The sequence below is a fragment of the Scyliorhinus canicula genome, chromosome 7 (genome assembly GCF_902713615.1).
Source record: "Scyliorhinus canicula chromosome 7, sScyCan1.1, whole genome shotgun sequence".
Classification (NCBI taxonomy): domain Eukaryota; kingdom Metazoa; phylum Chordata; class Chondrichthyes; order Carcharhiniformes; family Scyliorhinidae; genus Scyliorhinus; species Scyliorhinus canicula.
Genome location: NC_052152.1, coordinates 69951773 through 70528488, shown reverse-complemented (window position 1 = coordinate 70528488; position 576716 = coordinate 69951773).

Here is a 576716-nt window from a genome sequence, read left to right as displayed (position 1 = left end):
TGGTCTTTCAAACAGATGACGGACAGCGTGTTCCGCAGGAGGCTCTGCCTCAACAAGGGGACTGTACGGCTCCTGTGCCATGTCTTCGTGGACTTGGCACCATGTGAAGGAGAAGGATACCCGCTCCTGGTGGCCATAAAAATCACCAAAGCCCTGAACTTTTATGCCTCAAGATCATTCCAGGGCTTGAGCGGGGACTTGTGCGGCATCTCATAAACTTCAGCCCAAAAGTGCACCCGTGAGACCACGGATGCCCTGTTTGCACAGGTAGCGAACTTCATAAACTTTGGCATGGACCAGGCCCAACAATGTGCCCGGGCCGCAGGATTCTCCAAAATCACTGGGATGCCCAGGTTCATAAGGTGGTACATATGCTTCCTTGCGCGCACCGGGCCATCAGGGACTACCCTGCAACAACAGGGGTTCCACTCCCTGAACTTCCAGCTCATGTGCGACTACCACCTGAAGATCATGCATGTGTATGCACGCTTCCCAAGGAGAGTGCATGACATCTACATCCTAGGGTAGTTGGTCTCCGGCCTCTTCAAGGACCAAGTTGGCTCTTGGGGGATAAGTGGTACCTGCTGAGGACCCAGCTAATGACGCCAGTATATATGGAGGCTGATGACCAATGCATAGACCTGACCTTGCAGCCAGCCGGGCTGTCATTGAGCAGTGCATTAGAGTCCTCAAAGTGCTGCCTTTTGCAGTACAACCCCCCCCCCCCCCCGGGAGGGTCACCAGCTTTGTGGTAGTCTGTTGTGCTCTCCACAACATGGCACAGCAGCAGGGCAACATGGGAGAGCTGGAGGGAGAGGAACATGTGGCCACCTACGAGGGTGAGGACGAGGTGGCACCAGACCAGGCGGGGCTGGAGGACGAGTCCAGGGAGGGTCAGGCAGCAGCATCGAGGGTCCGACAAGTTCTGAGGGCCAGGGAGGCTCTCAACCTCGCTGCTTCATATAGGATGTGGCCTCTTCCGTCATCATCCCCACCCTCCCAAACTGCCCTGTTCCACCCTCCGAGGGCCTGTGTAGCAAAACTCCAGGGTGATAGGATTGTGTAGGCACTGTCAGCAGGTCACTGTCGAAGGGAGGAGGCGGGAAGATAACCTATTGAGTGCTGATGCTCCTCCAATCTATACCATAGTCTGACTCCTGTCTGTCAGTTGAGTGCTCTCTCACACCCATCACCTGCACATAGTGTGCCTGGACAGAGGGGTGAGCGGGGGAGTCCAGGACCTATATGCCCAAGGGCAGGGAATTGGTCCGCATTGCGGAAGAAAGTGGCAGTGGGGTCTTATTTCTTGGGTGCAAAGTTTTTAATGCTGTACATATGTGTCCCCAACTTCCCCACACTTCCTTCAATCCCTCCCTCACCCACCCTGCCATCCCCCTCCTCCCCCCACCCCCCCAAGCTGGTTGAGCCCTTTATTTATCCCTTTCTCAGTTTCCCTTCATCTCTCTTGCTTGTTAAATTGCTCTGGGACTGGAGTCACATGTGAGCCAGACGAGGTCAGGGTGGTAGATTTCTTTCCCCAAAGGACATAAGTGAACGAGATGGGTTTTTATAACAATCTATGATCGTTTCATGGTCACCATTACTGAGAATATCTTTCAATTCCAGGTTTATTCATTGAATTTTAATTTCACCAGTTACGATGTTGGAATTTACACTCCCGTCCCCAGAGCCCTGGGCTGCTGGATTACTAGTCCAGTGGCATAGTTACTATGCCACCATCTCCACATAATGTTTCAATGTGACAGCCTTTTCTTGATTTCAATTGTTAATTTTAATATCCTTTGCAAGTTTCCTTTTCTACTCCCTTTTTGTAGCTCTTACTATCGGTTTTCTTATGTTTTAGTGTCTCCTATTCACCAGAATCTATGCTTTATTTGTATCTTTGTCCCATTTTTCTTTTAGTTTTAAGTTGTCTCTTAACTCTTTTGGTGTCCAAGGCTGTTCTAGTTTGGCAAAGAAAGGTCTTACGGTTTATATACTGGTTGTGTATAGCTTTAAATTATCTTATGAATACCTCCTAATGATCTCCTGTTGTTTTATCCATTCTTAGATTTGGTTAGTTTATTGTGGGCAACCTCTTTCTCATCTCATTGAAGTCAACATCGTGTAAACCTACAATCTTTTTAAAAATAAAATTTAAAGTACTCAATTCGTTTTTTTTTCCAATTAAGGGGCAATTTAGCATAGCCATTCCACCTACCTTACACATCTTTGCATTGTGGGAGTGACGCATAGAGAATGTGCAAACTCCACGGGCGATGGGCCGGGATTGAGCCCGGGTCCTCGGCACTGTGAGGCAGCAGTGCTAACCACTGCACACTATGTCACCTGTAAATTTACAATCTTAGAAGCAGTTTCAATTTTCTTACCCTCAAATACTATGTTGACCATGAAAATGAAAACCGCTTATTGTCACGAGTAGGCTTCAATGAAGTTACTGTGAAAAGCCCCTAGTCGCCACATTCCGGCGCCTGTTCGGGGAGGCTGTTACGGGAATCGGACCGTGCTGCTGGCCTGCCTTGGTCTGCTTTCAAAGCCAGCGATTTAGCCCAGTGTGCTAAACAGCCCCTAAACAGACCATATTATGATTGCTATGAAATAACCTTCATGCACAGAAAGATCCTCAACTAAATCTGTCTCATTACTCATTACTAAATTGAATATGACATACCATCTTGTTGGTTCTAGGATATATTGCTTTCTGACATGTGCCCATGTGCTTAATCCTCCATTAACAATCTACCACTTCACAGCTGTCCAGAAGACCTGTAGATAACTCCCGAGTGCAGATTTCTGTAACCTACGTCTACCCATAATGGCTCCCCTGCCAGATTATGTCTTGTTATATCCTCTTATCGTGGTTTAATTCTGCACCTGCCTGCCCCCACCCCACCACCATTTTCACGAGCTTTCCTGTAACCAGGTGTATTTAATTGCCTGACATATTTCTTCAATTGGGTACTTTTGAAAAAGTTATAAAAACAATATGTTTATGAATCCACTTGAAATGCAGAAGAAATTGTCATAAAATGTCATGAGACATTGTTGCACCTGAATGTTTACCCTGACCACAATCCAGCTTAGGCATCCGGGGCGGGATTCTCCCAGCCTTGGGCTGGGCCAGAGAATCTCCCCGACCGGGCCACGCCGCCCCACGCCGGCACTTGATTCTCCGCAGAGTGGTGAATCGGCGCCATTGGTGCCGGCGTGGGTGGCGCGGCGCTGGTCGCAGGCCGCTCTATGCGGCCAGCCCGCCGATTCTCCAGCCCGTATGGGCCGAGCGGCCGTAAGAAAAAAACGGGTCCTGCGCCATGTTGCGTTGGGGCTGGCACGTTGAAGGAGGCCACTGTGCATGCGTGTGTTGGCGCCACTGCACATGCGCGAATCCCGCGGCGCACAGTTCGCGGCGGGATCGGCAGCTTGAGCAGCGTGAACTGCTCCAGCGCCATGCTGGCCCCTGTTGGGGCCAGAACTACTCCTGGCAGCGGCCCGTTCACGCTGTCGTAAAACGCGACGTTGTTTATGACGGTGTGGGCACTCTGCCCTGGGGTGGGAGAATCCCGTCCCCATTTTCTTGTCATTTCCTCCCCCCCCCCCCCCTTCACCACCTGGCTTACCACAAAATATTTAGGTCTATTCTACCCATTTAACTCTGCATCAATGAACTATTTCTGGCTGTAGGTTTATTTCAGTGCAAAATACTGTAATTTTCTCATAGATGGCATGAACACCCTTTTGGTTCAGGGTTTTGAAATAACATTAATCCTTTCACCATCTACCTTTCATATTGTAGTCCAGCGTGTTTCTCATCCACAACACCTTCCAAGTCAGCAGATCAGCATCTTATTGCGCTGATGTAAATAATCTACTCTTGTGAATCGTTAATTCATAATTAATGTGTTTTTGAATTTAACTTGTGGTTTTAGGAGCTAATGTTTTAACTGCAGGAAAATTGAGACATCTGGTTGAGAAACTGATTAAACGCTAATGTAAATACAACTCAAACAAGCCTGTTTATGTTACAAATGTTAATGGTGGGAAAAAAACTTGAACAATGAATGATCCATCTCTAAGCTTGTACATGAACCAGAAGGTTTGGGAGAAAGGGTTGTAAATTCGATGAGCAATACAAATTATGTGAGTTACAGAATCAGCGCTGTATAGAAGAGAAAATCATTTGTTTGTGTTTCTGTTTGAACCATCCTCGAGTGTGTCATTTCTTCATTAAGTTGTGGGGGTAGAAGTTTGATAATTTCATCTGTGTGTTTGCTGACAGAAACAAGCAATTCAATTTGTGAACCGGGAGAGGCAGTTGTGGATTTGGTCGACTGTGGGCTGAAACTCAAAAACCAACCAAAACACATTTTAGTCAGGCTTTAATTTCAGCAAAGGAAATACTAACTTCATCATTTACTGCATGGGATGCAGGTGTGGTACTCCAGCTCATTTTGAATTTTGTGATGGAAATAGAATTGGAAGAGATGCTCTAGCTTGCAGCGAGTGGAAGAAATCTACGATGATACTCCCAGTTTTGTGACAGAAAGCAGTTGTCTGAAATAGTTAGCTTGGAAACAGCTGTAGAAAATCAGGGTCTGTATGTCCAAAGCCAGGAAAATTAGCAGAACTGTCCATAGTTGCAAGCTCTTTATAAAAAATTTAAAAAAAAATTGGAGGGTCACTGAGCCAAACATTAATGGAAGGATCCTCGGAAATCCTGTACGTTTGAGAAAGGTACTGAGGAGAATTAATTCTGTAGGATTGTGGCATGCCTTTGAATTGGTCTGAGGAAGTGCGGATAAACCTCCAAGAAGATCCCAGACCCGTGTCATGCTCCACGTGTGCGATGTGGGAGCTCAGGGACACGTCCACTATCCCTGGCTCTTTCACGTGCAAGAAGTGTGTTCAGTTGCAGCTCCTGTTAGACCGCTTGACGGCTCTGGATCTGCGGATGGACTCACTTTGCAGCATCCGCGATGCTGAGGAGATCATGGATAGCACGTTTAGCGAGTTGGTCACACCGCAGGTGAAAGTTACTGAGGGAGATAGCAGATGGGTGACCAAAACACAAAGCAAGAGTAGGAAGGCAGTGCAGGTGTCCCCTGCGGTCATCTCCCTGCAACACAGATATACCGCTTTGGATACTGTTGGGGGAGATGGCTCTCCAGGGGAAGGCAGCAGCAATGTTCATGGCACCGTGGCTGGCTCTGCTGCACAGCAGGGCAGGAAGAAAAATGGCAGGGCAATAGTGATAGGGGACTCGATCATAAGGGGAATAGACAGGTGGTTCTGTGGACGCAATCGAGACTCCAGGATGGTATGTTGCCTCCCTGGTGCAAGGGTCAAGGATGTCTCAGAGCGGCTGCAGGACATTCTTGGGGGGGGGGGGGGGGGGGGGGGGTGAACAGCCAGCTGTCGTGGTGCACATAAGCACCAACGATATAGGTAAAAAACAGGACGAGGTCCTACAAGCGGAATGCAGAGAGTTAGGAGTTAAACTAAAAAGTAGGACCTCAAAGGTAGTAATCTCAGGATTGCGACCAGTGCCACAAGCTAGTCAGAGTAGGAATACTAGGATAGATAGAATGAATGTGTGGCTCGAGAGATGGTGCAAGAGGGAGGGATTCAAATTCCTGGGGCATTGGGACCGGTTTTGGTGGAGGTGGGACCAGTACAAACAGGACGGTCTGCACCTGGGCAGGACTGGAACCGATGTCCTGTGGGGGTGTTTGCTAGGGCTGTTGGGGAGGGTTTAAACTAATGTGGCAGGGGGATGGGAACCGATGCAGGAAGTTGGAAGGTAGTAAAACAGGGACTGAAGCAAAAGGAAGTAAGGGGAAAAGTACAAGGCAGAGAAGACAAAATCAAAAATCAAAAAGGGTGACAGTGCAAGGTACAGTGAATGAGGGGAGCTCAGTGAATAGGCCCAGCAATACTAAAAGGAATAAAACTGGAGATGTAACGATTCAAAACAGAGGTACGAAAACCAACATAAGTGTACTTTACCTGAATGCTCGTAGTATTTGGAATAAAGTAAATGAGTTGATGGCACAAATCATCGTGAATGACTATGATTTAGTGGCCATTACTGAAACATGGGTAAAGGATGGCCACGACTGGGAGTTAAATATCCGAGGGTATCAAACTATTCGGAAGGACAAAGTAGATGGTAAGGGAGGTGGTGTTGCTCTGTTATTTAAGGATGACATCCGGGCAATAGTAAGGGATGACATCGGTGCTATGGAGGATAAGGTTGAATCCATTTGGGTGGAAATCAGGAATAGTAAGGCGAAAAAGTCACTGGTAGGAGTAGTCTATCGGCCACCACATAGTAACATTATGGTGGGGCAGGCAATAAACAAAGAAATAACTGATGCATGTAGAAATGGTACAGCAGTTATCATGGGGGATTTTAAACTATATGTCGATTGGTTTAACCAGGTCGGTCAAGGCAACCTTGAGGAGGAGTTTATAGAATGTATCCACAATAGTTTCCTAGAACAGTATGTAATGGAACCTACGAGGGAACAAGCGGTCCTAGATCTTGTCCTGTGTAATGAGACAGGATTGATTCATGATCTCATAGTTAGGGATCCTCTCGGAAGGAGCGATCACAATATGGTGGAATTTAAAATACAGATAAGGGTGAGAAAGTAAAATCAAATACTAGTGTTTTGTGTTTAAACAAAGGAGATTACAATGGGATGAGAGAAGAACTAGCTAAGGTAGACTGGGAGCAAAGACTTTATGGTGGAACAGTGGAGAACCTTCCAAGTGATTTTTCAGTGCTCAGCAAAGGTTTATGCAAACAAAAAGGAAGGACGGTAGAAAGAGGGAAAATCGACCGTGGATATCTAAGGAAATCAGAGAGAGTATCAAATTGAAGGAAAAAGCATACAAAGTGGCAAAGATTGGTGGGAGACGAGAGGACTGGGAAATCTTTAGGGGGCAACAGAAAGCTACAAAAAAAGCTATAAAGAAGAGTACAATAGAGTATGAGAGTAAACTTGCTCTGAATATAAAAACAGACAGTAAAGGTTTTTACAAATATATAAAACAAAAAAGAGTGGCTAAGGTAAATATTGGTCCTTTAGAGGATGAGAAGGGAGTTTTAATAATGGGAGATGAGGAAATGGCTGAGGAACTGAACAGGTTTTTTGGGTCGGTCTTCACAGTGGAAAACACAAATAACATGCCAGTGACTGATAGAAATGAGGCTATGACAGGTGAGGACCTTGAGAGGATTATTATCACTAAGGAGGTGGTGATGTGCATGCTAATGGGGCTAAAGGTAGACAAGTCTCCTGGACCTGATGGAATGCATCCCAGAGTGCTAAAAGAGATGGCTAGGGAAATTGGAGATGCACCAGTGATGATTTACCAAAATTCACTAGACTCTGGGGTGGACCCGGTGGATTGGAAATTAGCAAACGTGACACCACTGTTTAAAAAGGTAGGCAGAGAGCAGGAAATTATAGGCCAGTGAGCTTAACTTCGGTAGTAGGGAAGATGCTGGAATCTATCATCAAGGAAGAAATAGCGAGGCATCTGGATAGAAATTGTCCCATTGGGCAGAGGCAGCATGGGTTCATAAAGGGCAGGTTGTGCCTAACTAATTTAGTGGAATTTTTTGAGGATATTACCAGTGCAGTAGATAACGGGGAGCCAATGGATGTGGTATATCTGGATTTCCAGAAAGCCTTTGACAAGGTGCCACACAAAAGGTTGCTGCATAAGATAAAGATGCATGGCATTAAGGGTGCAGTAGTAGCATGGATAGAGGATTGGTTAATTAATAGAAAGCAAAGAGTGGGGATAAATGGGTGTTTCTCTGGTTGGCAATCAGTAGCTAGTAGTGTCCCTCAGGGATCCATGTTGGGCCCACAATTGTTCACAATTTACATAGATGATTTGGAGTTGGGGGGAGTTGGTTTTGTATTGTATAGTTGCACTGTACAAAATGTTGCCAGCAGCCTGAATGAGTATCAAAATACTTTGTGGTTACATTAACAGCCCTTGGTGGTTAATGGAATCCATATGATGTATGTACAGCCTGAAGCAATTTCCAAGATTCCTAAAGGTGTTATAACTACCAAACCAAAACTTCAGCTAAACAGTAGAAAATATTTTAAATGCAGTCTCTGAAATTAAGCCTTGATAGGTTTATGCACTGTATACTGCTTCCTCAAGTTAAACCTTACAAATTTTTCACTCCAGATTGTGTTTTCTTTATAGCTAGAATTTAATCTCTCGAGATTTGAAATCACTGGGCTCACAATTTAGCATTTTTAAAAATTTGTTCATGGGATGTGGGCATTTACTGCCAATCTGATTGCCCTGTGTGGTTTGCAGAGGGTATTTAAGAGTCAACCACATTTGTGTGGGTCTGGAGTCACATGTCAGCCAGGCCAGACCAGGTAAAGGACATGAGTGGTGGTTTTGACAATCAGCAATGGTTTCATGAGGCTGGATTCTCCGACCCCCCGCCGGGTCGGGGAATCGCCGGGGGCCGGCGTGAATCCCACCCCCGCCGTCTCACGAAGTCTCTGAACGCTGAAAAGTCGGCGAGGCGTCAATCGCGCCGCCCGCCTCTGAGAATGGCGGGGGTCGGTGCGACGCTATGGACCCCGGGGCTGCCCGTATTCTCCCAGCCGGATGGGCCGAAGTGACCACGGCTGACGTCGGCATAAAGCAAAACACCTATATAACGGCGTCAACCAGTGCTGATGGTTGACGTCGTACAGCGTAGAGGTAGGTCACGGCGTGAGGGGTGGCCGCAGGAAAAGTGACGGCGTGGCCGCAGTCTGTGTGTGTGGGGGGCAGGGGGCGGGGGCTGGGGGTGAGTGCCGGGGAGGGGGATAGAATGCCGGGGAGAGGGGAGAGAACAAGTGCCGGGGAGGGGGGGGACGGTGCTGGGGAGGGGGGGAAAGGGAGAGGGCCGAGGAGGGGGGGTGAGTGCCGGGGAGGGGGGGTGAGTGCCGGGGAGGGGGGGTGAGTGCCGGGGAGGGGGGTGAGGGCAAGGGAGGTCATCTGGCTGGCCAGGTGCCATCCTCCAACTGTCGCGCCCATGCAGCCCATGGCACCTGGCTGCGCGGGGGGTTGGGGGGAGGGGGGTGGGCGGGGTACAGGCAATGATGACATGTTGTCGTTTTCCCCCACCGTCATGTTTTCTGATTTGCCAGCGATGTTGGCCGCTGGGGCGGCAGTTGCTATTCTACATGTTGCCCTGGAGGAGGCGGAGGAGTGTGCCAGAGAGGCAGCGCAGGCTGCCGTAGCGGCTCAGGCTGCCGCAGAGGGGAGCATGCCGCAGAGGGGCAGGCGGCAGCTGCCCAGGCTGGAGGGTCACCTGCCCGACAGGAAGAGGAGTAGGGGGAGCATGAAGATGAGGAGGAGCACGAGGAGAGGGAGGAGGACGTTGTGGCGCCACGGCGACGGATATGCTGGAGGAGGCTCCGTGTGTACCGGCCCCGTTCGTCGTACCAGACCTCACGGACCGGGAATGCAGAAGGAGACTCCGGATGAGCCGGGAAACCGTGGCAAACATTTGCCGCCTGCTGGTACACCTGGCACCGCATGGCACTGGGGGAGGACACCCTCTTCCCGTCAATGTTACGGTGGCCCTGAACTTTTATTCATCGGGGTCATTCCAGGCGCCGAGTAGGGACCTGTCTGGCATCTCGCAGACATCGGTGCACTGGTGCATCCGGGCAGTGACAGACGCCCTTTATGCCATTGCGGGCCGCTACATCTGGCTCCCTGTGGACCGGGCGAGCCAGGATGCCCGGGCCGTGGGCTTCTCTGCCGTAGTCGGTTTTTCCGAGGGGGGGGGGGGGGGTTGTGGTGGGAACGACAACATGTCATCATTGCCTGTACTTGTGACAATAAGAGATTTTCATTTCATTTAATTCAGATGGTACAGCAGAACTGGAGCTGGACTCCTGCAATTCCTGCCATCTGACTCGGGATCCCTTTGGCGGCCGTTTCCTGGGGCGGCCCGGCCTAGATGAGCCAGGCTGTGGCTCGGGAAACTGGGATGGTGAGCTGCCAGCCTGTCCTGCCCATTGCCCACCAGATTCACCTGGGACGAAAGGGGGGTATCCGAGGTGCTGCAGTGTTCCGGGACCTCCCCTACAGGGGGACCCGGAACGGGCCCCAGCACCCTCTCCTCCCTCGGGGTACCCGATGGCCCCCGGGCCTCTACATGGGTTGGGGGTGCGATCGGACCGGCCATCCAATGCCCCCCCCCCAACACCTGGCGCTGCCAGTTCTGGAGGCCCGAGCTGGTATCGACAAGGGTCTGCGGGTTTGCAGCCATTGAGCTCAGGGAGTTGCCCATGCCTGTCTGTGACCGTGCGACGCCGGCTACCACATGGGCAATGGTGTCGATGCCCTCAGCGATGGCCTGCAGAGACTGGGCCACGGCCTGCAGAGACTGGGCCACGGCCTGCAGAGACTGGGCCACGGCATTGAGCGTCTCTGCCATCTGCTGCTGGCTCTGGCTCATGGCTTTCTGTGAGAAGGAAGCCATGTCCTGGGCCACACGCCACCTTCATGGAACGCCCCAGTCCTCGCATCCTGCTCCCCATGTCTGACACCATCGCACCCATTGCCTCCACCGCAGACGCCACCCGTGCAGTTTCGGCCTGGGTGGCACGCATGACCGGCACCACTCCCAGATCCTGGACGCGGGCGCACTCCTCCAGCTGCGTCTGCAGCTGCTGCAAGCCAGCGTCATCCTCTTCCTTCGTCCCAGGTTTGGTGGCTGCATCAGGTCCATGGGTGGGTGTGGTAACTCCAGGAACCCGGGACCCATCTGGGCGGCAGATGTTTGCTTGCGCCAGGATGCCCTCCGACCTCCAGGCCCCTCTGCTGCTCCTACCTCCACCTGCCGTACCAATACGGCAGTGTTGTGCGCACCAGTGAGTGTACCAGACGTGCCGTGGGTGGTTCACTTGTTGGTGGGCCCCCAATCTCTGCATCAGCAACCTCCCGGTCCTCGGGTCCACCTGCCAGTTCCAGGGCCCATTCCTCATGAACGGTGAGTGGTCTCTCATAAGCTGGGCCCCCTCCAGTCCTCTCATGCTCCTGTGTGCATGCTTCTCCTGTGGGGGGCAGGCGGGTGGGTGGCAGGGCTAAAGGGCAACAGTGTTAGACAGGTATATGACTGCGCGGCAGCGGTTGCGTGTATATTGGCAGAGGCGCACAGCACATTAGGGTTAGGGTTGGGTTAGCGTTAGGGTTGGTTGCATCTGGGGGTGTGCCGCACATTGGTGGGGGGGATAGGGTACTCACTCTGGCTGCCCTGACGAGGTTGTTCACCTTCTTGTGGCACTGGGTGCCTGTCCTTGGTGTCACAGCCACAGTGCTGATGGCCTCTGCCACCTCCCTCCACAGGTGCCGGTTGAGGCGTGGGGCGACCCTGCGGCCATGTCCGGGGTACAGTGCCTCCCTCCTCTCCTGTATTGTGTCCAGGAGTGCCTCGATGCCACGCTCCTGGAACCTCGGGGCTTCGCGGCAGGCGTCCATCTTAGCTGGTCTTCTGGGGGGGGGAGGGGTGGGCGCGTGTTTGCGCGGCGTCAGTGACGCGGTGCATCCACAGCGGGTGACGCCATCGCGAATGGTGTCACGCCGCTGTCGCCCATTCGGGCCCGGAGACTTTGCGACGTCTGGGGGAGCCCGACGCCGGAGTGATCCGTGCCATTTTTGGCGCCGGGTCCCGGCCATCGCGCCGGTTTTCGGAGAATCCAGCCTATGGTCTCAATTAGATTTTTAATTTCAGATTTATATCTAATTCAAATTTCACCATCTGACATGGTGGGATTTGAACCCAGGTCCCCAGAGCATTCCATTGTGTCTCTCAATTACTAGTGCAGTGACAATACCACTGCACTGTTGCCTCCTCTGTATTGACGGCAAGTTTAGAGGAGGGAAATGGGCAATACAGTATTGGCTAATAATGCAATTCAAACAGCAGAAGTTGTTTTTCAACAGTTTCCACATTGTATGGTCACGTGCAATTCACGCATCACAAAAATAGATTTTCTTTTTATGTTGGTAAAATGCTGCACAGGTGGAAGCCGGTAATCGTATTCTTAACTATTAGTTCTTCTCCTGAAACAAAGGTGCACTCGAATTAAAATAAGCAGCCTTATGTACTACAGGTTCTTGAAGGAACCATCTCCTTTCTGTTGTATCAGTTCCAAAAATAAAGAAAAGTAAGCTATTTTACGGCACTTAAAAAAAAACGTTTGCACCTATCACCTGTAGTGATCTTTGATATCGGTTTATTGAGAGTAACAAAGGTAACATAGGTCCAAAACCCCCAAGATTGTTCATCACATTTTAATTGGTTTTGACTCCTGTTGTGTCTAGATAGATCCCACGGGCCGCACGGTAGCATTGTGGATAGCACAATCACTTCACAGCTCCAGGGTCCCAGGTTCAATTCCGGCTTGGGTCACTGTCTGTGTGGAGTCTGCACATCCTCCCCGTGTGTGCGTGGGTTTCCTCCGGGTTCTCCGGTTTCCTCCCACAGTCCAAAGATGTGCAGGTTAGGTGGATTGGCCATGATAAATTGCCCTTAGTGTCCAAAATTGCCCTTAGTGTTGGGTGGGGCTACTGGGTTATGGGGATAGGGTGGAGGTGTTAACCTTGGGTAGGGTGCTCTTTCCAGGAGCCGGTGCAGACTTGATGGGCCAAATGGCCTCCTTCTGTACTGTAAATTCTATGAAAAAATCCCTTCCAAACACCACAAAGGAAAATACTGCAAAATTTCTGTGATATTAATAACGTGATCGGGTCTAGGCTTTTTTTTGCTTTTAAATAAATTTATTTGCATGGAAAACCTAAACATAATTTGACTATATGTAAAGCATATAGGATCTACAGACGTTTTACATTCCAGTCTTAAGCTGACTATGCAATGATGCATCACGGCAGCAAATTTGATATGGTGGAGGATTGGGGTAGTGATGGTCCACATCATTGCAAAGTCCAGTATACAATTAAACATACCATCCTGACCATGCAATAGATATTGAGTCTCATGCTTTTGCCCAATATTTCATTTTGAAAAGAACACACAATTGGTTATTGAAGAATTTGAATGAAGGATGGCTATCTTACACCACTGTACGACATGCACAAAAGGAGTCTGAGCATTTACTGTAGGAAGTAACCTGATTTGAACATTGTGATTCAAAACATGTCCTGTTCTCCATTGACCATAAAATATCACTGTCTTACTTGAATGATGAATGTAAACAGCTTCACTCATCAAATCACTGTCGATTAACACAATTGTGCGTTTTATCACTTGCTTTAGAGATACTAATTAAAATATGAAAAATCAAACGGTGTCATTTCGGATTTACCTGAAACAGCTCAGTTTGCTTAGATTTACTTATTTATTGATTCATTCATTGATGACCTCAAAATGAACATTGATTTTCAGTCCGTAAAATCTGCTGTGATTACAGTCATCAATCCTTTGGTGAGGTTGTTAATGACAACAGAGTGTACTGCTGCTGATACCAGAATGGAAAACAATAATTCCACACATTTTGCAGCATTTGTCAGTTGAAAGAAAAAGGCAGTGGAGAATATGAGTGAAAACCAAGATGAGAGGTGGATTGTTAAGCAGTGGGAGTATACATTTTAAGGCACACATGTCAGTATTAAATATTACTAGATCTGATACAGCTTGGTTAGATCTCAAATAAAGCTTCCATTATTCTGCACGGATAACCACCTCAGCAGCATGTTCCCTTCTGCAGCCTTGGAACATTTTTGTATTCGCCTCACCTCACAGTGTGACTCACAATTCATGAGCAATTATGATTGGACTAGTAGTTTTAAGTAATTTTTATTTGTTTTTATGGGTATTAGAGATAAGATATAACTTTAAGGAAGTTTGATTTGGGTTTCTGCATTTCTCTGTTCAGAAAGGGTTAATAACTTCAGTTTGGTTCAGAAGCCTGTATTGTAATGAGAGTTTTATGACATGAAAACAAACACGGTGTTTAAAAAAGCGAGGCTGTTGCTCAACAACTGGAGGCCCGCACAAAGACAGTAAGAGCATTTGAGGTACTGTAACCAGATAACCCTGTAGAAGGCCGCACTTAACTGCCAGAACAGAGGAGCCATGGAGAGAGATTTCAGAAGATAGGTCCCAAGCTAAAGAACAGAGTTATTTGGAATCCAGGGAATGGGGAAAAAAGGGAGCTCCAGGAGGACTATGAAGTCATAGGGGGAAAGGAAAGAAATCTGGGGGGGGTGGGGGGGGGGGGGGGGGGATGTTCTGTTTCGTGAAGCCAAGAGCAGAGAGAGAGACTCCAAGTTAAAGGCAGCGGAACCTCCGTCCCGGTAGCCGAACAATGGGGTTTCCCATTGTGGCCACTCCCGCACCGTAGGAAAATCCGCAGCCATGAGTGCGCTGCAGGCGAAGCGGAGGATCCCACCGATGGAGAATCAGCCCAGGATCTAACAAGCTGGATTCCACATTGGGATCTGATTTGTCCAGAAGTAACATCAACTGGGATCGTAACAGGATTACATTTGTTGTAGTACCTAAATAACTGGATAGATTTGAATCCAAAAATTAACAATTTTTTAAAAATATCAAATTTAACTGCTGAGCAAAAGCATTTCTTGAACTCCCCAAAAGTTTTTTGGAAAATCTCAGGAAGATAGTCATTAAGGACTATCTCTTTTCCTCTGTGGCTACTGAAAAGGAAGTGCAGTGTTGCATTTATCATTAACTGTTTGACATTTTGACCAATTTTCTTTGGCTTTGCTTAAGATAACGACCCAGATCTTCTGGCCAGTGTCGATGCTGCATACACTGCAATTGTTCCACAAAGCAAATCTATATATACTCTTATGGAATGGGAACAATCTGTTAACTAATGTAAATTGTTTCTGACGGTGTGTTCCAGTTTATTTTGAAACAATTTTCTTCAAGAGTAAACTGTAAATATTTTATCAGAATTGATATATTAAAAGATTTGGGGAGGGCAAGAATTGAAAAATTGCTATATCTTGACTTTTACACTTTTGACCCTTCTTGCAAACGCACAGTCATGTGTCATTTCTGAACACATTATTTGGACATTTAATAGACCTTTGACACATGACCAATCTTCTGTAATCTCTAATAATACCAACAATGCCCTATTCCTTTTCATCAATTATTTCAACAAATCTATTAAGATCAAGGAAGACATTTAGATCATGTTATATAGCCCAGCTTGCTGAAATTGCATAATTCAACCTTCAATGGGAGCCAAGAAAGGCGGTCCACCACAATCAGAACTAAACTGTTTTGCGAAAAGGGCCATCTGCCAGCTAAATTCTTCAATTATCATCTCCTGTGTCACTAAATTCCTCAAAACAATTTGACTGCCCAAAGACGTCCATTTTAGGTGGATTAGCCATGCTAAATTGCCCCTTATTGTCCAGTGATCTGCAGGTTGGTTGCGGGGATATGGGCGGGGAATGGGTTGAGGTAGGGTGCTCTTTCAGTGGGTCTGTACAGACTAGATGGGCTGAATGGCCTCCTTCTGCACTGCAGGGATTCTATGAACTGTCCTTCCAAAGGTTTCCCTGGTTTGTACTCCACAGAGCAGTCCTGCAAATATCTATATATGGCACTTTTAAAGGCACCCAGTGAGAACAGGAAAAGAGAATATAACAAATGGAAGCCTTTTTCTTGTTCCATTGAGAAAATGACCCTTAGCTTCCAGCTCTCTTGAAACCCGACAACTGAATCCTAAACATCAGCACAGTTTGACCGATATATGGCTTCTGTCTAACAGCAATAGAATTGACTCTTCCTTTCTCAATGAAGGTCAGCCAACAAATATCAGTCTATTATGTCACACCCATACTTATACCCAATGCTGTAACTTTAACACAACTCAGTATATCTTTTCAAATAAACAACATTAATTGCCACATGTCTGTGGCCAATATTGTCTGCATATGTAGCGTGTTGGATAACACAACCAGAATCATGCTTCAGTGTATTGCAGTTTAAACTCAACGTCAAGCAACACAAGTAGAAGGGAATGGCTTATTTCTGAAAGGTAAAGGGGCAAGTCTGCCATCTGTTTGATTTCCTCAGTGGACTCATTTTATAGCACTATTTGATTTAAAAATAATTCTACCATGAGCGAATGTTATACTATTAATTTTTGTGCCAAATTTACACCTGAAAACAGGATTCAATTGGATGCATTTTTATTGAGAGGGATTGAGAGTGGAAGTCTATTAACAGAGTAGTACTGTATCCATTCCATTGCAGTCAATTATTCCAGCTGGCACACATAGCAACATCAGTGTGCATCATTACCTTATGAGTTGAAAGCTTCTGCGCAGATAGTGTTGTACTGGGGGTGTGGAAGAAAATCAGGGGCTCGATTCTCCACCCCACCACGCCACGCCACTTTTCTGCCTCGACCGCCGGTGGGATTCTCTGTTACGCTGGCCGGTCAATGGGGTTTTCCATTGTGTGGCAGCCCAATGGCATCGGGAAAACACCTGGGCGCCGGCAAAACAGATAATCCCGCCAGTGGAGAATCAGGCCCCAGGTGTCCAGTTCTCTAGCCATCGGCTGCATTCACTTATGACACTCGGGAAATTAATTTGATCTGCTTCAAGGTGGTCTGAAGCGCTGAGAAGCCATCAACATGGCTGGATAGAAATAAATTTGCACAGCACTTCTTCACATTCCTATTCCCAAGCCTTTTAGACACCGAGTTACTTCTGAAGTTCGCCGACTGTTTTGTACGCAGTTACAGCAAACAATAGGCCATATGGTTGGTAATGATTTAACCTGAGGATCACCACACCTCAGGCAAGGGGCAAGATTGAGGAGGCGGGGTCTTCATGTGTAACATTAATCGGTACAGAAATTGGCCTTGCTCTGCATCACGAACCAGCTGTCTAAGCCAGACAAGTGACCTATACTGGCCCCCGGTGAGCCAAGTGAGCTGAACCGCAAACAAAAACAGTGAGATAAATGACAAGTTATTCAGTGTTGCAGGAGGGATAAATATTTGTCACCAGACTAGACCAGCTGCCTTGCTTTTGATCAGCGCCATTGAACTTTTGCACATCCATCTGAATAAGCAGGCAGGACAATATTCTCAGTGCAGAACTGGAGGGCTCGGCTAGATTTATCACAGCTTTTTGAAATCCACCTCTACCTAGGAGACCACAAAGCCTTGGCTCTGCCACACACTGCCTAAGTTCCTTGTGTCCCCCTGGAAAGAGAATATAGTCTCCATATTGAACAATTGGACACTCTGCTTGTTGAGTTTCTTAGTAGCTCCCAGTTTGTAAGCGGAAACATTTCTGTGAATTTCTGACCAAAGTATGAAGGGGCCAGGTGAGGGTGAATGTTGATTTGGAGCAGTTTCTACCTGCAGCCGATGGTGATGTGCTCAATCCAAAATAGTAGAATGGTGCCACCAGGTGGGCACATCTAATACAGCAGCAGCCCATCAGCAAAACCTGCCTCTGAATAGCTGCCATTCACAGATTGTGGACAAGTAATGGGCGGGATTCTCCATTGGCTGATGGTGAAATCGCGAAACGCAATTGGGGGAGAAGAGGTTCCGACGCCAAAATTGCGAGGGGTGCCGATTTACACAAAATCACAATTCCCTGTCACCCTGTAAACGGCGTCAATGCATTCCAGAATTCACATACAGGAAGCACCGTTGGCATGTCACGAGCGGACCCGACCCGATATTCTCCAGAGTCTCCGCGATTCTCCAGCTCCGATGGGCCGAATTCACTATGCCACGGTTCACTTGTGCTCTTAAAAAAAAATGTGAAACTGGCATCGTGGCTGATGAAAGAGTGGGAGGGGGTAAGACACACTGTGGGCTGCCGGGCTGGACGCTGGCCGAGCTGACTGGGGTGGGAGTGGAGGGCCTGCCTGGGCTGGGCTGGGGGTGGGGTGGTGATGGGGGAAACGGCCATGTGGCAGGTGTGACACACCCCCCCCCCCCCCCCCCCCCCCCCCCCCCCCCAATGAGACTGGGGCAGTGTCGAAGCACGGACCGCTGTTACTGCAACCTGCAAGGCAGTTATCTTGCTGCACACCCCACTGACCACCCACCTTGGTCCCTGGTTGAGCAGAGTCACACCGGACATATGGGTGCCCCCACCCCCGTAGTCCACCCTCCGCCATACCATCCACCACCCAACTGGCCACCGACTGCCAGCAGGGCATCAAACAGCCCACCAAGGGCCAGCCCACTGCAACCCCCACGAGACACCAGGTGGGGTCTGCGGAGCACACCCCTGTCAAGGGCAGTGCCAGTCGACAGTACCCCTGGCATTAAGGACAGGCGCAGGGCCAGAATCCCCCATGGTGCCGGCCACCGACGGGGCCAGGGGTGAGGGGATGGGGGGGCGGGACATGAGGGGGCAGAGCCCGCAGAGCCAACCTGGGCCACCATGTAGCCCGGTGGCCCTGGTTGGGCACAGGAGTGGGGACAAGGCTAACATGTCGACCTTTCATCCCCTGCAGTCAATGGATATTGGAATTCAGCAGCAATGGTAGCCTTCCTTCAAGTTGCTGCAGCCCTGGGGACACCCTCCGGCTTTATGAGCTGCCATTGCTTGAGGAGGAGGAGGCAGCTGCAGCAGCGGAGCGGGCAGCAGTAGAGCGTGCCACAGAAAGACGTGAAGCAGTCGCCCAGGATGAAGAGCCTGCCCCCGCAAGAGGCCGAGGAGGAGTAGCCAAGGAGGCACTGCAAGAGGCCTCGTGTGTACAAACAGCCCCTGTCATTTGAGGATCTGCCGGACAGGGCATGGCGTTGAAGGCTCCAGCTGAGCTGGGAGACAACATATCTGTCACACGTGGGGGAATGGGGGAGGACATCCGCTGCCGTGGCCATCTAAGTGCTTGTTGCCCTGAACTTCAACACCATGGGTGCTTCCAGGCGCTAAGTGGGTACCTGCCCGGGACCACACAGACCTCCGTGCACAGGTGCATCCGTGCCATCACGGAGGCCCAAGCATCTCAACACATAATTTCAATGTTGAGCGGTCCCACCAGGATGCCCGGCCAGAGGGTTTCGCCGCCATCAACGGGATGCCCTGGGCCCGGGGGTGATTGACGGGATGCATGTCCCCCTATGAGTCCCTGAAGATGATGGGCTGCTCTATACAAACCAAAAGAGGTACCACTCGATGAACACGCAGCTGATCTGTGGCCATCAGCTGCGTATCATGCACATTTGCACCCAATGAATGAAATGAAAATCGCTTATTGTCACAAGTAGGCTTCAAATGAAGATACTGTGAAAGGCTCCTAGTCACCATCTTCCTGCACCTGTTCGCAGAGGCTGGTACGGTAATTGAACCGTGCTGCTGGCCTGCCTTGGTCTGCTTTAAAAGCCAGCTCTTTAGCCCTGTGCTAAACCAGCTAATACCTTACCAGTGTGAACAACGCCTTCATCCCGGCACACTCAACGATTCATGACATGATCAAAACCCCCCGCCCCCAGCTGGAGGGGGTTGGCTCCTGGGTGACAGGGGTTATCCACTGTGGTCATGCGTGGTGATGCCTATCGGGAGGCCACAGACCAACGCCGCGTCCCATTACAGTGACGCCCATGCAGCGACCAGGGGCGCGATCGAGGTGTGCTTTGCCTCCTGAAGATGCAGTTCAGCTGCCTGGAAGGGCTCTCCAGTATGACGCTGAGAGGGCTGCCCTTGTCGTGGCAGCTTTCTGCGTCCTCCACAACATCATACAGCAGAGGGACAATGTGCTGGAGGAGGAGGATGAACGCCAGTCCTCATCCAAAAAGGATGATGTGGGGAAGGGGGAATGTGGGTAGGACATGGAGCCCAGGCAGGCACGGGAGGCTGCCAGTGCTAACACGCAAGAGATGCTCTGATCGTCTGCAGGTTCACCAACCAGGAGAGGGGAAAACTGGCCAGGGGCAAGGACATCACATCCGTCCCATCCCGCCACTCCCTCTACTGCAACCTCCCTGCCGGACCACGGGGTGGGGGCCCTGGGTTGGCAGTAACACTGGGTCTGGTCCATGGTATAGAGGACAACCCCTTTTGAGATGAGCTCTGGTGCTCCACATCGTTTAACAACATCAGACTCCTGCCCACGGTAGCACTTTCCCTGCATGCGAGCTGGCCATTCCATTACACAGTCCCATTGAATCCCTGGGTGATGATGGTGGGGACAGTTGGATGGAGGCTTGGTGGGAGGGTAGGGAGCCCAGGCCATACACAACATCTGCCCATTTCCCCCCCAACATCCAGCCATTCCCCCACGTCCCCACTGACCAACCCAGACCTGCCCGCCCCTCACACCCATCTGACAAAGCACCGAGACTGATTGAACAACATGTATGCAGATTGTATTCAGATGTATACAGCCTCTAGAACTAAAATGTGCCCTGCACTCATGCCAACTTAATTTGTGTCTAACTTTCAGGCCTTACAGGCCCTAACGCTACATGTTGGTGGATCCCCAGATGGTACAGCAGGAATGTAGGCAACCTGCTATGATTCCTGCCCTGTCTGCTGCCCACCAGTTGCACCAGGGATGGGGGGGCATGGTGTTACCGTGTTCTGGCACCTCCCCTGCGGGTGTCACTGGCACAACTCCATCACTTCCTCCTTTCTCAGGGTGCCGGAGGCCCCTGGGCTATTCCATGGGACGGAGGTGCGACCAGAGATAGCCCCAGAGGCGTCCCTGCCAGCTGGCGCTGCCAGTTCTGGAGGCCTGCTCTGGTTTCAATCAGGATCCACGCACTCACAGCCATGGACCACAGCATGTGGACCATCTCCGTCTTGGACTGCACCACATCACCCATTGACTGTGCTACCATCTTCTGGGTTTGTGTCACATCAGCCAATGACTGCACCATCGCCCTCTGGGACTGGGCCACCTCCCTCTGTGTCTGTGCCATGTTGACCAGCACCTGGGCAATGCCTCAGTCGTTCCCTGCCAGGGCCTGCTGTGACTGGGCCACACTCAGAAGCACTGCTCCAATTTCCAGGTGGCTCTGGCACATGATTGCCAGTGAGGCGGCAACTCTGTCCAGGGCCTTGGCCAGCGCCTGCACAGAATCCCCCAGGTCTTGGACATGCTGATCCATTGCCAAAAACCGTCATTCCCAATGCATCTGTGCAGACAGCACCCGTGTGGTGTTGACCTGGCTGGTACTCATTGTTGACACCACCTCTTGCTCCTGCAAACGGTTGAACTCCTCCAACTGTGCCTCCAGGTGCAGGATGTTTGTCCACCACAACGCCTGATGTAGTCCCTGGCTCTGCGGCTGCATCTCCACAATCGATGGGATTGTCCGTTGCAGAAGCCCGAAACCCGTCTGGATGGCAGCTAGTTCCTCCGACCTTCCGCCCACTCAGGTGTTCCTACCTGCACCAGCTGTACTGGAGCAGCTGTGTGGTGCGCACCAGATAATCTTCTAGGAGCCTCTTCACTAAAGTGTCCAACCGAGGTGAGTGTCTCTGGGATGGTGGAGGGTGGTGGAGACAGCTGTGATGGGAAATCCGTGTCATCGTCAGACTTGCGCTCCAGGATGTCCTGTGTCTCGTGTCAAGGGCTGGAGTCCAAGCTGCTATCCTCGCCATTGCTTTGCTCATGGGGGGGGGGGGGGGGGTGTCTGGCTGTGGCACTGGCTGGGGGTGGGGAACACCAGATGGACCTGCCCCATCTCCAGCAGATCCTGCATGACATAAGACAAGGTGTATGATTGGCCGGGCAAGGGGAATTGGGATGGTGAGGTGAGCATATGGTTGTTGGGGAGGAGGTGGTGAGGTAGGTGTAGGATGGGGATGAGGGTTGTGTGTGGGTGAGGGTGGTGTGGCGGTGAGGGTGGGTTGACACGTGTCAAGGGGAATAGCAGCGTAGCAGGGTCTCATTTCCTTGCCCACATCCAAAGTCCACCCCAGCGACCTCCCTTTCCTCCGGGCCACCAACCATGTCCAGGGCCCCCTGCTCTGCGATGGTGGGGGGTCACAAGTCCAGCGGTACCCATCCAGTATTCTCCCGCTTACGGTGGTTATGGGCAACCTTCTCCTGGGGGTAGGGGGTGCAAACGATAAACAACAGTCTTAGACAGTCCGTGCTTGCAGCCCAGGGGGTGGCTAGCTGTCGGGCTCAGTGGCGGGGGCACCTGGCCATTGTGGCCGTATGGGTGCCCGCATGGGGTGTAGTGTGGGGGTTTGGACACCCTCCAAGTTGGGGGGGGGGGGGGCAGGGGTCATTTTATGCGTGTGTGTGTGGGATGGCGGTTGGTGCCAGGGACACAGTGTTGCCTACTCACCCTGGCTGCCCTGAGGAGGTTGTGCAGTTCCTTCCGGCACTGCTGGCCGGACTGGACGGTGTTACCCACAGCGCTGACCGCCTCTGCCACCTGGACCCAGGCACGTCAGATGGCAGCACTGGCAGCCTCCTTCTCAGGCTGGGGTACAGGGTCATCCAACTCTCCTCTCTTTCCCTGCGTCCGGGAGGGTCTCCAGCTCAGTAAATCTTGGGGCCGTTCTCCTTGCTGCCATTTTGTTGGTTGGGATGTTGTGTGTGTGGGGATGTAATGTGTACATGTGGCTGCAGCTTGTCAGCCTCCTGAGTGTCAATCTCGGACCCGGCGAATCCTGTATCGTTTCTCATTGGAATCGATTGTGTTCCACGTGGCACCGGTGCTAGCCCCTTAACACTAGCTGAATCATTCCAGGTGCAGCACCAGTTTTGCTGTCATGGAACCCCACGAGTTTTGTGCCGGCATCGATACTTAGTCTCAGAAATGGAGAATCCAGCATCATATCTTTTGAAAAAGCTGCCCCCTCCCACCCCAATGTATGACTGGTTCAGCATCAACATCGAGGTTCAAGTGAAAATCCCACCATGCCACAGTTTGGCAGCGTTGTGAGAACAGCAGATGATTCGGGGTTTAATGTCCTTGCTTGAACACCACACAGATATAATAAATGAAAATGGAGGAGAGGCACTTTGTGGGAAAATGTCCTTGTTATCAGTTGGTACATTTTGTAAATTGCAGTGTGGTTAAGGGGGGTGAGGAGGGGAGTGGGTGCGGTTGTGTTGGTGGTTGGAATGCAATTATCAGTGGGGAGGGGGGAAACACTCAATCCTTTAGAAGTACGTTACTTTCAAATGATCTTTTGATAATTGGATTTGCATCCAACAGAGTTCCATCTTGTGTCATCCCCTCTTTTATTTCCCACTTTAAAGAACCTGCCTCGAAAGGAAATATTCAACATTAATTTAATAGCTTCAAAGAACAGTGTTGAGGTCAGTTTTAGAAAATGTATTGGTTCCGTGGCAACAGTAATGTCGTAGAAGAACCGACTGGAGTGTTTGAAAGAGATTCTGACAGGCACACACTCAGCTAGATAGGTTTGTTAAGTACAAGGATACACTTGCCAAGTAATACCTGAATCAGTGTCATACTTAAAGGTCCCTGTTATATGTGCCAGAATGGCACTGGATCTCTGTTAAAGTCTATCCGTTCAGAAATGAAAAATATTACTTCAAAACATGTCCTACAATATGGAATGGTGTCCAGAACCAATAATTCCAGTGTAATTCAGGTAAGTATAGTTCTGTGTGGTCGTGGATCTCTGAAAGGCTTGGCTGACAGCCATAAGAAAATATGGAGCAAAAAATAATATATGGCTCAATGATGAAGAGATATTGATGCCACCATTCATTTTTCTTTCAGGTGAGGTGAGGGAATTAATGTTTGAGGAATTCTGCTTCATTGAAAAAACAATTGAGCAGCGCGCTTTTTAATTTTTTTTTCAGTATGGTTCATTCCACATGCTCATCAGATATTGGCTATGAGTTACTTACCTCTCTGGTATCTGTGAGAATCATTCATTTCATTGCTCATTATGGAATCTTAAGTTGCACAAAACAAATGCCATGCTGCCCTTTTGAACATCAATCGTAGATATATCTCTAATTATGTTGAGGTGCTGTAAGTTTGTTAATTTAACTTCTGCAATGGATTTGGGGAAAGTGTAAGCAAGGAGGTTTGATACATGAATTACTTATGAGGTAGAAATTAATGCAATATTTTTACATGCTCTCGCAATTCATAGTTAACGTGCTCGTGCATTATTAATCCCTTCAGTCTATTTGTGTTGTAATTTAGTGTGGTTAAGTTAGTCTGTAAAACTTTAAATAAATGTTACAGGGCAATTAATGGAGGTAGTTTAATATAATGGACAGTAAAAACCATGCAACATTTTCAATCATGGATTAAAGTGATGTTCCTTGTTCTTCGGTGTGTATTCTTCACAGTTTAAACCTAGAATTTCTTGTCAATAACAGAGTGATAGAACAAAGTTGTGGTCTCCTCTTGAAAGTATAGCCAAACAAACATGATAATAAATATGAAGGGGTAGATTTTTCTTTTTATTTTGCTCAGGGAATACTCATTTTCCAAGTTGCACAAAGTGGAAATGGAGCAGTCTCGGGTCACTGCCCGCTTAGTTGTCCTGGGGATTTTCTAGTCCAATATAACTGGACATGTTGAATGAGATTGAAAATGAAGTGAAGGGCGTGTTCTAATTCACCAGACTCACTTTTCCTTCTTATCATAGAATCAAAGAATTTACAGTGCAGAAGGAGGCCATTTGGCCTATCGAGTCTGCACCGGCCCTTGGAAAGAGCACCCCATTTAAGCCCAGACTTCCAACCTATCCCCGTAACCCAGTAACCCCACCTAACCTTTTTGGATATGGAGGGCAATTTAGCGTGGCCAATCCACCTAACCTGCACATCTTTGGACTGTGGGAGGAAACCAGAGCACCCGGAGAAAACCCACGCAGACACGGGGAGAACGTGCAGACTCCGCACAGACAGTGACCTAAGCCGGGAATCGAACCTGGGACCGTGGAGCTGTGAAGCAACTGTGCTAACCACTGTGCCACCATGCTGCCCATCTATGCCCAATTATCACACTGATTCCAATGGTACAACTGCAGGACAATGCTCAAAGAAACCTTGTGGTGGGGCGTTTGTCAAAACCCTTTATAAACAAAGGTAAAACATCTTGGTAATTTCTGGAAGAGAGGAACTAGCCAACCTACAGTAGCCTGAAAGCTATTAGTCTGTTGACCAGCTTCTGGCACCCTTGACATCTGCCAAAGGCCTTGATAAGTATGGGTCTCTGAGGACTCTCTTTGAGAGCACTGAAAGTGCTGTTTTGTATCCAGGGGCAGTTTACTTTCAGCACAGTAGGGTCTTGGAGAAAAAAAAATCAGATAATCATGGTGTTGAGTTATTCAAATTGAAAACATCCCAGGTTAATCATCAGTCTGCAACAGATCCGTTAATCTCTGCCAGGAAAACAGTTGGGAAGCACCCAATAGTTTCATATTTCTGGACTGAAGAAATGAAAAATAAAGTTAATCACTCTGGTCCTGCTCCGCATTTCAGCAACAGACACAGAATAGCAATATATATGAACTTGGAGAAAAAACATGTAAATTTCTGTGCTTCATGTAGGTGGGTCAAGGAGTTTGTGAACACAAAAAGCTTCAACTAGCAAGAGTTCTCAGTGAGACCAATTGCTCCTGCGGTAGTGTTTACTCATGCCCGTTATTGTACTGACACAGTAAAATATTCAGTGGGGGATAGCATTAGTTCTCTGTGATTGTGTCGACAGGCAGAATTTTCTCTTTTTGCACAGCGTGGGCTGAGGCGAGAAAACCGGCCTGTAGTTCACCAGTCCACGAATTATATTTAAATGTTTGGAAATTAGGGTCCCTATTTTACCGTGGAATTCCTGCAACACAGGAGGAGGCATTCGGCCCATCAGGATTGCACTGACCCTCTGAAAAAGCACCCTCCCTCGGCCCACTTGCCCGCCCTAACCCCGTAACCCCATCGAACCTGCAGATTCCTGGACATCAAGGGGCAAATTAGTATGGCCAATCTGCCTACCTTGCATATTTTTGGACTATGGGATGAAACCAGAGCACCTGGAGAAAACTCGTGCAGACACGGGGAAAACGTGCAAATTCCATGCATGCCAAGGTCGGAATTGAACCTGGGTCCCTGGCGCTGTGAGGCAGCAGTGCTTTTTCTAAAATTAAATTTAGGGTACCCAATTACTTTTGTTTCCAATTTAGGGACAATTTAGCACAGCCACCTGACCTGCACATCTTTGGGTTGTGGGGGTGAAACCCATGCAGATGTGGGGAGAATGTGCAAACTCCACACAGACAGTGAGCCAGGACCGGGATCGAACCCGGGTCTTCAGCCCCGTAGGCAGCAGTGCTCACCACTGTGCCACCGTGTCGTCCTGGCAAGAGGTGCGGAAAATCAGAAAACAAGATCTCACCGATGAGATTCCCTTATTTTTAATTGTGCAGGTTGTTGCGCCTGTGTTCACTGTGGGTGCAGAATCCCCGCCAATGACTTTGTTCATAAATTAACAAAATGAATGAACAACTTTTTGTGGTTAGGGTTAGCTCGTGATGGACCATGGAACAGAATACTTCAATTACTTAAACAGCAGAACCATAAACACAGTTTGTTTGCTGGAATACAATAATTCCTAAATATTAACTTTCTCTTACAACAGTAACAGATAAGGTCTGCGTTCAATGTGAAATAATTTCCCATGACATATATAATTTGACCGACAATTTAATCTTTGATTGGGATTAGTGATCTTGGCCTGTAGGTCAAACTAGAAAGTTGCTTCACCCATGAAAAACAATGAATTGTAATACTCTACAGTGTGGTTTCCTCAGTTTTGGAGAAGACGGGACATGAGCATGATTTTGGTGAAGTGAATATCCTGGGTCGGGTAATTATTCTTTCTGTAGCACATTATGATGCAAATTTGGGGAAATATATAATGAATGCAACGGTTTTCTCACCTGCAGACTGGACAGTTGCCCATAGCTCCCGACACCTCCTTTGGGAAGGCTTGCCTTGGGGAAGTTGTGGTGTTGTAGCCCATTGAGAGGCTGCTACCCGAAAAGGTTATGTGACCCACTGCTCCAATGGGGAGCAGAGTTGGAGACTCACTTGGGTTTGCTGAGACTTATTCCAGCAGTCAGCCTGTTGGGCGTGTGGAGCTGAGAAATTTGAATACTTGCTTGATAATGTGCACAATTCTTCCTCTAATAAACATTTGTTAATTCATCGACAGGAGTCAATGGCTTTCCTCCCTACATTTTTTTTTAAATTTAGAGTATTCAATTCATTTTTTCCAATTAAGGGGCAATTTAGAACATGGGACATAGAATATAGAACATTACAGCGCAGTACAGGCCCTTCAGCCCTCAATGTTGCGCCGTCCTGTGAAACCCCTCTAAAGTCCCTCTACACTATCCCCTTATCGTCCATATGCCTATCCAATGACCATTTGAATGCGTTTAGTGTTGGCGAGTCCACTACTGTTGCAGGCAGGGCATTCCACGCCCTTACTACTCTCTGAGTAAAGAACCTACCTCTGACATCTGTCCTATATCTATTACCCCTCAATTTAAAGCTATGTCCCCTCGTGCTGGACATCACCATCCGAGGAAAAAGGTTCTCAATGTCCACCCTATCTAATCCTCTCATCATCGTGTATGCCTCAATTAAGTCACCTCTTGACCTTCTTCTCTCTAATGAAAACAGCCTCAAGTCCTTCAGCCTTTCCTCATATGATCTTCCCTCCGTACCATGCAACAGTTTCAGTTTCATTGTGGTACACACTATTGTTAAGAGGCAGCCGCTATTCATTGAAAAGCGGCACCACTGGAAGATGGTATCTGCTTCAGGTACCACACCCACCCATGGCTTAAGCTCATAGATGGACACAGACAAAGATGAGTGGTGGAGGTAGGGCGATTGTGGGAAGGAGATTTGCTGTAAAGAACATTGGGTGAGGACAACATTCAGCTCGATTGTGACACATGCATCGTTAAATATCCAGAGGAGAAGGGAAAAGAAAAATGGACCCAAAAATTGACTACTTTTACTTAAAGTGATTTCAATTGTAGAGCTATATGTTTATTTTGAAGATTATTGCTTGTTATCTCATCAATAAATGCAGTTGGTTTGAATGGCGTGAGTTTATTTTGAGCACACGTGAACATAATAAGATTTCCAAGGACTGAATAGAGCAAGTAGAAACATGGAACGATTTGTTTCTACCAGGAATTTACATGTATCAAATTTACATATAAATTGAGTTAACTGCAATTACCTTTTCTCTAAAATTGCAAATTAAATTCTAAGCTCAAACTATTAAAAATTAAAAATACTTGAAAAACCTGTAATGGTAAAAAGCGGAGAAAAGACAATTATGACATAGACCTTTTGGTCTTGATGTGTTAGCTGTTCCATACTGGACAGTTAAAAGCACAACAACAGAAGACCAAGAGGAAACAGAAATGATTGTTATTCATGAAAGTCTGATGCAGGGCATGGAAGAAATAAGAAAATGTTCTGAATTTAGTGAAGTGTCGTGCAATCAAAACTATTGCAAACATACTTTTGGATATGCACAGTCACATAATGGTGTTCCTGTAAACATGCCTCTGGTGATCATGTCAGAAGGGTTGATTATCTCCATTATATGCTGTGTAATAAAAGGGAAGGTTGTACCTGGTTTCACCCTTCTAATTTGACCATTGTTCTGTGAGTGACCATTGTCTGGCACCTTTCACTATTTCCCAATGGGTCCTAATGGTATTGATTGGGAAAACGTTCAAGTGAACTATTGCCATTCTTGGTTCAAGGAAGCTGTCTGAAGTACGGGGCTGGATTCTCTGATTTTGAGGCTATGTCCTTTTTGAGGATCCGTGGCATTTTACGTGGAAAAAATGGCGGTGCCCCAGCACTGATCCTCCAACCAGTGAGTGGCTAGCAGCCATGCCTCATAAACTGCCAGGCCTCCATGAAATAAATGGACGTAGAATTGCCGGGTCCGTAGCCACGCATGTGCACGGCGACGACCTGCAGTCTGCAGCCGTCACGCCGGGTTCCCGACCGCTGAGACCACATGTCAACCGTGCAGTCAGGAACTTGGCCCATCAGGGGCGGAGAATCGGGGGAGGCCATTCAGGGTAACCCCCTGAGGCCTTTCCAATGGCGTGCAGCGCATGCCGCGATGATGCAGTTTTGGAGGGGGCAGGGCATATGCAACCTGCATAAAACAGGCGCTGCCCACGATTCAGTCATAAAAATAGATTCTCCGCCAGATTGCCGATTATGAACTCGGCGTCGGGAAAAGACGAATCCCGTCCATGTTATTACAACTAACCAGCCACAGACCTTTCACCTCTGACTCTTGGTTCAAATCAGGCTATATTGATTTTGCAGTCAATCAGAATCCTGTTTTAAAATGGCTTTGTCCAGTCTCAATCTCATTGCTATTGTATTTGGAACAATCCTGTCCCTAATTAATAATGTCAGCGAGGAAGACTACAGGATAGTAGCGTGGGAGTAAGGGAATACCTCTGAGGCAGAAGAGATATTTTGACAAAGATGCAACTTTCCTCCACGAATTGTAAATATCTGATTGCCCAGCAGTAACATCCGACATATTTATTTAAACTTGTTTTTAAACAGCAGTTTCTACTAGGTAATTGGGAAAGCCCGGTGGAAATTCTACCCCCAAATATCCTCAAGGTTTTACTTCAATCTTCAAATTTGTTGTGGCCAAACAAACCCAAAAAGAACATTTATTTGTGTTCTATCTGTAAGGAACTAAATTCAATTTCATGAAAAGGGAACAATGCAAAGAAAATACCACTGTGAATTAGTCTGATTATAAAGATATAAATAGTTAATTGGAGCACAAATATCTTGTACAATAATGCTATGAATTTTCTGGTACAGTATTGCCATAAAACTGATAAAGCAGCTTTTTAATTGTACTCAATTTATACAATTCGAACTTGACTATGTAACATAAACTTTTTTGGGGGGTATTTATTCAGCTGCTTATTATTGTATGATGTCTCGTATATTTGCCAATGTTTTTTATTTCTCCAATAAATTGCCCAGCCACTGGCTCACGAGATAATACACTCCATGGTGTGGCACTAATTAGAAAGCCTTCACATGTGATTTTTTCATATATACTGAGTTTACTAATGTCTCCCAAAGCAGTAATTCAGGAGCTACACTTGAGGGAGAGAGGCCAAGGGCTGAATTTTGGCTGAGGAAGTGGGGTTTGTGAATTAGGTTAATTTATGGGCCACAAATCCACACACAATTTTGGCAAAGGCGAGCATTTAATTGGTGAGGCCACAGGAGTGATGGCTAATAAATGGCCAGGAGGCAGGAATGGAGGCGGGACACCTGCAAAGAGCACCAAGCTGGCAGCTGTGGCTGCCCTCTGTGAATGATATTGAAAAAGGAAAGAATCTGCATTTTCAAATGGGCCATGGCAGATTTTAAGCTTGAACCTGGGATAGAGTAAGGAAATATGAAGTGTGACAACATTTTTACTTGCTGTGGAAAAGGCTTTCATCAAAACTTTCACTTTTTGAAATCTCAACACTTGTTTCTGACCCGACTGCTATCAGGCTAGAGCAGTTCTCTTTACATAACTCCCAAAGGCTCTCAACCCCCACAAAAATCTCAGGACATTAGAAGGTGAGCCTCAAGGAGCTCCTTAATTGCATAAATGTGCTCAATCAATATTGCAGGAGACTTCACTTTCCTGCCGTGCTCTTGTTCTTACAAACGTCAGCAGGGTCGGAAACAGGTGGCGCACCATCACCGACGATTTGTTTTTGGTCACCTGCATCCATGCCAACTTGATTCAGCACACACAAATCCGACCCCAAGAATCAACCAAAGATTTCTTTTGCTAATGGCTATTTAATGACCTCTGCTGAAATGGTGGAGCCAGATGACACTGGGGCCCCTTAAGATCAATCTAGCTGCTCGTCCTTCCCAAGGTGACCTCCAGGGCCCTATGGGTACTGATCGGGACGAGGGTGCACTGGAGGCCAACCCAGAGTTTCCCTACAGGGAGACGACAGTGGACATCAGCTCTCCTGAACCCCGCCCTCCTGATAATGACATGTCCCAGGGTCCACGGGCAGAACAGGGTAGCACGGCAAGTTATGTACCACCGGCAGGTCAGCCGGTGCCTCCGGCTCCAGTGGATGCCATCCGGGGGCATCAAAGGCCACAGCGGTGAACAGCAGACTGTCTCCATCTCTAATCTGCACCCTCGGGACACACCTAGACGTAGCGGCAGGGTATGAAAGGCTAAGCAGATACAGGGCCACTGAGTGGGCACTGGGTGGAGAGAGGGCAGCATCACTGGTAGTTTGGGACACTTGTGGTCATGATTGTTCACCATTAAAACATGTTACACAAAACATCTGAAGCATTTGTCACATTATTCCACACAGCGGGCCGACCTTCACTCCCTCCCCCCAGTTTTCCTCCATCCTCTCCCGGCTCCAGCGTTTCTACCCCCCCCCCCCCCCCCCCCCCCCCCCCCCCCCCCCGTAACGATGGTCCCAGATCTGTGCACCCCACCCCCAAGGCATACCACGTGCACGTGGTGGGTGTGAGCACCCTGTCAGCAGACAGACAGGTGTCAAACTATGGCATAGATTGCAGAGCACCAGACCTCAGCTCACAGCGGGTTATCATCACCCACCTGCCTTGTATATTGACCCATTGCTGACAATGCCGGCACATCAGCCTGTAGGGATGTGACACAGACCGGTGAAACAGGGAAATTGGGGTGGGGGGATAAATGGGTGAGTGGCGCAGGAATGTTTTAAAGTCATGGAGAGATGTATTAGTGGGGGGGGGGGGGGGAGGGGCTGGGGTAATGAGTGAGAAGGGGAGGGGGAGTTAGATAGACTACGCCACATCCTATAAGAAACGGGTGAGGATGAGGGCCCCCCTGGCCCTCGGGCATGTCGTACCCTCACCACCGCCGCCTGTCCTCCATCCTCCGGCTGCTCCCATGGATGTTCCCTGTGCTTGTCCTCCAGCTCATCCTAGTGCAGCTCGACGTCATCCTCCTCTGAAGAGGCCACCTCCTCCTCCTCCAGCATGTTGCTCCATTGTAGTGCTGGTTGTGAAGGACACAACAGACCACCACAAGCAGCCAAGCCCTGTGGGTGTACTGCAGTGCACCAACAGAGCAGTCCAGGCATTGGAACCATGTTTTAAGTAGTCCAATGCACTGCTCAATGACAGTCCCAGTGGTACATAGGCCTCATTACATTGGGTGTCCGCATCGGTCTCTGTACTGCTGTAATTAATCAGGACCTCAGCAGTGCCTCTTGTACTGCAAAAACCAACTGGCCATCCTGGCGTGTCATTTGAAGACATCGGGGACCTCCGACTGCCCCAAGATGTAGTTGTCGTGTATACTCCCTGGGAAAAGTGCATGATCTTGAGACAGTCGTCGCTCACAAGTTGAACGTTCAGAGACTGGAACCCCATCCTCCACCCTTATGCTTCCCGCCTTCTCGCAGGGTGCTATCCAACGAGCTAGTTATGCTTTGGAGACCCGCCCTGCACATGCACCCCCAGCCGTAGCGGTGGTCCCTTGGCAGCAGACCCCAGGCCCCCGCTGGGAACATTACTTGGACCGGGCCCTGTTTCCCTCCCCATTCTGTACAAGTACCCTCTGGTCTCGGAAATTTCTCCAGCGCTGATGCCCAGCTCTTGGGTGTTTGATCGTTGGCTACTGTCTCTTGACAACTGGTATTGCTTCCTCCTAAACTGGTGTTTCGGCAAAGTGTCCAGGTCTCTTAGTCTGATTGGGATGTCAGGCAGTAACACCCACCTGCGACAGGGCATATCTACCCACGGGAATCCACTTGGGAGCTATGAAGTGCTCACATTATTAACCTTGCCAATTCCCTATTAGCGATAGCTTCCAGGTTTTGGTCACAGCCTGCCATGGACAGTGGGAGTTAAAGTGACCTGCAACTTATTACCACAGATGGGGGTCTGTTCTGGGGGTGTTTGGTGGGACAACAGGTTGCCCCTGTTATGGGTACACATGATTCAGGGGTGGCAGCACAGGGGCGACTCCCCACTGATGGTGGCCTTCCGTTCCCCTCCAACGAGACCCATTTCCCCCCCAACCCCTCCCCTACCCCCAGGGGGCTCCCCCATCCGCCCCATGCACTGGGGCTGCATCCCGTTTGCCTCCAGGCTGATTGCCCGGTTCCGAAAATGGCTACTCACCTCCTCCGATGCCCACAGCAACTTAAATTTTTTTACTAGGTGTGCTAAAGGGTGCCCGTGTGACCCCTCACTGAGGAGCTGGTTAGATCACAGAAGGCCAATAGATACTGTGTCAGTCCCATAATGGGATGGAGATTGGCCTGAATTGATGATTATTGGTTCCTAGCCATGTTGCAGTGGGATCCGGATCTCGCCAAACAGCGAGGGCTGGTTAGATCGAAGACCGATCAGCACGATTCCCGATTTTGGCCACTCCTTCAATCTAACTCGCTGGCTCACTCGAATTTGCGTCAGCTGTGACGCGGTCATTAGATCACTCCACATAAAACCTTTGGCCTAGCACTCTTTAAACTGATTGCGGTTTAAAATCATAGGGATAGCATAGTGGGCATTTCCTCTAGTTGTCAGGAAACAGGGATAGTTTTATATATATTTCTATTTGTGGGTTTTAGTAATGAAGTATAACGTTTAGTCAGTTTGATTTTGTTTGGCTCTAATTGAAAGGGTTAATGACTTCAATTTAGATGCATGGTAATGAGGATTTAAGAACATAAGAACTAGGAACAGGAGTAGGCCATCTGGCCCCTCAAGCCTGCTCCACCATTCAATGAGATCATGGCTGATCTCTTGTGGACTCAGCTCCACTTTCCGGCCCAAACACCATAACCCTTAATCCCTTTATTCTTCAAAAAACTATCTATCTTTACCTTAAAAACATTTAATGAAGGAGCCTCAACTGCTTTACTGGGCAAGGAATTCCATAGATTCACAACCCTTTGGGTGAAGAAGTTCCTCCTAAACTCAGTCCTAAATCTACTTTGCCTTATTTTGAGGCAATGCCCCCTGGTCCTGCTTTCACCCGCCAGTGGAAACAACCTGCCCGCATCTATCCTATCTATTCCCTTCATAATTTTATATGTTTCTATAAGATCCTCCCTCATCCTTCTAAATTCCAATGAGTACAGTCCCAGTCTACTCAACCTCTTCTCGTAATCCAACCCCTTCAGCTCTGGGATTAATCTAGTGAATCTCCTCTGCACACACTCCAGTGCCAGTATGTCCTTTCTCAAGTAAGGAGACCAAAACTGAACACAATACTCCAGGTGTGGTCTCACTAACACCTTATACAAGTGCAGCATAACCTCCCTAGTCTTAAACTCCATCCGTCTAGCAATGAAGGACAAAATTCCATTTGCCTTCTTAATCACCTGTTGCACCTGTAAACCAACTTTCAGTGACTCATGCACTAGCACACCCAGGTCTCTCTGCACAACAGCATGCTTTAATATTTTATTGTTTAAATAATAATCCCATTTGCTGTTATTCCTAGCAAAATGGATAACCTCACATTTGTCAACATTGTATTCCATCTAAAAGAACCTAGCCCATTCACTTAACCTATCCAAATCCCTCTGCAGACTTCCAGTATCCTCTGCACTTTTCACTTTATCACTCATCTTAGTGTCATCTGCAAACTTGGACACATTGCCCTTGGTCCCCACCTCCAAATCATCTATGTAAATTGTGAACAATTGTGGGCCCAACACGGATCCCTGAGGGACACCACTAGCTACTGATTGCCAACCAGAGAAACACCCATTAATCCCCACTCTTTGCTTTCTATTAATTAACCAATCCTCTATCCATGCTATTACTTTACCCTTAATGCCATGCATCTTTATCTTATGCAGCAACCTATTGTGTGGCACCTTGTCAAAGGCTTTCTGGAAATCCAGATATACCACATCCATTGGCTCCCCGTTATCTACTGCACTGGTAATGTCCTCAAAAAATTCCACTAAATTAGTGAGGCATGATCTGCCCTTTATGAACCCATGCTGTGTCTGCCCAATGGACAATTTCTATCCAGATGCCTCGCTATTTCTTCCTTAATGATAGATTCCAGCATCTTCCCCACTACCGAAGTTAAGCTCACTGGCCTATAATTTCTTGCTCTCTGCCTACCTCCTTTTTTAAACAATGGTGTCACATTTGCTAATTTCCAATCCACCGGGACCACCCCAGAGTCTAGTGAATTTTGGTAAATCATCACTAGTGCATCTGCAATTTCCCTAGCCATCTCTTTTAGCACTCTGGGATGCATTCCATCAGGGCCAGGAGACTTGTCTACCTTTAGTCCCATTAGCTTGCCCATCACTACCTCCTTAGTGACAACAATCCTCTAAAGGTCCTCACCTGTCATAGCCTCATTTCTGTCAGTCGCTGGCATGTTATTTGTGTCTTCCACTGTGAAGACCGACCCAAAAAACCTGTTCAGTTCCTCAGCCATTTTCTCATCTCCCATTATTAAAACTCCCTTCTCATCCTCTAAAGGACCAATATTTACCTTAGCCACTCTTTTTTGTTTTATATATTTGTAAAAACTTTTACTGTCTGTTTTTATATTCTGAGCAAGTTTACTCTCATACTCTATCTTATTCTTCTTTATAGCTTTTTTAGTAGCTTTCTGTTGCCTCCTAAAGATTTCCCAGTCCTCTAGTCTCCCACCAATCTTTGCCACTTTGTGTGCTTTTTCCTTCAAGTTGATACTCTCCCTTATTTCCTTAAATATCCACGGTCGATTTTCCCTCTTTCTACCATCCTTCCTTTTTGTTGGTATAAAAATTTGCTGAGCACTGTGAAAAATCGCTTGGAAGGTTCTCCACTGTTCCTCAACTGTTCCACCATAAAGTCTTTGCTCCCAGTCTACCTTAGCTAGTCCTTCTCTCATCCCATTGTAATCTCCTTTGTTTAAACACAAAACACTAGTATTTGATTTTACCTTCTCACCCACCATCTGTATTTTAAATTCCACCATATTGTGATCGCTCCTTCCGAGAGGATCCCTAACTATGAGATCATGAATGAATCCTGTCTCATTACAGAGGACAAGATCTAGGACCGCTTGTTCCCTCATAGGTTCCATTACATACTGTTCTGTTACATACTGTTCTAGGAAACTATCGCGGATACATTCTATAAACTCCTCCTCAAGGTTGCCTTGACCGACCTGGTTAAACCAATCGACATGTCGAGTAAAATCCCCCATGATAACTGCTGTACCATTTCTACATGCATCAGTTATTTCTTTGTTCATTGCCTGCCACACCATAACGTTGCTATTTGGTGGCCGATAGACTCCTCCTATCAGTGACTTTTTCGCCTTACTATTCCTGATTTCTACCCAAATGGATTCAACCTTATCCTCCATAGCACCGTTGTCATCCCTTACTATTGCCCGGATGTCATCCTTAAATAACAGAGCTACACCACCTCCCTTACCATCCACTCTGTCCTTCCGAATAGTTTGATACCCTCGGATATTTAACTCCCAGTCGTGACCATCCTTTAACCATGTTTCAGTAATGGCCACCAAATCATAGTCATTCACGATGATTTGCACCATCAACCCATTTACTTTACTCCGAATACTACGAGCATTCAGGTAAAGTACACTTATGTTGGTTTTTTTACCTTTCTTTTGAATCGTTACATCTCCAGTTTTATTCCTTTTAGTATTACTGGGTCTATTCACTGAGCTCCCCTCAGTCACTGTACCTTGTACTGTCACCCTTTTTGATTTTTGACTTTGTCTTCTCTGCCTTGCACTTTCCCCCTTACTTCCTTTTGCTTCTGTCCCTGTTTTACTACCTTCCAACTTCCTGCATCTGTTCCCAACCCCCTGCCACATTAGTTTAGACCCTCCCCAACAGCTCCAGCAAACAACCACCTAGGACATCGGTTCCAGTCCTGCCAGGTGCAGACCGTCCGGTTTGTACTGGTCCCACCTCCCCCAGAACCGGTCCCAATGCCCCAGGAATTTGCATCCCTCCCTCTTGCACCATCTCTCGAGCCACGCATTCATCCTATCTATCCTGACATTCCTACTCTGACTAGCTCGTGGCACTGGTAGCAATCCTGAGATTACCACATTTGAAGTCCTACTTTTTAATTTAACTCCTAACTCCCTGAATTCAGCTTGTAGGACCTCATCCCGTTTTTTACCTATATCGTTGGTGCCTATGTGCACCATGACAGCTGGCTGTTCACCCTCACCCCCCAGAATTTCCTGCAGCCACTCTGAGACATCCTTGACCCTTGCACCAGGGAGGCAACATACTATCCTGGAGTCTCGATTTGCAGGATTTCAAGCAAATGGGGTTCAAAGGAAAACAAGGCTGCTGCTTAACAACCAAGGGACCATCCAAGGAAAGAAAGAAAGATTTTTTGGTGTTAGTTAGATGGAACCCGGGTACGACAAGGGGGACGACTTCCCGAAAGAACGAAAGAAGGTCCCAGAAACCAGGGGGTGGCATGGTGACACAGTGGTTAGCAGTGCTGCCTCACAGTACCAGGGACCCAAGTTCAATTCCAGCCTTGGATGATTGCTTGTGTAGAGTTTGTACTTTCTCTCTGTGTCTGCTTGGGTTTCCTCCAGCTGCTCCGGTTTCCTCCCATAGTCCAAAGACATGCTGGTTAGGTGGATTGGCCATGCTGAATTATCCCTTAGCGTCCAAAACATTAGATGGGTTTTCTGTGTTATGGGGATAGGTTGGTTGCTCTTTCAGAGGGTTGGTACAGACGCAGTGGGCTGAATTTCCTCCTTCTGCACTGCAGTGCTTCACTGATTCCGAAAAGATGTCACAAGAAGACAGTTAAGCTAAAGGAAGAAAGAACAAGAACTTAAAAAAGGTGAATTCAGGTAAAATGCAGATAACGTTGTCTGGGTTTAGAGACAGAGCTGTGAGGTGCAGTCTTCAAAAACTCATTCAGCGAAATGCCAGAAATCTGAATGAATCCCAACAGTGTCACAATGTGACAAGCATCTGGAGGGATTTGAAGAGAAATCCACAAAAGTTGTTTTGGTGGTACCTTTGACTTTGTTTCAGAGCGTGGTGTGTCTGACCACATATTGCCTGTTGGTTTATAGGGGCTGTATATTTATTGGATTGAATTTTTTTATTGTCACGTGGATCGAGGTGCAGTGAAAAGTATTTTTCTGTGAGTAGCTCAACAGATCATTAAGTACATGAAAAGAAAAGAAAATACATAATAGGGCAACACAAGGTACACAATGTGACTACATAAACACCTGCATCGGGTGAAGCATACAGGGGTGTAGCTGAAAACATTAGTGCGTAAGATATATTTTGCAACTTGTGTAATCCTTATTAATCTATATACACCCGTGAGGGCATAGTGGGAGTGAAAGAGTAACATGTTATAGTTGATTTTGTTCTCATTTAACTAATGTTTTATCCTTTTGTTAAAAGTCCTGTGATTCTGTTCATCCATGTTTCTAAAAAAAAAATGAAAGTTAGCATCTATTGAGCCAGTGTCTATCCTGGGATCAGGCCTGTCCAGTAGTAACATCTGCTGGGATCATAACAGATAGAATACCATTTTATAACTAGTGCATTTCTTCTTGATGAGTTCATATTGTTATGAAAGAAGTTAAACATGCCTTTGCAAGCAGTTCTGTCTCTTGATCAAAAATGTTTTACTGAGAGTTCTCCCAAAGTAACTTTGAATCTAATATTCATGTATTAAATCCATGTTATGTGACCCTTATTCCTTCACAGTGCTTACGGGCTAGGGTGGGTAGGGTAAGTGAGTTTGGGGGTATGGTGTGTAAAGGGATACAATGGCAGTCGGGTCAGCTGGTAGGGTCAGGCCAGGCCTGGGGTTATTTGGGTGGGTCTGGGGAGAGTCAGAGGGTCATGAGGAAAGTTGGGATCAGGAGTGGTCCTGGAGGTTCGGAGGTCAGTGTGAGTGATTGAGGGATTAGTTAATTAGATACTGTTGGACCATGGGTAAGTATTCAGGTACGTTGAAACTGTCCGAAGTCTCTGACTCTAACTCAGAGCTGGAGACTTTTTCGGGGGGCGGTGGGGGGGGGGGGGGGGGGGGGGGGGGGGGGGGGGGGGGCGATGCTGGGAGCAGGGACATTGTCCACCCAGAGTTCAAATTTCTTGGGTGATTCACAAAGAATCATTGCGTTGGGACATCCCAAAGTGCACCGCGCAGGGGGACATCCAGGCATTGACTATATGGATTCAGGAAGATCTGGGCCAATTTATTTGTAGGTAGTATTATTTCACAGTTTGAAGAAGCACTAATAATTAACTTTAAAATTATTCTGAGAGATGATGATGTTATTTGACGTGTTCTTAATTTGTAACTGGTTTCTGCCCAACTTGCACATTAGAGATTTTTCCAGTCAGATATATTTATTTTCTAAATATTTTCTATTATTTAAACTCTTTTTGTCAAAGGGAGGGGAAAAATAAAGAACTAGCTCTGTTTGTGCCAGAGTAATGCAAGTTTTAACCAGCAATGATATTTTAAAGCAAAATGCTTTGTGTTCAGTGCCCACATGAATTGTAACTATGATTTTCATAATTAAAGCCATTATACCTCATGAACTTTCACCAGATTTGCCACACACATTAGCTGTTATAAGCAGCAATTTCCAGGCAGCATGGTTAAAGGAGAACAAATTAGTTTTTAAATTGTTTTAAAATTTAAAATTATCTTTATCCATTTCTGATTCCAGTAATTCCAGCTAAATTATTACATTCTATTTGCATAATCCCCAAACATGTTTACCTCAGTCCTTGTTTCATAATTTTCAAATGTCAATGCAATTATTCACTTTGTTACAAATATGTAATTGACAGGGCCATCTAGAGTTTCACAATTTGCTTCATTAACCTTTTATTTTTTCAGGATCTTGGCAACAATGTTGAAACAGGAGAAATTACAAATAAATGGATCATATTATCATGCTAAGTACTTTTTAGGTTAAATATTTCTACAATTTAACAGCAGTAAACATTTGTCATACCACAGCAATTCGAAGCGAGCCAAATTTTCCCATTGTACGGATTGTGCCTTTAACTGGAGACATGTGCAAATTGTTTTCTCTTGCACCTGACTTGTGTGTCTTGCTTCTGGTTTGTGTTATCCATTTGAAAATGCCTCCATTGCTGTCAGCATCTGTTTTGTTTCTTCACCACATCTGGGAAGTATTCAAGTAAAAGTAGTGATGGCTTTTCACTCATTCTTATAGATAAAACTACTCATTTCATCTTTCCTGCATTACTACAGTAATTTTCACTTGCTTACAGTAACCTATCTGTAACATAAATAGAAAATACGATTTAGCTTTATAAGACACTAAAAGCATCTCACAAACAATAAATTATGATAGAAGTGGAGTCACTTTTCTTGAGCACATAAATGCAGCAGCCAACTTGCACACAGTAAGGTTCTACCAAGAGCAAATGAAAACAATTGGCACTGGTGGAGTTATTTGTAATTGCAATTGGTTGGGGTTGAAGAATATATATGATTATATTGGCTTGACTAATATGTATGAAAAATTGAATCAGGAGAATGAGTAGGCCACATGGCCCCTGAATTTACGCCACCATTCAATAAGATCATGGCTGATTCAATTTTAACCTTAACTTCAGATTTCTGCCTAGCTCCGATAACCTTTCAGCCCCTTGCTTACCAAAAACTATCTACTTTTGTCTTAAGGATGGTCAAAGACTCTCCCTCAACCAGCTTTTGAGGAAGAGAATTCCAAAGTATTTCAACCCTCTGAGAGAATGTTTTTCGTCATCTCTGCCTTCTCTGGCATCCCCTTGTTTTTAAACTGTGATCCCCATCTGAGATTGTCCCACAAGTGGAAAAATCGGGCAGGATTCTCTCACCCCGCGGCCGGGTTGGAGAATCGGCGCGAATGGCGCTATGCCAACCTGACGCCGGTCCGCCGATTCTCCGGGGAATCGGCGCCAGTGCGGTCGGCACGGCCAAAAAAGCCGAGTCCTGCCGTAACTGTTCACACCTGCTCTTACCCGGTGGGACCTCGGCGTGGATACATCCGGGGGTGGCCTTGTGGGGTGGGGGAGGAGGGTCCTAACCCGGGGGGCGAGGGGGCCTCTTTTGTTCTGCGCCGGTCCCTGTAGCCCTACGCCATGTTGCATCAGGGCCGGCGTGTGCATTAGCGCTGGTGCCACTGTGCATGAGCAGACCCGCGGCGCCCATCTGACGCCAGGCATTGGCAGCTGGAGCAGCATGGGGTCTCTGTAGGGGTCACAATTTCTGCTCCTGAGGGCATGTTGACGCCATCGGGAAATGCAATGGCGTTTACAATGGCGTCAACACGTAGCCTCAGGATCACAGAATCCCGCCCATCTTTTCTACATGCACCCTGTCAAGACTCCTCACGATCGTGTATGTTTCAATCAAGTCGCGCTTTACACTTCAAAGCTCCAGTGCTTACAAGCCTTGCCTGTCCAGCCTTCCCTCACCAGACAACCACTCCATTCCAACTATTAATCTTGTAAACCTTCTCTGAACTGCATTTAAATCTTTCCTTTAATAAGGAGACCAATACTGTATCAGTACTCCAGATGGGGTCTTGCCAATGTCTTGGATAACTGAAACACAACCTCCCTACTCTTCTATTCAGTTTCATTTGCAATAAACAACAACATTCTATTAGCTTTGCTAATTATTTGCAGCACATAGATGTAAACCTTGTGCAATTCACATATTAAGACACCCAGATCCCTCTGCATCGCAGAACTCTGCAATCCCTCACTATCTATTATTTCCCCTGCGAAAATGGACAATATGGCAGGTAAATAAGTAATATCAGAGATTCACCTTTCTTAAAGCCCTACATTGAGGCAAGTTCAGGAGATGATGTAGCTACGGATTCTACACCGTTGTTATGGGCCAGAGTTTAGAGAACCCCAAAGTGTATCATGGAGTTCACCTGACCTACAACTTTTAATAGATTGTGGTATGGGGAGCACATGGCCCACTCTACAGGAGTGGTACAGCAGAAATGGAAAAGTAATTTTTAAAGCAAAACAATGTTTATTCTATGAATTCAAGTTAACTTTTTTGAGACGTACAGTGAACATCTTAGCGACCATCAATTTAAATACAACCCCCAAAGAATAAACACTTAATAACTTCCCAAACAACATCCAGAAGACAGAAGAAACACCTTTTAACAGAAGCACATCAGGTTTACATTCACTACTGAAAACAGTTATAATTCTGAATTCACCAAATGATCAAGTGATAAAATGTTCATGGCAGAGAGATCAACAGTACACCTGCTCTGTCTGGCTTCAGATCCAACACTGAAAACGAAACTAAAACACACCCTGCAGCAAACAGCCTAAACCAAAAGTAAAAAGCTGGCAGACAGACCAGCTCCACCCACACTCTGACATCATTAATAAACACCCATTTATTAAACACCCATTTCTTAAAGGTACTCCTACATAACACAGTTCATTGGAATAATCGGACTTCACTTCCTCCATTCTTATATTGATAATCCAACATATCAATCAGTATAATTCTTATCTGAGAATCATGAATTATCATTACCAATCACAGCATTTGTTATTAAAAAAACTTGTTCATCCTCCAATTCTATAGATCCATAAATTAATCCTTTCTAAGGATCAAAGGGGAGATTAAAGAAAGTGAAAGAGCAAAAAGATTGATATTAGAGAGGGAAACTAAGGTGGTTGAAATAAAATGAACCAATTAAATGGAATGGTTTAGTTGTTCATTTGAAATTACTATGCAACACTGCTTTAGTATAGTATCTACTTCTGAGTGCATTGATGAAGCATAATGCATAAGCCGTCTTTCTCATTAGCAGCTCATAAATTTGGCAGGGTCTTTCTGCATTCCAGTAAACCATAAAGGCCAAATTTATAAGCTGTCCACACCCACCACAGTTGCCTCTTGATTAATTCAGTAATGGCTCCAAAAATATAAGTCTATTATCATCATATCATAATGGTTATGTCATGGAACAGATTGTTGGGAAGTTCACCTTAAGAATGAATCACAAGTAATTGAGTAAAAGTCAATATTACTTTAGCCAAAGGTCTTTGTGTACTATGCAGTGCCATGTGGTAATCTGTATTTTGAATGGGGGATCTCAGTTTTATGAATTGGCCCATCCAGTACTTAGTTCACCACAGGATATAGCAGGGCGATTGAGCATGCACACCGACCCTGAGGTACCCTAGAATAATTGTCCTCAATTGTGTGAATAACTACTTGCATAAATATATTGAAACACAATATGTTAAAAGCTTTTGCAGTAAGCTCTTTTTTCAATACCCAGTATTTTTTTTTTCTAACTCGGGGGCAATTTACCATGGCTAATCCACCTACCCTGCACATCTTTTGGGTTGTGAGGTTGAGACCCACGCAGACATGGGGAAACTGCGCAAATGCCACACGGACAGTGACCCGGGGCTGGGGCCGAACCCGGGTCCTTGGTGCCATGAGGCAGCAGTGTGAACCACTGTGCCACTATGCCGCCCTTTGTAGTAAGTTCTAATCTGGAGAAAAAATATAATAGACGAGAGTAGCATGCATTAAAAAGTCACAAATTTATCTCTATAGTATAGGCACTGGCATAGTAAATCCATAGCTTTAATTTCAATGCTTAAAATATACTCCCGGTTAGTTTTGCTTCATTGACTCAGAAGCCTGCTGTAATCAAATCTGACAAACATGTCTTCAGGGACTGTTTCCAGCAACCTGAATTTTATATTTAACATTCTACTTTTGATTGCTTGACAGCAGTGCCCGTCTTTCAAGAATGTACAGTCCAATGAACCGAATTACATAAATTGACTAGTACTAGAGAAGTCTTGCCGATCAAAGCTAAAATTAATATTTCAGCAATGTACAAGAAAGGTCTTTCTTCAGTTAGCAGTTTTGTCACATTCACAGAAAGAAACAGGATCGACATCCAATTCCTTGTGACTAGTTGCGAACCACAGTAGCTCTGCTATTAAAAGCAACTTCTGTTTAACTAACGTGATTATGCTATTTAATGAAGTAACAAGGAGGATTGATGAAGGTAGTGCAGTCGATGTTATGTGCATTGACTTTCAAAGGGCCTTTGATAAAGTACCACCTGTAGCAACATTGAAACCCAGGGTTTAGAGATGGTGGCATCATGGTCAAAAAAGTTGCTAAGAGGTAGAAAGCAAAAGGCAGTGGTGAACAGTTAATTTTGAAACTGGTAAAAAGTAAACAGATGTTACCTCAAATGTCATTTTAGTTGCATTGCTATTTTGAAGATTTATAATATTTTATTTTATGGGACTTAACTTCAAAGTTTGTAAATCACACAAAAGTCAAATATAGTAAACAGTGAGAAGAATGGCAACAGACTTGGGAACTGAAATGGACATGCACTTGGAACATGCAATTTTAGCACAGACAAGTGTGAAATAATGCATGTTCAGACGAAGAATGAGGAGAGACAGTTAAACTAAATTATACAATTTCAAGGACACATATGTGTACAGAAAACAGTATTGTACATACATAAAACCTTGAAGTTGGCGTACTGCAACAGCGACTGCTTGAATATGAATGCATATTGGCTGTCAAGTCCTTTGAAATATTGCACAGTCATCAAAGACACTAAATAAATGCCAACCAGTTTTTCATGGGTCTTGGAGAAGGCTGTTTAAAAATAAACATCTTGTTTTTACAAACATTCAAAGAGTTTGGGGCCTCACGGTAGCATGGTGGTTAGCATCAATGCTTAACAGCTCCAAGGTCCCAGGTTCGATTCCCGGCTGGGTCACTGTCTGTGTGGAGTCTGCACGTCCTCCCCGTGTGCGCGTGGGTTTCCTCCGGGTGCTCCGGTTTCCTCCCACAGTCCAAAGATGTGCGGGTTAGGTGGATTGGCCATACTAAATTGCCCGTAGTGTAAGGTTAATGGGGGGATTGTTGGGTTACGGGTATACGGGTTACGTGGGTTTAAGTGGGGTGATCATTGTTCGGCACAACATCGAGGGCCGAAGGGCCTGTTCTGTGCTGTACTGTTCTATGTTCTATGTTCTATGTTCTAGTTTTAAGCAAGGAAGTTACGCTAATTTTTTATCAATAACTAGTTGGACCCTAACAGGAGTATTGTGTCCAGTTCTGGGGAGCAAAATTTAGGAAGGATGTAAAGGTCTTCGAGTGGGTGTAGAAGGGATGTGGAACTCCGCTTACAGTAGTGAGACTAGAAAAACTGTGCCTGTTCTCATTCAACCAGCAAAGATGAAGGAAAATATTAATAAAGATATTCAAAATCTTTAAGATTTTTGATAAACTAAAGAAGAAACCATTTCCAGTTGAAGAAGGGCTGGTCAACGGGAATCATAGACTTAAGGTTATTGGTAAAAGAAGCAGGGTGAGATGAGAAGAGTTTTTTTTAATGCAACGTGCAATGACCTAGAATGTACTGTTGAAAGCAGATTCAATATGACTTCCAAAAATGAATTGGATAAATATTTGAAGAGAAAAAATGCAAAGTTTCAAGGCTTTGGGGAAATAGCAGGATAATATGAGTAAAAGGAGACCAAAGGACTAGCATAAGCTTGATGGACTCAATAGCCACCTTCTGTGCTGTGTCTTTCAATGATTCAATAAAAAACACTGCAGTAATATTGCATTCAATAGTCAATTTATTCATGGGATGTGGGAGTCACAGGCTGGGCCAACATTTCTTGCCCATTGATAATTGCCCTTGAACTGAATAGCATTTTAAGAGGGCATTTGCGTCAACCACATTGCTGTGGCTCTGGAGTCATATTTAGGCCAGACAAGGTACGGATGGAAAATTACCTTCCCTAAAAGATATGAGTGAGTAACGTGGTTTTTAACAAGGATCAATGATAGTTTAAAGGTCACCATTACTGACACTAGCTTTATATTCCAGATTTATTAATTCCACAAGCTGCCATGGTGAGATTTGAACTTGCCCCCCCTTTATTACTTTATTACTGTAGTAATAAAAGTTAACTACAGTCATTTCCAGTAAGTAATAGTTACAATGTGGTTTGTCGTTCAACTAATAATGATCTTTACTGTCCCAAGTAGGCTTACATTAATACTGCAATGAAGTTACTGTGAAAACCCTTATGTTCGGGTACACGGTGGGAGATTTCAGAATGTCCGAATTACGTAATTGCACGTCTTTCAGGACTTGGGGAGGAAACTGGAGGAAACCCACGCAGACACGGGGAGAACATGCAGATTCCACACCAACAGTGACCCAAGACAGGAATTGAACCTGGGATCCTGGGAACCTGGGACCCTGGAGTTGTGAATCAACAGTGCTTCCTACTGTGCTGCTGTGCTGCCCACATTTGAATAAATAAATCAAAACCTATGTGTATAAAATGTTTTGAGCATTTACTTGCTGAAACTCATTTTAATAGTATTTATACAATTACCATTAAATTGAAAATGTATGTATCGTTATTCTCTCCCAATCTGCGTGGGTTTCTTCCGGTTGTTCCAGTTTCCTCCCACAATCCAAAAATGTGCAGATTAGGTGGATTGGCCATGCTAAATTGCCCCTTAGAGTTCAAACGATTAGGTGGGGTTACGGGGATAGAGTGGAGACTTGGGCCGAGTGAGGGTGCTCTTTCAGGGGGTTGGTGCAGGCTCTGTGGGCCGAATGGCCTCCTTCTGCACTGTAGGGATTCTATGTGAATTATTGAAATTGTGCGCAATCTCTCTTTAAAATCCGAGTCAGGTGACATGTGTGACATCATCGACTATTTTGCGGGTTTTTCGGGAATCTAGTGCCAAATCTCTGCAGTGAAGATCTGTTTGATAAATGTCTGCCAATCTTGCTTCAATCCCTCGTGGATCTGCAAGCCAGTTTCTTTTGAACTGTTGATCTAAAGACACAGCAGTTTACAAAAACAAAACTGACAATAAGAACAGATCAGAAGAAAGAAAAACATTTTTCAAAAATCGTTGCACTGCAGCAGCTTCAACACAGCAATCGATCAACTGATTAACAGAAGGTCAAAAATCACTGGCATTGGAACTGTTAAGATTTGGGGGGAAATATTCAAGGGAAGGGCCTGTACTGATTTAAACGGGCAATCTGCGAATCTGCGGAGTCAGGCTGTAGGGCTTGCCATGTGCAGTATAGTCAGACTGAGGTAGAGTGAGGCAGAGAACAAAAGAATACCATAACTTGATTGCACGTTTAAACTGTTGCAAGTAAAATCTGATGATAGTTAAAGCTGTTACAAATTGGTAATCCATCTTGAAGAAACTAGACCCTGAATTAAGCAAAGGGGGAGAGCATTCCAATACCATTAATAATAGCTGGAAATTTTGGCGCTATGGGGTCTCTTGACGAGGACTCAGAAAACTGGAAGTCATGTTCAGGGAGATTCCATTATTACATTCAAGCCAACAAAACTTCAGAAGAAATAAAGATCCCTGTATTGTTAAGGACAATCGGAAGCAACACTTTCAATTTGCTAAGAAGCTTAGTTTAGCCAGAAATCCCCGGAGATAAGACACAGCAAGAACTGGTGGAAAGGTTAGAAAATCATTATTCACCAAAGTCCTTAATTATTGTGGAGAGGTTTTGTTTTCATCGAAGGAATCAGTTAGGAGGTAAAAATATCGCAACTCTCAAGCAACTTGCAGAATTTGCTAAAAAAACGAAGCCATTATGAACGCTCCAAGACCGGCAAACATCACTCAACTTAAGTCATTCCTAGGGTTAATCAATGACTATGGAATCAGTCACATACTTTGTTGTGCACAAAACAGGCATAGCAATGGACACCAGAATGCAAAAAAGCACATCAGTCTGCAAAATAAGCACCGAAAAAAATTGGAGAAGTGTTGTCATATGCATTACCATCAGTGGAAGAAAGACAAATAGCATTTGAATCTCGTACGCTAACAAGTGCAGAATCTAACTACACTTAGTTGGAGAAGGAGGCACTGAGTATCATATTTGGTTCATGGAAATTTCACCAATATCTGTATGGTCATCACTTCACATTGCTGATGGACCACAGACCCTTAGGGCGAAATTCTCCGCACCCGCGGAAAGTCGGCAAACGGTCGTAAAAATCGGGACCGTTTTACGACGGTCGCAAAGGCTTCATTTCCCGACCGATTCACTTCCTGGAAATGGGCTAGCAGCGCGGCCGCGTCAATTACGTGCGTGATGACGACGGAACGCGACGACGACACGAACCCGCCCATGTGACGCCGCCCGACGCCGTAAAAAGGCGCGGGCGACCACAGAATCTGTCGGGCAGGATGTCGGAGCCTAGGCGAGCTGCTCCTCGCTTTATAGATGCAGACGTCGAGGCGCTGCTCGATGCCGTGGAGCAGAGGAGGGGCATCATCCGCCCGCGGAGAGGGCATCACCAACCTGCCAGCACGGTACGCCAGGCCTGGCGTGACGTGGCTGCTGCCGTCAGTGCTGTGGGGCAGACCCCTCGCTCAGCAGAGCAGTGCCGAAAGAAGCTACACGACCTCACCAGGTCTGCCAGGGTAAGTGCCATGAGGGTACCCCCTAGTCACAACCATCCCTCCCCCTTAACTGCCCGGGGGGGAGAGGGATTGGGGCAGAGTTATTTGAGGGTGGTTCACAAAGTTGTCACAGACCCAGCGCTCTGGCCCCGAGGAGAGATGCAATCATCTGATGACAACTTGCCCCCCCCAAACTGTGCCAGTATCAGAACGGACTGCTGATACCTACCGTTTTGTAATGATCTACCTATGTTCCCTCCCCCAACAGGCCAAGGCCGGTCATAACCACCGTGAGCGGCACAAGACTGGAGGGGGTTCGCCCAACATGCACCCCCTCAGCACCTTTGAACAGAGGGCACTGGACCTTGTTGGGGGGTCTGCGACCCGCGATATCGCGCAATGCGAGGTTGGCGGAACTGCAGCAAGTGAGACAACCCTCCCAGACAAACACCCCCCCCCCCCATCCTCTGTCCCTTCACACACCCTGCCCACTGGGACACCTCCCCATCCTCTGTCCCTTCACACACCCTGCCCACTGGGACACCTCCCCATCCTCTGTCCCTTCACACACCCTGCCCACTGGGACACCTCCCCATCCTCTGTCCCTTCATACACCCTGCCCACTGGGACACCTCCCCATCCTCTGTCCCTTCACACACCCTGCCCACTGGGACACCTCCCCATCCTCTGTCCCTTCACACACCCTGCCCACTGGGACCGTCCAGCGGCCTGCCGATCAAATCGAAATAACCCGTCTCATTCTCTTCCCTAGGACGTGATGCCGAACGACCAGGGCCGTCTGGCTGCAGACGGAGACAGGAATCTGCCGCCACCTCACCCGGGGCCTCACAACAGAGGGTGCCCGATCAGCGGGCAGCCCTATCCGCCCCAACCCAATCTGCGGACCAGGACGCACAGAGGGTTCGAGGTCCACCACCACCACCAGAAATGGCCAGGGACAACCCTCCTGTCGCTGAGCAGCCCCACACCATGGACGAGGACCTAACCATTGAGAGCGTCGGGCTTGCGGCACTGCTTTCTCCCACCACATCCATCATCCCAGAGATACACACCCCGGCGGGCCTATTTAGTGATGAGTCTCCTGGGGCACAGTCTGGTTGGCACATCACAGATGAGCAGGTACAGCAGGTGGAGGTCGGAGCAACAGAGGGCCCGGACTCGCGGAGGCCAGACCAGGCCCAGGATGCAGCTGGCTCCCAGACGTTTTCGGAGTTCCTGGAGTTTATCAACCCACCCGCACAGCCGATGCCTCAGGAAACCCAGGGAAACAATGACGGGATGAGGGCTTCCTTCCAGACTCTGCAGACGCTGTTAGAGGAGTCGAACCGCGTCCAAGAGCAGGGAGTGGTGCCGCTCATGGCAGAGACCCAGTCCGACACCGCACGGGTGGCATCCGCGGTGGAGGCAATGGGTCAGGTTATGCAAGACGTTGGGGTTAATGTGCACGCGTCATCCTCGGCCCTGGACAGGGTTGCCCTCTCACAGGCAGCAATGTGCCAGAGCCAAACCGACATTGCCGGCGCCCTGCAGGCCATGGCCGAGTCTCAGCAGGTCATTGGCCAGTCGCAGCACGCCATGGCACAGTCCCAGCAGTCGATAGCACAGTGCCAGCTGTCAGTCGCGGAGACCATCAACCGCCTGACACATGTGCTGGATGGCGTCGTGCGCACACAGGTTGAGATCGCACAGTCCCTGGCGGGAATGTCTAACTCCCTGGACTCCGTCTCTGCAAACCTTCGGATCCTGGTGGATACCGTTGCAGGCCTCCAGGACTGGCAGCGCCAGGTGTCGGTGGTGCGACGGGGAACCTCCCCGCTCGCACCTCTGTCCCAAAGTGAGGCCCGGGGGCCACCGGGCTCCCCGAGGGAGGAGGAGGTTTCGGGGCCCGTCCCATTAACTCCATCACGGGACGTCCCGGAATTCTCGGCCTCCCCCCGTCCCATCCCTGGTGCATCGGGTGGGCAGCAGGCAGAGCAGGGTGGCACAATGTCACCCGAGACGCCCGCAGAGCAGCCTGGCCCATCAAGGCCGGGTCGCCCCAGGAAACGCATAGCCAAGGAGAAACGAGTCGAGGGGGGCGATTCGCAGCAATCCTCTTCCACTCCTGCTGTATCATCTGGGGATTCACTTAGACGTAGTGGTAGGGCCCGTAAGGCAACTAAGATAGACACTGAGTAAGTTGGCACGGGTGAAGGGCACAGTTTAGTTGTAGGGGCTAGGGCACCTGTAAATAATTGTTAATATTAAACACACTGTTCCACCTTACTTGTAATACCGTGTGATTGTTCCACAGCCACAGGAATCGTGATGGTGACCGAGTGTCGCTGGGGGTGACGGGTGGTGAAACCTCGGTGCCGGGTGTGCAGTCCCTGCCCCTACCCCCCTCCCACAGCTAGCCCACGCGGGCACGTGATGGAGTGTCAGTGACGAACTCAGCGGCCACCAAGGTGGATGGTTCAGCTATTGCCATGGGTCAGACTCTCTCTAACGATTCTGAGCTCACAGCTCTTCGCAGAGCGGGCTGTCATCATTCCACATGGCACTGATCACACCCGCTGACACAGCCATCAATGTTGTGCCATTCCGTCTGTACCCAGTGATAAGCGTCATGTCGAAGTGGAGCAGTGTACACTGAGGGGGGGGGGTTGTGGTGGTGGCAGTTGTGTGGTGACCCTCTGCATGACTAGCGATGCAGGTGGTGGTTTGGTGTTCATCGGGGACGTCACATGCGATGCGTGAACCATGTTGCCACCATGGCGTCGCGTGCCCGCCGTCCTTGCCGGGTCCGTCGTGCCGCCTCCTGGACATCACCAGCACCTGGGTCGTGTCTGCGTGCTGCGCCCGCCACTCCGCCAGCGTCCTCCTCCTCCTCCTCCTCCTCCTCCTCCTCCTCCTCCTCCTCCTCTGTGCTGGCACCACTGCCACTAGCTTCTCCCTCCGCCTCCTGCAACAGGTCATCTCCCCTCTGCATCGCGATGTTGTGCAGCGCACAGCAGACCACTACAATGCGAGCGACCCTGTCGGCCTGGTACTGCAGGGCCCCTCCGGAGCGGTCCAGGCACCTGAATCTCATCTTCAGGAGGCCAAGGCAGCGCTCCACCACACCCCTGGTTGCTGCATGGGCCTCGTTGTATCGTGTTTCCGCATTGGTCTGAGGCCTCCGTATAGGCGTCATCAGCCAAGACCTCAGCAGATAACCCCTGTCACCTAGCAACCAGCCCCTCAGCCGGGGGGGACGTCCCTCAAACATCGCAGGGATGAACGACTGCGCTAGTATGTAGGAGTCATGCACACTCCCTGGGAACGTTGCACAGACGTTCATGAACCTCATGTGGGGGTCGCATACCACCTGGACATTAATGGAGTATGTCCCCCTTCTGTTTGTGAACACTTCCTTGTCCACAGCAGGCGGGCGCATGGGGACGTGAACACAGTCGATTGACCCCTGAACCCTCGGTATCCCGGCCACACTGGCAAATCCACGGGCTCGTGAGTCTTGACTTGCTCGGTCCTCGGGAAAGGTGATGTAGCGATCGGCGATGGCATAGAGGGCGTCGGTCACATCCCGGATGCACCTGTGCACCGATGACTGGGAGATCCCAGAGACGTCCCCGCTCGGAGACTGGAAGGAGCCGGTAGCATAGAAGTTCAGAGCGACCGTCACCTTGATGGCTACCGGGATCGCGTGTCCTCCCCCCGTTCCACGTGGGGCGAGGTGCGACAGGAGTTCGCAGATATGTATCACCGTCTGCCTACTCAGCCGGAGTCTTCTCCTGCAGGTGATGTCCGGCATTGTTAGGAAAGAGACCCGGACACGGTACACCCTCGGCTTTGGTCGTCGCCTCTGACGCCGTGGCTGCACCCTCACTCTCTCCTCTTCCTCCTCCTCCTCCTCCTCCTCCTCCTCCCCCCCCCCCCGCCCCCATGCTGCTCGACGACTGGCAACTCCTCGGCCCTTCCCTCTGCTGCTGCAGCTGGCCCTGCAGCCACTGCGGGTTGTGGGTGTGGATGCTGCTGCATCTCCAAATCCAGTAGAGCGGCCCCAACCACTGCGCAGAACATAGCCGTTCTGTTCCCATGCATCGTGCTAACCTACAGAAGGGTGGTAGGAGGCAGAGAAATGGGACATGTTAGACGGACGTTAGTCGACACCTCGGCAGCCGCCAGCCATGGGATACCAGTGTGTCCCGGTGGCCTGGTCGCGCTGCTGACACGCGGTCAGCCTAACCCCTGGTCACTTTCTGCATCCAACGGCCAGTAAACTATGGCATCCTCACGGGTGCGTCAGTGGCCTGTGGCCGGAAGCCACAGGGGAACCAGCGGCCGTGTCCTCGTCACCTGCACACCATGGCATGGTGGCAGACATTTTGTTACGGGGTTGGACGGCTCACTCTCTACCTAACCCCCCCCCCTCCGTCGCCCCCCACTGCCCCCTCCGTCTCCCCCACTGCCCCCTCCGTCTCCCCCACTGCCTCCCCCGTCTCCCCCACTGCCTCCCCCGTCTCCCCCACTGCCCCCTCCGTCTCCCCCACTGCCCCCTCCGTCTCCCCCACTGCCTCCCCCGTCTCCCCCACTGCCCCCTCCGTCTCCCCCACTGCCCCCTCCGTCTCCCCCACTGCCCCCTCCGTCTCCCCCACTGCCTCCCCCGTCTCCCCCACTGCCCCCTCCGTCTCCCCCACTGCCTCCCCCGTCTCCCCCCCACTGCCCCCGTTCTGGACCCCCTCCCGTTCCCAGGGATGCCTTCCCCGTTGTGGCCAGACTCGAGCGGTGCGCTGAACGGTGCGCTGAGCGGTGCGCAGAGTGGTGCCCTGACCTCCTCCAAGCAGTCGTCAGCCAGGCCGACTGGTTGACGAATTTAAAAAGCAGGTGTGTTTCACGACGTCCAAACAGGGCGCCATGACGTCGGGACTTCGGCCCATCCGGGCCGGTGAATAGCGGGGGGGCTCTCAGTGGCGATTCTGGTCGTGACAGGGGCGGGAAGTAGGCGTTTGTCGGGAAACGCGACTCCGACAATTTGCGGGGTTCGGAGAATAGCGGGAGGGCGTCGGAACAGCGTCGCCGTAAAAATTTCCGACGCCCGCTATTCTCCGAACCGTCGTGAGTCCGGAGAATCTCGCCCACAATATCTATTTTTGTGCCACACAAAGGTGTCAATTTATTGGCTACCAGTAGGTCTCCAACGATGGTCATTAATCTTATCGGTACATTTGTACAAAATCGAATACTGTCAATCGAAAATCACACGAATGCAAATGTATCATCACGCTTACCTTTACCAACTGGTCAAATACACCAAGTCATGAGAATAATTTTTACTATTCAGAGATTGAGAACGTTAAGTGACTGCAGCTCAAATTGAAAAACATACCAGAAATAATTATGTTATGGGGAAGGTACTGGAAGTGGTATTAAAGAGGAGAAAGACAGGAAAAAAATCCTGAGACAAAATCATACATTTTCAGGAGACTCAAATTAACAGCAAAGGGTGCATGTCTGTTGTGGGGGATGGGAGTAATTATTCCACTAAATTTCTGACAAGGTTTACAGCTGTTACACAAAGGACACCCAGGCATAATTTGAATGATGAAACCAGCACAAAGTTACTTCTGGTGACCGTGTATTGATGCTCAGACAGTAGGAAAAGCAGGACTGTGCCAGTCATGCCCAAGGGTAAGGAACGCACCACTGTTGTCCCCATTGCAGCCACAGGAGTGGTCTAAAATATCTTGGCAACATCTGCACATTGTTGCCAATTGCCGCTTATGATCTGCTCTGGTTTTCCACATGTCGCAAAGATCTAGTTGGATTTCTCAATGGTTTGTTATTCCACAGTCAACTTATTTATGACCACCTCAGGCCACTTTGAGTGTGCAGCTAGTGACTATGAACATGTGCCCATCAATTGGACCAGCAACAACAATGTGCAGCTGTTGCTAAGACATTTTAGGTCCAATCGAAGGGCACATATTCACAGCCATTAGCTGCACGTGGTCCGATGTATTTTCAGGTTTTCCAGTAGATAGCTCTACCCTGGAAAACTGCAAAGTGGCCCGAGGTGGTCGTAAGGAAGTGAACCATTGAGAAATTCAACAAGATCTTTACGACATTTGGAAAACCAGAGCAGATCATGAGCGACAATTGGCAACAGCCTTCAGCTTAAGAATTCGAAGATTACTTGAAGATGTTTGGAGTTCAACATGTTAAATCAGCACCTTACCACCCATCCATGAATGGTTTAACTGAAATGTTTGCTCTGTCCTTGAAACATGTACTGAAGGCTTCAAAAGACCAAGGTTCACTTCAGCACCGTGTTTCTAGCAACATATCAAAATAAGACATATGCAACTTCACAAAGATCACCAACTTTGATAGTAAAGAAAATGAAACTGAAGTTCACCTTTGATTTACTCTTGCCAGAGGAGACACTTGGCATAGTATAGTGAAACCAACAGTCATAGGTTTGAGACAAGAAAATAACTCAAGGAAATGCTAGCTTCAACAAAGGGAACCAGTAATAGCATGTAGTAACATCGCTGGTGAGAAGTAGGTCCCTGTGACAATATTGGCTCAGACTAGTCCAATATCCAATGGTCCAAACGATAGACTAACTCGTGTGGCAATGCTGTGTGGATCAATTATTTTCAACACACAGTTGTTTGCCAGTGCCTGGATGACCTCAAGACGTAACGATCTCCATTCAATCTGACTGTAAATTTGCATTCATCTACAGAAGAAGAGATTGCATCAAAAGTACCTGCGCCTACTAGTCGTCCCCCAGAAAAAGAGACTGTAACACCTTCCAGGGTAGAGCTATCTACTGGAAAACCTGAAAATACATCTAAGGTCGAGAATGACAAATTCTCGGAAGTGTGCAAGAAACCAGTGAGAAATAGGCATCACTTTGATCATCTATCTTTTTTTTTAAATTTAGAGTACCCAATTCATTTTTCCAATTAAAGGCAATTTAGCATGGCCAATCGATCTGCCCTGCACATCTTTGGGTTGTAGGGCGAAACCCACGCAAACACGGGGAGAATGCGGAAACTCCACATGGACAGTGACCCAGAGCCGGGATCGAACCTGGGACCTCGACGCTGTGAGGCAGCAATGCTAACCACTGTGCCACAGTGCTGCCCTGATCATCTATCTTATTGACTGTGTTATTACAATGTAATAATACGATGCCTGCACTTGTATGTAGATGTAAATTACTTTGTTAATATCCTTGTCATTAGTTGTATTGGACCTTAGAGATAATTGGGGAGGGATATTATGTATTTGGATTATTGTCATTAAGATTTGAGTCATGCGATATGCGTTATGTCATCAGCTACTTTGCGGGCTTTTGGGGAGTTCAGTGCTAAACCTTGTACAGTAAAGACCTATTCAATAAACCACTGGTAATCTTATTTCAAACCCATGTGGTTCTGCAACTCTATTTCTTTTGCACTGTTCAGCTAAAGGTACAACAGAAAAGTTACATTTCCATGATTATACTTTTGTCCCAAAGTGTTTTGTGCTTCGGCCTTTGAAAAAATGGGGTGTACTTATACTCAAGATATATGAAAAGCTATGTTTCTCATGGCCAACAGTCACGGGAGTCAATGTTGACATGAGAATTGAGGCATGCTTGTTGCAAACTAAAATGGCCATTAGTGAAGGCCCATAATATGGCTATTACCTGCTCTTTGCCGAGCAGACATGAGTCCAGCTAGACCAAATAAAAATTAATAATGCAGAGAAAGATCATGTCAATTAAAAAGAAACACTTTTTCTCGGACTACTCAATGCTGATGGTTTCTCCATTTCAATTCCATGCTTGGCTCTCTTGTAATTGAGAATGCAGAAATGATATGCAAAAATGTTATTAACACCCAAGAAGAACAATGTAACAATGGTATTAATCACTGGCAGAAACTATGTTGTTTTTCAGGGTGGCTGCTGCCAGAATTCTAAAAGGAACACACACAAGTGAAAGAGATTAAGTATTTCCTCTGCTGCAAATGAGAAGAAATCCTTCAATGTCTCTTTCTGGCAGAGTTGCCTACATCAATAGGGTGTTGTAAAATTATTCCACTGATCATTCACCTCAGTTAGAAATATGGGCAGATGCCAGCTTTCTGAACTAAGAGTGAGTGAGACAGGATCCTTAAGCTGCTGTAACTCCGTCACTAAAATCTCACTCTTCACTCCAGGGACAGTATATATTCCTTGGCTCTCTTTATGCCAAGCGAAAAAATAAAAGCAGTTAAACGGATCCTCCTTTGTCATTTGGCTGTCTGATTAACTTCTAATTAACAGAATGTTTGACGTATGAAATTATTTCAGAACTAGGACACACAATCCATGATTTTGCTAACATAACATTAGGCATCAGAATTAGTCATCACAAAATGGATTGTTTTTGCATCTGGCATCACTAACAGTGACATTTTTACTGGTGCAGTTTTATTCGACTTCTCCTGGACCATTGTCCATGCACTAACACGTAACACCCAGCATGTACACTGGTCAATCTTTCCCGCATAGCCATGCAGGAAATTAATTGATGCATTTGTTTCTTGGGATGCTGGGACATGGGATCCAAATTTAGCATATCCCAGAGGTAGGTCATCAAGTCAATCATTTAGAATCTGAATTTTAAAAACTGCAGTGTAACAGAGATGTAATAATGGACCGTCATCTAAAACATAATTTGGCATTTGGTGGTCATTGATGATTCTGTTCAATAAATGTGCTTGAGGTTGCCTACCTGCACAGATACAGGAAAGAGCAGCTCCTGGCTATTTGATCTGCTCCTCCTGGGTCTCACTGTATTTCAGAAAGAATAAAGACTTGCAAAATGAATTCATGCAAAGTCTGAATAATGTCAGGAGTCCATTGATTCTGATCAGCTGCTTTGAAGCTGTATTCTACTCTGTTCACTAATGTTCGTAACAAACATGCTTTGATGAAACAAAAGCAGGAGAAACTGTAAATTATTACATTATGTTTTGCACTATTGCAAGTGTTTCTACCCTTTTCCTAATGAATTAACATAACCAGTGATAATTTATGGAAAGGGGATGATTAAACCTTTTAGGGACTTATATAAAGCAATTCATGAAAATTCTTTTAAAATTATCCAGCTGTGGAGGATGATTCAAAAATGGGCATTTAACTTGCTGTGTTGTGAACAGCAAATGTTTCAAGTCTCTCACAGTTTAGCAGGAGAGCTATCAATGCACGCTAGGCTTATATTCAGTTGATGCAGAACAAATCTGGAAGATCTGAATTGGTTCCACCTCTTACTACTGTGGGAAAATGTATGCCATCTTCCTGGAGGTTCTGCCAATCTTTTGCCAAAGTTATGCCAGGAGACTGATAGAAATCTCGAGGAAATTCCAGTACATTTTCCTGGTACACCTAACTCACCTAATATACCTTGAGGGGATGTTGATGCAATATCAATTACGACGAGATGAGAGTAGAATGTAATTGAGGCTTTATTACACAGGCATGTGTGACCTCCTACAGCAGCTGATGAAATGGCTGCTGTTCGGAGAGCACACACATTTATACTCCACCTACTGGGCAGAGACAGCAGGCAGGGATCTACCCCCGTACCTGTAGTACAGGGGCCTTACCGTAAACCCATATATACATTATAATGCAACAGTGGTGACTACCACATTCACCCCCTGTTAAAAATGACTCCAGCGGGGTGGTTGAAAACTATATACATACAGATTGGTTTTAAAATTACAGAGAAGGTTACAAATTTAGACGATTGGGTGCCTTGATCTGTCGTTGAGAGCGCCACAATGCTGGTGGTGACTCAGGCGTCGTCTTGGTCTTCGTTGACTCTGGGTGCGTGTCGAAATCCTCTTCATCCCCGGGTGGGAGCAAGGGGATGACGGATTGTCCTGGAGCGGGGGCTGCGGTGGGGTGCGCCAGGGGAAGGGAGGGTGGCACCGGGGCAAGGGGGGGAGGGATGTGGGGACCCAGCTGGTGCCAGGTCCCTGAGGGAGACTGTGTTGGCGGCCGTCGGGGTATGCTCCATAGGCATACTGCGGGTTTGCGTGGAGTAGCTGTATGCTCTCAACCAACGGGTCCGCCTTGTGGAGCATGAGTTTACAGAGGAGAACGGGTCCTGGAGCTGCCAGCCATGTTGGGAGCGAAACCCTGGAGGTGCACTTCCTGGGGAAGGCAAAGAGACGTTCATGGGGGGTTTCGTTAGTCACGGTGCACTGGAGCGACCGAATGGAGTGAATTGCGTCGGGGAGGACCTCCTGCCAGCGGGGGGCCGGGAGATGTCTGGACCGTAGGGACAGCTGGACGGCCCTCCAGACCATCCCATTCTCCTGCTCCACCTACCCGTTTCCCCTGGGGTTGTAGCTGGTCGTCCTGCTTGAGACAATGCCCCTGTTGAGCAGGTACTGGCGCAGCTCATCGCTCATAACTGAGGATCCCCGGTCGCGGTGGATGTAGGCGGGGAAACCGAACAGAGCGCAGATGGTATTGAGGGCTTTGATGACGGTGGCAGACGTCATATCGGGGGATGGACCCTGCCCGTGTGTGCGTGGGTTTCCTCTGGGTGCTCCGGTTTCCTTCCACAGTCCAAAGATGTGCAGGTTAGGTGGATTAGCCATGATAAATTGCCCTTAGTGTCCAAAAATTGCCCTTAATGTTGGGTGGGGTTACTGGGTTATGGGGATAGGGTGGAGGTGTTGACCTTGGGTAGGGTGCTCTTTCCAAGAGCTGGTGCAGACTCGATGGGCCAAATGGCCTCCTTCTGCACTGTCAATTCTATGGGACAGCGAAGGGGAATCAGGAATACTCGTCGACCACATTAAGAAAGTATGTGTTGCGGTCGGTGGAGGGGAGGGGCCCTTTGGAGTCCACACTGAGGCATTCAAGGGTGGGAGGCCTTCACCAGGTACGTACGGTCTGGCCGGTAGAAGTGCGGTTTACACTTCGCGCAGACCTGGCAGTCTTGGTGATAGCCCTGACCTCCTCGATGGAGTAGGGCAGATTGCAGGTCTTTATGAAGTGATAAAAGTGGGTGACTCCTGGGTGACAGAGATTGTCGTGCAGGGTCCGGAGTCGGTCCACTTGTGCGCTGGCACATGTACCTCGGGGCAGGGCATCGGGGGGCTCGTTGAGCTTACCGGGGCAATACAAAATCTCGCAATTGTAGGTGGAGAGCTCGATCCTCCACCTCAAGAGTTTATCATTTTTGATCTTACCCCGCTGTGTGTTGTTAAACATCATGGCAACCGACCGTTGGTCAGTGAGGAGAGTGAATCTCCTGCCGGCCAGGTAATGCCTCCAATGTCGCACAGCTTGGGCCTCGTTTTCGACGGGGAGTGCCAAATTTCAGAAGCATGGAGGGTGCGGGAAAAGAATGCCATGGGCCTGCCTGCCCAGGTTGAGGGTGGAGGCCAGAGCGACGTCTGATGCATCGCTCTCGACTTGGAAGGGGAGCGTCTCATCGACCGCGTGCATCGCGGCCTTGCGATGTCGGCCTTGATATGGTTGAAGGTCTGTTGAGCCTCAGCCGTCAGTGGGAAAGCGGTGGATTGAATGAGTGGGCGGGCCTTGTCGGCATAGTTTGGGACCCACTGGGCGTGATACGAAAAGAACCCCAGGCATCGTTTGAGGGCCTTGCAGCAGTGGGGGAGGGGGAGTTCCATGAAGGGGCGCATGCGGTCGGGCCGGGCCCCAGAACTCTGTTCTGAACCACATAGCCGAGGATGGCTAATCGGTTCATGCTGAACACACACTTCTCCTTGTTGTATGTTAGGTTGAGGAGAGTGGCGGTGTGGAGGAATTTGGAAAGGTTAGCGTCGTGGTCCTGAGGGTCGTGGCCGCAGATGGTGACATTGTCCAGGTACGGGAAAGTGGCCCGCAGTCCGCACCGGTCAACCATTCGGTCCATCTCCCGTTGGAAGACCGAGACCCCGTCGGTGACGCCGAAGGGAACCTTCAGGAAATGGTAAAGGCGGCCATCTGCTTCAAATGCCACCTTATGGAAGGGGAGCTGGTGGTAGGCAGATTTCAGGTCCACTGTCAAGAAGACCCGGTACTGTGCAATCTGATTGACCATATCAGATATGCGTGGGAGGGGGTATGTGTCGAGCTGCATGTACCGGTTGCTGGTCTGACTGTAGTCAACGACCATCCTGGTTTTCTCCCCGGTTTTCACCACAACTACTTGGGATCTCCAGGGTTGTTGCTGGCTTCGATAATACCTTCCCGCAGCAGCCACTGGACCCCAGACCTGATGAAGGTCCCTTCCTGGGCACTGTACCGCCTGCTCCTGGTAGCGATGGGTTAGGTTTGCAAAAAGGGAAGGAGGGTCGACCTTAAGGGTCGCCAGGCTGCAAACAGTAAGGGGTGGTAGGGGCCCGCCAACTTTCAGGGTTAGGCTCTGGAGGTTGCACTGGAAGTCCAGGCCGAGTAGCAAGGCAGCGCAGAAGTTGGGGAGGACATAGAGCCGGAAGCCGCTGAACTCTACGCCCTGGAGTGTGAGGGTGGCGATGCAGTACCCCCGGAGTGGGATCCGGAGGCCAGGGAGATTCTTTGGGTAGCGGGGTGTACCACGAAGCAGCAGCGCTTTACCATATCGGGCTGGATGAAGCTCTCAGTGCTCCCTGAGTCCAGAAGGCAGGATATCTCGTGCCCGTCAACCTTCACCTTTGTCAAAGAGGTCGCGAGGTTGTGCGGTCGAGACTGGTCGATCGTGGCCGAGGCGAGACGCGGCTGGTCGTCGGCAGTTGCAGGCGATGATCGGCCCGATGAGGTGCCCGATGGGCAGGGGTCCTGAGGTGGGTAAGATGGCGGTGCCCCCGGTCTGCACTTGTCCTGGGGCAGGCAAGATGTCTGCGCTCTCCTACTGCCCCTGTCCTGGGGCAGACACGATGGCAGCATCCATTGGTTCTGAGGCAAGCAAGATGGCGGCGCCCACGGGCCGCACGTGTTGTGAGCGGAGCAAGATGGCAGAGCCCAGGGACCGCACGTGGTCTGAGGAGAGGAAGATGGCTGCGCCCACTGGCCACACGTGGAGGGTGACAGGACAATAACGGCAATTGAACGGTCCTGGCACACTGCAGCGAAATGTCCGTTCTTGCCACAGGCATTGCAGAGTGCGCTCCACACCGGCAGCGCTGCCAGGGGTGTTTTGTCTGTCCGCAGAAGTAGCATTTGGGTTCCCCGGGGTTGGTTGGCTGCCGCGCGGCGCAGGCGTGGTTTGGTTGAGGGTGGCCGCCGGCGGGGGCCACGATCCACAGGGGCATGTGGGCTGTGTGGTCGGTGGCAAAGCCTGTACGTTGCGTGAGGCGACCATGAGCAAGAACGCTAGTTTCTTGGTCGCCGCGAGGTCAAGCGTTGCCCCTTCTAAGAGGCGCTGGAGGATGTACTCAGATCCTGTGCCCGTAACGAACGCGTCTCTCATTAGCAGGTTTGAATGTTCAGTGGCCGAAACGGCCTGGCAGTCACAGTCTCTCACCTGGGCGAGCAAGGCACGCCAGAAATCTTCCACAGACTCACCAGGAAGTTGGTGCCGCGTGGACAGGAGGTGCCTGGCGTAGATCTTGTTGTTCCGCTGAGCGTAATTCTCCTTCAGTAGCGCCATGGCTTCTGCGTAGGTCGGCGCATCCTGGATGAGGGCAAAAACATTGGAGCTCAGCCACGTGGAGCTTCTGTGCTTCTGGGATTGGGTCTGGCGCAGACCTGATGTATGCTTCAAAGCAAGCTAGCCAATGGTCAAAATCTTTTTTGGCGTTTTGGCTTGATGCGGAGGTCCATCTCTGAAAAATCTCTGTAATAAATTGATGCACTATCAATTACGATGAGACAAGAGTAGAACGTAATTGAGGCTTTATTACACAGAGAGGTGTGGCCTCCTACATCAGCTGATGAAATGGCTGCTGTTCGGAGAGGACACACATTTATACTCCGCCTCCTGGGCGGAGCCAGCAGGCAGGATCTGTACCTGTAGTGCAGGGGCCTTACCGTAAAACCCACATACACAATATAATACAACAGTGGTGACGACCACAGATGCAAAGGAAATTTACCAAAATAGTTACGGGGTGAGAGATTAAGGGCGCAATTCTCCCAGACAGAGAGAAATCGTAAGGCTGGCGTCAAAACCGGGCGGGTTTGACGCCAGCCTCCCCCTCCCCGACTGGGAACCGATTCTAGTCCCCGGTCAGGGCTAGTATGCCGCGGCCGTGAACTCCGGCATCGCGGGCTTAACGAATTTCGTTAAGCCCGCTTGCCAGAGTTTGCGACGGCTGACGCGTCACATGACGTCAGCCGCGCATGCGCGGATTGGAAGACTCCAACCCGCGCATGCGCGGATGACGTCATCGCACATTTGCGCAAAACCCGCGCATGCGCGGGCCGGGATGCCCCTCAGCCGCCCCGCGAAGTGATACAGCGGAAGGACAAACAGTGCGTGGGAATCGGACCCGCTGCCCGCGATCGGTGCCCACCGATCGCGGGCCCATGGCACCCTTGGCACGGCCGTGGTACTGCCATGCCAATCGGTGCCATGGTTGCCAAGATCGGGACTTTACGGCCGTTTTTACGAACGGCCAGACCAGGTGTGTTTGCCGTTCGTAAAAACGGCCGTAAAGTGCTTGGAATTCGGCCCATCAGCCAGCTGTGAATCGCTGCTCGCCGTAAAAAAACGGCGGCAGCGATTCGTGTCGGGCGTGGGGGGGGGGGGGGAGAATAGCGGGAGGGCGTCGGACTAGCGTGGCCGTAATAATTTACGACCCCCGCTATTCTCCGCACCGTTGTGAGTGCGGAGAATTGCGCCCTGTATCTATGTCAGACTGAAGGAGATGGGTTTGTATTCCCCGAAACAAAAGAGGGGAGATTTAACAGATGTACAAGATTATGGGAAGTTTAGATAAGATAGGCAAAGAAAAACTCTTCCCCTTAGCTGATTGATACAAGGACTAGGGGACACAGATTCAAAATTTTGGACAAGAAATGCAGGGGATTTGAGGGAGAACCTTTTTATGTTGGCTAGGTAGAATTTGTCCTTTCTCTTATGTACAGGACATAAGAGGGCAATTTTCCACATTGCCAGATAGATGCCAGTGTTGTAGCAGGACTGGAACATTTTGGCAAGGGCCCTGGCAAGTTCTGGAGCACAAGTCTTCAGGACTGTTCCGGAATGTTGTCAGGGCCCATAGCCTTTGCAGTATTCAGTACCTTCAACCATTTCTTGATATCATGTGGAGTAATTACTTTGTGCAATGGTTTAAAATAGGTCACTGTTCATCAGCAGCCCATTTTCCATCTTTCCTGAATTCTGATTCCACTAACCTCAATGGAAATAAACAGGTGTGCTGTAAATTGGGCTGCTGACTCGCTTTTATCTATTTCACACTATTGCACAGCCAAAATTACTCACTCTGTGTAAACACACGAAGGGAAATGAACAGTTATGTAAAAACAAAGGGCCACTTATTTTCAGTTTTCACACAATAATGGAGTCATTGAATGAAACATGAAAGTAAAATCTGATAATACAGTTTAATTAAATGATTAATGTAAAGTCATGATGTTTTTGTTATGGTTTTGATGCCTGAAATTTGCTTCTGAAACTGTTTTCTGACTCACCATGAGCAACACCATTAGAGATCAGCTACTCTGTAATCAAAATAAATATGAAGTGGCAGTACAGATGCTAACTTTTACAGTTTGTCAATACAAACATCATGTGCTGACAAAATGGTTCTAAGTTTTGTCATGGACAGGTGGGGGGTTAATTTAAACAGCCCTGCTTTCTTCTCTCACTGTGGTGGTGTTTTTTGATTTCCCCTTTTAAAAGTAGTGGCTTATTTTCCCCAAACCTTAAATTTGGAGTGTTCCAATCCTCTGTAAATAACTTTCACAGGAAACTAATGATATGATCAAATAATAGGTGTTGGTTTGTTTTACACACAAAGAATGCTGAGAAGTGTTTTGCAACATGCGTCCCTTTTTCACTCAATAAAAGGGGATAAGAGGAAGGAAATGGATAGAGTTCAAGACCACAGTAAAAATACAAATTAGGGTTTTACATGGGGCCAGAGTATAGAATGAAAAGTATGATGGAATATTCCTTCAGAGAGGTGGTTGATTGTTGCAGGGTGATCTCTCATTCCAGAAGTGAGACTTCCATGGAGAAGGCACATAGAATTGAAATGGCCTGAAGGGACCAGTTCCGAAATGCCAGCAGTTCACAGTGTACATGAGAGTCAGGCAATTGTACTTGGGCAGAACTTCCTCTGCTGCTACCTGTTTGATGACAAGATGGTACAGTAAGAAGTCTTACAACACCAGGTTAAAGTCCAACAGGTTTGTTTTGAATCACTGGCTTTCGGAGTGAAGCTCCTTCCTCAGGTGAATGAAGAGGTGGGTTCCACAGTCACATCATCGACATGGGTACCACCATTACACAAGAGAACACCACCCACCAGGTACCCGGTACATACACGTGTGACTTGGCAAATGTTGTCTACCTCATACGTTGCAGGAAAGGATGCCCCAAGGCGTGCTACATTGGCGAGACCATGCAGATACTGCGACAACGGATGAACAGACATCGTGCGACAATCGCCAGGCAGGAACGTTCCCTTCCAGTCGGGGAACACTTCAGCAGTTAAGGGCATTCAGCCTCTGATTTTCGGGGCAGCGTTCTCCAAGGCAGCCTTCAGGACCCGCGACAATGCAGAATCGCCGAGCAGAAACTGAGAGCCAAGTTCCGCGTGCATGAGTATGGCCTCAACTGTGACCTTGGATTCATGCCACATTACATTCACCATCTGGCCTGGGCTTGCGAAATCCTACCAACTGTCCTGGCTTGGGACAATTCACATCTCTTTAACCTGTGATTAATCCTCTCTCCAGCTGCACCATCTGGACCTGTAAAGACTTACTCATCTTGCATTGTTGATTTTGTCTGTATATGTGGTTGTGGAGCCCACCTCTTCATTCACCTGAGGAAGCAGCTGCACTCCGAAAGCTAGTGATTCAAAACAAACCTGTTGGACTTTAACCTGGTGTTGTGAGACTTCATACTGTGCTCACCCCAGTCCAACCGGCATCAAAATGGATAAGATGGTAGTCAGCGAAGGTTCTTTACTGGAGTTGCTGTTTCCTTCAGAGGTAAAGCAGCAACTGTCGATAACTTCTTATAGCTTATTAATTAAAGGAATTCAGACAGCTCAAGTTTTGGTCAGGTAACAGCTTGGTTTTGGGAGACAACCCGTTCTTTTGGGAGCAGGAAATGATGAGTCCATTAACACCACCTTGGGATATTTGAAGTCACAGATAGCTGTCTTTGTCCACAGCTTTATTATCATTATTGTCTGTTATTGTCTTTACTATTGTCACAAGTAGGCTTACATTAACACTGCAATGAATTAACTGGGAAAGTCCCCCAGTTGCCACACTCCACATATCTGCAAACCTCTCAGCCACAGCAATGTACTGCTGCGCCTCCAGATGATGTTCAAGATATGGGCGGTATGGTAGCTAAGTGGTTAGCACTGGTGCTTTACAGCACCAGGGGTGAGAGGTACATAGAGGTGTTTCTGCGGCCATAGAGGTGACTCTAATTCACCTAACAAGCAGGTCTTTTAAGATTCGTGGGGGGAAACCGGAGCACCCGGAGAAAATCCATGCAGACACGGAGAATATGCAGACTCCACACAGATGGGCAGCATGGTAGCATGGTGGTTAGCATAAATGCTTCACAGCTCCAGGGTCCCAGGTTCGATTCCCAGCTGGGTCACTGTCTGTGCGGAGTCTGCACGTCCTCCCCGTGTGTGCGTGGGTTTCCTCCGGGTGCTCCGGTTTCCTCCCACAGTCCAAAGATGTGCGGGTTAGGTGGATTGGCCATGCTAAATTGCCCTTAGTGTCCTAAAAAATAAAGTTAATGGGGGGGGTTGTTGGGTTACTGGAATAAGATGGATACATTGGCTTGTAGGGTGATCATTGCTCGGCACAACATCGAGGGCCGAAGGGCCTGTTCTGTGCTGTACTGTTCTATGTTCTATGTTCTATGTTTAAGGCACTGTGGGTGGCTCAGCTGCACAAAGGAGAGGGGTAAGAGTGAAAGAGAAATAGCGGTGGGAGACTCAATAGTGAGGGGTACAAACAGGTGTTTCTGCGGCCGTAGAGGTGACTCCAAGGTGGTGTGTTGACTCCCTGGTACCATGGTTAAGGATGTTACTGAACGGCTGCAGGGCATGCTGAAGGAGGAAGGTGAACAGTCAAACATCGTGGTTCACATTGATACCAATGACAAAGGTAGAAACAATGATAAGTCCTGCAGCAATTATGGATTCAAGGCTAAAAGGAAAGGCTGGATAGTGATGGGATGAATTAGGTGGCAGAGAGAATGGAAGTGAATGGGAGGAACTTGGTGGGTGATGGGGGAGGTTGGATGTTGGTCTCCCAGATGAAGGTCAGCAGCACCATTTTAAAGCTCACCTTACAACAACAGTTTGAAAAACAAGATAGAAAAGGATTAGTCGGGAGGCGTTCATCACTGCAAATTTCAGCTGATTCAAAGGGGTACCCGATAACTGTCCTGTTCAGACCATGGCCAGCAGGGTTCAGCTGAGTATTGGGTTTGAAGATCTAATACACAATGAATGAGCATGGCTCCTTTACTAATGGTGTGAATACAGGTGAGAAATGATTGAGCTTAGGTGCTGCGGTGCATATGGTTTTAACACACATCAGACCCATACAGCGTCATGTCAGAATGGCTGCAGCATCCAAGAATTAATGACAAGGTCTGCAGTGCAGACGCATCATGGACCCCACAAACCTCCGTAGAATTTGCAGAAGGAGGCCATTCAGCCCATTGAGTCTGTACCGGCCCTTGGAAAGTGCACCCTATTTAAACCCATGCCTTAAAAAAAACCCATAACCCAGTAACCCCCCCTAACATTTTGGATATGATGGGGTAATTTAGTATCGCCGATCCACTTAACCTGCACATCTTTGAACTGTGGGAGGAAACCGGATTACCCAAAGGAAACCCACGCAGACACGGGGAGAAAGTGCAAACTTCACACAGACTGTCACCCGACACCAGAATTGAACCCGGATCCCTGAAGCTGTGAGGCAGCAGTGCTAATCACTGTGCCACCGTGCTGCCCAGTGCACTAGCCATGGCATCCAAAGCATCATACTGCCATTCAGAACACAAGAGCTGGGTATACATAATCATTGTCACAGTCACTGGAGGATAATCAACACAAGGTTGACTATGGATCCGAGGGCTTGGGTCTTTTGAGCTGAGATAAGACCCCTGTTGTGAATGCACAGTCGCACCTGGGGAGAAAGCTCAGCCAAATGTCATCCTCCAGGTTGATATCATTCTGCAAGGGGGAGTGTGGTTTGTGATATGCAGCCAAAGAGAAAGCCAAAGGCTGGAAACTACATAGCTTGGAGGGTGAGCATCAACTACCATTTATTTCTCAATTGTGTCCATTCAGAAACAAGGTGTTGAAAATGCAGCTTGCAGGTAACACTGCCTTGTTGATCACTTTGACTAGATTGAGGAGAAAGGCCGGTTGCCAATTCGCTCAGTTCAAGGAAGACCGTCACCCTAAAGAACAAGTTCCAGTCGGACCACAGGAAGAAGACCCAGATACTGACGAGGAGGGGCCAAATCCCCCAACTCATACACATCTGAGAAAGACTGTGCCACAGATATCTTCTCTGATCTAGGAATGCGGTAGCTCCGATATGCCGCATTCTCTGTGAGGAACTGATGGCATAACACTTAAAGAGCATTCAATTCCGGTTGCTCTGAAGGTTACTGCTGCACTGAACCTGTGGATTCTTCCAGGACTCCTTGAGGACCTTCACATAATCTCACAATCGGCGAGCTGACTGATTCCTTTTTCAGTAAAACTCCCCATGCGTGCAGGTACTTCATCAATGAAGCCAGGCAGGCTGTGGAATTTGTTGCAATCTCAAGCTTTCTGCAAGCACAGGGTGCCATGATTGCGCACATGTGGCTGACTGGGGGAATTAGCTTGGCTGAATGGGGCTATTAGTTCAAATGGTAGAGCGCTCGGTTAGCATGTAAGAGGTAGTGGGATCAATGCCCATATTCTCCACTTTGATTTTGAGCTGGCACAGTGGTTAACACTGTTGCCTCACAGCTCCAGGGTCCCGGGTTCAGTTCCAGCTTCGGGTCACTGTCTGTGTGGAGTTTGCATGTTCTCCCCATATGTGCGTGGATTTCCTCCAGATGCTCCAGTTTTTTCCCACAATCCAAAGATGTGAAAGTTAGGTGGATTGTCCCCTTTGTATCCAAAAGGTTAGGTGAGGTTACGGCGATAGGGTGGAGGTGTGGGATTAAGTAGGGTGCTCTTTCCAATGGCCGGTGCAGATTTGATGGGCTGAATAGCCTCCTTCTGCACTGTAGATTCTATCTATCTATCTGTGTGGCCTTGAAGGCTCCCTGGCAGCAGGCTGTGAGATTCATGAGTATAAAAGGATTTGTCCAGTTAATTATTGATCACAAAAATCAGATCCAGCATGTTGCGCTGGTTGTCCAGGGAGCACTCACAATTCAAACATTTGATTCACTCCTGGGTACCAGAGATATTTGAGGAAGCTTGGAACATAGAGGATTAGCACTTCAGTGATAAGTGGCATTCTCTGAGCACATGTCGAATTATGTCTGTTTATCATCCACAGAGTGCCTCTGATGAGAGAATGCTTACATTCAGCCACAAGGTCCTTAATAGAGCAGACGATTAGCCTCTTATATATACATTTCAGATATTTGGACTGATCAGGTGGGGCTCTCGAATATGCACCACAGAGTTTCCCACATCATCCTTGTTTGCTGTGCCTTGAAAATCCTTGCACTGCAAAAGAGGAATGTTTTGCCACAAGGCAGCATGGAGGAACTAGACATTTCCTCAGATGAGGAAGATATTGAAAGTGATGACTCTGAGGGGGATAAAGATTCAGATGAGCCACATGAAGATGCCATTGTGTGCGTATGTTCAGAAGACGTGCCCCTGACAACCTCTTAGCTAGACAATTCCAGAGAAATAAGGTGAAGAAGACATTTTTGTTACAAGTGCAGTTCTTTTCACTATTCAATTCATGTGAAATTACAGTACCTTAATTTTCATCTTCGATATGTCACAAAAAGTCAACAATCTCACAGTGATCATGAAGGAGGCATACATCACCATCAACCTTAACATTGGGTTCATCATTGGAAGGCGCAGCAGTGTAGGGAACATGTAGGGTTACTGGGTTACATGTTGGGTGGGGTTACGGGGATAGGGTGGAGGCGTGGACTTAAGTGGGTTGCTTTTTCCAAGGGCTGGTGCAGACTCATTGGCCGAATGGCCTCGTTCTGCACTGTAAATTCTACACTTCTATGTGACTGCTGTGGAGTGTGTCATCCTACAGCAACCTCACATAGTACAGACCTTTCCACAATATCACTAACAAGTCAGTGGACATGGCATCCTTCAATTTGGGAAGCACTATTGTACACATGGATGCACTATGCCCACATTACAGCAGCTTAGCAAGGCAGTTTGAAGAGGAAAATCATGTGGCAATCATGTGCCAGTGGTTCACGCTGGGCAGTCTACGAACTACATCTGGACAGCACCATCTTTCCAAACACCAGCTCTCATGAATGATTAATGCAATGACCGCATCTTGAAACTGAGCTCCAACATGCCATTAAATATCAGGATGCAGTGATCTGCTGCACACCATGTATCCAAAGTTGGGAGTTAAGTCAGCATTGTCTTGACAGCATGAATCAGCAGGATTGTTTATATGAATGTAAGTAAATTACTGCGAATGCTGGAATCTGAAACCAAAAGAGAAAATTCTGGAAAATCTCAGCAGGTCTGGCAGCATCTGTAGGGAGAGAAAAGAGCTAACATTTCGAGTCCTGATGACGCTTTTCATAAAGTAAAAGCACATTACTGCGGATGCTGGAATCTGAAACTGAAGAGAAAATGCTGGAAACTCAAAGCCATTGACAAAGGGTCATCTGGACTCAAAACATTAGCTCCTTTCTCCCCCTACAGATGCTGCCAGACCTGCTGAGATCTTCCAGCAGCTTCTCTTTGGTGACCCTTTGTCATATTGTTTATATGAATACTGACAAACTTTCGTAACCCTATATGAGTGGGAAACCTGCCAAGTTTGTGGTCTGAATTGCTTTGGCATCTTGTAGAAATGTGGCCCAGTGAGTTTTGACACAGCAGTCAATGATAACTTATAAGACCATAAGGTATAGGTGCAGAATTAGGTCATTTGGCCCTTTGAGATTGATGATTTAATCATGGCTGATATGTTTCTCATCCCCATTGTCTGGAGTACTCCCATCACCCCAATCCCTTTATCAATCAATCAATCTGTCTGTCGCTGTATTAAAGACACTCAGTGACTTGGCCCCCACAGCCTTCTGTGGCAATGAATTCCACAGATTCACCATCTTCTGGCTGAAGAAGTTCCTCCTCATCTCGCTTTTAAAGGATGGTCCCTTCAGTCTGAGTCTGTACCGTCGGGTTCTAGTCACCCTACTTCTGGAAACATCATCTCTGCATCCATTCTAATTAGGTCTCTCAGTATTCTGTAAGTTTCAATGAGATCCCACCCTCATTCTTGTCAACCTCCTCTGGACCCACTCCAAGACCAGCACTTAGATACGGGGACCGAAACTGCTCACACTATCCAAATGAGGTCTGACCAGAGCCTTATACAGCCTCAGGAGTACATCCCTGCTCTTATATTCTACCCCTCTCAAAATTAATGCTAACATTGCATCTGCCTTCCTACCTGCCAATAGAATCTGCATGTTAACCGTAAGAGAATCCTGAACGAAGGCTCCTAAGCCCTTTGTGCTTCAGATTTCCAAAGCCTTTATCCATTTAGAAAATAGTCTATGCCTCAATTTTTCATATCAAAGTGCATAACCTTACACTTTTCCACATTGTATTTCATCTGCCACTTCTATGCCCGCTCTCCTATCCAAGTCCTTCTGCAGCCTACCCGCATCCTCAATACTGCCTGTTCTTCTAAATATCTTTGTATCATCTGCAAACTTAACAACAATGCCCTCAGCTCCTCCTTCCAGATTGTGAATGTATATCGTGAATAGTTGTGGTCCTAACCGCCTCTGCGGAACACCAACAGCCATTGGCTGTCATCCTGACAACAACCCCTTTATCCTCACTCCCTGCCTTCTGCCAGTAAGCCAATCCTCTATCCACTCCAGTACCTTGTCCCTAACACCATGGGTTCTTATCTTCCTGTATGGCACCTTGTCAGGTGCCTTCTGGAAATCCAAATAGATCACCTCCACTGGATCTCCTTTGTCTAACTTTGTCAAAGAATTCTAACAGATTTGACAGGCATGACCTTACCTTGATGAAGTTGTGATGACTCACCCTATTTAACCATGTATTTCCAAGTACTCTGCAATCGCATCCTTAATAATGGACTCTAAAATCTGAGCAATGACCAAAGTCAGGCTACCTGGCCTACAATAAGCCATCTTCTGGCTCCCTCCCTTTTAAAAAAAATAAATTTAGAGTACCCAATTATTTTTTTTCCAATTAAGGGGCAATTTTGCATGGCCAATCCACCTACTCTGCACATCTTTGGTTATGGGGGTGAAACCCACGCAGACACGGAGAGAAAGTGCAAACTCCACAGAGACAGTGACCCAGGGCCAGGATCGCACCCGGGTCCTCAGCACAGTAGGCAGCAGTGCTAACCACTGGGCCACCGTGCTGCCCTGGCTTCCCGTACCAGCCTCCCCGGACAGGTGCCGGAATGTGGCGACTAGGGGCTTTTCACAGTAACTTCATTGAAGCCTACTCGTGACAATAAGCGATTTTCATTTCATTTTCATTTCATTTCATTTCCCTTCTTAAACAGCGGTGTTACGCTAGCCATTTTCCACTCATCTGGGACCCTCCCTAACTCCAGGAATTCCTGAAAGATCACCACCAAAACTTTCCCAATCTACTCAACTATCTCCTTCAGAACCCTGGAGTGTAGTCTATCCGGTCCAGGTGATTTCCCAGCACCTTCTCTTTAGTGATATCCACTTCACTCACCCCTTTGCCCCTGACTCTCTTGATGTTCTGGTCCCACTGGTGTCTTCCATTATGAAGACTGATGAAATATACCTATTCATTTCCTCTGCCATTTCTTTGTTCCCCATTACAACTTGTCCTGCCTCTTTTCCAGTAGTCCAATATCCATTCTTGCCTCTCTCTTACCTCTTACATATCTAAAAAGAAATCTAGCAATCTTCTTTTGTATTACTAGCTAGCTTACACATATATTTCATCTTTCCCCCTTATTGCTTTTTTAGTTGCCCTCTGCTAACTAAAGACTTGCCAATCTTCTGACTTCCCACTAATCCCCGTCACATTGTATGCTTAAATTCATTTATACATTGAGCACTTGGGAGATGTGCCAGAACATTGCTTTCAGGGTATCATGGTGCTCGACATTAAGATCAATCATTTCTAGGGACCCGAAGTCAATGAGTGCACAGTCATGCCATGAATGACATTCTGCTACCTCAGAATAATTCCATGAAGCAACACCGGGCAAACGCTCAGGAGCAAAGTATGATTATCGTGAGTAGTCGAACCAGTTCATTATGATGAGCATAAACCTCTACCAGCACACTCATTCCTATCCAACAGACTTTTCAAATGTCACTGAGTGGAGCCAACTTCCATTATTCAGCATCATGCATGAGGACGGTTGGAACGAATAATGCAGTGACATTGAACCTTAAATGCAGAGACAAAAATAGCAGGTGGGGAGGTGTGAAAGGCTATTATGCTTGACGATGAATACAACTTCAATCAAATACTCACCACAAAATAAACACCATTTCAAAGTGAAATTGGGTGAAAAGACTCAATGTTAGTCTTGATAAATGCTTATAACATTCGCATATTGCAGCCTTCAGTGCAACAGCATCAGGATAACCACAAATCTTAATGAACAATTATCATGAGGTCACATAATGTCTTTGTCTAAGATACATTGGTTACATGTGTCTTGTCCAGATAGTATTTTTGTGCCTTCTTTCAAGTTACTGACATAGAACTAAAGGTGAATCACTGTTGTGAGACTGAATGAAATGAAGGAATAGGAAGATGGGAGATAATTTGTCGGGGAGGGGTGCGGTCAATTTTGTACATTTGAATGAATGCTGGACCTTGCATCATATCAATTAGCTATTCATTACACTAGATTGGAGGGGGATCAAAGTGAATTATATTTACAATAGCGCCACTATTGTGCATTCAAAACTTTTTAGTTTACCTAATTCTGTCGCTACTTCTAGGTGCAGTCCTGGCATCTACAGCCTGCTGATGGCTACCCCCTGTTGCCTAAGATGACTTTGACAGGCATCCTAGCTCAAGGCCTTGAGGGTCTTGGCTTGCTTAGGGTCTTCTGCTCTGGGTCAGGTGCCCCCTCCTTGTTGTGACTTACTCGGGTTGATGGTGTCAGAGGCACAGGGAATATGAGTAGTAGGACACCATTGGAGTGTCATAGGTGGATGCCCCCAGGATGTCTGGCTGGTGCTGCTCATCAATCTGGATGCCCAAGGGAACCTACCTGACTCCTTGAGGAGAAGGGGCACATTGAGGGAGATTGTGATGCCCCATCTCCCTCTTGTACATTGCAGGAATGCATCCATGCTGGAGCAATAGTGTGCAGGTCTGAGTGCAAATCCAGCAGAAACTGCTAGACCTGGATCGACAGAGCAGCTTCCAGCCTTCTCATGGAGACTTTTGTGCACTTACTTGCTGATGCCACAACATGAGACACAACGTGGATAGACTCCTCCATCCTTCATTCCATCCTGTTGATGGCTTCACACAACTCTGACTGATATTTCCTTGCCTGTCTCCACACGTCCAACATCTCTGTCAGGGGTAGTTGCAGAAACTCGACATTGGACTCAAACTCAGCAATGGCCTGGTCTCGAGCAGTCCTCTGAGCAGAGGAGAACTTGGCTGCCATTGCCTCCGCTTGCTGTGGATCCATGTCAATAAGGCGATTGCCAAATTGTGACCACGAACCTACTCCAGAACTAGGATCCACCAAAGTGCACTGGTGAAGAGTTCAGGTAAACACAGTGATGGGTCATCATCTCATACTTCCTCTGACTCCTCTTCTCAGGTGTTGTGGTGGCTGGAGCTGTGGTGCTTTTTGGAATACTTCTATCGCTTTTTGCCAGTGGCTGGAATGGACAGAAGAGATAATTAGTCAGTCTCGAACACCATAGATCACTCACAGTCATTGTCCACATGTGGCTCATGTATACTGGATGTACCTTATCTGACTTGTTGGGGGAGGCTGACCTCACCTACCGCACAGGCATAATCTCTGATGCCTACTCCTCTTGGGAGGAGAGTGTCCTGACTCGTTCTTGCCAATTATGGGTGACCTTGTCCTGCATAAAGACAGATGGATTGACTGTGAGCACGATGGATGAAAGAGCATTTCAGAAGCATGCCTGTTGTGTGTGGGAGTTGAGTGCTCCCTAGCAAGAGATTAAGATGCTATTTGCACAGGACCTTTTAAAAAAATAAAGTTAGAGTACACAAATCTTTTTCCCTGTTAAGGAGCAATTTAGCATGGTCAATTCACCTATCCTTCACATCTTTTTGGATTGTGGGGGTGAGACCCACACAGACATGGGGAGAATGTGCAAACTCCACACAGACAGTGACCCGGGGCCGGGATCAAGCTGGGTCCCAGTGCCGTAAGGCAGCAGTGCTAACCACTGCACCACTGTGCTGCCCTTGCCCAGGATCTTATACGGGATGGTGAGTTTAAAGTAGCTGACAGACATTCAGCGCTGAAGTTCCCGTCTACTGGATGTGTACAACAGCCCCAGACTAATCCTTATGAAGGTGAGTCGAAGCTTCACTTACCCTGACAGAATGCATCAGATCATTAATTTGCTTCCTGCACTGCATGGCAGTCCTTTTTTGGGTGCCTTGGGTGCTGATCTTTCATAGAATTTACAGTGCAGAAGGAGGCCATTCGGTCCATCGTGTCTGCACTGGCTCTTGGAAAGAGCACCCTACCCAAGCCCATACCTCCACCCTATCCCCATAACCCAGAAACCCCACCTAACACTAAGGGGCAATTTGGACCCTGAGGGAAATTTATCATGGCCAATCCACCTAACCTGCACATCTTTGGGCTGTGGGAGGAAACCGGAGCACCCGGAGGAAACCCACGCACACACGGGGAGAACGTGCAGACTCTACACAGACAGTGACCCAGCGGGGAATCGAACCTGGGACCCTGGCGCTGTGAAGCATTTGTGCTATCCACAATGCTACCGTGCTGGCAACTTCCTCTGGCAACTTCCTCCCAGTTCAATGTGGTTAGGTGGGAGGAACCCGTGCTTCCATCACGAGGAAAAAGAACATACCTCCTTTCCTGGATGGCCTGAGAATCCCTAGGGAGACCTCGTTGAACCATGGAGTGGGGAATGTGCTGCGTCTGGTCGACATGATAATGTAGACCCTCAGCCCAAATCTGTCATGCAATGAGTCAATGTCTGCCATGAGATTGGATGTGCTGCCCCTTGATGCATAGTTAATTCGATTTAAGGCGGAAAATCGGGCGGGAACATCTGTTCTCCCACCCAGCCACCATGCTTAGTCTCCCGAATAGTAAATTCTGTGCATTGTCTTCCTTCAGCATGCACACACAGCCTGAATTTAAAAATGTCAAATTACAACCTGCTAAAACTCTTTCAAAATGTTAAGCTATTGTGCTGGACAAAGTGCCACAGTTCATTTTACCATCTAACTAAAACAATTGGAGTGAATTTTCTTACTTTTGTCAGTGCATATTAGTGACATTTACTAGGTGTGTGAAGTTAATTTTAGTGAGAGACCATTAAGTAAACTATGTACATTTAATACATCATGTACAAATAAGTGCTGTAATGACACACTGAGCCAATGCGTGGACAATTCTAGCCCCACTTAACCTGGAGTAACCAAGGTCTTCGGGTGCCCAATAACTACAGTCTCATGGTTTTTTAATTATACACAATTAACTTTTGTTATTAACTATAACTATAATCAAATAGGCAACAAATTAAACGGGTTAACTACGATCTAATCTCTAATTCTTCCTCCTCCATTTTAACGCTCCTTAATCTCAGACAAACAAATACGGAAGGGAAAGAAGGGTGTAAAATAACGATGAAAGTAAAAGGATAAGAGTATTGATTTCTTCAGTCATGGTTTTAGGATGGATGTTATTTCTTCTTTTAGCTTGTAATGGTTTTCATTATAGACTCACAGAAATAGCAGGCAGCAGGCATTCGCGAGGGAGACGGCAATTTTAAAATTCTAGAAGCTTCTGCTTTCAAATCGTAGGTAGCAGAGAACAGGAAGAGAGCTGTTTCCACCTTGAGGGTGTGTTAGTAACCACTGCTGTATATATTAGGGTATGTATGGTAAGGCCCTGTACTACAGGTACGGGGGTAGTCCCTGCCTGCTGGCTCCGCCTAGTAGGCGGAGTATAAATAGGTGTGCTCCCCGTACAGCTGCCATTTCGCCAGCTGCTGTAGGAGGCCACACATCTTAGTGTAATAAAGCCTCAGTTGTATTCAACTCTCGTCTTTGTGCAATTGATCGTGCATCAGAGGGTCCATTGGCTTCTTCTGGGTTCTCTATGAAAAACCCCACCTGAGGGGAAACAATTGCTGACAGTTGCCAGGCAGAATACTGTCCCTGGCCAATCCATTGGCCACCAGCCCCTTCAATCTCTTGTGTGCCATAAAGTCTGTGTTCTTCTGCCCAAAATACAAACATTACAACACAGTGTACTATTGTATTTGATAACCTTGCGGACCTTGATACTTGGAACCATAGAAGCCCATCAGTCTGCACCAACTTTCTGAATAAACACCTTACCTCGGCCCACACCCTGCCCTATAATTGTGATTCTCACCTAACCTGCACATCCCTGGACTGTGGGAGGGAACCAGCAAACCTGGAAGGAGCCCGTGCAGACAGGGAGGAAGTGCAAACTCCATATAGATCCTCGCCCAAGGTCGGAATTGAATCTGGGTTCCTGGAGCTGTGAGGCAGCAGTGCTAGCCACCATGTCACCCTTTACCTCCTCTGCTCAATTTAAAGGTATGGCTCCATTAATAATCCATGGACCAAAAATCTTATATACAAAATAAAAGAAATAGGAACGACGGGAATCAACAGGAAGGGGCCTAAGTGTGAAGTAATACATTTTGGTAGTCAAAACAAGGAAGCCACATACACCTTGGAAAAATAACCACCCAAATGGGGGTATAAGAAAATAAGAATCTCGACCTGCAGGTACACTCAAATCACTGAGACAAGTGAAGTACGTTAATAAGACCATTTAACGCTGCTTTCAGCCTTTTTGGCTAAGATTGAGCGTGAGGTCAGGTGCAATGCCTGGATCTGGTATGTATCTCTTGTGGGGGCCATGTATTGGATTCAATTTGAATTGTTTTTTGGAGCAGGCAAGGAGATGGATTAGGGGTTTGCCCCTGTCCACTCTGAGCTTTAGCTTTGTAACTCAGATAAAGGAATAAAGAAAAGACCATTTCACTAAAAAAGTGAAGCATTGGAGTTAATTTCCAAAAGGTTTTACAAGCAGATGAGCTATGTTGTATTTGAATGGCGTCTTACAACACCAGGTTAAAGTCCAACAGGTTTGTTTCAAACACGAGCTTTCGGAGCACTGCTCCTTCCTCAGGTGAATGGAGAGGTATGATCCAGAAACATTTATATAGACAAAGTCAAAGATGTCAGACAATGCTTGGAATGTGAGCATTTGCGGCTAATCAAATCATTACAGATCCAGAGATAGGAATAACCCCAGGTTAAAGAGGTGTGAATTGTCTCAAGCCAGAACAGTTGGTAGGATTTTGCAAGTCCAGGCCAGATGGTGGGGGGGTGAATGTAATGTGAAATGAATCCAAGATCCCGGTTAAGGCCGCACTCATGCGTGCGGAATTTAGCTATAAGTTTTTGCTCGGCAATTCTGCGTTGTCGCGTGTCCTGAAGACATAATCACCAGGCAGGAATGTTCACTTCAAGTCGGGGAACACTTCCGCAGTCAAGGGCATTCAGCCTCTGACCTCCGGGTAAACGTTCTCCAAGGCGGTCTTCATGAAGGCCCTAATGAATTGGCCATGATAAATTGCCCTTAGTGACCAAAAACAGGTTTGGTGGGTTACGGAGATAAGGGGGATAGGGTGGAGGCATGGGGCTCAAGTAGGGTGCTCTTTCCAAGGGCCGCTGCTTGATAGGCTGAATGGCCTCCTTCTGCACTGTAAATTCTATGATCTTAGATAACAGCTCGGTTTCAATTCCCGTACTGGCTCATGAAGGCCCAACTTCTCAACCCTTCACCCCCCCCCCCCCCCCCCCCCCCCCCCCCCGCCTGAGGTGTGGTGCTCCTCCGTTTAAATCACCACCAGTCAGCTCTCCCCCTCAAAGAGAAAAGCAGACAATGGTTGTCTGGGAGTATGGCAACTTTTATAAAGGGACAATATATAGGTGGGAGATGAAAGCAAATGACTGCAGGTGCTGGAATCTGAAACAAAAACAGAATATCCTGTACAATCTCGGCAGGTCTGACAGCATCTGTGGAGACAGAAGGGAGCTAACGTTTCGAGTCTAGATGACTCTTTGTCGATAAAGAGTCACCTCGACTCAAAACTTTAGTTCCCTGCTGAGATTGTCCACATTTTCTATTTTCGCTTGATAGAAATGGGAGATGTGAGGGGACTGATTCTTGGCAAAATTCTTGGGACATCCAAATGGTAATGATGTAGAAATGTGACAACATGGTTTCTGCTACAGGAAATTGACTCATGCATCAGTGGAGTTCAACCATTCCACTTGGCTGTGTGCTTTCTCTTGTAAAGCTTTGCAGTCACAAACATTTCTATGGGTCAACAACAGAGCTTGGAATATTGGCCCATACGGCATTGCGAACTCGTGTTTATTATAGTTTATGTTGTGAAGGTTTTCCATTCACAAACAAATGATCGAATTTCTGGGTTTATATTCCCAATGGATTAGGCCAGGCATTGAAAAATTGGATTGGATTCTATTCAGCTACTTTAGTTTCTAAAAAAATATACAACACTCCTCTAGGATTAATTGTTTTGCCTTCAAAGCAGATATGCAATCAACTTTAAAATACTGACAGATTACTTGCATCTCCTTTGGGAAATATTGGGTATATCTGCAGTTTAATTTCAAATGTACCCCACTGCACTTTCAATGTAATTAATTGTTTTCACATGTAACAAACTCTATATTAAGGCTCACGTTTGAGTTTTCAACATATTTGAAGCCCTTTCAGAATGCTGCAGGGTGGGTGATCTTGGGAATTTTAAGAGCTGACTGAACCTTATTTTACATGCATGTCGAAAATTCTCACTCCTCTCTAAATATTTAAATCCTGACTGTTAAGGAGCTCAGTGTGTGTGTGTATGTGTGTGTGTGCCAAGCATTTGTAGAACAATTTAAATTCCAGTCAGACAGGAATCAAACAATGTAAGCACTCTTCTGCCTGATTGGAACTTAAACTGAAGCAAAGTAACTGAGTTTTCTGAGTTGAAACAGATATACCTTTTCCAAGCAATGTTACCTCTCTTTATTTTATGTCAGAAATCTGAATATATGTGGCTAAAGGGGGGAGGGGGGATTTAATTTTGGAAATAAAATGGCAAGATTATGTCTCTTTGGAGGAATATTTTTAACAGCTGAAATATTTTTTAAATGTTGGTGTTTTGTGACAGATTAAAACAATAGATCACTGGGCTAATCGGGTCTTGCGACAAAACAGTAGTGCTCATGATAAAATCTGTCGAAACTCCAAACTGACTGGAAAAGCCACTGATTTAGGACTCTTACACAAGGACATAACATTGCAAATGTGTGTGTGTGTGGGGCATGGTTTTGTCTTTATATTAAAACAGCAATAGTTACGTTGAGTTTTGATTAATTGGCTATAAAAAATGTTAATCAAGTCCAGTTGTAGTTGATTAATGATGTACCATAGAAACATCAGTCTTTCTGTCAAGAGCTGGGCAGTGTTCGCTCAGATTAAAAAATTCTCGGAAAAGCCTTCAATGGCAAAAACATTAGAAGCATTCCTCCTTCATTTTTATGTTAGATAAAACCATCAGAAGGAAGATTTCGTCTATTTTCCTATTATTAAACAAGATTTTAACAAGATTACAATTTTACTCCAATTATTGCAGAGGATTTCTTTCTTTCTCTTCCCACTTCACCTCCCACCCACCTCAGCAACCCATTTATCCTTTAATTGTAATATTAGCTCAGTCACAAAATGTTTAGAGTTATTAAACCCATTGGGACCTATTGGGGCTGGTTTAGCATAGGGCTAAATCACTGGCTTTGAAAGCAGACTAAGGCAGGTCAGCAGCATGGTTCAATTCCCGTACCAACCTCCCCGAACAGGCACCGGAATGTGGCGACTAGGGGCTTTTCACAGTAACTTCATTTGAAGCCTACTTGTGACAATAAGCAATTTTCATTTCATTCATTTTCATTGAGTAAATACAGTCAAAAGAACCCTACAGTCCCCTGTTGGTGCATCTTGCAACTTAAATCATTCCAAGGTTAACCGCCCCTGTTCTGCTGAGTCGTTCATTCAATCATGACCTATTCCTGCTCCTAGTTCTTATGTTCTTATGCAAAACCTCTTGTCATGAATTCTAAAGTTACCATTTGATGATTGCAACCTTTGACCAATTGTGCTACTCCGACAGTTTATCTCAAATAGGTACACTGGATTCACTGCGCTTGGATAAAGAGTCATACTGACTCAGAACATTAGCTCCCTTCTCACTCCAGCGATGCAATTAGATCTGCTGAGATTGCCCAGTATTTTCTGATTTTGTTCAGGATTCACTTGTTCACACCATATACTATCTGACACACCTCTTCAAGATCATGTTTCAGATACCTCCTTTGCAGTTTGAAAAGCACAAGCCTCTTCGGCATTAAGAGAATTCACTCTAGCTGGATCTTGCTCGAAGCTCTGCAGGTTGGACTTTGTGCCTTGCCCATAGATGCAATCTGAGTCACAGTTGAACTTCCTTTCTCTCTCTGGGTTAGGCTTGTGTACAGTTTCCTGCAAGCTGCCAGTGGGATTCCTGCCTCTGTCTGAGAGGAATGGCAAGAAAATGTCTTCAGGAGGCCATAATCCATTGCATTATTGGCATGCAGCCTTTATCGCACTGTGCTTTTGGCAATTCAATAAAATAAAGCTGTATACAAGTGAAAGGGCCATCTGGCAAGGGAGTAGTTCCTGGAGGGCATTTAATACCTTTACCCTTATTATGTTTCATGCAAATGACGCATCGATCCAGCCGCGTTTGTGCTGCTGTTTTCAAATCTGGGTGCCACCAAGTTTTTAGGAGTAGCTGTACCATTCCCTCCTTGCCAAGATGGGTACAAGAATGCAAATAATCGGGCAGCATGGTGGCACAGTGGTTAGCATTGCTGCCTACGGCGCTGAGGACCCGGGTTCGAATCCCGGCCCTGGGTCACTGTCCGTGTGGAGTTTGCACATTCTCCCCGTGTCTGCGTGGGTTTCACCCCCACAAGCCAAAGATGTGCAGGATAGGTAGATTGGCCACTCTAAATAGCCCCTTAATTGGAAAAAATAATAGGGTACTCTAAATTAAAAAAAAGAATGCAAATAATCAACAAGTACCGGAAATAAAGAATTTGGAATACAAACTTGACCAACTGGAGTAATCCAGAGGTCTCGTGTCAAGGAGTGTGAACACCCCATTGACTTCCATATCTTTGGCATGCCCTTCGTCCTTAATAGAATAGAATAGAACAGTACAGCACAGAACAGGCCCTTCGGCCCTCAATGTTGTGCCGAGCCATGATCACCCTACTCAAACCCACGTATCCACTCTATACCCGTAACCCAACAACCCCCCCCTTAACCTTACTTTTATTAGGACACTACGGGCAATTTAGCACGGCCAATCCACCTAACCCGCACATCTTTGGACTGTGGGAGGAAACCGGAGCACCCGGAGGAAACCCACGCACACAGGGGGAGGACGTGCAGACTCCACACAGACAGTGACCCAGCCGGGAATCGAACCTGGGACCCTGGAGCTGTGAAGCATTTATGCTAACCACCATGCTACCCTGCTGCCCCGTTGTGCAGGTACCTGGTTTAGAGCCTGATTAGCCCCACTAAGAACAATTAAAGAGGTTGATGAAGCTGCAGCTTTAGCAGCTGAATCAGCACGGGCATTCCCTAATTGAACAGCAGTGTCCACCTTCGTGTGCGCAACACATTTAATAATTGCCAATTGACGGGGAAGCTGTATATCATCGAGGAGATTTTTAACCCAAAGAGCATTTTGAATGGGAGTTCCCTCAGAGGTGAGAAAACCTCGCTGTTGCCATAGGCGGCCAAAATCGTGGGTCACGCCAAAGGCATACCTAGAATCAGTGTAAACATTAGTACTTTTATCTGTGGCTAAAATACATGCTCGAGTAAGGGTGAATAGCTCGGCTTTTTGTGCAGAGACAGGGTTCTGGAAGGCTGCTGCTTCCTGCATGTCAGTGTCGGTTACCACGGCATATCCCAACTGTGGGATGCCAAATGGGGAAATGGAGGAACTGCCATCAACATAAAAAATTAGATCTGGATTATCAATAGGCCTGTCTGTTAAATCCGGGTGAGGCGCGGTAACGAAGTGATTCCGAAGCAAACAATTGTGTGGCAGGTCCGCAAGGTTATCGGGGGGCTGTTCGAGGAACACAGTAGGATTTAAGGTTGAACAATAATGAAAAGAGAGGTAGGGGTTTTGCAATAGTGAAACCTCATAGCGGTTCAAGCCTGCTTGAGTCAGATGCTGGGTTTGCTGAGACATTAGGAGAGCCACAATAGAGTGCGAGGTATGCACTTGTACTGGCTGGTGAAGGGTCAGATTAGAGGCTGCCTGTGCTAACAAATGGACAGCCGTAAGAATTTGGGTGCAGGGAGGTAGACCGCAAGTTACAGGATCTAATTTTGTAGAATAGTAGGCGACCGGGCGACGCCGGTCACCATGTTCTTGTGTAAGAACACCAGTGGCACATTTATCAAGAACATTAATGTACAGCTGAAAGGGTCTGTCATACATAGGTCGTCCTAGCGCTGGGGCGGTAGCCAGGGCATTTTTCAGAGTAATGAAAGATTGCTTTGCTGAAACAGGTAGTTCAAACTTAAGAGTACGGAGTTAATTCTTTAGTATGTACAGTAACATTCAGAATCCATTGTCTGCAAAAGTTCACTAATCCTAAAAAGGCTCGCACCTGCTTGGGCGATGTAGGAAATGGGGTCTGCAGTATAGGAGTAATGTGTTCCTGAGTAAGGGAGCGATCCGTTGCACTTATTAGGACACTCAAAAATTTGACCTGTCGTTGGCCTTTATGAACTTTAGCAGGCGGGATCACATATCCCCATGAATGGAGACGGATGAGGAGGTAAACGGTGTCACGCTGGTTAGCGATGAAATCAGGGCTGGCAAGGAGTAAGTCATCAACATATTGGATGATGGTGGAGCCACCAGGAGGTGAAAATGTCGCTAACTGGGAGTGCAATGCCTGTGAGAAAAGGGTTGGAGAATGAATGAAGCCCTGTGGGAGCCTAGTCCAAGTGTATTGATTGCCCTTAAATGTAAAGGCAAACAAATACTGTGATTCAGCGGCGAGGGGTATCGCAAAAAAGGCATGTTGTAAATCAACAAGGGTGAAAATAGTCCCTTCCGGTGGGACATTACTAAGGATTGTTGCCGGGTTCGGGACAATAGGATGTAAGGGTTCCACTATCTGATTAATATGCCGGAGGTCTTGGACCAAACGCCATTCGGATGGTCTTCCTATCTTAGGAACTGGAAGAATCGGGATATTACAGGGCGATTGGCATGGTATCAAAATTCCCTGTTGAAGGAACGATTGAATCATGACCGAGACTCCTTCTTCAGCCTCGGGGCGCAAAGGGTACTGTGAAATCGAGGGCAAGGGAAAATCAGGCTTGATTTTAATAACAACGGGAGGGACATTAGTGAGACCAACTTCGTGTTTGGAGGCTGCCCATAAATCTGCGGGTAGTTCAGGAGTCGTAGATTGGACTGAACGATGGTGGTGTAGTGTGCCAATGAGGACAAATGGGTGTTTAAAATATTCTAAAGTGCCTGCGGGTAGGGTTTGACTTACATTAAGGAAAGGATCAGCTTGTCCTCTTAGTGCAGCTGCCAGAACTCCCAAGGGCTTGGCACTGTAGCCGTCATTGATAGAAAGGGTCACGTGGGGTGACACAAGTCTCGACTGACGCCATAGGCTGTGGGGTAAATCGACAATAAAGGCAGACCCTTCTTTTCCCTTAGCGAGGCCAACAAAGGAAACGGATTGTAGAGAACCGATGGCGTCTTGGTAAATGCTCTCCAAATCGGCCGAGCATCCTGTATGATCGTAGCAAAGAGTGACATGCGGATTGGGAATATCTAAGGGAGGTGAAAAGTATGAGGGATCAAAATCAATCGACCACCACTGTGGAGTAGTGAATAGGGGGAAATTTCAAAGCTGGGCCTGCGGGATAGGTGATATAGTAATGCCGTTATCTAGGCAAACTATCTCCACCTGTAAGGGACACAGCAAATCACGTCCGGCCCTGTTGACGCCGAGGACGCGAGTAACCATGAAGGGAATGCAACATTCCCGGCCCTCAAATTGAACTAAGAGTGGCTTTGTAAGTGGGTAAACAGCACCTTCCCCCATGAAACCAGCAAGTTCCACATGCTTATCAGCAGCGCCGGCCCTAGGGTTGCTGGCGCCCCGGGCAAGCTGAACTTCGGCGCCCTTGGGGGGGGGCGAGAGGGGGGGCGGGGCCGAGGGGGGGCGGGGCCGAGAGGGGGGGCCGAGAGGGGGGCGGGGCCGAGGGGGGCAGGCCCGGGGGGCGGACCCGAGGGGGGGCGGGGCGGGGGTGGACCCGAGGGGGGGCGGACCCGAGGGGGGGGCGGACCCGAGGGGGGTGCGGGGGGAGCGGACCCAAGGGGGGGGCAGGGCGGGGCGGGGGGGCGGACCCGAGAGGGGGGCGGGGCGGGCGGACCCGAGGGGGGGCGGGGGGACGGACCCGAGGCGGGCGGGGAGTGGACCGAGCGGGGGGGCGGACCGAGGGGACGGACCGGGGGGGGGGGCCACCCTGGGGGAGTGCGGCCACCGCGCATGCGCTGGTTGGCACCGGCCCAACTGCGCATGCGCGGGACCCGAGTCTGGCGCCCCCTAGCACATGGCGCCCCGGGCGACAGCCCGAGTTGCCGGTGCCTTGAGCCGGCCCTGCTTATCAGAAAGGGGAAAGCTATGGTTCTGAATTAATGCCCAGTCAAATGTAGAATAAGTAGAATGTGTCAATCAAAAAGGAGATGGGCACGCCTTCTATGTAAATCGTTGCTGTGGGCTCATCAGAGTGGTCCGCTGAAAGGACTGGAAAGTTCGATCGGGCTAGTCAGTAGGGGTTGAAATCTACCTTGTCGTCGGGTTGCTGGACAATCCCTAGCGTAGTGGCCTATACGTTGGCAGTTGAAGCAAGTGACATTGTATTTATAAATTGAATGCGTGCTCCTCCTCATGAGCATACCAAGCCGTGTAATGGATCACTATATTCTCTCATCTGGACTCTATTGGGTGTTTTAATAGCTGTGCCCAAGGGTCATTAATCTTTTGTAAGACTTCCTGCAGTTTTTAGATTTTTTTTAGCCGTGGTACCCAGGGTTAACGTTAGCTGCCAGCATAGAACAGAGATCAATCGGGCGCAGGCTCAGAAGTTATTAAATTCTACAGCTGGTGACCTCGTATCTGAGACAGTTCTATAAACATTGCATTATCAATGCGATGTATTACCGCTCCCAAATTGCAGAGTATCTGTCTGCCGAATAGGGTCAGGTGTCGCTAGTTGCGGTACATCCTTCCTGGGAGAGGGCTATGAATAGCACATATTTTAAGTCAATTTCCAATGATTGATTTTATAGGCATTGGCTATTCTTAGAGATGTATATTTTTTCTTTGTCAATTCAAAAAAGGTCAACTGTCTGCTGAAATGGTTAATGTTTCCTGCAGAATCTAAGGGGCGGAGAACTTGGCGTGATGCCATTTACGTCTTTTCACGTAATCTAAAAGTTTATTCATAGTCAATTACTTTTATTCGTAAAGTTACTTCGGAAGGCATTTTCTTTTAAACTGAAATAGTGTGAACTGAACAACTTTGAAGAGAGAAAGCTTGGGAACATTTGCAAGAGGAAATATGAATGTTTTGCCCTTGGTTCAAAAACAATTCGAGTATGCATTTTGTTGTCCTTCAGAAGAACCAATTATTATCATAATAAGGCCAGTACAACATTCCAAGTAGTATTTAATTTACATTATCTGATGTACTAAATTTTGTTCAAAAGCAATGTTAAAATTCAGTCATTATTCCCAGCATGCTTCTAAATTGGTAACTCATTAACTTCACTTCCACAATTCCCTTCTTATGGATCTTTTAATCAACACCTTTTAGTAAATTATCATGTCCTCCGTAGAGAAGGGTTGTTTATAATGTATGGAGAACGGACGTATGACAGTTCCCTGTGTGTTATGAGCCTGGCAGCAAGGAAGCAAGGTCAAGGTGGCTAGGGCTGTTCTCCTGTGTCAGTTAAAAAAAAATCTTGCACAACATCATAAGGGGGAGGCTCTGGAGGAAAAGTTTCCTTCTCATTAGGTTGGAGTGATAAATCAAGAAAAGCCTGATTAACAGAGGTAAAGGGTTGTTCGATATTTACGGCTTGCGTATGTGACCGAGTGCGAGTCGCTACGGGGAACGCGTCAGCAGGAGTTACTGTGTTAATAGGATCAGAAGTGGGAGTCTGGACTCGGGGCGGTTGCACTGACGGGGGGGGGGGAGTGAAGGATGAGGGTGGGGTCCAGGGTTCAAATCCTCCTCCTCTTCCATATCGCCTGAATAGGGGAACATCGGCATGCCACAGCAACTGGGAGGATCCTCCTTTCCTATAATCTTACGAGCTAGCCCTATTTGTCTTGTGAGAGGAGGTTTCGTATTGCCGAATTGCTGTTTTAGTGTTTTGACTGTTTTCTGTCCCAAAGCTCACATTACAATTTTAAAGTCTCCCAATTCTTCGCTTTACCATTCACACAATCGTCAATATCTCTTTTGCGGGCTTTATCTCTCCAACTCATTAATAGTGATTGCTCGTTGCGTTAAGTTTGAAGCTGGTGTTTCTCTGCCAAATAATTTTTTCAGCAACAGTGCAATTATCACAGTTCCAAGTTCCCTGTGTCACCTAGTGGCCAGATATTGTTACCTAATTTATTGTTTAAAGCAGCGCTGCAGACAGTCATGAGAATGGTTTTCTAAACACATGAAATATAGAGGGAATTGCCCCTAGCTTTGCCTAACGTTTGTCCCATAATGTCAGTAAAATGTGCCCCTGGCAAAAAAATGCTCAAAAAAAACTCACTGGTACCAAAATCAAATTGGAGGGTCCCTGACCCAAACTTTAATTATAGCCTGTTTAAACCTGATCCGGATGGAAAACGAGATCAAAAGGTCCCTGACCTTAGGCTAATCACAAACGGGTCCCTGACCCAAGGTAAACCTGTACAGCTCTGGCCTGGATTTGAAAACAAGAGTAGGAGGTCCCTGACCTCAGGTAAACAACAATCGGGTCCCTGACCCTAAAACACTTTACTCACAGTCAAATATAGATTCGAGCACCGTCACCTGTTTAGTTACTTCCGTCAGGGATGAGGGGTCAAGCCAGCAATCCGAGAGAGAGAGAGAGCCCAAGGTTAATCTTACCTTGTGCCGCCGTCTGTCTCTTTACTCCTGCTCGTGGCTCGATCACTTTTTTCAGTCCCCCACGGATTTCACTCAGGTTATTGGTTTTTTTTGCTCGCTGCGCCACATGTTGTAGTTAATATTTTTCCCGCTTTTGGACTGTGATAGAAAGATTCAACAACGCTCGTTAAGAAAACAAAACTAAGCTATATTTGCGAATTACAACTGTCTGCATGCAGAAATGGCTGAAACTTGGAGTTGGAAAACAGTCAAATACAAACTGCTGGGTCCGTCCCAAGTCTGCGCTATTACAGACAAATAGGACGATATTTATACATTATAGAATCAAGATAAGATGAATACAGCTTGGTCAGGAATTTGATCAAAATTAAAACATAAGAAACATCATAAATCTGGCGTCACCTTGCTGACCTTTAGAGGACTCGGGGTCTCATATCATTATCTTGTCTTTTGATTGCATGTTTAAGAAACGGAGCAGACTTGTTTACGTAACTCAAGAGACGAGTTCTAGCTTATCTTGTGTATTTAGACTGCACTGGTTTATGACGACTGAGTTTTTATCCGAGTTTAGAGTTAGCCAGTTTTCGGGTCAAGTTGACCTTTTCTGCTTGTATTTGTGCCTTAGGTTATGCGAAGTCAGTTTAATTTTCATTGTACCAAGAAACTTGACTAGTTTTCCCATCATGCCATTATTTGCTTTGCACAACACCACAATAAGCGACAGTTTTAGATAAAGGATTTGGATCGGTGCAGGCTGGCAGGGCCAAAGGGCCTGTTCCTGTGCTGTAATTTTCTTTGTTCTTTGTTCTAACTGAATAGTTACTTTGCATCAGTCTGCATGCTGGAAGACACCAGTGGGATGCCAGAGCTCCAGGAGAACCAGGGGGCTGTGGTGAGTGTACTGACCATCACTAAGGAGAAGGTACTGGGGAAACTGAAGGTGGATAAGTCACCTGGACTGGATGGACTACACCCAGGCCCTAAAAAAGATAACTGAGGAGATTATAGAGGCATTGATGGTGATCTTTCAGGAATCACTGGAGGCAGGGAGGGTCCCAGAGGACTGGAAAGTGGCTAATGTAACACCACTGTTTAAGAAGGGAGAGAGGCAGAAGACGGGAAATTATAGGCCGGTTAGCCTGATTGGTAAGACTTTAGAGTCTATTGGCAATGAGGTAAGATTATCTCATTGGTAAGATTTTGGAGTTCATTATTAAAGATGAGATCACAAAGTACTTGGAAGTGCAGGATAAAATAGGACTGAGTCAGCACGACTTTATCAAGGGGTGGTCCTGTATGACAAATCTGTTAGATTTCTTTGAGGACGTAATAAGAAGGTTAGACAAAGGAGAACCAGTGGATGTGATTTATTTAGATTTCCAGATGGCCTTTGAGAGGTAGCGCGTAGGAGACTGTTAAATAAATTCAAGAGCCCATGGTGTTAAGGGTGAGATCCTGGCATGGATAGAGGATTGGTTGATTGACAGAAGGCAGAGAGTGGAGATAAAGGGGTCTTTTTCAGGATGGCAGCCAGTGACTAGTGGTGTGCCTCAGGCATCTGTGCTGGGACCACAATTTTTCACAATTTTCATTAATGATCTGAAAAAAGGAACTGAATGCACTGTTGCTAAGTTTCCAGATGATAAAAAAATCTGTAGAGGGACAGATTGTATTGAGGAAGTAGGGGAGCTGCAGAAGGACTTGGACATGCTTGGAGAGTGGGCAAAGAAGTGGCAGATGGAATACAATGTGGAAAGGTGTGAGGTTATGCACTTTGGAAGGAGGAATGGAGGCATGGACTATTTTCTAAATGGAGAAATGTTTAAGAAATCAGAAGCACAAAGGAACTTGGGAGTCGTTGTTCAGGATTCTTTTAAGGTTAATGTGCAGATTCAGTCGGCATTTAGGAAGGCAAATACAATGTTCACGTTCAGATCGAGAGGGCTAGAATACAAGACCAGGGATGTACTTCTGAAGCTGTATAAGTCTCTGTTCAGACCCCATTTGGAGTATTATGAGCAGTATTGGGCCCCATATCTAAGGAATGATGTGCTGGCCTTGGAAAGGGTGGCAAGGAGGTTCACAAGACTGATCCCTGGAATGAAGAGCTTATCGTATGAGGAACGGTTGAATACTCTAGTTTTGTACTCGTTGGAGTTCAGAAGGTTGACGTGGGATCTTATTAAAACTTACAGGATACAGCGAGGACTGAATAGAGTGGACGTGGAGAGGATGTTTCCACTTGGAGGAAAAACTAGAACCAGAGGACACAATCTCAGACTAAAGGGACGAATTTTCAAAATAGAGATGAGGAGGAATTTCTTCAGCCAGAGGGTGGTGAATCTGTGGAACCCTTTGCCACAGAAGGCTGTGGAGGCCAAATCACCGAGTGTCTTTAAGACAGAGATAGACAGGTTCTTGATTATTAAGGGGATATGCAGTTATGAGAAGAAGGCAGGAGAATGGGGATGACAAAAATATCAGCCATGATTGAATGGTGGAGCAGATTCGATGGGCCAAGTGGCCTAATTCTACTCCTACGCCTTATAGTCTGCAAATCTAGATGCCTGAAAACTGAAAATTTATTTTAAGCTGCCACAGGTGAATTTTAATTATTTTTAGATATGAAAAATAATTTACCAGCTCGTGCTAGGTGTTGAATTGGCACAGTGGTGTGCCAACTAATTATCAACTTTGTATGCCAGTATTTTCCCACTCTGTGGGTGGGAGTGATCTGAACGACCCTTCACCCGAGCTGGTCTAAACAGCTCAACCCAAAAATCACAGGAGCCAATGACTCGGTACTGAGGATGCTGGTTTTGAGGCACTGTATCTATCCTGAAATAAATAAGTTGAAGTTGGTGTGTTGGTAATGGTATAATAATGGTATTACTCCAAAGTAAACAGTGATACTGCTGCCTTTGGATGCACTGCAAAATGCCTGAAAGCCTTATCTGACACCTTCAGGGGGAGTTTTCTGCATTTGTTTGATGATCAGTGGCTCCTGTTTTTTTGCAGTTTGAATGCTCAGTCTACAAATACAGACAATTCTGATCGATGTTGAGCATTGCCTTGCACACCTCAATCAGGAAACTTCTACTGGCCAATAATCAAGATGCAGGTTGGTCTTGCAATATCGGTACAATGCACAGCATAAACCACTATGGGTGTATTCTCTTTGAAAATTAAAAAGGCATAAAATAACAGTGCACAACTGAACATGATGGCCATTTTATCCGTTGCAAGGACAGAAGATGCTGGAAACCCTCAACAAGTCGGGCAGCATCTGCAGAAAGAGAAACAAAGGGTGGGAATTTCCACGCAGCGGCATGGCCTGACATTGGCCGGCAGTGGGATCTTCTTGGCCCACCGTTGCCAAGGGAGTTTCCCGTTGAGTGCACCCCTTCCAGTCAGGAAATCCGCGGTTTTTAGATCATCAGCGGGACCGGAAGATTCCACTAGCGTGAATGGCCAGAATATTTGGGTCAGAGTTAGTGTTTCATACTCATGACTTTGTTGTCTGCATTTTTATTATTGCCTGTCTTTGTTCAAAGGGGCAATGATTGATTATGGATTTAGAAATGGCCTGGCTGCTTGTATTTAAATTTCCTTCTTTTCAGCAAAAAGAACACTTTTTTCTCCCTCTGTACGATCTTTCTTTATTGAAAATGCAGAAAGAAACCCTGACTTCACTGGAACAATTGAAAACCTCTGTGTGAAATATTGATTGAATTCCTTTAATTACGAAAGGAATTAACTTTGTAAAACTGCATCATTCAAAATTTACAATCAAATGCAAAGACAAATCAACATTTCCATTAGTTATTTCCTGATTATTGAAACATAGCCAAAAGAAGCGCTACTCAAATGTGACATTGTCAACACAGTTGTTAATTGCTGAAGCCATTCAACTTCCTGTTTCACTGCATCTTGTTTCATGAGAGCATCCCATTTTGTACTTCTAGTACTCATAAATTTATATTTCCCCATTATGATTTTATCTCATGTTCTCCTGCCAATGCTGCGTGTTTATACCCAGGCATGGAAACTGAAGTCGGCCAGTCTGCCCATTGAGTCAGTTCCACCATTCAATGAGCTCATGATTGATCTGATATAATCTTCAACTCCACTTTCCCACCTTAGTCCATAACGTTTGATTTCCTTCCTGAATCAAAATCTGTTCTTCTCAGCCTTGAGCACAGTGAGTAACCCAGCCTCTGCAGCCCTCTGTGGTCAAGAATTCCACAGATTCACTACTCCCTGAGTGAAGAAATTCCTCCACATATCAGTTTTAAATGGACGACCCCGATTTCTGATATTATTCCCTTGCCTTTAGACTAGACACGCCCACAAGGGAAAACATCTCAACATCTATCCTGTCAAGCCCACTGAGATTCCTATACATCTCAGTAAGGTTGCCTCTCATTCCTCTAAACTCCAATGAGTATAGGTCCAACCTACTCAATCTCTCCTCACAAGAAAATCCTTCCGTACCCAGAACCATCCTTGTTTACCTTATCTGGACTACCTTTTTAAAATTAATTTACATAATGTGCGCATCACTGGCCGAGGCCAGCATTTATTGGCCATCCCTAAATGCCCTTGCGAGGGTATTTAATAGTTCTTTAAAAAAATATTTTTATTCTCCTCCTTTTTCACATTTTCTCCAAAATCTGCACCCAATAATAAACAATAATCAGTAACAAATGCAATGTCAATCTCCCCATATCAATAACAATAATCCCATCCTCCCACCAAGCCCCCAAACATTAGCCCACATATTAACATAAACAAATTACAAAAAGAATCACCCATAGTCACCATTAACACATTCAGTTCAGCTCCCCCCAACCCTCCCAGCCACCCCCCTAATGCTCAACATAATACAATTTTCGAAAGTGCATAATAAATAACGTCCATGAATTGTAGAAGCCCTCCATCCTCCCCCTCATTTCAAATTTGACCTTCTAGAGTCAAGAATTCCAGCAGGTCCCCCCGCCACGCCAGGACACAGGGTGGAGAGGTTGATCTCCACCCTAACAGGATCTGCCTTCAGGCGATCAATGAGGCGAAATCTACAACATCTGCCTCTGCACCCATTTCGATTGGTCCGATGCCCTGAATATGGCCTCCCGAGGGCCCGGTCCAATTTCACATGCACCACTTTAGAGATTACCCTTTAAACCTCCTTCCAGTAATCCACCAGCTTTGGACAGGACCAAAACATATGAACGTAGTTTGCGGAGGCTCCCCCGCAATGTTCACACACATCTTCTACCCCCCTCAGAGCCGGCTCATCCTCACCCTTATGAGGTGTGCTCTATATACCACCTTCAGCTGTATCAGCCACAACCTCGCACATGAGGCGGAGGCGTTCACCCTCCAGAACCCCTCCTCCATATCCTCTCCCAACTCTTCCTCACACTTTGCCTTGATCCCTTCCAGCAGCGCCTTCTGCTCTTCCAGAATAGCCTTGTAAACTGCCGATACTACCTCCTTCTCCAGTTCCCCTGTCGTCAGCACCTCCTTCAGAAATGTGGTAGCCGGCTCTACTGGAAAGCTCTATATCTCCTTTCTGGCAAAGTTTCAAACCTGCATGTATCTAAATATATCCCCCTGCTCCAGCCCGTACTTCGCTCCCAGTTCCTTCAATCCTGCAAACCAACCCCCGAGAAACAAATCTTTTAGTGTCCTAATTCCTTTTTCCTCCCAGCTCCAAAAATTTCCATCCCACTTCCCTGGCTCAAATCTATGCATCCCCCGAATCGACATTTCCCTTGATCCTGCCCCCAACCCGAAGTGCTGGCGAAACTGCCTCCAAATTCTCAACAAAGCTATTACTACCGGACTCCCTGAGTAATTCAACGGGGCCGTCAGGAGCGGCGCTGTTGCTAGCGCTTTCAATCCCGATCTCCTACACAAACTCTCCTCCATTCTGATCCATTGGGAGTCAACCCCTCTAATCCAGCTCCCTACCTTCTCCACATTCGCCATCCAATAATAATACATCAGGTTTGGAAGACCCAAATCCCCTGCCTGCCTTCCTTTCTGTGGTAGCATCTTTCTAATTTTGGCCACCTTCCCTCCCCATATGAACGAGGTAATCATCTCTTCAATCTCTCTAAAAAATGCCATTGGCAGGAAAATCAGCAGGCATTAGAAAATAAACAGGAATCGCGGCAACACATTCATTTTCCACCTGTACCCGACCCGCCAGTGACAGAGGGTGATGTCCCACTTGCCAGTTCAGCTTTCACCCTACCCACTAAACTAGAAATGTTGTACCTACGGAGCCCGCCTCAATCCCAAATACGTGCCCTCCCAGGTATCTAAAGTGAGTCCCTGCCCTATAGAATGGCAGCTCCCCCCCCCCCCCAGCGCTATCCCTTTCCGTACCCCCAAACTTCTTAACATGATGGCCAATGGCTCCATAGCGAGTGCAAACAGCAGGGGGGATATTGAACATCCCTGTCTAGTCCCACGGAGGAGAGGAAAGTATTCCAAGCTGATGTTATTTGTGCGGACACTCGCCCTCGACTCCTTATATAGTAGCTTTAAGCAGTCCACAAATCTTCGTCTAATCCCAAACCGCTCCAGAACTGCTATCAAGTACCCCCATTCTACCCAGTCAAACGCTTTCTCGGCGTCCAATGCGACATCCACCTCTGTTTCATTCCCCTCCGCCGGTGCCATAACCACGCTCAATATCCTCCTAATATTCGGAAAATGCTGCCACCCTCCACAAACCCAGTCTGATCTTCACCTAGCACCTTCGGGAGGCACTCCTCTAGCCTACCTGCACCTTCGCCAGTATCTTTGCATCCACCTTTAAAAGTGATCTGAGCCTATATGACCCACACTCTATTGGATCCTTATCTGTCTTAAGTAACAAGGAAATTGATGCCTGCCCCAAAGGTTGTGGTAACACCCCCTTCCCTATCGCCTCTTCAAACATCCCCACCACCGGCTTATCTTTGAATTTTTTATAATATTCCACCGGGAACACATTCGGCCTTGCCACATTCCCCGACTGCATCCTCCTAATCGCATCTTTTATGTCCTGCTTCACTATCGCCCTTCTAATGTAGCCTTGTCCCCCTCCCCAACCTCGGGTACTCCAGCCCATCTAGAAATTCCTGCACCTCCCGGCCTCCCCGAGGTGGCTCTGACCTGTACAACCTCTCATAGAATTCCATAAAGACCTTATCTGATTTGGAGCTACCACCAATTTCCCTGCCCTGCCCTGCACGTGGACAATTTCCCTTGCCGCAGCCTCCCTCCAGAGCTGACCCGCCAACATCAAGGGTATTTAAGAATTAACTACATTGCTGTGTGTCTGGAGTTACATATAGACCAGGCAAGGATGGCAGATTTCCTTCCCTAAAGGACATTAGTGAACCAGATGGGTTTTTACGACAATCGACACCAATGTCATATCATAGACCCTTCATATCATAAAGTTTACAGTGCAGAAGGAAGCCGTTCGGCCTATTGAGTCTACACTGGCAGCCAAAAGATTACCCTACCTAAGCTCACACCTCCACCCTATCCCCGTAACACAGCAACCCCAACTAACTTTTGGACACTATGGCCAATTTAGCGTGACCAATCCACCTAACCCGCAAATCTTTGGACTATGGGAGGAAACCGGAGCACCCGGAAGAAACCCACGCAGACGCGGGGAGAATGCGCAGACTTCACACAGACAGTCATCCAAGCCGAGAATCAAACCCAGGTCCCTGGGGCAATGAAGCAACATTTCTAACCATGAGTTACCGTGCCACCCCCGTTATGGTCATCATTAGACTATCAATTCCAGATTTCTTTGCTATTGGACTCAAATGTCACCATCTGCCATGGTGGGATTCAATTCCAGGCATAGGAACAGCTTCCTCCCCACAGCTGCAAGACACCTCAACGACTCCCCCTCGGACTGATCTGTTCCCTGTAAGAACAGTATTCATGATGCCCTATGCTGCTCTAGCTCATATACTTGCTTTGTTTGGCCCCTTGTTCTGCACTGTAACCAATTACTGTTTGTTGATGTACCATTTTTCAATGTTCTCTGTTGATTATTCTTTTGGTTCCTAATACACATTTTATGCAGGTGTAAAATAGTTGATTAAAACTCTCCAAGTATCTATAAACTAAGCACAATGCTGGCATTATTTCAGCTTTAAAAAGTAATTCCCCACACCAGCAGTGATGGTGAAATATTTCTGCACTGTGTGTGGAATTCTGGATTAATTTTGTAAACCTGGCGGAGTAATGTTATTGTCACTGTTGCAAATGTGTAGAGAATTTGTTATGGGTGTAATACTATTTACAATTACTATAAATAGACACACAGATCAACTGCACAGAAAATATTTAGTTCTTGCAAATATCAGATGGGCTTTTGCAAAAATGTACCACTTAAGCTTGAATGTCTAAATAAAATGCAATGTTGTACATTGGTTGGGGCATTTATTTCATAACATTAAGTGTAGATTGTCAAGGAGAGAGGAAAGAGGTGCTACCACAAGTACTGCCAGATCTGCTGAGTATTTCTGGCATTTTCTGTTTTTATTCCAAAGTGAGGAGGGAAAGAGGGGCTGGTTTAGCACACTGGGCTAAATCACTGGCTTTTAAAGCAGACCAAGGCAGGCCAGCAGCACGGTTCAATTCCCGTACCAGCCTCCCTGAACAGGCGCCGGAATTTGGCGACTAGGGGCTTTTCACAGTAACTTCATTTGAAGCCTACTTGTGACAATAAGCGATTTTCATTTCATTTCATTTCAGGTTACAAACTAAAATCAATTCCTTTGGATTTGTGTTGCTAAAATGTTTCCCTACCATTTTTAACCCACAGTGCGAGGATATAGAGCCAATCAGTCCACTTTTTGATTTTTAAATACAAATTTAGGGATTACAATAAATTAAGGTTTTGACTCTGTTCCTTGTTTAGAACATTGTCAGGGCAGCAGTGCTGAGTTGACATGTTGTGCCCATGTTAAAGGGCTGTTTGGTCTTGATAATACTAACAATTTTTTTTTTTAATGCGCCCAATTCATTTTTTTCCAATTGAGGGGCAATTTTGGCATTGTCAATCCACCTACCTGCACAACTTGTGGGTTGTGGAGGCAAAACCCACACAAACAAGGGGAGAATGTGCAATACGCACACGGATAGTGACCCAGAGCCGGGATCGAACCTGGGACCTCGGTGCCATAAGGCAGCAGTGCAAACCATTGCACCACCCTGCCGCCCGAATAATATTACAAAGTTGAAAGCAAACATTATGATAGATGCGGGCAGGTTGTTTCCACTGGCGGGTGACAGCAGAACTAGGGGGCATAGCCTCAAAATAAGGGGAAGTAGATTTAGGACTGAGTTTAGGAGGAACTTCTTCACCCAAAGGGTTGTGAATCTATGGAATTCCTTGCCCAGTGAAGCAGTTGAGGCTCCTTCATTACATGTTTTTAAGGTAAAGATAGATAGTTTTTTGAAGACTAAAGGGATTAAGGGTTATGGTGTTCGGGCCGGAAAGTGGAGCTGAGTCCACAAAAGATCAGCCATGATCTAATTGAATGGCGGAGCAGGCTCGAGGGGCCAGATGGCCTACTCCTGCTCCTAGTTCTTATGTTCTTATTAGATACAAAATTGAATAAAATTTTTATTCTTCCCGGTTATACTGCAGCAAGTCATAAGGTCTTAAGTAATGTGAGATTCTTTTATCCAGCTCGTCTTTCAGTATTGTCTCAGACAGAGTCAACATAGTTTTACAAAAGGGAAATCATGTTTGACAAATGTATTGGAGACACTGATGAAGAAACTAGTATGATAAAGAAAGGGAAGCCAGTAAATGTGGTTTGATTTGATTTATTGTCACATGTACCGAAGTACAGTGAAAAGTCTTTTTCTGTGGCCGAGGGAACGACACAGTACATATATAGTAGACAAAAAGAATAATCAACAGAGAACATTGAAAATGATACATCGACAAACAGTGATTGGTTACAGTGCGGAACAAGGGGCCAAACAAAGGAAATGCATGAGCAAGAGCAGCCTAGGGTGTCGTGAATAGTGTTCTTACAGTGAACAGATCAGTCCAAGGGGGAGTCATTGAGGAGTCTTGTAATTGTGGGGAAGAAGCTGTTCCTATGTCTGGATGTGCGGGTCTTCAGACTTCTGTACCTTCTGCCTGATGGAAGGGTCTGGAAGAAGGCAATATCTGGGTGGGAGGGGTCTCTGACAATGCTGTCTGCCTTCCTGAGGCAGTGGGAGGTGTATACAAAATCAATGTGGGGGTGGCAAACTAGTGTGATACATTGGGCTGAGTTCACCACACCCTGGAGTTTCTTGCGATCTTGGACCGAGAAGTTGCCATACAAGGCTGTGATGCAGCCGGAAAGGATGCTCTCTATCGCACATCTGTAGAAGTTTGTGAGAGTCGATGCAGACATGCCTAATTTCTTTAGCTTCCATAGGAAGTAGAGACGTTGTTGGGCTTTCTTGACTGTTGCATCAATGTGAGTGGACCAGGACAGACTATTGGTGATGGTGACCCCCAGGAATTTAAAGCTATCGACCATCTCCGCTTCGGAGCCATTGATGCAGATGGGAGTGTGTGTCGTGCTACGCTTCCTGAAGTCGATGATCAGTTCCTTGGTCTTGCCAACATTTAGAGAGAAGTTGTTGCAACCAAATTATTTATCTCCCTCCTGTAGTCTGATTTGTGGAATTGATATTCCTAATATATCTAATATATATATATATATATATATATATTTATGTATATAATATATGATAAGGAGGAATGAAAAAGGTTGACACAAGCTTATGGAGTTGGGATAATATATTAGTAAGCATGCAGGATTACTTAACCGTTGAATGCAGAGAGTAGGCATAAATAGGTCATTTTCAAGTTGGCTGGATGTAACTAGCGGAGTGTTGCAGGATCAGTGCTGGGGCCTGAGCCATTTCTGATCTACAGTAATGACTTTGGCGAAGAGTGCAAAAGTAATGCATTACATTCACTGACAATATAAAGCGAGACAAGTATCTAAGTTGTGAGGACAACACAAAAAGGACGCCAAGAGATACAGACAGATTATGTGAGTGGGCAACTGGAAGGATTATAATGTGGCAAAGTGTGAGGTTGGACATTTCGGTGGTGACAATAGAAAAGCAAAATACTTTCTAAAACGTGAACTTTTAAATGTAGATACTCAGAGAGATTCGTGTGTACTCAAACAAGAAACACAAAATTAACATAACAGGTACTGCAAGTAAGGCAAATGCCATGTTTGCATGAGGACTGGAGTACAGGAACAAGGAAATCTTACTACATTTAAATAGGGCTTTGGAGAGACAACACATGGAATACTAGGCACAGTTTTGATCTCCATATTTAAGGAAGGTTCTACTTGCCCTGGGAATGGTACACTGAAGGTTCACTAGTTTGATTCCTGAAATGAGAGGGTTGTCCTATGATGAGAAGGCTGAATAAATTGGGCCTGTACACTCTTGAATTCAGAAGAATGAAGGATGGTTTCATTAAAAACATTCTGAATAAGCTTGACAGGTTAGAAACTGAGGTTGCTTCCACTGGATGGGGAATCTAGAACATGAAGACACAGTCTCAGGAAAAGGGGTAGATCAGTTTGGACTGAAATGAGGAACAATGTATTCACTCAGGAAGTTGTGAATCTTTTGAAATATTTTACACCAGAGAGTTGTGGATGTTCCATTGTGGGGGTATGAGGGGATATCTCATTGAGATATACAAGATGATAAAAGGTATGGATAAAGTAGACGTGGGTCAGATGCTTTCTCTCGTGGGGCATTCTAAAACAAGAGGTCATAATCTTGGAATAAGAGGTAGCAAATTTAAAAATGATTTGAGGAAAAACCAACCCAAACGGTTGTGAATCTGTGGAATTCACTGCCACAGAGTTTGGTGGATGCAGGGACAGTGAGTAAATTTAAGGAGGAGTTAGACATATTTTTAATTGGTAATTAGTTGAATGGTTATGGAGAATAGGTAGGACGGTGGAGTTGGGGCCAGGATGGGATCAGCCATGATCACATTGAAGGTGTTTAGGCTCGGGTGGCTAAATTGCCAACTCCTGCTCCTCGGTCATGTGTTCTAGGCAGGAGAGGAGATGCTCTGGCTGATTTCTCAATCCAGTTCTTGGTCTGTAACATTGTAGGTAGCAGATGAGGAACAAATCAGCCATGATAGAATGGCGGAGCAGACTCGATGGGCTGAATAGCCTAATTCTACTCCTCTATCTTATGAACTTATGTCCATATTAACCAAAATCTCACTGTTTGGCAAAGCGGGTTGCAGGGGCCGAATAGTCTGCGCTTATTTCTGACAATCTTATTTTTTGAAATCTTCCTTGGGGGTCCTTCTGTCGGTATTTCCAAGTTCCAGTCTTGCTTTTCATCCAAAAGTGAGATTGGAACTTGGAAACTAAAATTCAGCTCATGAATTATTTTACCCTCTCTCTTGGTTCTGCTGATCCGATGAGAATTTCCAACATTTATCTGTTTTAATTTCTGTGTTAAAAATTGCTTTGCAGAATTTTGCTGCCATGCTGTCTATTATTGTCCTTTTCATTCAAATTAAAAAAGGTTGATGGCTTTGTGGGTGAAAGTACGTCAGATGTACCACTAAGGTATGCACACCGGAAGATTCCAGATTCATTTCCTGGTCAGTACTGAGACAACTGACTTGAATACAAGCTAAGGTTGTGGTACTGAGCTCACTGCCCTGAGACAAAATTTGTGGGCAGCACGGCAGCACAGTGGTTAGCACAGTTGCTTCTCAGCACCAGGATCCCAGGCTCAATTCCCGGCTTGAGTCACTGTCTGTGTGGAATCTGCATGTTCTCCTTGTGTCTGCATGGGTTTCCTCCAGGTGCTCTGGTTTCCTCCCACAGTCCAAAGATGTGCAGGTTAGGTGGATTGGTCATTCTAAATTGCCCTTAGTGTCCAAAAAGGTTAGGTGGGGTTACTGGGTCATGGGGAGAGGGTGGAGGTATGGGGCATAAATGGGGTGCTCTTTACAATGGCCGGTGCAGACCCGATGGGCCGAATGGCCTCCTTCTGCACTGTAAATTCAATGTTCTTTGTTCCTTTTGAGTAAGTTTTTAAAAAAATCATTTGTGGGATGTGAATGTCGCTGGCTCGGCCAACATTTATTGCCCATCCCTAATTTCCCATTTGAGGTCCTGTGGTGCAAGTGGATAGCAACCCTACCTCTGAGACAGAGATCCCGGGTTCGAGTCCCACCCCAGGACTTAATGGTCAATCACACAGCGTTCATAATGCGGTCAAACAGGTTGAATGTATCAACTTGCAAATCCTTCCAAACATGCCAGTCGCTACCAGAAGAACGGAGTGACTCCTAGTCACATACTCTCAAGCATCTGCTGACAGATTAGCGACCTGTTCCAGGAATTACTAGACATGGAAACAGATGAAAGTCTGCCTTATTGCACCATGAGGTGCAGGAAAAGCATTGTTATGGAATTACCCTTGAGAAGGTGGTGGTCAACTGCCTTCCTGAACAGTTGCAGGTTGTGTGTTGTTGGTACCCCACAGTGTAGTTAGGGAGGGAGTTACAGTGAACGAAGGGTTCTGTATTAAAGAATTTGATGCAGCATTAACTGACTCTGCTCTTATATGAAAACTTTGTCAAGGTCATGGAGAGGATCCAGCTCGCATGGAGCCCCTAGTCAGAATTATTGGCTTCAGAAGAAAATGGAAGAACATTTAAAAACAATAAAATCCTCTTGTGATTTTTAAAAAAAGTTTGCTCAATTGGAATAGTATACGCTCACCACAATAATGTAATATCTAGCTTTTTTCAAAACAGGTACTGACATTTCTACCAATGAGCAGTTGAAAAGTAACACCACACCCAGTCATTGCTGGATTAGCCACAGCTAATGTCATGCTGCAATCAATTGTCTAAGTAATTCTCCTGATGAAATGTGCCTCTCGTCACATGTCCAAATGCTGCGATAGTTCCTATCAAATGACATTGAACAAGTAAACATAATTAATCTTCTGTATGGAATGATTTTAATTCTTCATATTAATCATAAACTGAATTTTTATGGAGCCAGCTGGCATAGAAGTGAGATGCAATACTGCAATGTTTAGACTGGCACTTGGCAGCGATTACAAGAGCACTGCATTGTGTACGCAGTTCAAAACCGCTGTATGTTGGTATAATGTCATTCTTTGTCCTTCCTGACAAAACATATCTGTCAGCATTGAAAGACAGATGTACTTGTCAGTAAAAACGTAACTGCCAATGAATGTACACAAAAGGTTATAAAATTGGACCAAATCCCACATGATCTCTGAAAATTCCTTTTTCTTCTCTTCATTACTATTATCTTCATGTAAGTTTGTTTTGAACTTTGCACAAGGTGTCTTTGCTTCTTTCAAGGACAATTCATTACCCACCAACTGTCAGAAATTCCAGGGCTCAGCTAGTATGTCAGCATCTGCTGACAGAAGTCAGCATGAACCTTGGCCACTCCCCACAGTTCTACTTCCACACGAGACCTGCAGCTATGAACTGGACTGAACTTGACCTGGCCCTTCTTTCTTCGATGCCGATCATAATATAAATGAAAAAGATTGTGTCACTGTACGGTTATGAGAGGTCATAACAGAATGGGGCTTTCAGTATATAACAAGTAGAATCTCATCTATACGGTGCACATGTGGCTTTGAAGTCCACACAAGTCTGTTTGTGGTTGACCTTATGTGCAAGTAAGACTTGAAAGGAATTGAGCAATTGATACCATGAAAGTGCTGGAGGGCGAGCAACAAATCCAATATACAGGAGGAAGTGATTGGCATTGAAATGGAAGGGAGTAATTTTTTAATTCTTGTTCATGGGATCTGAGTGTCGCTGGCAAGGCCAGCATTTGTTGCCCATGTACAATGAGCTACCACCTTGAACTACTGAAGTGTAGATTTTTTTTTCTCACTGAGCTTTGATGAGGTTTTACTGCTACCGTGTCTCATTGTCTTACCATACCATGATGAGGTTTTGCTTATTCTAGGATGGACTTGAGAGAGTTGGTGTACGCTTTTTTGAGAACTATTTATTTACACTATTTACAAGACTTTATTGTAAGTACATGGTTTCTGAGATGCAGATGGTTCTGTGTCTTACTTGCTTGCAGTAGAATGAAGTGCTAAGGTGTCCGCCTTTGATGGCGATGCGTGGGTCCAAGAATGCAACCGATTCTGGAGAATAGTCCATGGTGAGTCTGATGGTGGGATGGAACTTGTTGATGTCACCGTGTAGTCATTTCAGTGATTCTTCGCCATGACTCCAAAGGAAGAAGATATAATCGATGTATCTAATGCATAGTATCGGTTGAAGATCCCGTGTGGTGAAGAGTTCTTGCTTGAAGATGTTGCCGTATTGAGGTATGAACTTGGTCCCATTGCTGTTGCGGGGGTCGGGATGAAGAATTGGTTGTCTGAGATGAAGATGTTGTGGTCCAGGATGAAGCAGATGAGTTATAGTATTGCATCTGGAGATTAGACTTTAACTTGGTGCTGTGAGACATCTTACTGTGCCCACCCAAGTCCAGCGGCGTCACCTCCACCACGTTTTTAGATAATTCTGGTTCATCTTCTGTACTCCTCAGTGAACCAGGGTTGACCCACTAGCTTGATGGAAATGGCAGAGTAAGGGATATGCTAGACTATGAAGTTAAAAAGTATGATTAAATGCAATTGTGCTGCCACTAATGGCCTGCAGTGCCTCATAAATACCCAGTTTTGAACTGTTAGATCTGTTCTGAATTTAGCAGGGTGATAATACCACACAACACAATGTAGGGTGTCCTCAGTGTGAAAATGGGATTTTTCCTCCACAAGGGCTGTGCCAGGGTCATCCTACCAATATCGTCATGGATAGCTACATCTGCAACATATAGATTGATGTAACAAGGTTAAGTGGGATTTTTCTTCTTAGTTCTTTGGGCACCTGATGCAGGCACAGCCTAGTAGCTGTGTCCTTAGGACTTGATCATTTGTAGATACTGAGCGACAATTGGACATGGTCATTGATGACCCCCACCAGAGTACATTCTGTGCCCTTGTTACCATCAGTACGACTTTCTGGTGGTGTTCAGCATGAGGGGGAGAGATAGGTGTAATCAGCATGAGGTTTTCTTACCCGTGTTTGACCTGATTCCATGAGACTTCATGGGATACCAAGTCAATGTTCAGGACTCCCAGATCAACTCCCTCCCAACTGTGTACCACTGTGCCCCGTCACCTCTGGTCCTGTGGGTGGGACTGGATGTATACAGAGATGGTGATAATGGTGTCTGGAACATTGGTTGAAAGGTGTGACTTGGTGAATATGAACATGGCAGGCTGTTGCTTGACCAGTCTGTGGGTTGGCTCTCCTAATTTTGTCATTGGTGCCTGGGATGATCATGAAGAGGAAATGCAGGACTGATTAGCCAAAGTATGTGTTTGTTGATTAACTGGTGCCTAGGTCAGTGCCAGATGGTCCATTTGGTTTTATTCTTCTTCAACTTTTCTGTAGGCATTAGATACAATTGTGTGGTTTGCTAGGCCGTTTAAAAATGAAAAATGAAAAAATGAAAATCGCTTGTTGTCACAAGTAGGCTTCAAATGAATTTACTGTGAAAAGCCCCTAGTCGCCATATTCTGGTGCCTGGTCAGGGAGGCTGGTACAGGAATTGAACCATGCTGCTGGCCTGCCTTGGTCTGCTTTCAAAGCCAGCGATTTAGCCCTGTGCTAAACAGCCCAGAAGGGAGGGAGAAACCAGGTAATTATAGATTGGTTAACCTAAGTAAAAACTGGATAAAAGCAAATTACTGCGGATGCTGGAATCTGAAACAAAAAAGAAAATGCTGGAAAATCTCAGCAGGTCTGGCAGCACCTGTAGGGAGAGAAAAGAGTTCACGTTTCGAGTCCGATGACTCTGTCAAAGCTCCATTGGTTAGCCTCATGTCCGTTGTAGGGAAAATGCTAGAGTCTGTTATAAAGGATACGATAACAGGACACTTAGAAAATACCAGCGGGATTGGACAAAGTCAACTTGGATTTATGAAAGGGAAATAATGTCTGACAAACATATTGGTGTTATTTGATGATATAACTAGTCATACAAATAAGGGCAAACCAGTGGATGTTTGTATTTGGATTTTCAGAAAGCTTTTGATAAAGTCCCACATAAGAGGTTTGTGTGCAGAATTAAAATACATGGGATTGGGGGAAATATATAGGCATGGATTGAGAATTTATTAGCTGACAGGAAATTAATAAATGGATATTTTTTCGAAGTGGCAGGCAGTGCCGAGTGGAATCCCACAGGGATCAATGTTTGGGCCGAGATATTAACAATTTGCATCAATTATTTGGATGAGGCAACTAAAAGTAATATTTCCAAGTTTGCTGATGGCATGAAACTTGGTGGGAAGATGAATGGTGAGGTGTATGTTATGAGGCTTCAAGGAGTTTTAGACAAGTGGAATCAGTGGGAAAATTGGTGGGAGAAGCAATATAACGTAGATAAATGTTATCCATTTTAGATGAAGGAACAGAATGGCAGAGTATCATTTAAGTGGTGATAGATTACATACAAAGGGACCTGGGTGTCCTAGTACACCCATTACTTAAAGCAAGCATGCAATACAGCAAGCAGTTAGAAAGGCAAGTATTGAGTTGGCTTTCATTGCAAGAGGACATGAGTACATGGGCATGGATGTCTTATTGCAGCAGCACAGGGACTTAGTGTGCAAATTTGATCTCCTTTTTTCATTGCCACAGAGCGTATGCAGTGAAGGTTCACCAAACTGATTCCTGGGATGGCAGGATTGTCATGTGAGAAGCGATTGGGTTGACTGGGCCTGTATTCATTAGAATTTAGACGAATGAGAGGGGTTCTAATTGAAATATACGATTCTGACAAGGCTGGACAGACTGGATGCAGGAATAGTATTATTGTTTCCTCTCGCTGGAGGGTCTACAATAAAGGGTCACAGTCTCAGAATATAGGGTACACCATTCCAGACTGAAATGAGGAGAAATTAATTCACTCAGAGGTTAGTTAACCTATGAGATTCTCCAACAAAGAAGGCCAAGGAGGTCAAATCACTGAATATATTCACAAAGAAATTGGATAGATTTCTAGGCTCTAAAGATGTCGAGGCACACGGGAATATGGCATTAAGATAGCGGATCAACCATGATTGTATTGAATGGCAGAGCAGGCTCAAAGGGCCGACTGCCATACTCCTGCTCTTGTTTTCTATGTTTCTACTCCCTTAAAACTCATTTCTTCCTGAATATTCATGCCCTAACTTTTTCAACCATTTTTGATGTGGTACAAGTGCCCAGTAGCCCATGGTTACATAGATTTTTCTGTGGATTACATTGTAGGAGACAGCAACAATGCAGCCTGTAGAGGAGCAGACTATCACGGATAGCACCTTCAGGATTTCCATTTTTAACTATATGTATGGGGGTGCTGGAAGTTGCTGTCAGGTTTATCCGACAATCACTGCAAATTTCTGATACCCTCCCTATTATTATTGCATTAAAGATCAGGCTCAAAATTTTGGCATTGATTCCAACCCTCCATACCCTTCCCCAGGAACAGATTACATTGGATTATTTGCAAACTCAACATCCTATGAAAGCCAAATCTGAATTTATAACCAATATCTTCTCCGTCACAAAGATTCTCACTTTCCTTTCCGTACCATATCCACCTCTGCCTCATCTGTGCCTTTGTCATTTTGACTATTGCAAGACTGGCATCCTTCCATCCTGCACCCTCTTAAAACCTTTTGCTCACTCAAATCTCTGCTACCTATATCTTATCACATTCCACTACATTACTGGACCCCAACACCCTGAGCTTAATGCTGTTGCCATGTTTAAATCCTTTCAGGGCCTTACCCTACTGAACTCTGTAACTTCCGTACCTGATGGCAACTCTTTGTTTCATTTTTCTCTGGTCTCATGCACCATCCTGCTTAACCTCAACTTTGGAGATCATACATTCAAGTGTTGAAGCACCATGCTGTGAAATTGACTCCTTAAACCTCTCAGTTTGGGTTGTTCATCTGAGAAGTTTTTTTTAAAATGTGGAATATCAGAATTTTATTCTGGTTCACAATTTTGCTGAAATAATTCAGCTTCTTGGAACAAAATATTGCGGAATTATAGTTTGGAATCTAAAACAAGAGTAAGGAATGCTGAAAACACTCAGCAGGTTGAGCGGCCCTTGTAACTAATGGACAAAGGTTGGCCTTTCAGACGCAGCTCTGATGAAAAGTCACTTCCCAGCTCTTTCCAAAAGCTGTTTGACTTGCCCAGCGTCTCCAACATTTTCTATCATCATCCAGCATCTTCCTATTCCCCAATGGAGCATTATTCTCCTGAGAGCTCTCGTTCAGTTGAGTCCTTAACTGATCATTTGTTATCATTGTGTACAGGAGTAATTAGACTTGCATCATATCAATTAGGTTTGTAATTGCTCTCTCCACAGTATCTTCTTCCTGTTTGTTTGCTTATCACATTGTCTTTATGTTTATTTATACTAATGTACTTGCTCTCTGTAAATGACAGCTGCTTTGAGGAGTTATACCACCTGTGTAATTCATCTTATTTCGAGGACCCAGCTTCACAGCCTCAGTCTGAGCCTTGCTTGCACATTAAGAACTGAGTTTTCACTCCCGAACTGGAAGCAGAGAGTCAGTAAATTTTCTGAATTTGCAAACCCAACTTGGGAGAAAATGCCCCAATCTTCAGATTTTCATTCAGGTGGAGCAGGGTGCTGTCTGGGTGCTAAAGGAGTCGGGCAAGCGACCCCAAAAATAATTTGGGGATGGCCATAAGGCTGTTGGGTGCCAAGGTGGGCCGTTTGAAAGTCTCGTCTGGGTGCTCTGGGAATTCATTCCAGTTATAATAAAAACAACAAAACAAAAAATATCTTTTGCCTCTTTCATAAACTCTGCATGCACCTTCCATGCAAATTCATGCCATCCATCTAACCCCCATGCCAACCCATTTCCCCAATCATCCACAAAGTTCTTTATAACTCCTGTGCAAACTTACTGCTTTATCATACTAGTCCATGCCTCTCGACCATTACCCTTCGTCCTTACACACTGCAAACCAACTTACTCTATTTCTTCTCTCCAGAGATGCTGTCAAACCTGCTGAGTCTTTCCAGAATTTTCTGTTTTTGTTTGAGATTCGAGCATCCATATTATTTTGCAATTCTTTGTATTCATTTTTGTCTCCCAATCAAAGGTTGTTATTCTCTTTATAACCATTTGGAGCTAGCAGCAAAAATGTGGATTTATAGCCACCCCTACCCCCGCCGCCCCCCACTGTGATAATGATAGCTTGCAGAAGCAATCAAGCAGCACTAATATTTATCTCAACAAACAGTGAAATGGCAAGCATTGATTTTTCAATTATATGTTAGAATTTTTTTTCAAAAGCTTAACGGCCCAGGAGATTTATCTGACTTGACAGCTTGACAGGTCTGCAGAGCTTATCCACATCAAACACGCATGCTTGTCACTCTTAACAATCCAAAATGGGTACTTGACCTTTCCAAACCTCTTCAAAAGGGACACTGGACCTCTCTGAAATGGATATCTTACCTATTCAAAATAGCAAAAAGTTGGTTTGCAGGTGCAGCAAGTAATTAAGAAGGCAAATGAAATTTTGTCCTTCATTGCTAGAAGGGTGGAGTTTAAAAGCAGGGAGATTATTTTGCAATGGTATAAGATGTTGGTGAGGCAACATCTGGAGTAATATGTACAGTTTTGGCCACCTTACTTGAGAAAGGATGTACTGGCACTGGAGGGTGTGCAGAGGAGATTCACGAGGTTGATTCCAGAGTTGAGAGGATTAGTTTATTTAGTTTATGAGGAGAGATTAAGTAGTCTGGGACTACACTCATTGGAATTTAGAAGAATGAGGGGGGATCTTATAGAAATGTATAAAATTATGAAGGGAATAGATATGTTAGAAGTAGGGAGGTTGTTTCAACTGGCAGGTGAAGCTACAACTGGGGGGCATAGCCTCAAAATAAGAGGGAGTAGATTTAGGACTGAGCTGAGAAAGAACTTCTTCACCCAAAGGGCCGTGAATCTGTGGAATACACTGGCCAGTGAAGCAGTTGAGGCTCCCTCATTAAATGTTTTTAAGGCAAAGATAGATAGATTTTTGAACAGTAAAGGAATAAAAGGTTACCGTAAGTGTATGTGTGTGGGGCGGGGGGGATGCGAGGAAGTGAAGCTGAAATCACAAAAAGATCAGCCATGATCTTATTGAATGGTGGAGCAGACTTGAGGGGCCAGATGGCCTACTGCTGCTCCTAGTTCTTATGTTCTTATGTTCTAACACCTTAGCTCTCCAAAAGAGTACTTACCTCTCCAAATGGCCTCAGCAGCTTCAAACTTTTCCTAAAATGCCTAAAGTCCACAAGTTGTGTTTTGGGAATCAAGTAACGAAAATTGGATCTGTTTGAAGATAGCTGTACATTTACATGCTACCTCTGTGAGCCGTGGATGTGCAAAGTATACCCGTCCGAGTTCTCCATACTCCGTTTGATGGAAATTGTGGGTGCCTGTTTCAGGGGTGGAACCAAAATCATTGGGTCTCCAGTACGACTCCCGCTAAGAGGCAGAGCCCTTCTGTCTCAATTCAAGGCTGAGAGTTAGTTGGAATCCACTCCAATTTAATCTCTGGTCCCCAGACTTTCCCTGATTGATGGGTAAATTCTACTAAGGCTATTAATTTTGATAATACATTTTAGTCCTGATAAGGGCCTGAACAGTTTATCTACTGGCAGCTTTTGTCGGCATTGTTTATTATTCTCTTCAGGTCTTTTTGAGATCACAGAATAATACAGCACAGAAGAGGCCCTTCAGCCCATCGATCCTAATGAAACACAAATCTTAGTTGCTCTCAGTGCTTCTGAAAGCTTGGAATGATCTTGCACTGCACTTTGCAGTATTTATACAAATTCTTGGCTATGAAGTTCTTTGGGACAACTGGATCTCAATTGGAAAACTGAAAACAAAATTGAAATTCAATTACAATCATTTCATATCTTTTTGGAGAGGGAGGGCATGCATTGTGCTGCCAAGTTGTTGCTGAGGTATGTTGAAGTCTGTGATGTGTAAAGCTAATAATGAAGTTTTCTTTCAATTGCACTTCTTACTTGTCTGGAAGCACATGATGTAGCTTTGTGTGAATGGCTTGTACCACTTTACATCATACTGCTCCCGGCAGTGACTATTACTTCAGCAACAATATTGCTGCTTCTAACGAATCACCACGAGGGATGCTATTCTTCAGCTCCCTAGAGATAGCAGCATCAGCAGCAGATAAACACTGCCATCAGCATGGGTTGAACACCATATTTTCTGGACTCAAATGTCTGTTTTTCAATTGCAAGCTTACTTTGACCTTCAGTCAGAAATCATGATGTCAAACAACATAATAATTGTATTTGTTATAACCAACGCTGTGGAATTGACTCAGAATAGAATTGCAATTGAAGTGATCTTTTGATATAAAGAGAGATTAAACTATTACTATTCAAGTTGCACAGTGTATTATATATGGTTGACTTTTTAATATATTCTCATTCGAATAGGAATGAGTTACAATTCAAGATTATTTCAAATATTATGAGCCTACCTTAAACATCCCTTGACCTCCAAGGTTATTTTATAGTTTTTAGTTCAACGTTGTGATTTTGGAGCAGTATTTATGCAGCTAGATAGTTATTCAATCAACTGGCATTGAATGTGTCTCCCATGGTTAGGTGTTAATGCGAGGCATTTCTTGGCTATGCAATATTAACACAGAAAAGGGAAAGGGAATCTGCCTTTAGTGCCTTATGCTTGTAATGATTTTCCACAAAGTGGGTGCAGAAGAAAACATATTCAAAAATTCCAATGCATTATATCACCAAGAGAATGTTCCTTGATATAAAATAAGCATGGCAGGGGATGGGGCTGAGGTGTGTGGGTTGACAGGTGCTGCCAGTAGTGGGACTGAGCTGGTAATGGTGGGGTTGGGGAGGTCCAAAGGCAGGGGCTGGAAAGTTCACACAAGTTAAATTCTGATAAATTGTTTTTCTCGTCAGCATACAGTTCCAAGTCTAAATAGCACAAAATTACATGTACTGCAATACATCTATTAGACCAGCTTCATGATTGGAGCAGTATCATTGACATGACTAGACAATTATGTATTTATTTAATACTGCTAGTTATTTCTTTCTTGATAACATTATACAGGATAACAGATGGCTGAAATTGTATTACTGCCTGTTTACAAACATTACAAAGCTGTTTTATAAGTTTATACAAATACAATCTCTGGAATGGAGGAAGTGGCAGAGTGTTCATTTGAAGGGTTGGTGCAGAATAGATGGGCTGAATGGCCTCCTTCTGCACTCTAGGGGTTCTATGAATCTTTCAAAGTCAGACTGCATTATAGGTTGCCTGAGGTATGGGGCGCGATTCTCCGCAAATGCGGAGAGTCGTGAAGGCTGCCGTGAAACTGGCGAACTTCGCTAAGCCCGCGCGCCAAAGGTAACGGCGGCTGACGCGCACGATGATGTCAGCTGCGCATGCACGGATTGGACGGCTCCAACCCGCGCATGCGCGGATGACGTCATCACGCATATGCGTAAAACCCGCGCATGCGCGGGCCGTTATACACCTCAGCCGCCCCGCGGACTGATCCAGCGGGGCGGCGGAGGAACAAAGAGTGCGCGGGGTTCGGACCCGCTGCCCGCGATCGGTGCCCACTGATCGCGGGCCCATGCCACCCTTGGCACGGCCGTGGTGCGGCCGTGCCAATCGGTGCCATGGTTCTCGAGAACGGCACTTTGCGGCCGTTTTCACGAACTGTGAGAGCAGGTGTGTTGGAGTTCGTGAAAACGGCCGTAAAGGCCTGGGAAATCGGCCCATCGGATGGGGAGAATCGCTGCTCACCGTAAAAAAACGGCGAGCAGCGATTCGTGTCATGGGGAGGCCGTTGGGGGGGGGGGGAATAGCCGGATGTCGGGAAAAATGTTCGGAAGGCCCTCCCGCTATTTTCCGACCCGTCGTGGGAGGCCCATCGCGCCCATGATGTTCTGCTTTGCGCTATTGGAAACGTGCAGTGCATCATTAAGAATATTCACAGATATTGTTTAGTGGTACATATTTTTTTAAACCTGCTCAATAAAATGTCCCCTGAGAAGCATGTCACAAAAATTCTGATGTTTTATATGAGAGGAAATGTAACAGCACAAATAGACTCTTGATTTCTGATCTCTACTAAACAGCATGGTCACAGCCATCGTGAAAGTAGAACTTCTACAATTGGCCTAAAATTTCACCTGGTAGCCGATGATCCCCCAGGGAACTTTCACGTGTGGAGATCAGGTGCAGCAAATATTGGGCTTGGCTGTGTAATGCATTAATGGAATTTCAGCACAGAACCTATAAATGGAATACATCTTGCAAAGAGGTCAACTGCATAGATAAATAAAATTTCTGTACTCAAGAAATTAGTAAAATTGGGAGCGCCCTGCCTTTCGCCTTGTCAAGTGAAAGGTGACATTATATCTGCAGGAAAAGCGTTCTCCTTGAACAGCTGAACCTTGAATGTGTACCCACGATTATTATCTGGCTACTTTTTATCTCTATCAGATTATCATGGACTATCAATTTTGCAACATTTTTAGTACAAATAATCATTGCATTGTCCACTGCTACAACCTGACACTTGGTCAATGAGCTGTCAACAGTCACTAAGTTCATGAAGAATGACAACTTCTGCAACACATCAGAGGTGGCTGAGAGCCATGGAGCTTAGGGGCTCAGAGAGAAATGGAAGAAATTGATGAGGGACGGGATCAGCTTCTTGATTCTTGTCACTACTGATGTGTTGGGTAAGCTGGGTCTGCAAGGACTGCGTTTACTGCAGTAATGAGAGAGACAGGCTTCCAACATTGAAGAAATGCAACTCGATTTTATTGAACTCTTAACTATCATACATACTTTAACTGTGGGTTGACACTATGCTGACTTGACTGGAGACCTGAGGTTAACCTGACCAGACTATCTTACTACCACATGGTGTGCGTTATAGTTGCTGCTCACGGGCTCTGACTGTCTCAGAGGCTGGATCCCAAGGGAGCAGGAAAACTAGTGCCCTCTGGCTTTATAGTGGTTGTGTCCTGTCTAGTGATTGGCTGCTGTGTTCTATGTGTTCACTGGTCATCCTGTGTGTCCATCACTGCTTGTCTGTGCACTATCATATACTTATGTGCATCTTGTGACATCTCCCCCCCTCCACCTTTTTTTTTACTTTCAAAACAAAATGTGTGGAGGTCAATAAATAGTGAGTGTGTATGTAGGAGCCTGACGATATACAAAGTATATTAATGTATTTACATGGGAAGGTGAACAGTGCAGATAGAAGGCAGATAACAAATTAGGAAGAAACAATATGTACAGATGTGTAAAGGGATCACAAGGTAATGCAACATTCAGTCTATAAATTCAGTCTCTGTGGCGGGCGACGAATTCTGGTTGACCACCTCAAGGGTGGGTCAGGGGCCGCCTGCACTTGAACGGACGGAACTGCCTCCAATGTAGAGGTCAGTAAAAGAAGTGGTAGATCGGTGACCTCGTCGAAGGGCGCGTCCTGAGGAACCAGCATGCGAGGCGGGACATCACGTTCAGGTGGCGGGCGTGGAAGTAGCCGCAGTGTCCGCATATTACGCCGAAGAAAGGAGCCATCATGCATGGGGACAAGGAACGATCTCGGGGCCATTTGCTTAACCACCACAGCCGTGGCAGACCAGCCACCGTCAGGTAGCTGAACACGAACTCGGTCAGCAGGGACCAGAGCAGGGAGATCTGTGGCGTGGGCGTCGTACACCGACTTGCATTGGGCCCGAGACAGTTGCATCCTCTGCAGGACCCGAAAATTGTCAAGGTCCGGGATGTGGATAGCTTGCACCGTCGTCCGTAGTATGCGGTTCATTAGGAGCTGTGCTGGGGCAGGCCAGCGGACAAAGGAGTAGTCCTGTAGGCTAACAGCGGCAGGTTGAAATTCAACCCCGAGTCAGCAGCTTTCCACAACAGTCTTTTAACGATGTGTACCCCCTTTTCAGCCTTCCCATTCGACTGGGGGTAGTGGGGGCTTGAAGTGATGTGCCTAAAATTGTACAGCCGGGCAAAATCCGTCCACTCCTGGCTGAAGAAGCACGGGCCATTATCAGTCATAACTGTAAGTGGAATGCCATGATGGGCAAATGTCTCCTTGCATGCTGATGTGAGGACAGTCAGTTTGACCACCTCGGGGTAGTTACAAAAGTAGTCCATGAGGAGGACATAGTCTCGGCCCTTTGCATGAAAGAGGTCAATACCAACTTTGGACCATGGGGAGGTCACCAATTCATGCAGCTGTAGAGTCTCTTTAGGCTGAGCCGGCTAGAACCTTTGACACTTTGGACAATTGAGGACCGTGTTGACGATATCCTGACTGATGCCTGGCCAATATACTGCCTCTCGGGCTCGACGGCGACACTTTTCGACCCCCAGGTGACCCTCGTGGATTTGGCCAAGGACCAGCTCTGTGGGATTACTATCCTGTCCAGCTTCATTAGTATGCCGTCCACTACTGCTAGATTGTCCTTTACATTATAAAACTGGGGGCACTGCCCCTTTTGCCAACCATCCGTGAGATGTCGCATGACCCACTGGAGTAAAGGATCCCTGGTTGTCTCCTGACGAATTTGCAAGACCCTTTCATCAGTGGCCGGAAAGTTGGATGCACAAAACTTCACCTGAGCGTCTATCTGACAGACAATGTCCGACTGTTCACACGGCGTGGTGATGGATCTAGAGAGTGCGCCGGCCACAATGAGCTCTTTGCCCGGGGTATAGACGAGGTCGATATCGTAGCGGCGGAGTTTGAGGAGGATATGTTGTAGCCATGGCTTCATATCATTGACGTCTTTTTGGATGATGTGAACCAATGGCCTGTGGTCTGTCTCGACCGTGACTCCCCAAACCAGCGTGGCGGGAATCACGGCTGGCTGCTCGGAGAATCGTCGCTCGCCGTTTGCAAAAGGCGAGCGGCAATTCTCTGGCCCGCATGGGCCGAGCAGCCGCCCCAACATGACAGGTTCCCACCGTCGCCGTCTACACCTGGTAGCTGCCGGCGGGAACTGCGCGGTAACGTTGGGGGGACAGCCTGTGGGGGGGGGGGGAGAATTCTCAATTTCGGAGAATCGCGCCCCCTTTCTCTAGCTGACTCCTGCTTACTCCTCTTATATAGTAGTATCTGCAGCACCCTCTCGTGGCTATTCATGGTACTACATCAACCATTGTAATGCTGATAGTTATGATAATACCACAGTTATGATAGCACATTTTCCCATCTTATAATAAGACTGTCATCAAGAAAGTGAGAGATATATTCTAAAATAAAAGGCAGTTTATGGAAATGTAACATTCCTGTTGTTACAAGTATGAGACTTTCGCAGGCGGTTATATCTCTAATTTAAGTGAGACAAATGTTCTGGAATAGGTGATGGTGAAGACATATTGTACTGTGGCATGCTAGCACAGTGGTTAGCACTGTTGTTTCATAGCGCCAGGGAACTGGGTTTGATTCCCGGCTTGGGTGACTGTGCGGAGACTGCATGTTCTCCCTGGGCCTGCGTGCTCCGGGTGCTTTGGTTTCCTCCCGCAAGTCCCAAAAGACGTGCTTGTTCGGTGAATTGGAGATTCTGAATTTCCATCAGGGTATCCGAACAGGTGTGGCAACTAGGGGATTTTCACAGTAAATTCATTGCCGTGTTAATGGAAGCCTACTTGTGACATTGATAAGACAAGCCCATGTGATTTGGTTGTTATGGGGATAAGGGGACCCAGAGAAACTCAAGTTAAATTTTCACATCTTGACGGAAACGAAGTGTAATGTTTGCTGGTCACAAATTCTCAGACAGACAAGAAAAACCTGGAAAGCACAACCATAAACAGCTGGTTTTGTGCCAAGCAAAGGAGAAGACCCTTGTTGTGTTAAGCAGCAAGCAGAATGGTGGTGGGAACAGATTTCAGGTTTGAAGAAAAAAACTTGCTGAGCTTGAGGAGTTGCCAGGGTGTGCCTTGCTGCTGGAAGTCAGTTCAATCTTTCTCAGGTGATTGAGTGAGGAGACTTTCGAAGGGACACTGGAAGACACCATCTGGGATGTGGCAGAAAGGAGGACATCTGTTTAATATCTAGGCGTTTGAGAGTTTATTTACATTGCTGCAAATCTGCAGAGAGTGTGGCATTAACATATTAACATGGCATGGGGTTTTCCAAACGTATTAATTCGTTCTGAGGAAAGTACCTTTTTCTCGTTTAGCTGACTACTAAGTAATGTTTTGTTAATGCTAATTTTGGTTCATTTCTGACAGTATAAATTTAAAACAAAATTGTGTGCTCTTCTTTTCATCGGTTCCTGGGAAATTCATATCTCTTTTTATAAGCTATCAGCCTCTACAGGGATTGTAACAAATTGGGAACTCTTGCGAGATAGAAATTCAGAGACAGGAAAACTGGAATTTTCCATGGTTTTAGCAAAGTTTTCAAAACATACTTTTTATGTGTTCAGCTAGAAGTTAATATTGCTGCTTTCAAAACTCAGGCCCCTATGGAGAATGATAACGAGTCTATAAATACATGTAACAGTTAACAAAGGTTAATTTGAAGACCATTGCAGAGAAATTAGGATCAAATTGAAAATAGGGGTAAAAAAAGTTCTTAACATAGCTGAAGAGAATATTACGAAACAGAAAAATAAATTGGTTGCTTTGCTGAATATAAGAAATAGTCATATTTTGTAGATTGTATTTTTACAGTCATGTTATTGAAGCCTACGTTCGAATGCTTGGACAGTATGTCTGTCAAACTGTGGTCAAAAGAGAGGTCTTCAGCAATTTTGCAGGGGAAGTGTTTTGCTCATAGATATTAAAAGCCATTTTACCTGTTAGCAGATAGACAGCAATGTAATGTTTTAACAGTTTGAGCTTGACTAAACAAATGAAGGAGCATCTTGTGACAAGAAACAACAAAAATGTTGTGTGTTTTGAGTATAGCTGGTGTAGCTAATGCAAGTGACCAAGTCTTTCCGGAAAGGGAGTTTTTTCCAGGACTCTAAGCTGAGCAGCTGTTTTCAGCTTGGTCCTAAAAAATGTGTTTCTCTCTCCAAGGACTCTTCACCAAGATAAGCAAATTAAACGGGGTTGTTAAATTTACATATACATGATATTTGAAATATATGGGTTTGCTTAATTGGAATGTAGAGGCAGGTTTCAGAAAACAAATTAAAACATTGTAACTTTTAACTGTAAAGCTATTTGTTTGTTGCCAATGTGCTTAATTCTCTGCAAAGTAATTTAGTTCGAACATAAAAGCTGACGACTGGTCAGTGTTATCACTCCTGAGATGCAATATCATTTCTTCAAAGTTTTACCGCATGCAAATAGTTGAGTCCTAGTCTAGGATCTTAACCAAAGTTGGAGTTCTGATCCACACGCATAACATTACACAAAATGACTTGCCTCTCTTGGAGAAGAACACGAATGGATTAAATCATGGAAGCAACCTCAGGATTAAAAATGATTCTGAATCTTAACAGAATGAGGTCAATCCAACTGTTGTGCAGAACAGTTATTTGTGTGGCTGGTTGAGACTTTCTTCACATACTTGGACATTAATACAAACATGTAGACATGGGAGAAAGTGAAGCAGATTGGTCAGGTACTTTTTTTTAAATGTGAAAAACCTGGTAATGAATCAATTACTGACTTAAAAGGCTGAATCCAAAGGGCCAAAAGCACAATAACAGAAGATTTCTCTTTGGATTCCAGTTCACCGATTCCGCAAGTCGGAACTGGTTTAACAGCAAGCAGCAATGGTATTCTTGACAAAGCTAAGCAGACCGAGTAAATTGTGAAATAATTCGGCCCATCACAAATACTATCTCAGGGTCCAGTCTATTCACAATTCAATACAGATTTTAAAAAGCAACACAAAGGATGCAAAACCAAAAACATGAAAATTGTACGCAAAATGTAAAAGGCGATCTTTTGTGCAGATTGAAAGGAAATTCAAGGACCAGTCTTAAAATAAATTTTCATTTGCAAGGTTTAGAAGATTTAGGACTCTTAAGAATTCATATAATCCTGACTTGAAATCTTAATTGCCACAGTGGGACGGTGGTTATACGTTAAGATTTATAAATATTGTCAATACTAAATGTTTAATGGCAAAATGTGACAAAATTGCGAAAGAATATTTTTTATCCATGTCGCTAAAAGATTTGCAATGTATTTTGATAATATTATATAAAAAGAATTATTATAGTAATGTTTTTGCTAACTTTTAGTTGACAAGTGTTACATATGTGAGACTAGAGATTGGTTATGTTTTAAATGGTCTCTTATAATTTAAGGTAAAATAAAATGTTGCAGAATGGTGGGCAGTGAAATCGTATTGAACTCAGAACCCTATGATTTGGTTCGCATGAGGACAGAGTCCCAGATCAAAACCCATAGAAACTCAGGTGTCAGTTTTCATACCTTGACACAAAAGAGTTGAATTATGCACAAATCTTTGATCTCAAACAGAAAGACTTGAAGAAAAAGACCAAATAAAACTACTATTGTACCAAGCAGCAAGCAGAATGGTGGTGAGAATGGATTTCCTGTTGAAGAGACAACATTTGTTGAGATTTACCACCAAAGAGTCATCAGAGGGTGCCGTAATGCTGGAAGTCAGTTTGCTGACTTTGCTGAAATTGAGTGACATTTAAAGAGACGTTGTAAGACTCACCCTAGTGTGGTTGGGCGAAGAAAACTTGTTGAATAGCTCAGAGAAGTTTGGGACTTTTATCGAAAAGGCTAGATATCTACTGAGAGTACGGCATTTTGCATTAAATTGGCTCTGAGGTTTTCGGTTGTGTTAATTGGTTAATAGGGCAAGTATATTTTCTGCAGTTTTGTGTATTTGTTGTCCACCCAAGTTATATTTATTGTTGATTTTAGTTTGTTTCAGACATAAAAGTCTTAAGACTTCAAATTTTATCATGCGACACTTTAAAAAAAGGTTTTTGGTCGCGACGATGATCGAAACACCACTGAGAATATGTCAGTAACATTGACCAGCATTCATTTAACTATGATTTTTCTTGTACATCCTAACACAGAATTTATGTTTGACACTTAATAATTTTCATATTTCTTAAATTTTCTCTTACAGAATTTTTTTTTCAGTAAATTGAATATTAGCGATTAACATAGAACATATAGCTGGGAGGAGATAAGTGCTTGAATATAATTGTAGGATTTAGCTGACAATAAATCAGTCTTGCAGTTTTAAATGTAACCTGATTGCAGAATTTATGCTCAAGCCTTCAACTTGCTCTTGCTTTTCTTGTGTGCTGCATTGTGGATCCCCCCTCCCCAACATGTAATTTAAAATAATACCATTAAACCTTTGAGTGCTGCAACATTTCAGTCTCTCACCTCAAAAATAGTTTCTGAAGATAAGATCTGATTGATATGATAGTGCGTAAATCACAGTTTAAAAAATAGTTTGAGTTAAAATATAGAGGATATAGAACCCTCAGAGTGCAGAATGGGTTCATTCGGCCCATCAAGTCTGCACTCTTCCTCTGAAAGAGCACCCTACCAAGGCCCACTCCTGCCCTATCACCGTATCCCCATCTAGCATTTGGATACTAAGGAGCAATTTAGCATGGCCAATCCACCTAGCCTGCACATCTTGGGACTGTGGGAGGAAACTGGAGATCCCGAAGGAAACCCATGCAGACACAGCGCGAGCGTGCAACCTCCACACACTCATCCAAAAATGCCATTGAACCAGGGTCCCTGATGCTGTGAGGCATAGTGCTAACCACTGTGTCAACAATGATAATGAAAGCTCTCATACTTGAGTTCGGAAGATGAAACCGAAAAATGCGGGAAGTGCACTGCAGGACAGCTAATGTCTGAAAAATGCCTAATTTGAATTATCAATATACCTTCTCCTTTTAAATGTTACCTGATCCATGGCACAATTTAACAATATTTAGATTTTAGGGGGCGATTCTCCGAACCCCACGCAGGGCCGGAGAATCGCCACAACTGCGCCACGACGCCCCGGCACCCTCCGAGATGTGGAGAATCGGCGCCATTCACGCCGGCACGTTTGGTGCGGCGCCGGCAGCGGACCGCTGGAATCAGTGGGGCCCAGTCCGGATGGGCCGCGCGGCCGCGCGGGTACGACAGAGTCCTGCCGGCGCCGTTCACCCCTGGTCACTGCTGGCGGGAACTCTGCGCAAACGGTCAGGGGAGGCCTGTGTGTGTGTGTGGGGGGGGGGGGCTCCTTCACCGGGGAGGTCCTCCAATGGGATCTGGCCCGCGATTGGGTCCCACTGATCAGCGGGCTGGCCTCTCCCCGACCCCCCCTCTCCGCCGGGCCTACTTCCCTGCGTGGCCGGCTCCTGAACATCGACGCCATGTTGCATTGGGGCTGGCGCTAAAGAAGTCCCCCGTGCATGCGCAGGTTGGTGCGGCCCAACTGCACATGCACGGGTTGGCACAGCGCCCATTTGGTGCCTGGAAAGGAGGCTGGTGCGGCGCGAACCGCTCTAGCGCTGTGCTGGCCCCCTGTGGGAGTCAGAATTGATCGTCCCCGTGCACTTTTCGCGCCGTCGTTAAAACCTGGTCAGCTGCCTCTTTAAGATAGAGAGGACCTTTAAATCTCATTGGATATCCCATGCCTGTAGTAATCCTATTTTTACAATGTCTGCTCAGTTCAGGGAGCATAGTGCTAATATATTAACGAACGTACCTTAAAACTAGCAGCAGATCCAATCACCACAATGACAAGTCCAGCACATGGGCTCTGATGGGATAGCCAAACATAGCCTATGACTTCATGATGGTGTCAAATATCATTGAAAACCGCACATTTCTAGACCCACTTAAAATAAAATATGCTACTGCCTACATTCCTCTCCAAAAAATTATGTTTCACCAATCGCAGAGAGCTCTGCTCTTATAAAGACATAATTACATGTACATACATGTAGCGCCTACCAATGTAAAAAAAAAATTCATACAATGCCAAATCCAGATGGTGTTATTTCCCATCATACTTGTTTCATAACTTCCTTGAATAAAACCTTCTGATGAAATCATTGCATTTTAAGTCCAAGCTGAGTGCAGAGCATTAATGGGACAGTAGGCTTCAGTTCCCAACTGTGGAGTGCAATGTATGATATAGTTTCAAATGATTGACATTGACACATGGACTACTGATGGAGAAAATGCCAGGAAAAAATTCATGCTGAGATTTCGACTCGACCAAATAATTTACATAATTGTCAGTTCAATATGCTTTGGAATCTTCAATTTTCTTTCTTTTGTTTTCTAGGTAAGTCATGACATTATGAACCTCTCTTCATGGAGTAGAATCCAAGATTGGTCGTTGCCCTCGTTTTGTACAGTCAAGTACCGTAAGAGTAATTAACATGTTTCGATTGAGATTTGAAAATTAGTGAATGTATTTATTTTTTTCTTGTTAATTGTTACACTTGTGTACTATTATAAGGACAAACACACTACAGGCTGATTTACAGGTCAGGATAGATACAATTTAATTGCATGGAGCAATGTATATTTGTATATCTTTCAACTATAAAGCACCAACATTCTGAAATGAGTGATCAGATTTTGGATGATGTTTAGGCTAACTACGTGTTCCTAGTCATGGGAAACATAGATATTTATTTTGATTAAAATAATCTGAAGGGGCTGATGTAACTGCTTTGCAGTATGATTGTTGGTCTTTTTCTCAAGAATGCAAGAATGTTGTCAGCTCAGCCTGCATGTAAACTACACATAGATTTGTTCAACAAAGGTGAAACAAAAAATAACTTTAATATTACGATATGACCTTTCAGAAAATAAAGTATGTAATTTTATTTAGAGTGTTAAAGGAGGTATGTTCGTCTGATTTGGGAGTAGATAAGGAATCCAGGGAGGACAGAGGGTGTGGTCAGGGGAATAGAGGAATGAAGTTGGAAGGGCCTAGAATCCTGGGTATGGTGGGGACAGTCTGTCAAGGTCATAAAATAAGGGACCTGAAGGGCTCTCCATACGTTGGTCCATTTCAGACTCTTGACTGGCAGAGTCCTTACAGAGCTTTGAGTTAGCCTACAACATTTCGATTATCCTTGCTGAGAGTGCTTTCAGAGAATATCCTTTACAATGCATTGAACAGAGGTCAACTGAGCCTGCAAGTTCAGCCACGTCCACAGAGTGGTGAGTGCAAGATTGGACACTAATATGAACATTGAATAAAAAGTGAACAAAAAACAAAGTGGGCTGTACTCTCCGCCTGCGGGATGCTCCATTTTGCCGGCAGTCCCGGGTTTTCCCGATGGCACTGGGCTGCCCCACAATCGGAAACCCCATTGACCGGCCTGCTTAACAGTGCCCGCAGGATGAAATAGAAATGTGGCGCTGCAGGGCGGAGAATCCAGCCCATTATTTCTTGCCGAAAACTATCAATTGCTCCCCTGTAACTCACCATCAATATGTGCCAACCATCAGGCGTGTTTGAGGCTCAACAAATAATAATGATGCATAAATGAATAAAGTGAAACTGATATAATGTACAATATTTACAAGTGAAGTTCACATTTGAAAAACGCCAGCATCATCTTTGTGCACTTGAGCTTTATGTTGATGGAAATGTTGTTGGGTAGGAATCTTGTGGCCACATGTAGAGTTTCCCAGTTTGAGCAGGAGGCTGTTTTACAGCTTACTCGGATCTGCAGGATTGTCAGCTGATAACAGGTGTCACCAAGGAAAAGCTTCCTTTGCTGCTGAATCACACGTGTTTTGCATGCATGGCACCTGCAGTTGGAGAATTGTAATCATGCAAGAATTGGGAAAAAGATGGACAACACAAGTGCTGCACAGTTCCGGTTACAACGTTGGGATGGGCAAGATGTTGTCAAAATCTTGGCCAAGATTTTATACTGTCAGTCAAAATATGCATTTTTCTAAAAATTCATTCAAGGAATGTGTGCGTTGGCTGGCAAGGCCAGCTTTTGTCGGCCATCACAAATTGCCCTTGATACATGTGATAGATGTGGTCACTGGCACTTTTGCTAGAAATGTAATGGTGGAGAGTCTTATTTTCCCTCAGTATCGTGGAACCTCAGGACTGTATAAGATGGGGCAGCACGGTGGCATTGCTGCCTCACAGCGCCGAGGTCCCAGGTTCGATCCCAGCTCTGGGTCACTGTCCGTGTGGAGTTTGCACATTCTCCCCGTGTTTGCATGGTTTTTGCCCCCACTACCCAAAGATGTGCAGGTTAGGTGATTGGCCACACTAAATTGTCCCTTAATTTAAAAAAAAATGAATTGGGTACACTAAATTTATTTTTAAAATAGAAAAAAAAGGTCTTATGAGATTATTTTGTTAGCATTGTAAGACACTGTACCATATTTATGCACACAACAATATGATATCAATATGTTATTTAAACTGTTCTCATCAACGATCATATTCTGTGCTGAAAATTAGTGTTTCTGTCTGAATAAACACAAGACAACAGTAGAACAATAGCTTGAAGCTCATTACAATGGAGAAGTCATAGCACCAACTACAGTGCCACGTTGCTGTGGCAACCAACGTCCTCTTGACATTTGTTCCTGTAGCCAGATGTAAAATATACACATGTTATCATTTTGGAAGAGCAAAGACAAAAAGCATTTACCTAACTCATCTAAAGAGAATTCCAAAAGATCAAGTAAGAATACCATCATATATTATTTTCCATTGACTTCAATAGAGTATAAAACCATGTGGGCTGTTAAAAACAGCCACATCTTGTCAGTTTACCAATGGATGGGCTATATAAAATTAACCTTTGCGTCACTCGAGTACCCAACCTGCATAAGTTCTTGAATATATATAACTTGTATTAGAATGTATTTCTGTGTTTTGAACTTGAAAACTTTATGTTTAACATCAGAAGTATATTTTTAATATCAGTCACACAGTATGTCCTTCATTATCATCGAATTGCACGAGCATGGACGAAGAAGCTCAAATGTTGACTGACTTCTCTGTTTGCTGCCCCAGTGAAGCAGCATCAAAGTAAGTGTTGGCATGTAGGAGTATATTATAGGGCCAGGCAATATCTGGACCTTTGGATTAGGGATTCAACACTGGCATTTTCTCCTGCTCTTGAACAAAATAATCTTCTTGCAGTTCCTGCCAAAGTAAGCCTTGCTTTGGATCTTCTTGCTCAACCACTTACAGCTTAACTTCAGATTTATAATTGAGTAGCTTTGCTTTCATTGTGAGCAGCATACTTTTCAGAGCTGGCTGATTTGCTGGATACCAAACACTGTACACCTTATGCTCCTGATTTACAAGACAAACTGTAAAGTAAGCAAATTATTATCAATAAAATTACCTGATCTCACAGCTTCAACTCTCTATGTTGTGATGCATTATCTTGTACTGCTGAGAAGTCCTTAAACAAGCAGTATCTAACATCAAAACAATGAATTTGTATCTGGCTGATTTCTGTTAGTGGTGCAGTAGCCACACTCATTTGAACTATTAAAGACATCAGAGGCTTCTGGCAATCACTTTTGTTCTGGAGGCCAGCAGTAAATGTTATGGAGGAAGTGGACAACGAGCTCAGCAATAATCCCAATTTCAGCCAAGCAGACTGGTAATCATTTTGCATGTGTCTAATTAGCTGTCTAAATAATCACCAACCAGATTTTTTTCAGCAACATGCAAAATATCTACATGGTGGTAAGTTTTTGTGCCTGCAGAGGTTAGTGGCATTCTGTGAAGAAATGTAACATGAAGGTAATGAAAGCTTATGATTATGCAGAATCTTTTGGATTGAAACCAAATATTTGGTCAGATTGTAGCTCCAAAACAGTTTTCTGAAAATTTCTTGTGTACACTGAATGCTGACCAAATTGAAAACATCAGGCAGAATTCTCCGCTCCCGCGAAAAATCGGGAAGGCCGCCGTGAGCTCGGCCGAGTTTCACGACGGCCTCGGAGGCCACTCCTCTCACCTTATTCACCCCCACCCGGGAGGCTAGGAGCGGCCCTCCATAACTCTCGGCCGCCGGGCCTTGAACCTTGCGTCAAGGCGGCGTGCCGAGAATGACGCTGCCGGCACGCCTAAGTGACGTCAGCCGCGCATGCGCAGATTGGCCGGCTCTAACCCGCACATGCGCAGCTGACGTCACGACGGCTGACGGCTCCAACTCGCGCATGCGCGGTTGCCGTCTTCGCCTCCGCTGCCCCGCAAGACGTGGCGGCTTGATCTTGCAGGGTGGCGGAGGGGAAAGAGTGCGTCCCTTTGAGACGCCGGCCTGACGATCGGTGGGCACCGATCGCGGGCCAGTCTCCTCCCGAGCACGGCCATGGTACTCACTCCACTCTCCGCCCCCCACAAGCTTCAAACCAGCTTTTGGCACCATGTTCACGACGGCAGTGACCAGGTGTGGTTGCCGCCGTCGTGAACCGGTCGTGAACGGCAGGCCGCTCGGCCCATCCGGGTCGGAGAATCGCCGGTCGCCGTGAAAAACGGCGAGCGGCGATTCTTCCGAGTGAGGGGGTGGGAGAATCGCGGAGGGCGCCAGGGGGGTGTCATGAGTCGCCCAGCCCTCCCGCGATTCTCCCACCCGGCATGGGGAGCGGAGAATCGCGCCCCACCATCTTTACCATGAAGGTGGTGAAGCCTGAAGTTGTGTTTCACCAGACTCGACAAATTTTGTATAGTGTTCCCAACTTGGCAAACAGGAGTCCAGTGGTAATGAAACTTGCATTGATGCCATTCATGAAAAGTTGTCTCGCAAAACATTTCAAAATTGCAACTGCAAAATCTCAGACTGAGATATACTGAATAGAGACCAGAAGATTAGAGACAAATGGAAACTTGATCAACATAGAGACAGGAAAATGAAATGTCAACCATGTAAATAATTGATATAAGATGCAAAGTCATAGGCCAGAACTTTATGTTTGCTCTGCAGATGTGCGGCAGGCCCAAACCTTCAGAAAATAGGGTGCAAAGATGTCAGGATGGAATCCCAATGTTATTATGCCGCTTTCGGGCAAGCAGGCGTGCACAGAAATCGTAAGTGCGCCTGATAAATTAAAAGACAGACTAAGCCCACAAAATCCCAATTGATGACAATTTTTGAGTCACCCATATGATTTTACGTGTGACACATGGGCCAATCAGCCAAACAGCTTTCATGTTTGCATTCTAGGACAGAATAAAAGGTCAAGAAGATGTGGTAAGGTGAGGAGTTTTAAGATTTGCTGTGAGTTGTTTGTAGTTGCTTTAGAAATTGTTTTGGGCATTCTTTGGTTGGTTTGGATAATTCTAGGGTCGCTGAACATTTGCAGAGGCATTCTGCAGAAAGCCCATTCAGTGCAGAGACCTATGCAACCATCTGGACAAACATGGGAATTGCGTACTTAGCTGGAGGGACCTCCTCCGAAGAGGAGGATAAGGCCAGGAAGGTTTGTGGTTTGTGGAATACACCAATACCCTGTATGTAGAGTGCACATGCAGTGATGGGCGGCACGGTAAAACAGTGGTTAGCACTGTTGCTTCACAGCGCCAGGGACCCGGGTTCGATTCTTGACATGGGTCACTGTCTGTGCGGGCTCTGCACATTCGGCCTGTGTCTGCGTGGGTTCACTGTGATTCTTGCAATCCACTGCTCACATCTGCGTCAAGTTGGTTATAATTGCACTGTTCCAAAGAATCAAGACATTCATTCACTTCAGGGCAGATAAGCCACCTTGGAGAATGCTTACCCAAAGATCAGAGGCCGAATGCCCTTGACTGCTGAAGTGTTCCCTGACAGGTAGGGAACATTCCTGCCTGGTGATTGTCGCGCGATGTCCGTTCATCTGTTGTCGCAGCGTCTGTATGGTCTCGCCAATGTACCACGCCTTGGGACATCCTTTCCTGCAGTGTATGAGGTACACAATGTTGGACGAGTCACACGAGTATGTAACGTAACCTAAGATCAGAAGTTTAGGGACACCACCACCTGTCCACCCTCGCTACTGGACATTGTGACTTCTCCTGGAAGGACAAAAGTGCTTTCATTAGTCCTCCCTTCTACATACCAGAACACACCAGCCTTCCTCCCAAAACATGCAGGTTCACATGCCCATCACATTGCTGGAGCTCATCCTTACATGCATGCCATCTGGTTTTTCACGGGAATACACCTGTGAGTACTAACAAGTGCTGCCTCACTGTATCCCGCTCCTTTGAACTACATCATCCCCGCTGACCAGATTTCCACATTCATCCATGCCATCTTTGTTAAGTGCGGTGGAGCACTGACTACCTCCAGCAGAACCCATGGACATTCATCAGTAGGTGGGGTGAGGGAGAGCAGGGGAGTCTGGCTCTGGATATTTCTTTCCCATCTGGCATGGGCTCCAGGTACAGATGGCATGTCACAAACACAATGGACAGCACCAGATTTGAAAAAATGTCCTACACCTGGAAAATCACAACAGCTCCCTGAGGCAGTTACACAACAATTACCAGCCTTCAGGGAGCTCCACATTTAAACCCCCTCCTGCACCTTTATTTGTCCCAGTGCCTACCTTCTCCCTCCCCCAACCACCACCCTGCCAGCAGCATTCTGTTTTACTCAGCGTACATTTCACGCTCGTCAGCAATTAATTAGGCAGCCAGTGTGAAATTGCTTTTGGGAGATGATCGCGGGTAAGGACAGATTTCCCATCCGATTTTGGTCCCACTGATTGCGCCTGCCCGACAAACCTAAAATTCTGGCCATTAACCGATTGAAACAGACACACTGGACAGTCAATTCAAGTCAAGCTGAACTTCAAATCCATAAGACTGCATATTTATGGGTTTTATTCTCTCAACTATGAGTACCTCAATTACTTAATTGTATTGATATCTCTGCAAGTAGAATCAAATTTTCTCTACCAACACTGTCAAAAGATGAAGGTCGAATGCTCTTTTGGAATGTCGAATGGGCCCTTGATGGGCTGAATGGCCTCCATCCGGACTGTAGGAATTCTATCAATCGTATATTTTTTATTTTTAATGCCTGTGTTTATTTATATTAAACTGCAGGCTATTTTCCACGTAATACCAGAGATTATACTGCAGTCATTAATAGGCCTGCAGTGTGGAATTAATTATCTGTCAACATTAATGGGAAGAAAAAGTCACAACTAGATTAACTTATCTCATGATGTTCGTGTGTCGTTTGGATGGATGAGATGAGTTGGGCTAGATGGCCCCTGTCATCCCCAATTATCTTGCGAACAGACGTAGAATCATGGCGACAGTTCTGTTTGTTTTGTTGCTAATGAACGCCTCCAGATTAACATTATCTGTTGTGCGTTACAGAAGCTAATGCAGCAATGGGGGAGTTTGACAGATTACTGACCTGAAAGAACAATGCTCCTCATCAGGAGGGGTCCCTTGATGCTGACAATGGGTAACTCCCACTGTTCTTGGACAGTCAAAGGAGAGCCTACAGAGGAGCATTGTTGAACGTGGGGTCACCCTTTGTCTAGTCTGAGTGACGTGCCAAATGGTCTATGCCTTCTAAATGCCTATTACAGATCAGGATGATGCACTATCAGTTACGACGAGACGAGAGTAGAGGGTAATCGAGGCTTTATTAAGCAGAGATGTGTGGCCTCCTGCAGCTGCTACCAGAATGGGAGCAGCTCGGTGTGCATACACATATATACTCCGCCTAAATTCCCGAGCTGCAGGCTCAATCCATGCCTCTGGGAACCGTTTGAGATTTGAGCAGTCTGATCAAACCCGTGGTGTCACACTTGACCCCAAGATTAGCTGCCGATCTTATATTTGCACCATTACTAAGACTGCATACTTCCACATCTGAAAAATTGTCCCTGTCTCAGCTCATCTGCTGAAATTCTCTTGCAAGACTTTGTTACCTCTAAATTGGAGTGGTTCAATGCACTCCTGGATAGAGTGGTCAAAAGGAGAGCCTGGAGACAGTCAGCAGCAGATAGAAGAGTGGACAAAAAAGGGCACAGAGGCAGTCAGCAGCATCGAGGAAAGCTCGACTACACAGACTGTGGCTCCAGAGCGGAGCTATCGTATTCTGGGCAATATGTTACTAATTGAGGTGAGGTGTACTAGCAGTCGTGAAGGTTATTTGGAGTAGCAGTGTTTGTCAATTGTCAATTAATTTAGAAAAATAAATCAATCAACATATAATAAAGATGGCAGGTCAGGTGATGTGTCATGGTAGTAGGGGACAGTATAGTCAGTGTGATAAACACAGTTCTTTTGCCAGAACATTGGTATCTCTGCACGGTTCGGTTGAAGACTGTCCCAACGGTACAGCACCACTTTTCCCAATACTGGTGCCAGCGTTCCATGAACTAGAACCCATTTCTCCCACACCAATCTTTAACCCGCATATTTCACTCTATTCTAATTTCCCTTACGCCAGTTTGCTCATGGCTCAGGTAGTGGTCCAGAGAGTATTAACTTTGAGGTCCTGCTTTACCATATGGACTTCCGCACCTTTGGGGCGGCCTGACGCCGGAGTGGTTCATGCCACTCCATCACGCCGGGACCCCCCGCCCCGACGGGTAGGGGAGAATCCCGGTCCATATCTTTAGTTTATGCATGGTGCTGCTCCTGGCATGCCCTCCTGTGCTCTTCATTGAACCAGCGAGGATCCCCCAGCTTGATGGTAATGGTATGTGCAAGCTATGCCGGGTCATGAGATTACAGATTGTAGTTGAATGCAACTCTATTCGGCTTATGGTTCACAGCACCTCGTGGAAGCCCAGTTTGGCAATGCTAGATCTGTTTGAAATCTATCACCTTTAGCATGATGGTGTTGCCATAGAACAACACAATAGAGCGTATCTTCAGAATAAAGACAGGGCTTTGTTTTCACAAGGACTGTGCAATGATTATTCCTGCCAATACTTTCCTCTGTGACAGGTAGATTGATAAAAACAAGGTCAAGTAAATTTTGCTCTCTGGCTCGTTCCCTCACCACTTGCCACAAACCTAGGGTGCGATCTTCCAGCCTCATTATGTTCTTGCTCAAGCAAAACATGGCCGGTGAATAACGGGTGAGGCCAAAAATGAGAACTACACCAGGTGCCAAATAGTCTGCAATGCAACTGGCTGGCTCCCATTGGCGAAATCGGGATCTATCCACAATGAAGCGAGAAACCAATTGTCACCACGTAAGCCTTATTTCCATACAATTAACGAGAGCCCACCCCATATCCAATGGACTCCTGTTATTCAGGAGCCTCCCCAGTAAGTTCTCATGCTGGCGTCGATTAGTATTCCTTTTGAAGAATGTGAACCTGGTGAAAGAGCTTCTGTGGTATGCCGAGGAGGTGAGTAGCTAATTTTGCTCACAGTCAAAGAGCCTCCGGGCACTGGGCTTGCCACCCCAGTGTTCGGTGGGGGGTGGGTGATGCTCGGCTGGGAGTGGGGGACCCTCCGCAGTGGTGGGCTACCATAGAAGGGTGGGAGTGGGAGACGCTGGGGGAGCAACCTGGGGTGACAACCACTCGCGGCACCACCATGCCAATCCCTGGATCGTTTAACTATTCCAGGGGTAAATCTTGTCCCTACCCGTCTGCTCCAACGAACACCCATAACCCTCAAAGACTGCTGAGCCCTCTGGTTGTGCAGCTGAAGGCTATTGCTGATAGGGAATTGGCAATCATGGTTAAGTGAGCACTTCACACATTGCCCAACACCCCAATCACACCTTGATGCCAAATACTGTGCTTGAACACTGCGGGAAGCAACACCACGCACACAATAGCCAACATCCAAACAGCCTGGGGATGGGACACAACTTCAGGTACATGTCCATGCTCGGAGGGTGGGTGGGTGCCATGGGGAGAGGGAGATGCCCTGAGAGATGGACCAAGGGATCGGAGGTTGGCGGGCATTGCGGTGGAAACTTTTAGCGGCGTTATAATGGTTGTGCAAAACGGTATTTGTTTTACAATTTCCCACTCTCCCAATGGTGTCACTACCCAACCCCTACCTACTCCCCCATCCCCTCACCCCCGCCCCCCTTCTCCTGGTGCCCTCAGTGAGCCTCAATGTGCTTGGACCTCCCAGATCTACCACTATGTCTAGGTGCTTCCCCAGGATGCACATCTGAGGTGGACACTGCCAGCTGCCTACTTCATCCTGTGGCCTTTGATGCCCCTGGTGGGCGTCCTCTGGGGCCAGAGTGCCCCAGCGCCCTTGTCGATGGTTCATGCCCACCCGTGCCACCCTGTCCCATGTGCTGACTTTGAGACGCAGCCTCGTCAGAGAGGTGGAACTTGGGGTAGTCCGTGGCCACCTCCGTCACTCCTTGGGACGGGTTTGGGTTGACCCAGACCTTGGCTCCTCCCGCTCGGTGACCATAGGGCCCTGGGGCTCACCTTGGATTGTAGGGGCAGCTGCCCCTGCATCATCTGGCTGTGCCAGACCTGGCAGTTCCCCATGGTCTGCACCATCATGTTGACACCCCTGGCAATGCTCCTCAGTGACTGGGACATGCTCTGCAATGCCTCAACAATGCCCATCTGTGACTGGGACAAGTTCTGCAGTGTCTCACACATGCCCATCTGAGGGACAGACATGTCCGGCAGAACCTCATCATGGCTCAGCTTGGTACTGGGTGACATCTCCCAGCGAGTCGGACATTCTGCTGAGATCCTCAGACATGGCCATCACTGACTGCATGACGCCTTGGACACCTTCACTAATGGTGTCAACGTCGTGCGCCAGGGTTTCCACTGTGCTCACCACCCTAGCAGTGTTGGTCTTGTTGCCATGCAAAACAGGCAACATCTCCTGCGCCCATAGCCTCTGGGACTCCTCCAAGTGGCTAAGGATCTGCTGGAATGACACTGACACCTCCCTTTGAATGTCCTGGCTGCTCCCGATCATCTGCATCAGCCCCAGGTCCCTCCGTACCACAGGCTCAGCATCAGGCTGGGACCCAGCTGGGTCCTGGGATCCAGCAGCCCTCTGACTGCTGTCTTGCCTGGGTATTCCTGCCTCCAGCTGATGTTAATCAGCAGCAGTATGGTGCTCATCAGATTGTGTCCCAGAAGCCTGTCCATTAACATGTCCCACCGAGTTGTGTGTAGCTGCGCTGGTGAAGGGTGGGGATGACAGCAGTGCCATGACTATAACGGTTACATCCTTGGTGCTCTCCTCTCAGCTCACAGCTGCTGCCACCTCATCCGAGGTCAGAATCTGGGACCCTCGGGGGAACAGGACAACCCTCCTGGCCTCCACGGCGTCTAGCAGCCTCCCCAGGTCAGTGTCTCTGAATGTTGGGGCCGTTCTCCTGGGCACCATTGTTGCCAGCTGGCTGGGGTTGGTTGAGCAAGTGCAACTTAAGTGCTGCTCAGCCTTGTTAGCGGGAGGTTGGCGAGTGTGGTCCCGGCGAATAAGCTGGCAAGCCTTCATTTGCGACGAGAAGCCTGTGAAGCCTCGTTAAGTGGACCAATTAACTTTGAATTGTGTTGCCAGCCTCGCTGGGCCAAGTGCTGGGAAGCTCTCGGCAATTTCCGCTCGCTACCACAGTTAGCAATTTTTCTGGAGAACTGCACCGCTTGAATCTCCAACAGTAGCTTCCTGCCACATGAAAACTGACTCCTGCTCAACCATCTTAATCTTATTCCACCAAGTTTGGGATGAGAGTCCATCTTGGGGAATGATATTGAAGGTCAAGCTGTTAGAATTAGCTAGGATTCCCAGATTGGATGGATTCTCTGTACAATGCTTTTGCACCATGGAGTTGACTTTCATCACTCCATAAGCTAATTTCCCCAACAGCTTGATAACTTAATCCCATATTATGAACTGCAGTAGACTCCCAAAACTTGAAAGGAAGATTGTCTGGCTGAAATTTCCCGATTTAGCCTTGTTTTAATTTCTCTCTTTTAAAAGGGGTAAATCATGCCGATCTTATTCCAAACCCTTCAACAGAATTCAAGAAATGTTCTGGTCAGAATTTCTGATCTTCAGTACTCCTGCTGCAAATGTGCATGGAAGCAGGCTACCTGATTGATCATTAATTTATCTTCTATCTTCTTGTCCATTCAGTACTTTCACTGGCAGGACTCCCAGGATTTATTGGCAATTGTGGAATTTTGCTGCTCTGGAGCACTAACACACTACACCCTTACACCAGGAATTGCTCAAAACTACTGAAAATGAGTAAACTGTATTTTGCACATGACTTAATGTGGAGACAGGAAGAGTAAGGATTGTCCTCACCCACCCAGGGACATAACTGATGACCACAGTTCATGTTACAATCAGGTGAGCAATTATGTCACAGACTTTAAAATGCCTCTTGACATGATTACTAGATTCTATAGTTCAACAGAATTATTCAGATGTCAACTAAGCCTTGGACTTCCAGCTTCTGGCGTTGAGAGCTACTAATCATTTTACGCCCAAAATATTTGCCACCAATCATTTTACACCTGAATATCTGCCCTAACATTCCTAACACTATTCTGCTGACTCAAAATTACAATAAGTTGACATCTTGAAATACAATTGTTAATCTGTTCATATGTTCTCTCATGCCGATTCTAACAAAATGCTCAGCAATTTGAGAAAGAAACAGAAATTAAATTTAGCAGATCAGGACGGCACTGTCAAGAGAAAAATAGATTTTGCCATTCAGGATCCTGAATCAGAATAGTTCCCAAAACCTGAGAGCCTATATTTTCCTTTTACAGATGCTAACTATGCTGTGAACTTCCAACATTTCGGTATTTGATTTCTGGCATTTGCAATCTGTCTTTTTAATGTTACTGTTGACATGTTTATTTTGATCTATGTATAAAATTATCCTCCTGAATATTTACCTGTTGATATTGTGCAAATTATAGTATTCATTCACACCTGGAAATATTTGTGACTGCTTCAGGTTTGCTTCATTTGTGCATTTCGTTTTGGTTTCCTCTGTTCTCTATGCAAGCTGACATGGGATAAATGTAATTGCAGATTGTGGTGAATGTTTAATGAATATACAAAAAAACAAAGGACAGATCGGTTTGAAATAAAATGGATGGATGTTTACTTGCTGCAGGTAATTTATTTTTGGAGATATCTAAACGCAGGCTCAAGACCCACAGCGATTTCCATGCAGTGAAATTGTAGGGGGGTCAGAATGTTCATAGGGCGGTGTATTTGTAAAAGTTCAACATTCATCCTCGCAGTTCAGCACATAGTATTCAAACTGGTGTCCTGGGGTGGTGAGGGCAGAATGCAGGGGTGATCACAGGGATAATTCACTTCCAGAATTCTGTTTTTTCTCTGTATTTAGTCCATAAGATACCGAAGCAGAATTAGGCCATTTGGCCTATTGAATCTGCTCCACTATTCAAACTGCAATGTTCCTCATCTGTAATCTCCTGCCTTCTCCACATAACTCCTGATCCTCTTATCAAGAAATTCACTTCTTAATCAAGTTTGAGGTGCTGACAGCACCTGTTAGCTGTTATTTTTTTGGCATGCAACTTTAATTGCCAACTTTTAATTAACTTCCTCATTCACCTGAGGAAGGAGCAGTGCTCCGAAAGCTAGTGTTTGAAACAAACATGTTGGACTTTAACCTGGTGTTGTAAGACTTCTTACTGTGCCCAAGAATGAGCACAATGATTGCAAGAAAAAGCAAAGATTTTGGAAGTCTAAATTTAAAGCAGAAAACGGTAGAGAAAACTCTGCTCAAGCAATAACGGAGAAAGGAAGACAATAGAATTAGGGTTTTTATTTAACCACAACTTTCATCACACTGGGTAGGGGAAGGTTGACGAGATTTGTTATTTTTGTACCAAACCACCAGCAAAATCTAAAAGTAATGAAACAGGATGGGCCACCGACCAATGACCTGGGTACCAGAAACAACCATGGCAAAGTCAACTTGTCAACTCTGCAAACTTCTCCTTACTAACATCTGTGGCTTATGCCAATATTGGGGGAACTGTCCCACAGGCCAGTCAAGCAACAGCCTGATGTAACCATACTCACCAAATCATAACATACAGGCAATGTTCCAGACGCCATCATTACCATCCTGGGTATGTCCTGTCGAACCAGCAGAACAGACCCATCAGAAATGGAGGCACAGTGGTATACAGCAATGAGGGGTTATCTTTGGAGTGCTCAACATTAACTCTGGACCACATGAAGGCTAATGGCATTAGGTCAAGCGTGACGAAGAAAACCTGGCAGTCACCACCTACAAGCCTTACCCCACCCCCTAGCTGATAATTCAGTACTCCTCCACGTTCAACACCAATGGGAAGAAACACCAAAGGTGGAAAGGGAATTGAATGCACTCTCGGCATTGAACTTCAATGTTCACCACCAGGTGCTGCTGAGTGGCATCACTACTACTGAACTGGCTTTGTCCGAAAGGACATAGCTGCTAGACTAGGGGTGTGATTCTCCGGAAAGATTTCTAAGTATGGTAGTGAGTGGGAATTGCTGTGAGCGTCCTGGTGCTTGGCCTGTGAGGCCGGAAATGCTATTCAATGTTAATTGGTATACTTAATGAGGCCTCAAGGGCTCCTTGCTGCAAATGAAGGCTTGCCAGCTGATTCACCGGGACCACACTTGCCAGCCCCTCGTTATCAAGGTCGAGCAGCACTTAAGCACCACTTGCTTTGTGAACCCCAGCCAGTTTGATTCCCAGCTTGGATAACTGTCTGTCTGGAGTTTGTATATTCTGCCCATGTCTGCATGAGTTTCTTCTGGGTGCTCTGTTTCCTCCCACAGTCCAAAGATGTGCAGGTTAGATGTATTGGTCATGCTAAATTGCCCCTTAGTGTCCAACGGTTAAGTGGGGTTACAGGGATAGGGCAGGGGGGTGGGCCTAGGTAGTGTGCTCCTTGGGAGGGCCAGTGCACACTTGATGGACTGAATGGCCTCCTTCTGCTCTGTAGGGAGTTTATAATCGGCAGAGCAGGGCCTGGAAAAGCTGGCAGCATCAGGTTTCCAGAGATTAGGGTGCTCTTTTTAAAGGGAGCCTTGATCTCAAAGTTTAAAACAAACGGAACTCCCTAACACACATATGGAGACCCCGGCATACGGCGGGAACAGCACCCCCATGTATACTGGGACACTTTGAATCCTATCCCAAACTACACCGATGGACAAGTGGGTGGAACCAACCCCACCCCCCACCCCCGCCACACACACATACACATGCCGATACCCCATTGGAGCTCTGCAGAGGAGGCCACCCTAGCACTGCCCTCTGGCACTGTCTCTTGACACTGACACCTGAGGGCAGTGCCAGGAACCCAGTGTCTGGCTGGGGGCAGTGCCAGGGAACTGCCCGGGCATGTACCAGTCCCACTGGGATTTGTATTTACCTGTGCCTCGCCTAGGTTTCTTTCCCCTGGTTCCTGTTTTTAGAAACTTGTTTTAAAGCTTGCTAATGGTGGAACGATACAGTATGGTAGCCTTATAATTATATGTTAATGTACTTTAATGAGGTTCCCGACCTTTCTGGGCAGGAACAACCAATCACATCCAGAGATCCCATCTGCGAGATTCTCAGTTTTATCCTCTCACGGGATTTTGAGCCTGCAACCAATTCTAAATCCTGGCCAAGTTTATTAATCCAGAAAATTACTGGTACACAGTTTGTGGGATGAATAGCCTGTGTCTACGATATGAATCCAAAAGAAATACCTGGACTGAGGGAAAGACGTGCTGTTAGGTAATGTGCATATTCTGAATTCTCCCTCTCTGCACCCAAACAGGCGGCAGAATGTGGCGACTAGGGGCTTTTCACAGTGACCTCATTGCAGTGCTAATGTAAGCCTGTTTATGACAATAAAGATTATTAAAAGATTATTAAAATTAGAATCACCATAGGCCATTTGTGGAGCAGTTCATCAGCTCAACTTTTCTTCTTGAATATTGTGCAAAGGTAGAGTTCTGTCAAGATCCATCAGAAAATAAGTAAAATCTACATTTAAGAAAGTTATTTCCCCACATGATAACTACACTTCAAAAAATATTCATTGGCTATCAAGTGTTTTGGGATGTACTGAGGACATGAGAGGTATTATGTAAACGCAAGTCTTCTAAAAAATGTATCTTGCATATTCAGAACGAAAATGTTACTGGAAGCAAGGTTGTGCTCAATATATTATAATAATGGCATAAACAGACAAAGGCTCATGATTCAATAGGCCCCTTAGCAACGAGTGAATAGAAGTACAGTCTGATTATGTTTGCAGCTTGTTGTCTCTGCACATTCACTGGCATCGCTTATTGCCTTTCTCAAACTTTCAAGGTTGTTATTTAAACATTTGAAGGTGGTACTATTCTCCATCATAAAGAGTTTGCTATAACCCTCTCAGGCATTTGCAGATTCACAGCAACTTGGATTCTTAAGTGTTTCCCTCAGTCAGTTCTGATCTGCATGTTTTTGATAGGATTGCAGATTTATTGATATGAATCAATTTTAAGGTAGAATTACCCAGGATGCTTTCTCGCATCCTTGAATGACCAATTTCAAATGGCAAAATTTTCCCATCTGGGATTAAGTCCTGTGGTGGTGGCAGTGACAGGAAATGCTTGAAGCAGAGGCTGACTGGGTGTCCATATGGAATCTGGACTTCCGCACACATGAAAATCACAAGTTTTCACAGAATTCATTAAGTTAGTTATAGCAGTGTTCTTCAAACTTTTTTTCCGGGGACACATTTTTACCAACCGACCAATCTTCAGGACCCAACCCGGCCGGCCTTCAGGACCCTACCCGGCCGACCTTCGTGATCCACGCCGGCCGACCTTCACAACCCACGCCGGCCAACCTTCGCGACCAACCATTTTTTCTTACCTTGTTTGCTGCTGATAAAAATGGAGGAAATGGTTTCGGGCCCTTTTGGCCCTCGTACACGCTCCTCCAATGGAACCTGTTGGATGAAGGTGAAGCCTTCCGGTGTCGGAAAGTATGGAGTCCCCATCTGTCCAAAGTTCTGCATTTTTTTCCTGTAAAATTTTCTCAAATAAACCCCCCCCCCCGAACTTGTAGAACAAAAAGCTGCGACCGTTTAAAAAAATAGAGTTAGCGCTGCGCATGCGGCCCGATCATCGGTGCACATGCGCAAAGTTTTCCGCAGGCGCGCCGATGATCTAATGCGACCAAATTATTTTTACATGATTGCGGCCATTTTAAAGGGCGCTTGCAGCCGGCGTTATTAAAAGCCGGCTACTGCGCGGGGATTTGCGCGATTGGGAGCGCCGCGAAGGACGGCTCTGTGACCCTCCCGACACCCGCCCGCGACAAAGATGTGCAGGTTATGTGGATTGGCTGTGCTAAGTTCCCCAAAAGCAGGGTTACGGGCATAAGTGGGGGATTAGGCCTCGGTAGGATACTCTTTCAGATGGTCGGTGCAGACTTGATGGCCCGAATGTCCTCCTTTCGCACTGTAGCAATTCCATGAAAAAAAAGCTTCTACAAAGTTCCAGCAAGAGTTCCCTCCTTTTATATTTTATCCCCTTTTCAATAAAGAGTATCATTTCACTTGCCTTCCTGATTACTTTCTGTACCTGCATGCTCACTTTTTTGATTAACAAATGTGAAAACTCAGTTTCCTCCATCCAACAGCATTCTGTAGTCTCTTTACATTGGAATAATATTCTCCATTTCTATTCTTCTTACAAAAGTGAATAAACCTCACGTTTTCGACATTATACTTTATTTCATCCTTTTCCTTTATGTGGACCATAGATCGTCATCAAAACGATCAAAACGTGGGCAGCATGGTAGCATAGTGGTTTGCACAATTGCCCTACAGCTCCAGGGTCCCAGGTTCGATTCCTGGCTTAGGTCACTGTCTGTTCGGAGTCTGCACGTTCTCCCCGTGTATGCGTGGGTTTCCTCCGGGTGCTCCAGTTTCCTCCCACAGTCCAAAGATGTGCAGATTAGGTGGATTGGCCATGTTAAATTGTCCTTAGTGTTCAAAATTGCCCTTAGTGTTGGGTGGGATAACTGGGTTATGGGGATTGGGTGGAGGTGTGGGCTTGGCTAGGGTGCTCTTTCCAAGAGCCGGTGCAGCCTCGATGGGCCGAATGGCCTCCTTCTGCACTGCAAATTCTATAAAAGCTTTTACGGACCACAACGTACATAAGCCATTTAAACATTTTTTTTTACATAGCCACTGGTGATGGAAGTTGTCTTATTTATCAACAGGTATTAAAAATGCAGCTATCTCTGAGAGTTTCTGATGCACACTCACAAATACATTGCGGATTATGTTACACAAGGATGTTTGTGAAGCAAATTACATTGCAAATAATAATATACTATAGATTGTGAAACATACGAGGTTCACAAAATTGCATTTTTTTTCCCAGGGACCATCTGCAATATTTTCGCAGAGCAGCAGTTGGGAAACACTGCTTTATTTCCCTGGTTTTTAATCCACTCACATAACAACCACTTTGGAGAATCTGTTCTCACAACATGGTTTCCCCACCTATTTTTGCATTGCCAGCAAATTTTGCCGCAATGCATTCTGCCCCTTCATCCAAGTAATCAATATAGTTGAGACCCCTGCACAGTTTCCTGTGGCACCTTCCAGTTACAGTTTGCCAGCCTGAACATTATCCATTTATCTTGGCACTGTTTCTTGTCAGTTAGCCAATCCTCCATCCATGCTATTACCCCGACAAATGAGCTGTTATCCTGTGCAGTAACCTTTTATGTGACAACGTATTGAATGTCTTTAGGAAATCCAAAAACGCTATATTTGCTGGTTCCTGTTTATCCACCCTGCTTGTTATATCCTTAAAGAACTCCAATTAATTTGTCAAACACCATTTCACTTTCATAAAACCACTTTGTTTCTGTTATGATTTTCTGAATGTTTTCCTTCTATCCACTTAATAAAGGATTCCTCTATCATCGAATCAACAGTGCAGAAGGAGGCCATTTGGCCTGTCGAATCTGCACCGGCCCTTGGAAAGAGCACCCTACTGAAGCCCACACCTCCACCCTCTCCCCTTAACCCAGTAACCCCACCTAACCATTTGGACATAAGGAGCAATTTAACACGGCCAATCTACTGAACCTGCACTACTGTGGGAGTCTTTCTAATGACAAATGTGAGACTAAATATCTTTTATTTTCCATTAAATGTTGGTGTCTCTCAACGCCTCATGTAATTTTTTGAAGATGCCAAGTATGGTTTCATTTTAGTGAATTGATTCAGGCAATCTGACTATAAGAACACTCTATAATTGGTTTCAATGATTGTGAGATTAGGGTTGAAAATCAGCCATGGTTTTATTCTGCCAGTTACCTCTGATGATCGTAAGTGAATACATATTGGATGCTGGGGTCGAGAACACCTGTTTTTGCATGTATTGAAGGCTGAAAATGAGTAATAACCACCTGGACAAGGTACTGAAAGATGTCATTCATGTATGAAACTGTCAGTAATTTCTGCAGAAAGTGTCAGTAATTTCAGAAAAGGCAGACATAAATTAATTAGTCGTTAAAAACATTGAAATAATTTGATAACCAAAACATTGATGTTGTGCATGGAGCAAGGTGCTCCATGCACAACATTCGGGCTTTGCATGCATTATGTTTAAATGCTCTAGGGAGACATTTTCAGACTAAATAACTAGCTTGGAAAAGCTAAATGAACATGATTCATTTGCAGCATTACAAATAATCGGTGTTTCTGCAACCCCTTGCAGAATTTTGTGACAGGATAATGGTAATAGTGTCTGCAGAGGCCAGGAGAGTTGGTCTCAGGGTTATTAGTCTGCCTTTTGAAGGGTTTCTCAGTTGTAATGTGAGGTAGATGGATGAAAAAAGATTTCAGCTCCTTGTACAGTTTGCACAATCCAGTCAATACTATTGATTGACCACATGAGTGAGTGACTGACATAGAGATGGTGAGATCAGAGAAACAGCCTGATTAACATAGTGATAAAGTGAAACCCACAGTAGATGCTGGCAGCTGTATGTAAAATAGGAACAGAAAGAGATAAATTGAAATAGACAGATGCATAAAGCTGGTTCTTTTGATTCAGCAGTAAGAGTATAACGGTTCCTTGATTAATCTATTATATCTTATAGTTGCTTGACAGCTATCCTGTTAACTTTAAACTTTAATTAATCTGTTTTTTTGGACCAATTCATCAATTTCTTATTTAAAATGATGGACAGTTATCCTTTTCGTCTGAAAAGGATTACGACATTCAGTAAATGTGAAATAAGCACAATCTTCAAATTGCACAGCAAATTTAATTTAAAAAAAACAAACTAATGTAAATTTGCTTGTGTGGATTCTGATTTTAGACTGCAGCTGCCATTGACCGGGTTTTTTCTCTCTCTAATTTAGCCTATATTTGTTACTAGCTGGTGACCATATCACCAGTGATATAGCCCTGGGTAATGATGGTATCTGATCTGAAATCATCAAAACCACTGCTGCAGCATCTCCGCGAGCTCTTGTGCCTCTCTGTTGGTCCATGTACAAAAACAGGGCGCAACAAGGTGATGGCAATAATTACCAAGGCACGTCCTTGCTAAATATTGTGGGGAATGTTTTTGCCCGTGTTACTCTGACCGGATTGCAGATCCTGATGTCACACGTCCTATGTCTTAGTGCAGCTTCAGAGCTAGCAGATCAAAGTCAACATAATTTAATCATTTGGCAGTATGCAAACAGTGCAAACCACTCTCCATTGCCTTCATAGACTTCCCTAAGGCTGTTGACCGCTTCAAACGGCTACCAAAAATAGGCTGCTCACCTTGACTCTTGGGCATCATTTCTTCTTTCCACAAGAACATGCACAGTTACATTAGTGACAATGGAACAACATCAGATGCTTTCATGATTAGCACTGGGGAATAAAGCAGGGCTGTGCCCTGCTAGCAACGCTCTTTGACATATTCAATGTTGTTATTGCTTGGCAACTCAGTGGGAATGTCCATCTGCATATCAGAGCTGACAATGAGATGTTCAACTTGGCAAGACTGCATGCCAAGCCAAAGTATATTAAGTCACAGTCCGCGAGTTGCTGTTTGCTGTCTGGCCCTCCTTTACGGCAGCAAAGCTTGAACAATTTGGACAAGCAAGAAAAGCAGTTGAACAGCTTCTGCTTCCTCTGCATCAAACAAATAATGGGAATATCCTAGCAGGACAGAATGCCGAATACAAAAATGCATCAGCATGCAGAAATCTGCAACATGTTTGTCCTATTGAGTTAGTGCAACTCCATTGGCTGGGTCATGTACACATAATGGATGACGGTTACATTCCCAAAGATATGGGGCGAAATTCTCCCAAAACGGGAAAAATCGTCAAACCGCCGTAAAACCCGGGCGGGTTTTACGGCATCGCGCCCCTTCCCGACGGGGGACCGATTCTGGTCCCCCGTCGGGGCTAGCAGCCCGACGTCGGAGGCTCCGACAAGTCGGGCTTAACGAAAATCGTTAAACCCGCTTGTCGGACTTAGCGCCGGCTGACGCGTCATATGACGTCAGCCGCGCATGCGCAGGTGGGAAGACTCCACCCGCGCATGCGCGGGTGACGTCATCGCGTTTTTGCGCGAAACCCGCGCATGCGCGGTCCGGGTTGCCCCTCAGCCGCCCCGCGTATTGATACTGCGGGGCGGCGGAAGGACAAATAGTGCGCGGGCATCGGGCCCGCTGCCCGCGATCGGTGGGCACCGATCGCGGGCCCATGGCACCCTTGGCACGGCCGTGGTACTGCCGTGCCAATCGGTGCCATGGTTATTTTTTTCCAGGTGGTCACGACGTTTTTACGAACGGCAGGACCAGGTGTGTTTGCCGTTCGTAAAAAGGTCGTAAAGGGCTGGGACTTCGGCCCTTCTAACAGCTGTGAATCGCTGCCGGCCGTAAAAAAACGGCGGCAGCGATTCGTGTCGGGATTTCGGCGGGGGGGTGGGAGAATAGCGGGAGGGCGTCAAAAAAGTCGGGAAGGCCCTCCCGCTATTCTCCCACCCGTCGTGGGGGGGGGAGAATTTCGCCCATGGGGGCGAAATTCTCCCCCCCCCACGACGGGTGGGAGAATAGCGGGAGGGCCTTCCCGACTTTTTTTGACGCCCTCCCGCTATTCTCCCACCCCCCCGCCGAAATCCCGACACGAATCGCTGCCGCCGTTTTTTTACGGCCGGCAGCGATTCACAGCTGTTAGAAGGGCCGAAGTCCCAGCCCTTTACGACCTTTTTACGAACGGCAAACACACCTGGTCCTGCCGTTCGTAAAAACGTCGTGACCACCTGGAAAAAAATAACCATGGCACCGATTGGCACGGCAGTACCACGGCCGTGCCAAGGGTGCCATGGGCCCGCGATCGGTGCCCACCGATCGCGGGCAGCGGGCCCGATGCCCGCGCACTATTTGTCCTTCCGCCGCCCCGCAGTATCAATACGCGGGGCGGCTGAGGGGCAACCCGGACCGCGCATGCGCGGGTTTCGCGCAAAAACGCGATGACGTCACCCGCGCATGCGCGGGTGGAGTCTTCCCACCTGCGCATGCGCGGCTGACGTCATATGACGCGTCAGCCGGCGCTAAGTCCGACAAGCGGGTTTAACGATTTTCGTTAAGCCCGACTTGTCGGAGCCTCCGACGTCGGGCTGCTAGCCCCGACGGGGGACCAGAATCGGTCCCCCGTCGGGAAGGGGCGCGATGCCGTAAAACCCGCCCGGGTTTTACGGCGGTTTGACGATTTTTCCCGTTTTGGGAGAATTTCGCCCTCGCTCTACGGAATGCTTGCCGTGTGGGAGCTTGCTATTGGCATGAGACCAACAGGTACCCACATCTGCGATACGAGGAAATCTGCAAGCAAGAACTCAAGTTGACTGGGATCAGAATCCAAGTATGGAGGTCCTTGCTGTTGACTGGAGTGCATGGGGGCACGCAGTTAAGAAATACATGAAAAAAGCAGAGGGCAAAAGAAACAACCAGATGATGGAAAAGAGCCAGGTGGAAGGAAAAGCATCAACTGAATTGGGCCAACACTGTTCATATATGCCAGCTGTGGAACTTATGAATCAGCCTCCACAACTACAACAGATGATGTTCAATCCAGAAGTGACATACACCTCGGGCACAGTCCATCATCTGAAATGGATGGATGGCTACTAATACTACTGTCATTGGCTGGCTCCATTTGTTTGTGAGGAGTGGGTTTCAAAGCATTGACTGCAGTGAAGGATTCATATGTTTTCAATTTAAGGCCAGGCCGATATAATTTTCCCTCAGATTTTCCATATCTCATGGGGGTGGCATCTGGTTCGCACTTGGTAAATGCAACCAAGATCAGTATGAATGGCCGTTACAAGCCCCCATCCTCCCACAGAATGATGACACTTTCAGGAGTGCTATTGGTTGCATTTTAAGATATGGCAGGCAACTGAAAAACAACCTTAAAAAACCTATAAGAACTATTTTCATACAATTTGAACTTAATTAGATTGACGATTACTGCCATCTAGAAGAGCATGAGCAGCAGATACCTGGGAATCCCACTACCTGGAGGTTCCCCTCCAAGTCACTCACCATCCTGACATGGAACTATACTGTCATTCACTGTCGCTGGGGAAAAATCCTGGAACTCCCTCCTTAACAGCACAGAGGGTGTACCTACACCTCAAGGACTACAGCAGTTCAAGAAAGCAGCTCACCACCATCTACTGAAGGGAAACTAGAGATGGGCAACAAATGCTGGCCTAACCAGTGATGCCCACGTTCCGCATATGAATTTTATAAAATGAGTATTTGGAGATTTAAATGTCAGTCGACACTTTCAATTGTCAAAAATGTTAGAAATTAGGGTGCAGGCATCTTTCATTTGCTGCAGGTTGTTCCTAGCAAGATACATTATGCACATCTACTACAGGTGTTGATTTTGTCTTCATTTTGTTCCACTGATATTTTAATACTTTTCTCTTTCCCACATGACATTACATGTTAATCTTTTTGCAAGGAAGCTGAATAATTGATCAAGTTCCTGGATGCTCTACCTCTTTAGAAGATAAATTTAATAGTGCAGGAAGGGAATTGAGATGCTTCATTCTTTCATTTCCAGGTGACGTAATCTAAGGTGAGCAAATGTGTCTGGTGAGAAAAGTCTGGGTTCGAGCGTTCATTTAGATTGAGTTTTAAGATCAATACGTCTAGTTCAGTTTCTTGTAGTTCTTAAATACCTGTCTTTGATTTTCAGAAAATACTTAATAATCTTCCTGTGTTATGTGATTGTCTTTGTGTGATTAATGGTGAAGAAACTAACTAACACTCTCTTAGAGTGGTAACAGCAGCTTTCTTCTGTCATATGGAGATAAATCTTATTGTAGCTACCACTATAATCCACATTATTCATTTGAAACCAAACCTGTAAACAAATGGATGTGCGCTTTAAAACATACAACATGGATTACCTGAAGGGAACAGGGCAATCACAAGATGTTTACAGGTTAAAAAGAATACTCAATCCATTTTAATTCATCCACAACATCCTAACATGCACCCCATGGCATGAATCTCATTGTATTTTAAATTATTCCAGGAATTCCAACACTGCATTGAAAAAAATTCCAAATGTTCGTTGCTCTTAGTGTAAAGTCAAATATCTGAATGTCAATCCCAAAATGATGTTCCACAGGTTTGAACCTATGACACTTTGTTCTACTCACAGAGTTTAAGTTAATGCAGCAGATTAACCTTTTGCACATCTTAATTTTGATCCGAGATACCTAGAAAGATAATCTGCCCGGCTCTTCCTTTCTGGACACACACAGCCCAAGCTCTCTAATCTGTCCATTTAACTTCAATCCTAAATGGAGAGCTTTAATATCTCATTGTTTTACCATGACCAGATGGAACACAGTGCTCAAAGCGCAGTTTGCCTAGAGCACTGTATAGTTTGAACAATGTTTCTTCTGATTTGATTTGGACCACATTGCCAATGCAAAATCAACATTGTAATGTAGTCGACCACTCTCTACATCAGCTGGATGTGTTGAGAATTAAGACTCCTGACACTGCTAAATTACATTCAACTTAATCCTTTGCTATTAACACCATTCATGTTGCCCATTTTATGTTTTCATGTGCAATAGTCAAAGTACTTATTTCGGGGGATTGGTTTTAAATTCATCTCAGATCTATTTCAGGATTTCAGCTTCAGCTGTTCCTTGGCCCCACGCTGATTGCTCCAAAGTCAGATGTAGACAAAGAAGTCGTGGTACACAGAGGCACCAACGACATAACTAAGAAAAGGATTGAGGATCTAAGAGGTGTTTTTAGGGAGTTAGGTTGGAAGCTAAAGAGCAGAACGAGCAGAGTAGTAATCTCAGGATCGCTACTGGTTCCACATGCTAGTGAGGCAAGGAACAAAGAGCGGGTGCAGCTGAACACGTGGCTACAGGGCTGGTGCAGGAGAGAAGGCTTGTAGATCATTGGGATACCTTCTGGGGAAGGTGGGACCTGTACATGAAGGAAGGGTTGCACCTAAACTGGAGGGGCACCAATATCCTGGGTGGGAGGTTGGCTAGAGCTCTTTGGGAGGGTTTAAACTAGTTTGGCAGGGGGATGGGAACCAGAGCTACGGATCAGAGGATAGGATAGCTGTTGAATAGGCAGAAATAGTATATAGCGAGTCTGTGAGGAAGGATGGACAGTTGATAGGGCATAGTTTCATTCAGTGGAATGGGTTAAAGCGTGTCTGTTTCAACGCAAGGAATGTCAGGAATAAGGGAGATGAACTTAGAGCATGGATCAGTACTTGGAACTATGATGTTGTGGTCATTACAGAGACATGGATTTAACAGAGGCAGGAATAGTTGTTAAAGGTAGCGGGGTTCAGATGTTTTAAGAAGAATAGGGAGGGAGGTAAAAGAGGGGGGAGTGGCACGGTTAATTAGGGAGGGCATCACAGCTACAGAAAAAGAGGTAGTCGAGGAGGGTTTGTCTACTGAGTCAGTATGGGTGGAAGTCAGAAACAAGAAAGGAGCAGACACTTCATTGGAAGTTTTCTCTGGACCCTCCAATGACAGCAGAGAGATGGAGGAACAGATTGGGCGGCGGATCTTGGAAAGATGCAGAAGTAACAGAGTTGGATTTTGTTTATTGTCACCTGTACCGAGGTACATTGAAAAGTATTTTTCTGCGAGCAGCTCAACAGACCATTAAGTAAATGAAAAGGAAAGAAAATAAAAGAAAATACATAATAGGGCAACACAAGGTACACAATGTAACTGCATAACACTGGCATCGGGTGAAGCATACAGGGGTGTAGTGTTAATCAGATCAGTCCATAAGAGGGTCGTTTAGGAGTCTGGTAACAGCGGGGAAGAAGCTGTTTTTGAGCCTGTTTGTGCGAATTCTCAGACTTCGTATCTCCTGCCCGATGGAAGAAGTTGGATGAGTGAGTAAGCCGGGTGGGAAGGGTATTTGATTGTCCTCCCCGCTTTCCCCAGGCAGTGGGAGGCGTAGATGGAGTTAATAGAGGGAGGCAGGTTTGTGTGATGGACTGGGCTGTGTTCACGAATTTCTGAAGTTTCTTGCCGTCTTGGGCTGAGCAGTTGCCATACCAGGCTGTGATGCAGCCAGATAGGATGCTTTCTAGGTGCATCTGTAAAAGTTGGGAAGAGTTGTTGTCATGGGTGATTTTAACTTCCCTAATATTCACTGGAACCACCTTCGTGCAAATAGTTTGGATGGAGCAGATATTGTCCGGTGTGTCCAGAGAGGATTTCTGACTCAATATGTAGATAGGGAGGCCATATTGGACTTGGTGCTTGGCAAAGAACCAAGCCAGGTGTCAGATGTCTCGGTGGGAGAGCATTTCGGTGACAGTGACCACGACTCCTTGACCTTTACCATAGTCATGGAGAGGGATAGGAACAGACAATATGGGAAGGTATTTAATTGGGGAAGGGAAATTATACTGCAATTAGACAGGAGCTGAGGAGCATAAATTGGGAACAGATATTCTCAGGGAAATGCACAACAGTAATGTGGGGGTTGTTGAAGGAGCACTTGCTGTGAGTGCTGTGTAGTTTTGTCCCACTGAGACAAGGAAGGAATAGTAAGGTGAAGGAGCCTTGGATGGGATGACAAGAGAAGTGGAGCTTCTAGTCAAGAGGAAGAATAAAGCTTACTTAATGTTGAGGAAGCAAGGATCTGGCACGGCTCTAGATGGTTACAAGGTAGCTAGGAGGAACATAAAAATGGACTTAGGAAAGCTAGAAGGTGGTATTAAAAAGCCCTGGTGGAAAGAATTAGAGAAAACCCAAGGCGTACTACACTTATGTGAAAAATAAGAAAATGATCAGAGTGAGAGTAGGGCTGATCAGTGATAGTGGAGAGAACTTGTGCCTGGAATCTGAGGAGGCAAGGGAGGCCCTAAATGAATATTTTGCTTCATTATTCACAAGAGAGAGGGACCTTGTTGCATGTGAGAACAGTGTGAACAAGATTGATAGTCTCAAACAGGTTGATATTAAGAAGGAGGATGTGCTGGAAATTATGAAAATTTTGAAAAGTTCAGGATAGATCAGTCTCCTGGGCCAGATGGGCTATACCTAAGTTACTACGGGAAGCGAGGGAAGAGATTGCTGCGCCGTTGGAAACTATTCCGTCTGGAGGTCAGTGACTAGTGGTGTCCTGCAGGGATCTGTTCTGGGACCTCTCCTCTTCATGATTTTTATTAATGTCTTGGATGAGGAAATGGAAGGGTGGGTTAGTAAGTTTGCTGATGACACGAAGGTTGGGGGAGTTGTAGATAGTGTTGAGGGCTGTTGCAGGTTACAGTAGGACATTGACAGGATGCAGAGTTGGGCTGAGATGTGGCAGATGGAAATCAACCTAGTTAAATGTGAAGTGATTCTTTTTTGGAATGTCGAATTTGAATGCTGAATACAGGGTTAAAGGCAGGATTCTTGGAAGTGTGGAGGAACAGAGGGATCTTGGGATCCATGTACATAGATGCCTCAAAGTTGCCACCCGGGTTGACAGGGTTGTTAAGAAGGCGTATGGTGTGTTGGCTTCCATTAACAGGGGGATTGAGTTTAAGAGCCCCGAGGTTTTGCTGCAGTTTTATAAAATCCTGGTTGGACCACACTTGGAATATTGTGTCCAGCTCAGGTCGCCTCATTAGAGGAAGGATGTAGATGCTTTGGAGAGGGAGCAGAGGAGATTTTTCTAGGGTGCTGCCTGGACTGGAAGGCATGTCTTATGAAGAAAGGTTGAGGGAGATTGGGCTTTTCTCACTGGAGTAAAGAAGGAAGAGAGGTGACTTAATAGAGGTGTACAAGGTGATGAGAGGCATGGATAGAATGGAAAGTCAGAGGCATTTCCCCAGGGTGGAAATGGCTGTCGCAAAGGGACATAATTTTAAGGTGATTGGAGGAAAGCATAGGGGAGATGTCAGAGGTAGGGGGCACGATTCTCCGCTCCCGCGCGGATCGGGAAGGCCGTCGTAAACTCGGCCGAGTTTCGCGAAGGCTCGAAACGGCCCCATTCCCGATCGATTCTGGCCCCGGAAATGGGCTAGGAGCGGGGCCGCGGGAAACACGTGGGGAATGACGGCAAAAGCCCGCGACCCCCGAATGACGGCAGAATGACGCCCGAGTGATCCCGCTCCGCGTCGTAAAAAGGCGCGAGCGACCACAACAAGTGAGGGGGTGAAAATGTCGGAGTCACGGAGGGCCGCCCCGAGGTTCGGTGAGACTGACCTCGAGACCCTCCTCGATGAGGTTGAGCAACGGAGGGGCATCATCTGCCCTAGAAGAGGACATCGCCACCCTGCCAGCATTGTACGACGGGCCTGGCGTGAGGTGGGCACGGCAGTGAGTTCTGTGGGGCAGACCCCTCGGTCTGGGGAGGTGTGCTGGACGAAGCTCCACGACCTCACCAGGGCTGCCAGGGTAAGTGCCAAGAGGGTTCCCCCGGGTCACAAACCCCCCCCCCCATGTCCCTCATCACCCACCTCCCCCCCCCCCCCCCCCCCCCCCCCGGGCACGAGGGGAGGGGGGGAGAGTGAGTGGAGGGTGGTTAACAAAGTAACAAAGTTGTCACAGATGCACATGAGCGCTACAACCCCCTGGAGAGATGCCATGGTGCAGCTGCAACTTTCCCCCCACTCTGTGCCAATATCTGAACGCACTGATGTTCCCTGCCGAATTGTGATGATCAATCTATGCCCTCACCCCCCCACCCCCCCCTCCCCCCAGCAGGACAAGACTGCTCACAACAACCGAGAGCGAAACAGGACCGGAGCGGTTTCACCCATTCTGCACCCCCTGACAGTATTTGAGCAGAGGGCACTGGACCTTGCTAGGGAATCTGGCACCCGGGAGGTCGCACAATGCGAGGTTGGAGGTGCCGAACCAAGTGGGACAACCCTGCATGACAACCCCCCCCCCCCCCCACCCAGCCCATCCTCGGTCCCCTCACACTCTACCCACTGGACCCCACATCTTCGGTCCCCTCACACTCTACCCACTGGACCCCCCATCCTCTGTCCCCTCACACTCTACCCACTCGACCCCCCATCCTCGGTCCACTCACACTCTACCCACTGGACCCCCCATCCTCTGTCCCTTCAGGCTCTACCCACTGGACCCCCCCATCCTCGGTCCCCTCACGCTCTACCCACTGGACCCCCCATCCTCTGTCCCCTCACACTCTACCAACTGGACTCCCCATCCTCTGTCCCCTCACACTCTACCCACTGGACCCCCCATCCTCTGTCCCCTCAAACTCTACCCACTGGACCCCCCATCCTCTGTCCCCTCACACTCTACCCACTGGACCATCCTACGCCCGGCCGAGCATGTCTAACTAAGCCCGTATTATTCTGTTCCCTCGGCTGTAGTGACAAACGTCCAGGGCCGTCTGCTGCCACACACAGGTGCCCATCTGCCAAGACCACCGCACTCAGGGTCGCATGCCAGAGGGTGGCAGGAGGTCAGCCAGGAGTGCCATCCTCCTAACCCGGGACCGTCGAGCAGGACACACACAGGACGGCGACACACTCAACAGAGTCACCTAAGGGAGAACCACACTTGGGCCACATCCAGCCTGCGCTCGAATATGACTGGGACGAGGACACTGCTGGTTTTATGATGGACGAGGACCTAGAGCTTGCTTCCTGATTTGCTCGGTCCTCGGGAAAGGTGATGTAGTGGTCGGCGATGCCATACAGGGCGTCGGTCACATCCCGGATGCACCTGTGCACCGAAGACTGCGAGATCCCGGATAGGTCCCCGCTCGGAGACTGGAAGGAGCCGGTCGCATAAAAGTTAAGTGCCACCGTCACCTTAGTGGCAACCGGGATCGCGTGTCCTCCTCCCGTTCCACGTGGGGTGAGTTGCGACACGGGTTGGCAGATATGTGCGACCGTCTCTCTGCTCAACCGGAGTCTCCTCCTGCAGGTGATGTCCGGCATTGTCTGTAAAGAGATGCGGCCACGGTACACCCTCGGCCTTGCTCGTCGCCTCTGGCGCCCTGGCTCCACCATCAATGTCTCGTCCTCCTCCTCCTCCTCCTTCTCCTCCCCCTCCCCCCATGCTACTTGACGACGGGCCACTCCGCGGCCATTCCCTCTGCTGCTGCAGCTGCCAATGCATCCACTGTGGGATGTGGCTGTGGATGCTGCTGGATGTCCAACTGCAGTGCAGCGGCCCCAACCACTGCGCTGAACATAGCCGTTCGGTTCGAATACATTATCGTCACGTACAGAAGGGTGGTGGGGGGCAGAGAAACGACATGTTAGACGGAGGTTAGTTGACACCTCGGCAGCTGCCTGCCACGGGATACCTGTGTGTCCCGGTGGCCTGGTCGCGCTGCTGATACGCGGCCAGCCTAACCCCTGGTCATTTTCTGCATCCAACGGGCAGTTAACAACACGTCCTCCTCACCGGTGCATCAGTGGGCTGTGGCCATCAGCCACAGGGCAACCAGCGGCAGTGTCCTCGTGACCGTCCTGCCATGGCAGGGCGGCTGACATGTTGCATCCGGGGGAGGACGACCCACTCCACTCACTCCCTCTCCCCCTCCACTTCTCCTTCTCCCCCCCACTACTTGCTCTCCCCCCTCCCACTTCTCCTTCTCCCCCCCCACTTCTCCTTCTCCCCCCCACCGCTCGCTCTCCCCCTCCCACTTCTCCCTCTCCCCCCACTCGCTCTCCCCCCTCTCGCTCTCCCCCTCCCACTTCTCCCTCTCCCCCCCACCACTCGCTCTTCCCCTCCCACTTCTCCCTCTCCCCCGCACTTGCTCTCCCCCCCCCACTTCTCCCTCTCCCCCCCACCACTCGCTCGCCCCCTCCCACTTCTCCCTCCCCCCACTCGCTCACTCCCCCCCCACTTCTCCCTCTCCCCCCCACCACTCGCGCTCCCCCCCAACTTCTCCTTCTCCCCCCCTCCATCACTCGCTCTCCCCCCCTCCCACTTCTCCCCCCCCCCCCCCCCCCCAACTGGCCACAGTGTTCTCGAGGACGCCTTCCCCAGTTTGCGGAGACTCCGGGACGGTCCGCTCACCTCCTCAATCCTCGTCAGCCAGCACGACTGGTTGGTGACTTTAAAAAGCAGGTGTGGACGGCGACGGCGTGACATGGCGTCACAACGTCGGGTCTTCGGCCCATCCGGGCTGGAGAATAGCGGGGGTGCCGGAGAATCGGCATTTTGGCTGCATCGGGTGAGTCTCCATGTTTTTGCGCACGAAACACGATTACAGAAACTTGGCCGGTTGGGAGAATAGCGGGAGCGCGTCGGACCGGCATCGCGTGAAAAAACGGTGCGGCCCGCTATTCTCCCAACTGGCGTGACATCGGAGAATCGTGCCCGGTCTTTACACAGAGAGTGTTGGATAAATAGAATGCACTGCCTGTGGAGGTGGTGGAGTCAGAGTCATTAGGGACATTTAAGCGACTCTTGGACAGTCACATGGACAGCAGTAAATTTAAGGGGTGTAGGTTAGGTTGATCTTAGATTAGGATAAATAGTTGGCAGAACATCGAAGGGCCTGTACTATCCTGTACTGCTCTATGATCTAAAGCCCTAAATGCCTCCACAGGTACTGCTAATAATAATAATAATCATCTTTATTGTCACAAGTAGGCTTACATTAACACTGCAATGAAGTTACTGTGAAAAGCCCCTAGTCGCCACATTCCAGCGCCTGTTCAGGTACATGGGAGAGAGAATTTAGTATGTCCAAATTATCTAACAGCACGTCTTTCGGGAGTTGTGGGAGGAAATAAGAGCACCCAGAGGAAACCCATGCATTCACGGGGAGAACATGCAGACTCAGCACTGACAGTAATCCAGGCCAGGAATCGAACCTGAGACCCTGGTGCTGTATGTTCACCAGGGTACCTCCCAGCCAGTATATCAGAACACAGATGCTGTACTATTTTAGTATCCTCTCTGTCAGACCTCTGATCTTTGCAACACCGTGCTCTACCAATATATTTCACAGGTGACTAACCAATTTAAATAATGATGTTTTCATTATTTGGTTGCTAAAAGATAGTTTCAGCAGTTAAGTGATATGTGTTCAGTTCCATCGATGGCTAAAAAAAATTAAAGCAGCTGAGCCTAACCAGAAATATACTTGACTCATACAGAATTAGTTGACATCTGTTCGGCAACTGAAACAGCATAACTTGATTTTTCACACTCCGAATAAAAAAAAGTAATTGTTACCTATCTTTCTCCCAATCAAGTGGGCCCTGCTAGTAATACACCTGTACAGACACTGAATATAAAAGGATGGTATTGCAGGAATAGCTAAAAGCCCTTCTTGTAACATTCCAATTCCGAAGCCACATGTTCCTACAGTGACATGTGCTACATGTAGAAAAATTACATTACATTATCAGATGAGATGAGCGTGTGTCAGTACAGACACAGCTGGCGCTGGCGCTGGTGCTACAGATTATTTGTCTCGCAAACAGTGGGTCTGAGCTGAGGAGTCAGGCTCCTCGCTTGTAAAAAAAATAATATTTCCAGTGCCAGAGAGGTTGTTTGGTTGGACAAGTCCTAACTTTTTCTGGCAAATTCGGTGAGCATCTATTATATTCAGTAATCTCAATTTAATCTCTTGCTATATATTTGAATGTTGAGTCTATCTACGTGGTACTGGTATAGTGATGTTTCAGGAGAAATATGACAAAATGCACATCAACTTCCTGATTGCTATTTCCAAGTGCATGTGCACAGTTACCCTGTCGAAGCTGAAATCACTTTTGGCGAATGGCCGGTGAATCACATTTCCTGACCGAATTGGCGCCGCTTTCGCGATGCTCTGTCCCCTTCAAAGCGGCGTACTCTGCGAGTATGCCATGCGCCACATCGACAGCCTCAGGCATGCCTGAGGCTCGCCCCCTGATGCTCTTCCCCCGACCGGCCGAGTTCCCGACGGCACGGGACATGTGTGGTCTCATCTGTCAGGAACTCAGCGTGGAGGCTGCGGACTCAGTCCAGCGCCGCCACATTCGGGGGAGAGCCGATCCACGGGGGCTGGGGGCACTGTGGTGAGGCGGTCTGAGGCGTGCGATCCAGCTGAAGGGGGGGACTATTTTGCGGGTCAGGTCCGCGAGCAGTCTCCGCAATTGAGCATGGTGCGGATGCTGCAGGCCGCCGCCGTCTGCAAGCGTGACCACGAACCTGGCAATTCTCTGGCCGTATCGGAAGCTAGAGCCAGGTGCTCTATGCTGCCGTCCTGTTATCTCCCAGCAAAATGGAGAATCGGTGACTGTTTTGTGCCAGTTGTCCTGGCCGCCACCGTTCCCACACCAGTGTGGGGATGTAGCCCCAGAATTGGAGAATCCAGCCCCCTATCTATGTGTTTCTAATGCCTCAGGCCTGTATGGATGTGATTGCTCAAAACAGGTCTGGCTAGCAATTTGTAAACTGCTGTGTTATTTATTACTGGTAGAAAAACAATTTTCCTCCCTGTGGAATTATAGTTTCCTCACGAGACAACAAGTATGTGCACGAAATACCAATGTCAAATGTTTGACTCTTTTTCGAATTTCCAACTATCAGCGTATAATGCATAATGGATGCTGGAATCTGAAACCAAAGAGAAAATGCTGGAAAATCTCTGCAGGTCTGGCAGCATCTGTAGGGAGAGAAAATGAAATGGGATGAAAACAAATGGGTCGAGGTGGGGTAGAGCTAATCATCTGAAGTTGTTGAAATCAATGTTGAGACCGGAAGGCTGGAGCATGCCTAACTGAAAGATGAGATGTTGTTCCTCCAGTTCCTTCCGTCTGTGTGCAGTCAGGACCCTGACCTTCCCGTTGTTTGTCATTTTAACACAAGACCCTGCTCACATGCCCACATGTTTATCCTTAGCCTGCTGCAATGTTCCAGTGAAGCTCAACGCAAACTGGAGGAACAACATCTCATCTTCCGGTTAGGCATGCTACAGCCTTACGTTCTCAACATCGAATTGAACAACTTCAGATGATTAGCTCTACCCCACCTCAACCCATTTGTTTTCATCCCATTTCATTGTAACTGTCTTTTACCATTTCTTCATAGACAGCACCCTCCATACCAGGCAACATCCTGGTGAACCTCCTCTGCACCCTCTCTAAAGTATCTGGTAATGTGGCGCCCAGAACTGCATGCAGTATTCCAAATGTGGCCTAACCAAAGTCATATACAACTGTAACAAGACCTGCCGACTCTTGTACTCAATATCCCATCCAATGAAGGCAAGCATGCTGTATGCCTTCTTGACCACTCTATCGACCTACGTTGCCACCTTCAGGATACAATGGACCTGAACTCCAGATCTCTCTGTATATCAATTTTCCCCAGGATTCTTCCATTGACCATATAGTCCGCTCTTGAATTAGATCTTCCAAAATGCATCACCTCGCATTTGCCTAGATTGACCTCCATCTGCCATTTCTCTGCCCAACTCTCCAATCTATCTATCTTTTGCTGTATTCTCTGACAGTCCTCCTCGCTATCTGCAACTCCAGCAATCTTAGTATCATCTGCAAACTTGCTAATCAGACCACCTATACCTTCCTCCAGATCATTTACGTATATCACAAACAACAGTGGTCCGAGCACGGATCCATGTGCAACACCACTAATCACCTTTCTCCATTTTGGGACACTCCCTTTCACCACTACTCTCTGTCTCCTGTTGCCCAGACAGTTCTTTTTCCATCTAGCTAGTACACCCTCAACCCCATACGACTTCACTTTTTCCATCAACCTGCCATGGGAAACTTTATCAAACGCCTTACTGAAGTCCATGTATATGACATCTACAGCCCTTCCCTCATCAATTAACTTTGTCACTTCCTCAAAGAATTCTATTAGGTTTGTACGACATGACCTTCCCTGCACAAAACCATGCTGCCTATTACTGATAAGTCTATTTTATTCCAAATGTGAATAGATCCTATCCTTCAGTATCTTCTCCAACAGTTTGCCTACCACTGACATCAAGCTCACAGGTCTATAATTCCCTGGATTATCCCTGCTACCCTTCTTAAACAAAGGGACAACATTAGCAATTCTCCAGTCCTCGGGGATCTCACCCGCGCTCAAGGATGCTGCAAAGATATCTGTAAAAGCCCCAGCTATTCCGTCCCTCGCTTCCCTCAGTAACCTGGGATAGATCCCATCTGGACCTGGGGACTTGTCCACCTTAATGCCTTTTAGAATACCAAAAACTTCCCCCTTCCTTATGCCGACTTGATCTAGAGTATTTAAACATCAATCTCCAGCCTCAACATCCGTCATGTCCCCCTCCTTTGTGAATACCGATGCAAAGTACTCATTAAGAATCTCACCAATTTCCTCTGACTCCATGCATAAATTCCCTCTTTTGTCTTTGAGTGGCCCAATCCTTTCTCTAGTTACCCTCTTGCTCCTTATATACGAATAAAAGGCTTTGGGATTTTCCTTATCCCTGTTAGCCAAAGATATTTCAAGACCCCTTTTAGCCCTCTTTATTGGGCGTTTGAGATTTATCCTACTTTCCCGATATTACTCCAAAGCTTCATCAGTTTTAAGTCGCCTAGATCTTATGTATGCTTCCTTTTTCATCTTAGCTAGTCTCACAATTCCACCTGTCAACCATGGTTCCCTAATCTTGCCATTTCTATCCATCATTTTCACAGGGACATGTCTGTCCTGCACCCTAATCAACCTTTCCTTAAAAGACTGCCACATTTCAAATGTGGATTTACCCTTAAACAGCTGTTTCCAGTCCACATTCCCTAGCTCCTGCCGAATTTTGTTATACTTGGCCTTTCCCCAATTCAGCACTCTTCCTTTAGGACCACTCTCGTCTTTGTCCATGAGTATTCTAAAACTTACGGAATTGTGATCGCTATTCCCAAAGTAATCACCGACTGAAAATTCAACCACCTGGCCGGGATTATTCCCCAATACCAGGTCCAGTATGACCCCTTACCGAGTTGGACAACATTCCAGAGGGTGTGAGTGCCTGTAAAGCATTGCCATGGGAGGTTGCGGAAGCAGAAACATTAACGGCACTCAAAAGGCATATTGACAAATACATGGGTCGGATGGGCATGGAGGGATATGGCACTAGGAAATGCTGAGGGTTTTGGATAAGGATGGTATCGTGACCAGTACAGGCTTGAAGGGTCAAAGGGCCTGTTCCTGTGATGTTTTGGTGTTTATCCATTTTGCATAGCTCCACTGTAGACATGGGTAAATGTTGTGAAAATGATTTAACCCCATAAGTGCCAAGAACTGGCTCATGATAATGGGCTCTCAGTAATCAAAATGAATGAACAGTGGGAAAACTTTCACTCTATTGCTGTGCATTTGAGCCCAGATAGTTATGCTTCCCTTAGTTGTACATCATCTTCTCTAATGGTCTTAATACAGACTATGTAATTCATTTGCTCATGATGAGGTCCGAGGACGCCATGAAGAGCAAGGAATATCAGAAGAGATATTTGTGAAGCTTGTGTGTGCATGTGAATGTCTGACAACATTATTTGCAACCTCAGGGATTGATTATTCTGCTGTCTCCACATGAGAATGGACTGTGAATGAAAAATCCTTTCACTGCAGGGTTGACATTAAGATCAAATGAAGTTGAGACTAATTACTGCAGTGTGCTTTCCTGCATAGAGATATATTTTTATTAAATATGTCAAGTCAGTTGCAAAGACAATAACAATATTCAGTACCAACTCATTTATTTAAAAATAGTTCCAAATATACTAATTCAAGTCTCTTGTTTAGCTCACTGGGCTAAATCACTGGCTTTTAAAGCAGACCAAGCAGGCCAGCAGCACGGTTCGATTCCCGTACCAGCCTCCCCGGACAGGCGCCGGAATGTGGCGACTAGGGGCTTTTCACAGTAACTTCATTGAAGTCTACTCGTGACAATAAGGGATTTTCATTTTCATTTCATTCATTTTGAAAGGGAGGGAATTAATACAAGTTAATGATGAGTATTTTATGTACTTCAAATCCCTCTGTCTTCTCTCAAGACTTTAGGGGGATTTAATTTAGAATTTAGTTATATTAGCTTTTCTTTGAAAACAAAAGCAAACAAAAGATTACAATAAAGATAAAGGATGTGTCTTCATCGTTGTTGTAAGCTCACTGGGGGTTCATCTACCATAACTTAGCAAGATCAGTAAAAATTCTGTCACAAATGGATCAGAGGATCTGTTTGCCCATTTTGCAACTTGATACAAATTTGAGTCAGGTATATCTTCTCTGGTTTGTTTAAACAGTTTTTTGAGAGCTATTAAAACTGTATTCTTGAGTTATGGGGATTCCAGGCATTTGCAGCATTTCTTATATGTTATTTGTTATATATTTCTAATTACCCTTCAGAGGATGGTGATGGACCACCTTCCTATGAATTGGAAAAATATATTTGATTATGATAGGATGCGGATAGAACTGGGGAAGACAAATTGAAAAACAAATAACAAACAAGAAGGTAGCTGAGAATTGGGAAATACTTTTCAAAATGATTCACTGTAGTTCAGGAGACATGTATTCTGTTAAAACAGAAAAGCAAGACATTATGGAAATAAAAATGATCAGGGTAAAGAGAAATTATATTATCAATCCACATCCACACAGCAAAATATTCCACCTCCCATAAATGTTGAAGGAGAGAGTCTGGAAAAGGTTGAACACTCTCCATATCTTAATGACCTCTCTTAATAGGCCAACATTGATGAAGAAATTTCAAACCAGATCAGGTTTCTGCAAACCACAGCAGCAAGTGTTTGACGACAAAAACTATTTCGGTCAACAAAAGTACTGGAGTGCAGAGCGGTTTTGTCACACACTTCAAAACTACACCGAGACTTAGACTGCATCAGAGGACACATAAGAGCGCAAGAAAAATTCCACCAGCAGTGTCTTTCTTGAAGCCAAATCTACAAGCATTCAGGCAAAATTCCTGGAAAACCAACTTTGATGGACTGAACAGTGCCCAAGTGGCCGAAAAGCTTCTCCCCTACCAGGTCTTGTTTTCCAAACTCTCAGATAACCAACATTTCTGGGGGAGGACAAATAAAATGTTTCAAAGACACAATGAGGCTCTGCTTGATGCAGATAAGGATTGACAGTAAAGAATGGGAGGAGTTTACTCCCAGCCATTCAAAACGGCAACAACTTTTTCATCAAGCTGCATCACAATTTGAGTTACAGGACAGTATTCGTTGGTCCACCAGTGCATGTTTCTCGGCAGCATGCCATTCGCTGTCAGGAGGATTCTCCCCGCCGCTTGTCAATGGAATTTCCCATTGAAGCTGCAATGATATGTATGCATGTATATAACTAAAGGGTTAATTACAACATCTAACTGTAACACGACCACTAAATCCCACTATAAGTATCAGCTCCCAGGGGATCTTGGTCTCTTTCAACCCAGGAGTGATTAGTAAGCAGTAATGTATGTTCGATAGATCTCAGCATAGTTAGTACTTGTAGTTTTGAATCAGAAGATCAGAGGCTAAATGCCCTTGACTGCTGAAGTGTTCCCCGACTGGAAGGGAACATTTCTGCCTGCCGATTGTCGCGCGATGTCCATTCATCCGTTGTTGCAGCGCCTGCATGGTTTCGCTAATGTACCACGCTTCAGGACATCCTTTCCTGTAGCGTATGAGGTGGACAACGTTGGCCGAGTCGCACGAATATGTACCGCGTACCTGGTGGGTGGTGTTATCACATGTCATGATGGTACCCTTGTTGATGATCCGGCACGTCTTGCAGAGATTGCCATGACAGGGTTATGTGGTCACTGTTCTGAAGGCTGGGTAGTTTGCTGCAAGTAATGGTTTGTTTGAGGTTGACAACATAAGACAGAAGACAACCCTGCCATGGCAATCTCTGCAAGACGTGCTAGATCAGCAGTCATGGGCATTCAGCCTCTGATCTTCAGGTAAGTGTTCTCCAAGGCAGCCTTCAGGATGCGCGACGATGCAGAATCGCCGATCAGAAACTTATTGCCAAATTCTACACACTTGAGTACACCCTCAACCTGGACCTTGGATACATGTCACAGTACATTCACCCCCTACCACCTGGCCTGGTCTTACAAAATCCTACCAACTGTCCTGTCATAGACAATGCACACCTCTTTAACTTGGGAGTACCGCTCTCTCTGGATCTGTAAAGACTTAATTACCCGCATTCAAAGTATTGTCTTGCATCTTTGACTTTGTCTATGTATATGTTTCTGGAACCTACATCTTCATTCACCTGAGGAAGGAGCAGTGCTCCGAAAGCTAGTAATAGGAAACAAACCTGTTGGACTTTAACCTGGTGTTGTAAGACTTATTGCTTGATTTCTAGTGATAGTTCTGTAGAGTGTCAAACTCAAATATATTTGATGGTTACTTAATAAATTAGTTTACTTTAAGTTGAAGACTCGTGGTGTCTTCAGGATCACACAATCAGATCATCTGCATCAACCGCAACTAGTAATGATACATATTAGTAGATCCAGTAATATACAGAAGCAACCGAAAGCTGCCAGGAAACCCACAGGTTTACAGGTGTGGGTGTGCTGCCAGCAGGAAAAGAGAATGCCAGCCATAGTGTCTTATTGATGAGACAGAGTGTCAGCAGGGAAGGAAAAAAAGAGAACAAATCCTACACTCCAGATCTCACCACCTCATGGCCACCTTGCCCATGCGCTCAAACATCTGTGGGTTGAGAATCAGCCTGTTCAATCAAATGAGGACTCATGGCTGAAACTCGTGATCATGAGTAGGTGTCATCCTTGTTTCAAGGGACAGCTGATGACAGCACTCTTGTCCGTGCTGTCTTTCAAATGATATGTTCAACTGAGGCCCCATCTGACCTCTCAGGATCTCGAACTAGAGAACATAGTCTCAGAATGAGGGGCAAGTCATTTAGCACTAAGATGAGGAGGAATTTATTCGCTGAGATGGTCGTGAATCTTTGGAATACACTTTCCCAGATTGCTGTGGAATGTTTTGGGCACGATTCTCCGCCCCCCACGCCGTGTGGGAGAATAGCGGGAGGGCCTCCAGACATGTTTCACACCCTCCCGCTATTCTCCCCTCCCCACGCCACGAATCGCCACTTGCCGTTTTTTACGGCGAGCGGCGACTCTCCGAGGCCAATGGGCCAAGCGGCCGGGCCTTCAGGCCCGTTTCAACACGGCAGCAAACACACCTGCTCGCTGCCATCGTGAAACGGGCGCCAGATGCCCGTTTGGGGCATCTGGGGGCCCGATTGGCACGGCAGTACCACGGCTGTGCCAAGGGTGGGCACCGATTGCGGGCCGTACGTCCGGAACGGACGCACTCTTTTCCCTCCGCCGCCCCGCAAGATCAAGTCGCCACGTCTTGCGGGGCGGCTGAGGGAAAAGACGCCAACTGCGCATGCGCACCAAATAATGCGGCCTTGACGACCGTCGTCAAGTCGGCGCCGCCGTGACGTACGGGGCCGCGCTCCTAGCCCTGCCCGGGGGGGGGGGGGGGAGAACCACGGCAGCCTTCACGATTCTCCGCATTTGCGGAGAATCTCACGCTATGTTCTTGACAAAAAGGCTCGGAGTACTGTAGCGAGTAACTTACTGCCTGACTCCTAAAGCCTGTTAACCCTCAACAAGGCTCAAGTCAGAACTGTAATATAATACTCTCCATTTGCTTGGATGAGTACAAATCAGAACAACACTCAGGAAGTTTGACACCATCTAGGAAAATGTAGCCAACTTGATTGACAACCCATCCATCACATAACCTTAAACATTCATTCCCTCCACCACTGATGGACATTAGCAGCAGTGTGTCCCATTTACAAATTGCACTGTCCCATCTAGAAGGACAAGGGCAGCAGATGCAAGGGAACACCACCACCTGCAAGATCCCCTTGAAACCGCACACCACCCTGACTTGGAATTTTATTGCCGTTCCTTCACCGTCACTGGGTCAAAATGCTGGAACTCCCTCTCAAACAGCACGATGGGTGTAGTTACACCACATGGACTGCAGCGGTTCAAGAGGCTGATTCACCACCAACTTCTCAAGGGCAATACATTATGGCCTCACCAGCAATGGAAGAATACAAAAGGGAAATACCATAATTTTCTCACTCCTTTTCGGCATCAGGCTCCCCTCTATTTCCGGTGATCTTCGGCTCAGCAAATCCTAGCACTGAAAATTAGTAACACAAATTCAGTTGGTTATATTTCACTGTAGTCCCACTTTCCAGCAGTTAAGAACCAGATAGAAGTTGAGATTGAATCTGCTCAGAACCTTGAATGTTTTTTTTCTCGGCCTCAAATGAAATGCTGCCATCCACAAAGTCATTTGTGATGCACTGAGCACCTGCAGCCTGAAAGTTGAGAACTTCTGCAATATAGCAGTTCTGATCATTTAATTCATGTTGTGCTTGATTTTCAAAAACACCCTCAAAGGCCCATGTTCTTGTAAGGAAATAGTTTTCCTTCACTATGATACATAAATATTTATAAATGTCGAAACAGATTTTTAAGGATGTGATCTGGGATAAGGGATCCTTTGCGAGTACTGAACCACCTGAGGCTGTGGAATATAAAAGCAAAATTGCATTCACCCTTTTTTGACAACAAAAAGTAAGCACATATACAATTATGACGGATTTCCAAGTCTTCGGGTGACAATTATTTAAATTTTGTATGTGTTGTATTTTTCGGGCAGTTAATGAGTTTGTATGTGCCAAAAGAGATTAATGAAACAAGCCATATTCAAACTTATGTTTCAGTGCGTTTATGTCCCCTGGAAAAATAAAAAATGATCTGATTGAGAAGCAAGCACTGAATATTGCAACATATTAAAGCATTCTCTTGTGTTGTAATTTATGAATAAAGCCTCAGTGCATATTAGATTTTCAAACAGAGTTAAAAGAATTAGTTCCCATTCTTCTCAACTAGAGAATGTAGGCCAAAACTGCTCAATCTCCCTTCATAAGACAATCCCCTCTCCTCTCGAATCAGTCAAGTGAACCTCCTCTGAACTGCTTCTAATGCTACTACATCACTCCTCAAATAAGGGGACCACAACTGCACATAATACTGCAGGTACAGCCTCAACAATGACTTGTGCAGTTGCAGCAATACTTCCCTACTTTTATACTCTAATCCCTTAGCTATAAATGCCAAAATTCAATTTGCTATATTACCTTCTGTACCTGCATACTAGTTTTCTCCAATTCACGCAGGAGGACACCCAGATCCCTCTGCACCAAAGCACTGTGAGGTTTCTCTCCATTTAGGTAATAAGTTGCATTCCTATTTTTCCAACCAAAATGGATAACCTCACACTTATCCACGTTAAACTCCATCTGCCAAATCTTCGTCCACTCACCGAATCTATCTAGATCCATTTGTAAATTTCTGATTTCCTCATTGCAACTCACTATCCCACTTATCCTAGTGTCATCTGCAAATTTGGCTATAGTACCTTCTGTCCTTGCGTCGAAGTTATTAATATATATTGTAAACATTTGGGGCCTGAGGACTGAACCCTGTGGCACACACTAGTTACATCATGCCAATGGGCTGGTTTAGCTCACTGAGCTAAATCGCTGGCTTTTAAAGCAAACCAAGCAGGCCAGCAGCACGGTTCAATTCCCGCACCAGCCTCCCCGGACAGGCGCCGGAATGTGGCGACTAGGGGCTTTTCACAGTAACTTCATTGAAGCCTACTCGTGACAATAAGCGATTTTCATTTCATTTCATTTCATCAGAAAAAGACCCATTTATCCCGACTCTCTGACTTCTATCAGTTCGCCAGTCTTCTATGCAAGCTATCCAATAGTTGGGTGGCACAGTGACACAGTCGTTAACACTGCTGCCTCACAGTGCCAGGGACCCAGGTTCAGTTCCAGCCTTGGATGACTGACTATGTGAAGTTTGTATGTACTCCTTATGTCTGCGTGGATTTTCTCCGGGAGCTCCGGTTTCCTCCCACAGTCCAAAGATGTGTGAGTTAGGTGGATTGGCTATGATAAATTGCCCCTTAGTGTCCAGGGATGTGCAGGTTCAGTTAGAGGGATAGGGGTCAACGAGTGATTGGACATGGGTAGAGTACGCTTTCGAAAGGCCGGCGCAGACTCCATAGGCCAAATAGCCTCCTTCTGCACTGTCGGGATTCTATGATCAATCACCCCTAATCTCATGTGATATTAATGAATGTATTAACCCTTTGTATGGCACCTTATCAAATCCCTTCTGGAAGTCCAAATCTACTACATCTACAGGACCCCCACTTGGCTTGTTACATCTTCAAAGAACTCTAGCAAATTATTTAAACATTATTTGCCATTCATAAAACCGTGCTGACACTGAATGGTGCAAGCATCACTCAGGTGCCGGAAAGGGGCATGGGGATGGGTGTGAGATGGAGTTGGGTCCGTCATCCCCAAACTTTGGGTCTGCCATCCCCAAAGGTGGAACATAGGCAGCTTCAGAGGCCACCAAGTGCTGAGACAGGCTAGTTAATAGGCTCATCTCCACTTTCTGAGACTTCAACTCTGTTGTACTGTCATGTTTTAAGCCTTAATTAAAAGGTATTGTGTGCAATTTAATGGTCGTTAAATAGCGGGAGAGGCCAAAATCATGAACCACGCCGGGCGCCCATCTGTTTGCGATAAAACCGCAGCGTTTGCGTTGGCAAAATCAGGATCCCACCTTAGCATGGCAAGAAGCCAATAATCCCCTCTAAAGTCCAATCCCCATACAATTAATGGGAGTGACCCCCTATCAAATGGCCAGTCCATGATCTAACGGTCTCCTCAACAAATGGTCACGCGGGTGCCGATTGGTACTCTTTTTTAAAAATGTGAAGCTGGTGAAAGAGCTGTTGTGGGGACCTGAGGAGGTGAGTAGCCACCTTTGCTCCCAGGCATAGAGCCCAAGGGCACTGGGGTTGCTGCTCCAGTGATCAGCGAGGGTAGGGGGAGCCTCCCAGAGGGCCATCCTAGGTCCCGGGGGGGGGGGGGGGGGGGGGGGGGGTGGAATGGGCGTGGTGCTTGTGGAGCATGGGCCAGGCTCAGGGGAGAAAATGGATGTCTCAGTGCCTGGAGGGGGAAACTCCAGCCCCAGCCTGCCTACCCCAGCCGACCAACCACGCGGTCCAAGTAACATTACGTGTGGGTGGCTGGGGAACAGAGTTTAGGATCTGGTGAGCAGGGACTCCCGCTGCAGCCAGGAGTGCGTGAGCAGGGCATGCCGAGGTGGGGGTTGGAGCAATGGGGGAACTGGAGGGTCCCGGGATGGAAGACACCGCTGGTTGTCAGTCTTACACCCTTCCCCAATTTGTTACAGCTATTAAATGGTATGGACAATATCTTGGACCCCTTGGAAGCTCCCCTAGTGGTGTTGCGGGCAAGCCAGACACCAGAGAAGGCAGTAGCAGCGGCAGCAGCATCGACAGAGGCTCGAGGCGGCAGCCCATGTGCAGGGCCCTGCCTCACACCCTGCAGGCCCTGCCGCCCAACAGGCCAGGGAGGGAACCAGAGGGGAAAGCCCGCGATGGCCCAGGTTTGGAGGGCCAGGGAGTCCCTCATCTTCTCTTGCTTCATATAGGACGCGGCCTCGTCCGTCATTATCCCTCTCCCCAACCTCCCCTTCCCATCCTCCTTCACAAACCCTCAGCCTTCACCCCCCCCCCCCCCCCCCCCCCACCATTCCCACCCCATTCATTCTTCCTCCCTATCCCCCACCATTTTCCTTTCTCCCAAGGTTTGTGCAACATCACTCCAGGATGATGGGACTGTGTCGGCACAGTCCACAGTCCACGGCACTGTCCACGGATCACTGTCTCACTGTCGAGGGCAGGGAGGTAATGATAACCCACTGAGAGCTGAGTGCCAGTGCTCCTCATTCAGTACCTGCTATGTCTGCTGAGGGATCGATCTCACCCGTTACCTGTATGTGGTTTGCCGAGGTCGGAGGGGGTTGGGGGTGAGGGTTATGATTCATTAGAGACAGATCTGTCTTCGGCCACCTCCGCAAACTCGAGGGTCCATTCCTTGTAGTGGGTGAGGACTGTGACATCCAGTATCTCACCACCATGCTGGGCCCTCTCCCGACTGTTGTGAGCCAACTTCCCCTTCAGGGACACAAAGGCAGCATTGTAAGCCATATGCATGATTCAGCGTGGATGTGGGTGGGGTCTTGTGGAGGGGTGGGTTTCAGCGGAGAGGGAAGAGATGTGCCATATGGGGGGGATGGGGAGTATAAGGGGGATGGGGACAATGGGGGAGGGATTGAGGAGCAGGGGTGGGGGGGGATGGGGTTATGGGGGGGATGCTGTGGGCACTGGAGGTGGCACTTCTGGGCAGGGTGGGCCGGGGCACAGAATTGTGCTGAGCAGGGACGGCTCCAGGTGAATTCTCATGGTGGGGGGAGGAGAGTTGGGGGGGGGGGGGGGGGGGGGGGGAGAGCTGGGGGTGGGGTGTTTGGTGTCAACCCACCCATACAGCCTGGTGGAGGTAATTAATCTTCTGAGGGGACTGGGTGCCAGTCGTTCAGATCATGCTCCCTGAGCTGACTGCCGCAGCCACTTCCTCTCAGGCGGCACTGGCTGCCCTGTGGCTGACCCTCCGAGACCCTCGAGACAACCCATCTGGCTTTGACAGCGTCCAATAATCTGACCAGATCGGCATCCCTGAATCATGGGGCTGGTCTTCTCGGAGGCATGGCTGTGAGCTGAGTGTAGTTGGCTGTGCAGGAGTGGTTTAAGTGCCGCTCTCCCTTGTTAGCAGTTGGCTGGCGGGGACTGTCCTGGTGAATCATTCGGCAGCACCATCATTTGTGACGTGAAGCCTGTGGGGCCTCATTAAGTGTACCAATTAATGGTTTATAGCAGTGACGGCCTCGCTGGGCTGAGTATTGGAAACACACGGCAGTTCCCGCTCGCTCCCACACTGAGAAACTTTCCATTAAATCGTGACCATTAAAAGCATTGTTGCCACTGGCATCCCAAGTATCCCAAGAAAATCTTTCAAAACTACATTAAAATAATGTTTTAAAAGTAAATTTAGAGTACCCAATTCTTTTTCTTTCCAATTAAGGGTCAATTTAGCTTGGCCAGTCCACCTACCCTGCACGTCTTTGATTGCGGGATGAAACCCACGCAGACATGGGGAGAATATGCAGAGGCGACACGGACCATGACCTGCAGCAGGGTTCGAACCTGGGTCTTCGGCGCCGTGAGACAGTATTGCCAACCACTGCGCCAATGTGCCGCCCCCTAAATTAAACTGGCTGGGGCTGGGGGGACTGATGGGGGTTGGTCCGGGGGTGAGTGGGTTCTGGGGGGGGCAGTTTTTGGCAGACCGGGTCCATGCGTGGCAGCCGCCATGTGCATGTGCGGCCATGGACCCAGCTATTCTGTGGCTGTATCCGCAGATAAAGTCAGGGGCTTTACGCTGCACGGCTGTTAGCCCCTCAACGAGCGGAAGATTGGTGCGGGGGCGGCACCGACTTTCTGGTCGTAAAACCAGACGGATCCTGCTGACATAGCTGCAGAATCGGAGAATCCAGCCCCTCATATCTTCAATTACAAAGGTGCTCGTATAGCAGCATTTTCCATGGAGAGTCACCCCTCATGCCTCCAGCCACTCGCTTGGCCTGAATAACTTCCATGCCGACTCACTCAGTATCTGCCATGGGCAGATACAATTCTAAAAAACCTAATGCGGCCTTCACTATCATTTTAAAACTCATTCTTGAAATAAATTTCAAAGCTTTTAAATATGAAGTAATCTCATATATCAGCCGATATGCTTGTATTCAAACAATATCAAACGCAGCTCACCAGGTGTCTGGCCAACCATTTATTTGCATCACTCTCACTGATAGCTGGAGCAAAATATTTTTAAAATTTAAAGGGCAGGGGATTTATAAACCTACAGATCAGGCTAGTTAAACAGATCTTATCCACTCTTCAAGATCCTTTGTGTCCAAGCTGAATTCTTGAAGCAACGGAAATTCCATCTGTTTGTTCTCACCACAGACCCCACTGAGTCTAAATTACCCACATGTGTGAATCATGCCTGCCCCCTTTCCCCTACTGGAAAATTGGATTTTTTGGAAATGGGGACTGAGCTTTCACATCTGGGTCCCGCCCATCATTTTGGATTGTTCGCAGAACCTTCACGAATGCATGAAAATCAGGGCTTTAGAATTGTTCTGCTGCAATCGATGAAAATGTCAGGAAAAAAATTGGAACAACACAGCTCTCCATATGTCTCTACAATCTTTGGAGAAAATAGTTTGTTTGATTTCAGGTGAATTGATCGTGATGTATGCTACACTGACTTGTTGAACCATTACATCATGCATTTCCAGTCATGGCTGGTTCTGGATCCCTATCCCACCCCGACCCTGCAGAAGGATCCATAAAAAAGAGATTCATCGCTATCCACAGGCAGGACAAGAAAATCACGAGCACATTCTTTGATTGACTTGGAATTGGAAAGGGGTGTTGTTGCTCTTTGATGCCAGGGCTGTTGGTCGGACTGCTGAGAAATGAAAAAGGGGAAAGAAAATGCACATTATCATGTGGATAATCAACATGTCCTCCTCAATCATTGTAAAACATTTTACTGCTTAAAGCAGATTTTCATTTTTTTCTTCATTAAAATTATTTTTTTTGTGGAGCCACAGCAGTCTGTGCACAGAAATAAATCATTTGGTCGAATGTATCTATACTGACTGCTACCACAAATCAAAATGAATCACTGACGTATTACTTTCCTCACAGCTATGTTCTTCCTTCACTGAATTATTTATCCAATTTTTCCTTTGAAATATGCAATGGTTTCATTACCTCAACCATTACATGTTCTAAGGAAATAGTGCTTGTTGCACCTGTTTTTCCCCCCCATTTCACCAGAGGTCAGGTTACTGGAAGATCCATTCTCAAATGTTGGTGATAACTGTGTGAAAATTATTAAATTATTCATTTTTACCATTTGCACAAGATCAAAAGAAATAGAAGCAGGAGTAGATCATCTGACCCAATGAGCCTGCTCTAAGATTTAGTGCAATTATGGTTGACCTTTGGCATCAATTACACTTGCCTGCCAGCTCCTTATATTCCTTGATTCCCTAGAGACCAAAATATCTGTCTATCCCAGCCTTAAAAGTATTCAAAGGTGGAAAATCCGCAATGCTTTGATGCAGAGAATTCCAAGCTTTATAATTTTTTGAGTGAAATCATCCCAATCCTAAATAATTGGCCCCCCATTCCCTTGTTTTTGACTCTTCAACCCATGGAAACTATCTCTCAGAGTCCACCCTATCATGCACAACCGTGCCATCCTGTCCCGTGTGCTGACTTGTGAGATGCAGACTCATCAGAGGGTTGGAACTCGGGGGAGCTGTTGGTCACTGTCGTCACTCCATGTGATTGGTCTAGCCTGGCACCCAACGCCCCCTCCTCCCGCACGGTGCCCATAGGACCCTGGGGTTCACCTGTGATGGAGGGGCAGCTTGTTCGAGCCCCGGCTGCCCCTGCATCATCTGGTTCTGCCAGCTCTGGCGGTTCTCCATGGCCTGCACATGGTGTCGCCGCCCTCAGTGACTGGAACACATCCCCCAGTGACCAGGTCATGCTCTGCAGTGCCTCAGCCATGACCACCTGCGACTGGGACCAGCTCCGCAGCGCCTCAGCCATGTCCATCTGAAAGCGGAAATGTCCCTCAGAACCTCACCATGGTCAGCCTGGTACTTGATGACATCCCCTACCGAGTCGGACATTCTGCCGAGACCCTCAGCCATGGCCGTCACTGACTGCACAACACCTTGGATACCTTCACTCACGATGCTGACGTCGTGAACCAGGCTTTTTTCTGCGGGCGCCACCCTAGCAGTGTTGTACTCGGTGTCACTCAGTGCCGGTGCCATCACCTGTGCCCATAGCCTCTGGGATTCCTCCAAGCAGCTATGGATCTGCTGGAGTGATGCTGACATCTCCCTCTGAACATCTGCTCTCTATCATCTCCATCAGCCCTGGGTAACCCTGAACCAGAGGTTCAGCCTCAGGCTGGGACCCAGCTGGGTCCTGGGATCCAGCAGACCTCCTGAATGCTGTCTCGCCTGGGGGTTCCTGCCTCCACCTGAAGTAATCAGCAGTGCTGTGGTGCTCACCAGATTGTGCCCCAGAAGCATGACCACTAACATTTCCCACAGAGGGGTGTATATCTGCGCTGGTGGAGGTTGGGGATTGCAACTATGCCATGACCACGGTGGCATCCTCAGACCTCCTCTCTGAGTAGTTCTCCTTGGTGTTAGGAGAGGGAGCCACCCGGGATGGCCGGCTCCATCGGCTGGAGGACCTGCAGGAGAAGGGACATGTGGTCAGTGGGAGGGATAGGTCAGTCAGTAAGGCAATCACCACTCATGTTTGCCAGGACCCTGTGTGGAGCCCATGGCCAATCCACCTCACCTCTGCAATGTCTGCCAGCCTCCGTGTGGGTGACTGATCTATCCTCGGCCATACCAGTCACCTCCAGGGCCCGCTCCTCGAAGGAGGTGAGGATTCCATGTCCGGCACCCCTCTGCCAATCTGTGGCCCCTCCTGTCGATTGTGGGAGAGCTTTTTTTTTCCTGAGGAGACAGAGAGAGGGCATCATGGGCCACAGACTTGGTTCAGTGATGGGATTGTGAAGGGGCTCTGATGGTGGGGTTGGGAGGGAGGGAGGGAGGGCTGGGGGTCACTTGGAGAATTGGGGGGTAGATGCTCCCTTTGGGGGGCGGGTGATGGTGAGGGGAATTAGTGTCTACTCACTCGTGCTGCCCGGTGTAGGTCGTTGACCTTCTTCCTGTACTGAACATAGAACATACAGTGCAGAAGGAGGCCATTCAACCCATCGAGTCTGCACCGACCCACTTAAGCCCTCACTTCCACCCTATCCCCGTAACCCAATAACCCCTCCTAACCTTTTTGTTTTGGTCACTAAGGGCAATTTATCATGGCCAATCCACCTAACCTGCACGTCTTTGGACTGTGGGAGGAAACCGGAGCACCCGGATGAAACCCACGCAGACACCGGAGAACGCACAGACTCCGCACAGAAAGTGACCCAGCGGAAATTGAACCTGGGACCCTGGCGCTGTGAAGCCACAGTGCTATCCACTTGTGCTACCATGCTGCCCGTACTGCTGGCCAGTTATCTTGGTCATACTGTTGGAACTAACGTCTGCCACCACCTCATCCCAGGTAGCACTGGCTGCCATGAGGCTCACCCTCCGGGATCCTCAGGGGAACAGGACATCCCTCCTGGTTGACACTGCGTCCAGGGGCACTTTCAGATTAGTGTCCCGAAATCATGGGGCTGGTCTCCTTGGCGCCATTATTCAAAGCTGGCTGGGGTAGGCTGAGCAAGTGCAGTTTAAATGCTGCTCGACCTTATTAGCGGGAGGTTGACGAGTGCGGTCCTGGCGATGATCATCTGGCCAGGCATTATTCGCGGCGTGAAGCCCGTGAGGCCACATTAAGTGGGCTAATTAATATTGAATTACGTTGTTGGTTTCACTGGGCCGAACGCCAGGAAGCTTGCGGCAATTCCCGCTCGCTACTACACTTGGAAATTTTTCCAGAGAATCTTGCCCTGTGTTTCTTTGTCCACAGATTTTACCAGCTGAGGATTTCCAGCATTTTCTGTTTTTATTCTTCATCCTCACTTTCATCTGCTTAAGGTCCTCTGTCCTCTCTCCAAGCTGTTAGCCTCCATAAGTGTTTTTGCCCAGAATTGTTGTGGTACAATTGTTAAACTGCAACTGATGCTTAATCGGTAATTTATAAAGATTTTGCATGACATCCTTGATTTTGTATCCAGTGTCCAAATTTACAAAACTAAATATCCCATAAGCATTCTTTACCAACTTTTCAACTTGCTCTGCCACCTTCAAGGATTTGTGAGTATGTCCCCACAAAACCCTATGCTCTTGCAATAAGCAATAACCTCAAAATTGTATTTAGATCATACCGCCTCTCATTCTTTCCCCAAAGTGAATCACTTCACACTTATCCACATTAAATTGCATTTACCATTAAATTGCATTTCCATGTGCCCATTTTACGAGTCAATGTCTTTCAGCAGACTGCTATCCTTTGCACCAATTATTATGATGAAACTATGATGGGAGTTGATTTATCTCAGTTGGCTGGACAGCTGGTTCGTGATGCAGAACGAGCCCAACAGCACGGTTCAATTCTGGTATTGGCTAAGGTTATTCATGACTTCTCAACTTTGCCCCTCTCCTCGCCTGAGGTGTGGTGATCCTCAGGTTAAATCACCACCAGTCAGTTCTCCCTCTCAAAGGGGAAAGCAGCCTGTGGTCACCTATGGCGAGTTTACTTCACCATGATGGTAGGTTCTATACCGTCCATGAACTTCCAAACTGTACTCCCTGTACCTAAGAGTCATTTATAACAATAGGCCTAATACCGATCTCTGTTGAGCCCCACACATCTCTCCAGAAAGGGGAAAAAAAGTGATCACCACTACTCTCTGCTTCATTAGCCAATTATGTCCGCTGTACCTTTCATATCATGTGCTTTTGTTTAAAGAACAAATCTGTTGTGGGATACTTTATCCAATGTCTTTCAATATAGCCTCTCCCTTCAACAATACTCCCTGTTACTTCATCAAAGGATGCAATCAAGTTTAATCAGACAAGATGTGCTCTTTAAAAAAATCTTTGCTGGCTAACTATGTTTCTCCAAGTGAGACTGCGGGGCGTTGGTGGGGGGAGGAGTCCAGTCCAATGTTCACTATTTCAGTTTCCAAGTAAACATTATAAATTTGGGGAAAAGGCCATTAAAAATGTTTTCATAAGGAAACAACATAAATTTAAAATTTGAAGCTCTCGTACTGAAATGCAGTCCATATTATTCCAATTAGAGTTTTCTAGTTCCCAAGCGCCTGTTCCATTTGCCATAACAACTGAAAAATGTGTATCTGTAAATGAGATCACACACAAAGCTTCCTAATTTTCTTTTTCCCATTCTTTGATGGCATCTATTTAAAACTGGGAAGCAAAATATTGGATGACCACTACATACAGCTGCCACATTTCCTCTCTTCAGAGGTTTCAGGGTACATGGGTGCATAAATTTGAATTTATTTTTGAAGTACCCATAATTAGGCCGAGTGTTTACCTTGCCAGTCTAATTTCCATTTCAATATGCCAGAATCAAAAAACAATGTTGTACATTTTTGCAAGTGTCGATGTTGGAAAGTTCAGATTATTATAGTGGACTGATGATACCAATGTAATTAGACATCGAAAATATGACATTGCTCAATGTTAAAGAAAATTATGTGCGAAAAGAAAGGGATTTACACTGTCTCACTGGGATTTGCCCTAATCTCCAGCTAAAGCTACAGCAGAAAATTTGGCAATTACCTGCTAAATGCTACCCACATTTAATAAACAGGAAATTCATTGCACAGATCTCTGTTTTTACTGCAATCTCTTGTTTTGTCCTGAACTGCTTATTGAATGAAAACAGTTGTGGGAAATTCTTATTTTTGTGATTTGCAATTATTTATTAACATGTTAATCAGAAGCTATATTTGGTCTCTAATACATAAAGGATGATATGATAATGACAATTTTTAACCTTCTCTGGGCTCCGATGGTAATTTTGGATTTCTTTTGTATTTCATGCTTTGAGGCGCCAACTATCAACATGCTATTTTTACACAAATACATGCCGAAAGGGTATTGTAATCCAAGTGTTTTTAAATGAGCATCTATTGTATTTTGTGCCTTTAACAAGTATATGCTTGTATAAAAATAGCAAGTGACAAAAATGTAATACTGGGAAGTCAAGTGATCCAGCCCAGGAAGTGCATACATGCACTTTTAATCGTATTACTGGTCAGTCTCCCATAGCATTGCCCAGTCAAAATCAAATGGACATAGAATCATAGAATTTTTAGTACAGAAGGAGGCTCTTCAGCCCATCGAGTTTGCACCGGCCCCTGGAAAGAGCACCCTACGTAAGCCCACGCCTCCACCCTATCCCTGTAACCAAGTAACCCCACCTAACCTTTTGGACACGAAGGGGCAATTTAGTCAATCCACCTAATCTGCACATCTTTGGACTGTGGGAGGAAACCGGAGTGCCTGGACGAAACCCACGCAGACACAGGGAGAAAGTGAAAACTCCACACAGACAGTCACCTGAAGCGGGAATTGAAATGAAGCAAGGATACAGATAAGAAAATAATTCAGCCAAGTGATAATCTTGCATGCTGGTAAAACAAGGCCTGTTTAAATAATCTAGGCTTTTGGATAGCATGCTACTTATCCCATCATTACTTCTCAAAATATTTTTGCTGAGCTGATGGCTTAATATAATGTGCAGTGCAACATTGTGTTACAATCCCCATAGAGGCTAGTAACTCTGACAGCTATATTTGAATTGCAAGGGACCAACTCTATAGATAAGACAATGGGCGCGATTCTCTGGCCTCATTGCATTCAAGCGAGAGCACAATGCAGTCAAAGAATCCCCAGAGAGCCCTGTCGCATCCACGCTTTCCAGGATTCACGCAAGTCCACTTGGCTTCGGAATCAGAACTTCGCCCAAAATGGGCGTGACCAAATGACTCTCGCGTAAGTAGGTCACAAACCTACTTTTGTTTTCCTAAATTTAGAGTACCCAACTGTTTTCTTTTTCCAAATGAGGGGCAATTTAGCAAGGCCAATCCACCTATCCTGCATATCTTTGGGTTGTGGGGGTGAAACCCATGAAGACACGGGGAGAATATGCAACATCCACACAGACAGTGACCCAGGGTCAGGATCGAACTACGCTACTGTGCTGCCCCCCCTATAACTTTCTAACAGGTCTACAAGCCAGGTTCACCCTACTGTAGCTTGACAGAACTTGCGAATGTACGGATGCATTTGAAATGCATGCATATCTGCACTCAGACTCGGACATTGACCATGAAGTGTATGCCACAGGTTTCCAGTTGTTTCCATTTTCTTGTTGCAGCAATACTGCACCTGTAACATTTTTAATGTCAGTAGATATTTTGGTGTTCATTGTTGGATCCAAAAATGTCAGCATGAGTATGGTTGTAAGAGGTTTCTTTAGTTGGAGCCACTCCTGCCCATGCTGCTCTGTCCAAGTGAAATCATTCACCTTCCGTAGGATATCTCTGAGACACGCTGTTTTGGCTGAGAGATTGGGAACAAACTTCCCTCTGAAGTTGTTTATGTCCATTATTCGTAGTCTTCCTTTTTATCCGTGGTTTCATCTGGCTCTATTCCGTGACAGAAAGCTTGTCGCCCAGGAATGTAATCTCCTGTACTTCAAACTGGCATTTGGGGCCTTATTGAGCCTCAGCCCATTCCACCTGATGCTTTGTAAGACTTTGATCAATCTGTCATTGTGTGGAACCCCATACGATAATGCCGTCTACATAGACCCGGACCCCCTCAGTGATATGTTCCATAGCTCTGTGGTATATCTCGGATGCAGATATAATGGCAAAGGGCATGTGAAGAAAACAATATCTGCCAAAAGGAGTATTGAATGTGCCAAACGTGGTACTTTCTTCATCAAGCTTGAGCTGCCAGAATCCCTGCGATGCATCGAGTTTGGAAAAAAAATTTGCACCAGACATCTCGCTTGTGATCTCTTCCCTCTTTGGAATTTGATAATTATCCCTTTTAATGTTTGCGTTTAAATCCTTGGGATCCATACAAATCCTGAGATCTTTTTCACACAGACCCATTGAGTTGACCAAATTTGTAGGCTCTTCTATTTTTCTCATGACTCCAAGTTGGTCATCCTGTCTAACTCTGCCTTGAGATGGTCACGCAATGGTGCTCGGACTTGACGAGGAGCGCGTATCACCAGTTGAGTATCCTCTCTTAATTGTATTTTATGTGTGAAAAGCTGGATACCAAAGCCCTTGAATATTTCCAGAAAAGCCTGTGCAATGCACTCCACTGAGCCACTGTGTACTCAGTGCACAGTCAGTGCTATAGACACTTTGCACCAAATCCAGTGACTCCCACAGTTCATTACCCAATAATGATTCATGACCTTCAGCAGCAATTGAGAACTTCAGCTTGTGCATTTTTCTTTTTATTCGCACATACCCAAAGTGTCAATCTTCTTATCATTGTAGTCTTTAAGTAAGACCGGTTGATTTTGAATTCTAGGCTTTAGCTGCATGGACGCTCACGCACCTTAGTATCATGCAATCCAGAAACAATTTGATCTCTCATCATGGACGCTTAAGGTGAGTAAAAAAAATTATTGAATAATTCGCCAGTTTTTGCGTGCGCATTCAAAAAATGAACCCTTCATTTGTTTCATTTTCCTTAGGTGTACAATGCTTGTCACATTTTTTGATCAAAGCATCAAACTTTTCACTGTCTTCCTCTTGCGCATATGTGAATGTATTATATATTTCCGTCACCTGTGGGCCTGCTGCCGTGAGCAATAACATACTTTTTCTCTCATCCAGCTGTGCCTGCAAGCCGACATACAGCGTAAAGTGCTGCTTAAACGCGTGCCAATTTCCATCCACATTACCAGTAAATTGAATCTGTTCTGGAGCTTTCAGACTTTCCATTTGATGAACCATGGGCACGAACCTCCGCAAATGCGGCGAGTCGTAAAGGTCGCCGTGAAACTCGCCGTGTTTCATGGCAGCCTCCACGCCCCCTCCCGGGACCCGATTCTCCCCCCCCCCCCCCCCCCCCCCGGGCGGGCTAGCAGCAGGTCCCCGTGAAGCACGGCATCGCGGCCTTAGCGACCGTCGCTAAGTCCGCGCACCAAGCGTCATGCCGGCTGACGCGCACGATCACGTCAGCCGCGCATGCGCGGATTGGACGGCTCCAACCCGCGCATGCACAGGGTCGCCATCTCCCTCAGCCGCCCCACGGACTGATCCTGCGGGGCGGCAGAGGGAGAAAGACTGCATCCGTTACGGACGCACTGCCCGTGATCGGTGCCCACCGATCGCGGGCCCATGTCCCCCTTGGCACGGCCGTGGTACTGCCATGCCAATCGGGGCCCTGGATGCCCAGAACGGGCATGTTGCGGCCGTTTTTACGACGGCAGCAAGCAGGTGTGTTTGCGGCCGTAAAAACGGCCGTAAAGGCCTGGGAACTTGGCCCATCGGCCTGGGGAGAATCGCTGTTCGCCGTAAAAAACGGCAAGCAGCGATTTGTGTCGTGGGGCGGCCGTGGCGGGGGGAGAATAGCGGGAGGGCAGGAAAAATGTCGGGGACGCCCTCCCTCTATTCTCCGACCCGTCGTGGGCAGCGGAGAATCGCGCCCCATGTTTTTCTTGTAACAATGTTTCTTCTTTGTTTGATGACTGTCCGATGAAGGACACACCTGGTACCATCTCATGTTTGTGTACTATGATAATAAATGAATCAGTGTACAACAAAACATCTAGTTCAAGACTAGTTATTTAATGTTGAACAAACTGTGGGTAAACTAAACTATTGCTAACCAAACTGTGGATCTTGTAACAGTCTGCTACTATCTGCTATGAACAGCTTCAATAACTCTGATCAAGTCTGGCTCTGACCTGTTCCTGTTCCTCTTGCACGGCACCTAGTGGTTAGAGGCTATATACACTTTTATATACACTGTTATATACACTGTTACTGCATATCATTTCAGGGACAATCCAGTCACACTGAGAAAGATTGCACATGCCATTTTTACATAAAAACCTCTGAGGTGCCTTCAGTGACCTTTGAATATTGGGCATCAGTGTCTAATAGACTACCCTAACAGGCAAACGGGGAAAAATGATAAAGGCTGTGTTTCCCCTATTTCAGTGTGTCGTGAATGAACTGTCCATATGCAGTTGTGCACTTCATACTGCTGGGTTTGTCATCCAAAAAAGGGAGAGGTGTGGAAAAGGCATAATACACCCTGACCGAGTTTCTGGTCCCTGTCCACCTTATCTACCGGAACACCAGCGGAATGACTTAAAATATAAAATTGTGAAATCAATCACAAAGGTGTTTTGTTCCGAATAACATTTAATGGGACGAAAGTCCAAGAATCACATTATTTTTCAATGTCTCAATTATCTACCGGAACACCAGTAGAATGTAAAATATAAAATTGTGAAATCAATCACAAAAGTGTTTTGTTCCAAATAGCATTTAATGGGACGAAAGTCCAAGAATCACATTATTTTTCAATGTGTTTGCTAACAGTGCTCTACTGAGGACAAACAAAATTCCTGTTATAATGTTTTAGGTCCTGATCTGATACTCCAAGCCACCAGAATTAGTTTGACGTGTTCTCAATTGCCACCTTGCTGTTAGTTTCTTTCAAAGAAACAATAGTGATCCTATTGTCACTTTTGAGCAAATTAATTGATGCGGAGGTCACCATCAATTCTCAGAAACATACACATGCTGTGATTCATACTGCTAACCTTTGTAAGAGACCTGCATGTCAATAGAAGATGCGAGTAAACAAATGGAGAGTGAAGGGAAAAATACTAAATTTTGAAGCTTTCATTCTGTACCATTCTATGAAATAGGATAATAAACTCTGTTGTACTCTCCATGCGTTCTGGAAAGAGAGTTCAAAATCAGTTTATCAAAATTCTGCGAAGTATGCTGTTGAATATGTTACAAACAATATCAGTATGGCTTCTCAGCTCTGTTAGAAAGATTATAGCTCACAGACAGCTTGCAGGGCAAAGGCCACTAACATGTTAGGAAACAATCACCGACAGACGAGTCCTGACCTTTGAATTAATCATATGAATCCGATGGCAGAGGCTCCTAATTTACCAATAAGTAAAAGGGAATTTTGGCACTTTAGCAGCAGAAGTAATTTTTCAACATTTAAATTCTCATCCATAAATTAAAATTTAGTCGACCTTTACATTTATAATAAATTTAATGAATTTCAAAATGCACTTAAACCCAGAAGCAAATCTGTTTTATTTATTTATATAATATTTCTGCACGGATTTCCATGGCGCTACATGATTCAGATGAGGAAGACTAATTCATCCGGACATAATTAGGCAGCATTTGAAAAATTTAATCTGTTCCTGTTCAACCCAGAGATGGAGCAAGCACGTTTTAAAATTATTTCACGGGATATAGGCTTTATTGCCGATCCCTAATTTCTCCTTGAACTGAGTGGCTTTCAGGCCATTTCATAGGGCACGAGTTAATTACAAAGAGTCAAACATATGACTGTGGGTCTCACGACACATGTAGGCTAGATAGATAAAGATGACAGATTTCCTTTATAAACCAGATGGGTTTTTACGACAATCTCTGATAGTTTTATGGTTATGATTCTGAGACTAGTTTTTAATTTATTCACTTAATTCAAATTTCACCAGTTGCCACCGAGGGATTTGAACCTGTGTCTCTGCAGCATTAGCCTGGGCCTCTGGATTATTAGTCCAGTGACATTGCCACCATTTCCTTCCACGTGACTTATTCTCACTCTTGAATCAGGAAGTGCAGGATTTGCTATTCTCCAGGCAGTCCCTGTGAGTGGAAGACAAATCTCCATCTCTATGCTCTTGGGTGACATTCGCGGGCATTATGCTTAAAATTTCCCCAATTTGGATTTTGGAGCTCTCGAAACTTTGCTGCCATAAAAAACAGCCTGGGCTGGATTCTCCGATTCTGGGGCTATGTCCCCACGTCGGCGATGGTACGCTGGCGTTTTATGCCAGACAAACTGGCGCAAAACGGCCACCGATTCCCCGTTTTGCTCGGGGATAGCAGGACGGCAACATAGAGCATCTGGCTCTAGCTGCCAATAAGCCTCGGAGAATTGCAGTATCTGTGGATGCGTATGCGCAAGGCAGTGGCCTGCAACGGCCGCGCAGTGCTTCATGGCGGAGGCCGCTCATGGATCCGGCCCGCAAAATTATCCCCCCTTCGGCCAGCTCACGCACCCTGGACCAAACCCCCCCAACATTGCCCCAGTCCCGAATAATGTCCCCTGCCCGTGGATCGGCCCTCCCCCGACTGTGGCGGTGCTGGACTGAGACCGTAGCCACCACAGCGAGTTCGCGATGGTTGAGACCATGAGGGACCCACACACCCGGGAACTCGGCCGATCGGGTGCGGAGAATCGGGGGACGGGCCCCAGGCAATGTCCTGCGGCTGTCGATACTCGGCTGTACTCTGCGGGTATGCCGCATTAGAAGGGGCGGAGGATCACGAAAGCGGCGCCGCACCGATTTCGGCGGAAACTTGGATTCTCCGGCCGGTCACTGAATGTGAATTCAGCGTCGGCAACTGGAGAATCCAACCCCCTGTGTCAGAGGTGGTGAACAATATATCCCCTTTCCCAACCCTTCTTTATTGGTGACTTGCAGCCTTTCAATAGCTGATTCCTTTCTAAGTAATGGGACTCATGCCTCCCACTATGTATATCCAGCTTCGACAGGACAGTGGCTGAAAATAAATGGTTGACAGAAAAAAAAACTTTGAAAACACAATTGCTGCAATTCATCATCTGAACTACAGTTACAAGCAACACTGTACCATGACTCAGTTCAATGCCATTTGTACAATCATGAAAGGTTGACATTTAAACGGACAAAAATATGTATGAAGTAGATTTTTATATCAGGATGAATTTCAAACTATAACCAAAAGGGAGATTAGTTCAAAAGTAACTGATTGCACAAGAAGTGTTTGGGTGTTTCTCTATTTCCTTACTATCAGGTCTTCTTTTCCAAGTATAAGGGGCGAGATTCTCCCAAAACGGGAGAAATCGTAAAGCTGCCGTAAAACCCGGGCGGGTTTTACGGCAGCGCACCCCTTCCCGACGGGGGACCGATTCTGGTCCCCGGTCGGGGCTAGCAGCCCGACGCCGTAGGCTCCGGCAAGACGGACTTACGAAAATCGTTAAGCCCGCTTACCGGAGTTAGCGCCGGCTGACGCGTCATATGACGTCAGCCGCGCATGCGCAGTTTGGAAGACTCCAACCCGCGCATGCGCGGGTGACGTTCATCGCGTTTTTTGCGCGAAACCCGCGCATAGCGCGGGCCGGGTTGCCCCTCAGCCGCCCGCGAATGGATACTGCGGGGCGGCGGAAGGACAAGTAGTGCGCGGGCATCGGGCCCGCTGCCCGCGATCGGTGCCCACCGATCGCGGGCCCATGGCACCCTTGGCACGGCCGTGGTACTGCCGTGCCAATCGGTGCCATGGTTATAAAAAGCGAGTTTGTGACGCCGTTTTTACGAACGGCAAGACCAGGTGTGTTTGCCGTTCGTGAAAACGGCGGAAAGGGCTGGGACTTCGGCCCATCTAACAGCTGAGAATCGCTGCCGGCCGTAAAAAAACGGCGGCAGCGATTCGGGTCGGGACTTCGGCGGGGGGGTGGGAGAATAGCGGGAGGGCGGCAAAAATGTCGGGAAGGCCCTCCCACTATTCTCCCACCCGTCGTGGGGGGCGGAGAATTGCGCCCAAGGTACTTCTGTCTTTTCACTGTGATAAATGGGTTAGTGCAGCTTCCAAATTTGCAGAAATCATTAAGTAATCCTGTGTAATCTAGCCCAATGAGGGATGAAGTCGTCTTATGTTTGCTAATTCGAGTAAAAAACTTGTCAACATGAATATGTAACAGAGAATACCGCTTTATGTTCAGGATGCTTTTCACTAAAATTTATGGGCACAAGAAATCCATTCCCAAGGTTTACATTTCTTGATAATTCCTCAGGAAGATATAAAGGTAAAGTCACCGTAGTCCCAAATGACCAGAGGCTACTTTCCCCTTTTGAGGCGTAGAGCTGACAGGTGGTGATTTAAACCTCAAGATCACCGTAATAAGATGAATGCTGTGCATTGTCTTGCTGTTGCAAAACAGTAGATTTTGATACCTGCAATCATGACACTCACTATCACTCACTGTAGAAATGTGGCAAACAGCTCAGTTGCTGCCCCACAGATAGGAAGGAAAATGAGATGGAGGATTATACTACCCTATCCCATGGATTATGAGTAACATAGCCAGGTAAACAAAAGTAAACAATGCACTTATAATTTTGTAGGGAGCAAGTCACTGATTTAAAATCTATCTAAAGCCTCCAAATATATATGTGTATGTGTGTGTGAATCAGGAGTCAGAATATACTTTCCACCTGACCCTGTGCAAACATGTGCTGCTATTACTCTACATAGCCTTAAAAGTGGTACCATTGAGACCAGCACATTGAAATAAATATTTGAGATAAATATTTCATGCAATATTGTCCAATACACTCAGGAGCCAGACGGAACGGCACACCTGGGGGTCTCACAGGGGATCGAAGGCCACCCGGTGCTTGACCTGTTGGGCAGGGTGGTACACTGGTGTGATGCCAGGGCTCCCTAGCACTACCAGCCTAGCACCCTTGCACTGCCAAGGTGCCAAGCCAGCATCTCTGTGTCCTGGTAATCGACGTGTGGGTGCCCTGCGTGGGTATTGAGAGGAGGCATGGGACCCTCCCTTAGTGCTTTGGGATTGGGGGTGGTCGGGGGTCACGTCATGGGCCTCGGAGATGGGAACGCCATTTAAAGATGGCGTCCCGATCTTTCCCTTTACTGAGAAGTTCTGGTGAGCGGAGCTCCTCAGTGCAGGAGACTGGGCTATGTGGGGCCTCGACCGCACATTCCCCACTGAGGCCCAGTTCTTCCATGACAGTATTAGCAAGAGGCAGCATGGTTTTGTGAAGGGGAGGTTGTGTCTCACTAACTTGATAGAGTTTTTCGAAGATGTCAGAAAGATGATTGATGCAGGTAGGGCAGTGGATGTTGTCTATATAGACTTCAGCAAGGCCTTTGACAAGGTCCCACATGGCAGACTGGTACAAAAGGGGAAGTCACATGGGATCAGCGGTGAGCTGGCAAGATGGATACAGAACTGGCTCGGTCATAGAAGGCAGAGAGTAGCAATGGAAGGGTGCTTTTCTGATTGGAAGGCTGTGACTAGTAGTGTTCCACAGGGATCAGTGCTGGGACCTTTGCTGTTCATAGTATATATTGGAGGAAAATGTAACTGGTCTGATTAGTAAGTTTGCAGACGACACAAAGGTTGGTGGAATTGCGGATAGCGATGAGGACTGTCAGAGAATACAGCAAGATTTAGATTGTTTGGAGACTTGGGCGGAGAGATGGCAGATGGAGTTTAATCCGGACATATGTGAGGTAATGCATTTTGGAAGGTCTAATGCAGGTAGGGAATATACAGTGAATGGTAGAACCCGCAAGAGTATTGACAGTCAGAGAGATCTAGGTATACAGGTCCATAGGTCACTGAAAGGGGCAACATGGGTGGAGAAGGTAGTCAAGAAGGCATACGGCATCCTTGCCTCCATTGGTCGGGGCATTGAGTATAATAATTGGCAAGTCATCTTGCAGCTGTATAGGACCTTACTTAAGCCACACTTGGAGTATAGTGTTCAATTCTGGTCGCCACACTACCAGGAGGGTGTGGAGGCTTTACAGAGGGTGCAAAAGAGATTTACCAAGATGTTGCCTGGTATGGAGGGCATTAGCTATGAGGAGCGGTTGAATAAACGTGGTTTGTTTTCACTGGAACAACGGAGGTTGAGGGGTGACCTGATAGAGGTCTACAAAATTATAAAGGGCATAGACAGAGTGGATAGTCAGAGGCTTATTCCCAGGGTAGAGGGGTCAATTACTAGCGGGCGTAGGTTTAAGGTGCAAGGGGCAATGTTTAGAGGAGATGTACCAGGCAAGTTTTTTACACAGAGGGTAGTGGGTGTCTGGAACTCACTGCCGGGGGAGGTGGTGGAAGCAGGGACAATAGTGACATTTAAGGGGCATCTTGACAAATACATGAATAGGATGGGGATGGTGGATTGCTGGTGATGTGCACACCTAGGAATTTGAAGCTGTCAACCATCTCCTGTATTCTGACTGATCGTTGTTTGAGATCTGACCCACCACGGTCGTGTCGTCAGCAAACTTGTAGATGGAGTTGGAGCCAAATTTTGCCACACAGTCGTGGGTGAATAGAGAGTACAATAGGGAGCTAAGTATGCAGCCTTATGGGCCCCCGATATTGAGAACTATCATGGAGACGTTGGGTGGGATTCTCCGCTGGTGGGATGCTCCATTTTGCCAGAGCCTGGGGGTTTCTTGACTGCGTGGGGCTGCCCCACAATGGGAAACCCCATTGACCAGCCGGCAGAATGGAGAATCCCGGAGGTGGGTTATGGCTGAAATGTGGCGGGGCGGAGAATCCAGCCCTTTGTTCTTTATCCTTGCTGATTGTGGTCTATGAGTCAGAAAGTCGAGGATCCAGCTGCAGATTGAGGAACCAAGTCCTAGATTTTGGACATTTTGATGTAAGCTTGGCTGGGATTATGGTGTTGAGGGCAGAGCTATAGTCAATGAATAGTCTGATATCGGAGTCCTTGTTGTCGAGATGCTCCGGGATGCGTGTAAGGCCAGAGAGATGGGGCCTGCTGTGAACTGGTTGTGGCAGTATCTGACTTTCAGTGGATCTAGACATTCTGGGAGTATGGAGTTGATGTGGCTCATGACCAACCTCGCAAAGCACTTTATTACGATCGATGTCAAGGCCACCAGACGATAGCATGATCATACGGTTCTCATTTCTCAGTTCTAACCATACGGTTCTCATTTCTCAGTTCTCACCATACATACACACAAATTAAGAGTAGAACTATGACATTCAGCCCCTCAAGCATGTTCTGCCAGTCAATAATAATAATCTTTATTAGTGTCACAAGTAGGCTTACATTAACACTGCAACAAAGTTACTGTGAAAATCCCCTCGTCGCCACACTCAGGCACCTGTTCGGATGCACTGAGAGAGAATTCAGAACATCCAATTCACCTAACAAGCACATCTTTCAGGACTTGTGGGAAGAATCCGGAGCACCATCCAGATAGGGGGAGAACGTGCAAACACCACACAGACAGTGACCCAAAGGGCTACAAAGCAAAGCCGAGCAGAATCTCTGGCAGCAGCGCATCCCTCCCCGATGAACTCAGTGCATTCTGCACTCGTTCGATCAGGAAACCATCAAACTGCTGTCGACTGCCCCAGCAGCCCCGGACCCACCCCTACTCACCGTCACCACTTCCGAAGTCAGATTGGAAAGTGTGAAAGTGAACCCTTGGAAAGCCAACCATCCTGAAATAAGCAACACAAATAACACCACAATTTCGGCATTGATGGGTGGGCCAGCATTTATTGCCTCTCCCTAATTGCCCTTGTCAGAGGCATTGAAGAGTAAAAAACATTATTGTGAGTCCCCAGACCAGACCAGGACAGCAGTTTTCCATCCCGAAAGGACATTAGTAAATCAGATGGTTTCTTATAACAATCGGCAATGGTTTCATGGTCATCATTGGGCTTTTAAAAAAAAAAGAAATCCAGCTTTTTATTGAATTCAAATTTCACCATCTGTTGTGGTGGGATTCAAACCCAGGTACCCAGACCAATATCCTGGGTCTTTGGAATACTAGACCATCACCTTCCCTTAAAGGATTGGAAAATGCCAAATGCAATATACTTATTCAAGAAAATGTGAAAGGACATTCCAAATAACCACAGGTTGGGAACTCTAACATCGGGCGAAATTCTCCGACCCCACGCAGGGTCGGAGAATCGGCCGGCAGCGGCGTTAATCCCGCTCCCGCCGAGTTTTTTTATTCTCCGACCGGCCAAAAACCGGCGTTGGATGGGCCGAAGTCCCGCCGACGTGGCCACGGGTCACGTCGGCGAAAAACAGAGTAGCCTTAATACGGCGTCAACCATTGATGATGGTTGACGCCGTTCAGTGTCCGAGGGCGAGTGCGGGGGGGGGGGGGGGGGGGGGGGGAGGGGGGGGGGGGGGGTTGCGGAGTTGGGGGGGGTTGCGGCGTTGGGGGGGGGTTGTGGCGTTGGGGGGTTGCGGCGTTGGGGGGGGGGTTGGGGCGTTGGGGGGGGTTGCGGGCGTTGGGGGGGTTGCGGCGTTGGGGGGGGTTGCGGCGTTGGGGGGGGGTTGCGGCGTTGGGGGTGGTTGCGGCATGGGGGGGGGTTGCGGCGTTGGAGGGGGGGTTGCGGCGTTGGGGGGGGTTTGCGGCATTGGAGGGGGTAAGGGTGGTGGGGAGGGGGGTAAGGGTGGTGGGGAGGGGCGGTGAGGAGGGGGGTAGGGGCGTCGGAGGGGGTAGGGGTGGTGAGGGGGGTAGGGGCGTTGGAGGGAAGTAGGGGTGGTGAGGGGGGTGTGGTGGGGGGGGTTTGGGGGCAGCGGAGTGCAGAGAGGGGGGGGGGACGGATGCCCGGGGCCAACGCACCGTTGCCCCCCCTCTGCACGCCGCTGCCCCCTACTCCAACCCCCCCTCACCACCCCTACCCCCTCCAACGCCGCCCCCCCCTCTCTCAACGCCGGTACCCCCCCCTCTCCTCTCAACGCAGGTAACCCCCCCTCTCCTCTCCTCTCAACTTAACGCCGCAACCCCCTCCCCCCTCTCCTCTCAACGCAGGTAACCCCCCTCTCCCCTCTCCTCTCAACTCAACGCCGCAGCCCCCTCCCCCCCCTCTCCTCTCAACGCAGGTAACCCCCCTCTCCCCTTTCCTCTCAACTCAACACCGTAACCGCCCCCTCCCTCCCTCTCCCTCCCTCCCTCCCTCTCCCCCCCTCCCTCTCCCTCCCTCCCTCTCCCCCTCTCCCTCCCTCCCTCTCCCCCCTCTCCCTCCCTCCCTCTCCCCCCTCAACTCCGCAACCCCCCCCCCCCACAAACGCCGGGTCTCTCTCTTCTCCTCTCCCCCCACCCCCAAAACCGCCGGGTCTCTCTCTTCTCCTCTCCCCCCCCCCCAAAACACCGCGTCTCTCCCTTCTCCTCCCCCCCCGCCCCAAACGCCGGGTCTCTCTTTCTCCTCCCCCCACCCCCCAAACGCCGGGTCTCTCCCTTCTCCTCCCCCCCCCCCCCAAACGCCGGGTCTCTCTTTCTCCTCCCCCCCCCAAATGCCGGGTCTCTCTTCCTCCCCCCCCCCCCCCCCCCCCCCCCACGCCGGGTCTCTCTTCCTCCCCCCCCCCCCCCCCAACGCCGGGTCTCTCTTCTTCCTCCTCCCCCCCCCCCCCCCAACGCCGGGTCTCTCTTCCCCCCCCCCCCAACGCCGGGTCTCTCTTCCTTCCTTCCTCCCCCCCCCCCCCCCAACGCCGGGTCTCTCCCTCCCCACCACACAAATGCCGGGACTCGCCACTTCCGCAGCGGGTGAAACTGACGCGTATCGCGTCAGTCCGCTGCTGGCCCTTTCGGGAACGGAGATTACCGGCTTAAAAGAAGGCCCCGACGCCGGAGTCATCCGCACCGCTTTTTCCCGCCGGAAATGGGCGTCACGTCGGTCCGCGGAGAATTTCGCCCATCATTAGTGCTCAGGTTGCAGAAACAATAATCACGGGGAAAAAATAACAGGCACTTGGAGATGTTTGAGTTACTAAAGGAGATTTGTAAAAGGCATATGATGCTTGACTAATCTAATTGAATTTACTTGGTAAATTAACAGAAAGTTGATGAGGAAATGGAATGAATGTTTGCTGCTTGGATTTTTAAAAAGAGTCTGACAAAGTACCACAAAAAAATTAGCTCACAAAATTAAGGCCCACAGATTGGAGAATCAATGTCAGTATGTGAAAAAATTGGCATGATTCATCATAAATTGTTATTTTTATTAGACCGAATGATGACAAACAGTAGAGTTTTACCAAGATTCTGTGTTCGGATTGCTGCTTTTTCTGCTGTATGGATATTGGAATACAGACTAAAATGTTTTAATTCCTCACTGATTCCAAACTTGGAGATAGGGCAAATGGTGCGAATGACATCAATCTACTGCAACAAAACATAGATAGGTGAGCAGGTTGGACTGACACATGGCAGATGGAATTTAATACAGACAAGTGTGAGCATTTTAGAAAACGTGATAGGGAGAAGCTGAATTAATGTCACAGGGACAGAAGAACATGGGGTTCATGTGCAGAAATCTTTGAAGGTTGAACAATATATTGATAGAGTAGCTAACAAGTATAACAAAGCACCTTGGGCATTCCTATTGACCAGAAACTGAACTGGACCAACCATATGAATACTGTGGCCACAAGAGCATGTCCGAAGCTGGGAAATCTGCAGCATGTGACTGACCTCCTGATTCCCCAAAGCATATCCACCATCAACAAGGCATCCGTCGGCAGTGATGGAATACGCTCCATGTGCCTGGATGAGTGCAGCTCCAACAACACTGAAGAAGCTCGATAAAATCCAGGATAAAGCAGCCCACTTGATTGGCACCCCATCCACCACCAAAGCACTGTGGCAGCAGTGTGTACAATCCACAAGATGCTTGCAGCAACTCATGGAGGTTCATTTAACAGCACCTTGCAAAGCCCAACTTCTACCACCTAGAATGACAAAAGTAGCAGATGCATAGGAACACTACCACTTAGAAATTCCTCTCTCAGGCACACCATCCTGACTTGGAACTATATTGCTATTCCTTTACTGCTGCTGGTTCAAAATCCTGGAAATTCCTTCCAAACTGCACCGTGGTTTTACTTACACTCTGCGGACTGCAGTGGATCAAGATGGCTCACCACCATCTTCTTTCACAGCAGCAAAATTAGGGATGGGCAATAATTGCAGGCCAAGCCAGTAATTCCCACACCCAGTGAGAACATTTTTTTAAAAAGATCTAGGGCTTCATAAACAGCGATGTTGAGTACACAAGCAAGGAAGTTGAACCTCAATAAACTTCTTATTAGGCCACAACTCGACTATTGCATCCAATACTGGCACCACATTTACCGAAGATGTGAGAGTCCTTGAAATTGTACAGAGAATATTTATCCAAATGTTTCAGGGATGAGAGATTCTCGCAACAAGATTTGATTTCAGGTTAAGGGACAACCCATTTAGAACTGAACTGAGGGGAAATTCCCTTCAGAGGAGGTCAATCTTCAGTCTTCTCTGCCCGAGAGAGCTATGGAGGTTCAGTCACTGAATATGTTCAAGAGTGAGATAGATAGGTTTCTATATATTTAAAACATCAAAGGATACAGGGATGGTGCAGGAAAATGAATTGAAGTAGAAGGTCAGAAGGCTGTAATTGACTGAATGGTTTTTAACAGGAGCTTTGGGAGTTACAGTTATTGATTTGTTGGAATATTTCCGCATTTATAGCTGCATGACCTGGAGAAATTGACTGGAAATGTTGCAGAGTGCATTGGTTTGATCGACATCTACTTGGTGATTGTGGTAATTACTGCTATACATTTGTTTCACTTGACCATAACTTTGCGCTACTTATGTTTCCTGTGCTTTACAGTGATAAGAATTGTGTTTTTCGTGTTGGCATCGCCTTTTACAAGCTGATGTTTGAGATGCATTGATATGGAGCTGGTACATTTCCCAAACTGTACGCAGTAGTTCTCAAAATTAATCGCCATTCTATATACATTTGTGTGTGATAAATTAAACAAATGCTGCCTCGTATCATTCCATTGCAAGAATAGAAGGAAGGCACTGCTATCTTTACATCATTTTTATTTCTATTTTTGATGACATTTTGTACTGATCAAGATCGATATATTTGGATGTTGAATCAATACACAACCATTCTCAGCTGACATGTAACTCACTGTTCAATTGCCTCCCAGCACTCAGTATATAATTATACATTGGGAATTACCACTTGGGTGCAGTATTGAAGGCATCCTGTTGCCTTCTGATCAATGGTCCATCATGAATGATCATATTTGGCAAAGGAATTGGAACAGGATATAAAACAGCTGAGAAAAAATATGAAAATATGTAATACATAGCAAGAAAAAGCAGATATGCCAGGAGCACACATCAGCAAATTAGAAATTTCTGGTTCATTTCCGGTACCATTGTATAATATCTATCCCAACACTATATTGTCTTTTTTTCTTTGACTGGATTGATCACACATTGATGATCTCTGATTTTAAATTTCTGATCATCCCTCACAAGAATTATGTTTTGGGAACTTTGCATCTGAATTTTGATTAAAGAGCTATTAGAAATGAGAGAATGCTATAGGTATCTTACTTTCTGCAGAAGCTTTGAGTTTTCAGTCAATTAGTCTCATGCTAAATCTTCGGACTCATTTGTTGTCATTAATTGTATCTGTTTCTTATCAAGCATTAGTTCTAGCTTTACTTACAAAACAGGTAACAAATGTTGTCCATTTTGACTTCACAAATTTCAACATATGATTTGAAAATTTGAAGATTTCAGATATGTTCAATGAAAATATGAAGCTCAAAAAATGGAGAATCTCATTTCGATTTGAATAGCAACTGGTCAAGCCCAAACTAAAAGGTGTATGGGAAAATAACAAATGCTGCTGAAAAGAAGCTCAGATAGTCTATTATTAATTTGGTATTTTAATTGCTCTTGATGTAAAAGAGAAATTCTCTCCTTTAGGATATAATTCTGTTGGGGTGAGTTTTGTAAAGACATATCAACAAACTGCCCACCAAAACAATCTGAGGATGCAGGTTGTGTATGCACCTTGGGGAAATTGTGAAAACTAGAGGACCTCACTCTCACAAACAGGTAAACCTGTACTAATTAGTCTACCAATAACTGTCCTAATGCTGAATAACAGTTGCGATCACAAGATTTTATACTTATCTTCTAAACACTGAATGTGAAGTGGTAACTGTGGAAATTCTGTCTGCTGGGGGGGGGGGGGACAGATTTTTTTATAAATGCTTATTTACAGTCAGCACTTCGCTGAACATTGGGTTTGTTGGATCCCATAATTCATGTCATCACATTACATAATGTTCCATGGAAGTGAATGTTGTGACATCAGTTGTTGCTCTCAGATATTTAACAAAAACACCAAGTGGCTAAGACCTTTTATTTAACTGCCATGCCTGAGACAGCACATGAGCATGATATTTTGAGCCTTTTGTGGAATATTTCTTTGAAAGTCTCGACTGGTGTCATTGCTGTAGAAGAATACATTTTCCCTAAGAGCTAAGGCAATTTGAATTATTTTGCAGTTCTGAAGAAGGATTCATTGGAGAATTAAGAGGCAAATCAAACATTATGAATAACAGGTGGTAGCAATGTCACTTTTCACCTTCATTCTTTTTAACTTAACAGTAAAATCTATAATGCTGTTGGTCAATTCACAGTATAAAAGCTTATCCACAAGTTGACAATATATCATATTACAATCTGTAATTTGAAACATATTCGCCTAAAAACTGGCCGAGCAGTCACAAGTGACTCTAACTGGTAATTAATTAATTTGCTCTGGACTTAATTATTTTTCCCTGTGGAAAAATGAAAAAATAAAAATAAATTGCACATTGTGGCACTCTTTATATAAAATTATATTTACAGTGAGCACTTAGCTAGTGGTTGGGTCTGAGAATCCCTATAGTACAGAAGGAGGTCATTAGGGTGCCCTCCCATCCAGGCATTGCCTTCTTCCAGACTCTTCCATCAGGCAAAGGTACAGAAGGGATGGGAGACACGCAACACACCGTAGATGTCAACGGGATCGGAAGATCCCGCTGGCAGCCAATGCCAGAAAACACATGCCAGGGGTGCTGGAAAATCCCACTCAAGAGATCTTTCAGAAAAGGAACATACCGAATATAGTACATAAGTATGAAATGTTGAGGCTCTTATGGAATAGGCCATTAAAAAACTGGGATGAAATTAGAGACAAGAGCATAACAACAGTGTTGCTGTAAGGACATACTAATTTGTTTCACTTGGATTGTTGCCATGAAAGCTATTAAGGAGGCTGGCCATCAGTATTGTTAATGCTTAGAGGCTGCCGGAAATACAAATATAACACAGGTTGCTTGTAAATGGCATAAATATACCACAGAAAATATTAGAAATTCGGTATGTGGGGGTTTCAGGAAATTGGATGAGTTTCTGATGGGGGGGGGGGGGGGGGGGGGGGAAGTACCAGGACTGTGGAGTGGATAGGAACAGCTAAATTTCTCTTGCAAATGCTAGCTGTTTTTTTATGGGGAAAATGACTTCATATTGTGCCATGACAATTCCATGATTCGTTCTTAGACTTGCATGAAACAATCTATTGAGCATCACTGCACCATTTTATCCAAAATATAATGGATGAATTGGTCACGTTTTAGGGCTTAAAAAAGACAACATCAGATCAGTTGAGAGAAAGGAAAATTGGAGTGGGTATTTTATGGGGAGCTGATCTCACATTGCTTCTTTACCTCCCTACAAACAAAGTTGTGACAAATCTTGCTCTAAAATTCACAACTTCAAGAGTTTTTTGTTTTTTTGCCATCGGCACTGATCAGAGGTACCTGAGTGTAAGGTTGAAAAGACCCAGGGGCCGAGCAGTAACAGACAATGGAGTTTTCTGCTCCTGCCTGTGGCAGGATCATCGTGCGTGGATGGAAAATTTGATGGAGGAGCCAAAGGTTCACTGACCTTGGGAACTTCTACTCCTGCAGCGGACAGGACCGGAAATTCCGAACATGAGTCTGTAGAAGTAGATGAGGCATTGGAATACAGTTAGCTAAGATAATACATTATATTATTTTTTCATTCAAAGGATATAGACGTTGCTGGCTAGGCCAGCGTTTATTGGCCATCTATAATTGCCCTTGAGAAGATGATGATGAGATGCCTTCTTGAACCGTTGCAGTCCATGTGGTTTATGTACACCCACAATGCTTTAGGTAGGGAGTTGTACAATTTTAACGCAGCAACAGGGAAGAAACACCAATATATAATTCCAAGTTAGCATTTTGGGTGGCTTGGAGGGGAACTTCCAGTTGACGGTCCGCTGCCCTCAACCTTCCAAATGGTGGTTGTCATTGAGCAGAGTTGAAACAGGAGATGATAACTTTCTGCATTGTGATGATAACTTGTGGGTGCAAAATATTGCACGACTTGGAAGACTAGAATCTCGTCGGCAGGATCTCATTTTCTAACTCTCCCCGCCCATCCCACCCCGCCGGTGATGTAACGAGGTTTCTGCCCAGGAAGGTCAGGAACCTCATTTGAATAGATTTCCATATAATTAGCAGTCTTCCCCACTGTGTCGTTTCCCCAATATTTGGAATTCCCCCCTCACCAATGTGACGTCATGTTGACGAGGATTACAAGTGCTTTTTAAAAATGCGAACCCGGCAAAGGGAAGCCCCCAGAGGCAAACCTATAGGTATGGCTCACACTGGAAAATTCCACCCAGCATCTTCGGCCCCTGCGACAAACTCCACACTCTTGCCACCAGTTTCATTCAGCAAAGCAGCCCCATCTTAGTCTGAAACCCAATATTCACAACTGAATCATATTTTTTGATGCTGAGCTAACCTTCAGATCCTATATCTTGTCCATTGTAAAGACGTTGGCTGGGATTCTCCAAACCCGCACCGGGTCAGAGAATCGGTGGTGAGGCGGGAAATTCCCGCCACACCGCTCCGACGCCAGGACGCGATTCTCCAGCGACTGGAGAATCGGCGGCAACCGCTGAAAGAGGCCCCCGCAGCGATTCTCCGCAGTCGACCGGCCGAAGTTCTGCCGAGTCCCGCCGGCGTGGTTTAAACCTGGTACCACCTGCCGACTGCTCGGACCCACAGCCGCGGTGGCCGTGCTGGTGGGTGGGAGTGGGGCGAGGGGATTTGACTCCAAGGGGGCCTCCACAATGTCCAGGCCCACAATCTGGGGCTACCGATCGACGGGCACCTGCGATCTGGAGTGGGGCTACCTCCTTTCTCCCGGGCCCGCTGTAGGCCTTTGACATGTTGTGCGGCACCAGCGCGGAGCCGGCCACCATGCGCATGCACCGGCGCGGTTACAGCCATCATGCGCCTGCGCCGGCGTGGAGACGGCCACCACGCACATGTACGGACCCGCGCCAGCAATGCAGGGCCGCCTTTCGGTGCCAGGGTGCTGCATCGTGCTGGCCCCCTGAGAACCACTGAATCGCTGGGCCAGGAGTTCCGTTGACGCTGCGTACACCACTCCAGTGTTTACGCCAGCGTCAACACTTTGCCGGGATTTTGGAGAATCCCCGGCCCTTACGTTCACACCTCTTCAAGATTGATAAAAAAGGCAAAATGCTATGGATGCTAGAAATCTGAGATAAAAGCAGAAAATGCTGGAGTTACGCAGTAGGTCAGGTCGCATCTGTGGAGAGAAACAGAGTTAACATATTCGGCCCATGACCTCTCATCGGAACAGAAAGAAGATAGGAATGTAAGAGTTTTTCAGGCAGTAGAAGTGGGGTGGGAGGGGCAGGAAGAACAAAAGGAAAGGAGAGATCTACTTAACGTAAACAAAAATCACTTACCTGAAGATGGGAGTGGGAAGGAGGAGTGGAAGTGCGGATGGGGAGGGGGGAGTGGGGCTGTTACAACTGCAGAACATAGGCAGCGGAATTCTCTGACAGCGGGTTCCTTTGGTCCACCGGCAGAGCATCCATGCCTCCATGGGTTTCCTAACATCGTGGGATGGCCACGATGGGACACCCTATTGGCCAGCTGCGGCAACGGAGACTCCCGCTGCCAGCGGGGGCGGACCACACCAGAAAATGCAGCTGGCAGACCGGAGAATCCGGCCCATGGTTTGGGCAAACAATTATTAAACAGTGACATCACAGGAAAGTCATAAGGTGATTGGCTGTGTTGATGCTTTGGCACTGAGTTTAAACAGCTAAATTTAACAAATGTTAAAAGTATTAACTATTAATAACAAGTTACAAGTGGGTAGCTGGTCAGTCTTAATATTTTTTTAAGTAAAATTTATTTGCACTACAGCAAATTAAATATCACTAGATTTTCGCAGCATTGATAGGTTTGTTAATAGTAGTAAAGTTTATTGGAATTGGTAAAAGTTTGCTAGTATTGGCAAAGTTTACTGCCAATATGTTTTGTGAGCAAGGTTGTGACTTCGCAAACAGAAAAATGTCAGGGATGTTCCAACTTTGAGCTTTTTCTATCCTGTGTGAAGGAGAAACTCCAGGATATTCCCAGTGTCTTGAATAACTATATTGTGCAGAAAGTACCATCAGTTGCAGTAGCTTGAGCTCTGGGTTTTGGAGTTTGAACAGCAGCTAGAGTCACTGCATCACATTCTTTATGTTGAGAGTTTTATAGATGTGGCACTCTGCCACTTAAGCTTATGACGAGAGAGAGGGGATGGGAGACCACCCGACAGTCAAAAGGAAACAGCCAGGTAATACAACAATCAGCTGAAAGAGGCCTATTCCCCAACAAGTATCCAGTTCTGCCATTGCACCACGGGTGGCTGAACTGTACAGGGAAGTACAAGGATGACTGGAAGAGCAAATGAAGAGCAGATGATTTAATAGTTAGGTAATGAGGTGGGCACTTCTGAGGTGCAGATTTGAATCCAGGATAGTGTGTTGCCTTTCTTACGCCAGGGTGAATAATCTCACTGAGCGGCTGCATATCACCCTGAGGGAAAATGGTGAAAAGCAAGCAGTTGTGGTCCACGTTGGTATGAAGACATGGGTGGAATGAGTGATAAAGGTTCTGCAGTCTGAATTTAGGAAATTAGTAATCAGGACATCAAAAGTAGTAATCTCTGGGTTACTCAGCACCACACGTACGTTAATGTAGACAGGAGGTTAAAGCAGATGATGTGCAACTGGAAAGACAGTGCAGATAAAAACATGGTAAAAGGAGGGGTTGGGGAAATTAGAGACCAAAAAGAGGATTTATACATGGAGGCAGAGTGCAGAGCTGAGATATTAAATGAATACATTGCACTTATCATAACAAAGGCAGCAGGTGTTACCCAATGGTAGATGATGGCATAATGATAATGTCAGTGGACCAGTAATCTAGACACAGGCTCTGGGGACATGGGTTCAAATCCCACCTCAGCAATGGGTGGAACTTAAATTTGGTTAATAATTGTGGACCATGAAACTTACATTGAATGTTGTTTAAAAAAAATAATCTGCGACTATCCTTTAAATAAGTAAATCTGCTGTCCTTACCTGGACTGGCATGTGACCAGTTTAAACTAATGTGGCAGGGGATGGGAACCGATGCAGGAAGTTGGAAGGTAGTAAAACAGGGACAGAAGCAAAAGGAAGTAAGGGGGAAAGTGTAAGGCAGAGTAGCCAAAGTCAAAAATCAAAAAGGGCGACAGTACAAGGTACTGTACTGTACTGTACAAGGGGAGCTCAGTGAATAGGCCCAGTAATATTAAAAGGAATAAAACTGGAGATGTTAAGATTCAAAACAGAGGTAAAAAAAAACAACATAAGTGTACTTTACCTGAATGCTCGTAGTATTCGGAATAAAGTAAATGAGTTGATGGCGCAAATCATCGTGAATGACTATGATTTTGTGGCCATTACTGAAACATGGTTAAAGGATGGTCATGACTGGGAGTTAAATATCCAAGGGTATCAAACTATTCGGAAGGACAGAGTGGATGGTAAGTGAGGTGGTGTAGCTCTGTTATTTAAGGATGACATCCGGGCAATAGTAAAGGATGACATCGGTACTATGGAGGATAAGGTTGAATCCATTTGGGTGGAAATCAGGAATAGTTAGGCGAAAAAGTCACTGATAGGAGTAGTCGATAGGCCACCAAATGGTAACGTTATGGTGGGGCAGGCAATGAACAAAGAAATAACTGATGCATGTAGAAATGGTACAGCAGTTATCATGGGGATTTTAATCTACATGTCGATTGGTTTAACCCGGTCAGTCAAGGCAGCCTTGAGGAGGAGTTTATAGAATGTATCCGCAATAGTTTCCTAGAACAGTATGTAATGGAACCTATGAGGTCCTAGATCATGTCCTGTGTAATGAGACAGGATTCATTCATGATCTCATAGTTAGGGATCCTCTCGGAAGGAGCGATCACAATATGGTGGAATTTTAAAAACAGATGGAGGGTGAGAAGGTAAAATCAAATACCAGTGTTTTGTGCTTAAACAAAGTAGATTACAATGGGATGAGAGAAGAACTAGCTAAGGTAGATTGGGAGCAAAGACTTTATGGTGGAACAGTTGAGGAACAGTGGAGAACCTTCCAAGCGATTTTTCACAGTAATCAGCAAAGGTTTATACCAACAAAAAGGAAGGATGGTAGAAAGAGGGAAAATCGACCGTGGATATCTGAGGAAATAAGGGAGAGTATCAAATTGAAGGAATAAGCATACAAAGTGGCAAAGATTAGTGGGAGACGAGAGGACTGGGAAATCTTTAGGGGGCAACAGAAAGAAGAAGAGTAAGATAGATTATGAGAGTAAACTTGCTCAGAATATAAAAACAGACAGTAAAAGTTTCTACAAATATATAAAACAAAAAAGGGTGGCTAAGGTAAATATTGGTCCTTTAGAGGATGAGAAGGGAGTTTTAATAATGGGAGATGAGGAAATGGCTGAGGAACTGAACAGGTTTTTTGGGTCGGTCTTCACAGTGGAAGACACAAATAACATTCCAGTGACTGATAGAAATGAGGCTATGACAGGTGAGGACCTTGAGAGGATTATTATCACTAAGGAGGTAGTGATGGGCAAGCTAATGGGGTTAAAGTCTCCTGGTCCTGATGGAATGCATCCCAGAGTGTGAAAAGAGATGGCTAGGGAAATTGCAAATGCACTAGTGAAAATTTACCAAAATTCACTAGACTCTGGGGTGGTCCCGGTGGATTGGAAATTAGCAAACGTGACACCACTGTTTAAAAAAGGAGATAGGCAGAGAGCGGGTAATTATAGGCCAATGAGCTTAACTTCAGTAGTAGGGAAGATGCTGGAATCTATCATCAAGGAAGAAATAGCGAGGCATCTGGATAGAAATTGTCCCATTGGGCAGACGCAGCATGGGTTCATAAAGGGCAGATCGTGCCTAACTAATTTAGTGGAATTTTTTGAGGACATTACCAGTGCAGTAGATAACGGGGAGCCAATGGATGTGGTATATCTGGATTTCCAGAAAGCCTCCGACAAGGTGCCACACAAAAGGTTGCTGCATCAGATAAAGATGCATGGCATTAAGGGTAAAGTAGTAGCATGGATAGAGGATTGCTTAATTAATAGAAAGCAAAGAGTGGGGATTAATGGGTGTTTCTTTGGTTGGCAATCAGTAGCTAGTGGTGTCGCTCAGGGATCCGTGTTGGGCCCACAATTGTTCACAATTTACAGAGATGATTTGGAGTTGGGGACCAAGGGCAATGCAGATGACACTAAGATAAGTGGTAAAGCAAAAAGTGCAGAGGATACTGGAAGTCTGCAGAGGCATTTGGATAGGTTAAGTGAATGGGCTAGGGTCTGGCAGATGGAATACAATGTTGACAAATGTGAGGTTATCCATTTTGGTAGGAATAACAGCAAACGGGATTATTATTTAAATGATAAAATATTAAAGCAGGCTGCTGGGCAGAGAGACCTGGGTATGCTAGTGCATGAGTCACAGAAAATCGGTTTACAGGTGCAGCAGGTGATTAAGAAGGCAAATGGAATTTTGTCCTTCATTGCTAGAGGGATGGAGTTTAAGACTAGGGAGGTTATGCTGCAATTGTATAAGGTGTTAGTGAGGCCACACCTGGAGTATTGTGTTCAGTTTTGGTCTCCTTACTTGAGAAAGGACATACTGGCACTGGAGGGTGTGCAGAGGGGATTCACTAGGTTAATCCCAGAGCTGAAGGGGTTGGATTATGAGGAGAGGTTGAGTAGACTGGGACTGTACTCGATGGAATTTAGAAGGATGCGGGGGGATCTTATAGAAACATATAAAATTATGAAGGGAATAGATAGGATAGATGCGGGCAGGTGGTTTCCACTGGCGGGTGAAAGCAGAACTAGGGGGCATAGCCTCAAAATAAGGGGAAGTAGATTTAGGACATAGTTTAGGAGGAACTTCTTCACCCAAAGGGTTGTGAATCTATGGAATTCCTTGCCCAGTGAAGCAGTTGAGTCTCCTTCATTAAATGTTTTTAAGGTAAAACTAGATAGTTTTTTGAAGAATAAAGGGATTAAGGGTTATGGTGTTCGGGCCGGAAAGTAGAGCTGAGTCCACAAAAGATCAGCCATGATCTCATTGAATGGTGGAGCAGGCTCGAGGGGCCAGATGGCCTACTCCTGCTCCTAGTTCTTATGTTCTTATGTGACTGCAGACCCAACTAACCTTTTTTGACATTAAGGGCAATTTAGGATGGCCAATCCACCTCACCTGAACATCTTTGGACTATGATAGGAAAGTGAAGCACCCAGAGGAAACCCATTTGGAGACGGGGAGAACGTGACAACTCCATATAGTTACCCAAGATTGGAATCGAACCAGGGTCCCTAGCGCTGTGAGACAGCAGTGCTAACCACTGTGTCACTGCGCTATTGACTGTGGCAACGTGCAGCCCGACCCCGAATTTGGGGTTGCAGGAAAGAAGGAAATTGGAGAAATTAGAATAATGAAGGACCTGATTTAATTGCTGCGATGTGCTTACACATGGTCACGATGAGGCTGTTTGATCATGGGAGAGGCCAGAATCAAGAAGCGCACTGGGCGCTGATCAGTTTGCAATCTAACCGACCCACCCCCATTGGCGGAATCAGCATCCCACCGTAGTGTGGCGAGAAACCAATAATCACCGCTTAAGCATACAAGCCCAATCTCCATACAATTAACAGGAGATAGCCCCTATCTAACTATCTCCCATGATCTAATGCCTCCCCAGCAAATGGTCTTGCAGGCACCAGTTTGTACTCCTTTTTTAAAATGTGAAGCTGCCAGAAGGGATGCAGTGGGAATCTGAGGAGGTGAGTAGCCATCTTCACTCCCAGGCAATGAGACAAGGACACTGGGGCTGCTGCCCTGGTGCACGGGCGAGTGGAGGGGCGGGAGGGGAGGGGGGGGGGGGGATGTATAGAAGCTCCCGGCTGCCAACCTCGGTCGGGGTGGGCTGCCATCAGTGAGAGGTGGGGGGAGGGGGATGGGGTGATTTCAGAGCAAGTGGTTGGCAATGGGGTGAGGAGCAATGGGGAATGGTGGAGGACTGGGGTGGCAGGGGGAAAAGATATCCAGGACCTCCGTGCCCAGGTAGATGGGGTGAGAGCTTGGTGTTTGGCCCACATTGCAGAAGGGAGTACTAGAGACGTCATATTGTTTGAGGTCAATGATTTCTAACAATTTATACATGTGTCACTAACTGCCCCAACCTCCCAATGGCGCCGCCCCATTCTTCCCACCCCACCCAGACCCTCTTCCTGCCACCCCCCCCCACATGCCCAACGATGCCCTCTCAGTGATCCTCGACCTGATTAGCCCCTTCGTGCTGCACCACTGTGTCTCGGTGTGTCCTCAGGATGCACATCAGAGGTGGAGCGCGCCTGCTGCCTAAAATGTCCCATGGCATTCAATTGCCCTGGCAGGAGTCCTCTGGGGCCAGAGGGCCTGGGCACATGTGCCGGCAGCACATACACTGCCGTGCCACCCTGACTCAGAGATACATCATTGTCAATGGGGTGGGTCTCAGGGAACAAGTGGCCACCGTTGCCACCGCGTTGTGTGGCTCTAGGTTTTTAAAAAAATAAATTTAGAGTACCCAATTATTTTTTACAATTAAGGGGCAATTTAGTGTGGCCAATCCACTTATCCTGCACATCTTTTGGGTTGTGGGGGTGAAACCCACGCAGACACGGGAAGAATGTGCAAACTCCACACAGACAGTGACCCAGGGCCGGGATTCGAACCCGGGTCCTCAGCGCCGTAGGCAGCAATGCTAACCACTGTGCCACCATGCTGCCCTTGTGTGGCTCTAGGTTAACAGCCAATGCCCCCTCCTTCCTCTTTGTGCCTTCCTTCTGCAATGCGGTCTGAGCACAATCTCATGCCCCATTTCCCTGGACATGGATGTCCTGGATACCTTTTTTTCCTGCCACTTCAGTACCCTGCCAATCCCCATTGATCCCCACCTGCCCTGCATCATCTGGCTCTGCCAGTCCTGGCAGCTACCCAATGTCTGCTACACAGCATCAAAGCCCTCGGTGATGCTTTCCAGTGACTGGGACACAGTCTGGAGTGGCCAACAATGCCCACCTACAACTGAGACATGTACCCCAGTGACTGGAACATGCTATGCAGTGCCTCAGCTATGCCCACTCGTACCCGAGACATGGCCCAAGGTGCCTCAGCTATGACCACATGGGACTGTGAGACCTCCCCTAGCGACCAATTCATGCTCTGGAGGGTGACAATAAACAAACAAAAACAAATCCAAAATTGGGGTGGGGGGGGAGCAATGAGGAGGGGAGCAATGGCGGGGAGGGGGGAGCAAAGGTGCTGACATGGGGCATATGTGGTAATGGGGTTTTAAATTTCAGTTCTGGGTCACAAACAGGATGACAATTTTTGCATGGCTTTTTTTGTCCAGCCAGGTCAGTACCAGTGCTGTGAGAATGGTGTGTAGTTTTTTTCATCAATTTTAATTATTTCTGAAGTAGATGATGGGCAGAAATGTACTTTTGACTTCCCACTGAAGACTTTGATCAGGCAGGTGCAAGAGAGGTTTGGTGGGCATTTTACTGGATCCAATGGAGCATCACTGATTAAAAGGGGTTGTGCGAGTCTGATGAAATTAATGCTGTCAAAATAATTTGCAATCAAATACAATTTGAACTAAGTTGCTCAGCTTATTTTTTAAGCTTATTTTTATGAATGATTTTAAAATGACTGTGTGCCATGTCACTTTGAAGTTTAATGGAAATGTGGCCTTGTAAAGTGTCAGCAGGATGTTGTATCTGAAATAGAAGGGGGAAGTATTCCACAAAGTGATTGTATGCTTTGCACATATAATAATTTTTTAATTGCTGTGCTGGAACATTTAAAAATATGGTCAACAGTGTTGATTCAGAAGATGCGTTTGGATAACTTCAACACTGGAACACAAGCTGTGTGTTCTTTTTTTGACAGATTTCAGTCAGTTTTCACGTATGCCTGCATTCTGAACATCACTGAGCAAAGATGATTTGAACAGTCAGAATTCCTCAATTCTAAATCCATCTTCAGTCATGTTTAGTATTTTAAGGATTATTTGAGCTGCAGAGCCTGGGATTTTATTGAAGACCCTGAGACTGATTTGTTCCCTTCCCTGCAACCTCCAGTATGGGATTGAAAACTCAGAACGCGTGAAAGGATTTGCTAAGATTAACCATGCAAACATAATAACCATGGACAGCCTGCTTTTGAGCGTTGGCAGGAAGGTAGCATGAAAGAAATAGTAATAGCTGTTGTTGTGACCAAGTGAGGAGAGATAGACTAGGGGCAGAATTCTCCGACCCCCCACCGGGTCGGAGGATCGCCGGGGGGGGCGGCGTGAATCCCGTCCGCCGCTCCGATGCCGACCTGCCGAATGCTCTGGCGCCGGTTTTCAGGCGGGGGCAGGGATCGCGCCGCGCCAGTCAGGGGCCGTTGACAGCCCCCCCCCCCCCCCCCCGGCAATTCTCCGGGCCCCAATGGGCCACGCGGCCACCCGTTTTCAGCCAGTCCCGCCGGCGTGAAATGGATATGGTCCATCACAGCGGGACCTAGCTGTAAGGCCATCTACCGCAGTCCTCGGGGGGGGGGGGGGGGGGGGCACGGGAGGATCTGGCCCGAGGGTGGGTCCCCATAGTGGCCTGGCCTGCGATCGGGTCCCACCGATCTACGGGCGAGCCTGTGCTGTGGGGGCACTCTTTCCATCCGCGTCGGCCTCTGTAGAGCTCCGCCATGGCCGGCATGGAGAAGAAACCCCCTGCGCATGCACAGGATACATGCCGGCAGTTCTGCGCATGTACCAGAACATGCCGGTGCTTTTGCGCATGCGCCAACCCGTGCTGGCCCCCGGCGGCCCTTCGGCGGCGGTTGGCGCAACGCCAACCTCTCCCACGCCGGCCTAGCCCCCAGAAGTGCGGAGAATTCCACAACTTCCAGGCGCCCCGACGCCGGAGTGGTTCGTGCTGCTCTTGCCGCCGGCGTCGGGCCATCCGGCCAGTTGCGGGAGAATTCCACTCTCAGTTTCCCACTTTTTCCACTCCCCATTTGATTATACCAAAGGGTTCACAGAGTAATAGATGTTAATCTTTGCCAAGTTAAAGTGCAGATGAAAAAAAGTGAAGACAATAAAGATTCACTGACATAGACATCGAATTTAGTGCAGAAGGAGGCCATTTCAGCCCATCGAGTCTGCAACGACCCATGGAAAGAGCAGCCCAAACCTCCACCATATCCCTGTATCCCAGTAACCCCGCCTAACCTTTTTGGACATTAAGGGCAATTTAGCAAGGCCTATCCACCTAACCCGCACATTTTTGGACTGTGGGAGGAAACCGCAGCGCCCAGAGGAAACCCACACAGACACAGGGAGAACATGCAGACTCTGCACAGACAGTGACCCAAGCCGGTAATTGAACCTGGGATGCTGGAACTGTAAACGACTGTGCTCCCATACTGGAGATTGTATCTCGAGTGTTTGTTCTTTAGCTGAGACAGTTGGTTTAAGTTGCGGCTGTATATGTCCATATTTCCTGGAGACAGTTGTTGAGATTCATTAGCTTTCAGTAGTCTCTGCAAGCTTTAGCAAGTCAAATTTAAAAGAAAAATAGGATTGCAAGCTTGGATGTAATATTGTCTATAGAGAGTGAGGTGAGAGACGGCAAGTAACAAGAATATCTGCCAAATCTCAAATTCATGCATCCTCACTCAATAGGTATCACATGACTTCTTGCTGTCAGTTGTATATTCTAAAAGGAAGTTGATCAGTTGATGTCTGAAACACTCCTCTTAGTCATTTGTGATAACAGATTATTTTTCAATATTCCAGCACTTCACCTCTGAATGGTGCTTTCTTCCGTTTGAATGATATGCTTTTCACACCTCCAGAGAGGTAATTGTGTGACAGAGCCTCCATAAATACTACGTTTCCATGCCATAAAATGTGACTCTTCATAAGCAAGTGACACAGTAGTCAGATGGAAAAAGATAAAGGACCACCTATTGAGTTTAAAGCATGCAATATTGAGTGGTGGCATCGAAGGAGAACTGTTGTATATCTGTGAATGCAACAACAATAGTTAAAGGAATCTCACAAGATTTCAAGTGTTCAGATTTTCACTGACTGACAAAAAACACCATTAGCTAACAATTACCAGAAAGCATCTAATCTACTAACTGCAAAATAAATAGGTCTTATTCATGTCTCAGTGCAACTGACAACCCCACCCTGCATATGCATGACAGCAGCCTCCATAAACTTAAAGTCTTTAACAATCAACAGCCACTCCCAGTTTCCAATGAGTTCTTGTCTCCCCAACTGAATGAGTCGTAACATTCCATGACCTTTGAGGTAAATTCCTGTGAGTTCACAGGACATTAAATTCCCAAACTTACTTTCAGCAATAAATCTATTCCAGTGATTTTTCTTTCTCCTGGTTGCACAAGAGTCTTTAGATTGGCATGGGATGCATTTCTTCAACAAGAGCCGACTCTCCATCCCGCATTCAGCCTCTCCAGAAGACCAAAGGCCTTCTCTCTGCTGACCACCTCAGCTGCATTCTTTGGTTTTGTGAGATGCTTGCTCTCTCATCCTCTTGCACTCTCATTCCCTCTCTCTCCCTCTCGTGGTCCAGAAAATCTGTCCAAAGTCAGTCCCGCTGATCCTGCTGTTCTTTTCAGGTGTGAGCATTTTTCACCTTGCTCTCAGCGTAACTCAACCTGGGCCCCTCGTCTCCAAGATTACCAAGTCACACAGGTTTGTAGCTAGGTAGAACTTATACATCACATGACCCTCTTCACTGCTCCCTTTTGCCTCGAAATAAAGAGGCAGCCCAAAATAATCATCTTCCAGAACCTCACATTCTTAACGTGATCTTTTCAATACCAGTAGATCACAGTTCATAGAATAGTACAACACAGAGGAAGCTATTCAGCTCATTGCGTGCACCAGCTCAAAAACCGACCCAGTTAGTCCCATTGCCCTGCTCTTTTCCCACCCACATACCCGCAATTCCAACAATTGCTGATGTCTGCATGACTTGCTATTCAGTACGTTCTGTTTGCTTTTTCTGGAATATTTTCTCATTCATCTGGATTGTACTGCAACATTTATTTTTGATCTATCTGTTCTCCTGACTATCCCCTCTTACTTTTGCTCTTCCTCTCTTCTCCTCCTCCTGTACCAACAGGCTACTTGTGGTGCTAATATTTATTTGCTAAATTATGCATTTGGCTTCTTGATGCGGCAAGTTAATTATTTTGATTCAAGTTTTTTTACCCATCATTCGGAAGGGGAAACAAACTGTACAAAGGATTAGGAAACAAAGATAGCACTACAGCATACAGAGCTAAAAGCAAATAGAATCAGCTTAACAGCAAATGGTGTAGAAATAGTGGAACTGCAGGGATGTGAAGAATGAGCTTGGCAACGGGACAAACTGTATTGCTCTTCAAGCTGGGGTGTTTAGTGTGTCAAATGACTTCCTTGGTGTTGGACTGTTCTATGAACTTGCGAACATTGTGAACAATAAATGCTAAGAGATTACATTGTGTCGGAATAAGAGCTAAATGAATTAAGTTCAGTGTGCCTGTATGGTGAGGGATGCAGATAGCCACAAGAATGTGATGTCGTAGTCATAATATGGAGACCTGGGCCGGAATTCTCCCCTACCCGGCGGGGGGGGGGGGGGGGGGGGGGGGGGGTCGGCGTACCGGAGTAGCGCCAACCACTCCGGCGTCAGGTCTCCCCAAAGGTGCGGAATCCTCTGCACCTTGAGGGGCTAGGCCCGTGCCGGCGTGGTTTCCGCTACGCCGACTGCCACCAAAACCGGCAGTGCATGTCTGAGCACATCTATGCATTCTGCTGTCCAAGGGTTTCCAGAATTGGCTGTCCTGTCCCTGACTCCTTGGGGGCTACAAGCCCCCCGGCATGGTTATCATGTCTGCTCTCACTTTTGTGGAGGTCAGTAATGATTCTCGCAGGTGCTCCATCATGCCAACAAGTGTGAACATTGCACGTTCCCAGAAAATTTGATGCTTATCCGATTTTGAATATTAAAATCCATTTAAATTAATGCGAGTCAGGTTCATGCCCTCGCTGGGCAAGAATCTGATTATGTCTGCTGGGAGGACCCGGGAACATCTTAAACTGTTTGGCGCCAGGTGGAAATCCTGTTTCACGCCTCTCCCGGAGTTTTCCTGACACAGTGGAATTTGCAACATTCACATGCAGCTGGAAAATCACCCCCTGGGTCTATTCACTAAATAGGTGTACATGATAGGGCAGGCTGAAAAAGTAGCTTTAAAGGCACACAGGATCCTGGGCTTTATAAATTGGAGCATAGAATACAAGAGCAAGAGAACTACGATGAACATTAATCAAACATTGGTTCAACCTCAATGGAAATGGAGGTGTGCCTCAGGGGTCGGTGCTGTCCAATCTTTCACAATATACATTAACGATCTGGAAGAAGGAACTGAAGGCACTGTTGCTAAGTTTGAAGAGGATAATACAAAGATATGTAGAGGGACAGGTTGTATTGAGGAAGCAGGGGGCTGCACAAAGACTTGGACAGGCTAGGAGAGTGGGCAATGAAGTGGCACATGGAGTACAATATGGAAAAGTGTCTGGTTCTGCACTTTGGAAGGAAGAATGGAGGCATAGATTATTTTCTAAATGGGGGAATGCTTAGGAAATCAGAAGCACAAAGGGACTTGGCATTCCTTGTTCAAGATTCTCTTAATGTTAACATATAGGTTCTGTCGGCAGTCAGAAAGGCAAATGCAATGTTAGCATTCATGTCGAGAGGGCAAGAATACAAGAGCAGGGATGTATAAGGCTGTATAAGGCTCTGGTCAGACCCCATTTGGAGTATTGTGAGTAGTATTGGGCCCCATATCTAAGGAAGGATGTCCTGGCCTTGGAAAGGGTCCAGAGGAGGTTCACAAGAATGACCCCTGGAATGAAGAGCTTGTCATATGAGGAACGGTTAAGGACTCTGGATCTGTACTCGTAGGAGTTTAGAATGATGAGGTAGGATCTTATTAAACTTGCAGGATACTGTGAGGCCTGGATAGAGTGGACATGGAGAGGATGTTTCCACTAGTAGGAAAAACTAGAACCAGAGGACACAATCTCAGGCTGAAGGGACGATCCTTTAAGACAAAGATTAGGTGGAATTTCTTCAGCCGGAGGGTGGTGAATTTGTGGAACTCTTTGCCGCAAAAGGCCATGAAGGCAAAATCACTTAGTGTCTTTAAGACAGAGATATATAGGTTCTTGATTCCTAAAGAGATCAGGGGTTATTGGGGAGAAGGCAGGAGAAGGGGGATGAGAAAATATCAACCATGATTGAACAGCGGAGCAGATCCGATGGGCCCAGTAGCCTAATTCTATTCCTAAGTCTCATGGTCTTATGGAAATATTGTTTTCAGCTCTGGCACCATATTTTAGGAAGAATGTGAAGGCATTTGAGAAGGTGAAGAAAAGTTTCAGAAGAATCGTACCAGGGATTTAGGGCTTCACTTATGTGGATTAACTGAAGAAGCTGGACATTGTTCAGCTGAAGAGATTGATAGAAAATTTGATTGAGGTGTTCTAAATCATGAGATGTCTCAAGAGCATCAATAGAAATTAAGATTTTCCCATTGACAAATGGGTCAAAAACCAGAGAACACCAATATAAGATGAATTCTAAAAGAACTAATGGCAACATGAGGAGGAAATATTTTTCACACTGTGTGGTTAGAATTTGGAAAGTGCTGTATAAAAGTGTTCAGCATAGCAAGGTGGGCCTGGAGAACAGTACCACCCACAGTATGATGCAGAGAGACATATGCAGTAGACAGATGGTAATGTGGTGCAGGGAGACTCTGAGGGAAGTCATTATTATGGTATAGCCTGGATAGGGCTGTACTTTGGAGATATGTATATGGTTACGAGTTGTTAATAGCTGTTTATGTTCAACTACACAAATCTCCCAAACTCTTCATAATTTGTAACAGAATGCACTCTCTGAGAGTGTGGTGGAGACTGAGTCGTTCATGGCTTTCAACAGATTAAGCACCTGAAAAAGATTTCCAGGGCTACAGGGAAAGGGGAGGGGAATGGGACCATCTGTTGCTCTGTCACAAAATCAATGGGTTTAATAGCTTCCTTCAGCGCTGCAACCAGTTTATGATTCTGGTGCTGAAAACCCTAAATATGCTGCAAACTATGATGTTTTGCTTTCTGAGCAAAAATGGTCATAAAGAAATCTAGAAATTATTTTGGAAACTCTATTTTTGTCAGTTTTTTCTGTTGTAATTTGATTCATTCACTATTGAACTGTGGGCACTTTGCAAATCACAACGTATCAGGTACATCTGGAGTAATGTTATTATTGATTGTCACAGGGTAAAATATTTAACCAATTGAAGATCCCAGGTGTTTATATTCATGTCAAAGTTCTTGAGGTTTTACTGCCTGCTGAAATATGCCAGGGTCTATCCCACCCGTTTCTCGTTTCTGACAGTGAAGACTTAATTTAAGCATTTTAGATTGTCACTGCCAGTAATTCATTCAAAATGAAATACTACAAACACTGCACTGCAATGAAGTTACTGTGAAAAGCCCCTAGTCGCCACATTCCGCGTCTATTCGGGTACACAGAGGGGGAATTCAGAATGTCCAATTCAGCTAACAAGCACGTCTTTCAGGACTTGTGGGAGGAATGCGGAGCACCTGGATGATACCCATGCAGACATGGAGAACGTGCAGACTCTGCTCAGACAGTGACCCAAGCCGGGAATCGAACCTGGGACCCTGGCGCTGTGAAGCAACTGTTCTAACCACTGCGCTACCGTGCTGCTCACAATTATCAAAACATGTTTCAGGAAAGTAATAACCTTATCACTTCTCACAACCCAAAATTAAATTCTAATTCACATTGTCTTTATCTGACACAGCCAAAGGCCTGCCCCACAGAGAACAAGTTGTCATTTGTACATTTCATTTTTTAAAAATGAGTTTTTTTTTAAAATTTAGATTACCCAATTATTTTTTCCAATTAAGCGGCAATTTAGTGTGGCCAATCCACCTACTCTGCACATTTTTGGGTTGTGGGGGCGAAACCCACGCAAACACGGGGAGAATGTGCAAACTCCACACAGACAGTGACCCAGAGCCGGGATCGAACCTGGGACCTCAGCGCCGTGAGGCGGTTGTGCTAACCACTAGGCCACCGTGCTGCCCTAAAAATGGGTTTTGAGGAAACATTGGAACCATTTGCAGGTGACCAATGCCTTTGCTAATTTGTATGATCCTACCAAGACACCATGGCACATAGCTGCCCTTGTGTCCACATTCTTCAAAATGGCTATTGATCATATTTCAGAAATCCACAAAAAATTAATGGGATGTGTGTGTCACTGGTTAGGACAGCATTTTCATTGCCCATCCATAATTGCCCTTGAGGAAATGGGTTGTCAGCTGCCGCCTTGGAGTTGGTGGTGAGTTGTCTTCTTGAACCACTGCTGTCCATGTGCTGCAGGAACACACACAGTGCTACTAGGGAGGGAGTTCCAGAATTTTGACGGAGTGACAGTGGAATAACAACGATATAGTGCAAAGTCAAGATGGTGCATGGTTTGGAGGGGAACATCCAGATGATGGTGTTCCTGTGCATCTACCCTTGTCCTTCCAAATGGTAGAGGTTGTAGGTTTGGAAGGTGCTGTCAAAGGAGTCCTTGAAGAGTTGTTCCAATGTATCTTGAAAAATGGTACACACTGCTGCCAGTGTATGGCGCAGGTGGAGGAGTGGATGTTGGAAGTGGTGGATGGAGTGCCAATCAAGCAGGCTGCCTTGTCCTGGATAGTGTTGAGCTTCTTGAGTGTTGTTGGAGGTATACTCATCCAGGCGAGTGGAGAATATGCATCACACTCCTGACTTGTACCATGTTGATTGTGGGCGAGCTTTGGGGAGTCAGGTGGTGAGTTACTGCAGAATTCCCAGCCTCTGACCTGCTCTTGTGACCACAGCATTTATATAGCTAGTCCTGTTCAGTTTTGGGTCAATGGTAACCCCCAGGATGTAGATAGTAAGGGATTCTGCGATGGTTATGTTATTGAATGTCAAGGGCAGATGGTCTCTTGTTGGAGATGGTCATTGCCTGACACTTGTGGAGTGTGAATAATGTTACTTGCTAATTATCAGACCAAGCCTGAATGTTGTCCAGCTTTCGTTGCATGTGGACATGCACTGTTAAATATTACTGATTTAATATTTTGTTTTGGTGTGATGTGTTGAAGAATAAAATGGAACAGCAGACCAGGACAGCTTTAAGTTGGTGAGTCTCATGATGCCGCGCCAGTGGTGGTGTGAGGTATGTTGAATATGTTTGAGGTATGTGTTTTCATGGGTGAATTATTAACATCTGTACCTGATGTCTGATTACAGATTGCACCAGTCAGGACTGACTGCAATAACAAATACGTTCAATATGTAAATAGCATCTCATTAAGTTCCAGAATACAAAGTAGCTGTCAGATAATCTTTCATCTCTGCTGTCATAAGACCACCAGAACGTTACATAAACTGCACTGTTTCCACACTGGTTTAGTAATTTTAATCTTTCTATCAGCATTGAACTTTGGCCCAGATTTTGCTCAGAGTGCCATAGGAATGATATTTGCGTTTCACAGATTGCAAATAGGATTTCCACTAATTCAGCATCTTTTCTAGTCTGGCACCCTACAGGGGATCTGTGGACAGGGCAAGTAATAACAAGGCTCTTAAAACAAGAATTATTTATCCTCTTTGAGACAAAAAGCACAGGATTTTATCGAAGGGGTGGAAGATCTCGGTGTTAGGACAATATGTAAATCCCAAGCCCACATGGGTGGGCAAGGGGATCATATTGGTAATTTTGCTGGAAGCATCCTCTACTTGGTTGCTGCCAAGCCAATGTCCAATTAAGGATCGGAAGTCCCACCAGGAGAAGTGGTTGCTGCTGAAGCAACCTGGAGAAGGTAATTCAATTTATTTTTAAATTATCAGATGGCCGAGGGTATGAGACCCTGCTGACTAGATGGGAAATCCCTCCAGTGGAACTGGGGGGCACGGTAGCACAGTGGTTAACATTGTTGCGTCACAATGCAAGGGACCCAGGTTCGATTCCCGGCTTGGTCACTGTCTGTGCGGAGTCTGCACGTTCTCCCCATGTCTGCAATTGTTTCCTCTGGATGCCCTGGTTTTTACCCACAAGTCCCAAAATAAGTGCTTATTAGGTGAATTGGACATCCTTAATTCTCCCTCAGTGTACCTGAACAGGTGCCGGAATGTGGCAACTAGGACATTTTCACAGTCACTTCATTGCAGTGTTAGTGTAAGCCTACTTGTGATACTAATAACGTTCATTGTATTATTTGCTGCTGGCCACCGCTTGACACATATGCAGTTACATGGCTGGGGAAATTTTTCAATGGTGGAACCTTCCATCAATTGATAATGCAGCAAGTACAGGTAAGCTATAAAAGAAACTCCTGGACAAGAAGGGAGGCTCTTCATGACGGCCACATCTGTTCTTTTCCACTCCATTGGCAGAAGGCACAGAAATGAAACTGTGTTTTTCAAATTTTAATTTCACTTGTAAATATTTCATATTATATTAGTTTCACTTTATTGACCTGTGCATTAATGTTATTTATTGAGGCTAGCTTAGTCAGAGAGCAAAATGTACAGGCACACTTCATGGTCGGCATGCATTGATGGTTACAGGGAAGTTGAGGACATTTATTTATTGTGGAAAAGACAATGTTATTGAAGGGAACTTTCTTGTTAGTGTCCAGTTTTATTCAGCATTCTGTGAGACATGGCTGAACTTGTAAGTTCAGCTGGCCCTCCCTTTGATATATTATAAAGGACAGTGTCCAATATCACTCTTTGCAGGGAGATTTGTGTGAACTTAAATCTTGTAAGGACAGTTAACACCTTGAGATGGAGCCAGATATGGTCAGTATTTACATTGTCTTTTAAGGCCCCTCATTTTCTTACATTGACTGAATGTGCCCAGCACTCCTCCTACAACTTCCAGGACACCAGGCCCTTCCCTTTTCATTCCTCCATACCCTTGACCCCACTTTTCATCCTCCCTTGAATGCCGCTTCCATTTGTCCATGCTTCCAACACCACACTATCAGCACCGCCGCCCCCCTCCCCCCCCACCATCACTGGCCCATGCTTGCCAGTTTCAAGCCTCCATGCAATCTCCCATTCTCCTTCTCCTCTCCCTTGTGCCACCGAGTTCAACAAGGATAACCCCTGACCCCAGACACTGCACAAAGCCAACTGTTGCATGCCACTTTAAATAAATCACTGACTTTACCATTGAGGGAGGACAGAATTACCAACAGTTCAAGATCATGAGTATTCAGGAATTCAAAGGTATTACAAGTAGGAAACAGCCAAGGATCAATGTGAGGTCCAACCCACCAGAAATATGCCACTCAGCTAATTTCTAAATTAAGTCTAATTAGATACCTAATTAAATATTTTTTGCAGATTGTCAGCAGGGATTTCCAAAAACTGCCCACCACTATTCCTGATCCAACCCCACAACCCCCCCCCCCCCCCTCCCCCAACCCCCATGCCCCATAATTGGCACCAGCTAAGAAATTATCTGAATATGATGCATTTTCCTTTTGTGTAACTCATTCATTACTCTATAATAAAAAATGCAGGAGGCTCGATTGGAACTAGAAAGGACTAGAATTCATCATAGAGACATGCTTAAACTCATTAACATTTTTAATAATTTTGCATTTAGGCAAGGGAGTTCCATGCTTGGGTGGAATTGTTTTGAATTAGAAGCTCAGAAATTGAAAGCTCCTACATTAGTTATTGTAATTCATGAAAAACCTCTCTTTACTCAACTGTGACAGTCTGTTTTAATCTGTGATCTCAGAAGCGTACTCACAACTTAATGACTGAACACTTCAATATCCCAGACTATGTATACTTTGATTAAATGGCGAGCAGTCAAACTAATTTTATTTTAAAATCTTGATAATCAATCATAGCTCCATTCAAAACTAGGTTTTCATAGATAAAATGGTAATATTCTAACCAAAAGTTAGAAGCACCAATCTAGTACCAATCCCCAAAATTCCCTGCAACATTTGAAGTGCTTTTTACTGGTTCAGTGAAAATTAAACAGATTTGATTTGATTTTTGATATAGGAATGTGATGGTTCTCAAGCCCAGTTCTACTTGTATTAGGTGTAAACCTTTTGTTTCAATTTGTACCGTGCGGTGGTAGATAGTCTGATTGGTGCTTCTAATTTGGCTGGAGAGGAATGAGGTCTGATGTATTGTGAGCCTTGGCATGGTGTAGAATTCTTGACTTACTGGCTCCTGTATATGAGAGCACATGTTGCCAAGCCACGTCTTGTACTGATGGCAGTATCAGGCTGTTCCACTTTTTCTGGAGAGTTCAGTCATTGCTTGGAGGTCATGGGTTGCTGAGTTAGGTCCCGATTGTATTTTACCTCACGAGAGATCCTGGGTGGGATTCTATGGCTGCGCCTGCCCGGCGACTGGAAATTCCCATCCGACGTCAATGGACCTTTACATGGTCCGCGTCCCATCTGTAGCGATTTTGCGGCAAGCGCGGTCGAAGAATCCAGCCCCCTGTATACTGTGTAGCTCTGACTCTGGTGTCCTATGATAGAGGGTGTGCATCATGGTGTCATGTACACAAGCCCTAATCCTCTTATCCCGAGAACCCCTGCTCTTGTTGGTAACCGAATCCTTTCATTTTCAGTATGTAAAGAGGTGCAAGCTACAATTACAATGATTGACAATCTGAAACAATTGTTTGTATATTTGCTGGTGTTCTCTATGTTTCTGTGGAATAATTATCATTCTGTACTGTACCATATTTGGGGGATTTGTTGCATCTTGTGATTAAGTGTGAAGTTCCCCCTTAGAAGTAATGCCTTTGCGATTTCTTTTTGGATTTTTTTTTTCTTTAACTTGGGGTTAAAAAAATGGACAAACTCCTGCAATGATATCAGGCACGTCTCATATCCAAGAAAAAGACGTTATAATGTGTCATTGGTACCTCTGGTATAATTGGAGATGGTGAGATCTGTTTTGGTGCTCACCCGAATGGGACACAAAAATATCATTGTATATTTTCAATGGCTGTATAAGTAATCGCTACATGTGAAGGTGAGCAGCATTTTACCATATTTTCATGGCTTTATCCTCTCTCCCCCATTCTCTACCTTATTCGTTCTTTGTTTTTCCTTATATAAACGGAGACACCAAGTTTAATGATGAAGCTGAGCAAATTGTGCTGGTGCTCACCTGCCTTTTTCTGCATTCATGAGCGCAGAAACATTTATAGAACATAGAACAGTACAGCACAGAACAGGCCCTTCGGCCCTCAATGTTGTGCCGAGCCATGATCACCCTACTCAAACCCACGTCTCCGCCCTATACCCATAACCCAACAACCCCCCCCCCCCCCCTTAACCTTACTTTTATTAGGACACTACGGGCAATTTAGCATGGCCAATCCACCTAACCCGCACATCTTTGGACTGTGGGAGGAAACCGGAGCACCCGGAGGAAACCCACGCACACAGGGGGAGGACGTGCAGACTCCACACAGACAGTGACCCAGCCGGGAATCGAACCTGGGACCCTGGAGCTGCGAAGCATTTATGCTAACCACCATGCTACCCTGCTGCCCCATTTATGCTGTACTGTTTTGAGGATCTGTTGTGTTATTGGATGAATGGAAAAACTCTAATAAAAATATACATTTGTACAAAATTTGCTAGTTAAATAACTCCATGACAAAGCATAGTGGAACTCATATTAACAAACATCACTCTCCAAATGTCAATTTTCCAGCTTTTGGCAAAGCCAGTATTAGCAGTTACTGCATGATTTTTAAAAAATGAAGGCTGTCATTTAAACAACAATGGATTTGAAAGAGAGGGGAACCTGAGGGGAGAGAATAATTTACAATGTCAGCCAAAGTGGAAGCCAGGAAGGGAAGGTGGGTTGTTTGCGGCTTAGTGGGAATGGAGCTGAGAGTGCACCAAGTCAACTTTACAGACAAGAAGAGAAGTTAGAGAAAGTTGCAGGTGTTGAACTGAGGTGGAGGGGAAACCATGAGGCTGTTAGGCTTGGTGAGGAATGGAAAGAGGGATGCAACATAGGCAGCTGAGCAAGTGCTCTTGACCTCAGTAACAAAGAAGTCATGATTTTCTTTCACCAGAGGATGGATAGGCAGGAGAGTGAGGTTTAAGGCTATGGTTGGTGTAATAACCAATGTGGGACATATGGCATGGGAATAAGAACATAGGAGCATTGGGTTTAGGAGCAGAAGTAGGCAATTCAACCCTTCGAGTCTGCTCCGCCATTCCATCCGATCAAAGCTGACCTCGGGGATGATTGTTTCACCGTGCTCCTCGGGGAGATCGAGCTCCTGTATAAAAGGTAGGCCAGTGTGGTATTGACCGACAAGAGAGAGAGTACCTGGTGAGGTTGGCCAGGTCTCATGTATGAACTGTTGTAAAATAAAATAAAATGTTGCTGTGGACTACCCATGCCTCATTAAAGTTGGCAGTTGTTCTTACTGATTTGCTACTGACTGACTTGACAAAGACATGACCAGAGTCTTGGGAACATATTGTACTGGAATTTAGATTGAAAAGCATGGAATGAAAAGAAAACGATTTGGCTCATCATGTCCATTCTCTCCACAGACAATGGACATTGTGAAATAGCTGCCTTATCTTATTACATAGAATTACATAAAATGTCCAGAGAAAAACAGGCTATTAAGTCCATCTAACCCATACAATTGTTTATGCGCTATGCAAGACTTCTCTCAACGTGTATCACCTAATACGATCATCATAAATTACTACTCCCTTCTCCCTGTGTTCTCATCTAACACCCCCTTAATATTGTTACATAGTTTGTAAAGAGCGAGGGTCTAATCATTATGTGAATATATATCGCAGAGTGCCACATTCATTGTCGCTCTGCAGCACGTACTGATAACATTGTTAAACAACGATAACATTGTCAAATATTATTAGTCCACCAGCCACATGGAGAACTGAAACCAACTTGGTGGAATGTTTTGGGTCTAAAGTGTAATTATTCCTAACTTAAAGTAACCAAAAGACATAATATGGTGGCAGCAGGGTGCCAGAGAGTAAAATACCTAAAATTCAGCGAACATCAACCTTTTGTGGGCAGGATAGAGAGGGGCCGGGATTCTCCAAAATCGCAGCTATGTGTTGACGCTGGCGTAAACACCGGAGTGTTTCATGCCGGCGTCAAGGGGCCTCTTGGCCCAGCGATTCTGTAGGCTACAGGGGGCCAGCACAGTGCCGGAGTTCTCCGCGCTACTCCAGCTGCCATACGCGGCCCAACACTGCTTGCTGCGGGTCCGCGCATGCGCGTGGCAGTCGCTTGTGCGCCTGCGGCGTGCAACGGCAGAGCCACACAGTGGGCCGACACAGAAGAAGGTAGGCCTCCCCCCAGATCGCGTGCCCCTGCCGATCGGTGGCCCCCAATCGAGGGCCTGGCTATCGTGGAGGCCCCCCCCCCCCACGGAGACTGATCCTCCCGCACCTTATCAGGACGGCCACCGCAACCGCGACGCCGAGTTCCCGCTGGGTGGAACCATACGTGAACCACGCTGCCAGGGACTCAGCCAGACGACAGCGGAGAATCGCCACGGGGGCTTCTTTCATCGGCCCCCGACTGAAGCCACGCAATTGCACACGCGCGACTGCCGGCAATTCTCCGCTCGCCAGAGAATTGCGTCCCGGCGTCAAACCCGACTGGGGGTCTGAGGTCCCATTCTCCACCCCACCCCACCCCCCGGGCCCAATCGGGGGTCTGAGGTCCCATTCTCTATGCTCCCCCCCCCCCCCCCCCCCCCCCCCCCCCCGGCCGAGCGCCATTTCGGCGCGGAGGCGCAGGGAATCCCAGCCAGGATTACGTTTGTTTCATAATGGGGAAACTCAGACTATTTTTTTTGAAAATCCAACACCTATCACCCTATTCCAGGGTGTAGACGATCAGTGATGTGATTAGTTGGGTCCCAGCCAGATGCTGAGCCTCTGGACCAGGTTTACCCGAAGCTGATGCAGTTGATATGGTGCAACCGTACTATTCAGAGGGGGACGTCAGTTCGACTCCTGCAGGTCCAAGAGGAGACCCAGAGGCTACAGATGCAGGAAATAGTGCCAACAATGTGTGGCACCAAGGCCAACATTGCTAATGTGGCGACCGGAGTGAAGAGACTAGTGCACAATATCAGCAGCATGAGTGGAGGCATCCAAGGCGTGGCTCAGTCAGTGTCAGTCATGGCTGAGCGCCTCGACACATATCCGACTCTCTGTGGGACGTGTCCCAGTCCCAGGTGGACCTGTATGAGATGCTGTGACGCATGTCCCAGTCTCAGGTGGGCATTGTTGAGGCACTCCAGATTATGTACCAGTCGTAGGTGGGTATTGCCGGGGCACTCCAGAGCTTGACCCTATAGCCAGTTGGCTCTGCCGGGATGCTCCAGAGCATGACCCAGTCACTGAGAAGCATCGCCAAGGGCATCGACACTATGCTGCAGACATTGGGGAGCCACCAGGGCTGTCAGAGGCAGATGCAGATAACGCAGGGGAAGCTGTAACTCAATTCGGCTGCCCCTCCATCTCCAGGTGACCCCCCAGGGCTCAAAGGACACCGACGGGGAGGAGGGAGTGCTGGTTGCCACGAGCTCCCCCGAGTTCCACCTCCCGTGCGTTTCAAAATCAGCACCCGGAACAGCGTAGCACGGTGGGGCATGAACGGCCTCAGGACCCCCAGAGGCCACCTGCCAGGGGCATCAAAGACCACAGTGTGTGGTAAGCAGCGGGCTGCCTCCACCTCTGATATGCTTCCTGATGACACACCTAGATGCAGCACGAGAGCACGGAAGGTCGAGGGTCACTGAGAATGCATGGGGGGGGGAGAGGAAAGAGAGGTAAGGGAGGAGATGAGGTGAGGGGTTTGGAGGGTGGGAAAGGTGGGGCGGCACCATCAGGGGCTAGGGGCAAGGGGCGTTCAAAATGTTGCAACTGAGAAATATGGCTTCTCTGCCACATTGGTCCGCAATGCCGACTGACCTGACATGAGGGTCCTGGATTCTGTGCCTGCCCCCCCGACCCCCCCCCCCCCCCCCCCCCCCCCCCCTCCTTCCAGGCACAATGCATGTTGGTGATGGGTGTGAGCGAGCACTCGGAAGACAGGCAGGAGTCAGACTATGGCATAGATTGATGAGCACCAGCGCCCGGCTCTCAACCGGATATCATCACCCCCGGCTTTCGACATTGACCCACTGACAGCGCCAACAAAGTCCCCTCACCCTGGGGATGTCACAGATCCTGGGAGGGTGGAACAGGTTTGTCGGTGAGTGGGAGCAGAAATGGGTGGGGAGAAAGAGGCGGGAGTGGTTATATGACAGACAAAGCCACGTCCTATTTGAAGCAGGTGAGGATGAGGACCTCCCTGGCCCTCAGGGCTTGCCAGACCCTCACCGCTACTGCCTGTAATCCTGCTGGTCCTGCGGATGCTCCCTGGGCTTGTCCTCCAGCCCCTCCTGGTCGGTCGCCTCCTCCTCGCCCTCCTCGGGGGTGGTCACATGTTCCTCTCCCTGCACCTGCAGCACATCCCCCCCTTGCTGTGCCAGATTGTGAAGGGCACAGCAGGACACCATAAAGCAAGCGACCCTCTTGAGGGTGTACTACAGTGCACCATCAGAGCAGTTGTGGCATCGGAACCTCATTTTGAGAAGTCTGGTGCACTGCTCAATGACAGCCTGATGGCCGTCTGGGCCTCATTATATTGGGTCTCCACATAGGTAAGCAGTCTATATACTGGGGGCATCAGCCAAGTCCTCAACGGGTATCCCCTATCCCCCAAGAGCCAACTGGTCATCCTGGGGTGGTCTTCAAAGAGGCCGGGCATATCTGACTGCCCCAGGGTGTAGCTGTCATGCACATTCCCTGGGAAGCTTCCACGCACGTGCATGATCTTCGTATGGTGGTCACACACGAGTTGAACATTCAGGGAGTAGAATCCCTTCCTGTTGACGTATGGCACTCCCTGATACCCCGTTGAGTGCAATACAACATGCGCACCACATATAACATCTGGACCTGGCACATTCGGCAATGGCAGAGAATCTAGCTGCCTGGGCATCTTGTTGGGCTTGGTCCTATCAATGTTTATATAGTTAGCTGCCCAGGCAAATAGGGCATCTGTTACTTCATGGATGCCTTTGTGGGCTGTAGCTTGCGAGATTCCGCACAAGTCCTGGAACGATCCTGAGGCATAGAGGCTAAGGGCTGCAGTGACCTTGGTGGTCACTGGGAGCGGATTTCCCCCTTCTCCATGTCGTGCCAAGTCCATGATGACATACCACAAGTGCCGTACCATCTCCTGTTGAGGCAGAGCCTCCTGCAGCACACGCTGTCAGTCATTTGTCTGACAGACAAATTATGTCTGTACAGCTTGTCCGTCACCGGCCTCCCTCTCTGGTCAATGAAGCTGCTGCCATCGTCTTCTCCAGCGTCTGGCCACATGGCCTGCCAGCAGCACCACGAAGGCAGCCTCTATAGGGTACAAGATATCATCCATCCTGCTTTATATCTGCAAGGAATTGGAGACGGTTGATTTACCATCAATCTGACACGAGTGGTAGAGAGGATCCAAATATTAGGCTTTAATAAGCTAGATGTGAGCCCGGCAGTGGTCGTACAAGGAAAGGCTGACTGGCACATGGTACGAGCTTTTATACCCCGCCTTGTAGGTGGAGCTACCATCCTCTCGGCCAATCGGCGGGGAGTCACATGACTAGTCACAGCCAATTGGCAGAGAGGCACATGACTTGCCTGGGCCAATGGGCAGCGGGACTGCTGTACCAATGGCAGCTTGGTTCTAGGGTCATATGATCTCCCTAGTCATACTACCACAAGGGTGAGAGACTGACAACCAGCGGTGTCTACACCCTGGGATCCTCCATTCCCCCATTGCTCCCTCTCCTCCTCCCAACCCCCACATCCCCTGCCATCCGACATGCTCTGCCCACGCACCCCCGGCCGCAGTGAGGTTCCTGGTATCGGGGCCCCAGACCCTGTATCCCAGACACCCGCACATAAAATTACTTGGACTGGCTCTAGTCCCCTCCCCGCTGCACACACCCATCCTCTGGTCACGGGAATGGTCCCGGTGCTGGGGCAGGCCCCTGGGTGTTCAGATGATGGCTGCTGAATCCATGGTGTTGCTTCCTGCAGTGGTCAGAAACGGTGTCCAGGTATCATGGTCTGATTGGGAAGCTAGATGCAAGGCAATAGATCTCACGTGCTACATGTAACGCCTGCGCACCAAAATTCACTTGGTAGCTGTGAAGTGCTCACTTAACTGCGATTGCCAATACCTATTTAGCAATAGCCTTCAGCCGAGTGGACAGAGGTCTCCACGGTCAGTGTGAGTTGTGGGTGGTCGGCGGGGCAGAGAGGCAGGGGCTGCCCCTCATAATGGGTACACATGATCCAGGGGTTGGCATACTGGCAGGTGCTGAGGCACCCATCCACTCCCCTCCTCACCAGCCCAGGGGCAACCCCCCCACCCACACCCACCCCCCACTGATGAGAGCACCCCCCACACCCCTCCCCCCCCCCCTCCCCCAGCCCCCACACCCCTCCCAAGCACAGGTGGAGCAATACCTTAGGCTCATTGCCTGGGAGGAAAGATGGCTACTCACCTCTTCAGATCCCCACGGCAACCATTCTGTCAGCTTCACGTTTTTAAAAAGGTGTATTAATTGGCGCTCGCGGGAATCACTTGTTGGGAACGCAGTTGGATCATGGGAGACTGTTAGATACGGGGTTGTTCCATAAATTGTATGGAGTTTGGATTAAAGTGGTGATTTTTGTTTTCTCGTCATGCCACGGTAGGATCCTGATTCCGCCAACAGGGAGCAGGCCGGTTAGTTAGCAAACTGATCAACCCGGCGCATTTCTCGATTTTGGCCTCTCCCGCAATCTAACAGCTGCGTCGCGCTCACGCTCAAACATGACACGGCTGTAAAATCACACTCGGGTTTGAGAGCACAATAGCAAATAAAGAATGGGCGTGATCCAACGGGTGAAATCCCGCTTCCGGGACCTACCCGGCTCACACGCCTCGTGACATCTCACGTGATTTTGTGAGACATTGCGATGTAATGTGCGGGGTCACTTTTTGGCAAATTTGCATATTAGAGTGAAACAGCTGGTCTCACTTAAATGTGAAGTTCCTTGAGGTACCTGAGGCTTTGGGATGCGTCCTCTTCGCCTCAGAGACCTCGGGCGACTGGTGTTCAGTACTGGTCTCCACAAATGGGGACCAGATGGGCAGCGCCGGCCCTAGGGTTGCTGGCGCCCCGGGCAAGCTGAACTTTGGTGCCCTTGGGGCGGGCGGGGCAGGCGGACCCGAGGGGGGGCGGGGCGGGGCGGGCGGACCCGAGGGGGGGGCGGGGCGGGCGGACCCGAGGGGGGGGGCGGGGCGGGTGGACCCGAGGCGGGGGGGCGGACCGAGGGGACGGACCGGAGGGGGGCCGTCCTGGGGGAGTGCGGCCACACTGGGGGAGTGCGGCCACCGCGCATGCGCTGGTTGGCGCCGGCCCAACTGCGCATGCGCGGGACCCGAGTCTGGTGCCCCCTAGCACATGGCGCCCCGGGCGACAGCCCGAGTTGCCGGTGCCTTGAGCCGGCCCTGCAGATGGGACAGCACTAGTGGGGGTCCCCCAAGGGATTGGAGACCCTTTGGTGCATTTCCTTTGGGCAGGGTGGTACCCTTGCACTGCCTGCCTGGCACCTTGCCAGTGCCACCTAGATGCCAGACAGGCAGTTGGCTTTGTCAAGGTGCCAAACTCACAACTTTTGTATGCTGGTGATGAAGCTGGAGGTGCTCTGTGTGGGTGTTGTAAGGGATGGAATGGTGGGGTGGGATGGGATGGTGGTGGTGGGGGGGGGGGGGGGGGGGGGGGGTTTCGGGTGCGGGAACCCTCCCATAGTGTATTAGGGGATGGGGGACATGTCGGGACCTCGGAGATCAAGACATCATTTATAAATGGCATCACAACATCTCTCTACACTGAGGAGCTCTGGCGAGCGGAGCTCCTCGATGTTGAACACAGGGCGATGTGTGGCCTTGATTGCGCATTCTCCACAGTTTCTAGAGAGAAGAGTTCACACAATCATTCAGATCAGGAATAGGAGCAGAAATAAGCCCACACTGATAAAGCTGAAGTTTGATATCAGAGTAAGAACATCCCACTCTGTCTCAACTCTATGATCTTCCTTGAAAATTGGAAGGAAAATGGTAATCCAAGGAAAGTTGCTCTGAAATCGAGCAACATCCTGCTCATAGCATTCAGGGGAACTGAGATTTGAAAGCTTGGATCAATCCACATTAGAGAAACACACAAAGAAAAAGATGATAACTGTATGTTCTACCTCACTGAACAGAAGGGTCCTGCTGTCATGGGGTTGAACACTTGCAAAAATCTGCAGCTTATCTCAGAAAACAATGAGATAAAACATCTAGGTATAAAGGTCCATCACCTATTTAGTGTAAAACCACTGAAACTGAGTCCAGCTAGAGATGAGGCCAGCAGACGCAGAATTATGGATGCTCTCTGTGAGTGATCCATGGTGGCCCAATAAGATACAGCATGCACAACCAGCACGATGGCAACATTTGCCTTTCATAGATAAACTCTTGAGATCATGCTGTGCTAGCAGGATCGTGAAGGATTTTGGGATATCTGACCTGCATAATTAATCTTACTGGTCTGTTTAAGACTAAGCCACTGGAAGAGGGAAAGCTATATTCCGAGACAGAACAATAAGTGGCTCTTACTATGGGGAGATACCTTCAGAGCCTTGAGTAGTCAAAGAACTATCAGTTATTTTCTAATGGATATTTTACAGTTAAGTCGTTCAAACTGAATGGTTACTTTTTCAATGTATGTTCTTTTCGCTGGGACTACCTAATAGGACTACCTTCTAGGAACTTAAGCTTAATCAATACAACACATTTGCAGTTATATTTTTTGTGGGGTTTTTATTATCAACTTATAAAACACAAAACAGTAGTGCAGTGTCACCCGGGCACTCATGCAGTGCCAGGATGGCAATGAAAAGGTGTCCGGGTGCCAACAGAAGTGCCCGGATACTACCCTGCCCAGAGCCTGGCCACCGGGGGGTCGCTAATGGCCTGGGAGACCCCCCCCAGATTCTGCTAGGCCTGGGCCATGTTTGTGTGGACCAGTACTAAACGGAACCCTGGCGAGATCTCCCAGCTGTGGCTCTTAGATTTGGGACGCCAGGAGAATCTGGCGCAGGCCTATTTAAATAAGCCTAATGGTTCACTTAAATGTGCTAATCTGAATGCCAGCGAGGGCGAGCTCCAGATTGTGACGTCTCGTTGAATTTAGAGCGTTGCGACCCTTGTGAGAGGCCTTTTGCGAGATTCAACGGCTTTGTGCATTACCAAATTGGGCTCGGCGAGTCTAGTAAATTATGCTTCTGAGCTCTCAAATTCTGCACAAAACCTTTGTATTTCTATATCCCTCTTTCATCCCTTAAGGCACTCTTTAAAAGCCACCTCTTTAATCTGATATCCCCTTCAGTGGTGTGTGTTAACTTATGTTTGGTTCGGCAGCGCGATGGCATAGTGATTAGCACCGCTGCCTCACAACGCCGAGGTCCAAGGTTCGATCCTGGTTCTGGGTCACTGTCCATGTGGAGTTTGCACATCCTCCCTGTGTTTGCGTGAGTTTTGCCCTCACAACCCAAAGATGTGCAGGCCAGGTGGATTGGCCATGCTAAATTGCCCCTTAATTGGAAAAAATGAATTGGTATTCCTAAACTTATATTAAAAAATACTTATGTTTGGTGACACTCCTATGAAGTGTCTAGGGATGTCTTACCACATAAATGAACAATATCAATGCGAGTTGTTGTTCTTCACGTGAACATAAGAAATAGGAAGAAGAATAGATACCGTTGTCTCTCAAGACTGCACTATCATTCATATATGATCATGGCTAAACTTCTGCCCCAACTCCACTTCCCTGCCAGCTCCTTGCATTTCTTGATTTCCTGAAATTGTGAATAATAGTAGTCCTAACACTAATCCTTGTTGAACAGTATTTGAGGTAAAATTCCAGCAACATTTTTCATTTTCCATTGAAGATAATTAAATGAAACTCCAGACCATTTGTCAGACCTTACGCACATTAATCAGTCTGTTCTAATTTATTTCCAGAAATGACATTTCCATGATCTCAGAAGCAGATGAACTACGGTGTTCTGTGGAACTTTTGATGATGATCCATAGCTAGATGTGTATCTTTGATGTGAATCATATTTCTGACCAGATAGTCTTTCACTTGCCAGCTCATTTTTCAACGACTTGATCGACATCTCATTTACTTACTACCTGTTTTTTTTTTCTGCTCCATACGTCCTTTACCCTGTAAGGAATCAGAACTCTAAACCTTTGTCTCGCTTGAGACTTAGTGATTTAGTAAACATGTCCCCTACTTCAATAATGACAGTCCAAGTTAAAAAGCAACCTGATGCCTCCAAAACCTTCACCATTTCAAATATGTGAATCGTGCCTTTTAATCTGCTTTTCTGCAGTAAAAGCAAGTAATTTCTTTTGGTCTGTTCAGAGGGTGGCACGGTAGCACAGCGGTTAGCACTGTTGCGACACAGCTCCAGGGTCCCAAGTTTGATTCCCGGCTTGGGTCACTGTCTGTGCGGAGTCTGCACGTTCTCCCCCTGTCAGCATGGGTTTCCTCAGGGTGCTCCGATTTTCTCCCACAGTTCAAAGACATGCAGGTTCAGTGAATTGGCCATGCTAAATTGCTCTTTGTGTCCCAAAAAAAGGTTAGATGGGGTTACAGGTACAGGGAGGAGGTATGGGCTTAAGCAGGGTGCTCTTTCCAAGGGCCGGTGCAGATATGATGGACCGAATGGCCGCTTTCTCCCCTGTAAATTCTATGATGAATCTGGAGTCTGAAATTTCAAATCAAACCTGCACATGCTATCTGAATCCTCTCAGCACAAAAATACATTCCTCTGTTATGTATCAACACAACAAAATTGTATTTGGATTCTGGGTGTCCTCTTTACTGTAAGCCAATTGCAAATCAGATCTACTTTAGAATGTATTCCATTGAGAATCTTCATTATTGATTATGGTAATGGAGTCAGCATGTGTTGGGCTGTGGCGTCAATGTGCACTGAGGGGCTGAGATGGCAGAGATACATGCATGACAGGGGTGAGCAGCCGGAATTTTGCCAGTACTAATGGCGGGGGATACCTGTGTCATGTCCCGAGATCAACCGCACTTGCCGGGCAGCACTTGGCAGTGATTTCCCCAGGGAGATCATGATATTTGGGAGATCAGGTAATCACGTGACTCATACTGTGGAATGCAAAGCAGGCCCAAGTGACCCCAGCCAGCCCAAAATCTGGTCAATGCGACCAGGTTCTGCTTGAGGAAGATGAGGTTTTGATGCAATTGAAAAACGTGAACATAGGTCTGGGAGCAGAAATGAAGAAAAATAAGAATACTGTTGTTTCAGTTATTTCAAAGGGAATGATTGAACAGAATGCACAGGAATATTGCTGAGAGTTCAGGTAAAGGTATTTTTGGTGCATCCATGCCATCAAGACTTTCAGGAGCAGAGTAAGAAGTTTGGAAAAAGTGTGCCATTTCGGCGATGATGGGGCTGGTGAAACCAAAATTGAAGGCTGTCGAATGAGAAATGGTGGCTAAGTGCTTGAAGAAAATGAGCTGGAATTCTAGCTGAGAAAGACCAGTGTTTCAAAGTACTTTATTGCTGAAATTGGTGCCTATTTGCTGAGTGGATTCCTTATGCAATCTGAGAGATCTATTTTTGTGTCTTCTATCGAACGTGTAATATATTATTTATATTGACTGAAATTGGTCTGTTTAATTTATTAATTTTTTAATCTGTTGATTGTTAAGGTTAAAACTATGAAAATTACAATTTTGTTCATTTCATTTCTTATTGGGGTCATTAAGCAAATTCAATTATTTTTGTTTGTTATGATCTCGAGGAGACCAATAATCATCATTGGGTGAATATTGCAATCTTTTCCAAGTTTTGCACAGTTCCTAAGAATGCTAATTAATTATCACATTCTTTTTAATTTTTTTGTCTTTGTTGAATCTTTGAATATTTCAAGCAGCGTAGACAGATGATATTGGGAGTTATCTCAAAAGGTGTAGTAAGCCTAGTAGCTGAATTTTGCTATTAATTCAGGGAGCTCTAGTGACAGTGTTAACTGTACACGCAAATTTATCGTCTCTGGTGATATGTGTTTCATATTTTCTAAAAGTCACTTGGCCTCATGATGCTGAAGGACTCAGTACTGCAAGAAAGATTTTAGAAACAACTGTTGAGCATGAAAAAAAAAAGTGGAATAAGCTTATCGTTACTATTCCTGACCAGCCTTATCATACATTTCACGGTAGCATTGTGGATAGTACAATTGCTTCACAGCTCCAGGGTCCCAGGTTCAATTCCGGCTTGGGTCACTGTCTGTGCGGAGTATGCACATCCTCCCCGTGTGTGCGTGGGTTTCCTCCGGGTGCTCCGTTTTCCTCCAACAGTCCAAAGGTGTGCAGGTTAGGTGGATTGGCCATGATAAATTGCCCTTAGTGTCCAAAATTGCCCTTAGTGTTGGGTGGGGTTACTGGGTTATGGGGATAGGGTGGAGGTGTTGACCTCGGGTAGGCTGCTCTTTCCAAGAGCTGGTGTAGACTCGATGGGCCGAGTGGCCTCCTTCTGCACTGTAAATTCTACGGTAAATTCTATGATAATTTCAGTGAACAGGACTGTGGTCCCAGGATACCTATTTGTGGACAACATTTGTAGATGAATTGCAAAATATACCAATGAGCAGGAAACTAAATATTTATTTTCACAAGCAATGGAAGTCTGTCTCATGCCAATGGAAAGATAGTTATCTATCCGTTGAACAGCTTCAGATATTAATTTAAGACTCATAGAAAATTCATGGTGTCCATCTAAAGTCAATTAAGAGTCTGTCCTTTGTATACAGATTATACTCGCATACTATCTTTTCCCAGTGTAATCCTCAATTTTTATTCAAGTGAGAGCGTTGTCTTTCAAACAAAAAATACAAATTGTACATTTTTTTGTGAGCAAATGAATGCAATTCATGAACAGTCATAAAATGCAAAGGAAAACAACTGCTGCTAAATGCAAAAGCAAGGTTCAGAATGCATTTCAAATGCCAAACAGTTTTTAAAAAAAGAAACAGTGAGAACGTTTCAATCCTAGAAATCTGAAGTAAATAAGGAAATACTGCAAAAGCACAACAGGTTAGTCAGCATCTGATAGAGATACATCAAATAATGTTCTCGATAATGTTTCATCAAATTCAGTTCTGTGGCAGCATCACATTCAAAATGTGAAATCTGATGAGTTGAAGCTGAGGTGTTAACCATTATGCTTTCTGATGCTACTCGGCTTGTTTAGCATTTCCAGCATTCCTTATACGGTATTTAATATCAAAATGTTGATTGTTTTTTCCTGAGAGCTTCCACATGACTGAAGCAGCCTGCGGATTGAACGGCAAGGCAAAATTGTTCTTTGGTGCTCAAAAAACATTGTTTTTAATCACCATAATTTTTCATTAACCTGGGAGTTGAAGTAGTGGCAGATTTGAATTTTTCATTCGCTGCAGATTCATCAATCACCATTTGTAAAGGATAAGGGACAGGCATCGTTATTGGTTTATTGATGGAGTAATTGGCCTAACACCTTGGGAGGGAGGGGGTTGTTTGTGGTGGGGGGCAAAATAAAACTTTTCATGGACTGTGCATTGAAAACATCCATTATACACATATAACATTTTAAGGGCAACACTTGAGCTCACGTTCCAAAAATTCTGGTATATTTCATATTACAAGAAATCCTCATGCCATTACTCAGTGAGTCAAGGGATGTGCTATCCAAAAATGTGGCCTGGTGAAGCTGCAGTAGTGCATAATACATTGGATAACACATTAAGGCAAGAACTATTAATGAAGCACAATCACTTCTGAAGACCTTCCAGTGGAAACTGCTGATGAGCCATTGGGGAATAATAAAAGCACCTGCCTGAGGAAACCATTACATAGGCTACATTAAAATTTACCACTGTTACAATATATTGGCCTGGGTTTCCTGTGCTAATGATGGCATAGCAGTCAGCATTCACCATCGTTGCACTGCTGAGAGGCTCAGAAATTTCAGAGGTTTGAACTACAGTGGTTGCAGTGGGCCAGGCTTTGCTATTGCATTCACCAAGAACATAGAACATACAGTGCAGAAGGAGGCCATTCTGCCCATCGAGTCTGCACCGACCCACTTAAGCCCTCACCCCCATAACCTAACCCTGTAACCCAATAACCCCTCCTAACCTTTTTGGACACTAAGGGCAATTTAGCATGGGCTACCTGCATGTCTTTGGACTGTGGGAGGAAACCCACACAAACGCGGGGAGAATGTGCAGACTCTGCACAGACAGTGACCCAGTGGGGAATCGAACCTGGGACCCTGGCGCTGTGAAGCCACAGTGCTAGCCACTTGTGCTACTGTGCTGCCAAAAAGAAATGCCACTGGCATGAATTTGAGCAGACTGGCCAGTAACAACGAATTGTTTCCAAACAGAAAGTCGCTAGAGTCACATTGTGGATTAAGAGAAAATGTGGACAGAGGAGGATACCAGTAGTGGAAGGTGTTCCAGTTTTCAAACTGTCTGAGGGAAATATCTGACTTTGGATACAATTTATCTGACTTAATCATTTGTTCCAATGGCTTTTTAACATGAATCTAGTATGACAGACACTGCAGCAGTTTAGTTTTGACAGATTCTGAGCTGGAATTTGTGGCCAATGGGAGGTCTCACCCACTGGTCGGAGAACTGGTGGGGAACTCCAGTCAGTTTCAGGCACTTGAGTGACCACAGATCTGCCACTCTCCTGATTCCGGTTTTTCTTTTGTTAGATCATTTTCAACAGACTGGGTGTACAATCATGTGGAAGTGATAGTCATTTGCTATTTCCAGTTTTGCAATCAAGTCAATGCTGAACCAAATTTAAAGCATGATAAGATACACATCAATTCGACAGGTATAAAACATATAAGTGATTGAATGGATAAAAAAATGTCAATCAGATCACACAGACAAATCGCTACATTTATTTTATTGAATGATTTTGAATCTTCAGTTTCAGGACTATGCTTTGCCGTGGCATTAATGGTTGACAGCTGCAGTAAGATTGGCATGCATATGTGAAAATAGAATATTCTGGGGGGAATAAAATGTTTTAAGAATCACAGCCTCAAAATTCTGTGTCTAAGACATAAATCAGATTTTAAAAACTACATTATTAACTAAACTACTGCATTGATGACCTGCCAATTGTTACTTTAAAGTCTAAGAATAACCTATGCAAGAGAAGTTGCATTTTGATATGTGTGATCCTGAGCACTTGAACATGGATTTCTGACAATCTGCAACCTCCTTTCTATGCAGCTGGCGTGTCAGAGATTTGGGGTATTCTAAATTATAATGTCCTAAATGGATATTATCTCTTACATATGCTGACAAAATTATTTTTTTTTAGCAGCCATAGATGATATTGAGCAGTTGTAAAATATAAGAACATAGGAACTAGGAGCAGCAATAGGCTATCTGGCCCCACAAGCCTTCTCCACCATTTAATAACATCATGGTTCATCTTTTTGTGGACTCAGCTCCACTTACCCACCCTCTCACCGTAACCTTTTATTCCTTTACTGTTCAAAATTCTATCTACCTTTGCCTTAAAAACATTTAACGAGGTAGGCTCAACTGCATCACTGGGCAGGGAATTCCACAGAACCACGATCCCTTGGGTGAAGAAGTTCTTCCTCAACTCAGACCTAAATCTGTACCCCCTTATTTTGAGGCTATGCCCCCTAGTTCTAGTTTCACCTGCCAGTGAAAACAACCACCCTGCTTCCATCCTATCCATTTTCTTCATAATTTTATATGTATCTATAAGATTCCCCCCTCATTCTTCTAAATTCCGATTAGTGGAGTACCAGTCTACTTTGTCTTTCCTCATAAACTAATCCTCTCAACTCCGGAATCAACCTAGTGGATCTCCTCTACACACTCTCCAGTGCCAGTACATCCTTTCTCAAGTAAGGAGACCAAAACCGTGCAGAGTACTCCAGGTGTGGCCTCACCAATTCCCTTTCCAACTGCAACATAACCTCCCTGCTTTTAAACTCCTTGGGCGCGATTCTCCGCCCCCCACGACGTGTCGGAGAATAGCGGGAGGGCCTTCCCGACATTTTTCCCGACCTCCCGCTATTCTCCCCCCCCCCCCCCCCCCCCCCACGGCCGCCCCTCGTTTTTTACGGCGAGCAGCGATTCTCCCCTAGCCGATGGGCCGATTTCCCAGGCCTTTACGGCCGTTTTCACGAACTCCAACACACCTGCTCTCACAGTTCGTGAAAACGGCCGCAAAGTACCGTTCTGGAGAACCATGCCACCGATTGGCACGGCCGCACCACGGCACTCTTTGTTCCTCCGCCACCCCGCTGGATCAGTCCGCAGGGCAGCTGAGGGGCATAACGGCCCGCGCATGCGCGGGTTTCACGCATATGCGTGATGACATCATCCGCGCATGCGCAGTTTGGAGCCGTCCAATCCGCGCATGCGCGGCTGACATCATCGTTTGCATCAGCCGCCGTTAACCTTGGCGCGCGGGCTTAGCGAAGTTCGCTAAGCCTGCGATGCCGAGGTTCACGGGGCCCCGCTGCTAGCCCCGACCGGGGAGCAGAATCGGGTCCCGGGAGGGGGCGCGGAGGCTGCCGTGAGACACGGCCAGTTTCACGCCAGCCTTCACGACTCTCCGCATTTGCGGAGAATCGCGCCCCATCACTCTAGCAATGAAGGCCAAAATTTCCTTAGCCTTCTTAATTACTTGCTGCACCTGCAAACCAACATTTTGCGATGCATGCACAGGGACACCCAGGTCTCTCTGCACAGCAGCATGCTGCAATTTTTTACCATTTAAATAATAGTCCATTTTGCTGTTATTCCTACCAAAATGGATGACCTCACATTTATCAACGTTGAACTCCATCTGTCAGACCCTTTCCCACTCACTTAAACTTTCTGTATCCCTCTGCAGACTTTCAGTGTCCTCTGCACACTTGGCTCCACCATTCATCTCAGTCAAATCTGCAAACTTTGACACATTACACCCCAACTCCAGATCATCTATGTAAGTTGTGAAGAATTGCAAAGCCAACACTGATCCCTGAGGCACACCACTAGCCACTAATCGCCAACCAGAAAAACACCTATTTATCCCCAATATGTGTTTTCTGTCAGTTAACCAATCACCTATCCATGTTAATACATTACCTGTAATTAGGTGGATTGGCCATGCTAAATTGCCCTTAGTGTCCAAAATTGTCCTTAGTGTTGGGTGGGGTTACTGGGTTATGAGGATAGGGTGGGGGTGTGGGCTTGGGTAGGGTGCTCTTTCCAAGAGGCAGTGCAAATTCGGTGGGCCAAATGGCCACCTTCTGCACTGTAAATTCTATAATGCCGTGCACCTTTATTTTATGCAGCAGCCTTATGTGTGTGAAATCTTGTCAAATGCCTTCTGGATACATCACATCCAATGGTTCCCCGTTGTCGACCGTATTTTTCTACTACAGAAGTTAAGCCTATTGTTACTCGCCTTTTGTCTACCTCCTTTTTTAAACAGTGGCGTCACATTTGCAGTTTTACAATCTGCAGGAACCACCCCAGAGTCCAGTGAATTTTGGTAAATTACCACAAGCGTATTTGCTATTTCCCCCGCCACCTCTCTTAGTACCCTGGAATACATTCCATCAGGGCCAGGACACTTGTCCACCTTTAGCCCCATTAGCTTGCCTAATACTACTTCCTTCGTGATGATGATCATTTTTAGGTCCTCACCTGCCATAGCCTCCTTGCCAACAATTATTGGCATGTTATTTGTGCCTTCCATAGTGAAGACCAACACAAAATGCCTCAGCAATTTCCTAATTTCCCTTTATTAAATCCCCTTTCTCATGAGGACCAATGTTTACCTTAGCTACTCTTTTTCATTTTATATATTTGTAGAAACGCCAAAGATGAGACCAAAGATGTGCAGGTTAGGTGGATTGGCCATGATAAATTGCCCTTAGTGTCCAAAATTGCCGTTAGTGTTGGGTGGGGTTACTGGGTTATGGGGATAGGGTGGAAGTGTTGACGTTGGGTAGGGTGCTCTTTCCAAGAGCCGGTGCAGACTCGATGGGCTGAATGGCCTCCTTCTGCACTGTAAATTCTATGGTAAACCTTTGCTATCTGTTTTTATATTCTCAGCTAGTTTACTCTATCTTACTTTTCTTTATAGTTTTTTTCATGGCTTTCTGTTGACCGTTAAACATTCCCCAATCCTCTAGTTTCCCACTAATCATTGCCACATTGGAGGCCTTTTCTTTCAATTTGATAGCCTCCTTTATTTTCCCCGATATCCATGGCTGATTATCCTTTTTCCTACAGTCCTTCCTTTTCACTGGTATGTACTTTTTCTGAACACTGTGAAAAATCTTTTTGAAAGTCCTCCATTGTTCCTCAATTGTCACACCACAAAGTCTTTGCTCCCAATCTACCTTAGCCAACTCCTCCCTCATCTCATTGTAGTCTCCTTTGTTTAAGCATAAGACACTGGTATTGGATTTCTCCATCTGTATTTTAACTTCAACTATACTTTGATTGCTCCTTTCAAGAGCAGCCCTAATTATGAAATCATTAATTATTCCTGTTTCATCATACAGGACCAGATCTAGGATAGCTTGCCCCCTTGTCGGTTCCATTACATAATGTTCGAGAAAACTATCATAGAATCATTGAATTTACAGTGCAGAAGGAGGCCATTTGGCCCATCAAGTCGGCACTGACTCTTGGAAAGAGCACCCTACCCAAATCCATGCCTCCACCCTATCCCTGTAACCCAGCAACCCCACCCCACCCTTTTTGGACACTAAGGGCAATTTAGCATGGTCAATCCACCTAACCTGCACATCTTTGTACTGTGGGAGGAAACCGGAGCACCCGGAGGAAACCCATGCAGACACGGGAGAATGTGCAGACTCCGCACAGACAGTGACCCAGCCGGAAGTGAACCTGAGATCCTGGAACTGTGAAGCAACTGTGCTAACCACCATGCTACCATGCTGCCCTATCCAGGGTTTTGGTTGTGAGACCTATGCAAACATGGGGAGAATGTGCAAACTCCACATGGACAGTAACCTGAGGCCGGGATCAAGCCAGGGTCCTCAGCACCGTGAGACAGCATCTTATCCACTTAAATGCTTAATTCACAGATGCACCGGTAATGCATAAATGCTGTCAGAATGATTGACTGGAAGATATTCAGTGCAAATCCAGTATTGTTAAATTCATGTCCAACACTGCTTCCATTTTTAATAGATATAATCAGGATTCCAGAACTAATGTCTGTCCCACACAGCATTCATCCGAACTGACTGAAATTATTTTTTGTTTGAATTCGATGCAGTGTAGGTGAGAGTCTTTTGACATAGAGAGTCTTGGCCTTTGCATGATGGGAATGAATAAATGAGGGGCATGACATGAATTGATAGCTTAAGGCACAAACTCTCTAGTAGATAGTGAGCAAGCTTGATAATCTGATTTTTTATTATTAATACATACTCGCTGCTCACCCCAACTGCTTAGACTGCATACATTTGTGTTTACTGTCAAGCTAGGTAATGTAATATGCAGGGGAAAAAAATAGAAAATGCATTCACTTTTATTGATCTTTGTTTGTTATTTTTTTAAATTACTTCAAATAAATGCCCTACTGTTGTAACCTTTCTGATGCACCATTTGTCACTGAAGGATCTTGAATAATTCAGTGTACAGGCTATTCAGTATGATAATTTTTGAGGAGCTTATACAATCATTGGTGTGTTCGAGTCACATTCTTAATCTAAATACGTCCCGAAAACATTCTTACACTTAAGTGATGCACACTCCTTAATGAACAGAAAATGCTGGAAATGCTCAACAGATCAGACCCCATCTTTTGCAAAAGAAACAAGAGTTAACATTAAAGGTCTGTAACCCATCATCAGAATTGGAAAATGTTACAGATGTAGCAGCTTTTAAACAAATACAGAGGGGAAAGCAGGGAGAAGAGTAAAGAACAAAGGTGCAAGTTTCTGATGGGTAGGAAGACAGGCATGTTACAAACTACAAATGAGATGATAGTCAAAAGCAAAATGGAATGGGAATGGGACAAGTAAAGAAAGATTGGTCTAGAGCAGGCATAAGTGGCAATTGTGGAATCATTACCAGCATTTGCTGTGTGAGGGGAAAATGGTAACAGCAGTTATGATCTGGAGTTGTTGAACTATGTTGAATCCAGAAGGCTGCAGGTCTTCTGCTTTATTGAACAGAGGTGCAATAACTTTTACGACATCCGTCTCTTATCTAAATTAAAGGTATTGCTTTGGGATCCCATATGGGTCCTAGTACATAGAACATAGAACATAGAACAGTACAGCACAGAACAGGCCCTTCAGCCCTCGATGTTGTGCCGAGCAATGATCACCCTACTCAAACCCACGTATCCACCCTATACCCGTAACCCAACAACCCCCCCCTGACTTTTTAACGATATGCGAAGCATTATTTTTAAAAGTCTGACTTTTTAACGATATGCGAAGCATTATTTTTCCCAGTCCTACATTGGTGCCCTCCCTTAAGTCATTTTCCAGTACATTGATGGCTGCATCTTCTGTCCTGAGCTGAAAAACTTTATGAACCTTCAAATTTTGTTCCCAAATTCAATTTCATTTGATCCAGTTCCAACTCGTTCGACTTCCCTATCGCTCTATCTAGGATAGGTTGTTAATCAGTATTTATTTATAAACCTCTAAATTGGATGACACATCTTCTACCCCAATCCTTTCAAGGAATCAACAGCACTTTTACCTCCTTCATCATATCTAAGCTGTCAAATATCACCTTCCACTCTCCTACTAGATAAGTTTTTACTTTCCATCAATGGAGGATTCCACTCCACCAGACAAACATACAAGAGTCCTCGACTGTGTCCATCCCTTTTCTTGTGCTTTTCCTCCCTGCCAAAGCTATGATAGGGTTCTCCTTTCATCATCTTCTAACCAACAGTTTCTAACATCAACAGATCATCTTCCACCATTTCTGCTATCTTCAGCGTGGTACCATCACCAAGAACATCATCACCTTCCTTTTGAACATTTTCAAGGAATCATTCCACACTCAAGGTCCTGATCTGCTCTTCTGACATGCTTAACACCTTCTCCTTTCCCTTCTCATGGCACCTTTGCACCTGAGCAGAGGAGATTAGCATCTGTGCTTCCACCTCCTTATCCCACACATCCCCCGCATCATACCCACCATCCAAACACTCCTGAAACAGCAATTTACCATGTACTCCTTTCAATTTATTGTACTGTATTGCTGATCACCATGTGGTCTTCCCTAAATTGAGGTGATCAAATGTTGATTGAGTGACCACTTTATTGAGTCTTGAGAATCTGGTCTTGAGAATCTGGTTGTTTGACATTTTATTCCTCCATCCCACTTCCACTTGTACCTCTCTGTCCTCAGCCTCGAACACCATTCCAATGAAGCTCAATGGAAGTTCAGGGAACAGCATCACATATTTAGTGCAACAATTTCAGATTATGACTGCTACTTCAGGTATACTGGGCTCATCTTTTGCTTGATTACTTGTCCCAGAACCATCCTTTTGGACTTGCCCCATTATTTATGTTTTTATTCCAGTTTTCTGCAATATTTTGGTCATTTACATTGGTTGACATATTAATATTTAAATTTCAATTATATCACTCAAGGACGATGCTGATATTCGCAGTCAATATTTTCTAAATATTCTAGCCCAATGATTAGTATTTTTAAGGAAATATCTTTAATGGGAAACTTTTAAACTTGCTCTATTTTAACATTCAAAATCTATATTTTAAATTATAAAAGAGCAAAAAAAGCAACTATTAAACAACTAATATTTGCTTTTTATATTCGTTAACAAGAAATCAATGCTAAAGTTTTCGGTTCTATTTTCCCTCATGCCCTCACTGATTTCATCTTGTCCATGAAACCCACCTCATTCTGTCTGAAAGTGGTGATTACAAGTCTTCTCCAAGGGAATCTAATCTGTTAATGAATACCTTTGTTTGAAAGTGTTTGTATACTAAGATAATGTGATCTTGCAGGGAGCTTGCAGGGGACATAAAAACTGACTGTAAAAGTTTCCATAAGTAAGTGAAGAGAAAAAGATTGGTGAAGACAAATGTCAGTCTCATCCAATCCAAAACAGGGGAATGGATAATACAGGACAAAGGAATGGCTGAGCAACCAAACACATACTTTGGTCCTGTCTTCTCAAATGAAGACACAAATCAGATACCAGAAATGTTGGGGAATGCACGGTTTAGTGAGAGGGAGGAACTGAAGGAGATAAATATTAGTAGAGAAATGGTGTTGGGGAAATTGATGGGATTGAAGGCTGATAAATCCCCAGGGCCTGGTAATCTACATCCCAGAGTACTTGAGAAAATGGCTCTCGAAATAGTGGATGCATTGTTGGTCATCTACCAGAATTCTATAGACTCTGGAACAGTTTGTGCAGATTGGAGAGTCGCTAATGTAACTCCACTATTTAAAAGTGAGGTAATGAGTAAGCTGTGAATTATAGACCAGGAAAGCTGGTGTCAGTAGTGGGGAAAATTCTAGAATCCATTGTCAAAGATTTTATAGCAGAACCCCTAGAAAATAGTGGCAGGATTGGACAGAGTCAGCATGGATTTATGAAGGGGAAATCATGCTTGACAAATCTATTGGAATTCTTTGAGGTTGTAACTGGCAAAGTTGACGACTGGAGCCAGTGGATGTGGTATATTTGGACTTTCAGAAGGCTTTTGACAAAGTCCTGCAAAAGAGCTTATTGTGTAAAATTGAAGTGCAAGGATTAGGGTTAGTGTATTGAGATTGATAGAAAACTGGTTGGCAGATAGGAAAGAAAGAGTAAGAAATAATGGGTATTTTTCGCATTGGCAGGCAGTGACTAGTGGGGTACCGCAGGGATCTGTGCTAGGACCCCTACTATTCATTATATATATTAATAATTTAGCTGAGGGAACAAAATGTCATAGCTCCAAATTTGCAGATGACACCAAGTTGGGTGGGAGGGAGCTGCGAGGATGATAGAGAGATCCTTCAGTGTGATTTGGACAAGTTGAGAGAGTGGGCAAATGAATGGCAGATGCAGTATAATTTGGATAAATGTGAGGTTCTCCACTTTGGTAGCAAAAACAAGAAGGCAGGCGATTATCTGAATGGCCATAAATTAGGAGAGGGGAAGGTGCAACAAGACCTGGGTGTCCTTGTACATCAGTCAATGAAGGTAAACACACAGGTACGGCAGGCGGGAAAGAAGGCAAATGGTATGTTGGTCTTCATAGCGAGAGGATTTGAGTGCAGCAGAAGGGATGCCTTGCTGCAATTATAAAGGGCCTTGGTGAGGCCACACCTGGAATATTGTGTGAAGTTGTGATCTACGTATCTGAGGAAGGATGTTCTTGCTCCAGAGGGGGTGCAGTGAAGGTTTACCAGTCTAATTCCTGGATGGCAGGATTGATGCGTGAGGGGAGATTGAATAGGTCAGGATTGAATTTCCTGGAGTTCAGAAGGATGACGGGGGAATCTCATAGAAACCTTGAAATTCTAACAGAACTAGACAGCTTAGATGCAGGAAGGATGTTCCTGATGGTGGGAGAGTCCAGAACCAGGGGTCACAGGGGCCTCATCTCTGCCCGAAACAGTTACCCCATATCCCTGAGGATACGGGGTAACTGTTTCGGGCAGAGATGAGGAGGAATTTCTTCACCCGGAGAATGAACTGGAAACAGCCATCGTCTCCTCGGTGGCAGGCCCTAGATTGGTCTCCTGTGCTTCCTCCTCCTTGATGGTGCCCATAGGGCCCTGGGGTTTCCCAGGGATGGAGTGAACTTGAGAGGCCTCTGTATCATCTGGCTCTGCTAGTCCTGGTGCATCCTTGTTGCCGGTACCATGGTGTTGATGCCTTCAGCGATGCTCCTCAGTCACTGGGCCACACTCTGCAGTGCCCTGGGAATGTCCACCTGTGCCTGGGACAAATCCCTCAGCGACTGGGACATGTTCTGCAGTGCCTCAGAAATGTACACCTGCGTATGGGACATATCCCTCAGTGACTGGGACATGATGTCGAGGCCCTCAGCCATGGTCGTCACAGACTGAGCCATGCCTTGGACACGACCACTCAAGATCCTTTTCATCTGGAGGCTGGATACATGGTCACCTACAGAGGTGATCTGCCCCCAGAAAAGCTTCCCATACCCACCCCACCCGCTTTGTTATGTTTTCACCAGATACAAGTTGCAGACACTTCATATAACCATTACCATCACACCAGTACAGAGCCAATCTAGCCAATAGACCTAGACCCCCTGACATTGCTCTGCATACCAAGCTGTTATCCTCTATGAGCACATTATGGGCACACTATGAATGAGTGCCACTCATAGCCCTGCTGTATGGGCTGCTACACGTAGAACTGTCTCTTCTATATCACTCTTGACTATGAGGTCCACAGAGCACAAGGACAGTCTTCACACTCTCACTCCTGACTGTACTTGTCAGCATCACAGTTTTTCTGGGGCTCCAGCCTCCTATCCCTCGGGTCTCCCCTCTGCCTGCCACTGTTCCTTGAAATGCCTTCTGCCCTCTGAATTCCATTGTTGCCCCTTTCCCAAACCCTTTTAAATGCCTTCCCACCGCTTTGCCCTCTGTGTATTCCCCCTCCATCCAGGAATGCCTTCCTGCCCTAAATATCTCCGTTATCGCACTGGCATTACAATGGGGCCGACGCAGTGCTGTGGTAAGTAGGCTATAAATGTAGCACTCACCTTGAAGCCACAAGCGGAATGAGGCCAGATCACTGCATGCCACCTGATGTGTTGGGTACTCTGGATCTGTGAAGACTGCATTTACCCGAGCAGTAACATAGACAGGCTACCAACACTTGTAGAAGTACAACTCTATTTTATTTAACTAAGAGCTGTTAAATATACTTGCACTGTGGGTCGACACTATGTTAGATTGATTGAAGACCTATGTCTAACCTGACCAGCCTATACTGCTGGCACATTTGTGCTACTGACTGCGGGCTCTGTCTGTCTCAGAGGCTGCATCCCGAATGAGCAGGAAAACTAGTGCCCTCTGGCTTTATAGTGACCGTGCCCTATCTGGTGATTGGCTGCTGTGTTGTGTGTGTTGATTGGTCTTGCAGTGTGTCAGTCAGTGTGTGTCTATGTACCATCATATACGTATGTGTATATTATGACAGCACCCTTTTTTTAATAAAAATGTGTGTTTGTGGCAATAGATAATGTAGTATGTGAATGTTCCTGACTATGTGGGGCATATGTGAGCATATTTACAGGAATATATACATAAACTCTACTATACTTACATAGGAAGGTGTCTAGTGCAGAGAGACAGTATGTAACACAAAGCATAACTAGACGCATAACTAGAATAACAGTATGTACAAACCAGTGAGTTAATAAACAGGGTAACAGAGTTCAAAGATCGCATGAATTTAGGCAGTTCATAAATTCAGTATCTGAGGTGGGCGAGGATTCTGGTTGACCGCCTCAAGGGTGGGTCAGGGGCCGCCTGTTCTGGGATGGGTGGGACTGTGTCAGTCTCAGAGGGTGGCAGAACGAAAGGGAGATCTGCAAACTCCGTGACGGGCTCGTCCTGAGGGCGAGGCAGGACATGTCGATCTGGCGGCGAGCGTGGAAGGAGTCGTAGTGCCGGCCTATTTCAGCGAAGAAGAGAGCCGTCTTGGAGACAAACCAAAAATGACCTGGGGGCCACTTGTCTGAGTACCACAGCGGCGGCAGACCAACCACCTTCAGGAAGTTGGACACGATCCTTGTCATCAGGAGCCAGAGCAGGGAGATCCGTGACACGGGCGTCATACACCGATTTGTGTTGGGCCCGAGACAACTGCATTCGTCAAAGGACCGGAAGGTTGTCCAAGTCCGGGGCATGAATGGCCGGCACCGTTGTCCGCAACATGCGATTCATCAACAATTGAGCCGGTGACAGGCCAGTGGACAATGGAGCTGATCTGTAAGCAAGTAGTGTGAGGTAAAAGTCGGATTCTGCATCGGCCGCCTTGCACAGGAATCGTTTGACAATGTGCACCCGCTTTTCAACTTTGCCATTGGACTGGGGGTAATGGGGACTGGATGTGACATGCGTGAAGTTATATCGCTTGGCAAAATTGGACCACTCCTGACTGGCAAAACACGGGCCATTGTCGGACATGACCGTGAGTGGGATGCCATGGCGAGCGAAGGTTTCCTTGCACGCACGGATGACCCTCTGTTGATGTGAGGTTGTGTAGCCTAACTACCTCTGGGTAGTTAGAGAAGTAGTCCACTATGAGGACGTAGTCCCGGCCTCGTGCATGGAACAGGTCAATGCCCACCTTGGTCCAGGGGGACGACACCAGCTCATGGGGCTGCAAGGTCTCCTTTGGCTGAGCAGGCTGGAATCACTGGCATGTTGGGCAGTTGAGAAAGGCATTGTCAATGTCCTGGTTGATACCAGGCCAGTACACTGCCTCACGGGCCTGCCGGCGACACTTCTCCACCCCCAGGTGACCCTCATGGAGCTGCTCAAGGACGAGGTCCCGCATGCTGTGCGGAATGACAATCCTGTCCAACTTTAGTAGAATTCCATCTACCACTGCCAGGTCATCTTTGATGTTGTAGAATTGAGGGCATTAGCCCTTGAGCCATCCGTCTGTCAGATGGCGCATGACGCGTTGGAGCAGAGGATCGCTCCTCTTTTTCAATTTGCGCATAGCATTGTTCGGTGGGCGTCATTGCACGTGACGCGTAAGCGACAGGAGCCCATGAGGAGGCATTGTCACATTGAAGGAGCACTGCTCCAATGCCGGACTGACTGGCATCCGTGGAGATCTTTGTCTCTTTGGCTGAGATGATGCCAAATGGCATCCGGTTGTCCCAATACCGGCCAAATAGGGTGTTAAAAGGGGCAGAGCTTCCGACTGGATGCATCACGTTGGATCTTCCAGAACCCCGTGGATGCGTCTAGCTTGGTGTAAAATGTAGCGCGAGCCATCTCACAGGTGAGTTCTTCGCGCTTTGGTATGGGGTAGTGTTCCCTCATAATATTGCGGTTGAGGTCCTTGGGATCAATGCATATTCGTAGTTCACCGGATGATTTCTTAACACACACCATAGAGCTGACCCAGTCAGTTGGTTCTGTAACTTTCGATATTACGCCCTAGTCCTGGAGGTCCTGCAGCTGCTGCTTGAGGCGGTCCTTGAGGGGTGCTGGTACCCGGCGAGGTGCGTGTACCACAGGCGTGGCATTTGGTTTTAACAAGATTTTATAAGTGTATGGGAGTGTGCCCGTGCCCTCGAATACACCGTGGTATCGGGTGATGATGTTCTTCAGTTGTGTTTGAAAGTCGGCGTCCGGAGTTGCTGAAGCATCAGCGGGTGACAAGGAGTGAACCCTTTGGATGAGGTTTAGGAGCTTGCACGCCTGAGCACCGAGTAGGGAAGCTTTCGTGGATCCCACTGTCTCGAAGGGCAGAGTGGCCTTTAATGAATGGTGCAACACCACAAGCTGGCAAGAGCCACTGACAGCAATGGCATTGCCATTGTACTCAAGAAGCTGGCAGGCGATGGCACGATGGTAGGCTTGACATGGAGGCTTTCGAGGCCAGACCGCGCAATAAGGTTGGCGAAAGCATCGGTGTCCAGCCGGAATCGGATGCGAGATCGGCTGCCCGTGAGGGTGGCACACCACTCATCGTCCGGATCAGTGCTGAGTACTGGGAAAGACTTGGCTTTTGTTTTGTGAAGCACCTTGTGTTTGGTGATGATGCCCATCCAAAATGGTGCTTTGGGATCCTTGGTGTCAAGGTCTGGAATCATGTCAGAGTCGGAATCGGTGACCGGTGGCTGGATGGTTCGGACATCCCTGTGTGGCTGGTGGGAGCGACGAGAGGTAGTTGGTTAAGCAGACCTGCATAAGGCTGCATAGCGGCCAAGCTTGCCACACTGGAGAAAGCGGCGGGATTTTGCAGGACATTTCCGCTTTAAGTGGGCGGAGCCACAGTTGTTGCAGGTCGTGACATCAGAACGTTCAGTGCGCCATCGCACATGCGCGGTGCGGTCGTACGTAGTGCACGCCTGCGCCGTGCGGCCTTCGGCCTCGCCGTTCCCTCGGTTGGTGCGCGCATGCGCGGGAGCCCGTGAAAAGCACGCAAAATGGCCGCCTTCATCCAGGCCCAGGCCCTGGAGCTGTTTAATGGCTTGCACCCGCTCTGCCTTGAAGGGGCCTTGCCGAGCCGTTTCAGCCGTTTGAATGTGCGAGTATCGGTTAGTGGCGTGTTCATGCAGAACGCAGGTCTCGATGGCTATAGCAAGGGTGAGCTGTTTAACTTTGAGGAGCTGCTGGCATAGGGGGTCCGATTGCACACCGAAAACGATCTGGTCACGGATCATCGAATCGGAGGTGGAGCCGTAATTGCAGGACTGCGTGAGGATGTGAAGGTGGGTGAGGAAAGATTGAAAAGGTTCATCCTTACCCTGCAGACGCTGTTGAAAGACATAGCGCTCAAAACTTTAATTTACCTCGATGTCACAGTGACTGTCGAATTTGAGGAGGACTGTCTTGAACTTGGACTTGTCCTCACCTTCAGCGAATGTGAGGGAGTTGAAGATATGGATGGCGTGGTCCTCGGCCGTGGAAAGGAAGAGAGCAATCTTCCTGGCATCTGAAGCATCTTCCAGGTCTGTGGCTTCAAGGTACAGTTGAAATCTTTGTTTAAAAATTTTCCAGTTCACACCGAGGTTGCCGGTGATGCGGAGCGGCAGGGGAGGGCGGATGCTGTCCATACTACCGGATGGCTGATCGCTGATCGAAGGCAGATTACTTGAGGATAGGCCCATCAAACTCTAACATCACGTACTGGTACCATGATGTGTTGGGTACTCTGGATCTGTGAAGACTGCGTTTACCCGAGCAGTAACATAGACAGGCTATCCACACTTGTAGAAGTGCAACTCTATTTTATTTAACTACGAGCTGTTAAACACACTTGCACTGTGGGTCGATACTATGTTAGGTTGACTGAAGACCTATGCCTAACCTGACCAGCCTATACTGCTGGCACATGGTAGAGGTTTGTGCTACTAACTGCGGGTTCTGTCTGTCTCAGAGGCTGCATCCCGAATGAGCAGGAAAACTAGTGCCCTCTGGCTTTATAGTGACCGTGCCCTATCTGGTGATTGGCTGCTGTGTTGTGTGTGTTGATTGGTCTTGCAGTGTGTCAGTGAGTGTGTGTCTGTGCACCATCATATACTTATGTGTATATTATGACACCACCCTTTTTCAAACATGAATCAGCCCAGCGTGACATAAGATTGGAAGGCAGCACGTGATTCTGGCGAGCAGCAGATTTATTGCGCATTCATGCGATGGTAATGATCGCAAATGGCATTCAGTGGGCTACCCTACGTGCCATTAGCCCACCATTGGAAGAATTGCAACCCCTTTTCACACTGCCATGATTCCGCTTTTTCTGGATCCTGCTGGAATTTCCCATCCTGCCCACCACAAAACCTGCCACTGGCAGAATGGGAAAGTTCCACCAAATGTTTCAAGTCAAATATGACTTCAGAGTATTTCCAGTATTTTTTCCCTTTATAATTTATAACGGAACCCTGTGTCATACCCAACCTCATTGGAATACTACTCCACACCTCACAATTTTTGCCACGTGAAAAAACATGATATTGGACTGAGTGGAGGAGGAATGACTCCCACCTGCAGCTAAGATAAGAAAATAAGGTGAGATTGGGATAACCACTGCAGAAATTCCAATCAGAACAATAAGTGGTTGCCGCTGAATCAGTATTGCTGACAAATTGCAGGCTGCCATTAACCAAACCTTTCAGTCTCATATTTGTCTACTGCCTTAACAATACTGTGTGTGTGTGTACACTGCAGTGACCTAATGCATACTGACCAAACAGGGTTGTGAACTCCCTTTTACCTCCTAATACATTATTCTGTACTATCCCAAGAAATCTCTTCAGACACTGTTGGGATAAAATTTAAGCAAGTTTCATAGCATCGGGGAAACATGGTGATTGGAATTTCTTACATTCCAACAGTGGTACACTTTAAAGGCATGTTAGCACATTGAAACCTTCTGATTCTGAGATTTGATTTGATTTATTTATTGTCATGCGTACCGAGGTACTGTGAAAAGTATTGTTCTGCTTACGGTCCTGGCAGATCGATCCATTCATGTTTACATAGAATATACAATAATTAATCATTTTAGAACATCGTGGAAAAAAAATCGTTTTAAAATCCAGCATCAGCCTGTTGTTTTTTGTGTGTCCAATGTCAGTCAGGAAGAGAAAGGGCTGATCCGATTGCCTTGAAAAATGCTCTATGAATGCAAATTTTACATTATTTACACCAGCTATTTGGACTGTGAAATATTTTCTTTTTAAAAATTTTCTCTGTTGCAATATTCAGCCTTTAAATATGTATGTTTATTTGTGGTAAATTGTGGATTGCTTTGTACTCAGTGTATACACACAGCAGGAACTGATTTATGACTGTTCAAACTTGTTTTGGTAAATCCTTAACAGCTGTTAATCCCAAATGTTTGGTTAGTTTCAAACCAAGCTCCCAGAAATGAAAGAGTCGCATCAAAATTGACTGGCACATTCAGTCTCCTAAAATGAAGTTTAAATCTGGAAATACATTACAGCTCATCCATCTTAATGAAAAAGTTCTTTATTGATTTATTTGAGAAATTGATTTTTTTTCAGGCAACTGAAGTTCTCCAGGACTATTTTGCTCTAAATTACTCATTTCAAAGCTCTGCATAATTCAATTATTTTAAAGCAGGAAACAACTTTTCATGAATGAAAAAACTGTCGTAACGATGAAGTTTCATTTCATTTCCCAATCAGGCTTGTTTTTGTAAGTGCCTATCTCTAAGATGCAGTTTCCAAATGGATGAACAAGCATGGCTTTTTCAGCAGAGTGTTCTCCTTGCAACAACTTCAAGATATGTTGGGCGCGATTCTCCGCACTCCCGACGGTGCGGAGAATAGCGTGGCTCGTAAAATTTTACGGCCACGCTGTTCCGACGCCCTCCCGCTATTCTCTCCCCCCCCACGCCCAACTCCCGACACGAATCGCTGCCGCCGTTTTTTTACGGCCGGCAGCGATTCACAGCTGATGGATGGGTCGAGTTCCCAGCCCTTTACGGCTGTTTTTACGAACGGCAAACACACCTGGTCTGGCCGTTCGTAAAAACGGCCTTAAACTCTCGCTTTTTATAACCATGGCACCGATTGGCACGGCAGTACCACGGCTGTGCCAAGGGTGCCATGGGCCCGCGATCGGTGGGCACCGATCGCGGGCAGCGGGCCCGATTCCCGCGCACTATTTGTCCTTCCGCCGCCTCGCAGTATCCATTCGCGGGGCGGCTGAGGGGCATCCCGGCCCGCGCATGCGCGGGTTTCGCGCAAATACGCGATGACGTCATCCGCGTATGCGCGGGTTGGAGTCTTCCAATGCGCACATGCACGGCTGACGTCATATGACGCGTCAGCCGGCGCTAACTCTGGCAAGCGGGCTTAACGAAATTCGTTAAGCCCGTGATGCCGGAGTTTACGGCGTCGGGCTGCTAGCCCCGACCGGGGACCAGAATCGGTTCCCGGTCAGGAAGGGGGGGGCTGGCGTCAAACCTGCCCGGATTTGACGCCAGCCTTACGATTTCTCCCGGTTTGGGAGAATCGCGCCCGTTATGTTTATCGTACAGGACAATTGTGGCATTCTTACTGGTAATATTACTAATTTCACTCAAGCTCATTGAAAAACATTTTTTTTTTAATTTTAAGATTACCCAATTCATTTTTTCCAATTAAGGGGAAATTTAGTGTGGTCAATCCACCTAACCTGTACATCTTTGGGTTGTGGGGGGAAACACACTTAGACACCAGGAGAATGTGCAAAGTCCACATGGACAGTGACCTAGGGCCAAGATTCGAACCCGGGTCCTCAGCACCATAGTCCCACTGCTAACCACTGTGGCACGTGCTGCCTTGAGAAACATTGGTCGGGATTCTCTGAACTCCTGGCCAAGTGTTGACGCTGGCGTCAAAACCGGCACGAGCGACGCCGGCGTCAACGGGCCTCCAGGCCCAGGCATTCACCCCTTCCTAGGGGGCTAGAACGGCTAAAACAGGAGTGCTGTCCGCTGCTCCGGCACGGGATGCCGGGGCGTCACGGCCGGCGCAGGTTCTCGCATGCGCGTGCTCGGCCGGCGCGGGTCCACGCATGCGCATCACGGCGGTCTCTGCGCCCGTGCATGCGCGTGGGTTGCCGTCTTCGTGCTGGCCCCTGGGCAACATGGCGGTGCTCTACAGGGGCCCGGCGTGGAGGAACATAGGCCCCCCCCGGAATGAGCCCGCCAGCCAATCAGGAGGCCCAGATCGCAGGCCTGGCCACCGTGGATGCCCCCCCAGAGGCGGATCCCCCCTGCCCCCCACCAGGACGGCCCCTGCAACCAGAACTCCGAAATCCCTCTGGGTGGGACCACATGTAACCAACGCCGGCAGAACTCGGCCTAAGGGGCCGCAGGGGCCGCTTTCAATGGCGCCGACCGGCGCGGCGGCAACTGTGCGGACGCGATTGGCACCCAGTCTCCGGTCGGCGGTATTGCTTGCATTTAGTGTGATGTATTTCAGATTGGCATTTGCAGTGCTGAATAAATGGGAAACTCTTAACACAATAAATACTTTGGCAATACAAACTCAATGTGAGATTTTTAAACAGGTTCCCCTCAGGGAATGTTTACTCTGGTACAGACTCTGTTGTGCTTTCACAATTTTCTTTTGAATGAGCTTGGGTGGCATTTTTTGGAATTGTACATTTGTTCCTCAGATAATTCTCTGCCATTGCCTTTTTAAAAGAATCTTCAAACAGGTATACAATGCCAGGAGGTGACTGTCACTTTGATTTTTAATTCTTTTTGAATGAAAATCTGTCCCCCTATGGAGCTGAGTTCTGACCAGCAATTTGTTGGCATGAGACACTGAACTGAGATGTCCCATATCCAGAATTCCCCATTTGGGAGTCATCATGATGCACCAGTTAAAACGTTGACAAATTGGTGAATCTTTATTTTTACTTTAATGTGAGAATTTTACTGTTTTTCAAGAATCTATTCTCGTATTTTTCAAACATTTTTTCCCGGGACCCACTTTTGCCAACCGGCCAACTTTCAGGACCCACGCAGGCCGATCTTCGAAACACACGGCACGTTCGCTTACCTTTAAAGTAAAAGGGAGCCTGCTTGGTCCTCACGATCTCACACCTCAGGTTCACAGGAGGAGAGGGCAATATGCATATCAGGTGCAGACTTCAGCCAGTTCCTTCGTACCATCTTCACCGTTGCGAGAACGGAAAATCTAATCTTGCACATGTAGCTCGTCATGAATGGCAATAGCAACAAAATGCTTGTTTTACACACAGCACTGGATATTTTTCTGCCATTGCCTTTTTAAAGGAATCTTCAAACAGGTATACAATGTTTTGATGCAACTCCAGAATGCTGACAGCCTCATGGGCTTTTGGCGTGTGCTTCATATACTGTCACAGGTCAGGTACAACAGCGTCATCTTTTCCTTTGGAGTCAGCTGTAAGTTAATAATGGACTTGGAGTTCTCAACCTCGAAAGGGATTTTTCACACTACTTCTCTTTTAAAATCTGAGACTTCTTTCATTTACCAGTACTTTCCTGTATACAACACAAATGGGCTTTGCATCCTTATTTGCATTGGCGCAATTGACAAAACATACCTCAAGAAATTATCTTCATACTGCTTTGTTCCTAAGTTAAGTTTATTCTTTGTAGGATGTTGACCAGAAGCCCTGGAGCTCTGTACAGAGCTAACACTAGCACTGTTCTGTCTTGCCCCAAACTCTCCTGACAATCTCTCTCGAGGAGTTTTGGATGTGAGATCCTGGCCATTAAGTACACTGCCTTTTTTTTGTCTCTGGATGTCTCTTCCTTGGAAGAAAATGATTATTCACCACAGTCCTCTTCCTTGCTTGCTAGCAGCTCAAAAATGGAAGCAGCTCTCCTGCTTGATTTGGCAGCAAAAGCATGTTCATATGGGGCGCTTGATATCAAGTGTAGAGCGCGTGACCCGCTCACTGCTGCCATTTTGGCTGGAAGGCTGCACACAGCCTCGTTCCATTTAATAGGTGATAGTGACTGCCATTTTCAATAAATTGCTGATAGCGGCCGTTGGCTGCTTCTCCCATGATCGGGACCACCACGGGAATGTCATGACCGATCGCTCCGCGATCCTCCCGATACCTGCTCATGACCGCCCGTGGATCACGGCCTGCACTTTGAAAAACCCTGATCTATTCCACAAATGGAGGTGTCAGCACAAAATGGAGATGCAAGGCTATTCTGATTTGTGGGCATTTGGGTGCGGTTTGCAGGTACAATGATTATCTGGGAAAGAAATCGCAGTATTTTCTCCAAAAACGCCAACACATTTCTGCCTTGCAATAATTCTTACAATATTAAAATGCCATTGTGAAAATAATTTTTTGTAAGTGGTCGCCATTGTTATCCTAAGGATTTGCCGATGCTTTTCCAATCACCAACAATCCCACACTTTGCCTTCTTGTATCATAGATCATCACAATACCTATGGCCAAAATGCAAAAATAAAAGCCATTCCATAATAAACATTCCAAATTACATTTATAATGAAATCCTGGCGTATTGTAATTAATCATCCCGTGTGTTTCCTTTGCACCTTTCTTGAATGTCTCTTACCTGCCCTCATGCTGCTATGCAGTGCAACCCCATTGGCACGGTTGGTGGTTGACAACTGAATTTAGATAGAGGAGTTAGCAGATGGCTCAGAGGATGACCTCGAGGAACTCTGGGCCAAGATAGTCTGGTGATAAACTACATCGTTCCTGCTTTTGCACCAGCGGTCTGGGCTCTTTAACATTGTCCACAGGCTTTTGGTACGCATCAGACTGAACCTGGCATTCCACTAGGCATAGATATCAATCTTTTTAAAATATTTGTTCATGGAATGTGGGCATCGCTGACGAGGCCAGAATTTATTGCCATTTATAATTTCCCTTGAGGCGGTGGTGGTTAGCCTTCTTGAACCGCTGCAGTCTCTGTGTTGTAGGAACACCCAGAGCATTATGAGGAAGGGAGTTCCAGGAAATTGACCCCAGCGATGGTGATGGAATGGTGATATTGTTGCACTTCAGGAAAGTGTGGCTTAGAGAGGAACTTTCAGATGGTTGAGTTCCCATTGTACCCACTGTTGCTATGATGCATTGCTGGCGGAGGGAGTGAATGCTTATTGTGGTGGGTGCAGCGCCAATCAAGCGAGCTGCTTTGTCCTGGATGGCATTGTGCTTCTTGAGCGTTAACAGAGAGACACATCCAGGCAAGTGGAATATTCCATATTGTGCCTTGTAGATGGTGGGCAGGCTTTGTTGAGCCAGCAGTTGAGTTACTCTCCACAGATTTTTCAGCTTTGAATCTGCACTTATTTTGCAGTACTTCTAAAGTGGGTCCAGTTTAGTTTTTTGTTAGGAGCCCTGGTCTTCTTCTGCTGGTTGCCCTTTCAAAGTTCTTATCTGCAGAAGCTGATACCTGTCCTAACCTTTCCCCATTGCCTGACTTCAGGTTACTAACACCAGTTGGCTCACTAAGTGCAGATCCTGTTATGCTCTGAAGTACATATAGTGCCTGCATCGGAGCTGCGAGTGTGCAAATCAAATGTCGATACGTCTTCTCAATCATTGTCTTCGTGCTTCAACATTGCCTAGCCAGATTGCAGTTCTTGGACCTATGAAAGGAGACAAACCTAATGGTAAGGTCGTGGTGCATGGGGTGAAAGTAAGATGTGATGCTTAAGCCACTGTATCTTGTAAATCAGAAGGTTGAGGGTGTTGCGGAGAAAAGTATAGCTTGTGTACCTCACTCTTCTACTCACGTGAAACCAAAGACTCTTGGAGGAAAATAACTCATTGTTTATTACAAGTTATAGCAAGGGCTATTGGCATTCTAAATTTGCATGCCAGAAAAGCGCAGATTCAAGGGTATTACTGACAGTTATACTTTGAGATTCGATTACATGAAATTAGCACATACCAATCATTTGTTACTAGTTATCCAATAATTAACCAATCACATTAAAGATCCCCATGCAAAGGTACTTATCAAAGGCACATATGCTGCCTTGCAATTAGTGCTATTGGTGATCCAATATCTGAGGTGCAGCTATCAATCAACTTCCTTCATGCTGTTTAATGGTTCCTCTCGAGGCATGGATGCTATACATCAACCTTGGCTGCCACTATCAGCAGACATATTGGAGCCATAAAAAATGGTGCAGTGTCCGACATTGAAGAACAGACCCTGAGATTTAACACCTGTAGCTTTCACTCCCGGAATCTGGCCCCTCCGAGACAAATTACCCTTTTAGTAACTGTTACAATTGGCAGTTCCCACAATCAGAACTGAAGATTTAATTTCCCGAGCAAATAATGGAACTAGAGGTTTTAAACAAATTACAGTGTAATACCTAATATCTGAGGATGCCCAGATTGTTTTCTTCAAGGGGGTAAAGGAATGTGAAAAGTAGGATTACATATGAAGATACCTTTATTTTCAATGATTTCAGTCCCTCAGCAATGAGTGTCCCAATAATGATCAGCACTTTGCCTTCCATGGACTGGATATGCAGATGTGCCTGTATTCCTCTGCAGTTATCCTCTGGTTATGTTATGCCATGTTCTGCAAAAAATCGGAAATTTTGTAAGTAATTGTGAAATCTATTTGTCTGATGTGTCATAGTTAAATAGCTGGCACTCTGTGGAAGTTTTGAGTTGAGATTTACGGCAGTACTATGGACGAGAAGGTGTGCTGGAGTACACCGAAGTCAAGTATGAGTTTTGATTCGAGTGAGTGAAGGGTGAATTGAGGAGTATGTGAAGTTCATAGTTCAAGTTGGTAGGATGTGACCTTTCAAGATGCCTTTACTGTCTTTGACCATCTCTTTGAGAGCAATTAACTTCTCGCAGTTATTCATTCAGGTGCTCCGGCCTCCATTTCTGGCATTGACTTCCACAGACATCTGTTTCTACAATCTTCTGAACGTATAGGGCGTCTTGGTGTCCTGCAAATACTGAACAATTTTTTCTAATTTGCTCCTCTTCCATCATGGCCTGCAAGTGACATCTTGGAGCCTGCTGTCTCCCATGTCATGTCATTCACGAGTTCGATTCACTTCCTGTATGCATGCAAGCACCTGCTCAAACCACAATGCGCTTCGCCTTCAAGAGGCGCTGGTCAATTTAAGCAGTGCAAGCCATCTTTCAAAGGTATTGATCCTCTCTCAGGCATCCAGTGAATCAGCAATGCAGCAAGTACTCGCTGGACTCTGAAATCAATACAAGGCTCTCTTACCGCCCCACCCTCACCTCTGTATTCTATAAAGAAGATAAACAGCAAGAAAAGTCACAGCCTGAGGCAGGAGGGGGGGGGTGGGGAAAGCTGTCCCCTTACAAACGTAAACCCACCGCATTGGAGGAAAATAAATAAAATCCCTCCCCCCAAACCCCACTCTGCCTGTACTCTCAATTATTTCAAAATGCCAGCACCTCCGTTTCCCAAAATTGTTCTGTTCAGTTCTCCTCCAGCAAGAAAAAACTTTGTGAGCATGAAGAAAGTGAGGGACCCAGGTGGAAGATATGTGAGGGTGAGTGGGGTGTTAGGAAGGCACGCCGGTGGTATTGGTGAATGTGTATGCACTGAATTGGGACAATGTAGATTTTACGAGCAGGTTGCCAGCAATGATCCCGGACTTGGCCATGCACCAGTTGATTATAGGAGGCTATTTTACTTGTGTCCTAGAGCCGAGGGTAGATAGGTCAAGCCCAGGTCAATACGAATGGCAAGGGTGTTGGGTGGGTTCATGGAAAAAATGGGTATAGTGGACCCGTGGTGCTTCAAGATCCAAGGATAAGGGAGTATTCCTTTTTTTTTTACATGTGTACAGGGTGTATTCCAGAAATGACTTTTTTGTTGTGATGGTCCGGATGGAGGGGCCAGAGCACACGGGGATAGTAATCTTGGACCCTGTGCCCCATTGGCTGGAGATTCGGCTTTGATCAGGAAGGTAGCAGAGGCCGGGGTGGAGGCCGAATTCGGCGTTGTTGGCATATAGAGGGTTTTGTGATGAAGTGCGGGCTGTGATTAAAGATTATGTGGAGTTGAACCAAAATGGGGAGGTGATGGCAGCTACATTTTGGAAAGCACTAAAAGCGGTGGTCCGAGGGAAGATTATCTTGTTCAAGGCCGATGCGGATAGGGAAAGGAGGGAGGAATATGAACGCGAGTGAACAAGATAGTTGAGGTAGATAGGGAGTACTCTAGGGCGCCTACCACAGAGAGATTGGAGAGGAGGAAAAAAATTACAGGGGTTATTTGATAGGTTGAAGATGGGGAAGGCAGTAGGTCAGCTGTGTAGGGCAAGGGGGGTGCAGGACGAATACGGGGAAAAGGCGAGTCGAATTTGACAGAGGCAGGCCGCATCCAGGGAAATATTGAAGATACGGACTGGGGCCAGGGATGTGGTGTTGGAGCCAGGGAGGATAAACGAGATGTTTAGGGATTATTATAAAGGGCTGCATAGGGCGGATTTGGGGGCGGGGGGGGGGGGGGGGGGGGGGGGTGTGTGGGGGTGTGTGTGTGTGAGGAAGGGGACGTGGGACGATGCTTAGACGAGCTGGAGTTTCCACAGTTGGAGGAAGAGAAGAGGCAGGTGCCAGAGGGGCCCATGGGGCTGAGGGAGGTATTGGACAGTTTCAGGGGTATGAAGTTGGGGAAGGCCCCGGGGTCCGATGGTTACCCCACGAAATTCCATAAGGAGTTTGCGAAAAACCTGGCACCGCATCTCTTGGGGGCATTTAATGAGACTTTGGAGAAGGGGAGCTGCCAGAGACGATGTCACAGGCAATGTCACATTAATATGGAAAATGGGGAAGGATCCATTGGAACATGGGTCATATGGGCCCATATCACTGTTTAATGTCCAAAGATGTGCAGGTTAGGTGGATGGACCTTCCAAAGTTGCCCTTAGTGCCAGAAAAAAGGTTAGGTGGGTTACTGGGTTACAGGGATACGGTGAAGGTTTGGACTTGAGTCGGGTGTTCTTTCCAAGTGCCGGTGGAGACTCAATGGGCTGAATGGCCTCTTGCACTGTAAATTCTATGATAATTCTATGATTCTATGAAATACAGACGGGAAAGTTTTGGCTAAATTGGTGGCGGGAAGGATGGAGGATTGTGTGCTGGGATGGTTGCAAAGGACCAAACAGGTTTCGTAAAGGGCAAGCAGCTATCTAGTAATATAAGGAAGGAAGCTGCTAAAGGTCATCGTGACCCCGTCAAAAACCCAAGTACCGGAGGTAGTGGTGTCCATTGATGTGGGGAAGGCATTTGACTGGGTGGAGTGGCTATATTTGTTTGAGGTCCTGGGAAGGTTTGGGTTTGGGCCAAAGTTTGTGGCATGGTTGTGCATTGGGCAATGGTTCTTTGGGGGTTGTCAGAGTGCCGAGGTATTACGAGGGGACAAAGGGAACATCGGGTGTTGCTATACATGGCCGACCTACTATTATGTTTCGGACCCACTGGAGAGCATGAAGAGGATTATGGGCTTGTTGGGGAAGTTTTGGGTATTCTTGGGATGTAAATGAATGTAGGGAAAAGCAAAGTGTTCCCGGTGAAAGAGTTGTGTCAACGAGCCAATCTAGTGGATGCCATTTAAGGTGGCCAGTTCAGAGACCTGGGGATTCAGGTAGCAAGGGAATGGCCGATGCAATCTTAATGGAATCTAATAATGCTGGTGGAGGAGGTCAGGGAGGATCTGAAGAGGTGGGACATGCTGCATTTTACTCATTGTGCAGGAAATATGGAACAAGTGAGGATGTTCTTCCTGGAGGACTTAGACTTAGAACATACAATGTAGAAGGAGGCCATTCGGCCCATCAAGTCTGCACCGACCCATTTAAGCCCTCACTACCACCCTACCCCCATAACCCAATAACCCCTCCTAACCTTTTTGGTCACTAAGGGCAATTTATCATGGCCAATCCACTGTGGAAGGAAACCGGAGCACCCGGCGGAAACCCACGCAGACACGGGGAGAACGTGCAGACTCCGCACAGACAGTGACCCAGCGGGGAATCGAACCTGGGGCCCTGGCGCTGTGAAGCCACAGTGCTATCCACTTGTGCTAGCGTGCTGCCCTTTTTACTTTTTGCTCACGACTCTGAAGTTTGGGCTGAATTCTCTGCGCATTGGGAACTCCACTCCTGGCAGCGGGTGCGGAGAATCCAGCGTGGGCTGAAAACAGGATCGACGCCTGTTCCGATGATTCAGTCCCCTGCTGGCATCGGGATCAAATTTCGTGCCCTGCACCAGCGGTCATTAAGACCCATTTGCATCCTATTAACAGGTCAGCCACCATATTCTCCAGGCCCTCGTGATTCTCTGGTCCTATGGGCCAGGAATCACATGGAGGCAGTCAGGGTCGAAGTGGTGAGGATGAACATTCTGGCAAAGTTCCTGTTCATATTCCAGACATTTCCGATCTTTGTACCAAAGACCTTTTTTCAAAAACTGGATATGATTATCTCAGACTTTGTATGGGCAGGGAAGGTGCAAAGGGTTAAGAGGACCAGCTGAGGAGGTACTTTAGGATAGAGGGGATATCTGCGTTAACGCCATTGTGCGAAAACCACGGTTATGAGCTGGGGAGGATATATGGCATGTATAGGAAGTGTAGTGAAGTGGGGCTTGTTAAGGTGAGGGATGTGTACCTGGAAGAAGGGTTTGCCGGTAACGAGGAACTGAAAGAGAGGGTAGAGCTCCCAAGAGGAAGTGAGTTTAGGTATCTACAGGTAAGGGACTTCACGTGGAAGGTTCGGAAATAGTTCCCAGGTTGCCGAAGTACACCCTGTTGGAGCGATTGCCGCTTCCAGATGTGAAATGGGAGGGCAGGATCGGAGATGTATACAGTGGCTGAGAGAGCAGGGAGATGAGCAGGTGGTAAAGATTAAGGAGAGATGGGAGGGCGAGCTAAACTGGGAAGTATAGAGTGAGGCACTACGAATGGTAAATTCGACCTCCTTGTGCGCAAGAATGAGCCTGATCAAGGTCAAAATGGTATAATAATAATCTTTATTGTCACAAGTAGGCTTACATTAACACTGCAATGAAGTTACTGTGAAAATCCTCCACACTCCAACGCCTGTTCGCCACACTCCAATGCCTGTTCGGGTACACTGAGGGGGAATTCAGAATGTCCAATTCACCTAACATGCACATCTTTTGGGACTTGTGGGAGGAAACCAGAGCTCCCGGTGGAAACCCATGCAGACAACGTGCAGACTCCACACAGACAGTGATCCAAGCCGGGAAATGAACCTGGGACCCTGGCGCTGTGAAGCAACAGTGGTAACCATTGTGCTGCCATGTTGACCTTAGACAGGGTACATATGACTCAGGCAAGAATGAGTGGGTTCTTTAAGGGATGGCAGACAAGTGTGAGAAGTGTGGGCAGGTACCAGCGAATCACGTTCACATGTTGTGGGGCTGCGAAACGTTGGAGAGATTTTGGGCGGGTGTGTTCATGGCTCTAACAAGTATGGTGAGGGGTGGCGAATTTTGGGATATCGGAGAGGCCGGAGCTGATGGAGGGGAGGAAGGCCAATGTTGTGGGTTTAGAGTTTTTGTAACCTTGTGTGGTGGTATAATTAACATAGCTGCCTGCCATTGGTGCAGAACACCAGCTTACCATTGGCCCTGGTCAGTCATGTGCCTCTCGACCGATTGGTTGAGACCAGTCATGTGACGGCTCCCCGATTTAGTTAACCCGCCTCCAGGGCGGGGTATAAATACCCAGTACACCCGGCGGTCGTCCATTTACTGTAGTCGACCGCAGGGCTAAAATCTAGCTTATTAAAGCCTTATTTTTGTACAGCAACTCGTCTTGCGTTCAATTGATGGTTCATCACCTTGTGTCTTAGTTTGGAATAAAATACATTTGAAAAAAGAAATGACAAGGCACTTTCTTGACATCTTAATTTGTGTTGATTATGTTGCATGTTGGTAAAGCATGATGGAGCAATAATGTTTACTTGGGTATATTTTGTTTCTGAACAGTTTCAGACGTTCTGTAACCAATTATGAATTGGTTGAGATCTATTAATCTTGCTATACAAGCCAGTTGAGAATCAAACAGCATCAAGGACGTTACTATAAATACTTATTTAAATGCATCATTAGTTATCATGGTAATTGAATAGACAGAGTTCAAATTGAACAATCCCAGAGTTGCAAAACATATTTAATTGCAGAGATAATCGATTTTAATGCAAGTTGTTATGCACCAGAAATTAAATCTTTGACAGATTGGAAGGAATAGCAACAGATAGTAGGCATATAAATGACAAAAATTGTAAGATGTCAGTAGAAAGGGACTCAATCGCAAAAAGTTGGACAGAATATTTAAGTAATTTGTATAATGATCCAAATCGAGGGAGACCTCACATAGAGGCAAATGAAGGACTAACGCTTATGATATAAGAGGTAAAGGATGCTTTGAAATTGATGATGTGGAGATGCCGGCGTTGGACTGGGGTGAGCACAGTAAGAAGTCTTACAACACCAGGTTAAAGTCCAACAGGTCCAACATCAATTGAAATTGATGATGCAGGAAAGCTCCAGGCAGAGATGAAGGAACCACAGAACATCTAACAGCCCTTGGAGACACAGAATTAGAAGTAATAGCATAAATTTATGATCAAATATATACAAAAGGATACATTCCAGGTGACTTGAGACATTCATTATTTGTTAAGTAACCTAAGAAACATAAAGCAATAGAGTGCAATCATTTTAGAACTATAAGCTTAATGAGTCGATGATTCTGTGAGTCACCTCATTAAAGTTATCTTGAAAATCATAATAGAAAGAAATATATTACATTTGAAGCAGAAATTGGTGGAAAATCAGTCTGTATTTAGACACCAAGAAGGAACAAGGGGGCAAATATTTCACCTATCTTCAATAAATATAAATATGTATAAATAACGTTATCATCTATAAAAATTTCAGTGCAAACAAGAAGTTAGCTTTAGCATTTGATAATGTTTATCACCAAAAGATAATTGATGTGATGCTGAAATGTTACATCGAGAGTATCGATATGGGGCTGGATTCTCCGCTGTCGGGATTCTCCGTTTCGCCGGCAGCGCACTCACGCCCGACGGTTTCCCGACGGTGTGGGGCTGCCCACAATGGGAAACCCCATTGGCTAGCTGGTGGGACGGAGACTGGTAACAGCGGGGAAGAATCTGTTTTTGAATCTGTTTGTGCGTGTTCTCATTAAATTAAATGCGTGTTCTATTAAATCTCTCCATGTCTCTTTCCTTTTCAAAGACATTTATTGAAACCAAACTTTTTGATCAAGCTTATGTCCCTTCTTTGAGAAGTTATCAGTTTTTCTGCACTCCTGCAAATATAAATGTAAGTTGTTGTTGAATAGATTTGGCAAAATTAACTGAATCACAGGAAACACCTTTTTATTCATTCAAGGGTTATGGGTGAAGCTGATTCAGCCAGCATTTATTGTCCATCCCTAATTAGTCTTGCGAAGGTGGTGCTGAGCTGCTTTGAACCACTGCAACTGTGTGGTGTAGGTCAACCCACAGTGCTGTAGGGAGAGCGTTCTAGGATTTTGACCCAGCGACAGTGAAGGAACGACAATATATTTCCAAGTCCGGATGATGACCCTCCAGGTGGTGGTGTTCCCATGTGTCTACTGTCCTTGACCATTTAGATGGTGGTGGCCATGAGTTTCGAAGATGTTGTTTAAGGAGTCTTGGTGAATTGCTGCAATGCATCTTGTAGATGGTACCCACTGCTGCTGCTGTGTGTCAATGGAGAAAATTATTGTTTGTGGAAGGGGTGCAAATCAAAATGGGCTGATTTTTCCTAGACTGTGTCAATCTTGTTGAGAGCTGCACTCTTCCAGGCAAGTGAAGAGTATTCCAGCACACTCCAGACTTGTGATTTCTGGATGGTGGGCTGGTTTTGGGAAGTAATGACTTGAGTTACTTACCGTAGGATTCTAGCCTTTGATCGGCTCTTGTGGCCACTGTGTTTATATGGTTAGTCCAGTTCAGATTCTGGTCAATGGTAGCCCCCAGGATATTGATAGTGGGGGATTCAGTGGTGGTAATGCCATTGAATGTCAAGGGGTAATTGTTCAATTCTCTCTTGTTGCCGATGTTCATTGCCTGCGACTTATGTGGTGTGAATGTTATTTGCCACTGGTCAACCCAAACTTCGATATAGTACTGCATTTGGAAATGGACTGCTACAGTGTCTGAAGAGTCACACATAGTGTTGAAAATTGTACAATCATCAGCGAACATCTCCACTTCTGACCTTATGATGGAAGGAAGGTCATTGCTGAAGCAGCTGAACATGATTGCACCTAGACACTACCCAGAGGAACACTTGCAGTGTTCTCCTGGAGCTGGGATTACTGACCTCCAACAGCCTCAGCCATCTTCCTTTGTGCCAGGCATGACTCCAACCAGTGGAGTGCTTCCCCCCGATTCCAATTGATTCCAGTTTTGCTCAGGCTCCTTGATGCCATTCTCAGTCAAATGTGGTCTTTGCAGTCACTCTCATCTCACCCCAGGACCTCTCTTGTCCATGTTTAAACCAAGGTTGCAATGAGGTCAGGAGCTGAGTGGCCCTGGTGGAACTCAAACTGAGTGTCAGTGAGTAGGTTATTGTGAAGCGAGTACCTCTAGATAGTTCTGTTTATGACCTCTGTCATCATTTTACTGATCATTGTGAGTAAACTGATGGGGCAGCAATTGGCTAGGTTGGATTTGTCCTATTTTTTGTGTACAGGGCGTACCTGGTCAAATGTTATGGTGGATGCCAGTGTTGTATCTGTTCTGAGACAGCCTAGGGTATCTAGGACTAAATTGAAATGTATCTCTGATGCATTATGTCACAAATTACATTATTATCGCTGCCAAGAATATCAAAATAGGTTTATGGTTAACAACTTCTAAGTTATGATGAACAGGGGTCGGAGTTTTTGTGGGTATGATTCCTCTGCCAATGGACATATTTAGAAGGACATATTTGTCCCTTATTTCATAGTCAGTGAGTATGGTCTGCATTAACACATGTAATCAAAGTGCATTTTTTGGCCGCGCATTTGGAAATGACTAATTTGACCGTTCCAGATGCAGCAGATTTTTTGATCACTGCAGGTGGAGATTGAACCCACCCACCCAGTACACTTCATTCCGCTTTTGCCTCAGGTACGCATTTTAACTCTGATGATTAATTTTGCAGTATATTACTTCTACATGCCTGTCTTCCTTTCTTAAAACAATAAAGGCAACACCAGAGTTGTCATTTTGTTCATTTCTATTTTACCAATGACAGCTATTGCAAGTAAAAATGTACTGTGGTTCTGCATATCCTTTGTGTGCAGCACAGCAAGGGCTGAGAAATAATAATTTTAAGAGATTTTGGAGGGAAATCCAGATAATTAAAGACTGGTGATACCATCAGCAGTAACACAGACTTGCACCATGTTGAATGCGTACATTCATATCAGCACCAATAGCTGCAACAAGGGAGGATTTACAGTGCATTTCATTGCCATCCTCGGGTTTATGGATTGTTTGTGTAAGAAACTAAAGTGTTTGCACAGACCATGTGAAGAAATGACCATTGCTTGTGATTTGTTTTCTCTTAATAACTCAGGCATATGTGAGGCCCTCTGACACAGATTAGGATTACCTGACGTTCTCCCGTGGGCTACCAAACCCTCTTCATGTGCAGATGCAAAAATTTACATGCTTAGGTGCTGGTGATGTCAGGTGCTTAACAGAGGACACAATTAGCAAAACGGATTTCTGATTTGATGTATAAGTTTAATTCCTTCTTAACCCCATCAAGATGTGTGGTTTCTTTAGATCTAACATGTGCAGGTTGAGAGTCACAGCAAGAGGAGCAGTTCCAGGAGGGATGTTAATAGTTTTATCAGATTTTCATTTGAGTGTTAAAATACTGGAGAAAGATAATGGTCAGAGCACCAAGCAGTGGCATCGTCATGGCATCCAAAGAGAGCACACTTGCAAGTTGTCGCAACTCATGTTATAGCTTCAACGTCTGTCCAAATGAGCTCTAAAACCATTCAGACCTCACACAGTTTGAATTGATTTAATTTGTTACCCTCTGAATAACCGGACCTTGCCAGGTTCAAATCTTGTTATGCAGGAGCTTGCAAAAAATTAATACCTCTTTGGGTCAGCAGGAAGGGAGGTACACAGAACTTAGTCCCTCCTCGGCACCCCAAACAATTAACCATCCAACACTCCAAAATACAACACACCCACCTTCCAGTCAGTGGTTATAACATTGATAAAAGAAGATTTACATTTATTTAGGCACCTGATACCAGGACGGAGGCAGATGCATTGAAAATCAAACCGTCCGATATTAAACTGGACAAATGGTCGCCTTAGGGTTCACATCTGTGTGCATTTGTCGAAACATACAAGTATATATGAATAGACAAGTTGTTCTTCTACTCATATTCACATGCACACAGTTTTGCCGCTTGCTAAAAATAACAATAATAACAGCATGCTATAGGTGAGATTTGATCAAAGAATTGCAACACTATACTACTATGACCCAAATTCTTTCGGAGAGGCTGGGGCCACTCTCCTCAGATCAAGGATGTTTAGAAGATTTGGTAAGATGTTCAAAATCATGAACTATTTTGACAGAGACAGAAACAGTTTTCAGTGGCAGAAAAATCTGTAACCAGAGAGCACAGATTGAAGGTGATTAGGGATAGAACCAGAGGTGATTCGAGAAAGAGCCAGGGGTGATGTGTGGAAAGGAAACATGTGGTAGGTTTTTGTGATCTGGAATTCACTGCCTGAAAGGTTGGTGGAAGCAGATTCATTTGTGAATTTCAAGGTAATTGTATAACTATTTGAAGGGTAATAGGTTTTCAGGCCTATGTGGTAACAACAGGGTAGTGTGGCTAATTGTATAACACTCTCAAAAAGCCAGCGCAAGTTTGAAGTGCTGAATGACCTCTGCCTGGCTGAAATATTAAATTAATGCAAAAGATATGATAAACATAAAGGGCGGGATTCTCCATCCCACCGCACCTGTTTTCTGGTGCGGCATCCCCATCAGCAGTGGGATTCTCCATCCCAGCAGCCGGCCAATGGGATTTCCCATTGTGGGCACAGACGGTCGGGAAATCCAGGGTGTATGTGCGCTGCTGGAAAAACGGAGGATCCTGCTGGCGAAAGATCCAGCCCAATGCTTTTATAAAAAGAGCACAGACCTTCATTATGATTTTTTTTGTTTTAGCTGAGAAACACGTAAACAGTTCCTACACAATCTACCTTTATTATTGATGGCTAAGGAACTCCAGAAATTGATGTTTTCCTATTTTCAGCCTGAGCGCATTTCCAGCTTTTAATCTTCAGAGACAGACAGAGTGGATTCACTGCAATTGACCTATAGGTTGGTGGAGGATAGTAGATTGGCCATGCGCTGCTTGAATCATTTAAAAACTAAGCAGTAAAAATGGCTTAGAATGGAAAAACTAAATATGCTGTCGGGAAAATGCAGTACAGCCAAAATAGATTATTTTGTACATTCGGTATTCTCCTTGGATTCCAAGCTTTTTGCTTCAGTTTGATCAGATTACAATCAAGCTATTGCAACCCTCATAGGTACTGATGGACAGAAAACCTGTTTTTTCTCACCTTTGAAGAGTTACTCTGTCATGACTGGGTTTATTATCAATTGGATGGACAACAGAGTTGCTGTTGATCACAACATGGAACAAAGGACTTTCAATCTAGAACGTCTGCACAGTATAAAATTACTTCTTACCCATTTGGGAACAAAACGTAGAAGAACTGCTTTTCTGCTTTTCAGAGCCAACTCTCTTTTACCTGTGCAAGGTTCCAGCTGTTTATTATTGCCCATGTTACCTGATGGTGTGATACACCAGGACTATTTCGAGGGGCGTGCTTTCATGTCACCAGCATATTATCCTGCTGTACATGACCCTGGATGATTTTGGAGACCAATGAGATAAGTCAAACTTGTGTTTACCTCAGATGAATAGATCTTTGGTGAGCTCGGAAGAACAACATGCTTGTTTTTCAATTGCTGGTGGGGACAGGAACAGCTGCAGCCACAATTTGAAAATCACGTTCCTGAAAGGGAAGCAATGCACCCCAATCACCTCAGGGATGGGCTTCAATGTTCAAAGGGAGGGCAGGAGAGAAGGAGTATGCTTGCTTCCAATGAATGGCCCAATAAGCTTCTGGAAGAACTGGTTAACAGCTGGATAACCCCTCAAACAATGGTTCTTTCCTGGTATGCCCCTATTTGAACGCATCATCATTTTCTTGGCTGTTTGATTTTCCACTTTGTTTATACAAAAGAACAGAGCCATGCTATTGCTATGCAACTCACCTCCCATTGACAGACAAAAATGCCATCAGACTCTATAATGGCTAATAGCTGGTCAGACAGGAGTGTCCCAAAGTACAATGGATCTTGAGTGACTAATCCTTGTTGAACAGAACCATCCTGTGTATTGAACTAATGAGTTTAAGTCTGAATGGTAAATGTAACTCGTGCCAGGTGGGGGCATATCCCCCTGACCCCATGCTAGCATTTTATTACCTCAGTCCATTTAACCCCTAATTGTCTGCTGCATCTTTGATACCATTTCAGGACCCAATTTCCAAAATCTCCCTCTTGTAAAACCATGCAAAAATAAGGAGCCCACATTTCAAACAAATCGCGCATCCACTATAGTAATTAATTTGACATTAGGTTATCCCCCAACCCCATCCCAAAAATTGTGCTCATCAAATGATATTAATTATTGTGAAGCAGCAAAACCTGAGAACAGGGCTTGCTGCCCAGCCTTTCAATTGGTCTAGGTCCATAAATCAAGATGGCAAAAATATAGAAAGTGTTATAACCTGCCCGGATCCTATTGGCTGGGCGCAATTGGTTATCCCTTGGTATTTGGGGAATATGAGCTCCCAATGAGGGGGTGGGGTGGAGCAATCATTAGCAGTGCAGCTGTATAAATAGAGCTGGTCAGTTTGGTACCGGCTAGAGAGGGAACCAGTAGTGAGTTACCGGCCCTGTGTACATATTGTTAAAATAAAGTTACTTTCTGTTTGACTGTACAAACACATGTTGGATTCCTCATGGCCCGCACAAAAGAAAGTAAATAACAAGGTACACAATTTTTATAGAAAATGTGGTTTAATGCCTTCAAATAAAACATAATGACTCTGTAATTAATAACTTCTAAATCACCAACGTATTTTGTTACTGACAGCTCCAAGAAGAGCCATAATTGCTGTGTTCAAGCTGTTTCATAATTAATACATTTTTCAGATTTTCAAATTGAACTGATGAAGCCTGAAATAACATTTATCCCCATATGCTATGATCATCTCTTTAATTTCCACAACAAAGGAAAGCCTTAAAAATGTGCAGGTACAATGTATTACCAAGGATTTACAGCCCAATAGGTTTATGTTTATGTTCAACATTTCATTTCACCTTGCCCCAACAGACATACCTGACTATTACTTTCTCCTTCATGTACTTGTCTAACTTCCCCTTCAATACACCCATGCTAATCACATAAACAATTCCTTTTGGTCGCGAGATTCCCATTCCAACCACTCTCTGGATTAGGACTTCTAAATTCCCTGATTTGTTTTATTATGGTTATTTTGTCACAATCCCCATGGGGTTTCTATTAAACAAAATAACCAAATGTATTTGATGACCCACAAGTAAAGAAGTAACTAACAAGATCACACTACGTGCAGTTCTTACTGTAAAACAAATCAAAACCAATGAACATTCCACATGAATTAACAGGCAAATGATATTTCAAATAGAAAGGTAAAATTTATCTTTGAATAGTCAATAGGCCAGCTTGCATCTTTCACTTTCATGTGTATGAAAATCATTATTTATGGCAGCACGGTGGCGCAGTGGTTAGCATTGCGGTCTCACGGCACCGAGGTCCCAGGTTCGATCCTGGCTCTGGGTCACTGTCCGTGTGGAGTTTGCACATTCTCCCCGTATTTGCGTGTGTTTCGCTCCCACAACCTAAAGATGTGCAGGCTAGGTAGATTGACAACGCTAAATTGCCCTTTAATTTGAAAAATGAATTTATTTTTAAAAATGAATATCATTATTTCACTTTTAAATGCCTATGATTTTTTATTTAAAGTATATTGATTGACAAACAAAGCAACACAACCACAAGGATGAAACAACACAGCAAGAAAATTAAGGCTAAGTGTACATGAATACCGAGGGGGACAGGAGAAGGATGGTATGAAAAGCTTAATACAATCATCGGGCATAACTTCTTGAAGTCTCTATAAACCCAACCAGAGGACAAGGGAGAAACAGGATAAGGCCATGAAAACATGGTAAAAATGGTGCACACCTTCCACAAAACAATTGTTCGCAATTGCCATGAGAGTTCAGGATAATTTTATATCAAGTCCCTCAACTCCAGAGACACCAAAGACACACCATAGCCTCCTCTCCTCAGATACCTGACCCAACTACACCCAGTAGGAATCAATTACGGATTATTTCTCCCCACCCTTAATAAAAGAAGAAACATACAACAAAAATATGCAAGAACTCCAGTTCTAAAAGGGTGATGCATATGTATCATACAACGCAACATAACCCCAGTCTCAGGCCCAGTACAGAACCAACACTCCATACATTTGTAGAGGACCAGCAGCAACATGTGTGGATTATGATGAGTGCCGTCAATGCTTCCCAAGAAAAACAAAAAGGATGGAGATCTGGAAATATCAGAAGTGGATCACAGGATAATGACGGATTTGAAACCCACTAATGTACAGGACTTGCCTCAACCCCAGGCCTCTGTGCACAGAGAAAGCAAAAACCAGCCCCTCAGGATATCCCTAATCAGTGCCTTCAAGAAGGAACACCCCAAGCTCCAGGGGGCAACAGGATACCAACCACAGCATCAGACCCAGCCCAGCTCAGCATGCCCCGACGCACAGGAATCAGCACCACCAGGAAGCCCAGCACATCCCTAAGCTGCAACCCAGCCAATCCTGCATCTCACCAATCACACCCAGGACAGAGCACTAACTACCCCATTTACACACACACAAAAAATTAAGCCAGCCCAGCTTGGGAGACCCCATTACCGAAAAAAAGAATTGTCAAGACACATAATAATTAGGCACACTGGGAGGAGGTGGTGGAGTCCTCCCCACCCCTGCTGCCGGTACAAAAAGGGAAATCTCTAAGGGATCACCTGACTAGACCAGGATTTATACAGCACACTGCACATCCAGATGAAGAAAAGAAGAAAAATACTCCAAAGGGAAGAATGCCTGAGTTGACCAGGAATATTCATCACTGCCCCGCACTGCACGCCATCACAAGAAATATATTAAGGGAAACAACAGCACTGCAACAACAGGGACACAAACACTGCTTCTGCATGGAGAACCCAAGCACAACAATGAGGACAACGGAAACCACTATATAGGACCACTTAGAGGAGGATTCTAACTCCCCCATCAAAGTTACCCTGACACGAGGGAAGGGCTCCATTAATTTTAGAGGCAGTCAACGATTGACCAAGCCAACCTTGGCGTGTACCGCCACTCAATTCCTCCTATACCAGTATCTCAAAAGAGAAACTCCCCAAAAAAACACTCCAACTTCAAGGAAAAGTTAGAATGAACCAGTCATCCCAGGATACATAATCTGCACAGGTCATTGAAGGAGGCAAGCATAGATTCTTTATTCAGAAAAAAATAAAATAAAAACCCATGGTTAACTCTAACTGAGGGGGGGGGGGGGGGGGGGGGGGAGGCTATCCTCAATCTCAGTGAGGACTGAACTAATCGTATCCCCAAACTCCACACTCACCAACCACCCGTCACCCTGCCATGGCTCCACTGATCTTCATTGTAACTGAGATAAGGAGTGTACAGAAAGCGCTCCCTTCCATAACAACAAGGATTACAACACATGGTTTAAAAAAGGAGTAAAACTGTGCACCGACCACATTTTACATAATAAACTCAATGTAGCTTTTTCTGGAAAACGATAATGGGCAACTCTCGTCCTCGTGCTCACACCTTGCATGCCTTTGCAGGAGAAAACACAACAACAAATAATTGACAACATAATCACAAGGGAATAATGTCCAGAATCATTGAAAAATTGCTGAATAATCTACATTGCTTGAAAAGGCATAAACCATGACAGGAATGTGGAATTCTCAGGACCTCTCAAGGATACCAATGAACAAAGCACCTTCACTTCCACCGTGCTGCTGCTCCCGGCTCCCAAGCAATCCACAGCTTAGGCCCTGGCCAGGGGATAACTCAGCATGTTTGGCCACCTTCATACCCATCATGACAAGCATTGAGAACAGGATAAAATTGACCCAGTGGTTGGGGGGGGACAACCGACCCTTGGCCTCGAAGAGCAGATACACTATACTCCACCAAATGTGATGCTTCAACATTACTAAAGCATAGCAACCAATGTTCAAACTCAATCGGGCAGTCACCTCCCACTTTTCAACGGGCTCACAGACACACCTTGACCAGCCCCAATCCCCTGAACCCGTCAAGAAAGATGACACGTCATACAGCAGGATCTTAACGTATCGAAGGTGGGCCCCCACGAGGATAAGTGTTCTATTAAATACAAGGATTCTCTTCAACTTTCCCCGAAGGATACCTCACAGTTCCTCAAAGTAATCTCCAAAGACTTGCAGCACGGAGTCGAAAACCTCATCGAGAACAACATTCCCAATGGCAGCCATCATACCGATGCACAGAGCATCACTGGGGTCAAGCCCCGCTCACCAGGAAAAACATCACTGCAAACTGGGCCTGACCCTGCCAACTCCAACCGTCACGCTTTCTATGATTTAACTGCTCCTCATCACAAAACCCCAAACAGGATCATCCAGGGACATAGTGCAAGACATATATCCCCAAAAAAGGGCAATTCTGCAATGTGCACCAGGATAAAATAAGGGATTAAAAGCAGTGCCAAAGCTTGCTGAAACATAGCTGCTCCAGTCCTTGCATCACGTGACTCTTTTGTATTTTGGTCTCTTTTCATGTCAAGAATGCCATGTTTTTTTCCCCTGTGTTATAACCTGCCTGCTTACCATTGGTTGGGGACTAATGGCAATCCCACAATCCTTTGGGATTATGAGCTTCCCCAATGAGGGGCGCGGAGAAATCATCAGCAGATTCTCTGCATAAATAAAGCTGGCCAGTTTGGAACCGGACAGAGGAGAGTGAGCAGCAAAAGGAGTTGTTGCTGCTGTTGTATAATATGTTATTGTAAATAAATGTTATTTCTTTCTATCCTTCAACACGTGCTGGATTCTTCGTGGCCCTCACAAAACTGGCAATGAGGGTTAAAGTGAATAGCTGTCTACACTGCTGAAGCCACCTCCCTGAATCTTTGTTGGATACAGGTTGGAAGTTGTTTTCTATTACGCCATGCCTCTGTACGGATGTTTGGATGTTTTTGATGCTGCACTGGAAAGCTGGAACCAGTACGCACAATGGACGCGTTACAATTTCAGGGCAAACAACATCACCGTAAACGAGTGGCGGGTTGTCATATTGCTCACCGCCTGCGGCCCGCATACGTTTGGGGTGATTAGGAGCTTTACGTACCCAGCTGCGCTGGACAACAAAACGTTTGATGAACTTGTGAACTTAGTGGAGCAACATTTTAACCCAACCCCGTCCATGATAGTCCAGCGTTACCGGTTTAATATCGCTGAGAGGACCCCAGGAGAATCCCTTGCCGACTTTCTATCCAGGCTATGCAGGATTGCGGAGTACTGTGACTATGGTGAGACCTTGTCAGAAATGTTACGAGACCATTTGGTTTGTGGTATTAACAATGTGGCCACCCAGAGAAAGATGTTAGCTGAACCAACATTGACTTTACAGCAGGCCATTCAAATAGTATTGTCCCGAGAGAGTGCAGAATGAGTGCAGAAGCGTCTCCCCGCACCCCTGCGGTACCTTGGGCGAGGCGACGTCCGGCTCTACACCAGTGACTGTCGGACAATCCTCCCCGAAGAGAACCTTCTCCAGAACCAATGGATGAGGAGCCATGTTCGTGCCAGGCTTGTGGCCGCCGACCCCGTCGCGGACGCCGGTCCTGGGGGCGCCAGGGGCGCCATCGTTCTGATAGAAACTGGGGCCAGCCCAGGGGCCGTACCTTCCATTTGGATGACCCTACAACGACTACTCCCGAGGACGTGGAGACGGAAGACAACTGCCTGCAGCTGCATTGTGTGGCAGCTCCCCGTGTGGCCCCCATTAAGGTGACAGTACGGGTCAATGGTCACCCACTTGAGATGGAGTCGGACACTGGCGCAGCGGTCTCCATGATCGCCCAGAGGACATTCGACCGCATCAAGCAGGGTATACAGACCCTTACATTAACCGATACACAGGCCAGGTTGGCCACCTATACGGGGCACCATTGGACATTGCAGGAACTACGATGATCCCTGTTGTTTATGGACGTCAGGAGGGGCGTTTCCCACTTACCGTGGTGCGAGGCCACGGGCCCAGCCTATTGGGTCGGGACTGGTTGTGCCATATGCGGCTGCAGTGGCATCACATCCTCCAAACAGTTTCTGGAGGGTTGACTGAGGTGCTGGAACGATACCCAGATATATTCCAACCCGGTTTGGGGAAAATAAAAGGGGCCGTAGCCCGTATCCAAGTCGAACCAGGAGCCACGCCACGCTATTTCCGGGCGCGCCCAGTGCCTTACGTCTTGCTCGAGAAGGTAGAAGGGGAGCTCACTCGTTTGGAGACTTTGGGTATTATCAAGCCCGTCCATTTCTGTATCTGTAATGAAGCCAGATGCCACAGTCCACTTGTGCGGTGACTATAAATTTACAGTAAATACGGCTTCCCAGCTCGACCGATATCCAATGCCTCGCATAGAGGATCTCTACGCGAAGCTTGCAGGCGGACTCTCATTCACAAAATTAAATATGAGTCACGTCTACCTACAGTTGGAGCTGGACCCTGCCTCCCGGCCATATGTAACGATTAATACACACCGGGGCCTGTATGAATATACACGGTTGCTCTTTGGGGTATCCTCTGCCTGCGCTATTTTCCAACACGTCATGGAGGGCATTTTGAGAGGTTTACCGCATGTCGCTGTCTACTTAGACGATGTTTTGATTACAGGGACGTCGGAGCAGGAACATTTGGAAAATTTGGTGGCTGTCCTTAGACGCTTTTCAGAGGCTGGAGCCCGTTTACGTCGCACAAAGTGTGTTTTTCAGGCAAAGGAAGTAGTCTACCTGGGTTATTGGGTGGACTGCGACGGTTTGCACCCCGTCGCAGAGAAGGTGCGCGCAAGTCAACAGGCCCCTGCCCCGACTGACACTTCGCATCTTCGTTCTTTTCTCAGCCTCATAAACTATTGCAGGAAGTTCCTCCCCAATCTGGCAACTACGCTGGCCCTGTTGCACCTTCTGCTAAAGAAGAATCACGCTTGGGTTTGGGCTCAGCCGCAAGAAACCGCTTCCGGCGGGTAAAACAACAATTGTCGTCGTCTGGGTTACTAACCCACTATGATCCTGGAAAGCCTTTGCTCATCACATGTGATGGATCCTCGTATGGTATTGGGGCCGTCCTGTCCCACAAGATGGAGAACGGGGCCGAGCGGCCGATAGCTTTCGCCTCCCGCACATTGACTGTAGCGGAAAAGAAGTACGCGCAGATCGAGAAGGAGGGTCTGGCGGTGGTCTTTGCGGTGAAACACTTCCACCAGTACGTGTATGGCCGCCACTTCACTATCGTGACTGATCATAAGCCTCTGCTGGGACTTTTCCGAGAGGATAAGCCAATACCGCCCATTGCTTCCGCACGGATCCAGCACTGGGCTTTGTTGCTCGCTGCTTATGAGTATTCTCTGGAGCACAAACCAGGAACCCAGATAGGGAATGCCGATGCACTGAGCCGATTGCCTTTATCGACCTGCCCCATGTTGACCCTCACGACCGGTGAGGTGGTTGCAACCCTAAATTTTATGGATACCTTGCCTGTCACGGCATCACAGTTGCGTGAGTCGACCCAGACGGAGCCAGTCCTGTCAAAGGTTCGGCACAAAGTCCTGTATGGTGGGCAGCATAGACAGCTCCCAGACAAGTTCCGGGCATTTTCCTCCAAGCTGTCAGAATTTAGTGTGGAAGACGGTATCCTCTTTTGGGGGACACGTGTGATTGTCCCGGAAAAAGTACAGGAGCTGATACGAAGAAACTTGCGCAATGGGCATACGGGTGTGACCAAATTGAAAATGTTGGCCCAGAGTTATATCTGGTGGCCAGGCCTCGACACCGACATTGAGAAGGTGGCCCAAAACTGCTCCATTTGCCAGGAGCATCAGAAGCTTCTGCCGCCGAGGGCGGCTTGGGCACGCTTGCATGCGGATTTCGCCGGCCCTTTTCAAGGATCCATGTTCCTTCTGTTAATCGATGCCCAGTCTAAATGGTTTGAGCACAACGTCCTGCGCAACAATCGAGAAGATGCATTTGTCTTTCAGTACGCATGGCCTCCCCGAGGTGCTGGTCACGGACAACGGCACTCCGTTCACAAGTGAGAAGTTTGCGAGGTTCATGAAGGTGAATAGCATATGCCATATCGGCACCGCCCCATATCACCCGGCTTCAAATGGGTTGGTGGAGCGCGTGGTGCCGACATTCAAATGAAGCCTAAAGAAGCAGTCTTCCGGGGCGATGGACACGAGACTGGCTCGTTTTTTGTTTTCATATAGGACCACCCCACATGCGGTGACTGGGGTAGCTCCCGCGGAACTCCTAATGGGCCGGTGACTTTGCACCCGCCTGAGCATGGTTTCCCCGGACCTTGGCGCAAAAGTACGCTGCACACAAGAACGGCAGGGACTTGGTTTTTCTCGGCATCGGATTCGGCAGTTTGCGCCCGGTGACCCAGTGATCATTCGGAATTTTGCTGGTGGTGCCCAGTAGGTCCCTGGTGTAATCTTTCGCCAAACGAGTCCTATCTCTTCCCAGGTGCAAGCCCAGGGTCATCTCCAGCGCAAGTACGTAGACCACGTTCGGTCCAGAAGACCATCCTTTCCAAAGATTCCCCGTCCCGGAGCTCATTTCTACAGCCACAGAGACCAGGCACAGTGGAGAGTATTCCTCACAATCTTCCTCTGGTGCCACACTCAAAGCCTGCGCAGGTCATTGCAGAACCGTGTGGAGATAGAGACGCCGTGATGATAGAGGCAGCGGACTCCGATTCCGAGATGGAGACACAGGACGCCTCAGAGGGGGAATCCTCGGGCCCACAGGCTGTGGATACTGTACGACCATTATGCCGTTCATCACGGAAGTGCCATTCTCCGTCTCGTTACACGCCGCCCAATCCAGCGCCTCGTGCAAATGGTGTCCGGCCTGCGGCAAAACAAGTCCGACGCCCTCCTTCGCCAGGGTCTTCGGTGGATTCCTTGGACTTTGGGGGAGAGGGATGTTCTCACCTGCCTGCTTTGCATTGGTTGGGGTCCAATGGCAATCCCACAATTCTTTGGGAGTATGAGCTTCCCCAATGAGGGGGCAGAGAAATCATTAGCAGATTACCTGCATAAATAAAACTGGCCAGTTTGGAACCGGCTAGAGGAGAGTGAGCAGCAAAAGGAGTTGTTGCTGCTGTTGTGTGTATATATGTTCTTGTAAATAAATGTTATTTCTTTCTATTCTTCAACTTGTGCTGGATTCTTCGCGGCCCTCACAAAACCCTTGTAAGTACGGAGGCAAAGTCATTTGTATTTCTGCCATCTTTCTGTCTTACCTGTGTGTTTATTGTGTGTATCCCTTTATGACCTCATCACTGTCTTTCCTTTTGTTACTTGTTTGTTTATAGAATAGTTCACTACTTACTTTTGATTCCTTGATAATTAAATATCCTAGTTTCTCTTTGCCTTCCTAATTTCTGATTAACTTTTTTAAACTTTGAACTCCATTTTGTCTTTCTCTCCTTTGTTGTCTCTACTTTGTCTATTCCCTTTTCTATAGTTTCAATTTGGTGTGTTGTTCACGCTTGTTCGTTATACATATTTTTCCTGATCTCGACTGATCACTGTTTTAAGTGTTCCTTTCTGCTGTTCTGTTTCATTGTCTGTACATCTTTGCAGTTTATTTTCCTTTGTTCCATTCATAGAATCATAGAATCACTTCACTGGAGAAGGAGGCCATTCAGCCAATCGGGGCTGCACCGATCCTCTGAAAAAGCAGACAACCTCGGCCCACGCCCTCACCCTATTCCCATAACCCGGTGACCCAACCTAACCTTTTTTTAGAATTTTAGAACGGCCAATCCACCTAACCTGCACATCTTTGAACTGTGGGAGGAAACCGGAGCACCCGGAGGAAACCCACGCACACACGGGGAGAATGTGCAAACTCCACACAGTTACCCAAGGCTGGAATTGAACCCGGGTCCCTGGTGCTCTGAGACAGCAGTACTAACCACTGTGCCACCGTGCTGCCCGTCCCATGCAATTATAATCAGCTTTATTTCCATTTCACAATTTTGGTCCCTCTTAATCTTTATCTCAAACCATATTATGCTGTCATTGGTATGGAATAGATGTTTCTGACACTTCTCTTAGCTGCTGCAATTCATTTCCCATTGCACAATCCAACAATGAATTCTGCACACATTGTTAAAAACTCAATTCATTGCAGCCCTTTTGCTCCCTCTTGCCAGTATATTTGGTGTTAGTTGAAGTGCCCCATGATTATTATTTTATGTCCTTAACTGATTTCACATAGTTACATAAATATTTTTTCTCCACCTCCTCTCCATTATTATGTGATCTATCGTATGCCCCTAGCCGTGTGCTCAATCCCATTTTTTATCAGTTGCTCTGCTGAACTCTGCCCTTCATCCTTGAGAATAGAGGGTCAACAGCATGAATGTACTGTTGATTCTACCTTTCATTTCTGCCAATGTGACTTTTGCCTCCCAATTTTTTTAATATTGCACTTTGCTTTTAGATTTCTTCCTGTCGGCATACATCATGCCCATCTCAGAAGCACTGACCTTAGCAACCAATTGAGAAGGATTGAAGAAGCCAACAGTAGCTTAGTTCTCCCTGTGTTCTGTGAAATGTATTTTTTCACTAAGTACATGACCCTTCGTGGCATATTTGATATTTGTGATCAACAATGTGAAGAATCTGCTTCATGAGGTGAAAAGGAGAAGGGCAGGTCATTTGGCCCATCTTGGCTACTGCTACCTTTAATCCATCCATAATTCTTATTTCTTTGTTTTTCCCAAATCCTTGTTCCTTCTTTTCTGATGACCCTGTATTTGATATACAGGTTTCAACTCATGTTACCAAATCTAATGATAATGTTTGAGTGAGCTAACCTTGCTCGACCGGCTAAGACAGATAAGAGAGACCGGCTAAGACAGATAAGAGAAAAACACACTGTCTCCTGTAACTCTATTTTATTGCAATCACACAGAATATGACTCAGGCTCACATTGAGCTCTCGGTATTATCCGCACGAGTGAAGGATGCTGGTCAGGCTGCGTCACTCAGTGTGGATGTCTTCTTCTCTCTGAGCTCAGAACCCAGGGTTCCTTCTATGTATTGGTTGCTCCTAGGTTGTCGCTGATGATGTGTTCTGATGTTTATTTTTTTATCCAAGTTCTGCTAATTCTATTGTCTCATCAAGACTTAAACTCATTCAGAAAAATAAACAGAATACTCCTGTTTTAGCCAGGGTGATTTAATCAAGATCCATTGTCCTTTGAAACACTTTTATGACCAGCTATTAGCCAATGAAAGAGTCTGATGGCCTCTTTGTTTATCGTTCTTCCTGCTGTAAAGTTGATCTCCACTGTCTCGAAGTTTGTGATATATTCATAGCATGGTCCTTTTGTCCGTTTGTGTTAATGTGATATATACTTTAATTGGGTGATCATAAAGTTATGTTTAGCGATAATGAGTTTCTGTGTTGACTTGAAGGGTCTGGCAGACAGCTAACATCGATTCCGGGCCTTTTGGTAGCTCCTGTTTTCGACCTAAATGTCTTTTTCCCTCTGTCAGCCTTTCCCCCATGTCACATAACCTTTTGTCTCAGCTTGTATAAATTATCTATGAAAATGGCTTTCTCTCTCATAAATATCCCACAGCAAACACACGTTTTATGCTCTCTCTTAATTAGTCTTTTGGCTGTTTAATTCTACATTCTGCTGGACAAATGACAGTACACGGGAGTGTCATTTTCCTCTGACTTGCACTGTCTCTTGGAGAGCTGCAATTTTGGAATCTTAATGAACATGTTGAATGTCGTGAGCTGTATATTTTGATTCAACTTTACATGACCTCCATTCTCAGAGAAAGCAAGTAGAATTATCTGAATTGTTATTAAAATATTGCTTTGGAAAGCTGCTCTTACAGTAAACAAGGTGGTGTACGACCTTGTAAGTTGCTGTTCCCTGTCTCAGTGGACTGGCTAGTGGGAGCAGAAGCCTGTTGTGATGTGTGCCACTTGTTTCTGGTTGTGCAGTTCAGGATCTGAGTTCATCTTTACAGTTATGGGGTTTTGACATTGCTGCTGCATAATCCTTCTCCTGACATTTGGATACACCTGTGCTAATTGAAAGTCATGAATGCTATTTTGTAGCAACTGCCTTATGCGCCGTTGTTCCAATCTTGTTTAATCTGCCCTGTTGTATAAACAGGTTGAATGCAAGTGTGAATGAGTCAATCCAGCAGAAAAAGTCCTGTGATGTATAAATGGGGTATTATTGGATGTTGCTGCTTTACTCACTTTTGCAAGTCAACTTGGCTTTTGAAACAGCTTGTATAATGTCTCTTGCCTGTTAGGGAAAGTTGGGAACTGCTGTGATATGAATTGTGAAACATACTTCCCTGTTCTGGCTACAGTTTTATTTTACACCAAATAAAGTGAAACAACTTTTGTGGCAGTTTGTTGGCATTAATGTCGCAGATTCACCGAACATAGTGCATCTTTTTTCACTTGCATAACTCATCCAGAGTTTTGGGGAGGACTACATTGTCCCTTTAAATGCCATTTTTTAACATGATTGATGTTTGAGAATACTTTAAGATACGAGTTGAATTGCATTAATTCAGTGTAGCAACTGCACCTGGCTGCACACTAACAAAGGAAAAAAAGTATATGTTTGGGTCAAGTACTCTTCAGGTAGGCCCTTTTATGATGAAGAAGAATAGGCTCATAGAATTTGTCTGAAGTAGATGATTAGATGATCATATTTCTGTTTCTTTCGATGTTTGTCTCTTTGAAATGACTGTTATTGTCAGGGAATGGACTATTTTTCCTTTTTGTTTTCTGCATCACTGTCAAGTAATCCCAAGACAGTAATAATGCATTGTTTCAATGGAAACTTAAAGATTTTTCTGCTGAACGGATGTTCAACAACACAAACTTTAAAAACAACTCCCTGCTTTACCAATAAAACATTTCTCTTTTTTTATACATTTAGAGTACCCAATTCTTTTCTTCCAATTAAGGGGTAATTTCGCGTGGACAATTCACCTATCCTGTCCAACTTTTTGGGTTGTGGGAGTGAGACCCACGCTAACACGGGGAGACATGGGGTGGCACAAGAGCACAGTGGTTTGCACTGTTGCTTCACAGGAACCTGGTTCGATTCCTGGCTTGGATCACTGTCTGTACGGAATCTGCACGTTCGCCCCGCGTCTGCATGGGTTTCCTCTGGGTGCTTAGGTTTCCTCCCACAAGTCCCGAAAGACGTGTTTGTTAGATGAATTGGATATTCTGAATTCTCCCTCAGTATACCCGAACTGGCGCGTAGTGTGGCGACGAGGGTACTTTCACAGTAACTTCATTGCAGTGTTAATATAAGCCATTTGTTACATGAATAAAAATTATTATTATTATTTTGTGCAAGATCCACACGGACAGTTACCCCGGGCCGGGATCGAACCCGGGTCCTCAGCGCCGTGAGACAGCAGTGCTAACCACTCTGCCGCTCTCCAATCAAACATTTCTGTTGACAATACAATGTGTGTGACCAATTGTGGGTGTGAATTGTGAGTGGTTCTGTCTTGTGGGTTCAAACCTTCATGTGTTAATCTGACCGAACTCAATAAACTTGGACTCATTGCAAGCACTGAGAGGGAGCTTTCATTTTCAAATTCTCTGGCAAGAAAATCATTTCCAGGAAGGAGTCATTGTCAAATGTCTCCAATATCCAGGAGTCCATTTTTATTTTGCTCCCCTGGTTGTTCCCCTGGATTGCTTATGCTGGTAAGGAAGGAAATAAGTAATTGATATGCACAGATGTGAGCACAAAATGCTGCTGCCAATATAATTGCTTATAAGATATTTAGAAATGGTCTTATAAATGTTGCAGGAAGAACCCCCCCCAATTGTGTATTTCTGCTCTGAGCTGATGATGCTCATTGTTGGGTCGAGCCAAACCTGTGCTGATTCTCCTGCTGTTGGCTTTTTACATTTCCTTAGTTGTTCACTATTGAGCCATACAGCTGTGGTCCATGCATATTCATGAAGTCCTCAAATTGATTGATTTCAGGGCAGCAAGGTGGTGCAGTGGGTTAGCCCTGCTGCCTCATGGCGCCGAGGTCCCAGGTACGATCCCGGCTCTGGGTCACTGTCTGTGTGGAGTTTGCACATTCTCCCCGTGTTTGCGTGGGTTTTTCCCCCACAATCCAAAAAAGCTGTGCAGGCTAGGTGGATTGGCCACGCTAAATTATCCTTAATTGGAAAAAAATGAATTGCGTAGTCTAAAAATTTTTTATTTTTTTTAATTGATTGATTTCAGCTTTTCATTGACTTGACATTGGGCAGGGTTTTTTCTTTTTGGATCGGGTATCCTGACTTCTAGGTCACAACCCCTCACTGTGGGAAGCAGTCATCTCGCTATCACTTTCCCAAATTGGCCAATTAGTGGCCAAAGGACAGGCTTGCCATCCATTGCAAGATGTTGAGTGAGCTTTCAAAGTTGGAGATCCAAATGAAAACTCTCCAGCACTGAAGAAGCAGGAAACTGCATTTTCAGGGAAGAGGAAGAAGGAGAGTGGTGATTCTTCAAGCTGAAGGCTTCCTCTCTCCAGCTCCACATCGCAGCCAGTGGCTGCAGCTGAATCCAGGCTAATGCCCTAGTCCCTGCCATTTCAGGAAGTCTGGAGACCATATGGAAAATTCTGGTCAGATTCTAGTCAGCCTTCGTCAATACGGATATACATTTAAAGAGCCTTATTTAACGACTTGGCAGACCTCCACCCACCCACCCACATAATCCCACCCCCAAGAAAATGTCCTGGGGCGGGATGCTGATGATAAAACTGGCATCCCATCTGGTAGCTTGCTATCATATGCTCATCAACCACTATGCTTGTTCCCACTGGAGGCTAAAAATTCCTGCTCATTGTTTCTGTGAATTGTTGCTCCTGTAAAGTGACTGAAACAAACCTTTTGGTCCTATTTCAAATGATCAACCTATAATTTTGAACACGTTTTTCTGTTTAATAGAATAGAATAGAACAGTACAGCACAGAACAGGCCCTTCGGCCCTCGATGTTGTGCCGAGCAATGATCACCCTACTCAAACCCACATATCCACCCTATAGCCGTAACCCAACCTTACTTTTTTAGGACTCTACGGGCAATTTAGCATGGCCAATCCACCTAACCCGCACATCTTTGGACTGTGGGAGGAAACCGGAGGAAACCCACACACACACGGGGAGGACGTGCAGACTCCGCACAGACAGTGACCCAGCCGGGAATCGAACCTGGGACCCTGGAGCTGTGAAGCATTTATGCTAACCATCATGCTACCATGCAGTTGAAAATTAGTTTGAAATAAATAAGTTTGTTATAACCTGCCTGATTACTACTGGCTGGGGACTAATGCCAATCCCACAGTCCTTAATAAGTATGAGCTTCCTGTGGTGGTATGATTTGCATAGCTGTCTGCCATTGGTGCAGAACACCGGCTTACCATTGGCCCTGGTCGGTCATGTGCCTCTCGACCGATTGGTTGAGACCAGTCATGTGACGGCTCTCCGATTGGTCGAGAGGCTGAGTTAACCACGCCTCCATACCAAGGTATAAATAGTCAGAACGCCCGGCGGTCGTCCATTTACTGTAGTCGACCGCAAGGCTAAGTTCTAGCTTATTAAAGCCTAACTTTTGTACAGCAACTCGTCTCGCATTCGATTGATGGCTCATCACTTCCCCAATGAGGGGGGCGGAGAAATCATCAGCAGAGTCACCTGCATAAATAGAGCTGGCCAGTGTGGAACCAGTGAGAGAGAGAGGAGAGCAGTGGTGGAGTACTGCTGCTGTTGTATATATGTAATTGTAAATAAAGTTATTTCTTTTGATTCTACAAACTTGTGCTGGATTCTTCGTGGCCCTCACAAAAAAGTTAATCCAAATAAGACCAACTGGAAAATCAAAAGTGCCCAGCTGGTTTGCCAGCAAGTTGGCACTTTCTGTCACACTTGTCCTAATAATTCATGGGCAACAACATATCAATGCCTGGTACCCCAATTTCATCAGCCTGCACTTACCTCATATAAGTGTTTAACCTCATAGTTTCAGTAAAACTATTTTTGAACAAATATTTAAATAAATTAATAAAAGTTACCTATAGAAGCAATGATTTTTATTCACACATTTAGTTTAATATTTCTGAAATGATTTGTAGTAATCCACAGGAGGCAGGAGTTCCGTCACCACACCAATATTTATTTACAATAACGATATTACAGGAGCAGCTACAAACAGTGCTGCTAGCAGTCCAGTCAACTTAAGACTGGCTCACAAAGCCTACACAGGTGATTATATGGGCCCCCTCAATGAGCTATCATTGAGGGAGCTCATACTCCAATTGGCCAACCAATAAAGCCAATTGGAGTTCATTACACCCCTCCCCCCCAAGGTCCGAGGAATTCCTGCCAGCTGGCATTCCTCTGAGCTTCTTCCTGATCCTCATGTCTGGGTCTGTCACCTCTGTGTCGTCTGCCGGGTCGTTCTCCGAAGTGGGCGGGGTGTACCTTATAGGTGCCCGTCTTTTCCTTGACGACCTCCTTGGAAGTTGTTCATCCTCCTCCTTGGGGAGAGGTGTCGCGGCGGCCTCGTCGAGCGTGTCCATCTCCGACTCTGACGACTGGATGACGGGGTCTGGAGAAATTGCTCGGGGCTGGGGTGTGGGTATCCTTTCCGTCTGGGCTATCCCAGCTTGAGGCGGTCATGCTTTGCATGCCTCCAGGTGTGGTTCCGCTGCCCTCATTTGGTCTAGGTGTTTCTTCAGCACCTTACCTCCTATTGAAACCTCATAGGATATGGGCCCTGTTTGGGACTCTACCGTGCCTTTGACCCACGTTGGTCCATTCCCATAATTCTTGACCCAAACCGGTGCCCCCACCTGGAAGTGTCTCTGCTGCCGACTATTATAATGCCCCCTGCGTTGGGCCTCCTGTTGTTTCTCCACTTTTCCCGTTAAATTTGAGGAAAGGAGACTCAGCCTCGTTTGCAGCCGCCTTCCCATTAAGAGTTCAGCTGGCGGTATGCCCGTTGTGGAATGCGGTGTGGTCCTGTAATCAAACAGCCAGCGGGAGAGCTTTGTGTCCATTGACGCTGCCGGCTGCTTCTTGAGTCCCGCTTTAAGTGTCTGGACCGCTCTCTGCCAGGCCATTGGTCGCTGGATGGTAGGGGGCCGTTTTGATGTGACGGACTCCGTTTTCCTTCAGGAATTTTCCAAATTCCCCACTTGTGAATGCCGTTCCGTTATCCAACACCAATACCTAAGGAAGTCCATGTGTTGCAAACGAGGCCCTGAGCTTTTCAATTGTCGATGCTGTGCTTGCCGTGTTTACCCGGTGGACGTCCAAACATTTGGAGTGGGCGTCCACTATCACCAAAAACATTGAGCCCATGAAAGGGCCGGCATGGCCAATATGCAGGCGGGTCCACGGTCTGCCTGGCCATTCCCACGGGTGCAATGGCGCCGCTGGTGGCACTCTTTGCCCCTGTTGGCACTCCTAGCACCAACGTACCAAGGCTGCTATGTCTGTGTCCAAACCTGGCCACCAAACGTAGCTTCGAGCTAGCATCTTCATTTTAGACACCCCTGGGTATCCGTGATGTAACATAAGATTGCCTGACGGCCCTGAGCTGGGACGATTACCCGGGCTCCCCATAATAGGATACCGTCTTCTACGGTTATTTGGTCCCTTCTGCTCCAGTATGGGTGCATCTGGGGCTCCACTGGTCTTTCCAGTTCCCCTGTTAGCAGTAAATGCTTCATCTTGGCTAAAACTAGGTCTTTTTGCGTCCACAACCGAATATGTTGTGCGTCTACTGGTAGGGTGTCCAAAAAATTTAGAGTCATTACTGTCTCCTCTACTTTTGGTATTTGCGGCAGAGTGTCCGGGAGGGGAAGTCTGCTCAAAACATCTGCATGTGCTACTCGCGTTCCCGGTCTGTGCTCCAGAACGTATCTATACGCCACCAGTAGCAACGCCCAGCGTTGGATTCTAGCTGATGCAATCGGGGGTATTGACTTGTCTTCTTTTAATAACCCTAATAACGGCTTATGGTCCGTCACTATGGTGAATTTCCACCCGTACAGATACTGGTGAAATCTTTTTACTGCGAATATCACTGCCAGTCCTTCCTTCTCGATTTGGGTGTACTTCTTCTCAGCCATCGCCAAGGTCCTCGAAGCATAGGCTATTGGCCGTTCTTCCCCATTCCTTCCTCTGTGGGCTAAGACGGCTCCTACCCCATAGGGGGATGCATCACAAGTGACCACCAACTCCTTCCTTGGGTCATAATGCTCTAGGACATTTTCGGATGACAGCTGTTCCTTAATGTCTCTAAATGCTCGGTTTTGGCGGGTGGACCATTTCCATTCTTGCCCCTTTTTTAGTAGCTGGTGGAGGGGTTCTAGGATGGATGCCCTATTTTTAATAAATTTTCCATAATAGGTTCCCAACCCTAGAAATGATCGTAACTCCTGGACCGTGGTGGGAGCTGGGGCTTATTTTATTGCCCTTACTCGGTCTTCTAATGGGTGTAAGCCTGACTCGTCTACTTTATATCACAGGTACGTCACTTGTGGGGCCAGAAAAACAAATTTTTCCCTTTTTAGCCGTACGCCTGCCTTTGCGAAACACCTGAGCACTTCCTCCAGGTTCCTTAAGTGTTCCCTGTTTGTCCTACCCGTGATTAAGACATCGTCCAAATAAATTGCCACCTGCGCTAGTCCCTGCAGAATATTTTCCATCGTAAGCTGGAATATAGCGCAGGCTGATGACACTCCGAAAGGTAGCCTAGTATAATGAAAAAGGCCCTTCAGGATGTTGATCGTAGCAAACTTCTGGGAGCCCTTGTCCAGTTTTAACTGCAGGTAGGCGTGGCTCATGTCCAGTTTTGTGAACAAAAGCCCACCTGCCAATTTGGCACATAGGTCGTCTATTTTCGGGATTGGGTTTTTGTCCAGCAGTGCGTATTTGTTTACTGTCTGTTTGAAATCTCCACAGAGACGTATCGAGCCGTCTGGCTTCAAAATTGGTACCACCGGCTCTGCCCATTCCGAGAACTGTACTGGTCTGATAATGCCATCGCGCCATAACCTTTCTATTTCGTCATCTACTTTCTTCCTTAATGCAAATGGTACCGGCCTGGCCTTACAAAATTTCGGAAGAGCTTCTGGGTCCACGTGCAAAGTTGCTTTGGCGCCTATGGTTTCCCCCAAACCTTCCTGGAAGACCTCCGGGTATTTTTGGAGTATTCCACTCAACTGCCCGCTTACACTCTGGAAAATTTTCATCCAATCTAATTTAAGGTCTTTCAGCCAGTTCCATCCAATTAAGCTCGGTCCGGAGCCCTCTACTATAGTCAACGGTAATCTGAGCAATTGTTTCTCATATTCCACGGGTACATGAGTCGTGCCTAGAACTTCCAGGGGTTCCCCCGTGTAGGTTATAAGTTTCGTCAATGTTTTTGTTAGGGTTAGTGGCTGGAGTCCATCTTTGATTTTTCTAAATGCTGCCACTCCCATTACTGATACGGCCGCACCCATGTCTATTTCCATTATTGTCGGCCGCCTGTTCACCCGTGGGGTAATCCTAATGGGTTCTGCTTTCTTCATTGCAATATTATATAATTGTTCCTCTTCGGAGGAGGATGGGGCGTCTAGGTTGTGTACTTCCCTGCGTCCCCACCTGCTATTCCTCTTTTGCCACCTCCTTCTAGGGTTTCTGTCGTTGTTACCCCACTCTGTCTGGTGCCAGAAACGGTCCTTCTCTGTTGGGGGAGCCTCAGCCGGTACTTCCCTCTGTCTCCAGTTAGTCCTGGCAGACTTGGGGGCAGTTCTGGGGTTTTTCCTCTATTCCTCAGGTTTTTCCTGAGGGCGGCTGTCTGGTAGCAGGACCCGTTGTGGTAGTCCCTCTCACAGGTATCTACCTCCATTGGCGTGCCCTGTAGTTCCTGTGCCCCACTTGCTGCCTTTTCTAGGGACAGTGCGAGCTGTAACGCCTGCCTGCAGTCTAGCTCTGTTTCTGCCAACTGCCGTTTCTGTATTGTGAGGTCGTTTATACCACACACTAACCGGTCCCGAAGCATTTCATTTAGCGTCGGGCTGAACTCACATTTTTCCGCCAGCCTTCTCAGGCGGGTCAAGAAATTTGTGACTGACTCCCTGTCTTCCCACTTCGCTGTGTAGAATCTGTACCTACGCAAAATGATGGGTGGTTTTGGGTCATAGTGCTCTTTCACCAATTCCGTTACTTCTTGGAAAGTTTTCGTGTCCGGCGCATCGGGATAAGTCAGACTACGTATAATGGCAAAAGCTGAGGGTCCGCACGCCGACAGCAGGATAAGCCGTCTCCTTTCCTCCGTCAGTATATCATTTGCCCGGAAGAAGTAACACATTCTCTCCACATACTGGGACCAGTCCTCAATAGCCGGGTCGAATGCCTCTAACCTTCCAAAAAACGGCATTTTTAAAATGGCAAGGCTTACCCTCAGGTGTGAGGCAGCTGGTCTCCGCAAAATTCTTAGTTTACCTCGTCGCCATTGTAGTAATCCACGGGAGGAAGGAGTTCCGTCACCACATCAATATTTATTTACAATAACGATATTACAGGTTGAGGTTGAGTAGACTGGGACTGTACTCGTTGGAATTTAGAAGGATGAGGGGGGATCTTATAGAAACATTAAAAATTATGAAGGGAATAGATAGGATAGATGCGGGCAGGTTGTTTCCACTGGCGGGTGACAGCAGAACTAGGGGGCATAGCCTCAAAATAAGGGGAAGTAGATTTAGGACTGAGTTTAGGAGGAACTTCTTCACCCAAAGGGTTGTGAATCTATGGAATTCCTTGCCCAGTGAAGCAGTTGAGGCTCCTTCATTACATGTTTTTAAGGTAAAGATAGAACGTTTTTTGAAGAATAAAGGGATTAAGGGTTATGGTGTTCGGGCCGGAAAGTGGAGCTGAGTCCACAAAAGATCAGCCATGATCTAATTGAATGGCGGAGCAGGCTCGAGGGGCCAGATGGCCTACTCCTGCTCCTAGTTCTTATGTTCTTATGTTCTTATTACAGGAGCAGCTACAAACAGTGCTGCTAGCAGTCCAGTCAACTTAAGACTGGCTCACAAAGCCTACACAGGTGATTATATGGGCCCCCTCAATGAGCTATCATTGAGGGAGCTCATACTCCAATTGGCCAACCAATAAAGCCAATTGGAGTTCATTACATGATTCATCGGCAGATTTTAACATTTTACTCTCTTGAGGGGATGCTCATTATTGGGCTGAGTAAAATATGTCACTTATCGTGTTATAGAAAGGTAAATTTTCAAGATTTATTACGAGTATCTTGTCTTACAGCTGTTTTATAAATAAATCCCAACAACTTCAACAAAATGGCTTCATAAATTATTATGCCCATTGCCTTTTTCAGGTAAATGCTCAAACTCAGAATTTAGCCCACGTCCACTCAATTAAATACATTTGATTATTTTTAAGTATAGGCAAACCTCAATGAAGAGCTCAGGCTTATTATTGAGGATATTATGGAAGCTTGCTAACTCAATTAATTTAGTAATAGGATGGGGGTACAGCTGCCATCTTTAAAACCTCTGTGGGTTATGCAATAGAATGAAGGAAGCAGGAATTCTGTAATTTTGAAAGTGAATTGGACTAAAAGCAATGATATGGGTTTGCAACATCATAACATACAAAGCTGTTCACAGCATTCCACCCTCCTCAGGGTGACTGTATAAATACCATCTATTGACATCTAGATGGTGATACTGCTCTTTGTAACTAGCCCTTTTCTTTGTTTAAATAATCTTTCAGATACTCATAAATTTCCCCTCTATTCATCACAGCATTAAAAAACAAAGCAAATGAGAATGATGTACTTGTCTATGACTGGAAGAAAATTGAAAGTATTTTTTTTGGTTAACAAATTCTTCTTAACAAATAAAGTGGTTGTATGAATAATTGCAGCAAGTCAGATCATGGGTATCATAAATCTTTCATTTCCAATTTTAACCTCTCATTTTTTTTCCAATTTGAGTCTTTTATGCAATATTTGTTCCATCCATATTGACAGAACAACATGCCTCATGCTGTATTGTTTATCTGCTGCATTGATTCTTGGAAGAAATATTAATTTTGAGGTGTGAAACCCATAGAGATCAATATTCTGCATATGAACTGGATATTTTTGAATTCAGGATCCAAACACCACTGTGAAATTGCTTCAGGCACTCCTATTATCTTGAGCTGGATTTTATGACTCCCCGCTGGGCATGTCTTTGGCAGGGAATGGTAGCGCATAAAATGTGACGGGTGGCAAACCCACCAATTTCCCACCTACCCCAAAGCTGTTTCCCATAACAGGGTAGGTGGGCAGGTGCTGAAATTGACAGTCTGTCTGTCATTTTTAATTAAACAAGTAATGATCAGTTAAGCTTGTTCACAAGTCAATTGATCAAGATAATATGATGCCCATGCCATAAAAAAGTTGGTGTGGGCAGGTGGATGAGTATGAGTGGGCCTCTTTTAAACACAAGTGTTTAAAAGGTGGGAAGGAATGGAGGTACATCCCTGGGGGTGCGCTCCATGTATTGGGAGGAGCAGAGCCCGAGTGATTTTACCTCCCCCTAATTGTTCTGAGCCACCTGGTGCTGGACTCACCGACCACACTTTTTTCAGCGGCGGGGGTGGGTGACCAACAGGTAAATCCCCCCCCCCAGCCACCAAAACCAGGCTCCCTACCCCTTGCCTGCACCCAACCGCCCCCCCCCCCCCCCCCCCCCCCCCCCCCCCCCCCCCCCATATCGCCACCGTCCCAGGCTGCCAAATACCTCACTGCCCGTAAAGGCCCAATTTACCAGGCTCCGGCATCCATCTTCTTCGTGAGTCTGCTTGCAGTCTAGGCATTCCTCCTTGTGAGCACTAGTTGTACTATGAGTGTTGAATTGGCACAAGCTCTTGAGGGCTGGATTTCCTCTTTCTCTGAGGAATCGACTTCCTATTATCACCTTGTTTAGCCTGCCCACAGCATATTCTAGCTGCGGGGTGGACTTGTTTCTGATGCGCTAGCTGCTGGTTGACTTTTCTTTTGGTGGGAGGGGGAGTCTGCCGCTCACCCCTATCTCCCTCTACTACACATAGAAATCCAGCCAATTATTTTATAAATGTTTAGCCCAGAAGTACTGTGATCCTGAGAAGATAAATCCAGGATAAATTCAGAGGCAGGGGGTAATGTTAGTGGGGGGAGGAAGGAAGAGGTCCAAAATTGAGACAGAACATTAATTCTCAGAATAGAACATAGAACATAGAACGATACAGCGCAGTACAGGCCCTTCGGCCCTCGATGTTGCACCGACATGTAAAAAAAAAACTAAAGGCCATCTAACCTACACTATGCCCTTATCATCCATATGCTTATCCAATAAACTTTTAAATGCCCTCAATGTTGGCGAGTTCACTACTGTTGCAGGTAGGGCATTCCACGGCCTCACCACTCTTTGCGTAAGAAATCCACCTCTGACCTCTGTCCAAATCTATTACCCCTCAATTTAAGGCTATGTCCCCTCGTGCTAGCCACCTCCATCCGCGGGAGAAGGCTCTCACTGTCCACCCTATCTAACCCTCTGATCATTTTGTATGCCTCTATTAGGTCACCTCTTAACCTTCTTCTCTCTAACGAAAACAACCTCAAGTCCATCAGCCTTTCCTCATAAGATTTTCCCTCCATACCAGGCAACATCCTGGTAAATCTCCTCTGCACCCGTTCCAAAGCTTCCACGTCCTTCCTATAATGAGGCGACCAGAACTGTACGCAATACTCCAAATGTGGCCGTACTAGAATTTTGTACAGCTGCAACATGACCTCATGGCTCCGGAACTCAATCCCTCTACCAATAAAGGCCATCACACCATAGGCCTTCTTCACAACCCTATCAACCTGGGTGGCAACTTTCAGGGATTTATGTACATGGACACCGAGATCCCTCTGCTCATCCACACTACCAAGAATTTTACCATTAGCCAAATATTCCTCATTCCTGTTATTCTTTCCAAAGTGAATCACCTCACACTTCTCCACATTAAACTCCATTTGCCACCTCTCAGCCCAGCTCTGCAGCTTATCTATGTCCCTCTGTAACCTGCAACATCCTTCTGCATTGTCTACAACTCCACCGACTTTAGTGTCGTCTGCAAATTTACTCACCCATCCTTCTGCGCCCTCCTCTAGGTCATTTATAAAAATGACAAACAGCAACGGCCCCAGAACAGATCCTTGTGGTACGCCACTCGTAACTGAACTCCATTCTGAACATTTCCCATCAACCACCACTCTCTGTCTTCTTTCAACTAGCCAATTTCTGATCCACATCTCTAAATCACCCTCAATCCCCAGCCTCCGTATTTTCTGCAATAGCCGACCGTGGGGAACCTTATCAAACGCTTTACTGAAATCCATATACACCACATCAACTGCTCTACCCTCGTCCACCTGTTCAGTCACCTTCTCAAAGAACTCGATAAGGTTTGTGAGGTATGACCTACCCTTCACAAAACCATACTGACTATCCCTAATCATATTATTCCTATCTAGATGATTATAAATCGTATCTTTTATAATCCTCTCCAAGACTTTACCCACCACAGACGTTAGGCTCACCGGCCTATAGTTACCGGGGTTATCTCTACTCCCCTTCTTGAACAAAGGGACCACATTTGCTATCCTCCAGTCCTCTGGCACTATTCCTGTAGCCAATGATGACCTAAAAATCAAAGCCAAAGGCTCAGAAATCTCTTCCCTGGCTTCCCAGAGAATCCTAGGATAAATCCAATCAGGCCCCGGGGACTTATCTATTTTCACCTTGTCCAGAATTGCCAACACTTCTTCCCTACGCACCTCAATGCCATCTATTCTAATAGCCTGGATCTCAGCATTCTCCTCCACAATATTATCTTTTTCCTGAGTGAATACTGATGAAAAGTATTCATTTAGTATCTCGCTTATCTCCTCAGCCTCCACACACAACTTCCCACCACTGTCCTTGACTGGCCCTACTCTTACCCTAGTCATTCTTTTATTCCTGACATACCTATAGAAAGCTTTTGGGTTTTCCTTGATCCTACCTGCCAAAGACTTCTCATGTCCCCTCCTTGCTCGTCTTAGCTCTCTCTTTAGATCCTTCCTCGCTTCCCTGTAACTATCAAGCGCCCCAACTGAAACTTCACGCCTCATCTTCACATAGGCCTCCTTTTTCCTCTTAACAAGAGATTCCACTTCTTTAGTAAACCACGGTTCCCTCGCTCTACCCTTTCCTCCCTGTCTGACTGGTACGTACTGATCAAGAACACGCAATAGCTGTTCCTTGAACAAGCTCCACATATCCAGTGTGCCCAACCCTTGCAGCCTACTTCTCCAACCTACACATCCTAAGTCATGTCTAATGGCATCATAATTGCCCTTCCCCCAGCTATAACTCTTGCCCTGCGGGGTATACTTATCCCTTTCCATCACTAATGTAAAGGTCACCGAATTGTGGTCACTGTCTCCAAAGTGTTCAACTACCTCCAGATCTAACACCTGGCCTGGTTCATTACCCAAAACCAAATCCAAAGTGGCCTCACCTCTTGTTGGCCTGTCAACATATTTTGTCAGAAAACCCTCCTGCACACATTGTACAAAGAACGACCCATCCAATGTACTCGAACTATATCTTTTCCAGTCAATATTAGGAAAGTTAAAGTCTCCCATAACAACTACCCTGTTACTTTCGCTCTTTTCCAGAATCATCTTCGCCATCCTTTCCTCTACATCTCTAGAACTATTAGGTGGCCTATAGAAAACTCCCAGCAGTGTGACCTCTCCTTTCCTGTTTCTAACCTCAGCCCATACTACCTCGGAAGAAGAGTCCCCATCTTGCATCCTTTCTGCCACCGTAATACTGTCCTTGACTAGCAGCGCCACACCTCCCCCTCTTTTGCCCCCTTCTCTGACCTTACTAAAACACCTAAACCCCGGAACCTGCAACAACCATTCCTGTCCCTGCTCTATCCATGTCTCTGAAATGGCCACAACATCGAAGTGCCAGGTACCAACCCATGCTGCCAGTTCCCCTACCTTATTTCGTATACTCCTGGTATTGAAATAGACTCACTTCAAACCACCGACCTGAACACTGGCGCCCTCCTGCGAAGTCAAATATGTGCTCCTGACCTCACTACTCTCAATCTCCCGTACCCCAAAACTACAATCCAGGTTCCCATGCCCCTGCTGAATTAGTTTAAACCCCCCCAAAGAGTACTAACAAATCTCCCCCCCAGGATATTGGTGCCCCTTTGGTTCAGATGTAGACCATCCTGTCTATAGAGGTCCCACCTTTCCCAGAAAGAGCCCCAGTTATCCAGAAATCTGAATCCCTCCCGCCTGCACCATCCCTGTAGCCACATGTTTAATTGCTCTCTCTCCCTATTCCTCGTCTCACTATCACGTGGCATGGGCAACAACCTAGAGATAACACCTCTGTTTGTTCTCACTCTGAGCTTCCATCCTAGCTCCCTAAAGGCCTGCCTGACATCCTTGTCCCCTTTCCTACCTATGTCGTTAGTGCCAATGTGGACTACGACTTGGGGCTGCTCCCCTTCCCCCTTAAGGACCAGAAAAACACGATCCGAGACATCACTTACCCTTGCACCTGGGAGGCAACATACCAAACATGAGTCTCTCTCGCTCCCACAAAATCTCCTATCTGTGCCCCTTCCCTTCTGAGCAACAGGGACAGACTCCGTGCTAGAGTCCCGTACCCCATGGCTTACCCCTGGTAAGTCCCCCCCCCCACAAGTATCCAAAACGGTATACTTGTTACTCAGGGGAACGACCGCAGGGAGTCCCTGCACTGACTGCTTATTCCCAGTCCCTCTTACAGTTACCCATCTATCTCCAGTCTTTGGTGTAACTACTTCCCTGAAGCTCCTGTCTATGACCACCTCTGCCTCCCGAATGATCCGAAGTTCATCCAACTCCAGCTCCAGTACCATAACTCGGTCTTGTAGGAGCTGGAGCTGGCTGCACTTCCTGCAGGTAAAATCAGCAGGGACACTAACGGCATCCCTCACCTCAAACATCCTGCAGGAGGAACATTGCACTACCCTCCCTGCCATCCCACTTAATTTCAACCAAGTTCTGGTAAATAAATATAAAACAAATAAAAAATAATAATATAATATCGCACTTACCTGCTCACACCAATGGAATATCACGCTCGCTCAGAAAAAACATGAAAATTGCAGTCTGGTAGACAGGATACTGCTGGGTAATTAGGTCCTGCCCTAATTGCTGTTTTGCCCACCCAGGTGACAATGTACAGTATTTATGGCACTTTTGCTTTATTGCACATATGGCTCAGCACCAACTTGCTGTATTGACCTCTTAGTCATTTGAATGTATTGTTCAACTATCTGGAATATACTGCTCTGTGCAGAAAATCATTCCTGATTACATGCAAAATAAATTTATTGTTACTTTTGAACTGTTGAACAGAAGCATGCAACAGTACATGGCAAAAATATAAGTACGCTTTTGTGAGTTACAGGAGAACTGTTACATTTCTGCTGCACAGATCCACTGGGTACATCAATCAAAGCAGACATATGGGGTGCAGTCAAATGCTTGGTTGAATTTTGATCAATTTTAAAAGGATGAGGGCTGACCCCTCTGAACACAGAAATTTCACAGTTTGATTCTGTTTCATTTATAGCATGTTTCCAATTCTGATCAGTCAGAAAACAGTTGTGGCAATGAGGGCCGGAATTATCCGGTCATTGTTATTCTCTGCTCCCACCAGCAGCACACCCCCGCCCACATGTTTTCTGGCGGCATAGGGTGGCTTCAAGAAGATTTCTCATTGACTAGTGGAAGGGGTAGAGAAACCCACCATCAGCAAGCGGCGCGTCACCAAGAAACATGCGGCTGGAGGATCAGAGAACCCAGCCCAAGATCTCTTTTCTTTGTCCTCAACACCAGAGCTCCTTTTGAAAGACACAATGGGAATGAGCTGAACCAGCAGCAGACCAGCCACAAATTATGATTGTCTGAGTCACGTGATTGATAATATGCCCCCTCCTCTTTGGGTGCTTATTGTAAGAAAAAAAACACTCAATATTTCTCCCTCTCCTGCTGGAAAATAACCCTAAGTGCTTTGAATGTTTGCACTTTATTTTAAGTAGCAAATGATTAATTGTAATTTATAAAATGTTTGAAGTTGGCTTTTACTATGGTTGGTTTTGATAACTAGTTCCAGTTATTTATTATGCATATTTTAGTGAAATACTTTATTATAGATCCTAGTAATGTTATTTGGACAATCCAAATTAGCTTTCAATGCATTTTACTGTAGAGGTTGAAGCATTAAAGCAAATGGCACACATTATTGGTACTCCATCCTGGCATCCTTCTAGACAGTATAAATATAAAGGAAAAAACTGGGGAATACAAAGAAAGCACACACATATATATTCTTTTCCAATTAAGGGGCAATTTAGCACGGCCAAATACACCTAATCTTCACATCTTTGGCTTGTGGGGATGTGACCCATGCAGACACGGGGCGAATGTGCAAACTCCACACGGACAGTGACCCAGGGCCGGGATCGAACCCTGGTCCTTAGCGCTGTGAGGCAGCAGTGCTAACCACTGTGCCACCATGCTGCCCAGAAAGCACACAAATATGAAACTGAAAGTTAAAACTGCAGTGATGTCCATACACAGTAAAATAACAATGTTCTAGTTTCACTGACCTTGCCTCCTGTGAAAACATTGGCTCGCTTGAATTTGCATCTGTCAGTTCATTGCTCTCATTATTTAAATCTGGTGTATGCACATCCAAAGCAAAAAAAATTGTGCCTGAATGACCATTTGAATTTAATCATTTCTATATTTTATCCTTTTGAGATTCCTTTTGTTCTTTTCACAGTTAAATAAAGGTACACATTGGATAAAACATGAATGTGTTTCTGCACTCATACGCATAAAATGAACAGAATAATACATAAGTAATGGATTTCAACTTTACTCATGAGGGACTTGTAAAAATCAGTGTTGAAGGACATCAGTGTGTCTTATCCATAGAGACCTGTCCCAGAAATTACACGTGGATCTCAAACCATTGCTTTTGGATTCAGAGCAACAATAATACAAATGAACGTTTATGGTGTACCTTTAATGGAGAAAAATATGTCAAGGTACTTCATAGGGATTAAATCAGATTTTTTAAAAAGGACACCAAATCAGAAATATCTGGAAAGATGAAAACAGGAAGTCCTGGAAATAATCAACAGGTTAGGCTGCACTTGTGGAGAGAGAAAAACAATTAACATTTCAAGGTTACTGGGAGAAGTTAGCGATGTAATTTTTTTAATAGACAGAGTAAAAGGGCAGGAGGAGGGGAGAAAAGAACAAAACTGGTTTTCCCATTAAACGTTTCCTCTCTCCACAGATGATGCCTCACCAGCTTCCAGAATTTTCTGATTTTTAATTCATGTTTCCAGCATTCGCGAAATTTTAGCTTTTGTTTAAAATATTAGCAGACTGGATCAAAATCTTGGCCAAAGAAATGGGACTGAAGGAGAAGGAGGGAAATAATTTCAAGGTGTAGAGTAATAAATGGCTGCCAATGAAGCAATGAAAGGTGGATGCACAGAGAGCCAGGATCAGAGAATGCCGAATTACATCTTGCAGAAAACCACAAGGCTGTAGGAGAAACAGAGTTAGGAAAATTACATCCAGGATGGGATTTAAACAAGAGGATGAGTATTTTAAAAATGGTGTTTGGAGACTGAGAGCCAAAGTCGGTAAGCAAGGATAGGTAGAATGAATGAGTGGAATGTAATGCTGGATAGGTAATGCAGTGCAGAGGTTTGGATGGCCACTAAGCTTTTGGTTCTTGTGCATTTTATTTTTTATTTAAGGTGGGTTAGGGTTGATTGTTGGCAAGAGTGGTATTTAATTTTAATGTATTTATTCTGTTTTTAATGTAACATTATGAGAACGAATTCTTAATCCTGAAGTTAAAGCTCTGTGACTGCTTTGATAGTTTGATGGTACAATTTGCTCAGCAAGAGTTGAGTAATTAAACCTGCTGTGATTGAAGTTATTATTTGTATTGTTTTAAAAAACTACCAATTAAGTAACTGCAGCTCTTTTTTGATGATGAGGAAGACACTATAGTTTTTGCATTTGGCACTGCCCGACAAGCATTTTTTCTTTTAAACCAAACTGAAAATGTAAAAGTCTGGTTGTGAGTGCAAAGAGCAGTTTATCTACCTCCTGGAGCCCCAGGAATTCTTTATTGCTTTTTAACATCCCTCACTACCTTTTGGAATTATTAATAGATTGGATCAGGGCAATCAGGCCATCGATTGCTCCACATAAATTGCAAAACTGTAAACGAGTTGGATGAAAGTCGTTACTCACAAATCATAAGTAAATGGCATTTATTCTTCAAAATAATGCGATACTCTGGCAAGGAAAGAAAGGCACTCCTTATTCTCAGTGCTGCTCTCTACTCTATTGCTAGGAGGTGCAGTACAAAGGATGTCGGATGCAGCTGACTGTTCCCTCTCCATGAAGAACTGCATTGGCTTCTTTGATGCTTTCCTACTGTGACGCAACTTGGAACGAGGACTCAAAACATGGAGAACTAAAAGCAAAAAACAAAGTTCTATCAGTACCCATAACTCAACAACATTCCAGAATGGAACATTCTCTGTCATAGACTGGGGTTGAGACAAAAATAGCAGGAGGAAATGATTTGTGAAAGAAGGTGCAATAGGACACTGAAGGAGTCTGAATCACTGAGAAATTTTCATTTAAAATTGACTATTTGGTTCAAGGAGTTTTTGGTTCAAGGTGTTCATCTTAATGATACCACTGGTTCTATAATGGTCACTTATAGATTTCTATTATATCTCCATCATAGCAGCAGTTCAAGCATATTTTAATCGATACAGCAGCACACAAATGCGATATTGTTGGGGAAAACATTCAGATGACATCACCCTGTAACGTTTCATTGCCTTCTGTACAATTGTAATCCATTTATACTACAATACAATTTTAAAAACAAATTCTGGCATGTTGCATTTTTTAACATTGTTGTGTGAATAATATATACAGAGCAACTTTCTTCTTGTTACGCATTTCGTCTCGCTTTTTGCCCTATTTTCTGAAGGCACTGACTCAACTGGTTTGCAGTGGCATTGATGCTGGCTAGCAATATGGCATTTCTGGAAATTTCTACACTAATAATAGGTAGCATCGTGGTTATGTTACTGGACAAGTAATTCAAGAGGCCTGGACTAAAGATCCAGGAATGTGAGTTCAAATCCTGCCACGATAGTTGGGGAATTTATATAAATCTAGAACTAAATATATACTAGTCTCAGTAATGGTGATCAGGTAGCTACTGGATTTGAACTCATCTGTTTTATCAATGCCCTTGAAAGAAGGTAATCTGCCATCCTTACAGGCTGGCCATACGTGACTCCAGACCCACAGCTATAGAGTTGACGCTTGCCGACATCTGAAATTATCGCAATTCCACTCAGTTGCTAAGAAATTGGAGCACCATCACCTTTTCAAGGGCAATTTGGGATGGGAAAGAAATGTTGACCTTGCCAGTGATTCCCACATCCTGTGAATGAATAAATATGAACCTAGAGAGTGATTGCAGTGAGCTATTTGATGATAGAAAGCATTGAAGCCGTGCCAGACGTCATAATGTAAAATCCTCAAGTGGTACTTCAGCAGGTGTGAAATGCTGGCTGGATTTTCCCTTCCTCACTGCTACCCTATTTCACATCAGCTAAATTGAGGCCAAACAATTAACTTGGCACCATCATGGTGTGTCTGGATTGGTTTCACCTTAAGCAATGCACCATAGCAACTTTTTATACTTTTTCAAAATTTCTTCACTCCACTTTTGATGTCAACTTTCACCATTGTCTCCCAGCTAAGACGTCAGGCTGAACCCTGTGGTCCTGCTGCTTTCACTCAGTGGTCCTACTGTTGTCGATATCATGACAGTTTAACTGTAGATATATTATTTATCTGTTCTCATGGGGACAGCAGGGCCGGGTTGAGTTTTTAAAATATCTCTGTCTATAGTACCCAGGTCGTGAAAATCAAAGTTCAAGGTTCAAAACCTGCCAGTTGGGTGGAGAGATACAGAGTGAAAGAGGGACAGAACCCACTAATGTCTTGTTCCTTCAGCATCTCAGTTGCTCATGTAGTTCTGCAGGGGAAACAGGTGATTAAACACACAAGAGTTAGCTTGTCACATGACCCCCTCTCCAGCCGGCCAGTGACTAAATATGGTCATGGCTAGTGTTTTCCTGGTAGCTTGATTAGATTGTGGCTGGGGATTCCTCTCTCGCCCAGTGTCCCATTGCTCAAATGATTACATTTAATGTTTTGTCTTCACCAGGCTGAGAGCGCAGGTATGAATATTTTGCTGATGGTGAAGGGGGTGACTCCCATTCACCTGGTGCAGCTTTGCAGACATGCTTGTCTCCATTTCAATTATTTTGGAATGTAGAAGATACAGTGATGCAAATGTGCAGCCATCTTTAACTGTAATCCTAGGTCTCTGGATTGTGGCTTTAGTCTTTAAAAATATATTACTTAGGAGGTTTCCAACCAGTAAATTCAAAAATCATTTTTGTTGTAAAGCAGTGTTTCACAACAGTAGATAGTGGACAGGCTAAGGGAGACGGTAAGTGAATAATTTGTTTCAGAATTCCCAGCCTCTGACCTGCTCTTCTAGCCACAGTATTAATATAGCTGGTCCAGTTATGTTCCTGGTTAATGGTAACACCTCCACCCAAACACTTCCCACCCTCCTTGAAACCCCAACACCCTGTGTGGCGCAAATGTAACTTACCACTTAATTATCCCAAGCCTGAATGTTATCCAGTCTTGCTGCATGGACTACTTTAGTATCTGAGAGATTCTGAATGGAGATACTGGGCTCTGTACAATCATCAGCAACTTATTGACCTATTATGTGATTAACAGCAAATTCCCACATCTTCCCTTCAATAATTCACTGTATAATTGACCTACTATGTGTAGTCTTGTACAGTTGCACATTGTTACACTTAATTGTAATTTTGTAACTTGATGGCATTAAATTGTTTTATAATAATTTAACATTGATATCCTATCTTTTGTCATAATGATGCTGTCCTGAAATACAAGGCTTTAAACTAGCTATTTGGAATCAAGAGTCTGCATAACAAATCAGTTGCTTTAAAATACTTGCAAATGGACGGTCTGTAAAATAAGAATAGGAACTGCTGGGAATACATTGACAACAAGCAAGAGGTCATTCCACCGAACTGACAGGACCAGGTAGCTCAGGGTGATATCACAAACTCAGTGTATTGCAGGCTGTATAATGCAAAGTGTCAAATAAAGTTGCAGCTTGAACTGCAATGGCATATTAACTTATTAAATTTCATTCACGGAATGTGGGCATTGCTAGCTAGGCCAGCATTTATTGCCCATCATTAATTCCCCTTGAGATGGTGACCTGCCTTCTTGAACCTCTGCAGTCCATGTGGTTATAGGTGCACCCACAGTGCTGATGGGGACGGAGTTCCAGGATTTTGAATCAGCGATTGTGAAGGAATGGTGATATAGTTCCAAGTCAGGATGATACGTGGTTTGGAGGGAAACTTGGAGGTGGTGGTGTTCCCATACATCTGTTGCTCTTATCCTTTCAGGTGGTAGAGGTCACAGGTTTGAAAGGTGCTGTGATAGGAAATTTGGTGATTTGCTGCAGTGCATATTATAGATATATTGTTGCCATATGGTGGAGGGAGTAGATATTTGAGGTAGTGGATGGGATGCCAATCAAGAATGCTATGTTGTCCTGGATGGTGTCAAACTTCTTTAGTGTTGTTGAGAGCGGCACTCATCAAGGCAAGTGGAATAACTTTTCAATTATTGAATCTTTTTGCAGCTTAATTATTTCACAACCCTTTATCACTTGATTTTCTTTTTTTCACGCTGTATAGTTCATCCTTTTAACATTATGCTGCATTTCTTATTTTGAAACTTTTTTCTTCTGTTTCCAACCTCATGGAAAGCAATTTTGGTGCGCAGTTTTGGTCCACTGGTTTATATCTATTGTTCTGACCAAGTGAGAAGGGTGAACTGACCTTGATTCAACTCCTTGGTTGATCACAACAAAGGTTTAAGTTTATTTTCTACAAGGATATGTCTTTTTAAAATCAGAGTGTTTTTAATTATTTACGCAGTGAGCACAAGTATCAGAAATAAGGCGAGTTTGAGTCCAATAAAAAAAGGTAATAGAATGTACTGCTCAGTGCCTTGCCTTGAAATACCTCACCCATTGTTTGTTTCCATGATGCTTTGTGTGTCTCTGACTGTGGCAGCCATTGTTTCAGTATTCAGTACTTTGCATTTTTAATGTCCCTTCCACAGACAGTTATGGCTTTTGATGGGTATCTGGATTATTGGAAATGTCTGTCACTTCACACTCCCCCGAGGGCAATTTGTTGGTTTCTTGCCTTCATCTTGTAATGTGGTCTCACATCTTTCAGCAATTTGCTCTGTCTCAGTTCACATTGCAACATTTCCAGTCGTTTATAAGTAATGAAAAATCCTTTTGTTCAAAAATAATAGGGGCACAGCCACATAACACTGTGCAAGTGACGTGCTATTTTGTTGCAGTTGTTTCGCCATTAATCTTAACAGATTTTTGCATGATCACTTTCAAACAGAAAAAATAAACTTAAAGTTTTCTGTCAATGTTTGGCTATTTTTTTGACTCCATGCCTCTCCCTATCAACAGTCTAAGATTAAGATGCAACATTGGTGTCGTGTTTGGTTCTGAGATGAGCATCTGACCTCATTTGTCTTTCATCTCAAAGACTGCCTATTTCCATCTCCATAACGTCATCTGACTCCACCATTGTCTCAACTACTGCTGAAATCCTTGTTAATTTGTTTGTGACTCTCATTCTCAACTATTCCAACCCACTCCTGGGTTGCATCCCACATTCTTTATCCCAGAAACTTGATGTAATCCAAATCTCTGCTGTCTGTGTTTTAACACACACCAAGTCACATTCCCCTCCCACCCCAGTGTCACTGATTCACATTGGTTCCCAGTTAAGCAATGTCTTGATTTTTAAATTCTCATTCTTGTTTTCAAATCCCTCATTCTTGTTTTCAAATCCCTCCATGGCCTTACCCCTACCAAACTCTATAATCTCCTCCAGCCATATAACTCTCCAAGATATCTGCACTCGTCTAACTTAGGCCACTTGATCATACCCAATTTTAATTTCTCCACCATTGATGGCTGTACCTTAAGTTACCTCAGTTGCAGGTCAGATATTCTCTTCCCACTTATCTTCACCTCTCTACCTCACTTGCCACCTTTTTAAAAGTAAATTTAGAGTACCCAATTCATTTTCCCAATTAAGGGGCAATTTAGATTGACCAATCTACCTCCCCTGCACATCTTTGGGCAGTGGGTGCAGAAACGGGGAGAATGTGCAAACTCCACACAGACAGTGACCCAGGGCTGGGATCGAACCTGGGACCTCAGCACCCTGAGGCAGCAGAGCTAACTGCTGCGCCACCGTGCTGCCCTCTCACTTGCCGCCTTTAAAACACTATATAAAAATTACCTCTTTGACCAATCCCTTGATCACCTGACCTAATATCTTCTTATGTGCTTCAGTGTAATTGTTTCACCAAGCTTGTGAAGGATGTATGGTTAAATTTTCCCTTACAGTTGATTTGTCTCTACTTCTTCCACTACTATTTTCTGAGTTATGCTGATTTCTTTAAGTTTCAAATGTGCCATCATTCAGCTCAGGTGATGCGAGGAGCCTATATCCTTGCATCAGAAATAAGATATAGGCTTATATATCTTAGATTAGCTTCTGACCTCATTTGTGTATCATCTCTAAGACTGCCTATTTCCATCTCCGTAACATCATCTGACTTCACCATTATCTCAACTACTGCTGAAATCCTTAATTTGTTTGTGACGCTCATTTCAACTATTTCAACTCACTCCTGGGTTGTCCCCACATTCTACCTTCCAGAAACTTTAGGCTGCGCTGGGTCGAGCTGTCGCTGACTGGAGAGGTTAGGAATGCTTTTCTTGGAGAAAAAAGATTGATCTCGAGGTACTCAAGATTACGAAGCGCGTGAACAGAGTAGACAGGGAGAAACTGTTCCCGTTTGTGGAAGAATCGAGAACCAGAGGGCACTGCTTTAAGGTAATTGGCAAAAAATAGCAATAGTGTCATGAGGCATATCTTTTTCATGGAGCGAGTGGTTAGGAGCTGGAATGTACACCCCAAAAGTATGATGGAGGTGGGTTCAATTGAGATATTCATGAGGAAATTGGATTTTTATCGAAACAGGAAAAGCTTGCAGGGTTAAGGGGGAAAGGAGAGAGGCATCTTTCAGAGAGCTAGGACAGACATGAGGTGCCAAATGGCTGTTTTCTATGCTGTAACCATTCTATAATATATTTCTATAAGGAGAAAGGTGTTTACACAGCGATTTGTTAAGGTGTGGAATGTACTGCCTGAAAAAAGTGCTGGAAGCAAATTCAACTGTAATATTCGAAAGGAGTTGGATAAGTACTTCAAAAAGTTAAAAATATTGCAGACTATGGGGAAAGCGTAGGGTGGTGGTATTATTCAAATCACTCTTCAAAGAGCCGATGCAGGTTTAGTGGCCTTCTTCTCTGCTGTGATATTCTGTTAGTGGTTCTGAAGAAGTGAGATCTCCTTTAGGCTCTCATTTTTACCACAAGTACATGAGTAAAGAAATAGGAACAGGAGTGGGCCATTTAGCCCTTGAGTCTGCTCCACTCAAAACCTCTGTCTTGAATATTCTCACTTACTGAGCATTCACAGCTCTCTGGATTATGCAAGGTCCAAAATGATTTGAAATGAGAATTTCTCATTATCTCAGTCCAAAATGGCTGACCCCTTATTTTTAGACTGTGACCGTGTTTTCTACTCCCCAGTCAGGGAAACATTATCTCATCATCTATGCTGCCAATTCCCTTAAAAATTGTTGACGTTTCAATTAGAATGCCTCTTATTCTTCTGAAATCTAGGGGATATGGACTTCGTCTACTCGATCTCTCCTCCCAGGGTAATCCCCTCATCCCAGGAACTGGTCCAGTGAACCTTCCTGATAATCCCTGTAGGGCAAGCGAGTCCTTCCTTCGGTAAGGAGACCAAAGCTGCATATGGTTCTCTAAGTGCAGCCTGCCAATGTCCTGTACAGTTGTTGTAAGACATTTTTCTTCTTATACTGAAGTTCCTTTGAACAAAAGCAGATATATCATTTGCATTTCTAACTGCTTTCTGTACCTGCATGTTAACTCTTGGTCATTCGAGTACACCTATGTCGCTCTGCATCCAAATATGTCACAGCTTCTTATCCTTCAAAAATATCTGCGTTTTCATATTTTCTGTCAGTGGATAACTTACATTTTGCCACATTGTATTCCATCCCTCATGTTCTTTCCAATTCATCCAACTTGTTCTATATCCCTCTGCAGTTTCTTTGTGTCTTTCTGACCACCTAATTTCCCACACAATTTTGTGTTGTCATTTGATGAGAAAATGTTGAATTCAGTCCCCTCATCTACTTCATACATATAAATTGCAAGCAGCTGAGACCCAAGCACTGATCCTTGCAGTTGCAGCCTACAAATCCAAAAATATCTGGCTTGTTCCTGCTCTCCATTAGTCAATACTTAATCCAAGATAATGGCGCAATCTAACGGAGAAGTTTTGAACTTTCATTTGTGACGGGATTTGCAGCATGTTGCCCTCCAGCTCTGTCCTTGAGTCCCCCACCGCTATCTAATCACACTTAGTCACTTTTCTGGGCCCTGGGTACATTTCTCCCTAGTCAAGCCCATGCTTAGGGATGGATTTCCTGACCAAACCACCGCGGCACCCCAGCGGCATTTTCTAGTCTCGCCGTTGTCAATGGGATTTCCTGTTGACTGCACCCCTCATCGCCGAGAAACCCATGCACCATTGGTGGGATCGGAATATCCCGCTGGCGTGAACAGCTGGTAAATTCTGCCTATGTAGTTATTTTCATCACTGGGGAACTGAACTCGCTGGCCAAACTGGCTCCTCAGAGATTGTGGCTCCATTTTGAAGGGGTGCCCTGATCTCTAAGTGACTTTGAGGGTCCCCAACACCCCCCACCCAGGGGCAATGTCACCCCTTACACACTTCAGCACTACCTCACACACTACCTCACACACTCCCAAGTGATGATATCCAGCTATGGGATCATTGAGGACCCATTTTCAGGCCTTCCATTTTGCTCCAAACCCTCCCGCGATCTAACCAGCTTACCCCGATCCAGGCCAGACATAACGCAGCCATTAAATCACACCCAATATATTATTCCCAATCCCATGAATCCTAATTTCACAGATTTGTCGAACACAATTCCCCTTTCATAAATCATTTTGACTCAGCTTCACCATACTATCGTTTTCTAAATTCCCTGTTCCCACATTGCTAATAATATATTCCTAACTTTTGTCTGTGACTGTGTTTTGGCTAACTGGTCAGGAGTTTTCCATTTCATCTCTTCCTTTATTAAATAGTGCGATTATGTTTAATATGTTTCTATATTTGTGAACTGTTTATAATAATAATAATCACTTATTGTCACAAGTAGGCTTCAATGAGGTTACTGTGAAAAGCCCCTCATTGCCACATTCCGGCGCCTGTTCGGGGAGGCTGGTACAAGCATTGAACCCGCACTGCTGGCCTTGTTCTGCATTACAAGCCAGCTATTTAGCCCACTGTGCTAAACTAGCCCCTAATTTTGAATCTAGGGAATTCTGGAAGATGAAAGTTAATGCAGCCACAACCTCTGTAGCTACCTACAGGTCATCAAGTCCAATAGGTTTCACCATTCATCTCATCCAATCTAAAATAACATTTTTTTCTTCCTTTCCAATGTGAAGGATCATAAGCTTCAACGATTCAACCCAATGCGCCACCACAGACCCACTATTCACCTCAATTGTCAGCAGCACCTACTTTGTCTCAAAATTGTCCTTGTCCAAAGTTTCTCATCCCACGTTTTAACAGAAAACCTTTTCTCCTTCCTTTGAGGTGTGAAGGATTGTGAGCTTCAATTTTCCCTTCCAGTTGATTTCTCTTCACTTTATCACATTAATTTTTCCAGTCCAGTTTCCTTCAAACTCTTGCTCGATCCCTGGTTCCCCATCATTTCCAAAATGTTTTTGTGTCTTCCACTGTGAGTATTTGTTTAATGTCTCTGTCTTGTCTTTATTATTCATACTAATTGCACCTGTCTCTGGCTCTAATGGGGCCATGGTCTGCCTGTATTCTTACTCTTGAGGCAGGTGCACAGAGTTGGTATATTTTCCAGCTCGTCCCACCTACCTTTTGGAAAAGTGCTACAAATGGCTAGATCTTCATTCTGGGATTTGGTGGTATGGGGAGGGTCCATGAGCCCCGGGATGCAAATCAGAGGTACCCACAGGGGCAGCTGAGTGCCGAGGTGATCTGGTTCTCTGGGACTTTGTCCCAGTTGTGTTGTTAAATATTTTTTTAAATATTTTTATTCAACCTTTTTCAATTTTATACATAACAATAAAGCAATAATGAACTCCCACAAAACCTCCCCCACAAACCACAAAGAACCCTAACAGAAAGCCCCACCCCTCCAATTCCCTAACCCACCGCCGCCCAACAGCTAGTGGTGACTTGCTCTTTAAAGTACAGAGTAAACAGCTGCTGTCTTCAATTTCCTACCCATGGTGTACTTAACTTGCTCAAGATATAAAGGGCGCGATTCTCCGCTCCCCACGCCGGGTGGGAGAATCGCGGGAGGGCCGGGCGACTCATTTCACGCCTCCCCTGGCCCACCCCCGCGATTCTCCCAACCCCCCGCTCGGAGGAATCGCCGCTCGCCGTTTTTCACGGCGACCGGCGATTCTCCGACCCGGATGGGCCGAGCGGTCTGCCGTTCCCGACCAGTTCACAACGGCGGAAACCACACCTGGGGTGAAATTCTCCGACCCCCAGCAGGGTCGGAGAATCGCCTGGGGCCGCCAAAAATCCCGCCCCCGCCGTGGCAGAGATTCTCCGCCACCCGGGATGTGGCGGCGGCAGGAATCACGCCACTCCGACCGGCGAGGCCCCTGCGGTGATTCTCCGGCCCGGATGGGCCGACATCCCGCCGCTGGGAGGCCTCTCCCGCCACCGAGGTTTGAACCACCTCTGGAACGGCGGGATCAGCGGCGCGAGCGGGCTCCCGGGGTCCTGGGGGGGGGGGGGGGGGGCGGGGGGGCGATCGGGGCCCCCCGCTCAGACTCGGGCCAGTGCCCTGGCGGCATCTACATAACACGGTAGGAAAGAGGCTGGTTTAATTTTTAGAACTCTTGGTGTAGTTGAGAATAAAAACTAAGTTCACTTATTTATGGTGACTCGATCTAATTGTTTATAAGTTTTTATGGCTCAATCAAAATATAGCTATACCATAAGATGGTATTTGAGATAATGCGATCATGGTTTTTATGATTAATAAATGGATCAGATTGTTTCTTAGTTACAATCATTCTGCTCTCCTACAGGAGGTAGATGGCAAGGCAGTCAGCCAAAGCCAAATTGAAATCAATAAATATTCTGAAATGTTGTGAGATGACTCCAGATGTTAAATTGGTGGGATAGCATTTATCTGGAAGCTTGTGAAAAGCTTGTTTTCACGTAAACATCAATAACGTTAATATCCCTGAGTTGACGGGCTAAATTAACAGAAGAGTAGTGTGTAAGAATTTAGTTAGCTTCACAATCTCGTGTGTGCCAACAAGATTTAAATTGTTGAACATGGAGACTTTGCATCCAGTTTAATTAGATCTCAGTAGAGCCTTTACATCCTCAAGAAAGAAAGAAGTTGCTTTTATACACCACCTCAGGGTATTCCAAAGTGCTTTGCAAAATGAAGTACTTTGGAATTGTAGTCATTGTTTGCACACAGCAAGGTCTCACAAGCAACATTGATCATTTACTTTACTGATGTTGGTTGAGGGATATATGTTGGCACAGTGCCATGAATTATTTTACGTTCAATTCAGAAGGAAGGTAGGGCCTGTCATCTGAAAGTTGGGCCCTCTGAAACTGCTACACTGCCTCAGGAATGTACTGGAGTGCTGGCATAGATTTTGTGCTCAAGCTTCTGGAGTGAGTCTTGAAATCACAACCTTCTAACTCACAGATGAACTCGCTACACGTGAGGAATAGTTGATGCCACTGCTCATGCCATATTTGGATTTTTGTTTGGTCTGTAAAATGTTTGTTTTGAATATTTTGTTTATATTGTTACTGATTTATGCCAGGCAACCTTCAGCTTGGGACATGATAATTTTATTCTCCCTAACTATGATGAATGTATCAACAGTTGCAAGCTTTTCTGTATGAGGTTAACTAGTTATGGATATATTGCTACAAAACAGAGAACCAACTTCTTATTTTGTGTGTGCATGTGTATGTATAATACATCTGCTTAGTGATGTAATGAGGTTTATAAAAAACACCTCACAGTTACATTCAATTAGTTTAATCTTTATCGTCCCATTTAGTTTTGAAAAGAAAATAATTAACTAATTCCCCTTATACATGTAACTTGGACATGTTCTGCTCGAATAATTATTTGAATTTCAAGCATGGATGAGTGCATAGTTTAATTTTTTTTGCAAGACAATTCTTAAATTAATGAATTTCTGTAAGAATTCATAATCATTTTAAAGACATTCTTACTTAAAGGATATTCTCTGGAAAATTGCTTAATGAAACAATTGGGGTAATAAGTAGTTGAGAGTGATGCAATGAGGCTATTAAGTAAATTGACCTCATGCCTTTGGGGTAATTGTTTTTTGCTTTTACGCAGGCAGAAAATGAACAGGTTCATATGTCTGCCCACAATGCCTCCTGTCCATTTCCCTTTGAAATAAATTCAGTGGAACTGGAAGTCAGCCATGGCATAGGAAGAGCGGTCAACCACAAAGATCGGTTCACTGCTCATGTCAAAAATGAAATACTGCCTCCATTAATCACATCTGTTAATCATTTTAGTTTGATAAGAACTGAGATTAAAAATAAAATTGCACAAATCAAATTAAATATTTGCTGCAGATCGCAACAAGGGAATTTTTCCAGATGGCTAAAATGACTTTCAAACTCTCAGGAAACATTGCTTTTGAAAGAAAATGTATTTATTCACAAGGTGATAGCAATGATTAATTTAGTGCTCCAAAAGCTATTTTCCAATGTGACCTGATTTTAACGTTCAGGCGCCAACAAAAACAAAGTAGCAATAAAGCAGCATTCCATCTATAATTATTAAACTTTGTGTAAGTTGACAACATATTTTACTTGTGTACGTATATGTATATATAGTGGTGACATGCCCCCTTGTTTGTGAGGGAGAGTTATCAAGGGTCACATGACCCTGGGGCCAATCCCGGAGAGGTGCGTTGGAGTCCAGAAGTGGCGGAGTTCAGAAGCATTCGTATCTCTGTCCTGTGTATCGTTGTTTCCCCCACTAAAACTCCTGTTAGTTTATCTGTCGAGTTAGTCATCTTTACTTCGCAACTCTTCTGTCTGCCGACAAAGTCAGAGCCCTTTCTGTCGCCTTCTACAAATTGGGAGGGCAGCCCTCGTATTGAACACCTTTAAAAAACATTGCTGCAACAGCTTGTAAGTGCCAAAATGCCATTGATCAGAAAATTGGAACAGTGTGACTCTGAAGTAGAATAGTGGGTCCAATATGCCGAGCAGAAAGTCATCCTTCTAACGGCCTGTGGAGCTCAGACTTATACAGTCTTATTTGAAGTCTGACATCTCCAGAGGCCCCCAATACAAAAACCTTCGAGCAGCTCATTGTATTAGTCAAGGAACGCTACAACCCAAAACCATCAGTGATTACACAGGGATACAAATTTAAATTGGCAATGAGAAGCCCAGGGGAGATTATCTCGGCATCCATGACATGGTTCCGGCAGTTGGCTGAGCTATGTGAATTCGGATCAACAATTCCGATGTCTTGAGTGTTTGATTAGTTTTTGTATGAATAACCTTAAAACAAAATAAATTACCAGCAGAGACAGAAATTACCTTGACTAGAACGTTGCTCAGCCTACAGAAAGCACTGAAAGAGATACATTATAATTGCAAAACGTGCAGGCAGGCATGGTAAGCCAACTTGGGCGAGAAACCGCTGGCAGTCGTGGCGCTAGGGATGAGGTCACAGAAAACCGTATGCAGAAGAGTAATAAGCAAAACAGAGTGTAGAGAGACATAAAATCAGGTCAGCAGACGTGGAGCTTAGTAGAATGCTCCTGGTGCAGGGAAGAGGACTTCCAGGACAGACATACAAAAGTCAAAGCTGAGCTCAAGCGGCTGGAGGTCTTCGGAAAAATTAAACCTGTGCAGTTTTACTGAGTGGGCTGTGCCCATTGTACCCTTGGTTAAGCCAGACAGGACTGTCAGAATCTGTGGCGATTATAAGATGACAATCAATCAAGCTGCCAAACTGGATCAGTACCTAAAACCTAGAATTGAAGGCGTATATGCCAAATTAGCTGGCCGTTTGACTTATACGAAAATCGTCTTGAGTCATGCCTCTCAGCAGTTGGAGCTGGACGAGGTATCGAGGGAAATCATGACAATCAACACTCTGAAAGGCTTATTTCAATATACCCAGCTGCCATCTGGAGTACCTTTGGCTTGCTCAATATTCCAACATGCAATGGAAAGCTTGTTGCAGAATTATGGGAGCTTCTGAGGAAGATCATTGAGCGAATCTTGGGGAAGTCCTGCAAAGATTTAAAAAAGCAGGAATCAAGTTAAAAAGGGAAAAACATATATTCCAATCTCACAAAGTCACTTATCTTAGATTCTGGGTCAACGCCCAGGGGCTTCATCGTATGGAGGGGAAGATTAAGCTAATCAAGGAAGCACTGACGCCAAGAACATGTTCGATCTAAAATCTTTCTTTGGTCTGTTGAATTGTTATGGCCGATTAATCCCAACCTTACCACATTGCTGGCACCTTTGCATACGCTTCTTAGAAATACTAGATGTGGTAAAGGAGTGACCATCAAAAAGAAGCCTTTGAACAAGTCAAATTGGCGTTCCAGTCTCATACGCCTTGGGTCATTTTGATCCCTCGAAAGAAACAGTTCTGACCTACGATGCTTCATCCTATCGATAGATCCAGTATTGTCCCACAAAATGGATGACTGTGCGGAGAGAATGATTGCTTATGCTTCTAGAACACTGACAGATGCAGAGAGAGCCAATTCTCAAATAGAGTGAAAAAGTTTAATCAGTAAGTCTATGGACATCACTTTATGATATTTACCGACCATAAGCCAGGCATGGGCTTATTCAGAGAGGGCAAAGCCATTCCCCCATCATGTCAGCTAGCAAAAATAAAGAAATAGGAAATAAGGGAATCAACAAGAAGGACCCTTACAACATGCATGCCTACCAATATCTGAATGTTGCCAATAGTATGACAGTGCCACCCATTAAGAGATGACCTGCTTTCAAATACGTTAGCCCTGTATTCCATTAAATGAATAAACAATGGGTTATCTTTGAAATAAATATAGTGTTTTGGAGGATATATTAATGCTTGAACAGGAGAATTTTCAATCAAAAATAAGGAAATGATCCCTGTCTATTCAATTTTGGGTGCATAAGAACATGATAATTATTTCAAATTCAGACATTCTGGACAAACGCTTTGAGAACTACACAGAGAAAATTTTAGTCGTGCTGTAATTGTGAGGGAAAATTTGCTCTAAAATGTGAGAACATTAATTTTGAAATGAAAGCCGGTAATACACGCAATTAGACAGCGCTTCAATGTGTCTCTTCCTTGACCTAAACAGTGCAATGGGTAAGTTGACACAGCTCCATGTCTCAGATGTTGTCAGGCTAATAAAATGCAGACAGACATGTACTTTTTACATCTTTGTTTTGTCAATGGCTTACCTTGATCCTGGATTATATTTTGCTAATATAAATAGATATGTGATAGTGACAAATACAAATGCGGGCAAAATAAGTGGAATTTTGAACAACAGTCAGTACAGTATTGACATCATGCATTCTCACACAGCATCGGCCTTACATTTATACTAGTCAATCACTACAGCTCTTATAGACGTCCTCATGTTTTCATCGTGCAGTTTTACTTATGACTTGAGGGATTTGGATGAAAGTGATGTGTGTAATTGAAACTCAACTGAGTAACAATCAAGTGCATGGTTCAGTCTAAGAATGCGGGTAATTGTTGAGCATGTTTTGATTTATTTGCCTTGTTGCATAGATCGAGGTAAGGTCCCTTATTTACTCCTCTTTATTTTATGTTGCACTCACATAGATCCTTGCAACTGAAATATAATGTACTTCATGGGCAGTAAGATCAGTACAAGTAGCATTAGCAACCCTCAACTAAACAAGAAAAACTAGCGAGAATCTGCTCCTGATCACTATCCAGTAACTTCTGTTGGTGGACTGCTTGGTACGGACAGTACTAAAAGAAACACTTGCATTTATCTCACAGCTTTCATGACCTCATGACTGTCCCAAAGCACTTTACAGCCTTTGCAGTACCTTTGAAGTGTAGTGACCATTGAAATGTAGGATACTGCACAGTCAAATTGAGCACAGCAATATCCAACAAACAGCAATGTGATAATGACAAGATAATTTGCTTTTGTGATGTTAACTAATCGATAAGTGTTGGTCAGGACAATGGGGATAACTCCCCTGCTTCTTTTCAAAAAAGTGAAATGGGATCTTATATGTCCACATGCAAGGGTAGGTGGAGGCCCAGTTTAAAGTCACATCGAAAAGACAGGCAGTGGGATTCTCCATTTCTGAGACTAAATGTTGACGTGAACGCAGGACTTGTGGACGTTCACGACAGCAAAAACTGGCGACATACCTAGAATGATTCCGCTGCTGTTCAGAGGCTTGCACCGGCGCCACATGGACCACAATCAAATTTAATGTGAAATGGTGCCAAATTCGACGGTTTCGCGATTGACACTCAGGATGCTGACAATCTGCAGCACGGTAGCACAGTTGCTTCACAGCTCCAGGGTCCCAGGTTCGATTTGCAGCTTGGATCACTGTCTGTGCGGAGTCTGCACATTCGCCCCGTGTCTGCATGGGTTTCCCCCGGGTGCTCTGGTTTCCACCCACAGTCCAAAGATGTGCACGTTAGGTGGATTGACTATGCTAAATTGCCCTTAGTATCCATAAAATGTTAGGTGGGATTACGTGGATAGGGTGGAGGTGTGGGGATAGGGTGGACGTATGGGCTTAGGTAGGGCGCTCTTTCCAAGGGCTGGTGCACACTCGATGGGCTGAATGGCCTCCTTCTGCACTGTAAATTCTATGATTAGCATATTCACACTTTATTCCCCAAACACACCATCCCAGCCAACAAGATGTCAGCAAGGAGAGCGACACCACGTTTCACCGACGCCGAGCTGGAGACCCTACTGGACACCGCGGAGCAGAGGAGGATGACTCTGTACCTCAGCCCGGGAAGGAGGCTGCCAGCTGCCGTTGTTTGTTGCGCCTGTGTGCGCAGGTGGCAGAGGCGGTCAGCGCCACCAGCAATACCATCTGGACTGGCCAGCAGTGCCAGAAGAACCTGCATGACCTCCTCAGGGCGGCCAGGGTGAGTAGGAAGCACAGCCCTTGGCACTAACCCGAGTCCCACACACCTGTAACCCTACTCACCCCAACCAGGAGGGCGGCAGAATCCCCAACCTGTCCCACATGTCACCAATGCCGGCCACCCTGCTACTGAGGCCACCAGCTGCCCACCCCCTGGGCTGCATTTGTTGGACTGTCGAACACTCATTCTCTATTCTCTCCCCCCCCCCCCTCCCCCCCCCCCCCCCCCCACCTCCACCCCAGGAGAAGGCTGCGTCCAACCGCCGGGAGCAGGGGAAGACTGCAGGAGAACCACTAGACCTGAGACCCCTCACTGTGGCTGAGCAGAGAACACTGCTTAGGGGCCTCACGGTAGCATGGTGGTTAGCATCAATGCTTCACAGCTCCAGGATCCCAGGTTCGATTCCCGGCTGGGTCACTGTCTGTGTGGAGTCTGCACGTCCTCCCCGTGTGTCCGTGGGTTTCCTCCGGGTGCTCCGGTTTCCTCCCACAGTCCAAAGATGTGCGGGTTAGGTGGATTGGCCATGCTAAATTGCCCGTAGTGTAAGGTTAATGGGGGGGATTGTTGGGTTACGGGTATACGGGTTACGTGGGTTTAAGTAGGGTGATCATTGCTCGGCATAACATCGAGGGCCGAAGGGCCTGTTCTGTGCTGTACTGTTCTACGTTCTATGTTCTACTGGATGTGGCCTGCGGCACGGAGAAAAGGGAGGTAGCCGAGGTGGACCACGGCTGTGGGCAAGGAAGTGAGAACCCGCTTAGTTGCGGGTTGCAGTTCCCCATGACGTGTGCTATCCGCCCCCACTCCAACACAACCCCCACACCACCCTCACCCCACACAACCCTCACCTCCACACCACCCTCACCCCAACACCACCCTCACCCCCACACCACCACCCCCCACCCACATCCACACGCCCGGCCCAACTCCCCCAGCCCGCGGTCTAATCATGCATCGTGTCCTGTCTCTTCCAGGACCTGCTGGGGATGGGGTGGGTCTATTTGGTGCCTCCCACCCCCAGCCAGTGCTACAGCTGGAGCCCGCCCGTGAGCTGGGCACCAACGCTGAAAGCAACCCGGACACCAGTCCTCCGCCAGAGACTCGGGAGGCCCCGGAGATCAGGTCGGAGGATGACAGCGATGTCCGTTAAAGCTATCTCCAACACCCTCCACCGTGCCAGAGACACGTCAGTTGGGCATCTCAGCGAAGAGGCTCCTGCCACACTCTCTGGTGCTCACCACACAGCTGATCTGATACAGCAGGTGGAGGTAGGAACACCTGAGGGGGTGGAGATTCGGAGGGCAGGCCTACCTGAGGAACTAGCTGTCGTCCAAACTGGTCTCAAGTATTTGGTATCTCAGTCCCATCTATATTGGTGATGCAATTGCAGAGCCAGGGACGACATGAGGAGTTATCGGTAAGCATCCAGCACCTGCAGGTGCAGTTGAAGGAGCCCAACCATGTGCAGGAGCAGGAGATGGCGCCGACCATGTGTGCCACCCAGGCCAACACCGCACGATGATGTCCGCAGTGGAGGCATTGGGGGCGATAGTCTCGGCTATGGATCAGCATATCCAAGGTCTGGGGAATTCTGAGCAGGCACTGGCTGAGGCCCAGGACAGGGTTGCCGCCTCACAGGCAACCATGTGCCAGAGCCGCCTGGAAATTACAGCAACTCTCCTGTGCGTGGCTCTGTCACAGCAGACCTTGGGCGAAATTCTCCGACCCCCCAGCAGGGTCGGAGAATCACCCGGGGCTGCCGAAAATCCCGCCCCTGCCATGTCCAGAATTCTCCCAGCCGCAAAAAGTCAGCATGCCGCCAATCCTGCCGCCCGCCTCGGGAGAATGGCAGGGGCCGGCGGGAGGATACGGGTTTCTGTGCTGCCATTATTCTCCGGCCCGGATGGGCCGAAGTCCTGCCGACGTGGCCATGGGGGGGGGGGGGGGGGGAGATCACAGAGTCCGAGTGCCGGTGGGTTGGGGGGGGGGGGGGGGGGAGATCAGAGTGCGAGTGCCAGTGGGTTTGGGGGGGGGGGGGAGAGAGATCCCAGAGTGCGGGTGCCGGTGGGTTGGGGGGGGGGGATCACAGAGTGTGGGTGCTGGTGGATTTGGGGGGGGGCCTCCTTTGTGTAGTCACGCCGGGAGGCGTTGATTACGCCACCCGACATCAGCGGGTGACGCCGACGTGAATGGCGTAACGCCGCTGATGGCCCATTCGGGCCCGGAGAATACGCGATGTGAATTCGGATCAACAATTCCGATGTCTTGAGTGTTAAATTAGTTTTTGTATGAATAACCTTAAAACAAAATAAATTACCAGCAGAGACAGAAATTACCTTGACTAGTACGTTACTCAGCCTACAGAAAGCACTGAAAGAGATACATTATAATTGCAAAACGTGCAGGCAGGCATGGTAAGCCAACTTGGGCGAGAAACCGCTGGCAGTCGTGGCGCCAGGGATGAGGTCACAGAAAACCGTATGCAGAAGAGTAATAAGCAAAACAGAGTGTAGAGAGACATAAAATCAGGTCAGCAGACATGGAGCTTAGTAGAATGCTCCTGGTGCAGGGAAGAGGACTTCCAGGACAGACATACAAAAGTCAAAGCTGAGCTCAAGCGCCTGGAGGGCTTTGGAAAAATTAAACCTGTGCAGTTTTACTGAGTGGGCTGTGCCCATTGTACCCTTGGTTAAGCCAGACAGGACTGTCAGAATCTGTGGCGATTATAAGATGACAATCAATCAAGCTGCCAAACTGGATCAGTACCTAAAACCTAGAATTGAAGGCGTATGTGCCAAATTAGCTGGCCGTTTGACTTATACGAAAATCGTCTTGAGTCACGCATCTCAGCAGTTGGAGCTGGACGCCGACGTGAATGGCGTAACGCTGCTTCTGGCCCATTCGGCCCCGGAGAATATGCGATGTTCCTCGGGGCCCGATGCCGGAGTCATCAGCGCCGTTTTTGGCGCCGGTTCCCGGCCATCGCGACGGTCACTGGAGAATTTCGCCCCATGGCTGGGAATGTCAGTGGCATTGCTCAGGCGCTGGCCGAACTGGCACAGGGCCAGAGGGAGGTGATCCAGTGCTAAAGGGAGATGGCACAGTCACTGGTTGACGAGACACAAACCCAGAAGGTGGTGGCACAGTTGCAGCATGATGTGGCGCAATCGCAGACGGAGATGGTCCAATCCCTGTGCTTCATGGCCACAAGTGTGCAGACCCTAGTTAAGAACAGAGCGGGCCCCCAGTGCATTGTGACGTGGGAGATTCAAGAGATAGTTCCCCTCACACCCCCGGCCTATAGGGTAGCCTGGTGCCATCATGGACTCTAAGGGAGGAGGAGATGATGGGGTCCATGATGGTGACTCCTGCAGGGGAGCAGGGAAGCTGGCGTAACACCACAGGCACCTCAGACTCCCCTCACCCCCCCCCCCCCCCCCCGCCCCCATCCCCCTCTCCGTGTCTCCTGTCTGGTGCATCTGGTGGGCATCAGGCGGAACAGGGTGGCACCACACTGCCCGGGACACTCGAGCAGCAGCCGGGTCCACCCAGGCCTTGTTGTCAATGGGGACCCAGGTCGCAGGGCAGGAATGAGAGCAGGCCTCCCCACCCCTACTGTACTGTCTGGGGAACCACCTAAATGTGTTGTTAGGGCCCATGAGGCCAGGAGTTTAAAAAAATAATAATTTAGAGTACCCAATTTCTTTTTCCAATTAACGGGCAATTTAGCATGGCCAATCCACCTAACCTGCACATCTTTGGGTTGAAACAGGCGCCGTAATATGGCGACTGGGGGCTTTTCACAGTAACTTCATTGAAGCCTGCTCATGACAATAAGCAATTTTCATTTTAATTTTGTGTCCTTCCCAGCTGCAGTTCTTGGACTGCCTGTCCACCGCAGGATTCTTTCTTGTTCCTGGTACCGGTGTAGTTTGGCTATTACTGCCCTCAATTGTTCATCGGCTTTGGGTTCCAGACGCAACGACCGATGTGCCCCATCTATTTCTGGTGGGCTGGGGAAAGGCCCAGCATCTGGGCCACGTAGTTCATAGGGTCCCTGCCCTCGATTCCCTCCAGTCAGCCCACAATCCAGGTTTTACCTCCTTGAGCCGTTCTCCTGATCCTCAACTTTACCCCTCAGGCTGCCCTGCGTCACGACCAATCTTGCCACCTCTTTCTCCAGTGCCATGATCCGATCACTCGGGTCGGTTGTGGCTTTCTCCAAGTCCTTGATCGTTGCCTCTCGGGCTTCCATGTATTTGTTCCAGAGTTTTGGCCACCATGTCCTTCACTGCAGCCTGAATGTCCACTTTTATCTCCAACTGGTGATTCCTCAGTGCCTCGGAGAAGCAAGCCTTCCATTTTTTTCCTCTCTTTCTTTCTTCCCCCGTCTTACTAAGGTTTGGGGACTGAATTGCCGAGTTTTATGGCGGGTGTTCGTTAAAAAGGGGCTATTTTTCGGATCCATTGGAGGAGTGCCACCTGACGTACGACATGTCTTCACCGGAAGTCACATTCAATTCTTCTACTATACACAGGCAGGTTGTTGCTGGTGACCATGAAACTATTTGAGCGCAAAGTAGAGGTCAAGTTGTTGTAAAAATCCATCTGGTTGATTAATACATTTTAGGGAATGAAATCTGCTCTCCTTACTTGCACTGGCCCTCCAGGTAATGTGGTTGACTGGAATCTGAAATAGCCTGGCAAGCCACTTAGTTCAGGGGTAATTAAGAGCAGCAACATGTGCTGGCCAAGCCAGTGACGCCAACATTCCCAAGAATTAATAAAGTTAACATTGATGCTGTCCATCTATCATCATTCCCATAGTCACCAACCATTTTGTACCTTGAGACATGGTGGTGCCAACCTGTTAGTGTATTTCTAAAAATGTATTCTTTCGTGGCATGTGGGCACGCTGGTTAAGCCAGAATTTATTGCTATCCCCAATTGCCTTTGAGAAGGTGGTGATAAGCTGCCTTCTTGAACTGCTGCAGTCAATATGGTGCAGGTCCACCTAAAGTGCTGTTAGGAAGGGTGTGTTGAGATTTGTCCGAATCATCCGACCACCATCTTTATAGTCTTGCTTTTTTTATCCCAGCGAAACGCTTGCATGCAAAGTGATTCTGCTTTTTCTTTAAAGTCATATTTATTGAGATTTTACATTTTAACAAATGCAAAGAAACCACAGGAATGGTACAGCACTGCAAGAAAAAGTAAAGGCTCAACATTCATAAATACAGAGAGATACCGTAGAACAACAGTACAAATGGGTCAATACAGTCATTTGGCATAACTTGATACCTCTAAAAGCCCCACTGGTGAAGAGGGAACAACAGAATAAAGCCAAGAAAACATTGAAAAATTGTGCACACCTTGCCATGCGGCAATTGCTTGTAATTATGACGAGAGTTCAGGATAAATTTTTCATGCCATGCCCAGCTGCACACAAACACACATCTCCCTCAAATCCAGCAGTGCCAGAGACTCCAAGGACACACTGCCAACTTCTTCCACTGGACGCTCGACCCGCCTGTACCCCTGCAGGATTCAACCATGGATTCATCATCCACCGCCCATAAAATAGAAAAAAAAACAAAGAAAATTTGCAAGAACCCCAGTTCTAAAGGGATGTCACACATACCACACACAGTCTCCGTCCCAGCACTGAACCAGCACCACTCCCCACAGGTCCAGCAACTATATATTTTTATTATGATCAGTGCCATCCAAGCCTCCCATTAAAAGAGACAGAGTACTACCAGTCGTTGCTCACAGGATACCAAAGTGTCAGGACCCAACTGTGGGTCCATATTCTCTTGACCAACGATTCTCAATCAAATAAGAAGTATCCTAACTGCAAGGGGCGAGGGGTGGCAACAGGATATTTAACTAAAGTACAAAACTCGGCTCAATCCCAGGCCCCTGTGCACAGAAAAGTCCTCTCAGGATGTTCCCAATGAATGTCTTGAAGGAGTGACGTCCCAAGCTCTAGGGGGCAACAGCATACCAAACAGAGGAATGGACCGCACCGAATGCAGCACACTCCAACACACAAAGATCAGCACCTCTAGGACTTCTAGCACACCCCAAAACATATAACCCTGTTGGTCCTATTCCTCCCCAACCACACCCAGGGCAGTGCTCCTCCCCCACAGCTACTAAAAAAAACATTATGCCAACCGCAACTGGGAAGACCTCATGACCAAAGAGAAAAATTATTGTCACATCACCAGTAATTGGATGCCCTGGGAGGGGGAAGGGGGTGGCGACTCCCTCCTACACTGTACAAAAAGGGGAATCACTCATGTACTACAGAACCAAACCAGGATTTATGACTGCCACTGTTCAACCAGATAAAGAGAAGAAAAAAAACCCTGAAGGAAAAAACGCCCAAATAAGAAAGCGAAAAAACTGCTCAGTCAAATAAAAAAGTGTCCCAACCACAATGGGGGAAACAGGATATCAATCAATGTGCAGGACCTGGCTCATCCACAGGTCCCTGTGCATAAAAGTGCCCTAACAGTCCTATCAGGATGTCCCCAATAAGTACCTTCAAGAAGGGACATCCCAAGCTCCAGGGCCAGCAGGCTACTAATCACAGCACCAGATCTGGCCTCGTCCAGCACCCTTTGACACAAAGAAATTGCGATTCTGTGATTGCACACACAATTGTCCACCCCACACTGGACTTGCTTAATTTTCTTTTATGTGGCATCCTCTGCAACATTAACATCCAGTTCTCTGACCTTGTAAGTTCTCCTATCCTTATTTCAATATATTACGATTCCAATCCAGACCCTCAACAGTAAGAACATAAGAACTAAGAGCAGGAGTTCGCCATCTGGCCCTTTGAGCTCGCTCCACCACTCAATGAGATCATGGCTGATCTTTTGTGGACTCAGCTCCACTTTCTGCCATAACCCATAACCCTTTATTCCTTTATTCTTCAAAAAACTATCTATCTTTATCTTGAAAACATTTTATAAAGGAGACTCAACTGCTTCACTGGGCAGGGAAATCCATAGATTCACAATCCTTTGGGTGAAGAAGTTCTCCTAAACTCAGTCCTAAATTTACTTCCCTTTATTTTGACGCTATGCCCCCTAGTTCTGCTTTCACCCTCCAATAGAAACAACTTCCCGCATCTGTCCTATCTATTCCCTTCATAATGTTTCCATAAGATCCCCGCATCCTTCTAAATTCCAACGAGTACAGTCCCAGTCTACTCAACCTCTCCGCATAATCCAACCCCCTCAACTCTGGGATTAACCTAGTGAATCTTCTCTGCACACCCTCCAGTGTCAGTACATCCTTTCTCAGGTAAGGAGACCAAAACTGAACGTAATACTCCAGGTGTGGCCTCACTAACACCTTATATAGTTGCAGCATAACCTCCCTGGTCTTAAACTCCATCCCTCTAGCAATGAAGGACAAAATTCCATTTGCCTTCTTAATCACCTGTTGCACTTGTAAACCAACCTTCTGTGACTCATGCACTAGCTTTTTCGCCTTACTATTCCTGATTTCCACCCAAATGGGTTCAACCTTATCCTCCATAGGACCGATGTCATCCCTCACTACTGCCCAGATGTCATCCTTAAATAACAGAGCTACACCACCTCCCATACCATCCACTCTGTCCTTCTGAATAGTTTTCTACCCTTGGATATGTAACTCCCAGTTGTGACTGTCCTTCAACCATGTTTCAGTAATAGCCACTAAATCATAGTCATTCACGATGATTTGCACCATCAACTCATTTACCTTATTCCGAATACTATGAGCATTTCGGTAATGTACCCTTATGTTGGCTTTTATACCTTCGTTTTGAATTTTAACACCTCCATCAGTAACCTCTCCTAAGTTATTTTTCCTTTTAACTTTCTCCTAATTTTCCTTATGGTTGAACCCATATCTTCAGGAAACAACCTGCTGCGTTGCTTTCCATTTACGTTTTTACTTCCCATTTTATTCATTTTAGTATTACTGGGCAGCACGGTAGCATTATGGTTAGCACAATTGCTTCACAGCTCCAGGGTCCCAAGTTCGATTCCCGGCTTGGGTCACTGTCTGTGCGGAGTCTGCACATTCTCCCCGTGTGTGCGTGGGTTTCCTCCGGGTCCTCCAGTTTCCTCCCACAGTCCAAAGATATGCAGGTTAGGTGGATTGGCCATGCTAAATTGCCCTTAGTGTCCAAAATTGTCCTTAGTGTTGGGTGGGGTTACTGGATTATGGGGATAGGGTGGGGTTGTGGGCTTGGGTCGGGTGCTCTTTCCAAGAGCCGGTGCAGACTCGATGGGCCGAATGGCCTCCTTCTGCACTGTAAATTATATGTCTATGTCCATGGGCTTATTCACTCAGCTCACCTCAGTCAATGTATCCTGTACTGTGGCTCTTTTTGATTTCTGACTATGGCTTCTCTGTCTTACACTTTTCCCCTTCCTGCCTTTTGTCTCTGTCTCCATTTTACTTCCCTCTGACTTCCTGCATCGGTTCCCATCCCCCTGCCACATTAGTTTAAACCCTCCCCAACAGCACTCGCAAACACTAGTGATTAGGATACTGGACAAAAACCCCAATCTTTTAGTTTATTTTGTAACACTGGCAGAAAGAATACTTTGCTCCAGGAGTGATTGCATGAAGAAATAGATTTGGTATTTTGAACAAAGTCCCAAATCAAGCGCGTTTAGCCACGTGTTTCTCAGCACTCACAGCGCCGAGAATAACAAGGCTTTAAAACGCGTCTTGCATTTCGAAGTGGTATTAACGGGGAACGTGTGGCCGAGGCCGCAGATAGCCCCGTTTTGTGCACTGAGGAGCTCCGCTCGCCAGAACTCTTCAGGTTAATGAGAGATCCGAACACCATTTTTAAATGGTGTCCCAATCTCTGAGGTGAGCACCCCCCCCCCCCACCCCCGAAGCCCCACCGCACATTGGGAGGACCCCTATCCCCCTGTACTCCCCCAACACCCGCGCAGGGCACCCCTGATGCACTATCAATTGCGACGAGACGAGAGTAGAGAGTAATCGAGGCTTTATTACGCAGTGATGTGGAGACTCCCGCAGCTGCTGCCGAAATCGGAGAGCCCACACATTTATACTCCGCCGACTGGGCGGAGCCAGCAGGCAGAGATCTACCCCTGTACCTGTAGTACAGGGGCCTTACCGTAATACCCGCGTAGGGCAGCACGGTAGCATGGTGGTTAGCATAAATGCTTCACAGCTCCAGGGTCCCAGGTTCGATTCCCGGCTGGGTCACTGTCTGTGTGGAGTCTGCACGTCCTCCCCGTGTGTGGTGGGTTTCCTCCGGGTGCTCCGGTTTCCTCCCACAGTCCAAAGACGTGCAGGTTAGGTGGGTTGGCCATGCTAAATTGCCCGTAGTGTCCTAAGAGTAAGGTTAAGGGGGGGAGTTGTTGGGTTACGGGTATAGGGTGGATATGTAGGTTTAGGTAGGGTGATCATGGCTCGGTACAACCTCGAGGGCCGAAGGGCCTGTTCTGTGCTGTACTGTTCTATGTTCTATGTATGTAGTAAATAATACAACAGTGGTGACTACCACAACCCCCAATCTGATCTGGTACTGCTGGTGCCACCTGGGCAGCCTATCAGTGCCAAGGTGCCAAGCCGGTATCTTTTGCACGGTGGTGATCGGGCCGGGGGCCCCTAATAGTGAGTTGGGGCTTGGGGTGGGTGGTCACATCAGGGTCCAAAGTTTGGGATGCCATATAATAATGGCGTCCCAATCTCTCGCTCGGCCTCGGCCATGTGGACTCAGTCACACGTTCCACGCTGGGCCCCCGACCTTACCCGAGTGATGTTTAATAGCATTGTGTTTCTCGGCGCTCCAAGTGCTGGGAAACACGTGGCTGAACACGCTCACTATGGGAATTTGTTCCTGTTTCGTTAAATCGTGCTCATTATCTGAAATGGTTGCAGAGGCCAATGTGTTACAAATGGCTTCCTTCTCCTTGTTGCCTATTGCAGACAGCACAATATAAAATGGCAAATTTACAGCTAGAATCTGACTATCCAGGCCTACTTGCAATAGCCAGCCTATACATTTCAGGCTATCTGCCTTACCAGAACAGATCTGAACTATGGTCCTAGAGGAGGTTGGAGGTTGGAGCAGGCTTTGAAGAGGTGTGCAGTACATGAAGACATTGTTACTCCTTTGGAGTCAGTTGCGCACTTGTCTTTCTTATTGTCTGGGAAATTATTTATTTAAAAAAATATACCTTTGGTTGTTTGCCACATGGTCTACTGAATAATCCTGTGCATATGACTTTGTCAAATGGGTTCTTTAACAGATGTGAGGTTCCTTGAATATATAAATTACAAATGCACAAAAAGCGGCTCCAGAAATCTAGCAGTGGGAACAAAGCCTTAGCAGATTGCCTTTAGGCTGGCCCACTGTAACGATCTTCCGGACGCTTTACGCACTCGCTCAAGTGTAAAGAGGCCGGTGAATATCGGGAGCAGCCAAAAACAGGAACCGCGCCAGGTGCCAAACAGTTTGCGATACAACCGGCCCGTAGACGAGTTTGGAATCGCGCATAATGTGGCGAGAAACCAATTATCACCACTTAAGGCCCATTTCCATACAATCAACGAGAGCCACTCATCATAAAATGGCCTTCTGTCATTTACAGGCCTCCCCAGAAAGTGCTCACGTTGGCGCCGATTGGTACTCCTTTTTAAAAACGGGAGCCTGACAAAGGGAATTCTGTGGCGAGCTGAGATGGGGATTTGCAATCTTTGCACACAGGCAAACAGACCAAGGGCTGGCCTTGCCACCCCAGTGCCCGGCGGGGGGTGGGGGACCCTCGGCTGGGGTAAGCCGCAATGGGAGGGTGGGGGAAGGCGCTGGGGGTGGGGGGGGGAAACTGAGGGGGAGGGGGTCTGGGGCAAATGCTCACGGCACCACCATTACAACCCTTGAGTCCAAGGCCCATGCCAGAGGCAACCCCTGTCCCTGCCCAGCTGCCCCACTGATCACTCATAACCCACACCGACTGCTGAGGCCCCTGGCTGCGTGGCTAAAGGCTATCACTGATAGGGAACTGGCAATTGTGGTTAATTGAGCACTTGACACATGCCAAGTGGGTTCCCATGGGTATGTGGGCCATGCAGCATGTGTAGCAGTCATTGCCTCTCATTCCAATCAACCTTGATGCCTGGACACTGTGTGGGGGTCAGCACCACACACGTAGCATCCAACATCCGAACATAAAGGAGATGGGGCACAGTTCCCGGGACACGACCATGACTGGAGGGTGGGTTGGTGGCACGGGGAGGGGGCAGTCGCTGGGAGAGATAGGCAAAGGGTCCGGGGGTCACCCTGCATTGTGGAAGAAAGTGACAGAGGCATCATAATGGTTGTGCAAAGAGTTGTTAATGTGCTGTGCAGTACGCCTTTCCTGATACTGCCACCCCCAACTTCACCCAGCCCCAACCCCATCCCCTCCCCACCCCCTACGTAGCCCTCCCCTCACCCAGTGCACTCAGTGATGCTCAATATGCTTGAACCTCCTAGATCTACCACTACGCCTTGGTGTTTCCCCACGATGCATCTTTGTGGTGGGGGCAACCAGCTGCTTACCTCATCCCATGGCCTTCGATGCCCCTGGTGGCGTCCTCTGCGGCTGGAGGGCCCAGGGTCACTTGTCGGCGACACATACACAGCCCTGCCGCCTGGAACTCAGGTGAGCTGGTGACCACCCTTGCTGCCTCATGGACGGGCCCGGGTTGGCACTCAGCACCCTCTCCTCCCAGTCAGTGCCCATAATGCCTTGGGGTTCACCCTCTGATGGAGGGACAGCTGGTTCGAGCCCTGGCTGCCTCTGCACCATCTGGCTCTGCCAGCCCTGGAGGCTCTCCATGGTCCGTGCCATCGTGTCAACGCCCTCGATGATGCCCCTCAATGACTGGCACTCAAACCCTAGGGATGGGGCCACGCACACCTGCGACTGAGCAAGTGCCGCAGTGCCTCTGCCATTCCCATCTGAGACCTGGACGTGTCCTGCAGAACAACATTAAGGTCGGCCTGGTACTAGGTGACATCTCCTGCGCCCATAGCCTTTGGGACTCTTCCAATCGGCTTTCGACCTGCTGGACTGACGCTGACATCTCCCTCTGAAGGTCCCGGCCGCTCCCTATTGTCTCCATCAGCTCCGTGAAACTCTGTGCCAGGGCGCAGCATCAGGCTGGAACAAAACTGGGTGTAGGGACCCGGCAGACCTCCGACTGCTGTCTCGCCTGGGGGTGCCTGCCTCCACCAGATCTACATCAGCAGCACTGTGGTGCTCACCAGATTTTGCCCCAGATGCCTGACCACTAACATCTCCCACCGAGGTGTGTGTACCTGTGCTGGTGGAGGGTGGGGATGACATTTGTGCCACGACTTTCAAGGTTGCATCCTCGAAACTCTCTGAGGTGTTCTCCTCGGAAGCAGGAGAGGGGGCCACCCAGGATGGGCTGGCGCCGTTGGCTACTGAACCTGTGGGAGAATGGACATGTGGTCAGTGGGAGGGATGGGTCAGTCAGCAAGGCAATCACTACACATGTTTGACTGGTCCTGCGGATGGAGCCTGGTGGCCCCTCACCTCTACGGCATTTGCCAGTCTCTGTGTGGGTGACCGTCCTGTTCTCAGCCACAACAGACACCTCCAGGACCTGCCCCTCAAAGGAGGTGAGGATTCTCAAGGCCGGCACTCCACCGCCAGTCTGGACCCTCTCCCGCCGATTATGGGAGACATTTTCCTGTGGGAACATAGAGAGGGTGAGCCACATGCGTAGTTCACAGTTATGAGGAGGCGGGGGGGAGGGCGGTGTGAAGGGAGGATTGGGGTGGCGGGAGGGTTGAAGGGGTGGGTGGAGGGAGTGTGGAAGGGGGAGGGGGATGGAGGGAGGGCTGTGGGTTGAACGGGGGGATGTTCCCTTGGGGGGTTGGGGGGTGGGATGTTGGTGTCTACTCACTCTGGCTTCCCAGTGTAGGTCGTTGACCTTCTTCCGACACTGGAGGCCAGTTCTCCTGGTCACACTGCCCGAGCTGACTGCTGCCACCATTTCGTCCCAGGCAGCACTGGCTGCCTTGTGGCTCACCCTCCGGGACTCTCGGGGGAACAGGACATTCCTCCTGGCTTCCACCGTATCCACGAACCTTCTCAGGTCAGCATCGCAGAATCTTGTGCCGGTTTCCTCGGCGTTATTGTTGTGACCTGGCAGGGGTTGGCTAAGCAGGTGCTGCTTGAACTTGTTAGCCGGGGGGGAGGGGGGGGGGGGGGGGGAGGATGCCCGTGAGGCCTTGTTAAGTGGGCCAATTAACATTGAATAGTGTTGCCGGCCTTGCCGGGCCGAGCGCCGGGAAACATGCAGCAATTCCCACTCGTTACAGCACTTGGAAATCTTTCCGGAAGATCACGCCCATTGTGTTCAAAGAAAAAGCACACCTTTGACCGATTTCTACCCCAAAAATATAATTACAAAAGTAGGAGACCTTTTAGTCAATAAATATTGTACTCAAATGTGCTCTGACTTATTTGTAGGCATATCAGCAGAATTGCATGGTGATTTCGCTTATAAGACCTCAGGCACCACATGTTTTACAAGTCTTTGATTACGCAGTTTACTTCATTCATCATAGCTTTGACTCCTAATCTCTCTTATGATTTTGCTTATACATATTATGAGAACTGCAAATGGATATTAGAAATTTACACACTTAAAATTTTATAGGTTTACTTTAGAGAAATATGGCACGTCAGATGAACCACAATAAAACTGTCGGACCATCTTATTCCATTTCTCATATTTTCTCAACTGACTGATTTAAAGCACAAATCTCTGGTGAAATGATTACCAAAGTGTTCAACTTTGTCAGCAGAGATGTACTCAGTCATTAATAACCTTCAAGTCATCTTAATGTGTTCTGGAAGCATTGTTTGTGTCTTTTGAAATAAATTCCTTTCTTTTTCCCTCAATAACCTCCCATCACCAGAGAAGCATCAATTATATTGAGCCGTTGGCCAGTAACCTTGTTAAAACCTCAGAAACATTTTGAAAAATGAAGTGGTTGAGCTTCAAACCATTCTGTAATGTGGTGATGCAGTGCCACGAATGAATTAGTGTCAAGGGTTTGATATACAAAGCCCATAGAGCCACTGGAGAGATGAATCAGGCAGTTTTGGACGACGGTAGATGTCAAACTGGGGTCAGAAATTACTTCTCACACTCAACACTTGAAAATAAATAGGCTGCTGCAAATGATGACTGTTCTTAAAGGAATGCTGTACCATATGTATTAAGTTGAAAAGCGTATTGTTTCTTATGGATCAACCATTTCTTGTTAACTTTTTATTTTAACTAAAAAATGGTGTGGTAGCAGAGATACAATAGTGCTAAGTTAACTGAGATGGGATTTGCTGATAAAACAAGAAGGGAACCTAAGCAGCTGACAGTATTCTGCATCCAGGGGTTTACCATTGACTTGAAACTTAACTACAGCAGGTCAGAGGAATCCTTCAACAAGTAACTCACCTCCTGACTCCCCAAAGCCAATTCATCATCTACAAGGCACCAGTCACGAGTTTGAATACTATCCACTTTCCTGGATGAGTGCAGCTCCAACAACACTCAAGCTTGACACCATCCAGGACAAAGCAGGCCAATTGATTGGCACCCAATTCACAAACATTCACTCAATCCACCATCAACAGTAACAATAGTGTGAACCATCTGCAAGATGCACTGCAGGAACTCGCCAAGGCCCCTTAGGCAACACCTTCCAAACCAACAACCGCTATCTCCTAGGACAAGGGTAGCAGACACATGGGAATGCCGCCACCTAGAAGTTTCCCTCCAAGTCACTCAACATACTCACGTAGCTGGGGGCTAGCATGCCAGCAGCGTAGAGCACCCGGCTCTAGCTGCTGATACGGCCTGGAGAATTTCAGGGTCCGTGGCGGCGCATGTGCACAGTGGTGGCCTGTTCGCGGACCTGGCCTGTAAAATAGTGCCCCCACTTTGACCAACTCGCATGCCTCAGACCACCTCCCAACAGTGCCCCCAGCCCATCACCTTTCCTTCACTGTCGCTGGGTCAAAGTCCTGGAACTTCCTCCCTAATAGAACTATGGGTATACCTCTGCTTCATGGACTGCAGCTGTTCAAGAAGGCAGCTCACCACCATCTTCTCAAGGGTAATTAGAGGTGAGCAATAAATGTGTACCAGCCAATGACATCCACATCCATTAAATTAATTTAGCAACAACAAAATTGGAGATAAGATGAATCCTGCTCAGCCTATAATGACCAGCTTGTCCATCAGGATTAAAATGAGGAGTCGACTGAAAAAGGACAAATCTTGCTTCCTTCATGATATAATTTGTTTTCCTCTTTTTTTTCTTATTTTTAATTCTTGTTCACGTTGCATCTTTGGCACACACCATCAATGACAGGCTGTTGGTTGCTAACTACGTTTGTCAGCTGGCATTTAGAGATATGTGAGGGTGTCATAGTGTGATGGTAGGTAGACTATCATCTATATATAATATGTGTAGTTCATCAACACTGTAAATTCTATGATCTATGATCTGCATTGTAAGATATATGTTTTACTTTTGTAGTTCTAGCACTCGACCAGCAGGTGGGACGAGTATGGAGTCCCAGGACCCGGATGCACCATGTGTTCCTTCAGAAGGTGTGTGTAAGGAGTTGATAGCACGCATATTATTAGAGCAGCCCTGTTGAATCTTAGTGAAAGTTAGTGTTGGACATTTATTTCCAACTACATTCATCTTAGATATTTTAGTTACTTGTTAGTGTTGTGTCAGTAATAAATAACTTTGTTTATATAACAAAGTTGAATATTCTTTGTTCACTCAACAATATCGAGATTCCACATAAGCTCAATCAAAGAGCAAGAGGGACAGTTAGTCCCTTCCTGTTCCTATGGGAGACATGTCTGACTTCTGTTTTTTACCTGCCATAATACCCCACCTAATATCAGGACCTTGGTATGTGGAGTACTGTGGGTAGTTATAAATTTTTAAAATTTACTTCAGGGCATTGAAAGCTGGTATCAGAGAGAGAAGATTGAGAGGTGTCATGAATCTGCCTGAAGAGAGCATAGACAGAATTTAAAGGGCCTCAATTGGTATGTGTCTCCCCAGCAAAGAGTTTGGAACGGCAGTTGAGATAATAATCAAGTGTGAATACTTTATGGAGGAGAAACAGATTAGATAAAATTGGGAAGGTTCCTGAGGTATAAACTAATTATTGTGGATGCTGGAATCTGAAATAAAAGTAGAAAATACTGGACAATCTCAGTCGGTCTGACAGCACCAGTGGAGAGAGGATGGAGCTAACTTTTTGAGTCTAGGTGACTCTTTGTCAAAGGTATAATTGTGTAGAATTGTATGCAACAAAGGTATAATTGACCAGTCCCTGGGAAGGAAGGGAAGCAGTTGTCATCGCGCAGTCTCAGAAAGCAGATAGGCCAGTTCCAGCCACCAAGCCTGAAGGCCACGTTCACAGCAAACAGGTTTCTAAGTCTTTAACTCAAGGCAGTGCAGAAAATCTTCACAACAGTAGTTTTAAAATGCCCTTTCTGGACCAGGAAAAAGGCGATTCCCAGATTTGAGTATTATTTCAATACTGTGTGGTAACTATAGCTGGTCATCCAATTTGGATGTTGATTGGGGATATCTTAGCGAGTTCAGATAGTGTAAATATAGTATGTAACATGGGGTCCGTTCTATATAAACAGTGCGTCTAGTAATTCATACATCTTGATTGCGCTGGAGTAGAGTCGTCCTGATTGAGTGTATTTGTTTTTTTAGTCTTTAATAATTGTTACACGACGACTGGGCTGTTTATTCTCACTGGGGTTTCACTTGTCTCTAGAAACGCACAAAATAAGACATGGACAGTGAGAACAGGTGGTAGGCAGTTAGTTCGACAAAGCAGCCAAAGAGGCCAATCGTGGGTGAAAAGCGACAGAAGATGGGGCGTGTTAAAACAGTTAATCGGAATACTGATCAGGTCCCGAAGGGAAAATTGTGTATCAGATGATTGTAAAACATGTTGGGGGATGAACTGCTGAATAGCAGTTGCTTTCTCAGTATATTGAAGGTTAAAGGCTAACTGTGTGTATGTTATCTCTCTGGCTTGTGCCCAATATTTACTGTGGTGCACCACAGACCTGTCTCCCTGGCAGGCATTGACATTTCTGTTGGATTCTGTGGCATTTGTGGGCAGGTGTAAAATGTCAAAGAAAGTGGGCCAGCCCGCTGAGATATTATTTCCATTTGAAAAACAGGGTCAAATATTTTGCTTCAAAATAAAATGTGAAGGACACATGGATGACCTGTATTGGCAAACACATAAATTCATGCATATAATGATCAGTGTTTTGATAATCTGGTAATATTTTAACTCCAAACATAAACAGTTTATGACAGTCCAAAACAAACAAGTACTCTGGCAGATAAGAATGATTTTTGTTGCTTTTATTTGTACCCTTAATGAGCATATTATTTAAATTATTTAATTGAACAATTTGATGCTGGAAATTGGCTGAAGAGGTTGTATTTCAGGTTGTATATTTTGGAAGTGCTGTGTGCAGAAGAGTGCCTCCAGATTTCAAAATGTTTTTTGTCCTTACTGTTAAGTAGTCACATAGGAGATGTGAGAGCAGAGCACAGGCTTTGACATGCTGAATAATTTTAAATTAGAGGAGCAATAGAGATTGAATTCCTTTCATGACCATCGCAGTACTCATTTCATTTTAATAGGGTACTGTTCAGATATAATAATGCATAATATTTATTTTTAGACTGCTGGAGAAGCTTCTTTTGTAGCAGTTGTTAGTAAAGCACTACTACTTTTTTAGTGGTCGCTGCCTGACAATTAGAGTCGTCTTCAACTACGCTGCTCTGAAATGTAAACGTTAAACAATGTATTGGTGAAGCGTTGACAAAAATGCAAAAATGGAGATTGGATTTTTCCACGTGGGAAATGATTAATGGTGATTATTTATTATAGTCATATTGGCAGCAATAACCCGAGTAATCCAATATCAGAATATACTGATTTATTGACGTAACAACTAGAAATTGATCCTTATTACTTACACTGGTTTCATTTCAGTGGGTGTCAAAGAGCAAACGTGAGTTAAAAAGAGCCAAGGCATTTTGTATGGAAACTAAATTGAAACTTTGATTCAAATATAATTTTGAAACGATGAGTGTTATTGAATTTTTGATGCAACAAATCCATATTGAAAACAATCATGTTAACAGAGTATGCTTTATTGCTGAACATCTCAAGCAGCACAATGCAGCTCAAAGGGATAGGACAAGGCTTATTGTTCAAGATTGTCATTACCTGACACTTAAAAGGCACAAGCGTTAACTGCCACTTGTCAGATTTTGTGAAGGCCACGAAGAATCCAGCACGAGTTTGTAGAATCAAAAAGAAATAACTTCATTTATAATTACATATATACGACAGCAGTACTCCACTACTCCTCTCCCCTCCAGCTGGTTCCACACTGGCAGCTCTATTTATGCAGGTGACTGCAGATTTCTCCGCCCTCCTCATTGGGGGAAAATATACACACTAAGGATTGTGGGATTGCCAATAGTGTCCAGCCAATAATAATCAGGCAGGCTGTAACATCAACCTAAGCTATTACCCACATTCTGGTATCGGTCAACATGGACTGTTTTCTTCTTGGTTTATTTTTCCCAGTTTACTAGGGGTTACCACAATTTTGGTTGATTGCTCTTCTCCATCTCATCCTGTCAGTCACCCATTCCTTTCCCAGTCCCACTATGTTTAAGTCTCTTGTGAACGCATCTTCCCATCAATCTTGGGTCTTCCTCTTACCCTTCTTCTTGACAGTCCCATTTCCATCACTTCACTCACCTCACCACATTTCCTCTTTCTCTCAGCAGTAGATGACCATTTTAGACTCTTCTCAGCTATTTTCTTCAGTGCTCCCACAACCTTCACTGAGCCCCAGATATACTGGTGCTGATTTTGTCCTTTCTCATTACTACACTGTTCGTCAATACATTGCAAAAGATCTGAATACTGGATTTGTCAGAAAATGGCCCATAAGTAATAATGAGAGGAAAGACACCGATGAAGTAGTCAAGGATGATTGAGCTGAAGAACCCTCAATGTCCACCATTCACAACGTTATGCCAAGAGTTTGATCAGAATATGTTGCTTATTGGCATGACTGATGATTCCATCCATCACTTCATTTTGAGAAGGGTGACAGGATGGTAATTTATCAGGTTAGATTTAACCTGTTTTAATGGATCAGACATATGTGGACAACCTTCCATGTTTTTGCATCGACGCCTGTGTCATAGTTTTAATGAATATGTTTGACTGGTTGACAGGCTATTTCTTTTCCCAAGAACATAGGGAATAGGAGCAGAAGTATGTTAATTAGCCCCTCAAGCCTGCTCTTCTAACTCATCTGCTTGGCTTCTTCATCTTGACTCGGACAAATAATATCTATTCCTGAACCGGTTCCTCGAGATGGTCAATATCTCAACTATTAATAACTTCAACCGAGGTTTTTCACTGATGGATTGTCTCTGTTGGCCAGGGGCCTGGCTTTAGAAATGTAAAGGACCATTGTACAATTTGTGGGTATTTTATCTCTGCAGTCACATGGGCTTTAGCACATCTTTAGGGATAGCGAGGTTCCTTTTGTTCTGAGGACAAAAATTTCCTTTCATGTGAGCCATAACCAGTCATACCTTCAGTCAGTTTAAAGCCATTAACAAAAATATAGAGTGAGGTCTTAACCCTCCCTGCCACAATGCTCTACAGTCAACTTGCCCCCATACTTTCATAGTTTCCTTTCTTTAGGTAAAAGATCCGAGTTTCAGATTTAACTGTAGTTCGGATGTTGTCAATGGCTGCAGCCTTTAATGTGTCCAGTGCACTCGTGTTCTTATTGAAATTAATCAGAATTAGCTGAACACTTGCATCTCTGATGGCTCTGGATCTCTGATTCAGTAGCTTGAACTTGTATCTGTTCTTCAAATACAATCCCACACCTTGAAAGTTAGTAGAATATTCCACTATGGGAGACAACAGTGGCATAACCAAATTTGAATTCAATCAGCATTTATATACTTAACTGGCTATTTCCCCTCTCCCTTTGCCAGAAATACTGAGGTTAAATGTAGCATCTCACTGCGTATGTGGTTTAAATTTGTTGTATGCTGGTTAGTCTAGATTCAGAATGATTACTGAGACATTGGTATGTTTAAACAGTTGGGTTATTTTATTCAACTGAACTTGAATGAGCTACTATTTACATAATCCCACACATTAACCCTTACAACTCTAATACGACACCAGTCAATTAACACCAAACATCAGTAACTGATCTGGGACTTTCTTTTATTTTTAATTTAAAGTGCTTGATTATTTTATTTCCAATTAAGGGGCAATTTAGCGTGGCTTTCCACGCTAAATCCACTATCTGGCACATCTTTGGGTTGTGGGGGTGAGACCCACAAAGACACGGGGAAAATGTGCAGACACCACACAGACAGTGACCTGGGGCTGGGATCGAACCCGGGTCCTCGGCACCATGAGGCAGCAGTGTTAACCACTGCGCCACCGTCTCGCCGATCTGGAACCTTCTGCGAAGTATGCAGCTGAACAGCTCATGCATAGTTATCTAATCATGAACCAGAAATATATTCAACAGCAAAACAAGAATTTTGCTCAAAATATTAAATTCTTCAGTTGGCAGCCATTTTCCTACTGTTGGCGTAATTCTTTTCAGTAACAATGTTCAAACTGTTCCTTCAATTTTGCGGGAATGGTGTCTATTCTTAAAAGTTACACATTGCATTGCAGGTTACAGGGAGGTGGTACATATGATTTTCAGCGGGATAAATCACCTTTAACCACAAGTACAAGGAAAGCAATCTATCTCGCACAGCAGGTTTCTGAAAGCCATCGCAATATCAATCAGATGGTTTGCGGTTAGGCATGTTATTACATAGCTGAACTTGCTTGTCACATATTCTGTACATTACATGAAAAACTTGCTTATATCAGAAAATTAAATGCTCCTGGAATAAACAATTGTACATGGATTACGTGGATCTTATAGTGAGCAGAATTGCTCATTATTATTAGAGTTTATGTCCGCATGGGAACTAGTAAGTGAGTTACATATTTGAGAATGTTACTGGTAACCTTGCCCTAATGGATAAACCGATTGTTGTACCAGTTGCACATCTAGATATATCTGTGACAGGAGTTTTGAATGGAACCACTTGTATCATCTAACTACGTATCCCACAGTATAAGACTGATTGAACTGATAGGGATTTAAACTGTATTCTCTTAATCATCTGAAGCTAAGGTAAAACTGTAGGGTCTGAATTCTCTCCGCTTCTGCCTTGAATGGAAGTCCAAATAACCCCCAGCCACCCTCCTCCACTTGCCTGAACGTGTTCTGTCATGAAACAATTTTTCCTTTAACCTGTCTCACTTCCTTCAAATGAAAGATATATCTGTGAGTATCCACATGGGCTCTAGTTATGCCTGTCTTTTTTGGGGGTATGTGGATTCCTTGTTCCAGTCTAACTCAGCAACTCCCACCCCCCTCACCAGCACAAGCTCTTTTTCGGTATATTGATGAAATATATTAGTGCTGCTTCGTGCTCTTGTCTGGAATTGGAAGAGTTAATACATTTGCTTCCCATTTCCATCCTATTCTCATCAAGACATAGCCCATCTCCGCAACTTCCCTTCCCTGACTTCTCTGTCTCCATTGTTGGTGACAGACTGTCTACCAATATTCATAAAAAAACAATGACTCCCAGAGATATCTCGACTACAGCTCCTCACACTCTGCTTCCTTTAAGGACTCCAATCTATTCTCCACGTTTCTCCTCCTCCAATGCATCTGTGCTAATAATGCTACCTTCCTCAACAGCACTTTTAACATGTTTTCCTTTTTCCTCAATCATGGATTCCCTTCTGCACTATGGTTGACAGGGCCCTCAACCTCATCCGATCCATTTCCCACAGTTTTGCCCTAATGCCTTTCTCTTCCTCCCAGAACAATGATAGGATTCCTCATGTCCTTACTTTACACCCCATCCGCCTCTATATTCAAAGGATAATTCTCTGTCACTTCCTCCAACTCTAGCATGTTGCCACCACCGAACACATCTTATTCCCCACTTCATCTGTCAGTATTCCTTAGGGACTGTTCCCAATGTGACAATCTGGTCCATTCCTCTACCACCAGATGGAATTCAATCTGGATAAGTGTGCAGTGATGCACTTGGGCAGGACAAACAAGGCAAGGGATTACATGAAAAAAATGACTGAACCCTGGGAAGCACCAAGGATCAGAGGGACCTTGGTGTGCATGTACGCTGGTTCCTTAAAGTAGCAGAGCGGGTAGACCCAGTGGTTAGGAAGCCATATTGTATACTTGCCTTTATTTGCTGAGACATAGAGTTTTAGAGCAGGCAGATTATGGTTCAGCCACAGCTAGAGTATTGTGTACAGTTCTGGAATTCAGTTGTGATAGCACTTGATTGGGTGCAGAGGAGATTTAGCAGGATGTTTTTGCGCTGGTAAGTTCTAGTTATGAAGAGAGATTGGATAGACTGAGGTTGTTTTCCTTAGAGCAGAGGAGACTGAGGGGGGACATGATTGAGATGAATAAGATTATGAGGGGCACAGATAGAGTAGACAGGAAGGAACTTTTCACCTTGGTGGAGGTATCAATGACCACAGGGCATGGATTTGAGGTAGAGAGCAGAAGATCTAGAGGGGATGTGAGGAAAATCTTTTTCACCCAGAGGATGGTGGGAGTCTGGAACTCACTGCCTGAGAGCGGTGGTGGAGGCAGAGACCCTCATAACATTTAAGAAGCATTTAGATGGGCACTTGCTGTCAAGGCATGCAAGGCTATAGGGCACATGGTGGAAAATGGTGGAAAATTAGAATAGCTGAGTGGTTGTATTTGACCAGTTCAAACATGATGGGCCGAAGGACCGTTGCTGTGCTGCAAACCTCTATGACTCTATGACCCCAGCATATGGCGAGTGTAACCTCCCCATTCCTTACCATTAAATGCCCCAAACACTCCTACCAGATGAAGCAGTGATTTACTTGCACTTCGTTCAATTTGGTCGACTGAATCTGCTGCTCACAATGTGGTTTCTTCTACATTGGGGAAACTTAACGCAGGCTGGGTGACCACTTTGTGGAACATCTTCACTCAGTCGACAAGCATGACCCCAACCTTCCTGTGATTTTACATTTCAATTCGCCATCTTGCTCTCATGGTCACATTTCTGTCCTCTGCCTGCTACAATGTTTCATGAAGCCCACACAAGCTGGAGGAACAGCACCTCATCTTCAAATTAGGCACTTTATAGCCTTTTGGACTCAACATTGTGCTCATCAACTTCAGGCTATGCACCCTGTCCTCCAATTTTGATTTGCACCTGCCCAAAAGTACCAGTCTGTATCTTGTTCTCATGTTTTTGCTCTGTCACAGCGTTAACCCTTTTTCTGGTTGGCGGTAGTTGGATCAGGTTGGGGGATAGTCAGGTGAGTTTGGAAGGGAATTAGGGTGTCAGGTAAGAGTCGTGCAGTAGGGGCTGGTCAGTTAGAGGGTAGTTGGGTGGTCTGGCTAGTCAGGTCAGGTTGGGGGGGTCTGGTGTTGGGGGCTATTCAAGCTGGATTGGGGGCAAGTCAGGTGGTTTGTGCAGTCAAGCTAGGGGAGTTGTGGGTGTGAGGGTAATATTCGGTGGACCAGAGGGTTCATTCGGAGATCAGGAGCATTTGGTGGGGCAATCGGTAATCAGTGTGAATGATTGTGGTTTTAGTTGTATAATTGCTTAGGTGGTAGACTAAGTTCTTTTCCTGGGTAACTGCCCAGGTAAGTAAATCAGAAATGCCCGAAGTCTCCGACTTTAATTCAGAGTTGGATACTTTCTCAGTGGGTCACGGATATAGGGGAATGGTCCAGCTGGAGTTCAAACTTCCCAGGTAGGTCACAGGGAATCATTGCATTGGGACTTCAGAAGAGGCCTGCAGCTCATCTTTTGGTGGTACACCTGGCCTCTGACTCTCCAGAGATTTGAAGATCTGAGCCGTTGCATTTCCCACTTGTTTCCCATCTTGTTTTTCTAAGAAAAAGTGGCAGTGAAAGCCTGATTATGGAAATTTTATGATATGGACCTACTCTCACTAAGATTGCAGTTTAAACGGCTCCAATCTAATTTATTTAAGATCTTAAAGATAAAGAGATTAAAGACTTTCATTTTATCTGTCCAAACTAAATTTAAATGCACTTCCGGAGATGAAATCATGCTGTTTGCATGTGGTCAGCTATTTGCTTTATATACATGATTGTTTATGTGCACATGTGTTTGGTTGAGTTCGCCTGTGATTGAGGTTTCCTTATTGCATATGATTTACAATTAATAATGGTGGAGTGAAAGCATTGCATTGGTGAAGCTATGGGCTTCAATGTATTTCATTGTTTATTGCAGACTGCCTGCTGCTTTCACCCCAGTGAAAATGCAGGAAAACAAACCACACATTAAATTATTTGTCACAGCTAACCCACATGATATGATTTACATAATCTTCCACTAGCTGCAATTCCATTAAGCTGACACTATAATAACTTAGGAAATCAAGTGGAAATGCAATTCAAAAACTGTAGACTTGTAACAGAAAGAAAATCTCATTTCATCACAATGATATAAATTATAATTATGTATCCACTGAAGATGCATTAAACATTAAATTATCAATAAACTTAATTATAGTGATTGGATACGTGTCTTTCATGTTACATATTCCATGCTACACTTGGGTGAGTCAAAAGTAGCTTTATTGGAAAACTCTGCTTTTTGTAACATTGAGAGAAAAAGTAAAATTTCCTTATCCTGGACAAAAGGTTTCCAAACATGCTCGGGCACTTTCCTGAAAATTTGATCATGTGTTGATTGATCTCGCTGTGGAAACATTAAAAACATAGGAGCAGGAGGAGGCCATTCGGCCCTTCAAGCCCACTCCGCCTTTCATTATGATCATGGCTGATCATCCAACTTTCCCGCTTTCCCCCATATCCTTTGATCCCCTTCACCCTAAGTGCTATATCTAACTGCTTCTTGAAACCATACAATGTTTTCGACTTAACTACTTCCTGTGGTAACAAATTCCACAGGCTCACCACTCTCTCGGTGAAGAAATGTCTCCTCATCTCTGTCCTAAATGGTCTGCCTCGTATCCTCAGACTGTGCCCCCTGATTCTGGATACACCCATCATTGGGAACATCCTTCTTACATCTACCCTGTCCAGTCCTGATAGAATTTTCTAGGTTCTATGAGATCCCCCCCCTCATTCTTCTGAACTCCAGCGACTACAATCCTAAGTGATTCAATCTCTCCTCGTACGTCAGTCCTGCCATTCAATGAATCAGTCTGGTAAACATTTACTGCACTCCCTCTATAGCGAGAACATCCTTCCTCAGATAAGGAAACCAAAACTGCACACTAATATTCCAGGTGTGGCCTCACCAAGGCGCTGTATAACTGCAGCAAGACATCCCTGTTCCTGTACTCGAATCCTCTTGCAATGAAGGCCAGCATACCATTTGTCTTCTTTCCCAGTGACTGATGTCCGAGGACACCCAGGTCTCGTACGTTCCCCTCTCCTAATTTAAGGCCATTCAGATAATAGTCTGCCTTCTTGTTTTTGCTACCAAAGTAGATAACCAAATTATACTTCATCTGCTATTCATTTGTCCACTCACTCAACTTGTCCAAATCATACGGAAGGATCTCTGCATCCTCCTCTCAGCTCACCCTACCACCTAACTTGGTATCAAGTGCAAATTTGCAGATATGACATTTTGTTCCCTCATCTAAATCATTTATATTGTGAATAGCTGGGGTCCCAGCACTGATCCCTGTGGTACCCCACTAGTCACTGCCTGCCATTATGAAGGCCAACGTACCATTTGCCTTCTTTACTGTCTGCTGTACCTGCACGCACACTTTCAGCAACTGATGCATGAGAACAACAAGGTCTCACTGAGTATCAACCTCTCTCAATTTACACCCATTCAAATTATAATCTGCCTTCCTATTTTTGCTACCAAAGCAGATAACCTCACATTTATCCATATTATATTACATCTGCCATGACTGTGCCCAATCATTCAGCCTGTCCAAGTCCCTGAAGCATCTCTGAGTCTTCCTCATAGTTTCGTAGTATGAGGGGCATAGACAGAGTGGATAGTCAGAAATGTTTTCCCAGGGTAGAGGGGTCAATTACTAGGAGGCATAGGCTTAAGGTGCGAGGGGCAAGGTTTAGAGGAGATATAGGAGGTAGCTTTTTTTACACAGAGGGTAGTGGGTGCCTGGAACTCGCTGCCGGAGGAAGTGGTGGAAGCAGGGACGATAGTGATGATTGAAGGGCATCTTGTCAAATACATGAATAGGATGGGAACAGAGGCATACGGACCCCAGAGTGTAGAAGATTTTAGTTTAGAAGGGCAGCATGGTCGGTGCAGGCTTGGAGGGCTGAAGGGCCTGTTCCTGTGCTGTACTTTTCTTTGTTCTATATTCTTTCCTTTTTTAGATTCAGACCTAGTATATACCTGTTTGTTTTCACGAAAAAATAGCGCATGGTGGAAAATCTACTCTCTTAGGGATGTGATAAAATCAACAAGATAGTCCTTTATATAGCATCAGCACATCTCCAATTGTTCAGCTCAGAGCTGTATTGCAGGAAGCCTGGGAACAGCAAGGAAACCCAAAGTGTCCACTGTAGTAAGTGCCTTATTTGAGTTGATCAGAGGCAGGAAGAAGATGGAGGGATTTTATGTTGCCACCAAAAAAGTCAGTCAATCTATTCAAATTATTATGCATTACTCTGTAATCAGACAATTTACTAATGGAGTGTGATTTATCACTTGCAAATTTGTTATTTTAATGAAAGCAGTAATTACATACCAATGCCCTGATGCAAGATTGCTTTGTTTGTGGTATCCATTTATCTCTCTGCAGTGATCAGTTACTTATTTCTCTTTAAGCACATTTGGAAGAGCTCTTTACCACTGAAAATCATCAGTAATGAGATGGAATGCTGGAGCAGCAATTACTTTGACTCAGGGTGGTCTTTAATCTTCAGTACTCAAGAAATGCTCAAGTCTACCAGAGGTTTTTTTTACCTTCATTGGGAATAAAGCCTTAATTGTGGGAAAATGAAATGAATTTTCCAGAGATTATCAAAATAATATTTTATGTTGTTGGAAGGATAGTCTATGTTATATACGGAAATAATTTTTCACTCATTGCGAAACTTTGTTTCTCAGCTACGGTTTGTGCTTGTGGTGCAGTTGAACATTTAGGACCCAATTCTCCCCAAAAATTTCTAAGTTCGTCTGTGGCAGGTTTTTCAGTGAGTTTCCGGCCGGCTCTGCTGGCGAGTTCCCCACCGCTATTCAATGACTCTTCTTTGGGCCCTGGGGAGTTTCTCACCATTTCATGCCACTCTTAGAATTTTTTTCTGCACTGGGGAGCTGAACTCAGAGATCGGGCTGCCATTTTGAAAGGGTGGCCGATCTCTCAGTGAGCTTGTTGATCCCGCACACCTCCCACAAATGGGCAACATCAACCCCCACACACATGGGCACTACCCCACACTTCCCAAGTGAAGACACCTCGCTATGGGGACCCTCCTCATCAGCCCCCCCCCACCCCCCCACCCCCCCAAGCTCCCATACAGCACCCCATCCGTTCCAGGACGTCCACCCATGACACACCCAAGTTGCCAGAGGTTCCTACCTACCTGTCCTTCACTCTCCCACCCTTCAAACACCCCCATCCATATTTTATGGGCAAGGACCCCCTTGCCCCCGGCTCTTGGCAGTGCCTCTTTGGCACTCAGACACCCTTGCACTGCCTCCCTGGCACTCAGCCAGTGCTCCTATTGGCTTGACAGTGTCATATGGGCACCTTGGAAGTGCCAGGATGGCATTTCTAGGGTGCCGGTATTTAGGAGGAGGGCCAGGGCACCACCCTGGACTTATCCTGACCACCCTGGGGTCTCTGGTGACTCAGAAGACCCCCCCGGGTGCCGTTCTGCCTGGTCCACATTTGTGTGGACCAGCACTGATTGGCCCCCGGCTGCAGCCTCCCTGTGAGGCCAGTGAATCATGGGAGGCCAGTGGATCCCATGCAGGTAGGTCATAAGTAGTTTTATAACCTACTTCCGTGAGTTTCATTTAGAGTTTCCGACTCCGCCGTCTCGCGGGGCTTCGGAGAATCTCACGAGACACGGAGGCTGTCGGGAGGCTCGCTAGTAGGCTTTCCTGGCATTCACCAGCCGTGTTGCGCTCCATCGAGAGCCCAATGTGTCCTGAGGCTATGGTTCCACATCCTGCTTTAGGTTTTATGGTTAGAGATAGCAAAGTACCTATATGGTGCATGATATTTTTGACTGATGTAACCAGTGGGCCTATCCAAAAAAATTTGCAGGACAACCTGGTGCAGTGTTACAGGAGTGTTCCTTTAAGAAATGTTTTTGTCTTATCACATGGCTTCAGTGATGTCATTATTTGGGTTGAGCTAGGCTGTGGCTTTGTGAGTTATAACTTTTGCTTTGAGTTTGGAGCTAGTTTGAGGCTCTGTGGGTTTTACTTTTGTTTTGAGTTTGGACTGGTTTTGAACTGCACAGGTTGAAAGAAGTGTTTCTCTATCTTCATTTTAAAAGCTGTTTCCAGACTGCTTGATAACTTAAAAGAGATAACTGCTTTTGGAAGGAATTCAAACCTGCTGTTTGAGAAGGGGAACAGAGTATCACTACCAAGTCTTCTACCAATAATAGTGCCGTGTGCTGGGCCACACCTTTGAAAAGGAGTTTCTGGTTTTACTTGGATTTTGTTACTGAATTTGAGCAGTAGACATAGAATTTACAGTGCAGAAGGAGGCCATTCGGCCCGTCGAGTCTGCACCGGCTCCTGGCAAGAGCACCCTATCCAAGGTTAACACCTCCACCTTATCCCCATAACCCAGTAACCCCACCCAACACTAAGGGCAATTTTGGACACTAAGGGCAATTCATCATGGCCAATCCACCTAACCTGCACATCTTTGGACTGTGGGAGGAAACCGGAGCACCCGGAGGAAACCCATGCACTTTCACCCTGTGCGAGCCCAAAGTTCTCGCCTAACTCCTCCAAACTCACACATCTCCGTCCCAGAAACAATTCCTTAATTCACTTAATTCCCCTCTCTTCCTATACCCGGAACCTTGCATCCATCCTCACAACTCAAACCCATGATTTCACCCTAATTGGCATCCTCCCGACCCAGCTCCCAACCTGAAATGCTGTCTAAACTACCTCCAGATCTTCAATGTGGCCTCCGCATACCTGCCACGCCTGATCCGAAACCACCTTCTCCTTCTGAACCCTCACCCTCTTGCCCACCGATATCGCCACGCCCGAGCCCTGCTATTAAACCCCGAATGAAACACCTGACTCACCCAGCCCTTCCTAAGCCTCACCTGATCCTCCACCCTCAAATGGGTCTCCTGCAGCATCATCACATTAGATGTCCAACTCTTCAAGTGCGCAAAAACTCCTAATCTCTTCACCGATCCCCCTAATCCTCTCACATTCCGCGTCACTATTCTGACAGGGGATCTCTCACGCCCCCTGCCGCTCCTATCCGCCACCACCATAAGCCCAGGTCTTGCCCATCACCTCACCCAGTATAGATCCACCCCCCCCCCCCCCGCCATTCACACCTCAGAGATCCATCAGAATCTGCTCAACAAGGCTCGGATGATCACAGTTCCTCCCCCCACCATATTTCCGTTCACTAGCCAACATTCATTTACCAGTGCGGTGACCCTCCTCCCTCCCTCCCCTCCTCAGTAACCCATCCCCACAAACCCCCAAAAACCCACTTCCCTTATCTCAAAGAACAACACAAAACCACACTCATAGAATAAAAGAAAAAAAATCCAAACAGATGTAAACAGACCCCCAATCAAATAAAAAAAACATGAGAAAAACACCATACCTGTCCCCACCAACCAAGTCCAAATGCCAACCCTCTTCTTGGTCCAAGTCCTTCAGCCTTCACGAAGGCCTTTGCACCTCCACCGTCTCAAAATAAAAATCCCTCGAGTTATGCGTCACACTCAACTTCGCAGGGTAGACAATGCCAAATCTCATTCCTCTGCCATACAATGCCACCTTCACCCATCTATAAGCCTCCTGCCTTCTCTCTAGCTCAGCTATTAGGTCTTGCTATATTTGTATACTAACGCCTTCTTACTTCACCTCTTGTCTCTGCTTTGCTCACCTCAAGACCTTCTACTTCCCGTGGAACTTGTGAAAGCAAACTATAACCACCTGGAGTGGCTTATTCGCTTTAGGCTTCTGCCTGAGCAACCGATGTGCCCTGAACAACTCATAGCAGGAGGAATCTTCTCCCCCTCCCCCATTAACTCCGCAAACATCTTTGCAAAGAACTCAGTCGGCTTCATACCCTCCACCCCCTCAGACAGGTCCAAGATTCTCAGATTTTGCCTCCTTGACCTGTTCTCCAGGTCCTCCACCTTAGCTCTAAGTCCCTTGTTGGCCTCCGCCACCCTCCACAGCCCGTCACCAATGATGGTGAACTGGTCGCTATGTTACGACAACATTTCCACCATCCCCTTATTTCTTTGCTCCCGCACCTCGATGTCTTCATTACTGCCACATTTAAAGGGGCAATCGCCTCCTCCACCCACTCTTTTATTGCAGTCATCATTTCCCTCCGAAGCACATCCACATGCTTGGCAAATGGTCTCTCAAACTCCCCCAGACATCACCTCGGTCTGAGTTCCCACCGTGAAGGGAGCGGCCCGACCCGATGACCCAGCCCCCGCCATCTTTCTTCCCGCAGGTTCATAGCCTCATTCCATAGCAGACTTTCGCTCGACCCCTTCTTCCCAGTACCCTTCTTCTGGGCCTTCAACATTTCACGCCTTCTTTATAACTTCCCACACCAACTCATTCACAAACTACCCCTGAAACTGGGCATAAAAGTCCAAAAACCAGAGACTCTAGCATGAGCCACCTAATGTGTGAGCTCCACCTACATGTCGCCATCGGAAGTCGCACACCTTAAGATTCTTAATACTACCCATGCCGAGGAACTGGATCGCGTTGCGGGTCCAATCAAATCTCGGTTATCTCAGAGCCATCGTTGTGAAGGCGGGTCTCGCACGCGGCTTCCTTATGACCTCTGGTTGACTTATCCCATTTTTGGTTGTGGTGGGTGATCTAGGTGCCAAAATGTCTGGTTTCATCTGGGCAATCAACCATTTGAATGGGACTGATTATCTTCTGACATCTTGTTTAGAGGTCAGGCCCAGACTTGCCCCAGCTATCTGTATCTGTCTACTGTATTTGATCTGGGCTGTTCAAATTCTGATCATGCCAGTCTGTGATTCTGTAGTGATCTCGATATGTGCATGTACACATGGAGTTAATGTGTAATAAATAGCACTACATGATCACTAGAGGGCCGGACCAACAGGGGTATAAAAGGCAACCACATTGGGTCTCAGGGTCTCTCTTGGGTGCACTGTGACCAGGGCAATAGCAGACTAGTTCAGATGGCTAGTGGAGTTACGTATAGTTACCAGAGTGAGATCTTGTTAACCTTATCACTAGTATCAAAGATAAAGTAAAGAACTCATTCAATTATTATAGTTACTCAATAAACCTTTTGTTACTACTGGACGAGTTTGAGTGTTCTTCATCGAGATTCAGAAGACCTCATCACTAACCAAGGTTTGAGTAGCACATGTTACCTACCACACAGGTAACAAAACAGTTCTGACTGCAGTTTAATTTCAAATATCCAATTCTTATTTAACGTGTCCAATTCTGTATCAGAATTCAGGCAATTCAGGCTGTTGGCCACAATACTTTGCACTATCACTGTTTCGATTGATTGATTTGCGAGTGACTACTTTTTGTGATGTAAACCACCTTCTGCCAATTGTGCTAAATCTTCATCTCAATTGAGGGGCATAAGCTAAATAATTTATAAACCAAACAGTAGATTTTGAGATAAATTGACAGCATACAAAGCCAATTATGTAACAGATTTTAAGATAGTGCTGAGAAATTGGAAAACCTAAGTGCCCATTTTTTGGATAAAACAATGGCGTGATTTTGGCACTTGCAGCGCTGAGAATGATCCCACTATTAAACAGGACTCTGCTTCATTTCTGTGCCTCGGCAATGAACGTTCCGTCGAGGCCGCACTTAGACTCGTTTCCTGCGCAAACGAACTCTGTTCACCAGTGCAGGAAGAGATGCGCGGCGCACCATTTGTAAATGGCACCATGATTGCTAGACCCACTGCAGCCTCCGGACCCTCCCAACACTCCAATTCACCAATTAGGGGGTTATCGACCCCTGTATCCCACCTCATAAGGGCAGGGTGCCTCTCGGCCCAATTTCTGGCACAGGCAAGATGCCACAGGTGACATCGGGGGTGCCAGTATACCACTCTGCCCAGAGCCTGACCACCCAGGGGCCCTCGATCGGCTGGAAGACAGCCCAAAGTGCCAGTATGCCTGGTCCACATTTGTGGACACCTGTGCTAAATGGTGCCCGTTCGGAGTCTCCAAGGTGAGGCCATTCGATCTCGTAGTAGATCCGGCATAGACATATTCAAGTAAGACTATCTGCTCACTTGAATATGCAAATCGGGTTCCAACCACACGAGGCAGGTAAATCTTGCGACAGGCCTTGTGCGAGATTTACTGGCCTTGTTGCGTCCTGAATCAGGCACGGCGAGGTCGATAGATCGCACCCAATAAGGTTAGGTAGATTGATTTCACGTCAAGTTCTCGTAATCTGAGTCTCCCTGAAATCCTAAATTAAAACCCGTCAGTCTAGCAGCATCCGTGGAAAGAGAAATACACCAAGGGCGCGATCCAACGGCCATGCTGCGCCGGAAAAGCAGCTCAACATGGAGCAGCATGGCTGTTGAAAGCCGGGAGACCCCCCTCCCGGGATCTACCTGGCTTGCAACGCCTCGTGAAATTCAATGCGATCTCACGAGACATTACGATGTGAATCCCATCCACAATGGCCGGGATCACTTCTTAGCAAATCTGCTTATTAGAGCGAGGCAGTAAGCTTCACTCTAATGTGCAGATTCCCGAGGAACCTGAGGCTTTGGGATTCAGCTCCTTCATCTCCGAGACAACAGAGCGCTGTTCAGTGTTGGTCCCACAAACGGGGATCAGATGGAATGGCACTCGTTGGGGTCTCTCACAGGATTGGAGGCCCCCACCAGCATGTCATTTGGGAAGAGTGGTACCCTGGCACTGCTGGTGCTGTCTGAGTACCCTGGCAGTGCCACCTGGGCACTGGCAATGCCAGTCTGCCATTACCAAGGTTCGTAGGTAGATCTGGCATGTGCACTGCCAGGGTGCCTGGTTGGCATTTTTTTGGCATGCACGATCGGGCCTGAGTTGCCTGGCGGGTTGTTTGGGAGGGTACGGGGGCACGTCCCGATTTCCCACTACAGTGAGGAGTTCTGGCGAGCGCAGCTCCCCACTGTACAAAATATGGCCATGTGTGGCCACGGCCATGGGTTCCTCATTTAGACCTCTTATTCAACGTGAGTGGAATCATGTTGTTCTTGAATAACAAGAACACTGCGAGTGCCAAGAAACACGTGGCTAAATGCCCTCACTAGGGAACTTGGCTCCCTTTTCGGAGAATAGCACTCTTAAGCTTTCCACTTAAATATGACCCTTCTCTGAAACCTGAAATCCTAGTTTTTAGGACTTCCATCTAAAATGGTTGCTCAAGTGTCTGGGATGTACAAAAGAGGTTTTAACATCCCAATTTAAAATTTTCCATCAACTTGGCAGCCCATTTACAAGTCCTGTTTCATCAACAGCTCAAGGCACCCACAAGGTTTTGCAGTTACTTAGCTGTGGAGCCAGGGAGATCCAGAGAAGGAGCTCCATAAATGTGTTGGCAAATAGGACTCACTCTCTTCCCTAAACATAGTTACAGACCAACTCAGCATCAGAGTTGGACGAAAGTTATTGACACGCAGAATCATTTGCCTGGTTGGCATCTGCTGTTTACTAGTTTCATACAAATTAGTCCGACTCCCATTTTTGTATGGGTCGTAGAGCAGTTTATTTGGCAGTGTGGCACTATCACACCATCCATTTCATGCAGAAATCAGTGCAACTTAAATTTATCCGCCTGTATGTCTACAAATAAAGGGTTGTTGCATGCAGTGTTAGTAATTCTATTCTTTCTTGAATGGAAAATCTGACTTTTGGTGTTATCAACGATGTGGATGGAACACTGATTTGACTGTAATGGAGCTGAAGCTTTAATTTCAAATCTGGGGCGAAATTCTCCCCTACCCGGTGGGGCGGGGGTCCCAACGTAGCAGAGTGGCACCAACCACTCCGGTGTCGGGCCTCTCCAAAGGTGCGGAATTCTCCGCACCTTTAGGGGCTAGACCCGCGCCGGAGTGGCTCCCACTCCGCCGACTGGCGCCAAAACTGGTACCCAACGGCCTTTGGCGCCACGCCGATCAGCATCGGGGCTGGCCGAAAGGCCTTCGCTGGTCGGTGTGAGTCCGCGGATGCGCGGAGCATCAGCGGCCGGTGACGTCACCACCGGTGCATGCGTGGTGGAGGGGGACACTTCCGCCTCCGCCATGGTGGAGGCCGTGGCGGCGGCGGAAGAAAAAGAGTGCCCCCACGGCACTGGCCCGCCCGCCGATTGGTGGGCCCCGATCGCGGGCCAGGCCACCGTGGGGGCACCCCCCTGGGGTCCGATCGCCCCGCGCACCCCCCAGGACCCCGGGGGCCCTCTCGCGCCGCCAATTCCACCGGCACAGAGGTGGTTTAAACCACGTCGGCGGGAGAGGCCTGAAAGCGGTGGGACTTCAACCCATGGCATGCCGGAGAATCGCTGCGGGAGGCACGCCGATCTTAAGAATGCAGTTCTTAAAAAATATGGACTGAGGTAGTGAAAATATTTATTGAAGTACCTCTGATTAGCCTATTCTTTATTAACGCAACACAGCACATTTTCAAAAAGCTGTTCACTGAACCGGAAAATGGCAGTGTGGTAATTCCAATAAAGGCTCAAACTACCTTGAGAAACTGTAGTTCACTTGTAAGGAACCTCTTGTAAATCCTTGCCAGTCCTCTTGTTTTCCTTTGTTATTTCTGTCCTTTTTGGCTTTTAACTTTTGTATCTGGCTGATTACAGAAACACCGCAGTACAAGGTGCTACGTCGTCTGGTCCAAGGAAACCCCCAGGGCAATCTGCTATTTGGGTTGGTCCGATAATGTCTTATTGTGAATGACCTGTCTGGCAACCAATTGGCTACTTCCATTTCCTGGGTATTGCCTAGCTTTCAATTTTGATTTCTCTAGAGTTCCAGAAGATTCTGAAAGAAGGAAGGCAGACCCTGTAATGTTCTTGTCGGATGGCCTGATTTATATTACAAGAACATTTGAAGCTAAATCTATAAACAATTTATTTACATTAACTGTGGGTCAAATATATACAAAACAACAGCATAGCAGTTGAATAGCAGTATGAACATGCACAAGCAACCTCTTTCCCAGCTCCTGAGTCAGTCTGAGGTCACCTGACTCTAACGTTCACTTTTATACTAATGAGACTCCTAGTGGTCAGTTGGTGAATTCCACAATATTGTGCATATTAAAGCAAAGTTAACTGAGTGAATGCCACAGCGCATTATGGAATGTTGTAGCTCAAAAGTAAATTATTTTACACCCTACTGGCACAAAGCACTCATTGTGCAAATTGATTTTTTTAAAATTAAATTGAGTTTTTTTTAACAATAGTCAGTCACAAAACCTAATTATTTAGTGCAAACTAATACATAAATGGGAATAATCTATTTTTGCACAAATATCCAGTCAGGAAGGGAAACTTGGTCAAAGCCTTGAATGTCAAATACAAGAGGAATCTTCTTTGAGGTGAGACTTGATGTTGCATGGTAACCCTGCGTTCCAACATCTGATTTGTTTACTCACAGTCAGAGGTCTAGTATTGCTTAATGTGAACCAAAGTTGTATTGAACACAAGGGCACATATTGCTGTTGAATATAAACGAGTTTGAAAATTGACTTTGAACGAGTTTGCACAAGGGAATAACATTTGATTTGCGAAGGTTGTCGTTTTTGCAAGGAATTATATATGTTAACAGTGAGTCAATATGAACAATTGTGCCCTCTTTAGTAAACTGGAAGTCTCCAAACTATGAACTATCCCTCCATGTTTTTGATGATTGCACTATTTCTGAGAAGGAAGCAACAAACAATGAAAACACATGCTGACTAAAAAAAATGAAAATGTGTGTCGATGTGCAGTTTCTGCACACCTTCATCTTCCCATGCCAGATTCCTTTCTTCTGCCTTTAATTAATATTGCTGATCCCTTGACTCTCCTGCAGAAGAACAGCATTTTTCTTTGTGACCGTGATTAACTACCAATGAAGAGGGTCGAACATCAACATCAGTACTTAATTGTCTCTTGACAGAAAATGGGATACAATGAATTGGGAATGGATTAGTGTGCAGAAGTTCTACTCACTTCTGGTTCAGGTGGTGAACTCACTGTTCAAGAAAAGTTGCCAATCCACCTCAGAAGTTTCAGTCACCTTCAGTTAGATATATCTACATGACAGCATTGCCCTGGCCATTCAAGAATCAAGAATAATTTTGTTGACTCATTCTCCAATTTTGTCTCTGTCTTGTGTTTGACCATGGTCACAGCAGCATTTTCAGCATACATAAGATAACACTTTACCATCACACTTCTTTCATTTGTTATATTCTTAATAGTCAATTTCATTATCCTGCAATAAGGTTAGTAGAACATTTCTGCAAAGAAGTAACCCACTATACTATGGTGGTGCAGTAGCATAGTGGTTATGTTCTTGGATAGTAGCCCAGGGACTACATTAGTGATCTGGGGACATGGGTTCAAATCCCACCATGGCAATAACCATGGGAATTTGAATTACGTTAATTGAGTAAAATGGGGATGAAAAGCTAACAACAGCAATGATGACCTTGAAACTCTTGGATTGCCATTATTCCCCATCTGGTTCACAGTTGTCTTTCAGGGAAAGACATCTGCTGCCCTTATCTGGCCTGTCCAACGTATAACACCAACAATATAATTTTTTTTTAACTGTCCTCTGAGATGATCCAACAAAATATTCAGTTGTACTGGGATGGCCAATTGATGCGAACCTTGGCAGTGCACCCGCATCTCATGAATTAATAATACAAATTAATAAACAGCACCATAATTGGTAAGTTTGACATTGAATTCACTCATACCTGAACATATTGGTGTTTGTTGTAAATATGTGAGATTGACAGCCGTGATTTAAATCGTTGCCTTGAATGGAAGGACATGATTTAAGCAGCAGATTTCACATTTGGCATTCAACCTGTACTGATAAAACTTGATATGACCTTCGCCAATTGACTTTGAGCTTAATAGAACTAATGAACATTGAAATATTGTGTGCAAGCAGGATACATAAGTTTAGAACTATTTGATTCATGTTGTAATTTATTTCAATTTTTTTTTTTTAAAAAGCAATAGCTGCAAACCACAGAATAGATCACATTTTTATTTTTGCTGAACTGATAAATGAAGAAAAGTAATTGAATGCAGAAAAATGGATTGACTTGAAATCATGTTTTCAATGCCAAAACTGTGAAAGATAACTTTTGTCCGTAGAAAGATGTTCAGACACCAGAAGAAGATATTCATCAATTCAATTAGGTGACTATTTTCTAAATCTAAAATTTTGATCGAACAGATGTTTTTCTCTTCATAAACAAAAGGAGCCAGATTCTCCGGTCCGCCAGCCGTGTTTACTAGCGCAACGCCACCACCCCCACCCCCGTCCCCCCTACTGCCACCGACAGCGAGATTCTCCAATCCCACAGCTGGCCAATGGGGTTTTCCATTGTGGTTACCCATGCCGTCGGGAAACACGCATGGGTGCGTTGCCGGTGGACCATAGGATCCCGCCGATGGAGAATTCTACTGGAGATCCTTTCAGTCGCTTGCTTTTGCATTTCCAAATCTATGAAGGTTCTTCATAAATCTCTGTTTCTTCACAAACCAAAGGAAAGGGACTGCTTCTGGCGCAAGGTATCAACAGAAGAAAGAAAGGACACATTTATGTTGCGCTTTTCATGACCACAGCATTTTCCAAAGATATTTATAGTTAATGATGTGTTTTATAGAAATCTGACCATGGGCGGATTCTCCTCTACCCGGCGTGACGGAGGGTCCCGGCGTAGGGGAGTGGCACCAACCACTCAGGGGTCGGGCCTCCCCAAAGGTGGGGAATTCTCCCCACCTTTGGGGGCCAGCCCCGTGCCGGAGCGGTTGGCACCAGAAGACTGGCGCAAAAAACCGGCGCCCCCGGCAGTGGGGCTGGCCGAAAGGCTTTCGCCGGTCGGCGCATGCGCCGGCAGTGACGTCAGCGGCAGCTGGCCGCTGACGTCACTGCCAGCGCATGCGCGATGTGGGGTTCTCTTCCGCTTCAGCCATGGTGAAGGGCGTGGTGGCCACGGAGGAGAAATAGTGCACCCAGGGCACTGGCCCGGAGTCTGAGCGGGGGGCCCGGATCGCGGGCCAGGCCACCGTGGGGGCACCCCCAGGGTTCGATCGCCCCCCACCCCCCCCCCCCCAGGACCCCGGGGCCCTCTCACGCCGCTGATCTCGCCGTTCCAGAGGTGGTTCAAACCTCGGCGGCGGGAGAAGCCTCCCAGCGGCGGGACTTCGGCCCACCCGGGCCGGAGAATCACCGCAGGGGCCTCTCCGATCGGAGTGGCGAGATTCCCGCCACTGCCACTTCCCGGGTGGCGGAGAATCTCTGCCACGGCGGGGGCGGGATTTTCGGCGGCCCCAGGTGATTCTCCGACCCTGCTGGGGGTCGGAGAATTTCGCCCCATGATCGTAGGGCAGAATTTTCCTAAATATTTGGCTGAGTGTCAGTTTCAGCGTGAAAACGGTGCAAATCCCAACGGCCCCGGCCATGCGATCCAGATTGCAATTTTTAGGCACTTTGGAGAAAACAAAATCCCCACGTGACAAATGCCGTGCCATTGGTGCAAAACATCTGACCCACTCATTCCGGGGTCATCTGAGCAGTTCTATCATGGGTCACTTCAATTAAACAGTTCCACAGCATTTGCTCACAGTCAAGCCGGAAGGATGGCAGTGAAGAAGCCTGCTTCCTGCTTCATGGAGGAGGCCCTCTGCCGTAGAGGAGAGAAGGGGAATAATCTACCCTCAGGCTGGCAGGAGAATCTCAGGCAAGATTTCGAACACTGCCTGGGAGTTGGTGGTAGCACCAGTCAGTGCCGGCACCCTCCACAAGAGGATGGAGATGCAATGCTGCAAGAAGATGAATGACTTATTTGGTTCTCCAACACCAGGTTAACATCTATTTATTTGGAAACATTAGCTTTCGGAGCACTGCTCCTTCCACAGGTGAGTGAAGAGGTAGGTTACACAAACGCATGTATAGACAAAGCCAATGATGCAAGATGATACTTTGAATGCAAGTCTTTACAAGTCCAACACAGAATTGCCAGCAGAAACTGATAGCCAAGTTTCACATGCATGAGTACAGCCTCAATGGGACCTTGGATTCCTGTCTCACTACAGGAACCCCCACCATCTAGCCTGGGCTTGCAAAATCCTACAAACTGTCCTGGCTTGAGACAATTCGCACTTCTTTAACCTGTGATTATCCCTCTCACCAGTCGCACCGTCAGGACCTGAAAGACTTAATTACCTGCAAAGGCTCACATTCAATGTATCACCTTGCATCACTGGCTTTGTCTATATCTGTGTCTGTGTAACCTACCTCTTCACTCACTCGATGAAGGAGCGATGCTCTGAAAGCTAATGTTTCCAAATAAATAGACTCTAACGTGGTGTTTAACATGTCACAGACAGCAGACGCCAAGACCACTGACACCAACCACAACCCCCACACCCCCGTGAGTGAAGGCTTCTGCCCTGAACAGCTGACCACTTTCTCTTGCCCCCCCCCTCCCCTGTCTCCCCCCCAACATTGGCTCCCCCCCCCCTTGAAACTACCCATCGGCCTTGGAGTACCTGATGCTTAGTGGAGAAAGTGGTGTTCATCTCTTTCCTCCCTCTCCGAGGTCATGGTGCCTGGTTTTCTTCTTTAAAAAGTGGTAGTGATTCTTGCTGGTGTGATTTCATGGCTGGTGGGTGGGAAGATGCGATGAGAGCTGAAGTTGCCACGTTAAGCCCCCTAGGTCGATGCTATTGCATTCAAATTCATGGGTGTGAACTTGATTGTGTCATTGGGAGAGGGGCTGGGAAAATCACGTTCTGAAATCACACCTGCACAAATCCTGTTTTTGGCCACTCATGATATTTAGAGGCCATGAGGGGATTTGCACCAAGGCGAATGGACCTGTTAAATTGTGCCCGTAATATAAGAAATTAGTCAGCCTTTTCGTAAGGGAAAGTCCCATAAATGGCAATGGCATAATGAGCAGATGATCTGTGGTACTGATATTGATTGAGGAATAAATATAGGCCAGGACAGCAGCAAGAACACCCTGCTCTTCTTCAAAAAGTGCCATTGGATTTTTTACACCTGCCTCAGTGGGCAGATTCATATCCGAAAGGCAGCACCCATGACAATAAAGCCCCCATTAATACTGAAGAACCAGCCTCGAAAAAAACCTCAAATGGGACTTTAACCCGTGACTACCTGACCCAGAGGGGACTTTAACCTATAGCTGCCTGACTCAGAGGAGAGAATACCACCACTGTGTAGAATCATAGAATCACTAAAATGCAGAAGAAGACCATTTGGCCCATTGAGTCTGCACCGACCTTCTGAAAGGGTACCGTACCTAGGGTCAGGCCCCCCACCCTATCCCCTTAACCCAGAAATCTCTGCTAACATTTTGGACACGAAGGGGCAAGTGATCATGGCCAATCCACCTGACCTGCACATCTTTGGACTGTGGGAGGAAACCAGAGAACCCCACAGGAAATCCACGCAGACATGGGAGAAAGTGCAAATTCCACACAGACGGTCACCCGAGGCCTGAATTGAACCCGGGTCCCAAAGCTGTGAGGTAGGAGAGCTAACCACCATTTCCCCCCCCCCCCCCCCCCCCCCCCCCCCCCCCCCCCCCACCCCCCACCGCCCCGGAGTAAAGCTGATATCATTCAAAACAAGTTTCAAAAGAGCAGGAAAGCTGAAAAGTGAAATGAAGAGTCACTAGTTCGATAATGCAATGCCAACATTTTGAAGCCTTTGTAGGTGGATTGGAAGACCTATGGAGGTGCATACTTTTGACCTCTTGGAAAAGTATGAGTTTCATCAGATGATGGTGCACCCTTGATTTTAACATGGCAATTTAAATCTAAGAATCATCTTTGAAATCAGTCCCTCACGTTAATTTCCCTTTCCCTGTGTACATATTTTCTCCACCATAATTAATAACTTGAGAAAAATGTCTTTTGAAGTGCAAAAGCAAGCCTCTAAAAATCACCCTACTTGTGTGAAGACAGCAAATTGGAAATAAAACTCATAGTCCATGAGATTACATGGAGAAAGTGACAACACAAAGTGACAAATGAATTTCTTTCCTATAAAACCTTCTCGACAATATTCATATTTTCTTCCTTTTGAAAATTTTGCAATTTATACAAACAGAAGCACCTGTGTGCACCGTTGAGATATGATAAATGACCCCACACATAAAGCTGACCATAACCTACTTGTGAATTTTCTGTTCTGTTCCATTTTCTAATATATTAGTCATATTACAGGGTCAGTGCAGACTCGATGGGCTGAATGGCCACCTTCAGCACTGTAGGGTTCTATGATATTACAAAGCTGATCATGAAATAGCTTGAATTTGTACAACACATAGCAGCCTGGAATTTCACTTTACATATTCTTTTACGAACCTGACATGAAAATCTTTTGACAATCTTTTCGTTAAACTATTAAACATTCTTTAAATAATGTGAATTCATATGATAACTTTTAATGTAGTCAAGAGCCCAAGGTGCTTCACAGGAGTGTAATCAGATAAAACCTTACACGGCCACCAGAAAGCAACATCAGGGCAGGTGATCAAACATGAGGTCAAAACATTTGGATTTAAACAGCATCATAAAGGTGGAGAGAGGATTTTAGGAAGGCTGGGCAGCTGAAGGAACAATTGCCAATGGTGGAGTGATGGAAATCAGTGATGTGAAAGAGGTCAGAAGATGAGAAGCACAAAGCTGTCATAGAGTTGTAAGGCTGAAGAAAGTTCCAGTACATCTTGTGCACATTGATATCATACAGTATATTTTCTTAGGTCACTATCAACCTGGCTAAGTTGCGAGCCATCTCATATCTGAATTGAAAGGTTATGAAGTCAAGCCCCATTCCAGATCTTGCTGAAATAATATGAGTTAACATTTCATAATAGTACTGCGGAATTTTTCAACATCAGAGATGATGGGCGGGTTTCTCCGTCCGTCTTCAGGTGCGGTGCGCACCACCATGATTCTCCATCTCAACAGCTGACCAATGGGATTTACCATTGTGGGAACCCCTCATGCTGTTGGGAATTCTGGGGGTGTGAGTGTACTGCTGGCGACAGAGAATCCAGCAGGCTGTCTTTCAGAAAAGACATGCTACGGGGTTCTTCATTGGCGAGATCCTCCGCTTCATGACAGCGTGAGGGGCGGCCACAATGGGAAACCCTATTGGCCGGCTGTAGGAACGGAGAATCCCGCTGCCGGTGTGGGCACTCCGCGCCAAAAAATGGGGCTGGCGGGATGGAGAATCCCACCGATGGAGCTGATAAATCACCTAGCCATTTTGGTAAATACAAATGTTCTCATGATGCTGAGTAAGAGTCGAGAGTTTTCCTGTTGTTATGTCATTTTGTCCTCCTGTCCCTTGATCAATATGTAAAAATCAAATGGGTTATCTGGGCAGCTACCTCATCACTGTTTGTGGGAGCTTGTTGTATGCAACTTGCTGCTGAATTTGGCTACATAAAAGCACCATCTCTATTTTAAAATTATATATATTAGTGCTTTGGGATATCTTATGGATCTGATAAGATGCTTCACCAATGGAAATTCTTCCTTCGAGCAGAGAGAATTTAAGGTAGATTTAAATGAGGTGCTTAAAGTTATGAAGGGTGTTGTAAACAAGAAGATACTGTTTTATCTGGTAGGAGGATAGTAACCAGAGCTCACAGATTTAGAATACTTGGCAAAACAACCAGAGGGAAGATGAGGCAAGATGATTTTACACAGCAAATTACAATGATCTGAAATGCACTGCTTACAAAGGTTGTGGAAGAATAATAACTTTCAGGAGGGACTTGCTTATCCAACTGGAAAGAAAATAAACAGCAGGGCTCTGGGGAAAGAGCAGGATAATGGGATGAATTGCTCGCCCTCTCATAGAACTGATTGAGGCAGGTTCAGAAAAATAGCATTCTGCTGTGCTGTAATATTCTATGATATATGGCTCTATTATGCAGGAAAGTATGAGTTTATAATCACTCTTATAATGCCGTACATGCCATTCACTTGTCATGAAACTGTAAACTTAAAAGAAAATGAGAGAAGGAACATTGGGTGGTGCTGAGAAATAGTTATATAGTTTGTGTGGAAGGTCAGTAAAGCACAATCCAATTTGTATCCCACCTGACAACCTGATTTATACTATGTGTACGAGAGTATTTATTGAGAATATACTGTCCCATTCAAGTGGTGATGATCTATAATTCAGAAATGCAGGCAGCAATTTAGAACAGTACATTCTACTTTCAAATGTCGCACCCCACCCCTCCCTGCATGACTATTAATTTGTGAAATATACTGTCGTGGAAAATTCTGAATGTTTAAATAAGAGTAGCATGTTATTAATTTTCAATAATTGTAAATATTCCTACTTTGCCAGCAGCTGTTGCTCAGTTAATGGTACTCTCATTTCTGAGTCAGAAGGTTGTAGATTAAAGTTACATCCCAGGACTTGAACACAAAAACCTAGCTTGTCACTCCATCGCAGTGTTGAGGGAGTGCTGAAACATTAAAACTGAGGTCCTGTAGGTCCTCGCATGTAAAAGATCCCATGGAGCTATTTGGAAGAAGAACAAGGGGAGTTATCCAGGTGCCCTGGTCAATTGTTGATAGCAAGGATGATATTTAATCAGGGTAGTGGGATTCTGCCATGGGTCTTTGGGCATGTGGGGCACAGTATAACAGGATCCAGTGAGAGATTTGTTTCCTTTCCTTCGCTTAATTGCTGCCACCCTACCTCATCATTAATGTTTTGAAAGTCAAAAGGTGATGCAGCTTGATAGACAAGTTGTTGCCATTCTGAATAATCGGTAGCGAGCTCCTCCTCGTCATTAAGGTCAATGTTGCCATGGTTGAAGGAGAGCGTCAGTGTATCTTTGAAGCATTTTCTTTCTCCCCCTCTAGAATGTTCACTATTTGAAAGTTGAGAGAACAGACCCTGGCAGGGAGGCACTTTTCAGCCCTCCAGACAGCGTCCAGTCCATTGAAGTTGATTTTGCAGGAAATGTTTGAGGAGCTGGCTTCTCGAAGGAGAATAATATTTTCTCGACAGTCCTCGAATTGAATTTGAAGAATGCGGTGGAGGAATTTGTGATAGAATTCCAATGGCATTCTTTATCTGTCGTTGATGAATGGTCCAGGTCTCATTGCAATACAGGAGTGCGGTGACAATAATAGCTTTGTTTATGAGTACGTCTGTTGGATTAAGGTGACGTTCTCTGGTCATCCAAATGTTCGTTGTGTTATAATTATGAGATTTATAAGATTATTATAGGTTTTGACATGTAGCTTTTTATTTAAAGCAAATGAAATGAGTAATTTGACCTGCTCTGAAGTCATTCTGACAGTAAGTTAGGTGATTTGACTGTTAGGGCGCGATTCAGTGGCCTCTTTGCGCCTTATTTGATGCTGGGACAAGGCTGTTGAATCTCGCAAGAGGCCTGAATCAAGTTTCAGGATGCTGAGCGAGATCCAGGTGCGCATAATGCTCATGTAAATATGCACTCGCCCAATTCACTTGGCGCCGGGGATTTTCCTGCCTTACCAATGAGGCCTCAACCTGGTGCTGCTTATACTGGTTCACAAAATCATGAACCAGTTGTGATGGCACCTTGGGGGAGGGGGGTTTCACCAGGGAGTTGAGGCCGCCAGATGGTCGGAAACTGGGCACCTTGGCACTGCCAGCCTTGCAGCTTGGCACTGATAGCCTTGCATCCTGGCCAGGCTGCCTCGGGTGGCACTGCTGGGCTGGCAGGGGCACTTCCAGGGTGCTGCGCTGGCAGTGTCAAGGTCGGGCGCAGTGGGGGGCCTTGACTACCAGATGCGGGGTGAGTGGAGGCTCGAGGACCCCGGAAGAGGTAAGATGGGTGAAGTGGGAGGGTCCTGAGGCCATGGTAGGATGCAGAGGGGGTTTGAAAGATCAGCCCACCAGTGCAGGAAATTACTTAGAGTCGCCTCAATGGGGAGTTTCTCACCAAGGTTAACAAAAACAAAGCGTCATTGAATGGGACGCTGAGAAAGACCCCGTTAAATGTGCCGTTCTGTCCACTGATTCATGTCCTTAGAGTTTCAAAGAAGACTCAGATTGTCACCAGAAGATGGTGCAAGGTATTTACAGTAGGAGACAATGGCAGACATTTTTAAGTTTGTAACGACTAGACTCTGAAAGTACAACTCTCCCAGGGTCCTGCTGGTGGATTCAATGGCAGGTGTGAGGTGGGGTGGAATTTAGCAGGATTGCAAAAATTGGCTTCAGAATTACGTGAATTTCCCATGGTTTCTTCTGCTGGTGATTGCTGTGGCAGATTGGGAAAGCTGTTGGAGGCCGACATGAAATGGATTTGGCTCCCTCCAATAAAATGCAGATGGAAGCCTGACCAGAATCTTCCACCCACAGTCAATTCTCTACAATGCCAGTGGAAACGCGCCTTGGTGCAAAACGTAGCATGCTGATGTTGGGACTCACCTGAACAATACCTAGTATAGCTTCTGAAGTTTGGGATGGAAGCCACCAGGAACACCAGAGCAGTGGTTGGGGGGAATAGATGGACCTTCCAGTTTGAGTGTCATTGAGGAGGTCCATCTCCTGACCTCAGAATCTTCCTGAAGTTCCAACTTCTTTCTCAGGAGTTCCATCTTCTTTCTTCAATAGGGAGTCAGTGATGTTGCATTTGTTTTCAATATGGTGTCTGGATACGACAGTGTACTTTGTGCCATCAGGCTTTCCCCGCCACTGAATATGGTGCAAAATACCCAGTTGCATAATTAATGAGGTCAGGGACAAAGGTGTGGCTTTCCGCCAATTTCCACTTCCCCGTCCCGCCACAGGACTTACACGCAGATGGAAGAATTCTGCCCTGAGTCTCCCAAAATCCCATAAAGGTGCTCTAGGTATTAGATTATAAATATTTCTGCTGTAAACTATCAATTTAATAATAATCTTTATTAGTTTCATAGGTCGGCTTACATTAACACTAGAATGCAATTACGATGAGAATTCCCGACCACACTCCGGCCGGCGACTGTTCGGGTACACTGAGGGAGAATTCAGAATGTCCAATTCACCAAACAAGCACATATTTCAGAACTTGTGGGAGGAAACCGGAGCACCCGGAGGAAATGCACGCAGACACAGGAAGAACATGCAGATGCTGCATAGACAGTGACCCAAGACGGGAATCGAACCTGGATACCTGGTGCTGTGAAGCAACAGTGCTAACCACTGTGCTACCGTGCCGCCCTAATTTTACAATGAAAGAGATTCGAGATCATGGACAGCTAATTAGCATTTCTACCTCGATAAAAGATAAATACGTTTCACGTTGCCATGCAGAATTGGGCAGAGATCTGGTTCTGTACAAATCAATTGAATATCACAGACAGACAGCAAAGGTTCTGTGTGGTCAGCCGACAGAACAGGCAGCTAAGCTTTGCGAGCTACCCCAGCCAGATGTGGGGAAGGAGATGGTCTTCTGTTGAAGAGACACCCCTTGTCACCTTCTACAGTTTTTAGGAGATTCATCTGGCATGGCCAAGAGGGATAAAAATGATTGGAAATGGCCTTCCTCCTTGTGTTGAATTTAAGGAACTCTCCACAAATTGAAGAACGTGCCTAGAGGTAGTAATTTCAAGATGCTACTCAGCGAAATGGGGATATACAAGTGCAAATACCTTGTACCCTTCTTCTCAATTAAACAATTTAAGTCTTCCCTTGATTTCTAATGATCATATCTAGCGCAAAAGAAGTTGGTTGCGGTTATTGGATGTTAATTATCTCAATCCTGTCACATTACTGCAGGAGCTCATCATGATAATGTCCTTGGCCCAACCATATTCAGTTGATTCACCCTTCCCTTCATCATAAGATCAGAAGTGGGGATGTTTGTTGATGATTTCACAATGTTCAGTAACATGTCTGATTCTTCAAATACTGAAGCAGTCCATGCCTGTATGTAGCAAGACCTGGACAACAGGGGTTGATCAGTGGCAAGTAATGTTTATGTCACACTAGTGCAAGGCATTATTTCTAATGAGAGGTTCTACTAATCTCCCTTTGACATTCAATGGCATCACCATTGTTAAAACTGGAACTATTACCAACATAGGGGGCTTCCATTGACCAGAAACTTGACTGGGCCAGCAATATAAATAACGTGGCTCCACAAATAGGTCAGAGAATGGAAATTCTGCAGAAAGTAACTCACTTTTCTGACTCCCCAAAGCATGTCCATCATTTACAAGGCACAAGTCAGGAGTCTGATGGAATACACCTGCTTGGATGAGTGCAGCTCCAACAACAGTTAAGAAGCTTCACAGCATCCAGAACAAAACAGCCCACATGATTAACAGCTCATCCAAAACCTTAAACATTCACTCCTTCTCACACTGATGCACAGTGGCAACAATATATACCATCAGCAAGATGCACTGTAGCAACTTATCAAACTACCTTTTGTCAAGACTTCCAAACCCGCAACCTCTGCATCTACAAGGAAAAGGACAGTAGATGCAAGGGAACACCACCAACTTCAAACTCCCTTCTGAGCCACACACCATCCAAAATTGGAATTATCTCATCATTCCTTCAATGCAACTGGGTCAAAATTCTAGAACTCCATTCCTAACAGAACTCTGGGTGTACCTACAGCACATGGACTGCAGCGGTTCAAGAACACAGCCCACCACAACCGTCTCAAGTACAAATGCTTTGCCAGCAACTCTCACATCCCATGAAAGAATAAAATAAATTAGTCACTCCCTTCTCTAAGTCCCCCCAGTTCAGCTGCGCTCTGCCAAACATCCCAAGACATCCCCAAAAAGAACTAGATAAGGAAGACATTTTCTCCTATAGCCACAGTTTCAACTCTAATTCTTCCATCCCTTAATACTGCTCTGGGCTTGCATGTCATGACTGCCAGTTCCCTGGTTCTCAGAGGTATTTTTTCTCTTTGAGCTTCTGACTTGGTTGGGGCTGGAATTTGTACTGGAGGCTTTATCTACATTCAGAACATGGGGCGCGATTCACCGCTCCCCACGCGGCGTGGGAGAATCGCGGGAGGGCCCCCCGACAAAATTCATGACCCCCTCGCGCCCTCCGCGATACTTCCCCCCCCCCCCCCCCCCCCCCCCCCGCTCGGAAGAATAGCCGATAGCCGTTTTTCACGGCGAACGGTGATTCTCCGACCCGGATGGGCCAAGCAGCCTGCCGTTCGCGGCCGTTTCACGACGGCGGCAAACACACCTGGTCGCTGCCGTCGTGAAACAGGAGTGAGAAGCCTGTTTGGGGCTTGTAGGTAGCCTAGAAAGGAAAGAGCACCACGACTGTGCTCGGGAGGGGACAGGCCGGCGATCGGTGCCCACCGATCGTCGGGCCGGCGTCCAAATCGGACGCACTATTTCCCCTCCGCCACCCCGCAAGATCAAGCCGCCACGTCTTGCGGGGCGGCTGAGGGGAAAGACGGCCACCGCGCATGTGTGGATTTGTGACGTCAGCGTCATGACGTCAGCCGCGCATGCGCGGGTTGGAGCCGGCCAACCTACGCATGCGCAGCTGACGTCATTAGGCACGCCGGCCGTGTCATTCTCAGCGCGACACCCCAGCGGCCGAGATTTATGGAGCACCACTCCCGCCGGGAGGGGAGAATAGGGGGTGAGGAGTGGCCTCCGAGACCATCGTGAACTCGGCCGAGTTCACGACGGCCCTCCCGATTTTTCCCGGGAGCGGAGAATTCCGCCCATGGACTTTGCTCCATGCAGACTTGCTCATCTATTGCACACAGTGCAGTGTCCAGTCTGAGTGCAAAGTAGATGCCAGCTGAGCAACTGCCTATTTTGTACAACTAAATTTAAGTAGGAGAGAGAGATAGCAATACTAATATTGTCTTAATTAATACTAATTCTGTGGAATTGTGGGATCTGCCAAATTAATTTTTATTCAGGAAGTCAACTATCTCTATCTCCATTAATGCCCTTTTGGAAAGATTATAAATCAAGGACATGGAGTGAATTGTCGCTGCCAGCTGTTGCCAGAACATAAAATATGAAAAAAATACCCAAGTAAATTTTAAAATAATCAATAATTTTTTTTATTTTTTTTTTATAAATTTAGAGTAGCCAATTATTTTTTCCAATTAAGGGGCAATTTAGCGTGGCCAAATCACCTATCCTGCACATCTTTTGGGTTGTGGGCAGACATGGGGAGAATGTGCAAACTCCTCACGGACAGTGACCCAGGGCCGGGATTCGAACCCGGGTCCTCAGCGCCGTAGGCAGCAATGCTAACCACTGTGCCACCGTGCTGCCCAAAATAATCAATAATAACAGATATCTATGAGTGATTTAAAGGCAGTAAGCTAAATTTGGCATTTACAATATTGTTTGAATTTCTTGTTTCACAGCACGTTCACAGATGTTGCTTAGCAACTGTGTTTTTCCCCTCAGATCCATAGCTACGTCATATTGGTAAATATAATTTGTTATTTTTGTGAATTCAGTCCTGGTCCATTCTCATATTCAGACATTTTCTTGCAGTGTACTGGGAATTGTTCACAATGCAAACTTGTTGGTGTGAATGCAAAAGGAAATCTTTGATGGTGGCCATTTTAATCTGATTTATTTTAATTCCCTAAATGTTAAAAGACCTTTGCTTAAATGCTTAAGGAGGAGATAGGAAATGGCTGAAAGTTTAAAGTGAAGGGAAATTGATAATTTGAAAAGGAAGGTTAATGCCACAGTGTGTAATGATTTGGCTGTATAAGCAAAGTGCATCAGTAAGTAAGGTCAAATCAGAAGCAAAATGATACAAAATTAAACGTAAGACAGTTCATTTGAGCACAATGTAGGCATGCAAGATAAACAAATTAATGACCCAAATAAAGATAAATAGGTTTGATCTAATGGACAGCGATATAGATGTGTGGTGGCCAAGGCTGGAACATAATTACCCAGGGTACTTGGTGTTTTGAAAAGTCACCCAAATGGAAAAAGGAGATGAGGTAATCCTTATAATAAAGTATTATATAAGGACAGTAGAGAATGAGAATTTTGGCCCGGAAGAGCAAGACGCAGCATCAATATGGGTGGAGAAAAGGGTCAGAAAAAGCTGGTGGGAAGAGTGTGTAGGCATCATAATAATTGCTATTGTGGTGAATGTATTCACCTAATGCGTGTATGATACTGTAACCTATGACCTATGACCTGGAACTGGTGACACGAGCTGCTTCCAGGTACTGTACTATAACCCCTGTGGGCTCTGCCTCTGGCTCCGCCCTCACCAGGGCTATATAGACCGGCCGCCTATGGGTGGCATTCATCTGAACAACCGACTCTGGCCTGGCAAGTTCATGATTAATAAAGCCTAATGTTCACTCGCTCTCCCTGTCTCTCGGTGAATTGAAGGTATATCAATTTATTAATCATAGACAGCACTATGGAAGCTGCTCTAAAGCCAGACAAACTCGAACTTGATGCCCAAGCGTCCGAAGCCAAAGAAATATTCGAACATTGGCTTCGATGCTTCAAGGCCAACCTCGATTCCTCCACAACGCCTCCCACAGAGACCCTCAAACTGCGACTCCTCCACGCTCGGGTGAGCCATCGAATCTCGTGCGACCTGTGAGGGATGCCATCTTGGTCGCCGGCCCCAACACCGACTGACACGTGCGACACATGGGGGCCGCCATCTTGGCCGCTGGCTCCAGCACCGACCAACACGCGACCGATGGGGGCGGCCATCTTGGTCGCCACCTTCGCCCCAGCGCAACATGTGCGACTCGTGTGGGCCACCATCTTGTGATTCCACCGATCACACAGGCTACCTGCAGCTGCGCGCAGTCACTCTCGACCAGTCACAGCCGAAACAGCTGAAGAACTCTATGATGATCGTCCAGGTCAATGGGCTTGAGCCCCCAGTCTTTTCGACTCTGGGAGCACGGAGAGCTTTGTCCACCCTGACACGGTAAGGCGCTCCTCCCTCCACAACTACCCAGCCTCCCAAACAATCTCCCTTGCCTCCGGGTCCCATTTGGTTCAGATCCGGGGGTACTGTATCATCAATCTCGTGATGCTTGTTTTAAGCTCTACGTCTTCTACGTCCTCCCCCACCTCTGCGCCCCCCTACTGCTCGGATTGGACTTTCAATGTAATCACTGAAGCCTGACCTTACAGTTCGGCGGACCCTTGCCCCCCCCCCTCACGGTGTGAAGCCTCGCGACCCTCAAGGTCACCCCCCTTTCACTCTTTGCGAACCTCACTCCTGACTGTAAGCCAATCGCCACCAGGAGCAGGCAGTACAGTTCGCTAGACATGATGTTTATCAAGTCGGAGATCCAGCGACTTGAGTGAAGGTATCATCGAGGCCAGCAACAGCTCCTGGAGACCGCAAGTGGTGGTCGTCCGGACCGGTGGACTACAGCAAGACAATTAACCAGTTCATGCAATTGGATGCGTACCCCCTCCCCCGCATAGCGGAGATGGTCAACCAGATCGCGCAGTGCCGTGTATTCTCAACGGTCGATCTGAAGTCGGCCTACCACCAGCTCCCAATCCGCCCGGAAGAGCGCCACTACACTGCCTTTGAAGCAGCCAGCCGACTCTTCCACTTCCTCAGAGTCCCCTTCGGCCTCACTAACTGGGTTTTGGTCTTTCAGAGAACGATGGACCGAATGGTGGACCAGTACGGTTTGCGGGCTACATACCCATAATTGGACAATGTGACCATCTGCGGCCATGATCAGCAGGACCATGACGCCAACCTCCAGAGGTTCCTCCAGGCCGCCCAATCCCTCAATCTCACATACAACAAAGAAAAGTGCATCTTCCGTACTACCCAACTAGCCATCCTCAGCTACATCGTGGAGAACGGAGTCCTAGGGCCCGACCCTGACCGTGTGCGCCCCTTCACAGAACACCCCCCTCCCCACAGCCTCAAGGCCCTCAAACGATGCCTGGGGCTGTTCTCCTACTATGCCCAGTGGGTCCCCAACTATGCGGACAAAGCCCGCCCACTTATTCAAACCACCACTTTTCCCCTTCAGCAACATCAAGGTCGACATCACCAAGGCCACAATGCATGCGGTAGACAAGTCCATCCCCTTTCAGGTAGAGAGCGATGTGTCAGACGTCACACTGGCCGCCACACCGGGCGGGCAGGCCAGTTGTATTCTTCTCTAGGACCCTCCACGCTTACGAAATTCGACACCCCTCAGTTGAGAAGGAAGCACAAGCCATAGTGGAAGCCATGCGGCACTACCTAGCCGGTAGGAGGTTCACCCTCGTCACCGACCAGCGATCAGTCGCCTTCATGTTTGACAACGCACAACAGGGAAAATTAAAAAAGGACAAAATGTTGAGGTGGAGGATCGAACTCTCCACCTACAATTACGATATCAAGTATCGTCCTGGGAAGCTCAATGAGCCCCCAGATGCCCTGTCCCATGGCACATGCACCAGGGCACAAGATGACCGACTTCGGGCTATCCACAATGGCCTCTGTCACCCGGGGGTCACCGGGCTAACCCACTTCATTAACGCCCGCAATCTGCCCTTCTGCACCGAGGAGGTCAAGGCAATGAACAGGGACTGCCAGGTCTTCGCGGAGTGCAAACCTCACTTCTCCCGGCCAGACAAGGCCCGCCTGGTAAAGGCCGCCCGGTCCTTTGAGCACCTAAGCATTGATTTCAAAGGGTCCTTCCCCTCCACTAACCATAATATATATTTCCTCACCATTATCAATGAGTACTCCCGCTTCCCCTTTGCTGTCCCCTGCCCCGACATGACCTCGGCCACCGTAATAAAGGCGCTGCACAGCATCTTCACACTGTTCGGTTTCCCTGCCTACATCCACAGCGACTGGTGCACATTGTTCATGAGCGATGAGCTACATCAGTACCTGCTCAGCAAAGGCATGGCCTCGAGCAGGACTACGAGCTATAACCCGCAGGGAAACGGGCAGGTGGAGATGGAGAATGCGACGGTATGGAAGGCCGTTCTTCTGGCCCTCAAGTATAGAAGTCTCCTGATCCCTCGCTGGCAGGAGGTTCTCCCCAACGCCCTCCACTCCATCAGATCGCTCCTCTGCACAGCCATGAACGAGACCCCTCACGATCGTTTGTTTATCTTCCCCAGGAAGTCCATCTCCAGGGCCTTGCTTCCATCTTGGCTGACAACTCCGGGACCAGTCCTTCTCCGGAAGCACATGAGGAACCATAAGACCAACCCCCTGTTCGAGAGGATCCAGTTGCTTCACGCCAACCCCCAGTACGCCTACATCGTGCACCAGGACGGACGGCAAGATACGGTCTCCCCGGGCAGCATGGTGGCTCAGTGGGTTAGCACTGCAGCCTCACGGCGCTGAGGTCCCAGGTTCGATCCCAGCGCCGGGTCACTGTCAGTGTGGAGTTTGCACATTCTCCTCGTGTTTCACCCCCACAACCCAAAGATGTGCAGGGTAGGTGAATTGGCCACACTAAATTGCCCTTGATTGGAAAAATTGAATTGGGTACTCCAAATTTATTAAGAAAAGAAACAAAGGATTGGAAAATGATTTTCACATTGAGTGTGAGAATGATACCTGTCAGTCCAAAAGTTGAGGTTGGTATTTAAGCACTCATCAGTGCCGGGGAAGGAGAAAGGTAGGTGGATGAGAAATGGTGCCACGAATCTGAATGCTTGTTTTCAGTTTGGTAGTAAGAGTACAAAACAGAATATTCTCTGCTGAAATTTGGTGATCAGAGAGTTTTGTGTATGCTTATACAAGAAAAACACAGTTAATGGGCGCAATTCTCAGACAAACAGCCGACGCCGGAGTGAAACCCGGAGGGCGAAATTCTCCGCCCCCCACGACGGGTGGGAGAATAGCGGGAGGGCCTTCCTGACATTTTTCCCGCCCTCCCGCTATTCTCCCCCCCCCCCTCATCCGCCGAAGTCCCGACCCGAATCGCTGCCGCCGTTTTTTTACGGCCGGCAGCGATTCTCAGCTGTTAGATGGGCCGAAGTCCCAGCCCTTTCCGCCGTTTTTACGAACGGCAAACACACCTGGTCTTGCCGTTTGTAAAAACGGCGTCACAAACTCGCTATTAATAACCATGGCACCGATTGGCACGGCCGTGCCACGGCCGTGCCAAGGGTGCCATGGGCCCGCGATCAGTGGGCACCGATCGCGGGCAGCGGGCCCGATGCCCGCGCACTACTTGTCCTTCCGCCGCCCCGCAGTATCCATTCGCGGGGCGGCTGAGGGGCAACCCGGCCCGTGCATGCGCGGGTTTCGCGCAAAAACGCGATGACGTCACCCGCGCATGCGCGGGTTGGAGTCTTCCAAACTGCGCATGCGCGGCTGACGTCATATGACGCGTCAGCCAGCGCTAACTCCGGAAAGCGGGCTTAACGTTTTTCGTTAAGCCCGTCTTGCCGGAGCCTACGCCGTCGGGCTGCTAGCCCCGACCGGGGACCAGAATCGGTCCCCGGTCGGAAAGGGGCGCGCTGCCGTAAAACCCGCCCGGGTTTTACGGCAGCTTTACGATTTCTCCCGTTTTGGGAGAATCGCGCCCGGAGTGTTTCACTCCAGCATCGGAGGCCGCTCCTCGCCCCCTATCCCCCCCCCCCCCCCCCCCCCCCCCCCCCCCCGGGTCCGCACGCCGGACCTTGACGCTTGCGTCAAAGTGGAGCACCGGGAATGACGCGGCCGGCGGCGCCGAAGTGCCATCAGCCGTGCATGCGCAGGTTGGCCGGCGCCAACCCGCGCATGTGCGGTTGCCGTCTTCCCCTCCACTGCCCCGCAAGACATGTCGGCTTGATCTTGCGGGGCAGTGGAGGGAAAAGAGTAAAGAGTGCGTCGTTTAGAGAAGCCGGCCCAATGATCAGTGCGCACCATTCGCGGGCCAGACATCTGCTGAGCACGCCCATGGTGCTCGATCCTCCCTCCGCCCCCACAGGCCCCACACTCACCAGTCGCGCGCTGTTCACGCCGGCAGCGACCAGGTGTGGTTGGCGCCGGCGTGAACTGGTCGGGTTCGGCAGGCCGCTCGGCCCATCCGGGCCGGAGAATCGCCGGTCGCTGTGAGAAACGGCGAGCGGCGATTCTCCGAGCGGCCTGTCGCACAACGTGACACGCCATTTTGGGGGGGGGGGGGGGTGGGAGAATCACGGGGGGTGCCAGGGTGGCGTGGTGTGCTTTGCCCAGCCCTCCCGCGATTCTCCCACCTGGTGTGGGGTGCGGAGAATCGCGCCCAATATGCTGGTGTAACCAGCAATTCGGAAGAGGGTGGAAACAAAGAGTATGACAAGATCTGAATTCAACAAGGTGTGAGAGTGTTAACTTGGGAATTTGATGCAGGTGAGAATCTCTCTTCTAAGATTTTTTCAAGCAAAAAATTAGATTAGCAGTCAAAATCTGACTTCAAACTTTAAACTGCAATCTAGTCAAGGAGCCAAGTTAACAGAAATTGTCTGGCAGGGTAGTTATCCGTAATTGGGGATAACTGAGGGGCTAGTTTAGCACACTGGGATAAATAGCCGGCTTTTAAAGCAGACCAAGGCAGGCCAGCAGCACGGTTTACGCGTGCCGGGCCTTGGCGCCGCGTAAAAGCGGCGCCGCGTAAATGACATCACCCGCGCATGCGCTGTTGCTTTCCTCCCCGCGAGCGCCCCGCAAGAAATGTTGGATTGATCTTGCGGGGTGGCAGAGGAAAGGAGGTCCTCCTTCAGAGAGGCCGGCTCGCCGATCGGTGGGCACCGATCGCAGGCCAGACCCCTTTTGAGCCCCCACCGGTGCTGACTCCTCCCTCCCCTCCCCCCCTCAACAGGGCGCCCCCTCCAGCGTTCCCGCGCTGTTCCTGCCGGCAGCGACCAGGTATGGACAGCGCCGGCGGGAACCCGTCGTATTGGGCAGGCCGCTCGGCCCATCCGGGCCGGAGAATCGCCGCTCGCCCATTACAAACAACGAGCGGCGATTCTCCCAGCAGCCAACCGTAAATCTCGCCGCGCCGGTTTGGGGAGGGGGGGGGTGGGAGAATCGCGTGCGGGTGCCGGGGCGGCGTGGCGGGACTCGCGCGGCGCCCCGGTGATTCTCCAACCCGGCGTGTGGGGGGGGGGGGGAGAATTCCGCCCCTTCTTTCTGAATCTACCCTGTCTAATCCTGTTCGAAATTTGTAAATTTCTATGAGATCCCTCACTCCTAAACTCTAATGAATATAAACCTAACCGTCGTAGTCTCTCCTCATATGACAGTTCCACCATTCCAGGAATCGGACTGGTAAACCTTTGCTGCACTCCCTTCATAGCAAGAACATCCTTCCTCACATAAGGACATCAAAACTGCACACAGTACTCAAGGTGTGGCCTCACCAATGCCCCATACAATTTCTGTAAAACATCTCTATTCCTAAACTCAAAATTTGACAGTGAATAGCTGCTAATCGTTGGAGGCTAAATTTGCATTTAAAACTTGGGGATGAATCAACCGCTCTCTACAAAAGTAGACAGGTTTTGTTAAAAAAGAGTGTGACAAGGTCCGAGTGGGGTGAATGATAATTTGGAGATTTGGTGCAGAGGAGGAAGGAACTGCTGCTTTTTATAATCTTCAATAGCCTCCAGAGTTGATGAGTGTTCAAGGCTTTAATTAGGTGAACAGGTAGGGATTTTTAAAAATGAGTTTTTAAGGCTTGAGACGAGTTTCTCTGGCCTCCCCGCAGCGTGTTTCTTGGCAGTGGGAGGCTGCCCACCGTTCACCAGTGGCAGGATCCTCTGGTCCTACTGCTGTCAATGGATTTCCCATTGAATCCATCCCATGCTGCCAGTAAACCCACTGTGAGGCTATGCCATTGCGAAGAGACAGACAATCTCGCCCTTTATCTCTCTTAAAATGTGATCAATAGTTCAAATTTGTGCTGGGGAGCCTAATTTATTAAATTAGCTACAATAAAGATAGCCATGCAGCTGATATGTTGCAGCTGCAGCATACGGAAGCTCATGGACACCAGTGTGATCCGCAGCAACCACGTCTCTGGTACATGTCTGAAACATCAGGAACTTTGGCTCAAGTTGATGAGCTGCAGTTTGAACTATGGACACAGCAAAGCACCAAGGAAGAGGAAAGTTACCTGGACATTTTGTTCCCTGATGCAGTCAAGCCACTTGGCTGGTACTTTAGATTTGCAATTTGGCGAAGGACAGGAAGGTGTAACTCAGAATGAAGCATGTATGAGGATCGAGAAGGCAGCAATGGATGAGCTTCAGCTGTAATGATATGCATAAGCAATCATGTATATAATTATATAAATGATTCCCGACCAGCAGATGGCAGTGTAAATCTACCATGTAATTTTGTACCTCAAGGAGTTGAGAGTTAGTCGTGTCAATGGATAGTCATACTTACAGTCGCTCGAGGATAATTTATCGGTATTAATAGTTTGTAATATATTTCTTATAGTTATCTTTACCACACATTTATTTTACAATAAAACACTTCAACTAGTCAAGAACTAGAGGTTTCTCTGTGCATCATTCCTACTGGCCAAGCACAGGAACATAACATGGTTGAAGATCTGCAAAGAAAACAAGATTTTTTGAAGATCCGAACATCTGAAGAGCAAGGCCAATGAGGGGTGAGCCTGCTTTCATTGCAGTGTTTTTAAAACTTATACAACAAATCATAGAAACTTCAGCTCCACCGATCATAAGAATATTTTTTAAAAAAGCAGCAGGAATAGGCAATTTGACCTTCCCGCCCACTCCACCATTTCAGCAGATGATTTTCAATCAAAAAAATAGAATGACCACCATAGATAACTGCAAGTTTGTTCTCCCCTGCAGGGAATAGGATAACCAGTGATAACACTAGATGGGGAGTTGACAAGAGTAGTTGAACTTCAACAAACTAAATGCAACAATTACCATTTTCAAAGCTACCTGCTATTCAACAAGGGTTTACCCATTGCATTGGAGTCTACTGGTCCTTCAACTGTTTTGAATCACCGGGGGGGGGGGAATTCTCCGGCGGGGCGAGAATCGCAGCGGCCCCCGCGGCGATTCTCTGGCCCGCAATGGGCCGAAGTCCCGCTGGTTCTTTGCCAGTCCCGCCAGCATAAATTAGACAAGGTCCCTTACCGGCGGGACCTGGCGGTGCGGACGGGCACCAGGGTCCTGGGGGGGGACGCAGGGACGATCTGGCCCGGGGGGGGGGTGCCCCCACGGTGGCCGGGCCCGCGACCGGGGCCCACCGATCCGCGGGCGGGCCTGTGCCGTGGGGGCACTCTTTTCCTACATATCAGCCGTGTCAGCCTCCGCGATGGCCGACGCGTAGGTAAATGCCCTCCCGTGTATGTGCGGGTATGACGTCAGCAGCTGCTGTCGCTCCCGCGCATGTGCGGACTTGTGCCAGCAGGCAGAGTCCCTTCGGCCCCAGCTGGCCGGCGCAAACCAATCCGGTGCCGGCCTAGCCCCTGAAGGTGCAGAGGATTCCGCACCTTTGGGGCGGGCCGACGTCGGAGTGGTTCACGCCACTCCGTCCCGCCGGGACCCCCCGCCCTGCCGGGTACAGGAGAATCCCGCCCAAGATCTGGAAGAATTATAAATCATCCAGACTGCCTGAACACATAGCCACACAGACATGAAGAGAGAAGGAGTAGTAATAGTAATGTAAATATGTTGGCCACACAATGCATTGTTGGACAAAGACTTGGGAGGTGGTGTTATATAAGAGTCTGGCATATAGAGGTTAACATGGGGCTGGGTATATTATCACCCACAATCTGTTGTTGAGGAACACATGACTCAAGTCTAGAGGGCAGTCTAAGACTTGACAGAGATGTGTGTAGAGTGAAGCATGCACTCAGATCCTAGCTTGGAACTTATACTGTTTTTGTACAAAGCTATGAGTAGCTAATAAACATTGATTATTGAACTATGCAAGACTCAGAACGTCTTCTTTGGACATACTGAACTACACATATCTTAAAACAGGACATATGGTTGAAGGAGTTCAGTGGATAGGAAATACTTGCGATCTTGGGGAAGGTTTTCCTCTGATTCCTCCTTATGGTGAATTCATGAACATAGAACATAGAATTTACAGTGCAGAAGGAGGCCATTCGGCCCATCGAGTCTGCACCGGCTCTTGGAAAGAGCACCCTACCCCCTACCCAAGGTCAACACCTCCACTCTATCCCCATAACTCAGTAACCCCACCCAACACTGAGGGCAATTTTGGACACTAAGGGCAATTTATCATGGCCAATCCACCTAACCCGCACATCTTTGGACAGTGGGAGGAAACCGGAGCACCCGGAGGAAACCCACGCACACACGGGGAGGAAGTGCAGACTCCACACAGACAGTAACACAAGCCGGAATCGAACCTGGGACCCGGGAGCTGTGAAGCGATTGTGCTATCCACAATGCTACCGTGCATTCTCTAATTTTGAGACTAAGTTTGGCAAGTGCAAGAACATAGAATGTTTCCCATTGCAGTGGCCAGTGGGAAAACACGGCAAATTGTCCAGCCCTGACCTCATTAATTATATTTAGTGGGGGAGCAGGCTTAGATATACCCGTATTGAGAAGGTATTTAACATCGCTGACCCACCATTGAAGAAAGAAGGTGGACCTCCTGAAAATGAAGGTAGATATCCGGGAGCACTGGATGATGGATTGCCTGAGAATGAAGATGGATCTCCTGAACATTCTGAGACTAGAAGACAGAACCCTCCAGGATACCTAATCTGGAATGTTCAATTGCTCATGCTGCTCCAACCAGTGCTGTGCCAGTCCAGGGTTGGAGGTGGCTTCCATCCTGAACTCCCGAGGCAGCTCCAAGGATTGTTCAGATGAGTCCCAATATCTGCACCCAGGTTGTTCTGAAAGTGTTTCACGTCGGTAAATCTTTCCGCTAGCATTGCAGAGGATCAGGTGTGTGCAGTTGGACCTTCACCTGAATCCCATCAACGGGATATAAATGAGGTTCATGCAGTCTTCTGGTGGGTTTTCTGACCTGCCATGGTAGGCACCGGCAGAAGATTCAACTATAAATTCACACCAACATGAAACCAATTTTTGGGCATCGCACCATATTCTCCCCCTCCCATTCCCACCATCAAACATGCCAGTGTGGACTTGGGAAAACTCCACCCATAGTCTTTGTAAACACATAAATGCATGAATTACATGAAATGCACAAAACCAATCTATTCCCTCCTAATTACCATAATGTGTTTCATGCTACTTGTTTATTATGACTAGGATAATATTATATTGGAACCTGAAGCAATTCACCACAGAAAGATTGGGTGCTGGATTTTCCTGTGGCAGTTGAGGTCAGGCAGAAAGATTGTTGCAGGAGAGCAGCATGCTGGTTTGTCAGGATCTTCCTGCCTTTCGCCCATTTTCAAGAAAGCTCAGTCAGAGGCACAATGGCTATTGGCCTGCAAGTGGCAGTAGCTAATCAAACAATTAACCGGCCTATTAAGACACTTGTCCTATGCCACATGGAATTCTCCAGCAAGCAGGCAAGCCTGTAGCCTTTAAACCACAGCAAGCAGGCGGCCTCCCAGGTGACCAGTGCTCTAGAATAATATAAAACCCTCTACTTTGCCACTCGCAGCTGCTCATGCAGCACGATGCCACAGTTGTGGCTGCAGGCTGCCCAGATGGAAGTGTTCCTCCTCCAAAATAGCAGTTCAGCAGCTGTGGCTATTTTTATATTCAAATATATATTCACTTGCCATCCTGAACTGCTCAGCGAGCCTGCCCTCTGGTCATTAACAATTGAAATATCAAGTCATGTGCCTATTTCCAACATGTTATCCTGGTGTTGGGGCTGTGATCCCCAATCTAAAATCCTACCCAGGATGCAAGAATTCAACTACTCATGGGGATTCTCTTGTTTAAACAAAATGCTGACTTGTGTTAATATTGAGGTCATGTGTTGAAGAAAGTGCAGTTCACAGGATAGATTGAGAGTAGTTATCGCACTTGTCAGCATAGAATACAACATAATGCAAAGTGCTGTTTCTTTTGAACTTTCTTGATGGCAACATTCACCACGCTCATCAAAATTTGTTAGAGTTAAGATGGAAAAGGTGACTGTCACTCAGCCTGCTTACTGAGGATCACTCAGTCTCATGGGAGACAACCGTGCCTGTCCCATTGAAATATTGAACAGGAAAGCCCAAGGAGAGAACCTTTCAATTGGTCAGGCAATTTTTCTTTGATATTTTACAATACATTTGGGTGGCACAGTGGTTAGCACTGCTGCTTCACAGCTCCAGGGACCCGGGTTCAATTCCGGTCTCGGGTGACTGTGTGAATTTTGCACTTTCTCCCCATGTTTGCGTGGGTTTCCTCCGGGTGCTCCGGTTTCCTCCACAGTCGAAAGATGTGCAGGTTAGGTGGATTGGCCATGCTAAATTGCCCCTTTATGTCCAAAATGTTAGGTGGGGTTACTGGGTTATGGGCATAGGGTGGATGTGTGGGCTTAAGTAGAGTGCTCTTTCCAAGGGCCGGTGCAGACTCAATGGGCCGAATGGCAGCCTCCTGCTCTGTAAATTCTCTGATTCTATGAAATGATGTGGGTCATCTTAGGTACGTAGTCAGTCATAGCTGCCTATCCTTTTTGATGTAACTTTCTCAACTGAAATCATCTTGAAAATGAAATGCTGCATCCATTGATCTCAATCTTCAAACCACGGTTATTTATTTATCACAGATGTTGAGGTTTCTTTGTTACAATTCAAGTTGAGTGGGGGCACTTGCCTGAAACAAAGTCACATCTTTCTGCATCAAGCAAAACAGCTCCCGCAAGCAAAATATTGGTATGATTTCTGTGCTCTGCTATTGAATTGTGCTGTTATTCGTCCCTTACAAATAATTTGCTCTACCCATGAGGTAAAATTAGAAAAAGGAAAATCATGTTGATTGTTCCATTATGCTCTCAGATCTTGAGCAGCCTGCGGGAAATGGTGTGCTGCATGTTTATTAACAGCAACAAAACACATACACTTGGTTCAATTTAAAAGATCACATTTTAATGGAAGTAACAGCGGTCCTGCCTTCCAGCTGGCGAGCTGGAAAGAACCCTGTGATGTCTCCTTGAGGGAAGGCCTGCAATATTAAGTGCCAATCAGGATCAAGGATCATGTGGGCAGAGATATTTCCCCATGTCAGCTGCAAGGGAATCAGTGGATGGCAGCTATGCATTGTTCAGCACTGCCACTGGGAAGGGACCTGGACCACTGGTGAGTGATGGTGGTGTATGGGTCGTTTGGGAGAGGGGTGGGGTCGGTAGCCAGAGCAGCAGGACTGATCCTCAGCGGGGGACCACAGCCCCCCCCCCTCCCCCCTCCCCCCACCCTTTCCAATATCACAATTTTCGATCATGCACTGAGTGTCTTTGAATAAACCCTGATGGTGTTTGCCTTTTGGGCTTCCCGCCTGACAAGTTTCTCCGCTTGCCATTGGATAGGCAGCACGGTAGCACAGTGGTTAGCATTGTTGCTTCACAGCGCCGGTGTCCCAGGTTCGATTCCCATCTTGGGTCACTGTCTGTGTGGGTTTTCTCCGGGTGCTACGTTTCCTTCCACAAGTTCCAAAAGACATGCTTGTCAGGTGAATTGGACATTCTGAATTCTCCCTCCGTGTACCCAAACATGCGCCAGAATGTAGCGACAAGGGGCTTTTCACATTAACTTTGTTGCAGTGTTAATGTAAGCCCACTTGTGACAATAAAGATTATTATTATGAATACCAGCGGCAGTGGAATGAGGCACTTAGATGGTCATTAATTGCCGTCCACTAGCCTTCCCACCCCAGACTTAATCAGAACAGATGTGGGAAGGGGCGGGCTCCCTACTGATCACCCTCCTACCCGATTAAATGACCCTTATCACCAAACGTGCCTTCAGGAAGAGCATTAAATTTAACCCACAGAAATTAGGGTGCATCCTTGAAGTTATTTTGTTGCTGGAACTACTTTCAGATGAGCATGCTTGAATGCTCCTTCCAGATGTTGCTTCATGATGCAAATCAATAATTATTTTGAATAATTACTTTGTTGGTTCTGTGCTTTATCGTCTGTCCCTAATTATTTTGCATTGCCATAAATGACTGCACTTTTCTTCACAACTGTCTCAGTGTTGAGTGAATTGTTGTGACATTCTATTATCTCTAAATTCTCTCTCATTTGTCTTGACTTCTTTACTTCTTTTCCTTCCAACAGTAATGTGTGATATGATGAAGTCAGTATCTCAGGGCTATGGGTTGAATAATTTAACCATTTCAACATCTTAATGATCAAAGATGCTTTTCATCTGAACCTGAGAGTTTATATATATATTGATTTACATTGAATAATGCTAAGATGAATAAAGCAGGGAAAGAATGAAGGCGCGATTCTCCGCCCCCCACGACGGGTCGGAGAATAGCGGGAGGGCCTTCTCGACATTTTTCCCGACCTCCCGCTATTCTCCCCCCCCTCCCCACGGCCGCCCCATGACACGAATCGCTGCTCGCCGTTTTTTTACGGTGGGCCGATTTCCCAGGCCTTTACGGCCGTTTTCACGAACTCCAACACACCTGCTATCACAGTTCGTGAAAACGGCCGCAAAGTGCCGTTCTGGAGAACCATGCCACCGATTGGCACGGCCGGTGATGATGTCGCCCGACGTCAACCGACGCGCTACTACCGCAGCGGGTGAAACTGACGCGTACAGCGTCACTCCACTGCTGGCCCTTTCGGGACGGGAGATTGAGGGCTTATAAGCGTTCCCCGATGCCGGAGTCACCAGCGCCGTTTTTGCCCGCCGGTCAAGGGCGTCACGAAGGTCTTCGGTGAATTTCACCCGAGATGTCTTTAACCCTTGCACCTGGCAGGCAACACATCCTTTGGGACGTGCTCTTGCAGTTTTAAAGTTCCATATCAGAACCTGAAAGTCAAAAGGTAAGCAGTGGGATTCTCTGTTGGCAGGATCCTCCGCACCGCTGGCAGTGCAGCCATGCCCACGCATTTCTCGACGGTGTGGGGTGGCCCACAAAGGGAAACCCCATTGGCTGACTGCGGGAAAGGAGAATCCTGCTGCCAGCAGGGACATGCCTTGCTAGAAAATTAGGCTGGTGGAACGGAGAATCCCACCCAAGAGCTTTGTTTTGGATGGTGGTTCTTTAGCACACTTTCCCCACAGTTTGCACACAAGTTTGCAGATTAAAGTCTCTGGTTTGCAGCTGTTCATGGTTGTCTTTACAGAGTCATTCATTCAGGCCCCCCACAGTTTAGAAAATGGAGTACCCACTGGTAGCAGGTTTTTGTATAGACACATTATTTCTCAGCAAACGGGGCCTACAGCTCGATGTTCGCATTCAGACCTCTATCTTTCTGTAGAGACACTCTATTTCACATCAAACCTTGCTTTCAGCTACTGGTTTGAACACAGGCCTCTGCAGTCTCAGAAGAATGGTACCCAGACTTGCTGGAGAGAGTCAGCCCCCACTGGAGAGAATTAGTTGGATCTTTTTTGGAGAGAGTTGGTTAGATCTCCTCATCAGGCTGCCAGAATCAAAACTGGGATCTCGGGACTCTGAAAACATCCCGGTGGAATAGGATCCCATCGCCACCTGTCACCGGGCAGAGCATAGCCTTTAGGAAAAATTCATTGGCCACCTCAGTCAAACTGAGTCCCAGCCATCTCTGTCATTGGTTCCGGTCAGTCCAAAACTCCGGCCAGCACAAACTAGCACAATGATCTCCCATGCTGCTGAAATCCACTGTTTGAATTAAAGGCACAGACCACTTGTCTCAAAGATACATCTCTATTAATTGTATATGAATCAAAAATGTAACAGCAAAAATAAAAGAAAGGGGAAATAAGGGAATAGACAGGAAATAAACAGGATGGACCCATACGTCTACAGCATAATGCCATGGTCAGTTTCTTCATCCACCCTGTAGGCCCTCCTCTCGTCCACAAAAGTTGCAAGAATCGCAAACCTGTTGGAGAATTACAGGGACTAAGGTTCCTGCATTGCTTTCTTTTGGGTTCCCTTACCTGCGTCACTCACAGTCATATCCACATGTCCCTTACCACGTACCAAATCGAAAGTATCTAGCCTAAGATGTGTGATTGCCTTCAGGAATAAAATGTCCAGGTAACTCTGCCCGTCTTTGATGCATCAGTGTCCAAGGCTTCGGCTCAAGTTCATCAACTCAGTGCCGAAGTTCCTTGAGCTGCAGGCTCTTACTGCAAATGCTGTGTATCACACTGGTGTCCACCAGCTTTCGGATGCTACAACCTCAACTGTTTTATTGAACTCGGTTTCAAGTTTAAAAATATCGCTCCACTGTCACCTGTAGTTTGAGTAAATATTTTTGCTGCACATTTCTGAAATTCACCCTCTGAACAATTCAGCCCTGCAGTCACAATAACTGCCAGGCAGTCTCTGTTAGAAACTACGGGCGGAATTCTCCACTCCCGGGAAAAATCGGGAGGGCCGTCGTGAAACTCGGCCGAGTTTCACGACAGCCTCGGAGGCCGCTCCTCGCCCCCTATTCTCCCCTCCCGGCGGGGCTAGGAGCGGCGCTCCGTAACTCTCGGCCGCGGGGGCGTCGCGCCAAGAATGACGCGGCCGGCGCGCCTAATGACGTCAGCCGCACATGCGAAGGTTGGCCGGCTCCAACCCACGCATACGCGGCTGACGTCATGATGCTGACGTCACGAACCCGCGCATGCGCGGTGGCCATCTTTCCCCTCAGCCGCCCCGCAAGACGTGGCGGGTTGATCTTGCGGGGCGGCAGAGGGGAAATAGTGCGTCAGATTTGGACGCCAGCCCGATGATCGGTGGGCACCGATCGCGGGCCTGTCCCCTCCCGAGCACAGTGGTGGTGCTCTTTCCTTGCTAGGCCACCTACAAGCCCCAAACGGGCTTCTCACTCCCGTTTCACGATGGCAGCGACCAGGTGTGCTTACCGCCGTCGTGAAACGGCCGCGAACGGCAGGCCGCTCGGCCCATCCGGGTCGGAGAATCGGCGTTCGCCGTGAAAAACGGCGAGCGCCGATTCTTCCGAGCTGGGGGTGGGGGGGGGGGGGGGGGGGGGGGGGGAGAATCGCAGGGGAGGCCAGGGGGGCATGAAATTTGTCGGGGGACCTCCCGCGATTCTCCCACCCGGCGTGGGGAGCGGAGAATCACGCCTTACGCTTTTTAATTCGCTTAAAGTTCCAAGTCAGTGTCTGCCTGTTAATCTGTCTCACTTGTACCGAATTTCCAAATTAGCACTTGTTCCTCATCACATTCTGGCTCTGTGCTCCCACTCTGATGAATGCTGAGTCGGGATTTGAAACAAATTGAACAAAATAATTTGCCATAAATTGAATTCCTCCTTGGGGCAGTCAACTGTACCAAACATGCAAAGAAATAAGTGACTGGATAATTTCTCTTAATTGTTGAAGAATAGATATAAAGGGAGGGAGTGTCATTTTGTAATATTATCTGTACTCTAACAAAGTTTTATTCTCAGTCAGAAAATTAAGCATAATTTCTGAGACAATATGTGTGTGTTTGTGTATGATCCATTATGAGTTCCTATGTTTCAATGACCCCTGTTTTGATGTCAGACTCCAACCCAAAGCCAGCCATGAAAACTATCAGGCTGGTCAGAAGGAAGTAGATTACAATTGATAGGAGGAATCATGCTCTAAATTAAACAACTGGACTGACAAGTCAGCGGGACTCAAAATTGGTGGAGGAGAAGGGCAATGAGTTCTGAAAGGCTCAATGTTTCTTGTGGATCTTGGTCGCTCACTCCAGCAATACTTTCCTAATCTCTTCTGGCCCCACTCCTTGTCACCAGGTTTCACTGGCAGCACCACGTGAAACTCTAATAATTATTATGAAAGATGTTCATAATGAGGTCACCACCTGCCATTTTTGAAACTGAAACAACAGTAATTAAAATGTAGGAAGGTGTGAACGGAGCAGGAAGTGCCTGACTACCATTTTAATCATCTGCCTGGCCTATTCCTGCTGTGCTAGCTAGGTTACAATTGACCTAAAAGAACATGGTTAATTTGACAGTTGGGAAACGTCGCACATACATTTGATGGGGAAATCTTAAGACGTTAGTGCTGAAACATGTTAGTATATTATAGAAGGAGCTTTACTCTGTATCTGATTGTTGTGTACTTAACAAAGATCCAGGGCGAAATTCTCCCAAAGGGAGACAAAGTGCCGACGCCGGAGTGAAACTCGGAGTGTTTCACTCTGGCATCGGAGGCCGCTCCTCGCCCCCGATTCTCCTCCCTCACACCCCCCCCCCCACCCCCGGGAGGCTAGGAGCGGCGGCGTGTCAATCTCGCACGCCGGGCATTGACGCTTGCGTCAAAGAGGTGCGGCCTGAATGACGCGGCCGGCGGCGCCTAAATGATGTCACCCGCGCATGCGCAGGTTGGCCGGCGTCAACCTGCGCATGCGCGGTTGCCGTCTTCCCCTCCGCTGCCCCGCAAGACATGGCGGCTTGATCTTGCGGGGCGGTGGAGGGAAAAGAGTGCGTCTTTCAGAGACGCCGGCCCCTCCTGAGCATGCCCCTGGTGTTCGATCCTCCCTCCGCCCCCCACAGGCCCCACACGCAGCGGTCGCGCGATGTTCACGCTGGCAGCGACCAGGTGTGGTTGGCGCCGGCGTGAACCGGTCGGATTCGGCAGGCCGCTCAGCCCATCCGGGCCGGAGAATCGCCGGTCGCCGTTAGAAACGGCGAGCGCCGATTCTCCGAGCGGCCTGTCGCAAAACGCGACACGCCATTTTGGGGGGGTGGGAGAGTCGCATGGGGGTGCCAGAGCGGCGTGGCGTGATTCGCCCGGCACTCCCGCGATTCTCCCACCTAGCGTGGGGTCGGAGAACCGTGCCCACTGGGTGTGAAATACGAACAATAATTAGTTTGTTCCCAGGACAAAAATGATCAACATTTAATTGCAAAATATATACAATGACATAAAACTTTACACGTAATTCTGTTTTTAATTGTATGACTTAGGAGAGATAGCAGCTTTGTAAAATGTATAATATTTGTTGAGGAAGCACTTTGGTTTGGTTTTAACTTTGAGGTCTTTTCAACCATTGCATGCTAAGGGTTGCACTCATGGAGTGTATGAAAGACTTTTTTTGGATTAAAAACTTACAATTCAATTGCATATTTACAATCAGGGTTTTTTTTTCCATTGAGAATGAATTAGTGTTCCAGCATAATTAAAATTATAGGATTGTGCTCAGCTTGACATGCTGTTTCTGATTTTAAAATGTAATTGCTTTTATTTAAAACTTGAGATAATTGTAAGTTCATCCTCCAGTTTGCAATCAAGCCATTTGGAACTGACATATTGTTATACACAAGATATAATTTGATCTTTCTTTACGGATATAATCAATAATTGTTTTGGAATTAAATGTTAAACAAAAGTATTTGTTCGTGGGTAACTCGTATTATCTATCACTTTGGAAATGATCTCTGTATATTTTGGTTTATCTTGCTCTATTTCATAGACCGGGAGTTGCATTTTAAAATGCCAGCAGGGTTGAGAATGTGTGTATGTGCAATTTGCAAGTCGCAGAGGTCATCTGTACATCCCGACACCTCCGAAACGAGATCCGATTTTCAAAGGGAGGGCTGGTCTGTGACCACAGGAAGTGCACTTTGCAGGCCTATGCCTGGTTCCCAGGCAGCTGTGAAGACAAAGCCATCTCCTAACATGAACCTGCATTGAATAGATTATTGGCTGTGCTTCCCTTTTCTTGACCGGTCATGTGGTGTCCTCCAATACAAGCCAATCAGAATGCCTTGTATTGTGTATGTCTACTGTCACTGCACAACGAGGAGGACTGGAGATGGAGGACATGGCCCCTGATGGCTAAAGGACCCCAGTGCTCAGCATTGGAGGAAGACTGCTGAGGCTATCTGGTGCCTCCTAGCCATCAGGGGCCATGTTAATTCAGCAACACTTCACTTGAGTACCTATCAGCGCTCTGACCAATGACCTCCAAGCCAGCTAACCTTGTCTCCTTTAACCAACCCTTAATTACTTTAGACATCAAACTTCAATAACACAATGATCTGATTTGATTTAACTATATTTTGCCTCTTCACATTGCATCAGTCGTTACCTCAAACAAGGCATCTGAGAACATTGATTGCCCATGGATGCCTGCTTGTTTTCTTCTCATGGCTGCCACTCAAATTTTCAAATTGCTCTTGGTTCTTATGCCTTCTTTTAGATCATGCCCGGCCTCACTAATCGGGTGCGGAACCTGCCCACAGGCCAAGTCAGCACTTTACATTTCAAAAGCACTTTGCATCGTTGATGCTGATGTGACATGGGGTCAGGACCCAGAAATGTCCGGGTGTCAGGTTCCTGACCATGGATTCAAAATTCAGCCTGCGCGTTTTTCTATATAAAAACTGAAATAGCTTGCCCGGAATATTGTTTTAAAATCTATCCTCTTGCTTTTCTACAAATAATTTCCAGAAGTGGTTCAACGCGTGCTGTTCAGAAGTGGAAGAAAATAATTGTTCCAGTTGGACTAACAAAATGGTACTGATGCAACAAGACAGATTTGCACCATTCAGCATGTGAGATTTTGTTTCAGCTAATGGAGCAGGGCCTTCAGCAAGTATAACAAATCCAGTGGTAGTTTATTTGACAAAACATTGAGATCTTCACATTATTAAAATTACTCAAGACAACAAAAGACAACTTCAAAGTTGAGGTTGAGCAATAAACATCTTTAACATTTTATTATGAAGTGAATAGTAATTTAGCTGAAGGTAAACAAAAAAGCTGATGGCATAAAGTCAGTGTTTTTAGTAGTTGAATTTATTGGCCTCTTCCCCTCTCTTATTGGTATGTTCTCACGATCATTCAAGATTGGTTACATCCGGGCAGCAGAGTGGTGCATTGGTTAGCCCTGCTGCCTCATAGAGCCGAGAATCCGGGTTTGATCCTGGTCCCGGGTCACTGTCTGTGTGGAGTTTGCACATTCTCCCCGTGGTCATCATGGGTCTCGCAACCCAAGATGTGGCGGGTAGGTGGATTGGCAACGCTAAATTGCCCCTTAATTGGAAAAATGAAAAAGAAAGATTCGTACATCCATGAAAGCTCAGTAGGGTCTCATCCTTGCTGCTGTCCTTCCTGTTTATTCATATGCTTCCTGAGTTCTGATTTGGTGCTATTTTACTTTTGGCCAAACAGGAGTTTGACACTTTAATATGTCATTCACATGACAGGAAATACCATTTGTAATAAATTGGCAGATATACCTATGGGTGTTAGGAATTTTTAGCAATTATAAGAGTCTTAATAGGATTAATAACCCTCCCAACCGGCCGGTGGCAGATTTGCTGTTGGGGGCAGGCGTGGTGTAAATGGCGGGAGCCAAAATGTCAGAACACCATTTGGTGTGAATTTGCAATTCTCCCACTGGCGGGTCGGTCACCCGGCTGGCAAATGCCGCGAAAGCTATTTGCAACTTCTGATGGCTCATTAAAACAACTGCCTGCAGGTGTCCCGCCAGGCTTTAAGTTCATGTGCTTTGTCAGTCTAAAATCCGATTGGTAAAGTCTGGTATCCCCCATTCTCCAGAGACTTCGTGGGTGGGGGGCAAAGGAGTACTCCACCATTTTCTGGAAGGGGTTGCAAAGACCCTAAATTCTGAGGATACAGCTCCAAGTGAGGCGTGAGCATTCTCAGGTGATGGGCTTGGGGGGAAGGTGGTTGAATCAAGGAACGGGCTTCTTACTTAGGTTGCTGTCTTTTCCATCTGGCTTGTTGACATCCTGCACACTATGGTGAAGATAGCTGGATTAGTGAGAGTATATGAATGTACCGGACTGGTATTAAAATATGGCACCAGGACCTTTAAACATGTCAACTGAGGGCGGATGGACGAATCAACTGCTGGTTGACCAGGAACGTCTGAGGGGAACTCGTCTGTGAATAACGAATGAGGTTCCAAGTGTTGAATCTGGCGCGGGAACTCGCCATTCTGGCCAGAGCTACCCACCAACATACATTTGGGGAACAGGGTTCCGTCCCCGTTTTCAGAGTGCAGGAATGGTGGCATGTGCAGAAAATCAAAGGGGAGTCATAAAACTGCTTTGACGCCAGCAAGATTTCCCCACTCGATTCCCCTCCCCGTTGATGATGTAATGGGGCTCCCAGCATGAATGTTGGGAACCTCATTCACACACACTTAGCAGGCCGCTCTGCTGCATCACACCCCCACGCATGGATTTCATCTTGCCCCACTGATGTGATGTTTTGTAAGTGGGGTTTATAACAAGTCTTGAAAAAAGGGGTCCTGGCAAACAGAACCCACCGGGGGCACAGAGGTAGGTACAGCCCCAGGGGTTGGGGGGGGTGAAGAATGTCATTCCTTGGCAGTGCTGATCCGGCATCTCCCTCTCTGCACTGCCACAGTGCTAGGGGAGAGTTCTTGGGGTTCTGTGTCCATCATGGGGGTGAGGGGGGGGGGGGGGGGGGGGTGGGGGGGGGGAGGGGGGGGGGAATTCCATGATGATAGTGAGGCGGTTTGCCTGGTGGTGGGGAATTCTGTTTTTGGGGGTTCTTACATTCTATTATTATAGTTGTGACATTGGGACTCTGATCAGTAGGGTCCCCTCCCTGCTCCCACCAACATGAATTTGTGGGACCCGCATCCTTGATTTTTTTTAAATTAAGTGTAAAAAAATATGTCTGGAAAAGACAGCAGTGGAGTTGGCAGGCTGCATCCCTTTTATCCCTCCCGAGTTGACACTTAAGTCGAAAAATAAGAAAATTCAGCCTTAGTCTTAAAATGAGAGAATTCTGCTCTCCATTCATTTTATAGTGTTTGATTCCTCAATTGTAAAATGGACCATTTATAATGCAATACTGCACTTTAAAGTTACCTCAGAAAATTCTGTTATTAAATAGAATAGAAGTGCTCATCCAAATTTGAATGCATTAACATCCTCTGGGTAACTTGATACTCCAATAGAAAACTGACTCATGTTCTATCAGTGGTGTGTTCTTCAACTGACAGCTGATGTTAAATCTTGCACTGTGTCCCTCTCACTGACAACTCCTATCCCAGCTCGTCTTGTACCTCTGACAGCTCATGTCCCATCTTGCATTGCATCCTTTAACTGACAGCCCAGTTTCTATATTTTATCCTTAATTCCCTTGCTGATTGTGGCATTTTCTTTTAAACTCTGGCCAGCCTATTTAAAACCTACAATCAGTACTAAAAATGTCTTAAGTGATCAGATACACCATAGTATTCACTGATGATTTTGACATATGTCCACATTAAATTATGAACCTGAATAGTATTTGTAGACATCTCATTTGATGCTTCAGCACTGAACTTTGCCAGCAATGTTCCAGTTGCCCCTTTTCTGAACTTCAAACTTTCTTGATATCTTGTGCCAAGAACACACAAAAGCATCAAAAGATAATCATACCTTAGCATCATACAATGGAGAAAGATGCCACCCAGCCCATTGTGCCTGTGACAGTTTCTTGAAAGAACCAACAAATTAGTTCCATAACCTTGTTCTTGTCACATAGCTCAGCACAATTCCCTTTTCATGTATCCAGTCATTTTTCGGGTTTTCTGAAACAGTCAGAAGATATTAAGCACTTGAAAGTAATCATGCTTTAAAGAGGTGCTCATAGCTTATTGGATTGGCCAGAATAGCTTTATAATAGGTTTTATAACTGATTGAGTAGATCTTGTTTCTGTACATCTCGTGTTGCAGGCTAAGTGCATAATAAGGCACTGAAGAAATAATTTAGAGGCCACTTAGGTCACTGTTAGATAGATAAATAAACCCTTTTGTGTGATTAAGAATGTGGTAAAGTAACCATCTCGTATTAAACAAAAATCTGTCACGTGTAGACTAAAGCATGAACACGAGAAGCATACGTGGCGCTGATGTAATAATGGTGTCAGATGACAGGCACAGAAGAAAGCGTGATCCAGATGGGGAAGAAGCTCTAACGTTGTGTAGAGATCCAAATACCACTGTAAATAAAGAGTAAATGTTCTGAGAAATTCCACATTCAAGCAGCATCCTTTGGGAGAATTCCCAAAACACCCAGCTAGGCTTTAACCACACAATGAACTAACATACATATCTGTTACTAGTGCCATGCTTACTGAAAGTCAAGTCAGATATTTTTATGTTCATCAGGATTACACTTTCCTCTTTGAAAAAGTTTACTTTTTAAAGGATCATTTACTTTGTAAAAGATTGGGTAGTCATAGTTCTCAGAGATGAAAATCGTGGGTGGAATCTTTTGTCGGTCCTCTTGAGAAAAATATGTCAATCCCGCTGCCAGCAGAATTTTAAGCCTCTTAAACAAAGATTTTGTTTCTCCATGTAAATCACGCTGCACTCTTGGCGGCTTTCTGCTGATTCGTCTGCCCCTGGGAAACTTACTCATTGCAATCACTGGGGAGCTCCATATAAGTGCCTCCCCAGCACTTGTTCGTGATCCATTAGAGGGGATGGCATCCAAAAAGCCTGCTCCAAGATTCTCAGAGGGAGCACTCACTCACCAGACTCTTGGATGAAAAGCAACACAGACGGGACGTCCTGTCCTTCCAGAAAGCAGCCCACCAACAAGGAGACCAACCCGCCTGGGAGGGCATTGTGGAATTAGTCAGTGCCAACTCACTGCAGAAGAGGACGGGGCAACAGAGCCGGAGGAAAATTAATGACCTTCGCATGACCAGGGTAAATTTTCCACGTCCAGTCTCTCAATGCACCTTCTCACCCGATCCTCATACTACCAAGGTGATCTCTTGCCGAGCCACCTTACGGGTTTCCCACCTGTCAAGAGGCCTTTCTTTCCCCACGTCCAATCCCCTTGGTGACACCCCCCCCCCCCCCCCCCCCCCCCCCCCGCCCTCTCAACTCTGCTACTTACATCCCTCCTCCCACTCCAGTTCCACGCATGCCAATACTCAACCACCTGAACTGGCAGGACACTTGCCGACACTCTCTCCATCCCTGAAAGACAACATTGAGCACAATCGATGTGAAAGGGCACAGCCACCCAGTTAATGGGAGAACTTTGTACCCTAGTTTCGAACACCACACCCCACCACCCCCAGCCTTCGCCACGAGAGCTGGCTGGAGAGCAGCAGGACCGTGCCTGTGCTAATGGTGAAGTGGGGGCAGCTAGCCAAAGTGAGAACCCTAAGGACAAATAGTAATTTCTCAAACCTCACATGAGTAAACATAATAATAATCTTTATTGTCACAAGTAGGCTTGCATTAGCACTGCAATGAAGTTACTGTAAAAGTCCCCTCGTCATCGCACTCCGGTGCCTGTTCGGTGTCTCCTTCAGGGACACACAGAGAGAGAATTCAGAATACCCAAATGACCGAAGAGCACGTCTTTTGGGACTTGAGAGGAAACCGGAGCACCTGGAGGAAACCCACGCAGACACGGAGAGAATGTGCAGGCTCCGCACAAACAGTGACCCAAGCCGGGAATCGAACTTGGGACCCTGGTATTGTGAAGCAACAGTACTAACCACTGTGCTACCATGCCGCCCACTAATTTATCCATGTGAAGTGCTAATGGCAACTCCCTTCCCTTGCAGGGCAATCAGAAGAACAGCCAGGAACATCCTTGTGGCTTCTGGAAATCACAGACATGAGCAGCTCAGGCATAACCATCGAGGAGGCATCACATCTGTCACCTGCACCCTCCACCAGTGCAAATACATACACCTTTGTGGGATTTACTAGGTCAGTCACTGGTGGGCATCTCACAGCTGAAGATCCACAGCAAATGTCAGGGATTTGGCATTCGTAGGGATGCAGGAGGCCAGGATTTTGCTAAACCCCTGGTCAATGATGTACCCCTGGGTCCAGACATCCCAAGGCCGATGGAACTGCAAAGGCAAGTGATGAAAATCATGAAGGGATGACAGCATCTATATAGCTATCCTCGGACTACAAGGCCGACTGGGGAGTCCAACCGCCTTCTGACCGAGGAGATGGTGCTGTCAATGCAACACAATGAGGCCAACAATGCGAGGGTGGCATCCAAAGTGGAGACCATGGTGCAGGACGTGCCGCACTCCATGACTCAGCTCATAACCTCTATGGCTGAGGGCATGAGTTCCATGGTGCAGGATTTCAACAGCATGGTGCAGGCACTGGTGGGAATCTACATGTAAATAATTTTGTTCACCAGCAGATCCTCACCCTGTCATTTCATTGTGCCATGCCCCATGAAACCCTACACACACTCGGCTCTTCGTTCCTGTGAGAGTGACAGCACTATTTCTTCACCACCTCCCACACTGATAACTCAGTAAAGACCCCTGTCCTCCCCCCCGCCCACCCCCAACATCAACGCTCAGGCTCTCTCTTTGAAGCCTCTCTTATGCAATGATGAGGATTCCATCGGCTGACAACGTACAGAGAGGCTGATTGGAGGAGCATTGGAGGAACACAACAAAATCTCTGACTTTGATGGGAGTTATTCCAAATGTGAGCACATCCTGTGTCGCTAAACTCCATGATAAGACATATCACTCTGTCCTCAATGCAAGTCATCATTATTCTCCTGCAGAGTCCGGCCAATGGCTTTAGCGCCCCGCCCATGGAATCTGGCACCATCACAGAAACGTACTGCTGGGACCACATTATTGATGAGATAACAGTCCCTACATTGCAGGCCACTCACCAACCAGTCCATGCACCAGAACCACATCTTCAGTTGTCCAGTCGACTGCTTGATCAGCACGCGCATTGATATATGAGCCTCATTGTAGCAAGTCTCTGCATCATACATGAGCCTCATTGTAGCAAATCTCTTCATTAGTTTGTGGCCTCAGCACTGGCAACATCAGCCACCTCCTTATTAGGTACCCCTTTACCCCAGTAAGCCATCCCTCCAGATGTTACTCTCAAAAACATCCAGGTGGTGCAGCATCCAAAGACGTAAATATCATGGTGGCTCCCCGAGAAATGGGCATACACCTGCATGATTCACATTGCGTGATCACAGACGGTCTGAATGTTGAAGGAGTGGAATCCCTTATGGCTTATATATGGCGCCGCAGGGCCATGTGGTTGCAGTCTATCACATCCAGTTCAAGCTAAGCAGGTAAAGCCCATGGCCCTGCCACCTTGACTCTTCTGGTCCTGGTCTAAGTTGATATATATGTGGGCCCTCACATAAGGGGCATCTGAAACCTTCAGAGTTTGTGTGAGGCTGACTGGGAGATGATACACAGATCACCGGTGCTGCCCAAAACGAGCTGCTTGTATAGAAGTTCAGAGCAGCCATCACTTTATGGACCATGGGCAATGGGTGTCCTCCCATTCCATTTGGTAACAATTCTTGCAGGACATGATAAAGCTGGTCCACCATCCCGCGTGACAGACGTAATCTTCTCCGGCACTGTGGCTCCAAGATCTATAGATCGGATGTCCAATGTTGGAAGACCATTTGACAGTACTGTCTCAAATGAGGCTGTCCCCTCTGGTGCTGTTCCTGGAAGAACTACGGCCCCAGCCTCCCCTTCCTCAGCAGGGCATTGGACCTGGTCATGTGCAGAAGCACGTCTCTGTTTGTGATGCTACCTTATCGCAAGTGGTAGAAACACCAACTCAACTGGCTCCATGATTCTCCAGAATCACGCACTGAAAGGAGGCAAATACCAAAGTGAGCAGTGTGGATTCCTAAGAAACACCTGACCCTGGACCCTTTACTCCTCTGGGACCTTCACCCATGTACGTCCCCCTTAGTGAGAGCCTCTCCACTGAGCTTCACAGCCTCCCCTCTCTCACTGGCATGTCCACACAGTTGTCCCTATCAACTACACCAGGATTAGGTGCCTGGATCCTTCAGAATTTCACTGGCAAGTTTCTCCCAACATTTCCCAAATACTCAAAACATTTTGGTAGGTAACAGGGTTATTGAATGGCTGTACGGGACTTGTGTCTGCATCCACACAGGGCATCCCATCGTCATGACCTGTAACAGGGTGATGATAGACTTCACCATGAAGCCTTGCATTGGGGTTAACATCGGTGTGTCCTGTGTAATGTAAACATTTGAATAAGCATTGGAGTTCAATGCTTGAGACTCCAACTATTTTGAATAAAACAATTAAACTAAATTAAATAAGCTGAAGGACAAATTGAAAGAGGCAGTCCCTTAAAGGGACAAAAATAAATCACAAATGAAACTTAAAACGTCAAATTAAAATTTGCGTGCTTCATTGGCATAATTGGCTTGTCAATGAAGGATGAACCAGGATATGAGGCAGATGATTGCTTTCTCTGGTTTACAAGTGTGTTCGACGATTTCCTCTTAAAACCAACCCACCGTCTGCCTATACATTGTAGGAAAGAGGTTCTACTTCTGCATGAACAATGGACGGGATTCTCCGAAATCCCGGCCAAGTGTTGACACCGGCGTAAACACCGCAGTGGTGCACGTCGGCGTCAACGGGCCTCCTGGCCCAGCGATTCAGCGGCCCTCAGGGGGCCAGCACGTGCAGGAGTGCTGTGCGTTGCTCCGGCGCCGAAAGGCGACCCTGCATTGCAAGCGTGGGTCCGCGCATGCGTGCGACGGCCATCTCTGTGCTGGCGCAAGCGCATGTTGGCCATTGTCGAGCAGCGTGGCGGAGCCCTGCAGTGGGCCCACGCGGAAGGAAGTATGTCCCCTCCAGATCACGGGCGCCCGCTGATGGGTAGCCCCCGATCGCTGGCCTGGATACCGTCGCCGAAGAATCACATCCCAGTGTTGGAGCGGCATGGCGGGAATTTCCCACGTCACTGGCGATCCTCTGACCCGGCGCAGGCTCAGAGAATCCCGGCCAATGGCTTTTCGCGACCAATGGTTATGTTGTAATTCACTGACTGACCACTAGAAGTCTCATCAATATATAAGTTAATGTTAGAGTCAAGTGACTTCAGACTGGCTGGAAGTAGCTGAAGAGAGAGGTTGCTTGTGCATGATCATACTGTTACTCATCTATTGTTTTGAATGTAGTTCACCCACTATTAATGTTACTAAATTGTTTATAGCTTTAGCTACAAGTGTTCTTGTAATATAAATCAGGCCATCTGACAAGAACATTACACAGAGGAGGTTCACAAGAATGATCCAGGGAATGAAGGGCTTGTCGTAATTGGAGCAGTTGAGGACTCTGCGTCTATACTGGATGGAGTTTAGAAGGATGAGGATGGATCTTATTGAAACCTGTACAGAATAATGGGAGGCCTAGATAGAGTGGATGTGGAGAATATGTTTCCACCAGTAGGAGTGACTAGGACCCGGGGACACAAATTTGACTGTAATAAAGATAATGTACGAGGGGCTTAGATTGCTGGCAGTCAGTTTGGAGTGAGTTCTGTGGAAATTGTGAGCTGAAAAACAGATTCTACAGAACACTTCCAGAGTTTCAGCATTAATCTGAAAGGATCTCTCTCTCAAGTAGCCGCTCAAAAGATCTTTCCATCCAAAGATAGGCAAATAATCCTGTGTTTGTTAACTTTATTCAAAATGGTTTTGACCTGTGGTGGGTTTCGCTTGATTGAAGATAAAGAAGGTAGCAGTTAGGAGACAAAGTGTTTCAATTTATTGTGAAGTATTATTTAACTGGTAATTGTAAGCCATATTTCCGTTCTGTTAAAGGTAGTTTAATGCTGTGTTAATAATAAAGTTTGTTTTCATATACCTTATCCAGATTTGTGAGTGGAATTACTCCTGGAGTGAAGTATCCTTTCCTCACAGCTTTACATTTTTAAAAAAAGTGATGGGTATTCTTCTCTGATATCTGAGCAAATGTGGGATCTAGTCTGGGATTATAATAACGTTCATCCAGCTGGACCTGCCAGAAGGCTGAACTTTCATCCAAGATTGAATACTCTTTAGTATCAGCTCGCTAACACTTGATCTTTTCCACTGTAAACTACTCATAATGTTTATACTGCCTGCTTTAGGTCTCTGGGACCTACCAGACAGACGTGCAGATTCCCATCTAATTTTTCTATAATTACAATGGAAAATCCACCATGTCAGTTCTTCAGTTTTCTTGATGATATGAAGTTTTGCCATTCCCTCCAACTCTTCTTTTATTTCGCACCTCAGTATTACTGGTATTTTCCTGGACAGGTGCAATTTGGGTGTCCCAGTTTCATCAGTCTCCTTTTCGGCAACCAATCCCATGGAACACATCTTTGTTCTCACTCATGATGTCTTCAGTGATGACAATTATTGTCCTCCTCGTTATATTCAGATTTTTACGAGTTTTGATTCCAATTTGATTCCAATTTGCTGCATTATTTTTACCAATCCTTTTTAAAATAAATTTAGAGTACCCAATTTTGTTTTTTCCAATTAGAGGTAATTTAGCATGGCCAATCCACCTAACCAGCACATAGAACATAGAACATAGAACAGGACAGCACAGAACAGGCCCTTCGGCCCTCGATGTTGTGCCGAGCAATGATCACCCCACTCAAACCCACGTATCCACCCTATACCCGCAACCCAACAACTCCCCCCCTTAACCTTACTATTAGGACACTACGGGCAATTTAGCATGGCCAATCCACCTAACCCGCAATCCACCTAACCCGCACCACCCAACATTTTTGGGTTGTGGGGGTGAAACCCACACAGACACGGGGAGAATGTGCAAACTCCACACGGACAGTGACCCAGTACTTTTCACCACTTTGAATGGAAGTGATTGAGAGCGTTTTTTGTAGTTCAGTAAGTGTGCAATTGCCTCTATCACAATTTATATACCTGTATTAGTAGACAGCTTCACTTTCATTTTAATTCACTGTTCTACATTACTTATCTTACGATACAGGCTTATGAGAATTACATTTGCTTGTGCACCTATGTCAAGCTTGAAATTCACAATCAAGTTGGCAATGTTTTTTTTTTTTTTTTTTTTTTATTTTTTTTTTATAAATTTAGAATATCCAATTCATTTTTTCCAATTAAGGGGCAATTTAGTGTGGCCAATCCACCTAGCCTGCACATCTTTGGGTTGTGGGGGCAAAACCCACACAGACACGGGGAGAATGTGCAAACTCCACACGGACAGTGACCCAGAGCCGGGATTGAACCTGGGACCTCGGCGCCGTGAGGCAGCAGTGCTAGTTGGCAATGTTTAAACCAACATTCCATTTGTCTTCTTTGGAATCTGTTGTTACGGCACCAATGAAAAGTTCAGCTTCAGGCTCTGTATTGTCATCTGCACTCGTGCACACTTCCTTTGAGTTACACACCTTAGCAAAGTGATCGAGTTTATTACAGTTCTTACATTGCTTTCCGTAGGCTGGACATCAATGTGGTTAGTGCTCTGTTCCGCATCAACTGTATTTAAATGTTTTAATAACAGGTTTAATTTTTCTACCTTCAGGTAGTCTATTTGTTTTTTCCCAGCCCTGTTTCTATTTAACTGCATCTAACTACTTAACTATATGTGATCATCACCTTCTGTCATCTGATTAATCAGATTGGTTAATCTGGCATTTTGCATTTCTGCCTCTCTACAAGTATTATTGCTTTCATCAACAGGAGATTAACCTCTTTCAAAGCCGTTCTCAGGGAATCACTTACGATCTCACAAATTATTCTATCTCGGATGAGTGATTCTTTAAGTTCACCAAATTCATACGATTCAGCTAATTTTCACAGCTCAGTTATCTTTTGATTAATGTTGTCCCTGTATCTTTCATACGTGATGTTTTTCTTAGAGTTGCAGTAAGCTTTGAATTTTTCCATTATTTCTTGAGGTAATTTTGTTTCCCATCACTTCCATTATAGATTTCTCCGGTTACTTCCAAGTTATATGAGGAAATATGGAGGACTGTACCTGTTGGCCTTTCTTATCACTTCCTGTCACTCTGAGATACAGCTCAAACCGTTGCCTGAATCTCCCCCATCTTTTGCTGAGATTGACTTCCAAGCTGAGCTCTGTTGGTGTTTTCTGAACTTCCATTGTTGCCTCTAGTTTACTTCTGATACTATGTCTTGTTTTTATGAGGCACACTGATCGACAGTATTGCTTTTGAACTAACATTATTAATAACACCTTTTCCAAACAGCAACACACATCTGCAATACAAAAGCCTCATCCCAACCATTTCTGCCAGAAACTGCTGTCTCACCTTCAACCCCAAGGGGTGATACCTTCTGCCGTACAAGGTGTACCGTACTATCTAATACTGGAGTCCACAATCACGATAAGCTATTATCATGACAGTTTGTTTTTTAAAACAATACTCCCCAAAGAAAAAGAAACAGTGATTACTCACTCTGAGTTGACAGCCACAGCTGCTGCATACCACTTTTATACAGTCGTAAATCTGATGGCATTTATTGCTCGATCAATGATAGCTTAATTGGGAAGGAGAACTTAATTCCAGCAAGCTGGCCTTTTAATGACCATAGATGACCTGCAGATGTATGAAAATGTGCTTCCTGAAGTTTGGCACTGGGAAGCTCAACACACTTTCGAACTTCCCGCTGCCGAAGCTGATTTTTGGCCTCCTGCTCTTGGGATCAGCAAAAGGTTCTGCCCCACAAGTGTTGCTGAGGACCAAGTTATATGTGGGTTATACATGTTTTCATAAATAGCATACACCACAGTTGACAACAATGTACAGGATCTGACTCCGTCTCAAAGATGTGTACTAGACATCGAGATTTTCCTGATTTTGGGTCCTCGGATAGGGTGTGAGGGAACAAAATAGCCCAGACCCAAAAAGCAATGGATCGGAATGCTGTGATTCGGATATGCCTGAAAGCAATGTGTGAATTTTTTTGTGGGTTATTGTAGTTGTGTGCAATGTCTCTTTAAGAACTGAGTCATGTGACACACGTGACATCATCGGCTACTTCACAGGCTTTTACTCTAGTGTAGTACCAGCCTTTGTGCAGTGGAGTGAAGCCCTGATAAATAAGCTTCTTTCAATGTTGCTTTCAATCCACATGGATCTGCAATCTATTTCTTTTGTACTGTTAGTCTAAAGGTACAACTGTTTACAAAAATAAAACTGGCGACGAGGAACAGATTAGAAGAAAAAGAAAGCCGAACTTCAACCGTCAAGGTAGAGTCGATGTACGAGAGTGGAGTAGCGAGAACAGAGGATAGTTTCAACAGCTCAATCGATCAAGCAGATTAACATAAGGTCAGAAATTGCACCTGGCATCTGAACCGGTCAGAGTTTTGTGGCAAAAATTCAAAAGAAGGTGCTTTTAAAATCATACTGCGTTTAACCTGCACTCCGAGTTCAGGCTGCAGAGCTCGCCACGTGCAATACAATAAGATACACAGGTAAAGTGGGGCAGAGAACAAAAGTTTCTCGCAGCTTGTGATGCAAGTTTCAGCTGTTACAAAGTTGTAATTCAACTTAGTCAACTAGACCATTCATTTCAGGGAGAGCATTCCGATACCATTAAAAATGGTGGAAAATTTTGGTGCGTTGGGCTCATTTGATGAAGACTCAGGGAACTGGATGTCATGCTCAGAAATATTGCATTATTATTTTAGCCAACAAGATTTCTGAAGTTATTAAAGTCCCTGAATTCCGAAGTACAATTGAAAGCAAAACAATCAAATTCTTAAAAAGCTTGGTTCAGCCCGAGAGACCTGGGGATAAGGCTTACCAAGAATTGACCATTATGCACCAACGGGTTTGATTATTCCGGAGAGGTTCAGGTTTCATTGAACGAATCAGTTAAAAGGAAGAAATATTGTTCAGTTCACCGCAACCCTCAAGCGACTTGCAGTACACTGAGAATTTGGTGACTCATTGGATGACACAATTAGAGATTGTTTGATGTGTGAACATACAGTGCAGAAGGAGGCCATTCGGCCCATTGAGTCTGCACCGATCCACTTAAGCCCTCACTTCCGGCTCATCCCCATAACCCAACAACCCCTCCCAACTTTTTGGACACAAAAGGAAATTTAACATGGCCAATCCAACTAACCTGCACGTCTTTGGAAACCCACGCAGACACGAGGAGGACGTGCAGACTCCACACAGTGACCCAGCCAGGAATCGAACATGGGACCCTGGCGCTGTGAAGCTACAGTGCTATCCACCTTTGCTACTGTGTGGTTGGAAAAATGAAGCCATTCAGAGAATGTTATTAATAAAATAAAATCTAAGTCAAAGACTGCATTAGATATTGTGGTTTCAATGGAGCTTGTGGCTGAGGAGGCTTCTCAGCTTGGAGAAAGCACGGGGATACACCAACTGATTGTCGGCCAGAAGAAGTCGATCCAACAACTGACGCATCACTGCAAAAACGGACCATTCACAGGCATATTGCTGGAGCAAGGACAGTCGATATCAAAGTTGTGTCAGAACTGGCCACAGAGCAAGAGCTTGCCGGAGTAGAATAACTTCTTCAGAGAAGTACACTCAAAGGAAGACACAGAATTAATTTGAAGGAAGAAACAAAACAAATCCAATGAAGAAAATTCAGAATGTGGAAGAAAAGAACAACAACCACAGTGAAGCTGATGCACTTCATTCTTTTGAAGAACTGATGCTGAACGTACTCACAGTCTGAGGTGGTTCACACCATTTTTGGGTAGTCCCAAAACTGAATGGCCAACCTATCAAAATGGAGGTCGATATGAGGCTTCTTCCAGCTTCATAATTCCTGAGACCATTTATGAACGGAAACTTAATCACCTGCCTTTGAAGCCAGCATATTGATCATGAGGATTTAAACTGAGGAAATAGTGCCTCTGAGTGTTTACACCACAGTCAAGGTTGAGCTAAGTGAACAAGCTGCAGGGCTACCGCTCCATGTTGTCCGAGGAGGTTTTACAGCTCTCTTTGACCACTCTTGGCTAGAAAGGATTAAACTGAACAGAAGTGCGGTAAACAGCTTAAGTGATGCAAAGTTGGATTTACAGACCATCATGGAAAAATACAGCAGTGTTTTATGAAGACACACCGGGGTCCAAGAAAGGAGTAAAAGTGTCCCTGAAGATTAAGGAAAATAGCCAGCTGAAATGTCTCAAGGTGAGAGCAGTACCCTATGTTATATGTCCAAAGGTCAAAACGAAACTACTGAGACTTGTGGAAATAGGACTCTTAAATAATAATCTTCATTGATGTCACAGTAGGTGTACATTAACACTGCAATGAGGTCACAGTGACAATCCATCGATACTAGTGATTGGGCAAGCCCCAATTATGCCTGTCATGAAGCAGCATGGTACAATTCATACCTGCGAAGATTTTAAGACAACAATCAATCTGGTTCGATGTGTTGATCAATACCTGCTACCGTTGTTTGAAGGTTTGTTCGCAGGCCTATCAGGAGGATAGAAGTTCAGCAAGATTGACCGATTGCATGCGGGCTTACCTGAAAATAAACGTGACAGATGAATCTCAACACCTGTTCGCCATTAGCAATCTCAAAAGACTGTTCGGCTGCAAGGAGATTGCCTTTTGGAATACTGTCAGCACCAGCTTTATTTGAACAATCAATGGACCAGATCCTGAGTGGAGTACAGTGTTACCTAGATGATGTATTGATAACTGACACCAGTGCACAATAACACTTATGATACTTAGAAGCCACACTGAACGGTCTTTAGATGCACAGGCTACATGTTAGGAAAGATAAATGTGATTTCTATCAGACATCTAAAAAATATATATAATTGATGGTAAGGGTCTACACAAAGAGCATAAAGATGGAAGCTATTATGGAGGCTCCGTGATCAATGAATGTTACTCAACTTAGTTCATTCCTTAGTTCATTGACAGTGCTGACCAATCAGAATGACGTTAGACCCCACACTAGCACAAAATCATGGACAGCTGGAATAGCCATGATTTGATGTTTTAAATCTCTCTGTGAAAGGACATGCAAAACCTATGAATATGGGCTAAACTTGTGAGAAAGTTTAAAATTTTATCTATCGGAGAGAAGTTCATACAGCCAGAGGAAAACGTTGGTGCTAAGTGGAAAGGAGACATTGTGGATACCGGAAGATTTCACCATTGAGCTTGTCCACCATTATGAAACATAACGTGAACATCCCGTGACAGTTTAACCGTTGGATTTACTCCAGGAAGGAAGAGAATGAGAATGGCTGCATATCCTGACATTGAGGAAGCTCAATGTGGTTCAAGGGAGCCAGAACAGATGATGTTCCCAACAATGGTCCAATCCTGGCAAAGAAGCTGGGACATGTGGAATTCAACTACAGTGATGGGTGGCTGGACCAATTATAGGCAGGGTATTGTCTAAACTAAGAGGGTGTGACGATTGCAGCAGCACTGACTCCAAAATGGCCGTACCGATGCTCCAGAATTTTGCACTGCAGTGTGAAACACTGAAAACATGCATTGATGACACAGTGGACTGTATCGCTCATGTCCAAAGAGAGCACACTAAGTGGAAAAAGTTTCCAGAATTTTTATAGAGCTATCTCCTGACATTATTGAACACAAAGCTCGGTCCTTTTACAAGGTCAGGCCATTATAAGGTGTGAACAAGTTGAATAAAGACTTGTTCACATATTTACTCCTGTGTTTTCATTTGGCATTTAAATCTGTTTTTTTGACAGATCATATTTGTAGGCATATCCAGTTACATAGAGATGCATTCATGTGGGAATGGGGCCTCTTCAACTCTCGTGAAGCCAGGCTTAACACACATTTGTCAGCAGATCCGCATCGGATTCGACTCACAGGGAATGTATTGCATATTTTTGCTATGTTTTCCTCTGAGTAATTCAAGCCATGAATGTAATACAATTCAAGCAATTTGTGAAGAGAAATGATAGTTCAGTACCAATTTGTAAGGTAAAACAGGTTACAGTTTGCAATTAATTGACCACAAAAAATGCTAATTGATTATGTCTTGGCTAATCATTTATGACTGTACTCATTCAAGTTTAAGATTTTTGAGCTGCATTATTATTGAGATTGGATGGTGAAAAGCTGTACGTGGTCAACTGCATAAAGCAGTGGATAATATAATTATGCTGCTGTTGCAATACCATGCAATCAATTCTAATGAGGTTTTTAAAGAGATTATTGGACATTTTGAGTTCTAAGAATCAATCTTGTACTCTTCCTGAGAATACTCTCTGTCTCTTGAATATTGAATTATGTGGTATTGTATTGATGGGCGTTAGGAACTGAATCACCTCAAGATCTAAAGTATGTCCTTGTTATGCTACTTGGTAAAATAAAATACAGGATGAATCAAATCTAATTAATTCCTTGAACACATCATTCAATGCATGATAACACAGGAACTGGAGTGGGCCATTCATCACTTCAAGCCTATTCTACCATTCTATTAGATTGTGGCTGACCTGTAGCTCAACTCCACTTCCCCAGCTTTGTTCCATATCCCTTGATACCCTTGCCTAACAAAAATCCATCAATTTCAGTCTTGAAAATGTTATATGGCCCAGCATCCACACCCTTTTGGAGACAGAGTTCTACAACTACACTGGCTTTTGTGTGAAAAATTGCTTCCTGATTTTGCTTTTAAAATGGCTTGGTTCGAAAATTAAGATTAGGCCTATTCGTTCTGAGTGTTCCTATAATCTACCCTATCAAATTCCTTTGTCTTTCTGCAAAACTTAATTTAATCACGCCTCAGCATTCTTGGTTTAATTTACATAGAACATAGAACATAGAACAGTACAGCACAGAACAGGCCCTTCGGCCCTCGATGTTGTGCCGAGCAATGATTACCCTACTCAAACCCACGTATCCACCCTATACCCGTAACCCAACAACCCCCCCTTAACCTTACTTTTTAGGACACTATGGGCAATTTAGCATGGCCAATCCACCTAACCCGCACATCTTTGGACTGTGGGAGGAAACCGGAGCACCCGGAGGAAACCCACGCACACACGGGGAGGACGTGCAGACTCCACACAGACAGTGACCCAGCCGGGAATCGAACCTGGGACCCTGGAGCTGTGAAGCATTTATGCTAACCACCATGCTACCGTGCTGCCCCAAATTTGTTTAGTTAAACTAGGTTTGACCTGTTCTTATAATTTAACCCTTCAAACTTTGATGTTTTCCTGTTGAGTCTAAAGCTAGATAACAGCAGATCAAGATTTTTTAAATCTCTGGGGTTTACTTTCTAATAGTATGCTGGTTAATGTGTTATTGAATGATTCCTTGTGCACTCATTTAGCACAACCGTTAACCCCTGGAAAATAAAACAAGTTGGCAAAATGTTGCGCAGAGGAGTTTCATGTTAACATGCTAGTCAAGTGCTACTCAGAAAAATTAAAGCCCATTCTTGGGTGTGACTGGTTTGGAACAATTCAGCAGTGGTTCGTCTCAGAACAAAATTACTCCTTTGAATTGTTCTTCAAAGTTCAAACCTGTATTTCAAAAACATCTTATCCACCAGTTATATTCTCCATCAGAAAGTAATTCTGTGCTTCACAGAACTATTAATTCTGTTCTTGTTTTAACTGCTACTTTGGCACGGCATGGTGGTGCAGTGGTTAGCACTGCTGCCTTATGGCGCTGAGGATCCAGGTTCGATCCCAGCCGTGGGTCACTGTTCGTGTGGAGTTTGCGCATTCCCCCTATGTTTGCATGGGTCTGGCCCCCACAATCCAAAAATATGTGCAGGCTAGGTGGATTGGCCATGCTAAATTGTCCCTTAATTAGAAAAAAAGAAGTGGGTACTCTAAATCTATTTTTATAAAATTTCTACCTTGACATTTATACAGTGACTAAAATGAATAACAAAGTCTTCTGCTTCTCCATCTATTTGATTTTGTTATGCAAATTCATTCCAGCAGAGAAGCTATGAGGAAGTACTTGAATCCATTAATACCTGACTCCATTACTGGCTTCATTTCAAATTGCTTTGTGTATCAGCATTTAATCTGCAAGAGTAATCAACCGGATAATAATGGATTACGGGGCTGCAGATGCTCTTCATAATGAGACATGTGCAGACCCAAATTGAAGCAAGAATGAACTGTGGGATATTTTGAGAAACTTAGAAATGTAAGCATTTTTATATCCTCCTCCATTTTATATTATCACTGCTGTTTTCATTTTGCATTTTAAGACTATTAGAGAATCCACCATGAAGCTCAATGTTTGGCAATATGTGTGTTATAATGCAAAATGATAGCAATAGAATTGTTGGGAAGATTTTGCAAACTGTGCTGCGGGGTAACATATCTTGGCTATCAATTTGGAAAGAAATCTCTGTGGAACATCATGAGCAGGAAATTGAAAAACATGCACCAGCCTGCCGTAGGTGTTGTAACAGGGGTGAAAAATATCAGTGACCTAATAGCTGATGTTTCTCCCAGAGACAAAGAATAATGCATCAACATCAGAGCACAAAAGAGCAATATGAACAAAGTATCAGACTGAAGAGCTAGTCTGTCTCCACATAGCAAGGAGCCAAACCGGTATGAAGACCAACAAGATTTATGTAAGAAGGAGTTAACACAATATATCTAACCTCACTTAGAAAATGAGGTATCTTCTTCATGTTCCTCCCCTTAACTAGCCTTTTTATGAAGCACTTCTCTCCAATTCTTATCTTGCAGTTATTCTTTTATTTTGAATATTTATTTTGCTTTCTCAGACATTTTTTGAAAAAGCATTGACGGAATGTGGGCATTGCTGGCTTGGCCATCACTAATTGCCCTTGAAGTGGTGAACTGCCGTCTTGAAATGTTGCATATATCATTGGTTTCCCATTTTTTGCTCATCTTTTATTGCTTTTGTTATGGGTCAGGGTTTAGAGAATCCCAAAGTGTATCATGGAGTTCACCTGACCCACAACTTTTAATAGATTGTGGTATGGGGAGCACACGGCTCACTCTGCAGGTATGGAACAGCAGAAATGGACCAGTATTTTTAAAACCAAAACAATGTTTATTCTGTAAACTCAAGTTAACCTTTTTAAAACAAACAGTGAATATCTTAGCGACCATTAATTCAAAGATAACCCCCAAAGAACACAACACTAAGTAATCCTTTAAGCTGTCCTTTTAACATTCAAAAGACTTAACAAACCTTTAAACAGAAGCACATCAGAGTAAACATTCAATACTGAAAATATTTATAATTCTGAATTCACCAAATGATTAAGAGATAGTCCTTCATGGCAGGGAGATCAACAGTATAGCTGCTTTGCCTGACTTCAGCTGCAACACACAGAAAAACGAAACCAAAAAGACAGACACAATCAAGCTTTTCTCAAAGTGAAACTAAAAAGCAGAACCAGAGCTCAGCTCCAACCACACTCTGACATCACTGCAGTAATATGAGCAGCCAAACATTTCTTAAAGCGACATTCTCGTGACACCTCTCCCAAGAAAAAAAAATAAACCATCAACTTCAAGATGGTTTCATTTTTCACCTTTTCACCATCATTTAAGAAATGCACACAGTAAATATACTTTATCGTTTCAAAAAACAACACACGCAAACAGGTATAATAATATAGTCCTTTTTTCCCCGTCCTTCCTCCAAATGAAATCCTTCTCGATTGACAGTCCCTTTGAACAAGAAGGTCGCTGCACGATCCGCCCATTTCTCTATGCCTCGGCATTTCGCTTTAAAGTCAGATACTTTAGTTCAATCTGATCACAGAGTCCCTTCTAATACTCCAACACAGGATCATTGGTAATCACAGCTTTCAGGCAGTCAAATGCCTGTTGAAAGTCCGCTGTCCATTGAAATTTGCGATGTTTCTGAAACAGGTCTATCAGTGGAGCAATCACGCTACAAAATATTTGCACAAGTCATGCCAAGAAATCGCATTATTTCCCTTTGTCTTGCGGGTATTGAAAACTCCTCAATAACTGTTGGTTTCACATCCCTTGGGACCATTCGACCCTGTCAGATTGCATGGCCAAGGAAAGTGACTTGGGCTTTTCCAAATTCACTTTTGGCTAGGTTTATCATCAAACCCGCCTCCTGAAGTCGATCGAATAACTCCATCAGATGTTTTAAATGGTCTTTCCATGTCGGGCTGAAAATTACCAGATCGTCGATGTATACTGCCCAATTGGGTGATCCCGAAACGACTTTGTTAGTTAACCGTTGAAATGTGGCTGGGGCATTTTTCATGCCAAATGGCATAACTTTGAATTTGTATATACCATCTGGAGTCACAAAAGCTGAAATCTCCTTTGCCCTTTCGGATAAAGGTACCTGCCAGTAACATTTAAGTAAATCCAGTTTGGAAATAAAAGCTGATTGTCTCACTTTCTCAATGCAATCCTCCAAACGTTGGTTAGAATAAGAGTCCGTTCTTGCAACTGCATTAACCTTTCTATAGTTCACACACAACCGTTGGGTACCATCTGGTTTAGGTACCATCACTATGGGTGAGCTCCATTGGCTGATTCCCACTTCAATTATGCCATTTTTAAGCATACTCTCAATCTCTATGTTAACCTGTGCCAATTTTAAAGGATTAAGTCTATATGGATGTTGTTTGATTGGAACAGCATTTCCCACATCTACATCATGTATAGCCATTTTAGTACTTCCCAATTTATCTCCACAAACTTGCCCATGTGATATCAATAACTCTTTCAAGTCAGTTCGTTTTTCCTCTGGAAGGTAACTCAACAATTTATCCCAATTTTTAAGAACATCCTCATTTTCCAATTTAATTTGAGGTATGTCAAATTCACAGTCATCTGGATTTGGTTCGTCACTTTGAATTAGAATCATTAAAAGCTCCTCCTTTTTTCTCCTTCCCTTTCAAAGTACCTTTTAAGCATATTCACATGACACACTCGGTGAGTCTTCCTTCTATTTGGCGTTTTTACCACATAATTCACCTCACTTAATTTCCTTTCAATCTGATAAGGTCCAAAAAACCTAACTTGTAAAGGCTCACCTACCACTGGTATCAACACTAAAACTATATCTCCACTGGCAAAACTATGAACTTTGGATTTCTTGTCCGCGACCCGTTTCGTCACATTTGGTGCAACTTTCAAATGTTGTCTGGCCAATTCACCTGCCCTATTTAACCATTCCCTAAAATTTGACACGTAATCCAATAATATAATCTCCAATTTCTCACCCACCAATTTTTCCTTAATCAATTTAAGTGGTCCTCTTACCTCATGACCAAAAATTAGTTCAAAAGGAGTAAATTTGATTGACTCATTAGGTGCATCCCTAATTGAAAACAGTACGAATGAAATTCCTTTACCCCAATCCTCTGGATAATCTTGACAATAAGCCCTCAACATTGTCTTTAATGTCTGATGCCACCTTTCTAATGCTCCCTGCGATTCTGGATGGTATGCAGTTGATTTAATTGTTTTATCCCTAAACTATCCATTACTTCTTTGAATAACCTTGAGATAAAATTTGATCCTTGATCCGATTGTATTTCTGTGGGTAGTCCATATCTAGTAAAGAATTTAAGTAACTCCTCCACAATCTTTTTAGCTGTAATATTATGTACTGGAATGGCCTCTGGAAACCTAGTAGACATATCCATTATAGTCAAAAGATGTTCCCACTTTTCATTTTAGGAAGCGGTCCTACGCAATCAATTAGGACACTTGTAAAAGGTTGCTCAAATGCTGGAATGGGTATTAAGCACGCTGGTTTTATCACTGCTTGAGGTTTCCCTATCACTTGACATTTGTGACATGATTGACAAAATGTAATTACATCTTTATGTAGTCCAGGCCAATAAAAACGTTTCTGGATTTTAGCTTGAATTTTCCTTATCCCCAAATGACCTTCCACTGGTACCTCATGCAACTCGCAACACCTCCTTTCTATACCCTACCAGCAATACTACTTGATGAACTTCTGCTGCTTCTCATCCGCCTGCATATGTAAAGGTCTCCATTTTCTCATCAAGACATCACTTTTACAGTAATAACACTCTGGTATACACTCAGATTCCTCTTCCGTATATGCTTTCTGATACATCCGTTTTATTTTTATATCATTCTGTTGTAACTCTGCCAATTTTCTTGAACTACAAATATCTGCCTCATCCTCCACCTGTTCTTGTTCTTTTTCAACCATCTGATCAAAAATCGTTTCGGGTAATTGCACTTCAACTTCATCTTCACTCTTTGATTTCCCCTCTTGTCTTAACCTGTGACTTTGCGACCTTGTTACTATACAATACGGAAAAATCCCAAGATATTCATCCTTCAACACTTCAGTTGTCTGATTTTTCCACTGGCTTATCAACCACAGTAGGCATCACTCCCACTTGCGATCCAGCTATATCATTACCCAAGATAAAATGTATTCCTGGACAAGATAGTTTCTCTATTACTCCTACTACCACTTCACCACTCTTCACTGGACTTTCCAACCTTACCTTATATAATGGAATGCTACTCCTCTCACCCTGAATTCCACATATTACCACCTTTTCTGGCAACATTCTCCCCAACCTACATAACTTTTCATCTCTTATCATTAAAGATTGACTAGCTCCCGTATCTCTTAAATTGTGACTTCTTCACCTGCTCCTCATGATACACATGAGTAAGCTTGACCCACACAAGTAAAGACATCTGGCACCTTCTTATCAATCACCTCTTGAACAGTCTGTACAATCTTTTGCACCTCCTTCACTTCCCTTGGGCTTTCCTTTACCACTCTAACAAACCCCACTGTCTAATCCTGTTTTTCCACATCAGCCTTCCCAGAGCTTTTCTTCAACCACCAACACTGTGACTTTACATGGCCTAGTTTATTGCAGTGAAAACATTTGAAACTTTTAATTTCATTTCCACCCTCCTGGATTTTAAAAAAAATCTGCGGTACACTCTCCTTATTATCTACCATCAGATCACCTTTACCTTTACCACTGGAGTATTTCTCATATCCCCAGTTTCTATCCCTCACAGGCTGAAACTGATGTTGGAAACCAAGATTTGATTTATTAATTAATTCATAATCATCTGCCATTTCTGCTGCTAATCTCGCAGTTTTAACACTCTGCTCTTCCACATGAGTTCTCACTACATTAGGAATTGAATTTTGAAACTCCTCCAAAAGTATAATTTCTCTGAAAGCTTCATACGTTTGGTCTATTTTCAAAGCCCTTATCCACCTCTCAAAATTTCTCTTTTTGAGCCTTTCAAACTCCAGGTATGTTTGGCCAAATTCTTTCCTTAAATTTCAAAACCTTTGTCTGTAAGCTTCAGGCACTAGTTCATATGCACCTAAGATGAATTTTTTCACCTCATATGTCCCAGATCCCTCCTCCGGTAGTGATGCAAACACTTCACTATCCCTACCTACCAGCTTTGTTTGAATCAGTAATACCAACATGTCTTGTGGCCATTTCATTTGTTTAGCTACCTTCTCAAATGAAATGATAAGGGCTTCTACCTCCTTCTCGTCAAACCTTGGCAATGTTTGGACATATTTAAATAGATCCCCACCACGCCTTCGACTATGACGCTCTGTCTCACCATCCTCATCACTATTGTCCAACTGTATGTTTCGCTTTACGTCTGCCAATTTTTAACTGACTGTCATGTTTCATTGCCATTTTCTGAAGTTCAAACTCTCTCTCTTCATCTTTTTACCTGATCTGTATCTCCTTGTCCTTTTCTTTTTGTTCTGCTAGGGCTATTCTTTCTTTCCTCCTTTCTTCTCTCTCCTTTTCTTTGTCCTCTCTATCTCTCTCTCTTTTTCTTTTTCCTCTCTTACGTATTCAAGCTGCTTTAATTCTTTCTCATGTTCCATTTGTTTAATTTGTAACTGAATTTTTGCCATTTCCAATGAGTCAAACTGTATCTTAGGCAACTTTAAATGCTTAACCATCGCCATAATTACCTCATCTTTTTGCATTGTGTCAGGTAATGTTAACTGCAATGTTTTTGCCAAATCTAACAGTCTGCTTTTAGTCTCTGTCCGGAAGGTACTGCGTGTGACCGTCTCCACCCCCAAAAACTTCTGAGCCTCTGAAAGAGCCATTGTCCACAACACACTCCTCACTTAAAACTAAAATACCACACCTGAAAAGCAACCACAACATGCTCACCCCTCACTGTCTTTAAGTTCACTAAGCCAATATAATAGATAGACTTTTATCCCCCTTGAACCCCCAGTTGTTATGGGTCAGGGTTTAGAGAATCCCAAAGTGTATCAAGGAGTTCACCTGACTCACAACTTTTAATAGATTGTGGTATGGGGAGCGCACGGCTCACTTTGCAGCCAAGGAACAGCAGAAATGGACCAGTACTTTTTAAAAACAAAACAATGTTTATTCTATGAACTCAAGTTAACCCTTTTAAAACAAACAGTGAATATCTTAGTGACCATTAAAGATAACCCCCAAAGAATACAACACTAAGTAATCCTTTAAGCTGTCCTTTTAACAACCAAAAGACTTAACAAACCTTTAAACAGAAGCACATCAGAGTTGACATTCAATACTGAAAACATTTATAATGCTGAATTCACCAAATGATTAAGAGATAGTCCTTCATGGCAGGGAGGTCAACATTATAGATGCTTTGCCTGACTTCAACTGCAACCCACTGCAAAACAAAATCAAAAAGACAGACACACCCAAGCTTTTCTCAAAGTGAAACTAAAATGCAGAACCAGAGCTCAGCTCCACCCACACCCTGACATCACTGCAGTAACATGAGCAGCCAAACATTTCTTAAAGCGACATTCTCATGACACTTGGATCTTATTACATGCAGAAAAATATAATGAAAATTAATGAGAACACCACAAGGCTAAAATTTCAGGTTATGGACACTACCTAGTCACCAAGATAGCATTGGAGTCTTTAATTTCCTTCACATATTTGAAATCTTTTGTTCAGCCAGTTTCATATTATATATTTTGGATATGTTCTCATTAGTTTTACAGTTGATATGCGCTTCTCTACTTTAGATTGAGCTTGACCAAGATGTCATCTTCTCAATTTGGAAATCAGAATACTGAATTTCAAAATCAGTTTAGTCGGCCCCCTTTGTTACCACGATTAGTATTACAACTTTCTGGGAAAAAAAATCTTCATGTGGAAAAGATCCAAGGAGGTTTATAGGGCGAATGAACAGAGAAAGGAAGTAAAAGAAAAGGAGTGTGAGCCAATGGGGGTTTAGGAGCCTGAACTTTGGCCAGAAACTATGTTTTCAAAGGGTTTTAAAGGCAGACATTAAAATGGAAAGCCAGGGAGAATTAGAGGTATTTTTAGACATAGACATAGAATTTACATTGCAGAAGGAGGCCATTCAGCCCATCGAGTCTGCAACGACCCTTGGAAAGAACACCCCACACCTCCATCCTATCATCATAATCCAGTAACCCCACCTAACATTTTTTTGGACACTAAGGGCAATTTAGCGTGGCCAATCTACCTAACCTGCACATCTTTGGACTGTGGGAGGAAACGGGAGCACCCGGAGAAAACCCACGCAGACACTGGGAGAACGTGCAGACTCTGCGCAGACATGACCCAAGCTGGGAATCGAACGCGGGACCCTGGAGCTGTGAATCAATTGTGCTAACCACCGTGCTATTGTGCTGCCTTTTTAGAGAGTGAGGCCAGCATATCTGAAGGTTCTTCCATGAATGGTGGATCAAAGAGAGGGAGAGAATGTAAGCCATTGTTGGGAGACTGGAGGGAACAGATGTTGCCTGGAGGAAGGTGAAGAAATGGGGTGGTGAGAGGGTGCAGGGGGATTTGAAGATTATAATGAACATTTTAACTCCAATGTGCAGGCACAAAGAGCCAGTGTAGATAAACAAGGGCAAGGATGAATTAAATTTATAATTTGGTTTAGGAGAGGAGTACGAATTTTGAATAAATTAGAGGAGTGGCAGATATGAGGATGGTAAGAATTTCTGGACAATTTGAATCTATTTTTTTTTTAAATAATTTTTATTGGAATTTTTTGAAAAATATATATCAACAGAACAATAATAACAATAACAATAATAAACACCCCCAGCACCCGTAACAACGCATATAACAACCCCCCCCCAACCCAATAAACAACAAAATAAATTAACAATAAGCAAATTAACTTAAACAATACCCTCCTGAGATCCCCCCCCCCCCCCCCCTTTCCCCCCATCTCCCCCGGGTTGCTGCTGCTGCTGACCTAGTTCCTTATCGTTGAGCTAGAAAGTCAAGGAAAGGCTGCCACCTCCTAAAGAACCCTTGTACCGACCCCCTCAGGGCGAATTTGACCCTCTCCAGCTGAATGAATTCCTCCATGTCATTGATCCAGGTCTCCACACTCGGAGGTCTCGCATCTTTCCACTGCAGCAAGATCCTCCGCCGGGCTACTAGAGACGCAAAGGCCAAAACATCGGCCTCTTTCGCCTCCTGCACTCCCGGCTGCACCCCAACCCCAAATATCGCGAGTCCCCAGCCTGGCTTGACCCTGGACCCTACCACCCTCAACACCATCCTCGCCACCCCCTACCAGAATTCCCCCAGTGCCAGGCATGCCCAAAACATATGGGCATGGTTCGCTGGGCTCCCCGAACACCTAATGCACCAGTCCTCCCCCCAAAAAAACTTGCTCATCCTCGTCCCGGACATATAATCCCTGTGCAGTACCTTGAACTGGATTAGGCTAAGCCTCGCACATGAAGAGGAGGAGTTCACCCTCTCCAGGGTGTCCGCCCATGTCCCCCCCTCAAACTGCTCCCCCAGCTCCACCTCCCACTTAGCCTTCAGCTCCTCTACCGACGCCTCCTCCACCTCCTGCATCACCTGGTAGATGTCAGACACATTCCCATCCCCGACCCACACCGACGAAAGCACCCTATCCCATACCCCCCCACGGGGGCAGCAAAGAGAACCCCTCCACCTGTCACCTAGCAAACGCCTTGACCTGAAGGTACCTGAACATATTCCCCGGGGGGGAGCTCAAAATTCTCCTCCAGCTCACCCAGGCTCGCAAACCTCCCGTCGATGAACAGGTCTCCCAACTTCCTAATGCCCGCCCTGTGCCACCCCAGAAACCCGCCATCCATGTTCCCTGGGACAAACCGGTGGTTCCCCCGCAACGGGGCCGCCACCGAGCCCCCTACTTCTCCTCTGTGTCGCCTCCACTGCCCCCAAATTTTGAGGGTAGCCGCCACCACCGGGCTTGTAGTGTACCTCGTTGGAGGGAGCGGCAACGGCGCCGTTACCAGTGCCTTCAGGCTCATGCCTCCACAGGGCGCCATCTCCATCCATTTCCATGCTGCCCCCTCCCCATCCATTACTCACTTACGTACCATCGAGACGTTAGCCACCCAATAGTACCCAGAGAGGTTGGGCAGCGCCAGCCCCCCTCTATCCCTGCCCCACTCCAAAAAGACCCTCCTTACCCTCGGAGTCCCATGCGCCCAAACAAATCCCAGAATGCTGCTATTCACCCTCCTAAAAAAGGTCCTCGGAATGAAAATGGAGAGGCACTGAAACAAAAACAAAAACCTCGGGAGCACCGTCATTTCAACGGACTATACTCTACCCGCCAACGACAACGGCAGCATGTCCCACCTTTTAAATTCTGCTCCACCAACCTAGTAAAATTAAGCTTGTGCAGAGTCCCCCAGCTCCTAGCCACCTGAACCCCCAGGTACCTAAAACTCCTCACTGCCCTCTTTAGCGGGAGCCTACCAATCCCCTCCTCCTGAACTCCCGAGTGTACAACAAACAGCTCACTCTTGCCCAGGTTCAATTTATAGCCCGAGAAACTCCGAAACTCAGCAAGAATCTCCATCACCTCCGGCATTCCCCCCACCGGGTCTGCTACATACAGCAGCAAGTCGTCTGCATACAGTGACACTCAGTGCTCCTCCCCACCTTGCACCAAACCCCTCCACCTCCCCGACTCCCTGAGAGCCATGGCAAGAGGCTCAATTGCTAACGCAAAAAGCAAGACGGACAGGGGGAACCCCAGCTTCGTCCCACGGTGGAGCCTGAAGTACTCGGACCTCCTCCCATTTGTCGCTACACTCGCCATCGGGGCCTCGTACAGCAACCTCGCCCATTTACTAAACCCCACCCCAAACCCGAACCTCTCCAACACCTCCCACAAGTACCCCCACTCAACCCTGTCAAAGGCTTTCTCTGCATCCAATGCCACCACAATCTCCGCCTCTCCTTCTGCTGCCGGCATCATTATCACATTTAGCAGCCTTCGCACGTTAGTGTTATGCTGCCTCCCCTTCACAAAACCCGTCTGATCTTCATGTACCACCCCCGGCACACAGTCCTCTACTCTAGTGGCCAAGATCTTCGCCAGCAACTTGGAATCCACATTCAGGAGTGAAATTGGCCTGTGTGATCCGCAATGCAAGGGGTCCTTATCACGCTTCAGGATCAGGGAAATCAGCGCCCGAGACATCGTCGGGAGCAAAACCCCCCCCCCCCCCCCCAACCATGCCTCGTTAAAGGTCCTAACCAACAGGGGGCCCAACAGGTCCGCGTATTTATTATAAAATTCAACCGGGAACCCATCCGGTCCCGGCGCCTTCCCCGACTGCATGTGGCCAATCCCTCTGACCAGCTCCTCCAACTCGATCGGCGCCCCCAGTCCCTCCACCTGCTCCTCCTGCACCCTTGGAAATCGCAGCCTGTCCAAAAAGCTCTCCATTCCCCCTCCCACTACCGGCGGCTCCGACGGGTACAGTTCCTTGTAGAAGTCCCTAGAGACCTCATTGACCTCTGCCCCCTGCCGCACCACATTCCCACCCCTATCCTTCACTCCATCAATCTCCCTAGCCGCGTCCCGCTTACGAAGCTGATGCGCCAGCATCCTGCTCGCCTTCTCCCCATATTCGTAGACCGCTCCCTGCGCCTTCCTCCACTGTGTCTCCGCCTTTCTGGTGGTCAATAAATCAAACTTGGCCTGCAGGCTACGCCGCTCCCCCAGCAATCCCTCTTCCAGGGCCTCCGCGTATCTCCTATCTACACTCAACAGCTCCCCCACCAGTCTCTTCCTCTCCCTCCTCTCCCCCCTCTCCCTATGGGCTCGGGTGGAGATCAGCTCCCCCTAATCACTGCCTTCAGAGCCTCCCACACCATCCCCACCTGTACCTCCCCAGTATCATTGACCTCGAGGCACCTCTCGATACATCCCCGGACCCTCCTACACACCTCCTCATCAGCCAACAACCCCACGTCCAGACGCCAAAGCGGGCACTGGTCCCGCACCTCCCCCATCTCCAGATCCACCCAATGCGGAGCATGGTCCGAAATCGCAATAGCTGAATACTCGGCTTCCTCTACCCTCAGGACCAGTCCCCTACTCAGAACAAAGAAATCAATGCGGGAATAAACCCTGTGCACATGGGAGAAAAAAGAGTACTCCCGAGCCCTCGGCCTCCCAAACCTCCAGGGATCCTCTCCTCCCATCTGGTCCATAAACCCCCTCAACACCTTGGACGCCTCCGGCCTACTGCCTGTCCTTGAACTAGAACGATCCAGTAGGGGATCCAGCACCGTATTGAAGTCCCCCCCCCATGATCAAGCCCCCCACCTCCAGGCCAGAAATGCGGCCCAACATACGCCTCATGAAACCAGCATCATCCCAATTTGGGGAGTACACATTTACCAACACCACCATCTCCCCCTGCAGCTTACCGCTCACCATCACATATCTGCCGCCACTATCAGCCACCACCTCAAACGCCTCAAACGCCACCCTCTTCCCCACCAGGATCGCCACTCCCCGTTTCTTCGAGTCGAGCCCTGAATGGATAGCTGCCCCACCCACCCCTTCCTCAGACGGACCTGGTCCGCCACCTTCAGGTGGGTCTCCTGGAGCATGGCCACGTCCGCCTTCAGCCCCTTCAGATGTGAAAACACCGGGCCCGTTTAACCAGCCCATTCAACCCCCAAACGTTCCACGTAATCAGCCGGATCAGGGGGCACCCCGCCCCCCTCCCCCGTCGACTAGCCATAGCCCATCGACTGCTCGCCTCTTGCCTGCACCCAATCGGCCCGTTTCCCACGGCGATAGAACCTCACCCCGACCCCCCGACCCACACCAGCTCCTCCCTGGCCATTCCAGCAGCAACCCGGTATCCCCCCCCCCCCCCCCCCCCCCCCCCCCCTCCCAGGCTAGGTCCCCTCCTAGCTGCGACGCTCCCTCCATAGTACTCCCGTGAGCCAGCTGACTTCTGCTGACCCCGGCAGCTCCCGCCCTAACTCCGACCCTTCCCGATATGAGGTCACCCCTCTTCCCCTGCATCAGCTCCTTGGCACCGCTTCAGCGTGGGAAAACGGGGCTGATAACTACGCCCCTTGCCACCAGCTCCACCCCCTCATCCCGCAGTGCGGGAAACCAGAGAAAAGCCCGCGCTTTCACACTGCCCCACCCCACCCCCCCCAACGCAGCTCCCAAACAGCAGTCCCAACCCATCCACCAACTCCGTACAAACAAAAACACAGATCAACCACAAACCCCAATACCCCCCTTAAAACACAAAACCATAACCAACATCATCCGAAAGCGAGAGAAAAAACAGAAACAAACAGAATAACCAGCAACAGCCTAAACAGTGATACAGAAATAAAAAAACTCCCACAGCCCCCAATCTCTAGTTCGAGTCCAACTTTTCAGCCTGCACAAGGGCCCACGCATCCTCCGGGGACTCAAAATAGTAATGCCGGTCCTTGTAGGTGACCCACAGGTGCGCAGGCGGCAGCATGCCGAACTTCACCTGCTTTCCTGTGGAGCACCACCTTCGTCCAGTTGAACCCGGCCCTCCGCTTAGCCACCTCCGCACTCCAGTCCTGGTAGACACGCACTACCGAATTCTCCCACTTGCTGCTCCTCACCTTCTTGGCCCATCGCAGAACACACTCCTGGTCACTGAACCGATGGAACCGCACCAGCACCGCCCGCGGGGGTTCATTCGCCTTAGGCCGCCTGGCCGGTACTCTGTGGGTCCCCTCCAGCTCCAGGGGCAGATGGAAGGATCCTGCCCCCACCAGCGAGTTCAGCATCACGGCCACATAGGCCGGCAGGTCCGAACCCTCCAGCCCCTCCTCGAGGCCCAGTATCCGCAAGTTCTTCCTCCGTGATCGAAACTCCATCTCCTCGAACCGATCTTGCCACTTTTTGTGAAGCGCCTCGTGCATCTCCACCTTCCCCACGAGGGCTGAAACCTCATCCTCGTGCTCAGAGGCCTGCTGCTGCAACTCAAGTGTCGCTGCACCCTGAATTGTCTGGGTCTCCAGCAGCTTACTAGTCATTACCTTCAGGGATTCCAGCAACACCCTTTCAGCTCCGTAAAATATCGCAGAAGGGCCGCCTGTTGCTCCTCCGCCCACTGCCTCCACTCCTCAGGGGCTCCACCGGCCGCCATTTTGTCCACCTTCCCCCGCTTTTCCAGGGGAGCTGCTGCCATTTTTCTCCTCGCCCCACTTCGAGTCCGCACCATAAATCCCGGGGGGTTTTGCTCCAGACCCCTTTATCCACCGGGAATCGTCGAATCAGCGCCGTTTGGGGCACTTAAAAGAGCCCACAAGTCCTATTAAAGCGGGAGCTGCAAAACGTGCGGCTTAGCTCCGCACAGCCGTAACCAGAAGTGACAATTTGAATCTATATGGCAGAACAGAATGGATAGGTGTGTCTTGAGTGGGGTCAGGAATTGTTGGCAAAGTGGAAGCAGGAGTTTCAAGTCAAAAGTTTTGATTGTGATTGGAACTGAACTGGGTGGGACAACACATTCAAGGACCTCCGAGAAGAAAGAAAGGTTAGAGAAGGGCCTGCAGTTGGATCTTTTCCAAAACAGGTTGCAACTTAAAACACCTCTCATTTCTCAAGACCTACCTGCAGGCAGTTGTCATGGATCAATCTCTTCAGATATCGTCATCAACAGGTTGTCTTAAGCCTCCCGGCAGATACGGTATCAATGAGGCCCAAAGCACAATATTGGATGGGTCTACCCAATCTGGCACAGGGATCATTGCTTCACCACCATCGGCTGGAATTCTCCATTTGGCCGATTATGTACTCCTACTGGAGATGAATCATCACTCATTTTGTGCTCGCGCTGCGAGTGCAAATCCAGAGGCGATTTCTCCATCCCTTGCAGGACTGCGAGGGATGTATGGCAGGGACTGCGAGGGATTCTGCCGTGAATCCTGCTCTTGGGTGGCCATTTGAGCAAGTGGCTCGATAGCGAGATCCGGCAGCCGGGTTCACCCTCAACAAAACCACAGGATTTCTAACCCCTCCCCACAAAGTGCGAGGGAGATTCCATCTGATACAGAGACCATAATAGGGGCACCCCACCAGTAACTCCCCATAAGAGGTACTCCCCACCAGAGAGCACTCCCACCAGATACCCCCAATAGAGAGTCCCCGATTACAGAGACTCCCCATTTCAGATACCCCCACCAGAGACCCACCATTACAGAGACCCTCACCAGAAATACCCCCATTACAATGACCCTCCCTGGAAGCCCCCCCCCCCCAACACGTTGCAGAGACCCTGTCCAGAAGCCCCCCAGGCAGGGGTCTCTGTAATGTGATACTTTCAGGCAGGGGCCTCTGTAATGGGGTGCTTTGGGCAGGGGTCCCTGTAATCGGGTGCTTCCAGGCAGGAGTCTCTGTAATGGGGTGGCTTCCAAGGAGTGGTCTCTTTAACGAGGAGGGGAGGTTGTTTCTGGTGGGGATCTCATTGAGATGGGTCCCTGTTGATGGGGGTCTCTGGTGGCTGGTCTTTGCATTGGGGGTCTCTGGTCTCTCTTACTGGGGTTCTGTGGTGAGGGTCACTATAATGGGGATTCTCTGGTGGTGATCCCTCTTATGGAGTCTTTTTTCACGGGGTACCTCTGTAATGGGTGGTCTCTGTAATGAGGGGAATCTCTGGTGGGTGTCTCACTTCTGAGAGGTCTCTGGTGGCGGGGGCCAGTGGGAGTGAGCGGGCAGGATTTGCATTGTGCGGCGGGAAGATGGAGGTTGGTCCTCTAATGGACTTCGGGTCAACTCCTCTAAGTAGTTACCCCTTGGCCCACTGCGTGGTCCACTGTATCAGGGTCATGCTGGGAAATACCTCCACCAATTCTCGCCCATGTGTATTTCGGCCCAGAGGTCCAGAAATTCAAGCGGGCTTGGAGAAGTCCATGCCCAACCCAGGGTGGCACAGTGGTTAATAATGCTGCCTCACAGCGCCAGGGACCCAGATTCAATTCCAGTTTTGGGTGACTGTGCGGTGTCTGCATATTCTTCCCTTGTTTGCGTGGGATTCCTCCTAGTGATCCGGTTTCCTCCCACAGTCCAAAGAGGTGCAGGTTAGGTGGATTGGCCATGCTAAATTGTCCCTTCGTGTCCAAACATTTGCAGAGTAGATGGGTTGACAGGGATAGGGTGGGGGAGTGGATCTATGTAGGATGTCTAGGTCGAGCAGGGGGGTGGGTCTAGATAGGATGCTCTTTCAGAGTGCAGACTCGATGGGCTGACAGGGCACTGTACTGTACAGCACTGTGGTTTCTATGGTTCTTACTACAGCTTCCCCTTGATCCACAGCTAAATGGTTGATTCCAGCACCTTCTCCATGTCAGACATCAACCAAACTGGCCGATAGTTTCTGATGTCCTGCCTCCCTCCCTTCTTGAATTAAATGGTTATATTTGCTACTTTCCAGTCTGATGGAACCTTTCGAGAATCGAGTGAATTTTGGAAAATTATGACCAACGCATCTACCTCATTTGCAATCTCTTTTAAGACCCTAGGATCATGAGCTGGTGACTTGCCAGCCCACAGCTTCATCAGTGTTTTCTGTACCATTGCCATAATGATGGTATTTTCACCAAGTTCCCCTCTCCCTTCCACCTCTTCATTTACAGCTATTGCTAGAATGTTTATTGTATCCTCCATAGTGAAGATAGAAGCAAAATTCATTTTGTTCATTTTGTCTGCCATTTCTGCATTCTCTACGATTAACACATTGTCCAGAGGATCAATGCTCACTTTGCTTTTTTTTCCATTTTAAAGATCTCGAGAAACTCAAGGGGCAGCACGGTAGCACAATGGGTAGCACTGTTGCTTCACAGCTCCACGGTCCCAGGTTCGATTTCCGGCTAGGTTCACTGTCTGTGTGGATTCGGCACATATTCCCCGTATCTGCGTGGGTTTCCTCCGGGTGCTCCGGTTTCCTCCCACACGTCCCCAAAGACGTGCTGTTAAGTAAATTGGACATTCTGAAACCTCCCTCTGTGGCGTCAGAATATGGCGACTAGGGGCTTTTCACAGAAACTTCATTGCAGTGCTAATGGAAGCCTACTTGTGTCAACAGTCATTCTCCTCTTAATTAATGCAGGCACTCTTCCCTCTCACTTACTGCTGGGTCACTTTCCCTCTTTCCTGAAGTAATCCTGACAGCATTTATCTCCTTCCTTAATTATGCTGACAGTCTTTCTCAACATCCTTTAGCACTGATAGGTTTCTCTGCCTTTCCCTTTGTCCTACTAGCCAATTTTAGCAATCTTCCTCGCCCTCATTTAGTGTGAGCTCTCTGTGCACCTCAGAGGTTCTCCTGGCCTTTGTTCTCTTCACTATCTCTTTGATCCTGTCCTGCTCAAATGTGAGTGCTTTTGCTTTTTAACAATTTGGCTGTATTTTGCTGTTCTTGCAAAATTTTTGCCTGTGACATGCAGAGGCAAGATTCCCTAGTTGAAGGGTATTGTGGAGTGGAAGAATTTCAATTTGCACATCGGTATTCAGCTGGCACAAGTGAGTATGTGCATGTTCAATAATCACACATTGGCGGCAATCTTGAACCAGCACCAGCTGTGCGTGGGATTGGCAACGCAGGCAGTAAATCCAATGAGATTCAGGAAATACAATTATCACAGGAGAGATCGTGTTTCCTTATTTTTATGCCACTTTCTGGCAGTGTCATGAGGTTCATGCCCACAAAGGATGTGAACTCATTTCAATAGTTATGCATCAATTTCAATGTTATTAGCAGGCCCCTGCCACATGAACCCCCCTCATGTCGGTGAGGTACACAATAAGTTTTGCCAGACAAGAAGCTGACAGGGGATTCCTCCAGGGGCGCAGGCATGCATATAGCCCCCGTGGGGGTAGAAGGACATGCCCTGGCACAGGTTGGCAATTCCGGGGAAAAGTCCAGGGGCTGGCCCGAGTGGGAGCCTCATGGGGTGGGGGTTACATTTATGTGAGGTGGGAGGCAAGAGTGGACTCTGGGTGGGTGGTCTGGAGTGCCGGCGTCACTTCCATTGTGTTGGTGGTGGGGAGGGGGTGGTGTGCTGCCGAAGATTGTTGAGTGGAAAGGGGAGGCCGACGATGAATGTTGTTGGCTGGGAGGTGAACCCCAAATACCTCTGTGATTGGGGCTCGGCGGCCGTTAGGTTGCTGTGATGATCGGGGTGTGTTTTTAAAATTGCGCCCGGATCTATGTAGAGCCAGTTCTGGCTCAATGAGGCCCACCTCTGCCAGAGTGATAGCATAAATGATGCCTGATTTTATTTCTCTAAGAGGCTCAATATCTGGAGAGAAACTGGTCTGTGCAACTGGCGAGATACACGCCAATTTTCATTCTGAGCCTGACACTTTGCCAAATCATGGTAAGATTCCGCCCATCGTTATTTATATATATGTATATACACAGATACTTCTTTTCCTGACCTTCCAAAAGTACTGGTTTGCATAAACCAATTCTCAATACCTGTCAAATGCAACTTAAGCAGTGGAAGATTGTGAAATCCCTCCAAGCTTGGTTGGTTATTAATTTCTTGAACCTCTTTGTTCATTAAATATTAGTCCACTAACTGCAGGCTAGTTGTTTGTCAATCTATGGTTAAATGCTTTTAATGGAAAGAATAGAAGTGACATTGCTTCTGTATTCTGCTTGTGAGCCTATTTACGCATCTGTTTACTGAGTGCGAAACAATCAATTTGTAAAGTCTAATATTGTTTATGGGATCTTGGGCTGGCAGGATGGATGTGGGCAGAGGAATGAGGAAATGAGACTGAGACTGAAAATACTGTTGACTACAGGTAGTAATTGATTGACACATAAAAAAAACCTCCAGAGAACGCCCAAAATTCCTCAAAGGCAACCCAAAGGCCTTTCTGAATAGTTGACATTCTTTTATGACATGACACATATTGTCAGTTCTGTGCCTGATTTTCTTTTATTTGTTGTTCCATTATCTCTTCTGGAAAGTGCTTTCTCAATAGAATGCAATACCCTTGGGGTGTCAGGTAAATCCTGTTAAATGGGTTCCAGAGATTTAAGTGGTGACCTTTTGATTTTTCAGCGTACATAGAAGCCACCAAATGCATAATGCTGCATTAATAGTATGAATAAAAGACACAGTGCCACTGCATTGTTTGTCAAAGAGAGACTAGACAGAGGACGAATGCAATGCCATGAAACCTGAACACTGTAAATATCTAGTTAATAATGAATGTCAGAGAGGTTCTTGTTTAGATGGCATTCAAATGCAGCTGTTAAAGAATCTCCCACTGTGTAATGGGAAACACAAATCTTACAATAATCTACAGGTGTGAGAATTATTTTTTCAGAAAAGACCAGTATGGTATCTGATGGGAAATGAATGTATGACAAGACTGATTTGTACGAAGGATTATGAATTCTAAAGGTCTGCAATGTGAGTCAGCATGCACATAATATAAAAACAGTTTCATGGTTGCAATATCTCATTTTGGTGGGCCTGCAGATACTCTATCAACCGAAGAGATTTTAATAGCAATTCAAGAGAAGTGCCCACCAAAATTACATCCGAAATAAACATTATTTGCTTTCTTGAAGATGGTAAGGATTTTAACAAAAGCTCTATGCATTCCTGATGGCTCAGAAGACTATTCAGAATTCCCACTGGTTCCTTGATTAAACTATCTGATTCCATGCACTAGTGTGAACTTTTCCCATCGCCCTTCAAATGTCCCCCTTGAAGAATTTATTCAATTACCTTCGGAAAATCTGCATCCACTACACCTTCAAAAAGAGCATTCCAGATCATTCTTCCTCATGTCCGCTTTTGCCAATTACATTCAATCTGTATCCTTCCCCCGTGCTACTGGGACCAGTTTGTCCTTATGTTCTCATTCAAAGCCCTTCATGATTTTTAACACCTCCCATCAAATCATCTCTTAACCTTCTGTGCTTTTAAAGAACAGAATTCCAGTTTCCCCAATTTCTCTGCATAATTGAAGCCCTGCAATCCCAGGCTATAATAATAAAGCTCACCGCCTCTGTTCCTGCTGCTCCACTAGAATTGTAGTATTTCTTTGATATTGCTTCTTCTTATTCTTCCTCCCAAAATGAATTACTGAACATTTCTTGCCATTAAATTTCATTTGTCATGCATCTGTTTATGTCTTATGAAGTCTGTTACTATCTTTCCCATTTGCTTCATTTTGGGTTTGTGCTGGCTGAGAACTTTGAAATTATGCCCTGGATACTCTAATCCATGCAATTAATATGATTCAAAAAGGGCAGTGACACCTGAAGGACACCACTACTTCCCACCAGTCTGAGAAACAACTGCTCACATCAGTCTCCTCTCTGCCCCGAAGCCATGACCCAATTAACCCCATGGGCTTCAATTTTGCAAACTGCTTTGTTATAAGATCAAAGTTAATCAGATGTCTTTTGAAAGCCCATGATAAATCAACTCATAAACCGTCTTTGTTAGTTCGTCATGGAACTCAAGGAGGTTAGGCAAACACGGGCAGCAGGACGGTACAGTGGTTAGCACTGCTGCCTCACAGCGCCAGGGACCCGGGTTCAATTCCCGCCCTTGGGTGCCAGTGTGGATTTTGCACTTTCTGCCCCTGTCTATGTGGGGTTCCTCCTTGTGCGGATTCCTTCCTCGGTTCAAAGATATGCGGGTTAGGTGGATTAGCCTGAATGAAAATTGTCACTTGGTGTCCAGGGATGTGCAGGTTAAGAGAGATCACGGAGATAGGGCAGGAGTGTGTGCCCAAATAGGTGCTCTTTCAGAGGGTCAGCACAGACCCGATTGTCCAGGTGGCTTCCTTCTGCACTGTAGCGATTCAATGATCCAAATGACATGCCAGGATGTCATTCATTTATGCATTTTTTCCAAGTATCCCAATAATTTTGTCTACAATTATTAGGCGCATTCAAACAGCTACGCTGCGCCTTAAAAGCAGCTTGCCATGGCGCAGAGTGGGCGATAAGAGCCGGAAGACCCCTCTATCCAGCTCGCCACATCTTGGCAGATCCAATGCGATCTCCCGAGATGTTGCGATGTATATCCTGCCTATTATGGGCTGGATCACTTTTTGGCAAATTTGCATATTAGAGCGAGGCAACTAGCCTCACTCCAATGTGCAGATTCCCGAGTTATCTGAGGCTTTGGGATACAGCCCCTTCGCCTCAGAGACCTCAGGCGCATGCCATCCAGCACTGGTCCAAACGAGGATCAGATGGAACGGCACTCGTGGGGGTCTCCCAGGGGATCAGCAGTCTCTTTGGGCAAGGTGGTGCCCTGACATGGCTGGTGCCACCTAGGCACTGCCAGAGTGCCAGGTTAGCATTGCAAAGTTGCCAGCCAAGCTGGCATTTTGTGCACCCGTGCAATTGAGTCGGAGTTTCCCGGCATGGGTGTGTGTGGGGGAGGGGTACTGGGGGCACTCCCATAGTGCGTTTGGGCTGGGGGGGAAGGTTGGGGATTGTATCAGGGATCTGGCGGAGATCCGGCGAGCAGAGCCCCCACTGTACAAAACTAAAACTATGTGCGGTATCGGCTATGTATTCCCCGTTCAGGGGAATCGCGTTGAATAGCCATGTGTTTCTCAGCATTGCGAACGGTGGGAAACAGACGGCTAAATGTGCTCACCAGGGGACTTTGTTCCCTATTGGGAAAATTGTGCTCATTGTGTCTCAAAGTTTGCCCAACACCAAAGGCTAACCTGCAATTGGTAGATTTCTCCCTTCTTTAAGCAGCACAGTGAAATTTGCTAAGAGTCCTCTGGCATAATTCTGACATCGAAGGAAAATCAGAAATAGGAATATTGTGGCGATGGTTTCCCTCATTTCTAGCCTTGCATGGCGCAACAATACAGGATGAATGCAGTCTATGATCAAGACATAAACGGCAGATTGCCTTAGGTTCAGTCCTGATCTTTATTTATTTAGTTGACATGTCGAGTGACAGTGGAATACTGCAACTGGCCACCATTTCCCTGGGCCAGAGGCCAGCAATCAATGGCATGCATGCTAAAGGTGGCACACAAGATCATTTTGAATGCCACTCACACTGCTAGACCAATTAACTGCAAAAAAGGTTCCAAAGAAAATAATATTTTGTCATTTACTTATCCCGAGAAGACATGTTACATTGGCAAAAGATGTTTGGAACTTAAATACTAAATGCTTGTGTTTTATTCATTACTGGTTCCCTGTGACTAAGGGACATTACTAAGTCCCAATTTGCTGCTTTCATCAGTATCACATGATGCAGAACAGTGCATTGCATTTGCTGTTGTACCGTCTGTCATGATTTTCTTTCACTGCAATGAAAGAACGTGGCAAGGATCACACTAAACTGGCAAGATCTTCATTTTAATGTCATTTGAAATTAAGCTTCTTCAGTATTTTAAATTCTTATTTACTTTATATGCAACAATGGTTTAATTATATACAGAGACCTTATAAACGGTGAAGTGTATTACAGGGACGAGAAATTTTAAATTAGAGTGACTGAATGATGACTTACCATGTTAATTCTGAAAGGTTGCCGACCCCTTCCCTTGGCCATGGGAGGTGAGATGGTGGGAAGAATCAGATAGTCTCCATGGGCAGGATTCTGTGATCCTGAGGCTAAGTGTTGACTCCGTCGGAAACTCCGTCGCGTCTCTCGACGGCGTCACCATGGCCTCAGGATCAGCAATTCTGGCCCCTAGAGGGTGCCAGCACGGCACTGGAGTGGTTCACACCACTCCAGCTGCTGATCCTGGCATCAATTGGGTGCCGCGGGATCCGCGCATGTGCAATGGCACCGGCGCCAACGCGCGCATGCGCAGTGGCTCCCTTCAACGCGCCAGCCCTGTTGCAAGATGACGCAGGGATACAGGGGCCTGCGCAGAAGAAAGGAGGCCCCCAGCCAGTGAGGCCCGCCCGCTGATCGGTGGGCTCCAGTCGCGGGCCAGGCCATATTGGAGGCCCCCCCCCCACCAGGGCCGGGCACCCCCCTCCCCACCCACAGGCCGCCCCCCTGACCCTTCCACGCCGAGCTCCCACCGGAACAGTCCCTGAGGTGTAGGTACATCTACTGTGCTGTTAGGGAAGGAGTTCCAGGATATTGATCCAGCAACAGTGAAGGAACGGCAATATATTTCCAAGTCGGAGTGGCGAGTGACTTAGTATCTGCTGCTCTTGTCCTTCTAGTGCTAGTGGTCGAGGGTTTGAAAGGTGCTGCCTAAGGAACCTTGCCGAGGTCCTACAGTGCAGATCAGTTATTTTCAAAGTGGGGGTCGCGACCCGCGGTTGGGTCACGGGATGATGTAAAACGGGTCGCCAAAAGGTCTCCAAAAATGATCCTCGCGGCTCGCCTGATCATTTCCCCCATTTTCTCCCTGGGTGAATTTTGGTTACAGTGCAATGCATGGCCATGGAGTCCAGTGCCATGGACTTTCTTCCTCCCTGGGTCACTCTTATAGTTACTGCCACCGATACAGCCTCCAGCAGCCACTTCCGTTTCTGCAGCAGCTGATCACCCATGTTAGTCGGCACCTGCACATACAACTGAAGAGTTGAAAAGAAAAAAGTAAATTATCTTTAAATTTACTTCCTGCATGTACTTCTTCCGCATGTTAGTTTCCAGCAGTGCTTCGCGCTCTTTATTTTCCATGCCTACACCCCCACCCAAAACCAATTGACTGCCGACTGGAATATCAATCCACGGTAGCATGGTGGTTAGTATAAATGCTTCACAACTCCAGGGTCCCAGGTTCGGTTCCCGGCTGGGTCACTGTCTGTGCGGAATCTGCACGTCCTCCCCGTGTGTGCGTAGGTTTCCTCCGGGTGCTCCAGTTTCCTCCCACAGTCCAAAGATGTGCGGGTTAGGTGGATTGGCCATGCTAAATTGCCCGTAGTGTCCTAAAAAGTAAGGTTAGAGGGGGGGGGGTTGTTGGGTTATGGGTATAGGGTGGATACGTGGGTTTGAGTAGGGTGATCATTGCTCGGCACAACATCGAGGGCCGAAGGGCCTGTTCTGGCTGTACTGTTCTATGTTCTATGTAAGTACCCCGGTCAGTAACGCACAGCTCGAGTGCTCCCTTAGACTGGATCTAGCTCTAGAGGATAATTCCTGTGTCTCCTGTGGGGTTCTCCCCACCTTTCAATTGGTCCATTTTCACAATGTTGATTTATATTTGCCCCATTCTGAACCCACTCTGGGTAAGTGGGTGTGGGTTTGGGAATTCCAACCATCCCAGTCAGATGGGAAATACATCTGTTTAAGTGCAGATCATAGGAAGCACAGAGTCAATGATCACACAAAGAGACTGACCTCAGGGTTAATGTTCTGAATTGGATGCATGATTAATGTCTGCCATTGTTACCATTATCCATTAATCTTGAACTTCTGTTACCATTAACGTTGTCACTGTTGGTTCAATTTCTGCGACAGTTAATTTTGTTGATGTCTGTTAAGTTTCAGTTACTCTTACCTTTGTCAATCAGATGTATATTTAAAGTTGTGCTGTGTGTGCATAATGGGTTTGGTGTATATTTAAAATGGGGAGCCGCTCTCCGCTCACTTTCTGAGATTAGTCGCTCTCTCAGTTAGACCAGAATTCAGGCATGTTTCCAAGAATTTCCTCATTCCCCCTTCAAACACCTCAGCAGCACTGCAGCTGACTATAATGTATGGGTGTTCAGTTGGTTGTATGTGACTGTGCCTGCAGAGGATGCAGGAATGTAATTGACATCAAATGAGTAAAGGTCAGACAGCTCTGTCCTTGAGGTTTTTTTTGCAGTCCTTGGGTTCAATTCAGAAACTAACATGTCCCCTTCAAAATGCAGACATTGTAGCTTCCAGAGCTGCCATTTAGGTACAGTTGTTACAATGTGAAGGTTGCTTGTGCCTTGGAAAATTTATATTTTAGCTATTTTAACTAAAAATGGTTCCTCAGATTCAGAAACTTCTTTGAAGTGTATCTGTTACATTGTTTTTTTTTACCTTTTAGGGAATTCTGGGAAGTTCTGGATGAATTCCGGGCTGATTATCAGCCCATTGAACTGGAGTTGGACTTTAACCCGTAGCTTCTGATCTAACAGTAGGGACACTAGCAATGAGACGGTGGATTGGTGGTATTGTCACTGGACTAGCAATCCAGACATCCAGGGTAATGCTGTGGCGTCCCAGGTACCAATCCCACCATGGCAGATGGTGAAATTTGAATTAAAAAATGACCATGAAACCATTGTCGGAAAAACCCATCTGGTCCATGAATGTCCTTCAGGGAAGGAAATCTGCCATCCTAACCCGGTCTAGCCTAAAGGTGACTCCAGACCCACACAGCGAAGCGGGTAATTCTTAACTGCCCCCCACTGAAATGGCCTGGCAAGCCACTCAGTTTAAGGACAATTAGGGTTGGGCAACAAATGTTGGCCCAGCCAGCGACGAACACATCCCGAGAACTGAATTAAAAAAACTATCACTGCACAACAAGACCTCCTGTTCAAAAACTGTTGCCGAAAGATTACTTTTTTCCTCCTAAGTAATGTCATACTTGGAGGTAGAAAAGATAGGAGCTTTTAGATGAGCAGTTGAAATGACATAGCATACAGGCTGCGGACCAAGTGCTGGAAATGGGATTAGGTTTTGATGGCTGGAACTTTTGATGGGCCAAATGGCCTCTTTCTGTGCTGTTTGACTCTATAAGGGGGCAACAACCACAGTACCAATTAGCAGAGAAGAATTTCACAACCGTACAGTGTGTGCACACACACACCTCTTTTTCTTGTTCATTAAATGCCTACGGAGCAAAAGGAGGCCATTCGGCCCATTGAATCTACACCGGTCCTTGGAAAGAGCACCCTACTTAAGCCCGTACCTCTTCCCTATCCCGGTAACACCACCTAACATTTTTGACACTAAGGGGTAACTTAGCATGGCAAATCCACCTAACCACATCTTTGGACTGCGGGAGGAAACCGGAGCACCCAGAGGAAACCCAGGCAGACACATGGAGAAAGTGCAAACTCCACACAGACAGCCGGAATTGAACCCGGGGGACCCTGGAGCTGTGAGCCATTGTGCCGCCAATCTACAGTAAAATGCTACGAGTAGAAAATTGATCAGTTTTCTCCAAAATGTAATGTTTAGATGGCTGCTTTGATTGTATTATTGCAGTGCTTCTCACTCACTACTTTCCCCATCATAGTGGTGTTCTGGGTATACAAGGCTACCAACCAAAAGGGCAGCATTTCAAGCCTGGTGCATTCAACATTTCTTGTAAAGGGCGATGCGGCCCTCAATCTCTTCAACTGTCTCGCCAACCCCAGTGTCTTTCTTGCTACACTCTGTGGAAATGCTGCTCTCCCTACAAAAAAAAGCTTCACTTTAAATGAAAACATTTATTTTGGCTCGATTTGGAGATTCCATGACATTGTGCTCTTTGATCTTCATCTACATAGACCTTAGAGAGTGACAACCTCATTTCCATATTCCATTAATTTGGACAAACGCATCAATATCTATGCTCAGTAATGTAAAATATTATGATCTAAATCTGGATGGAAACTGTTGACCTGTTACTCTGGCCTCTCTTACAGGCGGCTTTGCTGCTAATGGTTTGAGAATTGCTTCTCCATTCAAGGATGTCTGCAGCTTCTGCAAAGTGAGTCTCAGCATCCCATTAACATGATTGCTGGACTCCTCTATACTAGACCTTCATATCTTGAATCTGATGGCCACACAATGATACATAGACCTAATGGTTGGCTCTATTATTGATCTTGTAAGGGATTTATATGATAAGGTTTACCCAACAGTTGAACCAGATTCGACTCCAGAATTACTTGAGAGTTGGAAGTACAGATATATGGGTTAAATTGTTCTTTTGTGATCGTGCAAGAACAAATTGACAGCTTGTTTTGTGCTATCAGTTTTCTTTTCAACTGTATTATCACCTGTTTGTGATACACCCAAGACTATTTTTCACCCCCATATCTCTGGAGTGAATGGCTACGTGCAACATGAAGAATTCTTCACAAAGATAAAAGCAAATTACTGGGGATGCTGGTATCTGAAACAAAAACCAGAAATACTGTACAATCGCAGCAGGCAAGGCTGACAGCATCTGTGGGACAGAAGGGAGCTAATGTTTCAATGTTGCAGTGAGTGGGCGGGTGAGTGGAGCTGAGTCCACAAGAAGATCAGCCATGATCTTATTGAATGGTGGAGCAGGCTCGAGGGGCCAGATGGCCAACTGCTCCTCGTTCTTCTGTTCTTCACCCAAAGGGTTGTGAATCTATGGAATTCCTTGCCCAGTGAAGCAGTTGAGGCTCCTTCATTAAATGTTTTTAAGGTTAAGATAGATAGTTTTTTGAAGAATAAAGGGATTAAGGGTTATGGTGTTTGGGCCGGAAAGTGGAGCTGAGTCCACAAAAGATCAGCCATGATCTCATTGAATGGTGGAGCAGGCTTGAGGGGCCAGATGGCCTACTCCTGCTCCTAGTTCGTATGTTCTTATGTTATTAGTGAAGCAAAGTCAACACCATTGTGTACATCAATCATCTGTGGAGAGAAAAGTATCTGAAATAAATTAATAATAACACATTGGTGTTTTAAAAATTAATGTTATTGTTTCCTTTGTTTTCCAACGGACTTGCACATTACAGTTAGCTGCCACAGGGCATTGATGGATAATTGAATCCCCAAACCTCTGACCTGTAGGCATTTTGAATGAACTCTGTTGCAACTTAAATTGGTTAGTTATTTTATTGAACGCATTCTGCTAGCCCTCATTTCTATTGTCACTTAACCTGTAGCCATAAGAAATTGGTAGGTAATCAAAAGTATACAAATTATGAGATCATATAGCAAACATTTGATTAATATTGCAGCAAGCTTCTCCAATTGTTTTCTTTTATTGTTTTGTTTTGTGAAAATGTAATTCTTGTAAATGCTGACATTAAGGGAACATGATTTTTTTAAAACAATTTGCAAATTGAATAATTCAAGCACAATACTAAATTTTAACGGCATTGTTCTGTGTCTCTGTTCTTTCTAGGTAAGGTCATTTTGGTTTGTTACTTGTGATGTTCTGCAGAATGAGGAAAGGCTGGAGAGTGGTTTCATTATGGTGTGCTCCATGTTGGTAAGTGGTGAGGAATCCATGTATTATGCAAGTCATTTTACAGTTGATACAAGGCACTTTACATACCACTTTGTCATATTAGTTGTGTTTGTAGCCAAAGCTTATCAAAGGAATAATGTCTTGATTCTGGAAATACACTGTATTTGAGTGCAATACTCTTATGGAAGTCGGGCACCAGTGTGGAATAAGTCAATTGTCCAAGTCACTCATCTTAATGGAGCTCATGAACAAATGGGACTTTGGATAAGTAGGATTCAAGAGTAAGGTAACTGACCAGATTGTTTCTCTCATTCGTGGCAATTAAAGATCACAAGTGAAATGGGCTTGTTTGGTTTCCATCTTGTTCTAGCATATAAATCTTCTTCAATTCAACACAATCTGAGTTGAGGGTCTCAGATGATCTTTTGCAGAGAATACGACATACATAAAATGTTGTGCAGTCTGCTATCAATTTGTTAGAGTTCCAAAAATCAGCAATGGAGGTAAAAATGAACACTGAATAATAAATTACAACCTTGGAATAGAATGTTGCAGTGTTTTTGTTTTTGCTTTAGTTACACTGCCAGCATACAAGAAATAACACATGAAGCAACAAAAATGACAGTCTTCTTCTGAAACAGGAAAGGCAGTGACAGAGCTACTTCACATTGCTGCTATTTGGCATCATAACTGAGCTAACAGTGCTTATTACTGTCAGCAGATGCGAAGAGGAAAATTTCCATATTGCAGCACTATGAGAAAGGGAAAAAATGTTGCAAGGCATAAGGATTTTGTGAATCATTATTATTTAATGATGCTTTGCCCACACACAGAGTGTTTATCATTATCAGCATAAATAAGAAACTGAAATGTGTGCTGGAGGGCACATTTTCAAATGATATCTTTGAAAGTTCCTGGTTTTGTATGAGCAGTGTCTCATCCCTGCATGGTTAACACTTTCATGATGATGTGATTTACTTGTTGTCCTGTAGATAGTTAGACTGATATTTAGTGTTGGCAACAAAGCACATTGATAAAATATCTGCTCCCTGCTGAGACATTTTAAAACGCTGAAATAGTTCTTGTTGGAGATTAAGGATTTATTTACCATTTTATCCTAAAGATGTGGAGAGCCCTTCCCTTGCATTGTTTTGAAGATGGTGGGCTTCTGAAAGACAAACACGATGTTTACTTTTGGAAATAAATTTTTTACTTTTACTTTTGTCCACCAATGCAGATTCTGCACATTGACTTGAATCATACAGAGTATGATTAGTCAACAACTCCATCATCATTGTATCATGCGATAACCAAAATGATTGGAATCCTTTCATCTGTGTGAGATTGATGAGAATACAGCCTCAGAACTTTGGTTTGGTCAGATAAGCTCATGTGCTGATCTTCTTTTGATGGCTGAACAAGCTGATTCTGGAAAGGCAAAGCAGGACATAACTTTTCACTTATAGCAGTGGTCACTACCATGCATGAATTGTCCATTGCCAGTGGCGCGGAGTGATCCCTGCTGACAACCAAGATTGTATAACGCAAACTGGATGAATCTTGGGCTTTTCTTGTCCAGCTGGTCCTATGTTCCCATGTGTGAACTCAATTGTTCTCTAATTTCAGAGAAGGAAGGGACCTGTCATATCTACTCAGTCTAATCAGGGTGTAATTCTAGTCATGTATTAAATGCTACAACTAAACGCGTACAATAAATATTGTCTTCCCAGTGCAACCTACATCTCATAAACAAATATTTTAAAAGTGGTGGATCAACAGGTCTTCTGCCATTGAATGTTCATTGTCAGTGATTACTCAATGTATAAGAGCATTAATGTTCCCAGTGGGAAATCTACAATACTGATAATTAAGAGAACATTGCGGCGGCATGGCGGCACAGTGGTTAGCACTGCTGCCTCACAGACCCAGAGTCCCAAGTTCAATTCCAGCCTCGGGTGACTCTGTGTGGAGTTTGCACTTTTTCCCTGTGTCTCCATGGGTTTCCTCCAAGTGCTCCAGTTTCCTCCCACAGCCCAAAGGTATGCAGGTTAGATGGATTGGCCATGCTAAATTGCCCCTTGGTGTCCAAAAGGTTAGGTGGGGTTACTGAGTTACAGGGATAGAGTGGAGGCATGGATTTAAGTAGGGTGCCCTTTCCAAGGGCCGGAGCAGACTCCATGGGCCGATTGGCCTCCTTCTGCACTGTAAATTCTATGATCAATGATCTATGATAACAGAGGAAGGAACTGATCACATGTATGTTTTAGAAAATAAATGGAACAAGTGGAAAAATTGGGGTTTGTGATCATTTTCAACACCCTGGACTAATGCGCAGATAATTCCAGCTCCACTTGACCTGCTGTCACGACACAAGTGATTTAACCAATAATTCTTCAAAAAATACCCAAAGTCTTTGGCTCTTGGCTGCCCAATAATTACAGTAACCAGGTTTGTAAGTTTAAACACAGTTACTGTTTATTTATAACAAGAACTTTGATACATATGCAGGAAAAACCACTGGTTAATTATTATCTAGCTTCAATAGGTATGGAAAAAGAAAGTATGAGCAAAAACAAATGTGGGCTTATACAGGCAGAGATAAGAAAATTTACAATGGGAAATAAGGAAGTGGCAGAGAAACGAAATAAATACTTGGGTCCAGATTTTTGTTCATGGGCCGGGGGTTTTCCAGGTTCAGCAGATCTTTAAAAATGCCTGCCCACAGTTTGGATTTTTGGATGGGAGATGTGGCAACTGAAACAGGTTTCAGGGCAAGTGACACCGGAACGTATGCACCATGTGCCGGCTGTTGGGTATGAATGCAGTCTGGGCGCAAGGTCTGCCTCTGTTACCCAAAATGTTCTTTAAATAAATAATAAAACAAAAATTATTCCTTTAGCCCTCACCAATGCCAAACCAAGCCCTCACCAACCCCTATAGCTCCATGCCAACGTATTGCCACTTTACCCAAACACATCGCTTCATAGTCCCATGTCACTTTAGTGCCCCTCTACTCACCCCATTGCCCACACCCCCATGCTAACTCATACCAACCCATGCCCTCACCCAGCACAATTTGATCTTATACTTCATTGCCAACTCAGCTAGTTGAATGGTTCTTTGGATAGTTCCTTGACAGCATTGACTCTTCCCAGACAGTTTTGGCAGGTTTAACAGCCTGAACATGCACTGGATAGCTTTGAAGGTTTGACAGCTAAACAACCCCTGGATATTTCCTTGACAGCTGGACAGATTCTTAACTGTTGAATAACCCTCTGACAGCTTGATAGCTCCAATGACTTTGTGCTTTAAAATGCATAATCATGTTTATTTTTAACAATGCCGAAGGGTACCTTACCACTCCCAAATGTGTTCTGAGACATTACCCAAATGGATGCTTTCCCTCTCCCAAGCCGCTGGAAATCACATATGAGCAAACCCCAACTCGACTCCATTCTCAGCCTGTGAAGTTGAGAAATGCTGGGTTTATGAGCTTGACTTTGAATTTTCAACCACTTCTGGGGTTTTGACCATGGCGAAGTGCCCAGTTGATAATTCCACTACATGCCAGAACATTGAAAAAGGTGGCTGCATAGATAACAGGCATATTATTGTTCACCATCCAAAATTCTATAGATTCTGGAACGGTTCTACAGATTGGAAGGTCCCAAAGGTAACACCACTACTAAAGAAGTTAGTGAGGGGAAAAAAGGGGAACAACAGACCTGTTAGCCTGACATCTGTAAGTGGGAAATGCTAGAATGTATTATAAAGGGTGTTATAACTCATCACTTAGAAAATAATAGTCAGATTAGGAGGAGTCAACGTGGATTTTTGAAAGGAAAATTAATTTTTACAAACCTGTTGGAGTATAACTAGCAGAATAGATAAGGGGGAATAATAGATGTAGTATATTTGGATTTTCAGAGGGATTTCAATTGGTAAAGTCACCATCGTCCCAAATGGCCATCGGCTGCTTTCCCCTTTGAGGGGGAGTGCTGATTGGTCGTGATTTAACCTGAGGATCCTCAGACAAGGGGCAGGCTAAGAAGGTGGGGCCATCATGAATAACCTCTCAATAAGGTCCCTTTCAGTAAGGTTCCACACGAGTGATTAGTAAGCAAAATAAGAGCACATGGAATTGGGGAAAACATACTGACATAGATTGAGAACTGCTTCGCAGAGAGAAAACACAGGAGGAATAAATGGGTCATTCTTAGACTGGCATGGTGTGGCCAGTGGGATATTGCAAGGACTCAAATACTTGGTGGGTGGCAGAGTGGCACAATGGTTAGCACTGCTGCCTCACAGCACCAAGGACCTGTGTTCGATCCTGGCCTCAGATTACTGTCCATGTAGAGTTTGCACATTCTCCCTGTGTCTGTGTGGGTCTCACCTCCATAACCCAAAAGGATGTGTAGGGTAGGTGAATTGACCATGCTAAATTGCCCCTTAATTGGAAAGAATGAATTGGATACTGTAAACTTATTTAAAAAAAGAAGAGAAAAAGGAATCAGTACTTGGACTCCAGCTATTTACAACCTATATCAATTTGGATGTCATCCAAATGTAATATTTCCAAGTTTGCATATGACATAAAACTAGATAAGAATGTAAGTTCTGAGGAGGATGCAAAGCGGTTTCAAGGGTTTTAGATAAGCTCGAATGGGCAAGAACATGGCATATGGAATATTATGTGGAAAAGTGTAAAGATATTCACTTTGGAAGGAAAACAAAAAGCAGATAAATGTATAAATGGTGCGAGACTTGGAAGACTTTTTTTTTACACATTTAGAGTATCCAATTATATATTTTTTCCAATTAAGTGCAATTTAGCATGGCCAATCCACCTAACCTGCACATCTTTGGGTTGTGGGGGTGAAACCCACGCAGACACGGGGAGAATGTGCAAACTCCACACGGACAGTGACCCAGAGTCTCAGTAGTCCCAGTGCACCGTAGTCCCAGTGCTAACCACTGTGCCACCTACTGCCCTATTTGGAAGTCCTGATGTCCAAAGGGACCTGGCTGTCCTTGTTCACGAGTCACTGAAAGCTAACATGCAGGTGCAGCAAGAAATTAGGAAGGCAGATGGTATGTTGGCCTTCATTGCAAGATGATCCGAGTACAGGAGTAACAATGCCTTTCTGGAATTATCTAGGGCTTGGTGTGACTTCAGCTGAGGTATTATGTACAGTTTTGGTCCTTTACCTGAGGAAGGAGATACTTACCATTGAGTGAGTGCATCAGAAGTTCACCAAACTGATCCCTGGGCTTACAAGTTGGCCTATGAGGAGAGACTGAGGATACTGGGCCTAGCTTTTCTAGAATTTAGAGAAGTGATCTCATTGAGGCACACAAAATTCTTACAGGACTCAACAGGGTAGCGGCAGGAAGGATACTTCTCCCATCTGAGTGTCTAGAATGGGAGCACAGACTCAGAATAAGAGGTAGGTCATTAAGGACTGAGATGAGGAGTGAGTTCGTCATTCAGAGAGTGATAATTGTTTGAAATTTTCTACTCCAGAGGTTTGTGGAGAGTCAGTCATTGAATATGTTCAAGACAGAGATTGATAGATTTCTAGTGCATAAAGATATTAAGGATATTGGGATATTGAATGGTAGAGCAGGCTCAAGTGTAAATGCCCTACATCTGCTCCTTTTTCCACATTCCTATGAAGGGAATGTTATTGTTGCAGCATAAATGGGGCGGAATTCTCCGTCCCGCTGCACCAGATTTCTAGTGCGGCAGGCCCTTGGGATTTCCCATCTCACCAATGGGGTTTCCCATTGTGGGCAATCAGTTATGGCCGCTAACTCTCAGGAGAGGGACATAACGGGTTTTGTGCCGGCATATCTCAGAATGAGATCTTCCCCGCGCCATGCTGGAGATATAATCAAGCTCACGCCAGCAAGGGGGCATGTGGTGTTAAGGCCACAATCAAAGCAGCCATGATCAAATTGAATGGCAGAGCAGGCTCAATAGGCTGAATAGCCTACTCCTGCTTCAAGTTCTTGTAATCCAATGATTTTAGAGACTAAATAATATGTCTCAATAGAGAGATGTAAGTATTCAAGCATTTAATTTCCTTGAGGTATGAGATTGATAGCGATCAAGTGGCCAAGAATTTGTTTTCCTTTATTTATAACACACAATATAACAATAAAGAAATAATGATCAACTTATACAAAACATTACTTATTTTACAGTTCGAAGTATTGCGTAAGATTCTGGACACCCCACTATAGAAACAACATGACAGTGAAAAAAAATAATTTCCTATGGATTTCCAGGATAATGCTAGAGATATAAGACAATCATTATAAAGAAAAATTTGAGACATGAGGATCATTTCAACAAAAGCAGAGAAGGCTAATGAGATTTAATGGAGGTTTTTAAAATTCTGAAGTATTTTGATAGATGAAAAATAAAGAAAAAAAGAAAGAAAACTGTTCAGGTGGAATTGAATGGCACCTTGGGAGTGGGCTGGAATGTCGGGCGGCCATTTAATCAAGCGGGAAGGTATGGGGTGGAGCACTGCTTCCTTCCCAACAATGTCTGATGAATCATATAATTTACAGTGCAGAAGGAGGCCATTCAGTCCATCATGTCTGCACCGGCAATTGAAAGAGCATCCTACTTAAGCTCCATGCCTCCAACCTATCCCGTTTGTCCCTGTAACTGTGGGAGGAAACCAGAGCACCCGGAGGAAACCCACGCAGACACTGGGAGAAAGTACAGACTTCACACAAACAGTGACCCAAGCCGGGAATCAAACCTGGGACCCTGGAGCTGTGAAGCAACTGTGCTAACCACTGTGATATCATGCTGCCCAAGCACAAGGGATGTCAGGCACAGGGAGAGTTGAGTTTGACCTCCTCTTCCCTTCCCACTCTCAGCAGGGCCTGTTTGACTGATCTTGGAGATGCTACTCCACTTACCCTTTTCTGGAGCCGCCTCTGCTGTTCTTTATCCTGAATCTCCTGCAGTACCATCAGTAGCCACAGTGGCACTGCTGAATCTAAAGAGCTGCCAGCAATTCGCTGTCAGCTCTTGGGGGCTGGGTCCTCCATCCTGAAGCCCCTTGAAACCCAACAGCAGGCAGATAAGTGCCTTGGTTTAATCCCATCAGAGCTTCCCAAGGTGATCATGGTGGGGTTGCCAGTGGTTCTCTAGCTGATTGACTGTGCCAACTACCACAGCCAATAGGTTGGAGAGTAAGTGACAAGGGGGGCGCGATTCTCCCAGAGAGGGAGAAATCGTAAGGCTGGCGTCAAATCCGGGCGGGTTTGACGCCAGCCCCCCCCCCTCCCCGACCGGGAACCGATTCTGGTCCCCGGTCGGGGCTAGCATGCCGCCGCCGTAAACTCCGGCATCGCGGGCTTAACGAATTTCGTTAAGCCCGCTTCCCAGAGTTTGCGCCGGCTGACGCGTAATGTGACGTCAGCCACGCATGCACGGATTGGAAGACTCCAACCCGCGCATGCGCGGATGACGTCATCGCGCATTTGCGCGAAACCCGCGCATGCGCGGGCCGGGATGCCCCTCAGCCGCCCCGCGAAGTGATACAGCGGGGCGGCGGAAGGACAAAGAGTGCGCGGGTATCGGACCCGCTGCCCGCGATCGGTGCCCACCGATTGCGGGCCCATGGCACCCTTGGCACGGCCGTGGTACTGCCGTGCCAATCGGTGCCATTGTTTTAAAAATCGGCACTTTACGGCCGTTTTTACGAACGGCCAGACCAGGTGTGTTTGCCGTTCGTAAAAACAGCCGTAAAGGGCTTGGAACTCGGCCCATCGGCCAGCTGAGAATCGCTGCTGGCCGTAAAAAAACGGCGGCAGCGATTCGTATCGGGAGTCGGGCGTGGGGGGGGGGGAGAATAGCGGGAGGGCGTCGGACTAGCGTGGCCGTAAAATTTTACGACCCCCGCTATTCTCCGCACCGTCGTGAGTGCGGAGAATTGCGCCCGGGGTCTTTAATTTCAAATTACCGGAGGAGAAAAGTTAAGAGAAGAGTTATGGAAGAAATTGTGAAAAATATTTGAGGAAATTTTTGATAAAAGTCTCTAAGGAGAGATTGGGAGGGGCCAGTCAAATTTTGGATTTCTCAAATAAGGCATTTACACAAATGCAATAACTACTTTCTGTATTCAACATTTTTACAATTCTACCATGTGGCATCTGCATTACTTGCTGTTTACTGGAAGTAATTTTACCATTCGTTCAAGATTGTACTGATCGGGATCATTTTGCTGAGGGCAAAGAAATTTTTCTGGAAGGAAATCTGGTACTGGTGGCTGATGGTTAATTTGACGGAAATAGCTCCTAATTTCAGGATGATTGCATTAATGCCAGATATACAGTTCTGTCCATATGATAAGTCACAGCAGTTTCTCTCCTGACATACAAAGCACCTGTAAAAAAACAGTCTACAATATATGGAATTTTTCTGTAAAACAATTCCTATCTATCAAATTGCATTATTTTCTTTGGTATTTTGTCTTGCTGCCATATTGATTAAATCTTTTGCATAATGGCTGTTCAATCAAGTATTTTATGATTTTACTTTTTGTCCAGATCAATCAATATATGGATTTGAAATAACACAATCATTCAATTTCTGACTTGATTATATTCCTTTATGAATTTGTTTTGTGCAAATTATTATATTGTTTGATATTTCTTCTTGTCATCTGTGCTATTTATTTGATGCAATTCTACATGGAAAGTCTCAAGTGTGCACAGATTGTTTGCTTCAACCTTCTGGCAAGTATTGTAAGATGGTCAATCAGACCAAGTACTGTTCACAAATATCACTTTTTCTTTTGAGTTCTATGCTCACAGGTAGATCTGACCCACAACTATGACCTCCACCATGGGTAGGACAAGGAGGCATGCCCCAAATAAACCCCAGCCAGCACGGGGATGAAACCTCATACTGCTGACATCAATCTGATCCACACCATCCTTCAAGTCCCCAACTGAGTCCGAGTTGCTGTGGCAACATATACTTTTACGTGCATGTTGTAATCTGGAGCTGTGAATAGTGACGGTACAAGCTCCAATTTTCTTTCCACCACATGGCTGACCAAGAATCTCCAGTGCTTTTATTACCTGCCCTTAGCAAATGTTAGAAGGATTTACAGGTTGATACTCAGAGCTGAATTCTCTGTCGGCAGGATCCTTCGGTCTACTGGCAGTGCACCCATGCCCACGGGTTTCCTGACAGTGTGGGGTGGCCACGATGGGAAACCTCATTGACTGCCTGTGGGAACGGAGAATCTATCTGCATGCAGGAGCACGCTGTCCCAGAAAATGCGGCTGCCGGACCTGAGAATCCCGCCCTAATCTTTTTGACTGCGTTATGAATGCACTTTCCTTGGCCATCAAGTCCTGGGTTGGAACTTTAACTGAGAGCTGCTGGCTCAAAGCCACTATGCCTCAAGACCTCCCAATTATCATGTTAGCAAAGGGAATTTAATCAGTTTGATCTGAGGTTTCAAAATTCTTTAACTTATTCCCCTCTTCTGAGATTCATGACCCTTGAACACACACACGCAAAATAATAGTGAAGATAGGTTCTAATTCTACACCCTTAATCATTTGGGTTCTAATATGGGCCATGAGTTTGCAGTGAGCAGCCAGACAAGAGTGCTTGTTGCTGACCTGAAAAGAAGCCTCACAGAGATCTAGAGATCCCTGAGGTGAGAATCTTTATTTACTCACTCAATGTTCACCTGATTATGGTATTGTTTAATGCGGATTCCGAGTGTGGAGTGTCAGTGATGTAGCAGTGATAAGCTGCAGCATCCAACCAATAAATCACATTATTTAATTATTATATACAGCCAACCAGGAAATGAAAATAACTGAAATCAAATCACTTTGGAACATTTTAGAAGTTTTGCAAAGAGCAAAATAAAGTTTGATACAGGGGCTGAAGTTAGAAGATTAAACATTATACTTTTGCATGTAGTTTAAAAATCTAGTAATTAATCACCATGTAAAGTTTTAACATTTATCGATAAAAGCATACTTTCAAGGTGAGGAGTTTTGTTTAGCAAGTTGTTATCAGGTCACCATTAAAATTATATTTGACTGAACAAGGTGCAAATTTTAATGACATTTTTCAGAACGATATGTGGGAAATGAATAGGAAATGGGAAATGTTTGCCACATTAACCAATTTCATTAATTGCTTGCCCTCTGGGCTTCTGTGGTTGGGATCAACAGCACAGATTGTGATTGAGCACTGAGTGACAAGCTACAACTTCTTCCATGTTAATCTACCCACATGCTAATTCCTGAAATTGCTGTCAGTTTCAGGTTGATAATGACAGTGAATGCTGGAAGTTTGCCATAAAAATCTCTGAACAAAACCCGGCCCATGTCCTCCAATATTATTATAATTTGAAATCAATACCCATAAATTCCTTAGATCTGCACCTGCGTTGTGGGTGTTAGTTTTCTGGTGATGTAATGCAAAACTGGGTCGCCACCACACTTCTGGCAAGTGGATTTGAGGAGTTTCTGGCTGCAATGATAGCTCAAGCTGCCTCAGTGAAAGAAACACTCTTGATCTCTCTGATCTTCAGGTTGGAGATATCATCAGAGAACAGTGTGAACAATTCTCTGCAGGCTGAACTAGAATAGCTACCTGGTCAGATTGTGTGGAGGTAGAACAGGAAGAAATAGATTTCTTGGTTAATTGGAGGAGATAAAGTATAAGTTTAAGATTTTGTGCAAGCATTTCCCATGGAAACAGATACAATTATTGATTTATTTTTATTAATTATTGGGATGTGAGTTTAACTGGCAAGGCCAGGATTTGTTGCCCATCCCTAATTGCCCTTGTGATGTTCAGCCACCTTCTTGAACCACTGTTGTCCTTCAGGTGTAGGTACACCCACACTGCTGTTTGGAAATCAGTTTCAGTGTTTTGACCCCATGACAATGAAGGAACATCAATATCAGACTGACTTGGATCTGCTGACCTTATCCTTCCAGGTTGTGGAGGTTGTGGGTTTGGAAGATGCTGTTGAATGAGTCTGGACAAGTTGCTGCTGTATATTTGAAGATGACACACACTGTTGCCACTTTGAGTGGAGGGCTGAATGTGTAAGGTTATAGATGAGTACCAATCAAACAGGTTGTTTTGTCCTGCTTGGTATTGAACTTATTGTATGTTGTTGGAGTTGCACTTATCCAAGCAAGTAGAGAGTATTCTATTGCAATCCTAACTTGAACCTTGGTGGCCAGGTTTTGGGAAGTGAAAAGTTGGGTAACTCATCATAGAATTCCCAGTCTCTGGCCTGCTTTTGCAACTGCAGTATTTATATGGTTAAACCAATTCAGTTTCAGGCCAATGACAACTGTTGAAGGACGGCAGGGGTGGGGAGAGGGGGGGGGGGGGGGGGGGGGGTGGGGAGTGATGTGTTGGGTATGCTGGGTCTGCAAGGACTGCGTTTACCAGAGCAGTGAGAGAGACAGGCTACCAACACTTGTATAAGTACTCTATTTTATTTAACTATGAGCTGTTAAACATACTTGCACTGTGGGTCGACACTATATTAGGTTGACTGAAGACCTATGGCTAACCTGACCAGACTATACTGCTAGCACATGGTAGATGTTCGTGCTACTGATTACGGGCTCTGGCTGTCTCAGAGGCTGCATCCCGAATGAGCGGAAAAACTAGTGTCCTCTGGCTTTATTATGGCCGTGTCCTGTCTGGTGATTGGCTGCTGTGTTCTGTGTGTTGATTGGTCTTTAAGTGTGTAAGTCAGTGTGTGTCTATGCACCACCATATACTTGTGTGTATATTATGACATCTCCCCTTTTTAAAAAAAAATATGTCCGTGGCAATAAATAGTGTGGTATGTGAATGTTCCTGACTATGTGGGGAATATGTGAGCATATTTACACGACTATACACAAACTCTCTAACATATTTACACGGGAAGGTGTCTAATGCAGATAGACTGTATGTAACATAACACGGAACATGAATAACAGTATGTACAAGCTAGTGAACGAATAAATAGGGTAACGAAGCAATCAGTCCATGAGTTTAGAGAGTCCATAAATTCAGGCAGTTCATAAATTCAGTCTCTGTGGTGGGCGACAAATTCTGGTTGACCGCCTCAAGGGTGGGTCAGGGCCGCCTGCTCTGGAACGGACGGCACTGTGTCAGTCGCAGAGGGTGGCAACACAAAAGGCAGATCTGCAAACTCTGTGACGGGCCTGTCCTGAGGGTGAGGCAGGGCATGACAATCTGGTGGCGAGCGTGGAAGTAGCCGTAGTGCCCGCCTATTTCGGCGAAGAAGAAAGCCATCCTGCAAACGAACCAGAAAACGACCTGGGGTGGCCACTTGCTTGAGTACCACAGCGGCGGCAGACCAGTCACCTTCAGGAAGTTGTACTCAAACCTGGTCATCAGGAACAAGAGCAGGGAGATCCGTTGCATGGGCGTCGTACACCGATTTGTGTTGGGCCCGAGACAACTGCATTCGATGCAGGACCGGAAGGTTGTCCAAGTCTGAGACGTGTATGGCAGGCACTGTCGTTCGTAATGTGCGGTTCATCAACAATTGAGCTGATTACAGGCCAGTGGACAATGGAGCTGACCTGCAGGCAAGTAGTGCGAGGTAAAAGTCGGATCACGTATCGGCCGCTTTGCACAGGAGTCATTTGACAATGTGCACCCCCTTCTCAGCTTTGCCATTGGACTGGTGGTAGTGGGGACTGGAGGTGATGTGCGTGAAATTATATCACCGGGCAAAACACGGGCCATTGTCAGACATGACCGTGAGTGGGATGCCATGGCGAGCAAAAGTCTCCTTGCACGCACGGATGACCGCTGTCAACGTGAGGTCATGTAGCCTAACTACTTCTGGGTAGTTAGAGAAGTAGTCCACTATGAGGACGTAGTCCTGGCCTAGTGCATGGAAAAGATCAATGCCAACCTTGGTCCAGGGGAACGACACCAGTTCATGTGGCTGCAAGATCTCCTTTGGCTGAACTGGCTGGAACCGTTGGCATGTCGGGCAGTTGAGAACGGCCTTGCCGATGTCCTGGTTGATGCCAGGCCAGTACACTGCCTCACGGGCCCGCCGGCGGCACTTCTCCACCCCCAGGTGACCCTTATGGAGCTGCTCAAGGACGAGTTCCCGCATGCTGTGCGGAATGACGATCCTGTCCAACTTTAGCAGAATTTTATCTACCACTGCCAGGTCTTCTTTGATGTTGTAGAATTGTGGGCATTGGCCCTTGAGCCATCCGTCTGTCAGATGGCGCAAGACGCATTGGATCAGAGGATCATTGGCTGTTTCACGACGAATCTGGATGAGTCGTTCATCCGTGGCGGACAGGTTAGATGCGCAGAACTCAACATGAGCATCAATTTGGCACACAAAGCCCGACGGCTCACAGGGCGTAGTGCCAGAACGGGAGAGTGCATCGGCGACAATGAGCTCCTTATCTGGGGTGTAGACCAGTTTGAAGTCATACCACCTGAGTTTAAGGAGGATGCGTTGCAGGCACGGCGTCGTATCATTAAGGTCCTTTTGAATAATGTTGACCAACGGCCTGTGGTCCGTTTCGACCGTAAATTTAGGGAATCCATAGATGTAGTCATGGAATTTGAAAATTCCCGTGAGAAGGCCCAGGCACTCTTTTTCGATTTGCACATATCGTTGCTCGGTGGGCGTCATTGCACGCGATGCGTATGCGACTGGAGCCCATGAGGAGGCGTTGAAGGAGCACTGCTCCAATACCGGACTGGCTTGCATCAGTGGAGATCTTTGTCTCCTTGGCAGGGTCGAAGAATGCCAATGCCGGGGCCTTGGTGAGTTCTCGCCATTCTTGCTCGTGGGCGGGGAGCCTTTGGAATTCGGTTGTCTTCTTCACCAGATTGCGGAGAGCCGTGGTGTGGGATGCGAGGTTGGGGAGGAACTTCCCCAGGAAGTTGACAATGTCCAGGAAGCGGAGGACCGCCTTCTTGTCCTCCGGTGTCTTCATGGCATTGATCGCCGACACCTTGTCTGCATCCGGCTGCACGTCAAACTGTGAGATGTGGTCTCCGAGGAATTTAATTTCTGTTTGACCAAAGGAGCGTTTGACTCTGTTGAGGCAGAGGCCATGCTCATGGATTCTTCGGAAGACGCATTGGAGGCGATTAATGTGTTCCTGCGGGGTGGTAGACCAGACGATGATGTTGTCTACATATGCCCGCACCCCTTCGATGTCCTCCATCATTTGCTCCATTATTCGGTGGAACACCTCCGAGGCTGAGATGATGCCAAACGGCATCCGGTTGTAACAATACCGGCCAAATGGGGTGTTAAAGGTGCTGAGCTTCCAACTGGATGAGTCAAGTTGAATCTGCCATAACCCCTTGGATGCGTCCAGCTTTGTAAAAAATTTGACTCGAGCCATCTTGCAGGTGAGTTCTTCGCGCTCTGGGATCGGGTAGTGTTCCCTCATAATGTTACAGTTCGGATCCTTGGGGTTGATGCAGATGCATAGTTCTCCGGATGGTTTCTTAACACACACCATGGAGCTGACCCAGTCAGTTGGTTCTGTTACTTTGGATATGAATCCCTGGTCCTGGAGATCCTGCAGCTGCTGCTTGAGGTGGCCCTTGAGGGGCGCCGGTACCCGGCGAGGAGCGTGAACCACAGGCATGGCATTTGGTTTTAAAATAATTTTGTACATGTAAGGGAGTGTGCCCATGCTCTCGAAGTCACTGTGGTATCGAGTAATGATACTCGATACCACAGTGACTTCGAGAGCATGGGCACACTCCCTTACATGTACAAAATTATTTTAAAACCAAATGTGGTTCACGCTCCTCGCCGTTCAGTTGTGTTTGAAAGTCGGCGTCTGGTGATGCTGAAGCCTCAGTGGATGACATGGAGTGAACCCTTTGGATGAGGTTTAGGATCTTGCATGCCTGAGCACTGAGCAGGGAAACTTTAGTGGACCCTACAATCTCGAAGGGCAGTGTGGCCTTTAAGGATTGGTGCGACACCACAAGCTGGCATGAGCTGGTGGCAGCAATGCCATTGCCATTGTAGTCGAGAAGCTGGCAGGCGGATGGCCTGATGGTTGGCTTAACGTGGAGGCTGTCGAGGTCAGACCGCACAATGAGGTTGTCTGAAGCACTGGTGTCCAGCCAGAATCGGATGCAAGATTTGTTGACCGTGAGGGTTGCACACCACTCATCATCCGGATCAATGCTCAGCACCGGGAAGGACTTGGATTTTTTCTTCTGAAGTACCTTGTGCTTGGTGATGATGCCCACCCGGAATGGTGATTTGAGATCCTCAGTGTCAGGGTGTGGAACCAAGTCGGAGTCGGAATCGGTGACTGGTGGTTGGACGGTCCAGACGTCCCTGCGCAGCTGGTGGGAGCAATGAGAGGTGGTTGTTTGAGCAGACCTGCATAGGGCTGTGTAGTGGCCAAGCTTGCCACACCCGAGACAAAGTAGAGATTTTGCAGGACATTGCCGCTTTAAGTGAGCGGAACCACAGTTGTTGGACGTCATGATGTCAGAACGCTCAGTGCACCACCGCGCTTGCACGGCGCGGTCGTATGTAGTGCGCGCCTGTGCAGTTCAGTCTTCGGCCACGCCGTCCGCTCGGTCGTTGCGCGCATGCGCGGGAGCCCGGGAGAAGCAGGTGAAATGGCCGGCCTCATCTAGGCTGAGGCCCTGGAGCTGTTTTAGGGCCTGCACCCGCTCTGCCACGTCGGGGCCTTGCCGAGACGTTTCAGCCGTTTGAATGTGCGAGTATTGGTTAGTGGCGTGTTCATGCAGAACGCAGGTCTCGATGGCTATAGCGAGGATGAGCTGTTTAACTTTGAGGAACTGCTGGTGTAGGGGGTCCGATTGCACACCGAAAACGATCTGGTCGCAGATCATTGAATCGGAGGTGGAGCCGTAATTGCAGAATTGTGCGTGGATGCGAAGATGGGTGAGGAAAGATTGAAAAGGTTCATCCTTACCCTACAGATGCTGTTGAAAGACGTAGCATTCAAAACTTTCGTTGACTTTGATGTCACAGTGGCTGTCGAATTTGAGCAGGACTGTCTTGAACTTGGACTTGTCCTCAACTTCAGCAAATGTGAGAGAGTTGAAAATATGGATGGCGTGCTCCCTGGTCCTAGAGAGGAAAAGAGCAATCTTCCTGGAGTCTGAGGCAGCTTCCAGATCTGTAGCTTCGAGGTACAGTTGAAACCTTTGTTTAAAAGTCTTCCAGTTCGCACCGAGGTTGCCGGTGATGCGGAGCAGTGGGGGAGGGCCGACGCTGTCCAAACTATCGGATGGCTGATCGCTGGTTGAAGGCAGACTATTTGAGGATAGGTCCATCAAACTCTAACATCACGTACTGGTACCATGATGTGTTGGGTATGCTGGGTATGCGAGGACTGCGTTTACCAAAGCAGTGAGAGAGACAGGCTACCAAAACTTGTGTAAGTACAACTCTATTTTATTTAACTACGAGCTGCTAAACATACTTGCACCGTGGGTCGACACTATGTTAGGTTGTCTGAAGACCGATGGCTAACCTGACCAGACTATACCGCTAGCGCACGGTAGATGTTCGTGCTCCTGATTACGGGCTCTGGCTGTCTCAGAGGCTGCATCCCAAATGAGCGGGAAAACTAGTGTCCTCTGGCTTTATAGTGGCCGTGTCCTGTCTGGTTATTGGCTGCTGCGTTCTGTGTGTTGATTGGTCTTTCAGTGTGTCAGTCAGTGTGTGTCTATGCACCATCATATACTTGTGTGTATATTATGACAGGGAGGGATTCAGTCAGTGATATGTGATGAATGCCAAAGGGAGATGCTTAGGTTCTTCTTTGTTGCAGATGGTTACAGAGATAGCCCCATTAAAAAAAATAACAAAAACATCTTGCATCTTATGAACAGAGGATAGACCTTGGGCGGGATTCTCTGACCAAGCTGGGTCGGAGAATCGCCAGGGGGCAGCATGAATCCAGCCGGCTGCTGAATTTTCCGGCGCCGAGGATTTAGCTGGGGCGGGAATCGCGCTGCGCCGGTCAGCGGCCGCTGGCAGTGGCCCCCCCGGTGATTCTCCGGCCCGTGATGGGCCGAGTGGCCACCCATTGTTTTGGCCAGTCCCGCTGGTGTATATTATGCCAGGTTTTTGCTGGTGGGACCTGGCTGTGTGGGTGGCCTCCGGGGTCCTCGGGGGGGTTGCAGGGGGATCTGGATCGGGGGGTGCCCCCACGGCGGTCTGGTCCGCGATCGGAGCCCGCCGATCCACGAGTGTGCCTGTGCCGTGGGGGCACTCTATTGTTCCACGTCTGCTGCTGTGGTCCTCCGCGATGGCCGACGCGGAGCTGAACCCCCCCCCGCGCATGCGTTGAAATGACGGCAGCACACACTGGCCCTCCCGTGCATGCGCCAACTTGCGCCAGCTACCGGAGGTCCTTCGGCGCCGATTGGCACGGTGTTAAGCCTCTTCCCCGCCGGCTAGAGCGGCGCAAACCAATCCGGAACTGGCCTAGCCCCTGAAGCTGCAGATGATTCCGTACCTTTGGGGCGGCACAGCGCTGAAGTGGTTCACGCCACTCCTCGGCGCCGGGACCCCCGCCCTGCCGGGTAGGGGAGAATCCCGCACCTTATATGCCACCGTAAATAACATTGTGGAGGAGAAGGAGAATCAAACAACAATTCTGATTCACATATGTTCCAATCTAATCCATAAACACAATTTAATTTCACGCTACACATATTAAACCCTTGTAATATACGCTGAGTTTTCATAGATGGCAATATCAGTTTAAAACCCGTTTTGACAAAAATTGTAATATTCACAGATGAGCATTTATTGCATAATTCATTGCATGAGAAGTGTTTTTGAGAAGCCTGTTGAGATCCTTTCAATCTTTTTGGTCCGCAGAGCTGTCCCAATATATACACTTCCATGTTCCCATTCAATAAATAGTGCAGATGCATTGAACTGAAAATGTTGGTAATATGTATTGAAAGAAATTGGAATTACATGTGGGAATTCAGGTTCATTCAGCTTCAGCACACAGATCAGTAGAAACCTGAGTTCGAATTTGACTTGACGGGGAATTTGGCACACTGGGCAGGATTCTTCATGCAACCTTCCACGTGTGGCATCGGAGATGATCGCCGTTGTCAATGGGGTTTCCCATTGAATGTACCCCTCGCCACCGGTAAATCCGTGGTGTGTGTGAGCCTTCGGCGGTATGAGAAGGTCCCGCCGACGTGAGCGGCTGGAAAATACCAGTCAAATTCTCCTCCACAAATAAAGAGGCATGCACACAGTCTCCGAGTGAAATCTAAAAGATAGAGGGCGCGATTCTCCGCCCCCCACGACGGGTCGGAGAATAGCGGGAGGGCCTTCCCGACATTTTTCCCGACCTCCCGCTATTCTCCCCCCCCCCCCCCCCACGCCCGCCCCCCGACACGAATCGCTGCTCGCCGTTTTTTACGGCGAGCAGCGATTCTCCCCTGGCCGATGGGCCGATTTCCCAGGCCTTTACGGCCGTTTTCACGAACTGCAACACACCTGCTCTCACAGTTCGTGAAAACGGCCGCAAAGTGCCATTCTGGGGAACCATGGCACCGATTGGCACGGCTGCACCACGGCCGTGCCAAGGGTGCCATGGGCCCGCGATCGGTGCCCACCGATCGCGGGCAGCGGGTACAAACTCCGCGCACTCTTTGTTCCTCCGCCGCCCCGCTGGATCAGTCCACGGGGCGGCTGAGGGGCATAACGGCCCACGCATGCGCGGGTTTCACGCATATGCGTGATGACGTCATCCGCGCATGCGCGGGTTGGAGCCGTCTAATCCGCGCATGCGCGGCTGACGTCATCATATGTGTCAGCCGTCGCTAACTTTGGCGCGCGGGCTTAGCGAATTTCGCTAAGCCCGCGATGCCGAAGTTCACGGGGCCCCGCTGCTACCCCCGACCGGGGAGCAGAATCGGGTCCCGAGAGGGGGCGCAGAGGCTACCGTGAGACACAGCCAGTTTCACGGCAGCCTTCACGACTCCCCGCATTTGCGAAGAATCGCACCCATAATATCTTCAACTCTTAAACAAAATGCGGACAAAGAAAACTTTTAAAATCAGACAACAAACTGCAGCTTTAAATGAATTTAAGGGAAATACGCTTTTGAAAAAAGTTAATTAATTCCAGCTTTGTCAGTCAATATGCAACTCAAAAGGGAATGTTATCAGGAAAGTACCATTGTGCAATTAGGTTTAGCAGGGATACAAACTGACGAGCTGTCCACCTCCACCTGAACTACCTCAGAAATTTTAGACAAAGAATAAACCCAATTCAAGTGGACTGAATTAAGTCATAGGGCGCAATCTACCGGCCCCGTCGTGCTCAACCGAAAGCACGGCGTGGGAGGTGTATGCCGGGTGAAGCCTACCACGGGCTTCATGGCAGCCAGTACACCTCGCAAGGTCTACCCAAATCTCACAAAACATTGAGATCAGGAAACGGACCATAATGGGCATCACCAAGCGTGCTTGCTTTAGTCAGTTTTAAACCTACTTTGGCGAGATTACCCAGGATCTACCGGCCTCTCCCCACAAATGTGGACCAGGCGGAACGACACTCAAGGTGTATCCCGAGCCATTCGTGGCCTCTGAGTTGTCATGGACAGTGCAGGGTGGCTCCTTGGCCCTCCCCTGGAACTTGGCATCTTGGTACTGCCAGGCTGGCACTTGGCACTACCACCCTGGCAATGCTAAGGTGCCCAGGTGGCACTGCAAAGCCGGCAGGAGTACACCCCTCATAGTGTGGTGTCATCACTTGGGGTGTGGGGGGCTACATTCAAACTCACGAGGTCAGAGCACCTTTTCAAAATGGCAGCTCCATCTCTGAGGAGCCAGTCTGGCCAGTGAGTTCAACTCCGCAGTGATGAAAATAATTGAAAGGGTGGGATTCTCAGGTCACGTCGCACTCTCACTCAAGCGAAATTAAGCCAGTGAATAGCAGGAGAGACACAAAACGGGAACCGCGCCAGGCACCAAACAGTTTGCGATGCAACCAACTTGCTCCTGTAGGCGACATTGGGATCTCGCCGTAGCACATCGAGAAACTAATTATCACCACTTAAGCTCTATTTCCATACAATTATCGAGAGCCACTCCTTGTCCAAAGCCTCCTGTCATTAGCAACCTCTCCACATATGGTCATGCTGGAGCTGATTGGTACACCTTTTGAAAAACGTGAACCTGACGGAAGGGCTTCTGTGGGGAAACGGATGGGGAGTCAACATCTTTGCTCACAGGCAAAGAGCACGGGGGCATTGGGATTGCCGTCTCTGTGCTGAGAGGGGGAGTGGGGGACCCTCCACAGGAGTGGGATGCCTTAAGATTGTGGGAGGAAGTGCTGGAGGGTCAACCGGGTCCCATGTCCCTGCCCGTCTGCCCCACTGATCACCCATAATCCGCACAGACTGCTGAGGCACTTGGCCATGCAGTTGAAGACTATTGCTAATCGGTTAAGTGAGAACTTCACACATCCCAAGTGGTTCCCCGTTAATGGGTGAGCCATGTAGCATGTGGTAGTCATTGCCTAACATCCCAATCACACCTTGAAACCTGGACACTGTGTCTGAACACTGCGGGAGGCATCACCACACAGGCAGCAGCCAACATTCGAATGCTGACTTCAAGACCTGGCCTCAAGAGAGCGGTGAAATGTGGGGGGCGCTGGTGGCAACAGTCGCCACTCCATTGGACGGGTCCAGGTTGGCACTCATTGCCCCTTCCTTCCGCTCATAACGTAAGGCCCTGGAGTTCACCTTGGAATGGAGAGGCAGCTGGCGCGAGCCCTGGCTGCCTCTGCGTCATCTGGCTCTGCCAGCTCTGGAAGTTCCCCATGGTCTGTACCATGATGTTGACGCCATTGGCGATGCTCCTCAGTGATTGAGCCATGCTCTGCAGTGCCTCAGCAATGCCCCCTGCGACTGAAACCAGTTCCGCAGCGCCTTGGCCATTCCCATCTGAGAATGGGACATGTCCCACAGAACCCCATCAGACTGGGTGACATCCCCCAGCAAGTTGGGCATTCTGCCGAGACCGTCAGCCATGGCTGTCACCGACTGCGTGGCGCCTTAGACACATTCAGTAATGGTGCCGACGTCATGCACCAGGCTTTCCACTGCAGTCACCACCTTAGCAGTGTTGTCTTTGGTGTCTCACATTGCCAGCGGCATTTCCTGCGCCCGTAGCCTCTAGGTCTCCAAGTGGCTATGGATCTGCTGGAGAGATGCTGATATCTCCCTCTGAATGTCCCGGCTGCTCTCTATCGTGTCCATCAGCTCCAGGTACTCAGCCTGATGGTACCACAGGCTCACCATCTGGCTGGTACTAGGCTGGGTCCTGGGATCCAGAAGACCTCCAACTGCTGTCTCGCCTCGGGGGTCCTGCTTCCATCTGATGTGCATCAGCGGCTGTGTGGTGTTCACCAGATTGTGCCCCTGAAGCCTGTCCACTAACAATTCCCACCGAGGTAAGTGTATCAGTGCTAGTGGAGGGTGGAGATGACAGCTGTGCCAGGACTATTATGGTGGCATCCTCGGAGTTCTCCTCTGAAGTGGTCTCCTGGAGGCAGGAGAGGATGGGTCGGCGCCATTGGTTGGAGGACCTGCGAGAGAATAGACATGTTGACAGTGGGAGGGATAGGTCAGTCAGTAAGGCTCACATTTGACAGGTCCCCCAGTGGAGCCATTGGTTCCTCACCTCTGGGCATCCACCAGCCTCCACATGGGTGACTGATCTGTCCTCGGCCACTCCAGTCACCTCCAGAGTACACTCCTCGGGGGAGGTGAGGTCTGTTAAGTCCAGCACCTCTCCACCCGTCAGGGCCCTTTCCTGATGATTATAGGAGAGGTTTTCCTGAGGAGACACAGGGGGGGCAACGTTAGCTACAGGCATCGTTCACAGTGGTGGGAAGGGGAGTGTGAAGGAAGGGTTGGGGGTGTGTGGAGTTGGGGTTGATGTATGCTCCCTTGGGGAGGTGGGGGCCGTTGATGTCTGCTCACTTGTGCAACGCAGTGTAGGTCATTGACCTTTTTTCGGCAAGGGAGACCAGTCCTCCTGGTCACACTCTGAGTTCACAGTTGCCGCCACCTCACTCCAAGCACCACTGGCTATCCTCTTGCTCACCCTCCAGAACCCTCGAGGGAACAAGTCATTCCTCCTGGCCTCCGCTGCGTCTAGGAGCTTCCCCAAGTCAGCGTCACTGAATCTTGGGACTGGTCTCCTCGGTGCCATTATTGCGAGCTGGCAGGGCTTAGTTGAGCAAATGCTGCTCGACCTTGTTAGTGGGGGGCTGGTGAGTGTGGTCCCGGTGAATCAGCTCCCGAGCCTTTGTTTGCGGAGAGAAGCCCGTGAGGCCTTGTTAAGTGGACCAATTAACGTTGAGTTGCATTGCCAGCCTAGCAGGACTGAGCGCCGGGAAGGTCGTGGCAATTCCCGCTCGCTACCAAACTTACAAAGTGGGCTAAATCCAGTGGTGACAAACTCCCCAGGGTCCAAAAAAGTGACTTAAGTGTGGTTAGATCGTGGTGGGGTACTCACCAGCAGAGTCATCGGGAACCTCTCAGCAAAACCCATCATGAATGATATGTAAAAAGCTTTCTGTTAGATTGCGCCATGGTTTCAGAACTTTTTCGAAATAAACAAAATTGGAATAATTAATTTAAATTTAATGCTCAATTCAACTGTAGGGTAAGGATTGTGGACAACATCATTATATTTTAAGCAGCTTCTTGATTTGTTTCAACTGTTGTAACTTAAAATATATAAAACATGTTTCACATGCCTCTGATAATGTCACGTTTTAATTTTAACAATGCACCTGCATTATGTAGAAAATAAACAATTGATAGAAACTGGGTGATGTGTGTCACCTTAAGGATCCCTTGACATACTTTGTTAACTACAGAGATATCCAATTCATTTTCCATTTGGCAGGCAATTTTCCTGAATCCGAATGTTTTCCCTGGAGGAGCCATATTGCATTTGATAGTAATATATTTCCATCAGTAGGTGGCCCACTCATCCTGATTCAAGACAATAAAATAGTTCTCTGTTTTGACTGGTACCTATTATTGTGTGGAATGTGAAATCAGATGCCTGTTACATTGAAGATAGATGTATCACTATTTCTATAGTGTTTAAATCCAGGGATTCAGAACATGGTTGGACATCACTCTACAGGTAATCTGAAGTAAATACACCCTCAAGATTGAGACTGACTTCAGAAGGATCATTTTGAAGACTTCTCTCCTGCACAAACATCTTCCTGGTCAGAGATGGGGCAATCTATGCTCGACCTGCAGGCAGTACTTCTGTTCAGCAATGCTTCCTTTTGGGGCAGATCCTCACAAAATGGCCTCTTAAGTAGTGTCTCATCTCTAAGACACAAAGTTACAACTTGAAGCTGCAATGCATGAGTTCAGCTAATCCTATGTAACACTTCAGTTCAATGCCAAAGCAGCACTATTCGTCAGAAGTTTATTCTAGTACTATTTATCATAGGTTTACCCTTTAGGGAAAAATGTTGAAATCGATAACCCATCTGAGAAAAAAATAAATTGATAATTCATTTTATTGCTGTTATAGGACTTCAATCGGCACAAAATAGCTGTTGTGTTTACCTTCATAATAACCGGAAACACTATTTATTCTCTGTGGTGTACGTCTGAGAGATGTGGTTGTGGTGGTATGAGTGGGAGCACTGCCATTGGCATAGAGCATTTATTTCCCATTGGCTCTGGCTGGTCATGTGCCTCTCGTCTGATTGGCTGGGACTAGTCATGTGACTGCTCACCAATTGGTCGAGAGGCAAGTAGACCCCGCCTCCAAGGTGGGGTATAAGTACCCAGGGTTCCCGGCGGTCAGCCTTTCTCTGTAGTCGACCACCGGGCTAACAACTAGCTGATTAAAGCCACAGTTTAGATCTTCATCGTGTCTCGCGTCCAATTGATGGTACATCAGTGGTGAAATATAAATGTGTTTTAATTCTTTATTTTGTAGACATAATGGGCTGGATTCTCTGATTTTCAGGCTATGTCCTGACGCTGGCATGGAGCTGTGGAGTTTTATCGGTGCAAAACAGCCATCGATCCTCTGTTTAGTGGGGGGTAGTAGGCAGGCAGCGTAGAGCAATCACCTCCAGCTGCCGATATTGCACTCAATGTGGGTGTAAAGGACTGGGAACAATACATGGAGTGTATGCGCTAATTTTTCAGGCGAGCACTATCTTTGGGGATGATTGCTTGGTGGGAATTCTTCTGACCGCCTGTGGGGCCCCCACTTTCAGCGTCATAAAGAACCTGAGGTACTCCATGGCCCCAGACTTCAAGGCGTTCAAAGAGCTAGTGGTGCTCGTGGCAAACCACAAGCCGTCAGTTATCGCACAGAGATACCAATTTAATATGGCCGACAGGATCGCAGGTGAGTTCGTTGCCAGGTTTTTTGCACGATTACACAAATTGACAGAGTTTTGATATCTATGAGCCATCCTTTTTCGACATGCTACTGGACCACCTTGTATGAGGAGTAAATAATGTGGCAACCCAGCGAAAATACTGGACCTAAAGAAGGCCGTTGAAGATCTCCCTCTCACTGGAAAGTGCAGAGAAGGGAGTCCAGGAACTCCAGGGGATGTCAGGCGTTGTGGTAAACTGTGTAGGCCGCCTCTCATTCAGGCGCACCTAACTGGGACCTCTGGATCCCCAGCGTAGACCGAATACCTTCGCGACCAGGCTCATTGGCCAAGGGTGATTATAGAAAGGCGGGACACGTCCCCAGAATCGAAGGACGATGATCCAAGGCAGTGCAGCACTTGTGGTCAGGGAAACCACAGAGATAGGAAACCATAGATCATCCAGCAAATTTGCCGCCCTGCCTGAGGGAAACGCCAGCCCAGAGCACGGATCCTCCACTTAGAACAACCTGACGACAAGGAGTGTATGTAGTTGAATTATTTTGTCGTGCTGTGGGTTTTCCCATCAGTATTACTGTCCAGGTGAACGGCCATCTGTTAGAGATCGAGTTGGACAAAAGTTCCGCCGTTTCAGTAATAGGGAGGCAGACCTTCGAGAGAACCAGGACTGGAATTCAACAGTTGAGTTTGTGAGACACCAAGGCGGGGCCAGTAACCTGTACGGGGGAACCCATAGCAGGCACAACGATAATCCTGGTTACTTAGGGGCAACAGTCCGTTAGGCTTCTATTAATAATTGTGAGGTGCCCATTGACCGAGTCTGCTGGGCCGTGACTGGCTACAGTGCCTCCAGCTGGACTGACAAAAGATATTCCAGATGGGCACTGGAAGACTTTACAAAGTGTTGGGGAAGTATCCAGAATTCTTCCAGGAGGGCCTGGGCAAAATTAAGGGGACCATGGCCAAGATATATATGGACCCTGTGACCCAGCCCAGTTACTTCCGGGCCCTCCTGGTCCCCAATACACTGCTGGTGAAAGTCGAAGACAAATGCAGCCAACTGGAAGACCTTGGTATCATCTGGCCGGTATGGTTTGCTGATTGGGCAGCGCCGGTAGTCACAATATTAAAACGTGAAAAAAATGTACGACTCTGCGGTGATTATAAGTTGACCATCAACCAGGCTTCCCATTTAGACAGGTACCCAATGCATCATATTGAAAACCTGTACGCGAAGCTGGCGGTCATTCCTTTTCCAAGTTTGACATGAGGCAGGCCTCTCCTCCTGGAGCTGGACACCAATCCCAGACATTACATAACTATTCATACCCATAGGGGCTTCTATGAATACACAAGGCTGTCGTTTAGAGGATCATCAGCTTGTGCAATTTTTCAGTGCATTATGGAGATCATCCGGAGAGGGCTACCGTGTGTGACAGTCGACTTGGATGACGCTCCGGTCAACGGAGCCATGGAAAGGGCAAACCTGGAGGAAGTCCTTCGCTGGTTTTCCGAGACAGGTGTCAACCTTGGTAGGGGAAAGTGCGTTTTCTACGTCAAGGAAGTTATATAGTGGGGTATTGTGTGGATCAGGATGGACTATACCCAGTAGAGGAGAAGGTGCTGGTGATGAAGCAAACCCCCACTCCAGAAAATGAAACAGAGTTATGGTCGTTCTTAGGTCTTGTAACCTACTACAGGATGGCCTCGTGACCATCCTTGCCCCTCTGCACATATTGCTGCCCTCAGTTCTGTGTGGTGACCAAGCCTGGGTGGCGCAATTGAATGACTGGCCCAAAAATGCACCACATGCCAGGAACAGCAAATGCTCCCTGCAGCCAACCCGCTGCATCCATGTGAATGGCCAGGTCGACCTTGGGTGTGCCTGCATGTCGATTTTGCTGATCTCTTACAAGGTCAATGTTTTTACTCATGGTGGATGCCCACTCTAAGTGGCTGGCAGTCCATTGGATGATATCCAACATGTCAAAGGCCACAGTTGAGAAGTTACAGCTCTCTTTCAGCACCCACAGTATTCTGGAGGTGAGAGTCACAGACAATGACACCCCATTCATCAGTGGCGAGTTTGAGCATTTTATGAAGGTAAATGGGTTGTGGCGCATCTACATGCCCCGTATCATCCTTCTTCGAATGGGCTGGGTGAGCAATCTGTGCAGCCGTTCAAGATAGGAATGAAGAAACAGACCGCGAGGCCTGTGGAGATATGACTAGCAAGATTTTTGTTTACCTATCGGACCATGCCATGATAGGCTTAGCTCTGGTGGCAAGGTTGACGGGCTTAAGGCTTAGGATTCATCTCATCCTCAAGTTCCCCGACATTGGTGGGAAAGTACAATGTGGTCAGGACCTGAAGAGACGTTGCCGAGGAGGATGAAGACCAGGGGTTTCAAACCAAGAACGGTTTGTACCTCCAAATTTTGGGGTTGATGCCCGATGGATTCAATGGACAGTGGTTCAGCAGACTGGACTGGTTTTGTACCAGATGAAGACGTGGAAAAGGATTGTGTGGAAGCACCTTGACCACCTCAGGAACAGTGGTCCAGTGTTAGGCCATGCCGCATCAGAGGAACCATCTTCTAGCCATGCTGCCTCAACACATGGAGGTGTTGCGGGCATCACTCCCCCGGGAGCCCAGACACCAAGATGTAAGAGGTGGTAGACTCCGACTCCAAGATGGAGACCCAGGGATCCTAGGCTTATGACAATGACTTGGCCAAGGATCAGTCGCCAGTGGTACCCCCCAGATGGTCATTGAGAAAATGACATTCCCCGACGCACTTTACAACCCCCGACCCAGCCCTGCAGCCAATGGAAGTGCAGCCACGGGTGAAGAAGAATAGATGTTCTCCTGCTGTACCTTCTTTAGAGGGACATACGGACTTTGGGGGGTGGAGGGAGGGATGTTATAACACCCACGAGACCCATGGGAACAACTGGTTAATCTGCCGATGAGCGTCATGGAGTATGAACACTCCATTGAGGGTACGGAGGCCTATCAGCAGGCTAGTTAACTCAGTACCTTAAATCCGGCCCAGGTAGGAGTCGAGCTGCTCAGCAGTCCTGACTGGGACTGGGACTGGAACTGTTACTTGTAAATGCTTTACTTTTGTAAACAAACCTTTTGTTGAGCCTCTTTTCCAGACTCTTCCATGACTACTAAAATTGCCCATCCCTAATTGCCCTTGAGAAGATGGTGGTGAGCTGGCTTATTTAACCACTGTAGTCCATGTGGTGCAGGTACACCGGAAATGCTGTTAGTGAATTCCAGGATTTTGACCCAGCAACACTGAAGGAATGGCAATATATTTCCAAGCCAGGAGGGTCAGTGACTTGGAAGGAAGTTTCCAGATATTGGTATTCCCATGCACCTGCTGCCGTGCATTTCAAGATGGAAGCAGTCATGGATTTGGAAGGTGCTGCCTGAGGAACCTTCGTGAGTGTCTGGTGCACGCTGCTTTCACTGTGCATCGGCAGTGGACTGAGTGAATATTTGTGGATGGGTGAGAATCAGGGCCGGCTCAAGGCACCGGCAACACGGGCCGTCGCCCGGGGCGCCATGTGCTAGGGGGCGCCAAAGACTCGGGTCCCGCGCATGCGCAGTTGGGCCGGTGCCAACCAGCGCATGCGCGGTGGCCGCCCTCCCCCAGGGCGCCCCCCCTCGGTCCGCCCCCCGCTCGGTCCGCTCCCCCGGTCCGCCCCCCCTCGGTCCGCCCCCCGCTCGGTCCGCTCCCCCGGTCCGCCCCCCCCTCGGTCCGCCCCCCGCTCGGTCCCGCTCCCCCGGTCCGCCCCCCCTCGGTCCGCCCCCCGCTCGGTCCGCTCCCCCGGTCCGCCCCCCCTCGGTCCGCCCCCCGCTCGGTCCGCTCCCCCGGTCCGCCCCCGCTCGGTCCGCTCCCCGGTCCGCCCCCCGCTCGGTCCGCTCCCCCCTCGGGTCCCCCGCCCCCCCCCGGGTCCCTGCCCCGCCCCCCCGGGTCCCCGCCCCGCCCCCCCCCGGGTCCCCGCCCTGCCCCGCCCCCCCCGGGTCCCAGCCCCCCCGGTCCCCTCCCCCCCCCGGTCCCCTCCCCCCCTGGGTCCCCGCCCCCCTCTCGGCCCCACCCCCCTCCTCTCGGCCCTGCCCCCCCTCCTCTCGGCCCCCCCCTCTCTCGCCCCCCCCCTCTCTCGGCCCTGCCCCCCCCTCTCTCGGCCCCGCCCCCCCCTCTCTCGGCCCCCCCCTCTCTCGCCCCCCCCCCTCTCCTCGCCCCCCCCCCTCTCTCGCCCCCCCCTCTCGGCCCCCCCTCTCGGCCCCGCCCCCCCTCTCGGCCCCCCCCTCTCGCCCCCCCCTCTCGGCCCCGCCCCCCCCTCTTGGCCCCGCCCCCCCTTCTCGGCCCCCCCCCTCTCGGCCCCGCCCCCCCCCCCAAGGGCGCCGAAATTCAGCTTGCCCGGGGCGCCAGCAACCCTAGGGCCGGCGCTGGTGAGAATCAAGTGGGCTGCTTTATCTTGGATGGTGTTGAGCTTTTTGGGAAATGTTGGAGAGATAGTCATCCAGGTGAGTGGATAATATACCATCACACCCCTGACATGTGTCTTGTAGATGCTGGACAGGCTTTGAGGAGTCAGTAGGTGAGTTATTTTGCACAGCACTACTTTGTACTCCATTGCTGGCGAAAGTCCTATTCCGTTTCTGGACAGTGATAACTTCCAGGTTGTTGATAGCAGGGGATTCAGCAATGTTAATGCCATTCAGTCATAGGGGGCAATGGTTAGATGCTTTCTTGTTGGAGATGGTCATTGCCTGGCACTTGTGTGGCAAGAATGTTGTTTGCCACTTCTCAGCCCAAGTCTGAATATAGACCAGGTCTTGCTGCATTTGGACATAAAATATTTCAGTATCTGAGGAGTCACAAATGATGCTGAACATTGTGCAGTCACCTGCGAACATCCCCACTTTAACCATATTATGGAAGAAAGATCATTGATAAAGCAGCTGAAGATGCTTGGGCCTCTAAAATTGTTTTTTGGTGAGTACTGCAGTGTGTTCTTGATGGTACCTGGACTACCATAGGGACACTGAAGAATAATATAGAAAAACTGGCAGGATATCTGCATCAAATCTATATAACCCATAGAATCCCTGCAATGAAGAAGGAAAACATTTGGTCCATCAATTTTGCCCCGAACCGTATGCCAATAACCCCTTATCCTAACCTACACAACTTTGGACACGGAGGGGCAATTTTAACATGGTCAATCCACCTAATGTGCACATCTTTGGACTGTGGGAGGAAAACAGAGTACCCAGGGAAAACCCATGTCGACACGGGGAGAACGTGCAGACTCCGCACAGTCACCCAAGGTTGGAATTGAACACAGGTCCCTGATACTGTGAGGCAGCAGTGCTAACCACTGCGCCACCATGCTGTCCTATTATAAAATATTACAGGATATTAGAAAATAAAATTATTAAGTGACAGCCATCATCTCGAGCATTGCCTTTGTAGGGTACAATGAAATGAGCTGATTTAAACAGCTTGAATCCCCAGTGGACCTGTTAAATCTGAATATTGTTCTCAATAAATGTCTCCATTACTTTACCTCAGAGGCTGACTAATGGTGTTTTTCTGCTCACTTCCCACCTCTAACCTTCATTTGCATAATGAAGTGGATAAAAGCTAATTCTATTTAAATTAGGAATCTGGGCAAAAAATGTTTACTTCATTTAAAGTTTAATGATTCACCTCTGTCACAGGCACCTTTCGATGTTTTCTGATGCAACTTTTATGACTTTGTGGAAAGATAGCAAAATATTCTAAAACTTAAGTCCCGTTTCCAATATCCTGCCAAAAATGGATGTTGCTTTCCTTCAAATTCCAAGACAAAGTTGCACGTTTTTACAGTCGGTTCAAGGAATTTTAAGTTGATTGAGACTAATTACAAACATTCTCCATTTGCAAACTATAAGGAACATTGTTATTTTTCAAATGGAAATGTTTGTTTTCTGTATAACCAATTAGTGAAACAATGCCTTCTAACACAAAGTGAGGAAATTCAGAGATTGTGGTACTCAGGCAATTTATTTGCTATCATATGCATTAAACATGAAGGTGGCTGCCAATTGAAGAAGTAAGCAATTGGTGAAACAACCATTTTTGTTATGCCTAACGTTCCCTTCCCCAGCACACACCACTATACTATATTTTTAATAGTTCTTTTGTCTTCAGTGAAATTTATCGTTGAAGAGTGTTAAAATAGCTCAACGTAGCTGCTGGAAATTGGCATAAATATCCACAGGCAAGAGAGTACCGAGGGAACAAATCAACTAAAATGACTGTCCAGTTGACCTGCAAGAAGTCTGCATGTATGTGAGGATATCAAGACAATATTGAGCCATGACTTCAATTTATAATTTTATTTGAAGCAAAAGCCGAATCTGAAACACAGATAAACACTGCATCTCACCTCCTTACAATTGTGTCTGAGTTTTTAAGTTTCTGGTGATGGATTGTTTGTTAGAAGATCAAATGAAGCTGCAGTAACTAATTGCAATACAACAATTCCATGGAAGATATTAGATATACCGTAAAACATGAATCAACACTAACCAAATTCACTTTGTGAATCATTTTGAGGTTCTTCAATCTGATATGGTATCCTTTATTCAAGTATTTTATTCCTCAAATACTCCATGGAATAATATCCTGCAAGGTCTGTGGTAATGTGAGCTACAACTGGCTAGAATTAAATAGTACAGATTGCAGTGTTACATTAATGTCCCAGAATTTGCAAGATTACCTTGAGGGAGAAATTTCACAGAGCTTTCACTTCTTGAAAGATTTATCCCTAGTTATTCACTTCCTTCATTAGATTAAGAAAGTTGGTTAATGCCCATGATAAACTAAATTGTGCATGACCTCTGGGATGGATTTGATTTGGTGGACCAGATGTTGATTTATTATTTTATTTTTTTATTTTCTCACTGTCATTAGTGACACAATCACATTAGCATTTTATTTCTCCTTTCTATGTTACGATTTCAATAATTATAAAGGGGAACAGTGTTCTTTTAAATTGTAGAACTTAGGGGAAAAGTCAAGGCTCATGGTGCAATAAAGCAACAAGCTTGAAAAGTATGGAAAGGAAACTTTGGAAAATCAATAAATAATGATTGTGGAATGCTGCTTCTGTTTTAAGTTACATTGTCGGGGAAAACAAATCATGTAAGAGGAATACTGTGATCTTTATTATTGGTTGCCTCATAATCACTCATAAAATTATGCAGTAACTGCAGTTTTTGATTATTAGATTACCTTACACTGAATATTTTAACAATCATTTTGAAAACAAATGAGACACTCCATTGTTCTAGATATGATTCCAATCAGTGGAGTGTTTGATCCATAGACATAAAAACTTGTGAACCAAACAGACTATTGCTGGTCCATTTATGTACATTGAGTTAACTGAATATCATAAAGTGTCTCATTTGTTTGCAAAGCTTTCAGGCATAGGAGTTGATGCCGGCAATATGTGGCACCCAAGAGAACACTGCTAGAGTGGCAACCACAGTGGAAAACCTAGAGCACGACATCCGCGCCTTGCGTGGTGGTGTCCAAGGCATGGCTCAGCCTGTGATGACCATGGCTGAGGGTCTCGACATCATGTCCCAGTTGATGAAGGACATTGCCGAGACATTTCAGAGAGTGGCCCAATCACTGAGAGCCATCACTGAGGGCATTGACACCATGGTGCAGACAATGGGGAGCCTCCAGGACTGGCAAAGTCAGATACTCGGAGGCTTATGGAGCTCGCTCCAGCTGCCCCACCATCCCATGGAGTCAGCCAGGGCCCTACGGCACCCTCAGGGAGGAGGAAGCGCTGGAGCCCAAACAAGGACCTGCCACCTCCAGTTCTTCTGAATCCCCCCACCCTCGCCCCAAACATCAGCACATCTCAAGGCAGCAGGCAGAATAGAGTGGCACAGCAATGGCTGTTACACTAGAAAGCTGGCCGGCACTCTGGCTCCAGGCCCTCCAGGAACGTCCATTAAAGGCGTCAATGGCCACGGGGCTCAGAAAGAAGCCTCCACCTCTGAATGTACAACGTGGGGCCACACCTAGATTGTCAATTAGACCACGTAAGACCATCCCAGCAATGATGGCGAAAACTGCAGCCCCGGCATCTTGGTGGGGGTGGGTGTGGTGCAGGTCGAAGGTGATACATTCTGATGTCCAGCACACAGCATCAGTCGGCTCCCGGGTGCACTTCTGAGCGGAATACTGTGATATACCACACAGGTTCCCGCTTGAGTCTGGAATGTCCTGGTGACATAGAGGTTTCATGCTTCAGTGACCTACATGGCCACCGGGAGCAAATTTCCTCCCCCTCCATGGATGCCATGTCCGCGAGAACATGGCACAGGTGCCATTCTATATGCCATTCTGTGGCATATGCTGACTGTCAGCTCATGGAAGGTCCAACACTACCTGTACACAGCCACATCAGGAGCCCCTAGACCCTGGACCACTGCCGAGAAGATGGGGAAGCCATTCTCAGCTGCTTTCCATTGATCCAGACATGAGATATGAGAGGATCATCAGTGGTGAAGCTCACCTTTGATTATTGACAGCTGCCTGGATGATGCTGGCACTCCTAGAGTACAGGCACACTGTCCAGACATCAAAGGTTTCAGGACATGCAGTACACTAATCATCCTCTGAGACATGGCACCTGTGCCTTCAAGGAATTGAGAATTCAGGAGCATGTAGTGCTCTCACAATTATCAAGGCTAATTCCTCAGTTGAAATAGCCTTTTGTTGTGATGCTAGAGGCTCACAGCCAACAGGGATGAAATTAATTTTCAGGAGAGTTTGGTAGGACAGACAGGCTTCAGCTGCGTTTGCCCCTGTTATGGTTTTAATGCCTTACAGACACCAAGACCCCCCACCCCCACCCCCAAGCACTCAGCTCTGGGGCATCAGCTCTGGTGCCTTTGAGCTTCAGCCTGGTAAATGAAAAGGGCTGCTCACCTCCTCACTGCCCCATAGTGTCCTTGAACCCACTTCACTATCTTGAAAAGGAATACAGTACTAAATGACCCCCATGTGAATTTCCGCTGGGGAGTCGGGTAGCTACTGGGAGCCTGCTACATTTGACTTCAATCTCATCAATGAGATTGAATTTCATAAGAAATTTTTCCTAAGAACTAGGAGCAGGAGTAGGCCATCTGGCCCCTCGAGCCTGCTCCACCATTCAATGAGATCATGGCTGATCTTTTGTGGACTCAGCTCTACTTTCCGGCCCGAGCACCATAACCCTTAATCCCTTTATTCTTCAAAAAACTATCTATCTTAACCTTAAAAACATTTAATGAAGGAGCCTCAACTGCTTCACTGGGCAAGGAATTCCATAGATTCACAACCCTTTGGGTGAAGAAGTTCCTCCTAAACTCAGTCCTAAATCTACTTCCCCTTATTTTGAGGCTATACGCCCTAGTTCTGCTTTCACCTGCTAGTGGAAACAACCTGCCCGCATCTATCCTATCTATTCCCTTCATAATTTTATATGTTTCTATAAGATCCTCCCTCATCCTTCTAAATTCCAACGAGTACAGTCCCAGTCTACTCAACCTCTCCTCGTAATCCAACCCCTTCAGCTCTGGAATTAACCTAGTGAATCTCCTCTGCACACCCTCCAGTGCCAGTACGTCCTTTCTCAAGTAAGAAGACCAAAACTGAACACAATACTCCAGGTGTGGCCGCACTAACACCTTATACAATTGCAGCATAACCTCCCTAGTCTTAAATTCCATCCCTCTAGCAATGAAGGACAAAATTCAATTTGCCTTCTTAATCACCTGTTGCACCTGTAAACCAACTTTCTGTGACTCATGCACTAGCACACCCAGGTCTCTCTGCACAGCAGCATGCTTTAATATTTTATCATTTAAATAATAATCCCGTTTGCTGTTATTCCTACCAAAATGGATAACCTCACATTTGTCAACATTGTATTCCATCTGCCAGTCCCTAGCCCATTCACTTAACCTATCCAAATCCCTCTGCAGACTTCCAGTATCCTCTGCACTTTTCACTTTACCACTCATCTTAGTGTCATCTGCAAACTTGGACACATTGCCCTTGGTCCCCAACTCCAAATCATCTGTGTAAATTGTGAACAATTGTGGGCCCAACACGGATCCCTGAGCGACACCACTACCTACTGATTGCCAACCAGAGAAACACCCATTAATCCCCACTCTTTGCTTTCTATTAATTAACCAAGCCTCTATCCATGCTACTACTTTACCCTTAATGCCATGCATCTTTATCTTATGCAGCAACCTTTTGTGTGGCACCTTGTCAAAGGCTTTCTGGAAATCCAGATATACCACATCCATTGGCTCCCCGTTATCTACTGCACTGGTAATGTCCTCAAAAAATTCCACCAAATTAGTTAAGCACGACCTGCCCTTTATGAACCCATGCTACGTCTGCACAATGGGACAATTTCTATCCAGGTGCCTCGCTATTTCTTCCTTGATGATAGATTCCAGCATCTTCCCTACTACCGAAGTTACGCTCACTGGCCTATAATTACCCGCTCTCTGCCTACCTCCTTTTTTAAACAGTGGTGTCAGATTTGCTAATTTCCAATCCACCGGGACCACCCCAGAGTCTAGTGAATTTTGGTAAATTATCACTAGTGCATCTGCAATTTCCCTAGCCATCTCTTTTAGCACTCTGGGATGCATTCCATCAGAGATGAGATTGAAATAAATGCAAATTAGGGTTATTGATATTCTCGCCATTTTTGGGTGCGCTCCATCACATTCCATCTGGAGCAGGTCAGGTGAATCGCAAAATGGTATGCGCCTGCCGCAAATCTCTATCCTGCTATTTAGCTGGAGTACCCGATTCCCCGTCAGGTGCAACGGGGTTGCTGAATCGCTCCCCTGATCTTTTTATCAATAAATTGAAAAATGATTGCCTCATTCAACATGTTAAAAAAAGATTGCTATTTATGACGCACTTTTCACATTACTACTCAAAACACTAAACAGCCAATTAATTATTTTTAAATTGTAGTCACCTTTGTAATGTAGGGAGACTTGCATTAATATTGTGCATTACACAACTTCAGGGTGCTCCAAAGTATTATACAATGAATGAAGTGCTTTTTTTTAACTGTTGTAACGTAAGAAAGCAGCAGACAGCACGCCAAGCTCCCAGATGCTGCAATGTGATAATATACTATTTGTTGAGCAATGAATATTGGCCAGAAACCGGGAAGGATCTCCCTTGCTCTTCTTTGAATGGTGACATGGGATGTTTTCCTTTTGGATGAAAGGCAGAAGAGACCTTGGTTTGATGTTTCATTCGAAAGCTTGACACTGCAGCATTCCCTTAGTGCTGCACAGGAGTGTCAGCTGAGAGGTTTGCTTGCAAGTCCCTGGAGTGGGAATTGCACCCGTAACCTTCTAACTCACAGTAAAGAGTGCTACCGACTGAATCACAGCGGACACTCTTAAGTGTGTTGTTGCTGTTAGAAAATGAATCTCTACCAGCACAATACTAAAACTGTAATGTGAATAATTTTCACTCAGATTTTTAAGTTTCAGCGTCACAGGCAAAGTCTATTTGGGTTATATAAAAGTAATGCAGTCAGCATACTAGCTGAGTTTGAACGTTATCGGTTTTGAAATATTAAGGATGAGGTAAACAGACAAACAAATTTTTAATGACCATCAGTGAAAATATATTGGAATGGAATGATAATGTGATCTTTTTTCAAAGGTTATGGAATTACCCAATGACTATCTTAAGTCAAATTACATAAGGGCTTGTTCACAAACCTTTTTGAAAATGCAAAATATGATTTTCCATAACTTCCACGAAAGCATATAGAATGTTCCCAAATTAAGAAACGTTATAGAAAAATACACTTCAGCTGCTTTGCACTTCTCAAGTACTGAGTTATTTAGCAATTGGCAGCTCTAAATTTGAATCTACACTCAACGTCTGCCATTGCAGAATAATCCTGTGGCTGATGTAAACAGAGACAAAATCAGGGCATTGACTGTAAAAGTCAGTTCTTCAAAGATTACAGCTCAGTCACCAGGGTCAGGCCAGAGGATTTTTTTGTTAACTTGTATGTTTTAATGGATAAGAAAATACATTTTTGCACTGACAGTATACTCCACACTGTTGGAGTATCCTTCTACCTTTTAGTTCTCCAATTTTCTTCCCTGCTTTCATGAAGGTCTTCACTCTAGAGGCATGAATAGTGTACTCTTCCCAAGCACAGGAATGCTTAGATTAATCGCCACTACTTGTGATTAGTGCGGTTGATTTTGATTTATGACCTTGAAACAGCTACCAGTTTTTGCATCCCTTGCAATTATTATTTCCAATTTTTAGTCACAGTCTGCCCAAACTGGGATTTTCTTGATCTATGGGGTTCAATATTGCACTGGGCACTGTATTTACTTACTTAAGCTACCTGGAACAATAATTTTCCTTTTCACTATATTTGATTATTTGGGCACTGGAAATATTGCCATGGTGATCAAACGATTATCCACAGATGATACTTGTAATGTGTGAGCAAAAACGAAATGTTTAAACAGCTGCTGCTTAGAATCTATTGATATGCCCATTACTAAATTTAGGGTGCTGATGAAAGAAATGTTCAAACTGGTAATTGCTTCAATTTGTATATGGGAGGTTTTGAAAGCAAATTCTGGTATATGTATTTATGCATGTGATGTATGCAGTTCTGCCTATGTTTTGGCTTGAAACATTATACTACCAATATGCAGTTAGTTTTCTATATGGTGGCAGTTGCAGATCCATCTAGCTATAATATTCCCTTGGTGCAGTTCGAATAACCCTGAATCCCATATGTTGACAAATAACATTCTGTACATATATTCCCATTGGTGACGGTACTCCAAGTTAGCTTCTTTGAAATCTTGGATTTTTGCATCCTTGTCGATGTTGATGTGTAAACCTTTAAGCAAACAATCTCCTTGAGCCATATTTAAGTGAGCTCTAACCACTGTAAAAGATGCATGCGTACAATCTCCTGGGATCTTGTTAAACATACAGCAGTAAGCATCTTCAAAAATGTTTACGCAGTGTTTTTCAGAGCTATTGCTGTAAACTCATGCATTCTATATTCCACATTATTTCAGATAGTGGTTTGTCCGTGATCGTGAATAAGTATAGAAAAGTCAGCAAGTATAATAAATAAGTTAAGAACAGTCCAATACATGTCATCAAAATTGATGAAAAGTAATTATGTAGCGTATTATGTATGGAAATCTACAGCTTTAAACTTGCAAAATAAAAGACAGATTATTATATTTGAAATAATTACTTTCAGCATATGTAGTTTGGCCTGGAAGCATAATTCAGAAGAGACTTGTTAATTTCTAAACCTCTTGGATTAGGCATGGCAGCCGCTGGGCACCCGAGCTTTGCAAGTTGCTGCTGCCTCTACTCCTGGAGCCGGACCTCATGGGTCTAGTGGGCCAAAAAAGTAAATTCCATTTGCTTTGAATTGCGCTGAATGAAGAAAAATAGTGTGTCAAGTAATATTGCACAAGAAAACCCAATTAAAAGAAAGGATCAATTTTGGAAATAATCAAAATAATTCAGTGCATAAAACAACACCTATAACACCATAAATAGCACACACTAAATAGAATTCATGAGGAATTTTCAGATGGTTTATCGCCACAGTTTAATCGCCCATGGGATTATTGAGTTGCAGCATTACTTTCATTGAAGCAATAACCACAATTTAGCTTTTATTGGTCCTTTTTACAGCTGCAATAATAATCAAGTATTGATAATGTCTGGAAAAGAAAATTGTTTACTTGCTATATTATTTAAATGTGGAACTGAAGCCAAACATTTGAAGCACTGTATTTCATGCAGCTACTGATCATTTAGGGTATTGCTGCTGGAGTCAGGAGACAAGTAATGTCACTTATGGTCAGTCATACTTTACCCATGATGTGTAATTTATTTGATTTCATGCAGAAAGTGAAGTAATAAAGGGGAAATGTTGCCAATCGTCCCCTTCAAAAAAAAACACGTTGAGCTCTATGAATAATATGCTTTAGAACGTAAGTGTCATGAAACATTAGAATAACAAATAACAAGTGAAGGTTAGGAACAGAGATGGTGAGATAAATGTGACAAATGACAGTGAATTACATAAGTAAGTCTCTCTGTCAAAACTCTGACTGATAAAGGAGAACAAAAATGACAGGAAGGCTGAAACAGGTAAATAATTGGGGTGATAGAGCAAACACAAATGATCAGCGAAGACAGAGATCGAATGAAAATTTGTTTGGTGATGTTCTCATTATATTATGGGCCAGAATTTGCTTTACAAAAAAGGTGAAGCTAGTGGTGTTCATTGTTATTTGTACATAAATACTGCAGTCACGTATGGTGAGAACGGATGCAGTTGACAGCGGAAATCCAAAAATTCCTATGTGAGTGGCACCATGCCACTGTTAGCTGCTTCGCAAAAAACAGCATCTTGCTGTCTGCTTCACCGTTAAAATGCATTGAATGGCATGAAATTCTTTAGTTGCAGGATAGGTATGAACTAAATTTGCCAAAGAAAGTTAAGTCTTGGCATTTCAAGTCCAAGTACCCATTTAAACAGCATGATCAGTGTTAAGTATTGCCAAACAGCCTCTCTGATACTAAAAATTAATCAGTTTAAGTGTGGAGTCTTGATGGTCTCTCATACTATTTCGAATGTTTTTGTTATCTGTCATATAATTCATTCCTGCTGGTTTAGTGTCACATAATGTGTCATGACATCAGCAAAGTGTTTGCTCAGGGCAGCACCGTGGTGCAGTGGTTAGCATTGCTGTCTCATGGCGCCGAAGTCCCAGGTTCGATCCCGGCTCTGGGTCACTGTTCGTGTGGAGTTTGCACATTCTCCCTGTGTCTGGAAGGGTTTTGCCCCCACAACCCAAAGATGTGCAGGGTAGGTGCAGTCGCCATGCTAAATCGCCCCTTAATTGGAAAAAAATGAATTGGTACTATAAGTTTATAAAAAAAAGCAAAGTGTTTGCGCAGGCTTTGGCAGATCACCATCTTGATTTTATTGAGCAACACTCTTAATAAACCTCTCATCATGTTTTACAAGAATGGAGAGTGTGGCACCTCCATACCTTTTCTCTTTGCGGCAACAAAGAAAGATAACATTTATAAAATGCACTTTAAACAATTTGTTCCTTTTTGTCTCGCCTGATTCGCCTATTATTTTTTCTCTTTATTTCTCTTTTCTCATGCAAACATTTGACGTCCACTCTATTCCACTGGTCGCGCCTCTGTCCCCAATCCCTTAATCTGATTATCTGATAAATAATCTCATTGCCTTTCTCCCAAATGTCCTGTTTTCCTCCTGTGATATTGCCAACTCACACCAGTAAAAAAAATAAAAATCGAAATATACAAGGTAGACCCCAAGTCTACCTCCAGTCAAGTCTGGACCTTTTATAAAGAGATGCCTGCTCCCAATATATAGCATTCAGATGCCTCCATGACCCACTACATTTAGGCTTATTTTCTTGACACACTTAAAAATTGATTATATTGCAACAAATTAATAATTTGTAAAACGTTATTGTGGAAATAATTATTAATTAATTATTTACAATGTCTGTGCATTGTTCTTTCAATATTATTGATTGAGTTTCATTATAAAGGTTTTTTAATATATAGTTCAAGGATAGTGCCTGAATTGCCACATATGCACAATATGAAATTAGACATCCAAACAACTTTTCTGATACTAAAATGTATTTCTTGGAAATTTTAAAATTGCACTTCAAAAATTAATTCTCTTTCTGTCTCTCTTTTGCTCTTTCTGAATCCACTTTTTTGTCTCTTTATTTCTGTTTCTATACATAATTTGATACTGAGTGTAACGTTCTTGTCAGATGGTTTGATTTATTACAAGAACACTTGTAGCTAAAGTTTAAAACAATTTATTAACTTTAACTGTGGGTAAACTGTATACAAAACAACAGATTAAAAACAGTAAAATGTTGGCAAGCAACCTCTCTCTTCAACTTCCTCCAGCCAGTCTGAGGTCAGCTGACTTTAACATTTGCATACTAGTGAGACACCTAGTGGTCAGACGGTGAATTACAACACAACCATGATATGACCACATTGCATTCATCCATTTGCTTCATCTATTGCTTCCCTCACCCCTCAATTCCTTAGTCTGGTTGTTATGATGTGGAGATGCCAACATTGGACTTGGGTGAGCACAGTAAGAAGTTTTGAATTACTAGCTTACAGAGCCTGCCTCTTTCCTCAAGCGAGTAAAGAGGTAGGCTACACAAACTCATTTATAGACAAAGCCAATGATGCAAGATACTTTGAATGTGAGTCTTTGCAGGCAATTAAGTATTTGCAGGTCCAGACGGTGCAACTGGAAAGAGGGATAATCACCGTTTAACGAAGTGTGAATTGTCTCAAGCCAGGACAGTTGGTAGGATTTTGCGAGCCTAGGCCAGATGGTGGAGGGGGTTAATGTAGTGAGACATGAATCTAAGGACCCGAGACAGCCCAGTGGCTCAGTGGTTAGTGCTGTTGCTTCACGGCAGCAAGGTCCCAGGTTCGATCCCAGCTCTGGGTCACTGTCCGTGTGAGGTTTGCACTTGTTCCTGTGTTTGTGTGGGTTTCGCCCCCACAAACCAAAGATGTGCAGGGTAGGTGAATTGGCCACACTACATTGCCCCTGGGAAAAAATAAATTTATTTAATAAAAAGAAAGAAATGAATCCAAGGTCCCGGTTGAGGTCGCACTCGTGCGTGCAGAGCTTGGCTATCAGTTTCTGCACGTCGATTCTGCGTTGTCGTGTGTCTTGAAGGCCGCCTTGGAGAATGCTTACCTGAAGATCAGAGGCTGAATGCCCTTGACTGCTGAAATGTTCCCTGACTGGAAGGGAACATTCCTGCCTGGTGATTGTATTTGTCTATTGTATTAATCTGATTGTCTAAGAAGAATAGGAGCTTATGCTGCAAATGTTTGGTTTTCCTCTTAAGACATGTTATTGTGAAAATAATGACTTCAGACAATTTCCTGCCTATGCACTATTCTATCAATATTATTTATTTCACTTCCTTATAAAATATGTGCAATATAATGAAAAATTTAAGAACGTAGACTTTTACTTCCCAAAATCGTCAACGGATTCTGCCTGCAGTACTAACACAGTTTGAAATAAGACAGCTATTTCATTCTGCTTATGATGAAAGGACCTGAGGGCTCATATTTGCATTAGTTTTTTCATATTACAGAACAAAGAGCAAAGAAAACTACAACACAGGAACAGGCCCTTCGGCCCTCTGAGCCTGCACCGACCATGCTGCCCATCTAAACTAAAATCTTCTATACTTCCAGGGTCCGTATCCCTCTTAAACGTCACTATCGTCCCTGCTTCCACCACCTCCTCTGGCAGGGAGTTCCAGGCACCCACTACCCTCTGCGTAAAAAACTTGCCTCGTACATCTCCTCTAAACCTTGCCCCTCGCACCTTAAACCTATGCAACCTCGTAATTGACCCCTCCACCCTGGGAAAAAGTCTCTGACTACCTACTCTGTCTCTGCCCCTCATAGTTTTGTAGACCTCTATCAGGTCGCTCCTCAACCTCCGTCGTTCCAGTGAGAACAAACCGAGTTGATTCAACCTCTCCTCATAGCTAATGACCTCCATACCAGGCAACATGCTGGTAAATCTCTTCCTTTTTCTCCCCTAATTGAGGACATTAACTTTGCTGAGTATATATCTGTGAGTCCAAGTTCCCTCAACTATAGAGGAGCCAATTTTATAAAAATGTAATAACCTCTGCAAAACGGGAGCAATCTTCACATGATCATTCTTATGTGGTTAGTCATCAAGTGAGAAATTATTAAATGGCCAAATCTTCCAGGCATACTTCCAACCATAATTGGCAAACCTAATCATCCATCACCCAGTATACAAGCTAATCACTTTAACCTGTTCAGATATATGCTATTAAAACACTTGCCTCAGTTTGATGCTTGTTTTACACCTTAAGATGTACCAGCCCAATGAAGAAAAAGACCACTTGAGAAATGTATCATCTCCTCAGTTCCCAAGTATATGCTGGCCTTTTTTACAGGTGTAGTGGTAATGTTACTGCATGAGCAATCCAGAGGTTCTCCTTTGAGAATAGGGGTTCAAATTGAATTACAGCAGCCTGGTTCATTCAAATTCAATTTGTATACAGAATCCATAGAAGTGCAGAAAGAGGCCATTCGACCCATCACATCTGCCCTCTGAAAGAGCACACCACCGAGACCTACTCCCCCACAACCCCACCTAACATGCACATATTTGGACACCAGGGGACAATCAAACACAGGTGTTGTGAGGCAGCAGTGCTAACCACTGTGATAGCATGCCACTCCCTGGAATTAAACATCTGGAATTAAAATTAGTCTCACTAGTGGTGACCATGAAACCATTGTTGATTGTCATTAAAAATCCATTTGGTTCACGAGTATCCCTCAGGGAAGGAAATCTTATATGTGACTCCAGACCCACAGCAATGTAGTTGACTCTTTGGCCCAGCAACCCACTCAATTTTCTCAAACTGATATGAAATCTAAAGGGAATGAAACTGGACAGACCACCCGGAATTGGCATAGGCACTAGAAATGACAACAGCACTTCTTCTGAATGTGAACGTGGAAAAGGTGATGAGCTGGGTTAGAGGGTCAGGATAGAGGAGAGTCTGTGCAGGGTGTCGGGGCTGAGGGCGTCGGCAACAGGGCCACTCCTGATGGCCCCGGGAAAATACTCAGGGAGTCCAATAGTAGTAGCAACATTGAAAATCTGGAGGCAGTTGCGCCAGCACTTTTGGCTGGGGGAAGCTTCGAGGGAAATGCCGATTCGGGGGAATCACAGATTTGAGCCAGGGAAGTGGGATGGGAGTTTTCGGAGATGGGAAGAGAAGGGAGTTCGGGCACTAGAGGATCTGTTTCTGGGGGGCCGGTTTGGGGGACTGAAGGAGCTGGAGGCGAAATATGGGTTGGGGCAGGGGGAAATGTTTTGGTATATGCAGGTCCAGGATTTTGCTAAGAAGGAGACACAGAGCTTTCCGGTGGCACCGGTCTCCACATTGTTGGAGGAGGTGCTGACAACAGGGGGAATAGAGAAGCGGGTGGTGTCAGCGATTTATGGGGAGATTCTGGCAGAAGTGAAGGCACTGCTGGAGGGGATTAAGACAAAGTGGGAGGAGGAGTTGGGAGAGAGCATGGAGGAGGGGTTGTGGTGTGAGGTGCTCTGGAGGGAGAATGCCTCAACCTCGTGTGCGAAGTTGGGGCTGATACAGCTGAAGGTGGTGTACAGGACGCACCTCACAAAGTCGAGGATGAACCGACTCTTTGAGGGGGTAGAGGATCTTTGTGAGCATTGCGGGGTGGTGGGGTGCGCAAACCACGTTCATATGTTTTGGTCCTGTCCAAAGCTGGAAGGTATTGGAGGGAAGTTTTGGGGGTAATTTCGAAGATGGTACATGTGAGGGTTGAGCCGTGTCCTCTGGAGGCCATATTCGGGGTATCGGATCAGCCAGGGTTGGAAGTGGGTGCGGAGGCAGATGTTGTAGCCTTCGCTTCTTGAAGGTCGTGGGGCGTAGAAGGAGGGCACAGAAGGATGGGTGAGTAAATTTGCAGATGACACTAAAGTCGGTGGAGTTGTGGACAGTGCGGAAGGATGTTACAAGTTACAGAGGGACATAGATAAGCTGCAGAGCTGGGCTGAGAGGTGGCAAATGGAGTTTAATGCAGAAAAGTGTGAGGTGATTCATTTTGGAAAGAATAACAGGAAGACAGAGTACTGGGCTAATGGTAAGATTCTTGGTAGTGTGGATGAGCAGAGAGATCTCGGTGTCCATAAACATAGATCCCTGAAAGTTGCTACCCAGGTTGAGAGGGTTGTTAAGAAGGCATACGGTGTGTTAGCTTTTATTGGTTGAGGGATTGAGTTTCGGAGCCATGAGGTCATGTTGCAGCTGTACAAAACTCTGGTGCGACCGCATTTGGAGTATTGCGTGCAATTCTAGTCGCCGCATTATCGGAAGGATGTGGACACATTGGAAAGGGTGCAGTAGAGATTTACCAGGATGGAGGGAAGATCTTATGAGGGAAGGCTGAGGGACTTGAGGCTGTTTTCGTTAGAGAGGAGAAGGTTAAGCGGAGACTTAATTGAGGCATACAAAATGATCAGAGGATTAGATAGGGTGGACAGTGTGAGCCTTTTTCCTCGGATGGTGATGTCTAGCAGGGGACATAGCTTTAAATTGAGGGGAGATTGATATAGAACAGATGTCAGAGGTAGGTTCTTTACTCAGAGAGTAGTACGGGCGTGGAATGCCCTGCCTGCAACAGTAGTGGACTCGCTAACACTAAGGGCATTCAAATGGTCATTGGGTAAACATATGGATGATAAGGGAATAGTGTAGATGGGCTTTAGAGTGGTTTCACAGGTCGGTGCAACATCCAGGGCCGAAGGGCCTGTACATGCGCTGTCATGTTCTATGTTCTATGTCAGTCTCTCCACCCTGTACACTGGCGTGATCTGTTGCCGTTTTTAACACTCGAGAAGGTGAAGTTTGAGTTGAGGGGAAGGATGGAAGGGTTCTACAATTCATGGTCTATGTTCATTATGCACTTTCAAGAATTGGATGACATCGAACATTTGGGGGGGTGGGGTGTTTGGCTGGCGGGGAGGGGTAGTCTGGACTGTGTATGTTGTTGATGACTGTATATGGGTGGATGGTGAATTCCTGATTCCTTTTCTTTGGTGTATGTATTTAAAATGTCGGGGGCTGGGGTGGGTGGAGGGGATTGTTGACCAGGGATTCAACATTGTATTTGTCATTGTTGATTGTTGGTGGGTTTAAATTTGGATGAAAATGTGAAAAAGGAGAAGAAAAATATTATTAAAAAAAAGAAACGACAACAGAACATCCAGGCCTGTTCTTCCTGCAAAGTCCTTCTTACTAACATCTGGGGGGGGGGGGGGGGGGGGACACCAAAATTTGGAGAGTTGTCCCAGAGACTATTCAAGCACAGTCTGACATAGTTGGACTCACTGAATTAAACCTCAGAAGCAACACCCCAGACACTACTATTGCCATCCCTGCATATGCCTTGTACCATTGGCAGGAGGCCACAGAATGTACTATGGCTGTGAGATTTTAATGTCTGTCACTACTGAATGAACTAGCCGAGTCCTAAAGTACATAGTTCCTTGACCTGGTCTGCAACAAGACAGGGGACCAACAAGAGGGGAAAAACTTATTTGGCCTTGTCCTTACCAATCTACCTGTCACAGATGCCTCTGTCCATGGCAGTGTTGGTCCATCTGAAGAAAAAGTCCTGTCTTTCCAATGAGGATACCCTCCATTGTAATTTTTGACACTAGCACCGTGTTGAATGGGATAGATTTCAAACAGATTTAGCTGGCCAAAACTGGGCGTCCATGAAGCGCTGTGGACCAGCAGTAGTAACAGAATTATAAACAATCACAATTTTTTCCTCATGGCACAACATATCCCTCACTCTAGATCAAGCTGGAGAATGAATCCTCATCAATTAAGAGTCCATGAGGGCTTGCCAGAGAGTGGCAGGCTGATTAAGTGGTTATCATTGCTGTCTCTCAGCGCCAGGGACCTGTGTACAATTCTGGCTTCTGGTGACTGTCTGAGTGGAGTTTGCATGCTCGCCCTTTGCCTGAATGGATTTCCTGCAGGTGCTCCGAAAGACTAAAAATGAGGTGTCAACTTGATGAAGCTGCAACACAGGACTACTTGCATGCCAAACAACGGAAGAAGTTTGTGATAGACAGAACTAAGTGATCCCACAATCAACAGATCAGATCTAAGCTCTGTAGTCCTGCACATCCAGTCAAGAATGGTCATGGACAAGTAAAAAACTCACTGGATGAGGAGGCACACAAATATCGGAATCTCCAATAATGGGGGAGCCCAGCATACCAAGTGTGTCATCAAGGGCCCCTGAGCAAAATTGGAGTAAATGAGCATCAGGGAGAAAATTCTTTGCTGGTTTGCATCATACCTAGAAGAAAGCAAGGTGGTTGTGGTTGTTGGAGGTCAATCACCTCAGTCCCAGGACACCTTTGCAGGATTTCTTCAGAGCAAGGGCTTCGGCCCAACCACTTTTCGCTGCTTCATCAATGACCTTCCTTTCATAATAAGGTCAGAGTGAAGATGTTTGCTGATGATTGCACAATGTTCAGCATCATTCATGACTCAGATACTGAAGCAGTCCATGTCAAAATGCAAAGACCTGGACAATTTCCAAGATTGGGCTACCAAGTGACAAGCAACATTTACACCACACAAGTGCCAGACAATAAACATCTCCAAGAAGAGAGAAACTAACCATCTCCCCTTGGCACTGAATGACATTACCATTGCTGAATCTCTTACAGTCAACATCCTGGGGTTACCATTGATCAGAAACTGAACTAAACCAGCTATATAAATACTTTGGCTGCAAGAGCAGGTCTAAGGCTAGAAATTGTGGAGATAGTATCTCAGCTCCTGAATTCTCAAAGCCTGTCCACTTTCGACACTCAACGTTTCTGGATGAGTGCAACTCCCAAGAACACTCAAAATGATCAATACCATCCATGACAAAGCAGCAATTTGATTGGCACCCCATCCACCCTCTTCAACATTGACTTCCTTCAACACTCACCTACAGTGGCAGCAGCACATACCATCCACAAAATGCACGACAGCAAATCACTAAGGTGCCTTAGACAGCACCTTCCAAACCTAAAACCTCCACCTCAACACAGCAGATGCATGGTAACACCACCACTTCCAAGTTCCCTTCCAAGCCACACAACATCCTGACTTGGAACTACACGTGGTTCCGTCACTGTCGCTGGGTCAAAGTCCTCGAACTCTTTTCAGATTAGCACTGCGTAAACACAGCATTTCAAGAAGACAGATCATCATCATCTTCTCGAGGGAAATTAGAGATTAGCAAGAAATGTTAGTCTAGCTAACGATATCCACATTCCATGCATTTATTCCCAAAAGGCTGGCAGTACCTTTTCTCTTTAGCACCATCTGAATGGATAATCTCTTGGTGAATAAGGAATAGCTAATAAACAGACACAGCCAGCTGCATAATTAGCACTAAGTTGTACAACCCCACTCAGGTTCTGCTTTAGCTCACTGAGGACATGAATCGCACAAACCTTGCTTGTAGGTCATTGTATACTCCAGGCAACACCATGTAATCTCCACTGCTACATTATAAAAATAGCAGTCAAGTACAAAAACTACAAATTTTATTATACTTCAATGAAGCCATTACTTAATATTCTCTATATTCTTAGCTAGGAAAATTATGCAACACAGTGGAATTGACCTGACTCCAAATCTTAGTAATTACATTCCCCACACAGCATATGACCCTAGAAATACCTTGAGGCTTTTTCAGTTGAGTGAATGTGTAAAATATATTGCACTTCAAATGAGTGAGCACTGATCCAGCTCCAAAAGAGCAGGTATTCGTTTAATTCATGCTGTTCGCTAGAGATTCCTGCGTTGCATATTATCAGCTTTTCTTCTTTTAAATATTTCGACAATCTTTCACAACCAATGCCCCAAAGTGATCAAAACTGCATCAAGAGCTTGGTGTCTCCTCTCGGAGCACATCTCTTCTTAACCCTCACTGGCAACTGGGATACTTCTTGTAAGGCATCACAGAGATTGCACCAGCATGCTCAGCCTCATATTTTGAACTTCAACTGAGTCGTAAGCTTCAGATGGAGCACTGATTTCTCCTGTTACAATAATACTGCAAAAGCACTAAATGTAATGAACAGAATACAACATGCTCAACCTTTCATTGCTTCGCAGTGGTGCATGGATCTTCTTTTACAGTATTAAGAGTCCTTTTGAGGCTTCCTTTCATTTCTGACCAACAATTTTGTTATTTGAAAGGAAAAAGAGCAGTTTCAGGGCAAATGAAAGTTCTCCATACACCATCAAAATGAACCAGACGTTGATGTCAGAGTAACATTGAGGCTAATGGCAACTTCTGGTGAGGGGAAAATTTATGTTTAAGCTAATATTTCCAGAAGTTGCTGTTTGAGATCTGTTGTGCTTCCTTTAGCTTTGAGTAAATGGTATTTTGCAGTATGTCTCACCATTTGAAATACATTGAGTGGTATGAAGTGGCTTTATTTGTACATTAAATGTGAACTAACCTTTCCCAGAATGTTAATTATTGTTTGTTTCAGTCGAAACACCTTCTTAACAACATGCTAAGTGTTGATTTATGCTAGTCAATCTTTCTGGCACTGAAAATTAGTAATTTCAAGTGTAGAGTTCCTTTACTGTTTCAGTGAGTTTTCCCTCATCCTATGAATTGTTTCAGATAGTTGGTACATATTTTTTTCTTCAAATTATTGACTTACGTTACTTACAAGACGTTCTACTAAGTACATGGACACAGTCCATTCCGTGTCTTACCTACATTGTCACTAACATCATTGTCTCATTAACATAGCCATTAACCATTTCCATCTCTTCCCAGTATAATCTCAAAACTATTAAATCATTTTGTTAAAATATTTACAAAACGACTTACATTCCCACCATTTCCTTCCAAGGTCAAAAACTCACAGGCTAAGCCTCCCTGATGTTTCATGACTCTCCCTGACCTGATCTTGAGTATTCTTGGTTGAGGGTTTTGGTCTATGCCTGTTCCTGGACTTGAGCAAAAATTCTGGGATGTTTGCAGCAGGGACTATCTTGTTAGTCTCATTGTGGTAATACTGGAATGATTGTCTTATTGCAGCTTCAAGTGGCATCGGGGCCTTAACATTTATTTGCAGGACCCCAAATGGTGCTTTTACAAGGTGTAATCACGGCTGCTGGATTTGGTCCATAGCTGAACATTCCTTCTTGTGGTCTCTGACCCAGACCCTTCGACCAGGCAATAATGTGGGTAGTGCGTTTGCTCTATGTTGCTCGACATTTATAACAGTTGGACTGTATCTCTTTGTGTGGTTGCTTGCTGGCACCTTACTCAGTCATGGTGTTGGAAGGTGATGGTCAGAGTTAGTGTTACAATGAAGGAAGTTTCTCTTTTGTCTTCTACCCATCAGTAATTCAGCTGGCGAAAAGCCATTACAGATTTAATTACTCTGCAATTGAGTAAGGCGAGCCCTAGGTCGCACTGTGGCTTCACAGAGCCAGTGATCCAGGTTTTACCCAGGTTTGATTCCCGGCTTGGGTCACTGTCTGTGCGGAGTCTGCACTTTCTCCCCGTGTCTGCATGGCTTTCCTCCGGGTGCTTCGGTTTTCCCCCACAAGTCCCGAAAGGCGTGCTTTTTAGGTGAATTGGACATTCTGAATTCTCCCTCAGTGTATCCGAACAGGCGCCAGAGTGTGGCAACTTGGGGATTTTCACAGTATATTAATTGCAATGTTAATGTAAGCCCACTTGTGACACTAATAAACATTATTAATATTAGTTCTATTTCACCAATACTTTGATTGTTTTTGTTTCTCTCTCTGCTTCTTCCCCATCTTATTTTTGGAGTTTCTTTGGAGGTTCCGTTCTTTGTGGCCTTGCTTTAGGCCCCCTGAGTTCTGTTTTGGCTGTTTTCCAGCCTTCCCCTCTTCTCTCCCTAGCCCACCCTCCCCTCCCTTCCTGCTCCCTGTAGTCACGTTGATTCCGGTGTGCCCCATCTCCCCCTACTCTATTGGCTGTTGGCTTCCAACAGCTCCTGGGACAATTTGGTGAATGGACTCCATGCTTTGTGGAAACCATCCTCTGACCCTCAGAGAGTGAATTTGATCTTCTCCAGGTGGAGAAATTATGGCAGGTCTGCCAGCCAGTTTGCAGCTGTGGGTGGTGTGCTGAATGCCAACCGAGCAGGATTCTTCAGTGTGCAATTAGGGAAGCAAAGGCAACGGCATTGGCCCCCTTCTCCTGAATTGTTCTGGCTATTCCGATACCCTGAAGACTGCCACTTTTGGGCACAGCTCCACCCTCACCCCCACAACCTTGGATATTGACTCGAAGCAGACTGTCCAAAACCCGACAGGTCTGGGGCATCCCCAGAACATGTGGGTATGGTTGGCCGGGTCTCCCTGGCACCGTTCACACTTGACCTCCACCTCTAGGAAGAACCTGCTCATTCGGGTTCTTGTCAGGCGTGCTCTGTGCATGACTTTCAGCTGCATGAGGAGGTGGAGTTGGACCTGTTCAGTGCTTTGCTCCAGAGACAACACCCTATTTCCATCCCTAGATCTTTATCCCATTTGTCCCGTGTTTTGTCCAGTGGGGAGCGTGTCCTTTCTAATAGTTGTCCATACAGATCCCCACAGACAACAACCCCCCCCCCCCCGGCAAACCCCAAAATTACCCACGTCCATTGTGCCTCGGAGTCCATGGATATGCTTTTATTTCTTTGCAGAGGAAGTTCTTAACCTGTAGCTGTCGGAGTTAGTTCCCATTAGGCAGCTGCAGTGCTCTGTCAATTTCTCTGAGGTCGCTACTAGTCTGTCCTCTGTGTAAAAGTCAGTCCCCCTGTCCTGTTTCCACCTCTTAATGGTGGCATCTAGCATGGCTGGTGCAAACCTATGGTTGCCTCAGATAGGGCGATGGTGGACTTCTCGGTCAAACCAAAGTGCTACCTCATCTCGTGGGATAGTGTCTGTTCAACGACTTTCAACAACAGAATCATACAGAATCACAGAAAAATATAGTACAGAAAAGGCTCTTCGCAAAGCCCATTGAGTCCGCACCGCCACATGAAAGGTACCTGATCTGCCAATCCTAATCCCATTTGCCAGCACTTGACCCATAGCCTCAAATGTTAAGACGTTCCAAGTGCTCACCCAGGTATTTTTTAAAGGATGTGAGGCAACCCGCCTCACCCACCCTCCCAGGCAGTGCATTCCAGACCATCATCAACCTCTGGGTAAAAAGGGTTTTCCTCAAATTCCCCCCTGAACCTCCCGTCCCTCACCTTGAACATGTGTCCCCTCATAACCGCCCATTCAACTCAGGGGAACAGCTGTTCCCTATTCACCCTGTCCATGCAGCTGATTATCTTGTACACTTCGATCAGGTTGCCCTCAGTCTTCTCTGCTCCAGCAAAAACAACCCAAGGTATCCAATCTCTCTTCATAAATTCAATGTTCCATCCCAGGCAACTTCCTGGTGAAAAGCCTCTGCAACCACTCCACTGCAATCACATCCTTCCTAATGTGGTGACCAGAATTGCACACAGTACTCCAGCTGTGGCCTCACCAAATTTCACTACAGCTCCAACATGACTTCCCTGCTTTTGTAATCTATGCAATGATTGATAGAGGCAAGTGTCCCATTGTGTGTGGTTCACTGTCCCCCTAACATGGTATGATTCGGTTTTCTTATTTTTCATTGCAAAGTCGAACTGTTACAAGGTCTTCATTCGTTGGTTACCAATATGTGGCCTCAGTTTCTTAAACTGCGTCCTCTACTGCTACCATCAGGTTTTACTGACGTTTCCCTTATCATTGAGATAATCCATATATACTTTTTCTCGAAGCTATTTATTTACACTACTTACAAGGTTTCATGGTCAATACATGGGGCGGGATTCTCCGTTTTCTGATGCAGAAATTGCGAAACACGATTGGGCGGAGAATAGGTCACGATGCCAAAATTGTGCCAGGTGCCAATTTGACGCCAAATCGTGATTCTCTACCACTTGACAACGGCGTCAATGTGTACTGGAGCGCACGTACAACAGACACCGTTTGCATTACATTAGCGGTCGCGACCTAGTATTCTGCAAGGCCTCCGTGATTCTCCTCCTCTGATGGGCCAAGTTCTCAACGGTGCCGTTCACTTGTGCTTTTAAAAATCGGGAAACCGGCATCGAGGCTGATGAAGGAGAGAGAGGAGATAGGACACAGTGAGGTGTGACTGTGGGCTGCTGGGCCGGACACTGGCCGGGCTGACTGAGGTGGGAGGGAGGGGCCCTGACATGGCCGAGGTAAGGGGAGGTCATGTGGAGAACAGGCTGGGTGGCCGGGGTGACCCCCCCCCCACCATGGGTCTGGGGCGGTGTCCAGGCATGGACCGCCATTCCTGCAGCCGTCTTGCTGCACACCGATTGACCAGCCACCTTGACTTTTGGTTCTCCAGAGTGACAGCAGCCATCTAGCTGCCCCACCCTCACTTCACTCTTCGCTGCCACCCACCACCTCCCCCACCACCGGGCCGTCACCCACTGGCAGACCACCCAGGGCAACACTCACAGTTGGGGTCACAGTGCATAGACCTGGCAGCGACAGTACCCCTGGCATCAGGGACGGGCGTCAGGGCCAGAGGCCCCCACAGTGCCTGCCACCGATGGGGGCCAGGTGTGCGGGGATGGGCGGGAGGGCTGGGGCATACGGGAGCCAAGCCCGCAGTACCTACCGGGGCCACCAGTAGCCGTTGGACCTGGTTTGGGCACGGGGGTGCACAGCATGCTTACATGTCGGCCTTTCACCCCCTGCAGTCAATGGACATGGGAATTCAACCAGCAATGGCGGCTTTCCTGCTGGTTGCTGCAGCCCTGGGCGATGCCCTGCGACTGTATGAGCGGGCCCTTCTCGAGGAGGAGGAAGCTGTAGCAGCAGCGCGTACAGCAGCGGAGCATGCTACAGAGGGTTAGGTGGCAGCTGCCCATTATGGAGAGTGAGCAGCCCTACAAGCCGAGAAGGAGGAGGTGCCAAGGAGGCACTGCATGAGCGTGTACTGGCACCGCCTGTCATTTGAGGACCTTCCGGACCGGGCATGCCATCGAAGACTCCGGCTGAGCAGAGAGACAGTGCAACATAGCTGCCAGATGATTTTTTTTTTAAATTTAGAGTACCCAATTTTTTCCAATTAAGGGCCAATTTAGCGTGTTCAATCCACCTACCCTGCACATTTTTGGGTTGTGGGGGTGAAACCCACGCAGACATGGGGAGAATGTGCAAACTCCACACGGACAGTGACCCAGAGCCGGGATTGAACCTGGGACCTCAGCGCCGTGAGACTGCAATGCTACCACTGCGCCACCGTGCTGCCCTAGCTGCCAGATGATGGCACACCTGGCACTGCGGGGGTATGGGAGAGGACATCCATTCCCGGTGGCCATCAAAATGACGGTCGCCCTGAACGGGGTCCTTCCAGGTGCCAAGTTGAGCCTGTCCAGTATCTCACAGACCTCAGTGCACAGGTGCATCCATGCCATTACAGAGGCCCTATATACCCAGGTGCCTCAATACATCCACTTCAATGTGGTCTGAGCCCACCAGGCTTCGCGGGCATCGGGGGTCACTGCCATCGATGGTATTTGCCTGGTCCAGGGAGTGATCGAGGGGGTGCATGTTCCCCATATAAGCACCAGCAGGTAACAGGTCATTCGACAGAAACCAAAAGGGGTTCCACTCGATGAACGTGCAGCTGGTATGGGACCATCAGCTGTGCATCATACACGTCTGTGCCTGGCATCCTTTCAGTGTGCACGAATGCCTTCTTTCTGGCACACTCAACATTTCCCGACATGTTCAAGATGCCCCTCGAGCTGGGGGATTGGCTCCTGGGCGACGGATTATCTACTGAGGTCGTGGTTGATGGCACCTATATGGAGGCACAGACTGCCACGGAGACCCAATACAACGATGCCCATGCAGCAACCAGGACCATGATTGAGCAGTGCTTAGGCCTCCTGAAGATGCGGTTCAGACTCCTGAACCGCTCTGGTCACTCCAGTATGATGCCAAGAAGGTCACGCAAATTGTGGCGGTCTGCTGCGTCCTCTTCAACATCACGCAGCAGAAGGGTGATGTGCTGGAGGAAGAACGAGTGGTGGGGACGGTCAGGGGGCGGGGGGCAGTCTGGAGCCGAGGCCACCTACAGGGTCCACTCATTCCATCAGTCTCACCCTGGCCAGCGCAGACCAGCCCATCCGTCGCACACATCTGACATCTGACAGAGCACCGAGGCAGGTTGTAATAGTGGTAACAGGTGTTTAATGCGAACAAATATTTACAGATTTATGCCCTAGCCCCTATAACTAAACTGTGCCCTGCATGTATGCCAATTCAACTGGTGTCTAACGTTCTGGCCTTACAGGCCCTATGCTACACCTAGGTGCTTCTCCAGATGGTACAGCAGGAGTGGAGGTGGCCAGCAGGGATGGAGGCAGCCTGCTGTGATTCCTGCTCATTGGTGGGCATCTTCTGGGGCGACCGATGACCCCTGGGCTACTCCATTGGATGGGGGTGAACAGATCTATCCCCTGTGGCTCCCCCGCCACCTGGTGCTGCCAGCCCTGGAGTCCCGCTCTGGTTTCGGCCAGGGTCCATATGCTTGCGGCCAAGGAGCACAGGGAGTGGACCATCATCATCTGGAATTGTGCCACATCACTCATTGACTGTGTCAGCACCTTCTAGGTTTGTGTCACATCAGCCAGTGACTGTGCCACCTCCCTCTAGGATTGCGCCACCTCCCTCTCGGTCAGTACCTGGGCAATGCTGCCAATGCATCCCAGCCATGGCCCGCAGTAACTGGGCCATGGTCAGGAGCGCCGCTGCGATGTCCAGGTGGCTCTAGCACATGGTTGCCTGTGAGACGGCAACCCTTTCCTTGGCCTCGTCCAGCGCCTTCACAGAATGCCCCGGGCTGTGGACATGCTGTCCATAGCCAAAACTGTTGCTCCCTATGCGTCCACCGCAGACCCCCCATGCAGTGTTGGACTGGGTGGCACGCATTGTTGGCACTACCTCCTGCTGCTGCACGCAGTTGGACTCCTCCAACTGCACCTGCAGATGCTGGATGCTCGTCGACAACCCCTCATGTAGTCCCTGGCTCCGTGGCTACATCTCCACTATAGATAGGATTGTCTGTTCCAGAGGCCCGAGACCTGTCTGGACTACAGCCGACCCCTGTTTTACCAGCATAGCTGTATGGTGAGCAGCAGAGTGTCCCAGGAGCCTCTTCATTAACATGCCCAACAAAGGTGAGTGTCTCTGGGATGGTGGAGGGTATTGGAGATAGTTGTGATGGAAAATCACTGTCATCCTCCAAACCAAGCTCCGGGGTGACCTGAGTCTCGGGCGGAGGGCTGGTGTCGAGCTGCTATCCCCATCACTGCTCAGGCTGTGGCACTGGCTGGGAGCGGTGAACGCCAGATTGACCCGCCCCATCACCAGCAGGTGCTGCAAGACACAAGTCAAGATGGATGATTGGACCGCGGGCCAGGAGGGAGTGGGGTTGGTGGTGTAGGGTGAGTGTGATGTGGGGTTGAGGGTGGTGTGGGGTGTAGAGGTTAGGATGGTTTTGAGGTCATTTGACAGGTCATGGGGAACGGCAACTGAGGGGAGTCTCACTTCCTCACCTGTGGCCGAGCTCCAACTTGGCAACCTACCTTTCTTCCAGGCCACCGACAGGGCCCTCTGCTTAGACATGTTGAGGGGCCACATGTTCGGTGGTCCCCCTTCTGTCTTCTCCAGCTCCCGGTGGTTGTGCGCAGTTTTCTCCTGGGGGGTGGAGTGGGAAAACAAATGACAGTGTTAGACAGTCTGTCTCATGTAGCCCAGGGGATGGGCGGCCAGTGGCCACAGTGGCCAAGGCACCTGGCCATGGTGGTCAGTATGTGTACCGGCATGTGGGGCAGGGTTGGGGTTCGGCCGCCCTCCGGGTTGGTGGGGGGTAGAGTCATGCGTGTGTGGGACAGGGGTTGGTGCCAGGGGCACAATGCTGCCTACTCACCCTGGCTGCCCTGAGGAGGTTGTGTAGTTTTTTTCTGCACTGCTGGTTGGTCCGAATGGTATTGCTCACGGCGCTCACCACCTCTGCCATCTGTTCCCAGGCACAGCGAATGGCGGCGGCTGTCAATCTTCTTCTCGGGCCGGTGTACAGGGTCGTCCTACTCTCCTCCACGGCGTCCAGGAGTGTCTTCAGCTTGGCATCTGTGAAATATGGGGCTGCGTGTCTTATTGCCATCTTGCTGGCTGGGATGGTGTGTGTGGGGAGTGAAGGATATGTGGCTGCAGCTTGTCAGCCTCCTGAGTGTCAATCAGGAAACAAGCGAATCCAGCACCGTCTCTAATTCTAATCGATTGTGTTCCACGTGGCGCCAGTGTGGAGCGGAATTGGTCCAGGTGTGACATCAGTTTTGCTATCGTGAAAGACCACACTTTCTGCATTGGCATTAACAATTTGTCTCAGAAACGGAGAATCTCGCCAATGGTGCGTGGTAAAAGGTAAGATTTTAACTTGGTAATTTTATTTTACTTTTTCATTTCTGTCTTTTATTTCTCTTGATCAAATCTCACTGTGACATTTTCTGCTTGTACTATGGGCAGTACACCACACAAATAATTTAAGAAGCCGAAATGTACAAAGGCAGATTGAATGGCAGATGCAGTTATGCCCTGCAGCATTAAAGTTTGACCCTAAATTTTGCAGACTCTCTGCCTCTCAAGAGTTGAGGCATGATATTGAATAATTTCATGCCATGATATATTCCAATTCTGGAGAATTGGATCTCGCAGTTGCCATGGGAACACATTTGTAATCTGCTTAAATACAAACATTGCAGGCATCTACTGATCTGTTGGCAACGTTTTCAGATATTGTAAAATGGTGCACCCCAAGTGCATTGCTCTGACAGGTTTTTAATTGAGCAAATGCCTTCCTGACACACCTCTACTATCGTTCTTTCCCAATCTGGAGGCATTACAAAGTTCTCCCTGTTATATTCATCCCAGAGATATTCAATAGAGGTCAGGTCCCTGTCTCATTCACTTGAGGAGTAAGATTGCATGTCACAGTCTTATTTTTAAATTACCAGCACCGCTATCTTGGAACATATTAAACAAAAAAAATGCCTTAATTCTGTGCAATGCATTTTGGTCAGCCTTGCTGATTTTCGAGTTGGAGCTTTATTAGATCAGTAAGTACCATTGCATCTCAACAGTTGGGCGGGTTTCTTCATCATGCCATCGGGATGCTTCATTTTGCCGGCTGGTCAATGGGGTTTCCCATTATGGGGCAGTCCCACACCATTGGGAAACCCCCGAGCTGCCAGCTAAACGGAGAATCTCAATGGCAGATAATTCAGCCCTAAGTATCTGTAATCTATTCATTTCGAGCGTCATTTTTACGCTTCTTTTGCACTTTTCCATTCACTAGAAATTGTAGGATAGTTACAGACTGTGGATGTGTTTCAAATACTCGACTAAACTATGTTTACTATAGGAGAAGATAGGAAGCAATTTAATGTTGATGAGAATAGGTCCTGTCTGATTCCTCTTCCATAATTAAGCACTGTGATATTCTGCTCAATTCCATCCAGCAGATCGCCCAAACTGATAAGTTCAAACATTAGTTTCGACAGTATACCTGACTATCTGACCGTAAAGGAGCTTTCCATTGATTTCACAATTTACCAGAGCTATGAACAGTTGCACTGATGGCTGGGATTTTCCATCCCTGCCCGCCACTGGAATTTTCCAGTCCTGCCTAAGTTAATGGACTTTTGGCAGGCCCACTGTACCTCCCTCAGTGGGTCTCGCCACAGCGGGTCTGGCCAATGTCTTTTCAGAGGGCTGTTGTTGACAGGAATAGACTAATTAGCCTACTCCACCATTCAATAAGATCATGGTTTTGTGGTAAACCACTGTAGTGTATAATATGTGTATTGTGGTAAACGGCTACTGTATTATATGTAATGTGGTAAACCACTGCCGGATAGCTCCGCCTGCCCTCGGGCCCAGTATAAAAGTGGCTGCTCTTCGCCTCTGATCCAGTTCGGGATCAGAGGCCAGGAGGCTTTCTGTTTAGTTTAATAAAGCCTCAGTTACGTTCACTACTTATCATGTGTTCATTGATGGCATATCAATTTAATAAACTAAACATCTAAGATGACTTCATCGCTCAAGCCTGATCGCCTGGAGCTGGACGCACTGGCAGCCGACGCCACTGCAACATTCGAGCACTAGCTAAGCTGTTTCGAAGCGTACCTCGGATCCTCCATCGAAGAGTTCAACGACCTCCAAAAGAAGCAGATCCGCAACGCACGGGTGAGCCCACATGTCTGCCTTCTCATCAGGGACGCCCCCTTGTATACGGAGGCATTAATGCTGCTGAAGGGACAATATGTAAAGTCTGTAAACGAGGTGTATGCTAGGCACCTTCTTGCCACGAGACGACAATGCCCTGGGGAATCACTAGCAGAATTCCTGCGTGCCTTGCGGGTACTCAGCCGGAACTGTGATTGTCAGGCGGTATCAGCTACCCAACACGCGGAGCTGTTGATCAGGGTCGCTTTTGTGGTAGGCATGAAATTGAACTACATCCACCAGCTATTGCTAGAAGGGGTACACTCAGCCTCCCAGAGACAGTGCAGCTCTCAAACTCGCTGGAGGTGGCCTTCCAGAACATGGAGGCCTACACCTCCGCCCACGCGGCACTCTCGTGGACATCGTGGGTGCCGCCATCATCCGACCCGAGTGCGGCTCAAGCCTGTGCCACGCAGCAGCCCGCCAATGCCAGAAGCCCGAAGTGCTACTTTTGCAGCCAGGGTAATCATCCCAGACAATGCTGCCCTGCAAGGAACACGACTTGCAACAGGTGTGGGAGGAAGGGCCACTTTGCAAAAGCCTGCCAGGCCTGATCTCTCCCGAAAACTCCTAGGCCCAGCAGCGCTACCTGCTGCTTGTCGGGGCCGCCTCCAGCTGCTGCGCCACCCACCATGTGCGACCCATGGGTGCAGCTATCTTCGCCGCCATCTTCGATTTTGCCCGCCACGTGCGAACCATGGGGGCCGCCATCTTTAACACCATCTTGTACTCCACCCGCCACGCGTGACCCTGGGGGCCGCCATCTTGGGACCACTTCGCAGCCTCCCGGGAGCCCTGCTCACCTGATCTACGCTACCTCCGACCGGCCTACCCATCACCTTCCGAAGCTCGCCTCCATCACGCTTGACCAGTCCCGCGGGGCCTCATCACCTCACAAAACCTACAATGACCGTCCGGATCATGAGACAGCCTGCCTTTTTGACTCCGGGAGCACAGATAGCTTCATACACCCAGATACGGTAATGTGCTGCTCCCTCCCAATTTTACCCGCGACCCAGAAAATCTCCCTGGCTTCTAGATCGCATTCGGTAGAAATCCGGGGGAAACTGTGTCGCGACCCTTACTGTACAAGGTGTAGAGTACACTAACTTCAAACTCTACGTCCTTCCCCATCTCTGCGCTGCCATACTACTGGGGCTCGACTTCCAGTGCCACCTCCAAAGTCTTAATTTAAAGTTTGGTGGACCCCTACCCCCCCTCACCGTAGTCTTGCGACTCTTAAGTTCACCCTACCCTCGCTCTTTGCTCGTTACCAGGAGCAGACGATACAGTGCCCAGGACAGGGCCTTTATCAGGTCGGAGGTCCAGCGATTCCTACAAGAGGGGATTATTGAGGCTAGTACCAGCCCCTGGAGAGCCAAGTAGAACATAGAACATAGAACAGTACAGCACAGAAAAGGCCCTTCGGCCCTCAATGTTGTGCCGAGCCATGATCACCCTACTCAAACCCACGTATTCACCCTATACCCGTAACCCAACAACCTCCCCCTTAACCTTACTTTTTTTATTAGGACACTACGGGCAATTTATCATGGCCAATCCACCTAACCCGCACATCTTTGGACTGTGGGAGGAAACCGGAGCACCCGTAGGAAACCCATGCACACAGGGGGAGGACGTGCAGACTCCACACAGACAGTGACCCAGCCAGGAATCGAACCTGGGACCCTGGAGCTGTGAAGCATTTATGCTAACCACCATGCTACCCTGCTGCCCCAGTAGTGGTCGTCAAGACTGGGGAGAAGCACTGGATGGTCATCGACTGCAGTCAGACCATCAACCGGTACACACAGCTCAATGCATACCTCCTCCCCCGCATATCTGACATGGTCAACCAGATTGCGCAGTATCGAGTCTTCTCCACAGTTGACTTGAAGTCCGCGCACCACCAGCTCCCTATCCGCCCGGAGGACCGCCAGTACACTGCCTTCGAGGCAGATGGCCATCTCTCCTACTTTCTCAGGGTCCCCTTCAGGATCACCAATGGGGTCTCGGTCTTCCAACGAGAAATGGACCGAATGGTTGGCCAGTACGGGGTGCGGGCAATGTACCAGTACTTAGATAATGTCACCATCTGCGGCCATGACCAGCAGGACTATTACGAAAACCTCCGGCACTTCCCCCACACCGCTAAACTCCTGAACCTCACCTACAATAAGGAAAAAGCGTTTTCCATACAACCCGCCTAGCCACCCTTGGCTCCGTTGTGGAAAACGCTTTTTTCGGGCTCGACCCCGACTGCATTTGCCCCCTCCTATAACTCCCCCTCCCCCAGTGCCCCAAAGCCCTGAAGAGATGCCTGGGGTTCTTCTCTTATTATGCCCAGTGGATCCCCAATTGTGCGGCCAAGTCCCGTCCACTTATTAAATCCACCATTTTTCCCCTGGCCTCCAACTACATCAAGGCAGATATTACCAAAGCCGCGATGCATGCTGTGGACGAGTTCATTCCGTTCCAGGTGGAGAGCAATGCGCCGGACATTGCTCTGGCTGCTACCCACAGCCAGGCGGGCAGGCCCGTGGCTTTCTTCTCCTGTGCCCTCCATGCCTCCGAAATTTGACACTCGACCTTTGAAAAGGAAGCCCAAGCCATTGTAGAAGCTGTGTGACATTGGAGGCATTACTTGGCCGGCAGGCGATTCACTCTCCTCACTGACCAACGGTCGATTGCCTTCATGTTTAACAATACACAGCGGGGCAAGATCAAGAACGACAATTCTGAGGTGGAGGATCGAGCTCTCCACCTACAACTACGACATCTTGTATCGACCTGGAAGCTCAATTAGCCCCCAGATGCCCTATCCCGTGGTACATGTGCCAGCGCACAAGTAGACCGACTTCAGGCCCTCCACAATGACCTCTGTCACCCAGGGGTCACCCGTTTTTTCCACTTTATCAAGGCTCGCAACCTGCCTTACTCCATCAAGGAGGTCAGGACCGTGACCAGGGACTGCCAGGTCTGCGCGGAGTGCAAACCGCACTTCTATCGGCCAGACAGGGCGCACCTGGTAAAGGCCTCTCACCCCTTTGAGCGCCTCAGCATCGACCTCAAAGGCCCCCTCTCCTCCACTGACCGTAATGTGTACTTCCTCAACATTGTTGACAAATACTCAAGATTCCCCTTTGCCATCCCATGCCCTGACATGACCTCTGCCACCGTCATCAAGGCCCTGCACAGTCTTTTCACCTTGTTTGGGTTCCCCACCTACATCCACAGCGATCGGGGTTCCTCTTTCATGAGCGACGAGTTTCGTCAGTTCCTGCTCAGCAAGGGCATCGCCTCCAGCAGGATGACCAGCTGCAACCCCCGGGGCAACGGACAGGTGGAGAGGGAGAATGCGACGGTCTGGAAGGCCGTCCTCCTGACCCTACGGTCTAGATGTCGCCCAGTCTCCCTGTGGCAGGAGGTCCTCTCCGATGCGCTCCACTCCATTCGGTCACTCCTGTGCACTGCCACCAATGAAACCCCTCACGAACGTATGTTTGCCTTCCCCAGGAAGTCCACCTCTGGGGTCTCGCTCCCATCCTGGCTGACAGTCCCACGGCCCATCCTCCTCCGGAAGCATGCGAGGAACCATAAATCAGATCCCCTTATCGAGAAGGTCCTGCTCCTCCATGCCAACCCACAGTATGCCTACGTGGCACATCGTGACGGGTGATAGGACACAGTTTCCCTCCGGGATTTGGCACCTGCAGGTTCCCCAGTGACCATCACCACCACCCCGACCCTACACCGTCTCCCTCCACCACTACCCACCTACTTCAAGAACTGGCACCTGCAGGCCCACCTGCGACCATCACCACCACCCCCACCCATACACCCCCCCCCCCCCATCCACCGACTCAACAACTGGGCGAAGAAGAGGACAACGTGCTCCCGGATGCACAGGTCTTGACACCGGTGCCCACAGCCGGGACTGAGGCGATCACGGTGGAAGGTCAAGGCGCCTGAGAGACTTGATCTTTAAGTCCAGTTCACCCCCGCTGGACTCTTTTTTTTAACAGGGGGTGAATGTGGTAAACCACTGGAGTGTATAATATGTGTATTCTGGTAAACGGCTACTGTATTATATGTAATGTGGCAAACCACTGCCCGATGGCTCCGCCTCCCCTCGGGCCCGGTATAAAGGTGGCTGCTCTCCGCCTCTGACCCAGTTCGGGATCAGAGGCCAGGAGGCTTTCTGTTTAGTTTATTAAAGCTTCAGATACATTCACTACCCGTCGTGTGTTCATTGATGGCATATCAGGTTGTTTCTTTATCCTCAACACCACTTTCTTTCCCAAATTGCCAAAGCCCATGATAGCCTGCAATCAAAAATCTTATCTTTGTTAAACATGAATATACTCATATACTCAGGGCACCACACTCTGGCCTTACACTCTCGCTCGAATGAGACGAGGCTGATGGATAGCAGGAAAAGAGGAAAACGAGAATACGGCGGGTGCCAAATCATTTGCGATGCAACCGGCCAGCTCCCTTAGTATGGCGAGAAACCAATTATTACCACTTAAGCCCCATTTCCATTCAATTAACGGGAGGCACCCCATATCGAACTGCCTCCATGATTCAGGGCCTCCCCAGCAAGTGGTCATGCTGGCGCCGATTCGTACTCCTTTCGAAAAATGTGAACCTGACAAATGGGCTGCTGCAGGGAGCTCACAGGCAATGAGCCCGGGGGCACTGGGCATGCTGCTCATGTGCTCGTGGGGTGGGGGGGAGATGCAACTGGGAGGTGTAGCACCGGTTGGAGTTGGGCCGCCATGGGGGACTGAGGGGTGTGGTGGGCTATGTGGGCAGGTGTCAGCATGTCCGCTGTGCCAACCGCTAGACCTCGTATTCCTGTACTGGGGCAATCCTAAACTCTAGCCCTTGCCTGTTTGCCCCACCGATCACCCATAACTCACTGACCTCGGAGGCCTCCGGCAGAGCGGTTGAAGGCTATTGCGAACAGGGAATTGGCAATCATGGTTAAGTGAGCACTTCACACATCCCAAGTGGATCCTGGTGTCCTGATGTCTCCCCATTGTCTGCACCGTGGTGTCAACGCCCTCGGCGATGCTCCTCAGTGATTAGGCCATGCTCTGCAGTGCCTCGGCAATGCCTACCTGTGACTGGGAGAAGCTCTGCAGCGCCTCGGCCATTCCATCTGAGAGCATGACATGTCCTGCAGCACCACATCGAGGTCAGCCTGGTACTCGGTTATGTCCCCTTTCGAGTGGGACATTCTGCCAAGGTCCTCAGCCATGGATGTCACCGGCTGCCAAACGCCTTGGATTCCTCCACTAATGCTGCTGAAGTCGTGCACCAGGCTGTCCACTGCAGTTGCCACCCTAGCAGTGTTGGCCTCGGTGACACGCATTGCCGGCGACATCTCCTGCGCTCGTAGCCTCTCAGACTCCTCAATTGGCTATGGATCTACTGGTGTGTTGCTGACATCTCCCTCTGGATGTTATGACAGTGTGGTGCTCACCAGATTGTGCCCCAGAAGGCTGTCCACTAAAGTTGTCCATTGAGGTGAGTGTATCTACGCTGGTAGAGGGTGGGGATGACAGCTGTGGCACATCGACTGTGGCATCCTCGAAGCTCTCCACCGAGATGGTCTCATGAGAGGCAGGGGAGGGGGCCACCCAGGATAAGCCGTCGCCGATGGTCGGAGGACTTCTGGGGCAATGAACATGTGGTCAGTATAAGGGATGGGTCAGTCTGTATGGCAATAACAACTTACATTTGGCAGTTCATCTGGGTGGGGCAAGGTGGATCCTCACCTCTGTGGCATACGCCGACCTCTGCATTAGTGACCGCTCGGTCCTCGGCCACCCCCGTCACCTCCAGAGCCCGCTCCTCGAATGTTGAAACGACAAAACCACGAAGTATACAATTGTGTGGCTTTTGCTCTTAGCAAAAAGGGACAGTGCTCCCCATTTACCTCACAGATAAACCCCCTCTAATTTTTGCGGTATTTGTCAGTAAAGATTTCCTCTCATCTGGTGACTTTTCTATCTTCCTGTGCTCCCCAGGGGATCTGTGGCATCTGCGAGCAGGGCAAATAGCAGGGAGGCTTTTCATTCTGATTGAAGAATACTCACTGAGACCAAACTGTGAAATACAAAACAGGAAAAATTAATTACATTTAAATGATGAACAGAAAGAGAAAGATCGATGGAATACGGAAAGTGAGATAAAATATGTTATTTATTATTTTTATAGACGGGGAACTTAAAAAAAAAATCCAACTATCATTTTCTTATGAGGAATTAAAACGTCACAATTTTTTCAGGCCCAGAGTGAATGTTCATCAGTAATGATCAATTATCACAGTGTTAGAATGCATTTACTTCTGAATGCTCCAAACCAAACTTTTTGAATCATTTTAATATGTAAAATGTTGGCCAGTGCAGTAAGTTCACACCTCAATAATTACAATACCATATCGATTAATGAGGATGGCAACAGTCTGCATAACCTGTGGATGGGTAGGGTATCTCTGACAGCAACTTCTGAATTTCATGTGCATACTGCAAAAATCGAATTCATTTTTCCCCTATATAATTAGGAGTGCTGATAACATCATCAATATTCTTGTCACAATTTCTGGACCATAATTGTGACTATTCGAATCAGGAGCAGGAGTAAGCCACCTGGCCCCACAAGATTGTTTTGCCATTCAATAAAATCATGGCTGGTCTGACTATAACCTTGGGTGCGATTTAGCAAACACAAGTAAAAGTCTGCTGAATGGCATGTGTAGCGGGGTGTTTCTCAGTGCCTGCAGCTGGGTTTTTTTGGCCTCGGCCCATTGAGTCCACTCTTGAAGTAATTTCCTGACTGAGCAAGCCAGAGCAGAAAGACGACTCATATGGATTGGGGCGTTATTTTTCAAAACAGCCCTGAGATTTTGACACCCCTCTGTGTCCCCACTACGGCCGCAGGACCCCCCAACTTGCCTCTTCCAGGGTCCTCAAGCCCCCCCCCCCCCACCCCCTCACCCCATCCCCCGGGCCTAACTCATAGCGTGGGCAACCTAGCACCTGGTACCTTAGCACTGCCGGCCTGGCACCCTGGTAGACTGGCACACTGCCAGTCTGGCAGTGGCACATGGGCAACCTGGCAGTGCCAGGGCAGCTCTGCCAGAGTGGCTAGGTGACAGTTGCAAGTTGCCAGCCTCGCAGTGCCAAGGTGTCCAGCTGCCAAGGGTGCCAGAGTACCATCTTGCTTTGTCTCTGACCACATGGGGGCCTCAACTCCCCAGCGAGATGCCGAGGTGCCATTATGACTGGTTCACGACTTTGTGACGCCCAGCTGAAGCCAGTTAATCCTGGACCCTGGGTGAAGTTGGCGAAAGCATATTTAAATGATCTTAATGGATCATTTAAATATGCTGCCCGAACTTGCCCAGCGAGAGCGAGGAGAAAATGTGAGCATCGTGAATCTCGATCCAGGCTTCTCCGAAGATTCAACGGTCCCATGCTGACACCAAGTCATGCACAATGAGGCCGCTGAATTGCGACCCTCAATTCTGCATTCCCATTTACCTTTCACTCCTTGTGTTTCAAGAATCTATCTCACTCTGCGTTCAAAATATTCAAGGTTCTTCTTCTACAGCCTTTTGAGGAAGGGAGTTCCAAAGCTTCACAACCCTCTTGAGCGAAAAACATTCTCCTCATCTTTGTCTTAAATGGGTTGCCCCTTATTTTTAAACAATAACTTCTGGTTCTAGATTCTCCCACAACAGGAAACATCCTTTCCACATTCATCCTGTCAAGACGCTTTAGTATATTATGGGCGCAATTCTCCGCACTCACGACGGTGCGGAGAATAGCGGGGGTCGTAAATTTTTACGGCCACGCTAGTCTGACGCCCTCCCGCTATTCTCCCCCCCCCCCCCCACGCCCGACTCCCGACATGAATCGCTGCCGCCGTTTTTTTACAGCGAGCAGCGATTCTCAGCTGGCCGATGGGCCGAAGTCCAAGCCCTTTACGACCGTTTTTAGGAACGACAAACACACCTGGTCTGACCGTTCGTAAAAACGGCCGTAAAGTTGGGATCTTGGCAACCATGGCACCGATTGGCACGGCAGTACCACGGCACCGATCGCGGGCAGCGGGTACTTACCCCGCGCACTCTTTGTCCTTCCGCCGCCCCGCTGTATCCATTCACGGGGTGGCTGAGGGGCATCCCGGCCCGCACATGCGTGGGTTTCGCGCAAATGCGCGATGACGTCATCCGCGCATGCGCGGGTTGGAGTCTTCCAATCCGCGCATGCGTGGCTGACGTCATGTGACGCGTCAGCCATCGCAAACTCTGGCAAGCGGGCTTAACGAAATTCGTTAAGCCTGCGATGCCGGAGTTCACGGCCGCGGCATGCCAGCCCCGACCGGGGACCAGAATCGGTTCCCGGGGGGGGGGGGGGGGGGGGGGAGGCTGGCGTCAAACCCGCCCGTTTTTGACGCCAGCCTTACGATTTCTCCCGGTTCGGGAGAATCGCGCCCTATATGTTTTAATCAATGGTGGAAAAGTTGTTTGCACTATTATTTCACAGCTCCAGGGAAATGGGTTTAATTCTGACCTTGGGTGACTATCTGTGTAGAGTTTGCACATTCTCCCCATGTCTCCATGGAATTTCGTTCAGGTGCTCCAGTTCCTCCCGCACTCCAAAGATGTGCAGGTTGAGGGGATTGGTCATGATTAACGTGCAGGGTTATGGGGATAATGCGGGGGAGTGGCCCGAGGTAGAGTGCTCTTTTGGAGGGTCAGTGCTGACTCGATTGGCCAAATGGCCTCCATCTGCTCAGTAGGGATTCAATGAAAGTTATCTCTTACTCTTCTGAACTTTGGCTAATACAAGCCGAGTCTGACCAACCTTGTCTAATAAGAAAACCTGCCCAATCCAGGCATTAGTTTCGTACATCTTCTCTGAACTGATTCCAATGCATTTACATCCTTCCTTAAATAAGGAGACCAATTCATTGCCACAGATGAGTTTTCACCAATGCCCTGTATAACTGAAGTATAACCTCTCTATTTTTGTATTCAACCCCACTCATGATAAATGGTAGCATTCTATTAGATTTACTAATTCTTGCTGAATCTGCATACTAAACTTTGGCAATTCATGCATGAGGATACCTAGATTCCTCTGCATCTCAGACCTCTTGAATGTCTCATCACTTAGATGATATGCTTCTGTTTTATTTTTCTGCCAAAATGGTCAATTTCACATTTTCCCACACAATACTCCATTTGCCAGACTCCATTTACAAACTCATTTATTTGTGTCCCTTTGGAGTCTCATTATGTCCTCTTCACAGCTTCCCTTCAAGTTATCTTTGTATTATCAGCAAATTTAGCAACCATACTTTTAGTCCCTTCATCCCCTCATTCATATAAAATGTAAAATGTTGACGCCCCAGCACTGATCTATGTGGCGCACATATGTTATATCTTGCCAACCAGGAAATGACCCATTTATGTCGACACTGTTTCCTGTTAGTTAGCCAATCTCATATCCTTGCCAATATGTTATCAAATACCTTCTGGAAATCTAAGTGAAATACATCCACTGGTTCCCCCTTATCCACAGCACACGTTACTGTTTCAGACAACACCAATAAATTGGTTAAACATGATTTCCCTCTCACAACACTATGTTCACTCTGCCTGATTACCTTGAATTTTTCCAAGTGCCCTGCTATAACATCTTTAATAATCGCTTCCAAAACTTTTCATATGGCAGACGTTAAGGTCACTGGCCTGCAGTTTTATGCTTTCTGTCTCCCTCCTTTTTTAAATAAAGAAGTTACATTTTCTATTTTCTGATCTAATGGAATCATCCCAATATCTGGAGAATTTTGGAAAATTAAAACCAACACATCAACTATCTCACTAGCCACTTCTAAGCCACTTGGAAGAAGTCCATCAGGACATGGGGACTTGTCAACCTGCAGCTCAAACAGTTTGCTCAGTACCACTTCTTTACTGATTATAATTTTCTTGATTTCCTCCCTCCTTCCATTTCCTGATTTACAGCTACTTCTGGGAGTTTACTTATATCCTGTGTAGTCAAGACTAATCCAAAATATCTGTTCAATACATCTGCTATCTTCTTGTTTCCATTATTAATGCAACAAGCCCATTTTCTATCGAGCCAACACTCACCTTGTTAGTTCTTTTTTGTTTTTATGTCTACCACCTTACTATCTGTTTTTATGTTTCTAACTTGCTTTCTCTCATATTCTCATTCTTAATCTTTCGCTCATTTTTGGGGGTTTGTATATTCTGTCCAATCTTCTGACCTGTGACTAATCTTTGCACAATTATATTTATTTTTAGTAAGACTGATACTACCTGTACCTTTTTAAGTCAACCATGGATGAGGGTTCCTTCCATTGGAATTTTTATGTATTTATTCTGAATTATCCTCTTTAAATGTCTGCCATTATATCTCCGCTGACCTGTCCCTTAAACTGATTTGCCAGTTCACTTTAGCTTCTTCTGCTTTTGTGCCATCATAATTGCCCTTATTTAAGTTTGAATACTTGCTTTGGAGCCACTCTTCTCTCCTTCAAACTGAATGGAATATTCAATCCTATTATGATCGTTGATACCTAGGGGTGCCTTTACTGTGCGGTCATTAATTGATCCTATCATGTTGCAAAATACCAGACATAAGATGTCTCTCTGTTTGGCTTGAGAATTGCTGTTCCAAGAAACGATCCTGAAAATATTCCATGAACTCCTCATCTAGATTACCTTTGCTCACCTGATTTTTCCAGTTGAGTTGTTGATTAAAATCCCCCATGGTTATCTCATAAACTTTCTGAAAAGCTTGTATTATCTTTTATTTTATATCTTGTCCTACCATGCACTTCCTGTACACTCACACAAGTGACTTCTTGTCTTTATCATTTCTCATCTCCATCCGATCTGTTTCAACATCTGAGGAGGCAGTGATAACAAAGAACAAAGAAAAGTACAGCGCAGGGACAGGCCCTTCAGCCCTCCAAGTCTGTGCCGACCATGCTGTCCATCTAAACTAAAATCTTCTACACTTCCTGGGTCCATATCCCTCTATTCCCATCCTATTCATGTATCTGTCAAGATGCCCCTTAAACGTCACTATCGTCCCTGCTTCCCTCATCTCCTCCGGCAGCGAGTTCCAGGCACCCACCCACTGTGTAAAAATCTTGCCTCGTACATCTCCTCTCAACCTTGCCCTCGCACCTTAAACTTATGCCCCCGAGTAATTGACCCCTCTACCCTGGGAAAAAGCCAATCATAGATTCATAGAATTTACAGTGCAGAAGGAGGCCATTCGGCAATCGAGTCTGCACCGGCTCTTTGAAAGAGCACCCTCCCCAAGCCCACGCCCCCACCCTATCCCCATAACCCAGTAACCCCAACCAACAGTAAAGGGAATTTTGGACACTAAGGGCAATTTAGCATGGCCAATCCACCTAACCTACACATCTTTGGACTGTGGGAGGAAACCGGAACACCCGGAGGAAACCCACGCACACACGGGGAGAACGTGCAGACTCCACACAGGCAGTGACCCAAGCCGGGAATCGAACCTGGGACCCTGGAGCTGTGAAGCAGTTATGCTAACCACTATGGTACCGTGCAGCCTCTGACTATCCACTCTGTCTATGCCCCTCATAATTTTGTAGACCTCTATCAGGTAGCCCCTCAACCTCCGTCGTTCCAGTGAGAACAAACCGAGGTTATTCAACCGCTCCTCATAGCTAAGGCCCTCCATACCAGGCAACATCCTGGTAAATCTCTTCCGCACCCTCTCTAAAGCCTCCACATTCTTTTGGTAGTGTGGTGACCAGAATTGAACACTATACTCCAAGTGTGGCCTAACTGAGGATCTATGCAGCTGCAACATGACTTGCCAATTCTTATACTCAATGCCCCAGCGAATGAAGGCAAGCATGCCATATGCCTTCTTGTCTACCTTCTCCACCTGTGTTGCCACTTTCAGTGACCAGTGGACCTGATAGTGGTGTTGTTGCTAGACTGATAATTCAGAGACTCAGGATAATGTTCTGGGAACTCGGTTTGAATTCAATTAAAATATCTGGAATGTAAAGTCCATAGATACCATTGTAGATTGTTATAAAAACCCATCTGGCTCACTAACATCCTTCAGGGAAGGAAATCTATCATCCTTACCTGGTCTGGCCTATAGGTGAGTCCAGATGCACAGCAATGTGATTGACCCTTAAATGTCCTCTGAAATTGCCGAGCAAGCCACTCAGCTGCAGCAAACCACTACAAAGTCTCCAAAAAGGAATGAAACCCGGCATTGATCTAGACACTGGAAACGACAATGGCAAACCCAACCTTGTAGACCCTGCAAAGTCTTCCTTACTAACATTTGGCATTTATGCCAAAGTTGGGAGAATTGTCTCACAGACTAGTCTCGCAACATGCTGACATTTTTTTTTTCCATAAATTTAGAGTACCCAATTATTTTTTCCAATTAAGGGGCAATTAGAGTGGCCAATCTACCTATCCTGCACATCTTTGGGTTGTGGGGGTGAAACCCACGCAGACACGGGGTGAATGTGCAAACTCCACACGGACAGTGACCCAGGGCTGGGATTCGAACCCGGGTCCTCAGCGCCGTAGGCAGCAATTCGAACCACTGCGCCACCGTGCTGCCCCCGCAACATGCTGACATAATAATTCTCACAAAATCATAATTTACAGAAAATGTCTCAGACACCAGGATCATCCAATGGCAGTAAGTAACCTCGTGACTCCCCAAAGCCTGATCACCACCTACAAGGCAGAAGCCAGAAGTGTGATGTAATACTCACCACTTGCTGGGCTGAGTGCAGTTCCAACAACACTCCAGAAGCCTGACACTATCGAGGACAAAGAAGCCCGCTTGAGTGACACTTCTTCCACAAATATTCACTCCCTCTACCATTGATGCACAGTGGCAGCAATGTGAACCATCTACAAGTTGCACTTCAGAACTCAACAAGATTCGTTATATAGCATCTTTCAAACCCACAACCACTGCCATTTGGAAGGACAAGGGCAGCAAATGCATGGAATGGCACCACTTGAAAATTCTCCTCCAAATCACTCACTGCCCTGACCTGGAAATATAGCAGCATTCCTTCATTGTCGCTGGCTCAAAATCCTGGAACTCTTCCCTCACAGCACTGTGGGAGTACCTCCACCACAATGATTGCACTGGTTCAAGAAGGCAGCTCATCACCACCTCCGCAAGGTCATTAGGGATGGGAAATGAATGTCCTTGAATGAATATGTAAAAATAACATCCTGATGCCTGAACTTGAGTCACCCCTCTGTTGGGCAATACGATCATTCATCAACAGAACCACTCCTCACCTTTTCCGTGCTTACCCTCCTTCCTAAATGTCATGTATCCTTCAACATTCAGGTCCCAATCTACATCATCATACAGCCATGTCCCTATAAATGGATATCAGAATATTGATTTCTAAAACTGTTTAGTTTTGTTTAGAAAGAGAAAATGCTGGAAAATCTCAGCAGGTCTGGCAGCATCTGTAGGTAGAGAAAAGAGGTCACGTTTCGAGTCCAGATGACCCTTTGTCAAAGCCGTTTTGAATGTTATGTGTATTCAGATACAGAGTCTTTAAACTTGTCCTTTATATTATTTTTGTAACTTCTAACTTTATCTGCTGATTTACTGTTAGGTTTGTACTCTATCTCTTCCTGTCACGTTCTCTGTTATTTCTCAGATTATTACCTTTTTCTCTGGACTTGTTCCTACTCTTCGATTTACCACATCTTCCCAAATTTGTTCCCTTAGCCCCGCAATTCAGTTTAAAATACTCTCGACTTCCCTAGTTATCTGCCGTTCAGGTGCAGACCATCCCAATGTTACAGTCCCCATTTTTCCCAGTACTGGTGCCAGTGCTCCAGGAATTGGAACCCACTTTTCCCACACCAATTTTTGAACCATACATTAATTTCTCTTTTCTTAATTACTCGATGCCAATTTGCACAGGCCTCAGGTTGCAATGCAGAGATTCTTATCTTTGAGATTATTCTTAATTTGGATCCTAACTATTCATACTGACTATGCAGAACCTCCTTCTTTGTTCTGTATATATCATTGGTACATATATAGTTCACAACAACTGGATCCTCCTCCTCCCACTGTAAGTTCCTCTCCTGCTCTGAGCAGATATCCTGCCTGGCACAAGGCAGGCAATACAGTTTTCTGGACTCTTGCTCTTTGCTGCAGAGAACAGTGTGAATCCTTCTACCTATACTATAAACTATAACCACAACATTCCTTTTTGCTTCCTCCATTTTAATGGCTTCCTGTATCATGATCAGTTTGCTCATTCAACCCTGCATCCACCACTGTCATCCAAACAAGCTGAAAGAACTTCAAACGTGTTGCACTGGCTGAGGCTCCTGCACTTCTGTCCCATGCATCCTCCGAGCTGCCACAGTCGCAGTCACACCCTCCTGCTCCTGACCACTGAGAGAATCAGAAGACCCTATCCTAAGCAATGTGACTGCCTCTTGGTAAAAAGTATCCAGGTGTCTTTCCCTCTCACTGATGCCTCACAGTGACTGTAGCTCAGCCTTCAGGTCAGTGACTCCAAGACGAAGCTCCCCATGACACAAATGCAGATGTATTTGCCCTGGATCACAATCACATCCAGGAGCACCAACAGCTCATGTGGGCGATCGAAAAAGTATCTAGCCCTGCCAGTTCAGATGCTGTTGAGAACCTCATCCATGCCCTTGTTACCTCCGATTTGACTATTCCAATGATCTCCTGATCGGTCTTGCACCTTTCACTCTCCATAAACTTAAACTTATCCATAACACCATTGTCTTCATGTTACCTCTTACTGAGTGATGCACTATCAATTACCACAAAGACGAGAGTAGTGGAATAATCAAGGCTTTATTGAGCAACGGTGTTATGCCTCCTGTAGCTGGAACCAGAATGGCTGCAGCATCGCCGAGCAAACACATTTATAAGCTGCCTACTGGGCAGAGCCATCAGGCAGGGATTTGCCCATGTGCCTCTCTGATGGAACCATCAATTCACCAGACACGTGCTTTCCGATATGAACAGTGGTTTTAATCTACTTACTACAGAGCCAGCCTGTTACCCGTTGATGAACTCTCGGTGAACTGCAGGCTGACTCTGGACAAGTGTATTTATACAGCAGCACAAGGGGGAAGAGTCGTGGGCGGAGCCAAGGGTGGAGCGCTGTACAAATTCCAGAGCATTCCCAGAGCTATTCCCCCTAGTGGTCGGATAACGCTACTGCGCTTACAAAGATACAGTGTGAATGACCAAGTTACATTCACCACATTCTCCTATACATAATACATGTAATACTACAAGTGATGACGACCACATTCACCCCCTGTTAAAAAAAAGAGTCCGGGTGGTGGAAAACATTACAAGGTCAGTCTGTCGGGGGCCTTGACCCTCCTCTGCGATCGCCTCAGTCCTGGTGGTGATGTGGGCGCCAACGTGGTCACCTGTGACTCCGGGAGCGTATTGTCCTCGTCTACGTCACCCCTGAGTGGAACTTGTCGGAGGACGGATCCTACTGGGGCGGGGATAGTGGTGAGGTTCGCTGGAGGGAGGGTGAGTGGCACAGGGGTGAATGAGGCAGCCAGGGGGGAGGTGGGGGGGTGTCAGGTCGGGGGCCGTGGGTGGGGATCCGGTGGGTGCCAGGTCCCGGAAGGAGACTGTGTCCTGACGCCCGTCGGGGTGTGCCACGTAGGCGTACTGCGGATTCACGTGTAGGAGGTGGACTCTTTCGTCCAAGGGGTCCGACTTATGGGTCTGCAGTTGCTTGCGAAGAAGGACGGGTCCAGGAACTGTCAGTCATGTTGGGAGCGAGACCCCAGAGGTGGACTTCCTGGGGAAGGCAAACACACGTTCGTGAGGGGCCTCGTTAGTCGTGGTGCAGAGGAGCGATCGGATGGAGTGGAGCACGTCAAAAAAAGAACAAAGAAGAGTGAAAATTACAGCACAGGAACAGGCCCTTCGGCCCTCCCAGCCTGCGCCGATCCAGATCCTTTATCTAAACCTGTCGCCTATTTTCCAAGGATCTACTTCCCTCTGTTCCCCGCCCGTTCATATATCTGTCCAGATGCATCTTAAACGATGCTATCGTGCCCGCCTCTACCACCTCCGCTGGCAAAGTGTTCCAGGCACCCACCACTCTCTGGTAAAAACCTTTCCACGCACATCTCCCTTAAACTTTCCCCCTCTCACCTTGAAATTGTGACCCCTTATAATTGACACCCCCACTTTTGGAAAAAGCTTGTTGCTATCCACCCTGTCCATACCTCTCATAATTTTGTAGACGCCAATCTGGTCCCCCCTCTACCTCCGTCTTTCCAATGAAAACAATCCTAATCTACTCAACCTTTCTTCATAGCTAGCACCCTCCATACCAGGCAACATCCTGGCGAACCTCCTCTGCACCCTCTCGAAAGCATCCACATCCTTCTGGTAATGTGGCGACCAGAACTGCACGCAGTATTCCAAATGTGGCCTAACCAAAGTCCTATACAACTGTAACATGACCTGCCAACTCTTGTACTCAATACCCTGTCCGATGAAGGCAAGCATGCTGTATGCCTTCTTGACCACTCTATCGACCTGCGTTGCCACCTTCAGGGTACAATACCTGAACTGCCAGATCTCTCTCGACATCAATTTTCCCCAGGACTCTTCCATTGACCATATAGTCTGCTCTTGAATTAGATCTTCCAAAATGCATCACCTCGCATTTGCCTGGATTGAACTCCATCTGCCATTTCTCTGCCCAACTCTCCAATCTATCTATACGTTGCTGTATTTTCTGACAGCCCTCCTCGCTATCTGCAACTCCACCAATCTTAGTATCATCTGCAAACTTGCTAATCAGACCACCTATACCTGTTGTGCCTCCTGTAGCTGGAACCAGAATGGCTTCAGCACCGGCGAGCACACACATTTGTACGCCGCCTACTGGGCGGATCCAGCAGGCAGGGATTTACCCATGAACCTCTACTATACGGGCCTTACCGTAATACATGTAATACTACTAGTGGGACTACCACACTGAGTTCCTTTCTTTTATCATTTTACTGTTTGCTGACTGACAGCACATTGATATTAAAATTCTCATTCCTTTATTCAAACCCCAGTTTGGCCTCATCCCTCCCTATATTGGCGACCTCCTTCAATCCCCTGAGATCTGTGTGCTCCTCCAAGTCTCCAATCCCCTGATTTTCATTGCCCTATTATTGGCAGCCTTCAGCTGTCTGGCCTCAGCTTTGAAATTCTCTCTCACTCGCTCACTCATTCACACTCACTCTCTCACTCATTCACCCTCACTCGCTCACTCATTCACACTCACTCACTCATTCACACTCACTCACTCACTCACACTTTAAAATACACCTTCTTTCAATCATTGAAGTAACTGATACGCCAGCTGGTATGATAAATTTTATACCTCTACCTTCCTCTTCCATTTGAATCGATAATATATCCTGGTTTATTCATGCTTGCTGTTCTGGCCTCACACAATGCCGCTGTTGAATTAAATACCTTGACGAGTCGAAGGAATCCTGAGCCAACTTTCCTCTGCTTGTAACCTTGTAAATCCAATATTAGAGATGCTAAATGCATTTCATTTAAGATCTGTTAGATGCTATTTTACTAACACACAAGCAGCTGTTCCATCTGATCTCTGCCAACGTTGTCTCTTTAAATTACGTGAGTCTTCCTTTATTATTCTCCTGCTTCCTAATGTCATAGCTTCCAAAAACTAAGTTGACTTTTTACACTTGTATGTCTTTTCCAAATCTAATATTGACAATATTAGTAGAGAATCTTCCTCTATAACTCAATTTTTCCTACCTTTATTATTTATTTTAAATATTTTCACTACCAAGTGACCTGAACACACACAAATCCAAAATAATTCTTTCCGATGATGTCCAGCTGAATGCCCTCAAGTAGTATGCCTCAGTATTTAACCATATCCTATGCTGTCTTGAATCTTGTACCTCCTACAATCCATTTTTTCTCCATTCTGTTTCTTCTTACCAATGAGCTGCTGTACTTATAACTCAAATTTATTCATAATTTTGCTGATGGTTCAACTCCACAATTACAATTTTTCTTAAAGTGATCTAATCTGAGTAAACACAACATCTGTTGTCGTTAGTGGATGCTGTGCATACATTCTAACCTTCTCCGTACCCTTTAGTGCAATCATTTCTTCATGGTATCTTCTTCATTTCTCTCCCATGTATAGTCAATGACTAGCACTTCTTATATTTGAATGCCTGCACTCCTTATCAATGCATTTTGCTTCACATCAGATTAACTGGTAGAACTCTCTTTCTTTGTGTTTGCTATTGCAAATATTGCAATAATGATAAAATAGATGCAAAGTTCACTTTTTTCCTTCCTTTCCCATAAAAAAGTAAAATCCTGTTGCATGCAATCATTTGAAATGGACAGTTGGTTACCAGATATGTGCTGCAGAGGAATTAATGTATGTTCCTGTAAAAATGATTATCAGAATCGGGACTCACAGATCCAATGGTTTCAGGGAAGTTGAGAATTTCGGATTGGTCATCAAATTTCTGTTTATGCCTTTCACACAGTTTCTTGAATGATATTCTTTTCCTGGTTTGTTCTGGTTGATTTTCTGTTGCAGTATACCAAAAAAAAGGCTTCCCAAATGATAGCTCTAATTATGGAAATGAAGGCGAGGGTGGTTTGATTTTATCAGTATTTGAAGTGTCCATTAGTTCCCATTTCCACCCCTGTAACACCACCCAGCTTCCCTTTGTGTCAGCTCATCTGCTGCTTATTCAAACCTTTGTTACCTTGAGACTTAATTATTCCAAAGCACTCCTAGCTAGTCTCCCAGATTCTATCCTCTATAAATGTAAGATTATCCAAAAATCTGCCAGTGTCTTAACTTGCACCAAATTCCTTTCCCCTATCTCTACTATGTTCGCTGACTGACATTGGCTCTCAGTTGAGCTACATTTTCACTTTAAAATTCATATCCTTGTTTTCAAATCCTTCCACAGCCTCATTTTTCTTAGACGTAGAGGTTTCCCTATGTCGAGTGACACATGAGGCAAACGAAGAATGCACTTTTCTGTAGCTCTTTACTGCTGAAGCAGGTCACAAACTGTAGCCAGAGACTATAGCTTGAGGGCAGCCACTCCACAGCAAGCATAGCCGACCAGGAGACTCCACCTTTACTGCCTGCCATAGGCATATTGACGGATTTACAAGTTGATGATCAATTGGCCACATTTTCTAAGGCTATCCAGCCCTGGAGTGGGTCTCACAACTGAAGCTTCTGGCTCAGAGGCGGGGTTCTACCCACTGCACCACAAGGCCTTGCCATTCCCAATCTCCATATTCTCCTCCAGCCCCACAACTCTCGGAGAGGGTGCTGCTGTGTTATGGTGCCAGTGCTTAGCAGCCTGGTGCATTATGGGTTTGTTTGACGTCTCAATGATGCAATCTCGATACGATATCCCCCCCCCCCACCCACCCGACTGATCTGTTCCTTGTAAGAACACTATTCACGATGCCTTATGCTGCTCTTGCTCATGTATTTGCTTTGTTTGGCCCCTCGTTCCGTACTGTAACCAATCACTATTTGTCGATGTACCATTTGTCAATGTACTCTGTTGATTATTCTGTTTGTCTACTATGTACGTACTGTGTACGCTCACTTGGCCGCAGAAAAATACTTGTCACTGTACTTCGGTACATTTGACAATCAAATCAAATCAAAATCAAATCCTAGTTATAATAATAATAATCTTTATTGTCACAAGTGGGCTAACATGAACATTGCACTGATGTTACTGTCAAAAGCCCCTTGTCGCCGCATTCTGGCGCCTGCTCGGGTACACTGAGGGAAAATTGAGGGAGAATGTCCAAATTACCTAACAGCACGTCTTTCTGGACTTCTGGGTGGAAACCGTAGTATCCGGAGGAAACCCACGCAGACACTGGGAGAACGTGTAGACTCCACACAGACAGTGATCCAAGCTGGGAATCGAACCTGGAATGCTGGAGCTGTGAAGTAACAATGCTAGCCACTATGCTACTGTGCTGCCCTACCATTAATGCCATGCATGGCTGTGCTTTTCCCATGCAGGCTGCTTCTGGAGTGTTCTCTCTGAATCTGTTATCATGTGACTCTCTATTGATCATGATGTGACTGGTTCTATTCTGTAGTTCAATGTGAACCTTGCTCTGTCAATCACCGTTTCATTACAATGGCATGCAGGCCCATAATACAACAGATTCCTCTAATTCAGGCCTCTTGGGAGAAATGTAACTCTTCGTGTGTTGGTAAGTACTGTGATTGGTAAGTAAAATCATTATTCCTTTCACTTATTCATTATTTGATATTATATTTGGAATCAGTTAAGGTAAAGTGTAAAAATGGCAGGAGATCCCAGACCCGTGTTATGCTCCTCGTGCTCAATGTGGGAGTTCAGGGACGCGGCCGATGCCCCTGACTCTTTTGTGTGCTGGTTTCGACCCCGGCTGGCGTGGCGCCAAAGGCCGTTCACGCCAGCCAGCGGAGCGGGAACCACTCCGGCGAGGGCCTAGCCCCTCAATGTGAGGGCTTGGCCCCTAAAGGTGCAGAGACATCCGCACCTTTGGGGCGGCCCGACGCCGGAGTGGTTCATGCCACTCCAACACGCCGGGACACCCCGCCCCGCCGGGTAGGGGAGAATCCCGGCCCATATTTTGGTATAATTACTATTGTAATATATGAGTCACAGCTACCAATATGCACACAGCAAAGTCCTGGTGACAACAATACAATAATGACCAGATGACCTGTTTTAATGATGTTGGTTGTGGGATTAAGAATTGGTGAAGATACAGGGAGAATTCCCCTGCTCTTCTTTGAAATGATGGAATGGGATCTTTGGGCTAGACTCTGCTGCCCACCATTGCAAGCGAAGCTCCCGATGCGGCGGAGAATCCAGAATCGGGGGGGGAAAACGGGGGTGCCATTCCCGTTTATATCCTCCGGCCCCCGTTGGTGTCGAGATCAAGGTTCACGGCTCATTAAGGCCCATTTGCAACCTACTAACGAGCCAGGTACCATATTTTCCTGGCCCTCCTGCTTCTAAGAACCCCTGGACCGGGTGAGAATTGGTGCCAGTCCGGACAATCGTGTATCTGATGTGGAGATCTCGCATTGGGCAAACGGGGTAAGCCTTTAAGGGAGTTGCCCCCAAAGTTCATGGGATGGCAACCACCCCTCCGGAACTCAAGACCTGCCCACTCCCCCACGGCCCCTCCCCACCAGAGACTCTCTAATTATTGAAACCCTCTTAAATAAAGAGACACCCTAAATAAAGAGACCCCCACCAGAGATTCCCTAATTAGAGAGGCCCCTGTCAGGAAGCCCACCCCACCCCTAGAAAAGGGACTCCTGTCTGGAAGCTAGAGAGCAGTCCAGACAGAGGCAGTGAAAAAAAATACTGCTTTAACACTAACCGAAGCAATGCACCTGGCTCAGGCACAGGGAGCAGCACCTGTCAATTTCTGGAAAGAAAAAAACAGTCAGCTTGGTTTAAACCCCCTCAGATCTTTGATCGGCAAGCCATTCATTTTTTTATCTTTTGATATGTATTTTACTTGGCTGTGATTGACAGCTTCCACACACATCCAGCTGTCAGCATTGTTCAATTCACTCCTTTCATGGCTGAGAAACTTTGAGGTGGTCAGCTGTGAAATGAACCTTGATGTTTGTACACATCAAGCTTTGACTGACAGTTCCTGGATCACTTCAAACAGAGGTAAATGCTTTATGTTCATTTCACAGCTGACCACTCAACAGTCACTCAACCATGAAGGTAGATGAATGGAAAGGGGTCTTTCTTCTGGAGGGCTTCCAGACAGGGGTCTCTATTCTGGAAAGAGCAGATGTGAATGTAATCCTTACTCTTTCGAGGAAGAATTTGTGAACAGAGGTAGCCTAATAAAAAAATGTTTAGGAAAACACCTTTTCCCTTGAGTTAATGGATCTCTGCAGAGCTATATAAATAAACAATATGAATCTCCCCTTGAAACTGTCTCAACGTGTCAATCAACAAACCTTTAGCAGGCAATAGGGCACGACATTGAATGTAAATAATTCAGTTAAAAGCTTTGAGACTTCTAGGCATACACATGGACTTCAGTACTTCAAAGGGCAATGACGTTGACTATGTGAAATCCATTTCAAATATTTCCACCACTTTTAAAGAGATTACTTTTCCCTTCTTCTCACACACCTTTAAACTTGGCATATTGACAGGCATTATAAAGGGTTCATTTATAAAGTGTTACAGATGGGTTCACCTTATTATGAGAAAACTGTAATTGTTACATACTGACCTACTATTAAAGAATTTAAAGGCTGCAGATCTCTAAAACAGCCAAACGAACCCCAACCCAGGAAAGACCCCCCGCCCGACCTGAGCCCCTCCAGCCAAGCATAAGCCCTCCTGACCCCCACCTCCAACAAAGGACCTCCATCGGCGCTCTGGAGGCAATCTATTAGACTCTACAGTGTCAGGTTGACATTACCAAGGGGGGAACCTGAAGGAGGGGCTTGGGAGGTGGGGGTGGGGGCTGAAGGAGCGTTCTGAAGGGGAGGCAATTGCCAGCAATTCGGGTGGGAGGAGGATGCTCCAGCAACTTTGAGACTGGTGCGCCCTTTAAAAATGGCACTCTGATCTCAGGTGTAGGACCCACCTCAGGTGTAGGACCCATCTGAAAGATTAAGACCCCACCCCCTCCCCCCCACCACCCTCAGTTCCAGCACAGACCACAGTGTTTCCAGAGCTTTTGTTTCCAAATATCATTGTACGGTACCTCGAGATTATTCCTCGTGCCAGCAGGTATCACTATGGTTTTCCCACTGGCAGGTGCACATAGGCACGGATAGGGAGAATCGTGGCCTCCATTCAGTTTCAGAGAGCACTGCAGGGGGTGCCTACCACCCGAATGGCAGACATATGGAGCTTATGGATTTAGGTCAGACTTTATAAATTTCCCCTTTCGCCCAGCATTGAAATTGTGTGAGACAAATTAAAAGGCATATAATTTATCAGAATCTTTCTCTGCAGTTGGATCGGAACCCTTGATCTACAGTACATCTGACTCTTACTGTGGAATAGGATATAAACAATCTCTCGAACTTCCTGCCAAAAGCTCACTCTTGGAAGCCAGCAGGGGCTTTTGCCAAATCTGCCAACTTGTTGCACATGATAAAGCAAATCACCAATATACTCACTGCCAGGACAGAATAATTTTTATAATTTAAAATTGTTTCCACAAAGATGACAGAAATATTCAAAATTCCAAACTATAGCTGGATTCTCCAGGGCTCTGGGGTCTATTTATTGTATCTCTGTGACATTACATACAACAAATGTAAAGCCCTTTGGTTGCATGAACCACCAAGGTCTTGTTGACCCTAATGTTTTTAATTTCATTAATTTCCGGGATGTGGGTGTTGCTGGCTGAGACAGCATTTATTGATCTCCCCAATTGCTCTGAAGAAGCTGGTGGTGAGTTTTTGAACCAGTGCAGTCCCTGAGGTGCAGGTACACACACAGTGGAGGGTGTTCCAGGATTTTGACCCAAGTCCACATGACTTCAAATAACATATGTTCAGCCAAAAGTATTTTATTATGCCAAATAGATTTTATTTTCTTGCTGAAAGTAATCGACCATGTTCTGTAGATTTCAATAACAATAAATCCAGTTGCTGGAAAAATACAAGGAAAGTACCACTATAAATTGCAAGTCATAGTTAATGATATGTAGATTCAGGAACGTTTTCAGTCAGTTTTCTTTATTTAACATTGTTTTATTTGATGAGTATACCCACAAGCTCAGGGCTCTGCAACATTTGAACCCATTTACTGTGCCCCCTTTACACTTCAGTTCAGGGCTTTTGGTCTGAGTACACAGCTGCTGCAAAATATTATCATACTTTTAGGATAGTAGTGGCTCTTTTTGGGGGGGCCTCAAGTCCCAGGATTGACTGACTATTTTTCATGGTCTACTTGGCATGTTGGCCCTCCAAATGTAAAGATTGCTGTGGGGAGGAACAATCGTGAAGCATTCACACTGGATTTCCACTAGGTACCAGGATCAAAATTCTAGTTACAGCCGCTAGTCGGAAAATTGGGTCTTTGGAATCAGAGAGACCCCCAAATCTCTGAGACAGTCACCAAACACCTTTAATCCCTCTGAGGTGAAGCCCCACATACTTTGCTCTGCAGTTAGATATTGACATCTCTGTATTGTCATTCAAAACCTGCTGCTCACCATTCATTCATTGTCTCCACATTGAACTGCCTGCCTTGCCTGAATCTCTCATGTTATGGGAAAGCCTTGCAGGCGTTGTTTAAGTTTCCACTTGCCCTTGGCTGACATACAGTGGGTTAAGCTTCTTGCAAATGTTGGCATACAACAGGGTAGTGGACTCCAATGTTAGCTCGGCCTTTGCTGCACATTTTAATGTGAAGTCATGCAGAATATTTTTGTGGTTGATGCCCTGCCAGCATCCTTCAATTCATGGCAGTAAGGCTAGGCAAGATTGATAACTCCACTCAACTACATCTGGCTCCAGTTCCATATCTAGTTCCTCTGACTTCCATATGTTCTGTATGTCACTGTGGGTAGAATTAGTGGTGGAAAGGACATTAGCACATTTGTTGAAGTGACAGCCATTGCCATTGTTTAACTCAGACATGCAAATAGAATCCCACCTCTATTCAAAGAAAGCCCATTTGGGGTCTGTAAAGTTGCAGGAAAACTTGATTCTGAAGCATTCTGAAAGCAGGAGAATAGAATGAAAACACTGGCGGTCTCCCAGTTCCCAGGCTCTTTCCTGGGAGTCACGCTACTGATGGCAAGAATTAGGTGAGAAGTTTTCTTTCTTTTGATGGAAGGAAATGATTGGCTGGCCAGTGCTGCAAAAGGTTTAGTGAACTCATTCCCTCAGAAAAGGTGCGTGTCATCCCATTTTCATGTGAGATGCATTAATCTCTGACCTCCCTAGCTTTCTCATATACAGCACTCATCTGACTAATACACCCTGCAGTTCCAAGTAATCATTCCTTTCAAACATCCTCCTCAAATCACCTTCTCAACCAACACCACTTCCATTCACCCTATTATTTGCCTGCATCCATCCCTTACAGTCACCTTCTTCAAATCTTCACATTCTAGTTTTTATATACATTCCACTTCTCACACTCAACTCTCTACCTCTCTAACTCTCTACCAGGGGCTGGTTTAGCACAGAGATAAAGAGCTGGCTTTTAAAGCAGACTGACACCACGGTTCAATTCCCGTACCAGCCTCCCCGAACAGGCGCCGGAATGTGGCGACTAGGGGCTTTTCACAGTAACTTCATTTGAAGCCTACTTGTGACAATAAGCGATTTTCATTTCATTTCACCATGTCTCATCCTAGAAGACCACGCATGTCTCCAGGGTGAGGGAGCGAGCAGTTAGTGGACAGCAGCCATAGCCAAATTAACCATATTGGAGGAGAATGTTCTGGAGATTGGCTGGGTGCATGTACATTAGTTATTGATGATAGAGGCATGGGAGATGCCAGAGGTTTGGAGACAGCACTAAATTATGTAATGCCACTTGGCACTTAGCAGTCATTCATGTTGAATTGATCTCACCACTAACTGAATTATCATGATATTGTTACAAATATGAGGTTGATAAAATGGTTACGTTTCAAAGCCAGTCTTTAATTTAGGATAAAATAGTCTGGGTGATGTGGCTGTTAAAGAATAATGGGAGGTCCAGGTTGTTTCACTGAAAGGAAGGTGTGAGGCTTTCAAACTTGGGGAATGTGGCAGCAGCCATGGTTTACAATGGTTAGACTGATAATCTCCAAAGTCCCAAGGATGTGTTCAGAATGTTAGGTTGCAAGGAGTTGTACTTTAAACTGTCCACTTAATTCCAAGATGAAAGAGAGTTGGGGTCTCAAGGACAGAGAAAGAACATAAGTAAGCCCTCAGTGGTTGGTGCATGGCTGCCAGTGTTGCCAAAGAACTACAAGGTCATACTACTCAGTTATTTTGTCCTGACGGTTTCTATTCCATACTGACATCAATGATTCACCTGAACATCAATGATCCAGGTGTCCTGGTTATGTGCTATAAACAATATTCTAAACAATGCTGAAATATAGTGGATGTTTCAAAGAAAACAAAATGTTGCTTTCATTTCCATCATATACATGACAACAACTACCAATTATCATCCCCTAAAGCAAAATCAAAGGTGTGTTTTTAATGCCTTTTGAAGACACATCTTTGTTCCAAAGGAAAATCGGTGTGACTAATGAATACAGTTCACTAATGGATGATTGTAATCATGTCTGATTACTAGGCTACAACAATATTCTATAATGCTACAATGCACTGACAAAGCAGCTTGTTGGCATAATTGATGATTCTATTTATGTTGTAACCAGTCACTAAAACAATTCACTTGATCTCATGTGTTATAAAATAGCACATGAGTGGCCAGTTCTTTTGAGATTTGGAATATAATCCTCAGTATAAATCATGAGAGCTTTTGTCATTGGAACCCAAAGACTATGTTACAACTTTATACCATATTTGGTGCTGTACTGTATATGGTAAGGATCTAGGAACATCTTGCATCAAGATTGTGTAAGTAACAAAAGTCAGAGAACAAAAGGTTTTCATTTGTGTCTTGTTGGTCTGAGGCTTTTTCTTATGTGGCTCAAGTGTATAGTGTTAAATTAGCTGCATGAAACCTGTTGATTTCACTTCTCTGAGTGTGTATCTGGGCACTGTTCCACATGAACACGATGAAAGCCAATCTGTGTTTAATGTGCCTCCTGAAAATAGAAAATCTCGGTAGGAGATAGCAGCAGCATGGAAATTTGCAAAGATAATTAGAGGTTATCTCAATGAGTAGAAATTAATTTCCATTAACTAAATATTTTAACCCAATCACCGGCATGAAAAGTAAACAGGAACATTAGTGGCAATGATATCTGTAATGATGATAATGATATGAGAATAGGAATCGGCAATGTGTTGAGAGTGATATCAGGATTAGTGATAAATTTGGATGATTGTGTGGCAAAGCTAGCAGCAGCAGCAGTGGGTTGAGATGACAAGCATTCTGTTTCATGCTAATATGTGGAGGAGTTGAAAGAGGTTGTAATTAGGTGGAACTGGATTTCACCAGCATACATGTAAACTCTGATCTTATATTATCAGATAATTTTGCCGAGGGCCAGCTGTAGAAAATAAGAGGGAGATTCAAAGACAGTGGGTGCAGAAGTGAGAATAGAAGCCATTGAAGAAACCATGGCAAGTCTCAAAGGGAAAGAATCAAACACAGTGCATGGGCAGCCCCACAGCTGCAAACTGAGGAGCGATGTTGAAGGAAGTAAGAAAAGTGGAGATGAGGGATTCATCAGTAGATGAGCTGAGACAGGAGCAGAGAAGGGCAATATAGCTCTCTGTCATTGTCCAGATGGGACTGAACTTGCTTGGTTCTTTTCTTCATGATGTAATCGTAACCAGGGAATTTCCATCAATATCTTCTCTTCCCATTTTGCATCTTTGGTGCCCTCCCTTCCCATCCTGCCCCCTCCCCCCCCCCCCCCCGTTTCCCCCCCCCCCCCCCCCCCCCACCCCCCACTCCCCACTAGAATCTGTTATTTGTTCTCTGATCAGAGCCCTGCAGATTTTAAATGCAAGGCTATCCCAAAACCTCGAAAGGTAACTTGGAAACATCGGTTCTTAGTGGTGAATATTTTCAATTTGGTACAATGTGAGGAAAGATCGGCAAAATATTGAGAAACAGTATAGCCTTATTGTAATCAATTAACAAAGAATATTTATTGACTTAAAAGAAACACACAAAAAGGAAAACTACACTAAACTACAATAATGGCTGCACACGCACAGTATCTCATGAATTAGCTCCTGTTCCCAGCTATTTACGTTTATGACCTCTAAGAAATGCTGCTTTTCCAACCAACAAACTCCATGAACTAAATCCAACATATAGTTGCCACCACACAGGTTATTTTCCAGTTTGGGAAAACCATCTTCAGCTGAGCTTAGCGGCTCTTCTCCAGTGAAGGTTTTAAACAGCAGCTTTTTTTAACCACCTAGTTTTTTCCCTTTTGGGAGAGCTTGCTTTCTCCAGTTGGGTGTGACTGTGGTAGTAGCCTGTCTTCCTGTACTCAGCTCTCATGCTATGGTCATACTCTGTCTTCCCTTTGTAGCAGATGGATACAAATTATATTCTTCTCTCTCCACTTTGACCTCACATATTCTACAGCTCTAACACTGATTTCTATACATCATTGGTCATCCCCCAGTCACTTAGGTAAATCCTTGTATTCCTGCTGCTATGATAATTTGCGTATCAATGAACTCCTTCAAACAGATGCACTCTTATCAATCCCATTCTTCATTTTATTTTATCCAAGTTTTATTTTTAAACTTTATTTACACCCTTTCTTAAATCTTCGTTTTACTCCAATATCTTGACACCCCTCCTAATTCTGATCTACATGCTATCCTTTGCAACATAATCAAAAACACAAAAGAATTTACTTACCTCACCCAGCTGTACCTCACCACCAACTCTCTTCACACTTCTTCCCTCTCTTAACTTGTCAAACTGTCAGACATCCAGTACTGCAAGAGCAGAAATTTCCTCCAATTACTTGTTGGAAGAACTGAAGCCATTGTCTTGGACCCCAATACAAAATCTGCTCCCTTCCCACCAATTCCAACACTCTCCCTCAAATGTCTCTGTGGCTGAACAAGACTGTCTACAACCTTAATGCCATGTTTGACCCCAAGATGAACCAACCACATTTCCGTGCCATCACTAAGAATGCCAGTTTCCCTGACCCAGCATGTTCAGCGTTTTTGCTGCTGAAAGCCTCATTCTACCATGTTTTACCTCCAGATTTGACTATTCTAACACACATCTTGCTGACCTCTCACATTCTACCCTTTGTAATCTCGAGGTCATTAAATACTATTTTGCCAGTGTCCCAACACTCGCCAAATCCCCTCCAATAAGCAGCCACTTGGTTTTAAAATGTTGATCTGAATTTTCAAATCCCTCCCTGGCTTTGCCCTTCCCTATGTCGCAACCTATCTGTGCACGTTCAAGTCCAGCCTGTTCAGTCTCCCTAATTTCAGTAGCTCCATCATTGGTGGCTGTGCTTTCAGCTGCTTAAGCCCTAAGCTCTTAAATTTGCACCCCCCACCCCCTCAACCTCCATGTCTCTCAATTTCTTTTTTCCCCCTGATAAAACAGCTTAAAACCTACCTCAATGATCAAGTGCTCGATTCAAATAATTGGGAACAAACTCCCATAGCGAGCGTGTTTAGCTGCATGTTAACACATGGCTATACAACACGACTCGCATTGTATAACGGGCCTCAGTGGGGAACAAAAATGGCCGTGGCCAAACATAGCCCCGTTTTGCTCACTGAGGGGCTCCGTTCACCAGAACTCCTCAGTGTAGTGAGAACTCCTCAGTGTAGCGAGAGATTGGGATGCCATTTTAAAATGGCATCCCAATCTCTGAGGCCCCTGAAGCGACCCCCAACACCAACCCCACACACAGGGCACCCCCGGCCCGATCGCAGTATGCAAAAATGCCAACTGGCACACCACCTGGACAGTGCCAGGCTGATGTCCAGGTGGCACTGCTAGGGTGCCAGACTGGCACTGCCAGGGTGTCAAGGCAGCACTAGGAGTGCCAGGGTACCACCCTGCCCAAAGAACATGCAGCTGGGGCCTCCAATCTTTCAGGAGACTCTCACGAGTGACATTCCATCTGGCCCCTGTTTAACATAGAATAGAACAGTACAGCACAGAACAGGCCCTTCGGCCCTCAATGTTGTGCCGAGCCATGATCACCCTACTCAAACCCACGTATCCACCCTATACCTGTAACCCAACAATCCCCCCCTTAACCTTACTTTTATTAGGACACTACGGGCAATTTAGCATGGCCAATCCACCTAACCCGCACATCTTTGGACTGTGGGAGGAAACCGGAGCACCCGGAGGAAACCCACGCACACAGGGGGAGGACGTGCAGACTCCACACAGACAGTGACCCAGCCGGGAATCGAACCTGGGACCCTGGAGCTGTGAAGTGGGGTTTGTTATATTCCTTGTCTTGTTCTCCAAGATAGCCAGATATGTAATGTTGACAAAGAATATAAAAACTAAAAAGTTTAAATCCAAACTAATTTATTTTACACTGCTTGATCTTGATTAGGTTTGCACACTTTACTGAGTAACAGATAATAAAATAATAGTGCGGAACCTATAATACAGCAATCAATGATCTCTCTAATTTATAAACTATACTATGACTCAACCTCACATTATCCTTTTATATTGAAATCTCCATCAGTTCTCCCCAGCATGCCCAGAGACACAGCCTTATATATGCTTACTTAGTGACACCATCTAATGTTGAGTTACATGTAGCCTCCCTTGTTAACCCTTTCCTATACTTGTGCTATACATATCATTACAGGGTTCAGTGCTGAATAGCGCTCGCCCGAGGTCTCCGTGGCAAAGGGGATGAATCCCAAAGCCTCAGGTACCTCGATAATCTGCACATTAGACTGAGACTAGCTGTCTCCTTCTAATATGCAGATTTTCCAAAAAGCGATCCCGCTCACAATGAGCAGGATATACATTGCAACATCTCGCAAGATCGTTTCGAATGTCGCGAGGCATTGCGAACTGGGTAGATCCCAGCTTTTATCGGCCACGCTGTGCAGCAGCGAGCTGCTTTTCAGACGCAGCAGGGCCATTGGATTGCGCCCCAAGCTTTTGTCCATCAGCCATAAAATCTCTTTATATGGAACAGAATCATAATTTGTTTCTCAATGGCTTTATGGCCGAATTCTCCAGCGCCGGGGTTTTGGCAGGGGTGGGAATTGCCGATGGCACCTGGCTCTGCGGGTGGCCTCCGGGGTCCTTGGGGGGGGGGGGGGGGGCGCGGGGGGATCTGGCCCCAAGGGGTGCACCCACGGTGGCCTGCTCCGCGATCGGGGCCCACTGATCCGCGGACGGGCCTGTGCTGTGGGGGCACTCTTTCCCTCCGCACCGGCTGCTGTGGGCCTCCGTCATGGCCGGTGCGGAGATGAACCCCCCTGCGCATGCGCTGGGATGACGCCAGCACACGCTGGCACTCCCGTGCATGTGCCAACTCGCGCCGGGTGGTGGAGGCCCTTCGGCGCCGGTTGGCGCAGTGCCAAACCCCTTCTGCGCCGGCTGGCACAGCACCAATCCCGCCGGTCTAGCCCGTGAAGGTGCGGAGGATTCCGCACTTTCCAGGCGGCCTGACGCCAGAGTGTTTCACAGCACTCCTCGGCGCCGGGACCGCCCCACCCGATGGGTAGGGGAGAATCCTGCCCATTGTTTTTGCAGTAATTGAGACAAATGACACAAAATGTAACACTGTTTGGAAATTCCTTTTATTTGATGGGTTTTAACTGCAGAAGAACTAAAATCTATTTCCATTAGACAAGGATTATGCAATTGATCAGATTTTGCTGAGTTTTGGTATTAGTTTGAAGGGAGAAGTAATCTCCTGCTGCAGTGATGTTTGTCAATCTTTATGAAAATTCCCTCAGTAGGAATTAACAAAATGCTCTGTCACAATCCCTATGAGAACATGGTTTTGCTATTTCCCAACTCAGCACTGAAGATGAACATTGAGTAAAAAGTTTTTAAAAGTTGGGCAAAGAGAGGCTTTCAGCGGATGCAAAGAGGAGCAAATCAGCCCCCATTCCAGCCCTCCAGTTGTGCTTCCTCACATCCCCTCACCTCCCACACACGACTCATTCCCCATTTATGCTATCTCATTCCCCATGCCAAGCTATGCCCCTACCTACTCCCCATGTCCCCTCATGCCCCTAATGGCAAGCTGTACCCCTCTACCCATTTGTCCCATCACACCCACTATGCCAAATTATTCCACCTCCATCCCCATTAACCCATTATGCTCTCAAATTGGGAAGCAGTTTGCTGAAATTGAAGCCAATGGAATTGAGGCATATTTATAAACCAGGTTGTGAAATTGATTGAAGACGTTGGGAGACAGAGAGCAGAGATAAAGGTCATGTTCTCTTGCTGACAAGTCGTGACATTGGTATCCCACAAGGATCTGTTTTGGGGCCTCAACTATTCACCATTCAACTATTCACCTCATTTAACAATTACTAGATGATGAAATAAAATTCCACATGTCAAAATTTGCCAGTGACACAAAGATAAGCAGCATTATAAACATTTAAATAGAAAGATATTGATATTTTCAGTGAACCAGCAAAACTGTGTCAAATTGATTTTAATGTAGGCAAATGTGAGCATTGGATACTCAAGACACAGTACCTTCCAGATGGTGAACAGTGGGGAGCAGTGGAGGCCTATACAGACATTGGGGGTCAAGGTGCGTTGATCATTAAAATGTCATGAGCATATAATACAGAAAGTAACCAAAAAGGCAAATGGAAATGTGATGCTTCAAATCGAGAGGACCAGAATACAATGTTGTAGAATCCATGCAGCATCATTGCTCGATGAGATGTGCAGTAGTGTAAGCATTTTCGGCATCACGCGTTAGAGGGGGTGCAGTCTAGGTTTAGCAGAATGACACTTAGATTGCAAAGGTTAAAATACCAGAACCAATTACACCAGTTAGGATAGTATTTCCTGGAATTTAAAAAATATATGTCTTTATTGGTTTCACATATTGTATTACATTTAAAAAATTCAAACATTGAGTTAGGTGTCATACCTGCGAGTGGTATTTTACAGTTAGAGTCTGGTTCTGGTTTATACAGGAGAGAAACAAACTTAAAAAGTCAACCAAAGTGCGAACGGACTAGACTCGCTTTGCATATTTACAATTGCCTGCTTTGCCTCCCTTTGGTGGCTGTAGGCCCTATTTGGCCGGTCTGCCTCTGCTGCTTTGCCTGTTGTTGGCCCTGGTGTTCGCTTCTCCACTGTTGCTGTTCCCTCTAATCCTCCTTTTGCCCTTGGGTCTATTCCCCCTGAAGCTGTGCCCCTTTCATCTCATAGTCTTCTTGTGGGTTTTTACCCCCCTCCCACTCCAACCCCCTTCCCCCTTCACCTTCCTTTGCTATCCTTGGCTTGTCCATGTCTCCCCCCCCCCCCCCCCCCCCCCCCCCCCCCCCACACACACACACATTCTGCTCTATTGGCCTTTGGCTACAAACATGTCCTAAAACAAGTTGGTGAATAGCTTCCACATCTTATGGAAGCCCTCTTCCGACCCCCGGATGGCGAATTTGATTTTCTCCAGTTGGCGAAGTTGTACAACAGGCTGGTATTGGGTGTCACAGATAACTGTGGGTGTCTCTCTCCTGCAGGTGTTGAAACCACGACCCAGAAGTGTCGCACTGGGACAGCTTCACAAGAGAGAGGGGACAAGTCTCACTGTTTATACCTAACCACTGAGGTTGTCCTTATGCCACACCAGTTACCTTGACTGCCACCTACGCCTGTGTGAGTCTCTCTCCTGTGATGGTGAAATGTCACCCGGTAGCGCCCCACTAGTGCAACTTCACAAGAGAGAGAGAAAGAGGGACCACTGTTTATCCCTAACCAGTGGCCTTTCTTGAGTGAGCGTGTTCGAAGGTGGCTGGCTTTGTTTCCATATTTGTAAGGTATCTGGTGGAGCTAATGTACTGCCTTCCTAGTGGAGAGCAAATTAAAGTCCATTTGCAGCTGTTTCCTCTCCAACAGAAGCTGTAGTCAGGGCCTCGGAATAACGCCAGTCTATCTCCAGTATGGAGTTGATCAGTTATTGTCTAGCCGCCCTCTGCTGCCTGTCTCTACGTGCTTTGTCTGCTATAACTCCGCCGCTGATCACAGCACATCCCAGAATGTGGAGGATGAGACCTTCCCATTCTGGCTGTTGGTATTATACTTGTCTATGGCCTGTGATATTTTCTTACAAAATGCCTTATTGGCAAGGAGGGCCATGTCCAACTTCCATGGGAGCCGTTGGGCACGGCCCACATCCTACCTCACATCCATGTAATGTGGAGCATGGTCGGAGATTACGATTGTGGAGTATTCCACTCCTGCTCTTGTGGAAGCACCACGTTCCTCACTCCAAAGAAATCGATGAGTGAGTATACCTGGTGTACCTAGGAGAAGAGGAAGAATTCCTTTTCCTTTGGGTGTGTGAACCTCCATGTGTACACTGCCTCCATCTACTCCATAAATACATTCAGTTATTTTGCCATATTTGAGGTCTTCCCCAATTTACATATTGATCTGTCCGTCCGTGGGTGCTGCACACAGCTGAAGTGCTCTCCCCACCATGATTAGTCGATGGGTATCTATATCGGGGATTTCATAGAACATAGAGCATAGAACATACAATGCAGAAGGAGGCCATTCAGCCTATCGGGTCTGCACCGACCCATTTAAGCCCTCAATTCCACCCTATCCCCGTTACCCAATAACCCCTCCTAACCCATGATCTTCTTTATAAACTTTATGTTGGGGGGCAGCATGGTGGCGCAGTGGTTAGCATTGCTGCCTACGGCGTTGAGGACCCGGGTTCGAATCCCGGCCCTGGGTCACTGTCCGTGTGGAATTTGCACATTCTCCCCATGTCTGCGTGGGCTTCACCCCCACAACCCAAAGATGTGCAGGATAGGTAGATTGGCCACTCTAAATTGGCCCTTAATTGGAAAAAATAATTGGGTACTCTAAATTAATTTTTAAAAACTTTATGTTGTGCCAGTTGGGAGCGTATACGTTGACCAGGACCAGTGGTGCCCCATCTAGGACACTGATGACCATGATGTACTGAAGAAGTGAACAAACAAATATGATGGACAGTAGGACCCTGAGGGTAATGTGTTCACAGACAGAGAACAAAGGGATGAGCACAGCATGGCTAGGAAGGGGGAGGGGAGCTTTGCCTCGTGGAGAGAATAGTGAAAAGGATGCTGGGTAACAAGAGGCCCAGGATAAGTGAGCCAATTAGGATATATGACCAGGTCAGGAGGTGTGTAAAATGACCAATGGGAAGTTTGTATGCGAATCTTGATGTAATTTGAAGTATATCTCCAGTGTTCCTTTGTCCTGAGGTTCTTTTTATCCTGGGCTCTCAGAAGACAGTGTGTGTGTCCTGAGGTCCTATGGATTGAGTCAGCCTTGCAAGTTAGTTATTATTAAATGATATGATACCTGCAAATCCATCTCAGATTTTATTGAATCCAGACTGACAGCAAAATAATCAGGAATTAACAGTACCATCCCCCTCGGTCCTTAATTGTCCTCGTCACTGTGAACATCGTCCTCTCATTTGGCAATCCCCCTTAGCTCTCGTCCCATAACAGGAATGATAGGTCTGTCGCACCCAGCCCTTTCTTACTCGCAGTCGATACTCCTCCCTCTGGTGTGTCTTTTGGAGGAAGACTATGATGGCATTCGTACTTTTCAGGTGGGCGAAGACTCTGGATCATTTGACTGGGCTGTTAAGTCTCCTGACGTTCAAGCTGACTCCTTTGATGGGGATATTTTGTCCCCCTCCTCCTGCGGATCAATTATATTTACCTTGAGGATGCACTCCACGGTTTCCATTTGCTAGGGGACCATCTGAGATGGCCACGGTAACAGTACACCCCATGAGGCCAGGCCCTTGAGATCCAGGGTTTCCCTTTGTCCTAGGGCCACCCAACATGGCTGCCAACTATGTGTATGCTATATGGGTGAGGTTCTGCATTTGGGGGTTTCCCTTTGTTTGGGGACCCTTCAAAGTGCCTGTCTGCAGTGCCAGTTTATTCCTTGTTGCCACTTGTGGACTGTTATAGCCAGTCTGGAGGCCTTCCCCTTCCTCCCGTCCTTTGTTTCCCTTATGGTTTTGATTCTCCCCCTGTCTCCCCCAACCCCCCCTTCCTATTGTTGTCCCCCAACCACCCCCCTCCTCAGTTTACCCCCTAGCTACCTCCCTGTAGGCGGTACAATCCCATGCAAAGTGCCTTTTCGATCATTGTAATCCCTTTGGCTGATCTTTTCTTTGCCTCCGCTGCCTTTGGTGTTGCTATCATCCCAGCCCACTCTCCTAGATGAATTTGTCTGCGTCCGCAGGGGCCTTGATATAATGCTTCCTGCTCTGGAATGTGACATAGTCCTGGTACCGGTGCATTTTTGCGATTATCGCCCTTGGCTGCTCTCCGGCATTGGGTTTTGGCCACAGCAACCTATGGGCTGTGTCTATCTTTGGTGGTGACACACTTCCCTGTGTCATCACCAACCTCGCTGTCTCCAACTCTAGGGCGACAATCCAATTGCTCTGATCCATTGAGGCCTTTCCAGTTCCGTGATGGAGTACCCTGAACCTCTAGTTGTTTTGCTGCCTTGTCAAGGGTCGCCTGCATGGTGGCCAGGGCGTCCGCGACCATCACCCTGACTGCCGCTTTGACTTTTGTTTTTGTCTCTTCCTTGAGCTCCCTTAACTCCCTGGTGAGGGAAGGGGAAGGGGAGCCCCGTGTGCGGCTTGTTGGTCCCTCTCGTTCTGGTGGGGCCGGCGTTTCTTCGCTCTTCATGCTGTCATCTTGATCGGTGGGATGAGTGTGTGTGGGGAGTGGAGTGCTGATATGCAGCTTGTCAGCCTCTCGAGTGGCAACCCCGACCCGGTTGAATCAGACACAGTTTGTCATTAGATCATGAATTGCTCCGGAACTGGCGGCATTGTTGCTTCACAGCGCCAAGGGCCTGTGTTCAATTCCAAGCCTGGGTCACTGTCTGCACCTTCTCCCCGTGTCTGCGTGGATTTCCTCCCACAAGTCCTGGAAGACATGCTTGTTCGGTGAAATGGACATTCTGAATTCTCCCTCAGTGTACCCAAACAGGAGTGTGGCGACTAGGGGATTTTCACAATAACTTCATTGCAGTATTAATGTCAGCCTACTTGTGACACCAATCAAGATTATTATTATTACTTTAGTTGTTGTAGAAGTTCACAGATTCAGTCCCAGAGTCAACACTTAGGGCTGGATTCTCCGATTTTGAAGTCTGGAGAATGTGTTTAGTTCTACAATGAAAATGATGGCGAGGCCCCAGCACCAACCCTCCAACACCTGGTGAAGGACTAGCAGCCACGCCACGTAAAACACATGGTGTTTACAAAATAAACGTCCGTGGCTGCGCATGGCAATCACCTGCAACGGTCACGTCATACGGCCGCGCGGTCCCGACCTGACACATCGTGCCCTCTCGGACACACTTTCGCCACCCCCGGACCACCCCCACAAGTCCCCCCAGCCCTCGCCGATGCCCCCCCTTCCCGGCCAGCGGCATGGCTCCCCGACCCTGATTGTGGCGACGTTGGACATAGTCTGCAACTGCCATGCCTGGCTGAAGAAAACTGCGAGCACCCGTGTCCCGCGCCATCGGGAACTCGGCACATCGGAGGCGGAGCATCGGGAGAGGGCCTTCAGGTAACGTCCTGAGACTGTCCCATCAGCGTGTGGCATACTCTCCAATGACGGCGCTTTGGAGGGGGCGGAATTTCTGAAAACAGGCACCACCCCCAATTCGTGGTAAAAAAAGGGATTCTACGCCCGATTGCCATTCAGTGTCAAAGTTTGTTTGATAACATTTAGTTGAAGCAAATTGTGGCCTTTTATAATATTAAAGGTGTTTTTAAATGCTATTTATTAATGCAGTTTGAATATTATTCAATGTTCAGTGCAGTGCTCAAAAATCATGACAAAACTAAAATAAGACAGACTGCTTATTGGTAAAACTAATAAATCAGTTAGCCGATTTTTGCAAATGTCAAAACTCACAGTAGGAATCATGTAGAAGTTTCAATTTAGTAGAAGATAATTCGTCTGGAAACAAATATGCTTAGGTGCGCAAAGCAGATAAGTTAAAATGGATCATAGCTTTTTCAATGTTGTGTGAGACAATCTAAATAGTGCACTCAAAAGCTTACTCATCAACAATTAAATGGTACTGGATAGATAGAATCGATGACCTGGAAAACCATTCCCAACACAAGAATCTAAAATTAATAGGAAAGCCTGAGGGACCACAGGAAGAAAATGCAGTTAAGGCTTTGAAGGATTCTTCATCGTAAGTACCAGTTCTGCCAGATGCTGAGAAGGTTTTCAGAATTAAAAGCATGTCATTCCATTCTCCCATAGAATTTAAAATATAATTATGCTCAGGAAGGTCAATTTTTATTAGAGGAAGTGAAAATGTTAGATGTGGCTTAGGATAAGGTCTTTGATTTTTCAAAATGTTCAAGGTATTTTTTTTAAACCTTTGTTCAGTGCAGTGTACAGAAATGAACAATGGTTAAGCTATAAATCAGAATGATGGAACAAGAATGACAAAATCTGCGGTTATTTCTGTGACATATAAAATCACAGAATCACAAAAATGTTGCAGCACAGAAGGAGGCCATTTGGTCCATTTTCTTTGCACTGTCTCTCCAGATTAGCAGTGCCATTCTTCAGCCTTTTCCATGTAACGGTGCATATCCTTCCTTTTTAGGTAACGGCCTAATTCCCTCTTGAACACTTCAGTTGAATCCGGGATCGAAGCCCTAACTGATTGTCGGTCTCTCTCCCGAATTCCTTCCAGAGAAAAATATGTTTGCTGGTTTAGAGCCCGCGGAGACTGCCCTCGCTGTGCTGGCGGCAGCCAAGATGGGCAGAAACCAAAGATGACAGCAATGCCAACACATGCTGGAGGCAGTACCACATGTAAAGGGAATTGCCACACGTCCTGAAGACCTGGCCATCCATCAGGCTGAGGGGGACAGAAGGGGAGGCCAGCAGTGGCCCAAGGTGTTGGTCTGCTGATGGACAGCAGATGCTGCTGAAAACTCAGTCTCAACAGACAGACAGTGCAGCATCTGTGCCACGCCCACACGGACAATGCACCCTGTGGAGGAGGACACCTGCTCCCAGTGGCCATGAAGATCACTGCAGCCACCAGATCATTCCAGGGCTTGAGTGGGGACCTGTGTGGTATTTCCAAATTGTCAGGCTACAGGTGCATCCGGGCGGCGACTGATCCTTTGTATGCCCGGGCAAAAGACTGCATCACCTTCGCCATGGGCCAGGCCCATGCCCGGCCTGCAGGATTTTCAGGCATCATTGGGGTGCCGAGCTCCAGCTGGCGATCAATGGCACACATGTCTCCCTGCAAGCACCAGGGCATTAGGGAGTGTCCTAAATTATCAGGAAATGGTTCCATTCCCTGAAAGTTCAAATCATGTGTGACTACAGCCTCAGAATCATGCATGCATGTCCACACTACCCTGGGAGCCCAGGATGGTGGATTGACTCATGGGGGACAAGGGACACCTGCAGAGGACATAGCTGATGACGTTAGTGCGGAGGCCTGAGACTGAGGCGGAGACCCAATAATATGAGGCCCATGTTGCCACCTGTGCTTTCGGAGAACAGTGCATCGGCTGCTCAAGATGCGGTTCTGAAACATCACATGGAAATCACACATGGGAGGGGCAGGGGCTGGTGGACTCAATCTTTGGGGTGGACCATCCATACTCACTTGCCACAACCCCGGAGTTGCTGGCAATCAGGAAAAAGCTGCAGACACAATTTGATTTGCTATTAATGGGTAAGGTGGTGAACTAGCTATGGCGTTTGAGGGGTGTATTTTATGAACACAGGGAGATGGACAGTTGCCTTTCAACTCAGCTGTGGTGGCAGGCTGCCTCCCGGGAGATTGCGCAGATAAGGGACTTGAGTGTCAGTCTGCTTTCCGCCTCGCTTAAAGTCAATGTGGTTTTTGAAACATTTTATCGGGATTTCTATAGATCAGAGCGCCCGGCAGAGAGTTCAGCCATGACGGATTTTTGAATGGGTTTTTCATCCCAGAAGGGGAGGTGGAAAAAGTTGGAATCCCGTTGAGCTCAGAGGAAATTAGTAAATGCATTTGATTGATGCTGACGGGTAAAACTCTTGACCCTGATGGCTTCCCTATTGAGTTTCATAAGACGTTTGCAGAACAGTTGATCCATCTAATTTTAGATATGTTTATTGACTCCTTATTCTGGGGTTCATTGCCTTTTGGACTTGTCCAGATCTCTAATTCCATGATCCTTAAGAAGGGCAAGGACACGACGGAATGTGGGTCATATCGACCTATTGCGTTTTTGAATGCCGTTACTAAGTTACTCGCAAATGTGCTGGCACTGCAGTAGAAGTCCTGTCTCCCAGAGGTGATCTTGGAAGATGAGACAAGCTTCATCAAGGGTCGGCAATTGTTGGCCAATATGCGTCACATATTAAATTATGTCCTCTCCCAATCTTCAGTACCTGAACCGGAGGTGATTATTTCCCTGGACATTGAAAATGCAGTTGATAGGATGGAGTGGGAGTATCTCTTTGAGAGTTTTGGGAGGTTTGGATTTGGGCAAAAGTTTATGGGGGCGATTCTCCGAGCCCCGGGCCGGGACGGAGAATCACCGCAACCGCGCCACGACGCCGGCGCGCGATTCTCCGAGGTGTGGAGAATCGGCGCCATTTGCGCTGGCGCATTTGACGCAGTGCCGGCCGCGGGCCGCTGGAATCAGCGGGGCTGCCAATTCTCCAGCCCGGATGGACCGGGCGGCCACGCGGATACGACAGAATCCCACCGGTGCCGTTCACCCCGGTCGCTGCTAACGGGAACTCTGTGCGAAGGACCGGGCGGTGGCCTGTGTGGCGGGGAAAAGCGGTCCTTCACCGGGGGGGGGGCCTCCGATAGGGTCTGGCCCGCGATCGGGCCCACTAATTGGTGGCCGGCCTCTACCCCCACCCCTCCCTCCCCCCCTCTCCCGGGCACGGCCGGCCCTAAACACCGACGCCATGTTGAGTCGGGGCCGGTGTGCAGAAGAATTCCTCCGCGCACACTCAGGTTGACGTGGCTCAACTGCGCATGCGTGGGTTGGCGTGGCACCAATTTGGCGCTGGGGAGGGAGGCTGGAGCGGCGTGAAGTGCTCCAGCACCGTGCTGGCCCCATGTGATGGACAGAATCGGTCATCCCCGTGCCCGTTTCGCGCCGTTGTGAAATGCGATGGTGTTCACAACGGCGCGAAAACATGCGCTCCACTTTGGAGAATCACCCCCTATATCTTGCATTTGTTTACTATATAGGGCTCCTACGCTCGTGTTCACACAAATGCTTTAAACTCAGGATACTTTCTGCTGAATAGGGGCGCGAGTCAGGGAGGTCCATTGTCTCCGCTCCTATTTGCTTCAGCAATAGAAGTGCTTGCCATAGCGCTGAGATCTTCCAGTAATTGGAGGGGGATAATTTGGGGACAGGTGAAGCATAGGATGTCCTTGTATGCAGATGACCTGCTTCTTTATGTTACCGACCCAGTATCCACTAAGGATGAGATAATGAAGCTACTCAGGAGTTTCAGATCCTTCTTGTGGTATAAGTTGAATTTGGATAAGAGCAAATATTTCCTGGCTAACACCCTGAGAAGGGAACCCATCTGGGGGTGTTACCTTTTTGCCTTCAGCAAGCCCGCTGTGAAGATTAATGTCACAGATGCTTCACATGTATCAGTTGTGACATGTTGAATAGTGATCATTTTAATGTGACAAATTTCCATTCCCCCTCACTACTCATATTGACCTCATCAGTTCCCAATCAGTGATCTTCATTCTTCTTGCTCTCCTGTGCTCTACTGCTACATCTAGATGTATCCCCAAGATGCACATCAGAGGTGGAGGCAACCTGCTGCTTTTCATGCCCTGTGACCTTTGATGCCCTTGGTGGATGTCCTCTGGAGGGCCTGGAGGTGTGCGGCCCCGGCTGACTTACCAGTGTCACAGGCATCACCATGCCACCCTGTTCTGCCCACTGCCCTTGATATGCGTCGGTGACAGGAGGGGGGAGGGGGGAGGGGGGGGGGGATTGAGATGATCTGGGGGCTGCCGTAGTCTCTTTGGCAGCAGGCCCCGGGTTGGGCTCCAGCACTTCTTCCTCCCTGAGGTTGCCCGTTGGGTCCTGGGCTCTCCATGGGACAGAGGGGCAGCTGGAAAGAACTCCTGAAGCCTCTGGCTTACCTGGCTCTGCCAGTCCTGGCGGTTCCCCATTGTTTGCACCATTGTGCCTTCAGTGATGGTCCTCAGTGACTGGACCATTCTCTGCAATGTTCAGCTGTGTCTGAGACACATCCTTCAGCGGCAGACAACACAGACTGAACCATGTCTGGGACCCCACCACTGACGGCTCGGATGTTGTCCTCCAGGCTTTCCACTGGTGACCACATCCTAGCAGTTTTGGCCTCGGTGCCACGCATTGCTGGCACCATCTCTTGTGTCTGAAGACTTTGGGCTCCTCCAATTGGTCTTGCAGTAGCTGGAATGTTGCTCACACCCCCTCCTGAATCTCATGGCTCTGGCCTCTCATCTGCATCTGCTCAGAGAGAACCTTGTGCAGAGGTTCCCCATCTGGCTGGGACGCAGCGGTATCCTGGGATCCAGCTGACTTCCAAGTCTGTCTCTCATGAATGTTCCTGCCTTCACCTGATGTGCATCTACAACTGTGTTGTGCTCACCAGATAGTGCCCCCGAAACCTGAGTACTAATGTTAACCACCAAGATGTGTGTCTCTGCGTTCATGGAAGATGTGGGTGATAGCTGTGACTCATCGGCATTGTTCTCCTTGGCGTTCTTCTTGGATCTCTCCTCCAAGGGGAGTACGACTCTAGATGATACGGCCTCATCAAATGATGATCCTGCAAGACAATGGACATGTGGTCAGTGAAAGGGAAAGGTTAATTTTGTCTGACATCAAGAACTCAGGTGGAACAGGTCATCTTAGTGAAGGGGCAGTGGATCCTCACCTCTCTGGCTCAGGCCGACCTCTTTGTCGATCACTTCTCTTTTCTTGAATCTGGGACTCCTCCCCCCCATCTTCGCCCACTCCTATATCTTATGGGCTATCTTCTCCTGCGCGGACAAAGAGAGGGCCTTGTGAGCCGAACGCTTGATGGGTCAGCGTGTTCTATAGCAGATGACATGTGTGGGCACCACAGCACACATGAAGGGGTTGTACTGGTGGGTGCCATAGGGTTCTGAGGAACAAGCTTGAAGATTGTATGTGGAGAGAGTACAAGGTGTTAGCCAGTCGATTTGTGGGGGAGGAAAGGGGAGGTGTGTGTTTGGGAATATGCGGTGTGGTAGGTAGAACTGATGCCAGGAGAGGAATGGTAACTTACCCTTGGAGATCATTTGTCTTCTTCCAACAACGATCAGCGGTTCTCCTGGTCATGTTGCCTGCACTAACTGCAGCTGCCAGTTCCTCCCATTTGCTGACCCTGTTGCTGGCTGTCCAACCACTCGGGGAACAGATTGCCCTGCCTCTCATCAACAACGTCAAGAACCCTGGTCAACATTGCCAAAGGAAGGAGCAGGTCTGCACATTGCCATACTCGTGTGTTGACTGCGGTTGAGTGGTGAGAAATGGCTTAAAAGCAACCCCCCCTTGACAGCAGCGAACAGCTGAGGCGCTAGTCAGGCAAATCAGACAGCAAGGGAGCCAGGAATGGCAAGATTCATGTGGGCGTTCATTTTTGGCACTAAGTGCTGTTGAATACAGCCGTCAAGAAACACTCTGCCAAACGTACCCAAAAATGGACTTTCTGTGTCTGCATTTAGCGATTGCTATGGTAAAGGTGCCATATAAATGCAAGTTGTCATTTAGTTGATGAAATGAATGCCTTTGTCAAGTGGGCATCAGACAGTATCCTTGAAAAGTCATATCCCATGATATTTTTTGTACCGATATATCAATTCACCACTTATCGACATCTCTGTTGAATTTACTGATAGGTCAGCTCCCCATTGTTTTCCTTCGCAACTGGACCTATATATTCATTAACATTCATTCATTAGGCCGAATGGCCTCCTTCTGCACTGTAAATTCTATAAAGTAGTTCATGGTAACAGTGTTTTCAGCTTCCTTAATTTGAGGCAGCGTCCTCTTGTCGAGTTTGTCACTATACTGAATATTATGATGCTTATCTTGTCGAAGATGTGGTATATTTCAATAAAATGATTCAAACTACCTTTCTCAGGTCTAAACATTCCAAGCTTCAGGCCCCTCTATTTCCAACTCAGACTTCTAATCCCAGCTACTGCATGCCTTTCTCTTATCAATTCATTATCTTTACAATGAATGCCTGATGAATATCTTTCTGTGAACAAAAAATAACGTTGATCTTTTCGGTTTCTATTGACACTGCTGCTAACAGAATAATCTATGCCAGTGGTGGGCAACGTGCGGCCCATGGGCACATGCGGTCCATCAGTGTATTGAGTGCAGCCCATGAGGCATTGTATTGACTGCTGATCACACACAGGATTTCCAGGTTCGTCCACGTTGTTTTTTTTCCTGACCGACGTGACCAAAAGTTACACACTCACAAAACAAGGGTACATGAAGTGAGGTGCATATGGATTGCACACAACATTAACTGTGAGCGCTGTGAGCTCCCTCTGCAATCAAAGCGTAAATCTTTTTGATTTGACCATTTGAAGTTGATGACAGTTCTCTTAATATGTGAATGATTAAGCATTTTCTATAACTCATTCCACGTTTGGCTTATAGAAATGTATTTAATCTTATTGATTGGATCAGGGTTATTGAACAAGCCTGATTTCAATCTTACGGCACACTGATATGGAGGAGGGCTACTCATCTGGCCCACTCACTAGAATACGTTGCCTATGACTGATCTATGCTGTTTACTCAAGTGAATTGAATGATTAATTGTTCACAGTGTATGTTGTTGTTTACACCTCAAACTGCATCCCAATGTTACTCCAACCATAGCCAATTTACAGCAAGTTAAAAGTGACAATAGGATAAAGCATTCAAGATAATGCTCTGTTAAAACCAAGGGCGGGATTCACCATCAGAATTGGGAAAGGGAATTGGGCGGAGACGCCAAAATCATGGCGCACGCCGGGTTTATGCCAAATCACAATTGTCCTGTGCCTTGACAGCAGTGTCAATGTGTTCCACTTTGTACATATAGTGAACTCTGTTGGCGTTTCATGAGCGGGCCAGACCTGGTATTCTCCGGGGCCTCTGCGATCCTCCACCTCCACAGGGAGGGAATCACCGATGGCGAGGTTCACTTGCGCTTTGGAAAATCGTGAAATAGGCACCATGGCTAATGAGGGATGGGGTCCAACATCGCCATAGCGTGCTGACAATTGTGCCGCTGGCTGGAGGGCTTCTTCCAGGGCCGGGGGGAATAGCGGAGGTGGCTAGGAGGCAAGCTGGGGGGTGGGGTGGACGGGCTCAGAACACCATTGCCACAGCCTGCTCGGCAGCCAAGCGCTGCACACGCCACTGACTGCCCTCCATGAACTTAGCGCCTCAGGTCATACGGGTTCTCCCTCAGGCCACCCCGCCAGGCACCCTCTGGCCCCAGCCGACCCATCAATCGGATGGACGGCCTCTAACGTAACCAGTGCCATCTTGTTGGTCGGGATGAGTGAGTGTGTGCGGAGTGGAGTGCTAGTATGCGGCTGCAGCTTGTCAGCCTCTCAAGTGTCAACCTCGACCCCGGCGATTCCGACACCGTTTTCCATTGGAATCGATCGTGTTCCACATGGTGGCAAGTGCTAGTCCGTCAACAGTCACTGAATTGGTGAAGGTGCGGCGCAGTTTTGCTGTCATACAACTCCACTAATCCTGCCCCGGCGTCAACACTCAGTCTCAGGAATGGAGAATCCGGCTGCAAGTGTTTCAAGAAATTGTGCAACGGAAGATAATCTGTGCTCACAATTTGTGCAGTGCGCACCCTACAATGTACCTGCTTAGCTGCCAGTGTAGAATCATTCCTCTGCTCCCTTTATGGGTTGGATTCTCCATTGCCCAGTAATTGGAATTCCCGATTAGGCTGAGAATGGATTGGCCCCTCCTCCCACCTCCCCATCCCCATTATGCACCAACACCCACAATGGGAAATCCTCCAGGTGGGATTTGGTGAAACTTTGCCCAAGCGTGGCCCTGATGTAGTGGTCCCCGTGATGGGTCAATTTGGTTAGTTCATAACTGAGATACCCCCCTCCACCCACAATGCAAATCCTGCCTCCTTCCTGACAACTAGGGGAATCCTTCCCCACCCCTCAAACACCATGGGGATTGCAGGTCACTCACCCACAGCAAGCATGCATGAGGGTGACCCAAACTCCACCATGACCCCCTCCCCTATCAGAGACACCCCTATCAGAGACCCCCTCATCAGAGATCTCCCCATCAAAGACCCCCCCAATAGACAACCCCCCCAATCAGACCATCCCCCCCCCCCCCCAAAATGACACCCCCCCATCCAACCCACCCTCAGCACAGACCCCGCTTTGGGGGGGACTGTGTGTTCAGTGAGTGGGTGGAGAGTCGTGTCATCCTCACACATGCGTGCATTGGGGAAGGTGACCCATTATTCCCATGGTGGGATGAGGCTGCCCCTACTTGTTAGCGGGTGGCAGATTCTGCATTGTGGGGGGGCATGGGGGCCCGTCACCGCACCTCGTTATAAGACCGCTGCTCAAAATGGTTGCCCTATACCGGGATTCCAATGAAGTTTGACGATCTGTCTTTCATGCATAAAGAACCATGGTGAATGAGAGGGCCTCGCACCTGGGCACCGCTCCTAGCCGGCGGCGGAAACCAGCAGCGGTTGTCCACTGGCGGGAGTACTTAGTCCCCAGAACGGTGGACCCAGGCATGTATTTCAATGCGTGAATTGTTTGTTATGTCACTGAAACTGTTCCTCTGATAAAGTAGGAGGTAAGAAGAAATTTATTAGATTACTAATATCAAAATTTCAAACTAGAAATCTTATACATTGTTGGTCGTTATAGTTTAAACGGAACATCTCTGGAGTGAAATGGCATTCTTTGAAATTTTATATTTCCAGCCAGATGTTTACCATTGGCCAGAACCTGTCAAGAAGCGAGAATTGATCGAATGACTCTTCAGAGCCAGCAACACAAAACAGTGGCTGATATTTAAGACGAAAGGAAAGGGGAAATTTTGGGGGTTCCAAAAGTCCAAAATAAAAAGTATGGGCCATGATCTACCATCCACGTTGCGCTTGAGCGAGACCACAATGCGGCGGGTAGATCCTGGGGGAGGCCACCCACGAGCTTCCTTACAATCTTCATGCCTCGTGGGATATACCCAAGTCATGAGAGGCATGGCAATCATGCCGAAAAGGGCCATGACAAAATAGGGTTTAAATCTACTTGGGTGCTTACTTGGGATCCAACGACCTCCCTCGTGAGGTTGCAGCCGGATGCCATTCAGTACTGGTCCAGACAATGGTGGAACAACACGCGGGATGTTTCCCAGCCATTGGAGGCCCATCGGTTGCCAGGGATAGTGCAGTGTGACTCACTGGCACTCCCCCTGGAATGCAGGCACCAGGTAGCACCTTGGCACTGCCACCCTGGCACAATGGGTGGGATCAGTTTTTGGCAACTCTGCATATTAGAGCGAGGCAGTAAGCCTTACTCTAATGTGCCAATTCACAAGGCAGCTGAGGCTTTGGAATTCAATCCCTTCATTTCGGGGTGAGCACAGTAAGAAGTCTAATAACATCAGGTTAAAGTCCAACAGGTTTGATTCGAATTACTAGCTGGCGGAGCACAGCTCTTTCCTCAGGTGAATGAAGAGATAGGTTCCAGAAACATATATATATAGACAACGTCAATGATGCAAGTCTTTGAATGTGAGTGTTTGCAGGTATTTAAATCTTTACAGGTTGAGACGGAGCAACTGGTGAGAGGGATAATCACAGGTTAAAGAGGTGTGAATTGTCTCAAGCCAGAACAGTTGGTCGGACTTCGCAAGCCCAGGCCAGATGGTGGGGGGGGTGAATGTAACCGCCACCACTGTGGGGCAGGAGCCTTGCTGCTGGCCCTGCGGAGGGGGGGGGGGGGCTTCTTCAAGGGCTGAGGTGACTGGTGGGAGGTGGCCACGGGGTGGCACTAAATGGCAGGTCGGGTCCGAGTATGGCCAGCACCATGTTTTACAGCATAACCGCTGCAGGTCATCACCGTGAGTTTAATTTGGTGTGGCTGCTACCTCTCACCGGTTGTAGGATCGGTGAGGGGTCGGCGCCAATTTTCTATTGACTTAAACCGTCACAGATCCTCCACACTTAGTTTCAAAAACGGTGAATCCAGCCCAAAGTGTTGATGCCAGCGCCGAATTTATGGATTTTCATGGCAGCAAAACTGGACCCAAACCTGGACCTATTCAGTAGAGGGATTAGCACCGGCACCATGTAGAACACAATCGATTCCAATGTAAAATGGTGGCCTGGGGGGACCCATGTGACCCGTGGCCTAAATTTCACAGTGGCCCGTCTGCAGCTTGCGCAGCTGCATGGCTGCCTTTTTGGCTGCGGCAATAGTGTTCCGTACCTGTTCGCCGACCCCACAGCCCACCGACTGGCCACCCCCCGCTATGCCCCCCAGCCCTGACAGAAGCCGCCAGCCAGCTGCACAACTGTTAGCAGACTATGGCGATGTTGGACATTTCCCATACTCCCGTTCTCTCTCCCTGAGCAGCCACCATGCCGGTTACACGATTTTTAAAAGCACAAATGAACCGCGCTGTTCGGAACTCGGCGATCTGAGGCAGAGAATCGTGGAAGCTCCAGAGAATACCGGGTTAGGCCCGCTAATGATATGCAAAGAATGTTTACTGTACATGCGTTCCAGACCGCATTGACACCGCTGTCGAAGTTACGGAGAATTGCTATTTGGTGTCAAATTGGCGCCCGCCGCTATTTCGGCGTTAGGACCTACTCTCCATCCAATTGGGTTTCCCGATTTCACCACCAGGCAATGGAGAATCCCGCCTATTGATTTGGATTTGGATTTTTGTTTATTGTCACGTGTACCGAGGTATAGTGAAGTGCATTTTTCTGTGAGCAGCTCAACAGATCATTAAGTACATGAAAAGAAAAGAAAATGAAAGAAAATACATAATAGGGCACCACAAGGTACACAATGAAACTACACAAACAACAGCATCGGGTGAAGCATACAGAGGTGTAGTGTTAATGAGGTCAGTCCATAAGAAGGTCGTTTAGGAGTCTGGTAATAGCGGGTAAAATGTGAAGGGTTGTAATTTCACATCAACAATCTGTCATTGGAATTGAACAAAGTTAGAAATGTAACAGTTTTTGAATAAGTACAAAAATGAGGACAGAAGAAAGAGATGAAGAATAGAAAAGTGACAGAGTGGAAAAGTGATTAAGTACAAAGAGATGTTATTGCAAGACAAAGGAGATAAACCACCAAAATATGTCTAGAGGAGCTGTAGTTATGATCTGAAGTTCTTGCAATCAGTGCTGAGACTGAAAGATTATTAAATGCCTGATCAAAAGATGATGTGCCATTTCTTGAGTTTCCATTGAACTTTGTGGAAAAGGAGTTAATGGAGCAAAGTGATTCTCTGATCAATGTTTGGTCTCCCCTAATGGACAGAAGACCATATTGTAAGTAGTGAATGCCATATCATGTGTGTTCCGCCTGAAGGCAGCTCCTTGGCCCATTGCTGATTCATCCTGAGTAATTTTCTTGTCAGTTTTTGGCAGTGGTGGTTTGCCACTGTTTCCACTCTCAAGGCAGAGCATAAAGCGATGTTCCAAGTTTACCTCAGCCAGAGCAAGAATTAAACCCATATTGTTGACTTTATTCCAAATCGCACTGTTGTCGTCTGGCCAACTATGCTAACAGGCCTCATTAGGCATCAATACAGGATATTAAATTGAAAGAAGTACAAGTAAATTGCTATTTCACCTTGAAGGAGCATTTAGGGCCCTGGGCAGTGAAAAGGCAGAAGTGAAAAGGGAAAGTGGTGCATTCCTAACACTTGCCCAAGAATATGCCACTGGAAGAGGAGTGGTCATTGAGGGTGATGGAAACAGTCGACCGGAGCATCGCAAAGGGAATTATGAATGGGAAGAGGATGGGAAGTAGTGTTTAGTGGTGACATTGTTCTAGTAGTAGCAGAAATAGTGGAGGATGCTCCATTAATTGTGGACGCTGGTGGGGTAGGAAGTCAGGGCAAGGGGAGCCCTATTGTGATTCTGAGACAGAGGGGAAAGCATGAATGGAAAAGTGCAGGAAATAGGGTGGACACAGACAATGCCTTGTCAACTGGAGCACAGAGAAACCTTGGTCTTGAAGTGACAGAATCAGAACAAATCTGATGGAGAGAGAGAAGTGGAGCAACGGAATGAAGTCCTAAAAGGCAGTGATTGGGAGGAAGTGTAATCAAGGTAGCTGTGGCTCGAATGGCTTACAGTAAATGTTAGTTAATGGTTTATTTTCAAAATGGAAATACAGAAGGTGAGAAAATGATCAGAAATAACTGATGGTAATTGTTCAATCACTTCAAGATGTAGAATCACTGAAAGAAGTGATTTGCATGAGCTGGAAGTTGACTGACAAATGAAGAGACGTGTAAACTCTGCCTGTATGTGTGCTCCTATATTTGTTATGTGTATATATATATTCCAGTTCAAATTATAATAAATAATCCATATTTTTGTTGCACATTGTTTGTATTCCTGTGACTCCTACAGCAGTCGCACGCTAAAGGATCAAATAATGTAATAAGTGTAGGCTGTAAATTGGAAGCAAGGTTGGTGATATTTTCCAGTTTGTAGGTAGAGCAGGAAGCAACACCAATACAGTTATCAAGTTTCTGGAAAGGTTGTGAGAAGTGGTGATCTTTTAGGACTGTACCAACCATTACAAAGGAATGGTAGCATAATGGCTCTGTCACTAGACTAGTAATTCACACAAAGGAGTCCAGGTCTTACCACACCAGCTGGAGATTTCAGACCCTCAGCAGTATTGTTGACTTTTTAACAGACCTCTGAAATGGCCAAGCCTTTTAGTTGTTAAGCCACTTAACATGGACTATGGATGGGCACTGAATGCTGGCCTTGCCAGCCTTAACCACATTACATGAATTAATTAACAAAACTATAAATTCTGTAGCCAGCCAAAGAAAAGGGAACAAAGGGTGTTACTCTGTAGATATCAGCACGGTGTCTTGTCTCTAGTTTACATTTTCATTGCTCTGCGATTATACTGGCTTGTAGCTTATCTGTGTTGAGCATGTGCATCTTGTTTATCGTGTACTGATGGGACTGGAAAACATTTTCGCAGCCTGCACTCTTAGGGTCATGCCAGATCACTTTAAATACTGTACTAAAATTATTTTCTGCTTGAGTTAAGTGAACAACCTGTTAACTGTGCACACTGAGATTATGGTGATATGCTGTGAATTATCCTTTGTGTTACTGGCAATGACTTATATCATCTTACTTTGTCATTAGAATGAATAATTTTACAGAGATCAAGAGTTTTGTTTAATTGGAGGGACAAGGGAAATGTCTGTGTTACTTTTGAAGAGATGATGTTTCAAGTCGTAAAGCATGGATTTCTTTTTCCTTGCAGTTAATGTAGCCTTCTGTATGTTCACTTGCAAAAAATGAACAACTATAAAAAAAGTCACATTGTTTACTGTCAGATGAACAGATTTTGGATATTTGGCTACCCAATGCAAATAATAGGTGTGAGGAATGGTGGGAGTGGAGCAATGCAGACAGGGGGCAAGTTGGGCAACCTTCTTAAGCATCAGCTGCTGGACATTGCAAAGTGGGTATTCAAAGGTCCAAGGTGGGTTGAACATAAGGGATTGTTTGATCTGCCTGTCTCTTCTGCAGTCTTGTCCAAGCTTAAGTGGCCCTGGAGAGGGAATTTGCAGTGGACACTAAGCACCTTTGTGACCAGTGGCACTGCAGAGTATAGCGTAGCAAATCAACACTTCTAATAATGTTCTGGTTTAAATTAAAAGATTCATTTTGGTTTTGCAGGACTTCATCTTTATGTTGGAATGTTTCTGTTAGCTACCCCTTCCTACAAGGATACTTGCAAATTGCTTTCCTGAGGATAAAACTGCAACAACCTTTATATGTTAAATTTTAAAAATGTATTGCTGTTTAACATTCAAGCAATAGCCCCTTTCCTGATGCTAGTCTTAGTCAGAAGGAGGAAGCATGTTCATTTCACTATGTGAAATAGCACATAAGGCTACCTTATGGAGGAAAGATTCAGGGAATTTCAGCCTAACTGGGTCCATTTAACTGGACATAAGTTGAAAGTTGCTTTATGGCAGTTGAATGTTAACAGATTCTAACGAGAATGGAAGCACAGATGCTGAATGTAGCCATACTAATGAAACCAGGAAAGCATGGCATGTTGCTATGGAGCTTGTTATCACAGTTGACTCATGGGTCCACATTTTAATATGTGCAAATCGAGCAGTTTGCATATTGGCATCCCCCTTCAGTAAGCAGAAATGAGCAAAAGGTTTTGGTCTGATGGCTTCCTATTTTCACAAAGAGCCAAATAGATTTTTTTATGAAGCTCTCACCTATGTCCTTAGTGTCATGGTTTTATATCATTGCTTTTTATTTAGCCAATCAGCAAAGAGGTTCTTTTCCCATCATGCATTTTCTGTGCTTGATTGCACTGACTGCTGGGCATACATGCAAATGGGGACTGTAGCTTGTGATTTATTTTCTGTGAACTCAATTGCATTTTTTTGATGGGGCCATGCCAATCCTACATGGAGGTTTATGAATTTTCTTAAGTGCAATAGGCACCTGAGCAATGGAAAACAGTTATATGAATACTGTTTAAATTCGGATGCAAATTGACTCTTTCCACTCCAGAGCTTTACCTTGAATAAACCTTCAGCAGACACTGCACCAATAAAAAATGAAAATAAAACAACATTTTTGGATATTTGGGTGGATTTATCTTATATATACTTGAAAATATATATTTGCATAAAACAGGGTTATTGGGATATGTATTTGGGTTTTGTAACATGTTAAGGTAAAGGCACATCATTTAAAACAAATCATTAAGGAAAGGAAATAAATCTTTCCCTTTAGTGGAGTCTTCACAGACCAGTATTTAGTATTATAACAGTAGATGAGTGCCGTTTCACAGGTCTTGAAATTACCTGCAAATATTACAAAATATTTCATACATTTTTATGCAGTTTTTCCCCACTACACCAAAGCAGAATTAACCAAATAAAAATAAATATATTTGCACTTCTGTTAAGATACTGGATAAACGAATTGCATACAAATTCAATGTAAACGTCTCACCTTATATCCCTGGTTATCTATCCCTCCCACTTGTCATTATTTTCTCTTGGATAGTGACAGCCTCAGCTTTAGAGGTAGCCAATCTGAAATAAATTATTCTTAATACTGTAGTATAATTAAACCAAGGGCATTTCACACTTTATGGAGGTCCCTCCAACTGAATTTGAGAGTTTATTTTACTTATTCGTTACTGATAACTTCCATCTAAATACTGTGATTCTGCTGTATTATAAAGTGAAAGTGGTAATTTTGAATAGTGAGCTGTTCTAAGACTGAAAGTTTTCAGAGACGCATTATCACACTTCACAAAAGCAGTTTTAACAGCAACATTGCCAACCTTGGCAACTGCTCTTGGGCTTCTTTATTGTACTTGTCAGGGCTCTTATACAGTAATCCAATTTGAAGCACTGACCTAGAGCCAAGTTATGTTTCACATACTGCAAAACCACAAGTGTGTTGATTTCTTCGGTTATACAAAACTTGAAGGACTGGCTCAACAAGACATTTACTTGATTGCTAATTATAATCTCTCAAGAGCAATGTGTTTTTATGATGTCATAAAATGTCCCCACAATATCCCTCTCTCTCTCTCTCTCTCTCTCTCAAACAAAGACAAGGCAGCTTGGAGGAAGGGGAGCCTTGAGGAAGATCTGCTGATGCCCCCATCCAATGGATGCCCAGGGCCAACGCCCCATCGCCCCCCCCGCACGCCGCTGCCCCATACCCCATCCCCCTACCCCTACCCCCCCACCCCCCCCCCACCCACCCCTACCCCCCCACCCCCACCCCCCCACCCACTCCTCCCCCCCCCCCACCACCCCACAAACGCCGGTACTCTCTCCCCCCCCCCCCCGACAAATGCCGGTACTCTCTCCTCCCGCCCCCCCCCCCAAATGCCGGTACTCTCCTCCTCCCCCCCCCCCCCCCCCCCCCCCCCCCCCCCGCACTCGCCCTAGGTCACTGAACGGCATCAACCATCATCAATGGTTGACGCCGTTTTAAAGCTACTGTGTTTTTCGCCGACGTGACCCGTGGGCACGTCGGCGGGACTTCGGCCCATCCGGCACGGAGAATTTCTGACTGAAAAATCAATGACTTCCCGCCAGCGCCAGCTGTTCTCAGAGGCTGCCGGCGGGATTTGCACAACGCCGGTTTTTGGCCGCTCGGAAAATTCAAAACCCGGCGGGAGCGGGAATAACGCCGCCGCCGGCCAATTCTCTGACCCTGCGTGGGGTCGGGGAATTTCGCCCCAGATGAGAACAAATAACATATTTTTAAAATTATCTATTTTACCAGTGTTTCCCATTGCTACAAAAACTGCTTTGCTGAAGTTGAATAAGATTTTTTTAATGCATGAAATAAGGTTTATAATAAGGATTTGTGGTCAGTGATCATTATGAGTAGCATTTTACAGTCCTTATATTCATGCTTAACAAATAGCCATTATTTTTCATGCCAACATATTAGTTTAAGTGGTCAGTGATACCAATAAACAATTTCGGATCAAGTAAATGTTATATTTTGTGAGTAAATAATGATACTTAAACAAATATATGAATCATTTCTAACTTCATAACATAAGACAGTGATCAATTGATATTACTTAGAGCTGGATAGTTTGTTGAATTTTCACACTGTTATTTCACTCTCAGGGCTTGGCATTGAATCTAGCATAGGCTGATGAAATGAAAACATTTCTTTCACTGTTGGCTTTGAGGGTCCAGCATGAAGTGAAGGTAGGATAGTCTTGGGTCAGGTTTTAGAGAATGTGAGAATATAGCATAGAGCTGTCCACAATTTAACAAATTGGCAATCTCACTCATAGACCATTTATATTACCAAAGAGTGCTTCCAATTAAAATTGTTCTTCACTTTAGCCAAATTTTATCCAGAAAGGGGAAAAAAAGTAAAATGGGAAAATAAGTTTACTGGTCTGAACTGGTCTTGTATGCTTTAAAATTGAACACCAGTAAAACCAGATGTAGAAATACTGATCCAAACTGTTTTTCCTCCTGGGCAAACAGCCACATTTATCTGATTAATATTTTAGAGGCTATCAGCAACAAGGTGGATATTTCAAATCTCATAATTTGGGCTCATAAACGACTATGCACCCAAAGGCAGCACGGTGGCGCAGTGGGTTAGCATGCAGCCTCACGGCGCTGAGGTCCCAGGTTCAATCCTGGCTCTGGGTCACTGTCCGTGTAGTGTTTGCACATTCTCCCCCTGTTTGCGTGGGTTTCGCCCCCACAACCCAAAAATGTGCAAGCTAGGTGGACTGGCCTCACTAAATTGTCCCTTAATTGGAAAAAATGAATTGGGTACTCTAAATTTAAAAATAAAATAAAAGGTTATACACCCATGACCAGAACCATGAAAAGCCAACCTTAGCAATGTCAAATACCTTGTTTCGTACTTTCTGATATTTTAGAGAATCATAGAATCCCTACAGTGCAGAATGAGGCCATTCAGTCCATCTTGTCTGCATCGACCACTTGAATGAACACTCTGCCCATTTACAAGTGTCCACCCCTGCCTATCCCCATAATCTCATAACCTAACCCTGCACATCCTTGAACATTAAGGGGCTGATGCACAATCAATTGCACAAAGACGAGAGTTGAATATAACTGAGGCTTTATGACACTAAGATGTGTGGCCTCCTATAGCAGCTGGCGAAATGGCTGCTGTACGGGGAGCACACATATTTATACTCCGCCTACTGGGCGGAGCCATCAGGCAGGGACTACCCCCGTACCTGTAGTACAGGGCCTTACATACACACCCTAATATATACAGCAGTGGTTACTATCACAGGGGCAATTTAGCATGGCCAATCCACCTAAACTGCATATAGAATCAGAGAATTTACAGTGCAGAAGGAGGCCATTCGGCCCACCGAGTCTGCACCGGCCCCTGGAAGGAGCATCCCACTCAAGCCCATGCCTCCTCCATCCAATCCCCGTAACCCAGTAACCCCACTTAACATTTTTGGACACTAAGGGCAATTTATCATCGCCAATCCACCTAACCCGCACATCTTTGGACTGTGGGAGGAAGCCAGAGCACCCAGAGGAAACCCACGCAGAACCGGGGGAGGAGAACGTGCCGGCTCCACAGAGATAGTTACCTAAGCCTAAATCGAACCTGGGACCCTGGAACTGTGAAGCAACTTTGCTAACCACTGTGCTACCATGCTGCCCTAAATCTTTGGATTGTGGGAGGAAACTGGAGCACCCGGAGGAAACTCACACAGACACGGGGAGAACGTACAAATTCCACAAAGACAGTTTCCTGAAGCCAGAATTGAACCTGGATCCCTGGCACTGTGAGGCAATCGTGCTAACCACTGTGCCACCGTGCTGTCTTAATTCTCCTACTTTATACAAGAGATTGAACTGCAGACTGAAACAATGTAGTAAATGTAGCAACAATATTGTATTAATTTATTATAAAATTATTGTAGTGTAAGTATTTCTTCTGTAATGGCAGTGAAAGACGTCAGCAGGGAAGCCGATATTTCCAAAGGCTGAAGGAAAGCAGCTCTAATGCTTGCCAACTGGAAGTAGTTGGCCAATTTATCAAATTTATTGGCCTGTTGCCAACTATCTTACAACTCCCCTGGGTTTTAAAATTTTTTTAGAGTACCCAATTATTTTTTCCAATTAAGGGGCAATTTAGCGTGGGCAATCCACCTAACTTGCACATCTTTTGGGTTGTGGGGGTGAAACCCACACAGACATGGGGAGAATGTGCAAACTCCACACGGATAGTGACCCAGAGCCAGGATTCAAACCCAGGTCCTCAGCGCCGTAAGCATCAATGCTAACCACTGTGCTGCCCTCCCCTGGGTTTTTATGAAGTTCAAAATGCCCTACCCACCCCAAGGTGCAAAGGGATAGCTTCCCAGCTGCTTTCCAAAAGGGAACTCCTAAGGACATGCATCTGTGCCCATCAGGATCTACCTACCTAGTCTCAGTACCTCCACCAATCACTTGGCCAATGCTTCAACGGTGCACCTTCTTTTTGCCCCAGTAGACTCAGCAGCAGCCACCTCTACTGATGGCACTGCCGTGACTGCAGAACCTTTGGTGTTCTGATTGTGCTGGCAGGTGGGAGAAGTAGGCCTCCATATTTAGCTGAATGCTCCTGGTGGGAAAATCACTGTTGCAGTTTCACTGCCTACCGGGGCTTGGGAGCCACTTTTAGTCGAATTGTCGACACCCACAACATGCTGGAAAAGGTACTGGCTGTTAATTGTTTTTTTCTTTCCAACGTGCTGCCAGACCTGCTGAGTAGTTTCAGTACTTTGCTGTTTTTATTTAGATTTAAGGCATCCGAGGTACTTTTATCTTGTTGCCTTGTTTGCCTATTAGGTGCCTTAGAACAATTTGAAGAACAATTTTCTTCCCTCAAATCAACAACGATTCCTCTCTTTGTGGGATTTTGCTGAGTGCAGTGTAGCCTTTCTAATAACTCTTTCAAATAATTAAATTCTATGTGAAAACTTTGGACAAATTTGGAGAGATGTGAGAAGATGCCCATAGAACTGCAAGTGTTTCTTTCTTCCAAATAATTTTGATTTACTTATTGACCAGCCCATGTCAACTTGGAATTATTGGTTTTAATTAATGCTAAATCTGTTCAATTGCTTGCTCTTCAACAGAATCTAGTACTTTTCTCACCGTAGTTCCCAACTCTTAAATCCAACCTGTTAAAATGGTTCAACAAACCACTTTGTTTTCATCTTCCACCAGTTTCAGTAGAAAATTGGCTGATTTCACTCAGTTTAACTTTGATTTTCCTAAATGCTCTTGAATCAGTTCCATGCAATATACCTTATGAATATGCAAATATTAAGTTTTAATTATTTTATATTAAGTATATATTTTCTTCTGACACTCAGATTCTTGCACTGAGCAATTTATTGGTAAAACAATTCTAGCAAAGTATTTTCACCCAATTTGCCGAACAAAAAGATATTAAATTTTCATTGTATTATTTGTCTTTGACCTGTGATAGCAGAAAGACTAATTATTGTTCTACGTTCCATAAAGTAACTCAAAAATCACTTTTTTTTCTTCAATTAGTCCTTTTTCAATTTTATCATGGGCTAACTGGGTACAGATGGCATGGTAATGCAATGATTAGAACGGTTGCTTCACAGCTCCATTGACCTGGGTTCAATTCCCAGCTTGTATCACTGCCTGTGTGGATTCAGCATATTCTCCCCGTGTCTGCATGGATTCCCTTCGGGTTCCAAAATGGTGTGCTTGTTACGTGAATTGGACATTCTGAATTCTCCCTCAGTGTACTCGAACAGGCACCAGAGTGTGGCGACAAGGGGATTTTCACAGTAACTTCATTGCAGTGTAACTGCAAGCCTATGCAATGGTATTATTGTTACCATTTGCAAAGAGCTGGGCCAAATGGCATCACATCTTTGCTATATGAATCTCTGATGGTCATTCCAGCCGATTTATATATGTTCTTTTCTTTTCATTGTTATGTTCTTTGTATTGCTCTCCAAGATAACCAAAGTCGTAGTGTTGACAAAGAACATAAAGCCATATGTTTAAATCAAAACTAGTTTATCTTACACTACTGGCAGCATGTTATGAATTTCCACTACTTGAAACGGTTCGCACACTCTACTGAGCGACTGTTAACAAAATAATAGCATTGAATCTATGATACAGTAGTTAATTATCTCTTTAATATACAACCCACGCTAACTCAACTCCAACAGTTTTTCCCACAGCTTCTCCCAGCATACCCAGAGACGCAGCCTTTTATCAGGCTACTAAGTGATGCCATCTAGTGATGATGTACATGAACATCATCTTGTGAACCCTTTACTCTCCTGAGATTATACATATCATTACATTCATATCTCCTTTATCATGAAACCTCAGCTTCAGATTGCTGACTCATTCAGGGCAATTCCCGGATTTCTAGGCCAGGAACAATTTTTCAAATTCTCAACTTTATATCTCCCGCACAATTCTATCATTGACGATATCAATTTAAAACAGCTTAATAAAAGAAGTAATTACTGAATTTAAGGACAGAAACAACAAGTGCCATTTAAAATTCATTGTGAAAACCCTAAATCTGAACTGAACTAGCAGGATTGCATTGGGAAAAACAGGGGACTGGATTCCCCGATTCTGAGACTAAGTGCTGACGCTGGCGTGGAAATGGTGGCGTTCTATGACCGAAAAAATGGCACAAAACAGCCACCGATCCCTCATCTGGTGGGGAGCTAGCAGGCATGCAGCGTAGCGCTCCTGGCTCTAACTGCGGATACAGTCAGACACTTGCCGGGTTCCTGGCAGCACATGCGCACGGTGGTAGCCTGCAGCGGCCACACCGTGCAACATGGCGCCGGCCATGCGCGGGCCCGGCCTGCCAAATAGTGCCAGCCTTTGGCCGGGCTCAGCACCCCCAGCTTGTATCACTGCCTGTGTGGATTCAGCATATTCTCCCCGTGTCTGCATGGATTCCCTTCGGGTGCTCCGGTTTCCTTCCTCAAGTTCCAAAATTGTGTGCTTGTTACGTGAATTGGACATTCTGAATTCTCCCTCAGTGTACTCGAACAGGCACCATCTGAAAGATGGGACCTTCAACAGTGCAGCTTTTCCTCAGTTCTACACTGTCCTCATGTGTCCAGAGCAAAGAAAATGAAAATTAACTTTCCGTGACAACATTCAGACTGCTTGTTTGACTGAGCACCTGAACAAACTTACTGCAGCATGCAGATCTTTGAAGGCTAAATTGGCAAAGGTGTCTGAATGAGGCTGAATGCTCCCAATCTGCAGTGGGCCTGACAACAGTTCATTTGCACACCCCGACTGCTCACTCTAGAACCCTAATTAATAACCAAAATACATATAAACATACACAGAAAATAGAAGTAGGAGGAGGCCATTCGGCCCTTCGAGCCTGCTCCGCCATTCATTTTTAAAAAAAAATTTAGAGTGCCCAATTCATTTTTTCCAATTAAGCGGCAATTTAGCGTGTTCAATCCGCCTACCTTGCACATCTTTGGGTTGTGGGGGCGAAACCCACGCATACACGGGGAGAATGTGCAAACTCCACACGAACAGCGACCCAGAGCCAGGATCGAACCTGGACCTCGGCGCCGTGAGACTGCAGTGCTACCTCTGCGCCACCATGCTGCCCGTGCTCCGCCATTCATGGCTGATCATCCTTCCTCCCCATACTCCTTGTCCCCTTTAACCCCAAGAGCTACATCTAATTCCTTTTTGAAATGACACAACATTGTAACCTCAACTACTTTCTGTGGTAGAGAATTCACCACTCACTGGGTGAAGAAATTTCTCCTCACCTCAGTCCTAAAAGGTTTGCCCCTTATGCTCAAACTGTGACCCCTAGTTTTGAACTCACCCACTATTGGGAACATTCTTTCTGAATCTTTCTTGTCTAATCCTGTTAGAATGTTATAAGTTTCTATCAGATCCCTTCTCACTCTTTTAAACTCCAATGAATATAATCCTAACTGATTTAGTCTCTCCTCATATGACAGTCCCGCAATCCCAGCAATCAGCGTGCTGCACTCCCTCCATAACAAGAACATCCTTCCTCAGATAAGGGGCGAAATTCTCCAACCCCACGCAGGGTTCGAGAATCGCCTGGGGCCGCAGAAAATCCTGCCCCCGCCGTGGCAGCGATTCTCCGCCACCCGGGAAGTGGCGGGGGCAGGAATCTCGCCCCGCCGATCGGAGAGGCCCCTGCGGTGATTCTCCGGCCCGGATGGGCCGAAGTCCCGCCGCTGGGAGGCCTCTCCCGCCGCCGAGGTTTAAACCACCTTTGGAACGGCGGGCTCAGTGGCGCGAGCAGGCCCCCGGGGTCCTGGGGGGGCGGGGGGCAATCGAACCCCGGGGGGTGCCCCCACGGTGGCCTGGCCCGCGATCGAGGGCCCCCGCTCAGACTTCGGGCCAGTGCCCTGGCTGCACTCTTTCTCCTTCCGCGCCGCCAAGGCCTCCGCCATGGCGGAAGCGGAAGAGAACCCCGCATCGCGCATGCGCCGGCAGTGACGTCAGCGGTCAGCTGCCGCTGACGTCACTGCCGGCGCATGCGCGGACCGGCGAAAGCCTTTCGGCCAGCCCCGCACCGGGGGCGCAGGTTTTTTGCGCCAGTCTTCTGGTGCTAACCGCTCCGGCGCGGGGCTGGCCCCCAAAGGTGGGGAGAATTCCCCACCTTTGGGGAGGCGCGACCCCTGAGTGGCTGGCGCCACTCCCCTACTCCGGGACCCTCCGTCACGCCGGGTAGGGGAGAATGCCGCCCCAGGGCACCAAAATTACACACAATATTCAAGCCTCACCAATGCTGTGTGCAATTGCAGTAAAACATTCCTATTCCTATACTCAAACCCTCTCACTATGAAGGCCAACATACCATTTATCTTCTCTACTGCCTGCTCAACCTGCACACTTACTTTCAGCGACGGATGCACAAAAAACATGAAGGACTCACTGAGTATCCACGTCTCTCAATTTGCACCCATTCAAATAATAATCTACCTTCCTATTTTTGTTACCAAAGTGGATAACCTCACATTCATCCACATTATACTGCATCTGCCATGCAGATGCCCACTCACTCAGCCTGTCCAAATCCTGTCGAAGCATCTCTGCATTCTCCACACAGCTCATCCTCCCACCCAACTTTGTATCATCTGCAAATTTGAAGATAATACATTTAGTTCCCTTGTTCAAATCATTAATATATAATATGAACAGGTATCGCACAGTCTCCCTGATGAGGGAGACTCTTCTGCGGCACATGTTGTCCAACAGCTCCATGAAGGACATTTGGGTCCTTTACATCCTTGGTCTTCTTCTGTGTGTGGTGATCCACTGTGTAATCGTCTGTGTGCCTGTATTAGGGGATGTACAGCAGTACCTATACTACAGGTTCGCCGGTAGCCCCTGCCAGCTAGCTCCGCCCCCAAGGAGCCGTATAAATATGCATGAGTTCTCCTGAGCAGCCATTCTACCAGCTGCAGTCGTAGGATAAACATCTAACTGCAATAAAGCCTCTATTGTACCATTCGAGTCTTTAGTACGATTGATAGCGCATCAATTTATTACAGGTAGATTTTCCACATCATGGAATCAGGATCAAACCAGATCACTTGCAGCTGGATCCGCACTTGCCAAATGCCAGAAAGGACTTTAATCACTGGCTGGCTTGCTTTGAGGCCTACATCAACTCAGCGACCCCCGAGCCGACGGAAGCTCAGAAAATCCAGGTTCTCTACTCAAGGTTGAGCTCCAGCATGTTCCCGCTGATACAGGATTCACCAAATTACGCAGGCGCCATTGAACTCCTTAAAGAAAACTACGTCCAGAAGACGAACACTCTATTTGCAAGGCAAGTCACAAAGATGTGCAGGTTAGGTGGATTGGCCATGATAAATTGCCCTTAGTGTCCAAAATTGCCCTTAGTGTTGGGTGGGGTTACTGGGTTATGGGGATAGGGTGGAGGTGTTGATCTTGAGTAGGGTGCTCTTTACAAGAGCCGGTGCAGACTCGATGGGCCGAATGGCCTCCTTCTGCACTGTAAATTCTATGATGTACTCGCCACTCGCGTACAACTACCTGGTGAGTCGATTGAAGACTTCTGGTGGGCCCTTATCCCTCTCATACGGGACTGCGGCTGCCAGGCCATCACGGCCATGGAACATTCCAATCTCCTCATGCGTGATGCATTCGTGACGGGGATTGCATCGGACCCCATCCGGCAACGACTGCTGGAAGGGGCCGCGCTCGACCTAACGGAGACGAAAGCTTCAGCGCTCTCCATGACGGTCGCTTCTCATAATGTCCAGTCCCACCCCGCTCGCTGCGTGGCCCACCCATCCTACCCCTCGTGGACCCCGCTACCGACCCCCCAGACTGGGGCCACTCCTGCACAATATGCCTGCGCTGCCCGCCACACCGCGCACTCTGGGGGTCCCCGCTGCTACTTCTGCAGCCAACAGAAGCACCCCCCACCAGCGCTGCCCAGCCCACGCCGCCACCTGAAAATCCTGCGACAAAAAGGGCCACTTTGCGGCGGTGTGCCACGCCCGCACAGTGGCCGCTATCGCGCCCGATTTCGCTCCTTCCCCCAGCCGATCGCACAATGGGCGCCACCATCCTCTGCTACCGAGGCCACGTGCGACCAGTGGGCGCCGCCATCTTCTCCCCCCAGGTCCACGTGCGGCCCGTGGGCGCCGCCATCTTCTCCCCCCAGGTCCACGTGCGGCCAGTGGGTGTCGCGATCTTGCCCCGCTCCCACAACGTGTGCACCATGGGTGCCGACATCCTGCCCCACACCAGCAACGTGCGCTGCGTGGGCACCGCCATCTTCTCCCCCACAGGTCCTTCGGACGCTGCCATTGACGCCATTTTGTCTCTCCCTCGAGACTGGACTGCTGGACCCGGGTCCCTGCTGCTCCTCATCGGACTCCTCGGACGACCGCCCGCTGCTTGCCTCCATGACGCTGGATCAGTCCCGTCGTCACAACCTGGCTATCGCTTCGACGATGGTGCTAATCAACGGCCATGCGACCTCCTGCCTACTGGACTCCGGGAGTACCGATAGCTTCATCCACCCAGACATGTTAAGGCGCTGCTCCCTCAAGGTCCATCCCGCCAACCAGCGGACCTCCCTGGCCTCCGGATCCCACTCTGTCCCAATCCGAGGTTTCTGTGTGGTCAACCTCACCGTGCAGGGTGTTGATTTCAGCGGTTTCCACCTATACATTCTCCCCAATCGCTGTGCTATACTATTACTGGGCCTGGATTTTCAATGTAACCTCCAGAGTCTCACCCTCAAATTCGGCGGGCCCCTACCCCCACTCACCGTTTGCGGCCTCACGACCCTCAAGGTTGATCCTCCCTCCCTCTTTGTGAATCTGACTGCAGATTGCAAGCCCATCGCCACCAGGAGCAGATGGTACAGCGCCCAGGACAAGACCTTCATCAGGTCCGAGGTCCAGCGGCTGCTTCGGGAGGGTATTATCGAGGCCAGCAATAGCCCCTGGAGAGCCCAAGTGGTAGTGGTTAAAACTGGGGAGAAACAGGATGGTCGTGGACTACAGCCAGACCATCAATCAGTACACGCAGCTCGACGCGTACCCCCTCCATCGCGTATCTGATATGGTCAATCAGATTTCACAGTACCGGGTCTTCTCAACGATTGACCTTAAATCCGCCTACCACCAGCTCCCCATCCGCAAATCGGACCGTCCATACACTGCCTTCGAGGTGGACGGTCGCCTCTATCAATTTCTCAGGGTTCCCTTCAGCGTCACTAATGGGGTCTCGGTATTCCAAAGAGAAATGGATCGAATGGTTAACTGGTACGGACTGCAGGCCATGTTTCCGTACTTAGATAATGTCACCATCTGTGGCCATGACGCCAACCTTGCCAAATTTCTCCACACCGCATCTCTCCTCAACATCACTTACAACAAGGAGAAGTGTGTGTTCAGCACTAACCGCTTGGCCATCCTCGGCTACATAGTCCAAAACGGACTCCTGGGGCCCGATCCCGACCGCATGCGCCCCCTCATGGAGCTCCCCCTTCCCCACTGCCCCAAGGCCCTCAAACGCTGCCTGGGGTTCTTCTCCTACTACGCCCAGTGGGTCCCACATTACACGGACAACAGTCACTGAGACAGTCCACTCAATTTCCCCTCACGGCCGAGGCACAACCTGCCTTCGCCCGTATTAGAGCAGACATAGCCAAGGCCAGGATGCATGCAGTAGATGAGACACTGCTCTTTCAAGTAGAGAGCGACGCTTCGGATGTCACCCTTGCCGCCACTCTAAACCAGGCATGCAGACCTGTGGCATTCTTTTCCCGCACCCTTCATGGCTCCGAAATTCGACATTCGTCTGTTGAAAAGGAGGCCCAGGCAATCGTTGAAGCGGTGCGGAACTGGAGGCATTACCTGGCCGGGAGGAGATTCACTTTCCTCACTGACCAGCGGTCGGTAGCCTTCATGTTCAACAACACGCAGCGGGACAAGATCAAAAATGATAAAATCTTGAGGTGGAGAATCGAGCTCTCCACCTATAATTACGAGATCTTGTATCGCCCCGGCAAGCTCAACGAGCCCCAGACGCCCTCTCCCGAGGTACATGTGCCAGCGCACAAGTAGACCAGCTCCGTGCCCTGCACAACAGCCTTTGCCATCCGGGGGTCACTCGGTTGTACCACCTCGTCAAACCCGGCAATCTGCCCTACACCGTCGAGGAAGTACGGTCAGTCACCAGAGACTGCCAGGTCTGTGCGGAGTGCAAGCCGCACTTCTACCGGCCAGACTGCGCGCGCCCGGTGAAAGCGTCCCGCCCCTTTGAATACCTCAGTGTGGATTTCAAAGGGCCCCTCCCCTCCACCGACCGCAACACATATATCCTTAGTGTGGTCGATGAATTCTCTAGGTTCCCATTCGCCATCCCATGACCGGATATGACGTCTGCCACTGTCATCAAGGCCCTCAACTCCATATTCGCTCTGTTCGGTTTCCCCGACTACATCCACAGCGACAGGGGATCCTCATTCATGAGCGATGAGCTGCGTCAGTTCCTGCTCTGCAGTGGTATCGCCTCCAGCAGGATGACCAGCTACAATCCCCAGGGAAACGGGCAGGTAGAGAGGGAGAACGGGACGGTATGGAGGGCCGTCCAGCTGGCCCTACGGTCCAGAAACCTCCCAGCCGCTTGCTGGCAGCAGGTCCTCCCGGATGCATTGCGCTCCATCCGGTCTCTACTGTGCACTGCCACGAATAACACACCCCATGAACGTGTTTTTACCTTCTCTAGGAAGTCCACATCCGGGGTGTCGCTCCCGACTTGGCTCGCAGCTCCAGGGCCGGTTCTACTGCGTAGGCATGTCTGACTCCACAAGGCGGACCCCTTGGTGGACAGGGTACGCCTGATCCACGCAAACCCCCAGTGTGCCTACATGGAGTTCCCTGACGGCCGCCTGGATACGGTCTCGCTCAGGGACCTGGCTCCCTCGGGTGCCAATCCCACTCCCACACACCTCCCCACCCACACGCCACCCGCGGTCCCAGCACCAGCCCCACCAGGTCCATCCCTCCTTCCCCTGCCCACGCTAGAGGACGAGGAAGATTTTGGCACGCTCCCGGAGTCATCCAGCCACTGGCCAGCACCAACACCGCCAGCACCGACGCCGTCGACGCCGCCACCGCCTGTACAGACATCGCCACCACTGTTCCGTTGCTCCCAGCGAACCGTCAGACCACCGGAAATACTTAACCTCTGACGGGCACCGGGTTACAAGATGGACACATATTTATTTTTTCCTCCCCTCTGTAAATAATTCACAATTCTGTATATAGTTCCACGCCACCCCCGCCGGACTCATTTTTAACAGGGGGTGAATGTGGTGATCCACTGTGTAATTGTGTGTGTGCCTGTATTAGGGGATGTACAGCAGTACCTATACTACAAGTTCGCTGGTAGCCCCTGCCGGCTAGCTCCGCCCACAAGGAGCCGTATAAATATGCATGAGTTCTCCTGAGCAGCCATTCTACCAGCTGCAGTCGGAGGATAAACATCTAACTGTAATAAAGCCTCTATTGTACCCATTCGAGTCTTTAGTACGATTGATAGCGCATCACTGTAGTCTTGTGCCCCATGTACGGCCTCTGGCCTGTGAGCCTGCCCTTTTCACCTATTGCTAGGTCCTCCCTGGGACCCATTTATTCCAACCTTTTGCTTCCTATCTGTTATCCATCTCAAGACACTTCCTGCAATCCCATATGCTTTAATTTACGTAGCGTCAGCGTGGAATCAGCATGCAGCTCGCCAGATTGGACACTTGGTTGCCTGTTTTACATCTCTGAAACAAATGCAGCCTGATCCAATTTCTCAGCCATTTTCTTTTTAATTCAATCAAAATAACATTCCTAGTGGGTTCAAATTACATTGTATCTTTGCTCACAGTCTGATAGGGATTCTTTGTTGATCTGTGCTATTGATTGTGAAGGCAGAGAGAGGAAGTAAAGGCTTTAGTTGTCAACTAAGCTGGCTTAGAGGTCTGAAGGGTCAAATGCAGGCCTTTGAGAATCAGGATTGGAACACCCCCCCCCCCCCCCCCCTCACACACACACACACACAAACAATCTGGAATTATGCTTTGAAGTTAAAACCTGAGGGAACTGAAAGGTTTGAATTAAATCGCAGCATGCTCTTCCTTCTGCATGTTTTGAATTCTGTTAAAATAGATGTGTGGGGAAAGGTCTATGTTTACTCTCAAAAGGAAAATGTTTGGCAGCATTCACTTAAATCAGGGTTTCAATATAAAAACAGCCTATATTATGGTTTTTACCACTTGAATGAACAGGCAGACTGCAGCTAATTTCAGTGTAACTATAATCATAGTCAAATCAGCGTGAATAGCTATTTGGATTTATTAAATTAATGTACTGTATTAGAATAGAAATTGGTTTTCACATCACTGCACAATAGGTATTTACTTCATAAAATAATATACCTCCGTGCAATTAGTGATCATCGCATGTAGGCATTTGATTCTGGCACCAGCCTTTGCCTCTTTACAGGTGGCTCACTCACTGCAAGATCTCAGGGGTGTTCAGGATAATATGCTTTCCACTTTTGCTGGCAAGGTTGTTTGCCCTTGTAATACTGTGTTGTTGATATCAGAAGTTTTGCATGTGGGACTTGACCTTAGATTACCATATAGAGTCACTCGAATGCCGAGAGCTTCATGTCCTCTTTTCAAAGCTATATTCTTAGTTCAGCAAATGAAGGGCTCACTCACTATTCAATGCTGTGCTGGTTTGTCCTCAAGTTCAGCCTTGTCATGCATTTCAATCTGCCAATGAGAATTGGGTTTCTTTTATTTTTGTATGATTTTCCTGGCTGTGGAGCGGCAGGCTTTGCTTTAAGGAGGAGATGGAGAATTCAGAATGAGAAGTGTGTATTGATTTTTTTTCCACTGAATTAACGAGAAAGACGATATCAATTCACCAGTGCTGCAGGCACAAGCAAGTTAAAACAAATCTTTCCCATAAAATCAATAGCTCACTGAATCTGTCATACATTACTCTATTGATTATGTATGTCTGTTCATCTCCAAAGGCAGCAAACACTTGCAATATGTTATTGTTGCATTGCTTATGTGCAACAGTTGAGAAAATGTAACTGAACACTTGCTTTGTTTTATTGCACAAAACTGAAGGTATTATGAACCCTGATTACTGTGTTTTTTTCACGGGTTCTGCTGAATGAATACATTACGACTGGGTGCCAGCAACATAATAAAATGCACAGTACTGTATCTGCTGCCAATTCAGGGTAATACATTGATATGCAAAATAATGCAAATCCAAGATGTCCAAGTCCTTCTCTCCTACCAAGTTGTGAAGCAAGTGGTGAAGAGATTGGAATTAAAGCAATTAAGTATAACATTAACCTTGTAATATTGGGTAGAATTCTCCCGTGGGGAACTAGGTCCCGTGACAGGGTGGAGAATGTTTCTTCCTGCAGAGGCTGTTGGGAAACCACACCATATCTTCCTGTTCTGACCTCATTAATTACGCATCCAGGATTAAATGCCATACTCTGTAGAGGGGCAGACTTGAGAACAAGTCCTCCAGTCATATCTAGGTGCCATATTGAAAAGGTGCCTAACATCACTCACCCATCATTCAAAAAAGATCAGCCTCCTGTAGAAGATGGACCTCAGGGAACATGCTGAGGCTGGAAGATGGACCTCCTGATGAAATTGACCTCATGAAGAAAGAAGATAGATCTCCCGATACTTGCTGAGGCTTTGAAGAATAACCTCCTCGATGAGACTGAAACTTAGAGATCCTCCTGATAGCTGCTTTCCCAACAACCACTGCTGTGTTGCTTCATGGTGCAGAGTCATTGGAGGTCTTCATTCTGAGTCAGCCACAGGCATTCTTCGGGTAAGTCGCGGGTCTGCATACTACTTTGTTCCAGACGTGTTCTGAAGCAGCGTGTTTTCTTGCGGAGGATCAGGCATGGAGGTAAGGTTCAGGTCAGGTCAGAACTTCATTTCCACCCCATTGGCGAGATGCAAATCAGTTTCATGCCAGACACCAGCGGTTTTCCTGAATCTTACCTTTAAACTTGATTGGGAACATTGTGGCAGCATAATGAAAGCTCTAACTTATGGAAACTGGCACTCAGATACTACCTTGTTGTCAATTTTGATATAGAGTTATATGTTGCTACATACAGCAGTGTCACCCTCTCTTGATGGTGCTGACTCACCCCAGGTAAAGTCTGTAGAATGGCTGGCGCAGTTGTTAGCATTCCTGCCTCACAACACCAGGGATACTTGTTCGATTCTGGCCTTGGGTGACAGTATGGAATGTACACGTTCTTCCCTTACTCCTCCTGGATTTCCTGCCGGGGCTCGGGTTTCCTCCCACAGTCCAAAGATGTGTACATTTGGTGAATTGGCAATTATAGATTGCCTCTTAGTCTCCAAAGATATGCAGGTTAGGTGGGGCTACGGGAATAGAGTGGAGAGTGGGCCTAGATAGGTGCCTTTCAGAAGGTCGGTGCAGACCGATGGGCCAAGATGCCTCCTTCTGCGCTGTGGGGATTCTTTGGATTACCATGCCTGTACACCTCACCAAGTCTGCTTTGTGAAGCTGGATAGCGAGGAGGCAATTTCGAATGACGACATCAGAGACAAACCTAATCCACTTGTTACCCAATATTTACACTGGCGTTTTGAACTGTGGGAAGAGGAATGATACAGCCAGAATTTTCATTGTTAATTATAATCCTACTCATATGTAAGGATTGCAGAAAAACAGGATCCACTCGGTTATGAAGCCTTCAAGCCCTCAAGAGACAAATAGCCTATTTGAAATCTAGGCTTACAGAAGAAATGTGTGTTGAGGTAAGTATCAGATGGAAGCCAGTGCCATGAAATTTGACCCCAGTGAAGTGAGTGAGTTGGAAGGAAGTCTAAAATAACAATATGTTTACCATCCAGTAATTAAAATGGACATTATAAATCAACCCCTTTTAGATCTGCGGGTTGAAATTTCATGAGTGCTGCTCTTCAGTTTCTAATCTACTTTAAATAGTTTAACACAGAGGAAATAATTTGCTAAAATTACCCACATTGGATTATAAACCCTGATTTTGTGTATAGTTTTGTCATTGCACACAATAGGAAGTACAAACCTGCTTGTATATAGTAATTGATTCAGGAATTTCATTTCTGTTCTTTTATAAGTAAAACATTCACTTTAAATAAACAGAAGCAATTTTATTTCAGTTTAAACATGTTCAGTAGGAAACAACGAAAGAACAACATATCTATACAATCAATCAGAGCAACTTTGGTTAACTCCTGATCATGATCGATAGAAAGCATTTCATGATTATTTATTATTACTGGCCATGTAACCGAACAATGTTAAATTAATTTATCCAGTCATACTAATACATTACAGTTTATAAATAAATGCTAAATATTTAAAATTGTTGTGCTTCTGGTACTTAAGGGATTATTGGTATGTTGTCTGTCAGCAGTGTTCAACTTACTGATTACTGAGCACTCAGTCTCCCTTACTAAATTATAAACTTCACCCTTGTCAAATTTAGTTTCATGCTGCAAAATGGGTTTCCTTGATTGACATCATTAATCCTGTTTTGTTAACGCAGTCAAATGAGAAGCATTATTCAAATAGTATTGAGTTGTTACGAGACATCCTTGCCTTGTGAGGATCTTTTGGCACTCAACAATGTTCTTTAGAGGTCTCAAATGATATAGACCTGAGAGGACTCACAATGCAAGCTACTGAGTCGGGTAGGGAACCAAATTTACAAATATTTGTCTGGAAAGCTTCAGCAAAGTCAATTGACTTTCCATTAACTTCCCTTAAAAAACAGATTTTCTTTTTGGAGTTGTTTTCACCATAGCAAGTAACCTCCTGTAAGACTTGAATTTCTTTGTATATCAATCTTTGTTTTCCTCGAACGGGAAAGAAGACACAACAAATAATGGTGCAAAATAAAGTAGCAGTACATAGCATTGCATTTCTATTTAAATAAAGCTATAAAAAATATTTTTTGGACCGTGGTGCTATTAGGACTCATTAATCCCTTGATTCTATCTAGTATCAAATTGTGCAGCCAGCAGCTTAATCAATTTTTGAATGGTTTGACTAAAATCTGATTAAGGCTTCAATGAGTAACTTGAGGTTTATTTTTAACCCAGGTCATCACTCTATTTTCTGTGTTATGACAAAGTGACTTCAATTTGTGTTATGACCTTGCAGCATTTTGGTGAAGTATGCTTGTGGATTGCTGACATTTGACCTATGCAAAGCACCTTTAACTGCTGTGGAATGAAAGCTGACAACATTTTCCAAACCAGGAAAGAGGTAATTGAGTCGGGGTAGTGCTCTAATAAATTTGTTGCAGACAGGTAGGATGGTTCCCCCGTTTTCCACCTCTCAACTGAGTGCAACAGTGCTTTAACCCCTTGAATACTGTGATTCTCAAGTACAGACACAAGCAATTTTTAAAAAGGCATAATAAATGTTTGTTTCTCAACATCCGAATGTAATTATAACTGCACTCACTCACACATGTACACATAACACAACACACACAAAAGTCAAATACAAAAGAAGAAGCATGTACTTAGATATTTTTTAAAGTCCAAAAAGTCACTACTACTCTTGAGTCTTTCACGCTGGAAATGTTGTAGACCTGATGATTCCCTTTTAGTTCACTAAAAAAGAGAGATTGAAAGTTTATGGCAACAAATTTGGAGTGGCTTACTCCTTCCAATTGAAGATTTATGTTTTTTCTCAAGGTGCAGATGAGCCCCTCCAGTGGATCTGACTGGTTCTGTAAATCAGCTAGCCCCACTTCTCCGCCTATTAGGCAGGAATCTTACTTTGATGGACAGAATCTCTTCCCTCTTGTTACCTTGTCTCACGGACTGACTAACAACTTGGACTGCTTTCAAAAATGTGTGTTAATAAATTTGCAGATGACATCAAGGTTGGTGGAATGGCAGATAGTGCTGACGATTGTCAGAGGATACAGCAGGACATAGATAGGTTGGAGTTCTGGGCAGAGAAATGGCAAATGGAGTTTAATCCGGACAAAAGTAAGATAATGCATTTTGGTAGGTCTAACATAGAGGGGAAATATACAGTAAATGGCAAAAACTCTTAGGAATATAGAAAGTCAGAGATATCTTGGCATACAAGTCCACAGATCTTTGAAAGCAACAACGCAAGTGGACAAGGTAGTCAAGAAAGCATATGGAATGCTTGCCTTCATTGGACAGGACATTGAGTCATGCTACAGTTGTATAGAACCTTGGTAAGGCTGCACTTGGAATATTGCGCACAATTCTGGTCACTACACTAGCAGAAGGATGTGGAGGCTTTGAATATACAGAGGAGGTTTGCCAAGGTGTTGCCTGGTCTGGAGAGTGTTAGATATGCGGAGAGCTTGAATAGACTTGGACTATTTTCATTAAGACGATGGAGGTTGAGGGGCGACCTGATAGAGGTCTATAGGATTATGAGGAGCATGGATAGAGTGGATGGGCAAACACTCTTTCCCAGGGTCGAGAGGTCAGTCACTAGGGTCATAGGTTTAAGGTCTGAGGGGCAAATTTTAGAGGAGATGTGCGAGGCAGGTTTTTTTACACAGAGGGTGGTGAGTGCCTGGAATGCAATGCCAGGGGAGGTTGTGGAAACAGATACATTAACGGCGTTCAAAAGGAATCTCAACGAATACATGGATAGAATGGGTATGGAGGGATATGGCATGAGGAAGTGCTGAGGGTTTTGGCCAAGGGTGGTATCATGACCGGTACAGGCTTGGAGGGCCGAAGGGCCTGTTTCTGTGCTGTTTTCTTCTTTGTTCTTTAAATGATTTGTATCACAGTCTGCTTTCTGTTAGATGACTATATTATCAGAATTCCCATTGTCCACAAATGGTCACTGTCAATTCTGGCATTGACACAGAGCAGTAACACACAATGAGATTTTAATCTTGGCCATTTGGATTTCTTTGTTATAAAATGCTTGAGAAAGAGTTATCCAGACTTGAAATGTCAGCTCCCTTTCTCTCTCCACAGATGCTGTCAGACTGCTGAGATTGTCCAATATTTTCTGTTTTGTTTCAGATTCTATCATCCACAGTAATTTGCTTTTATCTTCACATGTGTATTGGTCTGGTTTCTTGTTAATTATCCTACAGAATGTTAAATATTTTACCTTCAATGAATTCCAGTGCAAAACCTCAGTATTTACTCAGATTCATCCTCAGAAGCTGTTATAACCCACATGAGACCTACGGGATTGGAGCAATCAACCTCCCCGCGAATCTCACCAAGTACGAGATCTCCCACTAAAGTCATGGGGAACCCTAAATCATCGATAGTTAAGTTCTGCATTAAGTCAGCCAGGTATGGTACTAAGAGTTCAGACCCAGCTGGCATCCGGTTATATTGTAAATACTAGTGTATTCATAACCCAAATTTTTTTAAAGCTACTGGACCCGTTGTGGTCTACAAAAGAAAGACAATCTTAAAGTTATACAAAACCAATGTGCAGAGAAAGCCCTCCATCTCATTGCTTGCTTCAAAAACCAATTCAAATTCGTATTGAATCCAATTCATGGTCTCCACAAGAGACATGCAAGATCCAAGTTAACAAGAAAAGGCATTGCATCTCATCTTGGGCTTGATCTGACACTTGATCTAAGCCAAGAGGTCGAGAAGCACATTTCTTTCCAATTAAAAGAATGGCACCTGATTTGATTAAAGTTTGAACAGTTTTCCTAAATATGGACTGATGCTAATAATGGCCTCAGACTGTTCATTTTCACTCCATGAAGACGCTAGCAGTAAGTCGAGAGCAGTTTGAAATAACTGTAATACTGTAATTGATAATAAAATATTTAGATGGATAGCCAGCAGGAAGGTCACCATTGCTTTCAGCTGGTAAATTGCTTAATTTTAACTAATTAACCTTCTGTAATGTCTTCTCTGTTAGGGTTTCTTAACTGCTGGATTCTACCAATCTGTGCCTAAGTGCTTTTAACTCGATCAAGTGGGCTGTTTCCTGGTGGGGCCTGATCATCAGGAAAACAGAAACTGTACCTCTGTGTGCATTCCTAGTAGCTTGCTTTGCAGACTCGAACTCATGATAATTGGTAGTCTTCACCTGACTGATCTAGGACAGCCTCAAATTCAGAAAATTATGAATTTTGTTCACTGCCCAAACTGAAATTATTTTGCACAGTTACTCTTCCTGTTTTCACCATAGTTATGGAAATAATAGTCAATGACTATCGTAATCACCAAACCAGCCAACCGTGTGACTACTTCTGGCAGTGGGGTCCGTATCAAGTGTGGTCTGTATCAAGTGTGGGCCACACCACAACAGCCTTCTTATGTTGAGTTTGAAATGGGTATCCCAGTATAGCCATGCTAACTGTAGTATTTAACCTCTTCAGAATTCCTAATGTGGTACACATTTAAGTCCCTACTATTTTGTAACTTGGGTATTCAAGTTTCATTTAAATCAACAATTTTACTTTCCCAGATGATTGTGTACCTTTAATGTACTGTTGTTTCTGTAATCTTCAAATCTTAAAACACCATAAATTCATTGCAGTGTTGATGTAAGTCTACATGTGACAATAAAGATTATTATTATTGAGACCTGACCTGAAGTAACCTGCAAAATTTGCAATCATTGATCAGGATCTCATTCATTTACAGTGTTAGGTTGCAGGCTTGAATGCGCAAGCAAAAATGTTAAATTCATAGATTCTATTGTACTTGGTGAAGAGGGTTCAAGGTGCACTTTTAGTGTACGGTGGCATCGGAATTGTATAAATCTACTTTTGGGAATTGTAATTGCCATCAATAAAACTTGTTGGAAGATCCTAGGCAGTCATTGTGGAATAGAATCTCATCAATGAATCATTACATTGTCTCTGTTTCGTGATCACTTTTTTTGAATATAATTCTGTTTAAACAAACATTATATTTCTGCACTGGGATTTTGTGAGTAAGTGTTATCGAATTTTGTTAAATGCTTATTTTTTAACATGCAATTCATTTGTAATTTATTTTTCCATGTTATTTATTTGAAAGCACTTATCTTTCAATGTTCATTCAAATAATAACTACATGAGTGAGGTGGAGGCAGACGGTCTACCCCCATAGCACTCCTCTCTGGCACAAGTTTGCAACAATGTAAATAATAGAAATACAAATTGGAAAACAGAAAAATGTAAGTATGAAGGTCTCTGTAGAAACTGATGACATATTCAAAATAATTTAGACCTGTAGTTAATAGCTGAAACAATGAGACAACAAGATTTCATGTTTAAAGAGGCCTGCTGTAACAAATGACTTAAACACTAGTAAATAAACATGATTTTATTAGTGATTTATACTTTAAGACACGCAATGGAACACTGGCTCGACTTATTCTTCGCACAACCAAGAACACCCTTCACACTTTACATATTCTTTATGTCGAGATTCAATCTTCCTAGTACCAACCCAAAGTGATTCTTAGTTCCTGGGTGTTTATTTCTGTTCCTTTATTTTCTCAGGCTGGTAAATTGCAATCTTAGGAATTTACATGTGCGGTTTTATTTTCCCAGATACTCTCATGCTTGATCAAATTAAGCAACTCTTCCGGCCTTAAGACCAGAAGACATAAGAGCAGAAGTGGACCATTTGGCCCACAGAGTCAGTTCCATTATTCAATGAGATCAAGACTGATCTGATAATCCTCACATCCACTTTTCCACTTTATCCCCATAATCCTTGATTCCATTGCTGATTAAAAGTCTGTCTCAGCCTTGAACATACTGAATGGCGCAGCCTCTATAGCCCTCTGTGGTAAAGAATTCCACAGATTCACTGCCCTCTGAGAGAAATTGTTCCTCCTCATCTCTGCCTGAAGTGGGTGACCCCTTATTCTGAGGTTATGGGCGCGATTCTCCAAAAATGGAGACTAAGGGCGTGATTCTCCGCTGCCCACGACGGGTCGGAGAATAGCGGGAGGGCCTTCCCGACAATTTTCACGGCCTCCCGCTATTCTTCCCCCCCCCCCCCCCCCCCCCTCCGGCTGCCCCCCGACACGAATCGCTGCTCGCCGTTTTTTACGGGGAACAGCGATTCTCCGCAGGCCGATGGGCCGAATACCGCAGAGTTTACGGCCGTTTTCACAGCAGCGATCACACCTGCTTTCAGCGTTCGTGAAAACGGCCGCAAAGTGCCTGTCCCGGACAACCATGGCACTGATTGGCACGGCCGCACCACGGCCATGCCAAGGGTGGAATGGGCCTGCGATCGGTGGGCACCAATTGCGGGCAGCGGGTCCAATACCCGCGCACTATTTGTTCTTCCGCCACCCCGCAGGATCACTCCGCGGGGCGGCTGAGGGGCATCACTGCCCGCGCATGCGCGGGTTTGACGCATCTGCGTGATGACACCATCCGCGCATGCGCAGGTTGGAGCCGTCCAACCCACGCATGCACGGCTGATGTCATCGTGTGCGTCAGCCGCCGTGACTCTTGGCGGGCGGAGTTAGCGATGTTCGCTAACTCCGCGTCGCTGTGATTCCCCCAGCCCCAATACTAGCCCCGCCCGGGGGGGAGAATCCGGTCCCGGGACGGAGCTCCGAGGCTCGCGTGAAACACGGCCAGTTTCAAGCCAGCCTTCACGGCACGCCGGATTTGCGGAGAATCGCGCCCTAAGTGTTTGCGCCGTCATGAACGCCATCACATTTCACGATGCCGCTAAACGGGCGCGGGGACAACTGATCTGCCGCTCCAGCCTTACATCCTGGCGTGGGCTGGGGGCAGCGCCAACCCACGCATGCGCAGTGGCGAAGCGTCAACCGACGCATGCGTGGTACACTCGCGGAACGTTCTGGCCTCGACGCAACATAGCGCGGGGGTTCTGGGGCTGGAAGTGGAACAAAGTGGGCCTGGGGGTGGGGGGGGAGGGAAGAGAGGCCGGCCCGCCGATCAATGAGCCCCGATCGCGGGCCAGACCCCATCGGAGGCCCCCCCGGTGAAGGAACGGTTTTCTCTGCCCCAAAGGCCGCCCCCCCCCGACCATTCGTGCAGAGTTCCCACTGGCAGCAACCAGGGGTGATCGGCGCTGGCAGGACTCTGCCTGTCCCGCATGGCTGCTCGGCCCACCCAGGCCAGAGAATTGCCGGCCCGGCCGTGGACAGCGGCCCGCGACCGGCGCCGTGCCAAATGCTCCGGCACAAATGCTGTCGATTTACCGCACCTCGAAGAATCGCGAGCCGGCCCCGGCCCGGCGCGGGCTGGGAGAATCACGCCCAATGCCTTCTGGTCCTAGACTATCCCACTAGGGGAAACAACCTCAGTCAAATCTCGTGAGAATCTTTTATGTCTCAGTAAAATCACCTCTAATTCTTCTGAACTCCAATGAGTACAGGCCCAACCTACTCAACTGCTCCTCATAAGAATATCTTTCCATACACGGGATCAACCTCATGAACCTTCTCTAAACTGCCTGCAATGCCAGTATATATTTCCTTCGGGAAGGGGACCAGTTATGCAGATGTGATCTAACTGGTGCCTTTTATATTTTTAGCAAGACTTTCCTATTTATATCTCATTCCCTTTTAAATGAAGATCAACATTCTATTTCCTTTCCCTAATACCTTCTGAACTTGCATGCTAGCTTTTCATGATTTATGCACGAGGACCCCCAAATTCCTCTGTATTAAAACATTTTGCACATTTTTGCCATTTAAATCATATTCAACTCCTTTATTCTTCCTACAAAGTGCATTACTTCACATTTTTATTACATTACCATGTTTGAGTATTGTTCTTTGTTGAGGGGGGACCTGATTGAGGTCTACAAAATTATAAGAGGTATGGACAGGGTGGATAGCAACAAGCTTTTTCCAAGAGTGGGGGACTCGATTACAAGGGGTCACGATTTCAAGGTGAGAGGGGGAAAGTTGAAGGAGATGTGCGTGGAAAGTTTTTTACGCAGAGGGTGGTGGGTGCCAGAAACGCTTTGCCAGCGGAGGTGGTAGAGGCGGTCACGATAGCATCATTTAAGATGCATCTAGACAGATATATGAACTGGCGGGGAACAGAGGGAAATAGATCTTTGGCAATTAGGCGACAGATTTAGATAAAGGATTTGGATAGGCGCAGGCTGGGAGGGCCAAAGTACCTATTCTTGTGCTGTAATTTTCTTTGTTCTTTGTTTGTAACCACATTCCTGGGCTGCAAACCGTTGAAACTTTTAATTTCTAGCTGCTTCCTCTCTCCCAAATCCAGACAGACTCAAAATATTGGGGTAAATTGGGAGGACCATTTCAAGGTCCATTGATCTCCGGAGGGAATTTCCAGTCTCTGGGTGGGTGCAACCATAAAATCCCGACCAGTGGAGGTGATTTTGTGCCCGCATCCATTGTCAGTGCGAATAATAACACGGGTGCAAAATCTCAAGAGAATCGAAAAATGAGATTCTCACTGGCGTGATCCCATTTAAAGATGGGGCCCCGATATCTGTGGAGCCGGACGCCACACTGGCTCTATCAGGCCCCGCCCTGCCATAGTGATGGCCTAAATCACAGCCACTGATTTTTCTTTTCCCCAGAGTGGCTCAAAATATGGGCCGGGATTCTCCCCTACCCGGCGGGGCGGTGGGTCCCGGCGGGATGGAGTGGCGTGAACCACTCCGGCGTCGGGCCACCCAAAAGGTGCGTATTTCTCTGCACCTTTTGGGGCCAAGCCTTAACCTTGATGGGCTAGGCCAGCGGCGGAGTGGTTGGCGCCCCGCCGGCCGGCGGGAAAGGCATTTGGCACCACGCCAGCCGGGGCCGAAGGGACTTTGCCGGCCGGCGGAATTCCGCGCATGCACCAGAGCATCAGCGGCTGCTGACGTCATCCCCGCGCATGCGCAGGGGAGGGGGTCACTTCCGCATCTGCCATCATGAAGACTATGGCGAACGCGAAAGGAAAAGAGTGCCCCCATGGCAGACCAGGCCACCGTGAGGGCACCCGCTGGGGCCAGATTGCCCCGCCCCCCCCCCCCACCCCCCCAGGACCCCGGAGCCCACCTGGTCCCGCCGTTAAGGTAGGTGGTTTGATTCCCGCCGATGGGACCGGCATGACAGCAGCGGGACTTTGGCGCATTGCGGGCTGGAGAATCACCGGGGGGGGGGGGGGGGGGGACCCGCCAATAGGCGTGGCACGATTCCCGTCCCCACCGAATCTCTGGTGCAGGAGACTTCGGGAGACGGCGGGGGCGGGGTTCACGCCGGCTCCCAGCAATTCTTCGACCCAGCGGGGGGTCGGAGAATCCCGCCCATGGAGTGGAAACTTGACTGTGCAGCTGGAGAACTACATGTGGAGTTTCAGTCAGAGCCTTACACTCTGACAAACTAAATTTTGCCCATGGCCTGATATTCAATGTTCATTTACTGAAACTTTGGACGAGGTTCTCCACCAGTGCGATGCTCCATTTTAGCATGCCCGGGGTTTCCCGACGGCGTGGGATGGCCCACAGTGGGAAACTCCATTGACCGCCCAGCGTAACGGAGAATCCCGCCGGTGGGTCGGGGCAGAAATGTGGCGCGGTGGGGCGGAGAATCCAGTGCCTGATCTTTACAACGGTTTGCTCTGCATCATTCCCCATGACCCTCTGATTCACATTGACTTTGTATCTAGGTAGAAATGTTAAACAGCTATCCTTGAAAGCTCAACTCTCTTTCACATTGGAACTATGGATAGTTTAATGCACAACTGTTTGCAACCCAATGTTCTCAATGTCTGGGATTTTGGAGACTCTCAGTCTGCACTGTTAACATACTGTCTCCTGCCATTGTCTCCAAATGTAAATATCTTGCACTTTCTCCCAAGTAAAACAATTTAAACCTTCCTTTGAACTCAAACAATTAAACCACCAGGCTTACTGTCAGGCAGACATGCAAATAAATCGCTTGGCCTCCTTCATTTTACTTTAATTAAAGGACAAGATCCCAAATAATAACAATCTTATTAACTCATAATTGTAACAACAGCATCAAGTTTTACCTTCCAGTTCTGTGCCAAATTAGTTCCGTGCGTTAAGAGACCAGGGCTTTACCCAGGAATGGGTTTATGTGGTCGGCACGGTGGCACAGTACTTAGCACTGCTGCCTATGCACTGAGGACCCGGGTTTGATCATGGCCCGGGGTCACTGTCTGTTTAGAGTTTGCACATTCTCCCCGTGTCTGCGTGGGTTTCACCCCCACAACCCAAAAATGTGCAGGTTAGGTGGATTTGCCATGTTAAATTGTCCCTGAATTGGAAAAAAAATAATTGGGTCCTCTAAATTTAAGAAAAAAGAAATGGATTTCTGTGAAAACAAGGCCAAGTTGTGAATCACATGTTTTGATGATTGCACCAAAGTGATCCAATATTTCTCACAGAGATGGGCTCCTCACGATGGCAAATGTGGCATGCCTTGTGTTTCAAATTTCATAGCTGGTCTGCAGAGTAAAATAACATGTGAGATTATGAGACATTTATTCCCATCATTTTAAGCAGAATGTGTGAATGCTTTCCAGGTCACACTTAGGATATTTCATTCCCTTCACCTTTTCAAATATAAATGCATCAAAAAATGTTAAATAAATAGGTTATTGTTTCTAATAGCTTTATTGACCTTCTTCTACTAAATGGCATTTCTAATGGCTGATAATTTGCAGTTAAAAATAAACCTTCTGCCCTTACTCGGTCCACCCACAAATTTGCCTTTCATTACTCATTATTCGTTTCAAGGCTTTCCATAAGTTTGAAGCCTATCTGGCCAACACAAGACAACAGTCTGTCATGCAAAAAAGCATAATTTTTTTCAATATCCATCACCTTTGTACAAAATGCAGAAATATTCTAGCAGATGCATTTTAAAAAGTGCCCTTTCTCATCCTTGCATAAACTGTTGAATGACAATCACAAAGAATAAAGAAAAGTACGGCACAGGAACAGGCCCTTCGGCCCTCCAAGTCTGTGCTGATCATGATGTCCTAACTAAAAATAAACCTTCTGCCCTTACTCGGTCTGTATACCTATATTTCCTCCCTATTCATGTGCTCATCCAGATGCCTCTTAAGTGTTGCTAATTTCCACCATATTCTCTGGCAGTGCGTTCCACCACTCTGCATGAAAAACATATCCTGCACATCTGCCTTAAACTTTCCCCCTCTCACCTTGAACCTGTGTCCCCTTGTAATTGATACTTCCACCCTTGGAAAACACCTCTGACTATCCACCCTGTATATGCCTCTCATAGTTTTACAGACCTCTATCAAGTCTTCCCTCAGCCTCCATCTTTCGAGTGAAAACAATCCTAGCTTATTCAACCTCCCCTCATAGTCAACACCCTCGAGACCAGGCAACATCCTGGTGAACCTTCTTTGCACTCTCTCCAAAGCTTCGATATCGTTCGTATAATGTGGTGACCAGAACTGCACGCAATACTCCAAATGCTGCCTAACCAAGGTTTAATATAGCTGGAACATGATATCCCACCTCCTGTACTCAATGCCATGGCTGATGATGGCAAGCATGCCATATGCCTTCTTAATCATCTTGGCCACCTGTGTTGCCACTTTTAGGGAAATGTGGACCTGCACGTTCAGATCCCTCTATGTTAATGTTCCTGAGTGTTCTGCTATTTACGGTATAATTCATACCTAGATATGATCCTCCAAAATGCATCACCTTACATTTGTCCGGATTAAGCTCCAACTGCCATTTCTGTTCCCAAGTCTCCAATCTATCTACATCCTGTTGTATGCTCTGACAATCCTCGGCACTATCAACTACTCCGCCAATCTTCACGTCATCTGCAAACTTACTGATCAGACCACTCACATTCTTCAAATTGTTTATCTATATTACAAACAACAGAGGTCCTAGCACTGATACCTGCAGAACAAATATCCATTCTGAAAAACATCCTTCCACCGCTACTTTCCATCTTCGATAACCAAGCCATTTCTGTATCCATCTAGCCAGCCCACCCTGAATCCCATGTGATTTTAGCTTTTGTACCAGTCTGGACTTTGTCAAACGCCGTACGAAAGTCGATAAAAACTATATTCACAGCCCTTCCCTCATCAATTTTGTTTGTCTCCTCTTTAAAAAACTGAATCAAGTTGGTGAAACATGACCTTCCCCGTCCAAAACCTTTCTGCCTGTCACTAGCTAGTCCATTGTCCTCCAAATGTGTATATATCCTGTCCCTCAGTATCTTTTCCAAAAGACCGAGTGTGGCATCAAGGAACCCTGACAAAACTGAAGTCAATGGGAATCAGGGGGAAAAACCTCTACTGGTTGGAGTCATATATAGCATGAAGGAAGATTGTTGTGGTTGTTGGAGGTCAATGACCTCTTTCCCAGGACACCACTGCAAGAGTTCCTCTGGATAACGCTCCAGGATCAATCATCTTCAGCTGCATTATCAGTAACCTTCTATTCATTATAAGATCAGAAGTGGGGATGTTTGCTGATGATTGCACAATGTTCAATACCATTCACAACTCCTCAGATCCTGAAGCAGTCCATATCAATATGCAGCAAGACCTGGACAACATTCAGACTTGGGTGACAAATGGCAAGTAACGTTTGCATCACACAAATGCAGGATAATGACCATATCCAGCAAGAAATGATTTAGCCATCTCACCTTGACATTCAATAACATTACCCTCGCGAAATCTCCCACTATCAACATCCAGGGTGTTACCATTGACCTGATTAGAAGCTGAACTGGACTAGCTGCATACATACTGTGGCTACAAGAGCAGATCAGAGGATGGAAAACCTGCTGAGGGTAACTCATGACCTGACTCCTAAAGCATGTCCACCATCCAAAAGGTACAGGTCAGACATGTAATGGGATACTCTTCACTTGCTTTGATGAGCCCAGCTCCAGTAACTCTTAAGAACCGCAACACGATCCAGAACAAAGCAGCCCACTTGATCAGCACTCCATCCACCAACTTAAACATTCATCCTTCCACCACTAACATGCAGTGGCAGCAGTATGTGCCATATAGATAATGCATTACAGCAGCTTACCAAGGCTCATTTCACAACACCTTCCAAACCAGCAAAACTCCACGAGCTAGAAGGACAAGGGCAGCAGGTGCATGGGAACACCATCACCTACAAGTTCTGCTCCAGATCACACAATGCTAACTTTGGAACTATTGTTTTGTTGCCATTCCTTTACTCTTCACTGTCATGGAATTAAAATCCTGGAATTCTCTGCAGCAGCACTGTGGGTTTACCTGCATCACATAGGGTGAAGCAATTCAAGAAGGTGGCTCATCTTCTCATGAGCAATTATCAATGGCTAACAAATGCTGGCATTTGTCAGTGCCACCTATATCTCATGAAATAATTTTTAAAAATCATCACTTTTATATCCCATCTTGGCATTCAAACTTAATTAACCAGCAATCTTGATTTGTTTCTGTTCCTTTAGAAAGAGTTATTTGAATAACAAGATTAATTATAATGAAACCAAGAGTAAAATGGCACACCAGAGTCATGATGCGTTAGTACAATAATATACCATGGGATTGTGGTTTGTCCCTGCTATTCTTCATGTGAATTGTACCTGATCATATTCAACTTGTCAGAGAGAGGCACTGAGTAGACGACAGCTGTTTCCTCAGAGCGTTGGAGAAATCAGTCAACATAGACCAATCTCACATGCCATTTCAGGGTAGGGTTATTTTGACATTGGGTTTGGAGACTGTGAGAAAGTTGAAAATATCTGCCAACACATGCACAGGGAAAATGTATGTGGATAATTTAGAGAGCATACATCTGAAAGCAGGTGTTCTTTCACCCTGTGTTGCAACTTTCTGGTTGGCACTCTTCATTGCAATGTTCTTTGATTATGCTGATGTTGAATCTTGATGTGGTAGTGTTGACAAAGAACATTAGACTTTGTTTTATAACAAAACTATTTATTACTAACACTGCTCTAAAGGATTACTATAACATCTAAAATTAATACAGTTGGAAATAATTGTCTGACAGTAACTTACACTAAGATGCTTGACAGCTACTCTAATATGTGACTGCTTACTAATACCTTCAACTGGGACACACGTGGCTGAATTCTCCGTTTTGCTGGCAGCCCGAGGGTTTCCCAATGGCATGGCACTGCCCCACAATGGGAAACCCCATTGACCAGCCGGCGAAACAGAGAATCCCGACGGCATGCCACACCAGAATTCTGGTGCGGCGGGACGGAGAATCCCGCCCAAGCTGTGCCAGGTCTCATGGGCGAAATTCTCCGACCCCCAGCAGGGTCGGAGAATCGCCTGGGGGCGCCTAAAATCCCGCCCCCGCCGTGGCAGAGATTCTCCGCCACCCGGGAAGTTGCGGGGGCAGGAATCTCGCCACTCCGATCGGAGAGGCCCCTGCGGTGATTCTCCGGCCCAGATGGGCCGAAGTTCCACCGCTGGGAGGCCTCTCCCGCCGCCGAGGTTTAAACCACCTCTGGAACGCCATGGCGGAGGCGGAAGAGAACCCCACATCGCGCATGCGCCGGCAGTGACGTCAGCGGCCAGCTGCCGCTGACATCACTGCCGGCGCATGCGCGGACCGACGAAAGCCTTTCGGCCAGCCCCGCTGCCGGGGGCGCCGGTTTTTTGCGCCAGTCTTCTGGTGGCAACCGCTCCGGCGCGGGGCTGGCCCCCAAAGGTGGGGAGAATTCCCCACCTTTGGGGAGGCGCGACCCCTGAGTGGTTGGCACCACTCCCCTACTCCGGGACCCTCCGTCACGCCGGGTAGGGGAGAATGCCGCCCCATATCTGCATTCTCACACCACCTGGTGGCTGGATGCTGGAACTACAACAATTATACATATATTATTATTTAAATACAGGTGACTTGGTTGATTGATATTTATTGCTACATGTACCAAAGTAAAGTGAAAAGTCTTTTTCTGTGGCCAAGGGAACATACACAGTACGTACATAGTAGGCAAAAGAATAATTGACAGAGTACATTGACAGTGGTGCATCAACAAATAGTGATTGGTTACAGTGCGGAACAAAGCCAAACAAGAGCAACATAGGGCATCGTGAATAGTGTTCTTAGAGGGAACAGATCAGTCCAAGGGAGAGTCGTTGTGGAGTCTAGTAACTGTGGGGAATAAGCTGTTCCTGTGTCTGGATTGTGGGTCTTCAGACTTCTGTATCTTCTGCCTGATGGAAGAGTCTGGAAGAGGGCAAAGCCTGGATGTGAGGGGTCTTTGACAATGCTGTCTGCCTTCCTGAGACAGCGGGAGGTGCATACAAAATCAATGGGAGGATGGGAAGCCTGTGTGATGCGTTGGGCTGAGTTCACCACATTCTGTAATTTTTTGTGATCTTGGGCTGAGTAATTGCCATAGCAAGCTCTAATGCAGCTGGATAGGATGCTCTCTATGGCACATCTGTAGAAGTTTGTGAGAGTCAATGCAGAAATGCCGAATTTCTTTAGCTTCCGTAGAAAGTAGAGATGTTGTTGGGCTTTCTTGACTGTTGCATCGACGTGAGTGTACCAGAACAGACTGTTGGTGATGGTAACCCCCAGGAACTTAAAGCTATCGACCATCTGGACTTCGGAGCCATTGATGTAGACCGGGGGTGTGGGGGGTCATGCTATGCTTCCTGTAGTCGATGATCAGTTCCTTCGTCTTTCCAGCATTTTGAGATAGGTTGTTTTTGGTACACCATGCAACCAAGTGATCTATCTCCCTTCTGTAGTCTGATACAACCCAACAGTCGTATCATCTGCAAACTTATAGATTTAATTGGAGTTGAATTTCGCCACATAGTCGTGTGTGTACAGGGAGTACAGTAGAGGACTGAGCACACATCCTTGCGGGGCCCCAGTGTTGAGGACTATTATGGAGGAGGTGTTGTTACCTATCCTAACAGATTGCAATCTGGTGGTGAGGAAGTCAAGGATCCAGCTGCATAGGGAGGGGTCAAATCCAAGGTTGCAGAGTTTGGTTATTAGTCTTGTTGGCATAATGGTGTTGAAGGCGGAGCTGTAGTCTCTGAACAGCAGACTGTTGTAGGTGTCCTTGTTGTCGATCTACTTATCACATTCATAGCTTACAAAAAGCCTGAGCAAATGCTGCCATGATCCAGAAGAATCCATGTCTTTCAGCACGATATAAAGGGAGAAACAGTTTTTAACCGACAAGCATTTCCTTGCCCACACAACCTGATTTCCTTTGTGCGGGGTGAGGGTGGTGTTGCATGGGTGAATTGTAATTTGATCACTTGTAGGAGAGTTTTATCTGGTTCTGGTAGCTGGTTTCAGACTCTGAGCACGAGACAAAGTGCTGCACGATTTCTGGAAGTTTCTTCTGCATTCATGACAGAGCTTTACATTGCTCATGAACAACATCACTGTCCCTGCCCTATTATGGCTGCAGCTGTGAATTTATAACAGATGTAAATTTGCAAACAATGCTTCAAGTGATAGTGAAAATGCAGAGAACAGCCAAATCAAACAAGGCAAATTGACCATCTTGTATTATGCTGCAATTGTGTTTTTTGCTCCTGGTAATAATGGAAGTACAGGTAATTGCAGGAACATCCTGAGGCATCTGCAGTCATGTTGATCATACTGCACTGATGAAAAAGGAGCAAAGAAGAGCTGCTCAGTTTAATGTGGAAATGGGAAATGCCAGACCTCTGAAACTTGCATTAACTGTTCAGCCCATTTAATGGCTGTTGGGATTGATACTATGGTCTTGATGTGTTTTTCATACAACACCACTCACTGACCTGCATTTTCACCCTAGTGGTGGGTATGGGATTCAGGAAATCCCAGCTCAGTCCACCTGCCTCGCGGGAAAGTGCCCACAAAGATGGTAGCTTTATTGCCAAAGAGCAAATGCGGGTAGAAATTAGACCAGCTGCCACAAAGGCTGGCAGGTGCCGAGGCAGGCTATTTAAAAGTCCCACCTCATCCCCGTCATGGGAAAATGCCAGCTTGGTCATCTGGACACGTTGATTAACTGTCTTCTGAATGTCCTTACAGGCCATTGAGTTGGATCAATCCATTGTAGTAAAGACCATGTGAATGGCTGAAAAAAATAGCCCACCATGTTATCAAGCAATAAATGTCAGTGTTGCTGGTGATTGCTACATCCAAGAATGAATAATTTTTTAAAAACACAATGCCTTATCATAAGGATGAAAAAAATCATCCACTGTTATTCAGTGAGCTGCTCTGGATATCTGTGCATGCCATGATGGTAGAATATCATTCAGCTACAATGTATGCTCACCCATGAGGAATAGCCACTTGATTGAAATACCACACGGCTGCTGAGACCCAAGCGTCTGTGGGTATATCATGAGCCATTGCTTTGAGAAGGGCTTTAACAGAAGAGATAGGGTTAGATATAGGACTGTTTGGTTCCCAAATGTTGGTGTACATTCTAATTCTGCCATTCCTTATCTGCTACCAGCTTTTGCTAGAGGACTGGAAAACTGGGAAGTGGCATGGGAATTGAAATCAGTGGTTTCTTGTTGTGGGGGTAGTGCGGGTGGGGTAGGGGGGTGCGTCTTGTCTTCTGACAGGAAGGATCCAGTAGCCGAATACGTAAATGCCCATTGCTAAGGCAGTCGCTGTCTCAGATAATTCCAACATCTCAACCACAGAACAAGGAAGTCTGTGTAACATTTTAGATTATGATTCCAACACAAAATGAAGTAATGAACAATTAAGCATACTGCTCATTAAAGCAGAGAGAAAATATGCCAAGTGGCATGTTGACATCACCTCGCCTTAAAATGTAACGTACATATGTATTAAAACATGACGCTTAATAACATAGATTTAATTTTAATTGAGCAAAATAATCCATAAAAAATAGTTGAGTAACTGACCTGCATCTTTTCCTCTTGGCAATGATGCAAATTTGAAAGTGAATAAACAACATTTGAAAATATAGCATACCCATGTATTATATCAATAAAATTATGTCAGCTTTAGACAGGATAACTCTGTGTATTATTCTGTCTGCCATCATAAAGAGGTGATATACAATAAACTATAGACAGCACTATAAATCCATGTCGAGTTACAGCTCCTTGATAGATCCGGCTCTACATTTTGAACCAATTATATGTTTCTTTCCACATTCCTAGGTTTAGGGAAGGGTTGTGCCTGAGAATGATACAACTTTGCCAGTATCCACTGCTAATAGGAAAAAAATTGTGCTGAAATGGACAGCTTGCAAGCGAGCAATTTATCACTAATCCACTGTACAAGCATGTTTTGTCCCAGATACAGCAGCAGTATCTACTCTGCAATGGTTTCCACATCAGTCATGGTCAGAGCTGAGGGAGCATTCTCGGCTTTTATCTTTTGATCAATCTTTGTGCTTCACTTCATTTATAAAAAATGATATCACCTGACGTCCCTCGGGAAAGCCTGTACAGTAACTACTATAACATTTCCACTCCCAATGCCATTGAACAGAAAGAGTGGCTGTCATAATGTCAGGAGATGCTCTTTGTAGTATGTGAATCCTTAAAGTGTTCATGATAGGCAGCAGCATTGTCACCGTTTAACTTAGCCCTTCTTTGTCACATTCCACTGGAAGGTAGTGATTAAAGGAGGAAGATTGAATTACTAAGCACTACCCAGAGTTGCCATTTCTATAAATGTCAGTACTTGTTTCAGTACTTGGCAATATAGAACTTGGTGAGTAGGCTGCCTGGTAGGCACTAGATAAATTGATTACTGGATTTTTCTTTTCCACTCAACAATAATGCAAATGTAAAAGTAAATAAGTAACATTTGAAAATATAGTGCACCCAGGTGTTAGATCAATGAAATTATATCAGCTTTAGCTGGGATAACTCTGTATGTTTGTTACTCAGTCTGCCATCGATCTACTTTGATAGACTTTGCCGTTTGATCTACTTCGCATGCTCCCTTCTCATTGCTGATCTTTGGACAGACCCTGCAAACTGAAAATAGATACATACAATTGTGATTGCCATTCTGAGTATCACTATTTATAATGTGCTTCAATCGCTTTTCACCGATTGAAAACAAGAGAAATACGTTCAAATTTGCATTTGATTCCACTAACTGATTAAACTCTAGTCTGTCAGCAGTTTGTCTTTTGTTTTGAGAGGTAAAAGAAGACAAACTTGTGGTTCTATGGCACTTTTCGCAATCAGTGGATGGGCAGTATTTAATGCAGGTGGGGATGGTCTTCCCTGTTGGCTGGAGAATTGGTGAGAGCCCTATATCGCTTTGTTTGGGGAAAGCACACTGTATTAAGTGCCACTCAACCACTTAATAGGGCAGAAGCGGACCATCCCCAGGATCAAGAGCCATTGGGGTGGAACATAATCCCACCTTCCAAGAGCTGCCTGCCAATCAAAGGCCAACAACTATTCATTGAATGGCAGTGTTCTTGGGGAGGGCAGGCCATGGCTCTCAGCAGCTTCCCCTTTTCCCCTTCCTGATGCTGAACTCCTCGATCAGACACAGAGTGACTTTAAATGAGGGAACATCCTCCCCCTTCCCAGCCCACTCCCCCACCACCTTCCCCAGGAGCCTGCATGCAAATCTTGAGGCTTAAGAGTCTGATATGGCGATGGGGAACTAAGGCCATCCGCAGGCCTTCCCTCTCCAAACTTAATCAGAATAAAAGCCAAAAGGTGACACCATCTTCTTGCCTGATTAATTGCACCCCTGTTCCAAATTCACCGAGGAGGACATTAAATTCTGACTGACATCTCAAAGGGCTTGCAACCAATGAAGTACTTGTGAGGTATAGTCACTGTTGTAATGTAGAAAAACAGTTTCAAGTTGAAGGACAGCTGTGCTTCTTCAGTACTTTATCACTGAAAACTTCATTGAACACACCTCCATCTTGTCTACACCTAACTAGGTATGCCATACATTATTGTTTGCATATTTCAAACCCAAATGTCTCTCATTTCACACTGAACAAAGATACATCCCCTTTTTTCCGAGTGATCAAACAACAAATTTGTAAGCTGAGTTA